At 43.8% G+C, this 576,716-nt stretch overlaps 1 protein-coding gene across 1 annotated transcript; it reads right to left on the reverse strand.

Annotated features, from left to right (window-relative positions):
* Positions 1 to 78,634: 78,634 nt before the first annotated feature.
* WWC1 (WW and C2 domain containing 1) lies at positions 78,635 to 463,684 on the reverse strand. Its single transcript, XM_078653391.1, has 23 exons — positions 462,628 to 463,684; positions 324,338 to 324,447; positions 282,446 to 282,649; positions 271,740 to 271,816; positions 268,967 to 269,046; positions 224,187 to 224,316; positions 216,050 to 216,196; positions 211,819 to 211,892; positions 209,801 to 210,043; positions 180,457 to 180,546; positions 174,786 to 175,318; positions 161,792 to 161,900; positions 160,127 to 160,207; positions 159,923 to 160,009; positions 153,181 to 153,373; positions 147,875 to 148,021; positions 133,467 to 133,567; positions 113,147 to 113,279; positions 109,037 to 109,201; positions 102,852 to 102,944; positions 101,439 to 101,669; positions 96,156 to 96,277; positions 78,635 to 79,744 (listed from the first exon to the last, which is right to left on the reverse strand). Exons 1-23 carry the CDS (start codon positions 462,744 to 462,746, stop codon positions 79,678 to 79,680), a joined length of 3,336 nt encoding a protein of 1,111 aa, XP_078509517.1. The 5' UTR covers positions 462,747 to 463,684; the 3' UTR covers positions 78,635 to 79,677.
* Positions 463,685 to 576,716: the final 113,032 nt, after the last annotated feature.

The raw sequence follows: 576,716 nt of genomic DNA on the forward strand, positions 1-576,716 counted from the left end.
CCCTTCCTCCGCGCCACCTCCGTTTGTATCACAGCTGATCCCTCCGTCTGCCACTCCTTCACCTGTTTCCCCGCTTCCCTCTACCCTTCACACTTCGCTATTTAACATCGAGGCCACGTTGCTGAATATTAGATCTGCGGTCAACCATCAGTACGAGCTATTTGACTTCATCGACACACACGAACCGGATCTCCTGTTCTTAACGGAGACCTGGTTCAAGGCTGACTCCCTGCCCAATATACTAGCTGCACTGCCCCCCTTATACTCTGCCACTCGAGCCGACCGCCCGGAGGGCAGAAGGGGTGGAGGAGTGGCCTTGACAGCTCGCACTGACCGCCACTTTCAGACCCTTCCCTTCCCCCCTATCCCCGAAGTAGATTATCTGGTGGTACGTTCGACCTCCTATCAGACACCCCTGACCTCTGTTCTGATTTACCGCCCCCCTCATTCCACCCCTTCTTTCCTCTCCAGCCTTCAAGACCTCCTGGCTACACTGGCGATAAATAACTCGTCGGTGTTAGTCCTAGGTGATTTTAATTTTTGGCCAAATGACCCCGCGGAAAGCTCTCTTTCTAAGGAGTTTACTGATCTTATGATCAGTCTTAATTTTACACCCCATATTCACAGCTCACTCACATTCAGGGTCATTCGCTGGATCAGATCTGGGCTCTGAACGTCCCCTTAACGCCCCCCATTATTTCTCCTTGCCCCTGGTCAGACCATTCGCTTATTTTTTTTTCCCTTGCCTTAGCCCCTGAGGCTAAATCCCAGCTCCCCAAGAACATCTGGATCAGGAAATGGGGCAAAGTCGATATGCCGTCCCTCTGCTCGTCTCTGGCCAAGACTGCCCCAGACCTCTCAGGCCTTGCAGCCCCGGCTCAGCTGGTTACCATTAACAACTGGCTGACTCGGGCGGGTGACGAGTTCGCCCCTTTGGGACGAATCTCGGTCAAGCGGGCCCACGCAGCTAACCGATGGTTCACCTCAGATCTCAAGGTGAAGAAACTGGCTGCACGGAGAGCCGAGCGAGCATGGAGAAGAGCGTACTGTCCTGTGTTAAAAACCACCTACCTATCTGTCCTTCAGATTTATAAAAAAGGTATCCTCGATGCCAAAACTGAATTCTACTCCAACAGGATACTGGCAGCGCAGTCCCAGACAAAAGAAATCTTTGCTACTGTGCATGAACTGGCCTTATCTGACAGAGCCATGGCTACGATTCCCCCATCCCAATCTCTTTGCAACTCGCTCAATGAGTTTTTCATTGAGACAGTTGCAAAGATTAAAATTAACATCCTTCCTCCGTCATCTACATTTGTCAATCCCTCTCCTCCCCCCTCTGTCTCCAAATTAACCAGCATTCCCCTGCTGACTGAAGACACACTCCTCCCTCTACTCCAACGGGTGAAGTCGGGCTCTCCCTTGGATTTTGGCCCCGCTCACATCCTTAGAGAAATCTTTCTAGCCTGTCCTACTCCGCCCCTTACCTTCCTCAACGACTCACTCAACAATGGTGATGTTCCTAGCTTCCATAAAACAGCGGTCGTCATCCCAATTCTAAAAAAGGCCGGCGCTGATCCCTCATCCCCTTCCAATTACCGCCCTATCTCCCTCCTGCCTTATTTGGGAAATGTTTTAGAAACACATGTTACCAGCACCCTGAGTGCCCATGTGGAAACAAATCGCTGCCTCTCTCCCTGCCAGGCGGGTTTTCGGCCCCTCCACTCCACGGAGAAGGTGGTGGTCTCAGTGATGGACGAGCTACGGGAAGGCATCGATACCAACCTCCCGCAAGCCCTCATCCTTTTGGACCTGTCCGCCGCTTTTGACAAGGTGGACCACTCCATCCTCCTCACCCGTGTCAGGGCGGCGGGCATAGAGGGCTTAGCCTTTTCATGGCTCGAGTCCTTCCTGAGCGAGAGGGCCCAAGCTGTTCATCTTGCTGGTTTTACTGCCGCCTCCTGTGAGGTGGTGTGTGGTGTTCCCCAGGGTTCCTCACTTTCCCCTCTTTTGTTTAATTTATACATCTTCCCCCTCATTTTTATGTTACAGCAGCTCGAGGTCACGGTGTTTAATTACGCCGATGACCTCCAGCTAATCTTTAATCTTTCTCACTCCCCTTCATCCGCCCAGAATGTTCAAACAGTTATGCGGTTTATCCAGGACTGGATGAACTGCAACCACCTCAAATTGAATCCAGATAAGACTGAACTGGTCCTGACTGGAGGTGGTTGCAGTCCCTGGTCCCCTTCCCACTGGCCCCTGTCACTTGGTGTTCCCCCACTCCCGGTCCCCAAAGTCAAAACCTTGGGAATCCTTCTTAACTCACAACTTTCTGTCCATTCCCAAGTAAGTGCAGTGATATCCTCTTGTTTTTTTCCCTTAGGAGAATCAGGAAGATCTCCCGCTTCTTCTCCCTCCCGGCACTGAAAATCATTGTGATGGCAATGGTGCTTTCGCGCATTGATTATGGTAACACAATCTATAATGGCGCGCCGGCCTATGTCATTCATCGTTTGCAACTAGTGCAGAATCAGGCCGCTCGCCTGATCTATGGCCTGCCTAAATTTCATCACACCACTCCTTTGTTGCAGGCATTACACTGGTTGCCCGTGCGAGAGCGAGCTTTATTTAAACTCGGCTGTCTCACCTTTCAGGCCAGGATGGGTACTGCTCCTGAGTTCATATAATCAGCTATCAAGCCCTACCTGCCGGGCAGAGAACTCCGTTCTACCCACATGGCACTTCTAGCTACCCCCCGTTTTAAAAAGAAGAAAGCTGGTGGAGCAAAATTTGCGACTCTTGCCCCAGTTTTTTGGAACTCTCTCCCTGTGCGTCTCCGCACTTCATCCTCCTATCTAGAGTTCCGAAAAAGTCTCAAAACTCTGCTCTTTTCCCGAGTTTTCGCTGTATAGCCTCTTCTTGCTGCCGGTATTGGTTATTATCTGTAAAGCGCCATGAAACCGCTTGGTAAAAGTTGCGCTAAATAAATGTTTTTAAATTCAAATTCAATTCAAATCTCGCTCGGCCACTGGGAAAGGAACTGGTCGGGCAGGTTCGGCCTGGGGCAATGGTTTCAGCTTGCCCAGGTCACAGAGAAGTCAATTAAGGTGTACGTGTGGTAAATAAAATATTACCCTGTCATAATTTCTAGGCATTAACAATTAGCATGTATCAAATGAGAGGCAGAGAGTCCGTGGTGTCCAAGTTAAAAGGGCTTTATTCCAGTAACTCGAGTTAAGGGAGAATCTGTTCCATCACCACTGAGGTTCAGGAAGGGTCTTCTAACATTATTTACAGAGAACAACACATATATACATTTTTCCTTGTACATAGGGAGGAGCGCTCCAGGCAGAGCATGAAAGAAAGAGATAAGAGCATGTGGGCGTGCATGAGGGTGTACACTTAATGAGTCACAGGTGGGTGATAGGTGGGTGGCCACATAGAGGAGGAGTTACATGGCAGGCTGGAACTTTGCCCTACTTGTGCACGCAATTTGATCATGACGTGCAATTGACGTGTAACTGGGAGGAGAGCTGACTTTCAGTCTAGTAGAGGGATCTTTAGTGTCAAGGCGACCAGCACGTCTGGTACTAACTGATATCTTAAGTCAGGGGATGTATTATCTGAAGCAAAGGTTGCTCATCACTAAAAGACAGAAAAGGGCATATATTTCTTCGTTCATTACATGGGGGCTGTGAGCTTTCTACAGATGCAAGTACTGTAATTTCATTTAAACAGAGACAGAAAAGCTGGGCCCTATCTCAGCAGACGGGTTCTGTTTGCCTTTTTCACCGGGCATGCAGATAACTGTTAAGCAAAATATACTGTCTGGGCAACCCTTGCTGGGCCTCTTTCGGCTGAGCTAGAAGTATGCGAGGTCAGAGCTACGTAACTGCAGCTTTCAATGTGTCAGGAGTCATGAAAACCCTAATTCAGAAAGTGGCTCAGACTGAACCACAAAAAGGGTTCATTACGATATTTATTTAAAAGTGCACAAATGCAAATACATGGGCCTTCATGTTAGCTTAACGTTTGGGAAACTTGATGACAGGCACCTTAATGCAGGACGTGATTGCAGAGGCCTTGTGATTCAGGCCACTAAGAGAAATATGAATGGGTGACATGCACATACATGTAACATAGGGTACACGTAGGGGGCATCTTGGTCAGGCAAAATTTCATTTTCCTCATTCCCTCCTTGTCCCCTACTTAACCCTTCAGGATACATCTATATTCATGAGACCGTATAGTTGATCATACAGCATCATTTGTTCGTCCTTAACCCTTTGTATACTTGGATGTGGAACACATGCAGTTGCACACAGGCCGCAAATGGCCGGGCCACACTGCAGACAGAGACAGCAACCAAATATCATAAGTAGGATCATTCCTAGGAAGGACAACACTTTCCATCCCCAAGCAGATATCACACCCCAGAGCCAACTGGACCAAGTCCATGTGCCTGGGTCTTGATGTATGCTATGAGCAATCTTGTGGAGCCTTGTTATCGCTGCATACACAGATGGCGCGTTATTTGGGATGAAAATGCAACAACTAGATCGGATCATGCTACAAGCTCCGCCCCTATCCGCCAAGATGACGTCTAGAACGAGGCGATTTTGAAGAACAACAAGTCTCATAGCAGACTGTTCCTGGGTCAAGTTCGCCAGGGCAGATGCAGTCACATTCACTACTGCCTCAAGAGTCCTTGTTAACTTGCGTATCAGTTTACTGTTTTGGACGGGACCTATGAAGAAAAAGAATCCTTTGTTGAAATCTGTATATTGCTCCCAAGCTGTTTCAGTCTGATCAATCCCTGAGGCATCTGTCTCTCTCCTTACTCTAACATGTTCTAGTCGTGAATCTCTATGATAATGGGATGGGGCCAAGAATACAGGTGGCAATAAGAATGCTATATAACAAGTCCCACCCCAGTCTAAGGGCAGATGTACATAGGCTGTCTGACCGCAAATGAAATAGGTATGGCGTGATGTTTTGAAAGAAGAAAGTCCTTTATCATTAAACTCTACTACAACTTTACACTCGCTGTGTCCCATATGTACTGAGCCTTTCTTATTAACACATAAATCACCTTTTGCTGGTAAAACTGAAATAAACGGTGGACCTGTATTTTGCTTGGGCTGAACGTTTAACATTATAAAATTAACGGATGCATTTCCCTGCTCGTACTCTTCATTCTCTAGATTGGTTCCCTTCCTTTGGGGAAATCCATCTTTGTCTGGAAAACATGCTTCATTCATTACTTTATTCAGGTTTCCATATATCCAGCCACCTGGATAAGCTATGTACTTTCTATCTATTGAGGTCATTAAGGCAAACCATGCTCCACATGAACCATTGTGTGAGAACGGTAGAGGATAGAAGGGCAGAACTCCCTTCGTCTTTTGATAAGGAGGCAGTTGGCCACATACCCAGCAATCAGTCGCATTGCTGGTCTGGTGAGAATGGTGTAACATTTGAATAAAAGTATTGTTACGCAATGCAAGTGATATGACAATTCATGAGGTGGCAGTTCACTAAATGTATGCTCTATGGTGCTGTTACTGGAAGAGTGTATATGTGAGGAAATAGGAAAGAAAACATGTAGTAATAAACTGACACAGATTATAACAATGCACAGAATAAAAAGAATGATCAAAGTAACTATACATCTACTGTGTAATAACTTGCAGTATTTTGCTTTCATCTTGTTTTTCTTACTATTCTCGTCTGTGATCTTATACATGTCAGAAATCTAGTCTAACCGATTCACCACCGAGTGGACTTAAACAATTAAACTACGTCTGACTTACTAGATCTCAACTTAGACCTATACTCCTGCTGTGGAGTCTTTTCTAGTAAAGGCGGCGCAGGCGGCGCAAGCGGCGCAAAGTCTGTATTGTCTTTAATGTTTTTAGTGTCTGTATCTTTTACTAAAGTACCAGATTGTCCAAAGTGTCTTTTACAGTGCTGAGCGTGGATCCATCCTTTGCGTCCCTCCACCTTCAGCGCGGTCCTTGTTGTAAGAAGCACTAATTTCGGGGTCTTCCAGCGAGGCTCGAGGGGGCTTGAACGATCAAAATTCCGGACACATACAAAATCGCCTGGTGATATGGCATGCTCCTTGACCTGGGTGTTGTCAGGGAAGGCGGCAGCAACCTGTGAACGACAAGAAAGTAGTGCAGACATCAAGGAAGCCAGGTAATCTGTCAGCATGTTACTGTCAACATCAGTTATTCTTTTAGGCATAGGCGTACCCCACATATTTGGCGGTCTACCGAAGACTACTTCATACGGGGATAGGCCTGTTCTGGAATGAGCTACCATACGCATGTAAAAGAGGGCAACCGGTAAGGCTACCATCCAATCCACGCCTTTTTCTGCACATATCTTAGCAAGTTTTGTTTTGATTGTCTGATTATGTCTTTCTACAAGGCCTGCTGCCTCAGGGTGTCTTACACAATGGAATTTCCAAGTATATCCTAAGAGAAGAGACACTTGTTTCATTAATTCAGAGGAGAATGGCTGACCGTTATCGGAATATACGACCCGAGGCAATCCATACCTGGGGAAGTACTTGCGCACTAATTGCCTGGCTGTTGTCACAGCAGTATAATCTGGAACTGGATATGCTTCTGTCCATCTAGATAGTGCACACACAACTACCAAGACATACTTGTAACCTCTACATCTGTTCATTTGGATATAATCCATGTGGAGGACCTCAAAAGGGTGGTCAGGAGGATGAAATCCGCCTTGTTCCACCGGAATGCCTTTACCTGGATTGAACTGGCAACAGATCATACATGTTCGTACTTTCTGTTTCGCTGCTGCACGCATGTGCTTGTTAAACCAGATATTCTGCAAGCTGTCTATCATTGCCTTTTCTCCCAAGTGTGCTGGACTATGTGCTGTGTTTATGGTTACTTGTACCATAGAATCTGGAAGAAACCATGTACCTTTTCCCTTAGTCATCCAACCTTGTTCAGTCTGGACCCCTCCTTGTTCAGTCCATTTCTTTATCTCATCTGCAGTGGCATGTGTCTGTATGTCGAGTACATCTTGAGTGGGATCCCTGACTGTCATACATGTTATCAGTAATGGTACCTCTGTCCTTGTCGTGTCTGTTGGTGTCTGGGCTGTCTGGGCTGTAAGTTTAGCTGTTCGGTCTGCCAGGTCATTACCCTGGGAAATGGTGTCTGTAACTTTGGTGTGAGCTTTGCACTTCAGGATAGAAATGGCTGTAGGTAAATGTATTGCTTCCAACAGGGCTTGAATGAGCTGGCCGTGCTGGATCTTGGTCCCATGGGAGGTCAAGAAACCCCTCTCCCTCCATAAGACCCCGAAATCATGAACAACGCCAAAAGCATATTGTGAGTCAGTATACATGTTTACTTTCAAGTGCTTAGCTCTTATGCAGGCTTGTGTCAGAGTGATGAGCTCTGCTGCTTGTGCTGATAGTGTGTCTATTTTCTGTGTCTCTATGACTTTAGTAGCAGTGGTCACAGCATATGCTGCTACTAATTCTCCTGCACTCGTTCTCATGCATGATCCATCTACATAGAGCGTTAAGTCTGGGTCTGGAAGTGCAATATCTGTCAGGTCTTGTCTTGGTTTCGTCACTATATTCATTACTTCCACACAGTCGTGTGGCGGTGCATTTACTGTACTTGAGGGCAAAAGTGTTGCAGGATTCAGAATATTATAACGTCTGATCTCTATGTGTGGTTGAAATAATGTCAGTTCATATCCTGTCAGTCTTGCTACAGTCAAATGTTGTGTCTGTGTCCTGTTTAAGAGAACCTCCACTGCATGTGGAACCTGTACTGCCAGAGGGTGACCCAACACTATCGAGTCACTTTGTCTTATGGCTAGGGCTGTTGCTGCAACTGATGTCAGGCACGCAGGCAGAGCCTGGGCCACTGGATCTAGTGTACTAGAAAAATAAGCGCAAGGCTTGTGTTTTCCTGCTTGATCTTGTGTGAGGACAGATAACGCTGTTCCATCTCGTTCAGTTACGAAAAGCATAAAAGGTTTACTGTAACTTGGAGTCGCTAAAACTGGCTCTTGACATAATGCTCTTTTCAATTCCTCAAATGCCAAGGTGTGTTCTTGTGTCCAAGGGAGGACAGTCGGAGTGGCTGCCTCCTGTGTTGACAATTGTATGAGTGGTTTGGCTAGATATGCATACTGGGGAATCCATTGCCTACAGTATGAAGTGAGGCCAATAAAAGCACGTACCTCCTTCTGTGTCTTGGGCTGATTGCAACTTTGAAGGGGACACCTTGTGCCCCTTGTCAGCCAGAAAATGTAAAACTGTCAGTGATGCATTCTCGCAGTCTGGTTCTGATCGTGCTGTAATCAGGATGTCGTCTGGAGTAGAGCAGTGTTGGGAGGCATGTAAATACTGTCCAGCTGTCTTTTTAATGCCTGACTGTAAATGCTAGGACTCATTGCAAGAGCGAAACTCCTGCCAATTATTCTGTTTACACTACGAGGGAAAAACTATTTATTTGCAAGCATGCCTTATCTGAAGCCAATGAAGCTTTCAGTGCTGGCTGTAAGGAAGAGCAACTTGACCCCCACCTTATATAAACAATTTCTCTGCGGCTCATCAAGTTTATTTTTTTCTACACTGCCTTCCCCTTCATCGTGATGTCACCCACAGGGCTGTTCCCCCACCCTTTCCAAAACTCTTAGAGCTAAGAACAGCTGCCAAGTTACTGAAGAGAGAGCTTGGTCAATTTGCAAGCATTCTTTATCTGCATGCGAAGGAAGCCTGAGTCAGTTGGAGGACTGCCAACAACTTGTCCGCGGAAAAGAATTGGAGTATGGCCAATAATAACAAGACAGGCACTGCTCGGAGCTCCAAGAGGGAAAAGCCCTCCCTTTACAAAATATCTTTCCCTGGTAGACAGGCCACTTCAAGGCCGAAAAACACATTCTCTGTAATTCAAAACACATCTGTACCCAGGCCAGAGAGCTAACCAAATTCTCTAACTTAACTGAAGCAAATTCAAAACGTGACAAAAAGCATCCTAAAATCAATAATTAATAAGGACACATTTTATTTTTGTAACCTAGACACATGCTAGCATCTCAACATACTTATATCAGATAATATCGTTACTAGCTGCAAAGGAAAAAAAGAAACAGAACAACATGACATGGAAACACATCACGTTTTACTTTTTGAAAATAACATGTGCAACACCATAATTTTGTATTGCAGAACCAAGATGTTCATAATTAAGTGTGCAAGCTCTTCTATTCTACCTATTAAAAGGGCTAGATTCATCATTTTTAACAAAAAAACATGTTTTCTAATTGAGGGTAAAAAAAAAACCCATGTTGTCTAATTGAGTGGATTAACTGTCACATGCTATTCTAAAGGGCAGCTTGCACTGGGTAAAATAATAATGTATATTTTGTAGAACACATTCCTATTTAAAAAAAACACACGGTTGCATTACACTAATCAAAAGCACATTCTATGATGGGTCTGTTTTATATTTCCTTCTCAACCGTGAAAACATTAAAGCACCCTCCGTGCAAACCCTTATCTCAATCCGACTGGTTTATTTACAATTTACCGACCTCTGAGTCAAACACATTAAATCAAGTGTTCCAAGGCAAACCCATACAAATACACGGACGCATTTGAAATAGAATGTTAAATGAACACTTCTTTACTCTCCATGCAAGACGTTACCATTCAGTCAGCAAACTGACAAAGCACATAGGCAGACCCAGCAACCAATGAAAAAGTTAAATCAAACCATCAATCAACTAATTACTCACTGCCTTTTAGTGTCAGCTCACATAACCATGCATGTTAAACAGCATGTTAAAACAAATACTGCCTTCTCAATACAAGATATTAACCCTTTGGCAGCTGAAGCACAATCTTTCCCCAATGACTGCAGTACATGGGAAAGTCATGAACCCATCTCTCCACGTTATCACATAACACGTACGCACAACTTCAAAACGTTTTCTCCAAGCACTTGAAAGAGATCCAGCTCTCTCCTGCCTAACGTAATGATTTTGCTCTGCACAAACCATAACTACATGGCGCTATTCACAAGCCATATTCACAAGAAACTCAACAAGTTATAATAATGACATGCTCTTCATAAACCATATTTACAAGGAGCTATTTACAAGGAACTCCACAGCCTCTGATGCTGTCGGCTTCTTTCTACATACTCTATATGGTACAGGTGGTGGCGTTCGCGACCTACTGGGTGTTTCTGAGGTTGGCACTCTAGCTAGTTCTTCTGAGAGAACGGGGTAAATACCAGTAACGACGGCATTTCTTTCTCTATCAACCTGTTCTACTTTTGACCCGTTCCCCCTCCTCCCGTAGTTCCTTTTCTTTCGCTTTTTCCCCTGCTTGTTTAGTTCTCTCTGCTTTGTTCAATTCTTTCTCTGTTCTCCTATGTGACTCTTTGCGCCATAACTCAATGGCATCTTTCTGAGAGGGTCTTGATTTCTTTTTCCATAGCGCTTCCTCTACTCTCATAATGCATTCAGAATCCCATGTTCCCGAGATAGGCCATCTATACTTTTCCTCCAGGTCCTTTGTATAATCTACCCATAAATCTAAAAACAAAATGGCGTCTAGCCCGTGCTTATTATACATAAAATGACCAGGTGTGTCTCTAGGCGGGATGTTGACTGACTCTTCTAGTATACCTTTCCTGGTCCCTATCTGACGCAATTTCGAAAACAGCGGCATGTTGAAACCAACACAATGGAAATACAATACACATAGAATAGACTGAAACAATCAACAATCATTCACACTACAACATTAAAACACTAAAACAGATACAGTCTAACCTGATACATGGAATAAAACACATACTAGAAAACAGTTAACTTTATGCACTGGAATACAGTACAACCATACCGGTCCAAAAATGAGACACGTCTTTACCGTGCCCACGTTTACCGTGGACCCGTCTTTACCGTGCCCACGTTTTACCGTGGACCCGTCTTTACCGTGTCCATGTTTTACCGTGGACCCGTCTTTACCGTGCCCACGTTTTACCGTGGACCCGTCTTTACCGTGCCCACGTTTTACCGTGGACCCGTCTTTACCGTGAACATGTGAATGGACACGTCTTTACCGTGCTCATAGAAATGAGACACGTCTTTACCGTGCTCACGTAAAACGTGAACCCGTCTTTACCGTGTTCATATAAAATGAACCCGTCTTGAACTTTATGCATTCCCCATAGTGGTACTCACCGGGAAACAGAACTTGAAGGCCTCGGAAACTTGATACTACGCTTCTACTTCTGTGCATGCGCCTTGGAACAGGTGGACCTTCGGAACCTCGAACCTTGCTCTCTCACGGGTTGGGCTCTGGTTGGGATGATCCGCGATCCTCACCGCCTCGTGTGGACGCCTGGTCGCAGTCCGTCTCCTCCGTGGGCCTGAGGGAGTAAGCAGGAAGTCCCGCTGCGTGCACTTCGGAGTCCGTCACGGCTGTAGAAGGGGGCAAAGGCTGGACCTACGTCTCCGGCGTGTGGGGAAAGGGATTAGTTCCTGTTCGGGCGCCATATTTATGTGGTAAATAAAATATTACCCTGTCATAATTTCTAGGCATTAACAATTAGCATGTATCAAATGAGAGGCAGAGAGTCCGTGGTGTCCAAGTTAAAAGGGCTTTATTCCAGTAACTCGAGTTAAGGGAGAATCTGTTCCATCACCACTGAGGTTCAGGAAGGGTCTTCTAACATTATTTACAGAGAACAACACATATATACATTTTTCCTTGTACATAGGGAGGAGCGCTCCAGGCAGAGCATGAAAGAAAGAGATAAGAGCATGTGGGCGTGCATGAGGATGTACACTTAATGAGTCACAGGTGGGTGATAGGTGGGTGGCCACATAGAGGAGGAGTTACATGGCAGGCTGGAACTTTGCCCTACTTGTGCACGCAATTTGATCATGACGTGCAATTGACGTGTAACTGGGAGGAGAGCTGACTTTCAGTCTAGTAGAGGGATCTTTAGTGTCAAGGCGACCAGCACGTCTGGTACTAACTGATATCTTAAGTCAGGGGATGTATTATCTGAAGCAAAGGTTACTCATCACTAAAAGACAGAAAAGGGCATATATTTCTTCGTTCATTACATGGGGGCTGTGAGCTTTCTACAGATGCAAGTACTGTAATTTCATTTAAACAGAGACAGAAAGGCTGGGCCCTATCTCAGCAGACGGGTTCTGTTTACCTTTTTCACCGGGCATGCAGATAACTGTTAAGCAAAATATACTGTCTGGGCAACCCTTGCTGGGCCTCTTTCGGCTGAGCTAGAAGTATGCGAGGTCAGAGATACGTAACTGCAGCTTTCAATGTGTCAGGAGTCATGAAAACCCTAATTCAGAAAGTGGCTCAGACTGAACCACAAAAAGGGTTCATTACGATATTTATTTAAAAGTGCACAAATGCAAATACATGGGCCTTCATGTTAGCTTAACGTTTGGGAAACTTGATGACAGGCACCTTAATGCAGGACGTGATTGCAGAGGCCTTGTGATTCAGGCCACTAAGAGAAATATGCATGTGTGACATGCACATACATGTAACATAGGGTACACGTAGGGGGCATCTTGGTCAGGCAAAATTTCATTTTCCTCAAGTTTTTACCAGACAGCGGGTGATCTAAGACTCGCTTCCCTACGTGGGGTGTGCCTCCCTGCCCCGGTCCATCACGGCTGACGTGCCGATTGTTGTGGAGGGCAGGCGCCATCTTGCGTGAGGGCCTGGGTCCCGGCGGTGACGCGCGTTGCGCTCTAGCTGGGGGTGGGGTTTGGCTTTAAATTGCAATGACCGGCCAGAAGCGCAGCGGACGAGCGCAGCGGGAGTTGCGCCTGAGTTAAGCCCGTCTGCGCCCGTCCGCGGCCGGCAGGGGCTAGGGGCGCTCCACTATGCTCCCCTACTCACATATTTCTTTTCCCAGCTCTGCTCTTACTGGAATCCCGGCACAATTGAGCCCCCTAACACCGCTCAACTGATCCATCTTGGTTTGCTTACTTCCCCTTCCTCCGCGCCACCTCCGTTTGTATCACAGCTGATCCCTCCGTCTGCCACTCCTTCACCTGTTTCCCCGCTTCCCTCTACCCTTCACACTTCGCTATTTAACATCAAGGCCACGTTGCTGAATACTAGATCTGCGGTCAACCATCAGTACGAGCTATTTGACTTCATCGACACACACGAACCGGATCTCCTGTTCTTAACGGAGACCTGGTTCAAGGCTGACTCCCTGCCCAATATACTAGCTGCACTGCCCCCCTTATACTCTGCCACTCGAGCCGACCGCCCGGAGGGCAGAAGGGGTGGAGGAGTGGCCTTGATAGCTCGCACTGACCGCCACTTTCAGACCCTTCCCTTCCCCCCTATCCCCGAAGTAGATTATCTGGTAGTACGTTCGATCTCCTATCAGACACCCCTGACCTCTGTTCTGATTTACCGCCCCCCTCATTCCACCCCTTCTTTCCTCTCCAGCCTTCAAGACCTCCTGGCTACACTGGCGATAAATAACTCGTCGGTGTTAGTCCTAGGTGATTTTAATTTTTGGCCAAAGGACCCCGCGGAAAGCTCTCTTTCTAAGGAGTTTACTGATCTTATAATCAGTCTTAATTTTACACCCCATATTCACAGCTCCACTCACATTCAGGGTCATTCGCTGGATCAGATCTGGGCTCTGAACGTCCCCTTAACGCCCCCCATTATTTCTCCTTGCCCCTGGTCAGACCATTCGCTTATTTTTTTTTCCCTTGCCTTAGCCCCTGAGGCTAAATCCCAGCTCCCCAAGAACATCTGGATCAGGAAATGGGGCAAAGTCGATATGCCGTCCCTCTGCTCGTCTCTGGCCAAGACTGCCCCAGACCTCTCAGGCCTTGCAGCCCCGGCTCAGCTGGTTACCATTAACAACTGGCTGACTCGGGCGGGCGACGAGTTCGCCCCTTTGGGACGAATCTCGGTCAAGCGGGCCCACGCAGCTAACCGATGGTTCACCTCAGATCTCAAGGTGAAGAAACTGGCTGCACGGAGAGCCGAGCGAGCATGGAGAAGAGCGTACTGTCCTGTGTTAAAAACCACCTACCTATCTGTCCTTCAGATTTATAAAAAAGGTATCCTCGATGCCAAAACTGAATTCTACTCCAACAGGATACTGGCAGCGCAGTCCCAGACAAAAGAAATCTTTGCTACTGTGCATGAACTGGCCTTATCTGACAGAGCCATGGCTACGATTCCCCCATCCCAATCTCTTTGCAACTCGCTCAATGAGTTTTTCATTGAGAAAGTTGCAAAGATTACAATTAACATCCCTCCTCCGTCATCTACATTTGTCAATCCCTCTCCTCCCCCCTCTGTCTCCAAATTAACCAGCATTCCCCTGCTGACTGAAGACACACTCCTCCCTCTACTCCAACGGGTGAAGTCGGGCTCTCCCTTGGATTTTGGCCCCGCTCACATCCTTAGAGAAATCTTTCTAGCCTGTCCTACTCCGCCCCTTACCTTCCTCAACGACTCACTCAACAATGGTGATGTTCCTAGCTTCCATAAAACAGCGGTCGTCATCCCAATTCTAAAAAAGGCCGGCGCTGATCCCTCATCCCCTTCCAATTACCGCCCTATCTCCCTCCTGCCTTATTTGGGAAATGTTTTAGAAACACATGTTACCAGCACCCTGAGTGCCCATGTGGAAACAAATCGCTGCCTCTCTCCCTGCCAGGCGGGTTTTCGGCCCCTCCACTCCACGGAGAAGGTGGTGGTCTCAGTGATGGACGAGCTACGGGAAGGCATCGATACCAACCTCCCGCAAGCCCTCATCCTTTTGGACCTGTCCGCCGCTTTTGACAAGGTGGACCACTCCATCCTCCTCACCCGTGTCAGGGCGGCGGGCATAGAGGGCTTAGCCTTTTCATGGCTCGAGTCCTTCCTGAGCGAGAGGGCCCAAGCTGTTCATCTTGCTGGTTTTATTGCCGCCTCCTGTGAGGTGGTGTGTGGTGTTCCCCAGGGTTCCTCACTTTCCCCTCTTTTGTTTAATTTATACATCTTCCCCCTCATTTTTATGTTACAGCAGCTCGAGGTCACGGTGTTTAATTACGCCGATGACCTCCAGCTAATCTTTAATCTTTCTCACTCCCCTTCATCCGCCCAGAATGTTCAAACAGTTATGCGGTTTATCCAGGACTGGATGAACTGCAACCACCTCAAATTGAATCCAGATAAGACTGAACTGGTCCTGACTGGAGGTGGTTGCAGTCCCTGGTCCCCTTCCCACTGGCCCCTGTCACTTGGTGTTCCCCCACTCCCGGTCCCCAAAGTCAAAACCTTGGGAATCCTTCTTAACTCACAACTTTCTGTCCATTCCCAAGTTAGTGCAGTGATATCCTCTTGTTTTTTTCCCTTAGGACAATCAGGAAGATCTCCCGCTTCTTCTCCCTCCCGACACTGAAAATCATTGTGATGGCAATGGTGCTTTCGCGCATTGATTATGGTAACACAATCTATAATGGCGCGCCGGCCTATGTCATCCATCGTTTGCAACTAGTGCAGAATCAGGCCGCTCGCCTGATCTATGGCCTGCCTAAATTTCATCACACCACTCCTTTGTTGCAGGCATTACACTGGTTGCCCGTGCGAGAGCGAGCTTTATTTAAACTCGGCTGTCTCACCTTTCAGGCCAGGATGGGTACTGCTCCTGAGTTCATATGCTCAGCTATCAAGCCCTACCTGCCGGGCAGAGAACTCCGTTCTACCCACATGGCACTTCTGGCTACCCCCCGTTTTAAAAAGAAGAAAGCTGGTGGAGCAAAATTTGCGACTCTTGCCCCAGTTTTTTGGAACTCTCTCCCTGTGCGTCTCCGCACTTCATCCTCCTATCTAGAGTTCCGAAAAAGTCTCAAAACTCTGCTCTTTTCCCGAGTTTTCGCTGTATAGCCTCTTCTTGCTGCCGGTATTGGTTATTATCTGTAAAGCGCCATGAAACCGCTTGGTAAAAGTTGCGCTAAATAAATGTTTTTAAATTCAAATTCAATTCAAATCTCGCTCGGCCACTGGGAAAGGAACTGGTCGGGCAGGTTCGGCCTGGGGCAATGGTTTCAGCTTGCCCAGGTCACAGAGAAGTCAATTAAGGTGTACGTGTCCTTTGGAATCGAATTTGGCTGTAGTTATAAGCCTATGTGAGGGCCACTCACAAAATGGCTGCTGTACACAAAATCAAAGCCAAGGGTTCAGGACGAAAATGACGATTTCGAGGTGAAATCGTTACTGGAATATGACGAAAATGCTTGTACATAGTGTATTAGCCATTCTCGGTCTTTTGATACCAAAATCGTCATGCTACGACAAAGTTTATTACACAAGTCCAGAATTTTCAGTACCACATATATAGGTTTACTACATCTAAGGGTCACTGCACTTAAAACCTATAAGTCACCCCTACAGCAGGCCTTAACTATCCTTAAGGCAGGGTGCTTGGTTCTAAGTGAGAGGGTGCCACTGCATGAGAAGGACACCCCTGCAGCCTTCGGAGTCCATTCTCCTGGGTTGTTAGTGCAGCAGCCATTTACGACATATAGAGTGGCATTATGGTCCTGCGTGATGACCAACTCTAAAACGGCTGTAAATAGCCCTATTGTGTTTGGTCTCAAACATTGTGGAATCATACCCAGTAACCGGTGTGGGAGGTGCGATTCCACCCCTATGAAGCAAGCTTTGTTGGGTCCCTGGTGTTCCCAGTACCAACCTTCTAGTCTCAGGCAGCACAAAATGGTTGCTGCCGACCAGAGACATGTTTCTGCTCTCCTGCTGCTGAGCCAAACTCGAGCAGAGGAAGGTGGAGCAATAGGCATCCTGTCACAGGGAGGTGTGACCACCTCTCAGACAGGATTTAGTTATTAGGGCTGGTTGGGTGCGCTTGCCAGCGACCGAAAATCTGCATGAAGGGCACATTTGGTGTCTCTGTGCATAGTCCAGTCCAAACCAGTCCTGGGAGCTGGTGGCTCCTGCTCTGGCACGAAACTGGACAAAGGACATGGGAGTAAACTCCCCACTGTCCAGACCCTCCCCTGGGAGGGTCCGTTGAATCTGTCCAACCCTCTCCCATGGGTACAAAAGGGCTTACCTGGGTATAGAACCCTAGATTCGACGTGGATAAGATTCTGAACAAGAAACCACTGAAGTTCGACCGTCTGGACACTCTGGACTTCATTTGGGCTCGATTTTGTCTCCCTCTCAGTCTGAAGCATCGTCTGTGCCCGTGTACTGTACAGGCTCCGTGCAGGACCTGTAGAGCATCAAAGACAACCGACGATATCTGCCTTGGAGTGAAGGAGTCACTCCCCTGCAACCGCAGGCACCACATCATGACTGACCGGTCTGCTGCTCCTGAGCTCCTACGGACTCTGAAGGCTCCAGCAACACAGGACGTGGGTTTCTACATCCATTGCGGTCTGAGCTGCCCTCTTACCAAGTTTGAGGCCAGAATCTCTCGTGGGATCTGCAATACCCGTTCCCCTGTGCACCATGTTCATTTTCAAGTGCATATGCTTGTTGGCGTTTCCCGAACAAGTGCACTGGGCTCCGAGTAGCCTCACCCTCTGGCACCATTTCCTATAATGAACTCTGGTGTCCTCGCACCGAGTGCTCCGTGGGCTGCTGCTTTGGGAAATCGCCCGAGGTCCTCTTGCGACTCCTGTGCCTCCGACCTGTGAGTCCACTTGAGGGTCAATGTTGCTTTTCTTGGGCTCCCCTGGTTGCTTCAGGCTCGCCCTGACTCCCCTGTGTTTGGTGAGTCTCCTAGACCTTGCTGGTCCAAACCATAACCTTCCTTGACCTTCTGCGTAGGGTGCAGTTGCCAAAGCTTGTTAGTGCTCCCTACAGACACCGACCCCTCAGCACTCAACATCCTTCGTGAGACAGCTCGTATCAGGCTCCTGGTCATTATCGACGTCTCCTGGTCCCCGTGGCTGCAGAGTCAAGAACTCCCTCAACGCACCTGAAGCACCTGACATCGGTGGGCATTCGTCTACCGAGCCCCTCGTCAATCCTAAATGATCCAGACTCTGTACCCTCTGCTTTCAGGTACTCTTCAAGAAGAATCCACCTTTGGATTCCGACAGACACTTTTCTTCCTTCCAGCAGCGGCTCTTCTTCGAAGTCCTCCATTGGGTTTGACTGCGGTTTCCGACGCCACTTCAGACCTATGCACCTGGCTTCCCTGGGATAGGTAACTCTGGTACTACGGTATCCACGGGTCGGGTGGCTCTCCAACCTCCTAACTTCCACAGGGTTTCTTCGAATTCCACTGGGTCCTTAAACTTTAAAACTTCAACCGCAACTTCCCCAAAGAATTGTACGGAGCGCGCTGTCGTGTTCCCACACTGCACCCGTCCTCCGTGGGGTCCCTACTTACTCACCTTAGGTACTTCCTTGGGGTTCCAGCGATTCTACGTCCTCTAGACATTGTCTTGACTCGAGTTGTGGTTCTTATACCACTATTTTAGTATATGGTTTGGTCTCCCCCTGGAGGCCACTGTGTATTAGTGCTATTTACTTTGTTTCTATGCTACAGTATTGTGTGCTTTATGAGTATCTTCGTGTAGAAGATACTGTGTCGTAATAGAGAGTGGTATATCAATAAATACATATTTTTATAACTACTGTGTGGTTCTCCTTTCATTTAACCAAAACTATAAGGTTGCATTCTGGTAAAACAAGCAGCTCAACCTTCCTTCAAGACTAAGCCTGAAGGCTGCTCTCCACAACTACAACTTGGAAAGCTTTGTAAGGTTATCTTTGACCTCTTAAATCACCATAAGGCTTATTTGGCCTGGTGCAAGGTGCCCACTTTAATTAGTGGACAGCATATACCAGGCCAACTTCTCACGCTGTTGATTACTCCCGGTTAGTTTAAGCGAAGAGAACCATGATAAGTCTACATCTGGTTAAAACCATATAGTAAAAATAAGACATGTCAGTGTCATATGTTTCATCCATTTTATTATCAATTGTAATAAGCCAAAGTCTTTGTTTCTATGTAGAAGTGAAAGATCGAATAGATGAGACATGTAAGGGTCTAGCTTCTGCCTATAGTACCATGCAATAGGAACATGGCACGTTTTAAAATATAGAAAACCTGTGATTTAAGTAAAGGAAGTCATCCTGCCTCCGCAATGAATAGACTTGTGTATCCACCAACAATAACATGATTCATAATATAAATTTGTAAATCGGTTAAGGCCCACGGTTCTGCTGAAAACATAACAAATTTTGAAACAGGAATGTTGCCACTCCTAATTGGCAAAGCAGATATCGCGATGTTAAAACACAATAAAGTTATATTCCAATTTGGCCAAGAGTTGAAAACCGGTACCAACGTTAAACACTCACCGTTTTTGGAAAACACTGAACTTTCCACTAGGAGGCACATCTATTCAAAGTAACCCATGGTATGTAGCCCATTTCCCCTCTACCTGTTAAGCGTGTACTGTTTTCTATGTAGTCTTGGCGTCCCAGAAGTGCAGGGCCAGGTTTGTAGAAAATCACTCAATTAATCAATCAATCAGAGTACTTGTAGAGCACACTACTTACCCGTGAGGGTCTCAAGGCACTGAGGGGGGGGGGGGTTGTGCTGCTTCTGCTCGAAGAGCCAAGTCTTGAGGAGTCTTCTGAAGGCAAGTAGGTCTTGGGTCTGCCGTATGTGGGTAGGGAGGGTGTTCCAGTTCTTGGCGGCGAGGTAGGAGAAGGATCTGTCGCTGGAGGTTGTTCGTTGGATGCGCGGGACAGCGGCGAGGGCGAGGCTGGCGGAGCGGAGCTGGCGGGTGGGGGTGTAGAAGCTGAGTCTGCTGTTAAGGTAGGCTGGCCCGGTGTTGTGGAGTACTTTGTGTGCGTAGGTGAGGAGCTTGAAGGTGATCCTCTTGTCGACAGGGAGCCAGTGTAGGTCTCACAGGTGGGGGTAATGTGACTGCGGCAGGGGACATTGACAATCAGTGGGGCGGAGGCGTTTTGAATGTGTTGTAGTCGTCGTAGGTGTTTGGCTGGGATTCCTGCATAGAGTGCGTTGCCGTAGTCCAGTCTGCTGCTGACGAGGGCCTGTGTCACCGTTCTTCGTGTTTCGGTCGGGATCCACTTGTAGATCCTGCGGAGCATGCAGAGGGTGTTGTAGCAGGAGGAGGAGACGGCGTTGACCTGCTTAGCCATGGAGAGGGAGGAGTCGAGAATGAATCCTAGGTTGCGTGCATGGTCAGTGGGTGTTGGTGCTGTTCCCAGTGTGGTCGGCCACCAGGAGTCGTCCCAGGCTGAGGGGGTGGGTCCGAGGATGAGTACCTCCGTCTTGTCCGAGTTCAGCTTCAGACGGTTGCTCCTCATCCAGTCGGCGACAGCCTTCATTCCCTCGTGGAGGTTGGTTTTGGCGGTGTGTGGGTCCTTGGTGAGGGAGAGGATGAGCTGGGTGTCGTCGGCGTAAGAGATGATGTTGAGGTCATGCAGGCGGGCCACTTGTGTGAGGGAGGCCATGTAGATGTTGAATAGTGTCGGGCTGAGGGATGATCCCTGGGGTATGCCGCAGATGATGTCGGTGGCTTCGGATCGGAAGGGCGGGAGGTGGACGCTCTGGGTTCTGCCGGAGAGGAAGGACGTGGTCCAGTCAAGGGCCTTCCCTTGGATTCTGGCTTCTCAGAGGCGTGTCTTTAGAGTGCGATGGCAGACTGTGTCGAAGGCGGCCGACAGGTCCAGGAGGATGAGGGCTGATGTTTCGCCATTGTCTAGTTGGCGCCTGATGTCGTCTGTGGTGGCAATGAGGGCTGTCTCTGTGCTTTCATCTGAATCCGGACTGAGACAGGTCAAGATGTTGTTGTCTTCCAGGTGGCAGGACAATTGCCTGTTGACGATTTTCTCAATGACCTTTGCCGGGAACGGGAGCAGGGAGATAGGCCGGAAGTTCTTGAGGTCCTTTGGGTCCTCCTTGGGCTTCCTGAGGAGGGCGTTGATTTCAGCGTGCTTCCAGCTTTCCGGGAATGTCGCTGTTTCGAAGGAGATGTTGATGACCTTCCGTAGTTGGGGTGCGGTGGCTGCATCTGCTTTGTTAAATGTGTGGTGTGGGCACGGGTCTGACGGAGATCCTGAGTGGAGGGAGTTCATGACCTTACGTGTCTCATCGTCGTTGACGTTGGACCAGGAGGTCAGGCGGATGGCGCTGGTGGTGTTCACAGGGCAGGTGGAGTCTGGCGTAGTCGGGCGGTTGTGGTGTTGAAGCTGTCGTGGATTTCAGCGATCTTGCGGTGGAAGAAGATGGCTAGCAAGTCGCACAGTTCTTGTGAGGGTGGGATGTCGTTGGCGCTGGGATTGGAGAGTTCCTTTACGATGCTGAAGAGTTCTTTGCTGTCGTGTGCGTTGTTGTCCAAGCGGTCTTTGAAGGAGAATCTCTTGGCTAATCTGATGAGGTGGTGGTGTCTGCGGGTGGCGTCCTTGTGGGCTGCGTTGTTGTCCGGTGTCCTCTGTGCCTCATTTATGAGGGTTTGCTGTAGGGAAGCGCAGCAGGCCTTCCTGCTGCACTTCCCTATGGCAAAAGAAAAGGGCAGGAATGCACCGTATCTATAAGATACGGCACATTCCTGTCCTTTTCCCCTGCACCGGCGCACAATGGGCTGCCTGCACCAGCGCAGGCACCTTTGCACAATGGTGCAAGGGTGCCGTCTTTGCGGGGATAATTATTTTTGTACAGGAAGGGAAACCTCTCTGTACAAAAATAATCACAATAGGCTTTTCCTCTTTCTATGTGTGCTGCAGAATGCTGCACACGTAGAAAAAGGAAAAACGAGGAGAAATAAAGATATTTCTCCCCGTTGAGCCTCCCTTACGCCTCCCCTGGGGAGGCGTAAGCTTTTGCAACTGCCTTAGATTCACGATTTTTCGTAAATTTGGGGCAGTGTCAAAAAGCTATGGATGTTGCTCGGAACGCCCTCAGCAACACCCCTCGCACGCCCCTTTAACGCAGAACACTGCGTTAAAGGGACTGATATTTATCAGGCAGCAGTACGCCAAAAAAAGTGGCTTAGTGCTGCTTGATAAATATCACGCAGGCTTCTGCACCACAGAACTTCACAAAAGTGAAGTTCCGATGGCGCAAAAAGGGGCCTCATAAATGAGGCCCTCTGTATTTACGTCCTCAAACCCAGAAACCGAAGAGGGACTAGAAGTATCCTAGGGGCTTGACCGTGCAGCAGCTGCCATATTTGTCTGCCCCACAAAAGACACTTTTACTTCAGATTTTAATAACAACATCATTCATTTCAGAAAGCTGTCGGTTGTAAAACTAGATGTCACTCGTAACTGGACCAACGGAAAGATTTCAGAGGATGTCTATGTCGTGCCATTCAGGATTGTCGAAACCAACAAAATGCACGAAATAGTATAAAATGAGTATGTGGAACGTCCACTATATCTGCCTGTTTTACAGTAGATGAGACTTGATGTAAGCCTCCGTAACCTAAGAAGGAGAGAAGAGAAAGATCATGTTGAACAGTTTTGGATTGCAAGATTAGTCACAATTTGTAACTGGACAGGAGACAGCAAAGTATGTAAAGATGGGACAGATGTTGTAAAAGAGTACCCAAACCATTCCCTTGAAGTGGATAGGAAGGTGACATCACTTTTAGTATATGCATTTCAAATCATATTTTCTCGTCATACAGGTCCTTGTACTTGAAAATAAATGAGTAAAGAAATTGTGTTGTTGTTAATAGTTTGTATACACCATAATTTATATGCAATAATAGGTAAATCATATAGGGTATTTTTGAGAACAGTCGATAGTTACTGTTCCCCATTGAAAAACATTTAATGTGTAAGTTTTCCTATATTCATATGAGTCACTTAATCTCTTAAAAACACATGTATCTCTCTATCGGTATTAAAACCTTGTTCCACAGTCCTCAATTTGTTTATCCATTTTGTTTCCTTTTTCCTTAAGGTCAAGGTTCTATCCCCTCCTTTTGGATTACCCTAATATGGGCTAGTGCATGGAATCTAATGTTTACCATTTCTGATCCTCCGTTCATTGTATTATAATGTGTTGTTTGAGGGTAATTTGTATTATTATACCTGATCGTCCTTATGTGTTCTTTTATGCGCTCTTTCAGAGATCTGATAATGCTGCCCACATATATCTTTTTGCATGAAAAAAATATACAGTATATCACAAATTTGGTGTTACATTTGATACACTGTTGTATGTAATGTTTATGCTTGTTATTGTATTGGAAGCAGGGGATTTTGTCAATGGCATATTTGCACACATTACATCTCATGCATCTAAAGAAACCCTTGGGTTTACCCGGTATCCAAGAGCCCATGTTCTCCTGAGAGTTATGTGCAGTATAACTGGGGCATTGAGATTCCTTAGTGCCACACTCCTGCTATATGTTACCATCGGTCTCCTTGATATGTGTTTTTTCATAGCAGGGTCCAATTAAAGTATATGCCAGTGTTTGTTTAGAATTTTGTAAATATTTTGGCTTTGTGTGCAATATCTTGTGACCAAAGCTAAACGTTGCTTTGTTTTGTTCATTTTAGGATTGTGTTTTATAAGAGGGTCCTGTTTGGTTTTAATAATCTAAGTACGTGCCTTGGCTAAGGTATTCTCCGAAAATTCTAATTGATCCAGTTCCTTCATGAAAATATGGTCATCACTGCAGATTCGCCACTGACGAGGTATTATCTTGATATTGATAACTCTGGCTTTAAACTCTAAGGAGTCTTCAAAAAAACGTAACATATTAATATTGGATTCTATATATGCTTTTGGATTTACATCAGTTTTTTTCCAAGACAATATTTTTCGATTGACTGTAAAAAGTATGATCAGCTAAAATGGTGATATGTGACCCTGAGTCAGCCATAATATTCAGTTTTACCTCACCAGTGTGTACCACCATTCTTACAGGTCCCCTAAATGGACTTGAGACATCTACAGTAAGCACTATATCTGAACACATTTCTTTGCCAGATTCATCAATAGCATTAACTTTGACTTTTCCAAAAGTATTAGCTTTCATATTCTTACATACTGCAACAAAAGATTTGACTTAAAACCGCACTCATAACACATGAACATTTTTTTTCAGAATTGAACTTGTTACTTTTAAAGTTTTTAATTTAAGATCTCATTAACCTTTTTGTCTTCATACAGTAGGCGTTTGTGTATTATCACTAGCCAATGCTGTAGTAGATAACATTGTCCATTCCACACCCTTGACAATGTCAATGACATCATGCAGCGCCGGGTTCCTGCAAGCCAACAACCATTCTTGAAGTTTTTTTGAGTAGCAACGGAAAACAATGTGGTCTCTAATATAAGTGTCAACCATGTTTTTGAATTCTCACGAGGCTGCCAGAACGTTTAAAGCAGCTGTGTATTCCTCCATATTCCCCTGTTCTGATTCTTCACGCATGAAAAACTATGTTTCTAAACCATTACATTAGATGCCTCTATAAAATGTTTCTGCATACATTTAACTGCTTCTTCATATTTGCCCTGGCAGAGGTTGCATTTCAGGCAAATTGTCTAAAATCTCTTGCCCTGCATTACTAAGCAAAACAAACATTAATGCTTTTTTTTACTTTCCAGTTTGTATTTCTTTCCCTCAATAGCTACTAAATAGTTCTTAAACACCCTATGCCAGTGGTTCTATTTCATGACGGGCCTCCCTGGATTATTCAGGAAAAGAGCCGGTTGATTAAGTGTATTAAATTGTGCAATGCTGCTTTAATTCATACAATTATGATAGCAACATATCAGATCCACCGTCAAGCAGGATTCTGTAATCAAAGGGAGACGATTTAGGATGATTAAGGACTGGGTAGGAGTAAGGGCTTCAGTGGAAGCGGTGTTTACCTTTTGCTTGAATGGAGCCAGTGTGTGGAGGGATAATTCCCAATGTACCGCAGCAGCGAATTTGGAAGGGAACTGGATTCCAACTTGTCACCTCTTGATCACTTATTCTACATTAAGTCACGTATCTTTGTTTTCAATGAAAAAATATGTTTATGTGACAGCCTTGCTTATATAAAAAGTAAAAAGAATAAGATGCTAATTTTGTAAATCAAATATTCATTCTCTTGGTGTGTTTCTTGATATATATTCATTATGGAATGTTAAGTATTTGATTTTTCCGACAGAACCAATTGTAGTTTATTTCATACATGCACAGGTTCTGAGGGACACAGGGGTACCCCTTTGCATTTCATGCACCATGTAACTTCAGCTCGTCACCAAATTGTTAAGGAAAAAAGAAGGCAGACATCACTTCTTATAAGTTTCATTTATTGCCAAGTACATCACACATAGGCCCACATACAGCAGCACCGGCAAAACATCCGATGTCCCATGAAATCCATCTCCAACTTCTACTAAACTTTCAGTTCATATAAATTCCTCTACAAGATTCTACATTCTATGTGATTACATCAGAGTTAATGCTCACTGGATAAAAAGTGTTTGCAGATAAATATGTGAATGCATTGCATGAATGTATGTGTGATTGTATGCATGTAATGTGACAGTGTGTTAAAGTTTGATGTAACTATATACAACAATATATTTTAGCCATGTAGTACACCTGTGTGGCTTCTGTTTAGCACAGCCTAAAGTTAGTAGGGTAATGGAGAGTGAAGTGTCATAAAGTGCAGTAGAGTTGAGGGTTATGGAATGACCTAGAGTAGAGATGAGTGTTGTGGAGTGTTATTGAATGGTGTGGGGTGTTGTGGAGTATCGTGGAGGGAGTTGAGTGGAAGGGAGTAGAGTGGAGTAGAGTTGAGTAGAGTAGAGTGTTGTGGAGTGACATAGCGTGTCGTGGAGTGGTGTAGAGCTGAGTGGCATATAGGGTATGGAGTAGAGTGATGTACAGCAAAGTAGGTTGTTGTAGAGTGAAGTGATAGAGTGGAGTAGTGTAAGTGAGTAGAATGGCATAGATTTGAGTTGAGTGTTGTTGAATGGAGTGGTGTAGAGTGGAGTGGCATAGAGTGTCATAGAGTTGAGTGGCGTATAGTGAAGTTGTGTGTCATAGAATAGAGTGGAGTAAAGTGACATAAAAGGAGTTGCATAGAGCGTCATAGAGTGGAGTAGTGTTGATGGGTGGCATAGAGTGGAGTAGAGTGTGGGCGGACTGAGAGCTAAGATGACTGAAGCCTGAAAATTTCATTTCTGTCCAACCAGAGGCATATCTCTGCCACCCAATATCAGACCGTTCTAGCACAAGTTTCCTAGAGTTTTTTGTAAGAAGTGTTGAAGTTGCTTTAATATACGCCTTCTGTGTTTTTTCTCCCTGATGGTGTCTATGCAAAAGCGGTACACCTGTACTCCCCTTGTGTAGGCGTAGCGTCGTTATTTCTTTATTTCTTACCTCTTAAAACTAGCCCCCACCCCTCCCCCTCCAAAAGTTCAGGTCAAATTGTGCCCCTGCATGTGACAGTCTGTTTTGTAAAATACAAATGGTGTTGCCGGAAGAATAGCATTTGAGGGGTCCCTTTATTTTTCATTCTCCATCTAAACTCTTTCTGCTTTTACGGATGTGCTGCTACACAACCTCTCACACTCTTAGTGCCAGAGCCACCGCAAAGCGCCAGGACTAGTAGCGAACAGACGAGTACTGTAGTGTACGAAAAGTTGACCAGACACACATTCAATAATCAGGAAGAGTCCGCCAATTTGATATAACACTACTGACATCTACTGGCGCTACAGAAGAATATTCCCAACATCTAGGATTTTCGAAGGAGTAGACATCTAATTTAGGTTTTGGTTGGCAGTTTTATGTAGCGTAAATTAAACCCAAAGGAGTTAGATCACTTTACATGAGCACCAGAAGGCATTACTCTGGGTCAGACTTTCTTTAATGCAGGGTGAGATTGGGAGATTTTCCCAGACCCACAGGATATTCAGTCGACGCCGGACTGGAACCTGGCCATCTGGGTGGTAGGCAGGCTACCCTTCTATAACGCTGCGACGCGCGACCACAAGCAGCACTCGGGCAGCGCTAGTAGCCGAGTAAATAACACGCACATTTACAATTTAAACAAGCATTGGCATAGCCAATAGGCCTCGCCTTTTGTACCTTATAAGGTTTTAGCTATGCGGCAACTTATCCTGGAACAAATACAAAACTATGTAAATTATGTAATAAAAAATATATAAATACAACCATCTAAGTTCCTTCATGCCCCCTCTATGAAGTACAATCCATCGGATTCCCAGATCCATCCTCGTCATTAAAATCAGCAATCCAAAATGCACGACTAGTACTGGGTACATAAATAAACCAATAAAGTTAAGCTTTGCCTGAAACTCTATTTTACCAAAATAGTAAAATAGTGGTGTGGTTGAGGAAAAAACCCAATATTGAACTGCAACATTTGTGGCTTATTATGAAAGAATGCAAGAACGCATAAAGTATGAGCATGGCGGCTGTCAAATCCCATTTCCAAGATGGAGGGCAGCCAGGTAAGACCTTTTTTCTAATGAAAGAGCCACTTCTGTAATTTTGAGTGTGGCTTGGCTTGTCCACAATGAACATGGGACGATGTGTGCAAGTGAAACAGGCCCACATGGCCCAGCTGGAACGGAAGTTGTGGCAATGCCTGATAGTCCAACTGTCCCTCTATACGTTTGAAGGCTTTCAAAGTACAAGAAACTTAATTTCCTTCTTCTTTTTGTTAATGATTTGTAAAATAAAAGGTTTGTGCCAAATACGTAATGCCTTATCCCTTTTTAAATATCAATGGTCGCTGTAGTTGATGACATTCAGGGACCATGATAAGTTGTTTATGCAAAGAATTAATACACAGGGGCTTTACCGAAGTTTGAAGAAGCTGTAATAATTCTCTTTTTGTTGAGTGAAATGCTAGAGCGTTTCCTGGACTTCAAGGTCTTTCACCCCAATGTATTTAATTTCCATTGTTTTGACTGATATGAAAACAACTGTGTAATGTTAATCATATAACTCAGCAATACAAATACCGGCACTTAGAAGAGCAAAGAACTTAGAAAACGGTTCTTTTCAAAAGGGCATTTAAATGGAAATTCCTTGCTGCTATGACCTTTCAATATTTCTTCACGTATTCCACCAATGTGTTGTATGGTTGAAAGTGCTAGCTTTAATTTTTGGAATTGAGAAAAAAGGACATTATGAAATTAGCAAAAGATCAGTTGGTACCGTTTTCCAGAAAATGCAGGGCTTTCAGAACATCACTCCACTCCGGATGTATGACGTTACAACGCATGCTATTACAATGCATGCCTTTACGACGCAAGTTTTACAACGCAAGTCGTTACAACGTCTTGCGTTGGGGGGCGCTGGAGGGTGAATAGTTTAATTTACTATTCCAACTCCAGTCCCCGTGGATAGTAGGGAAGGTGTTGGAAACTATTCCCTATCCTACAGCGCTTCCCAGCGCAAGTCGTTGTAAAAGTGCGTTGTAATTGTTGCGTCGTAAAGGTACTTCGTTGTAACAGTTGCGTTGTGAAGGATGTTCTCCCTCCACTCCACCAGTATTTTGAGAAATGATTTATATTTTAAGTTCTTTTCAATTTCCTATTACTATCTACACTGGGCCACAGTGTTGTGTTGGGGAGAGGATGTAGCCTTACGGCTAGAGTGGTCGACCTGGGGAACCGGGTTCGAGTCTTGGCAAGCACGCTCAACATCCTGTGATTCTGGGCAAATCACTTAATCTCTCCGTGCATAACAAAAATGAATGTGTTCATCTGTAACGAAACTGGTGCTCATGTAAAGCTCTCTGATACCTGATGCCTCAGGTCTACTTTGCGCTATATAAAACTAAAAAAAAAAAAAAAAAAAACTAGTCACACAGTGTTAGAATACAGGAAAGCATCAAATAATTAAATACGCACTATAACAGAGTATCCAGAGAGCCAAGAGTAACGGATGAACATACTGTAATTTTATATGATGTTATGAAGCAAACTAAGCTGTTTTGGGACATAAGCCTGCCAACAATATCATCTTCATGCAAAACATAAATGTGACCTGCGGGTAGGCCTTGACATTGGCATGAAAGTTAAACTAGAACTAGTACTAATAAGTTGACTCACACTGCATCTGGTATGCATAGGTGGATAATTAAAATGCTAGCTTGTAGTGTACACATTCAAAAGCAATAGTATGAATAAGGCATGACGGCTGACGTGGAAGATGCAATTGCACGATCCCTAGGTTTATTAAAATAGAATGCTGCTGACAATGCACTAATACCCAATCTGGGAGAGAAACATATTGGAATCTCGGAATTGTTTGCGGTTTCAAATCATATCTTCTTCTTCTAAAACCACGCTTCTTTCATGACAGATATTTTAGTGAACTGATTTTTTTTATACGTGTTTGTGGGTGCCGCGGACATGTACCTCTTAGTACTATCAATTCCCGGCATAGACAGTGGAATATTTTGTCTACACTTCAGCTGTGTCAAGTACCAAAAACACATGTGACTGCTTGATCATCGGTGGGCGAGGTCGCGTCTGAACAAATAAACAAACAGCATTCCCTTAATGATGCATTAACAGCGGGTGGCAAGCTCCATGGCCAGATGATTTCCTTTAGTGTTGTCACGCCCGTCCAGACATTTTGGCACGTGAAAGTAAATGTTTTACAAAACAAGTAACAAAACAATTTGCGTTGATTGTATATTGTGACTGCCACGCGTTCTCTTTGAAGAAAGTGAAAGGACAGTAGCACAAACACATAGGGGCTGCAGGCTCTGCGCTCTCTCCTTATCGTGTTTATTCTTTGTGTGTTAACCTGCCATTCAGGTGTGTGTTTTGACTCGACGACCTCCATGGCAGCTATGATTAGATGCGTGAACTTGGTGAAGACCTGCAGCAGAGGCACTGTGGTGATGTGGAAACAGGTTTTCACACGGCATCAGGTTTAGGAAGACTATTTAAAACAAGGAGGCACGTCTGGCGAGTGGTGTGCAATGTGCGCGCGCTGTAAGGGTCTTCACTCACGATGCGCTTAATGAGCCATGACGAGAGAGGAAAGCCAGATGGCGCCTCTGCGCGTAACTGTGCGCATAACTGCAAGCTTTAGGCCACAAGCAAAAGTGTGTGGTGATCTTTTAAAAGCCCACTTACTAAAAGTCTCGCTAGGGCAGCGCATGCGCTGGCTCAGGCGAGACGTAAAAACTGAAAGGCTGACTTGGTATACTGAGGAACTGCAGAGGAAAGGGGGAGATTTTAAAAAACAGAATAGGGAGAATGTATTTTTCCTCTTGACTTCTATTGAAGCAGAGGCAATTTTAGGCGGCAGACAGACAAAACAAAGCCATTTTTGGCTTCAGAAATTTGGAGTCTCTCTCCTGAATAGGGTATATTGGCATGTATGGAACTGAAACCTTTACATAGAATGGATCACAGGAGCAAGTGCTTTTTTCCACTGTACTCCCCTTTAGTGGCGTTGCTAGACCTTTTGCTGCCTGTGGCGGTCCCTGTGTTTGTCGCCCCTGATATCTGCAGGTAAGAGCGCAGAGGGGGAGGGGGGTTGGGGTGCTGGCGATCCCTGCGTTTGTTGCCCTGTGACAGCCACAGGTAAGATCGGGGGGTGCTGGTGATCCCTTCGTTTGCTGCCCTGCAACTTCTGCCGCATGGGCTATGCCACTGCTCCCCTTTCTCTATGTTCTATTTATGTTGAATCACTCATTTCTTGACGCTCATTTTACTCTCAACAAAAAAATGAAAATAGAACTTCTCATCTACTCCTAAATATATCGTTTGTTGTAAACACTTTTCCAAATTACCGATTAAGTTTTAAGCCTCTTGCCCACTGCCACATTTGTTTTTCTCATGACGTTTAAATGTTAGTCATCTGCCTTTTTATGGTGTTTCATTATGTCCTTGCAAGTCTCATTTGTACCCCCTCTTACTCTATAAACTGTTTCCCTATTCTCTTATTTAACCGCATGCGCGCTAGCGGGTTTCCCGCTGTACGTGGCGGTTTTTAAAAAACCGCGTTACATGACGAGCTGAGCTCGTCATGAGCGTACAAGAGGCGTACCTCATGACGAGCTCAGCTCGCCATGAGCTTCGAAGGGGTTAAGAACTACCCAATACCACATTGATTGTATGTCATATTATTGTTCTGACATATTGATTAACTGTATCCCTCTTACCTGCCTACACATTTATTGTCAAACCCATTTTAATGCACTGTTGACCATGCCTTTAAGAATGCGTTGTGGGGGTACTAGTATGCATTTTTGTATCCTACTTTCCCTGTTTCACCTCTGTATTTTGATACTCATTAACTGCTTTCTTAATGCAGGTTAGCAAAAAAAGACATGCCCGATTGTTGGCCATAGCAATATATTTATGTACTTCCATATATGAGAGTTATGGCCCACAAGAACACTAAAACATAATACGCAGAGGTCACTAACACATTGTAACTTATATCTATTAAATTAAGACATATCTGCTATGAGGGTTATCCATCACCATCACTGTATAGCCAAAAAAACAAAAATCACCAAATGAACAGGCATGAAATAACTTGAAATCTGTCACACATTACTGGATAATTTTGGAGGACTTTATTGTAGTCCATTCACTGCAGATCCCACATATCAAAGTAAGATGGGCAGTTCTATTCATCTCACATAAACACTCAGATATGGGATGATAATAAAAAAATGTCCATCCCAACATACATCTTCGCTTCTCTCACTCTCTCTTCAACCATGCCAGCTTCATACCACAACTGTACACACAATCACAGATTGGACAAACCAGTGCAGGAACCAAATGAGCACACTATATCATATGAAATACCATAAAGAGACCTACACATCTGTTCAAAGCTTCCAGCATACGGAAACCATAAAACTGCACGTCTGTCTCTTACACTTCCTCATCTACACACTTTGGTAGTCATCACGCACAACGTGGAACACTTCTCACATTGGATCAAAACAAAAACATTGTTGCAACCGCACAACCTATGTGGTGTAGCATGCTACTCTTGTAGCGAAGCGCTTCAGTGCTATATAAATGCTGCAATACAATATGCATTAAATCACGTCACATCTATTTGATTTGACTATCTTGCAGCAATCTGAAACCTGGCTGAAGACAGAAACAATCTGAAAACTGGCTGGAGTGACAGTTTCTGATCACTTCTTTCCCCCAAGAGCATGGTACGGAGTTCATTGAATGGATCTCTCCACCAGTGCCATGTGTGTCACATATGATGAGCCCCTTTACGTGGTGGAGTTGAAATCCATCCTTCTTGTCCTGAAAGCTGTTCTCCTAATGATGAAATATAGAGTTATAATGAGGAAAGGTGACAGCCTTACCCACAACTCTGACAGATGCCAAAGGACCTCTGCAAATGAGCCACATAAGGCAGTATGTCTTTGCAAGTCTCCCATGTTCTAGAACTCAACGCCAGAGCAGATATTTCTATCAGACTACTGGGCTTATTTACAAGCCCCTTGCGCCAACAGTGCGTCACTTTTGTGATGCACCGGCGGCACATTTTACTGCCCCATAGTTAAAAGGACAGGAAAAGCCACCCTGTGTGGCTTTTCCTGTCTTTGTAAATATGGACCCTTTACATGCAGCCCTTTGCGTGAAAGGGTTGTTTCATGGATGTTGCTGTGGGTGTTCCCACGCAATACCAATGGAACCTGACACATTTCCAGATTTACGGGAAATTGTAAACCTGGAAAAGCATCTGTGTCCCCTGCCTCTCCCAGCATTCCCTGGGGAGGCATAGGGAGGCGCAATGAGAAATGTATTCATTTCTCCTCGTTTTGTTTCCTTGTTCTAAGCGTGCTGCATCTGCAGCACACGTAGGAAGAGGAAATCACCTCTGGTGATTGTTTATGTACAGAAAGTTGTCCCTTCCTGCACATAAACAATCATAAAAAAAGTGATGTTGTGCAAATTCTATGCGTGCTAATGAAGCACACATAGAAGTTGAAACACGCCAATTCCGATTGGTTATGTGCAGGAAGGCCAACCTTCCTGCACATAAACAACCGTTCCCATGACTCAGGCATTTTTTCACCGTGGTTCAAGGGTGCCTGCGTCGGCACATAGCAGCCCATTGTTGGCTAGCGCAGGGGAGAGCACAGGAATGTGACATATTATAGTAAATATGTTGCATCATTGTGCTTTAAAATATCCGAAGCATGGCGCAGCCAAAGTGCTTGCGGTGCTGCGCTGCGACACTTTCTTGTAAATTTGGCCCTACATGTGGGAAATCCACAGAGAAGTTCTCAACCCCATCTTCTAGGACATTACTTGCTGAACTGTAGATGTACTGGTCACTCACTTGAACACCAGTGGGATAATTTGCCTCTTGGATTAGAGGGACCGGATGCATAGGATATGACTTGATGTTGGGCTGGCTGGAGGCTTTCTTATGCCTCTTTCAACCAACTCCTCTGATTCTAAAGGTCTTTGAGAATATTAGAGCTAACCTTGCTGCTCTGTGATCCTGGTGGTACCAGCATGTCCTGCCACGTCTGGCTTATGGACTTGCTCCATATGCTTCAGAAAGACCTTTTCCATATCCTTCAAAGAAAACATCTCCTGGTTATGGATGAGGAAAGACGGTCCCTTCCTCACCATCACTAAACGTTAGTGAATACTTCCAGAAGAAGTAATATTAGCATCTCCTCTCCTCAGAGACACTGGAGCTCCCAGTAGGTGCTAAGAAACCCCCCGCCACCAGAGCTCAGTACAGGAGCATACGGCCAAGATTTTGACGCTGAGAGCTAGAACACATTATCAACTAACACGCTTGCTCAGTGGATGATGTTGAGACAAACAGATGTGGGAACAGCTCCTCATTTTATCGCTCACTTCCTGTTGTCTCCTACTTCTCGTCATCCTAGTCTGTGACTCTTTAGGGGCATTACCTCCCTCCAGTGGTAATGCTCTGCCAGTTTTGGTCAGTGCAGCCTCGGGGACTGACTGCAGCAGGGCAGCCGTCCTTGCTGTGCAGGGCCTTCTTGTTAAACCCTCTCCCCAGGAGGTCACCATCTTACTCCCTTCTAATGTTGGCAGGATGCTCTGGAGTCAGTGCTGTGCAGGGTCACCTTGTTCGGCTCACCCCTCTCGCCCCCATGTAACTGACCTTCCCACCCCTTCTAATGGTGGCAGGATGCTCTGGAGTCGGTGCTGTGAGGGGCTCCTTGTTACCCTCCCTCCCCATACCTGACCCTCTCACCCCCTTCTAATGGTGGCAGGATGCTCTAGGGGTCAGTGCTGGGCAGGGTCTTCTTGTTAGCCTCACTCCCTTCTAATGTGGAAGGATGCAGTGGAGTCAGTGCTGGGCAGGATCTCCTTGTTAGCCTACCCCCCCTCCCCCTGTAACTGACCTTCCCACCCTCTTCTGATAGTGGCATCATGCTGTGGAGTCAGTGCTGGGCAGGGTCTCATTGTTAGCCCCACCCCCTCATAGCTGACCCTCTCCCTTTTAATGGTAGAACGCTCTGGAGTCAGTGCTGTGCCGGGTCTCCTTGTTAACCTACCTCACCCAGAGCTCACTCTGAGCCCCTCTATTGGTGGCAGGATGCTCTTGAGTAATGGCTATCCAGGGTCTCCTTGTTAACTCCCTCCACCCGGAGCTCACTCTCTAACTCTCTTCTGTTTGTAACTGGATGTTCTGGAGTCACTTCAGTGAAGGGTCTCCTAAGTACCCTCAGCCCCGCCAGTCCTCTTGGGAGCTCACTCACTTCTAATGAGAAAAGGATGCTCCGGAGTCATTGCTGTGCAGGGGCTCCTTGTTGCAAAATGTCCCGGTTTTCAAGATCTGGTCACTTTATCCCTTCTCCTTGCGGTGGGTGCAAGCAACACTGTCAGGCAAAGAACGGCAGCGGTTCTTAACAAGATGCATATAATATAACCTTTTACATCGCCTTTCATGCTAGCCATTTCCCAGTTTACGTGGTGGACGGAAGGCTGAGTGGCCATGACAGCCATTCCCATAATGATACTGCCAATTGACGTTTTGTTCCTGGCTCAAGCGTTCAACTCGCTGAGCTATTCCCCCCTCTGCTGGCCACAGTTTAACAGATGGGAGCAGAGTGAAGTATGACAGAACCCATGTTTAAAATGAACTCTATTTTGTTAATACAGGCATGCACTTGAATCGTTGTTTCTCCAGTGTGTTTTAAACATAAGGTTCAAGCATGTGGCTTGAATAACAAGCATTGGCATAGCCAATAGGTCTCGCCTTTGGGACCTTATAAGTGTTTAGCCATGCAACAGTTAATGTTGTTGCACCAAGGATATTGTGCTGGATAAATAAACACTTATAAGGTCCCAAAGGCGAGACCTACTGGCTATGCCAATGCTTGTTATTAAGAGCAGCTGGGATTATAGACAAGGAAATCGAAATGGTGGTCCGTCGGCTCTCTTGTGCCCTGTCTCCAGCCCACTATGTACATCGGTGGGTAGCTTGTCACATCCTGCCCAGGATATCCAGCTGGACCAAGGACCCTCATTTACACCAGCAAGAACCCCGATTTCGGGGGCAGAGAGAGGTCATGACCTAGATGTAGCCATCAGCACCAGGCCCAAGTCTACTGTTCTAACCATACAAAATCATGGTCTAGTGTGTAATTTTAAGCCAGGAGTATTGAGGGCAGGGACTGGACTGGGAGTAAAAAGGAAACGCTCGATGACAGGGGCCAAAGCGAAATCTCCAAGGGCAGAGGGGTCAGGACAATGTGTCCCCTAAACTGCAACCACTCTCCAAGGACGATATGGAGGCTATGATGGGTGAATGGATGGGTTCCTTGCTGACAATTATAGACCCTATTAAGCAACGTTTAGCCACAATGGAGCTGAAGCATTCGAGGATTTGCCAGCACAGTCCAGCTGGGGACACTGATCCTCAAAGAAACTCTAGAGGGGTTTAGCCAGTCCCCGGTCAGCAAGTGATTTAACTGGTGAGCAAGGACCACGTGGGCATTTGTCACCCTTAATACCTCTGCAAGGTAGTGCCAATCATCCTCTACTGCCCCTGGCAGATTCAAACTCCCCGGTGGTGGACTCAATGGGCAGAGTGGTGGCATCGAAACCACAGTGTCCCATAGCCTGCACTGGTCCAGTTAAATCCACAATGGTACAGCCATCGAGAGGAGGGGGGTCATTACAGAGGCCCGTGCAGCAGACCCCAGGGGGGAGAGGCAGCGGCTACCAACTTTACATCTTCCTTCAGAATCTTCAGCACACGGTGTAGTACTTGGGAATGTCCCGGTGCTCCCCATGGATGTCGCTGAAGATTTAGACCAATTTAAGAACAAGGTTTTGCACCGGCTGGAACGCAACACCGCCCTTGGTCTAAGGTTGGAGAGATTTATAAATATGGTGCGCAGAGTTTCCTGGGTTAGGAGGTCTCAAAAAACTTGGCAGGAGACTGTGTAATCGTCAACTTTAACAGATCCTACCTGGTAGAGCGAATTTTACATGCAGTGTCACAGAACAACTCATGTGATGTTGTGGGGATGTCTCTCGGCTATTGTGGCTCTTCACCTGGGGCATTTTTATAGACCTTTAGCAGTGCGATAACGACCAACAGGGGGAACTCATGGAGGCTCCCGTTTTATCCCGTTTGTTCCCAGCCAGATCGGCAGATGGCAATACAAGACATACCCCTTTACAACCATTTTACACCTTTGGAAACGTTGAACGCCTGTGATTGATTCACTTGTATAGAGCCATTGGAGACATCATCCTTCCACCAAATAAAACAGGGGCTCTCCCAAAGATCTAGGGGATGGCCAGGTTTACAGATTAATTTCATGGAATGTAGCTGGATTAGCAAGTAAGTTTACTGACCCCGGATGGATTACTTTTATAGAAGGTTTTAACATGATTTGCCTTCAGGAGACTTGAGCCAATACAAATAGCTTTTTCCTAGAGGGATTTAAGAAATTCTTTGTACCAGCCACTCCTTCATAGGCGGGAAGATCTAAGGGTGGGCTGGTAATTTATGTCTCCTTGGATGTACACTGTCTCTTGAAGGTGTTATCAACTGGCAATCCTTGCTTGCAGGCTTTATCTTTCTCTGAGAGGTCTGTCAATTTGTTGTTGTTGAATTTTTATAATGCTACTCCCACTTCTTCAGATGCCTGCAACATCTCTAGAATGGGCTCTTTCCTACGTAAAGTAACTGTTAAGGCCCCTTATAATGGTCACGTTATGATCACAGGAGATTTTCAATATTCACCTATGTGGGAATCCAACAGAAGGAATTGTATCTGACATAGAATGCCCATGCATGTAGAATACACCTTGCAGGGAGACACTCTTAATTCCCTAGTTGATGAGTTTGATCTAACTTTGACCATGAGTTGGTTGGTCCATGATATAAAACCCATCAATCCCACCTTTACAGGGAGGGGAGTGCAACATTCATAGATTTCATGTTTGTCTCTAGCCCGTTCTACCAATTCCTTCAGGCAGTCCTAGAGGCATTTTCGGCCATTTTATGTACAATTGGTCAACTGCTTAAGGCACTGCCCACAGATCTGATCGATCGAGTCATTAGATGGTTTGATCATAACTGTTCCTGTGCAGCCAGGAATTTGTGGGGGCTATTAGGCGAATGAGTTGGTAATTTTGAGGAAATGTTCAGAAGCCCATTAGGTGCCAGTATAGCCATTGGAGGGAAGTCGGCCGTTGTTATCACAGCCGATGAAGTGAGTAAGGGTATTGCGGGGTTATCTAGAAACAAGGCTCCAAGACCTGACGGTATTCCCCCCGACCTTTATATAGCTAACCCACAGATGTGGGTGCCAATCCTCTCTACCGTTATTAATGTAACAAAAAGAGAGGACCCGCATAGTACCTGGTCCATCTCCACTATTGTCCCTGTTTTTTAAAAAAGAAATAGGGATAGTAACCTCTGCTACAGGCCCATATCCCTATTGGAATCATCTGTTAAAGTGGTGGGACGTATCCTGTTGGATAGGTTGTCTACATGGGCCGACGATAATAACATTTTAGCTCACATCCAATGTGGTTTTCATCCAGGGAGGTCGACAGTCGATCAATGTTTGAATTTGTATATGATTGTCAACAAATATACCATCGCCCAATCTGGTAGCATATAGCTGGCCTTTATGGACTTGTCTTCTGCCTTTGATTGTGTGAACAGAAACAAGCTATGGGAGACGGGAGACTTTATTGTGCATGGGTGTAGACAAAGGCAGGGTTGCATACTGGCCCCTTTTTTATTTAATTTATTTATATTAACAATTTGGAGAAGGTTTTAGTTGACACACAGGTAGATTTTCCTAAGGTGGAATTGGGTGGTTCGACTGTATTATTGTATGCGGACTATGCCATCCTCACGGCCTGGACTGCGAGAGGTTTGAAAATTTTACTTGATTCCTTCGTGAAATTCATGGAGGGCCGGGACCTGTTGGTCAACATCTCCAAGTCATATGTGATCCAGATGGGTCCAAGTTCAAGGAAGATAATTAATTTTAAGGTCAGGTCTACCCCAGTCCCCAAGACTAGTGTCTTCTCTTACCTCGGGGTTGTGCTGGACACCAAGATAAACTGGGGCCCTTTGAAAAGTTAAAAGCAAGGGGAATTTTTACGGGGCAATACTGCAATTTTTTATTTTGCCACACGGTTGGGCAAAAAACCAATAGGTACAATTTTGCAGATTTATAGAGATGAGTGTCTAGCACAGGTGACATATGGTAGTGAGATCTGGGGATACACATCTCATGAGGAGTTACAAAGAATCGAAAATAGGTTCCTGAGATGCCTCCTTTTATTGTACATTAAGAATTGGGAATGTTTTACCTGTCAGATTTGTTGTCGTTTCGCTCTCTAACTTATTGGCTAAAAGTTTGGTTGAACCAGGGGACCGCCTTAAATAAAGATGACCTAAGGGACTGTGTGGCTCTTGATCACACCCATCACATCCCATGGTTTAAATACATCCAGGAAGGTTTTAGGACTCTAGGTAGGGCAGATCTCTTCAGAAACCCAATGTCAATCAAAAGGAAGGACCTACTTTGGGCCAAGGAGTCTTTTCTTAGATAGCGGGTGTCGGACAGGGAAGAGCGTGAGCGAATGAAGCCCAGTGGTGGACAGGGAAGAGCGTGAGCGAATGAAGCCCAGTGCTCGTGGGTATAACATACCTTCATGGACCTAGTGTGCTGAAAATAAGTCGCCCAATTGGCACACTGTTAAACGACCCCTAGTGTCCTTTTCTTACCTGTTAGTTGTGCAGATACACATCAATTTCCATGTGCCTCTCCGGATCCTAGATTGCCTTCGTCTGTCTCCGAAAGCATTCAGAACAAAACAGGATGTGCCGAGAAAAGCACACTCTTATCTCCACAGTCCCTTCTGGAGAACTAGACCGCTGGGGTTTGCTTGCCTATCGAGTGATTAGTTGGATGTATACTGCAATACAGATATCGTTTAGCCGTCTGCAGTAGTGACTAGGAAAGCGTGTGTGTGTGTGAGGGGGGGTGATGAGGGCGGCAATAGCAACACAAACAAAAGCAAAACTTTCCAGCCGCCACCCGCTCTTCTGCTCCACCACAGCACAGGCTTCCAGACTCCCCCATGGTCAATCTAGGCTCTGAGAAGCACTGGGATTGGCCTGAGCAGGCTAGATTTGCACTCCCTTGGGGAGTTGGAGCCTCTGCCTGCAGTCTTCAATACAGCAACCCAGCTCGGTTGGAGACATCTCAGTGCACATGTCGGTTTGGCCATCCTAAGAGGGCCGGCCTGACTCACATGTGCATTTGCAGCAGTGCCCACCACTCCTCCTCCATGCCTGTCATCATGATTCTCGCCCCCAAGACTCGGCCCTGTGAAATAAAATAAAATTATGATAAACCTGCTTTATTATCATTTTATTTTTCCAGTTTTGCATCTGCTCACACGGGGGGGGGGGGGCAACGGTCCTCCGCCATAACGGAGGAGAGGCCATTGCCAGCCTGTGCATACATGTGTCACAAACCATTGTGGCATGTGCTATTGTTTTGCAAACAGGACTCATGCCTTCAGTTCAGTGACAGCTATGACCTAGTCAAGTATACAATAATGTTGGTGTCTGAGCCCATGTCTTTACCTAAGTCTTGCAGGGTCTTGACTAGCAACTATGTTGCTTATTACTGGGGTCAAGCACATTTAAAAACAATACTAAGACCGATACCTTATGGGCACCAAAATTTGGAATGCGCATACATGTATTGTAAACCCTTCCTATAATCCATATCTCATATAATACTGATCTGGTGGATAAATTTCCCATGGACCATATCCAAACCGGTCATTATCTTAATACCAGTGCTCATACCTTGACCTACCACCAGTGGGACATCAATTTTCATGTGATTTATTCAGTTTATCTTGCAACGGGGATTTACTTGTATTGCTAGCCCGATACATCTGACAAATCATCTTAATGTTTGCAGAGTGTTCAAACAATTGTGTCATATGTAAATTATATAGAATGCAAGTCCAAAGACCTATGCAAAGGTTTAATTAGGACAAGGTAGCTGTAATGCCTCTAAATTTGCTTACATCATTTAATCCCTTTTCGTTTTCTGTGGTTTTCAGGTGATCTATCCCTCTGCATTCACGAGTTAGCAATATAAATCTCCCAGATTTCCACTTCTTGTGTCCAATTTCACAGTTTCAAGATATACCAACGTAGTATGTTCTCTGTGTGGTGTGCCTTGTTGTAGTATTTGACCAAAGATGCTCTGTCGGTTCTGCATCTGATGTAGCTCCGATGTTGACAAATTCTTTGTTTCACCATTTGTGTAGTTTGACCAACATACATCAATTCACATGGGCATATAATAAGATATACCACATTTTTACTGTTGCACTTAGAGTGACCCCTTATTTGAATCCTGTTTCCTGCAACTTCGATAAACTTAGGGTTATTTGTGAACTTACATACTACACAATTGGCACTTTGGAAGACCCAGGTTATGGTTTCTACTCTCTCCTGTTCTCTGTAGGCCCTCGCTTCATGTTCCTTTAAGCTCCTACTTCTTCTGCAAGCAAATGAGGGGTGTACCTCTTCAATCAGATGCCAATGTCTTAACCCCTTCGATGCTGATGACGGAGCGGTTCCGTCATCAGCATCGGTTGGGGTGTGCTGATGACGGAACCGCTCCGTCATCAGTACAGCCCTGGGGCATCGATCTTGGCGCTTTTACCTGGGGGTGGCAGCGGAAGACTTTCCGCTGCCACCCCCTGGCCCTCCCACGCTTCCTGGTGATGTCAGCACGCACAGCGCGCACCAATGTCATCAGGAAGCGCTGGACGTGCTGGAATCCATTTCATTCCAGCGCGTCCAGCACAGAGGTGGGTGTTCGGTGCTCCGGTGGGGCGGGGGGGCGTTTTTCGGTGCCTTGAGGCATCGGGGGGGAGGAAACTGTGTTTCCTCTCCCCTGATGTTCCAATGCACGGCATTCCTAGTGCACGATCGCGCACAGCGTCGCGATCGTGCACCAGGAATGCCCCACTAGACACCAGGGATTGTTGTTTGTGCCGCAATATTGTGTAGGAAGCGACCCCTTGGGCAAGGGTCGCTTCCTTTTTGGCCCCAAATATTTTTCAGACTTTTCTGCCCCCCCTGGAGCAGATCGGCCATTTTTTGGGCCGATCTGCACCCAGGGGGGGCAAAAAAGCCCACTAGACACCAGGGATTGTTAGGTTTTGACTAGCGATGCATGCGTACGAAGTACGCATGCGCTAGCAAAATCTAATGATATCCTCTAATCCTCTATGTGGGGTCGGGTATCTGCCCCCTCCTCCCATTGGCTAGCTCCATAAATGGAGGCTAGCCATTGGTAGAGGGCTCTGTCTGTCAATCCCAGACCAGATTCGGGGGCGTTCCTGAGAATTTTTCCCTTTTGGCTACGTCACGCGACGTCAGCCGAAAGCCGGGAACGCCCCCGAATCTGGTCCGGCATTGAGCCGGCACCCGCCTTCCTGCTCCGGTGTCTCCCGCGTCCGTGTCCTCTCCCGCCCCCCTCCCCCCGTCCCTCTCGATGAACAGCTTCTTCCGTTATTGATCAATTGTTTACTTGTGATAGAGTGCCCGGCGCCCGTGATTGGACGACGCTCCGCCGCCCCGGACCACTTCGAAGAATTCTCCCTTTGCGCTATTGACCCGTAGTTTGAGTGATTATTATAGCGCCGGCATGTGCAGGTAGGGGGACTCGCGCCGCTGGCGCACGCAGCTGTTTACATTCGGTGTTTCTGCACCGTTCTGGCTTGTGTATTGTGTTCAGTCCGTAGTTTGAGTGATTATTATAGCGCCGGCATGTGCAGGTAGGGGGACTCGCGTTCGCGCTATATAAAACTGAAAAAAAAAGAATATTTTATGTCTGTCCCAGGCATGGGTGACCCCGCGTTGACCCCTGGGGCCCCGACTCTGATACCCGGCCGTATATTCAGCATATTCACATACGATACGTTTACGAGCAGTCAGTTCTTGAAAAGCTGACAGCCTCTGCCCTTCCTGGCCCAGTGCTTGCGTTTGAAGCGCAATGTACATTAGAGCACTGCACGGCACGTGGGCAGTAAACAGTCCTGAAGTTACCCAGTGGCTGCAGGAAGCTTCTCTGCAGCATCCCTTGCAGCAGTGTGTTGCACCTTTATAGCCACACTTTGGTGTGGGTAAGTGCACATATGTCTTTGCCTACCGACTTCGACCTTTATTGCAGCGTCCCGTGTGCATTTGTTGCAGAAAACATGCCGCCACCCCAGGGCACGGCAGGAGTGTCGCCCCCTGCAGGTAGCACTGCACACAGGAGGGGCTTGCCTGGTGGCGTCCACTGTCAGGAGCTCAGTCACACCACGTGGTACTGTCATCACTACATTTGTGTACTTTCCGGTTCCATTGGCTTGACTGAGAAATCTATGCATCGTGTATTTTATGCTCCTGAAAAATCAATTTACTGGTTGGCAATTGGCACAGCAAGGGCGATCCACGCTGACCACAGGACTTTGGTGGCTGACTTGGAACCCTTTGTTTCAGTTTAAAAGTAAACATTTTATTAAGACATCAATAAAACAATTATACCAAAAATAACATTGTACAATATGATGAAATATCCATAGGTTAAAAACTGTGAATTCTTTACAAAGTTGTATAATAAAATTTGAAACTCATGTCACCAAAAAATGGAAGATATTGAAAGAAAGTAAGAAATTATGTGTAACCCCGTGTGTGCTAACAAACATGGAAGCATCTGCCCCGAGGAGTGTGCAGGCCTCCCTTCAAGGGGACTGACTGACTTCTGATGCCCACGTGCCCACACTGTGTGAGCAGAGCTGTCACGTGACCTCCTTCTCCACCAGTTTCATTATCTGCCAAAACAGGCCTGTGCCCAGAAACAACACGAGCCCCGCACTTTACGGAATAAACAGCTGCTTTCAAATAGGTTCTCGTGAAACATTTTGGGTTCGATTTCGAATTATGTACCAGTTTATTACAGGGCTGTGGGTGGGAGTGTTAAACAAATCACCCCTGTCATTGTAGGGGGTCTGTGCAGTTATTGTAATAGACACAGCAAGTGTGTGCACTTGTACAGCAATATTCTGTGGTTGGACTTTTGATAATATGTTTTATCTTTCCTGTTTTTGTGATAGGTGGGGGTTGTTTTGTGCGGACTATGGACGCTAAACTTGTTCTCAATCCGGTCCTTGACATAAAACAATTTTCTGCCGGCTGCTGAGAGCTGCGCGCGCTCTCCGCAGATACCATCAGCTCATTAGCCGGGACGAGTTTGTCTTTTTACGGGGAGTTTTGTGCAGTTGTTTATGAAAACATGCAGAATACAAAGCAGCCGCTTTTCATCAGAGACGCAAGCGAAAGAGTGTCAAGAGATGCTTCCCCGGAAGCACGTAAAACATTGTAAATATGAAACAAACAGAGCAGCGCTATACATGCCAGGCATGCTGAGCGCTGTATGCGTCTGGTTAGAACTACTCTGTAATAACTACACTTATTACTCACAGAATGAAGCGCACTGCTGGGGCATAACGTGGGGTTTTAAGTTGTTTATTCTTGCAATGCGCACAGCGTATTCAAAATCAAATGTATCTGAACCCAGAGGTTAGATAGTCGTCTATATGTATAAGAAGCTGGAGTTCCAATCACAGCTCCTCTGTTTCCCCAGTTATGTGATCCTGTGCAAATTAATCTATCTCACTGTCATTGTATTCTTTTAATTTTCTTGACTAGTGACATCTTCAAAAGGTCATATATTTATATTGGTGCATATACTCCTCTGCACAGATGTATGTATATAGATTGGTACCTATACGCCTATGCTCAGATGTATGTATATGGATTGGAACCTATACGCCTATGCTCAGATGTATGTATATGGATTGGTACCTATACGCCTATGCTCAGATGTATGTATATGGATAGGTACCTATACGCCTATGCTCAGATGTATGTATATGGATAGGTACCTATACGCCTATGCTCAGATGTATGTATATGGATTGGTACCTATACGCCTATGCTCAGATGTATGTATATGGATTGGTACCTATACGCCTATGCTCAGATGTATGTATATGGATAGGTACCTATACGCCTATGCTCAGATATATGTATATGGATTGGTACCTATACGCCCATGCTCAGATGTATGTAAGTGACTGAGCATTTCCAGTATCAGACCTGGAAACCCACCCCATTGGGAGATATCCAGGCATCCACAGGTGAAACCGTGAGTACATTTCTGGGAATGTGGAATAGCACTCACAGTACAGTCCCGCCTGCGTAATGCTAAAAAACACCAACGTTTTGCGGGTGTTCACAAACTTTCAAGGCAAACCACTCCTCGACCCCTCTACCCTCCCCATGTGCATGTTTTACCACTGCAGAGCTGTGTGCAGTGCCATCTTCTACATTCATTTACACCTGCTAGGTATCCTTTTGTGGAACCGAGAGCGCCTGGAAGGCTCAACGCCAGCAGCATGAGCAATGCACAAACTAGAACTTTTATTTTACATTTTCAATTCTTACCTTCAGATCTCCTGGTCAAGTGAAGTGAAATACAAAGGTACATTACAGAGACAAAGATGCAGGGCGGTATCTCAGCTGATGCAGTATTTAAAACTAAATGCTCTTGTCACCGATTGACAGTTATTGTCAGGGCTCGAGTCAGGGTACCACGCGGGTGGACGGCGTCCCCCCACTTATTTTACTGGGTGGACGCCGTCCCCCCTGACAAACAGCTGGGCTTCACTCTTAAGCCTCTCTGGATCGAGATCGGAGCTCACGAGCACGCTGATCACGCGCTGACTTCTCAAATGCAATCGCATCTAAGGGGTAAGCGAGGGGAGGCAATGAGCCCGATGGGGCCAGCCACCTTTCGTGACGTCATTTCCTGTTGTGACGTCACTTCCGGTGACAGTGTCCCCCACCTCTTTTTTTAGGTTTTGCCTGGCGAAAAGATGCGCTTCTGCGCATCTTTTTCGCGCAGGCGAAAACCTCTTGAGTTGTATACGGGAGACAGGAACGGCCTCCGTCTTTCATTGGCTAGCTCCATAAATGGAGGCTAGCCATTGGAAGACGGGCCTGTCCGTCAATGCCGGACCAGATTCGGGGGCGTTCCCGAGAATTTTTGGCTTTTGGCTACGTCACGCGACGTCAGCCAAAAGCCGGGAACGCCCCCGAATCTGTTCCGGCATTGCCGGCACCCGCCTTCCTGCTCCGGTGTCTCCCGCCGTCCGTGTCCTCTCCCGCCCCCCTCCCCCCGTCCCTCTCGATAAACAGCCGGCATTGCCGGCACCCGCCTTCCTGCTCCGGTGTCTCCCGTCGTCCGTGTCCTCTCCCGCCCACCTCCCCCCGTCCCTCTCGATGAACAGACTGTTTTATACTGCACAAAAATACATGCGCAATAACAATTTTGTGTACGAGGACGGAGAGCGTCTGAATCAGCATTCAGTCAATGTTACATTTTCCACAGGTGCTTCTAAGCGCATTATTTCTACAAGCGTATAAACTCTTAACACCTGCTCGGCTCTGCGGGATAGTGTTACGCGCATTCAGGGTGCAAGTAAAGCTTGGCCACCAGTATTTCTAGGAACCCACACTTCAAAGTGTGGGACAAGGCAGGATGGAGTTTAACTGGTTGCTTTAAAGTGGGAAAACATGCACTTGAACATTACCACATAGCTCTGAATTATGCCCTAAACATTGGGCGGCTCCCAATTTTTCACGCATAACAATCCCTGTGAAGATAATTGGTTGCAGTCAGAATTCAACTTGCGCTGGTAACATTTTACTAGACCTTGGGCTATTGGGAGGAGTTTTATTTCCAGGTCTGCTTTCAAGGAACTCACACGCATCCACAAGCGCTGGCAATGAACAGACTGTTTTATACTGCACAAAAATACATGCGCAATAACAATTTTATATGACAGATGAGGAAATGGTCGCTTTTAAGTATGAAATTATTGGTTTCTAAGAGTATTCGTGCCCTTCTTCAACAGGTAGACTAAGCATGGCATGAAGGTTACAGCTAGTCCATTATACTAGGGTTGTGTCACCAAAGAAGCATTGGCAAAGCCTGTAGTGCAGATTCAGAGTGCAGATTCAGAGTGCAGATTCAGAGTGCAGATTCAGAGTGCAGAGTGTGACTCTATGTGTGTGGCTCTGTGTGGGTGTAAAATGCAAGAGGTCATGCATTTGCGAGCGATTTAAGCTATTGGCATTGTAAATGACAATGCCATTTATTTATGTTTAAAAAAAAACACATAAATAAAAATAATGTCAAGAGCAATGCCAATAGCTCTAACTTTAACAAAGGCAAAACCATTGCATTGTAAATGCTTGTTTTTAATTGTGAAGGAAGTGACCCCTTGGGGAAGGGTCGCTTCCTAGAGCCCCATATTTTTTTTTAGACTTTTCTGCCCCCCCTGGGGGCAGATAGGCCGTTTTTTCGCCCGCATCTGGTCCCGGGGGGGGGGCAGAAAAGCCCACTAGACACCAGGGATTGAATTATATTTATAAAGGAAGCGACCCCTTGGGCAAGGGTCGCTTCCTTAGGGGGATAAATTATTTATCAGACTTTTCTGCCCCCCCTGGGGCAGATCGGCCGTTTTTTGGGCCGATCTGCACCCAGGGGGGGCAGAAAAGCCCACTAGACACCAGGGATTTGTTTATAATTATAAAGGAAGCGACCCTTTTGGGAAGGGTCGCCTCCTAGTGGCCCTTAATTTTTTTTTAGAATTGTCTGCCCCCCTGGGGGCAGATCAGCCATTTTTTGGCCCGCGTCTGGTCCCAGGGAGGGCAGAAAAGCCCACTAGACACCAGGGATTTTATTATATTTATAAAGGAAGCGACCCCTTGGGCAAGGGTGGCTTCCAGGGGGCATTATAAATATTGTAGACTGTTCTTACCGCTTCTGGACCCAGGGGGGATAGAAAAGCCCACTAGACTCCAGTTTTTTTTTATTTTTTGTAATGAGCGACCCCTTGGCCAAGGGTTGCTTCCTTGGGCCCACTTGTTTTCAAAAGTATGTTCTGCCGTGTCTTTATTTGCCCTCTCTGCCCTCCGTAGGGTTGCTTCCAGGGGGCCCACGTTTATAATGATTTATATTCTGCCCCCCTTGGGGACAGACACCCAATTTGTGACATACCCTGTGACAATGCCTGTTGTAATGTGTGTTGTTTTTGTTTCTTCTAATGTGTATTGTTTTTTTTCTCTTTAGATTGTTGCAGTGTGCGGTTCCGTTACTGGTGGTTCTGTTCTGCTGTTTCTGTAGTTGCATGTGTTTGGTAAGAGACCTGTTTTTTGTTCAATTGTAATGCAATTGTTTATGTTTGGTTTCTGTTTTTTGTGATTGTAAAACATGTTTTGCATTTGTTTTTGATGTGTCCTTCTGTAGATGTAAGTTTTTTTCTTCTTTCTAGTGGGATATCGTTGCCTATTTGCTGTGTCTGTGCAGAGTAGGTGCTGGTGAGTGTAGTTGTCTCTTGTAAGTGAATTGTATATTTTTTCTAAATATAGATATTTGTGATAAAGGCTTACATTTTTTATCTTACTTTGCACAGTGTTGGGGTTGTTGAGTTGTTTGTAAAGACTCCTTTATTTGTAAGGATAATGGCTAGCCGGATTACTGCTCAGCAAGTTGTTGGTATGCTTTTTGATTCTTCCTCTGACCATGGTCCAGAGACTGACTCTGATTCTGAGCCAGAGGTGGGAGGTGAAGATTCAGGTAGTGAGTTTTCTCTACACATGCCTTCATCTGATGATGAAGACACTCTGAGTGCTGATGAAGCTACTTTTGGTGTGGATGATGTGCCTGTGGTTGCGGAGGACATTGCTGTGCCAATAGTGCGGCAAGAGACATCTGGGCTGCAGCCTGGGGCTGCTAGACTTCCAGTTGGTGTAGTGAGACAAGAGGCAGCTGGGCGGCAGCCTGCGGCTGCAAGACTTGACGATGAAAGTTCTGAACTCTGGGTTGCACCAGGCATGGTGCAGCCGGCATTGCCTGAATTTGCTGGTGTTCTAGGGTGTAGGGTGAACACTGAAAACTTTTTGCCTATTGATTTTTTCAAGTTGTTTATGGATGATGTGTTTTTGGCAGAGATTGTAGAGCAGACTAATTTGTATGCTGACATTTTTTTGAGGGTGAACAGTGCCAGCCTTAAGCCCCACGCTAGAGCTACCCGGTGGACTCCCACAAATTTAGAGGAGATGAAAGTTTTTGGGTTTAACTTTTTTGATGGGCTTGCTTAGGAAACCATCAATGGCTTCATATTGGTATACTAGTCCCTTGATGGCAACAGCTATATTTCCGGCAGTCACGAATCATGATAGGTATTTGCTTGTGCTTCGGATGATGCATTTTGTTTACAATAGTCTTGCTTTGCCACAAGATCACCCTGATTGTGACCGTCTTTTCAAGATTCGGCCTGTCATTGATCATTTTGTTGATCGATTTTCTAGATCTTTAATCCTGGGAAAGAAATTGCAGTGATGAGTCTTTGCTGTTGTTCAAGGGCCGCTTGGTATTTCGGCAATACATTCCTAGTAAGAGGGCACGCTATGGAATCAAACTGTATATGCTGTGTGACAGTGAGACTGGATATGTCTCTAATTTCAGGGTGTACACCGGTAAGGAATCCAGGATTAACGCCCCTGGTTGTCCGTCGACTTTTGGAGTGACTGAGAAAATTGTGTGGGAACTTGGTTGGGGATTTTTTAACAAAGGCCATCATTTGTATGTCGATAACTTCTACACTGGTGTGCGGTTGTTCAGGGAATTGGCCAAAGTGGACACTGTTGCTTGTGGCACAATCCGCTCAAACCGTAAAGGTTTCCCAAAAGAACTTGTTTGTCGAAAGCTTGCTCGGGGACAGTGCAGTGCATTGCGTTGTGAGGAGCTTCTAGCTGTGAAGTTTTCAGACTGGAGAGATGTCTACATGTTGACTACAATACAAGATGAAAGCACTGAACCGGTGCCTGTTTGGGGTCAGGTTGCAGAAGTGCGCAAACCTGTGTGCATAATGCACTACAATAGGTACATGGGTGGTGTTGACAGAGTAGATCAGAGGTTGGAACCGTATGCTGCTCTTCGTAAGGCTTACATTTGGTACAAGAAGTTGGCTATCCATCTTTTCCACTTGGCAACCTTTAATGCTTTTGTTGTGTTCCAGAAATCTTGTCCCCAGTCAAAGATGACTTTTGTAAAGTTTCAGGAGTCTGTAATAGGCAGCCTTGTTTTAGTGGAACAGGCAAGTGTTCCTAGAGTTGGAGTGGTGGAGGATGTTGCCAGATTGAAAGATCGCCACTTTCCTGATAAAATTCCTCCTACAATCTCAAAAGACTTTCCCAGTCGGAGATGTAGAGTCTGTTGGCGAAGAGGTTTGCGGAAGGAGGTTCGTATGTACTGCCCCGACTGCCCTTCAAACCCCGGGCTGTGTGTACCTGCTTGTTTTAGATTGTACCACACGCAAAATAATGTTTGGGAGTATCAATGAGTGGTAAAGTGAACTGGTTGGTAGTTTCAAAGTTTGCATTTGTGTAGTCTTTTTAGATTTAGTTGTTGAGTTAGTAGATTTGTATCAATTTGCAATTTGTTTTTGTTTTTCTTTTATTTAAAAAAAAAACTAAAGTATGATGTTGGTTTGCGTGTAGTGTCCATTGTCTGACGGTGTGCATGGTTTGGCGCTTGGCTGCCGGTGTCTGTGGACTGGTGCTTGTCTGGCGGTGTCTGTGGACTGGTGCTTGGCTGGCGGTGTGTGTGGTCTGGTGTTTGGTTGGCGGTGTGCGTGCTCTTGCGCTTGCCTGGTGTTGTGTTTGGATTTGTCCTTGGCTGGTGGTGTGTGTGGAGTGGCGCTTGGCTGGTGGTGTGCGTGGAGTGAAACTGGGCTGTCTGTGCACGGAGTGGTGCTTGGCTGGCGGTGTGTGTGGAGTTGCGCTTGGCTGGTGGTGTGTGTTGAGTGGCGCTTGGCTGGTGGGGTGTGTGGAGTGGCGCTTGGCTGGTGGTGTGCGTGGAGTGGTGCTTGCTGTCTGTGCACGGAGTGGCGCTTGGCTTGCGGTGTGCGTGGAGTGGTGCTTGGCTGGTGGTGTGTGTGGAGTGGTACATGGCTGTCAGTGTGCGCTGAGTGGTGTTTGGCTGGCGGTGTGCATGGTCTGGTGCTTGGATGGTGGTGTGTGTGGAGTGGCGCTTGGCTGGATGGTGTGTGTGGAGTGGTACTTGGCTGTCTGTGCACGGAGTGGTGCTTGGCTGGCGGTGTGTGTGGAGTGGCGCTTGGCTTGCTGTGTGCGTGGAGTGGTGCTTGGCTGGTGGTGTGTGTGGAGTGGTACTTGGCTGTCGGTGTGCGCTGAGTGGTGTTTGGCTGGTGGTGTGCATGGTCTGGTGCTTGGATGGTGGTGTGGGTGGACTGGCGCTCGGCTGGCGGTGTGTGAGTAGTTACTTTCTGTTGTTCACTACACACACTGCTAGTTGAGTGACACTCCACGCAGTCCATCATTTTGTGTTGTTGCAATGTCAGAAATGTGGGCGTGTGAAAGTGATGGGCCCTTGAATGGCGCTGTCTGCTGGTGTGAGTGTTGAAATGTGATGGGTCCGCGGCTGGCGGTGTGAATGTTTTGTATGTGTCACACGTACGAAAGGTGTATGAATGGCCTGTAAAGAGGTTGGTGCCGTGACATGGCTTTACAGCTCACGAGCTGTGAGTCAGTGGTTCAGTTTATCATACTTTCAATTATACGCAGTGTATTTCATTTTTGTGAAATTACTTGCGAATACAATTGTATGTACTGAATCATCACTCACCCTCGTGCCAAATCCAACCAGTATGTGTGTGTGCGCTTGCGGAATAGATGGCTGTGCAGTAAAATTTGTCTTTTATCTCTTTCTGAAGCAGGGTGTACCTTGTCCCTTATTGTGATTGTTGTAATGTGTTGCTGTTCCTTCCGGATGGTGTCAATGGTCTGGTTTGTAACAAGTATGAAAGGTGCGTGAATGGCCTGTAAAACGGTTGGTGCCTTGTCGTGGCTTTACAGCTCACGAGTTGCGAGTCACTGGTTCGGTTTTTATGCATTTATTTATTGACAGAGCATTTCCTTTTTTGAAAGATCTTGTTAATAAAATGTTATGTACTGAACCATCACTCGCCCTCGTGCCAAATCCAACTTGTATGTGTGTGTTTTTGAGGAATAGATAGCCGTGCTTGAATGTTTGACTTTTGAGTAACTCTGTTAAGGTGTACATTATAGCTATAAATAACTTACTAAATTTAGATATTATTATTAAAACAAGGAAGTATATGGTCATGTCTTTCTGGTGAATTCTTTTGTTGTTTTTATCCACAATCTCCTGCAAACTTAAAATTGGCTGTCACAATTTCCATGTAATATTGTCCCTTGAATCGCACGCTCTCAAATTGAAAACTTCATTCTCCACCATAGAATTTGGACCTTTTCCTGTTGCAGCCACTATGCCATTGTCACCATTGTCAAGTCCACCAGCTTTTGCAAGAGGGGTTACCTGGGTTTTTGGCCCCGTGCTAGACGGCCATCTAGGGAAACCTACCAAACCCACACATTTCTGAAAAGTAGACACCTGGGGGCTTCCAAGGAGGTATGGCTTGCGTGGATCCTCCAACGTTCCTTTACCCAGAATCCCTCGCATACCTCAATTCTAGCTGAAAAAAATCAGTTTTTTCGCACTTTTTGTGTGTGGAAAAGCGTGGCATCACTGGGCTCACACAAATTACCTCCCACCCAGCGTTCCCCAAGGTCTCCCGATAAAAATGGTACCTCACTTGCGTGGGTAGGCATAGTGGCAGAAATGTAATTGAACAGCAGTGCTCAAAAGGTGCAGTGAAGTGCAGTCTTTACAATGTGGCATATGTACAATGGGATGGCACAGACATTTGGTATCCAAGAAACAGTTTGAAATACATCCACAAGTTCCTGATCAGAAATGGAATTGAACAACAGACAATCCCCTCCGAAACAGTCAACATTTCAACCCTCCAGTCAATTCAAAACATACCTCCAAGCAGTGTGCATTCTTCGCGTGCTAGGTTATTAATTATTAATAAAGAATCCCTGGATCAACACTGAAAAGAGTACATAAAATGTATCAATGATGCATATGGTATCTGTAATCTCTCTCCGTGTTGTACACAAGATCAGGAGGGTTGTGTGTAAAATTACCCTAATCTGCGTCCTACTGGGTAGGAAGAGCACAGAAGGGGGCTTTACTGTTGTGGCCAATGGTCATATGTTTCATTGTAAATACTGCACTCCACTGCATCTTTTGAACACTGCTGTCCGCAATTCAAATGACTTCCGTGACATTCATTTCATAGGTATGTTTGAGAATAAATGGCGCAATACATTTCGTATACTAAATACGAGAGCTATTTTGAATATGTACAGAAAGAGTCCCATAGAACTACTGTTGCTTGTCTATATGTTGTACCCCGGTTCTGTTATTGGACATACAGGGTTGGTCCTGTGATACATGACATCATGCAACCTAAGCTATTTTACACGAACGGCTGCTTTATTGCTGACTTGCATCAACCAGGTGCATTTTTTGAGATTTCATTCTTATTCCAATGCCTCTTTAGCTGAGGAAACATTAAGCAATCTGGCTGTTAGACATGACTTGCACGTTCGTCTTGACGCACCAGGGACCTGTGTTTCACTGAACAACTATAAGGAACGTTTGGTAACGTGATACTCTGTGAGAGGCTGTTATTCTGCTATTGCAAGGTAGACAATGGCTTCACCTATTTCTACACTATATGTTGATATCTTGCTCCATCTCTTTCCTAATCACACTCCAACATGGCCAAGGTGGTATTATGAGCATTCAGCAGTAATGCCTCAATTGACCAGGAACATATGTACACCCAATCTGCCTAGTCATAAACTGTCTGCATCTCCTCACTCTCATCCTTAATTACTGTGGAATATTGCAACAAAAGGTGGATTGAAACGAACTAGGGTGTAAGATGAGGATCAAGTTACTTTTATGGGGACTATATTATTCTTGGCATGTAGGACTAACGTTTCTCTACCAGGCCCTCTGGCATCAACCAAAAACACACTATTTTGGCTTCTTTTTTCAGGAAGAGAACTGCAGAAGGCACACCGAAGAACAGAGTTTGTCACACTAAGGAGGGGGGGGGGGCGTACGAAGCTATGAGCAAAAGAGGACCCTCAGCCTCCAAAATTTAGTACAGTCTAAACAATCTTGGAGGAGTGACCATATCATCTATGCTCTACCTGCTACAGATGGTGGTTAGTGAGAACCTGGAATCTCTGATTTTTTTAAACAAGAACCTCACCCATAGGTACCACCTAGGCATGCTCATTATTGGATCCTCACCCATTACTCCTAGTGTGAGTGGGTGGATTCAACGCACTTTGTAAGTGGAGCATTTCCTAGGAGGGACTGTATTGGATACAATTGCCTGCTGCATCCTCTCCTCTGAGTCTTTACTCTGAGGTCCTTTGGTGAGGTTTAAAAAATAGTGATGTAACTGGGTATAATGGCACAAAACATCAAATTGAGGTTGACATGCTTCAGCCTCACTAAGGGTTAAAGGGCTTTCTTCAGAACCAAGGAAAATCTAACCCCTACTTTACTCTAGTTGGTATTACCAAATTTCTATTCTATTAGTGTTAAGACACTATCACACATTCAAAAGGAAGCATGCACACCGCTAATAAAGGCCATTCTCAAAATTTTCCTCTGTATTGTCTAGAATTAGAGAACAAGAGGTTATTTATCACATATTTTCACACAGGGTACATAATTATGCCCTCTTCATAGTGCAACACCATTCTATGGTAATGATCAAAATGATTTTAAAGTTCGCCGTGACATGCAAAAAGGTCCCTCCTTATATATGCCCCCAAAACTCACTTCTTCAAGGTAAGTCATCATACCATTCACCTACTTGAAGTCCCGGAGCCTTTAATGTGACTGGCTCCATGCAGTACCGGCTTTAAATATCTTGCCCCTTCATCTTACCGAGAAGGTCATGACGCGCCTCTTCGCGTCAGTACACAACGTGTTCAGTGCGTTACATTGTGCTCTCTCAGCATACACTGAGGGGCATGGTTCTCATCTCCTGTTTCGACATGGAGCTGGATGGAAATAAAGTCCCTACCTGGCTTTGCATCTTCTTATTTAATTGTTATGGTATGTTGGTAATGTCAGAAGTGCGCTTTCTTTCATTGAAGGGTTCTCGTTGGTCAGAAAAGCTGAATAGAACAAACTGAATTCTTTTGTGTAAAAACCACACTTTCTGGCCAGGTTGCCAATCCACAGTAATAGAATGTTTGTCATATCACTCCTTCATGACGTCCTGACCGGCTTCTAGGTTGCTGGGAGCTAGTTTCCATAACTTAGGTATTTGGCCCCATGAACACCAGTATGTAGCTCACAACATGCTAGGGGGGTTTACTGGGAGATTGCTCCCAACCTTCCTTAACCAAAACTCAGGGGTCCTCTAACAAAGTGCCCAGACAGAAGTACAAATGGGCTAATTCCACTCCCTTCTATGGCACCTCCCTGTAGGCAAACAACAGGCATGGTAAGAGAATATCCCACTTTTCACTTAGAGCCCCTGGCCGGCCTCTGATCATGCCATTCAGGGTCTTGCTGAAACTATCAACAAGCCCATTGGGTTGTGGATGGTAAGGGATGGAGAACTTTTCAGTTACTTCACACACCTTCCATATTGACTGCAGACATGACGTTTGTGCCCCTGGCAGGAACAACCTCCCTGGGGAAACCCATACAGGTAAAAACCCCATCAGGGCCTTTGCCACTGCGGGTGCAGTTGTGGTCCTCAGAGGGATGGCCTGTGGTACCTAGTGGCAGGATGAACCTGAAGCAGACTGGGGGTCCATAGGTCCTACAGTGTTGATGTCCACCCTCTCAAATGGGAGTGCCAACAACTGCCAGTGGGGCCTAAGCCTTTTCCCTGTCTTCCCAATAGCCTTGCAGATAGTACAACTCCTACAGAACCTGGGCCAATAAAATTGTGGAACAAACTTTGCAACGGTCTTGTCTTTGCCCAGGTGGCCTGCCATGGGTATCCCGTGAGCCACATCCAGTAGGAAGGGACTGTAGCATTTGAGGACCACCAGAGCCCTTATTGTCCCATGCACAGGAAACTGTCCTCCCAGGCAATGTGGTGACTACCAGAGGCATCGCTTGCTGCATGGGCTTCAGCCTATTGCCTCAGTCCCTTTAGGGTTGGACACTCTCGATGTGCCCTACAGACCACCTCCTTGGGAGGGTTCCTCCTTCTAGAAGCCATCTAGCAATTACAGGCAGGACACCAAGGGTAGTAAAGCTCTCTTCTGTGGACTCCAGGGCAGACACTGCCGGTGCCTCATCCATCTCTCTAGAGGTTCATTCAGTGGTGGGTTTCCCATACCCTCTGCCTTTTCCCTTCGTAGCAGCCGGTTGGCCAATTTTTTCATGCTCCAGCCTTTTTGACTCCCATCCTGGGCAGCCATGGCTCTTGTCGTAGCACATATGCAATCAGGTAATCCTAACATCACCACATGAGCCTTGAGCTCCATTTTCTTCCAGGTAGTGTGCTCAAGGTCATTACCTAACAAACAGTCCACAAGCATGGCAGGGCTTACAGCAACTTTCAGAAGACCTTAACCCCCCCCCCCACCCCCCCGAAATGTAACAAGGGCCACAGGATAGTGACCCTCTCTTTTGTCAGCCACCACAACCTGGTGTAATGCATTCAGAATTACCTACTCTGGGGAAACCAGCTGACTCCTTACCATAGTCAAACTGGCTCCTGTATCCCTCCGAGCCTCCACACCTTGCCTATTGATGGTGACCCGTTGCCTATACTTGGTAGTATTTAAGGGCATATGTATCTTAGGAACCATCTCACTGTCACCCAGGGACACTAGGGTAACCCCACTCAAATCCCCATCCCCCATTAACTGGCACAAACATCTCCCCCATCACTATACTAGCCACCCTTGGAACCTTTGCTCAAGTGGAGGGTGATGCTTTTTTGGACACTTGGAATCCCTCCTTATAGTCTAAGCAATCAACCCAGCTCTGTTTGGATAGCCTATGACTTGACATGAACCGTTGTCTGTACTTCTCAGGTGCCAGCCAAAACTTACTGATCAAAATGGTCTTTGCAGTGTAGCATGTCTGGTCCCAAACTTTACTGTAAGAATAGTGCCTCTCCCCACTGTGGGCATGTACCTCCATAAACTACCACAGACATCCTCTGGGACCTTGTGCACTTTTAAATCCACCTCATAGGCTGCAAACCACTTGTCCACATCATCCCCAACTACTTAACTAGGCACCACATTCTTGGGGAGTCTATACTTTGACTAATGTGAAGACAGTGAAGGTATGCTGCCACCATTACTGCCGCTGGATCCCACTTTAGGTCTCTTATGTCAATCTTTCTGAGACTTAGCTCATTGAACATCTTCCTTTCCTAAATGGCTATTCTCTTCTCTTCTGGAGCATGCTTTTTCTCAGCCAAAACAGGTTTTTGGTATTGCTCCAACTTAGCAAGATCTAGTCTTAATGTCCTTTCTTCCCTCCTGTCTGCAGCTCCTCTGGGGACAGGTTTCTGGAGGAGAGACTGTTCCTGGCCAAGGGAACCACTATTGCTTCCAGCAGGTCTTTGGCCCCCTCCCCAAGAAGTGGTAAATCCAAATTGGAATTTACACTCAGGTTATCCTCCTCCTTTATGATTTCTTGCAACCTCCTACCCTTGCTTATCAGAACCTACAACCTGGGTCACCCAGGCTCTCAAAGCTTTCTCGAACTCCACCTTCCTGGTGAGTCGCTTGATAGAAATATGAAATCCCTTACAAAACCCCTTCAGCTAGGTTCCATTGTAAGACTCTAACTTAGCTAGCTCAAACTCAGTTGCTGCAGCTACTACTTCTCCAGTTTAGGGCATGGTATAGCAGGAAAAAGTCACAAAGGCTAAACAGGGAATATGCTGTATGGAATTCCAATCGAAGCTCATGTTAGATGTCCTTCACATCTAACATGAGCTTCGATTGGAAATCCATAGAGCATAATATCAAGCCCATTATCGCCACTTTAGCGGCAGTTTCCTGCCGCTAAAGCGGCGATAATTTTATCGCCCAGGCTTGATAATATGGCCCCAAGTACTTAAACCCAAAAGTGCCATTGGTGTTGGGGGTGACTTAGGAAGAATTCTCTGAAGTGCACACGTCTCCTTTCAGTCCAGTTCTGTCTGCCAGCCTAGCTATGGGGTGTGGGGACAAGACACCACCTATACAAGTGAAGTGCTACCTCTTTTCCTCTCTCCTGTGCAGGATGGCCCATCAGTTTTCAGATGAATGCAGATGGTTGTCCTGTGTTGTGGCTGTGTAAAGGGAATGCACAAATGTAGCTGTCACCCAGCCCAGCCATGTATTGGAGACAGGCTATCAGGCACACATAGCAGTCCAGTGCAGAGAAATGTCCACTTTCTAAAAGGGGCATTTCTGAAATAGTAAAGTTAATTCCAACCTCCCCAGAAGGTAGGGTTTATCAATACCATACTACATATATGAAACATCAAGAAGCTACTCCTCTCTGATCAGGAATTACAGCTTCAAAGTTTATTAAGGAATGTAAATATATTTCCATAGTATGTGGAGTGGTGTGGCTCACTGGTTAGAGGTGGCAGACCCAGAAGCAGAGAACGGCCTGGGACCAGGGTTCAATTCCCGACGCGGCAGGGTCGTGGACCAGGGTCAGCGGACTCGATAATTCTCGCCTTGGTGCCTACTCTAACCAGGGATCACACTCGGCAACTCTGGGCATTAGCTTGCCTCATCTCTACAACGGCCCCCCACATTCGCCGGGGATGCCTGGTTTCACCTTGGAGATACCCAGTAGGGACCATCTCACAGGGATAGCCAGGACGGGTTCCCCAGCGGTCTACAGCGCCACGACGCCTCAGGGCAGCAGTGCGCTTTACAAGACACATACATTACATGAGATTTTTATTATAATGTTCTTGCACTATAAATAACATCATATAGGGAGTTTATCCCCTAAATAAGATAAGGGTACCTCTGGTACAGATAGGAAATCTAGACATGTCTAATATGAATTAATAACACAGATTTAAACAGGAATTGAGGGTTAGGCATGAATATGTCTGCTTGTAATCTATCTGTTTTTGTGTTTCTCATTTCACACATATTTATTTTAACCTCTGTTGAGGTATTGGGATGGATTTCATATATATCTATTTAACTTTTAATTGTGTTTTAACTATGCGATTATTTTTGTGTATTAATAGTAGTTTGTTCTTATCATGCTTTACTGCCCTGAAGAAGTTCTGAATTGTAAAAAAAAGTAACATAAAGTGCTGGTTATGTGTTACTTGATCACGAATAAAGAGACATGTTAGCTGGAAATTTGGGATTTTTTGCCACTTAATTATATTTTGGAGTGTACTCTTGCCCAGCTGGATATAAGTGTTTAATTCCTGTGCTAAATGAACCCTGTCACTTTGGGTGAACGTCTATGAAGATTTAATTTTCCAGACGGTAAGCCGTGAATAGCAGTTTTATGAGGGCAGCAGTTTTATGAGGGCAGCAGTTTTTAATTCCAGATACTTAACACATTGCTTTCTCCCAGGATGCAAAGAGCTCTATCCACAAATTCCTCATCTAATGACCTAGAATCTGAACTGCTTCCAATCACAGATGGAAATTCGTGGAGTATGTAGAGTGCCTGCTCAAGTGATCCTTGTAAATGCTTTATATCCCCTGAGATATAACATGCTGTTAAGGAGATCAGATTTATCCCCGTCCATAATCCCACTGCATGTGCTAGCTCAGCTAGACCCTCAGAATCTGAGCCCCGGGGCAATTCGAGTAAGACCGTACAACTTGGTTGTCCATTCTCATGAATACTCCTTGATTCCCAGAGCACAACAGCAAATGTTAGGCGACTCTGTAACCCTGCCCAGAACTCTTTCCAGGTGGAGGTGACTACTACTTCGCCAGCAAGTAAACTTGAGCAAGGTGACCCTCTAGGGTCGCCCCCCCAGCTAAAAGCACTAGTGTTATGGTTGAAATCTTCAGACGAGTGAGAAACAATGAAACCCCTTTCAGAAGATTTGACTCAGTCAATCACGAATCAAATTGCATCTTGATATGGTTCAAGACCGGAATCACTACCTTTAGATTTCTGATTGATGGATCCCAGTAGCTGAGGAGATGACAAATTAAGAGTTCAGATATAACCAGTACCACAGTTGTCAAGACAGTCCTAAGCACCTGCCCCAGGAGCCATTGCTCCACTGAAGCCCATTCACTTGACAACAGGTTTAAGTGCAAGAGATATAAACACATACAATATCCATGGAATACCTGGGGCACACCATTTCTGACCACAACCCACTGAAGCGGACACTGGAATGGTGGGTTGGAGGACACGCCACGAGTGCGAACTGCGAACGGATGCATTAACAGATGATCCCTTCCGGGAGAAAATTGGCACACACGTACAGCAGTACTTCACAGACAATGAGAGAACAGCCAGAAATAAGACAGATGTGTGGGAAGCATTTAAGGTAGATTAGGGATACTGAATTAAAATCACATGGATGGTACAAAAATCATTGCACAGACAGCTATCCCAAATAGAGGACGAGTTGAAAAGAGCAGAGTAGCACATGATAGGAACGGAAGATGAAGCTGTGGCCCTGCCCGAGCTCCCAATGTGCCACATGGAAATATGGCATAGGTTTGGTTGCATCTCATGCAGGACATAAATAGCACAACAGCACACGAAGTGCTAAAAGGCATGCAGAATGCTGGCTTGGCTACTGAAATCAGGAGAGGACACACAACCTATAGGGGCCATACGAGACCCAAATGCGGTTGTGGTTAACACACAGGAGGCAAAGTGTTTTTCCACTACTATACCTGACAGTATGTAGCACAAGAGGTGAAGGACTGAAGGAATAACTGTGTGGGATAGTTGTGCCCACTGTCAACCCTCTATCCAGACGAGAATTGGACAAGCCCTTTCAAATAGAGGAAATCCGAGCTGCAATGTTGCAGATGGCTGGGAATAAGATGTCTGGAGGTGCTACCAAGCATGCTCTTTGTGATCTACAGGGCGACCTTGGTGGAGACATTTTATCGTGTACCAGGCAGCCGAGCAGAGGGGGAGCTTCTACACTCAGTAAGAGAGGCATTGACAGTGGTACTCTGTGATATTAGTGTTAGACAAAGTAAGTTACACATGTGAATTGTAGAATCAGATCTAAGAATGTACTCACGTAGTATTCCTGTATTGGAAGTTCCTTTTAGAATTGTTATAAGGAATTCTATTTTGTCAGTTGGATACAGGCAGTTTGTGGATGAGGTTTAATAATCCAATATGCTTACTTCATTTCTGTGAATGGTTACCTTATTTAAATGTGGAAGACAAAGAATTTCTTTGGCGACGATCGGGCGGAAGAAAACCGCAACACAAGCCTAATTAAGCCGGAAAGCGTCTCCTCCAGCGGCTGTCCGCTATTAAGAAGGGAAGCGTTGACTTCACAGCCGCAGATTTTGATGAAAGAAAAGTGCTTTGTCTACTGTATATTATCTGGTGAGGAGAACGGAGGGAGGCTTTTATTAAATATTGCGCATGTCTTCGGTAATGTGATTTCAATTGGAAGCATCGCATTGGCTTTTTGGGCGTGAACTTCAGTTACGTCAGAGCTCCTGCGTTCCAGTGGCCTTGTTTTCGCATGCGTGTCAACTGGTCCGTTAAAAGACATGAGCCAACGCAGCTTTGAGTTGATGTGGAGCTGCGCACACACGTAACGCGTTTCAGTGACCTCAAGATGTGAGATAGTGGCCTTCATTTTGTTTGGAGTGGCGCATATAAGTAATGGCCTGCTTGCGTTTCAATGACGTGCGGCGCACACAATTAATTGCCTGCTTGCGTTTCAATGACATAAAGCTGTGTGTGTTTCAGTATCGTGGAGTCAATCGAATGTGCCCTTTGTCTTCGTAAGGAGAGATCTGCATCAAGAGCCAACGCGTTGCTAAAGAATGGGGCAACGCGTACTTCAGCTACGTTATAATGGATGAAGAGCTTTGGTTTTCATATTTATTTCGAAGAGAAGTTTTAGTTAGTACTGATCTTTTACAGTTTTAACCATTATTTAGAAGCACATGGTGGTAATAGAGTACATAAGGAGGTATCTGCAGAGTTACATATAAGGTGCATATATATGTATTTTTAGTTCAATCCTATTTAAGTCATAATGCAAAATGTCACTCAACCTCCTTTCTTTTTGACAAGCCCTGGCGAACCGAATGTTAAATGGCAGAAATGGAAGAACATTTTTGTAAATTATGCAAGAGTTTGTGGCACTAATTTAAGTTCAGAGTGTAAACATTCATTGTTGCTTCACTGTCTTGGTGGTGAGGGGCAAGAGGTTTTGGAACATCTACCAGAGCTTAGTGCAGCTGAACAAAGAAATGTAAATGAATATGAAATATGTATTCTACAACTTGATTGTCATTATCATCCAAGGTTAAGTACTATAATGGAAAGATATCCCTTCGGATTACGCGAACAAAAAAAGGATGAATCAGTTGAGGAATTTGTGTCAGCTTTAAGGAAATTAGCTTCATTGTGCAAATTTGGTCAGGCAGTGGAGGAGAGAATTAGGGATCAGTTTGTATTGAAATGTGCACATTTGTCATATAAGGAAAGAACAATGGTTGAAGGATGAACTGCCATTAGAAGAAGTCTTAGCCATTGCAAAACAAGTGGAACACATGATGAAATGTGTTAATGAACTTAAAGGAGAGAAAGATAAAATGACCACTTCTGAAGCAAAAGTGGAATCTAAGGTTGAAGAAGTTGTATGCCAGGTTAAAAAGGACAGTTCTGGAAATAAAGGTAATTCCAAGTCTAGCACCACAAATGTTCCTGTGCAAGGAAGTAGACCGGTGTGTTTTAGATGTGGAAGTTTTGGTCATATGGCCAATGCTTTCTTTCGTCCGGCTTTAAGAGTAACATGCAGTGCATGTGGTAGAAAGGGACATTTTGCAAAGTGTTGTAAAACCAAAGGTAATAGAGGTGATAGCACAACAAAGAAATTGTCCCAACCACAGGTGAAGTCCGTCACATTTCAAGTTAATGGGAGTGTAGTAGAACATCCAATTCACTTGGTGGGAATTGATGATGTACAAATTTACTTTAAATGTGACTTTTGTTCTCATCTTACAATGTTAGAGGAACACGTTGTTCTTCAACACTTCCACAACAAAGTTAAACTTGTTAAAAGTGATCTCTCACCTTTAGGTTATGGAGGGATTCCAATTAAAATGTTGGGGTATTTTATTTCTACAATTGAGTTGTGTGGTTGCATGATTACAGGGAAGGTATATGTGGCTAAGCGGGGTGATGCCCTTTTAGGGTGGCCACATCAACGTCTACTTGGTGTACGCTTTAATCCTAATGCGTGGCCACAGGTACCAGTACAGAAAGTAGACGATTTATCCTCTATGTTTGCAGATCAGTTTCCTGATGTTTTTAAAGACAGTCTAGGTTGCCTCAAGGGATATAAACATCATATTAAGTTAAGGGACAAGGCTGTTCCTGTGGTAGCTAAGGTGAGGAGAATACCTTTAAATGAACAAGCAGGGGTACAAAGAGAAATAGAAAAACTTATAGAAATGAGAGTCATTGAACCAGTTGAAGCCACAGAGTGGTTGGCTCCAATTGTAGTAGCTAAGAAACCCACTGGCGAGTTACGCCTTTGTATTGACTTGCGTTCCTTGAACAAAGAGGTTGTAGTGGACAAGTTCCCTTTACCTAACATTGATGAAATGATTGGAACATTGGAGGGTGCAAAGTAATTCACTACACCTGATTTGGCTTCTGCCTATCATCAGGTAGAGCTAGACGAATCATCACAGGAGCTAACAGCTTTTGTTACTCCAATGGGCACTTTTAAATTTTGTAGAATGCCCTTTGGACTTATTTCCGCAGTTTCAGTATTTCAACGAATCATGTCAAGAATTCTTAAGGGTCTCTTGGGTGTCAAATGCTACCAAGATGATTTGTTGATATATGGAAGTTCCATGCGTGAACACAATGCACGTGTCTGTACAGTGTTAGAACGACTAAGGGATTCTGGTTTGTCGATTAGGAGGGACAAGTGTAAATTTGGTATGGAAGAGGTGAATTATCTTGGTCATCGCATAACTGGAGTAGGGGTTTTGTCAAAGAAAGAATTGGTAGATTCCATTATTAAAGTTTCTGAAACAGTCAATAAAGATGAACTTCTCTCTTTTTTAGGTATGGTAGAGTTTTATGGTAAATTCATACTAGATTATGCAGATAAAACTCATAATTTGAGAAAATTTACTGTGAAAAATGTGGTTTTTCAATGGTCAAGTGAGTGCATGAGAGAGTTTGTTTCTATCAAAGAAGAATTGAGGAAAGCTCCTTCTCTTCATGCGTTTGTTCCTGGTGATCCTACTTACGTTTTTACTGATGCTAGTGACAAGGGCCTGGATGCCATTTAACTTCAAAAGAAAAATGGAAAAGAATCTTTAATTGCTTGTGCTTCAAGGTGCTTTAGAGGATAGGAGTTGAATTACTCTGTTATAGAGAAGGAATCATTAGCGATATTTTGGGCTTTAAGGAAATTCAAAAACCTCATTTGGGGAACTAAGATTAGTCTATTATCAGATCATAAGCCTTTGAGGGAAGTTTTTTCAAAGAAAGGTCTGGATGCCATCTCGTCTAGAATTGGAAAGTGGATAATTTCACTGCAGGAATTTGATTTTGATGTTCAATACATTCCTGGTGTGATTAATAAATCAGCAGATCGTCTTTCAAGGTTGGAAGATGTTAATAGTAGTGTTGGAGAGGAAGAATCTCAAGAAGAAGATGAGGTTATCAATGTATGTGAAATCACTGATGGTGCGATTAGTGAAAATGATTGGAAGTCTGAATTGGAAAAGGATGATGAGGTTAAGGGTATTATAAAATTGTTGAAGGATAACAAGCATTTAGTTAAGCCATGGTCTCTTGTTAATTAGGAACTTTCTGTTGCAGATGGTATGCTGGCTCGTGGCATGAAATTGGTACCTCCGGCAGGTATTAGAAGTAAACTTTTAGGTCTTGCTCATAATGGTCATCTAGGAATTGTTAAGACTAAAGAGGTGATGAGGTTGCAATTCTGGTGGCCTGGTATGGACTTAGAGATAGAGAGAATGGTTAGAGAGTGTATAGAATGTTGTGCCAGTGATAACATTCTCAAAACCAGACAGATGCCTATGGTTTGCAGGAAATTGCCTAATCATCCGTGGGATGAAATTGCGATTGATATTCTTGGTCCACCTAATGGGGTAAGTGACACTCCGTATCTGATTGTTGTGGTGGACCTATATTCAAGATGGATTGAAGTTCAAGCTGTTAGAGATATTTCTTCTGAGACTGTCATAAAATTCTTGGAAGAAATATTCAAGAGAGATAGTTTTCCCAACAGCATTCTCTCGGATAATGGTCCACAATTTTGTTCAAGTGTATTTGAAGGTTTCTTAGAAAAATATGGTATCCACTTCAAAAAATTTGCTATTTATCACCCAGAAACTAACGGTGTTGTGGAGTGAGTCAACAAAACACTCAAGGAATGTATACAACTTGCTAGGGTTAATGGGTTGAATTGGAAGGATGTTCTGCAGGAGAGAATAACTTCTTATCGTATGTCTCCACATTCTACCACTGGGAGACCTCCTTTTGAGTTGTTCAAAGGAAGGATTCCTAATACAAAATTGTATCCAGGGTGGATGAAGTTAAACAAAGGTTTAGTAGACAACCACAGAGGAGAGTGGAGAAAGAGAGAATTAAATAAACAGAACAATAGAAAAGCGTATTTTGATGATAAGAAATGTGTTCAGTTTCAGGAAGTGAAGATAGGTGATCTTATAGATATCAAAGCTGCCATTGGGTGTCGACCTTGATCCAAATATACTGAGATCAGACCTGTTGTAAAGGTCTTCAAAAATGCTGTCAAAACAAAAGATTGGAGAATATGGAACAAAAGTCGCATTGTGTTTGTAAATTCTAATATGTCGGTATCTGATAATGTTGATTCACATAATAAGCTGTTTAATACTGTAAACACTTCCACAGATTTGTCAAGAGTTCCTAGTGGTGTTCGAGAAAAGAGTCAGAGAATATGCAGACTTCCAGTGTATATGAAAGACTATGTTTGATCACCTTTTCAGGTCTTTTTATTCTGTTTATTATTATTGTCACTATTATTTTGTTCATTCTCTTATCTCGTTTATGCATTTTTTATTCACATATTATATTTGTGTTTTATTTCTCATGTTTTCTTCTCTTTGTTAAGGAGGAAGATGTGTGATATTAGTGTTAGACAAAGTAAGTTACACATGTGAATAGTAGAATTAGAACTAAAAATGTACTCACGTAGTATTCCTGTATTGGAAGTTCCTTTTAGAGTTGTTATGAGCAGTTCTAATTTGTCAGTTGGATACAGGCAGTTTGTGGATGAGGTTTAATAAATCCAACATGCTTAATTCATTTCTGCGAATGGTTACCTTAATTAAATGTGGAAGACACCACATACTCCTCATGAAGAGAACACACCTAGAAGACATCCGTTCCTATCTCCCTCTTTTACTCCTAAATCAGGACTATAAAATACTCAACTGCATTCTGGCTATCAGATTACTGCTCCTACTGCCAGCCTTGGTATACCCAGAACAAAAAGGGTTAATACCAGCACGCATCACCTTTATTAGTCTGTTGAGACTACTCACCTTGATGAGGGCTGTAAGTGCAGAGGTGGGCCTTCGACACCCTGGGGTGGCCATATTTGCAGACGGTATTGGAAAAAATGGGACTGGGCTCCTGATATTGAAATTGGGTGCACCTATTACACACGAAGATAGTGTATGTGGGGAAGGTGATCTCGGAAGAATTCGAGGTAGCGCGTAGTACGAGACAGGGCTGCCCTCTGTCTCCTATCCTCTTTGCTCTTGCGATGGAGCCATTGGCTTGCTTGCTGTGCAGCAGGACATGGGAATGGGGCATCTTTTATGGTAGAGATTGGAATTTAGTTCCGCTGTAAGCAGATGACGCTCTTGTATACCTTCGTGACCCGCACAAATCGCTATTGGGGCTAATGGAAGTATTGGACCGGTTTGGGAAGCATTTGGGCCTTCAGGTTAATTGGGTAAAGTCATGCCTTTATACAATGATTAGGAGACTGGCGAAGTGCAAGAATACACATTGCGTGAGAGAAATCTTCCCATCAACCTCATACTTGATAACAGCTCCGCGCAATCTTGAAATGTTTTGCACTCCATCATATAAGGTTTGAACATCTTTTAATAGGGTCTGTGTGGCATATGCAGTGGTATGTTGACATTCCCCAAAAAAAATCTGCTCCGGAGTAAAGGCATTTTAATGAACTGTCAATCGTTTTACCTGTGGCATTCACGAACTGGCCATAACAGAATTTACTTAAACTACTTACATAAATCGAGACTGAGAATTTACATTATACATTGTTTTGCCAGAAACCACAGGAATCAATATATTTCCACATCCTTCGTTTATCTTTCTAGGATGGATCTTATAGATTTGTGTAAATGGAATGATTATGAAGCTAAAGAAATCCTCTTGTTCTTATTGTTCAAGCATCAGCACATCTCTGATGTTCTGCAACACGTCTGCCATCTTTGGATCTTGCAATTGAATACTTGTTAGCTGTGATCCCTCAAGAAGTAAGGACTGTGATGATGCCCCAGATGGGTAGGTAATGAATGCTCCTTTTTAGGTCGAGCCTAGAGCAGCGCCTGCGCTGCTTGCTCGACTTTTAGTAACTGGCTTTTCAAAGTGCTACTAAAGGCTTTTCCCGGCCTCCAGCGTGCGGTTACACGCAGCGTGAACGTGTACAGGATCCATCTGGCTTTTGTAATGGCTCATTAAGCCTTACAGCGCCTGAACCATGCTCCTCCATCCCCTCTCTCTCTGCTCTCACTACCCCCTCCCTTAAGCTCCAAGCGGTACAAACCGGCACAACTTCCCAATTCCACCTGTGGAGTAAAACATCGAATTCCACCCACCAATGCATCTCAATGGCACTTAAACATTATTGGATTTACACGTTAGTCGTCTGAATATCTATAAACAATATATTTCACTGCCGGACTCCATTTTATTTTACCGTCTCATTCAAAGCTAGTGTGTGCAGTTTCTAACCAGTAGATCTCATTGTGGCAAAGATATTGCCTGGCTATAGCCCGATTGGCAGGAAGTTGTCATTCTTGATCCACTCTTTTTTACCCCTTACGTGTGACCACCTGCACATCCTCACCAGGCACCATTCAATATCGTATTTTGCTTAGGCATGATGTGTTACTCCTAGTCATTTGATGTCTCTGGCTTTCTCTTATACCTTGTGTGTTTTTACCTGAGGATTTAATCAGAGTCGTCTGCTGTTGATATAATGTGCATACTACTCTCAATGTTAGTAATGTCACAGACACTATCAAAAGAAAAAATTAGCCTAAGCCATCTGCCAACCGCCGTTTATAGATCTGTGTGCTCCGCTGAGCACTGTGATCACAACAAACTACTCGTTTTGTACCTTTTTCTGGTCTAAGAGTTCAGAATATCCTTCCCCCCAAGTAACACCTGCCCTCCTCCGAATCAACACATTTCTACCATTGGATATATTTTCAACTATGCACAGAGTTTCCATAGCCTTCTCAAGTGTAGCCTTTGCAGAACTGCAACATGACCTTTAACTGAATTCCAAGAAATTTGCCCTCACTCAAGCAGTCTGTCGTGACCCACATCTTAATTTTTAGTACTATTTACATTCAACTCGAAGAAAAGATGATGCTGAAACACTTCCTGCTCTTCCACCCTAAAAAATGTGTTACTAACCTCTTATTGATGCTATTAGTGTCGTGGCTTACTAGGGTTTGCTAGAACATTGGTGGAGCTGCTCAGCCATGCATTGTCACAATGCACCTAGATGTCCCCACAGGCCTCAATTTTGAGGGTGTGCATCGAGTTGCTCTCACAGTAACTTGTGTGTGCACTCCTGTACCTTTGAGATAGCGGATATTGCTTGGATCACGAAGGCTGCCTTGGCAGGTGAGGGAGATAATGTCTGTGTCTGTCTGTCTGACTCTGTCCGTCTGTCTGACTCTGTCTGACTGTCTGTCTGTCACTTTGTCTGACTGACTCTGTCTGTCACTCTGTCTGACTGCCTGTCACTCTGTGTGACTGACTCTGCCTGTCACTCTGACTGACTCTGTCTGTCACTCTATCTGACTGAGTCTGTCTGACTCTGTCTGTCTGACTGATTCTGTCTATCTGTCTGTATGACTCTGTTTGTCACTGTCTCTGTCTGACTCTGTCTGTCTGACTCTGTATCCGACACTGTCTGTCTGTCTCTGTCTGTCTGACTGTCACTGTCTGTTTGACTGACTGTCACTCTGTCTGTCTGACTCTGCCTGTCACTCTGTCTGACGGACTCTGCCTCTCACTCTGTCTGAATGACTGTCACTCTGTCTGACTGAGTCTGTCTGACGCTGTCTGTTTGATTGACTGTGTCTGACTCTGTATGTTGTCTGACTGACCGTCTGTCTCTTTATCCGTCTGTCTATCTTACACTGTCTGTTTGACTCTGTATATCTGTCTGTATGACTCAGTCTGTCTGTCTGACTCTGTCTATGTCTGTCTCTGTATGTCTGTCTAACTCTGTCTGTCTGACTGTCTATCTCTGTCTGTCTATCTGTCTGACTCTGTCTCTGTCTGTCTGACACTGTCTAACTCTGTCCGTCTGTTTCTGAATGTCTACACAATATTTAACAAAGGCAGCGGTACAATAACCACCTAGATCAATCCCATCAGATCAAAAACAATCCATAGGAGCTATATCTCTATACCAATCACTGCAAGGAGGAAATGCAGTCAAACGTCTATTAATGGCAATAATCGCTGCCTGCAAACTCAGTCAAACACACAGTATAGCCAACAAGCATTGGCATAGCCAATAGGTCTCGCCTTTGGGACCTTATAAGATTTTAGCCAAGGAACAGTTGATGTTGTTGCACCAAGGATATTGTGCTGCATAACTAAATACTTATAAGATCCCAAATCGAGACCTATTGGCTATGCGGATGCTTGTTATTAAAGCATGCCGACTCTGGCACCTTGACAGGCAGCCTGCACGCTATTGCTGGATTTGATAAATGTATAGTTCCTAGAAGTCACATAGTACAGAGACCAGAATCAGCTTTGTACATATATCCCTGAAGGTGTGGCCACTGGAAACTCCTACTGTATTGACCTACCTCCCTGGAAGGCTGTGGTCCTGGGTAGATGGAGAGTGCTGCCAATACATGTGGTCTTTGACTGAGGACCTGTGGGTGCAGCTATGAGACATGCATTGCCTCAGGTCAGGAGACCACAAGTGGTGCCTGTAAAAGGACTGATGTCTGCCTGGGGAGGAGTAGAACAACCTGTCTACAAAGAAGATGGTGCCGGAGTGGGCACTTGCAGAGGAGCGGACTGTCTGGACAAAGTTCTCCACACAGGAGCTGTGTGAGCCTGAAGAGTGCTTCAATTTTGTGTTGGCATTAGTGGAAGAAGCAGCGCTTCCCTGTGATATGGTCTGCCCCAACTTAGTGTGCCCCTAGTAGCCCCTCCTGGTGGTTACCATGAGGAAGATGCTGAAAACCACAGATAGCGATCACCAAGATATTGCAAATTATTGTTGCTGTTCATGCACAACTGTGCTCCTTCTCTAGCCCCCAAGTGTAGGGCTATGGCCAGCCATTGGCAGGAGGGGGTGAAGAATGGCCAGTTTGTGAGCTTACAGGAACAGAAACTGGATTTAGCATGGTTATGCTTGCCCTCTAACCAGAGACTTCTTGCTATAAATTTAGGTCTGACTAGTGATGGCTTGTCATTTCTCCATAGAGGCCTTTTGTTATACTATTGGATCTAGCTAGAACTTGGATGCTCTGTAAAGACAGTAAGGCGGACATTCTGACATTGCTAATGTGTTAGGCAAATCTCCAATCCAGCAGGTCTGATTTTGTTATTGTTAAAGGCCAATAAAAATACTGTGGGTTAACACTGGATATGGTGACAAGTCAATGTCACACCATGTAGGTCTCATATTGTTCTTGCACCCTTGCATATACCACAGACCAAGGTGGCTTTATTGTATTTAATGCCTAGTATTTAGGTTTGTGTTGATTAAAGTACAGTTTATCTTTCCAAAGTAAAAACACTTGCTTGTCATTAATTTATTGAATGGAATAATATTAGTGTGCATTCTATGGTCTATGTTTCAGCCAACAGCACCTCCCTGAGTAAGCCATAAACTGATGTGTCTCACTGGCCTGAGTCAAGTACTATAAAGGGTGTTCTTGTTCTACAGTTTGGGACCCAAAGTAAAGAGAATCCTGTATACTAGAGAAAAACAACCCCAGGTGGTGCAATTGGGCAGTCAACCCAGACTCCCTTTGGCCTTTCTAAATAGGTTCTCACAGTTTTCTTTATGGTGACTATATTACTCTTTGTTCGTAGGGTTTTTACCATTTCCTAACAATAAGCCATTAGCTAAAATACACACGGTCTGATTTTTTTTTCAGATAGAAAATTTGAAGCAGGCGTAAGTGAAAATTTTGGGGTGACACTTATCACTTATGCATTTTAGCTATAGATGCAGTTTACAGACCCTTTGTTAGGGTTCAGGATACCGGTAACGATATTGGGCAAGCGCCTAGGATCTAAGAGTTATGGGGTCAACATGAAGGTAACATTATCATCCTCTGTGATGTTCCAATGTTGTTGTTCTGCCTGATGAATATATGTGATCACTTGAAAAGCCTGGACAGTTAAGCACACGTTTGTAGCGAACACTTGGTTTACAGTTATTGATGAACTCATTTTCATTGATCTCTTGTCCCCATATCAACTCTTGATATGGAAATACTAGACGTTTAAAGCCGCACAATTGTTCTCATAAAGCGGACATGTTGTCGCACTGATTCATTTTACTGCTGCTCACATTGAGAATCTGTGTTTTATTAACAATACTCTTATGTCTTAAGATTTTGACAGTATACTTAATTTCCCTAAACAATTTAGACAAGGAAATCTCGGTAAAAACATCAAGGAGCTTAATCAAATCATCTGGGGCAATTCGATGATGGCCTAATTGCTCAGGCCCATTCTTATGCACCCATGTGCATGGAGCAGAATGTGACAATGTGCCTATGCAGAACCTCTAGCACACACAGTCCCAAGAAGATACAGGAATCACAAGAGAATTTAAGAGCCCTGTGCTTATGGATATTTATGTTTCCAGTTTTTGGTTCATGGCAAGGGTTCCAGTTTCATGGTGATTCATTTCAACAGTTTCATTGGTCGTACGCAACAAATATTCCACATTACAAAACTATGCTTCTCACTCTTTCTGCTTCAAGAAAAAGATATATTTTCCTTGTTTATTTGATGGCTTGTTTGGAGAATCACATGCGAATAATGTCAACTTATATTTCCTGTCTTTGGGGTGTAAAGAATTTATCTGTAGAGTGCTGTGTTTTTTGTTGGCGTTATACTGACACCATAGTCCAAGAACAAATTGAAATAACTTTGCACTTACATACACTTTTGTGTTGGAAATATGCTTCTGTGATCTGTGCTTAACTTCTATGTAACATTTTATTGCAGAGGATGTTTAATTTGTGTTCAATGACAGCGAGAAGAGGGGAAGCAGCAGAGCAGTGGGTTGGGGTGGAGGGGTAGATAAGGTATAAGCAATGTAGAGGGTATTTGTCGGCCATAAACAGCACACAAGAAAGAACAAGAAAACACATACACACTCATGGAAAGCATAGTAAAAAAATAGTTCCCTAAATATGAGCAGTGGGTGGATACAAGCTAGACAAACAAAAGGATGGTAAAGACGATAGTTACAGGTGAGGGACAAACACAGGAGGACGAGGAAGACAAGTCATCAAATTAGAAGCAAACAAGTGAGAGTGACAGTAAGGTGGACCAATGATAAACAATGGACTGGGTTTAAGCCTACTAAGTTTTTGGTATGGTCTACAAGAGGTCTTTTGCAAACAGACAGCTAAAGGTGGTTTGTAGGTGACACCGAATGATGTATACATCCTTGCTATGCGTGGTGGGTGTCTTTCAGAACTTTCCTCAACTGCCACCAACAGCCATTTTCCAAAGCACTTATGAATCATTGTCAAACATATGGTTTTGATCATTTCTCTTAGTTATTTTATGATAATCCTCTGTAGAGGTATTTGTTTTCATTGTAGTTGATAAGCTTTGTTATACACTGGACTTGTATATTAGCTAGGTTTTTTTCCATAGTGGTAACTGCGGAAAGCGTATTATATTAGTTTGTTCAACAGCATTGTTTACCTTTCGGTCTTCAGTTATTATCTGCATTCCTAATATTCTTTGAAGCACCTCAAGAGATAATGCTACACATAAGTTGCTGCTCCCGCGCAAACACCAGCATTCCTGAACTGGAGTGAAGGTTTAAGGAAGTGTTATGCAGACAAAAATGTAAAGTCTGTTGAATGGATGACGAAAAGAGGTCAAGGTCTGATGACAGCACACGTTATGTGGCAGACTTTATTCTGTTTTACATTTCATCCACATTTCGGATCCTTTTTAACAGGAAAACCATTTAGAGGTGTCACAGCAGTAGTCTAAGCTGACTAAATGTTTTTGTATAAGACCGAGAAATAAATAGATCTGCTTATCTAATGTCAGTCTCCCTGTAGCTATTAGATATGGATAATGGGCGCAGAGAAGGTAATACAAAACAATTTGTTACTTCTTCTGAATGGACTTAATTTGTAGTTCCCATGTTTATAAACAAATGCGAGAACTAAGTGATGCAAAAACTTGCAGTACACTCATCTGATATACGTCTGCCTTACTAAGACCTGCCGGGGGGGGCAAGGCAGCATTTATCATATTGACTTTGATTTATTTTATGGGTGCTTTCGGAAAAAGAAACGGACTTTCGTACAAATACAATATATACAAATTCACTCTCTTATGAAATCCCCAAGTAGTTTTGAAAGGAAAACAGATGTAAGATAGTAGGCGCCTCGCTCGCAGGTTGAAAATAATCAATTTGAGATTTGGCGTAATACACTTAGCAAAATTGTAGAAAGATGCATCGACTTTCAATAGCTGGCCTACTGGTCTCCCCAATCAACATGGAGCTGTGATGTAATCTGCAAGCACAGGCCTCCTGTCCCTCTCATCCAGGTACAATGATGCTTGGAGTAGGCCAATGGCTTTGTTAAGAGGGATGATAATTAAGTGGTTGAATATACTTCTCCCTGTACAAACTCACTTTTGGTTCTTCTACCTTTTCAGAGAAAGACAATCGTGTCTCCCAAAATATTTTTCTGTGCCCCACTGAAGCCAGCAAACAGCAGCCGGATGAGAATTTCTAGGGCTACTCATCTTTAGGGCCGTCAGTAAAACACCCCCGTGGTACAACTATTAATTAATCTCCAAGGTATTACGAAATCTCAAACCATTAGCGGCTCATAGATTCACGTGTAGCCATGTTAAAAGAAAGTCATACAGAGGACTGAGCAAATTCTTTGGAAACCATCGTATTCTGGATCTCCTTAACCATGTGTGCACAGATTCCAGAGTCTGTGGGAATTTAACCTAGTTATTCCCTAGAGGAGTAAGGGACACCTGAGGGTTACATAACCAGGTTCTCAGGGTTTCTTTGTACCTAACCAGGAAGATAGGTTTGAAAGCCATTTCTGGTGTATCTCATTCCTACGCCACTGGTCTCAATTCTAGTATCCAAATGGAGACTCACATATTCACTGAAGAGTGGTAGGACTTTGCTTGAAGTACTACCATGAATGCGCATGCTTGTAATGCTGTGTACTGAGAACAATCAAAGTCTGCTTTTACGCTATGCTATTAGAATTCTAAAGGAATGGTGAACACCTGAAAGGATTTCTGTTGATAGATTAGAGTCCAATTTACAGTATGGCAGGGTCCACTGCCCGTTAGGGGATGGATGTAATTACCTTCAGCACCCACCATATATTAAACTCTTTGCCAATACAGTGAAGATATGTGCCCCTTCAGAGGAGCTGCTGCCACGTTCTCTCCTCTGAAGGGACTGAAGGTTTGTGGAGTAGAAGGGACAGCTCCAGAGTGGTTTGACCGGTGCAGCCGCAGCTGGTGCAGACATCGTAGGGTGGAGGGTGCAAAGAGGGTTAGCGTTGGGTGAGGGGGCTGTGTTTAGAAATACATTTCGGTTTTAAAAACACCTGTTGCAGAGTTTCTTGTGTGCCCAGCAGCTTTCCGACAGCAATAGAAATTTCAAGATATCTCTGTGATTAATGTTGCTGCTGGAGATAGATCAGAGTTTTGTCTAGTGGCAGCTTGACTTATCATGAAGTAGCGCAGAGGGTTAATGTGCCTGATGCAAATAAAGTGTACCTTGAAGAAGACAGAACAGTATTTTATGTGGCTATCTCAGTGGGTTACTGCTTATGTCACAGAGATCCTTTTGTTATAGCAGTTCATGAGGAAATCTGTGAAGGAGGTCATCGGTGGGGACACCAGAAACAATTGCCCCGCTGGGCGCCACCAGTGCTAAAGCCGGCCAGCTCAGCAGACACAAGGTTCAGGTGCCCGCTTAACAAACTCTTTTCATTTTTCAAAAACAAACTCCCAGATTGGGAGTCCATTTGTAAATAACAAAAAACAAATCGCCCTTACACCTTGGGAGTTTTCTACCAAGGCATGGGGGTCATTTTTAGGTCGAACCTAGGCAGCGCTCATGCACTGTCTGCAAGACCTGTTGTATAAAACAAAATGACTTTATTTCTGCCCGCTACTCACCATTGGTTCACTCCTGCGTCGCTCTTCTTTGCTGCCTCCTAAGTCATTCACACAGCCGATACCTTACTTCTGGTCAAGGCTAAGAAGCACCGTCCAAGCACAGTCTCCTTACGCTTACTTGCTTTATCAGTTGTTTTGGAGAACTTTTTTTTTTTAAAGATTGCTTTACGCCCGTCGCTGATTCCGCCCTCCCACCACCCTCAGACACAAACACAGTTTTCCATTAATCAGAACGCGCGCGCCCATCACTGGTTCCGCCAACCCTCTGACACAAATGTAGAATTTCCTTTAAACAAATGGTGAATAAGCATGTACGCTGAATATATAAAAATGTAATGCTTTATATTTATTTAGCTCAATACTTTTATCGAAAGTAAGGCATTAATCACAAAACTGTTTTTCAAATGTATATGCTGATGTACGTTTTTTTTCTTTTTGAATATAAATGTGTTTAAACTTCTTTTCACGTTCATTCGTGCTTGTTTTGTGGTCATGGCTGTGAAGTCTATGGGGCATGCTGGTGTTCAGTGATACAGGCTTGGAGATCCTCCTGTATCACATGCGAAACATATTGCATTTTTTTTCCTGTCGCCACATGCGCAGTGCAGGGCAGTCCCAACATAAAGTGAGACTTGACTACCATCAGTGCACTAAGGGTAATCAGTTGAGGGGGTACAGTAAAGTAGATGAATCATTAATGCTCCCACTCAGAAATCCCTCTCTATCATGCATAGTCTGTCTCAGCTGATCCCTTCAGCTTTTCATCCTTCCAGTGTTGAAAAGAGAGGCGTTTTTATTTGATTATGCCTCTGACTGACATTAAATTGGCTATATTGATTGGTGAAGGTTTGGGTTTTTGGGATGATCAGGTGGGTCATACTTTATATGCACAGGGATAATTACTATTGTTTAGGACCAAATAATATCGGTAATGGGAGTTATTTGACAATATGTTATTCTTTATGAAATTGTATATGGTTGTACTCTGGAATAATACACGGAGTCTTTGAGTTATCTTAACGTCGTATGTTAATTCCATATTCATTTTATTTAACACTACGCTAGGCACACAAGCATTCTGTTTCTAAATGGGTCTTGTGCTTTCTCTTGTAGGCAATACGCTTTCCAGATGACTTGTCCTTATAAATAGCTTTATGGTCGGAATGTCAACATTAGGATGCCTTGGCCCGTCTTTACATTGTTGAAAAATGGAACTGTGTTTTTGAACAGAATTTTACTTGTTAGCATAAAGAGGCCGGAGAATATTACTTAAAGCTTGTTTTTTTAAATCTGTTCATCATCAATTTATGCACACCTCTTTCACTAAGTGTTCTGCACTCTTTGACTATATGACAATCGTATGTTTCACTTTCAACGCAAGTCATAGCCAATCCGGGTGCTACTCTGTACTCGTAATATAGAGTCTAGAAGATAGCTATGTCCCATTACGCACACTTCTCTCTAAACCCACTTTCACTCTCTCGGTCTCTCACGCACATATCCTGCTCCAATATCACACTCTGTCCTCTAATACATTATTCCTGGCCCTTTACAGCAACTCCTTCCCAATTTTTGTTATTGCTTTTTCCATTGCCGTCATTTATTTTCCACCTCCTCACAATATAACCTATTTCCCATTTTCTCGGTCTCCAGCGCCGCGAGGTCATAAGAATGGCAAGAGTGCTAAGCAAATAGAATCACTCCACTGCAAACAAAAAAACACAAGGAAAAAACACAAGGAAAAAACATTGTCATTTACAACGCCAAAAGCTCTAACTTTCACAAATGGGAGACCGATTGCATTGCAAATGCTTGCTATTTATTGGTTCCTGTTTAAGGCCAGAAGTCTGATGCTCCTACACCAATGGCCCCAACTCTGTCAGGCTGTCTGTGTAGAGTTTCCACTGCAGAGTCAGTGGGGGCACCGCTGTTGGAAATATGACAGTCCACACGACTCTTTTGGACAGGTCACTGTGCCATGTTTGTGGCAGAGTACCATATTCGCCAAATTCTGGATGATGCCCGTAGTTCCTTAAACATGGTGTTTACTTTGCCTATCTACAACATTCCTGTTCATGATCGAGGGCACATGTTTGTGTTTTACTTTACTGGTGGGCTAATGAAGCCATAACTCAGGGTGTGCCTAAGGAAAATGCTTCAAGAGGAGTCAATTTTAAAGCACTAGAGCTAACAAAGATATTACAGTTTTTCTAAGTTCATTAAATCATAACACGAATGTCAGAAATACACCATTGAAAAGCTTGGTATGTCAGTACTTTGTCCAAAACTGGCTCGGATGTGCCTGTGATTCACTGACTTCAGGTTTACTTTTACTATTTTCATCATAAAAGGAAGGTGGTGTAATAATGACTCGGGACAAAATTGTAATCCAATAAAAGGAGGGAACGCCATAGGAAAAGCTAAAATAACAGTTCACAAGTTATGGCAGGCACAATTAAAGTGCTTAACAATATTATTTACTAGATCAACAGGCTCAAATATATTGACAACAACATATTTAAATTGCACATTCCAATTTGTTTTTAACTATTCACAACTTTTTTTTATTGTTCACAGTTTTACGCATTATACATAACTGTACTGCTTTGGCTTTTGATTGTTGTGTCTAATTGTTTGCATCGTCTTTTTTTTTCGCGAGAACACCTCATGGTTAATGTTACTAAAACAAAATGTCAACCCATCAGAACAATTATTCCTGCTTCCTTTCACATCAATGTGAACAGTTAAAGTGAAAGGGAAAGTGATAGGAGGAACAAAAGCCACCAAAGGAAGGAACAGTGTAAGGTTTTTACAGTCCTAGGCTAAGTGACATTTTGCGGCCCCATTTGCTTGTAATGGAGTCATGTTGGCTTTACTAATCAAGAGCAATATGGCCGCCTACTATTACCTAGCCCTAAAAAAGAGCCTGCCTAAGGGACGAAGAACCATTCAGAAGAAATGTACACCACCACCGCCATCCTTAGAGAGCCCACACTCACTGACACCATTAGCTACTTTTGAAACTGCATGTCATGACCCATACATATACTGCGTCTTACTATGCATTAAAAGGCAGGTTCACAGTGCTAAAGTTCAAATATGTTTATTGCTATTCACCGAACAATCGAAAAAGTAATCGAAAATTGTTCAAATTAATTTCTACTGCTAAGCAGGCCTCCTCAGCTCCTGCTTGCTGGACAGTCGCATCATACTGCCCGCAACCTTGATATGTAAGTCTTGATGAAGTCTACCTACATCTGAGCCGTAGTGATAGCTTCAAGGGGTTACAAGTGCTGGAGCATCAGAAGTCTGACAAAAAACTGTTTTTTTAAGGATGGGTTTCACCATCCCTGTCAAAACAACTGCAAAGTATTTAATCATTTGTTAAGACATTTCTTCTAAAGTAAAAAAAAATAAAAGGTTTAAGGCTGCTTCAGCCAGGGCACAGGAACCATTATTGATTCAGATTCCTTCCTTCAGCTCTCAGTCAATAGGCATTCAGATGAAGCCGAAGCCCCGCCCCTTCCTCTGACAGCAGGCTTCGGAAAGATGGAGTCAGTCTGCAAATCCGGATGCGGTCACCCCTCGCTCAAAACTGTCACAGCTCACAAAGAGGTCATACACAGCACTTTACAGCTCCAAATGGTCCTGCGCTTCTTAAATGTACAAAATACTTAACAGGGATAACACAAGTGGCAAATAATATCTGTATCACACAAGTATACATACATATATATATTTATAATCTCTTTTTTAAGGAGGAGGTTTCCTTAATTTATTTTATTGCAGTAAATCCTCTATTAAGTAAAGCTGTACAAAAATCTAAGAACATATTTGTATTTAAGAATAATACAGCACCAAGTGCTGCCTTTTTTCATTAAAAATTTCTTTCCCAAAAATACATTCCTAAATATACAAACTATACAAACTTGTAAAATTAATGCTGGTTCTCACATCAATGCTAGAATAAAACTAAACCAAATAAAATCCATACACAACCGGTCAGAGATCTACTGTACAAATAGCTTGGTACCTTCATAACACCATAAAACTTATCAGTAACACCAAATGACACTGTTTTTGTATCGGTGCCTGCAACAGAGAAAAACACGGGAAATACTTTATGGTGGTCAAACGTCATCTGCTGAGAGATTGGGAATGTTTATCCTCGGTCGAGTGAAAAACGCCATCTTGTCCCTGAAAGATGAAAACACCATCAGTTAAAACAGCTATAGAAAATGAAGGAAAGCGATTGGCCAGTGCCATATCTCCTTTGTGTACATTGATTAGTGAGCATTAGGAACATGAACATAAATACAATAATCAAAGGAGAGGGTGACAATTAATGTCACCTAATGCCATGAAGCACAAACTATTGTTCGATTAAAGAAACACCTCGAGGAGGCGTAGGATTCATTTGCTCAACAAGGGGCACGACAAACAAGTCTCCCGTGTGTTCATGTGTGATAAGGACAACCTGTGGTTTGTGATGTCTTCGGTGAATTGTGAGGGAAGAGATTTATGTAACCGAGTTGAAAGAGCAGGCTGCTAATCTGCAAATGTCAGAGTACCTGAAACAATGATGTAATCATATGTTTGCTCACATGGAAACGCGAGCTACGGTTTTGTCAAATGTTTTGTGAGCTGCATACGCTCAGAATCTCTGTCTTATATTCCGTTCTGTACGCCATGTTATTAAAGTGCCTAGTTCTCACTTTAGAAAACCACCCAAAAGAAATTTCTCAATAGGTTAATGCATGTTCTTTAAAAATCCAAGTGTGTAATAATAGACTTCTTACAAGTTTATAAGCTTCACTGTATTACACGAGCAGTGTTAGAAATAAAGATACTTTCCTGAGAGACCAACGAGCTCCTTGGAGCTTTCAATGTGGCTCCTACGTCAGCATGTGGGAGGCAAATACTATGGTACTGGAAAACGAGGCTGGCTTGTTTTCTTAATGTACAGAACACGCTGCACCACAATGACATGATCAACTATCAACAGCGTCCTGAAAGTAGTAAGCCCTGCCTTGCACGTCATCAGCCATACCTGTACACCCACCGCCACACCCTACGTCATACCCTACCGTGTCTCAGCACAACCTCAGCCGTCTGCTCTATGGGCATTCCACAGGTCTCAGAGGCAAAGGGTGAGGCTAAGAAACAGAGGAACAGGGTTCAGGGGCCTGTCTGGGGGAAACAATATGCACATGTTCCTGAATAGCAATTTGTGGGAAGCTGGAGATTATATAAACATTTCCCTGCACACAAAAATGATCACGCGAGATTTGAAAATGCCATTGAGAAGTGCACATAGAGAGGAGCTCTGACAGCAGTCTAATCTTTCTGTTACTTAAGGTTCCTTCAATCTTGACCAAGAACCCATTGCATAGACACAACAGGGAGCCCCCACCACAAGTAAAGGGGCTTTGGTATATTAGTGGAGAACCTTGCATTGAAGTGCAACAATCATTTTAGTAATTAGATATGCACCCATAGAACAGGGCCTCCTACCACAGAAATTGATACAAATATACTTTTGGTTATTTTTGTTGACACAGCTGAAACACGCATTTTAGTAAAGAAAAAGCTACCTAGCAAGGGGGCTGCCTCATGTGTGTCAAGCAGCGGTTGTTTCTGCACGAGAGCGCGGGGGGGTCGTCACCCCCATGTCCACATGGCAATGAAACGATTTAATTGCCTTTTTTTAACGTGCGCACTGCAGTAGCCAGCTGATCATGGGCCCAGAGACATACGGGGCATGTCCTATGCTGCCAATTGGCAGCCGAGGACAGGAGCAGTTGCTGGCTAGATGCTTCAAAGTGCACATGTCACTTTGGCCTGCGGTTGTGCGCCAGCCAGAGTGACATGCACACTTTAAAGCTCTCCACTCTGCTGTCTTAGACAGCTGGGTGGAGACCAAGCACAGGCCTACAGGACCTGAAGGAGCATCCAGCCAGCTTGCTTCATCCAATCCAGGCGCTTCTTTCATGGTGGTTAGCAGCATCTGGATTGGTCAGGGGAACTCGACTGAAGATTCAGAAGTGTAACACTGAGGAGGATGGAGGACATACCGCCATGGGTAAGTACTATTTATTTTACTTATTTAAAATGTTATTCTAGAGTTTTTGTTGTTGTTTTTTTAACACTTTTGGAGGGAGGGGTGTTTTATTTTGGGCTTTTGGAGGGAGGAGGTATTTTATTTAGTTTTTTTGCAAACTGGTGGAGCACTTCACACACTCCACCACTTTCAAAAGGTACCAGCCGCCCCGGGTCAAAGCAATTGCGAGTGTGTATTCTCTTTGGTACAGAAAAATAAATGCATCCAAGGATGACTTAGTTCAAAGAACTGGACTTGTTTAAGGGATGAAACTTTATTTAATAAAGACCATTCTTTCATCTGAAGAAACAGGGAAGCGTTCCACTACAGGGAGAGAAAGCAATTCAGTTAATTCCCAGAGAGCTACTATCCTGTGTCTCCTTTGAGTTAAAATGGTAATATTTAACAAGCATTGGCAAAGCCAAACGTTCTCACCATTCAAAAGAATTACCTGACTTTTTGACTTTGCCAGTGTTGTTTCCTAATATGAAACAGCAACAGGGAACATAGGTGGGACAAGTAGTGGAGGAGTTGAAATTAGAGCAGGCAAAAAATAAAATTATAACAAGCCACGCAGGGAAGGATGGGGGCATGCAAGAGACAAGTTTCACGGGAGTAGGGAGCAACAAAGAGAGCAGGGAAGGACAATGATTTGTGGGTTAGGCAGCACCCAAGAGCACAAGAAAATGCATGCACTCTGGAGTGGAAAGATACAAGCCATCCCATCAAAAGGAAGGTAAAGAAGCTATGCTCGGGGGGGGGGGGAGGAGGGAGGGACAACCACAAAAAGAGGATGAAAGACCATTGATTAAGAAGCAAGATTATGAGACTGAAAATTAAAGACAAAAATGATGAGCAATGGGATGGCACAAAGTCCACTTTACATACTGTTATAGAACACAATACATATACAACAGCAGACCGAGTCTGTATGCAGAGGAGCCCTACAAAATATATTTTGCTGTTATAGAGTCAGTTCTCATATTCTCTTACTCTGATGTTGTACCTAAAGTTGTTTTAGTATTTAATCTAACATCAAATGCCAAAGGTATACAGGCGTTTCAATGACGGTTATAAATATAAACTAGTTGTATTTTTCAAGCTGATAGTACTTCAGTAAGTTAACACCTTAGGGTGTGGTACACTGCAATTGCTGTGAAAAGGATCAAGTGACGCTTCACTTATTCAATTATTACTTGCTATTGTGTATTAGGGATACAGGAATGTAGTACTTAAAGATGTAATATTGTATCACTTCTGACAAATACAATATATGTACTGTAATACTTCTGCACTCGGTGGTTTTACCATAAGTCTCTGTGATTATTAAGTAGCAGTTGGCGACATCAGCTAGAGTTATATACAGCCGCGTAGCTAGGGGGGTGCGGGGGGGGGGGGGCGGTCCGCCCCAGGCGGCACCTTTTCTGAGGCGGCCTCACGGGCCGGCACTGACTGTCATAGGCCGAGGCCCGTTGCGGCCGCGGCCTCTCTAGCACTAAGCAATGACTGCACAGAGTTCTTGTGGCATTCTAATAAATAAATACTGACTAAGTGTAAACACAGACTTAGTTGCTGTCAACATCACGGTCAGCCCGGGACCGGGTTCAAAATTAAATACAAATTCAACATTCATCATGACCGTTGTTGGCCTGCCCCTCCTCCTCCCAGCCTCGCTCAGTCACGCTAGTAGTCCTCCAGGGCCGTCAATCCACTGGTAGCGTGCGCGGCGGCGCTAGCGCAACCAATGACGGCCCTGTAAGTACTTTGGCCAGCCCTCCCCGTGCCCAGCAAGCAGTGTGACGCGCTACGCCCCTCGTCGTCGTGTTGAGCCTGGAGTCGGAGGAGTGCGTCACTATCATTTTCTTCTTTCATCTTGCCTGCAGCCCCCTGCATACGGTCGGGCCAGGGCCAGCGGCAGCGCAACTATAAAATAATTCAGGTGAGGAAAGGAAAGAATAAAGATGACCGACCGTTCGTCCAATTACACCTGCAATCATTGTACGACCGGCGCGCACCAACAAGTGTTACACTACTTCCACACTCTTTAAGTGACCAGACTTGTTTTGCACTCTGCCGTTAGTATCTATGGCCCTGTATGCACTTCATTGAATTCTAATACCCATTCTGCATGAGTATGAGTTTGCTCAATTAGAGATAAGAGATGTGAGTTAAGAGGGAGCACTTCGTCTTTATGCGTGAGCACTATTTCTGCCAACCTACCAATGAATGTTGGATTTCTGTGATTTTTTTTTAGCTTTTCCATTGCAAACATATTGTTCTTACAAATTGTACTTTCGAGGGAATTTGCGCGCATTTTAAAATATAAGTTAGTATAAGATGCAATCAGAGTGCTGTACCTCGGTAGATGATGTAGTATAACGGCCAAAGCTTCACCCTGTGAAACTGAGGAGTACCCGGTTCGAGTCTCCGAGTCAGCACAGTCTCTTGCGATTCTGGACAAATCACTTAATCAACCCTTGCCTAGAAATGAATGTGAAATGTAACTGTTCTCGGGTCGAGTTCGCGCTATATAAAAAAACGTATGACTACTTTATTTCTTAGATTTCATTATTATAGACTTGCTCAAGCCACGACTTAAAGGTACGTAGCATAGGACATAGCCGTCGTCTCGTACATATTTTTATAGGTTCGTGGGCTTTAATGTGTAAAGGAATGAGGGCTCAGTGGTAAGTGATGCCCTTTCATGATTCTTTCCCATACTTTTACATTAAGGAGCTGAAATTCCATGTAAACGCTGCGTATTGTGATTGCTGTTCCTTTGGTCCATCTTATCAAACCTTCCATACAATATGTGTCACTTGTAGATTCGCTCGTCCGAATATTCGGGTAAGACCCAGAAAGTGTAGGTAACTTTCTGCCTGCGAACCCTAACACAGAAACGGAGACCACCTTACAATATAATTGTGATATTTAAAATCAAATGAGTGTGCGCTATCAGATCCCTTGTCTTGCATCACACAAGAGAAGAAACGCCCCTGAAAGAGTGTTCACATAGGCTATGCACAAACATGTGTGTGGTCTAAAGTCTGGAAAAAGAATGCAATAAAGGTGTTATTGAAGTAAAAAGTTTTAACAAACCTGTGTTTTCCAACCTGTTGTTTAGGGCACCAAAATTCGAGTACTAGAACACCATGTGTCACTATATAACCTTTAACAAGGGCTGAAAAGTCTAGCCATAAAAAAGGCTTAACACGAGTCTTTTGAAAAAACCCATCTGTATATAGGATTATGCAGCGATCTGTGCAATGCCAAGCTTTGAGGAACGACGAAGACCTATTAGGGACAGCCTAGCCTTTCATATCCTTTGCCCCCTCTGCCCCATTCTTATGACCACTTCCGGTCAGTTGTCCACTCCCAGCCTCCCAGGGAAGCAAAGGAGGCTGGGAAATCCCTCATGCAACGGAGGGGTAGCTCAGCATATGCCAAAATGGCCCTGCACACTGTGAATTGACTCTTCACTCCCCTCCGCTACTGACAAAGGGCTTGATCCAAGATTTGCCCGTGACTTTGAGGATGTTTTTGTAATGCAAACGACATGCTCCCTGGCACGTCAGACACCTTTTGACATCCACCAAAGAGATGGTGCTCTGATTGGTATTCTGTGTTAAGCACCAAGGAAGTAAATAGTATTTCAATATGTACTGGGATTTCTGGAGCTGTGAGATATTCACATGCAAAAAAAGTGCTCACAACTGCAAATGGACAAACAAGTCCTCACTGGCGACGCGCAGATACAGCTCAGCATTGCATGTAACAATTCATTGCCTCTGATTTTTAAAGGAATAAGAAAAATGCTAGCTTTGGCATTAAACCCAGGCTGTTGTCCTAGAGTATAAGTGAAGTGCTTAAGCGAAAAACTTAAAAAACAGTAATTTCTTTCGGACTTTCTTGCAAACTCTCCTAAATCACAGTCAGGTGGCAGTGTAACAGGGATAGTGTGGTTGTCAGAGGAGAAGTGGTTGTAATGTGAGGGGGTGCTACTGCTTGTGATATGACAAGGTAATAGAAATGGATTATGTAGTGGAGTGATGGTGAATCGTATTTTGGTAGTGACAGATGGTAATGTGGGTCTCTCAGGTGGTATTGCTATGGTATTGGTGATAGCGCTGTGGTGGAATAGAGGAAGGTAGTATTGTTAGACCAGCTGTAGATGATGGATCCCTGAACAGTGTCATGTATGTGCATGTTTGCTTTGTGCTGAGGGGTAATTGTTCACACAGCTCTCTGATGGATGTCACATGTGGTTTTTCTGAGTCCCATCCCCAGATAGATCATGCCGTCTGTGTGTTCTCTTTTGTACTGCCAGTCATCGGTGTATTCAACTGTCTAGCCTTTGACCGTGTCATGTATGTGCATTTTTGCACACTTTGAACTATTTTTCCATCATGGCAAGAGTATCCCTAGTTTACAGTATTGTGGCTTTTTATCGTTATTGGTCTTGTGTTAAGTCTATGCATAAAGATACGTATTTTTTATAACTACTTGTGTGGTGTCCCTTTGTAGTGTTCTTCACTGTGTTACTGTGTATGATCATAAATGCTTTACACACTGCCTCTGAGATAAGCCTAGCTGCTCGTGCTACGTTACCACAGGGTTGAGCAGGGGTTATCAAAGGGTGTAGCCCCCTTACTCTGACTTAGGAAGAAGGGTCCCCACTTGGACAGTAGCCAGCCATTGCCAACTAGAGACCCCCATTTCTAACAAACAACCATTCCGATTTTGAGAGGAGTAAACATCTCAATGCCCATTAGATTCCCCATGTTCGACTAATGTTCTGATTTGTTACCTTTGCCTCAAATTGTAAAGCGCTCTGATATCCTTCGGGATCAAGTTTGCGCTATATAAAACTTTATAAATAACTACATGTAACTTTCATGATAGAGGTAACTGTTAGCAGCAATACTACGTGTCTCTCCTCGGAGACTCGGACATCTTTCAAGTGCTCACTGTCCTTTTTCCCCAGCACCCCCCGCCCCCAAGGGGCGGCCATCTGAGGGGTAGCCCCGGCCGCCACAAGCTCTAGCTACGCCCCTGGTTATGTATGGTACAAATATAGCTCAGTTATTTAGTGCCACTACAGACAGGTACGTTACATTCAAATCATTAAAGTGCTATTGGAGTTTCGACCATTCAAAGGTAACACAATGAGTAATATTTCCTAACAATTGCGGGGAGTGCTTTGTAAATTGTTATGTTTGCCTCTGCACAGCACCTTGTCCCATTAGCACGTCTATGAAGTGCTTTCTTAACTTGGGTCCTCTTTTCGTATGATTTGGATAATTCCCTACTTTGGTTGTGCATTTATGTGACTAAATTGGTTATAAGTACTGTTGCATATTTTCATGACAAAGCTAAAGTAGATTAAAAATGTTGTTTTTTCCAAAATATGGCTGCTAAATTCTTGACCAGCTCATAACTTCTAAATCACATGCAACACTGATTTGCCCGGCTGTTTGAACTAGACCGACGCGGCTGTTCCAGCTTAGCACTTTTTTGTGACTCTGGACCTATTGGCAAGCAAGCAGACTCCGCAGCAGCCCTGCTAGTGATTGCTGAGGTGAAGAAAGCCCATGCTACGAAGGCAAGGTGAATGCCCATATCAGTACCATTCTGCAGCAAACAAATCCAAAGGTATTCAGAAGAAAAAGTTTGATTAGCAAGCGATAATCTGTTTTGTGCAGCTTCAGTTGTGTTCCTTCGTGCTAAGCCTCACCAGTAACGGGCAGTACATAATTAGACACAGACACTGGTTGGGTTGTCAGCTATAATGATCATGAGGTACACTTCATGGGCCCTGTCTTTTTCACCCCTCCGTGACATCATCGCAGCGCCCATTGCTGCCAATCAAGGTGGGGGTTCAACTACCAAACACTGGGTGAATATACACAGTAATGTTCCACCCCCAAGATAAAATTACTCCTATACCCAGACGTTAAAACACAAAGAAAAAAAAACTAACAAATGGAAAATTTGCATGCATAATGAAACACCATATATGGTATCATACTGTAGAAACTGGATACTTGAGATGTGAGAGCGAGAGATCGACATGCGGGAATGAACAAACATGCACTGCCATACAGCTTCAAAAACAGCTCAGTTCAATACATTGTTTTTCCAAATGGAAGACTTTATGGGACGTGGCCTGAGGTAGCATCTCTCGGTCGCTTGCCGCCTGGCGGTTCCACCCAGGACTCCTGGCTCTTCTTGCTGCAAACATCCATCAGGAACTGATGACAGGTTCAAACTGTCCTATGTTGTGTTTTCACTGGACACAGAAGAGCTCACAGGCAACTGATGTCCATCTGTCTCCTTAGAGCGTGCATCACTGAAACTGAAGACCGGCTTCTCGGACACCTGGGCAACAAACACTCCCATGTATTTAAAAGTCGCCCCCTGTGTGTATCGATGAGGGATTCACAGGGAAGTTGCCTGTAGAGCTTGAAGTACAATATATTTATCATGACAGTCTTGGTATCTTTCTGGACAGTTATCATGGTTCCCTTTACAGAGGTCAACCTCAAAAGGCACTTGGAATTTACTCCATGGATGTCGATTCCAGACTAGCACCAGATCCCAAACACTGAGAAGCCTCCGCCGGTTACCTCTGGTTCAGGACATTTGGTAGTTTTGTGCCTGCCGCTTGCATAGGGCTTCCGACACCTGGCTTCTTAATTGCGATGATTCTTCAACATGGGGAATGGTGTCTCTCAGGCTTCACCTTGGTTGTAGCATGCGGTGTGAAACGGTATTCTCTTAGAAACGTGTAGAGGGCAAAGTCCATGTTCTGTCCATTGGCTAGGGCAAATACAGAGAATATTGTCTAATGTTTATGTGAACCTTTTGGCCTCACCGTTGAGTTGGGGCCAACAGGGTGTGATCTTCTAATGATGAATGCCACAGGACTGCAGGTACTCAGCAAACTCCTGGCTGGAGAAAGGGGGACCGCTGTCAGTGCGGAGTTCACTTAATAGACCATGGGTGGCAATTACCTTTTCCAGTTGTGATATTGTCTGGCTGCCTGCAGTTGATTTGATTATCTTGAATACTTTGAGAAATCATCTATGATGACCAGCATGTGTCAGGTTTCCAAAATCAGCACTGGCCCTGTACCACGGAACAGGGGGAATGTCCTTGGAAATGATGGGTGCTTGCAACTCAGCTGTACACGCAGCTTGACGCAACAAGCATTGTCTTACTGTTCCACTTGGCTGACCAGACTAGGGAACCACACCTTGCGCCTAAGTTGTAATTTGGTCCTAATAGTCCCTTGATGAGCAGTGTGAGGGAGGTCAATCACCTGTGGGGTTCCCTCATCAGCAAACCTTTGGGAGATGCAGCTAGCTCTAGTCGAACATTATTTAATGAAGCCAGTGTCAAATTGTCTTCCTCCGTGCGATGAGAGACCTCTTGAGTGAGGGTGTTCCAGCTTACGTCTGCAACTGCAGAAATGGCTAATTGGAGACATTCATCCCTGGCGGTGGCCTGAAAAATTTCTGCTAGTGAAATGGGCAGCGGTCAGAACCGCTCTACAACTACCCGGTCGTATTACACCACTTCTTCAGCATCTGACTCTTCCTACACGGTGGTTGGACTGGCATGTCTTGACAAAAAGTCAGCATAGTTTTGTGCACTGGGTCGATATGCTACAGAGAAACAATAGGCCTGCAGTGGAAGAATCAATTTCTCAATCCTTGGAGGCGGCTTAGAGGATGACCAACCGAAAAAGGGTAACCAGTGGTTTGTGGTCCATATGACCTTTGAAAGGTTGACCACAGAGGTATGTGTGGAAATGGCGGTAACCCCAGTGCACTGCAGTGGCTTCACTTTCGATGTGGGAGTAACGTTGTTCGGTCTCAGTCAAGGCACGACTGGCATAAGCTACTGGAGCCCAGTCGGAATTTGTCTGCTTCTGTGACAATACAGCTCCTAAGCCAGTGGGGGTCGCATCAACAGACAGTTCTGACTCATGGCTGGGGTCAAAGTAAGCCAATGTAGTGTCTGCCAACAAGACTCTCTTGGCCACTTGGAGCCAAGTCTATCCAATGGCAGTTCTTTGGTTGTTAACTACAAGTACTCGCACACCTACTATTACAATCTTAAATGTATACTTGAGGAGCCCCTAATTTGTGTATTCATGATCTTGAAAACATCAATATTTGTGTGAGGTAGGGAAATCAAACGCTCTATGCTGGACCTCTTTTACGATCACTTTACCACTTGTGCCCCAACGTAGGATGGCCCCAATATTCAGATGCTTTGAATTCTTTGTCACATAAGATAAGGAATAGGCTACTTACCAGTATGCATCTGTTCTTGGCATGTAGTGCTGCAGAGTTGTACATTTAGCAATAGATCGCCACCTGGTGTTGGGCTCGGATGATTGCAGGTTGTTGTTGTCTTCTTTGTAGTCACGAGATAGGTGACTCCTCCCTTGGACAATACTGCGCATGGTCATCGACTCCATCCTCAGATTGTTTTTCGCCATGAGGGGAAATGATGGAGTTAGTAGAAGAAAATAGAAAAGGATGCCCATGCGTGTGCATCTAAGTAAGATGAGTACTGGAACGGATACAAGTCCCGGGGAGGCGGGAGGGCATGTACAACTCTGCAGCTCTACATGCCAAGAACAGATGCATACTGGTAAGTAGCATATTCCGTTCGAGGCATATGAGCTGCAGATTGTACATTTAGCAACGATTGTGCAGCAGTGTCTCCCTTAGCGGTGGTCGCTTGTATCCGTTGCAGTATACTGAAATAGTGTTTTAAGTACAGCTTGGCCTACTGCAGCTTGCTGCTTGGCTTGCACATCAACACAATAGTGTTTAGTGAAGGTGTGTATTGTAGACCATGTTGCTGCTTTGCATATGTCCTCTAATGGTGAGAGGGGAGAGGGGTTGGCCTAACGGCTAAGGCGCTCGACCTCGGACCTGGGGATCTGGGTTCGAGTCTCGGTAACGATGCCAAATACCCCCTGTGATTCTGGGCAAATCACTTAATCTCCCCGTGCCTAAAATGAAAGTGTGTCCTCATGTAACGTAACTGGTGCTATGTAAAGTGCTCTGATAACTGATTCGGTTCGGTTCTAGTTCGCGCTATATAAAACTCTGCAAAACCAAAAAAAATGGTACGTTTCCTAAGAAAGCCATAGAGGCTCCTAGTTTGCGAGTAGAGTGCGCTCTAGGAGGAACTGTCAGTGTACGTTTTGCTTTTTGATAGCATATTTGAATACACTTTAAAATCCATCTGCCAATTCCTCCTTTAGAGATGGGATTGCCTTTGTGTGGGGGAGAGAAAGATACAAATAGTTGTTTTGTTTTTCTGAAGGATTTTGTCCTGTCTGTGTAGTATAGTAGAGCTCTTCTAACATCTAAGGTGTGTAGAGCTCTTTCTGCAACAGAGTCCGGTTTTTGAAAAAACACTGGCAACTCTACTGATTGGTTGAGGTGAAAAGGAGTAATGACTTTTGGCAGAAATTTTGGATTTGGTCTAAGAACCACTTTGGTAGGGTGTATTTGAAAAAATGGTTCTTCTATTGTGAATGCTTGTATTTCACTCACTCTCCTGAGAGAGGTGATGGCAACAAGGAATGCAGTTTTCCATGTTAGGAATTGCAGTTCACACTTGTGTAAAGGCTCAAAAGGGGGACCCATATGTCTTGTAAGGACCACGTTTAGGTTCCATACTGGTGCAGGTGGTAACCTAGGTGGGATTATTCTTTTTAATCCTTCCATAAATGCTTTAATCGCAGATACTCTAAAGAGAGATAGATGCTGTCTATTTTGTAAATAGGCTGCAATTGCTGCTAAATGCAGGCGTATGGAAGAATAAGCCAATTTGGACCTTTGTAGGTGTAGAAGGTAGCAGATGATATTTTGGATGGAAACATCCAATGGATCAATGTTATTGTTGTTACAGTATATTGCAAATCTTTTCCACTTTGCCGCATAACATGCTCTGGTAGTGGGTCTTCTAGCTTCTTTGATTATATTCATACAGTCTTGTGGTAGGTTTAAGTAACCGAACTCTAAGACCTCAGGAGCCAGATCGCCAAATTCAGTTGGTTTGGGTCTGGGTGTCTTATTTCTCCATGGTTCTGTGTTAACAGGGATGGCGTGAGCCGTAATTTTTGATGTGGAACCAGTGAGAGATCCAGCAGTGTGGTGAACCACGGCTGACGTGCCCATGTGGGGGGCACTAGTATCAGTTTGAGAGACTGTTGTCTGAGCTTGCGTACTACTAGTGGAATGAGTGGGAGAGGCGGAAAAGCGTACGCAAATCTGCCTGACCAGTTCATCCATATCGCATTTCCTTCCGATTGTTGGTGTGGAAATCTGGCGGCGAAGCTTGGGCATTTCGTATTTTCGTGGGTGGCAAACAGATCTATCTGTGGATGCCCCCACCTTTGGAAGAATGGTTGGAGAACTTGTGGGTGCAGCTCCCATTCGTGAATCTGTTGTGACTGACGACTCAACAGATCTTCTATCTGATTGTGGATTCCTGGAAGGTGTTCCACTGTCAGATGTATGTTTTGAGGGATGGCCCATCTCCAAATGTTCCTTGCAAGTTGGGACAGTTGCAGAGTGCGTCCCCCCCTGTTTTTGTACATAATACATGGCTGTCATATTGTCCGTCCGGATTAGAACAGCTTTGTTTTGTACTTGTAACGTTTTGAGTGCTAAGAAAATTGCTAGCAGCTCTAAATGGTTGATGTGTAACTGTTTCTGTTGATTGTTCCATTGGCCCTGTGTGGTATAATGCAAGAGATGGGCTCCCCATCCTGTGAGGGATGCATCTGTGGTGAGCACTATTTGTGGAATAGGGTCTAGGAACGGCCGTCCGATTGTCAAGTTTTTGGTGTTCCACCATTGCAGAGAGCGATATGTACGGCTGTCTACCAACACCAGGTCTGTGAGCTGACCATGAGCCTGATTCCACTGTTGTGCTAGACATTCTTGTAGTGGGCGCATTTGCAGTCTTGCGTGAGGGACTATGAAGATGCAAGACGCCATCATGCCTATTAGTTTCATGAACACTCTGGCTTGAAGAGAGTGCTGGCATTGAAAAAGGGAGACTAAGCTCTGAATGCTTTGAATCCTGGCTTGACTGGGATACGCTAGAGCTGTCGATCTGTCTATGGTAGCTCCTAGATATTGGTGAACGTGCGAAGACTCTAGGCGCGACTTTGTGTAGTTTATTGTAAACCCTAAGTCGTGTAATGTTTTCATCGTTTGTTTTGTGTGTTGTTCACATTGGTTTAACGATCTCGCCTTTATGAGCCAGTCGTCTAGGTAAGGGAAGACGTGTATCTGTTGTCTTCTGAGATGTGCTGCTACTACTGCTAAGCACTTTGCAAACACTCGTGGTGCTGTTGTGACCCCGAATGGAAGGACTTTGAACTGATATTGTTGTCCTTGTATGACAAATCTTAGATACTTCCTATGCGCAGGATGTATAGGCAAATGAAAGTAGGCGTCCTTTAGGTCTAGTGTTGACAGAAAATCTCCCTGTCCTAGCAATGGGAGTACTTGTTGTAACGTGATCATGTGAAAATGATCTGATTGTATATAATGGTTGAGGGGTCTGAGGTCGAGAATTGGTCTCAGTGTCCCGTCCTTTTTGGGGATTAAAAAGTACAGTGAGTAGACTCCTGTTCCTTGTTCTTGTAGAGGAACTACTTGAATAGCATCTTTTTCTAGGAGTGCTAGAACTTCTTGTTGAAGCAGAGTTATCTGTTCTGTGGACATTGGACGCTGCCTGGGTGGTATGTTTGGGGGGGTTGCTGTGAGTTCTAGGCAGTAGCCATGTTGGATAATTTGTCTTACCCACTTGTCTGTTGTGATGGAATTCCAGACAGGTAGGAACTGTGATAGTCTGCCCCCCACAGGAGTGGAATGCTGTAGGGGAGGCAGTGGGAAGTCACTGTTTGGGAGTGAAAGAGGAGAGGTTGTTGTTATTACCTCTACCTCTTCCCTTGTTGTTATTGCCTCTGTACCCTCCTCTAAAGTAGGCCTTTATTAGAGGAGGTTTGTGTGTGTGTTTTAAAAGAGGATGTGGTATCTGCGCCGGTTTGCTTGGAGCCTCCTCTATAAGAGGAGCGGCAAAAAGAACCTCTAGTTTGGGTGGATTGTAATGCACCCATAGACTTAGCAGTGTCTGTGTCCTTTTTCATCTTTTCCAGTGTATTATCTACTTCCGTTCCGAACAGCTGGTTCTGATTGAAGGGCTGGTTTAGGATGGTAGTTTGTACTTCTGGTTTGAAACCTGAAATGCGTAACCATGCATGACGTCTGAGAATAACACTAGTGTTAACTGCTCTGGATGCTGTGTCAGCTACATCTAGTGCGCATTTAATTGAGGCATTAGATATCAATTTGCCTTCTTGTAGGAGCTCTGCTGCCTGATCCTAGTATTGATCTGGTAGGTGTTCCATTAACTTTTCTAGTTGGTCGTAATGAGCCCTGTTGTATCGTGAGAGTAAGGCTTGTGTGTTTGCTATGCGCCATATGTTTGTTGCTTGTGCAGCAACTCTTTTCCCTGACGCATCAATAATCTTGGATTTTTTGTCAGGCGGGGGTGTGTCACCAGAAATTTGAGAATTGGCTCTCTTACGTGCATTTGACACTACCAAAGAGTCTAATGGCAGATGTCCCTTAATATATACTGGATCAGCTGGTGCTGGTCTGTACTTTTTCTCTATTCTGGGATTTAACACTCTACACCTTACTAGATCTTTAAAAATGTCTGGAGCATGTTTAATGACTCCTTTGATCATGGGTAATATTTGAGTGGACCTTTGTTACTGTTCAAAAGTGTCTAATAAGAAGTCCTCCTCAATGGCATCAGAGTGCATAGAAACCCCATGGTAAATTGCAGCTCTGTTTAGTAAGTGATTAAACCCAATACTATCCTCTGGAGGGGAGGGTTTTGTTGGGAAGTACTGAGGATCAGGGATGTCTGGTGCATTGTTTGGTGCAAAATTAGATGCATCGTCTTCCTTGGGATATTCTGGGTTGATATCCTCATCTAAAGGGTATGTATGTGACTCTGGTTCATCATCCCCCCCACCCAAATCATACGCCTCGTCAGTGTGGTGTGATGATGCAGGAGATTGGATAGGAGAAGTTATAGGTTCAGTATATGGATTAATAGGAGAGGAAGAAGGTGAAGGAGAGGAAGGGTGCATTGGAGAAGTTGCACAATCCTTTTTGGCAGGAACCACAGGTGTAAGTGGTGTGTCTGCTGGCCTCTTTTTGTAAGGAATTGCTTCCACATGTCCAGTTTTTGGGTTAATATGGACTTTTTTTCTGTCTAGAATCTGGTCTAAACAGATCATCCTCCTGTATAATCTTCTTTGGCGTCGATTTTTCCGGTGCCGATAAAGGTTGCTTAGTGTTCTTTGCCTTAGGAGGAGTGATTGAGTCCTGTGGCAATTTTGTCAGTGCCGAAGGTGGCTTAGGTTTATCTGGAGTCTTTGGTACAGATATTGGCGGTTTTGGCGTGGAGACAGGTTTTGCTGGGCCTGCGGCGCCGGAATCTGGCTTCCCTTCTTTGTTTTTGGAACTGGAAGGTTTCAGAGTGAAAGCTTTCGGGTCCGGTACTGTCTTTGGCTTCGGCACCGATGTGTCTTTTGGTGCCGAAGGGTCTTTGTCTCTGGGCACCGAAGGACGTTTTGGCTACGGTGTCGACGAGTTCTTCGGTGTCGAAGGATTTTTCGGTGCCAATGGAAGAGGTGGAATTGGCACATGTGGTTTTTTCGGTGCTGAGGCATCCGCAGGCATAGTCTGTTTCCTCGGAGCCGAGAACGAAGGCGGGGCGTCGGAGGATAAATTTCGGTCTCGACTGGGCCCCATGGGCGGAGTGCTGACCATTACCTTTGGTTTGGGTAGTGTGTGTCGTGCAGGGGCAGAGGTACTCACGGGTTGTCGAGATGGAATCGAATCGTCCGAGTCCTCTGCCCCCGATATGATCTGGAGATCAGGCGAGTCTTCCTCGGCGACAAGTGGAGCCTCGTCCTCGGAGATATCTTCGATCGGATCTTCATCCACGGAGACGTCTTCTTCGACGATCTCCTCCTCAAAGATGGCCTCCGGTGCTGGTGCTGATCTCCTCATCAATGCTCTCTTCATTGCCAACAATTTTGTGGATTTTCTTGAAGAAGTAGGTTTATGCACTATTACACATTTCTACTCCCTTGTGGTGTATGAAACCTTCTATGCAGACCATATTCTAATCTCATGCCTTATAAAGGTACTTCTGTCAGGAGAGGCACCCACACAGCTGAATGTTAGGGTAGAAGTATTGCATTACATGCAGTTGAAAAGCTCTCTTAATGTTACGAAAAAATACTAAGGAATATATCCACTTACAATTACTCATATTTTTGCACACAGCAGTCATATAAAACAAAGCTACATTGGCTTATTCGTGCCCAATGAAAGCCCTGGCATAGTCTTCTGTTTTGGTGGGTTTAAACAGTAACCTTACCTGAATGACTGCACCTCAACAGGTTCCTTTCGGTTCTGCCCTCGTAACCTGTGCACATCCTTGGCTGCTGCTTTCATCATTTTATTTGCTCGCAACTCATGCTTCTGCTCTATCTTCTTCACCTGTATTGTTGCAGGAATACAAAACATAAATGCATCATAGACCGGTTCTATAAGATTCTTTATCTCCTAGCAAGTGAACAAGGGGTAGTCATTTAAAAAGACTATTTGTTAAGGCTTCCATATAATGGAACATCTTCTACTCGATAATAGCCATGAATTATATATATGTTGTTATTATAAAACGCACAGCTTGTGAACAAGATATACATGGAGAATTAAAATATTGATATATTCTTTTGAGTTTTTTTATAAGTGTGTTAGCTAATCTCATTACAAAAAATACATCTTCTCTAAATTCATGCAGTACACTAGTTTGTTTCTGCTAGTACCAACGGTAGTGCTTTCTTATTGATCTGCTGATCAGTAATGCAGTTATAAAACACCCTTACAAAAAAATACAAATTAAATCCATACCATAGTGTGAGAGACTCTGAATTAGCATTTTAATATTGGGTTTCAGCTATTTCATAATTTAATTTTTCCAGTTATTTTGGATTGCCAAATAAGCCAATATCTGTAAGGAGAAACTAGATAAGTTCAAATTCGATCTAATTTAGAACACAGTCACTTTTCATGGGATCGGGCACAGTGTAACACTTCCGCTGTTGGGTCTTCCTGAAGCGCATCAATTTAGGTCTCCTCTCACATGTAGGCTCAATGACTTCCACATATTGGGACCTTTGACTATCAAGGTCTTGTCTCAATTTTTAAGATGTTTGAAAGATATAGAAATAATTAGGTGTACCTTAACTGACTGTAGATATCCTCATTCTTTATCTCAAAGGTCCTTTTGAAAAGTACAGAGAACTTGGGGCCATACTGAAATATTGGTCGCAAAAAACGGGTTGCAATTTGCGAGCTGTATTGAATTTTACGAACCAATGTATGTACAATTGGGTTGGTTTATAGGAATTCGATTCAGAGCGGGTTGTAATCTGACCTATCTTATGAATATTAATGAGTTACATAGCAAACCATTCAGATTCGATTCGTGGGAAGGTAGCCTGCTAGGCTGAAGACGACTGTAATGCCAGAAACCGGTCCTAGGAAGCTTGTTTACGGTCCAGGGAAGGCATGGCTTGGCAGTTCGGGCTAGACTGTTCCCATGAGGCACAGGGTCAGACTTATTTGCATATGGCCATGTCTGAACTGGGGTGGCAGAGTGGGCTAAAGAACGGTGATGGATTAAACCCAGATCTGTTGACTGGGTGTGAGTGTTTGATTGGTTCAGATGCTCCGTCCATCACCACCCCCCTTTTGTACCGCTTTGCTCGCCATACGTTGGCAGGTTATGCTCAGACGGGAGTTCCTTGCTCACTTTCCACTGGATTCAAGCAAGCCTGGCTGAAGACGGCTGTAATGCCAGAAACCGGTCCTAGGAAGCTTGTTTCCGGTCCAGGGAAGGCATGGCTTGGCAGTTCGGGCTGGACTGTTCCCATGAGGCACAGGGTCAGACTGATTTGCATATGGCCATGTCTGAACTGGGGTGGCAGAGTGGGCTAAAGAACGGTGATGGATTAAACCCAGATCTGTTGACTGGGTGTGAGTGTTTGATTGGTTCAGATGCTCCGTCCATCATCCCCCCCCCTTTGTACCGCTTTGCTTGCCATAAGTTGGCAGGGTACGCTCAGACGCGAGTCCCTTGCTCACTTTGCCACTGGATTCAAGCAAGCCTGGCTGAAGACGGCTGTAATGCCAGAAACCGGTCCTAGGAAGCTGGTTTCCGGTCCAGGGAAGGCATGGCTTGGCAGTTCGGGCTGGACTGTTCCCCATGAGGCACAGGGTCAGACTGATTTGCATATGGCCATGTCTGAACTGGGGTGGCAGAGTGGGCTAAAAAACGGTGATGGATTAAACCCAGATCTGTTGACTGGGTGTGAGTGTTTTATGATTGGTTCAGATGCTCCGTCCATCACCACCCCCTTTTGTACCGCTTTGCTAGGCAGAGACAGCAGACCACCATGTCTGTTAACATTTTTCAAGAATAGTTAGTTTCCTTACATTCACAAAGGGTACCTGAAGAGCCCCTTCCCTTTTGCAAATGAGTTACAACCCCACTCAGGAGTCTGTACATTTTCAATGTTCTACAGCCTCAATGTGATGTCTGGGGCCCTAGGCCCGCATACAATCAAATCAGTGATACAGACACATAGTTGGGGTACTGGTAACTGATCCAGGACACGTGCGCCCGGCCTCTTTTATTGACCGGGTCACCTGACTGTTGATGCCTGAGACGAATGGGTGTGGGGTGAGTGTGGAAACCAGCCCTCGGGGAGTAGCTGGTTAAACAGTATGTTACTAAACACTAGAACATTTCCAGAAGGATACTCCACTGGTTACAGTCACAAAACAAATTCATCACATACTGATTCAGTATTTGAAGGCAACACTCACAACACGCACCTCCCAAATCCCAAATTGGTGTGGAGTCACAAACGTATTTTAGGAGTGGGTAAACTCCAAAAATGGGTTAAGTAAAGAGTAAAGAAAGTTTTTCGGTCATAAGCAGCGATTTGGACTACTTGCGAATGGAAAAAAGTTCGGAAAATCTGGCCTAGGACCTTTGCATCAGCTAGAATTGCATTTAACTTGAGGTGAAATGCTCTGGCAAACAAATTCTATCTGGATATGCATTGAAGCATGAACCTAAATTTAAAATAAGTGCCACTACTGGTAAATGAGGGCATTTAAACACCCAGCCCTTTGTATGGTATTATTGAACAGAACAGGCACCTTGAAAGGCTGAAATGTAACCAGGAGCTTTAGTCTTCAATTTTGTAAAATACATTAGAAAATCTGGCACATGGTAATAAAAAGAGTGCAAGCAAACACACTGGCAATTTCGATTGGGTCATTGCTACCTTGCATTTTACGTGCCAAAGACAATCCTTAAATGAACACAATGCGTGCTTTATAATACACTAACATTCCTTCTCTCTGTCACTAAAGTTTCACATCCTCTTCTGAAACGGTTTCCGGCGCTATAATACCTTGTCCATCAAGTGAAAGCCGAGATCATGGTGGTTAGCCCAAGCTTGGCCATCTATCCGCTCTCTTTGCTTTGTCTGTTTTTCTTGCTTTATTTCCAACAGGCAGAAATGAAACAGTAGACGCTGTGGCCAGTAGCAAACACATTTGGTGACTCTGAGACTGCCTTTTCTTTGCATTTAAACAAAGGTGGCTGTTTCTCCTGAGTCAGCTAAGGCTAGGTTGTCAGTTTGTCGAGACCACAGATCCCTATCAGTGGATAATGTGATCTCATGGTTGGCTCTGGCTGTCCCCATAGTTGGCTCTGGCTGTCCCCTTGGAAGTAGCTGTTGAAAAAATGTATTTGACTGGACACTTTAAAAACAGGGCGACAGCAAAATTTGCACATGTTCGCCGTATTTACGCAAAGCTGTCGGCCTCACTCCCACAAGACACACACATAGCAACCCAAACTGTGAGCTCTAGGTGGTTGTGGCTGCACAGAATTGGTCACTGAACATTACGTTTTTCTCAATGGTTATGATGTGTTATTTGGCTCAAGCTGTTTTAACATGTAGGTGATGCAAGTCAAAGCAAGAAAATGGCGTACACGGCTATGATGGCGAAAAGAGACAGATGAAGCAGAACTGTCTGCGAGAGGGCCCGGCGGTATCAAAAACATTTTTGATTGTGCCGGTACTGTTAAAGTTTGATCATCTCATGGACAGTGTACGTCATTCTTACCGGGAAACTACAAAGCGGTCAAGGGGGATAGTCTGTCCCTGCAGCGTCCTTTTTTGTTAACAATGCCTTTTTAGTAGCAAGATGTTTATCACTTTTTTGCGTTATTAATTCTGCTATGGCTGCCTCCCCTTTCTTTACAGAGCTTAGCCAGCATTGCTTGCATTTGTTTTAAGATAATGTGATATGCTCATGCATTTTCCTCTTCTCCATTAAATACGCTGAACTGTTCTTGGACACTAGTTTGTGACAGTTACACAATACGACACACGCTAGGGAGGCCCATCATCCACACAGGAAGAGCCACTTCAGTACTTAATACGAATTCTCTGAAAAGAGCGCGACTTTGCTTTTTTGAATCTAGCAAGCCATTTACGGCCATCAAATACTGGGTGATGGATGGAATGCTTGATTTCATCCAATCCACTAGTAGTCACTCTGGTTGGTATCCTAATCCATCGTTTTTTAACCGCCATGTCACTCCAGTATGTTGCCTGCCATCTGCAAATCAGTTTTGACCCTGCTCCAACGGGAACAGTGAATTGGGATGTGGCCCTGAGCGTTTGCCAGCCGCAGAGATTAATTCAGGCATTCCATCCATCACTTTGTTTATAATGCCCTGAGTGTGAGTGGTATGCCCAGAAGTGAGTACTGTGCTCATTGTGACACTGGAACCAAACTATAGACAGCTGATTAGGCTGATAAGGGAGAAAGCATCCTGGTTGCTTGTGTCCGACTCAGCGAGGACGTGGCCTGGCAGTTCGGGTTGGACTGTTCTGACTGGAGCAGGGCCAAGACTGATTTGCATATGGCTGGGTCCACAATGAAGGTGCATGTTGGGCGAAAAACAATGGAATGGGATGCAGCCCGAGTGATTGGCAGTGGCTGAGATTCATTCAAGCATTCCATCAATCATTGTTTTTGAAGCCATTTTAGGTACAGGATGCTGAGCTGAAAACGCACCTTCTCAATAATCTGTAGACGCACTTACAGGAAGAACATGATGCCCCAGTGATCACTATTTTTATTTACGCTGAATGTGAATTAGAGACAATGTGCCTTAGTGAACACTGCGTCCAAAAGGCAGAATTCACGCTTCCCTCAAGACTCAGGAAGATGGAATATTCCTCATCCCAATTGGGTGTCACTCATGGTTGTGATGGACAGCACGTCCCGACCATCTCACTCAGCACCTGCTTATACCACAGACGCATTTGTAATCACGTGTGGATTCAAGGAAACATATTGCATCTTAAAGCGGAGTCTATGAATCATGCACAAACCTGAACATTACAGAAACATGTCACTGTAGGGTTTCTTTGAGAAGTATCAACAATAAACACAACAGTTTTTTTCTAATCTCATCAATGCAACACATGTAGGCCTAGGCTATTTTTACAGAGCCGCGTGATTATTAGATGAATTCGGGGAATCAGAACTGTTGGTTTCCCACCTGTTTCTCCACTTGTGTGAGCAGAAGCTTGAACCGGTCATCGTCTTTCACCAGCTGAGGTAGCTCATTTTCACCTTGACGCTTTGCTTCTTCAAGCTGTTCCTTCAGCGCCTTCAGTTCTGAGATCTCCTGTGTGAGCTGATTATGCCACGTCTTTGTCGCCTGGAGATCCAATTCCAGGTCCAAAGATGTGCGAATTATACGCTCTGTGCTGAGGGTCTTCACAGCTGGCTGGAAGTAGCAAAAGATTATGAATGTCAAATCACTGGGCCAATCACTAACATATTATAAAGAAAATCTACATTTAATGACAGGAGAGGTAAGTGGTTTCTGACTAAAATGTTGCTGCTCACAAAGAAACTTCGCAATCTTAATTGCGCAACATTCATCGTGCAAGATTGTTGTAATATAAATATTAATGAATATAATAATTTATAGACAGCAGACTTCGCTGGAGTCACATAGAACTGAACATCAACATAATACAAGGTTTTTTTACATGCAAGTGTGTACATCACGTCCGATTTCACTGTTTTCTAGAAAATCTCTTTCTAAAACTTAGTAGAAAATTCCGACAGACCACAATATATAGTTACTGAAGATTTAAAGAAAACACAGAACACCTCGCCAGCCACAGTGGCAAATCACCCACAAAGGCACTCCCTTACCTAAAAGAAACTGATCACAGAACGGGAAAGGTATCATTTCAAGTATCGAGTCAACAAACACGCAGTTAATAGAGACTGCCACAAGATTTACTCCTGATTATACAAGTCCTTCATCAATTAGCTGTTTGGCACAGTGACCACAACCATAGAGCACTGGGCAAAAGTACTCATGACTTTGGTGAGAGTTTTTGTTGTTGTTGAGTTTTATTTAGCGTGAACTAGACCCGAATCAGAGCTCTTTACATGAGCACCAGTTTCGTTACACGAGGACACATTCATTTCTTGTTAGACACGGGGAGATTACGTGATTTGCCCAGAATCACAGGATGTTGAGCGTCGTTGCCGAGACTCGAACCCGGTTTCAAGTTGGGTTTTGTATTGGCAAAAAGTTCACCTGCGGGTTAAAGTTCTTGGAGACATTTTTTTCTCCAGTGGTTTCATTTTGTAAAAAAATATTTACAAGAAACCTCTCTGAAATGGAGAGTTTCCTTAAACTTTTCCAGAGAACATTCTTGATGTGCATTTTATTCCCTCTAACTTTACAAAAGTTTGCAAAGTTACAAGATACTTGGAAACAAAATGCTGACGTGTCTGAGGGAAAAACATTGCCAGCTACCACCCTTCTATATATTGTTATACAACCTAGATCAAAGAGTCTCTAACCACATTCAATAAAGCAAACGAACAAGCAGGGTAAAGTAAAAAACTTTAGGGTAAAGTAAAAAACTTTAGGGTTATGTCTTACCTGCTTTACCCGTACACTTTGCCTTTCCATGGAATTTCTCACAAACGATGGCTTTTTGGTTAGTGTTGAGCTGTCACTATCGCTGCGGTTCAGCTAGAGAGAAATAAATTAACATTTTATTGAATTTTATAGTAAAAAAAATCTTCTATGCAGCTTGCCCACATTCCTGTCTGTCATTTAACTGGAACCTGTCAAAGAGAACACCCCCCCCCCTTATTTTAAGAAGCCTTCCCTGGCTTCCAGTTGGAAAGCACATAGTTGTGAAATGCATGGTAATTGTACATAAGGTATTTCAAATCCTCTCCCATCTTTTTTGGCACCTACATTTCAGCTCCTTGGTCTCCAAGAGTCCTTCCACTCATTGGGCCGATGGCTGAAAAGCCCGGTGGATGAAAATAACCCTTTCTGGAGACCGCGCCATCCCAATAACAGATGTTAAAGAAAGGAGAAATATTCCGTTTGCACTCTGATCACCATCTTCCATGGACTCCATATTTTGCCGACTTTGGAGCTCTGTGCACTAACCATGGTTTAATGGGCTTATTCCTAATTGGCACATGTAACTTGCCTGTACACCCCTAATATATAGTGTAAAAAGTGAACCCAGGGTCTAGAAGTGTAAAGCCATTGTGGACTGAAACACCTACTCAACTATAGCAACAGTGCAAAAATGGCTTCAGGTCTACCCTGTGTAACCAGACTGTTCCAGTGTAAAAATGAACTACGACCTGTCAAACTAAACCCCTTGGAGAGTTAAATACCACCCTTTTAAATATTACCAAATTCACCCGTAAGTAAGCCTTGAATCTCACAAGGTAGGGTGCATGGTATTTATAAGTGGGATATGTAGAAAATGAATTATACCATACCTCTAAAGTGAAAATCCAACAAAAGCTATTTTCACGGTGGCACACCCAGCTGTCCTAAGTACAAAACCGGAGTGCAGATTAAAATACTACTACTGCTAATTTGGGAAATGAACCAGCTAGAAAATTAAACAGCTGTTTTTTATGATTATTATTAAAGAACCACATTCAATGGTGAAGTCAGATTTTTAAGAAACTTTAAGGAAAGGTTTTAGAAAATTACATTTTCCTTGCCGGAAGTTTCTGGAGCCTAATTTGCATTGGGTCTCCAGGTTTCCCCAGTCAGTGATTATAATTGAATTTGTGTGAACAACATGCAAAATGCCTCCCACGAGCCAAACATAGGCTGAGATGGATGGGCAAATATGACTCCACTGCACTCAACAGAATATGCAGGGTTGGAGCAATGGACTCTTGTTTTGACAGCACAGTACCAAATCCTTCATGACCGGTCTATTGAGCTACATGGGACACACTTGAACGGGAGAGAACAGGATGCCAAGACAACTCTTGTGTATCCACTGACTGACTGGTTGTTGGAGGACACTATGTTTGCACTGCCAGACTTCTGTCTCTGAGTTTATTTTGGGTACAATGCCCGTCTTCAAATGGATTTACTGTTTGATGTAGAATAACACTCGGATTACCATAATACACTCCCATTACATACTACCTGACCTCAGAGCTCACATTTAGTGTGGACAAAGAGATTTGCCACTTTGAAAATTTCCTAACGTGACATTTTGGGTCTGTTTACAGTAAGGAAAAACAGAACAACTGAAAAAGTGTGTAGGGCTGGCCTTGGGAACTTCTACCCCATTGGTTATGGTTTGCCTAGGATTCACTCCTAGCCATTATCTAGTGCCAGGCACACATATGGCACCACAAGGCACCTACTTCAGAAACAGATCACTTTCAGGACCTGCACAAAATAAAAAAAGAAGACTTGGCCTGAGAGGAGATGAAGAAGTACTGCACCTGCTCCCTCTTGTACCCAGAACAACGAAGTGGACTCCAAGGATCAGCTGGCTGACCGCCGCCGGTGTACTACAGAGACAGCAAGCTGCAAGAAGCCTCTTCCTGGGAGTACCCAGCTAACTTTTGGCATATGGACCTAGTCTGGACCCTGCTCTTGGCCTCTGCAGGACACCCTGTGAGTTTCCAGGTGCCTCATTAGAGGTCCTGTAGTGCTTAGAATAGTCCTCCTGTGTTTGATTGAGACTAAAGAAAAGGAGTCAGAAGGTAAAATCTTTGACTATAATTGGCACGTTACTTTTCTTGGCATATATCTACTAAAAAATGTAAAACTTCATATGTCCATTTCCCCTTATTGGATTTGTGTCATTTTGTTTGTTAAACTTTATTCATTTGTTTTTCAGTTTTTGATTTTTACTTTATTATTGTTTTGGTACTGCATAAATACTTTACACATTGCCATAACTGAAGGCGGTCGGCTCTTGGCTATACCTACTAAGGGTCTATGATTATTCCTTGAGGTGGGTAGACAAACACACCAAATAATATTAAAATTTCTTACATTGATGATCAACTGTTAAGTGTGCCAATGCAAAGAAAGAAGAGGCAAACCAGAAAAATTATTTATCAAGATAGATTGTTCTTTGATCAAAATGTGTTATGCAATGGTAAAGAAGGACTCTCTTAAGAGCCTTAGGGCTCATTCTAACACAAAGAAAGCCGCCACACTACCCTAGCTCGGGGTGTTCCAGATTTGGATATTTATCAGGCAGCCACACAGGCTTTATATGCATTAAAAAGGAAGGTTTATTTTGTCAGGTCGAAAGACAGTCTAAATCTACACTACATGCCGCATTGGCAGACCTGAGACAAGTTTTAAAGTTCTACTGTAGTGGTGGCAAAATGAGTGTTGCAGGCACACAAGTATCATTTAATCTACAGGCTCTGGGTATCATGTAATACCATATACTAGTGACCTATAATTAAATGGGCCAATTTTACCATGTTTTAGGGAGAAAGCACAAGCACATTAGCACTGTTAAAGTGCACAGAGTCCTAATGCCAACAAAAACGAAATTAAAAAAAGCAGGAGGGGTGAAGGCAAAATGATTTTGTCGGTGGCCCTGCAGAGAGGGCCATGTCCAACAGTATGCATATTGACTTCAAGCATTATGCCAAACTGTACAAGGCAGTGTTATAAATATCTTTTGTCATATGATGCATTGTAGGTCTCCATAGCTATGCTGCTTTTTCTCTGGCATGGGTTTAAACAGTGGCATCTTCTTTACCATCTGTAATTGGGAGGTGAAGAGATTTCTTCCAAGTAACATTGATCCAAATCGCTGTGCTGTATACAGGGTACCACAGTATCCTCACTACATGCTCTGTGAGACAAGAGCTGCCTGCTTCACTCGTGGATGTGCTTCAAATCGAAGGGTATGGTTTTTGTGACAACTATAATGGCTTGGGGATCTTATGGCTGCTTTAAAAAAAAAACTGTAACGCAGTCTTTATGGAAAAAAACCAAGATTTCCATTTGCTGTCAAGCAGAATCCAAGTAAGTCATACTAATAAGCATCGGCCATCTCCACTGTCAATCGGTTTAGTCATGATTGGGGTAAAATAGATTCAATGTAATTTCCCAAAGTATATCGTAAACGCATTCCTTGTGGGCAATACCATGACATTTGCATTAAACAATACATTGCTGCAGTTAGCAGCATTTTTATATAGGGCTACAGTTAATATCATACATTTCCCTTGTGATTTAAGCTATTTTTCGAATACATATTACTTTTGAACGTGAAGTGAAGGTCTCTAGTTTTTTGTGTGCAAAACATGTCTGGTAGGGCATACAGATCTGATTTGCAGAGCCACTTGTAGTCAAATGACGATATAAATTTGGTAGAACCTTAAGTACAGGGAATGGTTAACGGTACATTACTTCGGCACATGTAAGTTAAAAAAATTAGGTTTAAATTATCTCTGAATCCTGGTAGTCACAATGCAAAGGTTTACCTCATAATTCTGATTAGTTTAAAACAAAGGTATGCAAGCATGTATTCAGTTGGTGAATTTAGAATGTGTTCAATATGTTTCTTGCAACTGCAAGCAGGCAGTGTTGGAGATTTTCATCCATTGTGACGTCAACCAATTGATGTAATGGACCTTTCAAAAAATCATCGACTCTTGGAATATTAAAATTGTCCTCATTTGTTTATCAAATGTTTGTGAGACTGCTACATGCACTTTTCGTTCCAATCAGATGTCAGCAAATAATGTGAAACCACAAGCATTAGCAGACCATGTTCCTAGAAAGTATCTTAAAACAGTGCTTTGAATAGAAATATAGACGTGCAAGTATTTCCTCTTTAGAGCACCTGTTTGCTCCTCAGAAGTGCTGATACTTTCCCATTAAATGTGTTGCAGTAGTCCTGAGAAGTGCACGTACCCTCCCTTTCAGTATAAAAAGAAGCACAGATATTCGGTACCGTTTCATTTAAAGCACTGTCTTCCAAGGATTCTGATCCATGTAGCACTTGCTAAAACAAGGTAGGTGCAAAGACATTACTCTAAAATAAGATGTGATATGAATTCTGAACACACCAATTTGATTGGCACAGAAATATGTATAAGACAAATCATGTGCCCCCTTTGTAGTGCAATCCTTTGTAGCATTACACAGAACTTCATTCAATGTTGTCGGCACCCAATTTTCGGATGGCCATCATTCTACACCTAAGGCCTGTGCATGGTTCACAAAGTGCTGCATTTTTTGGATCCTATATGGGAATTGTTTTGGTGTTGTGTGTGTGTTCAGAGAGGTCCTCCTATCTTGTACCAGGGGGAGCGGCACATAGCAGTGCTAGGGAGGGGGAGGTGTGAGAGATAGGCACGCAAAATACAATGGCAATTTTTTTTACTCTACAGTTCCCTTGTTACACTTCGTGATTCCTATTATGTCAATGCAGGGTCAAGAGACAAGGATCTACATGGAGGTCACTGTGTTACTACTCCAGTCTCTCACTAAAAGACGACGCAAATGGTCCCATGCGCATATAGTTTTAAAGAGATGTAGGGGGAATGATGTCTCCTCTGCACCTTTAGTACCTTCTGATAATCCACCAGCACAATTGGTAACAAATACTCTTTACAGGCAACTGCTGATATCCTAAAGCACTGCAACGCTGACAGATTAGGCATTATTGCTGAGGTGGAAAGCTTGGTGAACATACAGGTTTCATACAGGTAAATCTCCTCCCATAGGTTTCTGCCCATTTTAATGACCGCTCTTCTATGAGCTAAAGCATGCATGTCTGCTAGACTCCTTGCTTTGACTCGGGAGGTATAGGTGTCTCATCCCACATTTGAATGAGAAGACTTCCCTCTGAGACTTTGGGCCTGGAGACTGAACAGTCCGATCAACTATCATTCAGCTCCATCAGTGCAGATTTCCCCAAGCTTCAACTATATTTCAGTAGCTTTATAATTGTAGCTAAATTAAAATAAAAAAAAACAGCAATGTTTAGAATCCGGTTTCTCAGAATTTGAGAAAAAAACTTTTTAATAGGAATATTGAATGCTTATCCTGAGACCTCAACAGCCAAGACTCTACCATGCTCTGTGTTCTGAAAAATCATCTCAATTGAGATATCATAAGTGTTGCTATGAAAGCTATGATTTCAGATGGTAGAAGTAATGTCATAGGCAATGGTATAACCAGTGCATTGAGAAGGTGTAAGTTATAGTTAATGTAGTAGGACGAGTGAGGTGAGAACACTATGTACAAAACTGTGTGACTTATACTAAGTAATTTCAAGGCGGTTTTAAGGTAAAATAAGTAAGTCTGTGTACGTAGGTAGGTGAGTTATAGCAATGTGAAGTGACATGAGGGACAGTTTTAAATCTCAAAAGTACACTGAATTATTACAAATTAAATTCTCTTTTTTCATAGAGGCACTGCATACATATATATATATATATTTTTTTTTATCACTATTATTGGCTTTTGATATGGTTTAGTCATCACTCAGCACCCAAAAGGAAACCAGGCCTATTTGCCATTTCAATGATTATGTAATGTACTAAATGTGCAATAATGCATCTCGCAAAGCAGAATCGCTCCAGGGAGAAAACGTATTAAAAATGCAGGTAACTAAGCAGGAATTATAAACTGTCATTTAGAGGATACTTCAGTAATATCAGATCAACACTCTGTAGACATTAGTACAAAAAGCATATAAATATATTTGATATCAGCTTGTGAAATCTGACAGTAATTTATAATCTGTGATTGATAAATGTGATTTCAGAATAGTTCATTTTACTTTCGGCTTGTCTTACCCGACAGATGTACTGGCTCTGTGGCCCCGGGGAGAAGGTCTTGGATCTGATGATAGTGCTGCCCCTGATGAAGGGAGTTTGCAAAGTGTTTGCCGGCCTCTTGTCTTTGGGACGCACAGCGTTGGGAGGATGGGAAAAGCCTTCAGTGTTGGTTTCTTTGTCCACCTGGAGAAAAATGGGATACTACAGTCATGAAGAATGTCTTCTAATAAACTTCTTACAAGTCACTTGCTTTCCAGTTTTTGCACACCGAAATGTTACGGCTCACATCAGGGTCGGGCTGGAACAAAAAATGGGCCTGGCACCAACATTAAAGGGGCCGTCATTAGCTAAAAATATCCTAATAAAAAATGGTAATATCAAGGAACTCAGCAGTAAAAAGTGGCCCACTTGGTCATAACACTGGCCGACAACTGCTACAAATTCGGCCCACTCACTGATCTTTTAGACCGGCCCATCTGGCACTGCCTGAATGCTATATGGGCCAGTCCAACCCTGGCTCACATGTACTGGCACCTGTTATTAACACATCAGCAAACATGGGGATTCTACTATTTCTAAATCAGCATTTCTACTTGATGTCCGTGGTAGGTCTACATTTCACATATGCCATTAACAAAGTGACTATTCTGTTAAGTATACGTCATACATTTTCTAAGTAAAAATTAATTTTACTAGTGTTACCAGTACAGTTAGAAGAATTTGATAGTTCCAGATGATGCTTTTAGGAGTAACCATTACATTTCATTGATAGAAACTGTTGTTAATTTGATGTACACGAGTCGACTTGCGCTGAAAAAGTTTGCAAATCTAAGTTCTATTTGAATGATGCGAAAACATGTGAAGGATGCCTCAATGCCTTTCTGATAAAGTTATACCCGACCTCCAGGATGATAGATCTCATTGGTGACAACATTAATGATCGGACATGACCAATTGTGCCCCTGCTAACAGTAAAAGTTTTTTGAGAGCCACCAATGAAAATGTGATATCTACATATGTAGAAGTGTCAGGTGGTAAGTGTAGCAAAACAGCAGAGACACGTTCACTTTGTGCGTGCATAGATAAGTGATTAAATCAATGTGACCGCATTAAAAGAATACAATAATGCCTGATAATATTTCTACAGAGAGGATTAGACATACTGTATAACCAAATTCCTAAATTCGAATATGTATGGCTTAAAAGGGAGAAATGTAAAGTTTATATTCCATGTTTCTGGTGGAAGGAAGGAAAATGACTGTTGCAAACAAACAAATCGGTTAGCAGAACGACAATGTCTGGTTTAGGAGTTTATTAGAGCTTATTAGAAACAAAAACAGGTGCCGACGCCGATGACAACTCATACACTTATCAATGCACACCACTAAGAGTTCACAAAGTCAAACCAACTTCCCTTCATGGACAGTCTCTACATTTTAATTGTAACTTTACACATGTGGTATAAATACTATTACATATGATAAAAAAGTAGCATTTTATTTCTTTCTTTTTATTGACAATCAGGTATCGAAAAATCGATTCCAAACAAAAAAAGAAAAATTAGATTATGTCTTTGTTAATCACTGTCACAGTACAGAAATGTTACAAGGAAATAAAAAATGTTTTATCGTTTGTCAATGGCAACCGTTGTGGGGGAGCAGAAAAATAAGTCTATAAGCTAGAATCTGCTTCGCTACATCTATTACTCCAGATCCACTTACATTTCTTCAGTGCTCCCACCCAGAGAGAATAGAATTTGTCTTATTTTTTTACTCAATCCATTTTCATTACCCATGTTTCATAAATGGGAGAGATTGGGGACATCCACTTTTGGGAAATGAGTGACTTTGCAACCAGGGACTCATAAAAAGTATAGTTACTGTCTCAACCTTAAATGGCAATTAGAGGTTTGAATGCACAATATCGCCCCCTGTAAGTCTGGTTCTATGTGAGCTTGTAGCTTCTCACCAATAAAAGCAAAGACTTTCTTCCAAAAGACAAATAGTTTGGGACAGAGGAACACCATATGCGACCAATCCTCTTGTAGATGCCCACATCGAAAACATTTGGTGGGAGGAGGCCGGAATCATTTGCTGCAAGCGATGTGGGGTATAGAAGAGGGCCCACTTGGACTAGAGGGCCATAAGCTTAAAAGTCACTCCTCGGACGACCTTGTGGGCCATGAGATTATACCAGCTCCTTGAAGCGAAGTCTGTTTTGCTCTCGGTGTAATGTGAAATCAACAAAAATGCTGCGAGAGTGACTGACTCGTGCAGATACAAATACAATACCAGATACCAAATTTGCAGACCCCGTAAGCTTGCTCATGATATGGGCTTTGCTGATATGCTCTTTGAATATGCCAGATACCCGAGAACAGGTGTGTTTAAATCATTGCAAAGCTGGAAATAGGAGAGTATAAAGTCGGACGAAATAGTAGCGTTATCCCCAACCAACTGATTCCAAGATTTTATCTGCCCGGCTAGCAGGAAATGACTGAAACGATAAAAGTGCGACGTTTGAAGGGTAAATCTAACAGTCCACACTCTTTCAGTGGCATCTGGGAGTGCAGCAGAGGGAACTGATCTTCTTGGAGTTACGCTAACTTATTTGCCACTACTTGCAGGACCTTATATTGAGAGTGTTTTGGCAATTTCGGAGTTTTAGAAAAGACTGGTAACTGGACAGCAGACTCAGTAAGCATGTTTTGCAAATAAAAGCAGTTTGATTGGCTAATTTGCGCTGCTACAGAGAATAGTCTATCGAGAAAGGTGGCTTGATAATACTTCCTCATATGGTCATATGGGGAGTTCCAAGCCATCATAGTCAACAGAAAGCTGAATCGCAGTAAGCTTAGTTCGGGGCATTCTCCCTTGCTGCAAAATATTTCGCATCATTTAATCCACCTCGATAACAAAAAAGAGTGCACAACGGTGATCAAAATATTGGAAAAAAAACTAAAATAATCAGGGGAAGGATAGACATCTTGATAAGCGCTACCCGCCCTATAATGCATAACGGTAGATTATGCCAGTTGGTTAACTTTTTTAAACTTTAAAGAAAACCGTCACTGAAAACTCTTAAGAGGAGCACATTTCCATGGTGGCGAAAACATTTTTTTTTTGCTTAAAACCAATCTCACCCTTGAAAGGCAGTGTCAATAAAACCACACCGAATCTTCAAACTTGTAGTACAGCTCAGCAGCTGCATACCCACCTCCAGCCCTCCCCCCCAAAATAAATAAAAACCCCAGAACTATTACTATGTTCCCCTAGAAATACAGAATCTGTGCTCCAACCGGTGTGGGAAACAGCTGCTGTATGTGTCCACTCTAGGAGGGGTGCAGGTAATTTAGTGAGACAGTGCGACTCATGCATACAGACCACCACAAATGCCAGAGGTGAGTGGCATCAGTCAATCGATAGGAGGGGAAAATCTTCATTAAAACGACGCCATTCACTACAGCCAATGCGTTGACTTGCTTCTCCATTATTGGACACCTGTACAAAGGGCCCAGTTAACAGCACCAGCTGCTCAGCCTTGCATGTCGGCAGTAGTTCGCGCGCTTGGGTGGAGCTATGTATTAGAGTCTCAGACGTGGGTGGCCTTCAAACAGCATAGAGAAAATAAAAATGCATGTAAAGAAAAGACACCTTTACGGTTTCATCAGAATCTCGTAAAAGAGGGGGTTGCTTGAGAGGAGGAGAACCCAGGTGTGGTACCTCTCAAGACCGGGGAGGTGTTGGGAGATTGATTAGAAGTTCAACTGCGAAAAGGCCACTTTTAGTTGAGCTACCGGTCTCTAAAAACATCATTAATAGAGAAATGTGAGGCACCAGCACTTCGTCTTTTTCAGATTATAAAAGGGTATGGCACATCAATTATATCATTTTAATGGGTTGCCAAGCCATTCCCATGAAGTGTGGCAAACCCTTAATCACGACCACAGAGTTACAGTTTCATTCTTCAGAGCTACTTGCTGCCACTTTCAGAACTCTTTTGTAGGATCAGGAAGGAGAAGGAAGATTCTTTGATAAACTATGAAATGAGACTTCGCTATGAAAAAGATATGGCAAGGTGTTACAAGAAGCAATATGATGGCACATTCAAACTGCTCCCTGATCTTACCTTTATTGTAGCAGGATCAGCGCTGTGCCCTTCAACGGAGGTCCCTGTGTCACATGGAGCCGTCTCAGGATAGTCCTCATCTTCATTGTCACTGATGCCCTCTTCGCCTTGGAAACTCGACTCCTCATCTTGCCTGGCATAAAAAAAGTGCTATGTTAAATCTGTAGGACCTCACTTAGGCAAAAGCATTTCAGCACACTCCACTCTATTTGATTATTATATTTTTTATGCACATGGTATATCAGAACAATCTAGTTCTAAGGCGCACAAGAAGAAAATGTGAAGGAAGGAGGGGGTAACGAAAAGTCTGGGAGGACACATTATGAGAGAGGGGACATTAGAAACTGATTATAACTTCATTTAGTGTCAGTAAAGGAGTTCATCAGAAGCTTTGCACGTCTCTAGATTTGCGACGTTTCGACAAAAAGGAGACTTATCTCTATAAGTCTCTACCCGCTTTGAGAAGTTATTTCTTTCCTAGTTTTTTTCTTCTCCATTTAGTTATAAAGAGCTTTGTGCCTCTGTGACACCGTAGGTTTCTCCCAGACCTAGTCTAAGTAATAACTCTGTTAGGGATTTGGGAGGTTTACGGTGGGTTGCCTACCACATGATGCAGGTGGTGATTATTGTAACTTGTGTGATAGACAGCCAAGTTAATTTGAAAGAATAAGACGTAGGCTAATGTTTTTTCAACCCCAAAATGATTTCTATAGATTTGTTTTGAACCAGTCGTAGTTTGGTCAGAATCTTAAATGAGGCACAGAGGAAAACAAACTTACTGCTATATTGCTTACTTGTACGTTATGTTACAACATATTTATAAAGCACACATACACCAAAGACGTTTCATGGAGCTAGGTCAGAGAGGCGAGGGATACCCAAAAGTTTAGCGATAAGCCCGTTTAAAAAAACAGGTTTTCAATAAGGTCCTGAAGCTTTCATATGAAGTTGCAGCTCTGATAGGTGGGGGGAAGAGAGTTTCATACATTTGGAGCAATCAGAGCAAACCTAGTGCCACTGAATCTCTTCCTGTTAAATTTGGGGATTTCTAATAGATTTTAGTGGTGTATGGTGCTTTATTCTACGAGAAAGTGTAAGAGTACAGAACATTGAGAGGAATCCAACATGCCACCATTCATGGAGCACTGTTCAACAGATACTATGGCAGGTCAAAAAGAGCCCCAGGGAGTCAATAGATTGCCTCCTCCACACTCTTTACTGCATCTACAGTTAGACCTTCAAGGCGCCCTACGTCAAACATATGCATATACTTGTGCACCCAGAGGTGAAAAGGAAAGTGGACTCTTTGCTTTGCTGTTGAATACAAGGCCTCTCCTAGGACAGAAGCATCAATGTTAGTAGATTATCCCTCAAAAGGGTGGTGGAGCGCAAAGATTACCCATCCTTTACAAATCACAAATGTCACAGACACTTGAAAGTATGAAAGCGCACTACACAAGTGGGCCCAGAAAACACTGGATCTAATCTGATAGCAAAGGGTAGTTTTCCACTGACGTGACGGATTTAGGGTGTCCAAGCTAGAATTTGGCCAAAAGCCCATAGTTCAGTCGAAGGATTAATGGAGTTTGAGTGAGTCGGAAAACTACTTGTAGCAGTGGAGGAGTGTAAGTATCAATAGGGTTCAGCCTTGCAATTGCTTATGCATAGATAGCAGTGTTTTAACAAGTGGAGGCAGGGGCCCCCCCAACAGAAGCTGCGAGACACCCTGGAAGGTTTCATAAACTCTTAAGTCAGAGTGGCACTATCTCCTAAATCCTTTATCAACCTCGGTTAATTAGGATGGTAAGGTATTAAAATCTCCGGCAGAAAATCTCGGAAACACTGCACTTTTGGGAGCAGCTAAGTGGAGGCAAGGGCCCCCCCAACAGAGGCTGCGTGACACCCTGGAAGGAAGGGGGCAGGGTGGGGGCACCAGCAGGAGGGGGCAGGAGTGTCAGCGCCGGCTGGGGGGCACCGAACCCCCTGGAAGCAGACAGCTCCTTGCAACATCTGCGCCGTTTGCATTGGAAGTGGCCGGTGTGCAGTGATTTGGGTGCAAGGAACCAGGACACACCCGTGCACAGAGCCGGGTCCCCCCCTGCACGGAGCCGGGTCAGGGCTGCTGGGAACTAGCGGATCCCGAAGTTGCAGCCGGTGTGTAGATCCGGAGATGCGGGAGCCACGGAGCCCGGCGGGAGAGCCTCGGGGAGATGGGGTAAGTGCGAGTGCTGGGGGTGCAGCACAAGAAGTGCTTCATGGGGGGGCTTAAGTGCTCGGCTTACAAAGTGCCGGTGGGCAGAGCACCGGAGGAGATGGAGCACGTATGCCCTATGTCAGAGGACTGGGGGGTCGCATGGGGTCCAAGAGTGCCCGATCTGTTCAGTTTAAGTGCCAGGGAGCAGAGCACGAGGGTGGGGTGAGTGAGATTGCTGGGGGGGGTCCAAGAGTGTTTGGAAAAATATCTGAAACAGCTGAAACCACAATACACAGAAGAAGCGAGCATTAATTTTCTCTTTTCTCTTTCAGAGCCGGCCGTCCGAGACTGCCTTAGCCTGACTTGCTGCTGGCGTAAAAGGTTTATCACCTTCTTTATGGGGCCATCTGTTTGGCCCCATAAGGAAGATAAGAAACCTTTTACCACAGCAGTAAGTCAAGGAAGCCAGTCTGAAAGGGACGGGGCTAAAAGAGAAAGAAGTCAGTCACAGGGCACTCTTTCCCAATGGCTGGCCACCGTTTAGCATGAACGGTGACGCCAGCCAATGAGAAAGAGGGCGGGCTTAAAGCCTGCAAGTGAAATATCCTAATAACACTAATTCTGTTCAGCGAGACTGTGCATGTGCGCAGTCTTATGCTAGGCTTCGACCTTAAAGGCCTTGTGGTGTTATGCAGCGCTAATTTAAGTTGGTGTGTGAATGTGGTGTTTGATCTATAGAAGTTGAAGTGGTTATTGGGTCCATCGTGGCCTAAGATCCCAGGATATAAAGATAGGAGATGTAACATTGAGTTACAGTGTAGAAGACATTGAGTGTAGTTGTCTGATGTGCTGTGATGCTTGCCATGAGACATCGTCGGCAGCATTATCAAGATAAGGACTTTATCTTTGTGTGACTGAGACGTGGTTGGTATAGTTGATCTTAGGGCACAGGGGATAACTATCAATCAGAGTAAGATCCCGCTGATTGAGGTGTCACTTGAAGTGAATGATAGAATAATGCTGAACTGTCTCTTATGCGTATGAATAACCTTTAATTTCTGTTGCGGAGCAGGAAAAGTTAGTTTTTGCAATAGCTTGCATTGGTTTGTGTGAATTGCTTAGAGAACGTGTTCGAGAGAAATTGTAAATTAGGGTGAGATGCTGCAAAGAATGAGAGTGACATCACAGTGTGATGCGCTGGTATAGGTCGGTTGGTGTAGAGCTACAATGGTATTGGTTAAATGCGCACTGGGATTAGTTGTGATCGCCGAAGTGAGAATTGTGGGTGAAAAATCATTTCCTGGTTTCAAGGGAAAGTCATTTGTGTATATTGCATATTATTGACTGAAAATTGTAATTCTTTAAAGGGTTACGAAGCACGATAAAGGGAGATGTGACTGTGCCTGTTAGAAAGGGAATACATGCACCACCTGAAGGAATGCCAGGCTGTACTATAGTGGTAGAAGAGGGGTTTCACACATGTATTTGGCTTGAAAAGTGGCACAGAATTATTGAGAAAGATGGTGCATTGCAATTACTTCGTTATGGAACATTACATCTGAGAATTATAGAGAATTTAAGGAGGACACTGTATGAAATTAAGCCTCCTCCTAGACTTAGAAAATTCGAGGTATTGAATGTCTGGGAATATGTGGCTCATTTGAGACAGGTAGGTAGATAGATATCAATGTAGAGTCAAGAAAGCCATACACCCTAAATGGGATGCAGACCAGAAAGCCTAGACAATTGACATTATGGAGGGAGCTAAATTATATCCTGTACTAATCACAGAAGAGGGGAAAGGTAAACAAAAGGAGAAGAAAAAGAATAAAGACAGATGACACAGAGAATGCAGCTGAGGACAGTGATGAGAACATAAACAATGACTTTATAACTGAGTTACTGTTAAATTGCCCACCTCCATACAATGACACCCTGACTGGTGGAGGGAGTAACGCGCCCATATCTGAAACTTTTGGTGTGCCACCGGCATCACTAAATATAAATCCTGATCCTATTGTGGAACTGTCATGAATGACAGCCCCTTTGACTTTACAAACTCTAAATACCCCAGATGCATTGCCCATTACGGTCACAATTGGTCTTGTAGTTCCATTGTATAAGCCTGGAGTAGCAGGACATAATGCCCATACTTTGGCTTTTTATACTGGAATAAGTGCAATGGTTACTAACAATTCAGTGGACAGACAATAATACCCTTTCCTCAGATTCCTAGAGTTCCGACTCAAGGGAATACCCCATGTGCTGCAAGAGCAGACTTTACATTAAATCAGACAGGGTTTGATCTAAGCAGAAGATTTCCTCAGAGATTGTCATTCTTTTTCTTACCCAACACAAATGCCCCACCGATGATGAATTAGGGTCCCTAGGACCTTCAATGACTATGCGAACGCAGACTTCTGACATGCCCCTTTTGAATTCACTGCCTGGTCCAAATAGTGGTAATTATAGTGGAAAAAACTATTCATACTCTCGCAGAGCAACCAGGTCTTGTTGCCCAAGAATTTGATGACTGGTTCAAAGGTACTGATACCTGAGCAAGTAGTGGACATCCTGGAAAGAGATGAACAAATGCACAAGTTCCTGAGAGAGAAACATCAATGAATGTGGCGAGATTAAAGGTAGAATTAGAAGCAATGATAATTGGGACTCTTGACATGTCACGACTGAATGCATACCAGGATGATGAACTATGACGTTACAACGCATACTTTTACAACGCCTACCTTTACATCGTACGTTTTACAACGCATACCATTACAACGCATAATGCTTTTGGGCACTGGATAGTGAATAGTTTAATTTACTATTCCAACTCCAGTCCCCGTGGATAGTAGGGAAGGTGTTGGATAGTACATTAAACCTATTCCCTATCCTAGAGCGCCCCCCAGCGCTATGCGTTGTAATGGTTTGCATTGTAAAAGTTGCGTTATAATGGTAGTACGTTGTAAAAGTTTCGTTGTAAAGGCTGTATACCGGTCTTATGCAAAGACAATACCAGACGTGCAGGAAAGGCTCATGAGAGACTGACGCAACTAGCCCATAGATATGGAATTGATGTACAGAGGTCCAAAAATTTCCAGAAAATTTACAGGTTATGCTTTTATGCTTTACTGTCAAAATCTCGTAAACATGCATCTGCCAGAAAGGAGAGCACTGATTAAGGAGTTAACTGCATAGCATTTGAAAGTGGAGTGAATTAGATAAATGGGAAGTTAGATGATGAAAGAAAAAGAAGCTGAAGAAATTTAGGGTGCAACTGCCTCCATCTGTAACAGAGGAAGAAGAGGAGGGTGTACAAATGCTTTCCATTAGAGAGGTGCCTGGTCGAGGGTATGTTCATGCACCACGGAGGAGGGCTGATATCTCTTCATTCACAAATGAGTTCCTGAGATTAAGAGAGAACCCAGTGGAGTGGTTCAGACAGGTCGAGCGATTTGTGAAAACGTCAAAGGCATTGTGGAACGATTTGGATACTTTATTTGAAATTGTAGTCCCAAGTGATTTGTGGTCTGAATGCTAAGTTGTGGTGGATTGGCCCGAGGTAGAGCTGATGAGACATCCTTAACCATATGCAGCATCAGCATTGGGAATGAAAAAGTATAAACAGGTGATTACATTTTTGAAAGCGAAAATCTCTCCTAAAGAGATCGATTGGTTCAAGAATGACAGAAGGACCCAAGAATCTAAAAAGTCAATACATACTTACTATGACAAATTTTTGCAGGCATTCAAACAATTTAGTGGGACAGAGACTATGGAGGCAAAGGATACGAGATATCTTTTTTACATGTTTGTGTATGGGTTGAAGCCCAAAGTTAGTTCCATGATCCAGCAGCATTTGATTTGTTGGCAGAGTAAGCCCATTGATGAAATTCAGCAATACGCAAAGTATTACAGTGCTGAATTGGAGATGAAATAGAGGAAGCTGAAGGAAAAATTGATGATAGCTCCGATGAAAGCTTCTTAGAGAGGGCAGAACACACAGTTTGTTGGGAATACTAGTCCCATTCAGGGAGTGTATGGGAGTGTATCAGCAGGGAGCTTAATGATGCAACCTCTATGGGAGTGTATCAGCAGGGAGCTTAATGATGCAACCTCAAGGTAGAGGATGTGGTGTTCCAACTGACCCAAAAACAGGTGTTGGTGTGCAGACTTTGAAGAAAACTAAACCCTGCCATGTTTGTGCCAGGTTAGGGCAATGGAAGCACAAGTGTTGGGCCAATACTTGTAACATAGTTCATGGGAATCCGGTTCAGATTGGTGGATTTGTGCAAACACAGAGAAATAAAATAGTACAGACACAGCAGGTACAGAAAATTCAGAACCCCAATGTGCCCCAAGCCCAAGTGATGCAGGTCACACCAGCCTCAAGTGCAGAACAAAATGTCAATGTCCAGAGATACAATGCAAATCAAATTCCCAATGGAAACACCAATCCCTTTGTGGATCAGGGTACATCTCAACAGTACTCCCTGATTGAGACAGATGATAAATTCAGCTCAGACCTTTTGCAATGAAGGGGCCTGATTGGGAGGAGGATTGCATACTTTGCGCAACCTTAGAGATAGGCCAGAGAGGTCCATACGTGGATGGTGAGGTAAATGGAAATCCTGTTTCATTCCTCATTGACACACGTGCTACCCGCTCTACTGTGAGTACAGCGGAGGTTCCCAACCTACCCCTCTCAGGAGAAAGAATCCATGTTGTAGGAGGTCACAAATAAACAAATAACTAGTCCAGTTTCAGAAGCAATAACTGTCAAGATAGGATCCTTTAAGGACAATCACTAATTTGTGGTGTGTAATTCACATACTGTAAATCTGCTTGGATGAGATCTCTTGTGCAAGCTGAATTGTTCAATTTACTGTACCCCAAATGGCATCGAAATCCAGATACGAAGAGGACGTTGCCTTTGAAATTGTCAGACAAAGAGCAGAAATTTGAATGTTCTTTAAGTTGAGAAAAGTTATTTCTTCCCAGAATTGAGAGACATGCTGCTACCTGGAATCTGGGACTTTTCAGGTAAAGACATCAGAATTGTCAAACCGATCCATCATTACAGTGAAGCCAAATGCTGAGCCACCAAGAATCCCACAATATAATTTGAACTCTGAAACAGTTGCTGGGATTACTCCTGTGATTGACTCAGTGATTGAGCAAGGCATTCTGCAAGAGATAATGGGGAGTTCATGTAATTCGCTCATCATGGGTTTACAGAAATCCAATGGCAAGTACCGCATCATTCAGGACCTGTGAAAGGTGAATTCCATAGTTGTTCGTTGCTCTCCTGTGCTGTGATTTGGGTCAGAGTCAATGTGAGGCCAAGTGTTTCTCTGTCATTGATTTATGCCAAGCCTTCTTCTCCATACCATGGCACAAGGATAGCCAGTTCCTTTTCGCTTTCCGCATCGGCAGCCATATTTTAGCATGGTGCCGAGTCCCACATGGGTATAAGGAGAGTCCATTTATTTTTAATCAGATACTCAAAAAAAATGTAGAGTCCTTAGTGATGCCCTATCACTCAGTCCTAGTTGGTGGTGTCAAATACACAGGAGGCTTGCAAAAAAACACAATTGCTCTATTGAACCACTTGGCTGAAAATTCAACATAAAGTATTCCCACCAAATTGCAGCTCTGAAAGGAAGAAATCCTGTATCTAGGACATTACGTTGAGAAAGGAGCAAGAAAGGTGTCTCCAGAGAGAATCTCAGCGAATCAGAAAACGAATCCACCAACAACACAGAGAGCTGAGAATGTACTTGGGAACGGCGGGCTACTGTTGACAGCAGATTCCGAACTGTTTCCTGATGGCAACACCTTTACAGAGGCTGACACACAAAGATGTGTCAGATCCAGTACCATGGGATTACAGTTGCATGCGTGCCTTCTCAGAGCTGAGAAAATTTATCTGCCGCGCCCCGGTACTGGGAAGGTCTGATTATAATAAATGTTTTGCTTTGTTTTGAAGTGAGAGAGAGGACTACGTTCTTTCAGTGCTAACCAGATGCAAGGCAATGCATTATGATCAGTGCATTTTTTTCTGCTACACTTGACCCCCTAGCTCGGGCTTTGTCTGGTTATCTTAAAGCTTTTGCTTCAACTAGCTTTAGAATCGAGCAGTGCAAAAGCATTGTTATGGGCCACCCCTTGACTGTTGTTGTCCCTAACTCGGCTGAAGTGCTGTTAACTCATACTCAAACACAATAACTCGCCAATAGTGGGCTTACCAACTATGAGCAAGTCATTCTTGGAGCCGAAAATCTTCCCTTGAGAAGGTGTACTGTCCTGAACACTGCTACATCACAGCCCCTTCCTGGAATCGAGGTTGTTAGGGGAGAAATGGAACAGGATTGTCTTGATGTTACTGAGCTATGCACAAAACCACACCCTGATATGCAAGATGTGCCACTACCTGAATCAGATTATGTGCTGTTTGTTGATGGTTCTTGCCTACAAGATCATGAAGGAAACCTGAGGGCTTCCTATGAAGTCTGTACTGTCTGAGGTGTGGTTGAAGCTTCATGGAGTGTTTTCAGCACAAGTTGTGGTGCAACACGGATTTATGACCTCTTTGGGGTCACCAATCCGTAATGGGGAAAGAGTAAAGAACTTTCTTCAGGCTTTGCAAAAGTCTGCCCAAATTGCAGTGGTGAAATGTGCCGCTCATAGACAAGGCAATGACTGTGACTGTGGGTAACAGATATGCTGATGAGTCAGCTAGATACTGCTCACTGAATTTGTGCACCTTTAATTTGGAATACGTCAATGAAAATTCAGATGCAGCATATTGAAATCAGTTGTCTACAGGTGATACATGGGAGGAAGTCAAGAGATTACAGTAAGAAGTGTCCGAAGCAGAACAGCAAGGTTGAGTCAGAGCAGGTTGTGTCTAAATAGTGGAGGACGATATTAGTGTTTCAGGAGATGGAAAAACTGTACTGCCATATAGCTTGTTGCCTCCAACAGTGTGACATTATCATGTACCTGCATGTGTATGGAGAGATGCCTTGGTATGCCTCTTAAGGCAAACGTGGTTTATTCCTAGATTCAGATTGATGGCTGAAAGTTTTTGTAACAGGTGTGTTGTGTGCCATCAGAAGAATGTAGGCAGAAGAACAGCAGTAACACTGAGTCATATAGGGAGACCAGGAGGCCCCTTCAACAGGATGCAACTGGAACTCATTGAAGGGCCAGTATGCAATGGGCTAAGATATGTCCTAGTGACTGTTTGCATCTTTTCACTGTGGGTTGAAGCTTACCCGACAAGGAGAAATGACAGTCTCACAGTAGCAAAGTTGATACTGTGTTTCTGCTTCACGACTTCTTTGAAGTCAGGCCGAGGATCATTTTAACAACATGGTCCTGAAGATGTTTTGTGCATCACTACAGGTAGAACAGAAACACCACTACTCTTATCGACCAGAGGCTTCTGGAATTGTGGAGCAAGTAAACAGCACTATGAAATCCAGGTTGGCCAAAGTGTGTGCATCGACATCTCTGTAATGGTATGATGCTTTGCCCCTTGCACTGATGAGTCTACGCAGTACTCCAGATAGGAGGACAGGATTGTCGCCCCCATGAGATCATCATGGCGAGGGCCATGAGACTGCCAGCTGTGCCAGCTAATGTGCTTGAAATATTATAGATGACATGGTTCTTGATCACTGCAAAAGACTGGCTGATGTGGTACATTCTGTGTCTCACCAGGTTGGGGAGACTACAACTCAACAGGAGCAGTGCTATTACCTCGGTCCTGGCAACTGGGTAATGGTGAGGAAGCACGTTCACAAGTCGTGCATGGAGCCTTGGTGGCATGGTCTCTACCAGGTGATTCTGGTCACAAAGATAGCTGTTAAGTGCGGAGGTCTCCCTAACAGGGTACATGTTGCCCTCACTCGCAGAGTCCCATGTCCCCTTCATGATATGATAGCACCTGTTCCTGATGTGCCAGTGGTTAGGCAGAGGGAGCAGGTTAATCAAGTTGTAAGGGACCAGCAAGCTGCTGGGACAACACTTGTTTGGCCTGAGGTGGGTCTGAGAGAGTCAACAGTTGAAGTTGGTAGAGAAGGGTCTCATACAGTGATGTTGACTGCGCCAGGTTCAGACCCTGATGAAGAGCATAGTGCAGTTGTAACATGAGTTGTACCCTGAGACAGGTGGCCAAGGAGACGAGAGAGAGGGAGGCGGTGTGTCTGTCTGAAGTACACATACCACCCACTATCCTTGAAAATACTGAGGGAGTTGGGCAGAGTGACAATGATGAAGAAGGACCAAAAGTAAAGAGATCCAAGGGGTACCCTGTCAAAGGCACTCTTCACCTGAATGGGCTTATCTATCAGTCAATGATAGGGAGAGAGCATTTAACATGTGTTGCCATAACCATTCACATCCAGCTGAGCCTCCTTGAAATGAACCTTGTGGCTGAACTGAGTTTTGAAATCGCACTGCCACTAAACAGACAGTCATTTATTCTGGAAGTGATCGTTAGTGAGATTGGACTGCACATTTACTAGAGACAACCTAACAAGATCCGAAGAGACACTTGAACTTTGCTTTGCTGTTCGTGCAAGTGGAAACTAAATGAAGGTGCTGTGCTACAAATCTTCTAGCTAACGGCCTGTCACCAGAGTATTGCATGTAGATGCTTCTAGAAGAGATTACTTACTGAATTTGTATTCTTAATGAATACGTTGACACTATGGATGCTAGGGATTTCTACAAATGTATGCAACTGCCTGCATTGGTTGCTGAAGGGTTCACTCATCATCATATCCCTTTGATGTATGGAGGTACCTGAATTGATGAGCTTATTTAATGGGAAAGGTAATTTTCAATATTGTTACTCAAATTATGACTGGGTTGTTTCAGAAGTTCCTGTGGTGAAGCACTTGAATAGACAGCCTGATGCTAAAAATGCTGAGACAATGGGACATTTTGTTAGACCTACCATGATACTGGACACAGCTTAAATACATAGACACAACTTAACTTGCATACTATCAGATGTAAAAACGAAATGTATAGATTCAATAGAAAATAGAAAAAGAGACATCTTGGCTAAAGCAAATCATTCAAAAGTTCCACCCTAGGCTAAAGAAAAAAGTGAACACAGAATAAGCTTTAGCTTTAGACTGGCAACACAGAGGGGAATTTATGCATTCACATTAGAAAATCCACAACTGATACAAACTTCGTAGGGACTATTGAATGTGACCATACATTTGAAATTTGAGAAAATTGGGTGTTATATTTGGATGGAGGAGATCCTGTTTTTCCTGGAGTTATTACATTTGTGGGAAAAAGTGCATTCTACAGATTACCCAAGAGATGGTATGGAACATGTTACATGGGGATAGTTTTTCCAGAAATGTATCCTGTGGGAAAATTGATGATCTGGCAAGAGATCAGGGGTGATGTGGTTGTATCTTTTTGAGCCAGTGATGAGTCTAGCGGCAGAGTGGAGCGAGGCCCTTAGAGGAGCCAGTTTAGGTCTGGGTAGTCCAGATAGGGTTGCACAACCACAGTCTAACCCGGGAACCCCTAGAGCTTGTACTGCATGCTAGAAGATGTTGTGGGAGGGGGGGAAAGTTTTAATTTTCTTAAAATATTCATTTGGTGATTTGCTGATTTGTTGGTGGCAGCACTGATGTGTTTCTGTATGTTGAGATTCTTGTCAAGAGTTATGCCCAGAGATTTTGCAGATTCGATGATTTTTGTAGAGCAGTTAAGGGCTGTTAGCTCTTTCAACCATTCTTTGATGACCAGAGACTGGTTTGGTGGGGCGATTAGGAGTTCAGTTTTTTGAGTAATTAGTTTGAGGTTGAGGGAATTGGTTGGCAGCCAATTTTGAGTTTTCTTTAGTGATGTGTTGAGGGAACTGATGTTTTCTGGGGCAGAGACTTTTAGGTATAGTTGAGTATGTGTACATGTGATAGTAGATGTTGGATGAGCTCAGAATTTCTTTTAGAGGCTCCATAAATAGGTTGAAGAGAGTGGGTGAAAGAGATGAGCACTGTGGGACCCCTAATGTGATTGGCGTGGTCTGCAATAATGATTAAGCTGGACTCTGAGACTTGTTTTGGAAATGGGATGAGAACTAGTTAAGGACCAATCAGGGGCAGCTGGTGGATTTTGAAAGTGGTGGGGCGAGAAATGGTACCGTAGTATAACAAGCGAGCGAGCGAAGCGAGCGAGCCCGAACTGCAAGAACCGCAAGAATTTTTCAAAAAATGTATTCAAATGGTGGCTTTTATACCACATATTTACTGCAAATTGTTGCAAACACGGAGTACAAATATAGCATTTTAAAGTACAAGTGAGAAGAAAACATTAGAGTGCATTGTGGTTGCTGGGAGTTCAAGGTGAGCGGTGTGCTTGTGTGAGCGCAGGGTAAGAGGAGGAAGAACGGTGTGAGTGTGCCAGCTCCAGACCCTGTAGCCCCTGCACTAGACCACTGCAAAGCTGAAGAGGAGTTCAAGCATCAATTGCAAGATGGTCACCACTGTAGTAAACTACAAAAACATGGATTCAGGTTCACATCTGCCCAGCTGCAGCCTAGGAAAATCTTTGGTCTATAAAGTTTTCCACTTTGAATTTACAAAATGCAAGCCTTGCTTGCAACAGATACCAGCTACATAAACGTGCTGCACATAACTGAACGTAATCAAACTCGTTTCAATGAAAAATGTACCATATGTCTATACCTGCTGCACAAAATATTTGCTGGTTTTGTAGAATCTTTTACAGTGCTCACACATGCTTGTGGTCATGTCTGAAGAATTGCCAACAACAAAGTGTGACTGAAGTTAAAAAATAACTAACCTTAACAGAGTTCAACAATGTGAAAAATTATTCACATTTTAGCTCATATAATTACAGAAGCTGTCAAGTCTCCCCCCTCCTCCCCCCTCCCCCCCCCCCCGGTAGATTTCAAACTTTGAAACCGATGAGTTATACTACAGCATTTCCAATTATTGGGATATTGTCAGAGGTTCATTGGCCAGGGTATGAACTCCATTCCAAGCTGTAAATCCCACAGAGAATGCCCCACCATCCTTAAACTGGATTGTCTAGTAGGCACTGAACATCAACATAAAGTGTGGCAGCAATTTGCATGTGGAAGAACAGGCGCTTCAACAGCTGAGCACTGATTTTGAGGCTACGCAATAATGGTCACAGTATGCAAGTGCAACAAAAGTTTGTACATTTGTAAAACAGTTAAAATTGCATTTAACAATTAAAAATTAATGCCCTCATAGAAAAATAGTTGTTCAGGTTTAAAAGATTAGAACAAAGCAGTATGTCATAGCTCTGGGAAACCAACATTTATATTAACGACTCAATTACAACAAAAATTTAAATTAAATAAAAATATATTCATAACAAAATGTTCTCTTGCAGACTCTGTGAACATAAACAAATGGGAAAATGTGTAGACCCTACTTGTGAGATGCCTTTTCCCTACATGAATTCCCCCACTGCGGAAGTAAAAATAAAAGAACAAGCATTGGCATTGCCAATAGGTCTCGCCTTTGGAACCTTTGTAAGTTTTTGGCCACAGCAATAGGCTTTTACAATGTTTTTAAGCTACGTTGAAGAGCTCCACAGCACCACTCTACAGTTACTCTACAGCACTTCTCCACAGTACCCCTCCCTTTACAGCATCATTCCAAAGCACCACTCTGCAGAACCCCTTTACAGCACCAATCTAAACCACCACTCTGCAGCACCACTGTACAGCACCACTCTACAGCACTTCTCCACAGTACCCCTCCCTTTACAGCATCATTCTAAAGGACCACTCTGCAGCACCACTCTGCAGCACTTCTCTACAGTACCCCTCCCTTTACAGCATCATTCTAAAGCACCGCTCTGCAGAACCACTCTGCAGCATCCCTTTACAGCACCACTCTGCAGCATCCCTTTACAGCACCAATCTAAACCACCACTCTACAGCACCACTCTACAGCACCACTCTACAGCACCACTCTACAGCACCACTCTACAGCACCACTCTACAGCACCACTCTACAGCACCACTCTACAGCACCACTCTACAGCACCACTCTACAGCACTTCTCCACAGTACCCCTCCCTTTACAGCATCATTCTAAAGCACCAATATGCGGCACCACTCTACAGCTCCACTCTACAGCACTTCTCCACAGTACCCCTCCCTTTACAGCATCATTCTAAAGCACCACTCTGCGGCACCCCTTAACAGCACCAATCTAAACCACCACTCTGCAGCACCACTGTACAGCACCACTGTACCGCACCACTCTACGCAGCACCACTCTGCAGCACCAATCCGCAGCACCAATCTAAACCAGCACTGTGCAGCACCACTGCACAGCACCACTCTGCAGCACCACTGTACAGCAGCACTCTGCAGCACCCTTTACAGCACCACTCTGCAGCACCACTCTACAGTACCCCTTTACAGCACCAATCTAAACCACCACTCTGCAGCACCACTCACCAGCGAGTCTACCGACATCCATCCCTCACAAGACCTCTGCGACAAACTCAGCACCTTTTTCCACCACAAAATCAAGAGCATCTACGACAACTTCGACGAAGACAACCAACACACTGAACCCTCACCAACCACCCCGACACCTGGAAACCAGCGATTAATGACTGGACAGCCCTCACCACCGAAGACACACTGAAGATAATGAAGTCAATCCACTCAGGGGCCCCCACGGACCCCTGCCCCCACCACATCTTCAACAGAGCCGCCGACACCATCGCACCCATGCTCCGCCACACCATCAACCGCTCCCTGGCGACCGCCTCGTTCCCCGACGACTGGAAACAGGCCACGGTCAACCCCCTCCTAAAGAAACCCTCAGCGGACCCCACTGACCTCAAAAACTACAGACCCATCTCCCTGCTCCCTTTCCCAGCGAAAGTCATCGAGAAAGCCATCAACAGCCAACTCGCCACATTCATTGAAGAACACAACATCCTCGACTCCTCCCAATCCGGCTTCAGAAAAAACCACAGTACGGAAACCGCCCTCCTCGCCGCAACAGACGACATCCGCACCCTACTGGACAAAGGAGAAACAGTAGCCCTCATCCTCCTAGACCTATCAGCGGGTTCGACACAGTCTCCCACCGCACCCTAATACGCAGACTCTACGACGCAGGAATCCAGGACAAGGCCCTCGACTGGATCTGCTCCTTCCTCTCCGGCAGGACGCAACGGGTCAGACTCCCCCCTTTCCTCTCAGACCCCACACCTACCACCTGCGGAGTCCCCCAGGGCTCCTCCCTCAGCCCGACGCTCTTCAACGTCTACATGGCTCCACTTGCCCCCATCGTCAGAACCTACGGACTCAACATCGTGTCATACGCAGACGACACCCAGCTCATCCTCTCCCTATCCAACGAGCCCAACACCGCCAGACGCAACTTTAGAGAAGGCATGGAAGCCGTCGCCAAATGGATGAAAAACAGCTGCCTACAACTAAACACCGGTACAAAAGGGGGTACCACTTTTGGCCGCCATAAATGTGGCAGGGTATGCTCAGACGTGAGTCCCTTGCTCACTTTGCCACTGGATTCAAGCAAGCCGGGCTGAAGACGGCTGAAATGCCAGAAACCGGTCCTCGGAATCTTGTTTCCGGTCCAGGGAAGACATGGCTTGGCAGTTCAGGCTGGACTGTTCCCATGAGGCACAGGGTCAGACTGATTTGCATATAGCCATGTCTGAACTGGGGTGGCAGAGTGGGCTAAAGAAAGGCGATGGATTAAACCCAGATATTTTGACTGGGTGTGAGTGTTTGATTGATTGATTCAGATGCTCCGTCCATCGCCACCCCCTTTTGTACTACAACTAAACACCAACAAAACAGAAGTACTCATCATGGGCCCAAACCCCGACGCCTGGAGCGACACCTGGTGGCCCACCGCCCTCGGAAACCCACCAACCCCCAAAGAACACGCACGCACCCTGGGAATCATCCTGGACTCCGAGCTCAAAATGGACCGCCAGATCAACTCTGTCTCATCTTCCTGCTTCCACACCCTCCGCCTCCTTCGTAAGACCTTCAAAACCTTCAAATTGAGCCCCCTCGACCACCGAAAGACAGTCACTCACGCCCTGGTCACCAGCAGACTCGACTACGGCAACGCACTCTACGCCGGAATAAACAAAAACCTCATCCGCAAGCTACAGGACATCCAGAACGCCGCCGCAAGACTGGTCCTCAACCTGCCAAAACACTGCCACATCTCCCAGCACCTGCGCACACTCCACTGGCTCCCCGTCGAGGCGAGAATTACCTTTAAGATGCTCACCCACGCACACAAGGCCCTCCACGGCACCGGACCAGCATACCTGAACAGCCGGCTCAAATTCCACGCACCCCAAAGGACCCTACGATCAGCCCAGCTCTCCTACGCCGTGGTCCTCCGCACCAGAAAGACCAGATCGGGAGGCCGCTCCTTCTACTTCCTCGCGGCCAAAGCATGGAACGCCCTTCCGCTCCACCTCCGACAGACAACATCGCTCCCCATCTTCGCAAGAAACCTCAAAACCTGGCTCTTCGACAGACCCCCTCCTTGATGGAATGGAACCTGCACCCCCCCCCCCCCACCCCTAGCGCCTTGAGACCCTTACGGGTGAGTAGTTGCGCTTTAACAAACTCCTGATTGATTGATTGATTGACTCTGCAGTACCCCTTTACAGCACCACTCTACAGTGCCCCTTTCACAGCACCAATCTAAACCACCCCTCTGCAGCACCACTCTGCAGTACAACTCTGCACACAACTGTACAATAGCCCTTTACAGCACCAATATAAAGCACCACTCTGCAGCACCACAGAACAGTACCCCTTTCCAGCACCAATATAAACCACCACTCTGCAGCACCACTCTGCAGCACCACTGCACAGCACCACTCTGTAGTACCACTGCACAGCACCACTGCACAGCACCACTCTGCAGTACCCCTTTCACAGCACCACTCTACAGTGCCCCTTTACAGCACCACTCTACAGTAAGCCTTTACAGCACCAATATAAAGCACCACTCTGCAGCACCACAGTACAGTACCCCTTTCCAGCACCAATATAAACCACCACTCTGCAGCACCACTCTGCAGCACCACTGCACAGCACCACTCTGTAGTACCACTGCACAGGACCACTGCACAGTACCACTGCACAGCACCACTCTGCAGTACCCCTTTCACAGCACCACAGTACAGTACCCCTTTACAGCACCAATATAAACCACCACTCTACAGCACCACTCTGCAGCACCACTGTACAGCACCACTCTGCAGCACCAATCTAAACCACCAACCCGCAGCACCACTCTGCAGCACCACTCTGCAGCACCACCGTACAGCACAACTCTACAGTACCCCTTTACAGCACCACTCTACAGTACGCCTTTACAGCACCACTCTGCCGCACCACAGTACAGTACCCTTTTACAGCATCAATATAAACCACCACTCGGCAGCCCCACTGTACAGCACCACTCTGCAGCACCACTCTGCAGCACCACTCTGCAGCACCCCTTTACAGCATCAATCTGAACCACCACTCTGCAGCACCCCTTTACAGCACAAATATAAACCACCACTCTGCAGCACCACTGTACAGCACCACTCTACAGAAGAAACCAACATTAACGGCTAAATTACAACAAAAATGAAAATGAAGTAACAATGTATTCTTAACAAAATGTTCTCTTGCAGACTCTGTGAACATAAACAAATGGGAAAATGTGTAGTCCCTACTTGTGAGATGCCTTTTCACTACTGCGGCAGTGAAATGAAAATAAAAAGTAAGAAATAGCGAATAGGCAGAGTGGGGACATATGGATTCTGGAATCAGTCAACAAAACAACAAACCCTCCTTAACCAGTTCCAAAGGAATATAATAAATGCACTTTTGAAGACCTGTGAAAAACGTGTGTGTGTGTGTGTGTTGGAGATAAGACGCCTGAACCAGCAGCTCGAGCTGCAGCAGCAGTCCGGGCTCAGACACAGGACGGAGGAGGGGTCGGAGGGGCAGGGGTGTTAAATTCTTTTAGCCCAGTCAAGCTTGCAGCCTGATCACAGGTATCTGGAGGCAAGTCACAGGGCAAGGGCAGGGTCATCATTATGCATAGCGCTTTCGCCGTTAATCACAGAAGGGAGAGGGGAATTTCCTTTCTCCCCTCGCCCCCCCCACTCTCTTCCCTGTCCGTGTCCCCCACACTCCAAACTCTGGGGGGCATATATATGCGTGACGATTTAGAAGGAACACCAACGGGCCTTTCACTAGTGGCATTCTGCCTGAAAGGCCCGGCCTGTGTCCCTTCTAAATTAGTCACGCTCACTTTCATTAAACTTTAAAGCAAGCAGCTGCAGCCTTCGTCATTATGGTCAATTTAAGTTAACTCGGCTGTGTTGCAATACTTACTAGTAGTAGTTAGTCAGTGCTCGCCTCTCCTGCCTCAATTCCTACCAGCTCCATATCTATGTTCTGTTCTCTCTTGCTGGGCTCGGAGTCATGATACAGATGATCCCAAACTGGAACATTCTGGAATGACCCCTCCCCTAGACCCCAGTACACCAATCACTAAGCAACAACTGTAACTGGGTCTCTCTCAAGGAAGAGGCAGAGATGCCACAGCCACACACCCTTACTTTCACTGAAGGTACACTGGCCCACCCCCAGCCATTGTAATGAATGGGGAGCTTCAGACTCCTCCCTGGGCTCTACGAAGTTCACCCAGATTCAAAGCTGTATGCTGGCAGTGATACACAGGTCCTGCCCCCCTGTATGTCATCACCGCTCTGCTTTCTGGCTCCAGGTCGAAGAATTATTTGCCCTGCCAAAAGCATGTGCAGCAGAGTCGGAGGCAGAGGCAGCCAAGAACCATTACCCCCCGTCCCCCTCAAAGAAAACCCAGATTTGCCCATGTTTGTTCAACGAGCAGCCAGCAACATTTATTGCTAGCTGCTCGGTGTTCCAGCTCACTTTTTTTGTATCCCCCAAGGGTGGCAGGGCGGCGCCCATCTTGCCCATGATCACCCGCCGCCACTGGGACCAATCCCGTTAGGCCCATACAGTGCTAGAGAAATTGTAGGAGACATTTTTGGTGCTTTCATTCCATCTGTAGGAGTGATACTGAACTCACAAAAATATTAGAAATGTTCCTACTGTAGTGGATAAACTATCTACTAGTACAGCTGTAGGATTCCTAGTTATAGACACAGAAACTGTTGCCATTAGATCGATGATCTTACAGAATTGACTTTGTTTACATGTCCTTCTCGCAAAAGAGGACATAGTCTGCCAGATGTTAAAAGTTCAACAATGTTGTACTTACATTCCAGACGAGAGTACAGACAAGAAGAACTACATTAGCGGCATTATTTACCTGAAGAAAGATTTGAAAGGGTTGACAGCAACAGGTGCTTGAGAAGCAATATAGTATGGATGTTCTGCTATAAAACAGATTTTAAAAGAGAAAGAGCTACACCGCCTTTGTTAATCATTTAGAGACGACTTATCAGTAAGTCGTGGTCCACCGTATCGAAATGTACTGAGAGGTCCAACAAGATCAGATCAGCATTTCCTCCATTGTCGACCGTGCGTCGAACCTCCTCCATGGCTGTAATCAAGGTGAGCTCTGTGCTGTGCTCACTCCTGAACCCGTACAGGGTAGAATCCAAGATGTTATTATTCTTGATAAAAGTAGTCAACTCTTGATTTATACATTTAACCAGGATTTTTGCCAGCAAGGGCAACCAGGAGATAGGGCGGTAATTACTGGGGTCCGGAGAAACCAGGCTTTTTTTTTTTTAAACAGAGGCAGAATGGAAGCCTTTTTCAAAATTATTATTCAAAGTTATTTTATTGAAAATTTCGACAATAAATTTTACTTGCAATACTAAAAATAAGAAACGGTTATTTCTTATGAAAATCAATCAGTGGTTAAATTCAGCAGCAAATTCAGATTACCATTAATTATGTGACTTACGTTTAGAATATTTATGGCAGTAAAGGGAAGAGGAAGAGATGATATTATAAATCACAAAGCGGTTATCGGTTTCAATTTATTTACATTACCAGGATTCCATACGTACCAGCTCTCTTCTGTGGTTAAGGTGCTTCTGCTGTCCCCCAATCTCTTCTCTACAGCTTCCAGTTCCACAGCAGTCTGTTCCAAAAGTGCGCACACAGAGTCCTTTACAGCAAACAAAATACAGGGCAATTTTACTTTGCACAATTTGGAGAGACAACCTACTTCTTTCAAAATATTTTGGATTAGCTTAATACTTTGTTTTTAAAAACACTGCCCACTTCTCATATACAGCATTCTGATACCTTTGAGTCATATAGGCGCTTTATAGGACTCTTAAATAAAATAAATACAAATATCTTCAAAGCATCCCACCTGTTTTTGGACACAATCTTCTTTAGAACGGCCCTTACACTATTACAACAATTTACTTAGGAGTCTGAGCAAGGAAGTAGACAAACATAGCTGATAAGTTATCTCAGCGTGCAGAATGTCCATTGCAGCCTTCTGTATGTAACTTGCAAGTGACAAGTTTGAATACAAACATTACACATTCTTCAATATTCCGAGGTCTCTCTCCTTTGCTTACAAACTAGTCATCTCCTCTAACCTCCTCTTGAAAGAAAAACTATGCAATAAACATATTCTTGACCTGAAACTTACATAATCTATTCAATTTGATCCTGTAATTTTGACTATTCATAATTATGTCAGATTTCTGGTGAAATATAGCTTTTCTCTTGCTAAGATCAGGCATGACTCCCTTATCAATCGCCATCGTTTGGCCTCTCCACTTTTTTTCTCTGACCAGTCTCCCTCCGAGTATAAAGGAATCTGTAATATATGGCTTCAGTTGAGAAACATGGAATCCCGGATGAAATTTCTAATAGGCAGATCATTGGATGTGATAGGTCATGTGGTTTATTTGGCTGACAATGGGGAATGGTACAAAACATTTTGGCCTATATTTGAAAGGCAGAGATTGGGCAGATATAAATATAGCGGATAGCCAGACATGATCTCCAGGAAAAAAGGTTTAAGTAGACTGTTCTTAATGAATTGGTACTCTTGGACATATTGTTTTTAGCTATGCAAATATTCTCAGCAACCTTGATTTGTAGTTCTTTTAACTGACTGGGATATTCTCAAACCGCCAGCACTATAGGGGCAATAAGAGGCGCAATCGCAAATCCTTTATGACAGAGAATGGAGACAAGCTTGATAGAGCTATGCTTGACATTACTTTATGAAAATTCGGCATTATAGAAACATTTGTTCTAGGAACTAGTTCACGCTTTCAGTCTGCCACTTGATTGGGGATGATAACCAGATGAAATGGTTTGTTTGAGACCAACAGCAGAACAAAGAGTGTTTCAGAACTGAGAAAAGTATTGGGATCTTTGATCAAACATTATGAGAGTTGGAATGCCTTGAAGATGAAACACATCAGTTATGAAACCTTAAGCCATATAAGGAGCTGCCGAAACCTTCTTGAATGGGGCGAAACTTTCTTGAATGGGGTGAAATGCATAATCTTAGAAAGGCCATGAACTGTAAGCATAACCATTCAGTAACTATTGGGAGCAGGATGAACAACAATAAGTTCTGTAAAAAGTGCAGCAGTTTGGTGGTACACAAAGAGGAAACCGATATCCAAACAGCCTTGTGTGCTGAAACTTCTCTTCAGTACGCACCGTACAAGAGGTGACATGTTCTATAACATCGTTTGTTACCCATGGCCGCCAGAACGACATCAAAACTGATCCTAATATCAAGGCCAGAAATAGTGGGACAGTAACACACTTTCATGACCTTCTGTTCCAACACCTTATAAGAATGAATAAGGCTTGTTGTTGAAACTATAGGCCATTAGTTGTATTAAAGGTGTCTAACTCAGAACTCTGCCAAATCTGAAGGACTCTCGCTATCTGTGCTTCCTTAACCCCATAATTCAGGTTAGAGGAAGACAATTTTGAATGCTAGTCATACACAATCTGGATCGCATCAAGATAAAGCCTCTGCTAATATATTCTTAGATCCTAATATGGAAGTCATGAAAAAAAAGTCATTCTTAGAGAAGTATACCCCATGGGCCTGTCTACTCCATTTGCGGTGACATAGAAGATTCTTTTTATTAATCTCAACTAACACGTCTCCACTCCAGACATGCATGTTTTATGGCTAAGAGCTCCATCTAAAGAATGAAATAGTTAGCTTTACAATGAGATAAATTATGTAAAAGATAACAGATTGAATATTCCAAACGGTCATCCTCTAGCATTTGCAACAAACGCAGCACTGCCAGAAAAATCATCGTCCATAGTAACTTTCTTTTTTTGCATTCAGATATCTTAGAATAGTTCTTTGGGTAAAGTTACTTTTAACATCTTTAAATGGTTCCTCCTCTGCCCTACCGAAAAGAAAATCCATTCTTTATGCTTTCTTAAACTCTAATAATGTTATTGGTATACCAAGCAAAGCTTACAATGAACAGACGATAAATATTAGCAAATCCCATGGAACACTGGATTTCCTTGAATATAGTTCGAGTTGCCCAGTCATTATTTGAAGAAATCTTTTTTGACCAATAGAGATTCCATGTGCTGTTGCAGGAAACCGATGGTATTCACTAAGAATTTTCTTTAATTCACATTTTCCGGTTTACAAAAATGTTGGGGCTGTCTAAATCTGGGCAGAACTGAAGTGACATAAAATCTATGGTCTGCGAAACTCCAAGAAAAAAATGAGCTTCATGTGTGTATACTACCGCACATTGATTTAAGGTGTCTGAATACTTGAACCATGAATCATTTGAACACTGGAAGGGCACAGACCAACCCTAAGGGCATGACCAGATATTCAAAATGCTTAAAGGGAGTACTGGAAGCAGTATTCCACACCTCTCCAGACTGTATGTACCCCACAGATCGAGCTTGGTGAAGATGGTTACACTCTCCAGGATGTCTCTAATTAAGGGAAGAGTTTATCAATCTTTGATTATTACCTTTATGAAACATTGAAAATCAATGCAGCGTTGTAATACTTTAAAGACAAAAACACATCTTCATCTCCAGCACGGGCTTCTTTGTTTTTGTCTTTAAAGTATTACAACGCTGCATTGATTTTCAATGTTTCAGAAAGGTAATAATCAAAGATCGATAAACTCTTCCCTTAACTAGAGACATCCTGGAGAGTGTGACCATCTTCACCAAGCTCGATCTGTGAATATATATCACTTGTTTAAGTGTCTTTCTTAACAAGTAATATATATTCACAAATGGCATCTGATCCTTGAATTCAATATGTATGGCACCATCAAATTCTCTATGTCGTGGCAAAGATAGGTCAGTATGTTTTACAAAAAATATTAGCATAGTCTTGATGTTGTGCATAAATTGGCAATAAAGAGACCATAGGAGCGTTCTTTGACTCAGCCTGGGTTTCTTCTAAAGGAGCTCAACAATCCCCATAAAAAGGTAATGCTCATGGCAAATTTGAGAAAACTTGGAAATTGTTCAGTAGCCCAGTTTATTTATGGAATGTGTGAGTATCCGAAACAAAATACTGCAAAATTGAGTGAAGAGCTAATACTTAAAGATAATGTTTCTTTATATCCTGCTAAAGAAATCAGCAATGGTACTGTCTTATCTTTTACTGGTGTTCTATAAATTTTCTACATGTGGTCGGGCACCCTTTTTGAAACACAGAACTTTATTCTATTGTGCCCCTTCATAATGAAAATACATTCCAGAAAAAAACTCAATTAAGTAGCACTGGAACCACAACTTCATCTTCTGAAAGAATAAAGCCTGATGAAGGAACATATGAGAGCTGGTCTCTGTACAAGAAGATCCAACACAAAGGAGCCATTGACTACCTGTTGCCTTCTCCCTTTCAAGGGCTCTTGTCTATCCTGCCTTCCTTCCTGGGAGTATAGTACAAGCTCTTTCCAAATTACCACCCTGCACTCAGTAAAGGCATTAACCGCCTCCTCTCCTTCAGTCTCTTTTGGCCTCAGACAGTGGAACCCTACTGGTTCTGATCTGAATTGTTACTACTTTATTAGCAGAACTGGACTCATTCTTCAGTTCTAAGCAGAGAATATTTGTGAAAAGTGGTGTGGGTCGGGACCTTGAATCATCCATCTCGCATTCTAAAGTTCTAGAAGGCAATGTTCAATGAGGAGCACTATTAACTTCATCAAGGACACTGGTCAAGCTGACAAAGTGAATTCACCCTTTATCTTTTCCTGAAGTCCCCACCTGAAAATTGTCATCTGAGTTCTTTCAATCCAGGTGGTCTCAGCAATCAACTGACAAAAACAGTCACATCAGCTAGCACATCAGTATTCCCTTGCTACAGAGTATTTTCAGAAAGCTTGCATAGTTATCCACCAATGTGTTTGATTCTCCAGCTAATGGATTGGCCCAAGCCGAAGCTAGCCCAGAAAGACTTTCAATAAGGTGTTCCATTTAAGAGATGTCTGAAACAAATTGAGGTGGGTGAAAGGCAAAGTGGATTCAGAAATGTCTTTAGTTTAGTTGCATTTCCAGAATATCACACTGTACTAGCGCTAAACACAGCAATCTCAATAGCAGCAAGAGCCGGATATTTGCCTCGCTACAATTTCTGTTTATGAGCTTGGTTTTTAAGGCTCCTGCAAGGACCTGCATAGTATCCATATCTGATTCAAGTTGTTGGTGTGGCAATCTGACAATAGATGCAACGGCTGCACCTTCTTCACTCATCCAAGTAAGGGCAACTCTTTCCTGTAGCCGACGTATTGCTTAACATTTAGGAACATCACGTGGCGGCAACAGGTTTTTCCTTGAATGCTCGCTGACTGAAGGAAAAAACAAAGTGGTGCGAAAAAACCTTGAGACCTTGAGACAGAGAGGATTTGACCAGACACACAAAGAACCCAAATCAAAATATGTGAGGATCATAACAAATCAAATTGGAATGGAAAATGGAAAAGGAGTAGATGCAGAGTTCTCTAAAGAAAAATACCAAGGACAAACAAACATTTACAATGCAATAGGTCTCGCATTACAGAAAGTTTGAGCTATTTGCGTTGCATTATCATTTACAACGTCAATAGCTCAAACTTTTAGCAATGCAAGACCTATTGCATTACAAATGCTTGTTTAGGAAGACTCTCATTTTCGTTTCAGATATTCACAACAGAAACTGATAATACTGTGACAAATAATGAGAAATATTACTGTTAAAGCCAAACACGTCTCACAATTCCTCAACAATCACAGAGATGGATTGCGGTTTCCTTTAGAGGAATGTAATCACATTATTTTGACACAACAGTTTGTGGAACAACTGCTTAGGGTGGCCTAGTGAATCAAAGTAATGATGCCACACCGTTTACAGTTCTGCTGTTGTACATGCCCAGAAGGGACCAGTTTCAATGTCTATTGCTTATATCATTACAAAACACAGTATGGTTTAAAACTAGTAACAACACGCTGTATGATTATTTAGCAAGGTATGGGAGATTGAAGGAGGCTCCGCGGATCCTCCGGCCAGCTCCGCCATGCTTGCGCCGAGACAGGCTGAAGTTGACTGCCAACTGTGCGATAAACCGGCAGGTCGGTCTGGAGTTGTTTTTGAATCTCCTGGACGCAATGGGCCGAGTAAAAAGCTGGAAACCCCCCCTAATACAAGGGCAAGAATGTGTGTGTGTCTCCCTGGGGAGGGGCCGGGCATGTGCAGGGCAGGTGGTGGGGGGCGCCTTCGTCATCTTAAAGTAACCACAAGTAGTTAGGCCACCTTTGTCTTTGTTTTTTTCGTATTTTAGCTGCAGCGAAACTCTGTGTCTGCGAGTGATAGACAAGGAAAGACGAGGGAGAAAGAAACCAAAGGCGCCCTGGTCACGAGACACTGGTGTAATAAATGAGCCACTCTTGTAATTTTGGCACCCTATGATGACCCTCACCACCACCATTTTAATTGATTTTAGTGTGTTCCTTAATGTAGGATGGTCCTGCATTTGCCTGCTTCTCTTCTGTTCTGTAATCTTGCTGTCTTTCAGTGGGAGCTGTTACGGAGTGGAACAGTCTTGCCAAGAGCAGAGCGTGTGGGATGTGTATTTGAAGGTGTGCAGGAATGTGTGTGCATTGGTGAGAATTAGGAGTTCTTACTATTGGCTTTGACCATTCTGTTCTCTGACTTCACCTTGCTTTATGGCAGTGCTGACTATTGCCTTTGACATGCTCTCATGTCATCTTGCTTTTCAATTCCATCTTGCTTTGGGCCTTTCTGTCCTGCACGAAGCTGCAGAGCTGATGAGGGCATGTTTTGCTTTCCTCCTGTTTTTCGGACTAGAGAAAACCGGTTCTTATCAGAGGAATGTACAGGCTCCTTCTCGAAGTCATAGCAAAGGCCTGATCAACCGATGCTGTGTCCTTGGCACGGAGTGGTACGGAATCTGATGGGAAAAGGAGGCGAGGCTTGCTAGAAACTTCGACCAACGTTTCCACTTGTATTAAAAGGGGGAGCCTCGACTGGTCTGGTAGAAGTGGAAGTTTGGATTCCGAGTGAGGGCAGACGTGTCTACCTCTGATTGAACCCTGATTGCTGAGCTCTGATCCCCGGCTATGTGAAGACTTCCCCCGGCCAGAAGTGGGCAGTGTATACATCAGGTGATGTATTGAGTTTTGTGAGCCAGTGGCAGTGATCGTTTGAGGGGTTTTCTTTGTGGTGTGGTAGGTTACAAATTTAGAGTGATCCTCAACTCTGTATATATATCTTTCTGATCTCTTGCAGGACGTTCAGTGTATCTTATCTTATATCAGTTATTGCTTGTTTATAATCAGTATTATAGTTTGCTCAGTTATTGATTCATGCCTTTAGATTATACGTTTGATACATATATTTGAATCTAATGGATTTGGTATCTGAGACAGCCTTTGTTTAGAGAGTATTATGTAATAAACCCCAAGCCTTATTCTAAAAGTGATAGTCTTTGCATTTTGTTAAATAAAACTCCTTTTTAAAAGCTGCTGTTTGTTTTGTGCTGCAGTCTTGCTGTGCCAGGGGTGGTAAGACATGCTTAAAAGTGTATATTATTCAAAGGTGTAATGATATATTTGACTCCCAGGTGGGAGTGTAGTGATTGTGTGGCTTATTGGTGAGAAGCCACATTCAAAACAACTGGGAACAGAACAACCGCACGTGTACGCGTGATGCGTGAATTTTGCAACACCAAAGGAGAAACGTTTATGAATCACAGAATCGTTTCGTGCAGGAGATGGCCGAATAAATGCAAGGTTTGTTGCCAGTTGCCAAGAAAAAACATGTGTATGTGTGTGAGAAGCCGAACAAAGGCATAATTCTTTCCTGTGCAGGATGTATTACATGCACTAAATGTGTGGTGCATGGACGGGGGCTAGAGGTCTGTAACTGTGGTGGTGAAGTGCTCCCTCCCGACTTTGGAAGTTCTATGGTAAAGCAATCAGTCTTGAAGGGTGCCTCACAAACACATGAAAGACTTACAGGCTCACCCCTTGCAAAGCAGGAACTTCCTTCTGAATTTACAGTGGGTGCCCTGTCGCCATTAATGCCCAGGCCTTTAATAAGTGTGCATTTCTCGTGTTCTGCTTCCGTGCCAAAACCCAAGTGCAAAATCGTGGACAAGAAGTAAAAACGTCTCAAACACATAATTTGATCATCTTCTCACCACCCGTCCCCGCCCAGCACCCTGTGCCATGTTTACAAGATGAACACAATCGGGCCTGCACGCTGCAAATGTTTCTGGAAACACAAATAACACATTTACTCCGCCGAGTGCGGCTCCTGCTGGTGTTGGTTCCGTAGGTGTGGTTTCTTTGGAGTTAGCTGCTCGTTTGGTGTTGCCGTGGGTGATTCCTCGCCTAAGGTTTGATCAGACCCCTTGCACCCACAGCATCAATCATCTATAAATGTATAATATTTTTTAATATGGCTTTATATTTCTGGAAGAGCTGCGCCCTGGGGACTGCTTGTTTGCTCTCACGGTCGATACTGTTGTATGCTGGCTTTTAGCAAGTGACCTTCAAGCTCCTCAGTACAAGCCTGGGGGGAAACGGAGTGTCCAAACGCTTCCCACGCCTTAGCCCCAGTGCGTCTTTCTCCGGACAGCAGCGCCAAGACGCCGGCTCCTCGGTGCTACCTACCCGAGCAAACGAGCCCCGTCTCAGCAGCACACACATTTTTGTGCAAAAAAATGCTGCTTAAACGTAACTGCACCTTTGGGGTAAAAGAAGGAAGGGGGTGGGGGTGGCGGTCGGAAATGGAAAAGGATAGGTGACTGGACAGGGAGAAAGGCAGGAAGAGGTACGAGGCAGAGGTAGAGGGGAAGGACAGGTGAGAAGGGTGTGTGCGCAACGGATTAAGGAGAGAAGTGTTTAGAGCGGCGGGGTGAAGAAAGTAAGGAACGCATGGGCGGTAGGAGATCAGAAGGGGTGGATATGTAACAAGCCTGCGAGTGGTGCGCGCGCCCGCCCCAGCGAGCGATCTGTTTTCAATTATCGTGCCCGTGTCTTGGCACGATAATTGAAAACAGATGTGGCCTGTGTGGGTATCCGACACCAATAGGCTGTGGGCGGAGCAAAGGCGAGACATGCACCCGACTTTGCCCAATTGCGTGCTGTCTTTATTTGAAAGACGCACGCAAAGCCCATTAGCCTGTGAGCTTGGGGCGATTTCTGAAGCCCCTTACGAAAAGTCGAGCAAGCAGTGCATGTGCGCTGCTATAGGCTCGACCTAAAAACAGGAACTAGGGGCTTATAACCCATTGACAAAAAGTTACTGGAGAGTTTGTTGGACATAGTTCTAATGTTTCCAGCTCTTTTTTATAGGGAGAAACAGAAAGTAAATGTGAAGAAGCAGGAACTGATTTACAGGAAACAGGAAGTGCCAGAAAGGAAACTGGCCAATTATGATTGATTGGGAAACTAACAGGCAGTTTCTTTTCACTAAGTGAGCCATGTTAAGATGGGAACAACTATGTCACTACTTCCCTTATGAAAAGAGCAGATGGCAGGAGATATCTGGAGCTTAGAAGCAAGGCCAGAAAATGAATGAGTGTTCCTGGTAGGTGAGAGGGTCACAGAAAAAACAGACAACAGGCTTGCCCCAGGCAAACCCCAGATAGAGTACAAAGAAGGCAAATATTGAAATTCATTCTAGAAAGCACTTGTTCCATAGCGTTATTTATTCATTATTTATTTAGCATATTTTTATGGCACAAAGTCACAAAGTCGCTTTACATGTTAAAAATAACAATGATACATTTTCTTACAAAGAATAGGGAAAGTTGCCATAGTTGAGTAAGATGTTACAACTGTGGTATTGGGTCAGGAGTAAAGAGAAGGGAAGAAATTGGATTTGATATGGATTAGTTATGAAAGGTGAGGGTTGGGGTGTACTATGGGCAGAGGATGGGAGGGGTAGGATGTTTAAACTGAAGGAAGGTGGACGGTGATGGATATAGAGGAAGGACTAAAAGTAGATATCATACCGTTGACCTACAGAGGTACCAGTTAGTCTGGTGAAAGCAGTGATTACTGGGCTACGTAAAGTTTGAACAGGTGAGTTTTTAGTAAACGTCAAAAGCAGAGAAGGGAATTTACAGTTCTACTATCTGTATGTAATGATTTCCTGAAGGTGGGAGAAGCTCCTGAGATGACTGCTGTAGCCCATGGGAGGCTTGGCAAAAAGGTGTTTTCAGAAGCTTTCCTTTTTCTTATTTTTTACTTCTTGGAGACCTTGAGCCACCAGATGTCTTGACTAGTTTGGTTCAAATAAACCTACCCCATCATTTCTGAAAATGGACGTTTTTTAACTGTACTTTTAAGGGCGATAAAGGAACATATCTTCAATGTCTAAACTGTTAAATGTGTTCAGGGCTGGCCCCATTTCAAATGAATAATATTCTGCCATTTCTGGTATTTTAGCCAACAACACAGTGCACTTTAGGGCTTGCAGTTTCATATTGAACTAGTGTAACATTTCCAACACTGACAAGAGGTGTTGTGACACAGGCTAGTTTGCAGCTGGGAATGACAGAAACAAGAAAACTGAACATACATTTTTGTTAAATTCCTTTGACTGCAGTATTTTTAATTTCATATGCAGGGTTTATTAAAAAAATTAAGTAAGACAAAGGATACCGTCTGGAAAATTCTCACTTGAGCGGTTTGATATGCTATGTTTTACCCTTTATATTTCTATAATGCAAATTCGAAATGCATTACTGCAAATCATCTTTTCTATGTTAGTCAGAATGCGCGTGCTTAAAACTCATAACATTCTCTAACTTGCTTGCAGTATTTAATATTTTATAGAATTATTGTAAAAATGTGTTTGACAGTTTGCGGGCGGCCTGCTGAGCTTATTTTATACAAGGAGGTGCACAGCAGTAGGGTTTAAACAGCAGTGCATTATACAGATTTTCAAATATAAAGTATAAAGAATAGATAATAAATGGATTCCTGAAGAAATCAAACATTCACCCCCAGTCACAGATCTGGGTTTAATCCATTGCTTTTTTGCTCACCACACCACCAGTTTGCACCCAGCCATATGCAAATCTTTCTTGACCCTGCTAACCATGGGAGCAGTCCAGCCCGAAATGCCAGGCCAAGTATTCCCTGGGCCAGAAACAAGCATACAGGGACCGGTTTCGGGATATCACCCCACATCAGCCAGGCTAGCTTGCATCCAGTGGCACAATGAGCATGGCAGCCACGCCTGAGCATACCCTTCTCACTTAGGGTGACAAAAGCAAAAAAAACAGATGATGGACGGAATGCTGAATAAATCAAACATTCACCCCCAGTCACAGATTGGGGTTTATATAGAAAGTGTGTTAGCAACATATTTGGTAGAATACCATAGTCACCTGTGACTGATTTTCTTATGAACAACAGGAATAGCAAATAATAAATGGAAAAGTAAATAAAAACGATAAATAACTTGCTGGTTCTGCCATCTAAGCAGAATACTGAAACAAAGGCTTAAAACAGGAAAAGTTCTAATGCCTTCAAAAACAGATACAGATTATGGCATGAGCAAAGCTACTGCTCCAGGCACTACCTTCAAGAAACCCCCTTGGCAGGTGATTTTTCTCTGTCTTTATTTCACCTGTGTAAATTTCTTCATCTTAACTACTCGCGCCCACAACATCTCACTCCGCTCAGTCTACCCAATGCTATCCTAAAGATGTCTGAGACACCACCAGAAAAGAGATATTTCAGCTGTTTTTGCGTGACCACATTTTTGAAAGTTTAAACATAATTCAATATTGTTTGGCATCAACATGTTCACTAAACTTCAACGTTGTTCTGAACAGGAGCCCAAAATATGCATTGCCCTTTGCTCCAAAAACATGATACAGTTCAAACACTGTAATATAATCAAAAAAATCCTAATTTTTGACTAGAAATGCAACAAACCCATATGGACTTCTTTAGCAAAAAAATCATATACTGTGGCAATTTTAGCGGCAAACATTCGGCCAACTTGGAGGCTATACCACAAAACAGACTTGAGAAAATACTTTTAAGCTACTTTATCAGCATTATTTATGTCACACCAAGCAGAGGGGAAACACGTATTAGAGCATCTTCCTGAACTAAAAAAAACCGACACTGGTTAAATTGCAGTGGGAAAAGCCTGGCGTTAATCCTGAAAAGGGGAAAACACTAATCGGCACAGACTTTTAAGGACAGTAAGAATATCGCTTTGGACTGATTCATTAACATTTCCCTCAAGAGGGACCATAGTACTGTACTCTGGTATTTCTGTCATGTTACCAAAAGAAGAACACATGAGCATTTCTGAGTATGTACAGCATTCCCAATAATGCAGACGCTCAGAAACTCCTGGGACTTGAGCCATGGCCCTGGGAAGTTACATTCTAGAACATTTTTAAAAAAGTTTGGCGGAAGGTGGTGGCCAAGCAGATTTTCAGAATAAGACTATTCCGTTAGACTAAGGTGAAGGATTGAGTAAGAACTCTGGTCGGATGGCAGCAAACAACACTGAGTGGCTAAAAAATACTAAAACAACATTTTGAGTGGAAATTTTACCATCCAGTTGCGTGCACAAACATTGAGTAAATGTTCCTTAATGAAAGGTGCATGGCTGCATAAGGAGACCGCGATGTCTGAATAAAAAAAAAAGTCTGTATTTAATAATTTGGTCTAATCATGAATGCATATTGTCAACAAAAAAAAACTACAAATGTCCTAGTCTAAAAAAACAGCATTCATCCTAGGTATTAATCTTTTTGTATGTGCTTTCTAGCTTGAGAAGATAAGGAAATCGATGCATAGTGCATATAGGTAATCTGCAAATAATGTACTCCAGATACACCTCAAATAAAATAATAATGTTGAACAAATCTCCGATTAGTCAGAAACTCGTATCCTCATTCATTCGATCTGTGCAAGCACAGCCGCCCAGTCAGAGAAATAACAGGTTAGTATAAAGAACATAGCTCAGATTGGCCTGATTTCCGTGTCTTTGGCAGTTCAATAAACTCAAACTATTGACAAAGACCACCACAACAACTGCACAGTGGGAGACCGGGTCAAAAAACATCCTAATCAATAAACCCGGCTGACACATGCAGGCATGTTGGAGGTTTTTTTCCACAGTGCCTCGTGACTGCTCAGGCGCTCTTTCCGTTAACGGGTGTGAAAACTAATTGCACTGCAACTGGGAGAAGGTAGAGAGAAGAGGCAGGGCAAAACAATCTGGTTCAGACACATTTTAATCTGTGAATGCATTATAAAAACTCCCAACAGAACTAGTAATAAAAGATGTGTCATGCAAGAAAATTATAGGTCAGTAAATCCCAGCAGGTTCGAGTCAGCATCACAACCAGCCAAGGCAGATAAAATAGCTGCCAAGTATTATTACATAACAGGACTTGTAATTAGACACGCCATTCACAAGCAGCGTTTGCCAGCATCGGAACAACACAGGGAAATAAACCGGCACAAGTACCCACACATCACTACCCCTTTCACACACCTCCGCCAATTTATCTAAGCTGTGCATGGAGTGGGCCAGGCATGTCAAAGAATCAAAGCTGGTAAAGTTAATTCGGAGTGTCAAATTCAGGGCACTATAGATATCAGCTATGCCAGGAATGTGTTTGTAGAGTTCCACAGGTGCCACTTTCCATAAGTGGAATGTACCCTGCCCTATAGATCATGGTAGGCGCAGCACCGCATGGTATGTGAACTATATGTGGGTCTCCTCAGTCACATCATGGACTGTCAAATGGTCAGTCAGATAACCGGGCACTGAATGAGAAAATACATCGGGACACAGGTTTGGCTTAAAATCATGTCTTGAGACAAGTTATGTGCCTAGGCGGGAAACTGAATGAAAAACATCAGAAAACATGTGGATTCTTTTATGGATAGTCTGAGACAATCAATGGAGGGTGGGATGTGATCGCCCTCTCTCAACTTAAGACATCATCAGACTAAAGGAACATGTCATATGTTGGTAAAGAAATGTATCCAGACTGGTTCTGGTACAACATTCTCTAACAACCAGAAGCAGGCTTCTTCAAAAAACGCAGACAATTCTGTATCCTGGAGAGGATCAACAGAACACGGGTAAGCCCTCGCATTTTATTTTGCCTTGACCAACAATTTGAAAAAGGATTAATAGTATACATTCAATATAATCTTAAACTGGAGCCAGGAGCAATATAATAAAAAACGCAATGCATAGGAGCAAGCAGTGCTCTTTCTAAACAGGAAAACATATTCAACATAAATGTCTTTATATCACAGATCAGATCATAAACAGCAAGGAATTGCAGATTTCTGCAAATGTTACTCTATTACAATAAATATGTTTTATTTAATTGACCTAATGCCTCAGGTCTTCCCAAATGACACACCAAGAACTCTAATTTATTACAACTGTCATTCTGTAACAATATTCTCCTTCTGAAATCGGAGCATCTGAAGAGGGAATGAATGCTGCATTAGGTGTAGGAACTGTAACCACCGATATTTCTGGACACCTGACCTCAGGGACTTTCTAAAAGAGGCGGGTACATGGGTGGACGTGGTATTTCCCTAATGGCTATGATATGTCCATACAAGATACGGAGCAGTAAGCCGCTTTCGTTTTGCTGCCAACTTTGTAGGAAAGTATCTCCGCCCAAGGACCTCAAAATCTTGAATCAATGATCCCTAAGAAGCACATGTTAGGAGTATTTGTTCTGAGGGAGAACCATTTAACAAGAATTATGATCCCCTAATATTAGCTCTTTTATGACCCTCAGAAAAAGAAATGCTTCTACCAACCCAACCGTGTTTGAGTATATAGCTTTTCCTTTAAGGCCAGATCTCTGCAGCAGGTACAATGACATACTAAGTTAATATGTTGGCTAATAAGCTGGGGCAAAACAGGGTTTTAATAATACTGCACAGCAACTGTTCCTACCGGTTTTTCAGCAGTGGACATTTCAGCAGCTCGATGGTTTGTTTTTTTGCTTTGCTTCTTCAAATATCTGTAGCTGAGTAGGTTATACCAACGCGATGACTTCTCGCCTGACCTGCAAACATCAGCCAGGCTTATTTGAGCCCCACCCTGTGCGTAAGGAAAACAACAAACAGTTAGGACACAAAGTGGACTCAGTGATGGAAAAGGAAATTGAGTTACCACATTATAAAAAAAGACAGTGATTCATATAGTAATGAGTTGCAAACAGATAGAAACAGAAGAATCCAGTTGAATACTCTTAACTATTTAAATGTATTATTAAAGTGTCAGTGGTGGATTTGTACTTAACCGCTCATTTTCAGAAAATGGCATTTTTGGATGAAGAGCCTATCAATCTATTTTGTAGCCAATAGAGCATTTACATCTTTGAATTGCCAGTCACTTAAATATTGGAAAGGTTTAATAGACTATTACACTCGTATGTCCCATGATGCAATGAGATGAAATTAGCACGCTTCCTGTTAGGCACAGTCTAGCAAATACAAGCCAAACGCAAGCAGAAGCCATGGAAACGTCCAGGAAAAGGCTGCATCTGCTTGAAAAGATGAAAGCAGCAGCAATCTCATGAATACATGATCACCATGTATTAGCCTCTAATTATTAACAAGGATATTTTTTTAATCAGATGGACAAGGTGTTCTGGCCCTTAAAATTTAAGCCGCAATGCAGTTGTTGCATATACTGATGGAAACGCACCAGGAACAACACTGCTATTCAAGCAAAGGTTCTGGTGAGATAAAGGGCCAGCACCATGTCTGTCTTTAGCAAGGTGCTAGCCAATTACACACAAGGTCCTTCACTTGCTGTGTCATATGGCTTCAGAGGTATCTAATATAATAGGAAACATTGTTTGAACGTAGGGGGTGAGCCACTTGTGGATCTATGTATATACAGGTATGTCTACGGTACATGAGGACTGGACAGTGGGTGGGAATATAAAATGGGTTAAGTACTCTAAGGGCTATAGTACTTGGACCCCTTAATTCTGAATTGGGAAAGTAACAGGAGTTACTTGCTCCATCATGCATTAGATACACAATGGATCGACTGCAGATTTTGTCTGTTGAACTCTGCAAATGAAATAAAAGTAAAGAATGACGAATAATTAAGGAATCAGGAATGAAGTCACCGGTTCTCCAGGTAATTCCTCTCTTCCATAGGAACCCCGTGGGTCCAATTTGAACTCCCCCCCCCCCCGCTCCCTCTCCCCCCTCCAGACAGAGTTAGTGGTACCACAGGCATCAGTAACTCTGGTGGCAGACTTAATGGGGAGGTAACTGGGAACCCCAAAGTAGGCCTTTTCCGGCTAAATTTCTGGAACTAAAAGGCTTTAAAACATTCACATTTCTCGCTGTAAGTATTTTCAGTAATCTAAAAGTTTTGTTGTAGAGTGACGCTTGTTACTGGACACTTGGTGCTTCCCCTCACCTTTTACATAAATCCACTTCTAAATCACCACATTCAGCAAAACAATTCAATGGGGCCCACTATTATTTGCTTTAGAAACCCTAGTATAGTTACATTAAGAGGTCAGAATTAATAGGCTTTCAAAAATTAGCTAATACACTCACACTTACATATACATTTATATAGCGTGGATATCAACCACATGGGTGGGCATTGCATCACATAAAACAGCTAAACACAGAAAGAGGTATAGTCTATTAACGTAGTAATGACTCAATCTTAACTACCAGAAGAAATTAGTAATTAAAGAGACAACAGTAGAAAGGAGGGGTCCAGTGAAAATGATTTCAAGTAGTTTGAATAGATGAGGATTTAGAGCCTTCTGGAAGGCTAGGAAGTTTGAATTGTGTCCGAGTTATCATCACAGTAATTTGCAATGTTGTATGTGACACCATGCATGAAATTATGTGAAATGCACAGGCACACTCACAAATGCATAGTTAATGCCATCTGGCAAACTTTATGGCTGTTTAGGCTTTGGACTGTGTCCATAACATCTACTCAATTATAAATTTCTATGTTTATTGTAGTATGTCTGATACTTTTCAGCGCGGCGTCCATCATCTCCTTGTGTTTGCGTTGTTCGCTCTAAGTTGGCAGGGTATGCCCAGATGTGAGTCCCTCGCTCACTTTGCCACTGGATTAAAGCTTGCATGGCTGATGAGGGATGCTAAGCCAAACCCGGTCCCAGGATGCTTGTTTAAGGTTCATGGAAGACCTGGCCTGGCAGTTCGGGCTGGACTGTTTCCATAAGGAACAGGGTCAAGACTGAATTGCATATGGGTGGGTCTAAACTTGGGTGGCGTAGAGAGCTAAGGAACAAATTATGAATTCACCCAGATCTGTGACTGGGGTGAGTGTCTGAAAAGTTTCAGTGCTCTATCCATCATCTCCTTGTGTTTGCTACGTTTATTATAATACACTTTGTGATGGCAGTGAAGAACCATAGCTCTCCTTTAATGTTAAGAAAAGCCCTGTCCCATGTTGTGGGCTCTAGGAGCAGTAAGTGACCTCTGACCTGCTCCTAGTGCCACATGTCTCAGCCCACTGCACACAGTCTTTGCTTATGCTCAGGGTTTAACAGTGGGCCTGGCCCTTACCTCTAGAAATGGAAACAGCCATCACAACGCGGGCATAACAACGCAACACCATTACAACAAAACTTTTACAATGCAAGATCTATTACAACGCATGCTTTTACAACGCATGTCATTGCAACGCATGCCATTACAATGTAAGTATGGGTAAGTATTTAATTTAATTAATATTTATCTAATTTCAATTTAATTTACTTAAATTAATTTTATTATTTTAATTAAATTAAATTTTGATGTAATTTGATATGTTTTAATTTAATTTTAATCAATTTTAATATAATTTATTTTAAATAAAGCCCTACACTATCCAACACTAACCCTACTATTACACCCCCTGGAGTTAGAATAGTAATTTTAACCCCTACACTATCCAACATTTACCCTACTATTACACCCCCTGGAGTTAGAATAGTAATTTTAACCCCTACACTATCCAACACTTAACCTACTATTACACCCCCCGGAGTTAGAATAGTAATTTTAACCCCTACACTATCCAACATTTACCCTACTATTACACCCCCTGGAGTTAGAATAGTAATTTTAACCCCTACACTATCCAAAACGTACCCTACTATGACTCCCCCTGGAGTTAGAATAGTAATGTTAACCCCTACACTATCCAACACTTACTCTACTATTACACCCCCTGGAGTTAGAATAGTAATTTTAACCCCTACACTATCCAAAACTTACCCTACTATTAACCCTACTATTACACCCCCTGGAGTTAGAATAGTAATTTTAACCCCTAAACTATCCAACATTTACACTACTATTACATTCCTATTAGGTAAAATTAAACAATACTTACCCATACTTATGTTGTAATGGCATGCGTTGTAATGGCATCTGCATTGTAATGGCATGTGTTGTAATAGCATGGGTTGTAAAGGATCTTGCATTGTAAAAGTTTTGTTGTAATGGTATGCGTTATGAATGTATGCGTTGTAACGTCATACATCCCTCTAGAAGCAACTATGTATAACTCTCACCATTGTGTACAGGGCAGTGTGCAGCCCTTTGCCTCTTTGCAACTGAATACCATCTTAATCAATTTGTGCACAACTGTCTAAGGAAATGGTGATTTTATTTTGTTGTACGTTTCAAGCAAATTTGTCAAGCAAAGCTAAAGTTACAAGTAATCTAAAATGCTTGATCAATGGCTGCAAGTACCAACACTGTTACTGGGGACAGCACCTGTCCCTAGGAGAAGTATGTACTGATACCAATTCAGAGTTGGAGTTAGTGTCAGGAATATAAGATTTATTTTAATACAATCTCATCCTACCTTTGTATTGAAAGGAAGAATGTACGCATTGTCAGGAAAGAAGGGTGCCACAACAATAAAAGGTACCCCCACTTCTTTTCTCTCTCCTCTCCTAATGTATTGCTGATTGTTTGATGCAATGTGTAATTGTTGATCTTTTTCTATTTTACTGTTAAACCACATTGTTGCACTTCCTTTCGTCCCTCCTGTCGTCTCCTCCCACATCCTCTCTCTATTTATGGCTCTCCTTCTCCCCTCTCTCAATGTACTGAGACTGAACTTTTTTGTATGATGCCCGATGGAGCTACCTGGTTTAGCTATAGGTGAGATGGGCCGTGGATTTCCTACTTGGTCTTCACCTACCCAGTCGGTCTTCAGACAGAATTCCTTTCGCCTCTCTGTACTGTCTCTTCCCTTATCCTCCCTTTCCCACCTACCCTGCCCCCTCCACTACTTTTCTCTCTCCTTTATCTCCTCTCCTAATTGTCTTGCATATTTTTATTTTGGGGGGGGGGATTTATTGTGTAATGTTTGAACTTTTGATGTTACATTATTAATTCTCATGTAAAGCGCTCTGATACCTCCGGGTCTAGCCAGCGCTATATAAAACTCTTTAAATAAAGGTCAGCTGAGCACACCCAAGAGATGGGGTTTGCCCGTCCTGTCTCCCAGTGTCCCAGGGATATGGTTTTTTACTTGACAGTGCCTCCAAACATAATGACAGTTCACAGAGAACATCCAACATCACCAGATGGCTATTGGAGAAAAACGTAAATCTCAAAACTGGCAACGAGGAACCAAGTCAATTTGAGTGTTGAGCCCTATTGAGAACCCTAAGGTGTAACTGCAACAAGAAAGCCACTTCTCCCTTCCACAGTGAACGCAAATTAGATATGTCAAGTATAATAATAGCTAAATATCTACTTCTGCCTAAATTTACAGGCTTATTAGGTCCCACCCAGTACAACCTTTAAATTGCAAGGGTCTGGCTAGAGCTGCAACGTAGCTCCACAACATCGAGGGACACATGTTCTTCTATGAGCTTTAATTCGACACAGTGTGTGGCGGTGTAGTCAAGGGTCGCTTCCATTAAACCAACAAAACTGAAGCACTATGATGACAATGATTTACAACAAATAAACCTAGATGTGGACATGGTGTCCTGCTGACAGGGAGCTAGCTGGCAACTAGAGCCCACCATAACTTATGTAGGCCAGGAATGTACAGTGGCATTATGCATCTATTCTCACAAAACACGACCTAAAACAATTGCTGCTAACCGTAAATATAGGTAATTGCTGGAGAGTTAAACAATACTCCCATGCATACATAGATCAGAAGTAGTGATGAGTTTTTGAATCTTAACCTAAATAGACCCAAAGAGTAAAAATTAAGGTCTACATTTGTATTACCAGGCATTCTTCACAGTCGAGGCTGTTGACTGAGCAGGCATCGACTCTCATTGTCTTCTGACGTAACAAGGCATGTGATATAGGCACACAAAAAATTTCATTGTAAAGAAGACTGTCCGCAGAGTCCACTGGTTTTGTCCGGAACAAACAGCTTGTGTTCTCCTTACTAGGAAGGACTGCCACACGCATATACCTACAAACAAATATGTGTAATGTTAAGGCATCATTTAGGGTAAGACTTACAGCTGAAATCCTTCCTTGAAGCACACATGCTTTACATGGGAAACAGCCACTACAAAGTGGCTGTTACTACGCATAGTCTACCCCTCCGTGTTGATACAACATGCGGAACGTTACCACGCATAGCATTAACCATGCATGGTTTTGCAATGCATATGCCTTTACCACACATGCCTTTACAACAAGTTATGTTGTAAAGGTATGAACAGTAAGGGCATATGCGTGGTACTGGTGGTAAGGGCATATGCATGGCAATGATGGTATGGGCAATGACGTGGTACAGGCTATCGGCATCATTGAAGAAGAGACCCGGATTCCGCTTAAGGAAAAAAAATAAAAACAACATAGGGGTCTGCCTCGAAAAAAAGGCACATCTCCACTGAGTTAAGTGGGATTGCACATGAGGGCGTGGGGAGTTTCAGCAATGGTTCTGCGGCGGGTCTGGGTTTAGGGCTCTGGGCTGGGGTTATTTTTGTATTCTTTTAAGGGGGTAATTTGGTTTTTTACTTTTTTTTCAGGCAGGGTGCTGGAGGGGGTGGGTAGAGGCTGCTTTCAGGGCTCATGCCTTTTTTTTTTTTAACAGGCAGGTGGCCAGAGGGTGTTGCTGTGGGGTCATGTTTTAGGGCTCAGGGCTGGTGCTTTTTCAAGGGCAGGGAGCTCTGGGGGGGGGGGGGAGGGGGGGTTATGCTAGGGGTCCGGGTTTAGGGGGACAGGACTGGGGGCCTGTTTTTTTAAGGACTGGGCGCCAGAGGGAATTGCATCAGGGCCATGTTTTAGGGTTCAAGGCTGGGTATTTTTTTTAAAGGACGGGAGGCCAGGAGGGGTTGCACCAGGGGCTGGTTTTAGGGCTCAGGAAAAACCTTTACCACACATAAGCCTTTAACATTCATGGTTTTACAATAGCATTTGTTGAAAAGGCACGCTTGGCAAAGGCATAATCTTAAAAATATGCGTGGTAAAGGTTAGCGTGGTTAAGGCATTCGCATTGTAATGGCATGTGTTACAACGGAATGTATTGCTCCGTCATACATCCGCTTCACATAAGCCAGCAAGCTAAAGTGTTCACAGGAAATTATATACATTGAGATCGATTACACAAGATATACTCCCAAAGCAAATACAATGATCAATGTAATAAATTGTTTTTTGATTTGATGTGTACGCTCATACCCACGGTTGCTCAGTTCCACCAATTACAGCCCGTTTGCAGTTAACCTATGGAACTGATTATAATTATTTTGTTAGATCTCTGTGCTGGTAATTCTGAATTTCACTATTTATGAAAGATAGATAACTATTACTATAAACTCTTAAATGTGGAATAATTGATTATTGGCTTAGAAAGTATTTTTTATAACTAGTATAAACCTATTATGTCTCTTATAACACTCAAACAGATAATACACAGGCGGGTAAATCCAGTTCCTATGTTAATGAAGTTCTTGAACACTCTCCTGGGACGGGTTGCTACAATGGGGCTCTGTAGCTGTTTTGGATAATAAAGAGCGCCTAACTCCCTCACGAAGCAGAACTGATGTTCTCTCTAGAACCAGTGTCTGCCTGGACAAACAGCCCACAGGCACAATAAGCTTCTCGGCCTGTCACTGGTGCGATGCTGCTGTTTCCATCCTGAAGTGTCAATGCACCACGTGCCGATAGCAGTAGGGCTAATAACGACCGATGATTCAAAGGAACGGTTAGCAATAGCTTGTTAAAGTTGGAAGTTGTGTCCTCATGACCTAGTTTATATCTGGGAAAGGGAGTAAAAGAAATATGCTGTGTGTCACGAATTACAAGGTGGATGCTCATTTGTGGGGGTCAAACTATGAGGAATCTCTCATTACAAGATTAAAATTGTATTATAATCACAAGGCTGAAATTCTGACCGTTAAACATCAGACCAATACAACAGATAGTTAAACTTGACCAGTCACTGATGGGACCCCATTCCATTCTGAGCATTTTGAACTTGGCAGAATCTGTGAAGCACAAACCTTGGCCTGCAACTAAGTCCTGATGAAGAGATCCAAATTAAGTAAAAATGCAACTTGATAAATGACTGTGGGAAGACAGCCAACACACCAGGCAATCTTGAATTCCACCTTAGCTGACAATGGTGCTAAGATTCTACTTGGAGGTTTTTTCTCTTGCACAAGATTCTTCATCGCAAGCTCTGGCTCAGCCTGACCTATATCATTATATCATGAAAGGAGAAAGTCTTCAACTCGGTCTGAGCAACTTTGGTGCCTTGCAATGAAGGGTGTCACGTGAGCTCCAGTCTGACTTCCTAACCGCTGTGATTTCTTACATGTGACTTCTTTGGCTGTCCCTCAATTAAATGTAACAACTATAGACAACCTTCCAGATTATAGATGCACTATGAAGTACAAATCAAATCAAAATAAACTTTATTCGGTTTCACGTATGTAAAACCATGAAAGTTACAGAACATCCAGATTTCATTAAAAAACATAATACAATAAAATTACAAGCCAAGTACAATAACATAAAAAAAAGAAACAATCGGACTGCCCCCTATATTAAACTCTAGCAGTAAAGTGCACAATATAAGGATAGAGTAACCTTTACATTTGCACTAACCTACACGAGTAGCCTAACCATTTTGAACCTGTTCACCGCGTTTGGTCCGCAAACAGGTAACTAATTGTCTATGCAGGCCCTGGTTCTCACCGTTGATTTCAGAAAGCCAACAATAAAAAAAAATACAATCAGGCTTCAACAATTGAAGGTACAAGAGCACTAGACAAGCCTTATTAAAATTCATCTTCTTTAGTAGAGAGACTAAGAAATATATCCAGGGTAACTCATAAAAATTACAGAAAAATATCAAATGTAGCAGATCCTGTGGAGACTCTCCGTCGCAGCCACAGAGTGCTAACACATAACCTCTACTGCACCCTTTTGGAACAGCAAGCAGGAGGTGAAAAAAATCCAGACGAAACCTGGACAATAAATTCCGCTCATAAGTGGATAAAGACCCCAAGAGACAAGGCTCGGCAGAAGGATTTGTTTTTAACATTTGCAGACACTAGATTTCCGCATTTCTCGCTCATCTCTTTCTATTTTCCTTAAACTACTGAAGGCTTACCTAACTAACTCCACAGCCTTTTTTTACAATGGATTCAGGATTGGAAAATAAATCAGGTCGTGCCAACTCTTCAAAGCTACCTTTAATATATTTAAGCCACAGTATACGGGACATGTTATCAAGGCTCATACACTCATTTAAAATCAGATGGCTAAGAGCTAAGTTTTTATTCAGCCAACAATTTAACATGAACACAAGGGGGCACAAAGTCAGGGTATTACTTAAGTAGGGCACCCCCAGTTCCTCATGGGCCACCAGATGATTCAATAGGCCACTCGGGGCACCCAACAGGTGCTTCAAGAAAGTATTCTCAACTACCTGCAGTGCATCAGTGGCAGTATGCCCCCAAATTTCACTACCGTAGCAAGCTGTAGGTATGCTTTTTGCCTGAGAGACTTTCATCATAGCTGCCTATTATGGCAGCAAAATTTAAAAAAAGCAGCATTTACCCGCATCATATCCCCCTTTCTCCTCCGGAACAGTGGCCCCCATTTTAGTTGATCATCCAGTAGGACACCCAAGTATGAAAAAACACTTGTCCTGGGAACTTTCTCGGGACTTACTTTAAATTGAAAACTTTTTTGGGCCGAATCTCCACCTGCATTATATAGGATTTTGTGTTGTTTATTGATAGATCACGATCCACCATAAATTGTAAAATGTATCTAGCACGGATTGGAGACCCCTGGCAGTTCTAGCTATAAGAACAGCATTGTCTGCATATAGAAGGAAGGGGAGCCCCCGTCGCCCTACATAAGCATAATCTACCCCTGTATCTGTTAAAACTGTGTCCAAATCATTAATATAAAGATTGAACAAAAATGGGGCAAGAATACAACTTTGCCATGTACCCCTCCTGATGTCAAAATTCTTAGAGACACGAAGATCCTGAGAGAATCTAACATTGGCCTTCGTGGCCTTATGCAGGTCCTCCAGAAAGTTGACGATATTGCTCTCTACCCCCATAACCCTCATGCACTGCCACAATTTGACAATCAAAAGCGGAAGATAAGTCCATGAAGGCCAGGTAGATAGTTCCAGAGCGAGCAATCGTATGCTTACTAAGTACCAAAGATAGGTTGAGGCATTGGGCCACGGTTGACTGCCCCGTACACTTTCTTTCAAAGTATCTGCTTGTTTGAATTCTGAGCAGGAATACAAGCAAAGTGACCAGAAAATATGATGGACTGGACTTCAGCCCAGAGTACTTTCCCACAGATGAGATTAATCCACGCACTCTATCATATTTTGTTCTTCTGAGTGAGCAACCCTAAATGGGTCTTTCATGCCCAGACTTTGATTCATTAGGTAATTTTGCACCGAATTCACACTGCACCTCATTGATGAGGCCTAGTAGTATCAAAGCAACTATGGGATTTCATGTATTCCAGTGCAAAGGAGACATGATGTAGCAGTTAAGGATGAACTGTTTTTTTAGGAGAGTCCCTATGAACAGAAATTCAACACTGGAATGATGAGAGCTCCAGTGAAGACAATGGGGGCGGTTCCGGGCTTGTAGTGGCTGGTATATGCCTTCTGTTCCAACATTCCAATGTTTGCCTTTATGTTTCTTCCTTTTGAATTTACAAAATTCTACCTTTTGTGGGTGGAATGTTCGAATAGCCTTACAAGCCCTTCTGCCTCAGGCTATACTGGTTGTTAAAGGCCCTCTACCTCATTACAGGCCTTCTCTCAGGTTCGGGCCTTTAACAACAGATATATCCCTTGGCATCAGGATATGACTCTATATTAGAACACTAGAATGTTGAGAGCTCCACTGAAGACAATGGAGTGTCTCAGGGCCAATAATGCTGGTATAAGCTTTCTGTCTCAACATTCTAATGTTTGTCTTTCTTTTTCTCCCTTCTTAAATTAGAACATTTTACTCTTAGAGGGTGGAATGTCCTAATATCATTAAAGCCCTTCTGACTTGGGCTATACTGGATGTTAAAGGCCCTCTCTCATTTTATAGCACCAAGATGCTGGGTTCAGGGCCTTTACCAATAAATCTGTCCTTTGGCAATGGGATAGAAGGCTATATCCTATGGGAACAGAAATCCGTGCCTGGGCCATCCACAGCTTTCCCAGCTTGTCCAGCTGGGATCTTGCCTTTTGTAAAATTAAGAGGAAACCTAAAGTTGTAATGAAGTTACAGTGCAACCCATGGCCTTCTGCAACCGCTGGTCAAATATGAGAGCTAATTAAGGCACTTGCCAACATATGGAATCTCTGCTCATCATCCTCAGGGAGCAGTCAAAAATCGTGGTATACAAGGACTGATAAGCTACTTATTTTGAGCACTAAAACTGAATTGCGATTCAGCTCATGCCATGTAGGTTTAGATGGACTGTGAAAGAAAAGGTGCTTTTGTTTCTAGTTGAGTGATTTGAGGGACAGAGTTCCTAAGGCATTCCTAAGAGTTCTGGGAAAGAGGCTCCTGACGCATATCTTCTAATGTTCTACTGACACTGTGATCTTCACTGCTGCTTCTTGAGCAGTAACTAAACTCTACAGGAGGCCAACAGCATTACAGAAAAACACAATCACAATATGCAACTATAAATGTGAGTATGATCACATAACTACAGTTCACACTTCATGTGCAGTTATGAATTGACACTTCTCTTTACTTCACTCACCTCCCTTCTTCTTTTAGCATACCACGAGCCCCTCTTTCCTCCAATGAATGGAACTGACCAAACAATATATACAACCCTTTACCTATGTAAAAATACCTGCATGCTATTTTCAAAACTTACCGCTTCGACACTTTTTTCTGGGTTTCTCTAAAGGGCTCTGTTGCCCTAGTTGGTCACATCCACACCATATAATTACTCCAAATGATATACATTATTATAATATTAGAATGTTGGGAGTGCCATTGAAAACAATGGAGTGCTCTGGGCTTCTAATGGACAGCAGAAGCCTGGAGCTCCAACATTCCAATGTTTTCTTCATAGCGGTTGCTGTGAAGAAAGGCTTCAGGGAGCCTGAGGAGATTTAAATCTCCTCGGGCTCCATGAGGGCTTTGTTTTATTTGTTATAACATTCTTCCCTATAGTGGTGGAATGTTCTAAAAGCCTTATTGCCCTCTGTAGCCAGCTATAACTGCCATTATAGTCAAGCTCCCTTGTTAAAGGACCTCGCCGAGCTAGAGCGGGCCTTTAATGGCTAGTATAGCCCGCTACGGCGGGCTATAAGGCTATATTATTAACCTTTCTTGGAAACTGATCTCACAGTGTTTAACCTGATTGCCAGACACCGCTAAAATTAAAAGTTTTTTTGTTAAACGTGTAAACTAATGTTCGAAGAACGACGTTAAGGTAAAAGGTAGTTTTTTGGCATAAGAAGCACTTCTGATATTGAAAGCTTAACATTGCGTCACACACTTACACTTTCTGGTCTTGCTCCTGCAAGAGAGCAGAGAAGTTACTCAGCTGTATGACAAATATTGCGAACTGTGAATTTTTGTCATCATACCTGGAAAAACAAACAGAAACAATCAATTCTTTATATATCAAACAGTAATCTATTTATAAATGAGATGAATGCATTTCCAATGAATTGTATAGTCTTGAACTACGTCTAAGTACTTACTTCATTCCAATTTGAACTTTGGCTGTTCCGACCGGCTCAGTATCATCCACATCAGACATTGTAGTTTCAGACAAACTGGGCCTAAAAGACGAATACAAACCAGCGTGAAGAGTACTGCAGAATTTGAAAAAGTGTATACAATTTTATTTTAGAATAAGTGTAAGCGAGCCTTCTCTACTCTGAATTAGAACCTTTGCCATGTTTGCTGCAGCCATAACGAAGGGTTCACACTTCCCACACCATGTTGGAAATCAGGACTCATGATCCCAAATTTGTAAGAAATACTTAGTTAACCATTCATTCTTAGAAAAATCTGACTTCTTCTATGCAGTTGTCACTGAGCCTAAGAGTGCACACTGCCACAGAGGAAGGATGTACATCCCTTGAAATGTTCTACTTACTGTGACCCATCAATCCAGAACCATAGCAACAACCTCGATCAGTTCAGGAAGCATTTGAGGATCCTTCCATTTGGGTCACAGCAGACAGAGCTCTTTCAGCTCATTCATTAATCAGAATGTTATCATGAGAACCAAATTCATTGGCCAGTCCACTGTGGCATAAATTAATTCAAATCATAGGGATAGTAACAGCTCTGGGTGAGCGAGCCAATCAATTCACAGACAGTTTTGCTCCACTCTTGGTTGGTGCAATCACTGCTGAATTAACTTCAATAATAATGCTGTAACTGTGTAGACATGCTGGTCTAATTACGTTTCCCATGCACAGTCATAATTTTCATTCCATTTATAAAGGAGTTTCTGCTGCAGGTATTAAACCTTCATCCAGTAGGCAGAATATGCAAGTGAAAAGTGATAATACCAACCAGCAATTCATTTTTTCAACAATTTCATATTTGAAAGGCTAGAGTGGTGCACTCGTGTCTAAAGATAATTTAACACAACGGGTTCTTAGAGCACGTATTCCATCATGACTTTTCTTCTTATAGGGTCGTGTCACTTCACAAAGGAATTGCGTGACATCACTCAATAATAAGTACAGATATGTGCAGACTTTCTCCTTTAAGTTACGTAAACATCTTTTAATCATGTACTATACCATTTTACCGTCATGAAGGCCAAATAATACGAGAGAAAAGACATGAAATAGCTAACTGAGCCAATAGGATTTAACCAAGATAATCGGAATAAAATCCACTGAAAGACAACAGAACCAACCATATTCTGGACGCGAAAGGTGTGAGGGAATGTCCTATAGAATTGTTGATGGGTATGTATCAACAAAAGCTTCCAGATTCTACGGCATTGTGATAGGGATTTTATACTCAAAATATAGATTCGCAGATGGCACTCAACAATTTAATTGCCTTATATTTAACAAAGTCTTCCAGTGGGGAAAGCGACATCGTACACAAGGAGAGCACGAGTTGTCTACGATGTGAATTGGAACCTCAGGGTGGAACGCTGCCTACCACAGAATCATACAATTTCTACAATTTTATGTAGGAAACCTCCTTGAACCTTGACTGATATGATAAACTCTAAATACACATGTTATGTATGATCAACTTAAATGTTAAAAATCTCCTTTTGCTGGTCTTTGTGCACAGTGCAGCATCTGTGCATTTTGAAACCAGTACTCTTATCTGGCAAGCCATTTTGCATAAACATGTTAAAGTGTTTTTATTCAGGGGAAAACCCATACCTTTGCGTAGATGCCTCGTACACACCACTGTCTCCTGCTACCGATTCGTCTGACACTGCTGCTGAAACACCAGTCCCTTTCAAGGCAGTTCCTCCAAGAGGATTTAAACCTGGCACAAACAAGAAAGAAGCATTAGGTGTGCGAATCTCATCGTGGAACATGAATGGAGAACCCATTAAGGCTGCGTGGAAAAATAGTATTTCATCCATCCCCAAATGTGGTTAACAGCAGACTGCTACAATTATGTTCTTATCGAAAACTGACTCTAGTTAGCACTTCCCGTCAGGACTGTGAACAATAATAACCAATTAGCCACCACTGGAAGGGCATTGCAGCTGTTTAGGGGGGAACTGCTGTATAAATCGTCAAAAACAACATATCTCGATAAAAATACTAGTACACTCACAACAAAATATACTGTTCAGATGAGAAGAATTTTCTGTAGACACTCTTGACAACTTTCATAGATAGAATTTTTTATGGAAAACGGAAACCAGGACATATAGTCTTGGCTTCAGAATGATCTGAGCATGATATGATGACATTCACTGAAATTTTATTTTTAATAACTTTCTATCCAGCTGCCCAATTATCGTATTAAACAGTTAGACATAGTAAAGAGATGAAATTAAAAAAAGAGGGCAATACGAATGCATTGCAGGTAAAACAGTCCACCACAGTAGAGACTACTTTACCCTTCTTCAAATTTCTATAATGCACTTTTTCACCTGCTTTCTCAGTCTCTTTGCAATGTTGAACAAGTCTATTGGGTTTTTCAACATAGACGAATAAGATGGCCAGAGAAAAGTATACAAACATCAGCACTGCAAATACAGAGTAGCCTTAAAATCTGGGACAATAATTATTTCTTTTGTTCCAACATGGTCTTCCTTGAATACATAGTTTGTGTAATTATTTAGTAACAAGAACATAACATCTCAATCGGAAATATTGTACACAGTGTTGAACCTGGTCCTCTGTGCAGGGTCACCCACACACGTTTTACCTTCCATCCTTCTATTTTAATGAAATTCTTTTTGCTTGCTTTTAAAACTCTGTGCTTTTTACTACTGCTAACTAGTGCTTATGTGCTCTCTCCCTAAAACATGGTAAAATTGGTTTACACCTGATTGGCAGACTTAATTTATTTATCAATCCCTAGTAAAGTGGTATACCATATACCTAGGGCTGGTATATTAAATGCTACTAGTGGGCCTTAAGCACGTATTGGCCACCTACTTAATTAGCCCATTTTAAACATGTCTCAGGTCTGCCATTGCAGCCTGTGTGCACAGTTTTAAACTGTCATTTCGACCTGGAAAAATAAACATTTGCCAGGTCCAAACCTTGCTTTTTAATACATAAAAGTAACCCCTAGGGGAGGCCTTTAACAGACCAAAGGGCAGTGAGCGTTGTATTGAAGAAGTTGGACATGTGCTTTTAAGTTATACAAGTCCTGGTAGTGAGAAATGACCAAATTCATTTTTCACTATTGCAAGGCCTACCTCTCCCATAGGATAAAATTGGGTGTACCTTATTACATTTAATAAGTGATAACTTTTGTTTGGGAACAGGTAGGAATGGTGTTAGGTGTCTGAGGAATTGTAATTTAAAGCCCTCCTTAATGGATTTTCAGTCACAATTCTGAAAATTACACTTTTAGAAAGTTGACATATCCTAGTCCTATTTGGTGTCTCAAGCCTGCTCCTGGGACACATGACTAGGTGTAGTTGTCAGTTGGTCTTTGTGTATTCCTCCAAGGCAGCCACACAATGGAGGGTGTGGATGTTGGCAGGATGGGCCATCCAGACTTGATGAGAGGGGGGCGGGAGCGGTCACCGGTCACACTTGCACTTCAAAGAGACTGCCTCAGCTCACACACAAATAACTGCACACTAGCCTATTGTGAATGCAGACTGACTGGCACCAAGATAGGGAGGCAGGAATTTTCAAAGACCTCTTCGGTGGGAAAACTCCAGAAGCATCTCTCATGTCAAAGCTGGTGCCAGGTATACAGATGGAACCCTCAGACCCACTCTTCAGATTACTCCTGGACCCATGAAAGACTCTGAAAAAGGACTGCTTTACTGCCCTGCTTCTGAAAGGATCGCCCTGCTGTCCTGCTGCAAGGAGGACTACCCTGCTGTCCTGCTGCAAGAGGGACTGCCCTGCTGTCCTGCTGCAAAAGGGACTGCCTTTCTACCAGAGAAAAACAGACTGAACCTCCTCCTTGAATCCAGAACCACCGGAGTGACTCCAAGGGCTAGCTGACCGGTCTACCGTTCTGAGCTAAAGAGACATAACAAGCTTCAGAGACCTTCCCTGCATCTGTTTATCTCCCGAGACCCAACTTGACCTGCGTGTACCCTGCTGCTGGCCTTTGCTGGAATAAGTCCTGATCCCCAAGAGGTGCCCCCAGATCCTGATACCTTGACAGACATTCAAGTGCACTCCTCCTGGTGTTTCCTGAGAACCATAGCTGCATGATGCAGCTAAACACAGAGCCAAGCAGGACCTCGCAATGCAGGACCTCGAGCCGCACAATGGGCTGCCTCGTTGGAAAGGAAGCAACACAGGACCTCGTATCGCAGCCCTCGCATCTTCTCATTGGAACCAACACAGTGCAACACAACTCTACGCATGACCTGGCATAGCAGCCCTCGCAGCCCCTGATCAGAACCGATGCAGCGTGACACAACGCCCCATATCAAGGACATATGGTACAATACTCATTGAGACTAGACCTGGTCCCTGTATTTGGCTTGTGCTCCATTGTGGTTAGCCTGAACATATGGCTTTGTGCTGGTCCGTTGAAACCAGAAAATGACAGTTGGCGATTTGGGTTTTTAACTGATATACTTACCTTGCAACATTGAAATTGCATATCTCCAGTTCTACAGATTGGATTTTTCACGTTTTGAGGTCAAATAATTTCTTACAGTTTACTCTTTTTTCAAAATTGTTGTAGGATTTTTTTTTGTGTAGTGATTTCACTTTATTGCCTGTTAAGTGTGCTGCATAAATACTTTACACATTGCCTCTAAGGCCTGACTGCTTTTGTGCCAAGTTACCAGTGTTAAGCACAGGTAAATTTAGTAACGGTTTATGGTTCACCCTGTCGACGGCTGTGGCAGTTGTTTGAGAAGGGCTCGCATCCCTCTCAACTAACAACCCAATTCCTTACACATAGCATCTGCACCAGTACACAGTTCAAGAATGTTTGGATTATTTACATATAGATAGTGAAAGCAAACTTGTCGTGGTAAAACACATCAACATCTATTTTATTGACAAGTACAACCTGCAGTGTGACAACATTAATCATTATGTCTATTTAAGTTTGCAGATTGGCACCAGGTGGTATTCTATATATACATGTGCATCAAACTGTATAAAGACATACAAAAGAGCAGGTAGTACAAATTTATTTCATATTTGTTTTTAAATCCAGGCGCAAATTCAAGTTTCATATAAAAGATGGTAAGGCGTTCCAAAGGAACGGCCTAGCAGCCACCAACGTTGCAAGAGGCATATGGCGGAATGAGGGAAACAGGGGGTTATGATTAGTTGATCACATGATTTGCATGATGGTGACAAGTAAGTATTAGTCACTGCTCCTTTTTTCCTGATTATGAACTGTGAATTAAACTGAGGTTAGCAATATGGACTGTGCAACAGTGATTAAGATAGTTGTTTGTGTGGACATGAAAATTACTGCGGTTATTGATCATCCTTCAGCCAATCATTATTCCACATTCCAATACTGCACTCTGAGCCAGTTTTCCGTTGTTAATATTTTCCTGCTTTTCATACAACACTACACTGACATATATTTCCCAGAAGTTAAAATGTTATGCTAATTTATTAGCATGGTCGTAAATACAGAGAGGTGAGTGAAGTAACCAGTTTGTCTATGAATTCATAAGGTGCAAAGCTAATTTGAGAGGAATAGAGTACTGATGAGCAACTAGGGACTGTTTACAAAGTGGCAAAATATTCATGAGTGCTGGATACTGAAGTGTAGCGATGTAACGTTCTTTAAATCATCAGAGTCTTTCCTAATTGCACTAAAATTTAGCATTTCTGATGCTGATGACGATAAGTGTTCCAGACCTTGAGAGTACAGGCAGAAAAACATGTTTCTGGCTACTTCTTTGCAGTTTTTATTCCCATTAGGGGGAGTGGGATAACAACAGGACCAAGTAAGTTTAAAAAAACAAACCGTCAAAGCAACTTTAGTGTTTGACACTGGAAGAACACAATCACCTCTGAATGTGTAATATGGGTTGTAAGGAGCTGCAACAATATATTATTAAATAAACAGTCTTCATGATCAAGTACTCTGTCAGGAGCCAACTGAGTGTCATGTCCCTGAGAGGAATGGAGCATGCAGCCCATAAGAAAATGAAGAGTCAAGACAGACAAAAGGAGAAAGCAGAAGCAAACAGTCCATATGAGTTCTAAATTGAACAATTACTTATCTTCAGTAATGCTCTTTCTGGTGAATACTCTACCACACCACAGATTCCTCACCTTTTTACATCCCCATGAACCAAGACTGGATCTGGAAGATTTAAAACAGCATTGCTTCCGCACGCTGTTAGGTGTCACCAGGGAGCTCTGCGTCGATAATGTTCCACCCCACAGGTGACAATGAAGACATGTATAAGCGGCCCTAAAGCAAAGAATTATCAGTTTATTTCCTTGTTCAGATGTTAACCCAAACAATAACCAGAGACACTAGTATGCAGATCTCTAGTTTGAACCTTTTCAGATGGAAAAAGAGGACATTTTATAGAACAAAGGAGGCAGGAAGGCACTGAAGAATCTACGGTTAGAGAGACCATGGTTAGAGAGAGCATCCACCAGAAAGAATGTTAAGGAATGTAAGTAACTCGTTCTTCTGATATATACTTCCAACCGCAGATTCCTCACTTTTAGAATAGATACCAAAGCAGTACCTCTGGGAGTGCATTAGATACAGTGGGTCGAAAAGGAATGGCAGGGCATAGTCCTGTTAAAAGATATGAAGGACCCACCCTTTGCGTGCTATATTTTGCGGGGCTTGAAGGCGCGCCTGAAGGAGCAGGAAGAGTGTCAAAGATTTTTAATAGAGCTTCTTTAAAGGCCTCTATCTGTTATGATGTCGCCAAAGCACCTGGAAATGGGGTTTATTTGGATCAGTTGTGGAATCTGCTCCTTGGCGGAGGACCATAGAGAGAACGAGATCTTCGCGACTTCTCTGGCAGCGATTGGTAGGACCAGGCGAAGCCCTGCTTGACCTTCTTGTGCTTCTTCTTCTACTTACGAGAAGACTTGGACCGCAACAAGAAGCAGTCACAGGAATGGGTCTGTGCCCTCAACTTTGAGCAGAAGCTGAACTAACGTGACTTCTTTTGGCTTTAGCAACATACAGCTTTGCTTCACATTCTCGAATCACCTTTGCAAGGAAGTTTATTTCAGTTAATAAAAAACCAAAACACAATGTGCGCAACAGTGAAGTAGATAGTGCTCTAACCAAAAGATACATATAGGACAACGGATCTTTTCATTATTAAAATCATATTCAGCGTCTAAACTATTCTATCTTTCTTAAAATGAAAACAAAGTACATCTTGTTTTAACCCCTTCGCTGCGGCGGCTATTCCGCCACAGCGCTAAGGGGGGGAGGGCGGGGGGGGGGGGGGGCGGTCCCGTGCTCGTGACGGAACCGCTCCGTCACGGCCCGCGGGTGAGCTGTGCTTGTGACAGAACGGTTCCGTCACGGCCCCGCCCGCTCTTCAGAACGCTCAGCGCAGGCGCGGAATTCGCGCCGCGCAGGTGCGGCGAGGGGGCCGTTTCGGAACCGTTCCGTCACCAGCACAGCCCACCCGAGGCTCGTGACGGAACGGTTCCGTCACGAGCATGGGAGGGGTTAATCAACCTAAGAAGAGAAAAGGGTAAAGGATAGAAAGCAGTTCAGAAGCAAATCAGATGCATATCATAGTGTCTTCTCCCTATGCGGACTTTAGAGTCTTACAGCCAGATTCATCAAAAGAAATTGCGCTTGCAAAGGGCCAGATTCTGAGAATCTGGCCCTTTGCGAGCGCAATTTTTGCATTTGGGATTCATCATCCCAAATGCAAAATTCGCTGTTACAGAATTCGCATTTTAGCGAGGAATAGCATTTAAGGAATCTCTATTTGAGATTCCTTAAATGCAATTCATGAAACTTTTAAAATTTGCGAATTCGCAATTTCCGGCCGCTATTTACTACGAAGTCTGACTTCGTGGTAAATAGCGAAAACTTAGAAAAATGCACTTTAGTGCATTTTTTCTAAGTGGTATGTTACACACACACATGTCCTTTGGACATGTTTGTGCGCAACATCAGGCTACATTTCCATTTCAGGGGTGCTACAGGGTGTCCTTTGGACACCCCTGGCACCCTTGAAATCGCATTCTTATTTGCGATTAGTAAATTGCTAATCGCAAATAAGGAATAACTCCCCATTCATTCCTATGGGCCTTATGCCCATAGGAATGAATGGGGAGTCATTCCTTATTTGCGATTAGAATTTGCTAATCGCAAATAAGGAGGCTGTAGGAATCGCAATTTATTTTGCAATTTCTACATGAATCCCGATTTGAGAGTCCTTAATAGCGATTCCTTAATAATCGCTATTAAGGACTCGCAAATCGGGACCATGATGAATCTGGGGGTTAATTACTAGTTACCAGCCGTTTTGCGTTAAAATGTATATCCCCCATTGAAGCTCTTTTTCTGTTAAGAATGTGTCTGCTCTTTTCATAAATTTGATAATTTGTACAGTCACTACTGCAAACTCACCCAACATACAGAAAAGTACTGTATCCCGGCATGTTTTTTAATCCCAAATTGGTTGAAAACATTATTGAGACAATATATGCCTTCCTCTAACAAAAATTGGACAGATGCTTAATAAGTGGGTTAACGATTCTTGTTGGTGTGGACAGAGCCTACATTCGAAACTCCCCCCACCTCACCATATCAAGTTCAGCCTTTTGGACTATTTTGGTTGTAAATCATACGATGAAAATTGACCATAGCGTATCTCTTATAGCTTTATTTTGAAATTGCCCTTAAAAGCTTCACAAAAGTAATCATTAATGAAAGAGGCTTGTCTTGCATAGCAGATTTTTAAAACCAGTATGCAATACATTTCGCTCCCACAAAACTTCAGCCTTTAGACCTCGAAGACCCCAGTAAAAGCTGCATTCATTCTCCCGGGAAATTCAACTCCTTCGAGATGAGAGCTTTTGGCCTTAAACCTACCAAGATAAGTTTGTGCATTTAGGGAGGCATCCTTTCACAGCTAGTTGTTGGTCCACTAGCCTCAACTGCAATCTTATTTGTGCCTGTGGTGTGTCCTAAGGAAGGAGAAATAAGAGCCTGTATTGTCAGCCTTACACTCCAAATATTGAGAAAGTTTTGACATTTCTCTGAGTAGGCTTCCACGCCAAAAGCTAGCGCAGGGTTGAGCTTTGCTTTCATAACTCTTAAAAAAGAGGGATCAAAGATGGGCTAGTAGACGTTCAGAGGTGCTTCTGAAACACTGAATTAGTGATGCATGCTTCGGTTTTAATGCATTAAGGTGCAAATAAATGGGAGCCTTGAACTTGTAGTCATACCCCCTAAATACTGCTCTCCATCACTGGCTTGCCCCCAAAATGTCAGTGACCTTTCTTTTTCAGCTTTTTCCTAACAATCACCGTTTGTCTTCCCAAAGTTCACTGCTGGTTCGTTCTCTTTGCAGTATTTGCCCTTAAGATTTTACAAGTTTTGGGAGCCCTATTCCTGCTAAACTGAGAAGAACCACATCATCTGCGAACTTCGAGAGTTAAATAAGTGCTCAGGTCCGAGATTAACAAATTAAATAGCGTTAAGGTGAGCATGCACACTTGTTTGAAGCCTTCCTGGGCTCTAACTTTGACGAGAGCAACTAGCCCTCGCCTAATTTGATTTGGACCCAGGTGTTGGTGTAGAGCAAATTGATATCATGAATCAAGTTGGCCGGTATTTTCCAAGACAGTTACTTCCAGAGCAAATTGCTAATGATATGTTTGAATGCTTACTAAAGCCAATAAAACAGGTTTTGAGTAGCTGTTTGACTTCTTGATGATCATTGATAGTGCTAACAAGTTGTCAGTTTAACTGTTTGATTAAATGGAATTTAATTTTGCTGGTGGCCGATTCTTCCAGATCTTACAGGAGGAGCCACCCAAAGAACGTTTTTCTGTGCCCAATAAATCAATCAGACAGTGGCTATCGGGGCTTGAGTGTACTCATTTTTAATAAATTAGATGAAGCACCGACTTGGGCCAGGAATCTGGAATGTTGCTGTAGACAGGCATAAATTAAATAGGATAGAAAAGCCATCCGATCAGAACTCTGGATCCTGTTTATACATAGCAGCGGGATTACCTTTGAATTCATAAGAACACACTCCATGCATAGCATAGAAATATTATGATAAGATATAGTTATTTCATTTAATAGTTATGTAGCACACTAACATGGCACCTTTCAGCCTTGTTGCAGACCTATAATAGCGCCTCAAGCTAATCATTAACTCATTTAAAAAAGGTACAGATTGAAGAATCATACCGTTGTCAACTGGTGATGGACTAAGGAGCTTGAGAAACTCTTTTAGAGAGGAAATGGAAATAAATGAACCAGGAAGGACTGATGAGACAAAATGATTTCTGGGATGTTTTATGTATTGATCCCGGTGATTGTGTAATCACAAGCACCTCATCTATTACGAAGAGGCAGGTCATTACTTACTTCTGGAATTCCAAGTGAACATTTCTCATCTCAGAATGGAGGGAATTCCATTTTTGTTATGGAGATTGAGGAGACACTGATACTTTTCTTCTTACAGGTGGTGAAATTGCGAGGGAGGGTATTTTTTGTTTACAATTTTATGACCAACAAGGAGGCTGGTCTAGAAAATAGTGTATGATACCAGTAGCATCTTAGGAGCTTCTACTTGAAACAAGGAAGGACCTGCATCTGGGTGGCCCACTTATCATTGAAGAGGGACTTGAATGTGGAGAGTCTGAATCAGTGAGGGCCACGGGCCACTGATGCTATGAGTTACAATAGGTGAAGATGTAGGAGCTGCCTTGCTGCCACATTGCGATTCTTTGCTGTCTTCTGAGAATGAAAAAGAGGGATTCGAAGTACAGACTATTGATGGACTACTAGAGACATGACAACGGTTGACAGTGGCCTGCATCCTCTGAGGGAAACAGACAAAAAAGACACAATGAAGAGGTGGTGTGGGATTATTATTGGAGCTTACTTGGGAACCCATGGAAGAACTAGAGAAAATGATGACTTACAGATTTAACTCAGTTGATATCAATAGCAATGGGGTGCATTGCTGAGGTTGTTTTGCTGTACATTAGTAGTTCTTCCATTCTCTACAGGTTCAGATCTCAGTTTTGTAAGTGTTAAGGTGGTAACTCAGAATCCACTGGTCTATGGCTCAAAGACAAGGGTAATTTCCTGAGAAGTCTAGATCTTTCAGGTATTTTTCTTTCAGGATGATCTGTGTATCATCAGCATGTAGAAGAATGGAATGGAGGAGTTGTTGAGGTCTGGAGATGCGTGATGTAGAGGTTAAGAGGAGTGGTAAATTGATTAAGCCAATCTAGAATACTTCCTCAGATGTCATGTTCATCGAGGGGTCATGGTTAGGTCTTAAGGTCCATGACATGAAAGGCAGCGGACTGACCCAAAAGTAGTAATATAGCCACACAACTTCAAGTTCATTGTCATTTTCAGGTTCTCCCAGATGAATACGGGATTATTCAGTGTCTATGCTTTGGAAGAATACTATCTGATGGTCATAGAAGTCAGACATCTGAACGACAGAAGCTTTGTCAACCAGTTTTCCAAAAAATGGGCTATTGTAGATTGGATCTGACATGCATATTTGCATTTTAGGTAACTCTCTGTTGTTCCAGCATTTTTACATTTACTTTGATCTGCCAAGTTTTACCTGCTTCACTGTCTTACAAATGGATGGACATGCCAGGGAAATCTTACTCATGGGTAAATCTGGCAAGGCACTCAGCCATCAATTACAAGCCATATGACTGAGGCATCACTACTTCAAGGATAATAATGAGTAAGTGAACAGATAAACACTATTTCAGGGCCATCCATATTGCCATTCTCCCTTCTACTTTTCTCCTCATATATACATCCTCCTCTTCCTGTGTAAAGGTACGGAGCATAACCTCCTACTGTCCTTCACTATTTCACAAGCACGTTCTTGTCCAAGCACCCACCTTTCATGCCGATTGTTCATGGTTCTTTCAGCTTGTTATTTCTAAACATAATAATAATGAATTTGCTAAAGCTTAAGCTCTCCTAAAGTCTTGTAACCTTTCCTCATTCTACTCTGCTCACACCACACACCCATCACCTGTCAGGATAGTATTGGAATTCGACAACCAATGCCTAGGTCAGGTTATGACTAATGCACAGTTGTCCTATAAATCAGCAATTATATGGGTTTCTAACAAATCAGACCGATGAGAACCATTATTAAGAAAGGCACAGGAAATATTGTGGGTTGATTTGAGGATTAGAAATAGACCTTTTAGGTAAAATACTGTGCATTAGGTACCATATATAGGATCTCTCTCTCTCCACCTTGTTGTTACAAGAATGCGCCTTTATTTGTGGCACAACTGTCCACATTTGTCAGCACAACAGTACATTTGGTATCACAAATGAGACACTTACTTGCCTGAGGTTTTAGAGTTTTGTTCCAAAATGTTCATCATCATTTTGCTATCAAATAAGGAACAGGATCTGGCTAACACAACAAGCACACACATATTTGTATTCACTGTGATATTTAAACCAATGCAATGCCTCTGCCATGTTTAAAATATTTTGAAGGGGTGTTGGGTTCAGGCAACAGAGCACTTTAGCATGTCTATGCCCGATACTAACTATACAGTTACATTACTTTTTGACACTTTTATAAGAAATACAATTACACAGCGCATGTTCAACAAAAACATGAAGCAGAGGCAAAGCCAGTCTTATAGCTTAGCACGGATTTGGTTTTCACATGGTTTTGTAAAATGTTATTGTTGGGATAGCTGCAGGGCCCTCTCTAATATAAAACAAAAATTGACTAAAAGCTAAAATATTTTATTCTAAAAAAGCACACATTGCCATAGCAGTCCAAGTACTGAATGCAACTACTATGTGTGCGGTTGTGCTCCTTGTAAAAGAGCTGAGTGTCGTCATTCACAGGTAAGTCATTCAGTGGTGGAAGAGGTTTGATCCACTGCCCCATATTTTATGTTGCAGTGGGAGGCAGAAAAATGTGAATGACTCTGCAGCAAACCAATGTAGAGGGCTGGCCCTTTAAGTATATTATATATGACATTTTAGTAAAATCAAAAGGTTTTGGCTAATATCAAGTCTAAAAATTCAGTCACCCTGCCAATACAATCTGTACCTACAGGCAACCATATTGATTATTATGAAGAATGGTATATTATTTTGCACACAAGCGGCATGTTCTGTTGATAGGGCCTCTTGACATTAACAAGATAGTTTACTATGTTGGTAGGGGGGCAGAAAACTCTGCTGCTAAGTTCTGGTTATTTGCACAAACATTTATATCCTGGTAAGCACTTGATATGGACCACTTTTGGCAAATGTCACCTTGGTAGCAACATCGACAAAACTGGAAGTCCACTGAATTATCACAATCATAGGCCTTCTAATGAATTCCTGATTTGTATTATCATTCTTATAAAAATTGGGCCACCATTTAAAAAAAAAGAAGACAACTTTTATGAACATGTTTAAGTACTGATGGAAATGTTATTGTCCTTGCTTATGAAGCATAACAATTAGGAACCATTATGATTTTGTAATAATGGTACATGAGGAATGCTGGCAATGAAGGAGGCGTATGCAGACTGGTGGAGACGGACTGTTCTTAGGAGAAGTAGTGCAAGTTTTTGTAAAAGGTGCAGGTGGTTGACATAAAATGGCATGGCCTAAAAACTTGATAGAAGCTCAGTAGCATACAATGTAAATTAGATGGAAGGTGAAAGAAGGTGAGAGGCAAGACAAGTTGTGTACTGGAAGTAAGAAGGGGCAGTATAGGAGACAGAGAAGCAGGTGGCCACAGTAACAAAGTTTCAGTGGAACTTTATCTACTCATTCTCATCAAATTGGCAAAAGAGACTGGTTTGAAGAAATAATGTTTGAATGCAATTTTCACTTTTCACAAACAAAGACTTCCCAAAAAGAGCTGCCAAACCAACTTTCCATATTTTACATCTATGCACAACCATTTATATGCATTTTTAATCTATTTCATTTGTGCTGGACCAAAAATAGTACCATCATCTCAACAAACGTATTTGCGGATCAAGAAAATCTTAACTTATAGCTTCAGAGACAACCTAGTTAAAGATGGCATCCATCATAAAGAAAAAAAATATTCTCTTTATCCAGTCCTCCATTGTAAACAAAAACTAACTATGAGCATTTCAGAACATTTATTGTTTGATGTCAGCTTGAGTTCGGAGACATCTTGTTAACATCATTCACCAGATGTGTAAATCGTTCTTTCATGTACATACCTGTGTGTATGTCGATAAAATATTGTATTCCCCTGTTCACCTGAAATGTACAACTTATTTAAACCTGTCTGAAAATATCCATTCAAGACATATTTTCATTTTTTGTTTTGTGGGCCCCACCCACCCCGACTGAAACTCCCTAATATGAATGTTTCTCAAACCACCTTGTTGAAAAAGAATGAAAATGGCATTGGATCATTCTTCGAGATACATACTTGATTTTGTAAGGCTAATATTGCATGGGGACATTTGTTATGGGAAAACACACCCTGTCTTGATTGACGTTGAAAAATGACGTTCGCAACAATCACCACAATTTCCCCCTTTTCATGTATATAGTTACCTTGGCTCAAATGTTTGTCTTCAGCCTCCGGCCTTTCCAGTTTGTAGATCTCATTTCCAGTGTTAAGACCAAGCTCCGAAAGGTTCATATTCAACTCAGGATCATCAAAGTCCATGTGGCTCAGAAAGGCATCTCCAGTGGCCAGTGAGTCAATTACCAGTGGAGAACAGGGGGGAGAAGGGGAGGACAATGATGACCTCGGGGACAGTGATGTCATTGACCGGGGCGTACCAGAAAAGGATCGGAGAAACTGAACACGACTGCCACTATCTGTCCTCCGAGGTTTGGCCACCTCGTTCTCATGAATAGTTGTTATATCGCCAGAAGGCCTATATCCAACAGTCCCTTCTTGGAGTAAAAACTCAGCTTTGTTCTGATACTCAGAGTCCAACTGGTCGAGTTGCTCATAGTAGAGGTCAGTAAAACTAGCTGAGGTTGAGGAGTCTTGGCTGGACGTCGCAAGAGATCCTCTGCTAGATGCCAGAGATCCAGGACTGCTGCCTGATGATAGGGAAAGCATGCTGGTGGATAAACTGTGGAAGAAGGGAAACAATCAGTATTCTCAGTATATGGAATGCTCAAACATTCCAGCTATGAGCATGCACAATAATATATGTTGGAGGGGACGGGCTACCTGGCATTTCATGGTACCCCACATAAACAACTAGTGGCTCAGTTACTCCCCAGACCCTAAAAGTGGATCCGTGATTATCAGAAAGTATTGAGTTTATCACAATATTTAATTGGGAAGTATGACAACATTTGGGGATGTTCTCTGATGCTAAAATTTGAGAAAGGGCCCAATTTTCTTGATCTTGCCCTTCGAATTTTTAATAACCTTTAAATATTTCAAAATGTACTACTACCTCTTGCTAATGCTACAGGCTCCACACTGACCTCATACGGAACACCAAGTAGGAAACACTAATTAACTAATGAATAGATTGCCCCAGCTTTGGTTAGAAGTATGCCTAAAATAGACACAGGTAGGTGAACATGAGAGGATCCACATTTAACCTGGGTGCAAGCCCAGCTGTGCACATGCCAAGTCACAAACACAACTCATAACTGCCAATCCAATGGAGCAGACATCCAAATCCCTTTCCTTGTGAATGTGCCGTAATGTGACCGCGGTGCATTAAAAGTTGCACAACCCTAACAAAGGGCACAGCAGACTTGGACAAACTATGAGCTAGTCAGATGGGAGCTAAGCTCATGTTACTCTTTAAAACCCAAAGACAGCCTGTATTCGTAGACAGCTCGCTGTATTAACAAGCCTAGCCGGCAATTACAAGTGCTTGAGAGAAACTCATCCCAACCCACTATGAGGAAAGCTGTGGAAACCATTTCAGATCTCTGAGATACCTTTAAAATGTTTCCAATAAGTATTTGTAAACAAACAAATGAAAAGTATTAATCTAGTATTTATACACCACTACTACACCTCATAAAGAGGTAAAATGCACATGGCATTTAGAATTGCTGGGAAAATTAATATCCATGAAGGATTCCACGAAGGTCCAGATGTGTGTGCGCGCACAAGGCATTTACACCAAACTTGGATACTTGCAGTGGATACCACAAACATCTGGTACACATCCATCCCTCCAGCACTCACATCCAATACCACGCATTAAGGTATTTAATGGAAAATAACACACCAGTTTTTAACAACTTTTTTTTACCACGTTGTCCTTATGCATAATTACTGCCAATATAAATAACAGACAGTAAAAACAAAACCCCTGAAATATAACAACTAAATTCCTACTGGTGGAACTGCCAGGACCAAAAGTCAATTTACCAGGAGGCTCAACATTTACAGTTGCAGTAAGAAATACTACCAGACAAAAATTATGTGAACAGCTGGACTTTCATAATCGTTGTGCATAGTGGACTTGCCCATCGGCTATTTAAAATATAGCAAAATATAAGACAAAGAGAGGAAACAGAAAAACAGTCAAGCAGTCAAAAAAATGTTCTTGAGTCTTTAGTGAAGAGTCTTCTTTATTGGTTTCAACCAAGTGCACATGCAGCCAACGCGTTTCTCCCTAAACAGGGCTTCATCAGGGCAATGTGAGCACCACCCAACGGTTTGGTAAGGTGCCAGGTATCACTTCTGAGTGTTTATTCCACTCAAGATATTGTAATCTGGGCAGTCTCCTGCAGCGGGCTCCGGCTCCAAAAGGAAATAGTACACACCTATGTAACAACCTTAGAGGTGGGCAATAGTATTACTTGTGGATCTTCTGTTTCTAAGCCAATTAAAGTGACTATCTGAGCTGTGCAGCTTTAATCATCCCTAGCTGCTTGCGTTTGTCATTGGAAAAGTATTTAAAATATAGCCACTTAAGGATGATTTGTACCAGCCAGACCCAATGTTATTTTGGGTAGGAACTCATTTTGATCTATATGTTGCTGTAATAGTGATTTTCAGCAGCTGCGCATATATTGCGGGATATGACACTGCCACTTTCATTTATTTCATTTATTTTTCATTTATTTCACTTGTAAAGCGCGTAATTCACCCGAAGGTCTCAGAGCGCTGGGAGCAGACAAGATCCTTGGATTTCAGCAGATTCAGAGGGGTTTAAGAGTTCGGCATACTAAGGATTGAAGAGACAGGTTTTGAGCCGTTTCCGAAATCTGGCGTGATCTGGCTCTTCTCTCAGAGATGTGGGGAGGGAGTTCCATGCTTCTGGGGCGGTCTTACTGAAGGCTCGGTCCCCGTTTCTGACCGTTCGGACTCTAGGAATGGATAGAAGGGCTTTACTGGAGGAACGTAGAGTCCTAATTGGGATATGGGCTTTAAATTTCCTTTCCAGGTAAGCTGGTCCATGTCCATTTACTGCCTTATGAACCAGACAGCAGAGTTTGAACTTTATGCGTTTTTTAACGGGGAGCCAGTGCAACGTTCTGAGACATGCTGCTGACGGGGTGCGAGGGGGAAGGTCTAATACTAGCCTCGCAGCAGTATTTTGAAGAACCTGAAGTCGGTTTAGTAGTGACTGATTGATGGCTGAAAACAGGGCGTTCCCGTAGTCCATCCTGTTTATAACCAGCCCTTGGACTAGGGGCATGCGTGCTGAGAGCGGGATCCATTTAAAGATCTTCCTCAGGCTACGTATCTGGCCGTAGCTATTTCCAACTGTTTTTTTTATATGTTCAGACATAGTGAGCTTGTTATCTAGGACTACACCCAAGTTCCTGACGTATGGTTTGGGGGCAGGGCAAGTGCCCAGGGCGTCAGGCCACCAGTCCGGTGACCAGATTTGGTCAGCTTTGCCAAAAAGCATGACTTCGGTCTTCCCTGCGTTCATCATTAGGTGGTTTCTGGTCATCCACTCTTGTATATTGGTCATACAATTTTTGAACCTATGTTTAGCGTCTTCATGGTTTTGGCTGATGGTGACGAGGATTTGAGTGTCGTCAGCATAAGATATTGTCCCAAAACCGCTTTCTCTAATGATTTTGGCCAGAGGGGAGACATAAATATTGAAAAGGGTCGGGCTTAAAATAGATCCCTGTGGGACACCTTTATCATTATTATAAGAGATAGAGGTATGATCACCAATTTGGACCCTTGATCGTCTGTTTTCAAGATAGCTTGATATCCATTTAAGAGCGTTTCCTTCGACACCAATCTCAACAAGGCGCTCTAACAGTATGCGATGCGAGATGGTGTTGAAGGCCGCAGATAAATCCAGTAATATCAGGATAGCTGATTTTTTTGAGTCTAAGGATAACCTTATATTATCCACAACCTCCAGCAGGGCTGTTTCGGTGCTGTGGAATGCCCTGAAACCGGATTGGGATGGATCAAGGAGTTTATTTGATTCCAGGTGGGCGACAAGTTGTTTATTGATTAGGGTCTCCATGACTTTCCCAAAGGGTGGCAAAAGGGAGATAGGCCTATAATTTGTAAATTGATCAGGGTCTGCGTTTGGTTTCTTCAGAATGGGCCTGATTATTGCTTCTTTCCAATGGTCAGGAACAACGCAATGTTGTATTGATTGGTTAAAAATATTAGTCAGGGTAGGGATCAGAACTGGAGAGATTTTATGTATGACTTGTGGCGAAGCAGGGTCGCCCGGTGCTCCAGATTTCATTTTCAGCAGTGCATGATTTACATCCTGCTCAATCAGGGGTGAGAACAGTTTCAGCGTGTTATCATGGCTGCTGTGGGAATTTTGCCTTTCAATGGGAGGGGTGCTGGTCTTAACCTCAGTTGTTTGCTGGGGAAATCGTTTATGAATTTCAGTTATTTTTTCATGAAAGTAGGAGGCTACGGATTCAACCCATTTTTTAGAGTCAGGAAGCGCCTGTTGTGTACCTGGAGGTGTGGTAAACTCCTTCACAATATTAAATAGTTCTCGTTGGGAATTTGCTGCTAGGGCAATCCTGTTACCCAGGTAGACTTTTTTAGCCTCAGCAATGTCCTGCATATACTGTCTATGAGCCACTTTGTATAAGTGTCTGTCTTGAACGCTTTTTGTCTGTCTCCATTTTCGCTCTGCCAGCCGAGTAGCGCATTTTCTTTGTTTAAGTTCCGGCGTAAACCATAAAGAATTATTTCTTGGAGGTTTAGAGGTGCGCATAGGTGCTATATCATCAAGTGCAATGGTAATGGCTAATTCAAATTCCACGGCAGTTTGGCTAAGATTGGTGCATTGGGCAATAGAGGGCGGGGGAAAGGATTTGCTAAAGGCTGGTATGGTGATTTTATTCCATGGTCTGGTTTTTTTCATTTTTCTTGGGCGGATCGCCGGGATCTGAGATCCGCTTATAGCAAATTTTATAATGTAATGATCCGTCCAAAAGACTAAGTCACTTTGAGTAATCGTGACTTTAGAGGAATTTGTACAAATGAGATCAAGAGTGTGCCCAGCTATATGAGTTGGGCCCGTGGGGAGTTGACAAAGTTGTAAGGCTTCTAGATTGGTGGTTAGATCTATAGTGCAAGGATCAGTGGTAAGTTCGAGGTGGTAATTTACATCTCCCAGGAGGATGAAATTCTTTGTGGTTAGAGCATAAGGTGCTATGGCTTCTACTAATTTCTCAGAGAAGTTGGTTTTAGAGCCGGGAGGTCTGTAAATAAGGGCTACCTTCCATGCTTCTTTGTTGTTCACTATTATCGTGGCTATAAGCAGCTCTCCCCAACATTCGAGGTGGGAGTCGTTTATATGAATTTTTATAGCTGAGTTATAAATTATTGCTGTTCCTCCCCCTTTTTTGTTTCCATGGCGGTCAAGTCTATGTATTTTGTAGGCCGGAGGTAGGGCTATGGCAATGTCTGGTGTAGACGATTCCTGGAGCCAAGTTTCAGTGACAAACAGTATGTCAGGTTTCACAGAGTCTAAAAGTGCCCAAATTTGTAATGCGTGTTTGGCCATTGACCTAGCGTTGCAGTAGAGACATACTAGGCGATAATACAGCTGGCGATAATACAGCTGTGCTTACTTTACTACTCAAGGGCATTTGCCCTATCTGCATAACATGGTATAGCACAACTACTGCCATCACTTTGCCTTGCGCTTTATTTGCATGGACAATTCCAGAGTACATTTCTATCTCAAAGTATTAATCAAATAAATGTGCTCCTTACTTGGATTTCTGATGTCATTAGGATGCATTTGATTCAAATAGCTCTTTGCACATTGCTGAAACATACCTTTTGAGCTGTGCATGCAACGTGGCAACCATCCGTGTGGTTTCTTCCAGCTCCCGGACCAGCTGGTTTCTCTTACTGTTGATTTTCAATCTAGAAATGAAATACTCGGGTTACCAAGAAGCAAAAAACATGGATGAGAATCAAAAAACGACAGCACTTCTTTCTTTCAACACCAGATTACTTAAAGAAGATAACGTCTGGAACCAGGATAAAAATCTACTACCGACAGAAAAGCCTGAACAATTCACCTTGAATGAAGTTTGGCCAGAAGGGACCCTTCTCTAAAATAGAACATTAACATCAGATGTTTCGGGTTCTAACCTATATACAAACGTTCTTTATTTGTTGAGGGAGAGAATACAAGGCAACAGCATCGTTGTTGCAGCTATTCATCTACTCATCACACCACCAAGTGTTACAAGAAAATCCAGCATACAATACTGCTACAACCAAAAACATTTTCGAGTGCTTTTGTCCAAGGGTTTTTCCTGAAAGTCTGGGGGGAAAAAAATCTGTATTGTATTCTAATTTTTAGGAGATTGCACGCTTTGATCAGTCTAGCACTGAATCCTGTGTAAAAAAAAAAAAATGAAACTCATAAAGTCAAGAGCCTATCAGGAAAATATTTCCAATGTGATTCTGACTTTTAGGTCTAGCCTACTAGACATCGCATGCTCTGTGGGTTATATGGCATATTGTGATTTACCGAGCAAAGGGAGGGAGGGGCAGGGGGAGGGGGGTCAGAATTCACCCAAAGCTTACTATTAGTTGGCTTTCCTCGTCACTTATTCGCCTGGTTATGATTCGTGTCCAGAATGGTCAGTACTGTATTTGATCCCTCACATGTACCACTGCCTTGTTACAATTTCTTTGACTGGCTGGCATTGATGCTTTCATTGCTTGATTCATAAGCACTACTTTTTACATGTTTGAGCTGTCTCCCATGTTTGTCTTTCCATCTGCACTCCGGGTTGCTCTCTGTTGCCCGACTGCTTCTTCCCTGCACTCCTCCCTCTTGCGCTTACCTACTACTGCCCTCCACCCAGGTCTTCTCCAATCCCTATATGCTTTCACTCCCACCCTCCCGTTGCTTTTGCACCCTCTCCAGTCCCAACTCCTGTTGCTTATGCTTCCCATCCTATGTTCCTTTGCCGTCCGTTCTCCCCTGTGTTGCTTTGCCGTTGGTATCACCCACCCTCCTTGTGTTACTTCTACTTCCCTACTTAAAATTTAAAAAACTAAAATGTTTTTGGGCATTTTATTTCAATGTACTTATTGATACAACTTGGATCGGTAACTAAAACCAAAAATAAAGCACCTGTATAATTTTGTAGGCATGTGCATGCATGGCGAGTGGTGCATGCACATACAAAATGATGCAAGAAACGTGTCAGTTATTTTTTTTTTTTTTTTGTTGCTATGGAGCGTGGCTAAAAAACATTAGCAAGGCCAAAAGGTAACAAAGTAAGACCTGTTGGTTTTGCTAATGCTTGTTGAGTTTTCACTGGATACAATGATGATATGCAAGGATGCATAGGATTTATTCACAGGCTAAGGTACATTTTGCCCACAATAGTTCAGTCCTGAAAAATTCAAATTACCACATTCCATCGTCTTAGTTCCTGAAATAGTGAACTAGCTTTTCTAAATAGCTGTTGAGCTCTTGAGCCACAAACTAAGCAGCGTCTGGTAAAGGCATCTTATTTTTAAACCCTCAAATTCTGAAGTCCTACATTTTCCTGCAGGAGACAACTAACTATCAAAGTACAATTACGTACAACAGAATCTATTACAGAGTAACATCATACTTCTTAATCCTGAAAAGATATTTAGATGCTTTTTTTAGCTAAAATGTTAAATCTCAAATGGATGAGCTTCGAATCATCAAAATGATAAGGCTAGCAAAAGTAACATCACACATTCTTTGATTCCAGTGACATCTTGGGAAGTGGTCATATGACCTTTGCCCCTGATGTTAAGAACCCAGGAATAATGTCACCGTTAGTAGACCACAGCTGTTACTAACACACATACCCATCTATTTTATATACAAATTATTCTAATTGGGATGCTGACATGATGCGCCAGGAAAATGTCATTTCTTTTAAACTGGAGTATAGTGTGCTATTGAACAAAAAATGCTATTGACTTACAGTATTCCTAGGATTGTAAACATTGTTATGCATGATCACTTGATGACTGGGAGCACAAAGATGAAGGCATGGTTCTTAAATATTTTTTTCAAGTCTTATCTAAAAAAGAAACTTGATAATGTGTTCATCAATCTGTTTTTTTTATTTTCTACACGTTCTTATCTATTGGAGGTTGTGGTGATGGTAAACAATAATACGATAACTGAAACCTTGGTGTTACGTAAGGAAAGCTGAGATTTCCTGATCCATCCTCGTAGAATCAGATTGTCTTTACTAAGAGTATATTCCTTAATCTAAAGAGTTTATGAAAATATTTGAGGTCATATCTGATCACCAAAAGGGCTAACACTTTTATTTTGTCTCAGGCGTCATTTTACCTTCCTTACATTGCCAGTGTGTAAACAAATGCATATTTTTTTTTAAGGCATAAACCTTTATTCCGAGAGATCTCTTATTACCAATTTGGGCAGAAATAGGAGTTTACGTTCCAACCAAATCAGTATTACATGTAAAGCAATAATACAACACACAGTTTTAACACCTGCAGAATTATCACGTCTTTCCAAACGCAAATTCTCCAGGTAAAACTGCGGAACTTACCCCCACAAAAACACCTACAAATCGGAAAAGATGGGAGGAAAGTGTTTCAACACAAATTTGGATGTTAGTTCCCTTTTTGCACAGGTTGGATGTTAGTCCCATTTCCCAAGGGGAACCATATCATATTATTCATAATACAGCAGTTATTCTGCCTCCCTGGACTACAGATACTGGTGGGATAAGGGATTGTGAGTGATGGATACCACATTTTGTGAATGGACATTGAATTGATGTTACATTATTGTGCCCTACTGTGTCTCAGTTCCAAAACCACGACCAATACCTGCAGAGGTAACATGTAACCAAAAAACACTGAGCACAATTAAAACCATACACCCTGCCCTAATGGGTGTTGTGAAAATTACCCAAGGCAAATTTAACACTAACAGAAGTTTTATTATTACTATTAGGTACCACGGGTTATTGCACACATGGACCACTAGTCTTTCCCAATAGATCAATGCTTACCTGCAAGAACGATTTGCTCTCATGTTGTATCCATTTATCATGGAAGTTAATAGTCAGTCTCCAACAAAAGACAGGAATTAATGTATTGATGATAACACTTTTCAACCTTATAAATGACCACCACGTACTAAGGTCACCTATTAAACACAGCTTAATTGAAAACAAGCCAAAAGAACATCTCTAGCCATAAAAAAGAAAACAAAACTCAATTTGCTGGTTACCCAGCATCTCATTGGCCTTAAAAGGAAACATCGACTAAAAGCTTTCGACCCAAAGCGGTCAGCAATCACCATAATTCTATGCCTGGTTGACTTGGTATGACACAATGTACCATAAAACAGGGGACAATTGCCCAACACTCTGTGCTGGCTGTTTATCGAGGCCGTGGGAGGGATCAGCGACAGACGTCATTCTTTAAGTTTCAGAAAGGTCATCGAACTTCAATCTGCTATATATTTTGAGGCGTGCACCTCTTTATGGATAAACAAGGAAGGAAATACAATTTCTATTTTGTTCTGAAGATTATGATACACAAGTTGCCCAACAATTCACGAGCAGTAGAGAAGCAGATTCGCTATACAAACCACCAATTATCTGGTGAACAAAGATGTGCATGATGGATCTCAACAGAGTTTGAATAAATGCTTAATTAGTTATTTGAATACTAGATTTTATTCCATGTGCTGTCGCAGAAGCTGGAGAAATTCTACCATCACTCAAGGCAGTAAGAAACCTGGCAGGTTTATCTGACAGCAAATTGTACTTCAAGACCCAAAATTCAAAACAGAGACATATTGAAATCCACCACAAACAGATAACCCCCCTCTCCCTCCAGGTGTCTGCTCACACTGCATTAAGCAACATTGTTTGTGTGACCATAATAAAAAGACTTAGACTTTGGTATTTTAACTCGCTGTATCTAGGTCATCTTGACTAAAACGTATGGAAACAACATCTGTTTCTGAAAGTCCACGTACAAATCAATCAACCAACCAACCATCGTAATCATAAAGTGCACAGCTGCCAGTGAGCATGCTGGTGATAGAGCACATGAAAAAACCTGGAGACTTATGGACTGATCCTGGTCAAGGAAAAAGGTATCGAGTTGTGACTTAAACAGGCATTCCTTCTCAGTGCGACGAAGCGCTAAAGGAAGCTCGTTCCCGGCCTTGGCAGCTAACACTGAAAAGGAGCAGTCTCCTCTGGTTTTCAAACTAAATCAATGACATTTTAGAACAAGCATTTGCAATGCAATAGGTCTCGCATTTACGTGAGTTTAAGCTATTGGGATTGTAAATGACAATCCCTTTTATTTATGTTTTGGTTTTAAAACATAAATAAAAGGCATTGTCATTTACAATGCCAATACCTTAAACTTGCGTAAATGCGAGACCTATTGCATTGCAAATGCTTGTTTTTTATTGCATGCCATTTCTGCATATATTTATTTACCATTCTAAAAAATCCATACCATATTGTAAAGGTACATGAAGAATCCAATACGACAAAAAATTACAAGATGTCTGTCGTTATTTAGCAAACATATGCATGCTCCAGCACCAGTCTTGGAATGATTTTTGTTGTGCTTTAGAGAGAGAAAAAAATCCAAGTTGACAACTATGTGTGCGGACGTGTTTTCGGGTAATCTTTTACTTCTGTTCCAGTACCACTCAGGCGCGTAGGTGCAGGATCCCAGGCTCGTCAGCCCCCTGCTCAAGGGAGCTTTAAAGTTACAAATGGGGGTGGGGTCGCACACTACTCACACACCGGCGGTGTCGCCCCTAAGGACTCTGGTCAATGTAGTAAAGTGTTCGCGATGCATCATCTTTCGATCTTCTGCTATCTTCCCTGTCTTCGCCATCCCTGGACATGTGTACAATTAAGGTTTGACCCCCACATCCACCAGCGCGCGTGGCGCCTCCCCTCTGAGACAGCCTCTTAGCGGCAGCCATCTTGCGGTGATTCACCTGAGCTGTCAAACAAACAAAGGTAAACCTGACAGTATTTACTTTGCGAGGACAATTGAACGTTGAAATCTCCAGATACTTACGGCGAGTTGACCAAGACTCATACACGTCAACATTTTAAAACCAGAAAGTGGGAGATTTGGGGGGGCGGGGGGGGGGGGGGAATCTTAAGACTGTATTTTCCCCATTTATTTCTATTGAAAATGAGGCAATTTCAGGCGGGAGACAGCTATAAGTAAGCACACCTTGGCTTGCAAAATCAGGAATCTCCCGCCTGAACCAGGTCTATTGGTATGTATGAAGACTGGCTTTGGATTGGTAGTTGTTTCCATTCCTTGCCTGGCTCCGTGTTTGCGCCTTTAGTGCGGTTTGATCTCGAGGAGGGAGCGAGAGCGGGGTTTTCCTCGCTCGCTTGGTCTGGCCAAGCTGAGGCACGCGCTGTGCACCCCAGTCGGTAATGAGACCCAGATGTGGGCGATTCACGGGGCACTGGGTAGACCCGGCCCCTTTGATGAAATGTCACGCTCGGGCAGCTGCGGGAGAAGTGTTGGTCTTGGGCCGCTGCCGGAGCCCAAAGGATCCTGCTTGGACGGCAACAGCCACGATTCCAAGCACCGTCCCTTTCAGCGGCTCTCGCGCCGCAACTCTAGGTTCCACTCTCTTCCGGCGGCTCGTTCTCCCCTGCTTTCTTCCAAATGTGAGACCGCTGTGGTGTGGGGAGGGAGGTTAGGAGGAGATGCGGTACTGCGCTGGTCAAAATCGGCTAGGGTGAGGACTCCACTCTAAAGCTTGAAGCTGCTGAGCGTAACACCTAATCTCAAAGAGTCGGAGAGCCAGCGCCTCCATGCCTGCGAGTAAGGGATTAGTAGATGCAACAAGTGAAAGCCCAGGGGAGGGAGGTGCACGGTGGCGGGGCTTAGGTGTAGGGCAGGGCGGGCAAGAAACGCGAGAGCAGAAAGTGAAAATAAGCTGCGCTGGGAGCAGGAGCGCGTCACCATGTACGTGACTCATGGCCCGTTATTACAGCGTTAGATGGCAGCGGCGGCAGGGAGCGGAGACACCTTGCTCAATGTGTGGCCAGGGAGCGGGCAGCGGCGTGGGGTGCGATTAAGAAGCATGAAGTGAGGCTGCGGTCGGGAGTCGGATTAAAGCAGAGGTCCGGCAGCAGCAGAGGGCACGCTCGTTGTCTTCTGAAGTGGTGAGGAGAAGGAGGGGGGGTATGTGCGTGCGTGGCTGTGTTTGTGCACGCGAGCGGGGTGGGGGGTGCATGTGTGTGTGTGCGTGCGTGTGTGTGCTGTGTCCTGACTTGCTGGGAATCTGAGGCAGGGGATGTGCACGGCGCCGGCCTGGACGTGCGCGCCACGAGGTGCAATCGGCGCGCGTGTCCGAACCCTGTCTCAGATTCTCAGGAGACTGATAACAATAGTTGTCGAGCTAGACGCATGCTACGCATGCGCACTCTAGCTCGACCTAAAAAGAGCATGTCTGAGCTTGGAGTGCGAGTTGGCAAATAATGTTTAAGTCTGTTGCACAGATATCTGGGGGTCGGCTGGTGAAAGGCTGAAAGGTGATAACTAATGCTTTCACAATAATACATGTATTCACCGGGAACCAGTAAAGTCCTTTCAGATGAGACCAGACCAAACTGAATGCCACTGACCTTGCGTAGAGAGACATCAGAGATTCTTAGCACGCATCGCACTGGCTAAAACGAGTGATTTAAAACGCAGAGAAATTGAACTTGTCCTGGCCGCATAGTGGGATACAACGCTCGGCATTAGCAAAGATTAATATACGTGAGGTCACCAATTTAAGAAGACACTCGATTTGCACTTCTTTTTTTTAAATCAGGGGTCATCAACTATAATACTTGCCAGTCCTGAAGATGGTCTCGTTAATGAAAAAATAGAGACCGAAACGTCAACCTACGCTTTTTCTTCTGTAATCTGTTTAATCTCCATCACGAAGAAAAGTGTTGACTATTGTTACAGTGAAGGCTCTGAATTTTATATTGTTTCCCTCTTGTTACATTGTCTGTATTTTTAAGTACCCTAATCTGAAGATAAAAAGTTAATATTTTCCTATACACACCTGCTTTTGTTCTAGTTTTTTGCACGCTTTTGCACTTATAATTTATATTCTGTATGATATACACTGTTCTTAACTGTGATTTTGATTCACCAAATGAAGTAATTGAGCAGTAGAATCAGCTGCTGAAAGAAATTAACTAGCAAGGTAGTCTTTTGTCCGGCCTTGAAACTTCAAAATAAATTAGTAAAATCTTTAAATAAATCCCTTGAAGGCACACTTACCCTATCAAATGAGATTTAGGCAATCCCAAAATTAATCTTGCAGCTGCATTGTGCACATGTAACCAATTAAGAAGATGTGCAGGGAGAATTTGTATAATCTAGTCTGGCTGTTATGGCAACATGTACGTTTGAAATTCAATAGTTTTTACAATAGTTCCCAGCGAAATGGTGAATACAGATAAACTGTTATGGATAGCTTCACAGATAGGTGACCAGTACATTTTCAAAAGAATGTCAACAACTATCTCAAATCCTTGCTCTGTATACAAAGAACTTCAATTAAAGTATATAAATCCAAGAAGAGAATGGGTGGTCAACAACGAGGAACTCGGTGTCATATGCCAGACTCAAACTTCTCAAGATCACATTACTATGGATGAAAACTCGACATTCTGTTAAAAAAATATACACCCTTTGGAGCTAGACAAGCTCTTTACCAAAAGAGCACGACAAATCGGTTGCAGTCCTATAGAACCATGTATATAATAGAGTGAGCACTGTATAGCAAGCACAGTTTTCTACTTTCAGTATAACAGTCAGCATCACTGTAAAAAGTCACAATTTCTATTCAGTTCAAGTTTCTTAAATTTACTAGGGTCTATGAATTTATCAAATGGATGGTCCACGAGAGGATAACATATCTAAAATCTAAATATTACCTGTGCTTCTTCACCTGAATAACCATGAGAAGTGGCAGAACTTTTCAGCGGTCAAATGCGGTGCTCATTGGAAAGAGTCCAGTCTTAGACTTGCAGTCATGCATTCAACTGGTCTGATTTCTAAATGTTTACGGGTGTGAGGCAGCAGTTTTACAAGCAGTAAACAGACAGTGGGTGATATCATTCAGCCAGTGATCAACAGACCTCAGGCATTTCCTTGACGTATTCAGAGAAGATTAATCGCTTAGACTTTTCTTTGCCTTACATGAAGGCTATATTGCTTTGATGAGTGCACTTGTATTCATTCAACCATGCAAGTACAGAGCCTCCGCACTGGCCCTGCAGACGATTAGACTAGGCCCATGCTAATCGGTTGCTCATTGGTATTCCTGGCGTCATTTTGTTCTCAGGGGTATATTTGCTTCCTATGCAATGATACACTCCCTAAGAGATCCGCTCCTCATCATTCAGACACATCCGCAACAGAGGCAGGGCTGAATAGAACATGACAAAACTTTTGGGTATTTCACTAAGTATTGTGCGCTCTCCATTTGGCCACAACATACAAATACATGCATGTTAGGTGGCCTGGATTAAGCGAGACTTGTCACTTTTTTGGAAGAATGTTTCATCACAAAGGCGAGACCAAAATAACCCTGCGATGGACGAGAATGTCAGAATCAGATGCTGATGAAGAAATTCACATACATTATTTATAAATGATGGTGGGGTTTGTATATCATATACAGAAAACTGGCTTGTGTCAAAAATGGCCGGAGCGGTCTACATCCACCGTCCACTGGCTGCTGTAGGAGAAGAGTAGGGAAATCATGAACATGCATCTAAAGAAAGGACCTAGGAGCGCGCACTATCAAACAATGACAGGATTCTTATATAATGTTCTTGTAGTCTGGTGGGGGGGGGGGAGGAAATGATGAGTGTTAAGTAGTGACTGCATAATTTTTTTTGAGGAAGAAGTTTTTCTTCATGGTTTTTCGGGGTGATGAATGATAGGCAGCAACAAGTAACAAGCAGAAGCCTTAGAACCCTCTATTAACGCGCTCAACGCCTTATGTTTGGCTGGAGACCAGACCGGGCTTGTAGACAAACACAAGGGTCTTGGAGTTTTGTAGCCCTTGATCTCTAATGCAGGTGGGGGCGGGGGGGAGAGGAATAGTCAGCCTTGTTGGTCAAGATCTATAATCTGACCAGCCCTCTGACAGGAAGCCAGTGCATGTCTTTTTTGGAAGAGGATATTGGCTCTCCCTTTTTTCAGGCCCACTATTAATTGGAAACTTCAAGTAGGGAATTTGGGAGTTAACTCGAAGTGCAGGCTAAGGCTTTCATTCCGGCAGATTGTACCAGAACCATGTCTGAGTTGACCCACCTTGGAGAAACGTATCCTGAGGTTACATTTGAGGTACATAGCTGGGTGGATTAGGCAAATCGTTGGATGTACAACAACATCCTGATAACTTCTGAGTTCTTTATGAATCGGAAAACAAAAGGAAGAGAGATGTTTACTTCACTGTACCCTTGTACAGAATTAGAACTCATGCTACATACACAGTAGTTGGACTTTGTGCAAGTACTCCTCCCATTGCCTTGCGAATGAAACATATAATGCCATAAGTTGAGGGAATGCTCAGACGCGTGTCCCCTGCTCACTGTGTCAAAGGGTCCAAGCAATACCTCACTGATGAGGCCTAACAAGACTGGCCGGTGTGGGATTGCTTGTGTTCCCTGGTGTGGGATTGCGTGTGTTCCCTTCTTTGAGGAGGTCTCGCATGGCAGTTTGTGATGGACTTTTCCCATGAGAAGCAGGGTCAGTACTGATCTGCACAGGGCGGGCCTTTGCCTAGAGTGGCACAGCAGGCGGAAAACGATGGGTTGGAATCCTATCTGAGCGACCACTAGGGGCCAGAAAATTTGCAAGCATGTTTGTCTTCCTATCACCTTTTGTGTGACTGTTAGAAAATGACTAAACAGCGGGCAGGGCAAAAAAAGGTATACAACACGTTACCTGGGATAATATCCTAAATGGGTGTAACAGGAATAAACCAAGATTATTCCACTCAGTCGTCCCACTGTACAGAGCAAAGGTGTCATGTTCAGGGATGGTAAAGCGTACAGGAAATTAATGAAACATTTGAATTAAGAAGGATAGACTCCAACAGACATGCTATGAATAGTCAATGAGTCATGTGGAGTTACAAGATTGAAGGAATGTGTGAGTCACAGAGGCTACCTTTGTACCAACGCTCACTCACTGGTCTCTATGTGGGCGGTCGGAGCAGTGACCAATTGCAAGGAAAGACACTCCGTAAAACACCTATACCATCAATGAATGCAATGACCGCTGCAACAGCAAACCACTGAAGTTGGCAGTCACTTTGTAGTAGAATACTTCTGTCAGGTAGAGGAATGTGCTGTTCAATGAATGTCAATGATTATACTAAAGCTTTAATACAACGCACACCCAGATGCAAATTCTAACACACAATAAGTGATGAAGAAAAGAAGCCCACCTGTGTGATCATTTATGAGTTCTACTGTACCTACAGTTTTTAATCAACAGTGCATGTCACGCAACATTCCTAAAATGGGCGTCAAAGGCAAAGCAACAGTAACCCGGATTAACAAAGAGCCGTCCCTCAACAGAGGCAGTGGAATGTGAGCGGCCAGTGTCTCTGGTTACCTTTGAAGGCAGAGAACAATGAGTATCGAGCCCTTTAAAATACCTTGTGGTCAGGGCCGTCGTGGGTGTATTCTTTAGGAAAAAAGCACATCTATTTTTGCTCAGCTCGCTTCCTTATGCATTATTAAGCCCCCTGCTAGTATGGTATTTCAGAGAGCTGCAATGCATTCGGGGGGATGGGGGGGGGGGGGGGGGGGGAGAGTATCTTTTTCCAGCCTGAAGGCCAATGCCTGAAAACCTCGTGCCACATACCTAGGAGTGTCACAAGCCCAGTGCTTGTGTCCAGTAGACTTTCCAAGTTAGCTTCAATGAACTTCCATGGAATTTCCATCTTACAATATACACCCAGCTGTACCCAAACTGTGCCATTTGTTCAAATTAAATAAATAACAAGGTACAGTCGAGCAAGGAAAACACAATGGCAGCATGTCCATAATTTGTTTTACACATCTGATTATTGGCATTTACATAAGACACTCATATCTCAACAGTTCGTCTCTTAGGGCACCTCTACATTAAGAACATGAGGTATCTTGGGATTACAATAGAGGTGGTATCCACAACCACATAGCACACATATGCTGAGGTAGGACGTACTAGAAGATATCTAAAGCAGGATTGTAGAATCAATCACTGTCTCATTCCATGAGCTTTACACTTGTCGCAGGCGAAACCTGAATCCCATCTTGTGCATTATGTCTAGAATAGTTGCCTAAACCTTTCAATTCTGGTGCTAGGATGTAATAGGAAAAGGGGGTTTCAGAGAAGCATTATGCATATGCAGAAAAACAAAACTAGAATAAAACAAACCGAGCCATCTTGTGGGCTACTAACACCGCCATGGAAGCGGGAGAACAAAAGGAGAGTTGGGGAGAGAGGAACGGGTTGCACCAGCATCATTGAAAGACTCTGGACAGACAGAAAATGCACAAGGGGTCTGAACAGAGGGCAGTGCGGTGAACATCTAGTAAATAATGCCATCATCTGGGAAGTGTGTGGGGAAGACAGCCTCAGGGTATTTCTAGTTTGTAAAGCTATTGTCTACTCCCCTCACCATCCACGCCACTTGAGGAGTTACGCTCTTCCCTACCCAACCTTTCCAGGTTGTCTGGGCTCCCCTCCGCTACATTCACTGGGTGTTCCCAAGTCTCCAGCACCTCGGACCACAGTTCCGTTATCAGGCACTGCCACACTCCCCCTTGTGACTTCGCGGATGAGGGATCTTTCTTCAGCCCTAGCCCACGTAGTGACATCATTAATCCAAGTGTCCACCCCTGGTCCCTTCACTGACTTCCAGGCCATCGCTATTCTTTTCTGAGCTAATATTTACGCCAGGTCAAAGGACCGGGAGCCAATTCTGGGTTTATTAGGTCTGGGGAATAAACCTAGCTAACAGCCTCTACATTTCATTTAAGGCAACAGTGCAGGGTGACGTTAAGTGCACCGATCACTACAATCCAGAACAGTTGCAGTTGGGGGCAGTTCCAGTTCATATGCAGAAGTCTGCAGCCAATAATTTACATCTGGGGCAGCCATGTGGGTCGCCTCAATAAATAGCTTGTTGTCTGTGTGGCATCAGATATGACATGTGGGTGTAGTTGAATTGTGTGTATTTTAATTGCATGCTTCTGGAGACTTTCATAGGTTTAGCCAGGACCTTATTTCATTCAGAGTCTGTGAGGTCTCAACCCAACGCTCTCCCACCCCACCCCATTGGTGCCTAGGCATCAACAGGGGTGTTAGAACCATAGTATTCAGTAATCTAGAACCACATTACCAGAAGCAATGCTGTACCCATGAATACTAGCATCTGTAGGACCTCGTGTGTTTGGTGTATCTTGTCCAGCAACCAATAACTTCCCAAAGGTTTGTATCAGCGCCTGGCCGGCTGGTAGGCCTTATTGGTCGACCAGTACCTCTATTGGAAGTAATGGCAGCCCATCCATAATTCCTGACTGAATGTACCCATGTGCTGCTTTTCTAGAATGCCTACTCAAGGTTGATGCCAACAAAAACATTGTTCATTTTTTAAATCACAATCCAATATTTACTAAAAAAGGAAGTTTTATTAAGTAAACCAAAGGGTTCCAAACTTCAGAAATTTGGTCTCTAAAAGCAAAGTGAATTAGTCTTACGCTACGGCACAACGGTCTGCTGAACTGAGGTTACAAGCTATCCAGGGACTCTGTGCAGCACTGAGTGCCATGTCACTTTCCATAGCACATATTGAATGAGAGTGTAATGACACAGACCCTTGAGACTGGTCCAACAGCGGAATCCTACCTGACAGATGAAACTGATGTGAAACCTAAGACTATCTCATTTCCTAGTCTTCCGGCTCTGCCTGGTGGAGTGGGTGTTGGTTTCTGCCTAGCACATCGCTGAGGCATTACTGACAAGCCAGTCCTGCCACTGGTGCTAAATACCAGGTCAGAGGGACGCTCGTAAAACAAATGCCGTGGCTTGTTTATTTATCATATTTATAAACCACGGGCGCCACCTAAAAAGTAGTGTGGCACTGTACAAAGATATATTACAGATATAAATATGCAATTGGGAAATTCATCAGATGCAAAATCATTTAAAAAAAGGAACAGTATAAGATGAAGTCAATAAATGACAGTCCAGGTTTTCAAATTTTGTAGACAGAAGAGTTTCTGATTCCCATCAGAAAAGTGAGAATGACTTAGCAAGCTCTGTGTCCCATGGCAGGTAGACAATATCTTAAATTAATGATATGCGAATGTTTACTTTGGAGTTCAAGCGTGGCCAGGGAATGGTTAAAAGCAGAGTATACATCTCCCATAATCTCAAACTTTAAATAACATTCTTACTTACAACTTTGTTTTAAGCTTACAATCATTCACTTCCATCAACTAAAAGGAACAATCATCAGACATGGAAAAACAGTGCAGCGGGTACCAGGCATCGGCCAATCCGAGGTGGAGGAGCCGCTCAAGCCAAGCTCGGCCCAGATGTCTGGGTCTGACTCAGATCGAAGTCTTCTTGGACCCTCCAACCCACAGCGAGCCGCGCCTTCATGTGGCTTCTGCCTGCTACCAAAACTAACCTCATGCACCAGGAAATAAACTCAAAGCATTAACCTTTTAAGTAAAGTGGGAGAGAGAGAAATATACCCATCTAATGGCTGAAGTGCATAACGAGAAACAGGAATACCTCGGGCCAGGCCCGTCCTCCCTGCTGGACTAAACTGTGTGCTCCGAATTATTTCAGCATCCCTCCTTTGACTTCATTATCACATATGAGAGCGCCTTGAAATGCTTGGTTCAGGCTGCGTACCGCACAGAAGCCTCTCGCGTGTAAGATGCAATAGCCTATAATGTTGCATCCGAACCGCCTAGGCCACAAATAGGGTGCATATGACAACTGACGCCTCTTGGTTCAATGCACTGTCGTCAGGGTGTGCCGAGAGCATGAAGGATTCCGAGTTCAATAATCACTTGCAGTAAGTGAAACGTAATCTGATGAACTAAGGTGAAACACTTCCACTGGTTAAAAAATACATCTTGTTGGCATATTTATGAGTGATACCTTTTCCGGGCATAGCACATGCACAGGCCCTTAAAGAAAAAGTAGATCTACGCCTCGGTATTCGCCTACTTTAAACAAACAGCTACATAAACTAATGAAAACCCAGTGCAGAATAGCTGGTAAGAATAACACAATAAGGACCACCGAACAGACAAACTCATACACACTAACGATGTAGTGGTTTTGGTTAGAGTTTCCTGTTCCACTCTTTAAATTATCAGGGTTTCCCACACCAACAATAAAAACAAATTAAAAGAAATGCGCTCAGCTATTTTATCTTCATGCCAGCAGGGGGTGATGGACAAAGACGTCAATTCACCAAAATGCCAGGGGTAGTGGAAGTGACAACACAGCCCTTTTGTCTTCCACTTTAACTCACACACATACTTAAACATACACACAAATTCACACATATACACTCTCACACAAGCATTTTTTACTTACCTCAGTTGCCATGGAAGGGCATATTCCAGTTTATGGTACTCCACTTTCATTAGCTATTAGAGAATAATATATTTTATGTATTCACTATTAGCGTTAAAAAATAAAATAAAATAAAGAGAGTGGAGCCCCAGCTGCCACTGGGTACCTGGCACTGAATTTGCCACCTATGCAACCAAAAGCCGCAAAGGGCAAGACAGGGGTCACAGCTGCGAACCCTAAATGACGTCCATGGTGGTGGACAGGGTCACCTGGTGTTTGAAAACCTAATCCACAAATCTCTCCACAAGAGTCGACAAATCCACTCATTTACATAGGATTGTCTGAGGTTGTAACAATGAAGGTCGGTCGGCCCAGATAACCCAACTGTAGCACATATACACATGCCTTCCTGATTAGCTCGGACTTCACTTCATCAAACAATACATCATGGACAACAGAATGTGTCCTACAGGACACAAAAAAAGAGTCGAGGCTTAAGTTAGCACCATGTCCACCACTTACGGTCTCATCAGAATAACCTCTAGGTGATTCCCTGAACTAAATGCAGGAGCAAAGGAGGCAGGTTCTTCCAAACCGCCGGACCTCACTTGCTGGCCCCAACCACTATCCGCAGAGGTTCAACCGCGAGTCATTACAAAAAAACACAGATTCTGAACCTTGAACATCTGCCTCAAAATGGTACCTTGTGCTCTCCTCACTTTCACCACTCTGTCTCCCTACTCTGCTATTCATCGGCATTCAATACAAATGTAAATAAATACATATGTGCATACTGCACATTTTTAAGTGCAAACTTCCTGCAGAATCAATAACCAAATGCATTTACCTATGCATAACTCGCATTTAGATGTCCTTTGTATATTTCTTGCACAGTGTGCAAGAAGTGGGCCTGGCCGGTGGTGGGGTAAGCCTGTGTTAGATGCATTCACAGGAGCATAAGTCTGATGCCTATATTCGATTACATCTGTTCATACCAGGCAGGAGAAACATTCCTTGGCTCTCATTACACCCCTGCATGCATTGCCTAGCCATGCACGCCTGCCTATGCTCAAGCACTGTATGACCACAATCATACAGTTCTACTCTTTCATCGCTAAAGCAGAGGTGGGTAAAGGGAAAATGGGATTTGAAAGACTGGGCCAGGTAAGGCTCGTCCTCTCAATCAATCAAAGAATTTGTAAAGCGCACTACATACCCGTGAGGGTCTCAAGGCGCTGGGGGAAGGAGGGGGGGGGGGTAAGGCTGCTGCTAGTGGTCGAAAAGCCAGGTCTTGAGTAGTCTCCTGAAGTTCAGCAGGTCTTCAGTTTGTCGTAGGAAGAGGGGGAGGGAGTTCCAGGTTTTGGCGGTGCGGTGGGAGAGGACCTGCCCCCGGAAGTGGTTCTGTGGATGCGTGGGACGGCGGCCAGCGACAGGTCGACGGAGCGGAGTTTCCTGTTGGGTACGTAGAATGAGAGTCGGTCGTTGAGGTAGGCAGGGCCGGTGTTGTGAAGTGCCTTGTGTGTGTGGGTTAGGAGTTTGAAGCTGATTGTCTTGCCTACGGGGAGCCAGTGCAGGATTCTCAGGTGGAGGGAGATGTGGTCTCAGCGCGGTACATCGAGGATCAGGCGTGCAGAGGCATTTTGGATTCTTTGAAGTCTGTTGATGAGATTGGACGGGGCTCCGGCGTAGAGGGCATTGCCGTAGTTGAGTCTGCTGCTGATGAGGGCGTGGGTGACGGTTTTACGTGTGTCTGTCGGGATCCATCTGTAGATCTTGCGGAGCATGCGGAGGATGTGGAAGCAGGTGGAGGATACTGCATTGACTTGGTTGGTCATGCTGAGCTTCGGGTCGAGGATGACTCCAAGGTTGCGTGCATGGTTGGTAGGTGTGGGGGGGGGGGTGCCCAGTGATGCAGGCCGCCAGGAGTCATCCCATGCTGAGGGGTTGGGCCCGAGGATGAGGATCTCCGTCTTGTCCGTGTTCAGTTTGAGCCGGCATTCTTGCATCCAGTCGGCGACGTCCTTCATACCACCATGGAGGTTGGCTTTGGCGGTGAGGGGATCCTTGGTGAGGGAGAGGATCAGCTGCGTGTCGTCGGCGTAGGAGATTATGTTGAGGTCGTGTAGTCTGGCGATGCGTGCGAGTGGTGTCTTGTAGACGTTAAAAAGCGTCGGGCTGAGGGATGATCCTTGTGGGACACCGCAGATGGTCTTGGTGATTCCGGAGTGGTATGGGGGAGGCGGATCCTTTGGGTTCTGTTGGAGAGGAAGGATGTGATCCAGTCCAGGGCCTTGTCGCGGATCCCTGCAGTGTGGAGGCGTGTGCGTAGTGTGTGATGGCAGACGGTGTCGAAAGCGGCGGAGAGGTCCAGGAGGATGTGGGCTGCTGTCTCACCGTTGTCGAGTAGGAGTCTGATGTTGTCTGTGGCGGCGATGAGGGCGGTCTCGGTGCTGTGGTTCCTGTGGAAGCCTGACTGGGAGGGGCCGAGGATGCTGTTGTCTTCCAGGTATCGGGTAAGTTGGGTGTTGACGATCTTCTCGATGACCTTGGCTGGGAAAGGAAGCAGGGAGATGGGCTGGAAGTTCTTGAGGTCGGTCGGGTCTGCCTTGGGTTTTTTCCGCAGGGCGTTGATCTCGGCTTGCTTCCAGCTCTCAGGGAAGATTGCCGTCTCGAAGGAGAGGTTGATGATGTTACGCAGGCAGGGTGCGATGGAGCTGGCGGCTTTGTTGGTGACGTGGTGGAGGAGAGGGTCGGATGGGGCGCCTGAGTGGATGGTGCTCATGGTCTTGAAAGTGTCCTCGGTGTTCACATTGGTCCACGTAGTGAGGTGGTCGTGTTCAGTGGGGTTCGGTGGGTCCGGTGTGGTGAGGTTAGCAGGGATGGTCCGAGGAATGAGGCTGTCGTGAATGTGTCGATGATCTTGTTGTGGAAGAAGGCAGCGAGGGCGTCGCACAGGGCTTGAGACGGCGGGATGTCGTTGGTCCAGGAGCTGGGGTTAGAGAGCTCCTTCACGATGTTGAAGAGCTCCTTGCTGTTGTGTGCGTTGTTGTCGAGGCGGTCTTTGAAGGCGGCCTTCTTGGTAGTCCTGATGAGGTTGTGGTGGTTGCGGATGGCGTCTTTGTGGGCTGCGCGGCTGTCGGGTGTCTTCTCCTTGTGCCAGATGTTTTCCAGTTTCCGACAGGTGCGCTTGGAGGCTAGGAGTTCCGGGGTGAACCAGCTGGCTCTCTGGCTGGTGTCCCTGTTGGTGCGCTGTCATATCGGGGCCAGGGTGTTGGCGCAGTTTTCCATCCAGAGTCTGAGGGTGCGGGCCCCCTCCTCGGGGTCGGTGGGGTTAGTCGGTTGGTTCAGTTCGAGGTGTGTCTGTAGGAGTTCCTTGGTGACCTTGCCCCAGCGACGTTGGGGGATCTGAAGGGTGCGGTGACGTGTGACAGGTTTCTGGAAGGTGAAATGGACGCAGCGGTGGTCGGTCCAGGTGATTTCGGAGGCGTGGCTCAAGGATGTGGGTGTAGGGGCACGGGCCTACTCACATCATAAAACCCCAGTCCCCACCACTCACTCACGTGGGTGACAGAAATCAATGAACAGGTAGGTGTTAGGCGGGCACTTAGTTGTTCAGCGAGGGAGGGGAGCAGATGTGATGTTCTTGTGCTGCTTGTCGCGTGATGCGCAACTCATCCTTGTGGCGGGAGCGTAGTAAATTGGGCCCTGATTGTCTGCAAGCGTTTCAAGGGTTAGAGTGCTAACTGATGGGAGGTATGCACCAGACTCAAAACATGGCATATGGACTGGAAGCAACAAAGAGTAAAACTAAGTCAAATAAATCCGAAACCAGGGAAGGCAGGAGACTTTCACTAGTGCGGTTAGCACAGACAGCTTACTTTTAAACCAGAAAATTAAAGGGTCTTCAGTTTCTCAGCAGATGTTCAGCAGATCAGTCAGCTGATGGGGTACAACATGGAGGCTGCTCCTTTCCCACACCAAATATCACGAGAAAGCTTGTTGTGTCCTTCAAGCCTTATCCCGGGAAGCCATGAGCATAGCCCAAGTGTTTGAACTGTGTGTTTTCTCACCTAGTTAGTTCTCTGGGTATATTGGGTCTTCATGCTATAATTCTTTGTGTATGATACAGCATGTCAAATCTTTAAGACTAGGCAGGACTTCAGCACTGTAGAAACATATGAACCAAATTCAACATTTTTGAATGCAGTTTGCTCTTTCTTATTTAGTCTGGGGAATGGTGTGGCAAATGTAGTCTATTTTAGTACATTAGCACTGCGTGTCTTTGATAACTTGTATTCTGCTTCTTGTTGTCTTCTCTGTGTTAGTCAGCCTCATGAACCAAGGTTTCTTCCAACTGCGGCAAAACCACCAAGGAAGCAAAGTCTTTAAACCAGCATAACATTTCTCACTCAGCACGATTCCCTTTCTATTCCTTCACAGAGGGAAATCCACAGAGTGCCTCAAACTCATATGGAACCCTGGTCAGCTATGCAGTAGTGTCCATATGCATTATCGCCACGTTTTGTAGCTCTTCCTATAATGAAAGTATTGTCATTTACTTGTTTTACTAAGTAAAGGACCAGTTAGTATGTCTGGCTCTGCTCCGCCTGTACGATGCTCTACGTAACTTCATGTATACCACATCGCCAGGTGGATGTGCTTAATTTGTTTAAAAAATAAATAAGTTCAGCAGCCAAAGGTTTTTCCTAGTAGTCCCTCACCAATGTTGCTAAATACTGCCTTGGATTTGATTCCACCTCATGCCTCCTTTATCTACCATGGTACATTTCATATCTATTTTCCTCACTCTTGCTCTTTTTTCATCCCCGTTTTCTTCCTTTCTTCTTGGGTTCCTAAATTTTCCATCTATAACTCTTTTCCAAAGTCTGATGCTTAAAAAGTAAGACCTGGTACCCAAATAGTAGTGCGCCAGTGCGGTGTCCACCACCTGGAAAAATTAAGCACAGCCTCCATCTCATAGACGGTGCATCTGTAAAACTGGAAAGGCATTGTTTCAACCACATGAGGACATTCATGTCTTGAAGCTAAACCTCATCTAAATGGGACCAAAGTTTGTGATGATAGACAAGTAAGCCTAACCCCTGTATCCATTATCCCGGCAAGAAATGTAAAGAGAAGCAATGGGATGGTGACTGAGAGTGACCAAGTGTGGAAGCAGGTCTTAAATAGAGATCTAATATTCAAACAGCCCACATGATATAGTTAATAGGAGTAATATTTTACGGCTCTTGAAAGATATTCCATTACTGACCCATCTCACCCCGGAAGATATTACGTCTATTCTGAGAATGATGTGTGTGAGTACTTACAAGTACCAAGTGCTTCCCTCGAAATATCAAGGTTAGTCCTTAGCTGACCTGATGTCTCCCAAGACTGGACAATCAGGATCACTTTCTCCAGATGCCTCCTCAGCCGGACATAATGATCGCTGCACTGCATTGATACACATCCTTTGGGGGAAGAAAAACAGGGCAAGTCGTACCCTGGGGGGCGAGCCCGAATATCATGGTTGACATACAAGTCAACAGGAACATTGCGACCAGGAGGAAGAAGATTCGCACACACTATAACACTGCTGGTGGTCGTTTCTGGGACAAGTTGCACGAGAATCCTAGAAAGATGCGCTCTGTGAATAAATCCTGCGTTTATCCCTTACATTTTGCTTATGGTGCGATATTGAGGAGTATCAGCTGGGCTGGAATACTGAATTACACGGTATAATCAGCCTTCTTTTGAAGCTAGATTCATAGGCAAATCACCTTATTTCATTTACATCTCTAGTAGCTGAGAGTGTTATCCTTTCTTGTGGTAATCATTCTATCCAGAGTACGTCCTTCCATTGAACGTCAAAAATCTATTTTATTCAATACATGCTCATATTTAAAATTCTGTTTGACCTTGCGATGAAGTACTATTGACCTTGAGAGTGTTAGCAATGCATCATTACCAACACATACAGCCTGACATGGATCGAACAGTTAACATAAATACAGCACAATATTTGGCAACTAATTCAAAAGCATCATTAAAGTAATCCTTCTCTACAAAATGAATCCCATTTGGGAAAGTTGACAGTTTCAATTACCTAAGTGTCAGTTTGGAGTATGGTTTGAAATGGTCCCAACAAAAAGTCAAAGCAAAGAGCGTCCTGAACCAGAAAGTAGCTGCACTGCAAAGATGCAAAAGTAAGCTTGGTGAAGACTTTGTGAGTTCAGTCATACTAGCTTACAGGGAAAAGCAATAGCAACATTACTGTATGGGGTTGAGCTTCGGGGAGTTCATTAACACTACTTTTATCCAGAAATAGAGAATTGTTTTTGGACACCCCAGGAAGTAAAATGAAAATTATGTGATACAGTATTAAAAGTATAAAGTCAAATGGGAGTACACACACAGCATAGATGAAGTAGAGCCGAAAACTGCGAGTACAGACTTGAACAGTAAGGGCTCAACTAAAAGTCTGGTGATCCATGGTGGCGGCGGTCTCCCGACCGCCCTATTACGATTAGGGTGGTTGGACTGCTATTGCCCCACTGCAGCCGCTTGTCGGTTACAGCGGTTAGGAAGCATCAATATGCTTGGCTGGGACCACCATGGTTTTCATCGCAGTTCCACCGCCATAAAAATTCTGTAAAGAGGAAACAAAGGGGGCCCCCCAAGGCCCACATGTGCCTCTGCGCTTTGGGGTACTTTTTCCATGCAGTGCAGGAACTCTTTTTGGCATTTCCATCGCAGTTCCCATTTTTAGAGGGACGTGGGAAAGCCCAAAAAATACCTGCCAAACAGGAGGAAACTCCTAATCTAGCAGTGGGCCCAACCATGGCTTTGTCGCGTCGGTGGCGGAGCAGACCCGGTGCTGCACCGCTAAAGCTGTAATCAGGTCCTAAATGTGCAGAGCGGATGTTGCAGTTCACCAGTGCAAGGGGCAATTTAGTGCAAAAAAGAACTTCTAGCTACAGACTGCCAACAGCAGATACAAGGGACACAGGTGCTGTATTGCAGAGTTAATAGCATCACTAACTCTACTGAAGCACAGAGAGGGACAGCGTAACACACTTGAGATGCAAAGCGGGACAATCCAGTGGAGAAAATTACTAAAAGTGGGCAGCATCACTATTCCACAAGTGGTGTCCTGTTTTCCAGAGCCACCCTGTAAATAACTAACAGCAGATCAACCCGAAAAAGCTAAAAGGGACTAATATATGCAGTAGGAAGCACCAGTAATCTCTAATCTGCATAATATGTGCATCATAAAATCAAGTTAAGGGCGCACTACATCACCAATAGATAGTCACTAGAATAAATATGTTGAGTATGAGCTGGCACTTAGACACAGGCAAGTAAAGATAAGGAAAAAGTTGCTGAACCACAACAGCCTCAGAGTGTGATAGGGGAATAGTCGATCACAATGGGGTAAGACAATTCAAAGACAATCGAATATATTATTTCAATGCAACTGGACAGAACAAACAGTGGCAAAATAAATCTGTCTCCAGCAAGATAATTCAACAGATACCATTAATGAGACGCTGGCAGATGTCAGAGCAAGATAGAGGGAAATGAACAGCAATCTGTGCAGAGCAGATGGAAAAATTGACACACTAACCTACGAGAGCCAACCACTTGTTTAAGTGTCTGGGAAACCAAGTATCCAGACTAAACCAAGCTGGATGGAGAGATTTAGACACAAAATATAACTAAATGGTCCACAACAAGATCATCACGTGAATAAGGAAAACATTGGAGATCTCAAGAGTCAAGAAGGACAACTTGAAGGTGAGGCCTCATAGAAACAAGTTGAGAGTGCCAGTGCCAGCAAACACAGATACAATGGAGACTTTTGTTGAAAACATGCTCACCAAACTATTTGACAGTGAATTCATTCATTAGGGAAAGAACGCATTGATAGTTGGCCCAGAGGCCTGTACCCATCTCCCATTGAAGGCCAAAAACTGCTCGCATAGTCAACTATAAATTCAGAGATGCAGTGTTTAGACTTGCACGTAAAACAAGAGAGATACAGTACCTGGGGTTTTTGATGTAGTTTTATCCAAACTTTATGATAGTGGTGCAGGAGGCCCACCTACCTTCTGCAAGAATCAAGAAAAAATTGAAAGGATGGGCCTTACATGCAACGTAATATATCCTGCTTGCCTACGAATCTTTTTGCATTTGTCACCCCGAGTGGTACAGGTATGCCCAGACGTGGGTACTGTGCTCTCCATGCCACTGGAGTCTAGCTAGCCTGGCTGATGAGATGTAATACCCCAAAACAGGTCTGAGGATGCTTTTTGCCAGTACAGGGAGGGCCTGGTCTGGCAGTTTGTATTGGACCGTACTCATGGGGAGCAGGGTCAAGACTGATTTGCAAATGGCTGGGTCCAAACTGGAATGGCATGGCGAGCAAATAAAACAATGGATTTAGGCCCAGATTTCTGTACTTGGGTGAGTATGACATTGTTCAGCATTCCGGCCATCAATTGTTTCTTTAGCATGAATCCCTTAGAACCAAAGAACATATCCTCCCTGACCGGCGGAGTGTAAATTTAGGGATGCATCATTATATTGGTAGCTTAGTCGTGATTTGAGTCAGTATTTTTATGACAAATATGCGAACAGGCCTTTGTACTTAACGGGTGAGGTTGTAACGTTCTGAATTGGAGTGGGTCTCAATCCGACCTATTTAATTATGTTGCGAATTGCGACTCACTCCGATTGTAACCAATCCAAGGGATGGTTGCTTGCAAAGTCCAGCAGACCACTATTTGTGGAATTGCATTTAAATGAAGGTACTTAAAAAATAAATATTTTTTTAAAAGCTTCTCTGACAGCAGAAGGGCAGTGGTTCTTTGACTTTTACAAATTATTTACCACCCCAACTTGAGGATTACTGACTTTTGAAACTATTGATACATATTGTACTGATTCTGTGTTTGGAAGAGACACCTAAAACACACCCCTTCCAAATAAAGAATTGTTATCCACTTAATTCCCATTTTAGGAGTTCTTAAAGTTTTATTGAAACATCGGAAAACCCTTTGAATAAAAGGTAATGAAATCTGGCCCTTATTTCTCAAAACGGTTGTAAAAGACCATGATATAGCAAGTCAAGTAGCAGACATTGCTATGACAGATGCAGTGAAAGGTTCAAACTAGCATGGTGTTGGATAATAGGCTACACTCAATAACAAAAAGATCTTAGGTTTTGAAATGAAAGAACTAGACAACAGACGTAAGAAATGAATATATGAAGACAGTCTGAATGGGGACATCATCACAGCACCAAGATAAATGCCTTTAGTTCAGCTGCCATGCAGCAAAAGAAGTGAATAGCACCAGCAAGCCACCAAATTACCGAACTGATTAACTAAATGTCAAGTTATAAAGTCAGAATAGACTGTTAAGGTAAATGAATTAGGAGGCAGGCTCCTGAAAGTAAGTAGAGCTGCAAAAAATGATCATTATGGTAAATAAGTTTAAAACTATCCATTGATACTGGGAACATCAAAAATGTCACATAGGAAAATGGCAGCAAAGGCATGATCAGATAGCGAGCGGGTGGTTATACCAATCACACAATAGGTGGCACTAGCCACCGTCACAGGATGGGGAGAAGTGCTGACTCCCTGACCCCCCTACCGGCAGATGCCACAATATCAGCTATTGCTGATCTTTAGTTGGCATTTAAATGAATGGGCAGTAGGAGGATAATTACTGCAAGCTGAGGTAGGCAGTGTGGGTGGAGGGAGGAAAGGGTTTACAAGACAGCGGTAACAAGGGAGGAAATATCACACACAAAGGGTGAGCATGAGATTCTTAACCTCGCCAATTGTATTTGACCAAGTTAAAATATGGTGCTACCTAGATATGAAAGTAAAAGAAGTCTAAACCTACGACTTCGTATGTGGGACATAAGGGGCCGCTTTGATGCCCGAAAGGTTAGGGGGAATAGCAACTTACCTTAAACAGCACAAAACAGACATTACATTTCTTCAGGAGACACATCTGGCATCTCCACATGAGAAGCCCAGAACACCCTGACTAAGGGGAACATGTCATTATGCCTCATACAATACATATTCATGAAGGGTGGCACACAAACAATTCATCAATAATCTACATCTCTTGTATAATATAGCTATTACACAATCAATGATTTAGGGAGGGAGATAAACTCTATACTAGATATAGAATTAGACAGATCAGAAACCCCCCCTTAGAGTTTTTCTCCTCATCTAAAGCTATTTTACATGCAATGGAAATAGAAAGTTTAATAGCTATCTTGAGACCAATAAATCATACATGAAAAGAATACATATTCTACCCATTCATTCGCGTAGTACACTTACAAATCGACTATTGGTTTGCACACATCACATGATTAATAACTGCGAGCACTTATCACGCACGCTCTTGGATCATTAACCTGTGCTCCTAGTGTTGGAGATCCCCACCCAGACACAACTCGTACTACGTCAAAGCCTTGTTAGATGCAATACTTTGAGCAGAAATCCGTGAAGAAATTACAACTTACTTCAAAACTATGAAGGTTCAATAAACAAACTATAGAGCTTATGCAAGGAGAAAATGTAAAACAGTTAGGAACCCTTAAGTCAATTTGAAGTAGATAGAACACGCTAGAAATACACTTCCATGAAGTAGAAAACACTGGAGTTTCATGAAGGGGCAAGCAGAGAGGTAAAGTTTCTCTGAAAACATGCAGTGGATGGCGACAGAGGATGAAATACCTGGCATACCTCTGACAAATATGCTGAAGAAATCCTAGGCCTTGCAAAGTGTAGCCATGATTGGGATACAAATAAATGACTTCATATTTAAGGCATCTCAAACATTTCAAGAGTGCTATGAGAAATTATACACAACACACGGCGAATATGAAGAGACTGAAATAAGGGGGTATTTGGGAAAAAGAATAATGCTGAGGCTGGAAGACAAGGAAAGGCAAATATTAGGGCAGTTGATAACCTCAATGGATGTTATTCAATCAATTATAGAAATGTTCAGCGGAAAAGCCCCCGGACTATAGGGGCTAACAATAGCAGTTCACAAAGAATATAAAGATATCTGTTAGACCTGTCAGCCTTAGGGTGGTCTTCCCCTAAATATTTTGCCTTTCTCCTCAATTTTTGCTGATCTCGTTTTTGGTGGTCTTAGGATTCTGCACACTTTACCACTTCTAACCTGTGCTAAAGTGCATGTGCTCATTCCTAAAAACATGGTAACATTGGCTTATGCCCCCAACTAGCATATTGAATTTTCTTGTAAGTCCCTAGAAAAGTGGCACTACCTGTGCTCAGGGCCTATAAATTAAATGCTGCTTGTAGGCACGCAGCACTCATTGTGCCATCCACTTAAGTAGCCCTTTTAACATCTCAGGCCACCCACTGCAGCTTGTGTGTGCATTTTTAAACTGCCATTTCGACCTGGCAAAATAAACTGTTTGCCAGACCCAAACCTTCATTTTTAATACATATAAATCACTCCTAGGATAGGCCCTGGCCAGCCCAGATGGCAGGGTGCAGTGTATTTAAAAAGTTGGATGTGTACTTTTAAGTTTTACATGTCCAGGTAGTAAAAAACTCCTAAGTGTGTTCCTCCCAACTGCAAGGCCTAGCTTTCCCATAGACTAAAATTGGAGTTACCTTATTACATTTAATAAGCTGTAATTTCCGAAGAGGAACAGGTAACCATTGCATGTTTGGTGTCTTTGGGATTGAACGAAAAATCCTAAAGTATGGTGAAGTCAATTTTTTTATTACAGTTTTGAAAATGCCACTTTTAGAAAGTTTCCATTTTCCTGCCATAGCAATTTAGTGCCTGTAGCCTGTCTCTAGGTCACATGACTAAGTGTAGTTGACAGTTGGGGTTTGTGTATTCCTTGTAGACAGCCTCACACAATAGGGAGCTTAGGTGTGCCTGGATAGGCCATCATTGGCAGGATGGTAGGGAGGAGCTGGATACAGCCCCACTTAGAGCTGATTAGGCTGTGTCCAGACTCCACAGAAAGGGCTGCATATCTCCTGTAGTTAGTCTGTAGCCAGAGCAGGGAAAACATGATGCCTGGGGACTTCAAAGGGAAACATCTAGAAGCTTCTCCCCCACTTCAAAGGCACAAGTTTGTATCACTATTGGACCACAGACACCAACTCCTCGCACACATCTGGACCTGTACATGCCAGGAAAAAGGATTGCTTTGCTCCTGAAGGACGACACTGGATTTCACATCGCAGCCTTGTAGCTACTCGGAACTGACACATCACACCAACTCCTCGACACATCTTTGACTCCGCAGTTCACATCGCAAGCCTTCATCGAAGGGATCTTCAATGAAGATGGAGCAGTACCTCACACCACATGCTTGCTGCATCTCGGAACCAACGCATAACTTTGGCTATGTAACGCATCTTCAACGCTGATCCGCGCACTGCTCAGCAAACCAGGATTTCAAGTACTCTGTTCAGTGGGCCTAACTGTGTCCCTGTAGCTGGCATGCATTCCATCGCAGTCGGCCTGAACTTGTGGCTTTGACCAGGTCTAGCAAGACCAGATATCCACATTTGGCACTTTATGCCATTTGGTGTTATTTTTACTATAATCTTTAAAATTGAATACTTCTGGTTCTATTGATTGTATTTTTATTTTGGTCTTGTTTTATTTATTAAATAATGGCTATTTTTCTAAACTGGTGTGGGGTCCTTTTGTGGTTTGTTTTCACTGTGTTACTGTTTGAAGTGTTGCACAAATACTTTACACATTGCCTCTGAGTTAAGCCTGATTGCTCTGTGCCAAGCTACCCGAGGGTTGGGCACAGGCTAATTTAGGGTTTGCTTATGTCTTCGCCCTGAGAAGAATTGTGGTTGCTGCCTGAGGAGGGTTTCTGAAACCCAAAATGAAGATCAATCGTCAACTATAGTTCAGCATAACCAGGGGCTCACAAAAAGGGCTTTATACATATTAGCAATGGAACCACTGACATGCATGAATGGAAAACACCACTCATGCAGACGATTAAGGTTCATAGGGCGATGTATAGCTGTTTTCTTACATACTGACGAGATTTGTCTATACATTGTAGACCCGGCAGACAACTTATCCCAATAATGCATGGAATTATGGCAAACAACCTGGCCTTAAAATGAATTGGTTAAACAAACAAGGGGACCCGTAATGATCGCTTCGGAACTTGGGTAGTAACCTATTATAAAAACAGTGGTCCTGGGCTTAAGGAGTGTTTTTCAACAAATTCAATATAGACTACAATGATTCCTGCCACTGCGCCGAACCCGGAAGACTGACCACTGAGTCGGCTTCTCCCTTGAGACTCCTTTGAGCACACGTTGGAATCTGAAGCCAAGTGCCAATCATCACAATCATCAGAAGCTGGACCGATTTCCCACTCTTCATCCCCACGGGGCACCTGCCCGCAACCTAAGGAGGAGGAACCTGAACCCCCAAAAAATCCCCCCTTGTACCACACAGCGCGGACGCCCAAGCGTGGTATCCCACTGCTTGAAGGCACAAAACAACCAGGCAATTACCGTTAGTCCTGATGATGATCCCGCTATTATAGGAGCATGGGATCGAAACGCCGTCGACTGCTTTAAACAGTGCTACAATTGTACCATTGTGTCTATATGTTGTAGTCACTGACGTTTTTGAGCTTGCGATATTATGTATTAAGATGCAAGCCACGTTTTGCTCCACCATTATTGCCTGAAAATTTTGCTTTGTTTTCACCCTTTTTCTCCAACCTTTTCTTTCGCTCACATTTGGTACAGGCTTGTCACCCTTTATTTGTGTTCTTTCATTCTTTCATATTTTGTTTACAATTGCTCAAATAAATGCTCCTTGTCCGGCTGGACATTGGAAAGCAAACCTATAGTACTCATTGTAGTCTATATTGAATTCGTTGAAAAACACTCCTTAAGCCCAGGACCACTGTTTTTATAATAACTTAAAATGAATTGGGGCACATCTTTAATATGTACAATGACAGAAAACACATCAGGTGCCCATTACACTTTCCATTACAGTGGCTGACAAGTCGCCAAGCCATTTGGGTGTTAGGGTAGAAAGAGATTCAGAAATTCAGAAATAATCTTCAAATACAATTATGAACCTTAGAGGCAATAAGAAACAATTGATAAACGGACAGAAAAAATGAACCACTGACTGGCCGAACACCCATCACCAAAGCTATCTAGGATTTGCAATGTCACCTGGTAAATTGCATTTTTGTTTCCCTCCTGTGTCAACCTGCTAGTTTACGGAGTAAAGGTTTTGCAAGAGAAAAAGACCAACGCTGTCCTAACCTAAACGGCGATTCTTTCTTAGTAAAAGAATATCAATAACACTGCATTCTCTGAAAAAAGGCTCATAAAAATTCACTGGACAGAGCGACTAAGGAAACCTTAAAAAAGAAAAGCCAATAACCAATTAAAAGAAAAGTATCACAGCATGTGCCACTTACCTTTCAGTTAGTGCTTTGCTTTGTGTGTCTCTAGCTGTCTGAAGGTCTTCCTCTAGCCGTTTCTTCTCCTCCTGTAGCCTTTCCACTTGAGTCTGTGTCCATTTCTTCGGGCTAATAAAGCGCATTTCCTTCAAGAGCTCCTCCTTTTCATTTATCAATATCAGTCTGTCCCTCTCTGAATCCAGCACCCCAGGCCAGGCTTCACTGTCCAGCTTGGAGAGTTGTATCTTGATAAAAGCAATCCTTTGGAGGCACATATAATTAATATAAACTGGTTAGGTCACACATAGCATTAGCCATAGATGTCAGTAAGAAGTTGCTATGGGTAGCAGTTGCTATTCGTAGTCTCAGGGTTCACAAAGGCAGCAGTAGGAGGAACAGAAAATAACAAGTCTTTAACTTTCTAAAGATTCAAAAAAGATCCCAATCGCTAACCTTTCAACTGGAAAAGAAGGCTGCTGAAGGTTTATGGGTAGAAAATTGGGCCACGCTCTGTGACGTCATCAGATGGGGCAAAGGGTGCATGACATCACACCTGACACAGTATTTCAGTGAACTGACATCAATGTTATCAAATAATTTGCAAACTTAAAGACCCCATCTAGGACTATAATAAGGGAAATTTAAATTAAGTTTTAAAGAAGAAGCAAGAAAATAAAAATATTTTTCAAAGAATAAGCTGCCAAAAAACGAAGCAGTGAATGCGACTAGCATGCCAGACCCAACATGTCCGGAACAATTCTGTCAAGTATTCACCTTCTCAGCTTACAGTGAGCACAGAAAGCCAAGTGAAATCAGAAGAAATTTAATTCACAGAATATCAAAAACAAAATGTGCGAATACCAGTGGTTGTCACTTATAATGCAATATTGCTATGCAAGTAGATATAGCTATTGCCAAGTTTTTTACAGTTACTACTATGTAAAACCTATTAGAAAATATATATGTGGGCTAAAAAAAAACCTTGCCATACATTATAAGGATATAGCAAGTTACAGAGGAGATTCATGACCATACAGAGGAAAAAGGCTGAAGGTTGAGTTTCTTTATAAGGCTGTGGAATTCCAAGGTGAACTGCAATATCCTTATCTAGTATAGTAGGGGGCACTTTATTCTACATGGTCACACCTTCACCTTTCCCACAAACCACTTAAATCCTTGGTGCGTAGCTCTTTGATATGAAAGAGAGCGCATGTTTGTAAACAATAAGAATAAAAATAAGATCTATAGTACAAAATTAAACACATCAAAAAGCTGTTAGATGCTTATTGGAAAAATAGATTATTAGCATTATAATACAGGCTAGCTTTAAAAAAAAAAACGCAGGGGAAACATGCATAAAGATTCCAAATTCTCTAGGAGTGCACACAATAAACATGTTGCCATAAGCATCGCCTTTCTTTTTGTCAATGTACAGCTTGAAAAACCAGCAGAAGAAAAGGCAAGTTTTTTGTCCTTTTAATACTGCTTTTAATTATGCTCTGTGACCCGACCTGCCTTTCCCCTCAGCTGCTGCCACTGGTGAAGGTATTGTGAACTCGACTGTAATAAGTCATTATAGTTTACTTCTGAGGTCGTTATGCAACTGGGTGTGTTACAAGAAGCTGATCATAAAGAAATTAGAGACAGGTTTTTATACAGGGATTGCAGGCTCCCCATGTATTATAACTATACTAATATTAAAATGATATAACAACCATGTGTATGCAGACGTTTCCTGGGACACATTGGTCAGACATATGCTTGCAGCTTAATTCCACCCACTCCGAGCAGGTCTCGGTTTTCCAAAACTGGTCCATGCAGGGGCAGCCACGAGGCAAAACTAACCTTCATTTCTACTTCCACAGCAAGTAGTAAAAGCAACAGCCCAATCAATGCCAAACAGTGGGTGAGACCAACACAAAGAGTTCTTTTGTAAATCCGATGGTGGTGCATTTTTATCTAAACATATCAGATGTTAAAATGCTTGATTAACGATAAACAAGAGAGACGTCAAGTGTTGTAAAAGCACAAATTACCTTCTTTTTGCTTCCTCGTACCGAAGGCGTAATCTGACTTTCTCAGCCAGCTGATTATTACTGCTGGTAACAAACTGGAACAGAAAAGAAAAGTATCAATGGTAACTGCGCTTAAATCCAGTGAAAAAGAAGAGCTTCACGTGATATGACATTACATAACAACAGGGAAGAGGATGAAAAATAGGTCAACAAAATACACAATTTGACAATGTGAACCGAGAGCAGACAATGACAGACTACAGCATAAACAATGTCTTCACCGGGCGCACATCAGGACACCAAAGGCAGGGTCTAAAGGTGTATTAATGAAGGAACAAAAAGCATAAGGAAGAAAGCTCTGTTACATAGCAGTGCACTGCTGTAAGTAACTGGGTTATTAGTTGAGATGGATGGAATTCCCCCTCAAATAATAAACACAACCTTTGTCAGGGTGAACCACAAAAGTCAGTAAAAAACACTGTGTGTAACCATCCGGTAGCTGGGCACAAAAGCAGTCAGGCTTAACTTAAAAGCAATGTGTAAAGTATTTAAGCCGAATTCAAATAGTGAAAACACACCACAAAAAAAATACCAAACCAATTCAGAAAACTACATAATATTAAGCATAAATAAAAATTAAAAAATCCTATTAGTAGACCTAGAGTTATGAATTTTTACATTTCTAGCTGAAAATAGAACCAGAAAGCACAAAGTGCCACTTGCGGGTCTCTGGTCACGCTGGAGCTGGTCAAAGTCACAAGTTTAGGCCAATCGCCATGGCGAGCGGTTCGAATACAGTGACAAGGTTTGTCCCGGTAAAGAGTTCACCTTCTTTGAGTCCCTGTCCTCGCGAGAAGGCTCAACTGGAGCTTTGCATTGGCGGAGATGTGTTTGTTGCTGGTGCGAGAAGCAATCATCGCTGAAGCTTCACGTTGGTGGGAGATGTGGGCTGTCATCGTTCGGCATGAAGGGCAAGTCACTGTCAGAGCTTTGCATTGAAGGGCGACTCAGTGACTGTTGCTGACATAAGAAGCCCGATCACTGTGGCGAAGAGTCCCAAACCATCTGGATTTTCATCTGGAGCTAGTTTTTGAAGGAGGAGTACACTCTGATACCACCCACATGTCCATGACCTGGGGGGCACATCTCGGGGATCAGGACACATTGCAGCAGAGACCAGCCTCAGGTGCCAGGAAGCTCCTGGTGGTGTTGGTCACCTGGACAGTTGCAGGGAGGCCTCTGCAAGCATGTTGAGTCCCTGTTGCTCAAACAGGATGTCAGCCAACTGACAGTTGGAGTCACTTCTGGGGATCCTGGGTCCAAGGTAAGCCGGTCGTCTTCCTTTTTCAGACAGCAGGAAAGTCCTTTCTCTGAATCTTCAACAGGACCAGGAGTGTTCTGAAGAGAGGTTCTTAATGTGCTTTTCTGATACCCAGTGACAGCCTCTGGGTGAGAATGCAACCTATATCTAACCTTACCCCATTCCTGGGTTGGGGTTGAAACTGTTTAGGGCAACAAAGGGCAGGTAGGCCTAAGAGTGAGCTGCATTAGTCAGTGGCAGGACAGATAGCCTCAGAGGTAAGGATGGGTGTGGGCACAGCCCTCAGGCTACCCTTTGAAGTTCAGGAAGGCGGTGTACAACCTCTCAGGACATCCTGCTCAGGAGAGGAACCCCATACTCCACACCCAAGGCCCCTTTGTCCTTATGTCTAGAAGGAATACACAACACACAACAGAAGAGCCATTCACAGTTCTGTGACCCTGGACACAGGCAGAAAGGCAAGTTTGGGCTAGTCCGAAAAATGGAAACTTTCTAGAAGTGGCATCTTCAGACTATTAACTTAAAATCAGACTTTGCAATTACCAGGAAACATTAAACTACCATTCAAATGAGTGGAAGAAGCATATCTCTATTTGTTCCTAAACTGAAGTGACCACTTATTAAGTGCAATAAGGTAACCCCTGTGTCATCAGGATAACCTTCCTACAGTGAAAAACGACTTTAGGGGTTTTCTCTGTCAGGACATGTAAAATGTAAGTACACATGTTCTACTTTTTAAAACCCATGCACCCTCTCTGCCCTTTGAGCTTTTAAGTCCTACTTGGGGGTGACTTTTAAATATTAAAACTGAAGGTTTACGCCTGGCAAAAGGTTAATTTTGTCAGTTCGAAATGGCAGGTTAAACTGCACTGCAGGCTGTAGCGGCAGGCCTGAGGTATGTTTTACAGGGTTACTTTAGTGGGTGGCACAATGAGAGGCATTTAATTTACTGGCCCTGAGCACATGTAGTACCATTTACTAGGGAAGTAAAAGTAAATTAAATGTATCAATCAGTTGTAGGCCACTTTTTGGATGTTTAGGAAGGAGTGCAAACACTTTACCACTGATTACCAGGAGTAAAATGCACAGAGTCCTAAAAGCAAACAAAAACAGGTTCAGCAAAGGAAAGCAAAAATTTGGGGTGACCCCTGCAGAAAGGGCTCAGTCCAACAGCTGCACTATAGAGAGACTACACCCCTCTACGAAGCAGCACTGTACTATGTACATAAAGCTTGCAAGTCTTAAGCAATCCCCTTCATAAATACCCTTCTGGCTGCAGCTTCCTGTAAGGGAGATAATAAACTAACCGGTCGGTACCACCTCCATTGTTAATGAGTTTTAGTAGCAGTCCTTCCATAAAAAATGGTTTAGCTCGGGAAATATTACAACAGTGTCCAGGTACATCCCCAACACAGAACGGAGTATGGGATGGCCATGAAAAAAGCGTTGTTTGCAAAGTAAACTGCAGTAACCGGGAAGAAGTCCTTTGAGACCACTCCCATCCACAAGACTATGAAACATCTTATCAAAATAGGCGGGTTTATAGGTACTAATCTGTGAAGAATTGCACCAGCCTTTCAAAGGCAAGAAGGGGAACAAAGCAGCGTCAGTTCACCAGGTGACATGCATCTACTCAAAGACATGGTCCGAATTTGGAATACTACATCTAAGTGTTCTCCAACAAATAAAAACAAATCTGCAGTTAATGAGAAATCAGAAGTTTTTTTTCTCACAAAACTTGTATAACATTTTACAACAGCTTTCATGTAGTTCTGCTGGCTATCTATCAACCAGAAAATGAGTTCAAAGAACTCTGTATAATTTACACTGTCTACTGAGACTGGGCTCAGGTAACAAATGAACCACTAAGCATCAGGCAGCATCCTTTGGTCTAGTGGACCCTGGCCATTACAAGACCCAGCAGAAACATACTGAACATTTAGAGACCAAGGAGCTGTGATCCTGCACTCGCTGAGCCTGACGTTCTATGAAATGCAAGAGGTTCAGTGAACAGTTAAAAACTCAATTAGTCAATAGTCTTTCGTTCTTGTGAAAAGGCATTACTAATCTATCAAGCTTAGATGTAGCATTGTCACTAATTCCTCTTTCTTTTTACTTTCCAGCATACTTTTGAAATTATCGGATTAGAAATTATAACTAGTTTTCAACACTGGGTTCCTAGTAAAAAACACACTAAAGCTGCAAATGATGACTGCAAGATGCGTTTTGTCAATTATCTACTAATGTCTCGTAGCACAGCAAATTAAACTCATCAAGACTTAAACATTTACATTAAAAACGTATAACGCATGAGTAAAAGTTACACCCGGCGCATTACATATATAATATGAAGAAGTTAACAATGATTGCATATGATGATTAGGACTGGCTGATGTTATGTCAACTGTCACATTGTCAATTTTAGTATATTCATATAGTCCTTATCTTATGGTACTTTACGGATGTTTTCAAACAGAAAAAAACATCTGGGAACATTTTAGTATGAGGATAATTTGAATATATATTTTTCTTAATATGTTTTCTAAATACATATATTCAATGTGACAGTTTACAGCAAAACTGATTGTAATACGTTCTCGTTTTTTTTGGGTGTAAAAAGCAATGACAGACTAATGGGATTAAGAACACTTTAAAAATGTTGTATAGACATTTGCCTTCAACTGGGACATAAAGTGTAAAAGCCGAAATGCGTCAGCCTTTTGTTTCTCTGGTTTTCGGGGAAAACTAAGCACGGAAGTGAAATCTTCTGACTGCTGTGCCGTTCCCAATTCCCTTACCTTGGAGTGGGAGACTGAAATTGGTTATTTTGAAAATAAATTAGGAATTATGTTAATGATTAAGAATTCCTTTAACATTGGCACACTTCAATGCTCTTCCCATATCCGAGAAGAATTATTTATAAATACTCACATTTCCTAAACCGTCAGTTTGGGAGCTCACATCCAGGTACTGTCTTGATAAGGAAAGGTTGGAACTTGCCAAGGAAGTGTTGCTGGCCCAGAGATCCGACTGAGATCCTTTGTCAATATGGAAGTCATTCTTCAACTTGGCAAGACTCTGTTTGGGATTATATAGTATGTTAGCAGTGTTCAAATAAATCTTTTTCTTCTAAACAACATGAATGGAGCAGCATATAATAAGTTATAGACTGCACTAGGTTTTTGCACAGTTCATATATTATTTTCACTATGAAACCCAAAAAATACACATCTCTTCATCTACAAACACGGTTTCTTCTAGCAATGGTGGGCAGTTTCATTCAAAGCTGCAAAAACTAAAGTAGCTGTCAGCTTCATCAGTACGTCATTAATGTCGATACATACTGGTTTTGTTTTTTTCACGAAAGAAACACTGCAGGAGGTATTTATGGAGATATTTTAGGTGCCGCAAAATGCTCACATGGAGATATCTTAGGTGCTTCAATATGCTCACAAAGTTGTCACAGGGGATCGGGCACATAGCAGACATTTTTTCTTACAATAACAAAGATGACACTAAACCACATGATGTGATAAAATGAACTTATACATTAAAAAAAGCGATAGAGTTCTATCGTATAGTATTGTAATTTCATTTATATAGTGCTTACTACCCCAGACGAGGTGTCAAAGCGCTTTTTGGCAAGTAGTACACTACTTCGGAACCCAAAAAGGATTAGTGGTGATTAAGTATAGGGAAATAGGAAATTAATTTGAGCGGTGGAAATGCGAGTCTGCTAGTTGGATTGAAAAGGATAGTGGAGGATACAAAAGAAAAATGCATAGAAAGTGTTTATTTGGAGATCATAGCAGCAGGAGGAGGCTTGGTATGAGTAAAGAGAGATAGAGGGGGGGGTCTCTAGAAAGATGAAGTATTGGATGAGTCTAGAAGGAATACACGAGGGAAGGGTTTAGAAAGGCATATTTGGGAGACCTGAATAGTAAAAGAGGTTTAAGATGACGCAAGGGGCAGTATAGGAGGGAAGAGTCTTGAAAGGGTTATTTTATCATTCATAGCAGTAGAATGGGGGTTGGGACGCAGAGAGGGGAGGTAGAGGATATATTGAGAGAGGTATGGGGTGGGAAATGGGGTAGAGCATTGAAGATGCTGAATTAGGAGTAAAGTCATAAATGTAAAGATAGATAAGTGCATGGAAGGTAAATATGTAGAGGATATATTGAGAGGTATAAAGTGAGATATAGAGTAGCGCATAGGAGGTACTGAATGAGGAGTAGAGCAATAAATATAAGGATAAATAAGTGAATAGAAGGAATGTATGTAGAAGGAAGGTAATATCCAGATTGGAGCTATATTTAATCAACTCAGCATTTCAAGGTTTGCTGTACTTTAAGCTAGTTTATTTGATTTTATATTTTTTTCCTTTTAATATTTAAATAGTGAAGCAACTGGACATAGTTATGACAAAAAATGACATATATGCAATGACCTATTTACATGTTAACCCCTTCCACGCTCATGACGAGCTGGGCTCGTCATGCAGTAGCCTCCTGCTACGCTGATGACGAGCCCAGCTCGTCATGAATAGTGGTATCTGCAAAGTTCCAGCACAGGAGAAAAATCCCCATAGCGTTCAAGGTGTTAAACGCAGAATATTATAAGCACAGGTAGTATGTACATTTGTTAAGCAGACCCAACAAATATCTATATATTTAAAAACAATTATTATACACATTTATACAAAGGAATACACATATCAAGATACATACATATAATCCAAAATAAATGCTTGTATACATGGGGATAAGGTGTACATTTATGTTTGAGAATAGTAGTTATGTGGGGAAGAGCCAACTCTTGAGTAGTCTTCTCAAGATAAGATAGTTAACCATAGATCTTATGTCTGGGGGTAAAGAGTTCCATATTTTGGCTGCTTGAACAGAGACAGATGTGCCACCTATGTTTTTTTTCTTGTATGGTGGGATTTTGAGGCGAAGTGCCAATCTAGAGTGGATGTTCCTTTGTTGAATGTAAATGGTATTGTTTTCCTGATGAAGAGAGGCCCTGTTCCATGTATCGCTTTGTGGTTCATACAAAGTAGCTTGAATGTGGTTCTTTTTCTAACCGGTAACCAATGTAGGGCCTTCAAGGCAGGGGAGATGTAGACTTGTGGCTTTACGTATAGGAGTAGTCTGGCAGCAGAGTTCTGAATCCGTTGAAGTCATTTCTTAGTTGTTAAAGATGATCCATGGTTGAGGCTATTGGCATAATCAAATTTAGACAATGGAAGCGAGATAGTAGCTTGGACTTCCTGTGGCAATCGTCGGTGGGTAAAGATGTGTCACAGAGTTTTCATAGTAATGAAGCTTGATCTGGCTAACTTGTTAACTTGGGCATTTATTGATAATTTGGAGTCCATGGTAATTCAAAGGTTTCTTACTTCCTTAGATACTTTAGGGGGTGGACCCAGATCATCAAGCCAGGCGGTGTAGGAACACATGTTTCGGATATACAATGGGCCTTGACCTTGAAGACTCATGTAACAAAGTCAGAGAGCTTTGAAAAAGCACCTTTTTCTGTATGTTGAACAAATGAAGGTTGATTAAAAGCGGAGATATGTGACACTATTTTTCAGGCCCTTCACTTGTTCTCCTTATGTACACAACCCTGGAATTACTTCTCTGAGTCTGTAGAGGGCTCCATTATTTTTTATTTTAATCTTACATCATTGAGACCCCCCTCTACATTATGTCAAGCTTAAGATAAAATTATTTTACTGTTTCTGCAGGAATTTTACCTTTACCTCTAATGTATGTGGTCTGTATTTTCTCACATTCAGTAGCACGGTTCGGTCACTCTGTCAAATTTAAAAACCTTCCAAAATGCTAGCATTCAGGCAGAGGGGAGGAGAACATAGGTAACAAATTAGAAGAATGGGCGAACCAAAAAAACATAAGCGGCTGGGCTAGTGGAGAAGAAGCACAGTGGAAAAACAAATTAAAAGTCGCACAGATTATACCAGGAAAATAAGAAATTAAACAACTAGCAGGCCAGGGAAAAAGGCATAAAGGAGCATTACTAAGTAAAAAGAAACTGGCAAAGAGGAGGGAACGTACAGGCATGCCACCTTGGCAATGTGAATAAAGAAAGTGTGAGTATGTAAAGAAATTATACAATCAAGAGATAAATGTAATGAGGAGCTAAGAAAAAGTAAAAGGAGGCAAGTAATAAAAGCCAAAAAACAGGATATTAAAACATGGATATGAAGTGCCTTCTCCACCCTATGATCCCAATCCCTAACCTGCCCAATCATGTGCACTATTCACTCTTCTCCCATCATTGACTGTCACCCATCATCTGTCCCATGCCACTGCAATATACTTCCTCTGCAGAACGATTCGGTTGTAGTGTTAAGGTATGCTCTCATGTTTTGGCCGTCCAGATAGACTTCCCAAAAATTTAATTATGGAAATCCTACATCTGAGTAATGGCAGAACGAATGCTAAACAGAAATACGGGACACTGTGTGTGGAATATGCAGAAGAGAGGTATGCCACTAAGGAGGATTAGGGTTGTGCCATCTTAACAGAAAAGGTATGCAAGCTGAGATTACCTTCCTACCAGCATCCCAATTCTCACAAATTTTCCAGCCTCCACTTCAGCACTTCTCTGCAGTGAAGATATTATTCATAAACAGAAAAGCTGTAGTAGTTCCTGATTCTCACAGTTTAATCTTTAATCTGCATGATAGAACTTATGATCTGCATCTAGAGTACTTTTAGATTCAGTAGGTATTGGCAGACAGTCCCCACAGCTACACGTTCTGCAAATTTCTGAGTGCAATCATTCTTCTCCTGCCCAAGTAATGACCGCATTAGAGGTCTCCACGTTCCTAACCAAGATAAGTCATCTCTAACCGCAAGTTACAAGAGTCATACTATTGACTTTTCTCTGCATCATCTTTGACAGATAACTCGGACACATGGAAGGGACCCATACTGCTGAAACTGAAAATAAGCAGTGTATCCAGAGCCCCAGGGAATAGGAAATGAGTCGATACATGCATTTCAAAGACAATTGGTCTCTCCTCTTAAAAGCACTGGGGACCTATTGGCGTTAATGCTTTTTTGCTGATGCACTAATTATTTGTGTGGTATGTACATAGGACTCATATTACCCATTTTATATTGTAGCTCTTTGAATTGAGTTTCTTTCAAGACAAACCTAGTCATTGATAGACCTGAGGTCACCCAGTGGAGATATCTTTTACTGGTGGAGCACATCATTGATTGGTGAGTGCTTCTTCCTTTTTTCTCTCATTATTATAAATGAGCATTCTACAAAGTTGTCTAGTGCCAATATTTAATCTTGGCACTAAGTCCATTGTTCTTGTCTATCTTTAGGTGGCTCTTCCATCTGTAGTGCTGCCTTTTTGACGATTTAGGTAATGTACCCTACCCATTTATTGGGCTTTTTGAACTTTTTTAATTCATATAGAACTTTTGATCTGATGATCTATTCGTTTTACCCCAGGTTCCCTTGTCCGTCCTTGTCCTGATGAAGACCTGTAGCTGAGGTATTAACCCACCCACCAATGCGCCAGGGTCGAAACGTCGACATCCTTCCACCCCCATTGGTAAAACCTGAATCCATTCCCTGCCCTCCCCTGTTCATGGTATTCTGTCTCTGGAATAAGAAATTGTGTTTTTTGATTTAATTGTTTGGGTCAGGTTTCGGCTATAAGGAATTGTACCTTACTTTTTTATGTGAAGTATCTAATTCTTTCATCAATCTTTCCTTTTTCACAAGCACTTTTTCTTGCACCTTGCTATTGCACCTGGCAGTACTTTTTTCTTGATTTATGTATAAAGTATTTTTATGCAACTGTAAATATTCAAATAAATGTTGATGTTCGCAAAGAACATCTTTTGGAACATTTGATGGGTGCTTTGTATATATATATGTATAGACAAGAACATTTTTCTTCCTTTGCTTAGGATTAATTCCTATTTACCAGTATTTTTCAAATAATTGATTTGTTTTGAATACAAAATATAGGTCTAGGACCGTTTTTCATGTTTATCATTTGATACCCAGGTCCTTTGACTGTGTTGGATGATACCCCATTTTCTTAATGATGCAAAAAAGGAAACAATGCTTCTTTGGCAAAACTGTCATGCATAGGTAAAAAAAAGTTAAAAGAAGAGCAATAATGTGTGCATGCACCTGTGTCATGACGTATGCACCCTGCATGATTACATACATGAATGCATGACCATGCTTCCAAGCATATATGGCATGATGTGCTCTATGTGCCATTTTAGTTTTTTGTTCACTTGTTCTAGTTACCTTTAAACGAAGGAGCACTCCCATCTGGGAGCAGTAATTAAAAAAATAAAAAAAGAATGGAATAGGCTGTCATTAAATTTCAGCTGCTGGACCCTCCATAAATAAATGGATAAATATATAAAATATTGACAAAAATAACATAACTGGGGGCACTGCTGTCAAGTGTTGGGAGCAGTAGGGAATGAGCTTCAGAGAAGAGCAACTGATGGGTGGGTGTGATTCAATTATTTTTTTTAAACCCTGCTGGCCAAAAATGATTAGAGAGAGGCAAGCCACTGAATAAGAAGATTGGAAATGAGATAGGCAACTAAGCCATCCAATGAAGTGCATGTGGCTAACCCAATTTTATATATTTATTTGAAAGGTTTTATATAGCACAAACATGACCCATAGGGGTATCAGAGTGCTGTACAGTAGAAAAAGGATACGATTTGTCATTTAAAAAAGCAAACATTTGTAGTTAACCAACCCAGTTACAGTAAGAGCAAACTCAAACATGTGGAACATGTAGGAATAACATAAGTTGCATCCCGAAAATGCCTCAATGATAGCGCTGCTATCTGTATGGCATAAAAGTTAGTTATGTTGTCTTCAGTACGATTGTTGCAGCTGTTTATTCAGGAGAAACCCTTTGACTTGTTTTTTGAATGAGGAGGTCAAAGGGTTAGAATGGATATCAGGAAGAAGAGCATTTCAAGTTCTTGGGGCCAGACTGAGAAGGTACAGATGTGGTTTCTTTACTTTTTCATTTTGTGAGGTTTCAGCAGAAGTGTGCTGGATCTTCTTCGGGTCTGATTCATACCAGAAAGTTTGAGCTTTTTTGCCAGGTAAGTGGGGATATTATAATGAAGAGCTTTGTGCGTCAGGCGGGCAATCTTGAACCTAATCCAATCTTTGAGCGATAGCCAGTTGAGCTGAATTAGGTTGGGTGTGATGCAACCATGTTTTTGTGAGCCAATGATGAGTCTGGCAGCAGAGTTCAGAGTGGCCCTAAGGGGGACCAGTCTAGCTTTGGGCAACCCAGCCAAGGTCGCAAATCCATATTTCACCAAGGAGATAACTAGGGACTGGACTGCAATTTGCAGGTCCACATGAGGCAAGAACAGTTTGATTTTCCTAAGACTGTTGAGATGGTGGTTGGTTCCCTTAGTTGTTGCACTGATGTGGTTTTGCCTTTTCAGGTGTTTGTCAAGTGTGATGCCTAGAGATCTTGTGGAATCAACAACAAGCGGATCGCAGTTGAGAGCTGTAAGCTGTTTGAGCCAGACTTGAATGGGTGTGGAGTGGATGGGTGGGGCAATCAGGAGGAATTTGGTCTTGAGAGTATTAACCATAAGGTTATTGTGAGTTAACCATTGTTGAGTTTTCAAAGAACACAGGTCAGAGATTTGATGTCTTCCAGAGAGGCCATTTTCATATAAAGTTGCATCGTATCAGCGTACATGTGATATTGTATGTTAGAATGTTTCAGGATTTCTGTGAGGGGTTCCATGAACAAGTTGAAGAGTGTAGGTGAGAGTGTGGAACCTTGAGGCACTCCAATTGAAACTGTTGTTCTGTAAGCGAGGGAATGGTTCACTTTGATTCTATGCATTCTGTTCTGTAGGAACGAGGCAAACCAATTTAAGACTGGCACTGCTAACCCCATCTTTTTTCCAGAAGATCAATCAGGTTTTTGTGTTTGACCGTGTCAAACGCCGAGGATAGATCAAGAAGGATAAGTAGACATGGATCATTCTGGTCAAGTAGTCTCACGGCGTCATCAACAATGTGGGTTAGAGCCGTTTCAGTACTATGCCCTGTTCTAAAACCAGATTGGTATTGGTCATGCACCTGAAACTTTTCGATGTGATAGCACAGTTGTATGTGTATGCATTTCTCAAGAAGTTTAGCTAGAGTCCTGATATTAGAGACTGGACGGAAATTGTGGGGATCAGATTTGTCTACATTAATTTTTTTTGGAATGGGTGTGACTTGTCCTAACTGTAGAAAAACCAAAGGGGGTAGACAGTCATGAATCCTACCCTGTAAGAGCAATTAATGGATAATCAAGGATCAGAGTGAGAGAATGACAGCTCTAAAATCATTGAAGAAAATGGAAGGCAAAGGATCATGGAAATGATTAGAGGGTTGCCCACTATATGTATATATTTTACTGTAGTAGTGACAATAGGTGTCATTATTAATAGGCTACAGCGGTCTATAGACAAGACCTAACAAGGAAATGTGAAATGGGCAAAAAGGAACAATCACCTGCAGAGGATATTCTAAACCTACTTTTGTTGGATTCCTTGCCACAGACCTTACCGCCTTCTGTGAACTTCATAAGTCTTGCTAAGTTTAGAGACAACTCCACAACATCAGTGGGAAAAACCCTGCACTGACTAGATATTTCTTTGTATTTTGTTTCTGTTTTATAGCATAACTCAGACACTGGTTTTCATGGGAAAGGCCAAATGACCAGAGTCTTTGGTCCTAAATTTATGTATAAGATATGGAAGGTATTCATATAAAGTAACAGAATTAATTTCAGAACCAAAGGGCTATCCACTACAAACATCTAGTGTTGTAACGTGAAATGACGGGTCACCATGCAGAATGCAATAAGGGGTCCCTGAGAATACCATATGTCCCAGATATTTGTAGTCTGGAACCTGAATGGGGCCGCCCCTGAAGTATGTGGCACCCTGCATCAGGGGCCGGCATTTCTCTCCTGTGAACATCCCCTAAGAGATAAAGCATCAACCTGTGATTAGTTTACCTGCATGAGACCACGTTTCTCCTTCTCACCAGAACTGATTGATTTTTTTATCTCCCTCATTTCGTTCAGAATGCTTTGCGCTTCATCAAGTTTGTATCCACCATGGGCACCAGACATTTTCAAATCAATTCTGCATGGGAAAGGGACAACAGGTGCACTTGAGAATTATGCTTTAAAAAACCCAAAAAACACATTAACACCAGCCTGTTAAATCCTTGAAAATGTACCGTAACCTCTTTCGACGCCACCCCCAAGATACCACACAATATATATAACACAATGGTAATATTTTCACATTTTCAACGTTAAGGCACATTTTAAATAGTTAACAAGGAGATTTCACAATAACGATGCACGCCAATTAAATTTGTTGTATTAGTATATTGTTTAGTCTCATATACTGAGACGTACTTTGCTGGAAAATACAAGACCCATGCTATGATTGTAGCACCAACTATACCTTTGTAAATTTGCTAAAATAAAGCAATTGTTCAAAAGCTGAATTTCAAGTGAAGAAAAGAGAAATGGGTCTTTGTGAAAGATAGTGTATAGGAATAGGGTCATACTAGATTAATGAGGGTATGAGCAGAGCAAACTGTGACCATGCAGAGTTAAAAAAAAAGCAATGTCTTTGGTGTAAGCACAAAGGTTTGCCTGCACTAGGGGGCAGCAGTTTCAAGCCAGGAGATAACTTATCACCGTTGGCTCCAGACCAGCTGAATCTCAAGAGAGGCAAAAACCTCGCTTTACAGGAAGGTGCAAAGAGACAGTGCCCCGCCTGATCCAGGAGAATGCCCCTGCAAAAGAGAGTCTCAGGAGGTGTGCTAACTGTGCATCATTCTTAGGCGGCATACAACAAATGTGTCTTCTGACTGTCTGCCTTTCCCTTCGCCTACTGCAAATACAAGGTGGCCCAGGGACTGACATAAGTGGAAGAGCTTTTCTGAAGGCACATACATTTTACATACAAACCAGGCCTAATTGTATGCAAAACATGAACATACTAACTCTTTCGAGACTTATGTGGTTGAGGCCCTAATAAACTAAAGCTTTGAATAGTGATCATAACTCAGAGTGTGAGAGATCTCCATATATATATATATATATATTTATTTTTACAAACAGGTTGACATTAGTTGCATGAATAAAAAATAAACAGAAAATGCCCATGTCCGTAGAGAATCGTACGAAAAAAAGTATAAATCAACCTAAAAAAATTGGCCAGAGAGGAAGACTGAATGTGTGGGAGAAATGCTCGAGAGCCATTATCTGACTGTAGGGCTGAGAGTTTTATACAGGTTCCTAGGAAAATCCATGGCTTGGCATAAAATAATAGGGAAATATACTCTGCGGCACTACTATTATCATGAGTCTGATGATAATATAGATCTTGGAATTATCCATAGTTCCCTGATGCTTTATGAACATCCAGTGGTGTAACATGAAATGATGGGACCACCCTGCAGAATGTATTAAGTGGCCACTGAGAGTCCTTAGGCAGCTAGGTTATAGAAAGCACAGGCCTCAAGTGCTCTTAGGAGCGCTGAGAGAGTCTGCTTCAACCAATCCTAGTGCCGCTTTCATGCTGTGAGAGCAGTACCAGAATTGGTTAGTGCAGTTTCCTGGACCCACGTTGGAGCCTGCCTGCCTGCCTGCCGAAGAAGACCAGAGCGCAGAGGATGTAGAGTAGGAAGGTAAGTGTTTTTTTTCTTTTTTTGCAACCCCTCTTACCCCACCACCCTCAGTACATGGCAGCTGCCACTGGATTACAATAATAATTTTCATCATTCTGATACACAAGGTTTGTTTGCTGATTGTGCATAATAAATAAACTAATATTATAAAACATCTGGTGCTGCTTGTGTCTACTGCTTCCAGGGGACACAATGAGGGTCCACATATCTACAAATAATTCCTGCAGTTAAGAGCTTCCCTGCAGGGTTGTCCGACTCATAACACTGTGGATTTAGATGAGTCTAACTCGTTATACAGAAGAGTAAAAGGGATCTGTCCATTTTCCTTTTCTCTAAAGGGGGTGCAATAAGCAACATTGTTGTGGGGCAAAAGACGGTAAGATCATCAGAAAAATATTGGCAAATCAAAGACGATTCCCTTAAGGTGAACTTTACTTAAAGTTTTCTTGTGAAAATGACATCGAAAAAACACAAACCAAGCACAATAAAATCATTGCTAACAGGTATCAAATTAAAATGTTATATATGTTGCAGGGACGGCAATAGCAAATCTGTACTTATAATGAAGTTGCAGTCACTAGAGAAATGTCTCTTTTTCAGTTGCTAAGTACTTTAGTGATATTTGGCAAATCCAGACAGAATTTGACACTTGGCACACAGATCTCAGTTTTCATACAAAGCGAGAACATCTAAAAAAGGGGGACTGGTGAGAGAGTCAAAAAAGTAGCTCCTTTTTAGATCCCATATAAGTATTTGCTCTCCGCAACAAAATTAAAATACTGGACGATATCACACCACATTTTTCATGGTTATGGAGCTCCACTGAGAAGAAGCACTTTGTGCCGTTTGATGTAAATCTGTTTAGTAGTTTTCAAGCTTTACTGCCCTCCCACACGGCAAAAGGTTTTGCAGCAATTGCACAGTTAGCGACCATGCACAATTTGGTATGTTGATATGGGGATCATGTACAGGGCACGTTTGAAATCAGGGGCTGTACTCAAACGTGACTCATTATGAACCAAGGTCATGGCCATTATACTGTGGGTCGGGGACCTGCCCTTACATCCCAGGTAAACCTTTCAATAGAGGTCAGTTAGGCAAGCAGTTCTGACCATGCCCAATGCACTTCTTTGTATGTGAGGCCATGAGCAGACTGTTTATTATGGGTGGGAAAGTGATGGTCGCTTTGCTTGCTAGTTTTTGCCTTCGACCAACTGAAGTATTTTACAGGTATTTCTATTTTGTAATTTAACAAACAGATTTGCCTTCTCAGTGCTTGATTATTTCAGTGAAAATACATTTATATGTAGCATGTGTTACCGCATAGTTACTCCTCAGTGCGATGAGGACACCATGGTACGGCATTGCTACCTACCCTGGTGATGGGATCAGAGTTGTGGTAGACCGAGTAACCTAACAGGATAGACTCTCCAGTGCTCAGGTTCTAGCGGACAGAGTGTTTTTTTCCATGAAGTCTTGTCCCCTGTGTCATTTAGTAAAAGCATCATGACATTCCTAATAATAATTGCACCTTTCTGGACTTGTACAGCACAAGAGAATTTCTTTCCCGCAACAAATCACCATTTGAATTTCACTGCGTGCCAAGCCTTACAATATTGACGAAATTCGCAGTTCAGAGAAGGGCCATATTATGGTATGACTTTTTGGAGGGATGAATACCATCTGGGCCACCCCCATATAATCTCTCACAGGGTTATTATTCACTTTAGATCTATCACAATGGTTTCCCCAGATGTACATCTTTGGAGAGGTAGAATTAGTCCTTATGCCTCTTTGACAATTTGTTTTGTATCAGGCATGGCTATCAAGTGCATTTTTCAACTAATCATAAACCCTTGTCTAGTGGGTTAATCCATGCCGTACTGAGTATGCCCTAATGTGGAGCACTGCCATGTGGATGTCAAATGTGAAGATGATTAGATTGACTCAACCCTAACTAGAATTACTAGCACTGGACTAGTCCACCAGGGTTACGGTCTGGGTCTCGCACTGTGTAGACTATGAACTTACCTGTGGCAGAGTCCAAGTGAGAGAGAACTCACATAGGACAAATTCAAGGGACTACCAGGGTGTTCTTACCTACAGAAAGGTCTGGCAGCCTTAGATGGTTAGCTATGCATGGTACACACTCACTATTCCCATTTGGAACCCTTTGAGCTGCACCCATCAGGATACATGCCATTACAGTCCTTTGGAGTGGTAGGGGATGATGCCACCGAAATAGACTGTCCTCCAGTTGCTCATAGTGGGTCTAGTGCTACTTTCTGAGCTGTCAGACTACCCACAGAACCTCATCCAGACCTGGGAGGGCTCGTGCCAAACCACTTCCATTAGGGGCCAACCCCACTGATAGTGCTGTAAAGCACCAGCTCCACAAGGTCTCTCGTTTTCAAACTTATCAGACAACTGAATAATGCACCAAAAATTATTACTAAGCAGTTTCCAGGAACATTCCTTCCATCAAGTGACAACCAGCCCTGGGCATGCATGCAATGAAACTATTCTCCTTTCAATAATTACCAGCTACCTCATCTACTTCACTGCCTCCCAACTTGGTCAAGGGCCACTCTATCTACCTAATAATGCCACCTAATTTATATATATACACTCACTGAAAAAAACGAAGTTTAAAGTAAAAGTAAAGTCATAGTTAGCTGAAGATTTCAGTGACCACATAATACCTTAAACTTAAAAAACGGTGCATTCACCAGATATAGTTTACTCTAGTAACTATAACTTGCACCCTCATCATGCAGTTTTGTCATCAGTGATGCCATTTCAGAATTTCAAATGTTGCAGTCATGTTATCAATGATGTCATAGAACATATTATGATTGATGCAGTATGTGAAGTAAATAGCAGTGCATGGCGATAAATATATTTTCGCCATGGGAGTTTTGGGATCAGTGTCTTGTCATAGGACTCAGATTAGGCCTACTTAGATATTGTAATAAAATCTTACTTTACATACAAATAAAACCTCAGACATTCACTGAAAAAACAAAGATTAAAGTGATGTTCTAGTTAGGTGAAAATGTAAGTTAAAGTGTTACATTTTAAATTCAAAAAGCCATTGATATTCACCAGTTATAATTAAATGAAGTAACCTTAGGACATCTAAATGCAGTGCTTCTGACTCTCAGATATTACATCACCCACTCACGACATGTTGTGTGACATCATTGATAACATCAATGCAACATCTTGAATGACATAATTGATGACAACACTGTGCATGGCAGGAGCATGAGTTATAGTTACTTCAGTAAAACTATGACTGGTGAATATACATTTACGCACACACACACACGCGCACACACACACATCACCTATTCCTGTAACTGTATAATATATGTTGTAGTCTGCCCTTGCAAAGACCAGCACATAGGGAGCGCTACCATAACTCTTAAGAGGAAAGTTTTAGAAGACCATAAAGAAAATGGCAAACCTGCTGCCCTCTGTCCGATAGGGAAAGCAAAAGAAAAAAAAAGGAAGAATGTGGTGGTGGTGGTGGGGGGGTGGGGGGGGGGGTGGAGGGGTATCTGTGAGTAGTCGCCCACTTATGGGGGTGTGACCGCTAGGGGCTGGTGGTAGCCCCCTGCATGGGTCTTGGTGCAGTGCCTATGTACATATGCAATAATGTCCTGTTGTGCTCTTCATCAGTCTTCTGTTTCTTTCTGTACCTATGCCAAATTGGCGTTTTGAGCACGGTGGGTGGAGCAAGGTATGGTATGTGTTGCTAATCATTACATGCACATTTCAGCCACTGCCAAGTATGAGACAGATTCATAACTCACAGTTTTTAACTGTGTTTTTATTCTAGTGAATGTCATTGAGCTTTTTTAACTCAATGTTCAATCTCCATTGCAAATGCCCTGCCACGAACCCATTCTGTGCTATGAACAGCATTCGGCCAGACCCTGTGCTCACCCCCTTTGGCTATGTGCAGCAGGGGTTTCCCTGGCCTTGCACCTGGCATAATTTGCTGGCTGCCAATATGCATGCAGATTAACTAAACAGTGCCAACGTTATGAGTGAATTAAACTTTAATTGACCTCCAATTTGCCTTTGTCCTCTTTAGAGACGCTCAAAACGTTCCCTAACCAACAGTAAACTAAACCTAGGAAACGGGTGCCAAATTTTGCATGAATCCATCAAACAGTGCCAAATTTATTAGTGGATGGAAAGTTGTTTCACTCACCCCAATAGAAATCTCCCTCCGGATGGGTGATTGAAAGTGAGAAGAGTAAGCTAAACATAATGTGTCCAAGAAATTTCAAGCACACCCATCAGATGGTGCAAAAGTTATTCGTCAATCAAAAATGTAATGAGCCCGCCCACCCCCTATAACTCGTACACCCAATGAATTTGCACAAAGTCTTAAATACATTGCACTGGGTGTAACTTGCTACGTGCCTATCACATTTGATGAAGAATCGTCGGATAGTGCTACAGTTATAACCAACTGAAACATATATTGTATGACCTTTAACTTTGCCCCCGTCCCCCGCTGGATTTGCAAAAAAATAAATCCTATGCCAATCAAAAATCAAACCCTACAAGCTCCTGGCAAATTTTGCACAGATTCGTCACACAGTGGCAATGTTGTCAACAATGGGCTGACGAGCCTGGGATCCCGCACCTACGCGCCTGAGTGGTACTATACCTGGCAGATATTGGCAGCCATCGGCAACCCCAGTACACGGCCTATCCCTGCTGACGAAAGGTGATACCCCGAAACACGTGTCCAGGGATGGCGAAGACAGCGAAGATAGCAGAAGATCGAAAGATGATGCATCGCGAACACTTTACTACATTGACCAGAGTCCTTAGGGGCGACACCGCCGGTGTGTGAGTAGTGTGCGACCCCAGCCCCATTTGTAACTTTAAAGCTCCCGTGAGCAGTGGGCTGACGAGCCTGGGATCCCGCACCTACGCGCCTGAGTGGTACTATACCTGGCAGATATTGGCAGCCATCGGCAACCCCAGTACACGGCCTATCCCTGCTGACGAGGGGTGATACCCCGAAACACGTGTCCAGGGTTGGCGAAGACAGCGAAGATAGCAGAAGATCGAAAGATGATGCATCGCGAACACTTTACTACATTGACCAGAGTCCTTAGGGGCGACACCGCCGGTGTGCGAGTAGTGTGCGACCCCACCCCCATTTGTAACTTTAAAGCTCCCGTGAGCAGTGGGCTGACGAGCCTGGGATCCCGTACCTACGCGCCTGAGTGGTACTATACCTGGCAGATATTGGCAGCCATCGGTAACCCCAGTACACGGCCTATCCCTGCTGACGAGGGGTGATACCCCGAAACACGTGTCCAGGGATGGCGAAGACAGCGAAGATAGCAGAAGATCGAAACATGATGCATCGCGAACACGTTACTACATTGACCAGAGTCCTTAGGGGCGTCACCGCCGGTGTGTGAGTAGTGTGCAACCCCACCCCCATTTGTAATGTTGTCAACAAATTACAACTTTTTTGTTCCCCCCATCGCTTTTTAACTCTGCCTTCCCTTAACGGATCTTCACAAACTTAACAATACTAGAAGAAGTTTAAACGTGCTAAGCTCCAGCCACATTTGATGCAGGTACATCAAACTGTGCCAAAGTTATTAGTAAATAAAAAAATATTTTTTTATCTTTTCCCCCTTTAACTTTGCACCCTCCACTACATCTGCATGAACCCTAATACACCTGTACTGGGTATCACGGACTATCTCCTTGCCACACTTGACACAGAATTATCAAAGAACACTAAAGTTATAATCAAATGAAAACTTTTTTCCCCCTTCTTTAACAATGCCCTCATTCAATGGATTGGCACAAACCTTGACATACCAACACAAAACTAATCCTTCCTAGATTGTGGCAAATGTTGTTCAGATTCATCACACAGTGCCAAGCTTATTAGCAAATGAACACTTTTTTGCCCTCCACCCTTATGGATATGCAAACATTTATAAACACCAGTAGTAATTAGAATGTACTTTCTGCCAATTTTCACGCAAATCTGTCAAAGGGTGCCAAAATGAACAAATGGCTTTTCAAATGACAATATACAAACATGTTAACCCTTAATATCATGTCAGCCACCATTCCTCTTTAAACATGAACATATCAAAGACTACTTAACAGATTTATACCAAATCAAAATGAATCATGCTTCCGGAGTAAATGTCAACTTCCAAGGTTATTTTTGTGAAAACCTGTTCATTTGGAAACATTTGAAGGTGAGATAATATGGAAAAACCCATACTTTTTCACCCCTCAACTTTTTTGCCATGGAAGCATCTTTCCAAAACGTGGCATGCAGAAACGTAGCTAACCGAGTTAGTAGACTGTCACGATTTGTGCAAAACTATCCATGGGGTCTAAAGCTATAAGAAAAACGAAATATGCCTTGCCAACGGACACTGCTGCTGAACCATAATTACAGAGTGGCGACTGCCACTGTGTTTTATATGATGGTGCACATGTGTTTAAGTCATGTGTATATGTTTGTGTATATGTATGCACAAACAATATAAACATAGGTTAAGTGATGTTACAGTTGGATATCTTAGGTAAGATCTTAGCTTATCGTAAAATAAAATCAGAAATTCACTAAAAAACGAAACAAAGGCTAACATGAAATTTAAAATACACACAAAAACACTGAAATTAATAGTTATAGCTTACTGAGCTAAATATAACTTGAGCCCCTCCATGCACTGCTTATGATCTCACATATTACAACACTCAAGACATGCTTATCACATCACTGTTGACATCTCAAATGGCATAATTGATGCCATCACTGACAACGCCAACAAAATATACAGCATAGAGTTGCTGTGTGTCCCCGTGTGGGTATAAGCATGGAAATTGGCAAGCCCATGAGGCAAGTGTGATATACAAGATGAAAGTTATGGGGTGCACTGTTTACAAATCGCGAATGTTTTGGTCACAAGTAATACTCTGTCTTAAGCAAGGTAAAGGCTGAGAGCATCTGCAAGTGGGTTTCAGAAGTTGGTTTAAAAGTAGGTTGTGGCTGAAAGCCAAAGTTTTTGCAAAAGTTTCAGAGAAACCCCAAAGCTTTGGTTGACAGCATAATATTCACCATTGCATATCTGGGTATGAGCCTGTGTTAAATAGCTGTAATACTGTGTTGTACATAGATTCTATGCAACAAGGATTCTCATATTGTGTGGATATTTATTTCTCGAACTCCTCTTTGGATTTTGAGGCAAGGCACATATTTAAAGAACATAGGGGTGTCCCATTTAGAGGTGTTTATTTCCCAATAGGGGTTTAAGAATGACTCCCAGGTTGTATGCCATTGTTCCTATCTCAGGAATGTCTTTACAGTGTTTTATCGAATAATGATGTGTTGTCCAATGGGCCGGGAAGGAGTCTTTTCAGTGGCAAAGGCATGCATGTCAACCTCTTGACTTAATCTTGCATGCCATGTGAAATATTTAAGAAGGTAGTCCTGTTAAGGTGAATGGATTACAAACTTGGTTTTGCAGGGCGTTTAAGGTTTAAAAAGCGGGTGAACCATTAAAGTCTACAGAAGCAGTTTGTTAGTTGGCTGAATACCAGTAAGAAAAGGGTAACTTCCACCAAATGTGGGTGACTTCACAGATATTGTATAGGTTCAGCATGTGGTCAAACATTATGTCCGTTACCATGTGATTAGTAATTAGTAGTAGGAAATAGCGTACTGAATCACTCTAAGGCCTTAAAACCTATAGTCACAGTGACTGGATGAGATCATCATTAATGTTATCAATAATGTCATTTAACTTGTCACAGGTCATGTAAAATGTGAGGTCATAAGCAGTGCATGCTAATGGTGCATGTTACTGTTAGTTCAGTAAACTAAAACTTGTGAATTTGAGTGCTTGTTTTGATTTTTACCATTAAAGATAATGGGGTAAACCCTGCGTCCCTCAGAACCTGGGCATAGACAATATAATCTACAAAGAGTTCTCTTGGGTGAAACAATTGCTTAGTAGACACAATTCAGTGAAAACAATATATTAACAGTGTCTTTTCTTCATGACAATCAATGTCAATAGATGTCTGGTAAGTGCTTTGGACAACAATGAAAGTCAAAACACACCGTAAATGAAGATTCAATTTTTCATGTAGGATATTTATAATAATTGATTTAGTATATGAACGTCACATATACGTCACATATACAAATAGAAAAACTAACATAGATAATGTGACTTGTAAATCCACCATACTAATGACATTTGGTCTTTTAAAGGGATTTAAGGTTCATTCTGAAATACCAAATAAATAGGTGAGAAACCTTAATTTTCCATATAGGTATTAATCATAAAAATTAGGAACTCCCTGTTTCTTCCTGGCACATGTGGTTTATTGGTACATATCGAGGTAAAGCACACAAATGTATGATGGTATTCTTCATGCATTTAGGACGCATGCATTCTGAATGCTGTCTTTTGTAAGAACGCGTCTTTAGGACGCATTTGTTCAGCGTCATTTTAACAACTTGTCGTAGGGGGTGCTGGAGGCTGGAGTAGATAATTTACTATTCGAACTCCAGTCTGTGCAACAGTAGGGAAGGTGCTGGGCTTTAAATCCAACTGCATCCCACCAATGCGCCCTCTAAAAGCAATGCATGCTAATGCCGCGTTCGTTCTATTGCCGGCGTTTGTTGCCGCAGCGTGATTCAGACTTCGTCCGAAAGGGAGTTTCCCAAAGCATACCTCCATGGGGAAACATCCACACTGACCAAACCAACTGTGGAGAGGGTTCGGGGACGCATGTGGAGAATCTGCCAAGCCTCATTCCAAAGCACACCACATGTGCCAAGTGAAAATGTCCAATACTGTGCTTACATACACTTCACAGAATTTTGACATGCAACCTCAATAACCGGCAAGTCCCTTTTCTGCTGAGATAAAGAAGTGAACTATTGGAAAATCAGCAGCCATTTTGTGGAGTGGGGGTTGACTGGTGTAAGATCTCTCGGAGAGACAAAGACCTACGTTTTGAAAAGAAGCTTAAGTTCCCTCTCCTACAAGTAGTGGCATAGCATTTATATGAAACATGGGGAACTGGATGAACACAGCCATAAAGACTGATGTAACTTTGCTTTTAGTAAAACCTTCTTCTCATACATAAACTTGATTCGAATTGGGTCTAATTTGATGCCTAGTCCTGGAGGCAGAACACACTGAATTGTGGCAAGCAGACCCTCAACTTAGTTCCAGTGGAAAATGTCCACTTGCCGAAGACCCACGGAAGTGGGCCTCCTCCGCTTCGAAAAAATATAGCAAGAGGTATGTTGGTAAAGCGACTTTAAATTCTGCTACTTAAAATAGTTATATCACACACAAACAACGAAAAAAAAAATCATAGTTTCAAACTATTTGTGTTATTTATTATAGGGCAACAGGTGGCTAAAATTCTTCATCCAGCTTACCCCGGCTTCTTCCTTCCATTACACGCTTTGCATTGCATTGCATTACAGTATTCGACGTGGACAGTGTGGCAAAGGGCTTGCTCCAGCAGAGAGGTCACCGCTCATCTCTCAAAGCGGATAACGCCAGAAAATAAGACTGTAAAACTGCACAAGTTCCTCACAGCTGAAACTGACTAATACATCGGTGACTTTTATTTTTCCTGTAAATGCGTGTTAACCAGTAATACTTCAGAAAAACCAAAGTAACCTACCAAAGAACATTCGTTTATATTGGTAGCTGTACAAGCTAAAACACCCAAAGAGTTCCCAATACTGCTATTAAAATACTATTTCTTGCAGTGTCTTATAGAAATTAGATTCACCAAAAATACAATTTGTCTGCAGTGAGATCCTGCTAATCCAAGAAAACACTTTGTACTCATCACCAAAAGGCTACAAATCTGCTTTAATTGCAAACGTTCATGAAATGCATGACTCTTTGTCTCTCAACTTCCCCAAAATATTATATTTATACTTTGTTGTCCTAACTACAACCGTTGCGTCTGTTCGTGAAGCATTTTAATTGCCCTTTAGGGTGTGGTCCTCTAGCCTCACTTTCCCACTTTACGCTAGAGATAAGGGCGTGACTGTTTCTGTAAAGCTTCAGCAAAGGTGCCGCAAGCCATAGCCCAGTGGCTGTGGCATGTCCTCTGCTTTGCTGAAGATGCCGTCAACTCATTATTGCTGCACAATTACAATAAAAATTACAATTGCTGCACAATTCATACAATTGCAACAGGCATACTCAGCTGCCGTAACTTGGTGGCTGGTGAATGGTGGAATAGCTGCATTAAAAGTTGTAAAAAAAATAAATCCAAGTGATACTGGAAATCTAAAAGTGATGTGAAAGCCTGAAGTAGTGGCTGAGAGTGCAATATATATATTTATTTGGGTGGGGGAGAGGGAGGAAGAAAAGTCATTGAAGAGGAATACCAGTTAATATTTTCGTTCTTTAATGGCAGATGCCCCTCTTGTCCCCGGGAGATCTGCAGTGAACACATAATCAACCCTTCTTCGAATTATATATTGTTTATGAAACTTGGAATAACATTAAATGTTGCCTTGTCACCACTCCAGAAGAGTGGACTAAAAAGCTTACTGGTTGCATACAGAATTCTGAAAGATGGCAGTCAGAATTCATCCAAGTACAAGAAATAAACCCACATTTAACATCTATGGATTAATGCCCTCACATTCACAGTACTTCTGGCAAACACCAATCTAAAACGTTCAGTTTTTATGAGCCTTTTGAAAGGGGATGTTTGACCTATCCCTTTTTGGAGGTTTATCTCCTGACTTTATGCCTTTTTCCGACCCTGCTTTTGTTGGCTTTAGGACTCTAGGCACTTTACCACTGCTAATCAGTGCTAAAGTGCATATGCTCTTTGTGTAAATTGTAATTCTGATTGGTTCTCCGTGATTGACATATTTGATTTACTGATAAGTCGCTCGTAAAGTGCACTGTGTGTGCCCAGGACCTGTAAATCAAATGCTACTAGTGGACCTGCAGCACTGGATGTGCCACCCATGTGAGCAGCCCGGTAAACTTGTAGTATCAGTCCTGCCATTGCAGTGTCTGTGAGTGTGGTTTTAAACTGTCATGTTGACCTGGCAAGTGAACTTGCCAGGCCCTAACCTTCCCTTTTACTACGAGTAAGGCATCCCCTAATGTAGGCCCAATGTACCCCCCATGGTCAGGGTGCAGTGTATATGAAAGGTAGGACATGTACATGTGTGTTTTACATGTCCTGATAGTGAAATACTGCCAATTTTGTTTTTCACAATTGCAAGGACTTGCTCTCACACAGGCTATATCATTGGAGCTGCCTTGTAACATTTTACAAGTGTAACTTTCAATTGGTAACAGCTAGAGATTTGGTGTTTGGGGTCTCTGAGCTCAGAATTTAAAAACACATCTTTTAAAAAAGGTGATTTTTAAATTGTTTGTTTGAAATTGCCACTTTTAGAATGTTGGACTTTTCTTGTTTAGTCGTCCTGTGCGTCTGCCTGCCGGTGAAATTAACGTCTGGTTTAGACTGACAGCGGCCTGTTTGTGCATTTATTCTAGACAGTCACACAAAGGGAGGTGAGGTGTTGCCTGCACATCCAGATGGCCCATCACCAGGCTGATGGGCCTTCCTGAGTTAGAGTGGTGGGATGAGTTGTTCCCTGCACCTGAATAAGGCTGTGCCTGGCGTCTCACAATGCTGTCTTCACACCCTGGAGTGTGCACTACAAAGACAATTCTTTGAAAAATGCCTACTTCAAAGGCAAAAAAGCATATACATTAAAAAATCTTTATTTCGATAATAAAAGATCATAAAAGATATACAGTAATTAATCACTTTTAAGCAATTTAGAAGCATAATACAATATACTGTCCTTTTAAAAATACAGTGTCCAAAGAAGATGGTTACGCCAGTGCTTAATAAAGTGCCATTTTTTCTTTTTAAAAACAAAATCAAACCATTTATACAAGAGAGTAAAAAAAGGTTTTTCACACAGTTATAGTGTCCTTGATTATTCTTGCACGGACTCGCCACATTGCGGTCAGGAATTTTGCCATAGCAAACACTGTTGGTGCAGATAGATCTGTCTTTAAAACTCTGTAGGCCGGAGCGTATGTCCTGAAGCCCAGGTTTTTTAAGTGAGGGACCAACCAGTAACTCCTAATTCTACTATAGGCTCTACAGAACAAGACCACGTGTAGATCGCTTTCCAGTTTGTATGCACAGGCCGGACAGACCCCTGACTCCAAACTGCCAACCCAAGATTTTGTGAAGGACCTTAAAGGGAGAGATCCATACCTCCATTGCATATAGATCTTCCGTGCGAATACTGGTGTCATGCCATCTAATACGTATTCATGGCAATATAAGTCTTTTGTTTTGATGAAGGTGTCGGTTAAAGACCCTTCCCGGGTAGAGTTCAATGTTTTTTGGAGCATAAAGCTTTAGAATAGATTTGAAAGTGCTTTTCTAGAAATCCTCGTGGACGCACTTTCCGGCTCTGTCCATAGCTCTGGCACTCCAAGGGTCGTGCACATATCCCTGATATACTTTAACCAGGGAATTTTGGTGGCATTGGTTAACCTAAGAAATTCCTGCAACTCATTTCTATAATTTACAAGGTCCTGACTGCTCCACAAGCGACGCTAGTAGGTCAGCGGTTTAAGGCCCAATTCCTCAGTAATTGGTCGCAGTGCCAAGTCCAGTCTTAGGGGCAGAAGCGGGGTGGTTGGGGGGAGTGCAGCCAGTTGTCTAATAAAATTATTTTCTGCAACCTGTATGGTGTGTAGCGGAGTATTACCCCAAAGCTCGCCCCCATAGATGATGCCCCCCCGAGCTTGAGCTTTATAAATGTAAATGGCAGGTACCAGCGGGCGAAGAGGGGATTTCTTAGCAATTCTTGTAATACCTCCCGCCCTCTGAGCTAATTTTGTGGTTGCTTTTGCTATGTGTGCCAGCCATGTTAAATTCTGGTTTAGGGTTATTCCGAGATATTCTATTGTGTGGACCCTTTCCAGAAATGTAGAGCCTAGGCGGGGGTTTGGGCAATTTTTGGGCTTGGGGTTAAGGATCATAAATTTGGTTTTTGAAGGGTTTATTTCAAGGCCCCTTTCATTACAGAAACCCAAGAACCCATTCAAGACCCTCTGTAACCCCATTGGCGATTTGGACAGCAGCAGGGTGTCACCCGCAAACATGATCGCGGGCACCCTGCTGCCGTTCAATTGTGGTGCATCAATGTTGGGAATCCTGCTCAGATGCTCTATGACCCCGTTCACAAAGAGGCAAAACAGTGTTGGGGCCAATACGCAGCCCTGCCGTACCCCTCTGCGAACGGGGAACCTTTCCGTCAACCTACCACCTTTACCACATCTAACTCGGGCATAATTGTCTGTGTGCAATCTAATTAAGATGTGGAGGATATCTCCTGGGACATCCAACTCAGACAGTACCTCCCACAGTTTGGCCCGTGGGACCAGATCGAAGGCAGCACGGAGGTCCACAAAGACCACGTATAATGTGCCGCCTTCGATCAGTACTGTCTTCCAATAAATGATGTTCAATCGGAGTATTTGATCAACTGTAGAAACTCCTTTTCTAAATCCCGCCTGCAGAGGACTTAGGATATCGGTCTCCTCCATCCAAGATTGTAACCTGTTAAGTATTAATCTGCCAAATAACTTCTGGGAGACATCAATGAGGCTTATTGGGCGATAATTGACTGGGAGCAGAGGCGAGCCCTTTTTAAAAATCGGGACCACCTCCGCCCCCAGCCAAGTATCAGGTATTTCCATCCCCCCAAGCACTGCATTGAATAACACTAACAGATAGGGTGCCCATATTCCTGGCTCCTGTTTGAATAGGTCGCCCGGCACCCCGTCCAGGCCAGGTGCCTTTCCTGAGGATAACCCTGCTATCGCCATCCTAATCTCTTTCTCAGTGAAAGGATCCGAGGCCTGATTATCTCGGATGGTGGGAGGCGGAGGTTCTATCCCTCCAGGCTCCGAGGAATATAGTGACTGGTAGTGATTTTGCCAGACACTAGGGGCGATGTTTGGTTCGGTTGCCGAGGGAAGGTCTTCAGAACCATGGTTGACTACTCGCCAGAATTTACGGGAGTCTCTTGTTACTAATAACTCAGAGAGATTCTCCAAGTGTTGGAGATCCCACTCAATCTTAGCATTAGCCACGAGTATTTTGTACGCCCTCCTTCTAATGCGGATCTCCTCCCTTGGACCTCCAGCTTTAATAATAAATAGAAGGTCACGTTTGGCATTTCGGCATGAGGTATTATACCAGGTGCCTTTATGTGATCCATGGGTCCTGGGTGGTCTGCTGCTGAAGAGGTCTGCCTCAAGTGTTTTTATTAATTGTTCATGTACGTGGGCAAGGTCCTCTCTATTTTCCTGCGTGCACACTGGGGCCCAAAGGTCAAATGCCTCAGCGAGGATTGGGATAATCCTAGCGTAGAGGGTAGCTAGCTTGTCTTCACCAGTGGATAGCTTTTCCCATCTTATCCTCCTTCTGTTGTTTTCTAGGAGGTATCCTTCTCTGGGCTTTTGTTCGTTTAATACCCGATCCTCCATGCGGGGGATGGCATATTCCAGTTCCAAGGCATTGTGGTCACTGTCCTCTCTAGATGTTACACTGAAGTCAACCACCCTTTTCCAAGCATGTAGCTGTACCAGAAAGTAATCTAATCTAGATTCTCTCCCCGTTTTATTGTACATGCATTTGCTCGGGATATCGGACTTGACACGATCATTGCAAGCCCCAAGGCCATGGGTAAGGGTAAGGGTAAGCATATTTATCTGGACGGCTAATGGTGTCCATGCTCTCGGAGGGGGGGCCTCTGTCGGTGGAACCTGCCAACTTGAATCCTCCTCTAGGGAGGGTCCATCAAGTAGGCCCGGTAATGGTTCAAAATGCGAATTGAAGTCTCCCCCTACTAAGTATGATATACCCTCTGGAATAGCTTCTAGAAGAGAGGACAGTTCCACAATGGTTTTAGAGGTGCTGGATATGGAAACTGGTCTAGAGTAGACATTTATTATGATTAATTTGAATGATCTAGGCCATTCAAGGAGGACAGCCAGTATGTCTTCTGAGTCCACGCTATATCGTGAAGCTATGCAGCCCAGATCTGATGCCACCCAGATTGCTAGACCACCAGATGGTCGGCCTCTCCCTCCCCATATTGCTGGTATCGCAAATGTCTCAAAGCCCCTGTAGGTATACTCCTCTCTTGCCCAGGTCTCTTGGAAGAGGCAAGCACTTTTGGAGTTGATTAATTCAGCCCATAATTGGGAATCTATTTTGTTGGCCATTCCTGCGACATTCCATGAGAGCAGCTTTAATATTTGAGGGACATACTGGCTGTTTCCCTTCGCACCATAGTTTGTCATTAAATTTATATGGGGTTTTGGGGATGTCCCCTGTATCGGCCCTTGTCCCCTGTATGGACCCTCTGGTTCAGATGCCCTATCTACTCTCTGTTGGGGAGTCTCTGAATTACTGGGAGCAGAATGCTCCTCCCGATGGATAGGGTCGGAAGGTTTATGCCCGCCGTCATCAGAGAAGTTAGATGCGGCTTGCTCGAGTGGGTACGGGGGTGCCCTGTCTTCAGAAGCGTGCTGTCAATCCACCATTTCAAGACAATCATATCGATTGAAGATCGGCAGAAATGGGGGCTGGTAATGTCTGAGGGGCCAAGTTGCTCCTCTTTCAGAGACACCCCTTCCCATTCTTCTTCTTTTGGCGGTCTCCCATCCCTGAGCCTCATCATGAATCAAAGGGTAGCTTGGTGCCATTCGCATTTGATTATAAGGGTTTCTCCTCGCTCTCAAGTTTCCCCCCCAGTTTCCCTGTGGCTCATGTCGGTGTCCCCATCTCTGGTCGTTAGCTGTGTGGGTGTTTAATGGGTAAAAGAACGAGAGAGGGAGTGGGTGGATGTTATTTCCTTCGTCCTCTGGGAAGCAACCACAAATATAGGAAACTGTTCCTTGTTCTTTAAAACTGACTAATATACAGTCACCACTGATAGATTTGGGCGTCTTCCCTACCCATGAAACTCTCCTTACCATGCGAATATCGCTTGTCATGCCTCTGGGAAGTGGTCTGTATGTGGATAACCAGTTAATTACTTTATTTTTTAGCGAGGCCCCTGTTTCGCTTGTCGCAGGTTTTAGCTCCGGAGCCCCAGCTAGAATAACGGTGTATGGAGCTACCTCTGGTGGGAGGTTTACTGTTACAGTTTTTTGTGTTTTTTGGGATGTAGTGTTATGATCTTGGGGGTTTTGTGTATTGGTTAGTGGAAGTTTGGATGCACTTGTATGTTGTAACTGTGACTGAGTTGCATCAGTAGCTGCAGCTGTTTGCTGTGAGCAAGGGAGTTGTTTGTGGAATTCACCCACAGGTGTAGCTGGTTGTTGAGCTCCGGAAGGGGGATTATTTTGCTTTAGACTGGGTGCGTGGTGATGAACTGGTTTTGAGTTTACAGTTATAGATGAGGATTTCGCGTTTTCAGCCCCGTTTTTCTTAGTTGAGTTCTGAGACTCGAGGCCCTTCTTGTGTTTTGGGTCTACACTAGGTACTATGGGGCAGGTGTTCACAGGTTTCCAACTATCCATGAACTGGGAGGTAGATTTCTCAAATTTAATAAGCCTTGCTTCTATTTTAATCAGGCGGGCTTCTATAGGACTGAGCAATAACCTAAGCAGGTTTCCTATGTCTGCAAGTGTAATATCCTCTTTGGGTAACTCCGAGTTATTCTCTGTTATGGGAGGTGGAAGTTCGGTGGATATGTTGGGAGCAATAACTGGGGGAGGGAGCTCCGTTCTAACTGGTGTTGGAGTCTCGTGTCTAATATTGTCAGTACTGGATTTATTAAGTGTTGTACTTAACTTCGACTTTTTCGCCTTCCTTTCTCTGTAACTCGGTTTCCCCATTTTCCTTTTCTGTATTGCTCCTTCCCTTGCACCCCTAGCTGTACTTGATGGATCAATTACATCTAAGGTGTTCGTTACCCGTGGCGGTTCTTCCCTAGATGAGTTAGGAATTAGTTCGTTGTGTTCCCCCACAATAATGGAAATTGGAGGTTGTGCAATTTGGGTCAGTGGAAGTGACAGTAGACTCATGTCTTCGAGGTCACTTAAGGTTTCCTCTGAGAGATCTAGACTAGTGGGTGGTTGGTCCCCTCCACGAGCTCCATCCAGCGAACCAACTGTATTCCGCCTTTCCTCAGGGGTTTTAGCCAACGCTATAATACCCATAGATGATCTCCTAACCCACTCGATTTCTTGGGAGATGCGTCTTTCTAAAACAGTGATGTCATCAATCAGCAGGGAACCCGCCTTGAGAAAGTAATTGTCAATTTTACCTTGGGCCGTTGCAGGCGTGATAGGTCCAGCGCCAGCCAGATTGGCTTTACTCCTTGTCTCCATATTACTCATTGCTTGTGGATGCGGGCAAAGTCCTTAAGATGTTATAAGGAGGGGGGGTCACAGGCGTGATCTGGGGGGTGGCCCGGGCCGGTCTCTACCGTCCTCGAACGGCCTCAAACGGCCCGCCCTTTGCCCGGGCTTAGCCCCGGGCTCCGACCCGCGCGCGCGTCCCGCGTGCGCGCAAAACTGCTTCCTTCAAATAGTTAACAGAGTGGTGATGATAGGAGGGAGAACGGCAGGTGGGCGGAGCGAGAAGAGGACCCAGGTGTGGCCACTAAGGTGGAACTTGGCCCCCTGGTCCTCGCAGTCCCGCTGCACGCCTGTGCAAATCTCGCCCGGTAATCCCTTCAGGAATTGAAATCCGCAGCACTCCTCGGCAGCAACAGGGAAGAAACGGCAAAGTCAGTGGCCTTCGAGCGGCACCCGCAGAGCGAGGGCCGCGAGGAGTTGAAGTAGGCGGGGGGGCGGAGCGAGAAGAGGACCCAGGTGTGGCCACTAAGGTGGAACTTGGCCCCCTGGTCCTCGCAGTCCCGCTGCACGCCCGTGCAAATCTCGCCCGGTAATCCCTTCAGGAATTGAAATCCGCAGCACTCCTCGGCAGCAACAGGGAAGAAACGGCAAAGTCAGTGGCCTTCGAGCGGCATATAAGAATTGGACTTAAAACCCCAGACTGTAGAACACTTCTGGATCAAGAGGAACCTCTGCCAAGGAAAAGGGCTGAAGAGCTGCAAGAAGGAGTACTGCCTCTTTGATGTGTGTTGCTTTGCTGTGTTGGCCTGCTGCTTTGGAGACAAAAAGGACTGGACCTTTGCTGTGTAACCTGCTTGTGAGTTTTCTCCAAGGGCTTATGTCTGTTTGCCTCCTGTTAAGAAATATCAAGGCCAGCAAATACTTCACCTGCAGCATCCCTGAACTCTACTATAGGGAGATCTAACCTGCCAAGTGGTGCCAATTCCAGTTCTGGGCCCTTGGGGGTTGTTCTTGCTGTAAAGATCTACTTGAAACCATGAAAAACGTTGCATTGCCCTTACAGCGCCTGTATTCCGACGCAGCACAGCCGTGCGGGAGAAATTCCCATGCAATGCTGCTGTACGGCCAAAGAAATTGACACAGAGCCTTCCCGTGGCCAAAGAAACCACTGCAGCCAGAGTTCCGCACACCGTGCCTCTGAGGTCTGAGACCACCGCACGGACTCTGACGCTGGCCCTGCTGTGCAGCTGACGAGATCGAACCATCATGGGACCTTGGCTGAAGAAACATACCCATCTGTCTGGCGCTGCTGCAATGATCTCCAGCGGATCCAGATTTCTACACATCGCACCTGTGGGACAAGTTTCCCCAAGCATCACCCGTAGACCAGAACAGTCTTGGATTTCAACGCATTGCTTCCCCCTACAGTCCTGATTTGTCGCAACACTTGTGCTTGCAGCAGAACTGACGTATCACCTCACCGTGGACTCAGGAACTGACGCATCTCTGTGTTTTGACTCTTCCCTCCTCTGCGGTTGTTTTGCCTTGTGGATTTTGACGCATATGAAGTACTTGGTATAAAATCACTGCATCCATAGAGTTCTATAAACTAAATTGCTTGAAACCAAAGTCATCTTTTGAGTTATGCATGTTGGATTTTTGTTCTTTTGGTCTTTTTTGGTTTAGAAAAAGATATTTTATTCTTCTAAATTGGTGTGGTTTTCTATTGTAGTGTTTTCACTGTGTTACTGTGTGTGTTATGTACAAATACTTTACACCTTACCTCTGAGTTAGGCTTGACTGCTCGCACCAAGCTACCAAGGGGGTAGCAGGGGTTACCTAGGGTGCGTAATCCCCTTACCCTGACTCGAATGAAGGGTCCCTACTTGGATAGGGTGTATACCACCGCTAACTAGAGACTCCCATTTATAACAGGGGAAAGGTTTAGTTCGGTTCCCAGAACAGGGATTTACAGTTCCTGCACACCCAGAGCTCACCTTGTTGTTGCCGCTTAAAGTCTATTTTGCGTATCAATTTAGAGCTGAACATCTAAATTTTCCTGGCTGTCATGTAAAACAGGAAAGCTTTTGGAGACATATTGGCCATTTTGCCCAAGTTGACCTTATGCAATAAACACAGATGCTAGAAATTGATTCATCAGTCCTTCAGTAAACAGCGGAGTGGTTACAAGGCTAATATCACGTAGTGCTCTTTACCTAGGTCCAGCCACAATCTTGATACCTGGATCTGTACTTGAGACACATTCTTTGGAGCCCTGAGGAGAGTACATGACAGTAGTCCCAGTGGGTCTTCGACAAGGCTCTATTAAGCACTACAATGACCACACAATGGTCGGACTGGAAGAAGAGTTTTCCGAAGGATAGAAAGCTGAGGATTGACCTCCTTCATCAGCAAATTGATTTGTAGTGTAAATAATGAGTAGGTGTTGAGGAGAATTGTGTGACTTTTGCCTTTATGTGCTTTGCCTGTTGGCCTTATAAAGGTGGACGTTCCTCCACATGAAGGTATCTGAGGAGCTGACCCCTTACCCACCAGTCCCAGGATTTCAATTTTCCCATAATTATGCAAAGGATGCACTTTTCTATCCAAAGGCATAAGTAACCCAGGATTGAGACAAGACTGGCATAACAGCGTACTCGAAATATGGATTGTGTGAAAAGTGGCAGGGGTATGATTCTATGCAACTCTCTATCCCCACAATATAACAGACAATCTCTCTTAATAAACATGTTGGGATTTATCTATGTGACAGGGACCTTAAAAGACAAAATAAAAAACCAACATAGGCACTCACAAGAAGAAAATAAGCCAATTTGGACTTAGGCCATGAACCACATTTGTGGTCTGCGAGTCCCTCTTTAAACAAGCTCAAACGACTTTATTTGTATTCGCACCAGCATGATTTCCATACACCACAGACTAAAGAAGGTGAAAAGGCGCAGGCTTTAGTTTCGATCAGGACTATAGAATACAATGGAGTACGTTTTTCGTGTTTTTGTACCTTTGCTTGCATCTAAGCATCTGCTCTTCTGTAACACAAGAACTTTGGTCTAAAAACCGAAGAAGGAGACGTATCCGTTCGCACATATGCATTAGTTGGCAGGGAAACAAAGGGCTTAACTGTTGTCAGGGTGGAACTATGTCGTAAAACAGGTTTCTCCACAGTCTTAGCTCAGATACAAGAACAAAAAAGAACATTCTCATTGAAACCTCATGGGAAATAATTGTGAAAAATTATCCGGCAGGTGAGTCACCCGTAAAACATTTATACAGGAACTACTCAACTGGGACGATGCCAGCACCGTGAGATGCCTGAGATACAGGGATAAAGGGCCCTGTATGCACTATGCTCACCAGCAGAACTGCGGACATTTTAATTTAGAAGTCACTGGCCCGCCTTGAATTGCGTAATAGCAAATTCTTCTCAGCTGACAATTTGCAGACCATTTTGGAAAAAAAATTAAGGATTCGTCAACTTCATGTTAGAGTGTAGAAGTCATTTAATTACATTTTAGGTTACAAATATAGCTGTGAATGCAACAGTCATTTTAATTGCGTTTCCATGGAATGATTTGCCTGACACGTTAAGCTACAATTTGTTACCCAGAAAGAATATTTTGCTTTCTTAATGTCTCCGCTTTTCTTTTTAAATTCCTCCTTTTTTCTAGGTTTTACTTGCTGGTTTAGGGCATGCATGGAAGTCAGGGGAGAGGCACTGAGTCCCACATTGAAGGCACGCCTCTGGCTGCTATCTGGCAGAATTAACGGACCAGGAAGCAGAAAATTACATATATAACATTTTGATGACCATTGCAAAGACAAAGGGACCATCTTTTTCAAATCACAGCTCTTAGTTACTTCTCTAACATCGTTGTACTGTCGCTTTAATCAGGGCTATTCTACATCCTCATTCCACATAAACTGAGACGCCAGGAATCGAGAGATGGTCAAACAAGTAACAATTTAAAATCAGAACATGGCCTCATAGACATTTTCTGCTAAAGGGGCGTGGCGCATAATTAGACTTGTTTCATGGTATTATTGAATATTCCATAGCTTTGGTATGGTATGTCACAGACTGAAATGAAAGGTGCAGTCTCCACCTCACACCACCTCTTGATAAAACCAAACGCAGGTGACATTAAACCACAAACCTTCTGTGCAAATATATATTTTTGAGCAACTTTATTAAAGTAAAAAATCTGGTACATAATCTAATTGGCAAAAATAATCTATTTCAAATACTCAGGCCAGCAATAAAGATATTTGTTCTCCCTTCATCTCTCCCAAAGTGATTACATGGTAAATCATGAGAACAACACACTGGGGTCACCTAGGTTTGCTGGTTTGACATAAGGGGCTGAGTCCAACAGGCACTAAAAGGTTAGATGTAGGTTTGTAATTCGAATCTCAGACTTGACCCATATCTTTCAAGGTGTCCGGTAACTGAATTGTGGCCTTCTCCATTTTGCACCTCATTAAGAGTTTGTAGCTGGTGTCCCTTATCAATACAGTTGCTGCACCGTAGGCATAAGCAAACCTTGGGTTCAACCAGGACAACATAAAAATCAGCGAGGTTCTCAGCTGGAGAGCGATGGAAAACCTGCTGAATATCAAGCCAGAGCAGTATCAGGGGCAGCTCCTCTGCGTTGTCCCACTGACTTTCAGCACTGCAATAAACGAAAAATAATATGATAACCGGAAAAATAAAATGATAACGCATGGGGTCGTTTTGCGGGGCAGGGGTGGGCTGGGCAGCGCAGGGGGAGGAGGGGTGGCAATCTAAGTGTGCATGAATGTTTGCCCGGTCGCTTCAGGCCGGCCACACATTCATGCGCACATTGCATGTTCTCCACCCGGCTGTATTACAGCCTGTGGGTGGAGAACATACCCAGGGTCCCATCACAACGCTGCATTGCAGCATTGTGATTGGCTTAGGGGAGCCTGGGTTCTTCTTGTTTTCACAGAAGCCAGGAAGAGGACGGAGAGGACGGCCGGTAAGTTATTGTTTTGGTTTTTTTAACACCCCCACCTTCCTTACCCCCTCCACACCCCACTACTACTTCCAGGGAGCAACTGCCACTGGTAGTTGTAGGAGGTTATTGCTATTGACAAATAGGAGAATTCTTCCCCAGACATTGTCCTCTGACACATCTTCATTTATGACCACTTTTACATAGCTTAAATAATTCTCACTGAAATAGCAGGGCACTTCTCTATTGAAAGTGCTAGAAGTAGAATCTCAAGTTTCATTGGATATCATAATATAAAACTCAAAAAACAAAAAAGCCCTATCACCTACTTGGAATGTTTTACTATTATGCAGGCTAAAATGGAGAAGATACTCATTATTTTGAGTCTTGATTTTTAGTACATTCAATGAGTGATGTTAGATACATTGGGCCTGATTCACAAACTGCACTTTGTATTAAGTTTTTTACTACAAGATAACGTACTACTGTGATGTATTCCTATAGGTTCTGTATCGATCCCCCTATTCCTGACCCTGATCTGGTTAACAAGTTAACTAGCAGCCATCCCATGATGCAGAAACCGTTATCTGATTAAGCCACACCACGGCACAGGAACGTGTTATCTGATTAGGTCATAACGCTTGCCATCTAATTAGACAAGCAATATTCCTCCAGCCCCTGATAAGGCATACGGAGTTCTCAAAACAAATCAAACCTATGACAACCTGGGAAAAACCCTGCGGCCATTGTTTTGATTTCACCGAGAACTTCAGCAAAAGAATGTGCTAACGACCAGTTCGTATGACATCCTTATTGACGTATCTATGTCCATCCTTACGTCAATCTCGGCACCTTACAGGTATAAATATTACCGGTATTGCCTAAGCAAACACGCGCGGTGGTGACGAGATCGGAGCAGCCAGACTTGCCGAAGCCCAGAGCAGAGCAGACCCCGCTGGCGCAGCCCCGCCTTCCTGACGCGCTGAGAACGAGACGCTGCTTTCTCCTGCCGAGAAATCCAGCTCCGGCGCTTCCGAGCAGCCCTCGCAGGCAGCTTGGAATATCGAGACCAGAGACGAGAGATACCATCCCTCAACCATCCTAGATTCCAGGTACAGAACTGAATAACCCCTTGCAGAGAATTCTTGAGTCAGTCACTTGGCAAAACAAACTTAACTTAAACTGCTACTTTCTATTCCCGCCCACGTATTAGGCTTAGGTCAGGTACACTGGGGTAGGCGTAGTTAGAAACACCAGTTGAGTACGATTAGTCAAATGTATATGTGTATGTATCTATTTTATCCATTTTAAACCACCTTATGGCTTAGAAACCATATAAATGTTTTTACAGTATTATTTTATACTTCTGCTTTTATTGTATGCACTTTACTTAACCATAAGTATTGCGATAATATCGATCCATTTCTCTTGTATGAGAAAAGAGACTGATCAATAAATACCATCTTTTATTGAACACGCCCGTCTCTTCCTTTTCTCTACAATCTGGTGAAACTAAGAATGCACGTACTGACTGAGTAAAATAAGTTGTCTTTTGTTTTCACACGACTCTAGAGATACACTCTTGATTAGGGGAGAGCAAAGTTGTCATGTTCTATGGTTGTCAGAAACTAAATCCCTTCTTGTCTATCCAGGGAGGTTCAACTCCTCCTTGCCTATTCGAGAAAGTTTCTAGTGAACTCTGAGCTAGCTGGCAAACCCAAAACTTTAAGTCTAATATCGACAATAGAAGACCTAGTTAACGTCTGGTCTAGGCCTATACTATTGAAGGTATTATTCCAATGCGCAGAGCCTATTGGGATAATAGGAACTACACTACATGGCACCCAAACGTTTGGAAAGGCGATAAAACTAACGCAAGACATTAGAGTAACTCAGTCGTGCTTTTTCACTCAGACCCCTTTTTTCCCATAATACTCCAAAGACGTCTGGAGTGGGTGAAAGGTCATATCCGCCAAACCTCGCAGGAGGAAACTCCTATGTATGGTTCTTGGTTTAGTCAACGTTGAAGGATACACTGTTCCAAAATATTGTGCATCTAATCTTTGTTTCCATAAGAAACCTGATCTGCAAACAAACGGAATAACCTTCCTGTCGGTAAAATGGTAGACAGTGATGAAGAAAGAGAGACAGCTAGATTAGCAGCTGAACTAGTAGCAGCTGATAATACTATGCAAGACGCAGACCCGGATATAATACTCATCCCGGTCAACGTAAGAAAATCTAGAACTTTAAAACTTATAGAAAATGGACTGACACCTAGAGGTGGCACAGTCATATTCGTAATAGAGGCACACGAATATCGGCAGACAGAGGTATTTTATTCATGGATACACTTTCCAGCAGCAAACGCTGTAACAAAGCACTTCCACTATTACAAAACAGAGGATCCTCCTAATGAATACACTCCTTTCGAGGAGGTGGAAGTACCACTTAAATTTCAAGAGCACCTGCTCTTGTTTAATGGCGCCCTAAAACATAATAATCACATCACCAGGCTCGGTCCATTAGGTAGACCAGGAGCAACGTGGCCGGTCCTAGCCGGATACACACCACATCCAGACATCGAAAGAATGTCTGCAGCAGATCTTTTAATACAACTAAAACAATTAATAAAAGTACATAGACAATTAGTCCAATATGTAATGCGGACTTCAACAATCCAACCAGCAATTAAAATTCCACAGCTGACCCCTCATTAGGGGAACACAAATAAAATTACACCACAGAACATACAGTCCTGCCTAGGTAAAGTACCAGCTAAAAGGGAACAAATACCATTCTGGTTAGCACAAAAAATCACCCAAATAGAGGCGGTGTTTCCAGACACCACCCCGTTGGAAAAACACAGGATTCTGACTATCTGTCTTCCAATGGGAATCGCACCACACGTGGAGGACTGTGACACTTGGGGTACAGTCTTTGCTTCCATTTACACAAAAACGCATGGTGTTCCATCCATCTCGGTAATACCAGATGTGCTAAAACAAATTCAAGATGAATACGGTCCAGAACCCGCTTTAACTCTTGGTATGAAATTACTAAAAGACTTCAAGCAGGTCTCGGCAATACTATTAGCCAACATAAAGGGAGAAGCAGCAAACGTGGCGATCCGCCAAAGGTTAAAAGAAACAGATATAGCAGACCAACCAGCTGAAATTGCCAGAATTATAGAAAAATCCTATGAGGAACTAGGTAGAGATAGTTTAGGTGGAATACCAGTAAAACCCCGACTGATTGAAAGTCCTGAAAAAGTATTTTTTAATAATAATTTAACATCACAAAAAAAGAGCTGGAATGGAAACAAACAATCCAATCCTAAAGAAAAGAAATTCCAGTCCAGAGGAAGGTCTCCTCGGCGGAGAGAAAGATCTCCAAACCAAGGACACAGGTCTCCCCAAAGTGAGCCCTATGGGAAAAGATACAACCTTAGAAATAGGGATAATATTAAGAAGCCTGATAGATATCAAGAAATTGATACACGCCCCTCTCAATCTTTTCAGACTTCCTCGCAGAAATCGGAAAGAAGAGGACGATCAGAACAAAGAGAAGAGCACGCCAAGTCCAAAGACAAGGAACCTGCTCATCTAAAAAAGAAATTACAATTTCCAAAAAAGAAGGTAGCCAGTATTAAAGTAGTTAACAATGCCGAGAATACTGAGGACACAACTGAAAAACGGAGAATGGGCTCAGACAATGCTAGACAGCGCAGCAGAAGTGAGCATAGCTCGCAAAGTCCTTATGAATCATCTGGAGACAGTGGACACGAATGAATATCTTCAAGTGGAAACTGCAGACACCAGAGTTAGCAAACCTCACAAAATATATGAAATAACTTTACGTATAGAAGGGGATAAGACTAGAAAAATAAGGGGACTATTTTGGGATAATCTCTCCAAGGGCTATAACATCCTTCTAGCTGAAAAAGACTGGCCACCAGAGTTTGTCAGGGACTGCCCTCATGGCGAAGAAATAATTATGCCTGCCTTCTCAAATCATATCCCAATTCATAAAAAATACACACTTGCTAGAAAGTGGGCAGTAGCTCAAGCTCCTGCTTTATATAAAAATCACGTAGGATGGGATGAGGACTCTCCTCCTCACAAAATCCAGTTAAAATCACAACCTACTGCACAAAGACAGTACCCAATTAAGCAAGAAGCTAAAAAACAGATAAAAGAAATCCTAGATCAACTAGAATACCAGGGGGTGATTGAAACTTGCACCTCACAAATGAACAACCCTTTGTTTCCGGTTTCCAAACCAGACAATACATATCGTCTAGTTTTGGATTACAGACACCTTAACTCATGTTGCAAAACTTTTGCAGTGCAAAACTCGCATAGTGCTGCACTAATGAATAACATAGTGCGCAAAAAATACAAAACAACATTAGACATCTCTAATGGATTCTTTTGTCAAAAAATAGCACCAGAGAGCAGATATTTGTCCGCGTTCTCAATAAATGGCGCTCAAAAACAATTCTGTCGGTTACCCCAGGGGTTCAAGAACAGCCCAGGATTATTCTCAGCGAGAGTAACAGAGTTACTACAAACATATGATGACGAAGCATTATCTTATGTCGACGACATATACCTAACAGATGATGACTTGGATACTCACTTGAAGAGAGTGAACACCATAATACTTGGGTTCGCAGCAGAGGGTTACAAATTCAACTTTAAAAAATCTAGAATTGCCCATCTAACAGTCCTGTTCTTAGGATATGAATTATCAAGTGAAGGCAAAAGCCTGGCAGACCATTTCCTAGAGAAATGTGCCGTACTCCAAGCACCTAGAACACTAAAAAACCTACAGTCAATTCTAGGCTTCCTAAATTTCGGAAGAACATACATTGCAAATTACGCAGAAAGGGTCAAGCCCCTTTATGATCTAATAAAACCAGATTTTAAAAGAACCAATTGGACTCAAATACACACAGAAATTCTGAGATCATTACAAACAGACATGTTAATAAAAACAAAATTAGAAACACGTGATAACACACGCAATCTTGTGATTCGAGTCATCCCAGGAAGATGCGGATTCACATACCTGACCTCTAATGAGGGAGAAAAGGTACCAATTGCATTCAAATCACACTTGTACACAGAAGCTGAAAAGAAGTTCAGCATTAAAGAAAACATTGTTCATGCAGTTCAAACCGCAATAGCTAGAGAAAAAGATAAAGCTGACGGTAGACGTATTACAGTCAGAACAGCAGAATCAGCCTTTGAGGCATTAACAACACCGTGTAATTTACCAACAACAGCATTGAATCCGGAATGGATACAATGGGTGAATTCAATTACAACGGACAAAGTAAAATACTACTTTGATCCAGAATTAAAAGAATTGAAAAATCTAGAATATGAAAACATTCCCTCTGCCAATCGACATTCTGCCCATACGACAATACGCCTGTGTAATTTATACAGACGGACATGCTCAACCCTCCGTTTGGGGAGAACAAGCATACAACCCCACATGTGAGATTACAAAAGAAGTGTGGCGCGGAGGTAAACTAAGACCTCTATTAACAAAAACACACTCAGTAGAAACTAATTCAGAACAACAGACTGAAATAATAGCATTGAAAATGGCGCTAGATAATGCAGATCGCGAATTCCCGACACTTATAGTGTCCGATTCATATTACTGCGTCAAATCATATAACAACGATTTGCAGACATGGATTCAAAACGGTTACAAAGATGACACAGGTGCAACAATAAAGCAAAAACTGCTTTGGGAAAAAATAGTTCTGTTACAAAAAGAACTACCAAAGACTCACGTGATACATACACTGAGTCATCAACGTGATGGCGTTCACGTTGCAGGGAATTCATTGGCTGAGACAGCCACAGCGGTAGCAACTAAATCGGCTTCCGTAGCTAGAAAAAAGCGTACAGTGAAATACATTGACGGTGAAACAGTGCTGGCGGTGAAAACGTCATCAAAAGGCGACTGCTCAGCGCTACCGATCAACTATCCACTCAATTATACATACATAATCGATGCAAACTCCGTCCCTTTTGCTCGAATCCCTGGAGTGGGGGATAGAGTAATTCCAAACAAGGACAGGAGAACGTTGTTAATAGCTGACGCACATATGGGCGAGGGTCTCAGACACCTCAAACTAAAAGATTCTCTGGAAGAATTACAATCAGTGTACTGGTGGCCAGGCATGAGCCTGCAGCATCACATTTTTGTAAAAAAATGCCCGAACTGCAACAGAGATCGCAGTGGCGAGAGAAACGGTATACTACCGTGGCGTTTCACTCCAGAAAGGATCAACACTAAAAAGCAAAGCGTCCGATTAACATATACAGGCTAGTTTTCCACTTATAATGTAGATCCCCAGCACTCGGCTGACGTCTGGACTGTTATACAAAGATTTGCGCGTCTAAATGGCATATACGCTAGGAGCATGCTACGTTTGACCAATGTTTTCACTTTAGCCCTCAAGCCTGTGGGGAAACATGGCTAAATTAGCATAGCACAGCGGGATTCTTCTCACTTCCTTTCCTGAGGGATACGGGATGGTGTAAAGAAAAAACCAAGGCATAAAGCTATCTATAACGGAAAGGATATTAGGTTCGGGAGCTGGGTGGGTCAAACATCTAATAAGTGTCCAACGTAGTCTAAACAACCTGCCAAGAAATTCTCTGAAGGGATTCAGTCCGTACGAATTATTGTTTGGAACTAGGATGTTAGTCTTAGATCTTGACAGTCAGACTTCAGTGGTGAAGAAAAAATGCTTTGATATCAAAGATCGTTTGGCTATTTTGCAGGACTTAAACAAAACAAGAAAAGACCTGAGCAACATAAAGTTGAAACAGCAGCCAACAACCACTGAAGAACCACCACCTGTCCCAGCAAGACCTGTCTGGATTCCAAAAGTCGGGGATCTTCTAGTCAGAGAAAAGATCGCGGTAAAGAAGGAATTTGGGCCTTCTTACAGAAAAGCAGTTCCTGTCTTGTCTATCAACGGGACAAGATCAGTTGTACTACCGCCGCTTGCTGGTAAAAAGGAGAACCGAGTTGTATCCATCGACCTGGTAAAACCACAATCATGTGGCCGATAACAAACAGTAGGCCAAGTGGACTCCCGATAAGTAGTAGAACACCAAGGTTTGCTACCAATACAGAGGTCCTAACTAAGAGGCTAATCACATTCGAAACGCCTACAGAAGAACAAGGACTGTGCAACAATGCAATGGAACTTAAACCTCTGACAACCCAAATAAAAACATTTAGTAAAGACACACCAACCTACAATGAAGTAACAAACGAATATGCAAGAAACAGTAATCCTGAAGGTATTGGAACAATTGACAGAACTGCATCCGGCTACTTCATAAACTTCGATGATTCCTCTGAAGACCTCAGTGAATCAAAGACACAGCCATCAACAAAAACCTTTAAAGATAAAGCTAAAGAACTTTTGAAACAACTGAAAGAAACCAATCTGATTTCTCCATGGATTGAATTTTGGGTGGGCTTTGGTGCATTTATCCTCATACTTTGGCTCATCATGGTACTAACTTTGGGACGCTTCATTGAGGGAAAATATGCTAAAATGGACACAGCAAGTCAGAAAATCAACTTGATCCTCAAACCACACACATCTTCACAAGTCGAGAAAAGAGAACTTTCTTCAGTCAACTTCACAGCCAATCCTATACCGGGTGGGGTAGCATGGGACAATACTGACTATGAAATTTATGGTCCGGTCGAAATCCTGAAATATCCACACCAAATCAAGATCTCATTGAGTGACTTTGTAAAAGCAAGCTCATTTGCGGATGATTGGGACTTTGAAAGTATAAATAATATGATGTCTGACTTAGTGATGTCTGCTAAATTGACCAAACATGATTATTTGCAGGGTTCGACTAATTATGATAGTATGCACTATTACAACCACTATGGTAACCATTTTTTACATAAATCGGCACAACCTAGAAATGTTTTAAATTATAATCAATGGGAACATTGTGCAACCCCTCCAAAAGGAAGCTCAAGAACCTTTTATGACAAATATTCATACTTTTCAGGGTTCAACACAAGTAATGCTGAAACATTTTATTTCAAATTGTCAAATAAGACAGGGACAAAGACCATGATAACAAACACAAAATTGATATATTCAGACTCATTTTTTGAACAAATGAATACTTTTGGTTTTGATTATTGGGACAAAAATGTTGAAGTAAAAAGTGTTTGGGGTACAAAAGAATGGCAAGTACAAGGTATAGAATCATTGTTTAGAGCCTGCATGATCCCAGAACAAATTATATTTTTAAATGACACTGTTCAACAAACCACCTGTCTTGGCTTAGCCAAAATCAAAGACTTAAATAAACCGTCTATTCCAAAGCCAACAATGAACAGCAATAGCTCTACAGATGAAGAGATAGACGTAAACTATGTACTAAACCAAAACAGAACACATCCTGATTGGAAACAATGGTTGATCTGGCCCACAGACACTAATAACTGTCAAGATAGATTCCTGAACAAAACACAGGGGTTCACATTGACCAGGCCAGACCCTAGATATTCCCAAAGACAACACCCAGGGATAATAACCACCTACAGTGTGGGCAAATTATGCCTTCAATGGCTACAAACTTCCACACTGACAGAAATTAAGCAACACCTAACTTTACTTACTGATGGTGCTGACTTGCGTGATTTCATTATGGGACCGCGCAAACAGCGTCAAAAACGCTTCATAGCAGCCTCTGTATATGCAGCTTACAACGAGGCCTGGAAGGTTACTCAAATTGAGACAGCAGAAAGTATACGGGAAATTGACCGTATTAATTTGGAAAAATCACTTTCTGTAGTGGACAATGGGTTAATGACTCTGTCCTCCAGAATTTTTTCTCTGGACAGCATTGTGTCTTCAGCAATCAACATAATATCGCAAGACTTACTGTTGTTACAACACGGTCAGTCTCAATTGCGTTCTATTGTACAGCTTGGCTGGACGTTACAAAATATGCGTTCAGGCTATGTGCCTTGGCGTTTAATCAACACAACGTCACTATTCAATATCTTTAACCTTACTGATAAACAAATCAGTATGGCACAGAAGGGTGCTGATTATACAATCCTGAGCATTGAGAAACTCGAGAGATTACCAGTGACAATGTCAGAACGACCTGTCAGTGAATGGATAATACATGGGATAATTAATATTCCAATATCAACCTTCAGGTTTCAATACTGCCAAAAATATATACAGGCTGGCATGTACGAAAAATTGGAAAAAGGGTACATTAAGACAACATGGAACTTGCCCTATTCACATGCATGTGTCAGTAATAAAGGACAGAAAGTGTTTCTTAGTGGCAATAATTGTGCGATGTCACTAAGCGGTACACTTCTGTGTAATGGAATTAGTTTGCATGGAGCCTGTGAAGGGAACTCAAATAACCTTTCATGTCACCAGCTAGGCACACCTGCAACAGAGATAGAACCATTTTTTCAAAGACTCTATAATGGGAGTTACATTCTAATTATGGACCGCAGATGTTGTAGTCTACTGCCCGGGACTCCTTATCTCGTAACTACGACTGAGAAGGTCAAGTGCTGTGGACGCTTATTGTTCCCCAGCTCCTTTCCAGGCAGGGAGGCAAGGGCATGGCCTAACTTGAAAATTACTTCTATTCGAATAGATACTTTAAGCAGAATGAAAACAGTGCTTCTTCAGACGCCGACCAGGCTCACGTCATCAAAAGAAACGTATGATCTCCTAGTCGCAAGGACGACTGCAGAGATTCACTCATTGTTATCAAATAATTCCCCCATACATTTCGCAGAAATCCTGAATGAAATCTTAAATATTTCTGATACCAGTGGAGTCTCAAAAGTATTTAAGACAGTATTTTCAATGGCATTAACACCATTCAAAGCCATACTGGGTATTTTTCCAGATTTCGTCCATTCGATTTTTGCTGGACTTCCCCTCATTTTGGGACTAATTGCAGGAATCCTATTCTTAGTCCTTATATTTCGTTATGGCAAATCATGTCACAGACAAAACACCTGCGACAAGGGAAGAAACAATCCGAGCCATTGGATACCGGGACCGGATATCAAAAATCCTGGGACTTTCCCGGCTTAGAGACCTGAACATGACTTGGTTTCTTTCATTTCGACCAATGTGGCATCGATGTGTTTTACCTGTATTAAGGTGCTTGCTGTGCGGAGAAGAATGCGTGTTGGACACCTGTCTGACACTACAATCAGATGCGCCAATGGATGCAGAAACATTGTTGAGTCCAATAACGGCTCATGCTTTGTGCTGCCCTCAACGGCTACCGATCCTGATGACGGCATTCGTGGAAACTTCACCACTACGATTAAGGGGTAGTGAAGTTCAAGATGAAAGCAGCATCGATCAGGTACAACCTTCTGTCAGCAATACTAATCAAAACGTCAATGGAGACAATCATGCGCACGAATGCATGGTTACACCTTTTTCCGAGTTAGTGGAACTCTCCCAGGAAGCTGTTGACAGCTTTTTCGACAGTCTAAATGATATGATGTTCTCACCAGAGCAGAAATAGAGACTTTTGAGCAAGCTAGCACACGGCGTTCCCAACACCCTGAATTTGGCCTTCAACTTTAATGATGAAATTACATGAACAGTTTCCCCTCCAGTTCACGGACGGCAATTTTTTCAGCAGCCCCAAAATATTTTTACGATTTTTCGGGACACTAATCATCTGCTTAAAGTAAGAACTATTCTTAGAGAACTAAAATTTCTATTTTTAGAAGCTTTATAGACATTAGCTGCCCGCTGGTATGTTCATAATTAATTTTATTCTGTGATGAAGTGGTCTCGAACTTTTTTTCTGTATTAAGAGCCATTTCATGTGTAAATTCTCATATACAACTTAGCAATAGTGTATACATGTGCGTGATTACTTTAGCATTATTCTACAGGGTGAGTGCATATAATACATGTGACTGCTTTTTCCGTATATTAGATAATTTCGAAATGCATTATATGTATTTTGGGGTGGTAAGGTATACACGATACTCTACAGTATGTTTTACTATGCCTAGATTCGTAAATATGGCCATAGTTAGCGTGGAGTGGGTGTGATGTATTCCTATAGGTTCTGTATCGATCCCCCTATTCCTGACCCTGATCTGGTTAACAAGTTAACTAGCAGCCATCCCATGATGCAGAAACCGTTATCTGATTAAGCCACACCACGGCACAGGAACGTGTTATCTGATTAGGTCATAACGCTTGCCATCTAATTAGACAAGCAATATTCCTCCAGCCCCTGATAAGGCATACGGAGTTCTCAAAACAAATCAAACCTATGACAACCTGGGAAAAACCCTGCGGCCATTGTTTTGATTTCACCGAGAACTTCAGCAAAAGAATGTGCTAACGACCAGTTCGTATGACATCCTTATTGACGTATCTATGTCCATCCTTACGTCAATCTCGGCACCTTACAGGTATAAATATTACCGGTATTGCCTTAAGCAAACACACGCGGTGGTGACGAGATCGGAGCAGCCAGACTTGCCGAAGCCCAGAGCAGAGCAGACCCCGCTGGCGCAGCCCCGCCTTCCTGACGCGCTGAGAACGAGACGCTGCTTTCTCCTGCCGAGAAATCCAGCTCCGGCGCTTCCGAGCAGCCCTCGCAGGCAGCTTGGAATATCGAGACCAGAGACGAGAGATACCATCCCTCAACCATCCTAGATTCCAGGTACAGAACTGAATAACCCCTTGCAGAGAATTCTTGAGTCAGTCACTTGGCAAAACAAACTTAACTTAAACTGCTACTTTCTATTCCCGCCCACGTATTAGGCTTAGGTCAGGTACACTGGGGTAGGCGTAGTTAGAAACACCAGTTGAGTACGATTAGTCAAATGTATATGTGTATGTATCTATTTTATCCATTTTAAACCACCTTATGGCTTAGAAACCATATAAATGTTTTTACAGTATTATTTTATACTTCTGCTTTTATTGTATGCACTTTACTTAACCATAAGTATTGCGATAATATCGATCCATTTCTCTTGTATGAGAAAAGAGACTGATCAATAAATACCATCTTTTATTGAACACGCCCGTCTCTTCCTTTTCTCTACAATCTGGTGAAACTAAGAATGCACGTACTGACTGAGTAAAATAAGTTGTCTTTTGTTTTCACACCACTCTAGAGATACACTCTTGATTAGGGGAGAGCAAAGTTGTCATGTTCTATGGTTGTCAGAAACTAAATCCCTTCTTGTCTATCCAGGGAGGTTCAACTCCTCCTTGCCTATTCGAGAAAGTTTCTAGTGAACTCTGAGCTAGCTGGCAAACCCAAAACTTTAAGTCTAATATCGACAATAGAAGACCTAGTTAACGTCTGGTCTAGGCCTATACTATTGAAGGTATTATTCCAATGCGCACAGCCTATTGGGATAATAGGAACTACACTACACTACACATTGCAGTTGTAATTACAATTGTGTTTATATAATGCATACTGATGAGGCACTGAAGCGCTTTTTAGCAGGTAGAACACTATCCCGGAACCCAAAGTGGATTAGTGGTGAATTTGTATTGGGAAATAGAAACTGTTACTTCTAGCAGTAGACATGTGAGCCTGTTAGTTGGATTAATTTTGATAAAGGAGGGATAGAGGAGGCAAGACTCGAGAAAGTGTTATTTGAAGGATCATAGTAGTAAAACAAGGTTTAGGATGAGTCAAAGGAGGAATAAAGGAGGGAAGATTTAGAGAGGGTTATTAGTGAGATCACAGTAGTACAATGAGGTTTCGGATAAGTCAGCGAATGTAGGCAGAGGATATATTGACAGTGGTATAGGATGAGAGAGTAATGAACTGGAAAGAGTTGAACGTTTTTTTCTACAGTAGGAGTAATAAATATATAGCTACATAACATAGAAAAGTATAGATATATTGAAAATAATTAAGAGATATAAAGTAGTAATATATCAAGTCTCATATGAACATGTATGGATAAATAGTTAGAAACACAGACTTTCAAGTGCTGTTGTACATAAAGCGTATTTATGGGGAAATGTTATGTTTTTTTAAATGCCTTTATATTTATTTGTTTATGTTATATTTTTCTTAATATTCCATTAGTGTCGCACTCCTAGATACAATAATTATTATCATATTTAGACAGTGATATATAAAATAAAACAGAGACCCATAGCATATAATCAAATAACTTATATGTAAACTGTGCACTGACATACATATATGCTAAACATAATATATATATTTTATGTTTAACATGTATGTATGTCAGTGCATAGTCTACATACAAGTTATTTGATATATATATATATATATATATATATATATATATATATATATATATATATATATATATATATTTTAACCATAACAACTGTTTACATTTGTTAAGCGGACCTATAAGAATGCCTATGCATTTTTAAACATTCCGTCCATCATCTTGTGTGTTTTGCTGTTCACCCTATGTGGGAAGGGTATGCCCAGACGTGGGTCCCATGCTCACTACGCCACTGGAGTCAAGCTATCCTGGCTGAAGACGGCTGATAACCGGAAACCAGTCCTAGGATGCTTGATTCCGGTCCAGGGAATACATGGCTTGGCAGTTCGGGCTGGACTGTTCCCATGAGGCACAGGGTCAAGACTGATTTGCATATGGCCATGTCTGAACTGGGGTGGCTTGGTGAGCAAAATAACGATGGATTAAACCCAGATCTGTGACTGGTGGTGAATGTTTTGCCACTGTGCAACATTCCGTCCATCATCTTGTGTGTTTTGCTGTTCACCCTATGTGGCAAGGGTATGCCCAGACATGGGTCCCGTGCTCACTACGCCACTGGAGTCAAGCTATCCTGGCTGAAGACGGCTGATAGCCAGAAACCGGTCCTAGGATGCTTGATTGCGGTCCAGGGAAGACATGGCTTGGCAGTTCGGGCTGGACTGTTCCCATGAGGCACAGGGTCAAGACTGATTTGCATATGGCCATGTCTGAACTGGGGTGGCTTGGTGAGCAAAACACTGATGGATTAAACCCAGATCTGTGACTGGGGGTGAATGTTTTGCCATTGTGCAACATTCCGTCCATCATCTTGTGTGTTTTACTGCCGGGACCTCGCCATTATAACAAACATTGGCAAAAAACAAAAATATTTTTTGGTTTAAAAAAATACACATTACCACAATAGTCCCTGGCACTGAACAAAACTATTTTTGGGCCGAGTTGTTGTGAAAGAGCAGATTGCTGTCACTCATAGTGAAGGTAGCCGACATACAGATTAAGATGGAATTTTAATAAATCAAAAGGTCTTGGTTAACGCCAGACCTAATTTGAGGTCCAATTCTTAAAGAAAATCACAAAAGTGCATGAAACTTTAATGTTGTGGGAGCTGCCAGGACCTCACCATTATAACAACCATTAGCAAAACACTCACATTTATTTTTGGTCTAAAAAAATACACATTACCACAATAGTCCCTGTCACTCAACAAAACAATTTTGTGTGCCGAGCTGTTGTGAAAGAGCAGATTGCTGTCACTCATAGTGAAGGCAGCTGACATACAGATTGAGATAGAATTTTAATAAAAACAAGGTGGTCTTGGTTAACGCCAGACCTAAATTTGCATGCATGGTATATGTCCTTACGTTTATGGTGTTCATAAATTGACAAGGATGTACAGAAGTAGGCCATTATATGGTACGCCTAGAAATTATTTGTGGACTGCACTTTAGCACAAGCAAATATACATGTGTAGATTTGCTCATGCGAAAATCTGCTAAGCGTTTACAAGTTCACCTTTCCTCCAACCCCATTTTTCCCAACCAAGGACGAAGTTTTACTTCTGTCCTTGTCAGCTGTAAATTTTCTATCTTTCTCCGTATGGGAGAAGACTACAGAAGTGCTTGTTAAAACACTTAAAACATGCAAGTCAGTGGGTTTGCAAAGACCAAAAAGGGCATTCCGGCCCTGAAACAATTGCTTACGTCTACCTCTAGCCTCAGTATGTAGATCTGCGGAAAAAAGGCGAAATAAGTGACTTGCTAGTATTCGAACCCTACTATAGTATGAGCTCAGGCTTAATCGGAGAGGCTTTTAGCTGAGATCTTATATAACGAGATTGCTGCCATAATTTGTCACCGCACTACATGGCACCAAAAGGGACAAATGGATTGCTTTACAGCACAAGAAAGTTTATGAACACCCAAAGAAGGGGTGTCTTCTTCGGCAAACCGAATTCGGATACTTACAGAGAGTCCGGTTTACAGTTTTAATGGTGGCTTTCCGCAAATGGGGTAAAGTCTGTAAAAGAATAGGTCTGGGTAGATTTAAATACTATACTTCAATACATGGCAACCCACTTTTACCGGAAAGTTTTGGGATACATATGTTAGCAAATGGGTGACTCGTGCTATTTAGGCTGGGGGATTTTTTTTATCACAAATTGGATAAAGACATTTGATATTATTTGACAACATTTCAAGCTTGAGCATAAGGATTTTTTTTTTAAATACCTACAGATCAGGGATTTTTTTATGGAAGAAATGAGATGGAGTGATGGGATTTGACAAGATAGAGGCTATAGAGTTGATTATTGCTGATAATACCCAGATTGGGGTCTTATACGGATTTGAATTAAACAATGCAAGACGATCTGGTCAAACATTCAAAGGGTTGGGGAGATGAGACTAATGCTCAAACTAGCGACCTGGCTAAGTCCCTAGAAGGTGCTCAGATGTTTTTAATCCCAGGCTAATTTACAGGATCAACATTTTCAAACTTATTTTAACCTGTATATAAAAATTGCTAAATGGGGTGGGACTACAGGGACAAATTGTCCAAGATGTAAGGAATATGGAGTGGATATAGGTCACATGTTGGCCAGCTGCCCAGCTCTAGATGGGCTTAATGCTGGGATTATTGAGTTTTGGCAAATAAACTAGGGATATATACTATTTTGTCCCCTCGGTTAATGTTACTAGGGGTTCATGATGACATAGTTCTAACTGATGCCCAACCCTTTATGTTTGTCGCTCTGGACATTTTTAGGTTATGTTTGACTATAGCCTGGCTTGATCCCTCCCCTCCGGTAGTCCATCAATGGTTTGCGCATCTATTATCAGTCTATTAACTGAAAAGGGCAATATATACTCGAAAAAGCAAGAAGGCTTGGATTTTTTTTTATATCTGGTTCCCCCTTAGCAATTGGGAACTGATAAGTGCCACTGGGAGTAATAGGGGAATACAGACCTGACCACACTGGGGTAGGATTCAAGGTGCTGATGTGCATCTTGTGGATTTCTATATATTTATGTACTTGTCTAAGAGTTTTTATCCTTCCTTCCTTTCATACATCTGATGTCGTTTATAGAAGTATGTACTTGATGCACTTTATAGAATTATGTACTGTCAACTGCGTTATTGACTGGTTATATTTGTGGAATTTGTCTGCTTGGGGGTGGAGGGACAATTATTATTGTGCAGAAATCAAATAAATAAAATGAAGACAAAGAAACAAGAACATTTATGAAGGAGCCTGTCCCATGGGCAAGTAGATATTTATTAAATTCCACATGCCTGCAGATTGTATAGATATATGGGACCAACAGCGAATGGACTATATTAAAGGCTTCCAAAACTGTAAAGTAATGTGTATCATATCTCATCAGTTATTCCATGCCTGTTGTTTAGGTGGTGCGTGTTTTTTTGCCAGTACAGTGCTGGTGATGGACAACCTTCATAGCAGATATGTATTATGTGAATTTAGCAGGTATATGTTACAATTAGTTGCTGACCACTGCAGATCATGGTTTTAGTATTTTTTGTGAGCCATAAGAGTTGTATTTGGAAGTACAAAATTATGTAATGCCATGGCAAATCATAAGTCAGCACTTCTTGCTTATCTGCATGATGAAAGCAGTTTTCTGGTTGATTTGTTTGCAGTTCTTGGGTTGTAAGCTGTGGATTGCACTTCAGGGTGTAGCTGTTTTCTGGGTTCTATTGCCTGGATGCAGGTGGTATAGTTATCTAGGAAACAAACAAGGTTCAACTGTCTTCGGAAGAATATATGCTCCTGGGTGCTTCTAATGCTGGCTGGTATTGAATTCCAAAGCAGAAAGCCTCCTACAGATTTCTGAAGGTGAGGTGGTATGGTGATACATGGTGAACGCCTGTAGCATTTTGTTCTGTATTTTAACTTGTAGGTATAGCGGTCCATTTCATTGGGAGGCACAGTGGGCAATTCAAAGTGCCTAGAACACTGCATTTCTAGATATAGGTAGCCAGTGGAGCTATTGCGAGACTTGGGCAATGCACCCTCGGAGCTATTACAGGACTGGGGTCATGCACTCTCTTTGGGTGAAGGTACACAAGAAGCCTTGCAGTAGAATTTTGGATGATTCGTATTTTGCGTATAATGAATGTGGGTGCCCCAAAGTATAGACTGTTGTAATAGTCAAGCTTGTAGATTACGAGCGTGAGGATGGCTTGCAGTTTATGTTGGCATGCAAGGTACGGGAGAGTGCGAAGTAGTGCTTTCATTGTGCAGAAGGTACTCTCTGTGAAGTTGTTAGCATGAGGTATCAAGGATAAGACTGAAACCATGGTTACTCCTAGGTTTCTAACTCGCAATTCACTAACTACGTGTACAGTTTTATGACTCTGCACTGGGTATAGTTATATGTGTGGAGATTTCTGCCCACACTGCAGAACCTCTGCATATTTAAGTATGTGTTGTAGTAGTAAAACAGGGAGGGGCTGGAGGGTGGGAGTAAGAAAATGGTCAGACGTACTACTAAAGGGAAAGGGATCAGTGATGAGTAAAAGGAGTTTGGCAAAGCAGGATTCTAGTGAGGGATGTCACCCACACACACAGCTGCATTACTCTGAGGGTGGAAACATGTAACTTAAACTTTTGTAGTAAGTCTACACTTGGAGTTAGTAAATATTGAAAGTAGTAGAGTTAGTACAACGTGTAAACCTATTTAACAGTGTCACTTACCTTTGAGAATCAGGTCTGCTGTACATAGCAACAGATTAGGTAGGAAAATGTAATTAATGCTTTGAGAAATCCTTCTTTTTTATGGTAATCCTAAGTGTGCTGAGCTTTGCATATAATTCCCAGACATTTGTCGTGTTCATTAGTTTTTATTATTTACTGATGCATCACTAGGGTAACTGTATGCTTTATTTCATAACACAAAACAGAGTTTCCACCCATCTAAATAGACAAACCCAAAACAATCATTAGTAGCACGAGACAAGGTAATTAAATAAAAATTCAAAGCGGATTAACTGGTTCAAGGGATGTTTTTTACAGAAGAGGAATGAGTGAGTAAAGAAAGGAGCCCTTGAAATTTCCTAGATTAGATACTGTTTAGTAAGCCAAATAGCAGAGAAAGATTTCCAGATTTGTAACTTAGATTAGATTTAGATTCATTATAAGCTTATGCACTACATCCATGTGCAAATGGATGGAGAGAACAGATGTGCTGCTGAAGGATGGATCCTCCTACTTCAAGAAGCTGTTGGAAGTTGATCAAGAGGAATACTCTGTCACACATTAAATACTGGAAATCCCATTTATCTGGTAAGAATACAAAGGTTCATACTCACAGAAGCCACTGACATTACAAGAGCACATTATGTCACAATTATGGGTGTGGATTTTGAACATATGAATAAAATAAAAGATCTGGTCCCCGGTGATCCTTCTCAAAAGTAAGACACTGCAGGGATTTTTAAGCTCATGGATCACATATTAGCACACATTCAGGAATGGATTATCTGCCAAGATAAATGCAACTAGAAACAATGTTTCCCATAAGAGTGCAATGCATTCCATCTCTACCAGATTGAATGTATGTGAAAGGCATGAATCAATGGCACAGTATTGTACATTCATTGCTGAACTATGGATAAAGGTTATATGACAAAAGATAACATGAATACAAAGTTGTACCAAAACTGAAGACAATAGAATGTGCCTGATCAGACCAAATGTGCTGAAAAGCCTAAAAAAGAAGAAATGTCAGTGACAACTGATTTTGCCCCTGCTCTACAGTGTTTTGGAGACTGTATGTTCAAACACAAATTTGAATAGAATTTGGTTAAACAAAACAAAAAGCACTAGAAACGCACACACACACCCATAGACACACATTCATGTCAAATTTGTAGTGTAACCTGACAGACAACATGTACTTTTGACAATGGTCAATAGAAAAATAAGTAAACAGACATTTTTGCGTTGTCTTGGATCTAATGACAAAAGCTAAGCTTTCTTTCCTACCTACATGATTTTGCTTTACATTTACCACTTTTATTGAAGACCATTTGTTTAAAGTACTGGAGCATGAAAAGCCAAAATGTTTTTTCAGCTCACAAAATATGGGATCCCTTTCCCTTTGTATACTTTTTAGTAGTCTGCTACATAAGGCCACCACTTTACATTTGAGTTCACGAGATAGAGTGTTTGAAAAAGTCTCATAGGTTGCTACTGGACCAGGGTCACCACAAAACAATTTGTCGGCTAGGCAGTCATTGGTTTCCTTCCTAGCCCCATCTTTCTGGCCACTGCATTGTATTTTCTCATGTGCCCACTTTATTCCCACACGGCATGCTTCCAACCCCTCGGTGATGGTCTCATTCAATACATTTCAAGTAACTGCTCAAACGTATGTGGAAGCACCAACCAACTTACAGGCGCCTGAATTCAGTTTTATAAGTCTGACAGTTAAAGAGCTTTAGCCAGTCTCTTATTTTTTATTTTAAATACATAGTGTAAATGCATAGAGGGGTTCTTGGAAGAGGGCTTCTTCTATTGCTCTGTTATATCATTCACATTCTGCTTCCACACACTACAGTTTACAGCGTGGGTCAATGGATCCCACTTCACCCGTTGGCTCCCGTCACCGTGAGTGACACCTCGAAGCTGGTGCACGTTGTTCACAGCAGCCTCAAAAAATGTCCTTTTGCTAAGGTGACGAAACTATCGCAAAAAGTATTTAATTGACTTCATTTTTATATTATTTAAATAGAAGCAATTTTTTTTCTTGCACTTCAGGTGTTCAGTATAAAGGTGATTTCTTTTTGGTCTCCTTTTTTTAAGTTAATGTCCCAAATAGTTTAAGTGACATTGTAAAATTATAGATGGCTGCAATTTCAGTGGTTGGTTAGGCAGTGTTTTATTCTTGTCTCCATCACAAATAATAATAACCATATTTACAACTGAAAGGTATGTTACTTAAAAACCATCAGCAGTAAAACGGTCAAATCAGGTAATTTTTTTTCATTGTTTTCATTTTTATTGTAAGTATATGGCGTCTACGCTTTGGTGGTTGCAAATTTTCAGTTTCCTCTTGGAATATTGGAAATGCATTGGCCACCTTACCAATGTTTCCCATTACAGTACATGCCATTCAGTATCCCAAATTTTTTTTTAAACTGAGTTTAATGTACCTAGAGTCAAAGTGGGCAGCAGTTTCCGCTGTGTAGATTCGTTCATTCAAAGTCTCAATGAAGAATTGCATTTAAGGTTTGCTACTACATTGCATGTTAAATTTAATAGAAATATATTAGAACATAAGGCACTGTAGCTCTTGAATACTTACTCCTTCAGTGTTTGATAGCCGTTCTCTTTGTACAACAGATCCTGCCGCATGTAAACAACTTCTCTCTTGAGTTTATTAACCTGAAAAATGGGAATGGTGGAACAAAGGTTCTAAATACACCTCCTGTAACAATTTAAAATGCAATTAAAAAAAAAGACATAGTAATCCTTGGGTTGAATGTATCACAAACAACATAGAATCCGCAGGTCCCTAAGGCAAAAATAGAGACTAGTAACCTGAGCAAACCAACAGGAAATAATAATTCAAGGAAGTCCTATCTAAGACGTGACAACCAGGATCGGGTCCGAGGTAGCGACGGACAGAGCGTTGCCTCACGCCCTGAGTTGTTACCAGGAGCGGTGGGTAGTCCCCCAATTGAACACAAGTGTTCACCACATATCCCTGTAGTTTCTACCAAAAGTACGACACCAGTCTATTTTTGGATGTATTGTTCCAATTACTTTTTGTGATAGTTCTCACTCACTTATTTTGTGCAGTAGTAATGATAACTAGGTCCTGAAGAAAGACATGATCAATTTGTGATCAAGATTGGCTGAAACATGTAGACCTTCCTAGCAATTTCACCAGTGCGTTTGCACATTTATTCAGGGTGTGCTCTTAGTGCTTTTAACCCTTGACACCACGGGATACCTAATAAACTCGTTTTTCTCCTGGTAGTCAATTTTAAATCACTCACTGTATTACGCAATCTCACCACACTGTTTCATGCTCTATCGATCTTAGGAGATCGAGTCCCCGGATAACATTAAAACATCCGCGAGCTCCTCCTATACACTAGGTAGGAGTTGTAGCTCCTTGGCTGCACTAGGTTGCAGCCGAGAGGAGATGCCAAATGATGAAGCATGCCACCTTGGTGGGTGATGGAATTCCGTCCTCTTAAAAAGGACTTCCTTGATTCATTATTTCCTGTTGGTTTGCTCAGGTTACTAGTTTGTATTTTTTGCTTTAGGGACCCGCAGATTCTATGTTATTTATGTATATGGAATGGGGATGTATCCGCGCAGGTCTGTAAATTTCCCTTAGATCGTTGTTCTTACCTGGTAGTATTTTGAATGTACCACAGACAAATTCCATCTTTATAATGATAAATAGTGCATTACAAATTTTTTCTTCTTTCAAAAAAAGTAAGTTTTTGGAACACGTTTCAATCTTGATATATCAGCGGTGCATATTTCTATCTTCATGCTTATTCACTTTACACTTAAGGAAACAATTTCCATGTATCACTGGTAACTACTTCAAAACAACCATAAGGTATGTGATTCCATTGCCATCTCCATGTTCTTGTTAAAACTTCAAAGGGATACTTAGGCGGAAGAACAAATTGGAAACACACCAACAGCATCTACTATAATTTGTGCCTATTAAAGAACATACTTCTTGATGGTCAAATTATTTCTCTCCAGCACCTGTTAGCAGATCCTCTCGCATCATTCTTTCCAACTTCGTTATCTTTTTAATCTAATCTGAATCCGTGTTCTCTACCCCAGACTGTGCCATCATAATGACCAATAGACCACTGCATGTGTCTTATACGAACTACAAACCAATCAATATTTACCGTCTGATTTTCTTCCCATTTAGGAGCGGGGTAAGTGGAGGTAAAATCATCTAGCATTAGAGCTTGCCTACGGGACAAGCACAAATAAAGGTGGGGTGAGTATGTGGTCTAACAGCTAGGACGGTCGACCTTAAATCTGGGGAACAAAAAAGAAAGTGTCTTTGTGTAACAACTGGTTCTCATGTAAAGCGCTCGGATAACCTGATACTTTTGGGTCAAGCTTGCGCTATGTAAAACTCAGGGAAAAAAAAGTATCCACCCTCTCGTTTTAGCATCTCTCATCTCAAACTTCCATAGTCACTTATTTGATTTCTTCACATCCCTAAAGTAATGCCACTTCAACTTCACGGAATGAGTCGACCTTCCCACTTAACCTCCCTGCATGCTTTTTTAGGCTGCTGCGGGACAACATAACATAACTTAACATAACATAACCCATATAAAAAGCACATTCACCAACATCTTGGATCTCTTGGTGCTGAAATAACAGATAGTTATTGTTACCCAGCTCAATGGTATTCAGTTGAAGTATTTCTGCAGCTACATTTCTGATGGAACCTATTGTAAAGTGTTTTTAATAGAGGATACAAACCAAGTAAGTGCTTCTAAAGAATTCTTCTACAGTTAGGCTAAGCGTTGTAGGCATAGCATCTACTTGAACAGTGTACTAATTATGACACTTTCCAACCTTTGACATCAATTAATGTTGGCTGTAATGTTCTGATTTCCTTAAGAAATACATACAACACAAATACACAACTGTGCAATATGGAGAATATAAGATGCCGTAGACAAACAAAATATCTGGCTTTAACATAGGCAGGGTAATGGTCAATTTAACCACGGAGGGCTATAATGCTGGGTGAAATGGTGTCCAAAAGAGAGACATCGAAACCAGGTACTGTATCTTTCTGCTGTGTTTTGCACTGTCTACCCCAGCGAAAGAAGCTCTTTCGCTAGTTTAGTTTTTCAGAATAAGAATGTCGTTAAACATTCTTAATCAGACAATGCAAAAAGATAGAATAATACTTCTGTTAATTGTCCATGAAAACCTCCGGCTCGAAATCTCAAATTCATATCTTTCAGAATTAATCTATGGACGTACCAATATTTTCTCAACATATCGCTGGCATACTTACCAAAGTTACAAAATAACATAGGCTGTCTCATCCATACAAGTTGATAACTTACCCTGGATTTGGTTGTAGCAATTTCTGCCTTAAGAATTTCAGGATCATATTTGGAGCTAGAGGAAGATCCAGATGCCACTAGAATAAAATGTGAAGACAGAGTGAAACATATTTAATGCCATACAATATGAATGTCTAAGGCAAATTTAGTCAAATTCATTTGTATGTACTTTAAAATGCCAAATGTTAAAACGTTCTTGAAGTTACTCTACCTCTTTTGGTGAGATTTCATTAGATTGTTGTTTTATGGTATAACACCAATTTAGCATAGCAGTAGCTTACAAAAACACATTATATTTACATGCTTACATTAGATGCTTACCTCAGATTCTAAATGCATCGACTCCTTCACAAATATTCAGTTACATACATTCAAATAATGCCCTGTGCATCCGCAATTTCACAGGCAATAAGCATTGTTTAAACAAGCATATGTTGCGTGTACACTTATGAAGGATTTGGCACTATAAATACTGCCAAAGAGCAAATAATAGCACGTTTGGTGTGTAGTGATCGAAGAGCACTTGAATGTATGCCTACACAAAACCTAAATGTAGTTAAAACAGAAATTAATATTTTTAGCCCTTCAGAAATACAAACAAAAAATCTTCCAAATGTTGAGGTGGGAAAATATTTCATTGAAGTGTTTGGATTCTAGTAGGCCAGCTGCTGGCACCTAAAATAAAGCTTTGTAATATTTTTGTTAAAACACTGGTATTTACTATGATATCATTATTATTTGCAGTTCTACTGATGCACAACTCAATGGCAGTGGTGCCAATATTTTTTAGATTCCAATCCTAGGTGTCTGGTTTCAGGGAGAGACAACAGTTTATGCTGTATGTCGGGGAAAATCAAAGCTCTTAATGGAGTCTGAAAGTTGTAAAGACTCAAATGGTAAAGACCAATGGTTGGTTTCATGTGGATTCATACTTTACCTTGGGATACTGCAGATCACTTAATTTTTTGATGGGTGAGGTTCTCTTTAACGGAACAAATAAAAATAACAATGATGATAACTGTGTTGAGCACAATTGACTGACAACCTGCCTAAAGAGTGCTGTTTGCGGAGACAGGACCATAGCACAACTTTAGTCCAGTATACAATAAAATATTGGTTTAAAAATAACAAGGTACTCTTAATATTGAAAAGTAGATGTCAAAATGAATAATGATAAATTCATGTATAAAAACGAAATTACATCTTTATTGACGAATTTGCCTGAATTCTCCATGTCAACCCCACCTCAGAAATACGTAGTCAGGCGTGCTCTGAGACCCAGGCCCGATGTCACTGATTGACAATGTATATATATATACACACAAAATGAATATGGCCAGCTATCATCAGGCAGGAGGTGCTCTGTAGGATTTGAAAAGCTCTGCGTAACCTGCCTCCATTGTATTAGACTATCCCTGATAAAGGATCTACATCCTAGATTTAATCTGAAACTCCTGTAAGACATGTGGAGGAAAGTATATGAAGCCCGATATATGCATGTTTTGTGATTTGGTTATCAATCACAAACTGCTTACTGAACACACAATGTATGTGTTCCAATGTATGAAACAAAAGAGAAATATGTTTTTGGTAGTTTAGCATAGCAAACTGAAATTGTGAATCCCAAATCGGAATTCTGAAATAGCCGATATGTATGGCACATTCACAATTAACGAACATTTGCAGAAACAGCATGTGCTATGCACAATTCATCACTAGGTAGAAGCAGGTGGTAGCCAGATGCAAACTATAAATTACGCCGAGATTGCAGGACACTTTTTCGGAATGGTATCTCATCAATGGTGAGGAGTGTGAGCATGTTGGGTGCCAAAAAAGGAGGAGGAACAGCATGTCACGCTTTTCGCACAAAGTGAGGGGGAAATATATGGGAAGTATAGGTAGAACAGGCAGGACTCCTATTGGAAATAACAGATGATATAAACCCAATTTTGGTTAGAAACACCCCACATAGTTATGCTATACCTACTCATGTGAAGATCCTGTGTACGTTACATGTACTTGCCACTGGCAAATACCAGGGCAACGTTGCAATGGAAGCAGGAATATCCCAAAGCACACTTTCAAATGTTCAGAACCTCCCATGATTCTTTTTTCCAGAATACATGTTAGCATTGTTTTCCTTCATTCACAACAGGGCTTGCAGGATACCATGGTTAATGTTATCATATAGCACAATCCCTACATGTAACAGGTTGTATTGGTGGAATGTGTTCCATTAATGGAGCCCATGTAGTGATATGTCCACCATTAGCCACAGAATGCCTATAGAGAAACCATAAATTACAAGTGGTATGTCGTTCAGACTTAAATATTAGACTTGCTGGCCCAATACCTGGGAGTACACGATTCCTTCATCTTCCAACATTGTGTCCTTAATGAACGTTTGACAAGAAAAGAGCTAAGAGATTCATATTTATTAGGTAAGTTACAAATGAGTACACCTTGAACAACCTGTACACAAACATACCATATATGTTAGGGGTGTGTCAGGGGTGTGATGATTTCTCCTGTAGGAGTGCACATGCTATTGCTTCAAACACTACACCAGCATCCCCATCCCCCATTCCCCATTCACCATGGGAGCGTAGATACAAACATTTTCACTAAAAGACCCAATCTGTATTTGAACGGGTTTGAAAAACTTAAGGGAAGATTTTGTTGTCTTTACGAAAACTAGTGGAGCTCTGTATGATGCTGCAAAATCATTGATTTTTGTGGAATCTACCATACCACTGCAATGAGGTAAGGGTTACCACAGATCAAGACAATGAGGATTCTGCGGGATGAAGACTCCCCTTCCATTAAATCCCCCCCACCCCATGACACCCACAGATCTAAATGCCTAAAGAGCAAACGGGGGAAGGGCAGTCAGGCCAAACATAACAAACATTTCTAGGGAAAGTGAAGAACCATTTATTCAGTCATGTATAACACAAACACAGTTTCAACGTGCAACCCACAATATGTGTTCATTGCCATCGCATACATCATCAACACAAGAAGTCAGATGGACTAATATGGATAAAATTACATTATTTGCATCATCTAAGTCACTCCTTTTTCTTCTTTTACCCTCTCTTTACCCTAGCAATATTTGCTCCTGTTCCTGCACCTATACTTTCCCTATCTGTACCTGGGCTTTCGGTGCACACTGTATTAGCTGTTTCACGCACTGAGACACTGCCAAGGCTTGAAGTCTTCTCACTTTCAGAAGTCTGTGTCTTTAACGCTCTAAGGCGCAGGTTACTAGAACCAGACCCACGACTAAGTCCCCACTGAAGGGACTCATCTCTACCTACAAGCACCTGTAAATTCACAGTGTGCCATGATAAGACTCCTGTGGAACTGGAATGTTGGCCCACTGACCTTCTAACACGTTTAACACTCCACACAGAATGTCTGTTTTTGTGTCTCTGTGTTCCAGAATCATCATGGAGGGATACATAAAGTGCAGTTGCTGCCTCAGTCATTGCTTCCATATGTATGCCCACTGTTCTTTGTTCCTCAGTGTTCGCCCTAAATCGTTGGATGTGTTGGTTTTAGATCCCAACTCACCTTATTAAGACCTGTATAGCTTTTAACTAACAGGGTCGAAACCCTGGAATGTGCAAACTTTTAGCAGTGATGATATGCCCCACATGACTCCTCACCTAATGCGTGGACTTGTCATTATGGCAGTGCTCCATCTTTTCAAATGTTTCCATTGGTGCAGATAAGTTGCCAGTGGTATCTGTAGCATTGCAGGTCTTGTTTGTTGTTGTTCTCGGCTTGTTCTTTGTGATGGAAGGACTTATGGTGGTTGGGAAGCAGCTGTAATCCTGACTGGATTGATCGAAGAAGATGCTGTGCTAGGCTCACTAAAATCACCTTCCACATCTCTAACGTCCACGCCACCTTGCTTTTCTGCCACTTCTACTGTTGTATCTTTAAGAAAAGCCATTGCTAACTATCTTGGGGGGGAACATATTACATTAATAAATGTGTTTTATTTCAAGTTCTAAATAAAGTATTCAGAAAATTTAGTTAATATATGTTTGTATAGTTCATACAAAATTAGTAACTTTTGCACATAAAGCACTGAACTACATGTCCCACAATACAATATCGTAATAAGTAAATTACATGACTGGAATCGTTGTTAACAGTTTACGTTGTATGCTGGGAGTGATTATTTTTGGAACATAATATACATGCTGCTGATGTGAACATGGTGCACTTACGTCCCATAAAAAAAAATTGGGGGTGGGGGGAGTGCACTAACGTGTAGGTGTTTTATGCGAAGCAGATGTCTAAAATCAATGACTCCAGATAGAGCTCAAGACATGAATATGCTTTCCAACATCTCCTCGATCGGTGTTCAGTGGCATGAGTTTCTCCTGTCCTCCTGGTGGTAAATTTCTCCTTGGTGCGTGCCGTGAGACCACACCAGCACTTTGATACCCTTTACACAGTGCTGGGTCACGCCTACAGCACAGATTTTTCCTGAATGTCTATCCAAGTTTTCTCTAATACCACTTCATGTACAGATGGAGATGCTTTACCAAGCAATTGCCATTGTTATCTATACATTATTCTGTCAAAATGTCCAGCTCCATGCCCAAAACCTGTGTTTCTTTCTTCCACCTTTTGCCTTGCCTGCTTATCTCCTGGCTTGCCATGCTTCTCTCCAGTAAGACAGCTTCTACACACCTTTTCACAGAGGTCACCTCCCCAGAAATGTGCTCTTTTCAAGCATTTCCCGACTGCGATGTCATCAGTTCCAGCGCAATGAGACATTTGTAATAACAGAATCACAAATTGCATTCTTTACTGATTCCTAAAATGTGATTCCGAAATTAGTGATTGTGAGTTTTAGAAAATTACTAAATGGTATGAGCTGGAGTCTGCAGGGGTAAATTTGTGATTCTCCACTTGCCAATGCCTAACATTCATAATTAGAGAATCACTAAAGCCAATATGAGTACATTTAGCCTGGAGTGATAACGCTTAATATTATCTGGGTCTCGTATGTGAATTAGTCAATCTTTGTCCAAACTTAAAAAAGGAGTAAAACACTTTATTTATGAGCTTCTCCCCCCCCCCCCAATTTTGGTTAGTTTTGCTAACGTATTACTTTGCCTTGAACTTAATGTCTGTTAATGACGTGAGGTCTGGCTTTATTCTTACTCTGTTGCTAACTACAGTATGGTGTATATTATGTACCTGCCACAGCATCTTAATCGTGCTATTCTTAGTCCTCTGATGGCAAAATATGTTGCTCTCTTCTCATTTTATTTTAATCAAAAGCGTCAAGTTTCACTTTCCAATTCTTAAATAGTTCCAAGAAACAGAATTATGTACGAATACTGTGAAAACATTTAATTTAACTCTTTGTAACCAGTTCAAGACTGTTGCACTGTATTCAAGGTTCCAGGCAAGATAAGTTAAGCAATACAACATCATTCAAACAATCTGGCGCAAGTCCACTGTGCAACATTCCTTTGACTAAATATTTCACTCAAACTAGATTAATAGTTTTTATACATTTTAAACGTGATGGCCAAATTAAAACATTCGCTTTTACTAAAAAAAAACAGCAACTATACAACCAAGGTAAATGACTTAGCTTAGCTGATAGTTTAGCTCTCTGGCAAAATGTAATATAATGTGTATTCATAACCAGAGGCAAAAGCCTGCATTATATATTTCGGTCTTGATTACTGAAATCTTGAAGAGAACGCCTGGGAAATCTATGGAAGTCCTAGATGCACTCCTACTAGACACAAACTTCTGCAGGCTGTCTTCACAGTGGAAAATGTACATGAGAAATTACTGTTCTTTTTATTCCACAGAGAAGATATTTGTCTATGTTATGTTATGAAACATATTCCCATACGTCTACTGGAAAAGGTGTTTAGGGCAAGTTACACCACACTTACCCCAATATTTCTAGCATTAAATTTAAAATTGTGAAAGGTCATTTGAAATGGTTGTGAGTACTTACTCAGTTACGACTAGGTGGATGTTCACTAGCCACACCAGCACTCACTGAGGGAGTATGTATGTATGTACGTATGTACGTAAATATATATAGAGAGAGAAGATATATATATATATATATATATATATATATATTTATAGATATAGATCTATATATCTATATTTCAACAATGTGACCACGCTGATTGGCATGCTCTTGTCGGTGCCTGCTGTAAAGTTCGGGCCTCATACCCAATATTACACAATAAGATGCATCAGCAGCACCCCCAGTAATAGCAGTGAACTAGAACGGCAACGGTCGAAACATACTGGCAGTTTTTCACTTCTTTTTGAAGTTTTCCCTTAATAAATTCATATATTTAGATATCCTCGAGGGCTGCTGATTTTTCTTGTTGTGATATATTACATATTTATTTATATATTATGTAGTTATAGGTTGGACCTAGTTTCCAAAGGAAAAGGATTTTTTGTTGTGCTAATAACATTTAAGAATCGTGACAAATCTTTCCCCCAAAAAAGTTCATCCACCTCAGTTCCTTCCTGGAATGTTTTGCGGCGAGTCATCAAGCGGGTGCTGAGAAAAGGGGGGGGGGGTTACAAAATGCAATTTCCCTGTGCATTTTCTATAGGGATTTTTGAACATCGCTACAACCAAAGCCCTTCTATAGAACGACATCAAATTTAGCAGAAAACTAGATCTTTCCTCAGAAAGCGCGCTTTTCATTATTTGCTTTAAATCTATTCAGTAGTTTATGAGTAAATAAGTTTCAAAATGTATAGATAATTGGACTGGGTTGGCATCTTCTTGGATTGCCTGTGTACGGAGGTGTGATGGCCGCCCTGGGTGCATTGTTAAATGTCCTGCACTACTTATAGCCTCACATATTACATCACTCACGGCATGTTCTAAGACATCATTGATAACATCACCGATGACATCTGAAATGACATACTTGATGGCACACCATGCATGGTGGGTGAACAAATTATAGTTACTGGAGTTAACTATAACTGGTGAATTTCTGTGTTTTTATTAAAATTTAAAATGTTCAGTTGAAACTGAAATTTTCACCTAACTATAACATAACTTAACCTTTTTTTTTTTTTGCAGTGGGAGGAAAGCTGGCTCCTGCTGTACTAGGATGTATGCTGGTAGGGACCTTGCGGGGCCACAAGTGCCCTGGGCCTCATTATGCAGCTCCCAAGGTTTTAAAAAGTTGAGGTCCACCCGCATGGGAACAGGGCATCCACATATAAAATGGGGATGGCAGTGCAGGGGTGGGCTCCCTGCGCTGACAGTAATATTAATTATATAAAGACAAAACTGGCAGTGTGTGAGAAAAAAAAACCTTAGCTGTGGGTGTGCTGGGTGAACTAGGGAACCAAGAAAAACAAAAATAAAAATCAGTTGCGGCCTAGCTGCTTTAATAGGAAAGCAGCAAGGCCACTCATAAAATATTCACTGCTCCCTCCTGGAAGCACTCCATAATGCCCTGCAGGAGTTTTGTTTTTCAATATTTTAGTTGTTGTGGTGCCCTCATGAGGGGCAGGGCCACCACCAATGATTTTTAAAAGTGTTGTGGGAGGTCTGAAGGGAACACAGCAGTGGCCCTAGAAAAGTTCAAAAACAAAAATGTCTCCTGGGTTATTGAATTCATGATGCTTTGAAAAGTATGGTAAGCCAGGCCCTCCCTGGGCCAGCGCCCCAGTCCCAGGATGCTTGTTGCTGATCCAGGGAGGACCTGGCTTGGCAGTTCGGGCTGGACTGTTTCCATGAGGAGCTGGGTCAAGACTGATTTGCATATAGCTAGGTCTAAACTGGAGGGGCATGATGAGCAAAGGAACGATGGAGTGGATGTAGCCATACGGCTAGAGCAGCCGACCTCAGGGATGGGGAGCTGGATTTCAGTCTTGGCAACGACGCTCAACATCCTGTGAATCAGGGCAAATCACTTAATCTCCCCATGCCTAACAAAAGTTAATGTGTCCATCCGTAACAAAACTGGTGCCCATGTAAAGAGTTCTGATACCTGATATCTTCGGGTCTAGTTAGGGCTATATAAAAATCCCCAAAAAAACAGATCTCATGATTGTGGGTAAATCCATCATTTGTGTGCCTTTTGCTTGAGGTATATAGAGCTGTGGCCACAGTCGGTGGTTTATATGGGGTAGAAATCTGGGGCTTGACTGATAATTCACAATAAATTATCACAGAAAATAAATGTGTTAGATCTACCCTGAACGTCCCAGCGAGCACACCACTTGTACCCTTAAGATGGGACCTGAACCTCAACAGGATTGACCAAACTATCCACCCCAAAATCCTTACTTATTTGGTCAGAATTTGGACAACCTGGGAGTTTCTCCCTATAGAGCTGCCCTACATGAGTTATAATGCTAGACAAGCACTGTAGCACACCCTGGCTGAAAGCTGTTAAAACCTTGTGCAGTGAGCTAAAACTCGAAGGGCTTTGGCAAGAACCTAGTAAGATCTAAAGTAACTCCGCAATGCAGGTCAAAGGAATTTACTGGGAACATGCTCTTCAGAAGGTATATCGGGAGGTGAGGCGAGATGGCCTGACAGATAAATATCTACACTACAAATGACCCCGCAATTTGAGCAGTTCATGGATAGAATTACCCTCCCTTTTGGCAAAGTCCTTGTATATCCGTTTTCGAGTAAATGCTTTACAAAGAGGGGGAAGTGACAGTGGACACCCCTTTCTGACCTAATACAGCAGAAACTGAGGCACACTTCCTGTTGCTGTGTCACAAATACAAACTACAGAGGTCCAGATGGATTCTTCCATTATGTCTTAATATAGGAGTAAGGCACTGTTTGTTGGTCCTGCGCATATTAAGATATGGCACACCAGAGTCTACTGTGTTTGCTCTTTCGAGATTCTTACAGTGGGAATGGTCTGTTAGAGCAACGCCTGTGCAGGCCTGTGCCAGAGGCGTTACAATAGTGCAATTAATCCCCTCTAGGCTTGGCAAGAGTTTGTGTTCTCATCAATTTTACCAACTTATGAGATGGGCAATACATTTCTTCTACTGGAAAATGCCATTTTGTGAAGAAGATTAAGGGGCCGGAGATACTAGTAACTGTGCCCCCGGTTGGTCAGATGCTGCATAGCCAGAGGTGTGTCTCTATTGTATACTTACTGTTGTTTGGTTTGGGCCTGGTACAACTAGGAATGATGTTTATCATTCTACGTTTTTATATTTGACCAAAGGGAGTGTGTATAGTATTTGTGCATGAGGCAACTTGCTTACTACTTGGCAGAGCCCGTTGTCAGCTTAATTTGTTTTGCTCTTTGTGAATGCTGCTATTAGTGCGCCTCGTGAATTCAAAGAGCATTGCCCATTGAGATTTGGCATTTCCTTCTATGAGTGGTCTAAAACCTATTATTGCAACACCTTCTTGCCTTCTATTTGTACCCTTTCAAGACCATTACCTAGCAACATTGGATTGTGTACGTGTATCTATTGGTAATCCCTAGGCCGTTATCCAAATAGCCATTGCTATGTAACTTCGGAACTAATGTGCGCAGCTCTTTGTTCTAGAAGGTAAAAATGATTGCTCTGTCACTTGATTTTATATTGTGCACCTTCTTTTTCTCTTCATACAACACTTTTAGTAGAATGTTTTAGATCCATTATGGGGTTCCTTCTCTCTGCTATTGCGATGACTTCTAGGAGATGCCGTGAAGCTATGGATGCTGCTATCATTAATTTACTGCACTTTCTAAAGAGTATCGTTATGAATTTTTGAATCATTTTCATATCAGTTCTTAATTGTTTTACATGAGTTTTATGAGATTGCTTATCAAATGAGATGTATTATACTTTTTAAGGTATTGTAACAGAAATAAAGGATTTTGATCACTTCGAAAAACTATTTTTTCCAACAAAAGTACTGACTATATTATGCCCTTTTCTAGCCCATCTATGTCCTTAAGAATTTCACTGTCAACATTTACAAAAAGTAGGAAAACATCTCTCATGAGAAAAAATGAAGGAATTCTTCATAATAACTGCTCCCACCGACAGTGCCAATTAGACAATGAAAGCTGATATTTAACACTAACTTTGTACTATTTACACTGCCCCAATTAGACATTCGACAGTTGTGTTTAGGGATGGATGCATCAGTGAGTTTCAAACTGTGACCTTTTACTCATGTTGACAAATTATGCAACAGGTGCTTGAACTGGTCTTCTCCAGCACAGGTCTTCTCTAGAACAGTTTGACTGCACTGGCAAATTTTGCTTTACCTTTTTCTCACTGATTGGTCAGATCGTTGTCTCTCTATGACATCAGTTTAGAGTCATGGAATAGCATGAATAAATGACACAAAGGGCAGTTAATTTTTCTGTCCCATCTAGAATGGTGAATAAATGTATAATCCTCTAAGCCTGTAGGGTAAATGTATACTTTAAAAAGAAGACTAATCTTATTCAAAAGAAAAAGTGAAATCAAAAATACAAAATGCCCTGTATCAATCAGAATAAGAAAATCAAATGTATGTGTAAGAGATTCTTAAAACCTTGCTAATCAAAGAAGGAAAATGACTCATGAATATACATGTTTTGTGTAATCGATTCTAGACAAATTTTCTAAAGAAGAATTTCTCAAATTTCCATTCACAACCATAAATTGTAAGACTGTAATGTGCACTTTGACTGCTTCCCTTTGATACTTACAGCTGGTTTGCGACCCCAGTTTGTGATTCCAAGCATCATTAAGCTGCCGATATTCCTGTTGGGCCAACTCAAGCCTCTGTTGTTTCACCTGATAGATCTCTTTCTGAGCAACCAGGGCATCCTGTGCCAGAACCAAGTAGTCTTTGAGCATTCGCTCCTGTTCTCGCCGCCATAGCTCCCTAGGATCTTCCAGTTGTGTGGTTCCTGTAACAGAGGGGATAAAGGGGGTCACATGAGGTATGTGCATATGAGTTTTCATCCAATATGAATCAACACTATACTAGTTTTACTACATAATGAAACATGTTTTCATAATTTATTTGGTATGATATTAAGTTATGCACAATGTTCATTTGTGAAAATCCTGATCAATAAAAAAACATGAGCTTTGAATTCTTGAATGTTAATTAAAACAGGACAATCTTGACCTTGCATCGCAACTACAAGTGGCTGTACCAGTTTGTGAAAAAAAGAGCAGAATTCCATATATGAATCAGACACCTCCCATTGAAGAACGTAATCCATAGTGTTGGTGTTGTGAGTCACAGCAACAGTGCAATCAGTTCTGAAAAGGTCTTATGAAATGCCTCAATAAAAGCTATTCGTCCAATATTTGACGGATTATGGGAAAACGAAAGTACTGTACTGACAGGTGAAGGTAACCATTCCCTTAAATAACATGTTTAAAAAAACAATCTTTATCTATATTAAATGATGAAATCATCTTGTGTCAGAGTGTGAATATTTGGATTTTATTGCAGAAAAGGACGGACAAGTTTATGTAAGCAAATTTAAGAGCCAAATGCTATTCAAGAAATTAGGAGTAAGGACTGCAGTGCTTCAAGTTTCCCCAGGTAGTTTTTTGTTTACACAGATACCGCTAATAAATGGTCAGGCTTCACAATTTTCCACATTTCAAATCAGAAGCGAAGCCAAACATGTGGATGACATCTAGTATTGGAAGGGCAGGCGACCTCATGCATTTTAAAATGGCATTCATTTTTTAAACTACAAACTAAATTGAGTATACCTAGAATACAGATTTTAAAACGTCCATTCAGGAAATGTGACTAAAATACAATTGTGCCAGGTTTACCTTATTATCTAAAGCAACAGTGATAATGTTCTCTAATGGGGTATTTAAGGCCTGTGCCAAATTCTTTTTAAATGGCTGTCAATTAATCTTCTGTGACTAGCCAGGAGCAGATTACTACAACCTGGCATGTGGATTCCTTTTATTTTATTTTAAATCACTGGAAAGATCTACTAATTGTTAATGTCTGTGTTGTATCCTGAGATTTACATTGCCATGTAAGTCAGCCTAGGTCTTCCTAGCTGCTCAGCCAGTGCATGAGATGGTGACGGAATGTTGGTGTGCCTGTGATGAATGGAATGCCTGGGTGCCTGTGTGTGTGAGTGGGTGACAGTTGGAGATGGTCCTGCCTAGGACCTAGCTAGGCAGGCTGCTCCTGGTGGGGCTGACAGGGACTGGCATAGGACTACAAGAACTGGATATAAAGTTGTACCAGGTTGATCTCTGTTTATCCTACTTGAGGTGGAACAATAAAGAAGACTTCATGAAACTAACAAGCTGACTACAAGTGTCTTCTTATACAAAGTTACAACAGTCTGCCAGACATAAACAGACATATCCCAAGATTATATCTTGTCTTTATTATATGCTTTGAACACTTCACAAATAGAATTTGTATGGGACCTGCAGGCACTGCACAGAAATGGCTGCATATTCAACTATTATAAAGGCTACACACCTTCTTTGAATTAATTTTAGCACATGATAATTTGTTCACTTCATCGTATGAATTATCAAATAGAGAGGGGGAAGTAGGAGCACATGTTTGCTTATAGAGAATCAGAACGGTAAGAGATTAGCTACTGTTGTAAACAAATGGACCAGTGAAATGATCTAACCTACCTTGACCGGGGAATTAATCTATGAAATTATAGCTCACTATAAAACCCACTGTCAAACTATTTTCAAATGTATTGTACTGGAACATTTTATATGGTTAGAGACTCAAGTCTAACCTTGCGCTTTTTTACTTTCACATGTGTATGTATTGTAAAGCAAGTAACCTCGCTTAGTACTGATTAACAAACTAGTTAAATGATATAGGACATGAAAGAACATCCCTCAATAAATGACTATCTGAAAAGCATTTTATCATGCCTTATATAGGATATGGTTATATACTGATGCATTCTTTTCCTGAGTAGATGTGGTGATTAAGACGCAATATTAGAGTCTTTCCAGAGCTTCCGCCATCATGTTTTCTGTAAGGCATTTTGTAGATTACCTTGATACTTTATTTCAGCATTTTGCCATTAAAGCATAAATAAGACAACACATTTAAAACCTTCAGATAAAATATAAGTAAAATATAAAAGAGTTGAACATTCAAAATATCAATAGTGTTAACACAGACACTCGTACTGCATCCAAGAGAACTAATACCATCCCCTATTTACATAACCCAGATATTTGCACAGGTAAAGGGTATAATCAATCTGGCCCATCGCCTTTTGCCCAATTCTCCACATGTATAAAAGGCAATGAGACAAAGCAAAGACTAGATACTGATCAATTATAAAGAATCTGTTGTGCCTTGGAAGGCTCATGTATTAGAAGGCCAACAAAATGAGAAGAAGCAAACAGAAAAGCTAACACAATCAATAGCTTGATGCTTAAAATAACTGAGAATTGTTTTATTTGCTGCAGGTACTCCTGGTATCTGTTACATCCTTTAGTCAATGAGCTTAGGCTGTGCACCATCTGCAGATTCTTTAAGTGCAACATAGGCATCTTTCAAAATAGATGACTGAAATGAAAGTCATATTATTTGAACAAATGCTTAGGATTTCTTTTTATTTACCTTATATTGATAACCTCATTACTGAGACGTTTAAAACCTCCAAGTGACACGGACACATTTAAAGTTGGTTCACGTCTCCTGGGGTGCTCTGTAACTAGTGGTGTGGTCACGTATCTGCTTCAGAGTATTGTTTTTTTTAAGATTACTGTCCTAACCAATATGCGTATCATTAATTAGTGGTTACACATGATCTTGCTTCAACTACCTTGATGAGGTCGATCAGGTTTTTTTCATATAAACCACTCCTTCCGTGTGCATTGGTCTGAGCTTCTCTTCCGATAACAACACAAAGTAATATCTGGTCCGGTAAGAGGTGGACTACTAAGTGCTCTTTGAACAAATGTTTAATTCTACAGAACCATAACAGGTGGGTCTCAGACCACACAATTATCGCCCACAACATCCATAACAAAATTTCAACTTCCAAGAAGCATGTGTAAGAGCTTCAGCCATCAGAAATAGAGTGCAAACTTTATATGGTTTCAGAAGAAGCCTAGCGTCGTTAGTAGTAGATCAAATTCTAGGGTGATACTGACTCACACAAAAGTCATCCGCCTCTATGAGCATTAAGCCTCGGTTGCGTATGGGCCTAACAATTAATATCAAATCACAAACATCCCTTTTGTTCCTTTGATGGCAACAGTTGCTCAAAATACCAACCATTGCTAAATGCTATTCTAAGTACATCAGTCTTTTGGGAAGGGCTGGGAATAGGACTGCAAAATAAATGGTTGACAAGCAGCATTATTATTTACTAGTTAGCAAAACATCTCGGGTCATCCGAGAACCATATGGTGATTTTGACACACAAAGCATAGGAGTGCGTTTCTATTCTTAGTCCTCTAGCAAAAATGAAGAAAATACCATTTCTGCGCAGAAGTAAATGGTTAACTGCCTCGCATCTAGGGCAGACGATATCGTTCTCAGTACTGCTTTGGAAAATGCACACAGATACACAAGGGAACCTTCCCAAAGGTGATCTTCACTATGCCACCTTCGACTGCAGTATGGTTGCTGCAGGCTATGGTTTCTAATGGGATATGCGATGGCAACGAGGAATTTCCGGATTTGCACCACCTAATCAAACACCGTTTTCATAATGAGTTCACGATATGTTTTTGTGGTTGTAAATGTTTTTTTTTACCATGCATTTCGTGTGACTTCCATATCTTTTTTTACTCCATCAATTAGTGTTTTATTTTGCATAATGTTTGTTTTAAGAAATATCTACACACAGTTTTGTTTTCATTGTGCACACGTGCGCGCACACACTATGCCTGTGTTCTTAGATGTCTGTCGCCAACAATGCCAACTGCGATCTCTGGTTACCAGTCTATACAAAATTAATGACAAGGTAGCCTGCTGAATGTAATTTGCATATTTTCTCTGTTTATTCAATTATTTACTAAAAAGGCTCGAAGTTAGAAGCTAGAGAAAGGTTTTCAATAACCTTTGATAAGGGTTTATATATCCATGTCCGGAAAGCATACCATGACAGGGAATACATGCATATGTATACAAGTGAGGCAGTATAGTTTATAAATTACTTTAAAAATATTGTCACTCCTAATATTAATTCCTTAATGCGCATTTATATTTACAAATGAAGCATATTTTCATATTGTATGCTCAATATTGGTTGATGACATAAGATAGTGGTACATGATTACTTGCTAATTAGTACTCCGTGAGCTACACGTGGCCGCTGAGCAGAATTTCAGTGTGGAATCCCAATCTGTACAATAGTAAGGGGGCTTCAGGGGCGTAGCTTGGGTGAGGGGGTTTGATGCTCTCCCCCTCCCAAAATAAATGCATTCTTGCTTGGAAGTTGGGGCTAAGACCCCGAGTTGGGGATATTATCTGTGTGACTATATTTAAAAATGTGGAATCAGATAACATGGAATCAATATGGCTGCCTTACTTGTCTAAACTGTGTGATCCTCTGCAAATATTTTATTTTAATGAGCCTCCCTTGACTTTATTATACCACTTGTGTTCAAGAAGTGCCCTGTCAAGTACCTCTTATGTTTCTTTTAATAGACTATAATGTTGTCCCATGTATAATAAGAATCTAGGCCACGTTGAAGGTTTACATGACTTGACTTGCCTCGTAGTCCCCTAATGGTATTGTGGCTGGGGGGCCAGCCAAGGATGTTTCTAAAAACTCTATCTTAATCACTGTTAATAAAAGTCTATCTATTTAGTGATGTAATTTGATGCAATAAGGTGAAAGGCTTCCATGTTACAGAAAGACTCCGTTTTTTAATTGTGAAGAGATTGCATGATATTTTTACATTATGTTTGTTGCACGATATACATGCCAAACAGGTTCATGGCTCGGTGAGCGCACAGAATCTTAGATCTGTGCCAGACCCACTGATCGGCTCTGGCTGCCCGCCTTATTTATATGCCTGCATCCCCTCCTCTATTTGCAACTCAGGCTTAGTATATGGGGTCATCAGTCACTTAATAGGATGATTTGTAAAAGGCAAGGCCTAGTAAGATGGAGCTCTGCCCACATGCACCAATTTGACAACTCTACCAAGGAGGCTTCTTGTTGCAGAGATGAAGGGTGCTTGCAGTGAAAATGCATTTAAAATAAGTGACCCAAGGAGGGACTCCAGGTTGTTGACTTCTTTGTGGCTGTAGTCTAGAGTTCTTAAGTGTATGAGCCATGTTTTTTTTTTTTCGGAGTTTTATATAGCGCGAACTAGAACCGAACCGAATCAGTTATCAGAGCGCTTTACATAGCACCAGTTACGTTACATGAGGACACACTTTCATTTTTTTTTTTTTTTTTAGGCACGGGGAGATTAAGTGATTTGCCCAGAATCACAGGGGGTTTTTTGGCGTCGTTACCGAGACTCGAACCCAGATCCCCAGGTCCGAGGTCGAGCGCCTTAGCCGTTAGGCCAACCCCTCTACACCAATGTTTCTGCTGTTAAACATGGTTTAAAGTGAGTGTTGTAAAGTGGAGTGGTGGAGTAGACGGTCATTGAGTAGAGCAGGGGGAGTAGAGTAGAGTATAGGAGAGTGGGATTGGTGTCGTAGAGCGCAGTGCCGTGGAGTGGCGTACAGTGGAGTGGAGATGGGTGGAATAGGGTGGAGCGGTTGGATTGGATTGAGGTAGTGTGGCGGTAGATTGGCATGGATTGGAGTGGGTTAGATAAGATTGGAGTTGGGTAGATTATATTAGAGTGAGATGGATTGAATTGGAGTGGCTTGGATTGGAGTAGGGTGAATTGAAATGGGTGGAGTGGATTGGGCTGGGGTGGATTTGGACTGGAGTGCGATGGGTTGCTTTTTGGACTGGAGTGTGGTGGATTGGAGTGGGGTGGACGGAGTTGGAGTGGGGTGGATTCAACTGAAGTAGGGTGGATTGGGGTGGGTGGATTAGAGAGGGTTGGATGGGACTGGAGTGGGGTTGGGTGGAGTGGCTTGGATTGGAATGGAAGTGAATTGGATTGGAATGAGGTTATTGGATTATATTAGAATGGGGTGGAATGGATTGGGTGGGGTGGGGTGGAATGGATTGGATTGGATTGGATTGCACTGGAGTAGGTGGATTGGGGTGGGGCGGTGTGTGGTGAGGTAAGGTGGGGTGGACTGGACTGGTGTGGACTGGACTGGTGTGGATTGGAGTGGGTCGTAATGGATTGTGGTGGATTGGTGTAGGGCAGATTAGAGTGTACTGTACCACTGTGTGTTAAGGCATCATTTTGGAAACTACACATAAGAAAGAAACAATGTTTCATTGCAATGTTTCGAAGAAAATAACCGTAGAAAATACAACTTTTTAATTTTGTTTGTCCTGCTGGACGTTTTTGCCAGTCAAACGAATCTTCAAAAATACATTTTGGGCCAACTTTGAAAATGTCAATTCAGTTCCCTGGTTGCTAATAATGCTGATATGCAGCTTAAAGGGAGTTCACTTTTCATGAACCCTGGTACAGTTCTTGACCCATTATCTGCAATATGTTATGTTAAATGTTAAAAGAATTTGTACAGCGCACGGTCACCAGGCGGTTTCATGGCGCTCAGGACGGAAGGGCAAGGGAAAGGTGCATGAGTTACTCATAGACTTGTTGAAAGAAATGGGTTTTTAGCAACTTACGAAAACAAACATAACTGGGACAGAGTCTAAGGGTGGTCGGAAGGGAGTTCCAGAACTTAGGGGCCAAAAAGCAAAAACACAGGCCGCCGTGCTTTTTCCGTTTGTACTTCGGGATGACCAGCAAATTGTGGAAGACCGTAGATCTCGTTGGGGTGCATAACGCTGGATCCTCGACGCAATAAATACTGGGGCTTGATCGGACAGGGCCTTAAAAATGGTGCAACCAAGTTTAAACAGGTAACGTTTAACCACTGGGAGCCAATGAAGGTTCCTTAGTACAGGCGAGACATGTTGGTGTTTAGGTTGATGAAATACTAGTCTCGCTGCCTGATTCTGCACCAGCTGCAGCCGATGAAGCTGATAGGCAGGGATCCAGACATAGAGGGTATTGGCGTAGTCAATCCGGGAGATAATTATGCCATAATGACGAGGATGAGCGCCTCAGTGGTAAGAAACCTACAGATTTTGCGAATCCTGCGGAGGTGAAAAAAGCAGGAGGAAGTAACTGCCTTAATTTGAGGCTTCATTGACAAGTCACTACAGATAATTATACCAAGGCTTTTTACCGAATTGACAGGGCTGGGAGGGGGCCCAAGGGAGGGGGGCCAGAAATAGATGTTCCAGGGGTTGGCCGGCCCACCCGTCAACACCAACTCCGTTTTGTCGGGATTGAGCTTCAACTGGCTGTGATACATCCACTCAGAGATGGCAAGCATTGTGGATTGAAAGTTGGCACAAGAGGAAGGGGTAGAATCAATAGGGAAGATCAACTGAAGGTCATCAGCATAATTGAAGATGGTGACCGGGTTATTACGGAGGGAGGCTATGAGGGGTTGCATGTATAAATTAAACAGAAGCAGCGACAGGGCCGAGCCCTGCGGAACTCCACAGGAAAGGGAAGAGTGAGAAGCTGAATAAGTGGACAGATGGACTGCCTGGGTGCGCTGGTGCAGGAAGGATCTAATCCATGTCAAAGCCATGGCTTGAACGCCGGCGTTGCTGACACGGTCGATCAATATATCATGATCGACCGTGTCAAAGGCTGGAGACAAATCCAATAGCACAAGGGCCTGGGCGATGTTCTTGTCGGCACCTTTCCTCAGCACGTCCATTACGGCCACGATGACAGCTTCAGTAGAATGGGCCAGCCGGAAACCAGCTTGTTGGTTGTCCAAAAAAGAGGATTCCTCAATGAACATGCTGAGGCAGCGAGTGACATAGGCCTCCAGGATCTTCCCAAGATAGGGGAGAAGAGAGATGGGCCAAAAGTTACTCAATTCCGCAGGGTCGGCGTTATACATCGCTTGTGACTCTCATGTGTGCTGCCTCCTGTTTGCAGGGACTAGAAGTTAAAAGGAACAAATTAGTACCTCTTATCACATCGGGAACAGCAGATGGGCACTGATTAAGTTGAATCAATTAGTGCTTGGTCGTTGCTCCACAGAAAGAGAAGAAAATGATGCTTGGCCTGCAGTGACCAATTATGAAGCTGAAAAGAAGAATACCATGCAAGCCAATAAATGGTAAGCAACAGGCGGACTCCAAGCCATTTCTGTAAACAATAGTTTCTCTCAAGATAGACGCATTCGTTTTAGCGCATACTATCTCAGGCTCGACCCTAAAAAAGTAATACATCTGTACGGATCAAAGTACTCCTAAAATGGGTGCAAATTTACACATTTTTGGAATAGACTAAAAATGGCAGCTGTTGGCTTGGCAGGTTGCACCACTTGCAGGTTTCTAAGCAGGGTGAATGTTTACAAATAGGCTCATCTGTGGCAATCGCTCAGCGTAGCATTCCAAACCATAGTTTTCCACCCACTGTGCCACACTTAATAGAGGCCAACTTAATGCAAATCAGTACTGACCCTGTTCCTTATTGAAACAGTCCTTCCTGAACCTTGTCAATCTCAGCTACACCCTGCAGCCCACTGCTTTTTTATTTGTGAAATCTGAGATTTACACCCCCCTAAATCCCACTGACTTACCTGCACCTCTGGTGGACTGGTGTTCTTGTCATCATTACTGATGACAGCAGCCACTACTTATCTGGCAAACACCACAGTGAAGTACTTTCTCTAAAACAGAGCAGAGCTCCAGGCTCGATCCCGGGTGCCGGTGGCAGCTCAGCACCATGTGACTCTTGGCAATAGTTCACTTGATCACCCAGATGGCCCCCAGCGCCTTGAGACCCTTAGGTGTGAGTAGTTTGCGCTTTACAAATACCGGATTTAGCTATAATGTTGTGTATATTTATTAATTATCTGACTGTATACTTGATGGTTGTCTTGTAGGATAGCTTATGCTCAATACAAAAGGCCTGAAGTAGTTATGGTGCAAGCCAATGATGACTAATACAATGAAGGCTTGAGCTCCAAGGTATTCAGCAATTCAAATGGTGCTAGAGAGGGAGAGAAGTGTACATTTTATTTTGATACGGTCTGAGCCTCTCAGAAAGGGGAGACATCCGTGCAAATGAGTGTCAGTTTCGTAGCTTTGAGTGCTATATATTTACCAAAACTAAACATTCTTTACACTTTATTCAATCCCTTGGACTATTTTCTTAACCGCATCCGCGCTAAGCGTTTTACCGCTGTGCGCTAAAGGATCGGAATTACCGCGTTACAGGACGAGCTCAGCTCGTCATGAGCGTACAACAGGCGTACCTCATGACGAGCTGAGCTCGTCATGAGCGTGGAAGGGGTTAAAAGAATCTAAGAACAGAGCACTGTCTGGTGAAATTCGAATTCATCACAGAGTAATTAACTTCATACGTCAATGACTGGCAAACTCACCCTCCAACAGCCACACCACTTACTGATATACTACCCCTATGGTATGAGTTGGGGAAAGCTGGGCAGCCAGGGGTGAGGACAGTCACAAACCGATTTTTTATTGCCTAATATCAATGATGGCCTCTGTGATAGAGTGAGCCCTCTGTAACTTTTCCCCTAAGGAAGCTAAAGCTGCTAGGTTGTGGTGGTGGGTGTGTCCTAGAATCGTTGTTAAAAGCATGTACTACTGTATCAAGGGATGCAGAGAAGCATGCAGAGATCCCAATATATTTAATTTTTTTTAATGGAGGACAGGAATATGGGGAGTAAGAATAGGCCTTAGATGAATAGGCCTTAGATTCATGGATCAGATTGCATGCAAATAATACATTAACCCCTTCCGCTCTCATGACGAGCTGAGCTCGTCATGAGTGACGACGCTCGTACGCTCATGACGAGCTGAGCTCGTCATGTAACGCGTTTTTTAAAAAAACGCAGCGCGCAGCGGGAAAACCGCTAGCGCGCATTCGGTTAAAGATGGGGAGGATCAGCCCACCTATAATTCATGTGTATGGAGAGAGCTAGATCATCTCACCAGTACCCCCATTTATCTTACAGATAAGCTCGCCATCTCTGGAAGTCCTCAACACACCCCTAAAAATTGAAGATACAGCCCTTTAAAGAACACTCTCTCGCAATGCAATAGCTGTCCACAACCCAGCGTGTCCCCCCATTACTCCATGAGCGTATTCTTTCCTTTGACCTTGTACAGCACTTTGCTGCCTTTTGGCTAAGTTCACTCTATAGAAATATCATATACAAACATACATAAAAGAATCTGATACTTTTTCGGGGGAAATGCATGCTTTGCAGAATGATCAATCAGGAATTTAAATAAAAGGAGCAGCTCGGAAAGGGTCATACCTACCATCTCTAGTGGCCATGGGGAAGAGGAAAAGGAAACAGGGCTGCAGACACACTGCCCTGTTTGATGAAGAGCCACATGGCGACGACATGTACACAGAGCCCATATGATATTGTCAGATACCTCTATTCTGTTACTGTCCTCTGGTGCCTAAGATGGAAGCACAGGAGACTGCTCCTGAAACCCACACAAAAAAAATTAAATTCGAAATAACGAGAAAAAACGATAAATGCCCAGATATGAACAAGATATTTAAATGTACACACTGGCAGTAGCTCAAAGCAAATCTGATCTAGCCTTAAAAAGTTTGTATTTGAATAATAACATTATCATAATTTTCTTTTAATGCATATGAGTGGAAAAAATCATTGAAAAGTCTGCTATGGCCTGGGGTACAGTGAACAAAGATAGCTCTAAGTTCGGGGGTTACATGGCAACCAACTCCAAGGTTGTGACTGAATTCAATTTTGAACAATCACAATCTATTGTATTGCAACTGCATTTATATAGCCCTCTGTCCCCTGATGAGAAACCACTGTACATTATGGCTAGCATTAGAGTGCTTGCTTGGAAAAGACTGGAAATGCATGTTTGGCCACAGTGGGAAGCCATTTGGTGTTGTGCAAGGGTGGCCAGAGTGGTGCACTCACCTTGTGTTAAGTCACTGTACCCCACCATTTATGGCTTTGTTAGTAGAATCCAAAATAAAATAGTTCACAGTGTTTCTCCATTGGCCAGTGGGAGGGCACCAACTAACTATATAGCAAACTCCTAATCAACGCGGTCAAGCTTACAGTTAAATGTTCCTAAAATAAGAGAACTGCCTAAATGACTTGGCATAATGTAATGATGTTTGCTACTCTTTACCCCACTGCTTCAAGAAACAAATACAACTGGGGCCATCACAGTTCTATTTGTCTTAGACTGCAGAGGAAGCAGATTCGCCTGTGGAGGAAATGTCATCATAGGTTGTGGTTTTCCCCACTTTCGCTCTTATAATGATGGGTCTTATTTGGAAACTCATTAATGAAAGTAGAAAATGTGAACAATATTTAGAAGTAAAAGGGACACCGTGTATTTCTGATTAGAATGTGGTAACAAAGGCTCAAAAACAGTACCTCGGTACCATAATATCTATGACTGGGGTATTACTGAAGTTCATGCCAGGCCTTTAGCTGAAAGCTAATAGAATGATCACATGCACTTCCATATGTATTTGCATAATGTGTTAAATCAGTATTTCCCAAACTGAGGGTCTCAAACGTCCTGGTCTATATGTAAGCAATATTTACGATGATTAGCCCCATTTCTGAACAAGGGCAAAGGTGCTGAATAACATCTAAGTCCAGTTTTAAAACAAACCCTTTCAAGTATTGCCAAGGAAAACTCCAGGTGAACTTTTCAGTATTTGTGGCAGCTTATTTTTTTTACTTCACAAAGCCTTTCCAATATAGAATGTGCTCACTATAAGTCATCATACAAACTATATGGAAACATGGATGTGGTCTAACAGCCACAGCTTCCAATGTTGGATCACTGAAACCAGAGAAGTCCAAGCACTGGGCCAACAACCTTTAATGTGCGGCAAATCACTAAATCTCCAAAACGTCAATTAAAATAAATCTAACCTTGTGTGATGTAATCTGGTACTCCCGTAAAGCGCACCGATTCTATTGGGTTTTGTCACACTATATAAACCTGCAAAAAATATAAATATGTGTAGTCAAAAAAGCACTGCTGGGCTTCGTTTAAACACAAACATGGATATGAGACTTCACCCCATACTCTTATACAGAAGGGGTTTCTCAAATTTGCTGAGATCACTGGTATTAACAACATGATTTTTCAGAAGCCTGGTAATTTTAGTGAATGGAGGCCACAGGCCAGCACCCCATTCTGAAAAGTGTTCCAGCTCCAGACTCCAGTGTAGTTTACCAGGCCCGGACTGGCCGTAGCGGGCACCGGGCAATCCCCCAGTGCGCCGCACGGGTAGGGGCTGGTTTTGAGCCCCTGGGGGCAGATTTTGTTACAGGCCGGACGAAAACCGGCCCTGGCAAAGAGCTCGGTGGCTGGCCGAGCACTTTGCCTGGGCCAGTTTTGGTTCCCAGTCCGGCCCTGCAGTTTACCCTCTGAATTTATGGGCAGATCAATAGCTGGGCAGTCCGTTTTGAAAGGCGTAGTAAAGGTCATGAATGTTTACAAACAATTGCTATTACGTTGTAAAAAATTACCCATGCCATATGCAGTGCTTTAAATGGGCCGGTACTCTCCGGTACTGAGTACCGGCACTTTTTTATTTTGAGGGGTAGAGTACTGGCACTTCTCAACAGAAATGTAATACTTTTATTTGGAGAGTACCAGCACTTCTCAGAAACAAGTAGGTACTCTTGTACAGAGTACCTGCACTTCCATTTTTCCATTTCAAGCACTGGCCATATGCCCATTAAAGCTAGGTGGCTCGCAAAAGTTTATCGTTCTAATATCTAAGAAGTTTGAGGAGCACTATGTTAAATGATTAAAGGTAAAGGTGTACTTTTTGTTTTTATCATATAACTCGGACGTGATTTTCAATTGAAGGTTATCAAATTTAAATAAAAGGGAAAAACTGAATTCCGACAAACGCAAAGGGTTATTTATACTGGTTGCGTCTTCAATAAACCGCTTAAGCAAAGGCATTTTCCAGGAAACTACGTTAGGGGCACTGGCGTCATCGGACAACTGGCTGAATCCTGCAAGCGTGTCGTGCACGTCACGCAGGAATGCCGTTTCCAAGTATAACGTGCCACCAGGCATCTGCGTAAATATCTTGGAGTGCTTTTAGCTGCGCAATTATTGCCCCGGCAACGAGCAAATACTTACAGCCTGATTCATCAAGAAAGGAAACAGCGACTCTCAACTAGCGAATCACAGCGAATCGCAAATGGAAAGGCGCAGATCGGAATTCATCATAGATAGCGAGTAATCTAAGCGATTCGCACACGGGCGCTAAAATCGATAGCGAGAAAATGAAATCGCCGAAAAAGTCGCAAAAACCCAGATATTCCGTCTCTATTTAGCGCCACGCAAATCCACATTTGCGACATCTCGCCAGTAGCGAGAACTCACCAACGGGAAGTCGCTTTACGAGCGCCGTGATGACGTCGCAACCAGGAAGCAGCCAGTTGCCACACCCATTCTGAACTGCGAGGCTGACCGCGAGTCTGCAGCGAAACTGAGAGCTCCTACCGGGACACCTCCAAAGTAGCGCTAGTCACCCTTTAGCGACAGTAGCAATGTCCGAGGAGTCTGCACCCGGGCCCAGTGACAGCGGGCGCAAGAGAAAGCTCAAGTTTACCGAGCCGGAGTTGGAGCACCTCATCGAGGGAGTGGTTGAAAACCACGCTAAACTCTTCGGAAAGGACTCCCGGAGGGTGCCAGAGATGGAGAGACGTCGCATCTGGCTAGGAATTTCTGCCAAAGTGAACGCTGTGGGCGTGACACACAGGTCACTGGACGAATTAAAGAAGAGGTGGTACGACCTCCGAGGTCGTGCCAAGGAAAGGGTGGCAGAGAGGCTGGGCGAGACATCTGGTACTGGGGGCGGAGACCCTACTGTCCCTCCCAATACCCCCATGGAGGACCGCGTGGAGGACACCCTCGAGACAGAGGCATGCATAGGTGTCACCAACCTGGACTCATCCCGACCCAGCCAAGACAGCCAAGGTAAGTGGCATGCGACTGCGACCCTGTCCCCTACCAATGGCCATGGCCCTATAGCCTCCCATATGCATTCCAAGTCATACAAACAATGCACATGAGATCATGGCCACAAGCAATGTCGGACATGTACACTGCCCATAATGTAAAAAAAACAATGTAAAATAACCCCAAAGCAGCCAGACGTAACCCAAAATGAGCTATCGCTAAGCTGTACGTGTGACAGATACATGGCATTAATGTAAGTCCAATTCCCCTCACAGGTGGCGGCGACTACAGCAGCGACAGCGACATGCTGCAGATCGCTGAGTCAGAAGAGGATGCGGAGGAGGTGCCAACACCAACACCTCATGCACCATCAGGCGTAGCCCCACACACCGCAGCCAGGCCAACACCAACAGGTCCAGCACCATCATTGGCAGCACCAATCCCTGCAGCCAGGGCAAGACATACAGCGCCAGCAACATCCGGCGCTGCACCTAACCCTGCAGCCAGGGCCAGACCAACAGCTTCAGCACCATCAGGTGCTGCACCTAACCCTGCAGCCAGGGCCAGACCTACAGCGCCAGCAACATCCGGCGCTGCACCTAACCCTGCAGCCAGGGCCAGACCAACAGCTTCAGCACCATCAGGTGCTGCACCTAACCCTGCAGGCAGGGCCAGACCAACAGCTTCAGCACCATCCGGTGCTGCACCTTTGCCAAGCACAACTCCACCACCCGTGGCACCAACTACTTCTGGTGCATCAACTGCGGTGACTGTGCACACACCCACTGTGGACAGCCAGCAGAGCAGCCATGTCAGGGCTTCCCACCATGACACATCACACAGCAGCAGGAGGGGGATGGCTGTGCGCAAGCCAGGCATGAGCACTGAGCGCCGGATGCTACGCATTCACCAACAGCAGGCACGACGGCAAGCGGCCATCCAGCTGCAACTACATAAAATTGGCCGCAATGTGGCCAATGTGGGTGATAGTGTTGAGCGCATGGCGGCGGCCATGGAGGCCAACACTGCTGCAGTTATATCGCAGCGCACCTCCGCCCGCCGACGCCACCGGCAGCTCCTAACGCGCCTGACAGCCTACACCCGCTCAAATTACATAATGGGGAATGCCACCTCCCAGCTATCACGACGGTGCCTGGCGCAGCAGCAGCAGCTGATACAATGTGTCGAGGATGTTGGACGGGTGCTGGAGCAGGTCACCACTGCCGTACTGGCACTCCATCCTACTGGTGAAGGCAATGTGGGGAGGGACGACACCAGTGAGTGCGCCTCCAGTGCCAGCAGCTTGTCTGCCTCAATGGTTGGCGTGTTACGCCGCAGCACCAGGCCCACTGCAGGGACACGTGCCGTCCCAGAGGAAGAGCCAGAGCGTCGTTTGGGGGCTGCGCGGCGGAGGCGCAATTGAGTTCCTTGCAAGTTGCCTAGATAATGCTGATGATACAAGCATGTCCAGTGGCTAGTTAGGAGCAGTATGGCGCAATACTGCTGCAATATTATGAATGTATACTTAACGTTATTATTGTGGATTTAACAATAATATTTATTCATGCTACATACATGGGCCTCCTGTCATTTTTTACATTGCCATGCAGGAGTGAATGTTGGGTGAGTGGATTGTGGCCTTCAGAAACTGTTCATAGTGATGTGGTTGCGCCGTCTGTGTCCTTCAGCAGGGTTCTCCCCGCGTGCATGCCGCACATGTGCTGGTGGACGGTCGTCCCCTTCAGACTCACTGCCAGAGATCTCGACTGGTATCCGGCGCTTGGTTGCAATGTTGTGTAACATTGCGCAGACAGCCACAATGCGGCAGCACACATCAGGACTGTAGTACATGGCCCCACCTGTCTTGTGCAGTATGCGGAACCGGCTCTTGAGTAGGCCGAATGTCCGTTCTATACAATTCCTTGTCCGTATGTGAGAAACATTGTACCGCCGTTGCTGTGGTGTAGCCGGGTTGAGGTATGGGGTGAGGAGGTATTCCCGGAGGGCGTAGCCGCTGTCACCTGCATGTGAGGAGCAGAGGGTGAGTGCCTGAGCTGCGCAGCTACATCATTGCAATGTGTAATTGTTGACAATGTGTACTTACCAAGTAGGTGTCCTTCCCCAAATTCTCCCCTGGCCAGTCGTGTGTGGAGGCCGCTGTGCCGGAATATAAAAGAGTCATGGGTACTCCCTGGGTACTGGGCCACGATGTCAGTTATGATAGTCTTGGCATTGCAGACCATCTGTATGTTGAGGGAGTGGTATGACTTCCGATTCCGGTACATGTACTCCGTCGCAGCTGGGGGGCAGATGGCAATGTGGGTGCAGTCTATGCATCCTATCACAGATGGGAAATGGGCCACATTGTAGAAGTGTAACTTTGTCAAGTCCAGTTCCTGTTGGCTGGTGGGGAATCTGATGTGTCGGTGTAGCTGTGTGAGCATTGCGTCAACAAAACTCCGGAGGCAGCGTGACATGGTGGGCTGGGATATCCCCCCTGCTGCGGCTACTATCCCCTGGAAGCTACCAGAGGCCAAGAGGTGCAGGCTACACAATACCTGTACATGTGTAGGCACAGCATTGGTCCGCCTTGTTGGGTGCTGCATCAGGGGGTCAAGGTCGTGTATGAGTTGAATTATCATGGCCCCATTCAACCGGTACTTCGCATAGATCTGCTCCCTGGTTTGTCCCAGCAGGGTGATCCGCTGGCGGAATATCCTCTCCTGTATTCTGCGTCTCCTCCGTGCTGCTCGCTGTAGCCTTCGCCGCCTGACCACCATGTACATTCCTGGCATTGTGAGACACCAACTGCTGCTGCTGTGTCTCCTTATGTGTGTTTGGTCAGCCCTGTCCCTGTTCCTGATTGGCCAACAGTTTTTCAAAATTTTCGCAAATCACTTTTATGGTTACCACCTGCTTTGGGTTGTCCTTAATTTGCGCGGCGCTAATGGAGATTTTGAGGTTTTTCGCTATTAGAGAATTTTCATGAATTCCGATTGCGCTAGTATTGCGAATTCGCTAACTTTATTCTCTAATTCCGTGATTTGGCGCAAATTAATAGCGAATTCGCAATCTGTGTTTAGCGCTTTGGTTATTTTCGTCATGAATGCCGATTTGGGTAATTGCGGGCGCAATGCCATTTTCGCAGCTATTGCGCCCGCAATTTAGCTTCATGAATCAGGCTGTTAGAGATCCCGGCCCCAAGACACTTACTCTGCCGCCTTAAGAAAACCTCTGCGTTTGTAACTCCACTGGAACATTATTCTCTTACGGATACAAATAATAACAGTTCCGAATTAACATACTCGCTAAATTTACATAGTGCCAAAACAACAGTTCGTACCATCCTTCAATTTATTAGAATTTGTGCCTAGCTGCAAAGTAATACCTGCCCTTCAGTCACGAGATGCTTAGTAACTGCATAATACTGGCGATGTCCTAGGATTATACGCTGCACTGTGTCTACAAAAAGGTTAATATAGGTTCCTGGGGAACTTCGTTGTTAAATGACTTGGTTAGTTTTTCTGATAATGCATATATATGTAGGTATTTTTTGTGTGCGTCAAGGAATATCCTGTGGAAACGTTTTGGATTTATTTAGTAATAACAATGCAAACATTCGCAAGTTTTGGGTCAGTCATTAACTTAAATAAGGTAAACTAACAAAATCTGAATCACGCATCATCACTCTTTTGTAAAAGGTTGTGACGAACGTGGTGTATCCAAATGCAAAGGCTGGAATTAATAAAATCAGGAGTAGAAAAAACCCAATGTAAAGCACGGATGAGGCATAGAAAAACAGGAGTTTGCAGACTCCGTGATAAGTATTTAGAAATGAGCAACATAAAAGGAATAGAGTAAGCCGTGTATGTAGAAATGTGTAAGGGCAGAGTGCAAAATGAGTGGTAGTGAGTAATCTACTCGAAATACCTAAAATTCCTGAATAAAAGATCAACCACGCTTTGAATTTTTATTAGAAATTAGAAATTATATGAACCAACATGTCTCCCAGTTCGTGAAGATAATGTTAAGTGTTATAAACTGAAATTCTATTAAAGTTTATTCCATACGCTTTTAACACAATATGCATGTGTAGGTCTTCTGGTGAGTGAAATAAGGTCTCTGTGAAAATAGACAATTTTTCCTTGCAAACTTTTGTAGCCGTTTGTGAAATTCCAGGAGGATTTTGCAAAATTACAATTTTGTAGCAAAATGTTTTTTGCCTGTATGTAGTGTCATCACTTTTTTTTTTAATTTACCTGAGTGCATCTCACATAAAAACGTTTTGCAAGATATCTGAAGGAATCTAGTTTGAGCAGAAAATCTCTCTCGGTGAGACTTTTTTTGTGCATACCAGTTTCCCAGTGTGGCAGAGCCCAGTTCAGAGGGCCCAGGACAAGCAGACGTGCTTGTCCTGGGCCCAACCGTGGGGGTTGAGATCTTTTAATCGCGCTCCTCTGATCCTCCTTCCACCTGAAAGCAATCTGTTACAGCAGGAGTGATTCCAAATCTAATAGCCCCACAACACAGGCCATGGGAATGACTAGAGGTTCACACCTGGATGTGAGCCACTGGGATATGTGCAGTTATATAGAGAATCCACCAGAAAGAGTGTTTTCAAAAGTAACTTGTTCTTCTGATGGATACTTTTAACCGCAAATACCTCACCTATAAGACAGATATCTGGGTCCCGAACTACTATGGATCCTGAAAAACTGGGCTAACTACCCTTTCAGAAATTGACTTTCAGTGGTAACGCGGGTCAAGCAGTCCAAGGCTTCTTGGGGGTGGGAGAGGGTAGATAAGGGGGGGGAGGGAACACAGGCTCACAACTCATAATACACGCAGCAGCAATAAATGAATGTCCAGTTCAATTCTTGCGTTTGTGATAAAATATCTATCTCCGACTACAAAATAAAATACGAAATTCAGAAACAATACACACAGTCCCCTGAGGTCAAGGCTTCAGTTTTCCATAAGTGGATACCTGACGCTCACCCCCCTTAAGCTAGTGGTAATGGTTATACCCCATTCACTCTAGGCGACATTCAGGTTAAGCTCTATTTGTAGCCCGAGTCCCAGAGTCCCATTCAAACTCTGTATTAAAATCAAAGTAATCCAACACCAAAGCTCTATCTGGCAAGCAATTTCTCCAGGACCGACTGGCCCAAAAAAATGACTGGAGACTGAGTGTGCCCCCATTGTGGGTGCTGGAGCTGCAGTGGCTGTCTCCTGTAAGTCTTTCATACACTCGGCCAGTTGGGCTATGGGTGGCGGGCCTAGTGTTCCTCAGACATAGTTATGCAGCAGCAGCAGCCGGGCGAGAGGGTTCTCAATGCTCCTCCAGGCTGGTGGCCCCATCAGGCATATGGGAGCACTGTCTCTCCACTGCACACAGACCCGACCCAATTGGCACAACGGTTCTCTTCCCGGTGACCCCACCTGGCATACTGGATCACTGACAGACCACCGCACACAGGCTATGGCCCCTCAGCAAGACAAATTCTCAGCCCTTCTCTGGCATACTGAAATGAAATGAAAGTACGGTTTTTGTAGAGCACGTATTTGCCGTGGCGTCTTAGCGATAGCTGTCGTAAATCTGTGCAAAGACCGTAGTAATCAGCTAAGGTTTATGAACGAATAACCATGTTTTCAAGGCCTTTCTGAACAAAATCAAATTGCTTTGCTTTCTGAGACTAATGGGCATCATGTTCCATAGTTTCGGTGCCAGGTGTAGAAAACTTCTGCCGCCCCACTGATCCTTGGGACCACCAACAGAGAGGCTGATACTGAGCTAAGCTTTCGCTGCGGTGTACAACGCCTGATATGTTGGTTAAGGTAGGCTGACCCAGTCCCGTGCAGAGTCTTATGCAAAATGCACATGGATTTTAAAAGAATCCTTCCCCTGACTGGTAGCCAGTGCAGGTCTCGGATAGCTTGGCTTATGGGTCTGAATACTGGAATTTTGAGGAGTAGACGGGCCACCGCATTCTTTAAAGTCTGCAGTTTGTGTATTACACTCCTCTTTGCTCCCAAGTAGAGGGCATTACAGTAATCAATTTTGAAAAGTACCAAAGCAGTGATGAATGTCTTTCTTAGGGCCAAGAGGATAAAAGGTAAAATCTTTCGAAGAAACTTCAAAGTAAAAAATGCATGTGGAGGTGATATGGTTTACTTGGTCAGATAGAGAGAGCTGGTCGTTCATTTTGACCCCAAGATTTTTGACTTGCTTGATAGGCTGAGGGCAGGACCCTGCTACTTCCGGCCACCAGGTGGAAATCCAAATGGAAGTATCTCTTCCAAACATGACCACTTCGGTTTTTCCGGTATTCAATTTTAAACAATGGTCCGACATTCAGATAATAATGTGACTCATGCAATTATTAAAATTAAATGCCATTTCCTCAGGTTTGGATGTTAAGGAGACGGCTATTTGCCTGGGCTGCTAATTTCCTCCTCTGCACACGGGCAAGGACCAAATTGTTGAAGCAGCTGTTACCTCACACCTCGCTACATGGAATCCACATGCCAGGATTCCCCACAGGAGCTTGCTCCTGCCAATGCTTTCCTCTTCCTCACAGGTCACACTTGCCTTGGTAAGCAGGCAGGCACTGGTGCTCCAGGCTAGGTGGACCTGGGTGCATCTCTCAGTGAGACTGTTTTTTGTGCAAACCAGTATCCCACTGTGGCAGAGCCCAGTTCAGAGGGCCCAGGGCAAGCAGAGGTTACTGGGCCCAACCGGGGGAGTTGAGCTCTTTTACTAGCTCTCCTCTGATCCCCCTTCCTCCTGAAATCAGTCTGTTGCAGCAGAATTCATTCCAAATCTAATAGCCCCATAACACAGGCCATGGGAATGACTAGAGGTTCACACCTGGATGTAAGCCACAGAGATATGTGCAGTTATATAGAGTACACACCAGAAAGAGAGGTTCCAAAAGTAAGTAACTTGTTCTTCAGATGGATACTAGCCATCTTCTTCCACAGCAAGATCGCTGACAGCCTTGACAGCTTCAACACCATGACCGCTACGACTACGCAAGACCCCAACTCCCCTGTGAACACCACCAGCGCCAACCGCCTGACCTCCTGGTCCAACATCAACAACGACGAGACACGCAAGGTCATGAACTCCATCCACTCAGGATCTCCGTCAGACCGTGCCCACACCACGTATTCAACAAAGCAGACGTGCCATCACACCCCAACTACGGAAGGTCATCAACATCTCCTTCGAAAAAGCGACATTCCCGGAAAGCTGGAAACACGCCGAAATCAACGCTCTCCTCAAGTAGCCCAAGGCGGACCCCAAGGACCTCAAGAACTTCTGGCCCGACTCCCTGCGCCCGTTCCAGGCGCAGGTCATCAAGAAAATCATCAACATGCAACTGGCCCGCCTCCTCGAAGACAACAACATCTTGGACCCGTCCCAGTCCGGGTTTAGACGAAACCACAGCACCAAGACAGCCCTCATCGCCGACACAGACGACATCAGGCGCCAACTAGATAACGGCGAAACATCAGCCCTCATCCTCCTGGACCTGTCAGCCGCCTTCGACACGGTCTGCCATCGCACTCTAAAGACACGCCTCCTAGAAGTCGGAATCCAAGAGAAGGCCCTTGACTGGACCACGTCCTTCCTCTCTGGCAGAACCCAGAGCGTCCACCTCCCGCCCTTCCGATCCGAGGCCACCGACATCATCTGCGGCGTCCCCCAGGACTCATCCCTCAGCCCGACGCTGTTCAACGTCTACATGGTCTCCCTTGCACAAGTGGCCTGCCAACACGACCTCAACATCATCTCCTACGCCGACGACACCCAGCTCATCCTCTCCCTCACCAAGGACCCGCACACAGCCAAAACCAACCTCCATGAGGGAATGAAGGCCGTCGCCGACTGGATGAGGAACAGCCGTCTGAAGCTGAACTCAGACAAGACGGAGGTACTCATCCTCAGACCCACCCACTCAGCCTGGGAGGACTCCTGGTGGCCGGCCACACTGGGAACAGCACCGACACCCACCCACCATGCACGCAACCTAGGATTCATCCTCGACTCCTCCCTCTCCATGTCTAAACAGATCAACGCCGTCTCCTCCTCCTGCTACAACACCCTCCGCGTGCTCCGCAGGATCTATAAGTGGATCCCGACCGAAACAAGAAGAACGGTGACACAGGCCCTCGTCAGCATCAGACTGGACTACGGCAACGCACTCTACGCAGGAATCCCAGCCAAACACCTACGACGACTACAGCGCATCCAAAACGCCTCCGCCCGACTGATCGTCAACGTCCCCCGCCGCAGCCACATCACCCCCCACCTGAGAGGCCTACACTGGCTCCCCGTCGACAAGAGGATCACCTTCAAGCTCCTCACCCACGCACACAAAGCACTCCACAACGCCAGACCAGCCTACCTGAACAGCAGACTCCGTTTCTACACCCCGACTCACCAGCTCTGCTCTGCCAGCCTCGCCCTCGCCACCGTCCCCCCCCATCCAACGAACAACCTCCGGCGGCAGATCCTTCTCCTACCTCGCCGCCAAGACCTGGAACACCCTCCTACCCACCTACGGCAGACCCAAGACCTACTCGCCTTCAGAAGACTCCTCAAGACCTGGCTCTTCGAGCAGCAGCGGCACCCCCTCCCCTCGGCGCCTTGAGACCCTCACGGGTAAGTAGCGCGCTTTACAAGTACTCTGATTGATTGTTTGATACTTCTAACCACAGATACCCCACCTCTAGAACAGATATCAAAGCACTACCACCCAAGACAGTGAGTCTGTGGAATGGGGTTGGACCAAAATGTCACGCAGGACCGAATGGCAGAAATGTTGTTCTTGTCTGACCCGGCTAATAAGGTAGTAGTGGTTTGCGAATGTGTGCACTGAGGTCCACATCACAGTCTGATGTCAAGGACAGGCACTCTCTGTGCCAACGCAGTGGTGGCAGCTTTGGTCCTTATGGAATTGGCCTCATTCCTTCCTGAGACTGCATTGTGGCCAGTACATGACAGATCTTAATGCAAAGGGCTATCCACCTTGACAATGTTCTTATCTGCACTGGCTTACCTTTCTTTGCCACCATAGAACACCACAAAAGCTGATCAGCCACTCAATGGTCTTTAGTACAGTTAATGTAAAAGTTTAAAGCTCTTTTGCAGTCCAACCAATGGAGTCTCTCCTTCTGTTTCCAGGGGTGAGACAGGCAGTGCTTAATTTGTAATAGAATCAGTGCTGGTGGCTGCTAGGAGGGCAGGGTGGCGTCTGAGTGAAATTCACAGTCAATCACCTCTGCTCCGCTCCTTGCCGTGCTTACCACCGAGCTGGATTACCGACAACGGATGAACCACTAGCATGCTGCAGGCAGAATTATGGAGAGATGAAGCAGACCGGGGCTAATCACAAAAAACGCAAAGAAATCGAGGCGACAAAGAGGGGGAGAGAAATGCGAAGTTTGATAAATCCTTGCTGGACACAGTGGTTCCATAGACCCAATGGAGCCCAGAGGTATTGATGCGTGACAGCCTGCTCCACGCGCTGGGAATCTCTCGCTCTGCTTCTGCTGTCAGCCTCTGGATTAAGAATCTGCGCTGGCTGGGTTTGCTAGCAACGGGGAAACCGAGAGAGACCGTAGAGAGACCATCATACAGAGTCCATGGCAGCGTGAGGAGGTCGTGGTAGGATGCGCTCAAACAAGCTGTGTATTTCCCGCAAAGAGAGCGACCCCAAGACTGAGATGGAGCTAAGAAGGCACACACTTGTGCCGGCAAGGGGGGCAAGCAGGAGAAAGTTAAAGACAAAACAGACAAAACGGAGGCTCCCAAAAATACTAAAACTACCTAATTGAAAGGTATGCTGTTGGGGGGCCGTGGAGAGAAAAAACAAGTCGCAATAACTAGCATGTTTCCCCTTATTGATGGCGATAAAGAGCTGGGGGCACTGGGGGCGCTACAAAAGGTAAAAAATATGGCTAGTCAGGAAGCAACAATCACAGAAAATCCCCAGAGCTCCCCACTAGCATTATGATCAGAACACATGGAGGATGTGAGGCCATCCTGGGGGGTCGTGCTATGAGAACACAGTGCTAGGCTCACTGGAGGAGATTTGTAGAGACCCACAGAGAGAGGATAATACTGAAGGGGATATCCGGGAAAAGGGTAGTTCCCCTACAGCAATCGGAAAGGCAGAGGAAGGGGAAATTGTGCCTGAGCAGTCACAACAAAAAGCTAACGATGAAGGATCTATCCCGAAAAAGAACTACGAGGCGGTATATCTTTCCCCAGACTCTATGGAAAAATATATTGCCTGAATGAACCGTCAGCAGAGTCAGATACTGGACTCTCCAGCAGTAGTGAAGGGGTGGAATGCGAGGATATATCCACCAGTAACTACAGCCAGCAAGAGGAAAAAAGAATCCAGAAAAGAACAAAACGGGAGTCGGAAGGGAAGAGGAACAGGTATAGGAAAAACCTAGACGAAGAAGGAGAACTAGGATGGGATTCTTCAGCAACTCAACTGCTATTCTCCAATAGCCCGAAAGGAGCAGGAAAGCTAGCAAAAGAACATCACTCTAGCCAGGGGGCACAGAAAACCCATGATGAAACTGCAGAACCTTCTCTTTCAATGATCTTTCAGACCTTGAGGTGTTTTCAGGATGAGATTAAGATCAAAAATCGCCAAGCACGGCCTTCCTCAAAGAAACTGCAAGGCACTATGTGCAAAGTTGGGAAAACATGCAGAGATTGCAGACAGCCTGGGCATGGTGGAAAAACGCACAGAGGATTTAGAAAATACGGTGGATACATTGAAGGAACAGGCAACCTCACAAGACAATATGCTAAAAGATGCAATGTGGAAGCTGGAGCAAGCAGAGAACCGCCAACGTCGAAATAACCTGAGACTGCTGGGAATTCCAGAGAATAGCGAAGGCAAGGATATCAGGGAAATCACAATAAACTTACTGAAAAACTCTCTACCAGAACTGGCACACTGGGACTGGGATAAGGAAATTCAGAGGGTGCAAAGATTTCCCCTGCCATTTCCAAGCGCCCTGCGAATACACAAGGGTATACACTTGTGATTTTAATATACTTTGGGAACTTTTTGCTGCCACAGGCCGTCTATGATCTGGCTAGACCCAACATGAAGAGAAAGTGGGAAAACTTTTCTTATTTAGCCAAACCAGACTTTGCACACACCACCGTGGAAAGGAGATGGAGGCTCAGGCAGCTCATAACCCCTTTCCAAAAAGCTGGCGCATCAGCTTTTTAACAAAATCAGGCTCCCTTCACTTGGGTCCCCCCCTCTCCCTTCTTGTTCAGTTAAAACACTTGGGATTATGCTTAATAATCAATTAACACTTCATTCACATATTAATTCGGTGGTTTCTTCCTGTTTCTTTACACTTCGAGTGATCCGGAAGGTTGCCAGGTTTTTCTCTGCCTCTGCATTAAAACTTATCTTAATGGCCATGGTCATGTCAAAGATTGACTATGGCAACATTATTTATAATGGAGCCCCTGCTTACGCCCTACACCGGCTGCAGTTGATACAAAATCAGGCTGCTCGACTGGTCTTTGGCTTATCTAGGTCCCATCATTCGACCCCACTGCTCAGGAGCCTTCATTGGCTCCCTATAAAACAACGAGCCAGGTTCAAATTAGGGTGTCTAACTTATCAAGCAAGAGCGGGTACTGCCCCTGCCTTCATCAATTCGGCAATCTCTCCTTACGTTCCCCTTAGAGACCTTCGCTCTTCGAGCTTGGCCTTACTAACCACGCCCCGTTTTAAAAAGAAGCGGGCAGGGGGGCAGAAGTTTGCTGTACTTGCACCCACTTTTTGGAACGACCTCCCCTTACCATTAAGACTCTCCTCCTCCTATATGGAGTTTCGGAAGTCACTAAAAACATTATTATTTCAGCAGGCTTTTGGCACTTAGTTCTCTTCTTTGTTTCCTCCTAGGGACCTCACTAGCGCCATGAAACTGATTCAGTGTACGTGCGCTCTACAAGTATTTTTAAATTCAAATTAAACTAAAAATCATTCATCAAGGACAGAATCATTATTTCACATCCGAAATACAAGCCCAGAAACTGTTAGACAAGATCATAACAGGGGGAAAGAAATCTATCGAGACTAAATGAGCCATTCAGCCCACGTTAAAAAGTACCAGGAGACCGAGTGGGATAGTAAATATATGTTCCTCTGGCTTTTCAGGGGGTTTGACGAAGATATTGTGAAGGGGAAAAACATTTCTTGGGTTCTTTTTTCTTTTTTTTGAGTGGTACTGGAAATGAAATGTAGATGTGTAGCAAAATGCGATTTCTTTTTCCATGCACACTAGGATGGGCTTTTCTTCTCTATCTTCCGCTTTGTTCTCTTCTCTTTTTTTATATATATATAAGATTGAGCACAGGGTAAGGCAGCGGGGAAGGGGAGGGAGTGCGGGCGTGGACAACCCAGACACTATCACACAGGCTCAGGATTGAGCCTGATTGCCCTAAGAGGGGTGGGGGAGAGAGGGGGAGGGGAAGCCGCAAGCAGGGTGGGGAAATGGGACCATAGGCACTCAACAAGTATAAGACATGCAATCAGGATAGATAAATCATGGTGCATCAAACAGATCAAAGGTCAAGGACGGTATGAATGGTATGAAGGGATGGTACGATCGAGGGAGGGGGGAGATATAACTCTAAATGGCTAAACTGAAAATTCTCTCTATCAATATTGGTGGCCTTAATGACCCAAAAAAAAGGCAAAGAGGGGCAATGGGATTAAGAGCAACAGAGGCTAATATCATATGTCTCCAAGAGAAACATATGGAGAGATCGCAACAAAATCTTCTGAAAACCCTAGGGTATAGACTGATTATAGCCATAACGCAGGTGACTAAGACAAGGGGGATAGCCATCCTGGCAATGGGAGGGGGGATACAATTTGTTAGATCAGCAGCCGATAAATATGGCCGATGGGCAATCACGGAATGCCAGTATAATAATGGAAAAAAACTAACTGTATGTTCTATATACGGTAAAGTCACAGATGATCCGGATGTATTGGAATTTATCACTAATTAACTGGTTCACTGGCCACTCCCATTGATTGTATGTGGCGACTTTAATTTGAACTTGTCGTGTGATTGGTCATTAGAGTCTGGATTTGTATATAAAGGGAGAAAACCCAAGGTATATCGTGCCCTTAAAGAATTGTGCATTGCACATGGTCTGAGGGACTGCTGGCAGGCAAAACACCCTAAAGATCCAGGTTATACGTTCTTCTCCAACCCACATGCCAAACTCGCTAGATTAGACTATGTATTTATAACTAGTACTATGATCTCAAGCTGCATAATAGATAGATTACCAGGGGTCCTATCGGACTACAATCCTCTAATTATGAGTATTGACAGTGGAAGAATGAATGACGACCAGAATATTTGGATCTTTGAGAGGGCCCTGCTACTAAACAAAGAGTACTGTCAACATATAAACAAATGAATACCTGAATTCTTAGAGGATAACCTGGGTAGTACCTCACTAGAGATAGTTTGGGACACTCTTAAGGCAGGAATAAGAGGAGAAACATTACGGTTTTCGTTAAAATCTAACAAAGAGGCTAAACTAAAAATGGGGATATTGCAAAAAAAGCTGGCTGTAGCGGAGGAGGGATTGACAAGGGCGGCACAAGAAGGCCAGGATATCGAAAGAGAACTAAGAGGGGTGGCATTTGCCAAAAATAATCGATATCTTCACAGAAAAGGCGATGTGCAAAGTACAATAAATAGGGAGAATACGTACGAGTTGAGTGAACAAGTGGGGCATGAATTGGCAGTACGCACTAGGCAAAAAAATATGGCTAATATAATTAAGGAGATTAAAGATCCAAAATACGGCCTTAGAAATGCGTGTCCTCATGTAACTTAACTGGTGCTATGAAAAGCGCTCGGATACCTGATTCAGTTCGGGTCTAATTCGCGCTATATAAAACTCTGCAAAAAAAAATAAAAATGAAATGACCCTAAAGAGAATAGAGCCGCATTTCAAAGATACTAATAAGAACTATATGAAGAAACCAGTGTACAACTAGATGAGATTGAGGAATATCTAGATCAGACTCTAACCTTAAAGTTGCCACAGGAGGATCAAGACAGCTTGGATGAAACACCACAGTGGGAAGAAATGTTACTGTCAATAAATAGTTTAGCCAAAGGGAAGGCTGCTGGGTTGGATGGAATACCAGCAGAGTTTTATGCTAAATTCTATAAACTACTAAAGGGGATTTTAAGTGACCTATTTGTACATATCTTTCAGGGAGGGCACCCCCGGGATAGTGGGCTCAAGCTAAAATTGTAGTTTTCTTTAAAGAAAAATAAGGATTCTGCAGAACTTGGATAATATCGTCCTATCACCCTAATAAATTACGCGTCCAAAATATATGCGAAATTGCTAGCCAGCCGACTAGCGGCAATTAATCACAAAATTGTATCGGACCGCCAGCATAGGTTCATCCCGGGGAGATCTACCACGTACAGGGAGTGATTACACTTTTCGACATTACCGAGATGGCAGGAGACCCAAGGCACTCATATTATTAGATGCGGAGAAAGCCTTTGACAGGGTCTCCTGGAAATACCTATGGACAGCAATGTCAAGAAGCGGTATGGGGAACGTTTTATCAGAGCTATTCGAATGTTATACACAGGTCATGAAGCAGTAGTAATGGTGAATGGGGCAGTATCAGGAAAAATAGACGTAACCAGAGGGACAAGACAGGGATGCCCATGCTCCCCTCTACTATTTGCAATATTTATCGACCCTTTTAACCGTAGACTCGAAAATAATCAAGCAATCTCACAAATAAAGTCCCAAAACGGCGACACAAATACCTTAGCTTATGCGGATGATATCGCGCTGGTCACAAGTGACCCAGGCGCAGCAATAAAAGCGGTGGAAGAGGAGGCCAAAAACTTTGGGAAGGTATCTGGGTATAAGACGAACCAGGATAAAACCCATATAGTCCTCAATAACAAACTTTCGATTAGGGATGATCGTGTAGTAGAGAGTGCCACCTATCTGGGTGTTAACATAACTGCCAATTTGGATAACCTGGTGAAGGTTAATCTGGACCCGCTAATACAACAAACTGAAAAAGATCTTAACAGATTAAACAACCTACACCTAACTATTGGAGGTAGATGCAATGTGATAAAAATTATTTTTTCCCTAAATGTTTGTATTTTTTTAGACAATTTGTTTAGAGTTTACACCACAACTGTTTAAAGTCATGGATAACATGTTCTCTCAATTTATTTGGGGATATAAAAGACCTCGTAGGGCGCTTAGATATATCTCTCTCCCGAAAGATAGAGCCGGCCTGGCCCTGCCTAATCTTAAAGTGTATTGGTGGGCTACGATCTTGAAATACAGCAATGTGTTATTAACCCCAAATGGGAATAATAGGTCAAATAGGGATATACCAACACCACAAGAACTTATCCTGGCCAATGAAGCTAGTGGGTATCTATGGCGACATACATATAACTGCTAATTTAAAAGAGTACGCTTCAAAACCCTGGCAGGCATACATATAGCTTGGAATAATGTGCACAAACTCCTAGGAATTAGGAGGTTTTCTTACTACACCACTCTATCCAAAAATAACAATCTCCCGGAGATATTCTATGATGCGTGTATGAACAAATGGCTAAATGAAGGGATCACTCAATTTGGCTGTTTCTATTCATACGACGGGGCTTAAATCATTCGAAGAACTAAGAAATTAGTATATGCTAGATCATAGAGACTTCTTAAAATTCCTCCAAGTCAGAGACTTTTTAACAAAGAAAGGGGGCGGGCAATCTAAATTTCAGAGAATTCAGACCATTGAAATAATAAATAAAAATAAAGCAGTAAAGTTCGGCGAAATCTACGATAGTTTGATCACCATACTCCCTGATGATATGAAAACAATTGACGTATAATGGCAGGACAAACTGGGAACAACGGTAGAGTCATGTCTGAGATCTTATGAATTATCTCAAGCTACATTAATGTCTGCTATTTTACAAGCCCAATATTATAAAACATTCTTTCAACTATATTACACACCAAATAGTATAGCGAAATGGGGATCTGGTAAAGGCACAGAATGCCGGCAGTGTGCTCTATACGAGGCTGACATTGTACATATATTTGCAACATGTGATGCATTACAAGAACTGATCAGGAACATCTCTGGCTTATGAAATAATGTAGGTATAGATGGAGATATTCGACCAAATAATATGCAAGGGTTGATATTTATATCTATGGCAGTACTTAGAATATGTCTGGCCTCGGCTTAGCTGGATCCAAACCCACCTGTATTCAAACAATGGTGGGCACAACTACTGGCTTCATACAGCCTAGAGGTAGCTGTCTATAGAAGGAAGGGGCAGAGCAAAAAAAAAGGGGCTGAAAATCTGGGACCCCCTGTGGCAGTGGATGCAAACCTAGAGTCTTGAGACTAGAGCCCAAGTGAACCCAATTGTACAATAATAAAATGTAATAGGAAAGGCTTTGACTATACTATTGCGAAATGTCTTGTGCAATGTGAACCTCATATGTGCTATAACATACATATTTGATTTTCAAAATATAATGTAATGTTTGAGATATTATAAATACACCTGATCTTAGGTAAATATTGAGAAAGACAATATAGGAATAAAGGGGAAATGGGGGGAGGGTAGGGAAAGTATGGATATGAAAAATGCAACAATGAAGATTATTTAAAAAAAAAAAAAGAATCAGTGCTGGTTATCAAAGCTCTGCTCTGAAACCCACAGCCAGTGCTTTTAAATGTCAACGGACTAAATAGCAAGGCTGTGTGATCTTACATTAACCTAATGGCTCTTCCCTAAACTGTCAGACACTCCCTGCTCATTTACCACACTCCTACAGGTTCCTGCGTTTTCCATTCACAACCATTTTTTCCGCTATTCCCTCCTTCTCTTGCTTGCAGTCAATATCTTCTGAGGAAAAACACCTGTCCCCAGAAATGAGTGATGATGGACCCCACCGGCATCCACCAGCTCAGATTAAGCACTGGCGGCCGGCCAAAGAACATTGGGAGTGCGAAGGATTGTCCAACATGAAAAGGAGTCACAACTTTTGCCAAGAAGGCCACCCTGGTCTTCAGCACCTGTTTGTCTGGGAAAAAAGGTAGCGTATGTCGGTTGCACTAATACAATGAGCTGAAGTGATCGCAATAAGGAAAACAGTCTTGAGTCAAAAGATGCTAAAAACAGGTTGTGCGTTTGCTCGTAGGGAGTACACATGAGAAAAGTCAAGACCAAACTTAAGTCCCATAGTGGAATCACAAATGGTTTAGGAGGAAACATATAGGTCAACCCTTTTAGAAAACCTTCTTACTACTGATGATTTTAACAAGAGCAGCTAGTCTGCTAAATGCAAAAAGGAAGAAAGGGTCAAAATATAACTCTTAACCCATTCCGTGCGGCGCACGTTCCGCGGACCTCGCGTGCACTACCTCGGTAGTGCTGCGCACGTCCGCTGAACGTTCCGGCCCCGCCCGCGCAATAGAAGCACCAGCGCGGAACGTTCGGCGCAGCGGAGGGTTTAATGGTCCCCACTGCAAGTCCTAATTGGGCCAAAGACAAAAACAAACAATAAAACATCAACAGTTTGGCTTGTAATGGGTCTGTGTTGCAGACACCACATCAGGCCAGAAATTCTTCCAAGCACCTTGCGTAAATGGACTTTGTAGACAGTGGTGGCTGCCATGGAATGGGGGTGGTGGGGTGGATTAAAATACATAAATAAATTTACCTTCTCAGCAGTGCTGCTGCATTCCTCTACTCCATCCTCTGTCTGCTGGAAGCACCAGAAGCACCCAGGCTTCTGGATTCTCCCAGCCAATCACCACGCTGCAGGAGAAGTCGTGATTGGTCTGAGCGCCCCCTTTGGACACTCAGGCAGTGCCTTACCATGTTCTCCATGGGACTGTGCAGCACAATGGAGAAAACGCCATGTGTGCATGACGGTTTTGGGCGGCTCCAGAGGGCGGGCCACACCGTCATGTGTACTTAAAGGAGGGCAAACTACTCCTCCTCTGCTCTGACGTCACAGAGCCTAGCCTGCCCTGGCTCCAACATAGAAGAATAAAATGATAACGTCTTGCTATTATCATTTTCTTTTTTGCACTGCTGAAATAGCAGTGGGGCGACGCTCCTCTTCCTTAGCGGAGGAGCCACCACTGCTTGTAGAGAGATGCTATGCAGCAAGGATAACAACAACCTCAAGAGGTAGACTGAATGGAGTAAACTGCAGCTGCTCAATCTTCACAGATGGGGATATAAATTGCACAGGTCTGGGTGCAGAATCATACCTTACTGGTGTGACAGAAGATCCTCATAAAGTGGGGAGATGCTTATGCCTAGAGCATTAAGGTACAACACTCTTCTGGCCCAGTCTGTAGCCACTAGGATGACCAGTCATTCCTGATCTTCTTCAGAACTCAGGGCAAGGGAGGTAGTAGTGCAAAGGCGTCCAGGAATCCCTTGCTCCACTCTAGTTGGAATTAATTCTTGGAAACTCCAGCACACATATGATTTGACACTGCACATTCTAGACCATGGCATATAGATCTAGCCACGGTTCTCCCCACTGCTGGAAGATGCCCTGTGCCACCTCGGGGAGTAATCGCCATTCGTGCTCGGACAAAGTAGGACCTACATTTGGTTGAGCTCGTCCTCCCTGGCACTCAAAGATGCCTCTAGGTGGTTTTCAATCGGGGGAAGCCATGGTGCACCAGAAAACTCTTTAGCACAGAACCCAGGCCCCCATTCCGTCAGTCAGTGACAACCTGTAACAGCCTCCTCTTGATGGATGGTAGGGAGACCTTCAACATTATGCAAATGGCTCACCTCTTCAACAGACTGACGTGGAGTCATGATTCCAACGGAGACCTGAGTCCTCAGATCTCCATTTCTCCCAGGTGCCTCCCCAACACAGCGTTGAGACATAAATCATCACTATCAGCTGTGTGTGAGGAAGGAAGAAGGGTCAGCCATTGGTCCAACTGTGGTCAAGCAGCCACCACAGCAAATCTATTATGGTCTCCTCCGAAACCTGCTGTGATGCATCACCACTATCAGCTGCATTTTGGGAAGGGAGAGGGGTTTGCCATTTGTCAAATTGCCCTATGAGTAGCCACCACTGCAAATCTTTTGTGTGTCAGTAACAACATTAGTCTTGACCTCCACAGATAGAAGTTGTATAGCCAGGACCTCTCAGCACATCTAGTTACTATAACAAAGGAAACACTTTCTTTAGTTGAGGCTCTGGCTGGGCAAAATCAACCCATTATCAGTGGAAGTAATAAGCCCCACTGGTCTCCTCTACGTCCATGTACAAATTGTCTTGATCATATTGTGGCAGAAAATGATCCCCTTCCATCCCTGTAGTCAGCTCTCACTGGTGGAAAACTCTAATAAGCGTTGGAACTGAAAAGCTTGTGGGGCAAATTAGGGAGGCTCAGTTGTAGAGGCAGTATTTTGTCGGAATCTCAGTTCAGGCGAAGATTAGTGTTAGACCTGGCACCATTGGCATGGGTCTCCCTTCCAGTTTTTTTGCTTTTACCTCCTGTGTTTTTGCTGGTCTAGATGCTTTGGGCACTGCTATTCAGTGCCGAAGTGCAAGTGCTCCCTATTGTAAATTGTTGTAATGGATTAGTGACTCCATGATTGGCTTATTTGATTTACTTGTCAGACCCTAGTACAGTGCACCATGAGTGCCCAGGGCTTGTAAATCGAATGCTGCTGGTAGGCTTGCAGCACTGGTTGTGACACCCACAGAAGCAGCTTTTAAGATATGTCTCAGGCCTGCCATTGCAGAGCCTGTGTGCAGTCTGGGACAGCCATATCGACTTGGCAAGTGCACCCACATGCCAGTCCCTAAACCTTCCCTTTTCTACATGTTAGTCACCCCTAAGGTAGGCCCAAGGTACTCCTGTGGGCATGGTGCATTATATGTGAAAGGTAGGGCATGCCCTGGTGTGTGTGGCATGTCCTGATAGTGAATCACAGCCAATTTCGTTTTTCAATATTGCAAGGCTACCTGTTCCCATAGGCCAGAATGGGCAGTGTGATTATAACATCTTATAATCCTAACTGACCCAGGGAACAAGGTTGAAAAACGAGTTTAGTATGCCTGAACTCAGAATATTAAACTACATCGTTTAGTGTGGGTGTTTTTTACATTCTGTGTTTGAAAATACCACTTTTAGAAAGTAGATATTTGCTTGCCTAACCATCCAGTTTGCCTCTACTAGGCTTGTGTATTCCATGTCTGGGTTGTGAGTGACAGGGGGCTGTAGAAGGCCTTGGCTCCAGCAGTCTGAGGAGTCAGGGTTGGGCCGAATAGGACCTGGGTTGAATAGAGAGTAGGGGGAGGCTATTTCCTTGCACTTGCCTGAGCCTACATACAATAGAGAGTAGGGGGAGGAGATTTCTTTTCAGCTACCTGGGCCAGGTCTGCTTTCAACAATGCGGTTCCACCTCCTGCCAGGAAGCTGCACCAGGGAGGACAGAACTGTTTTTGACTAGGTACAGACACTCTCTGCCTTCAGGGAACAAAGGATTTAGTAGTATAAATATTGGGCCCAGACCCCAGAACTTTAGATCACTTCTGGGAATCAAGACAAACCTTTGCCAAGGAGAGAAACCAAGAAAGCTGAAGGAAGAGACTGCCCCAGTGCTGTTTGCTGTTTGGGGGTGGTCTGCAGTGATTACTTATTGCCAAGGAAAGAAGAAGAGTAACTTTGTGTGCACTTTATCATCTTGAGGAAGATCTTCACGGGCATGAAGCTGAGCTTGCCTCCTGTTCTGAAGTCTCAGGACACCAAGACTTCACCACCAGCTCCCCTGAATGTCCTTGCTGGGAATTCTGCCTCCAGAGAGGTGTCTGCTGCTGTTTTTGGGACCCCTAGAGACTGTGTGTCGCTGGGATCTGGAAGCGCGATGCAACGAGGAAAAAGTGTGGCGCCGCCACAGCTGTTTCCGTTGCATCACCGAAGAAGCGCACCACCGCCGCAGCTGTTTGCCGACACACCGCCGAAGAAGCACGGACCATCGCCGGAGAAGCAAGTCTCCGCCGCAGAGTTTGCAGTCGCATCACAGGAGAAGCGTGTTGCAGGGCCTGTCGTGGCTCAAGAGTCCACCGAGTTCACCGCACGGCCGTTGGGCGTGCACGCATCGCATCCAAGTTGTTGCATCGCATCCAAGACGCCATTTTGTGGCATCGCACTGTATTGTCGCATCGCGGTGCCATCTCGTCGCATCGTAACTTGAACGCAGTAAGAAACCGACGCATCCCCTCCTCTCCGGTAAGGAACTGATGCATCACCTCCCCTGCACTGCATTAAGGAACCGATGCATCACCTCCCCCGAAGCAAGGAACCGACGCATCACCTTCCCTGTGACCCTCTTGTTTGTTTTGCGTTACGCATCTAAGGTACTTTGAGAGTAAAGTGTCACATTTACCATCTACATTGAAGTGAGCTATTTTCTACCCTTTTAAAGTCGTATTCTTGATATTGTATGGTGGATTTTTGTCGTTTGGTCTTATGTTAAGTCTAGATAAAGATTACTTATTTTTCTAAACTGCAGTGGTGTCCATTTGTAGTGTTTTCACTGTATTACTGTATGTTTTCACAAATGCTTTAAACACTGCCTCTGAGATAAGCCTGCCTGCTCTTGCCAAGCTACCAAGGTGGTGCGCAGGGGTTATTTTTAGGAGTGTAGCTCCCTTAGCCCGACTATACGCAAGCGCCCCTACTTGGTCAAAGGTACCTACCTCTGCTAACTAGAGACTCCCATTGATAACAAGGAGTTTGTCTTAGTCGGACATTGGCATTGGCAAAGAGTTCCTCTCCGTTACCGGCTGAGTTGAGAACAGAGTCAACATTGAAGGGACCAGCATAGGTTGAGAAACCAGAGTGGAAGTCGACACCAGAGTCAGCATGGAAAGAGGCTGGTGCTTAAGACCCAAAGGTGTACCAGACAGAACTGGAAGAGTGCTTAAAATGTGCAAAATGGCCTCCCCAAAGGCCTTGTTCTGCTGTGGTGTCACCGATGACCCAGGAAACTCTGGCTGCATCAGGATTCATAATGAAATCAGCTTCTCAAAAGGCGCTCATGAGAGAGACCTGGATGACATCTTTAATCCCTCGTGTCTTCTATAAAGATAGCGAGTGTCAGGACCGGGAAAAGTCCCTCTTGGCCTTGTGTTTCTTCTTCAATTTTGACTTCGACTTACCAGGTGAACTCAAAGAGCACCCATTGCTAGAACAGCCTCAAGAGCAGAAATGAGTTGCACCCTCGACTTTTAGTTGGACTACCATGGTTTTTTCAGATGCTCGGCAAAATACAGCTTCACATCATGGAGCCAGTGGGCCTCTGGGTTAATGAGGGCGGCTTATCCATACAAATTGGAGTTGAGCCCTGAGCTCAGATATCAAACGTTTTACTTGTGCGGGCCCATCACCAATATCTGTTTCCGACAGTTTGGGAATGGTTTGAACCCTGTAGTTGTAGGTTAGGGACATTGTTCACTTGCACATTGGAAACAACTCTTTTCGCACAAAACAGGAGCAAATAGGAGTGGCAACATGTTCTTAAAAAATGCCAACACAAGACTGCAATAACAACAACATACACTGGCAGACACATACACACCTAGCAAAAACAAGTATTGTTGAAGCCAATCTGTCTGACACTGGTTGCCTGCTTTTTGATATGTCAGTACTTGCTCTGTACTGCCATGTTCTAAAACGTTGTGGGAGATGCCAGGACATCGTCATTATTAAAATCGAAAAATTACAGTTTTGGTCTCAGAAAGCACACATTGACAAGGTAGTCTCTAAAACTTAAAAGAACTACTCAGTGTGTAGAAGAAAAAAACATTTTTAAAAAGCACCAATATTTTTTTTATCTTAAAAAGCACGTATTGCTATCGTAGTCCCTGTCATTGAAGGGAGCAAATTTGTGTGTGGATATAATCCTTGTGAAAGAGCAGTAGGCAGTCACTCACAGTAAAGTCCAATGGCAGAAATGGGATGACTCTAAGCCCACTACTCTATACTGTCGTGGGAAGAAGAAAAATGGGAATGACATAACAGCACCCCAGTGGATAGAGCTGGCTGTAAGTAAGGATATGAGGGATATAATATAATGTTTGGGAAGATCAAGGGTGAATTAGCTCCCACTTAATCTGGGTATGCAATTTATTTCAGGAGCCTTTAAGCATGGTGCAATTTTTTAAAACCTAAAACCAGACTGCACTTTGAGCAAGAAGTGCTTGTCCAAGGACACCTTTGATGTGGCTGATGCTTTTCTGTACATTTTTGCACATCGCAGCTGACTCTTACAGACCACCTTTTAGATCAGTTTAGAGAAAATTGAGGATTATACCAGAGCACGGGCAGTTGTAAATGAATGCCCAACACCACTGAGTTATTTTGAGGTGCAAACAACGTCCCATTGTTTCGTACAATCCCGCAGTATCCTGTTTTCCAGGTAGTGACTCACTGTGCTGTCTGCCTTGTGGGCTTCTGTACTGAAAGCTTACAGGCCTCCCTTCCAGGAAGCAGGGCCCTGTGGCTTTGCTCCATTCAGGCAAATGAGGCTAGCTCTCATACAGTTGTATGTGTGGTCTAGACAGCGGGAGATGCTTGCATGGCTCACCATTTTGTTATCCAGTCGGATGCGACTTGGGAGCCTTACTGGTATACCTTTAAAGATGCATCTTATACAGCTCCTCAGCTTCATGGTCAGAGTTCGTGTCATCGCTGTAATCCAGTGCCACAATACAGATGTTTCAGCTTGATGAATGCAGCTGGTCCAGGGCAATCTCTTGCACCGCAAAATGGGAGCTATTCAGCACTTCTCTATAGTCAATCTTCATTATAATGTATGCATTATGATCACTGGGGGCAAATCTTTTTTTTCCCAGAGAGCAACTTTATCTTTCTGTTTGAAATTCATGAGTGGGTCACAACCAGGGCTGCAAGTGGTATGGGTCCTGACGGGGCTAAGCAGGTGCTGAGAATGGTCCCCATCAGGCTTTACATTTTTGCCCTCACCTGCAGGGTGAAAACAAATCTTAACTTTGCAGCAGTACAACCCTCACTGCCTTTAATGTAACTTCAACGAGAATCGTTATAGTTCTTTTAACAGTTTCATTATGTCAGAACTGAAGCATTTTCAATATTATATACAACAAAGCCGTAGTTGTTGCTTATTTAACTTATGCAAATAACAACTATTGACAAAGGCAACACTCATGACTTCTTGTAAGTGTAATGTTACTTGTTGTATTATATACCTGGATGCAATGACAGAAGCAGTAAAATACTAGCCACTGACCTGGTCAGTGTGACTGCTCTCCCTCACGCAGTTTCACCACTAAGTGCTGCCCCCCGATCTCTCGGTTTGCAGGGTGTTCGAGGCCCTCCTCCACCTGAAGGCTCCTGTTTGCGCCTCATCCCCAGTGGGAGAGCACTCTGCTGTTCTGCCTCTAACTCTCTTTGCCTCTTTTCTTTTGTGCCCTCTTTTCCTCTTTCATTCGTTTTGTCCTTATGTCACTTTTTCACTTTTCACTCTCCTTACTCTTCTCACTCTTTCTTTAGCTTTCTACCAGCCACTGCTGTCCCTGCGGACCCCTGCGGATCCCTGCGGATCCCCCCCTCCAGGATGTCCTTCCTGTCCCGCCTCTCAGCTGCTCCACCCTCCCCCGGTCCCTACTTAATGGCAGCTGCACTACTGGTGCACCAAAGGAGCGACAAAGGCAAGCCCGTCTGTGACCCGACCGCAATCAGCACCAGGGACCCGACCGCAATCAGCACCAGGGACCCTGGTCCACTGACCCGCCAACGCTACACCTCCAGCACCCTTTACGATCTCAACCCTGGACGCAACAACTACTGCCAGCTCTGAACGCCAAACAACATCCACAGCCCTCTATCCTGCCTACAGTTCTGCCACACCTTTACCCACCTCCATACCTCAGCAGTATCTCCCAAACTACCGGACATCACAGCTCACAAACCACTCAACTGCATCCTCCTCAACCTACTTTCCTTACACAAGCACGCCATAGAAATCTGGGACCTCCTCAACACCTACTCGCCTGACGTAGCCTTCCTCACGGAAACCTGGACCAACTCCAACTACGGCATCACCACCGACATTCCCGAAGGATACAAGATCTTGCACTAGGATGCCCGATCCGTTCAGGAGGAGGCATTGCAGTCTTTCACAAAAGCACCCTCCCAGACGACACAACGACACCCATGAAGCACCTCCACTTCCAGATCCAGACCAGATGACTCAAAAAGACAGAGGAACAGCAAAACCTTGGAAACATGAACCGCCTACAAAGAAGCCACCACCGCACACCACCAACTCATCAAATCCACAAGGAAGAAATTCTACCAAGACAGAATCCTCACCAACGCACACACCAAAGAACTCTTCTCCATCATCAAGGAATTCGCCAAACCCTGCAGCAAATCAACAGACATCCTACCCACCCAAGACCTCTGCAACAGACTCAGCACTTTCTTCCACCACACGATCAAGATGATCTACGATAACTTCGACAGCCAAAACCACCTCCCCGCTCCAGCTCCCCCCTCATGCGATGCCACCCAACAGACCCTGCTCAAAAGGATCCCACTCATGACAGAAAACACCTTGAAGACCATGAAAAGCTTCCACTCGGGAGCACCCTCTGACCCCTGACCACACCACATCTTACACAGAACCACCTCTGCACCCGAACTACTTCAGACGATCAACTGCTCTTTTGAGACCGCCAGCTTCCCTGATGACTGGAAACACGCTAAAGTCAACCCTCTCCTGTAGAAATGCTCCACGGACCGGACGGACCTCAAGACCTTCAGGCCCATCTCCCTGCTTTCCTTCACATCCAAGGTCATTGAAAAGGCAGTCAATACCCTGCTAGCAAACTTCATTGAAGCTAAACAAGTCCTGGACAGCTCCCAATCTGGATTCAAAAGCAAGCACAGCAGCGAGATCGCCCTACTCGCCATCACAGACGACTTCCACTCCCTCCTCGACCAGGGCTCAACGGTAGCCCTCATCCTCCTGGACCTCTCAGCTTAATTCAACACAGTCTCCCACCTCAACCTATCCACCAAACTCCACGGCGCCAGCAACCACGGCAAGGCACTTGACTGGATCTTCTCCTTCCTCACCGGCAGAACTCAGTGGGTCAGACTCCCTCCCTACCTCTCGGAACAGACGGAGACCAATTGTGGAGTGCCCCAAGGATCCACTTTCAGCCCCACCCTCTTCAACATCTACATGACTACTCTCACAACCATTGTCAGGAACCACGTGCTCAACATCGTCGATAACACCCAGCTGATCCTCTCCCTCACCAACGAACCCAACATCACCAGACAAAATTACCAAGAAGGGATGAAAGCCGTCGCCACCTGGATGAAGAACAACTGCCTGAAACTCAACTCAGAAAAGATAGAAGTCCTCATCCTTGGCTCCACCCACTCCACATGGAACGACTCCTGGTGGCCCTCTGCCCTCGGATATCCCCCACCCTGATAGACCACGCACGAAACCTCAGCATCATACTAGACTCGTCGCTTCAACACCCTCCGCATGCTTCTTAGGACTTTCAGATGGATCCCAACAAAATCCAGAAAAACTGTCACGCAGGCACTCAGCAGCAGATTGGACTATGGCAACGCTCACTGCACCAGAATCAACAAGAAACTCCTTCGCAAACTCAAGACCGTCCAGAACGCCGCAGCCAGACTATTCCTCGACATCTCCAGTCAAATCAACCAACACCTCCGCAATCTCCACTGGCTTCCACTCAAAAGAAGAATAACCATCAAACTCCTCACACACGCATTGAAGGTCCTTCACAACACCAGACCCGCATTGCATTCCTGAACAGCCACCTCTCCTTCCATGCACCCAAAAGACAGCCCAGCTCTCACTGACCTCTGTCCCACGTATCCGCAAGACTAGAATGGGAGGAAAGTCCTTCTCCTACCTCGCAGCCAAAGCCTGGAACTCCCTCCACCTCCGGCAATCTCCCCCATTGCCCCAGTTCAGGAAGGACTTTAAGACCTGGCTTTTCGGGTTACGCCAGCACTCAACGGAGCCCCCCCCACCCCTACCAGCACATTGAGACCCTCACGGGTAGGTAGTTGCGCTTTACAAATAGTTATTGATTGAGCCGGACGGCGCACTATGCGAAACACAGATGTGTACCTAGCGTGTGTTTAAGCCACGCACTTAATTACTTCGGCCACGCCCCTTTGTGAGACCATCCAGTTCTTTCATCCTACTCAAAGCCCTGCTCATAACTAAGACGGAAGTAAGATACCACTAACAGCTTGAGAGCATGTTGGATTAATGTACACAGTTAACAATCACCTGAAAGCCACTCACCATTGTTGTGATCAATGTAATAAACACCAACTTGAGGGTCGTAGGCCTCCTCCCATCCCAAAGGCAACTCATCACCTATGCAGTCAGCAAAGGTGAGCGGCTTGGTGTATCTAAACAAAAACAACAACAAAATCAGAAAAACTGTATTAAAAGCAGTACATGCCACAAAGCCCACAAGGTAATCATCCTAATATCAGTGACCTTTATGGAAGGCATACTGTGCTGGAAGATTTTCCAGCGTACTGGCCAAGAAAATTGCTCAACTTGTTTGTTTAAAAACAGAAAAGTAAACCTATGAACCATTTATTTACTGTATGTGGCCGAAAGGCATTCCCAACCTTGGCTCCGCCATCATCCCGTCAGTAGGACAACATGTACGGCATTGTTTGCTCGTAAACAACTCTTGCTGCTAAAACACAGTTCGGCTTTGGGTGTGGGCTATTTCCATACAATGCTAAGCAGTAGAAGCAGCACGCTAGCCTTGCCTCCCAAGTACAAACCTTTTTAAAGATGAAAAAAACAAGGCAATGCAGGACACCACCCGTTCATTGCTTTGTACTTAACAAAGGACAGTTTTCCCCTTAAGCAATAAAGGTTGCATTAGGAACCGATGACGAGACTTTAGCCTACTGCAACCAGTAAAGCGCCGTACGCACTAACCACAACATTCCTGCCCTTTGTTCCTGTTACTGAAATTAACCTTTGACAAACTTTTGAGCATGGGTCGGCACATTCCACAGATGCAAGAAAGCATGCCGTCTTGCAAAACAAAATGACACAGAAAAGAAAGGGCGATCTGATAAGAAAATGAACGCTATCAAGGCACATGTTGTCAGGTTATGTGCTTCCTGTATATTCCAGGTCAGCCTAGTCCATCTGGAGTTCGCCAGAACTTGATCAAACTGGGAAATTGGGACCTTCGCAATCGACAACCATGGTAAGTAAGGGGGTTGGGGCACAATGCAATTCTGGGGCCCTTGTGAGTTAGGAGAGGCAGGGACAAGTGAGGTTTGTTAATGCTTGTGCTGTGTTAATCTCTGACTCCACTTAAAGTTCTATTATACAATACTTTACATGCACTCCACTCATAAAACCAAAATGCCTGGCAGATTAAAGTTAGATTACTGGCTATCATGTAAGCACCATTGAGGAGAACATCAGAGGTGATCTTTCTTAAATTGAGACCCCCTTCAAAGATTAACTAGTATACATAACAAACAGAATGGTTGCGAAACAACAGCATGGGCTGATCTCAACTATCATTTGCCACAAGCCAAACATCACGAGATTTTTAAATTGAGAACGTGTTTCTTTTGAGCCTAAATTTGAAGCCTATTTTTGAATCATTTCCCATTTAAATTGCCCAAAAGGCTTCCACTCAACAGCAAATACTCTGTGCGTAACCTTGGCTCACGCCCTCATTTATTGCCACGCGTGGAGAACCGGAGTGTCACTGTTGCATACCTGCATCTCAACTCTTAGCTACCGTCCAAGAAAACTACAGATTGCATCAATTCATTCATTCCACAACCAACTAAGTTTGTGGACACACCAAGAAGCTTGGAACTTAGTCCAACACATACCTGTACGCCCACTTTCTCTAAAAGAATGACGCAGTTGAAAGTAGTTCAGCAAACTTTATACTAAACTTATTTAAAATAATTAAATGAAATAATAATTCTTATATTTGAAATTATTCTTTTATCTAGTATTTTTTACTTCATAGTCCCTGTGCTACCTAGGGACCATCAACCCTATGAGACTGCATATTTCTAGCATGGCCCCCTGCACATTACGGAATTAACAGCTATGATGATAATTAAACACATCAGCAAATACCTGGGAACTAACAGAACATTTAATATTCATATAAAGCATAAGACTATGACATGGGATTCGGTCTTACTCACTTGAGCCTGGACGCCACGTCTCCATACTGTTGTTAAATGGGGTAATGCAACAAACTGCTTGCATGCATGCATGCCCATCAAAATGATAAACTAGAAGTAAAGTAAATGATTTATATAAATGCCTTCATCTGTCATAGATTACATGTTTGATTTCTTTGCCTCATCAGGTGCACATATCTGCCCCATGTCGATTATTCAGATTCCTTTGCAAACTAATAAATCACGGAGCAGTGCTTAATTTGAGCTGGTGGTTTCTGGTGCTCAGCAACAGCACTTAATTGCTAAAAACGGCACTTATAACAGTCTGCCACATGGTGGCACTGTCGGTTTAAGTTGGAGATCAGCACAACAGCTGCTGTTTATTAATTAAACATACAAGAAAAATGAATTCCTGCCTCCCAAGTCATTTTTATAGCTTTGGTCGCCTGGAATTGTCAGACTGTCACGCTTGTAGCAGTGTGATGGTATGTAGTTGTGTTAGTATTGTAATTTTCATGCATGCACTGTGCTCTACAGAGCGTTTGCTCTTATACCATTGTTGTAAAACACTCTGCCACCCCTCAAGGTCAGCAGTGCTATATCAAAAACTATTAATACATAAATGTTGGACAGACCCAGGTAGAATAGGAAACACCCACCTTCCTTATCTGAAATGTTTACTCTGGAAAAAGATCCTGACCATTGGAAGTTCCGCCTTACTTTCCTCTTATAGAATGAGCGGACTCATGTGATAAAACTTTGCAGCCACACAAAGTGGGCTGTGGGCACACTCATCACTACATTAGTTAAAGGATTTAGCTAAAATGTCGTTATGGGCTCAGGAAAACGTTTTCTTTTTTCATAATTACGACTACTACTACTTTTTGGAAGCCTTCTGTCAAGATGGACTTGTGTTATGATTCTGAAAGGAATGCTCCTGAACTTTAGGGCACGGACAATCTTGACAAAGGTCATACTAGGTACTATTAACATGCCTCATGATCTGGTTCACAAGTTCATCTGAATGTTAAGAATCCTGGTCAAGAGAGGAGATTCATTGTAAAGTTGATTTTCTAACAACATTTGACTTTGCATCACAGTTTAAAAGTAAACTGGTTCCCTACGTAATTCTTTTGTTGCTGCAATGCAGTTGCATAGGCTCTGGCCTAGAACTTGCAGTGAGGGCATTTACTGATGGGGCTCTGGCCTAGAACTTGCAGAGAGGGCATTTACTGATGGGTATTTCCTGAACACAAGGGATGAAAGGCTCCAGTATTCTATGCAGGGGTATATGCTTTACCAGACACTGGATACAAGTTATGCTTTCAGTATTAGAAACTCAACAATGCTCATTATGCTTTCTTTTCACATCAGATCTCACTTGTGACCTAGTCCAACGTTCTCGGCCTCTGTGGAGCGCGTAACGTGCAATTCACATTAAGAACACAAAAGAAAATGTCGGCCAGTCCTACTGTGTAGTGTCTTTGCATCAGGATTGGACATCCATCAATCAATCGATCAATCAGGGGTTTGTAAAGCGTTAGCAACTCACCTAGAATGGGTCTCAAGGCGCAGAGGGAGGGGAGTGGTCCGCAGATCATGGAGGTTCACTGAGTTCCATTGAAGAGCCAGGTCTTGAGGTCCTTTAGGAACTTGGGGAGCGGTGCACTCTGTCAGAGGTGGAGGGGGAGGGGGAGGGGTTTGGGGAGGGAGTTCTAAGCCTTGGCCGCGAGGAGGGAGAAGGAGCCTAATGTGGGTTCTTTCAAGTAATTGGAACACACTGAAGGAAAAGACTAGGATACATGCCACACCCTCCTTGTTGAGATATGTGCATATGTTCAGCACCTCTTAGTGCTGCAGCAGCAGAACATGGTAAAAGCGGAGTCAGATAAAGTAGCAAAGTAAATTTGGGTGATGCTGTTTTAGACAGTAAAAACAGGAAGCGGCAAAGCCAGTAATTCTACGCCGTAAAAGGTCATTCAAATGGGTTGTCAATGCTTTGTTGGTTGGCAGCTGTATGAAAATGCATGTGTCATGATGTATGTACAAGCACGGTTGGCAATCTTGCAATTAGTTTTCTATTAAAGAAATCCCATTCCAAGATAGATGCTCATGCAAATACGGGCAACTTCGACCACGGCGCTGCGCGTTTTAACACGTGGCTGACGGCAGTGTAGTGATGTAACGGTCTAGTTTACTTACGCACACGCATCCACACATCCGCAGGCCAGGCGTGGCCTGCGGGGTCCAATAAAAGAAGGACGCGCGCTCGTGCACGTCACTTCCGACCCTGACACTGTGTGTGCCTGAGTGTTGTCGCGGCACCGCGCCCTGCCCCTGCGCAAGCACTAATCACTAAAGGGGGGCCCAGCACACACCCCCACAACACTGGCGACGAGCGGAGGGGGCCCAACCCTCGCCCGTCCACCGACAGCCTGCCCGGAGCGGTCTGCTCCTCTCCGCGGTGCCTACCGCGTGTCTCCCAGCCGAGCCGCCTGCTTTCGCTGGGCCGGCCCTCCTGTCCCTGCTTCCCTGCCTGGGTCTTCGGTGGCGCTGGGTGCATCATTGTCAAAAAAAGAACAAAGGAAAAGGAAAGGAAACGACAAGGAAAGCAAGAGCGGAACAGACGTGGACACGGCGACTGCTCCGGCCGCCTGGAAAACGCGACCGGCTGCTGAACGCCACGCATCCCGCGTGAGTCAAGTGCCGGCGCGACACCCTGCCAATGCTCACGCATTGCGCGTGAGCCGCGGAAAACGCCCTGTTGTCCCTCACACATTGCGCGTGTGCTGGGTGTGGACAAAAGGAGGTCCTGTCACGCCCTGGAGGGACACTACTGACGACCTGGTGCCCACAGGAAGACCCCAGAAGGCGTCACGACGCCCTCAAGCCACAGGAGGCCTACCACGCCTGCGACGAGACCGTGGTGGGCCGCACAGCTACCACGTGGCATCACGGAGCGGCGCTAGTAAGACAGCGACGCTTTCTGCAGCAGTACACCTGCCTACAGGGACACTTTCGCCATGGGGGACGGAGACGCACCTGCTCCCACCATCAACATCCCATTTCAGCATGCCGCTGCGGGGGTGTTACCACCGTTCAGCGAAGCAGCGGACCCGTCTACGGCCTCGCCGCGATGGAAGATCTGGCTCGAGAGACTGGAAAACTACTTCGTGGTCACGAGAGAAACAGACAATGCGGTAAAAAGATCACTATTACTTCACTATGCGGGGGATGAAATTTTCAGACTTTTCAAACATTTACCCAATACGGGTGCTGCGGATAGCTATGACGCGGCTGTTGCGGCCCTCAATGGCCATTTCGATCCCCAATTGAATGTAGACTTCGAAGTATTTAAATTGGGCCAGGCCGGTCAGCGGGAGGGGGAGTCGATGGACCAGTTCCATACCCGTGTCAGAGAACTAGCCAGCGCCACGGATGAGGACCAACCGAGAGCCATAAGACGACAGATCATTCAAGGGTGTAGAGACAAGACACTGAGAGGATTGATTCTGCGCAAACCCGGAATCTCACTGGAAGACATCTTAATCCTGGCCAGGTCCCACGAACTTTCAAGCGTCAGAGCCACTGCCATGGAACAGGCCCTACACAAAACCGCAGTCAAGCCCGAACCTATCAAGTTGGAACGTGCAGATGCTGTGCGGCCGCGACTACGTGGACCGCCACCGAGAGGATATCGGAGAGATTCACCCCAAGCCCGGTGTGGATATTGCGGCCATGAACCTCACGCGGCCAAAGACTGCCCAGCCCAGGGGCAAACATGTGCGAATTGCGGGATTCCAAACCATTTTGCATCGGTCTGCCGCAGGAAGAACCAATCCAAGAACTTCAAGGGACCACGGACGCCTACCAAGGCCGTTCGTCAACTATCACTAACCTAATCACCCCCGGTGAAAGCAGAAAGGCACCTACCCACAGTGTATGATGACTCTGAGTCGGAGGACGAAGAGGCCTACATCGTCTCGTTCGCAAGGGAGCTCAAACAACGACGACGACCACAACCAACATGCATTGTGCAGATGGGAAACAACGAGGTCAAGGAAATCATTGACACTGGCGCCACGGTCAATGTGATGGGCCTGCAACAGTTTAACAAGCTACGCCCACGGCCTGAAGTGCTACCATCCAAGACAAGAATCTTCGCCTACGGAGCAGACACGCCACTGCCCCTCAAAGGCAAAATCATAATACCCATCCAAGCCGACGAGTCAGAGGTAATGGCGACTGTTCACATCATCAACCGAGAGGCTGACACCTTGCTAAGTAGCCACACGGCGGAGGACCTGAAACTAATAGCATTCGCCAACCGTATCAGAGCACACCAAGTGGATGAGCTATTGGGACGATTCCCGGAACTTTTCAGAGGGCTGGGATGCATAAAATGTGAACCTGTTAAACTCCACATTGACAAATATGTCACTCCCACTGCACTACGCCACCGACGGATACCTTTTCACCTTCGCCCATTGGTGGAAAAAGAACTCGAGAAACTTGAGTGCCTGGGCGTCATCGAAAAGGTCACGGGACCCACTCTGTGGGTCTCGCCCATGGTCATTGTAGAGAAACCAAAGCAACCGGGCGAAATCCATTTGTGCATCGACATGCGGTTACCAAACACCGCCATCCGAAGGGAAAGACATTTGACTCCTACTATGGACGACATAGTGGCCGACGTCAATGGGTCGAAGTGGTTTTCCAAAATTGACCTCAACGCGGGATACCACCAATTGCCACTAGCGGAGGAGTCTCGTTTCATCACCACCTTTAGTACCCATCTAGGTCTCCGGCGCTACAAGCGGCTGAATTTTGGCATCTCATCAGCAGCAGAGGTGTTCCAAAACACAATCAGAGAACTCCTGTCTGGACTACCCGGGGTGACAAATGTCAGCGACGACATTCTGATACACTCTGCCACCGCGTCTGAACATCACAAGAACCTTCGGGATGTCCTCAAGAGACTGAGTACCCATGGAGCGACACTCCACAGAGAAAAATGTCAATTCTTTCAACCCTCAATTGAATTCTTTGGCTATGTGTTCAACCAAGAGGGAATCCAGATTGACCCGAGGAAATCCAAAGCCATAAAGGACGCCCCAGCGCCGAAATCCCCGACGGAGGTGAAGAGTTTTCTGGGGATGGCCACGTACTGTGGCCGATTCATTCCGTGCATGGCTACTCGAAGCGAGCCTCTGCGAGCACTGACCAAGGCGGACGCCGCGTGGCAGTGGGGCGGGAAGGAAGATGAAGCCTTTCAAGGTATCAAGGATGCCCTCTTGGAGAAAGCCACCCTCTCGTACTTCGACCCCGCCAAACGCACGGAGGTGATCGTCGATGCCAGTCCGGTGGGCCTTGGCGCTGTCCTGACCCAAGAACATGAACCCGGGCAGTGGACAGCATTAGCCTTCGCCAGTAAGGCTCTGACCCCTACCGAAACCAGGTACGCACAAATCGAGAGAGAGGCTCTCGCCATCAAGTGGGCCTGTAGCCATTTTCACTTGTACCTACAAGGACACTCCTTCGTCATGGTCACTGACCACCAACCTTTAGTGCCCATCTTCAAGGGATATGCACCCCACCCACCACCTCGCATTGAGCGCTGGGTGATTCAACTTCAATCGTATGAAATGGAGGTGGTGTATCGCCCAGGGGCCAAGAATCCTGCAGACTATCTATCGCGTCACCCCACACAACCAGAGCCGGCACCGGTGGATGATGACTGTGAGGAATACGCACGGTGGGTGGCACTCACCTCATGCCCACAATGCATGTCAATAGAAGATATCAAGGAAGCAGCCACCGCCGACAATATTTACATGAGGTCGCTGCAGGCAGTTCAGGAAGGCTCGTGGACTGACTACCTACGCCCACCCAACTCCTGGACTGCAGAAGACAAAGAGGCACTCCCGAAGATCTGGCATGTCAGGCACGAGCTAAGTGCCACAGAAGATGGAGTACTACTCAGAGGGTCACGACTAGTGATCCCACAAAGTTTAAGGCACCGAGCAACCCAACTCGCCCATGGAGGACACCAGGGCGCGACGAAGATGAAAGCACGTATGCGGGAAAAGGTGTGGTTCCCGGAGCTTGAAACCACAGTGGACGAGTATGTAAAAAACTGCCTGTCATGTCAGTTGACCAGCGACCCCGACAGACCTGCACCAGTAATTACGGAAGAAGCTTGCATGTCACCCTGGACCAAGGTCAGCATAGATTTTGGTAGCTTCCCGGGGGAAGGACACACGCTGGTGGCCATTGACGCTTACTCAAAATACCCTTTAGTGGAAAGGGTTGTCTCCACTGCGTTCACACATGTCGGCCCGGCGCTAGAAAAAATGTTCTCCATGTTTGGATACCCTACCGAAATACGGAGCGACAATGGACCGCCATTCCAGGGAACTGAGTTTGCCACATTCCTGAAGTCCAGAGGCATCCTGCATCGTCGCATCACACCTCAGTGGCCCCAAGCCAATGGGGACGTTGAGAGGTTTATGCGAACACTCAATAAGATATTCCGGATAGCGGTAGTGGAGCAAGCTGACCCCGAACAGAGGCTGCACGAATTCCTACGGGAGTATCGGGGAACCCCTCACTGCACCACGCAAAGGAGCCCATGGACCCTCATGTTCCAAGGCCAACGACGAGACCTTCTGCCCAGCATCCCGGGGTGGATACCAGACTTGGCCCACACGGAAGACACTCAAGAACGAAGACGACTAGGGAACCAACGAGCAAGTCGACGCCGGAGGGCGACTCCAAGAATCCTAAGGCAGGGGACCCGAGTGATCATACGAAACAGGCGTCCGGGAGGCAAGTTCCAAACGCGATACGAGCCAGGCACTTGGACCATAACATCCACCAAAGGTACCATGATCACTGCAAGAAAAGGCGAAGAGGAAGTCTCGAGGAACATTTCCTGGTTCAAAGCGATCCCGACAGCATCGAGACAATGTTCGAAAGGCACGGGAGAAGACTGTGGATCGCAGGTGACAGCTGTGCCGGAGGAAGAGAGCAGCTCACCATCAGGGAGTCAGACGGAGAGATTTGAGCCGGAACCGATATCCACGACTCCGTCGGATGCGGGCACGGACAATCACCAAAGCATGGAAAATGGCCGGGGCCACGCGCAGAGGTACAACCTGCAGCCCAATCCACCACCGAGCCAAAGATTAAAAGACTATGCCGGTCTGCTGAGGCCCTGAAGTTTACATCAAGGGACACGCAAGTACAGGAACATATTGTGGGGAATTTCCACCTAGTTGAAAACACTGATTGGACATTGTGGAAAAAAAGTTTTATAGAGTTGGATAGGGATGTAGTGATGTAACGGTCTAGTTTACTTACGCACAGGCATCCACACATCCGCAGGCCAGGCGTGGCCTGCGGGGTCCAATAAAAGAAGGACGCGCGCTCGTGCACGTCACTTCCGACCGTGACACTGTGTGTGCCTGAGTGTTGTCGCGGCACCGCGCCCCGCCCCTGCGCAAGCACTAATCACTAAAGGGGGCCCAGCACACACCCCCACAACAGGCAGCGCTTGATAAAACTGCCACTCTGAAATCTGTTAGCCTATCCAGATCTCGCCCCATACGCTCTGTGGTTCTCAGAAGAAGTCAGACAGGAAGAAAGCAGTTGTAAAAGACTGGAACGTAAGTGAAGAAAGTCATACTCACCGGATTCTAAAAACACATATAAAAATGCCTTGGAAGACTATCATAAATGACTTGACTCGAAGAGAAGGGCATTCCTGGCTGACTGTATTGCCAGCGCTAAAAACTCTCAAGGGAAATTATTAGGATAGTGAAACTAGAAGGACACGAACAGGACATCTTATAAAGGCTGGTTAAACTGGATCACCCTTCTCAGAGGGGCAGATAACATTGCATTACAGAACTCTCTGTGGAAACCGTCATCCAGGCTGATGTGGAACTCTTTGGACACTTATCTCGACTCCTACAAACCCCCATAAACACCACTGTATGTCTATGAGTCACACCACGTGCCCTTAAGGGTGCAGGCCATGGCTCGTGCCCTTACAGCTGTATCTCTTGGATCACTATGTAGCTAATTGACATTACCAGTACTAGACTGTGGTATATTATGCCTATCAATATCGGATTGCTCTGGTGCCCGCATTTGCATAGAACTTTGTAAGCATATAACACCACTCGTCTAGCTTTTGTTTCCCTTTTCTTCTTCCCCTTTCTCTTTTCTTTTCTCTCCCTTTCAACTGGTCTTTCTTCTTTTATTATTGATCATTTGGGTTAGCCTCTTGATACTCTCATAGGCGTATTAACCTCATGTTATGCTTTTATATGTGACATTATTGGCCTTGTATATATGATATACTAACCCTCCTACAAAATCATTTTTGTATTTTTCTTCTGGAAAATCAATAAAGTATTTTGAAGGAAAAAAAGAAATCCTTCACTAAACCTGCAGCATTAGAGCAAGGCTTCTGACCTTCTCAGGACATTTGCACTATTCTTTCGGACGTCTTCGAAGAAAAGATTATGCAGCTCTTTCCACTCCAGTGTTTCATTACCTCCAGGGCACAAGTCGGGGTACCACGCGGGTGGACGGCATCCCCCCACTTATTTTCCAGGGTTTTCCAGGGTGGACGCCGTCCACCCTGCTCAATCAAAACGCCGTCTACCCTTCCCAAATAGGAGCGCGCACAAAGTCCACAAAGAATGCATTTCCGGGTGTCTGGCTGAATCTTCTCGGACTGCCGCCGGTCACCATGCCCCACATGGCCCATCATCCCCTAATGAGAAAAGATTAGCGGGTACCTGGAAGTCAAACGGGGGGGCGGGGGGGAGGGGGATGTGCTCTCAGTGAGAAAGCAGTTTCAGAAAAATTAGCGATCACTGTTGACAAGTCTCGCAGGTGACCTTCCGAAACTAAAACGTGATCACATCCATGTTCCTTATTCTTTTGCCACAGCCATCTGCTAACTGATTTAATGTGTGCCTCGCCAGACAATAAAAGGAGCAGTACTGCATCTATTTCGACATCGCCACCAAAGGTCGAGTGTTTCCAAGAAATACATTTTTAATTTTACATCTTTAACACCCAGGAAATAAACTCCGCTTTCAGAAAAAGAAAAATATTGTGAAAAGTATCAGACGTGTTTTAGAGTAACAATGCAGCAGGATTGTTATTTCTGCCGTCGCATATGCGGCCCTCTATTCAGCTAGAAGTAGTGTTGGGGGGGGGGGGGGGGGGGGGGAGTCCTCTATCCCATTTAATTTTATAGGTGATGGGGTGGCGAGGTTTAGAATGCAGGGGGCCAGAGCCATAATTCCAGCTATTCCGTTTGACCAAAGTATGTGATCGTGGGCAGAACCAGGCCGTAACACCAGCTTCTCCCCATAGTGTGTACATTTGGGCATAAGAGGGTCCATTCCCTTGTTTGTAAAAATGTGAGCATTTAAATGCAGCTTAGTCTGTAAACAAAGAAAATCTCAAAACGCATGTTAATTTTAAAATAATTCACTCATCACCTTGATGCTCACAGAGGCGATATTTCTAAAGGGGTCGACAGCTATCTGTGTGGGCCCCTTGAAGATACAGGGCTCTTGCCTCAGATATAGCGCCCCTTGTTGGTATGTTTGCTCCAGTGCTATGCAGTGTCCAGCGGGAGCAGTGCTGTTACGGGGGCGGGGGGGGGGGGGGTTGGGGTTTTTACAGTAGTATCGAAGTAAACTTCAACAGAAGCAATGTGAGAGAGCAACTGAAATTATGCGATGGTGACCAAATTATGCGGCAGGGCTAAGTTATGCGACAAGGAAACACAGGAATGTTGGTGATGGTGCCTTGGAAAGTGAACCATTGAGAAGTGCAAGAGCCTCCCCACTGGGCAGATTATTGTTTAGTTGTTAACCGTGACAAGGCTGTAGAGGGGTTACTTTGGGCCAGGGGGTTGGCTTTGTCCTTGTTGGTAATCAGGAGATTCTCACTAGCAATATTGTGGCACCAGTGTGGTCGTCCTGGAAGAGATAATTCTGGTTTTGGAGTTGGTGCACACTGCTTTCTCAATGATTTTTCAGATCAACGATGGCTGTATTTTCTTGTGCCCATTTTATCTGTATTTATCCATTTTTATTTTGTGCTTTGCATATAAATGAGGTTGTCAAACTGTACATTTCCATATTTATTTATCTGATAGGCGAGCACTCATACTTTGCTGTTTGGCGAGTTTTAGCTATTAAGCTGGCAAATATTACATAACAATACATCCACTGTAAATACTAGCATTATACCATAAATGTATGTTGATATATGCCTTTATTTAAAGAAATGTCCTCCTGTTTTTTTATTTACATGCTGTCCAACTGTTGGCCTATAATTTATGAAAGACAGCACAGTGAGTCACTTAAAAGTACGACAATTTTCTGTATTTATCCACTTTTACAAATAAATGTAGACCGTAAACACATTGTTTTCTGTCTGTATTTATCTGTAAAAACTGGGAGCCTTACACATAAGCATCCTTTACAAGCGCGTAACAAAGCTTGAGGAACTGTATCTTTTTCTTTTCTCTCGACCAATGCTCCTCTGCACATCATACATGGCCTTTCCAATTGACTTTCCTCTTAGTTCCCTTGTGGAATTGTTGTTAGGGCAAGGAAGCATTGATGTTTCTAAGTTTAGGGTTAAAAATGATCACTTTTGAAAGGTCTCCATGCATTCATTAAAGGCAAACTGCTGTGTCGCCAACATCCAAAAGTGCTTTAACCTCTTCAAATATAAACATTTGGGTGCTCAAGATTGATGGACATCTATGGAATGCCTCAGAATCGTTTCTAAGGAATGAATGACGGTGACAGCAGGATGCCACCATTCCTTCAACTATGAAAATGCTGACAGTTGCCTAATGTGGAATCTTTTATTTACACTACAGCTACAGTATCTTGGGAGCCATCCTATTCAACAGATCTCCCTGCCTTGCATTTGTCCTGCTCACACCTGTCGTGATGTCACTTCCTGTCGTGATGTCACTTCCTGTCGTGATGTCACTCCCTGTCGTGATGTCACTCCCTGTCGTGATGTCACTCCCTGTCGTGATGTCACTTCCTGTGACCACGCCTAACTTGGAGAGTCCCCCCACTTCTTTTTTTAAGACTTGTGCCCTGATTACCTCTAACCCCTGGCCACGACGAATTTGTCAATAAACGTGCCTTTATCCTTCATAGGCCTCTATTGTTCGCAGCTGAGAAGTTATATATACTTAGTCAGAGAAACAACGTGACCTCCTGTAATTTTGTTTAATGGAGACTTCTAGCTGTTTAAGCATTCTCTCTCGGTTTAATTTTCTGATCCTTATTGTAGCCTCAATACCTCACCACGGATTACGCTTTATCCATTTTCTGAGTGTCCCTTCAAACTTTAGAAAATCACTTAGCTGAAAGATAGTCTGAATTAAAGAAACAAGTGATAAAGAAGTTGAATGAGGAAACACAATGTAAAGGTTTTTACAAATGCAGCAACAATCTCCAGTGAGCGACGTGAAGAATTTTATCCTCGTGTCATGCAAAACATATGATTTTATAAATTAGTGAACAAAAATACATAATCATCGTTCGTCAGAAGGTAGTGAAACTACAGGGCAGAAATTGCATGCCACTGATAGTCAACATGGATTCTAATAAACAATTAATCTAAATCAGAACCTAACACCGTATATTTTATTACCAAAGAGATGAGGTTATGGTCGGGACAAGCAAGATTGTAATCTGTGAGCAGTTATTACGTTACCATCAGCAAACAGCAAAGCAGCACAAATGTCCATATTTTTCACTAAATCACAAAAAGAGAGTAACACTGAAAGGAGAGGCCCTGAGAATGCACCTTTATCCAATATATTGCACCTTAAGAAACAAGCATTTGCAATGCAATAGGTCTCGCATTTGTTAAAGTTAGAGCTGTTGACTTTGAAAATTACAATGCTTTTTACTTTTGTTTTTTTATTTGCAGTGTCAAATATATTTGCATAGCGCAATTGCTATTGGTATAAAAAAGCAAAAGTAAAAAACAAAGTCATTGTTAACGTCAACAGCTGTAGCTTTAAGAAATGCGAGAACTATTGCATTGCAAATGCTTGTAGAAAGCTACTGATAGGAAGAAGAGAAACAGGAGCGAGCTTAATGTGTAAGGCAAAAACCGGGAGGGGAGAGGGTTATAAGAAAATGAGAGAAAGGAAGCTAGGGAAAAGAACGACGGGTAAAGAATATAGTGAGGAATAGAGACAAGGGAAAAGAGAAGATAGGAGGACTTTACAATGCTACTCGTGTCAAACTCAATAACGGGTGCGTCCAGGAAATTTCTGATGATATTCTAAATGATCCTGCAGAAAGCAACCAATTACCACCAAAGAAAAAATTTTGTAACTCGCCCAAACCAGCGGTAGCTAATAACACCTTTGGAGATGCAGTAGTAATCCATCCGGTGCCAACCCATACCCCTAGATTTCCTAAGACACAGTCAAAAAGGCCGTATGGGAAAACACAGGGGGGCAGGGACAAAACACAAAGGGAGCTGGCCACTTTGAGGGGGAAAAAACGGCAACTGTAATCCCTAGCGAACTAGTAGAGGTATTCGTAGCCATAAAAGGCTTAAAAGAATTTGTGTCGCAATAAATTAACTCCCTTAGTTTAAGGTTGGATAAAATAGAAACTGGTATAGAAAAATTCTTAGGGGTCCACCAGAAGAGCTCATTATGTAATGATGCAGTAAATCAGAAATCTCTGGGAAGTATGGTGCAATTAGATAAGTCTAGCACTATTACGACTACATTGGGAAATAAGAAAATTCTTGAACCTAGCAAACGGGGTGACTGCCATGACCAGCGACCTAACATATCCATACTTTCTGACAAAAGTAATGCACAAAAAGAAGAAAGAACTAGACCTAAAGTTTCAGGCGGGGAAAGTAGTAAACTTGAACAAGTGGCTGGAGTAAATACCAATGCTTCTGGGGAGATGAATAATTGACAAACACTTAACCTCCCCACAGCGGCAACGCCATACACTATCACCTTAGTTGACGTTCCCCAACTTTCACCAGCAACCGCAGAAAACTGGACTGCCTTAAGAAATAAGACTATTAATTGGTTGGGTAAAAGGACAGGTCTAACAAATGCTCTTTTTAAAGAATTTAAGATGGTGAGGAGGGTGGCCTGGGTGGGCAAATGTAATAAAGCCTATGAAGTCGATTGCATAGTGCTCTTGTTAGGCTCACCGGCCCTAGTTAGGGAAGTCCTATTAAGAATGCACAGATTAAACACATTTAACACCACCATCCAAGTGCGTCCCTTGGGGTTTTTCTACCCACCATATACCACTAATACCCCAGTTAACCATGGTAAGCAAGGCTGGAGACAGGAGGGACCGGGTCACACTGGCTGTGTCAAACAGATTTGGTCCCCTTACTTCTTTAGATGAGAATAATTGACACTCAATCATAAGGGGTCGCCATGTATTTGAGCATACTTTAAAAACTGATAACCTGGCTATTACGACTTTGCAGAACAGGGCCATGAAATACGAGAGGTTAAAATGGAAAGTACCTTAGGTAATGCCAGTGGTCCAACGAACCAAATTGATAATCAATCGGGGATATGCAGAATCCTGTTCTGGAATGTGGCAGGCCTAAGGAACAAGGCGAACAATCCTGCATGGCTAACTTTTATTGACAAATTTGACGTCCTGTGTCTACAGGAGACCTGGGCCATCGATAGTATTCATATAAATTGGTACAAGACATACCACACTCCAGCGATTCAATCTCCTAGTGGTAGGCCAAAAAGAGGATTATGTGTCTATATCTCGAATCGGCTGGCCACACATAAGAGTGTGATGGTTAGTTTTGAAATGTATTACCAAACGGTTTTTATACAGACGGATTATAATAATGCATTGCTTCTCGTAAATTTCTATAATAACATTGAAATAGCCCACTTGGGATCCATACTAGAGAAGCTCAGTAGAGATATCGCTAATTCAGAATTAAATGCCAATGCTGAAACTTTACCTATTTGAGGTGGGGATTTTAATACTAGTCTGTGTCCATTGGTGGGTGGGGGGAAGTGTGGTTTAACCTTGGATAATGATGACCCATCATTTCACTTCCAACACACTACAAAAGGCGACCAGTTTAATGAAATTATGTTTAAACATGATTTGGGATTTTCTAACCGCCTGTGCATGCCTACGGTGGAGTTTGATTACACATTTATAGGGAGAGGTGCTAAATCACTTATTGATTTTATCATCATCCCAAATCGCTATGCTAGCTATAAGAATGCCTTTGATATCCATCATAACGTCATGAGTGACTACTTGGCCATTAGTGTGAACATAAAAGTTCCAAGCCGGGTGTCTAAGAAAACTCGTTATAAAATAGCATGGGTGCAGGATATAGAACTAGGGAAAAAAAATGGATATGCTATCCGTTGGGGAAGGAGGGACACTATAAAATTAAGTACTGAGATAGTAGTAAAGGCATTAGATCCAATCTTAAAATGCCTAAGTGACAGCCCGGCACATGACGATATTTTAACTGCTTTTCATAATATTACTGAGGTTGTTAGAACCATCTTATTTAAAGATCCTAAGGGTACTCAAAACACAAAGAAAGGCTGGTTCGATAAAAATTGCACTAGAAGTTATTGTAACTTGAAGAAGGCCTTACATAGTGAGGCGAGAGACATGACTGAGATAAGGGTATGTAGAAACTAAACTATCATGAAGCACGGAAAAATAGGATATCGGAGTTGAAAGATAACGCCTGGAAGGACCTTATTGAGGCTGCTGAGTCTAAATATAGCACGAAATTTTGGGCTGCTGTAAATGCACCTTTCCTTGCCAAAAAATAGATGAACCAACCATCGAGCTGGCAATAGCAGAACAGACCTGAACTTACTTCTTTTCCAAAGTATATGCAAGACAGAAGTTTAACGAGGAAGACTTTGAGAGGCCCGAAATAGGTAATGTAGACCAGCCCTTCCTACCTATTAAACTTGATATCGCGCTTCAGGACGTAACTGCTGCAGTCAAAGCAAGTAAGAGTGGTAAAGCCGCTGGCCCTGACGGGATATCAATTGACCTGTTTAAGGCAAATCTGGAGGTTTGGGGCATCATTTGAACTAGAGTTTTACAAGCGTGTTGCGAAAGAAGTTTTATTACTACATGGTCCGAATCCATCATAGTACTCATTTTTAGGTCTCGCCTGAGCCAATGCGCTTGCGCATTGCTCGGCAAGATTATAGTAAACGGAAAAGAACAGTCTACCAAAACGGCTGCGGATCGCATACAGTTCATGTGATCTATGCGCGTGCACACATAATGCCAGCCACATAACACACCACCATTTGTCTGTGCCTCGGCATCAGACTTTAAAGGCTGCCGCTCCCCCAACCCCCCACGTGCACATCGCGCACCACCATTTGTCTGTGCCTCAGCATCAGACTTCAAAGGCTGCCGCTCCCCCAGCCACCCCCCCGCAACAGCAATGCCGAGAGCTTGTTTCTGGACGAAAGTGAAAGCCTACCGTGCTTGTTTACAGTAGCCTTGCTCCTCAAATGCTGTTGCTGTGTTGCCATCTCTCTAGGGACACTCAGCTTGAAAACACTTGACTTGCTAGCTGCAATGCTACATCCGCTATGCTTTGCCTTTAGACACGTTGATCCCTCACAAACTGTGCTGACTCTGCCCCTCCTGATTCTGAAACTGACCGACGCAGTCTCTTCTCTCTGTCTTATGATGTCTGCCCTGCCACCATTTACTTCGGACCCTCACACCTCCTCACCCTCACACCCCCACACCCCCTCACCCTCACACACCCTCATCAACATCACCCTCACCCTCCCCCTCCCCCCCACACACCCTCACACCCCCTCACACCCTCTCACCCCCCCCACACACCCTCAAACACCACATCACTCAGGAACACCGTCACATCACTCAGGGGCTCCGCCACATCACTCAGGGGCTCCGCCACATCACTCAGGGGCTCCGCCACATCACTCAGGGGCTCCGCCACATCACTCAGGGGCTCCGCCACATCACTCAGGGACACCGCCACATCACTCAGGGACACCGCCACATCACTCAGGGACACCGCCACATCACTCAGGGGCTCCGCCACATCACTCAGGGGCTCCGCCACATCACTCAGGGACACCGCCACATCACTCAGGGACACCGCCACATCACTCAGGGACACCGCCACAGCACTCAGGGACACCGCCACAGCACTCAGGGACACCGCCACAGCACTCAGGGACACCGCCACAGCACTCAGGGACACCGCCACAGCACTCAGGGACACCGCCACAGCACTCAGGGACACCGCCACAGCACTCAGGGACACCGCCACAGCACTCAGGGACACCACCACATCACTCAGAGGCACCACCACATCACTCAGGGGCACCACTCAGGGACACCGCCACATCACTCAGGGACACCGCCACATCACTCAGGGACACCACCACATTAATCAGGGGCACCACCACATCACTCGGGGGCACCACCACATCACTCGGGGGCACCACCACATCACTCGGGGGCACCACCACATCACTCGGGGACACCACCACATCACTCGGGGACACCACCACATCACTCAGGGGCACCACCACATCACTCAGGGGCACCACCACATCACTCAGGGGCACCACCACATCACTCAGGGGCACCCCCACATCACTCAGGGGCACCACTCAGGGGCACCATCACATCACTAGGGGGCACCACCACATCACTCTGGGACACCACCACATCACTCTGGGACACCACCACATCACTCTAATACACCACCACATCACTCTAATACACCACCACATCACTCTAATACACCACCACATCACTCTAATTCACCACCACATCACTCTAATACACCACCACATCACTCAGCTCAACCACATCATCACTCAGCACCACAACAGCACTGTCCTTGCTTGCTACCAACAAGCATTGCCATAGCCAATAGGACTCACATTAGGAAAGTGTAAGCTATCGGCTTTGTGAATAACAATGCTATTAATTTATATATTTTCAAAGCCAACACAACTCAGGGACACCACCACATCACTCAGGAACACCACCACATCACTCTGGGACACCACCACATCACTCGGGGACACCACCACATCACTCGGGTACACCACCACATCACTCTAATACATCACCACATCACTCTAATACACCACCACATCACTCTAATACACCACCACATCATCACTCAGGCCCACAACAGCACTATCCTTGCTTGTTAAAAAGGGCGATCGAGAGAACCCTGCTTCCTATCGCCCGATATCTTTGTTGGATTCTTTGATGAAGGTGGCGGGCAGGATTCTCTTAGAAAGACTACAGGGATGGACCGAAGAAAAGGGCATTTTAAGCGACATACAATATGGCTTTAGAGCTGGTTTAGGAACTAACAAGCAGATTTTGAATTTAAGCATTTTAAATGGTAAATATACTAAGGCCAAAGCAAGGAATTTTTATTTGGTCTTTGTAGATCTTTCAGCAGCTTTTGATTGTGTAGTTCATGAGAAATTGTGGGGTATCTTAAATGAATTGAAAGTTGACCCTGTTTTAATCCAGTTTTTAAGACAGCTGTATAATGGAGCTACTGCAAAGGTCCACTACGGTACTGAGGGCGAGTGTACCGCCTCATTTGAAATCGAACGAGGTGTAAGGCAGGGATGCGTATTGGCACCACTCCTGTTCTCCTTATACACCAATGCCTTAGAACAGGAGTTGGTGTCACACACTAGGGATCCTCCATCTGTAAATTCCCACCCATTCGCATCTCTCCTTTATGCTGATGATGCCGTCCTCATGTCCCGTACTCAAATAGGATTGCAAAGGGCCCTTTCTTTTTATACTAGTTTTATGGATAGGCTTGGCCTAAAAATAAACGCCAAGAAAAGCTTTGTGATGTCATGTGGGACAATTAAAAATAAGAATAGAAGTTTTCAGGCGGGGGGGGGGAATAAGGTGGAGACCATCCCTGCATTCAGTTATCTGGCGCGCTTTTTGATAGATCTGGCTCTTGTGCACCAGCAGTTAAGGCTAGGTCCTTACTTTTTATGAAGTCCATTGCAGCCCTCTTTAATTTCTCTAAAGAATTGGGGAAAAGGCCACTAGAAATTTTATTAAAGATATATCGAGCAAAGAGCGTGAGTATAGCAATTTATGGGGCAGGAATCTGGGGATTCCAAGACTGTACTATAATTCAGCGCACGGTAAACATCTTTCTGAGGTCCCTTCTAAGTGTTCCAAATAGTGCACCAGTTTTTAATTGCCATTCCGAGCTGGGTGTTACAAATATTTCCGATTTGATTAAGGCACTGCCAGTTTTGTTATGGCATAGAATTTAGACCACAGAGAGTGCTGGACTTAACAGGGAAATATTAAGGGACTCAATGAGACTAGATAATGTTCGTAACATTTTATGGCTAAAATATGTTGAAAATTTTATGCAGGACATTGGCCACCCATAGTATTTTACCATGCCCGATAGTATGAATTTTATGAAACGAAAAGATTTTTTAAAAAGTTGTTATGACTCACCTAGAAGAAAACAGGTTAACACTTGAGTTGAATAAAACCATGGTGATCTATCATCAAATGATCATCACGACCTCCAATATTCAGCCATATTTGCAGTGTGTTTTGGGCGGATACGACAGATATCTCTTGACCAGATTTAGGTTTGGGACCTTTCACCATCTAACTTCGTACCCAATCACTGATGACTGGTCAAGAGAATTATGCTGATGTCCCTGTGATAAAGTATCTCGACAAAGCACAGTGTGTGTAGTCTCATTTTGTAAGTTGTATATTAATGAGAGGTTAAGATGGTTAAAACCACTTTTAAAACAGGGAGGATGGAGGCAATGTCGCCCTGCTTTCATACATTTACAGATGCTCGAAAGTTACTATTGTATTGGTTCGATGGTTGGCTTCCTAAAGAATGTATTGAGGACAAGGAAAGCTGTTAACATTTGAACTTTAGGTAACGTGCTTTGAAATGTCTACCCAGGGGAACCATAACATGTTTCTAAATATATTATGAACATTTTAAAACTCTCTACATGATAGCTATCCATAAATGAGTATGTTTAATGTAATAAATGATAACGTACTGTCTTTCTTTATATGCTTGCTTTTATGATTTTAATTTTCAAAATCGAATAAAGCTCATTTTGATTGATGATTGTGTCACGGTTATAAAAAGTTTGAAAGCACTGCACCGGCGTAAGTGTGGCAATAAATATGGCTAGTAAGTACACAAAAGTACCACGGCTAGTAATTACACAGAAGTACCAATACCACCGAAGATTGCTAATGCAGAGCCCAGAAAAGATAATCTGAGACCATTCTGCTCAGGGAAGTAAAACGATCAGCAACAGCTGCGGTACAGGCACAAAAAACAGTGAACACGTTTGTTAACAAAGTTACCTTTTGTGCACATGTAGTATTCCTCATTTAGCTGGCATAATTTGAATATGTTAAGTAAGTAGCAATCAACTCATTTCAACACAGAATCCAAGTAAAATACATATTTTGTTCTTGTAGATGTCAAAAATACATTGAGACCCGATAGTTGATAAAAAAATATATATTTTTAACATAAGCATTCTGTTTAAAGACAATATGTCTTCTTGGTGTCTACACAAAACACGAGCATTAACTGGAACATTACTGTTGCAGAATCTCTGACACTTAACCCAATGGATACCCTTATGCACGTTAGAAAAGTATCTGCAGGTCCCAGTCTGTGTTCGAGACTAGGCAGAGAAATATGCTACAGAAAAAGACCAGGATAAGCAATAGAACTAAGATTTAAAAGTACATTTCTAGAGTAAATGGTTAGTTCTGAAAAAAACCCAGACAAAATAAAGACAATATGTTATTTCATACAAAGAAAACTCCACCACCTTTCTTGAAAATCAAATATATCTTCTGTTCTGAACGGCTGGACAGAGAACCTTTTTACTTCGGTTTGACTTGATGCAGCGAGGAGGCCAAATATTGGTAGGAAGATCACAACAGGAGCATTAAGAGAAAGAATAACTATTTACCTAGAACAGACCTGTACCAGCATATCACATCTTTCTCAGATCTCAAACCATTTCTAGAATACTAGCTCAAAATAGAATAATAAGGATGTCCTTCCTCTAGATAACACTCTCCAAATAGTAATTAATATATATATAGATATACATCAAAATCCCAAAAGAATTCTGAAATTAAATCTAGGCACAGATTCCAAATTCATTAGTGCATTTTAATATTTCACAGCATGTCCACCATATGACGCGTTTCGGAAAAGCCTGGCCTTGCTTGCATACGTACTGCAAGCTAAAGCATCTCTTTTTGTATTCACCACATGATTGAGTGTAAGCGATGGTAACACACAACAGACTATTTTTTATTTTATAAAGTTTTATATAGTGCGAACAAGATCCCGAGGGATATCAGAGCGCTTTACACAAGTATGAAAGGTGAGATAAGACTCCAGTAACGATATCAGTTGACAGTCCTAGACAATTGTAGGCACAATAATCACAAATGGTACAAAACGAATAATAAAATTAACAGATAAATAACAGGATGCTACCGGGGGCAAAACATACAACCGAAATGAGCAGAGACAAACGTTGGAAAAAAAAAAGGTGGTAGGATCATGTTGGTGCACTAGTTGAAGGATCAGTGGTTACCAGCAAATGCACCTAGCCCAACTTAAGGTAAGAATTTGTTCATTAGGAATCTATTGGCTTCAAGTTTGAAAGCAGTTATTGATGAGATTCTGCGCAAATCAGGTGGAAGAGAGTTCCAGATCTTTGTGGCAGCTCCTAAGTAAGGCTCGACGACAAGTTCTCTTTTTGTTCATGATACGAGGTTTCAGGAGGAAATTGTTAGCGCTACTTGAGGCTCTCTTGCCACAGGATAATTCAAGCTTTTGCGCTAGGTACCTGGGGGTATTGGCGCGCAGGCCTTTGTGCACTAGGACAACAAACTTTAACTGAATTTGAGCTTCGTAGGGCAACCATTTAAGAGATTGTAGGACTGGAAAACGTTGCTCATTACGTTTGGTACCAGTAACTAGTCTGGCCGCAATGTTCAGTGCTGACCTTATTGGAGCCAGGGTGTATTTGGGAAGGCCACAGAGCATAGCTCTGCCATAAGCTAGCCTTGGCAAGATCAGTGCTTGGATCGCCTATTTGAAGTCATTTTGAGGAAGGAAGGGCTTGATATTCCCAAGAGTCTTCAGCAAGTGATTAACTCCCTTACATATGTTGATGACATGACTTTTCATATTCAGGTGCTTGTCCAAGGTGAGTCTGAGAGATTTGGCCGAGTCTATGATGTGAGGGGTGTAATTGAAAGCCGTGAGGTGAGTCAACCAAAGGTCACGCTTGAGGGGGTGGTTCGAGGAGAGAGGAGGAGGAATTCAGTTTTGGAGGTGTTGAGCAGGAGGTAGTTCTCAGTTAACCAATTTTGAGTAGCCGTTAGAGCAGAGTTGAGTGAGATGATGTTATCCAGGGATGAGATTTTCAGGTAAAGTTGTGTGGCGTCCGCATACATCTGGAAGGGAATGTTCATGTCAATTAGAGAATTAGCAAGAGGTTCCAAAAGCAGACCCTTGGGAGACACCCATGAGTACTGGAGAGGACTGGGAGAGGGAGTGGTTTGCCTTAACTCTTTGTGTTATGTGGGGGGAGGAAGGAGGCGAACCATTGTAACACCAGTGACGAGAATCCCATCCTGTTTTTCAGAGTGAAAAGGAGGTTGTCATGATTAACCGTGTTGAATGCGGAGGAAAGATCAAAGAGGACCAGGAGGCAGGAGCCATTTTGTTCAAGCATTTTTAAGATGTCGTCCAAAACGTGCGTGAGTGCCGATTCTGTGCTGTGCCCTTCCGAAAGCCTGATTGATGCTGGTTAAGGAGTTGGAAATTCTCCATGTGAGCACAAAGTTGGGATTGTACGCATTTTTCTAGTAGTTTGGCTAGAGTGGGGATGTTAGATATGGGGCGGAAATTATTGGAGGACAGATTTATCTGCGGTTGTATTTTTTTAGTATGGGTGATACCTGCGCTACTTTTAGACAGTCAGGGATCGTGCCTTGTGATAGAGAAGCGTTTACAATCCTTGTCCAGGTGGGGATGAGAACGTTCTTGATCTCTTTGAAGCTCGTTGGGGCAGTGGGTCACCGAAGTGGTTGGAAGGATTGATGTTCAGAAGAATCCTGTTGATGTCTTTCACTGAAAGGGGTAAAGGTGCTCCATGAGGCATTGTTCTTAATGATCAGGCTTGTGAATTTGGGGTTTTCTAAGAGGACAAGAGGTGGTGCGGACCCTGAAACTGTCAGTAGAGCCTTCTTAGAGGCAAGTTCACTGGAGACGAGTCTTGATTTCTCAATGAAAAAAGCTGAAAATTAATTGCCAGACGGTGGGCTGACATCGGAGGCAGAGTTATTTGATCAAACAATTGATTGTTGTTTGACCAATTCGAAGAGTTTCTTGGGGCGATTTGCGGCTTAATCAAGTTGATGTCTGAAGTAATGTGCCTTAGCGCTCTTGATTTGCTTGTTGTAAATACTCCTGGCCTCTCTAAGGAATTGTAGTTGTTCCAGGGAGGGATTTGACCTCCATGCTCGTTCAGCTGCCCATAGATTGCGCCGGTCCGTGTTTAAATTGTCGTTGTACCATGGCTTGAATTTTTTTGTTGAGGTCATTTTTAGTTGAAGTGGTGCAATGTCATCTAGGATGTTAGAGATGGCCGAGTTGTAGGCGTCGATGAGTAGCTGAACCTCGCTCGATTCAGCTTGGGAGGCGAGGGCAGTTTTACAATGGGCAGCTAATTCACCTGGGTTTATTGATCTGAAATCCCTTTTCCAGATTTTAGCTTTTGTTGGATGAGCCTTCCTCATCGAAACCTCCATGTTATTATAGAAGCGAATGCAGTGGTGGTCTGACCAATCACAAGGGGTAATGGATTCCAGTGTGATAGACTGCCCTTTCGAGATAATGAGGGCTAAAGTTTCCTCTTTGTTGTGAGTAGGTTGGTCACAATGCTGCGTTAGTTCATGATCATGACTATACATTGTTTAATCATGCTACTGACAGAGGACAGACCTACAATTTGCATGATGGCAAAATATCAACACCATTATATCCATACACTTTAAACATAACAGTGTAACAAAAATACATAGTGATAAAATCTACAAATACATCATCCATATTTACAAAAGGTCTTGCAAATAGGTAATAAGTATACGAAAATAGAAGCAGCAGATAATTAAATGTATATCAGCGATTAATACATTAATATTATTGTTCATAAATGCCGTCCAATGAAGTCAAAATTGTACCCTAAGTGGGCGTTATCATTTACTCTGAAACAACTTAGTATAATTATAGCTGCCCCAATTATGAATCCATGTTTGTCGAAGATAAGATCGACCTCAGTGTTTATATAATGACAAATAACCTTGGTCTTACAATTGTATTGAGCGCAGAACAAGTGCAGGTTCTTTACTTCTTGTAGGTCTATTTGGTCTGTTTCTACCATCCTTGTTTCCTGATAAAGTGCAATAAGTGCTAAAGTGCAATAATATTAAATAGCAGCATACAACTGAGACCGTACAGTTCATTTCACAGTTACACAATTAGTATGATCAAGTTTTTTACAGTACCATGGTCAATCTTGTCCTTATTTATAAACAATTATGTAAATCTTCACCAAGATTGGACCAGTTGGGTGACTTGGTATCCAGATTCAATATGCATCGAGTTTCCAATTGCCTAAGTAATACTTCTCGATTGCCACCCGCCTCAACTTGGGTATTGAATCAATAACAAAGTATTTTAGATAGTTAAGATTGTTATTGCGGTACTGTTTAAAATGACGAGCAACAGAGTAGGTGGAATAAGAATTTAATATGGCTCTCAAGTGCTGGAGAATTCGGACATGGTCTTGCAGTTATGTACTTCCAATATATACGAGTTTGCAAGTGCATTCCAACATGTAGACCATAAAATCAGTTTTTCACATTAAAAGAAACATATAGTTTTACTGATTTTTCACTGAAAGCGGTATATACATATTTTACTTTTACCCAATATTTTATTGATACATTGGTGATGGTCCAGTAGTTTCCCCAACAAAACCTTTTTACGAAAACAATGACAAAATAATGACTGCTAAAGGCAGGCAGCCAACACCAGACCTTTTGGCTTTGCCAATTGTTGTGAGAAGCGTGGCTCAGTGGTTAGAGGCGGCAGACCCGGAATTTCCACGGACTCGATAATTCTCGTTCCGGTGCCTACTCGACTCACGGGGTCACACTCTGCGACTCTGGGCAATAGCTTGCTTAATCTCCACTACGGCCCCTCGCGGCGGGATGCCTGGCTTTCACCTTGTGGACACCCTGCCGGGGTATCTCACAGGGGAATACCAGGACGTGTTCCCTAAGCAAGCGCTTAGATACTGTGTCGGTGATTTGCGCTATATAAATACATGTACATTTACATTTACATTTACTAGGTGTTCTCTTTTATTCATTCCTAGATGCCCTCTTTCAATGTAATGGTGTGGTGTTACTATGTTTCTCATGGCTTTCATTTGATTTATGTTTCTTTCTCTTGGCAAACACTCTTGCTTTCTGCCTCAGGCATGGGTCTGACTTACCACAAAAAAACACACGTTTGGATATGGGCGTGACTGATTAAAAATCACAGCTACAATTAACCAGAACATTTTCTAATTGATCATGGGTAAAACACCTGTGCATTAATACATGTAGAAAAAACATGTATATTATATTTTTTATATTCTGCCAGCTACCTCTTCAACGTCTTTATGCAATGAATAACTTCCACTTTTGCCTAAATATATCAATATCACTGTATCGAACAAAAATATGAATGGGACACTGTACAAGAGCAGTGGTTTACATAGAAAATGGCATGTTAAAGAGGAGTACGGAATGGGCGGAGCTACAAATCCGAGTATTGCAGGGATCAAGCAATGAGGAAGGTGGGCAGTGCAGTTGAATGGGGAGAGTAGTAGTGTAGGGATTTTATGAACTGAGAGCAGTGTGAGGGGGGATGCTCGTCAAGGGAATATCAGTGATGACACAGAACCCTGCTTTAAGAGATGGCTCGTCAGCTGCTTTCTGAATACCTAATTGAGACTTGTAACATGTACTGCTCGAATAAGCTCTCAGCTTCTGTCGACTGAAACTTCGAACAAAAGAGTGAATCAACATCATGACTATGCTATGCCGTAAGATCTGCGTTCCGATGAAACTACAAAGCAGGCTTATTTGCTTTGCTCACTAAAAATGCCTAATGTATCCTCACTGTACAAAAAGCGCTGAATTTCTGTAGGTCTATATTGGAACCATACATTTTATCTACACTAAAACTCTGGGGCTTAGCTGAAACGGTGCCAAAGAGTAGGGGTGGAAGAGAGAGGGCAAACCCGTAGATCCAACTTTACTATAAGAAGAACAAAATAAGTATACTACGAAAAGTGCAATAATAAATAATTAAAAACAGAGCAAAACATTTTTACATTTTAAATCTTCTTGGATGGACATTTAGAAAGGGAAATTTAGAAAGTGACATTTGCTTGCTATTTGGTGCTGCTTTTAGGTACCACTTAAATAAAGTACAGAGTCCAAGGATAAGTTATGGCTTTGGGGTGGCACTGTGCCCGTACACTGGCAATGCTGTGTAATTCCTGATGCGAGTATGGGAGCCACAGAAAAGACAGGGGGTTTGATGGTGGTGTTTTGTTGTACCAGACACATGATCATGGCTACTGGAGGATTCAAGGAAGAATGTTTGTCTCAAAAGTAGCGTTTGTATCGATATGTTGGAGACCTAGATTTAAATATCTTTTACGGAACGGTGTGCAAAGGTGCCATGGAAACGGTGGATATAAACTGTGGCATTGGAAGCGAACACCTTAAAGCTGACAGGGTCAAGGGCTCAGTCCTCTCTAGTATAAGGAAAGCAAAATTCTAGGTGTCGTCCATGAGGAATTGTGTTTAGCACAGAAACACCTGTGGATACGGACTGTTCACGAGGGGACTCTGCACAACCAATGTAGAAAGGTGCATGAGGTGGGAGAGAGGTTTATATGATAATGGGTATAGGTGAGGTGGCATGTAGATGGGTGGCTTAGATGGCACACAACACACTGAATAATCTCAAGGTGATTGGTAATGGGCATATATCTTCAATGATTGTTAATTTCAGTATTATATGAAATGTTAACAGTCCCTTGAGAGTACCCCAAGGCTCAATAATAGTTTCCATCACCAAAAGAAATTCTCAAAAACAACAATGCAGGCACTAGTATACATTACACTTCTCTAAAATGCCACCAAAGAAAGCCAGACCAGTTGTTCATGCTACTTCTTGGGAAAGGGAAATAATGAGGCAATTTCTATAAACATACAATAGCCAGTTTTAGGTTGAGCCTACAGACAGCACAGATGTCTGGTTGTGAAATACATATTGTTGGCTCAACAAGCACAAAGAGGGGCTTACAGCTAGCTCGTTGTTAACCATTGGTTGGTTTTAATCTCACGCTCACTAGCTTGCTTCGTATTCGATGGCTTGCCTTTTCCAGCTTATGTCTCTCCCTCCCTTTGAGCAGTGACAAGTTACTTGTGTCCTTCCATGGTTCAGTTTTAAGGAACTACTTCTTTCTTTTGTCTTGACCACTTCACAAGAGTGCACTTGTTTTCCTGCTGTTTCAGTTGTGTACTTCTCTTCCATACTCCATGTTGCTCCCTCGTGATAGTGTGCTTCTCTCCGCCCTCTCTTGGGATGTGAATGCCCATGTGTGCTTCCTTCCCGCCACAGCTTTCTTGCCTGTATTTTTCTCCCACCCCCCAGCTCCACGTTGTACCCTCTTTCACTGCTCCCTCACTTATTTGCTTTCACCATGCTCAACATTGCTCTCTCGCCCATTTGCGTTTCCCCTTGTACAGCATTGCTAAAAACCAGTCAAATACTTATTGTCTTTACCAGTGCTTATTGAAATAGGCATGTTGAAGGTATACAGAGTTCCCTTTGTATCTGTATTTTTTCACAAAACAGCCATTAACAATGTTCCACTGACTAACTGCTGCGCTTCCATGCTGTATCACAGTTTTACAGCAGCTGTCTGGGAGATAATTTTCTATTAAGATTCTTTGGTAGATGATGAAAAAATTACAGTCCTTCCCGTCTCCTCTATATGCATTGGAGCATTAAAAATAATTTTTAGACATTTGGTCGTGGTGCAATATAAAATCATGTTTATCTTTAATACGTTTAGTTGATATTAATGAGAAGATGAAAGGGGTCAATCTAATTAAATCAAATAAGAAAATAGTAGCAAAAAATTAAAAGACTACATGGAAATCACACACCTTGCAAGAAACACCAGGCAGTGAGGTATACCTCCTTATGCCATTCACACCTCGAAGGTGACCAATGAGAAATGACCACAGTGGGAGAGTTGTGAGGCACCCTATGCACGTCGGCGAGAGAGGGCAAATCAATCGTAATTGAAGACTTGTTTTCAGAATGAAAACTTGATGGACAGGTCCAAAGAAGACACGCTGAGCGTTCTGAGTTGATTGACGGCTACAGTTGGTGGTGGGGGCTTTAGCGATGTACATGAAAGGTGATTGGAGAGAGAGGGGAACATACCTTTCCTCAACACTGGATCCAACACTAAAGTAAACAGGAAGTTTGCAATGAAGTGGTGTGGCAGAGATATTAATAAGAGTGGCCATTTTACGCCCATAGATGCTTACGGTAATGGTGTGGCAAGATAGGGCATGAGAAACATTCAATGCTCTGCTAATGGCAAGAGAGACTGGACTGGAAAGTGGACAAGAGAAAGCAAATGGGTCAGCAATATGAAAGTACAAGCCAAGTGGACAGCAGGCTTAGCACGAGGAGAAGACGATGCAGGGCCTAGCGGTTGTAGAGAGCCACTCGGGCTCTCCTATACTTTGTATCGATACTCATGCACGCATTCACGCATACCCCGGGGCGGGCTCGCGCCGGGGAATAAATAAAGAAAGCGGAAGACCACTCGGGGTCTTTCCGGCTATCCCTCAACAGTAGTCTGTGTCCATTTATTAGGTGCCCCTATACCACGTGTCAGGCCCTGACCTGACCCACCGGCTGGGAGCGCCTTCAGCTGGCGGGACTCGACGACGGACTGAGGCTGCGCCTATCTGCCACCGGAGGTGCGGGTGAGTCTGTCCCCCCTCCCGCCTGCGCGGCAACTCTGCGTGCTCCGGCCGTCTTCCCAGCGCGGACCCATCAGCGGCATCTGGGTCCCTGTATCGCCGGAGGAAAAGGCAGCGCGCCTCTTGCGCTTCAACACCACGTGGCCCCGGGAAGGCCCAACAACACGCCCCCGCAGCGCCACTGAAGCCGCGCTCGCGACCGGTGCTCCACTGCTGCATGCCTGCCCCTCTGCCCCGACCTCGGCAGGCCACACGCGGGAGGAGACCCGAGTGCACTGGATTCCAGACACCCCAGTGCCAGAGGCCCGATGACACGGTGCAATTAAACAAGCAGAGGCAAAGGCAATCCGCCTCAGGGACAACTCCAGTCTCTCTCTCCTGTGACCCACTGCGGTCCTTCTGTCCACGTGGCCTCCCTCTCTCTTCACACTACATTCACCTAGAGGGACACAAGGAGTTTGGAGAGAGCAGCCTCACAGTGCCAAGAAGCATTGGCCAGTGTGCAGACCCGGACCAACACCTCAGCTGTGCAAGCACCGGACAAGCAGACCCGAGGAGGCCACCAACGTCGAGCCATGTCAGTAGTGGCGCCCGGAGCTGGTCAAGATGGGGCGGGTCAAAACCCACCCGCAGCGGCCGCACAACCTCCTGCGATAGTCGCTCTGCCTCCACCAGGCCCCAACCAAGCCGGTGCCACTGCACCAATGCCGTCCACCTATCTACATTCGGGCGCAGCGCCAATTCCCCCATTCAGCGAGGCGGCAGACCCTGCGACGGCGGTGCCGAGATGGAAGGCGTGGGTCGGAAGATTAAACCTCTACTTCAAGGGCACCAAGGAGACGGACGGAACAGTGAAAAGGTCACTCCTCATCCTGTATGGCGGACCGGAAATATACGATCTATTCAAGACGCTCCCCAATACCGGACCAGACAACGACTATGACGCCGCGGTTGCTGCTCTCAACACACACTTTGATCCACAACTCAATAACGACTTTGAGAAGTTTAAATTCAAAAGAGCGTGGCAGACGGAGTCTGAGTCGGTCGACATGTATTACCCCGACTGCGCCGGCTCGCCAGCACCTGTCCGTTCACCAACCCACGGGAGGAGATACGAAACCAGATCATAGTGGGCTGCAGGTCGAAGCTACTGAGGAAGCTCATACTCCGCCAACCCGGGATATCGCTGGATGAGATACTAGTCCTGGCCAGGTCGCACGAGCTGTCCGACGCGAGGGCGGAAGAAATGGAGGCTGCGCTACGCACACCGATTATTACTCCGACAGCCGCCAGGACAACACCAATCAAAGAGGAGAGGGTCGACGCGATCCAGAGACGGTCCACGACCGTCCGCCCAAGAACCACCACACCCCGAGGGAATACATGTGGATACTGCGGTGAAGATCATCCTGTGACCGCAACGTGTAGTGCGAAAGGAAAGACATGTCTAAAGTGCGGGCGGCTAAATCACTTCGCTGCTGTATGCCGAGGAGGAAAATACAGTTCAAAAAGGGGGGTGGTGATGGACAGAGTATCTGAATTAAGCAGAACACTCCTACCCAGTCAAAAGATCAGGGCTTGATCCATCACCGTTTCTTAGCTCACTGCACCATCCCAGTTCAGAACCTGGTTACATGCAAATTAGTCTGACCCTGGCCCAGTGCATCATGGGAACAGGGCAGACCAAACTACCAAGCCAATTCTTTACTGGAAAGGAAACAAGCTTCCGGGGACCGGTTTCTGGCATTACAGCCGTCTTCGGCCCGGCTTGCTTGAATCCTGATGGTGCAGTGAGCAAGGGACTCACATCTGAGCATACCCTTCCACACTTGTGGTGGCTAAAACGATTCAAAAAGGGGGGTGGTGATGGACAGAGTATCCGAATTAAGCAGAACACTCCTACCCAGTCAAAAGATCAGGGCTTGATCCATCACCGTTTTTTAGCTCACTGCACCATCCCAGTTCAGAACCTGGCTACATGCAAATTAGTCTGACCCTGGCACAGTGCATCATGGGAACAGGGCAGACCAAACTACCAAGCCAATTCTTTACTGGAAAGGAAACAAGCTTCCGGGGAGCGGTTTCTGGCATTACAGCCGTCTTCGGCCCGGCTTGCTTGAATCCTGATGGTGCAGTGAGCAAGGGACGGACGGAACAGTGAAAAGGTCACTCTTCATCCTGTATGGCGGACCGGAAATATACGATCTATTCGAGACGCTCCCCAATACCGGACCAGACAACGACTATGACGCCGCGGTTGCTGCACTCAACACACACTTTGATCCACAACTCAATAACGACTTTGAGAAGTTTAAATTCAAAAGAGCGTGCCAGACGGAGTCTAAGTCGGTCGACATGTATTACCCCGACTGCGCCGGCTCGCCAGCACCTGTCCGTTCACCAACCCACGGGAGGAGATACGAAACCAGATCATAGTGGGCTGCAGGTCGAAGCTACTGAGGAAGCTCATACACCGCCAACCCGGGATATCGCTGGATGAGATACTAGTCCTGGCCAGGTCGCACGAGCTGTCCGACGCGAGGGCGGAAGAAATGGAGGCTGCGCTACGCACACCGATTATTACTCCGACAGCCGCCAGGACAACACCAATCAAAGAGGAGAGGGTCGACGCGATCCAGAGACGGTCCACGACCGTCCGCCCAAGAACCACCACACCCCGAGGGAATACATGTGGATACTGCGGTGAAGATCATCCTGTGACCGCAACGTGTAGTGCGAAAGGAAAGACATGTCTAAAGTGCGGGCGGCTAAATCACTTCGCTGCTGTATGCCGAGGAGGAAAATACAGGCCAGCCGGCCCGAGACCCAGAACAATGACGCAACGAGTCCGGCAGTTGTCGCTAGACCAAGAAATACCCCCGCCGGATCACCAAGCTCAAGAAAGAAGACCGCGGTATGAGGACGATGAAGACGATAAGATATATGTCATCTCCTACGTCAGTAGGGCCTCCACCAAACGAAGACCTCCACCCATGTGCTCGATAGCCGTAGAGGGCACTGAGATGACGGCACTCATAGACACGGGGGCCTCAGTGAACGTCATGGATTCAGAACAATATGAGAAGATGTCTCCCAAGCCTCCGCTTGCACCTTCCACCGCGAGGATTTACACTGACGGTGGCACTGAGCCGCTACCGCTAAGAGGAGTAATTCAAACGACCGTCGTGAATGGCGACTACTCCACTGAAACGCGCTTCCACATCACAGAAGGGAAGAAAGGCACCCTCCTAAGCTGCCACACCGCGGAAGACCTCGGTCTCGTGTTCTTTGCCAACCAGGTGCACCAGGCACATGCGGACTTCCTGTTGAAAGACTTCCCTGCATTGTTCCAAGGCCTTGGGAAACTGAAAGGACGCAAGTTTAAGCTGCATATCGACACATCTGTGCGACCGGTAGCCCTCCGACACCGGCGGGTGCCGTTCAACTTGAGACCGCAGGTCGAAGAAGAACTCCGGAAGCTGGAAGACCTCGGTATAATAGAGAAGGTGTCGGGCCCGACACAGTCCCTGGACCCTGGGACCCTGGACTCTGGGACCCTGGGTGTCCTCACAGTCTCCCCGGAATTAACTTCCGGGGAGACTGTGAGGAACGAGTGAAAGGATACTATTTGGCGTGATTCAGAGACGCTTTTCGGTGTAGACGCTTTTTGGATTAAGTCTCCGTGCGGACCCGTCAATTTGGAGAAGTCACGCATTTTGGATGCAAGGTTGTTTCGCCAATATGGAAAATTGCCATATTATACGCTTGGTATGATATATAATTGTGAAAACGATTTTGAAACAAGGCTGGGATTTTCACCGGTTTTGAATGCGGTAAAGTACTGCGTGTTTTGTTTGCCCATTGTCCTGATGAGGCCTGAAACTGCTTGACAGGCCGAAACGCGTCGACAGTTTACCATTGATTTCGACACCCTTTGTTTGATTTGGAAGCAATATAGGATATATTCCCTAGGAGTTGGATTGACTTGACAAGCCATAAAAACATTGAGTTGTGCTTCACTTACTCCTATATATATTTTTGGTGTTCGAAAAAGGAATTAAGGTTATAAGAGACATTACCAATTTTCCTATTTGCAAGCTATTGGGCTTCAGACATAACCCATGGATTAAGGGTCAACGATTGTTCAACTTTATTTGTTTTTTTGCTTGTATGTCTTGTTGAAAATTGCTCGACACAAGAATATATATTGTGTGATTCTTTGATGTGTATGACCAAAATACTGAAGATCTTAAAGAGATTCTTAAAAGATTACTACATGAGTACTATATATTATTTATGTGTTTTGTGTTTTCTTTAGAAAATTAGCCATAAGATGAACATAAAAATAGGACAGTTGATTTAGTCAGTATAAATGTGTATGTTGGAGATAGATAATTGATGGTATCTGTTTCCTCAAATAATTACGTTTAAATTTGAATACCATTGGCATCACTTGTATTTTGCTAGTTTGTCTTTGTGTGTGCCATATATATGTCGCCGCCCTGACTAAGAGGCAATAAATGCAATCCATCATTAGTACAGTACGCACTGACACAACCTGCAGCAAAGGAGATGAGGAAGCATGAACCCACTAGCGCTGTGCCCACTGGCACCATCCAGGTAAAGTTAGAGGTTTGAAAGTGAGCAATAGAGGGAGAGGAGTGAGAGAGAGTCTGTGGGCCTTAGAATCCCTAGAGTGCACTGGCAGTTTCGGATAATGGACACTGCAATTATTTTTTAAATTCCACTCAGAATATGGAGGCTAGTTCCACCCTTATATGGAGGGGGAAATTCAAGATATCAAAAGCTTTATTTGTGCTGCCTTCAATGGATGACCCAGAGACAGGGGAATAAGGCTTGGTTGCAGGAATGGAGTGAGTCCATTGAAACATATGTAGAATAGGGCAGAACATACTCTTTCTGTACCCTCCCTTATGCTCCTGCACCCTAAATGGCAACTTTACATGTAACTCTGGCCACATACTTTTTTCTCTCCCCTAAAATGTATAAGTCATTTCAAATGTATTAACTTTTATGATTGATTTCATCCACCTTCCATGTCAGTTTTTCACCCCTTATTAGAACATTGGAATGTTGGGAACTGACGACAATGGAGCAGCAGTGGCCTATATGAACTGGTATAGGCCCAAAGCTCTGAACATTTAAATTTCCTAATAAACAGCATCTGCCTTCCTCTTTCCCCTCCCTCTCGAAAATCTATTATTTAGGCAGAGGCTGTGCAGGTGGACACTTGCAGCCGTCTTTCACCCTTCCCTCCTCCTGTAGCTCCTGTAGGAGGGGTGCTGCACCTTTTCGAATAGGCTCAATGGCCAGGAACTAAGGGCCCAATAAAGTGATACGCAGAGGAGGCAACAGCCATCACAGCTACCAACAGGACTGAATCCCACCACCCACACCAGCACAGGGAACAAAATGGCACATGTTACAAGTGTTGAGCGAGAAGGAAAAGAAAAAACACACCCTACCCATAACAAAATAATAGACAAGGGCTGCACGGGTAGATGGGTAATGCCGTCTTCACCTTATCTGTGGGCCATGGGATGCCAAACAGCAGGGCAACCAGAGGGAGACCAGAATGACATTCAAAGGGCCATGGCGCTGGCATGGCATTTGCAGCCTTGCAGCCCAATTACAGTGGAGGCCTGGAATACGATGGTATGGTCGACAGGCAGCACAACAAAGTATTGTCTTGATCGTATGATCAGTTAAATAGAAATATTAAATATTAAAATTATCTAGATCACCTGTTAGTGGACAAGGCTGCTGAATTTGGACTAAGCCTACCTGCAAGTATGCAAGAAATACTCCATAAACTATAGCCATTTAACCATAATAATGTCTAGGAGTGCTTTAGTAAAGAAAAGATAGGCGTGAACCGAGTGTGGGAGTTAACACTCTCTTCACACTGATCCTTTATCCCTCTCAACTTTACAGCACCCTCTGTCTCTTCCTGTCACTGCCTTAAGAGTTTATTAACAGTTCGGTCCAGCTCTTCCAATGGATTTATACTGTTTACCCCCGTAGGATTTAAAATTGGGTATATCCAATAGGTACTGTGTTGTAAATACTTTTGCTTAGTTGTTCCTATCTGGTTATAGCCCTTCCTTTGTGTCCTTTCCCACTACTCTTCTAGAACCTATGAATGTTCTGAGTGTGTTCTTTGAACCAGCTTGATTCCAGATCTGTCAGTTATCAATCTGGTCAGCTGGGGAGTTGTATGCTGTTTCCCTGTGCTACAGAATAAACCCACACTTACTTTATGTAGACATCGGCGTCCATCTCTTGTTTATTGTACTTCAATTTGGCGACGATCTCACTAGCTGACCAGACTGCGATTCCAGCGTCTTCATTGGTGTGGTCTCTGAGCATTTCCTGGGTGGCGAGACTTCCCCCAACATCGGATCCTGCGTGCGACGGCATCGGCCTCGTCCTGCTGCATCCTCTGAGGTTCTCCCACCAGAGTTCCAGCGAATTTGGGTGTCCTGTTTCCTTTCTTCAAGTGCTGGGCAACTACGTCATCCCCAACTGTAAGTCTACGTTGCTGCATGCGCGAGAGTTCACGTGTGACAGGCGGTGCTTAGCTACGTTCTGTCATTGCGTGCCTAACTCTGAGCGCTATCGTCCTTCACAGCGTAATGCTGCAACGTCACTGCGTCATGTTGATGAGCCATTTTGTATGTACGTCAGCTAGAACGCTGACTTCATTAGCAGACTTCCGTAATTATCGCTTAGTGCGTGATATAAAGTGCGCGCCTCTCAACAATGGGTACCATTCCTCTGTTTGCTTCCTCACACACCACTGTTTCTTCTCAACGAATGTAATGGTGATGCGCTCACCCTTTGATTAACTTTAACGTTCTCCTGTACGGTTACCACACAGTACATACCGGGTGACTATTCATTTCATTAGGATATCTTGTTTTTATTATTTATCTGTATGCCTCTTCACCACGGGTACTCATAGTACGGCCCGCGGGCCGCCAGCGGCACAGCAAGCCTTCCTGTGCGCCCCGCGGACCTTGCAGACATCATACCTGTGTTTTTTTTGTTTTTTAAAGTGTCTGCAAACACTGTCGGTTGCTGATTTATGGGGACCGGGTGATTCCAGGCATAGTCAGAGTGGAGATGCAGGGGCGCTAAGAAGAGGTCAAATACAACAAGGCCTCATTAACAATTAAATGGTCTTTTAAGGACCTGTAAAGTGCTCAGGTGACTGGCGCCATCTGATGTTGTGCTTAACAATGGTGAGAAATGGAATCTTAGGAGAGTAGCTTTGTATCAAAAATCTCCTTCTTTTAATGCCTCCACTAATGTGAATCAGGAATCTATGTCCAACACTGGTTATATGTTATCTACTTCTGTTGATGTCACTCCATCTTCATCCTCAATTTCTCGGAGGGGAGAAGGTGGTGGTGATGCCTTTCAAAGTTTTTCTAGTGAGGTTCCTCAAAAAGGTTCCACAGGTGTCGAAACAAGAAGTGTAAGGTCTCGCAGACCTCCTGTGTATTTGAATGATTATTTATACTAGTATTTATTTCTCATTATTTTATCCTGTGTTTTGCTTTCATTTGAAAGAGAGAAGATGTGTTGTAAATGCTTTTGCTTAGTTGTTCCTATCGGGTTCTAGCCCTTCCTTTGGGTCCTTTCCCACTACTCTTCTAGAACCTATGAATGTTCTTAGTGTGTTCTTTCAACCAGCTTGATTCCAGATCTGTCAGTTATCAGTCTGGTCAGCTGGGGAGTTGTATGCTGTTTCCCTGTACTCCAGAATAAACCCACACTTACCATCTCTTGTTTATTGTACTTCAGACTGATTCCATTTTTTTCATTTCCTCATATTCTTCCACATCCCCATCTCGGTTTCATCTCTGGATACAGCACTTGTAGGTTTCCATTTTCTGAAAAATTTTGTTTGCAGGAATATCATTGTTCTAAATGCTGGTGACTGCACAAACATGTGTGTTAGCGAAACCAATAGGTCTAAACTACTACTAGCGTTGTTTCCTTCTAGGAGAATGAGCAGAGATATGTAATGAAAAAAGGTCTACATCAGTAGTAGAGAATATTTACCTTAGTCAAGCTCCAAAACGTTCCCCAGTTTCCACATTTTAGTCTTTTTACTATCAGGCAGTCTTCATTACTGGTGCAATGCTGTAGTTTGTTACACAATTCCAATCAATCAATAAAGGTTTTGTAGAGTGCGAGTACTCGCTCGTAAGGGGCTCAAGATGCTGTGCGGAGGGGTCTGCTGTTCAGTTCCAAGTCCTTGCAGTGAGGTAGGAGAAGGATCTTCCTCCAGCAGTGGTCCTGCCGATCCATGGGATGATGGCCAGGGCCTGATGGGTGGAGCGGAGATGTCGAATGGGCATGTGGAAGGAGAGGCGGTGGTTGTGGTATGTGGGTTCAGCATTGTGGAGGGCTTTGTGAGAGTTCTTGAGAAGCTTGTAGAGGATCCTGTTTTTGACTGGAGGCAGTGGAGGTGTCTCAGGTGGTCCAGTGATGTGGCTGCGGTGAGGAATGCTCAGGATGGGTCTGGCAGGGGCGTTTTGCAGCCTCTATTGGAGTTTTTTCATGGTGCCGGCGTAGAGTGCAGTGCCATACTCTAGTCTTCTGCTGACGAGTAAGTGGGTGACTGTTTTCCTTATCTTGTGAGGTTTCACTTGAAGATCTTTCGAAGCAGGCAGAGTGTATGGAAGCAGGAGGACGAGATTGCATTGATCTGGTGGTTCATTGAGAGTGAGGAGTCCAGGATGATGCAAAAGTTTCATGCGTAGTCTGAGGGTGTGTGTGGAGGGGTGTCTTAGCGTGGCGGGCCACCAGGAGTCGTTACAGTCAGAGAGGTTGGGGCCCAGGATGAGGACTTCAGTCTTGTTGAATTCCCAATTCTTTGGTGAAGGCACATTGATTGAAACCTTTCAAATAGAAAGTCAGGTGATATTAATGAATACCAGAGTTGTGCTAGAATATTGAAGCAGAAGACCTGTGTTGCTGAGTATGTTTCCTCAAAAGCTTCTTCGTTTGAGCATGCTCAAATGTAAGTAATCCTGGCGATCCATTTCCGATATTGGTGTATTGATCATTGCCGTAAACATACTTGTGAAGATATCATATTTTCTTTCTTCTTAATGCACTCACTCACCATGACTCCCTCCTTTCTTCTGCCCCACTTTTCCTTCAATAACGTATCTGTTAGCATACTTCCTTCCACACTTATTTTCCCTGACAGGGCGTCCATATTTATTGAGCGTTGTCCCATTACTGACCTCCACTATCCCTTCTCACTAATGATCATATCACCAGATGTGCTCTCACCTGAACTCCCCTGTCGCCTTCCGCCATTTGCAATACTGGGTGCACGATTTAAAAAGTTTTCCACCCCACCTCGTTCTAGGCCAGATTGGCACCAGCATTTATGCCCGACTGTCGGATTTCATCATTAGCTAAAGAAATGTTACGGTATGAGTATAAAACCCATTCAAAGTTTCAATCAATTGTCCTTGCCTCCGTTGCATTAGGCCCTAATTGGTTTCTACATATACAATGTGGAAAAAGCGCACGTTACAGAACCCCGCCAATGCAGACGGCACGGCAGCATGACCGCAATACACAGCCTTCACAAATGCGTGAATGCCACCGCTCTGCTTCAACAATTAGGTACAATGACACCGACCATGCTCCAAATTACTCTGGCACAACGAGTATTAAAAATTAATGAAATAAAAAGGTCGATTAGGAACCACTTATTCAAAGCTATTCATTTCCACCGCATCCTGCTACAAACACTTTCTCCTCACAAGGTCTCCTGATTCAGAACATGCAAATGAAAAACATAATAAAGAGACCCGCAGAAACAAGAGCCACTAGCACATCATACACCTATTAAATGTGGGTCTCTCTTTCATATTCCTTAATCCATCACTCCACCAAGAAACCTTTTCCTTAAAAGGATAACCGTACCTCAAGGGACATTACGTACGACATGAAAAGATTTCCACATAAATTCAGAAATAAACAATTCCAACAACCCCCAGACCCCCCCCCCAACATTGTGCACCTTGCTATTCATGTGAGTAAGCGCTTTAGGAGCCCACATAGGGGATGTAAGTGCTATACAAATGATAGAATATAATACATGTTTTACAACGCAGCAAATCCAAACAAGTGATCTTAGTAAAATTGAGACGGTCAGAAGGGACAATGCTCAGGAAAGCTGTGCCTTCATGCAAAACATTTATATGTAATCTCCTATCTCATTATAGCACAGGGAAAAGATACGTACAACAGGGCTGGTGAGTACATTGCTTATAGATAGGCTTCAAATATTACACACAATAAGTCTTCAAAAACCACAAACTGTGCATTGCAATTGACTGTAATAGAAAATAATGTATCTAGAATAAAGCCACCTTTTTCAGAGGGGTAATTTCCACTGAATTGGGCCATCCAGGAGTCATTGAGTGTAACCGTGTGAAGGAGCATGCAAACTGGCAAACATTGGAATATTTTTACGAGGAGTGGTAAGTTCTGGTGCAGAGGGTGGTGCAATGGGGTGGGAGCCGGGCTGCGGATCCTTTGCACTTACTAAGCAGCAAAACCTACCCTGCCCTAAAGGATAAACAGCACACTAGAGCCACCAAGTATGTCCTCAGGAGGTGTCAATAACATGAATGGATTCTTGCCGTGCCGAGCCTTCACATGCAAGCTGTGCTAGGGTGTCTAGCTGACCTGACTGTACACCATATGCAAGTGATTTTTAACTGGGTAAGTGTGAGATCTGAATAGTTCTGAAGCCGTGCATCACTGTTGGAATTGTGAGATCTCATCATGGTCTGCAGGGCATATAAAATGATGGGGGAAAGAAGGTAATAAGAGAGGTTAGGCAAACAATGGCAGTCTTTGAGAATGAAGATGCGGATAGTCAGTCTGGCTTCAAGAACAAAACGTACAACTAGTTATGTCCAACATGACCCAAAGGTTCCACAAATCCAGCATAATGGAGCAATCTGAGGGGGGCGTGGCTAGCTAGCCAACATGGCGGACGGAGTCTGCTAGAGCTACGGTGCCGCCGGGAGAACACAGATTCTGAACACCGTCTCCGGGGGCCACCCCGCGACACCGAAGGTTGGATCCTGATCCCCCGACGCCCGGCTCGCCTCGACTACGTTTCTGAGGCTCTGGGCGTTACGAGCGCCCGACAAACCGTCGGAGACAGTCGAGGCCTGGGCCCGCGCTGTGAGCCGGGGACTCGAGTGGGGACTGAGCCCGGGCCGCGGAGGCGCCACCTGCTGACTCACCGGGGGACTACCTGGACACCGCTGCCTGGGGGGTGGCCTTGCGGCTAGCGAGGCTGAGGAGGCGACCACACAACTTCGGCGAATCCCCCCCCGCCTTCGGAGACCCTTTGTGGCGCGCTTTTGGGGGTATGGCGGAGCGGAGCGGACGCGCGGAGAGGAGCCCTTCCTGTGAGGCCCCGAGCCTGCCCTGCACTGCCGGCCCGGGCGGCCACACGCAGAGGACCGCTACCGAGGTGGGCCGACGTGGAGACACGGATAACGGCGCCACGCTGCACCGTCGGACCCCTCTCTGGTTTTCCTTCACCCCTCTTCCCCTGCGACGGCGGCGATTGCCGGGGACCCGGGCTGGAGACGCCCTGCTGACTCCGATGCACCGGACCAGGACAGCGGACCGGGTGTAGGACCACTGCTGTTGCCCTGGGTAAGGAGCAGGGACTGAGCGAAGGGGCTTTACCGGCCCGAACCCACGCCGGGCTGGTGGGCCAGGACGAGGACCGACTGGCGCCGAGAATAGTGAGGGCGTAGGAACGGGCCCCGGGGATCGCCTACCAGTGGGCGGGGGATCACCGTCGACCCTCCGGGCGGAGGCTGGGGCGAGGTCCTCCCCGGTGGCTGAGAAGCGTCGGCCCACCTACCCCTGCCGCCCCCCTGAATCTTCGCGCCTGCAAGTACTGCGCCAGGGACTACAGTGACGCTGCCTGACTGCTGCGAGCTGACAGTGCCCACGGAAAGTGACGGACAACCGAATACCTGAGACCTGAGTGGGCTTGGGGGTTTGCCCTGCAACGGTCGCCATGGGGCGACGGGGAGTGAAAGCGACCGATAGTAAGGATGGAACACCTACGGAAACTATGCCTGATGAGGTTCTGGGCGGTCCCACGTCTGGGACAGGGACCTCTACCCCCTCAGAGGGCCACCAGGGTGACAAGCTGGACCTGATCCTTAAGGAAATTAGAGACTCTAGGGTTGCGATGGAGGCGCAAATGGGCACCCTTACTTCGAATCTCTCCCTGCTTAAAGCCGACCATGCCAAGCTGTCGGACAAAGTCAAAGATCAGGGACTGGCGCTGACAGACCTTACCCCGACGGTGGCTGAACACACAGACTCCATCCAGCAAATTCAGCACCAGGTACAGACTCTTTTAGACAGGGTGGAGGATGCGGAAGGACGCAATAGACGCAATAACATCCGCGTCATTGGTCTGCCGGAACGCTGTGAGGGGCCCCACGCAGCGGATTTTATGGAAAACTGGTTCCGGGATAATGTTGCTGTGGAAGGACTGTCCCCGTACTTCTGTGTGGAGAGGGCACACAGGATCCCTACGGGGCAACCGAGCCCGGGCCGACCGCCTCGGCCTCTGATTGTGAGGATCCTCAATTACCGGGACAGAGACACACTGCTTAGACAGGCCCGGCTGAAATCTGTAATAGAATACGAAAACAAACGCATCTCACTCTATCCAGATTACACCAACCTAGTGCAGAAGCAGAGGTCTTCATACTACGAGATTAAAAAGAAACTCCAAAAAGCCAAGCTCCGTTACGCCCTGCTGTTCCCGGCACGCCTCAAAGTGATCCATGACAACAAGACCCACTTCTTCGACAGCCCCACAGACGCAGAAGAGTGGCTGGAAGTGATGGACATTGAGCGAGACGTGGACCCAACTCAGGGCTCAACGACAAGTGGAGCCAAGGATGGAACGGCCCCAACAAACGGCGGATCGGGTACACGAAGCGCGGAATCGAAAGGACGGGGGCCTCCGGCCCACGAGCAGAAACAGGGACAAGTGGACGCCATTGCGATGGTGGGTTCCTTCAGAGAAGACCGGGAGCAAGTAAATACGGACACCGAAGACAGCACCGTACATTCAGACTCTGAGAACAGCCTGGTGCTATTCCCGAATGTGACACCCAGAGCAGCGGATGAAATCTTGGACACTGCCTTGGAATAATGTCTGCTGCAGATGTACTTTGACTTGATGAGTCCAACTGGTATCCTTTTCATTCTTGTAACCTTTAGGAGGGTCCGTGGTGGGGGAGGGTGGGGGGAACGAGGGCCTTATAGGCAGGGGGCACAATTGTTGTTTTGAAGTACCTGAGAGCTCCTGAAGTGATATAGTCTTGTCCGCTGCCTCCTGCCGTGTGAGCTAGGCGAGGTCCGCACTCTGAACTATCACAGACACATTACACTGATTTTGCGGGGATGAGGGGGCTCCCCCCCAAGAGACGGACGGTAACAGTGACTGATTTAAAAATGTCCCTCCCGGCGGCGCCGTTGAGCAGGCGGCACAGAGTGGCATGGTCCATTGGATATGGCTCAAGCCTAGCAGACCCCCCAAGAGCGTATGCACGGTTCATTGTATGATCTTGTTGTACAGTTTCATGTTCGGCACAGCTGGGTTCCGAGGCTGCGCCTCCAGAGTTGGGGTTTGGGGTTGGGTGGGAACCGTCTTCTGGCTACCATGGCCAATACACACACTGTACTGTATAATGTTGTCTACTCGAACATCGGTATCTGGTTATGGCTGAAGAGAGAGGGAAGTATAGGCTGGTTACGTGGAATGTGAGAGGGTTAGGGGCGATACAAAAACGACATAGGGTACACGCCTTTCTGATTCGTCAAAGAGCACATATTGTATTCCTCCAGGAATCCCACCTGACACAGCCCGAAGTACACACTCTACGAAAAAAATGGAGGGGAACTGTTTTTTCCACAACATATTCTGCCTTCTCCAGAGGAGCCACGATTTGGGTGCGTTATGGTGTCCCCTTCGTAGAGATGGAAAGGAAAACAGACGACCAAGGGCGGTACCTTAATGGTCAAGGGCACACTAGACGGGGTACTGGTAGTCCTGGGCTCTATTTATGCCCCGAATTACGACCAGGACAGGTTCCTCCCAACTGTGAGTAGAGCCCTGGCAGAATGGGCGGACATCCCATGGATCCTGGGAGGGGACTGGAACATGATACTAGATACAGGGCTGGACAGATCGCACCCTCCACTTCAGGGGACAGGGGTTCATAAATTGTCTGACTCTTTTCATACATGGCTTCAGGGGTGGGGGCTAGTAGATGTGTGGCGCACATTATATCCGACACAAAGAATACTCATACTACTCCCCACTACATAACCTGCATACCCGCCTGGACAGATTTGTTTGCACCAAGTCCTTGACGACGCACTGTACGTCCTGGGCCTACCTTGCCAAAACGTTCTCGGACCATAGGCCGCTAACGCTAGATTTACATTGGGGTAGGATTCCCTCTCCGGTGCCCACCTGGAGGCTCAACCCCTCATTACTTGAAGACGGCCCGTTCCGTGCTCACCTTGCGGACACGCTAACTGGCTACTTCAGGGAAAACTGGGACTCTGCGTCCTCGAACCTGATAGTATGGGACGCCATGAAGGCTGTGGTGCGGGGCGCTGCGATTGGCCGGCTAGTGGGTGCCAGACAGGAGGTACATGATAGACTTCGTACGGTGGAGGATCGGCTGAAAGAGCTTGAGACCGCAGTGGGAACGGACCCAGAGCGCAGGGGGGATCTCCAACTGTGTAATATTGAGCATGCAGAGCTCCTAGAAACCCTAAGGGTTATGGATTACAGAGAATACTTGCGACAGCAGCAGGCGGTAGCGGATAGGTCAGGAGCACTGCTGGCTCGCTTGATCAGAGATACTCCTGAGACCCCGATAATCACGAGTGTCCGAGATGACACGGGCAGGCAGGTAAACACGCAGATGGACATTAATAATGTGCTCAAGATCCACCTGGAGAGATTGTACGCTCCCCCCCCACTGATACTAGGGATGCCATGATGGACTTCCTGGACGAGCTGACGATCCCAGCCCTGCCCCGTGAGATCCAGCTGGCCCTAGCCAGGCCCATTACGCAGCAAGAAATTAAAATTGCCATCCACACCCTAAACCGGGGCAAGACCCCAGGTATGGATGGCCTACCGGGTGAGTTTTACCAAACTTACTGCGATACGTTGGCACCTATCCTAGAAAAAATCTACAAAACTGCGTATGAGGTTGGCCATCTACCGGCCTCGACTATGCAGGCCTTGGTCATCTCCATCCCGAAGCCCGGCAGAGACGCACTGGATGTGGGTAACTATGGGCCTCTGTCTATGCTCCCCTCGGAGTATAAAATCCTTAGCAAGGCTATCGCCTTGAGATTACAAGCCCACCTCCCTGGCCTGATCCACACGGATCAATGTGGCTTCCTCCCGGAGAGAAGCACTTCTCAGAATACAAGACGTCTGCACGCCCTCATGTCAACTACCCCCCCGGAATTACCACATGCCGGCTGCATAACCCTTGATCTACGACAAGCATTTGACTCCCTGACTTGGGACTTCATGTTTGAAGTGTTACGTTGCTTTGGAATCCCAGATGCCCTGATAAAATGGATTTGTCTACTATACACGCGAATCCAACGGCTAGGGCACGCACCGGCAGGCACACTTTGGGCAGCTATGACGTCCATAGGGGCACCCGGCAGGGCTGCCCGTTGTCACCGCTGCTATTCGTGCTCACGCTAGAACCCCTCGCGATTGCACTCCGGACTAGGGCGGCAGAGGCGGGCATTCTGGTTGGAGAAACCCATAACCTGATCTCCATCTAATCCGACGACATAATGCTGTTCCTACGTAACCTGCAGGATGATCACACCCACCTGGCGACTATCTTTGCGCGGTTTGAGGGAATATCGGGCCTGGCAGTAAACCCCCGGGAAATCACTGGGTTTCTTTTTCCGCGACGGACGACAGCCCACCCACATACAGTTTGGAGGGCACGTGATCCAGGTGGCCCCGACTACATTTAAGTACCTCGGTATTAATGTATATCGGAACCCTGAAGACCAGATTGAGGGTAATGTGCGGAGAGCAATCACTGGACTCCGCAGTAGTGTGACCTTCTGGACGTCCCTGCCCCTGTCTCTCATGGGCCGGGTGGCAATTTCAAAGATGGTCCTGCTTCCCCGAATATTGTACTATTTTGTGAACTTGACGGTCCTCCTCCCACAACACATATTTACCTTGCTAAACTCGTTACTGATCACCTTGATTTGGGGACCGGGGAGGAGACGGATAAGCCTCAAGAAACTACAGCTATCCACCAGACTGGGGGGCCTGGGGGTACCTGACCTACGAAGCTACTATTATGCTAGCCAGCTCCAGTGGTTGACAAGATGGGTGGCGGGTAGAAACCTCCACCAGATTGCTTTTACGACAAACAGGCTGGCGCGCGGAGATCTCCATTCCCTTCTGTTGCCCGCGGCCAGGACTCCTAGGGATTGCCACCCCTTATTACTCGTAGCTTTGAAATGCTGGCGGAATGCGCTCAAATACACGGCGGGGACCCCTCCCTATGCAGACAACATCCCCCTACTGGGCCTCCCAACTCCACAAGGACACCTGTCGAGACGCAGACTACAACCCTGGATAGATGCTGGGGTAGACCGGGTTGGAGACTTATTTGGAGACAATATTCTGTTAGACCATGCTACCTTCAAACAATCCACGGGAGCCCCGCAACGGCTGTAACTTCTACACGCCTCGATGTCCCACTATGTAAGACGCATTTGAGCTCCACAACGCACCAAACCGGCACAACACGAACTGGTCCATCTCCTCCACTATATGGGGTCGGGTGGACATTTAGTGAAATGGCTATATGTGGGCATTTGAGAACACGCAGCTTGGTCCCTCACCGCACTTAGGGAGGCTTGGAGTACAGACACAGGGGAGGCGATTACAGACGGGGACTGGACAACCATCCTTGGACACCCTAGGAGAGTGTCCAGGAATGTTAAATTCAAATTTATACAGGCCATGGTGCTACACAGGGCTTATCTCACTCCACAAAGATTGCATAGGATATTCCCCAACACCCCCCACTGCTGCCCTAGGTGTCGTGGTGATGACGCTGATATTGTCCACATGCTGTGGGCGTGCCAGAGACTGCGTACTTACTGGGAGACGATCCGAAACACACTACGCACTATAACTGGTCTACAGGTCCCGGAGGGCGCCTTACCCTGCCTGATAGGTTCCAGGATCTGGAAGAGATCCAAAGCCTGTAAGGCACAATTGAAATTTATAGACCTGGCTCTCTTGTTAGCACTCCGAACCATCACGATGAGGTGGAAGTCACTCAGACCCCCTGATGTAGGGGTGTGGAGGTCCGACATGTTGAAATGGGGAAAGGCGGAGGCAGCGGAACTGCGTAGGGAGGAGGAGAAGGGCCACCGTAAATACCCTGTTGCACAAGACTGGGACCGCATGCTATTGGAACTGGAGGATGATGACCCAGAATTACCCCGGGACGAGGGTACTTGAATACACACCTGCTATGGAGAGGGACTACATGCACGACCGCCTAGCCTAGACACACTGGTGACCACGCCTATAAATTGCAGCATCCATTCATGCAGCCACAAAACTGTTATATACACATTCTGGACGATGTACATGGGAATGACCAGAAGACGGGAATAGGGTGGGGGGAGTTGGGGAGGAACGGGGGAGGATTGGGCGATACAGTTTCCTACTGACATGTAATAAGTATTAACCTGATTCGATATCTGGAACTATACGAAATGCAACAGACGAACTGATGTATGGATTACTATGCCAAAGTTACGTTTTAGAAAACGGAAAAGACTGATATTATGTTAAATGATAATATGCACAATGTAATGCTTGTTACAGTCATGAATAAAGAGTTTTTAAAAAAAAATGGATCAATCTGAAGTGAACATGCTCTAGGGAAGCGCCATCCTTAATCGTCAAGCAAAATCCCACCTCCCTCTACGTTTAGCAAAGAAATAGAGGGTGGAGGTTCTAAAAGTGTGCCCCCTTATAGGGAACACCATACCTCATGGCTTGACAGCTATTGAGAGTCACTGTGGGGTGAGGAAAAACCGATCCTCTTTCTGCAAGTCAATTCTCCCAAATCTGCCGCATTGGATCTTAACATAGCAATAAAAAAATAGTACTTCAAATGCCCCTACCAAAATAAATATATATATATATATATATGAATACAAAAGAATAAATGAGGGAACTGGTGAAGAGGGACAGCAAGTGCCACTCCATTAAAAATGACCAGGATAAGCGAAACTACAGGAGCAACAAAATAGATGATGCTCGTTGGGGCTTACACAAGAAAATCAGCTGCAGAGTGGAGTGCACAAGTGTGATGAAGCAGAATTTATAAGAACCTATGCAGGATGAGAGCTCAGAGTAGACACTTTCAGTTTAAGGTTGCTTGTGTGAGGTGTGATAGAAAAGAGGCACTTTGTCGACACAATGAAAGGCAAAGAGCTAAACATAGAAGTATCGGTTTTGCTTTATGTTTTTATTTTAAATAAGTGGTGAACTGCTCTGATTGACAAGAAGTAGGTGGAAAACCGGGAGTTACATGCATGCATTCTTTGTAGTGAGAGATACTCTAAGAGATGGCTAAAGAAACAAGATCTGACCATGGGTTTCATTGTGATGCTGTAAGGAAAAATTAACATTACCCTACATGTATATGATGCGAGGGGAAAAGAAAGCAGCAGTCGGTAGCGAAACAGGGGATCTTGGATTGGGAAGCAAGGAGTACAATGATGTGTGTAAAGAAAAATATTTTATTTTTGCTGGGACTACGAACAGTTACAATTTTTATATTTCAAAATCCGGCACAAGCGCGTCATCTAGGATTTTGCCAAGTTGCACGATATGATTGGAAGGGTGTTGAAGGGTGGGGGGTCATCTATGTTGTACTAGTTAGTCAGAAAAGGAGAAGAAAGAGACCAAAACAAAAGACTACAAAAGAGCAAAGTGAAACTAGAAAAGAAAACGGCGGTGAAAGGTAGTGAATACATTGGAAGGACAGTCTAAGTCTTTGTTGTAGTCTATCAATTCTGTTATCCCATAAAACACACAATCAACAAGCTCAACACCACAGCTACTCACTTTATGTTTATGAATGTGGCCCAGTGCTACTGATTTGAAGAAGCAGAATTACATGTTAATCATGTTGAATTAAATGAATAATGAGCTAAACAAATGGCGTATTACTGCTTGGTCGCCATTGTATTACTTTGGTAGGTGACATTAGTTTGGCCTTCCTCAGGCTGGAAAAGTAAGAGGGAATCAGTGGTATGCCTGCAGAATAAACATTTTGAAACGTAAATGCTCTCCATTGTAATGGAACTGTTGAATCTAGGTTTTGCTCTGGGACACAAGCCGTCACGGAAGTCAAAATAAGAGTATTATGCCAGGAACACAACTGATGTTTCATATACAAGCTCAAACATCAAAATGTCTGCCTAGACATTAGCTGAAAAACTCCACGGTTTAGCCATTTCGAATTTGGAACTATAAAAATACATAGTATTTTACAAACATACACAAACAGTTATTTTTGAATTCCCATCCAAGATGTACTGTAATGTTATAAGTATGTTAAAATGCACTTGTTTGGAATTTACTTTTTTGAAGATTCAATCTCTGAAAAAACACTAACTTCTAGCTTCTAACTGAGCAAGGACCTCAAAAGATAAGGGACTGGCGCAGCAAGACAGCATAACCTTCTGGTCAGAAGAGAAAACATATCCAGACGATGAGGCAAAAGGACCTGAGAGAGGTAGCCAAAAGAAACTTGGATCATGATATTTTTGCAAGCCTGGCTGTATTTCAATGCTTAGAAAATATATTAATTGACAGGAAATTCAGAATGATACAAGTTTATAGACTTTACTGCCAACTGTTCACACACTCTTCATAGTGTAAAGGCATTTGGCTGGTTGCCCAGGAACGACCAAAACCGCATACATTACCGCTGGAATTTACTTCCAGAGTGGAGATGAAGAGAAGCTAGGAGAGTGCATAAGATAGCCAAACGTTCAAGTCAACTTTAGCCAGATCACAAGTGTGGGAGTACTCTTAGGCCTTTTACAGAAGTTTTAGACATTCCTTCATTTAAATAAACACAATTTTCCAGAGCATGTCTATGTGTAAAAAACAAAGGCTTATAGCAACCACATAACGGTACCCGATGAACAGTAAGGTGCTCCTCACAATTCTAATCATGGATGAACCCGACCAAGCTTTACCTCAAAATCACCAATGTAAAAGTCCAGAAATCTGGGTGAAGACATTAACACACACCTGACCTTACTTCCAATAAAGCAGTCTCCAGAGACACTTCAATCACCTGTGGCAAATACATATAGTCTTACCACAACTGCTCATGCCACACAAACATAATTTGGTGATGGTAGTGACTATGTCCAGTCTACCGAATAATAATGACTTATACATGGCACTCCCAGTAACATTACTGATTAAACTTCAAAGCGTTTGTGATGGGCTAAAGTACACATGACACAACTTCACAGCCTTTCAACACCTACAGTGGATACTGGTTAAGCAAAGAAGGTAATTTACCCTCTTTGCCTCATCCACAAGGTGATGCATGGCCCTGGCCCGGGCTAGATCCGGCAAAATATTCACTCGGTACCAACTGACCTAAAGCGAAGGTCAGTGACCCGCAAACTAATAACTTACTGCAACGATTTAGGGTAGGAAGCTTTTTACACCAGAGGCGTTCATTTGCAAAAGCCTTGCTCTACAAATGAGACAGAAAAAAACTATGTTCCAACTCAACATGCCCTGAAAACATATATATCAGGGGCCTATAGAACTGCTGAACCATAAACCCGAGAATCCTTGACTTCTAATTGACAAATCCCACCCCCCTCCTTTGATGAACGTCTACATGTTGGAAGGACGACTGCACGGAAAAACGAAAAGCCATGGCTTGCAACCAAACCCTCTGCCCACCACTGGGACATGTTAAAAGGTTTGTAAAAATTAGATCAAAATAAATAGTGACAGAAAAAAAGTCGAGACAGAAATGAAGTTACCTCTAGATATCCTATTGAAACATTAGTTGTCCTAGCAGAACTTAGGTGAAAACAAAACTTTGCAGCTTAGTCAATTGAGCAACATAAAAAAATGCCATATTTGAAAGAAGTCTGCTGATCGGAGAATACTGCAGTTTAGTGCAAGTTTGTAACTTAAGCTGTGCCCTGTTCATTTGGCCGTCTATAATCTGTTGGTACACCAAGGAGCACACATCTGATCTTAGGAGCTTTCCGAGTTTGCAGCATTGAAAAGGTAAAGTGAGAGTGGCGCTGTCAATATATGGTGAGAAGAGTGCCCAGTCAAGTGACAACTGGGTATAGTGGGCAAAGGATGGGAGGGGATCCAAGAAGCACAAGGGGAGATCGGTGGCTATGCCTTATTAAGGAAAGAATTAAGCGCAAAGTGGTGAATGTGGTTGGAGACACAGAGATTGAGAATGGGTCAGATAGGGGGCACTCAGCCCTGCCAAGTATCACACATCAGGCGTGAGACTATCGCATTTCAATGCGGTGGTCCGCATCACCGCACTGAAATGGAAAGTCACGCATTATAGCGCCTTTCAAAGCTGTCAAGTGGAGTCTCTATGATGTATACAAACCATGCTGAAAGCTGTGAGAGTGGTATGCAATACTCCCAGCATACTTAGGAGCTGGCTGGGCTCATCTGCGCTAGCACTGCTACAATGTAACACAAATCCACACTTCAGCCGCATGATAACTTTGATGTCAGAAGAGCCGCTGTCAGTGCGCCCAATGGCTACTGTGGAGACAGTGTGTGAGTCTTTTAAAGTTGTCAGACTCATTTTAATAGGCGCTTAGTCCATGGCGTGAGCGGGAGGCATTTGCAAGTTAATAATCCTGCAGCACTTTGCGTTAGTTCCTTGGACCGGAACATTTATCATTTGAAATATCCTCGAAAAGCTTATTACTTGCCGGCCACTACAAAATCCTCTATTGCCCAAGCGATAATACTCTCATTGGGTCTCCTCCATATCACGAGGGGGCCCTCAAGGTAAAGAGGAAAGAGAATCTGCGTAGGCTGAGGCCTTGATAGGCCCTGCCTGGTGAATGCGCCGGGCGGGTGCATCCAAATGTGCCTGGGCCAGATCTGCCAGCCCTTGCTGGTGCCCGGAGACAAGCTACAGCCCGCAACTTGAAAAGAGAGGTGGGGGACCAGTGATCAGCTCCGGTCCTGAAGTAGCAGCATGTGCGACAAGAACACCGCGCGGAGGCATTTTCTCAGCTCAGTATGGGTAATGGCACGGCAGCTGGGCGCGTTTAACTCACCCCCACGGCGGCACCTGTATTATATAGAGCATTATGTATCCTGGACTAAGTCGACCCCGGCCCCACCAGCGTCAACTGCGGCTGACTCACAGTCATGAGCCAGACCCACCTGGACCATGTAGATTGCGTTGGTTACCCTGCCGAAGTCCAAATCGCTGCGGTCTTGCCACGCAGGTGCCCACCGACCTGTTGCAATGGCCCACACACGCCTGAGAACATCAACCAACGAAGTAAGATCCTAAGAGACTGAGACGGTATATTAATCTTAATTAAAGACGTGTTGTGCTGTCACCCATCAAACATAATAAAAAACCAAAGTAGCAGTTTGTATTTTAATTTCACAGAATGCTTTTTTCCTGGCTGCATATTTTTCTTGTGCTTTGCAGCAGTTAAATTCATAGAGTTTCTCATTAGTCAAATGGATGATGTTTCTGGTATTTTTACATTTCCCTCGTCTTCTTTGCTTGAATTAGCTAGCAAGAAAGTATCACTCCTAGTCATTGAAATGTCACTCATAATTAGTCTGAAAATATGACAATGTCACACATAGCAATCTGAAACCTTGGCAGCTATGGAGCACTGATGGTCAATCACAAGGGTGTTTGGGGGAGGGAAGAAGAGGAGAGGACAGGAGAGGGAAAGGGTGGACTTACCCCAACTCGTACCCAATATCGAAGCTAAATAGAAAACAAAAACAGATTTTAACAAGGAGGAAATGTAAGAGCAGAAGCGAGTACAAATGTTAATCAGATATACCACCTTAGAAGGACGATCTTACTGGCATATCCATTAAAATACAAGTTAGTTACATTATTTCCGATCAAGTGTTTCTAGCTCTGAATTTTAATATTCTTCATTATTGATGGGGGTATTTTTAACCACCTTTGCAAAGAAGCAGCACTTTAGAGACATAATGGCTACACAGAAATATCAAACAAAATAAAACTAAAAAACAATTGTGCTAGTAAGATTTCCAGCACTGTGAACTGTGCTTCAAGAGGTTTTCCCTGATTGAGAGTATTGGAGTCAGTGTTAAATCTGACTAGCCTATGATTAAACTGGAAGGGAGGTCTTGGATTGCTCAATTAACAAGAAAATTATGGATTCGCTGATGGAAAATCAACCTGAGTCAGTAGTGATGACCACACATTAACGTCTGGTGCAGGGATATCAGATGACTCCAAATCACTGGGAAACATTATTTCTTGTATTTTGCTCTCATTTAATTATTCTGTACACTATGGGCATTAAACTCTGAGTTCTATTCAACAGAACCAGTTGGTCTTTAAAAGGAAAATCAGGCAGGAAATTCTACGTCCCCATGACGTGCCAGCATCAGGTAATCATGGGTGGGTGGTGTGTGCAGCACTGAACTTTTCCACCTACTTTGATGCCTCACGAGAGACAGGGTAAGTGTGCATGACTGCAGTCATGTGCACTTAGAATTGGGAAACCACTCCTCCCCTGCTCCGAGAGCAGAGCAGCCCTGACCAACCGCCCGCCAAGCAACACAAGCATAAAATGATAATAACTGAAAGTTATTATCATTTTATATTTCTACTTTGCACTGCTTAAAAGTAGTGCAGTCTCATAAGACACTGTTGTATTTTACAAGGGACAAATAGTCAAACGTTCATGCAGAATGACTTTTCTAGATTCTGCTTGTGGTGGGCATTCTACTAAATAAATGTCCAATACCTGAATGTTCCAAAAGTATTGTAAAATACAGAACCTACTACGTGCAAATGAGCCGATGTGCCCTATTATTCTCAGTAAACATGAGCGTTGTACTATCAACTCTAAAGACGATGTAGTAATTTTTAATATCTGGAGGGCGTATCTCCTCCTGCTGCGAAGGAACTCATTGCATGTCAGATAAGAATTTTCAATGGAATAGGTCTCGCATTTGCGATCGTTTAAGCTATTGGCATTGTAAATGACAATGCCTTTTATTTATGTGTTTTTTAAAGCAACACATATATAAATGGTATTGTCATTTTTAATGCCAATAGCTCAAACTGTCGTAAATGCAAGACCACTATAATGGTGGCTGCGCACCATCCTTTAGACAATGCTCACTGAATACAGGTTACAGCGAGCAGCGTCTAAAGAAAGGGGCGTGGTCAACATTAAAGTGAAAGCACTTATAGAGCGCTAGCGCCAAAAGCGGAAAACAAATAATTTAAAAGGTTCTGTAGCGCAGTCGCTAAAGTGAAAGCGGCATGCGCTGTTAAATTAAATAATTAAATAAGTGCAGGCACTATATTTAAAGTGGATGCGCTATAATTTAAAAACGCACAGTATAAAGGCAGGCGGCTTGCTACGATGTCGTGGGTGGAATAGGGAAAGATCATTAAAGAAAACAGTGCTCACCAACTTATAAAGCAAACCGTGGTAACACAAGGAAAAAGTCCAGTAGTTAAGGAAGGTTACAAATGCAGATCAAAAATTACAAGGCGGTACCAAGGAAGTACTACTAAGTCTGTTCACAAATGAAAAGCAACGATTTCGCTAGGACAGTAAAAGGAGCCGGTTGAAAAGATAAGCGGGGAAATGGGTGGAGCTTCTATGCCGTACCTCAATACAGCATGCCTCACACAGCAGTGCATACGCTGCCTAGGCTCGACCTAAAAGGAGGGTCGACACGTTATAAATAGTTGAAGATACAGCTTCTGAAGTTTTGACGAATGTACCGCAGACCTCGTCAGCCGCTGCGAGGGGGGGGCAATCATTCAGCGGCCACCAACCTTCATGAGGGCCCCATTCAGACCATGGCCAATGAATATCTGTGAGAAATGGTAGACCCCGGGCCCTGTCGTCACATTCTGCAGGGGTCCCACTACGGTGGCAGTCCTGATAAACTTCTGAATTCTGTGGATAAAGTGCAAACCGTTGCAAATTATTCAAAGACATGGATAACTAACACGTGTGCATTAAAAACGCCATTTGCTGGATGATCTGTCTGCATCGAACCGCATGGCAACAGCTTCTGTTGTATTAAGACGAGATGTTTCCTTTTGGTGCTCCCTAGCTTAATTTCAGTACATTTTTCCCCAGGGCACCTTTCATTTTTTACCGAGTCTAATGAGCACAGAAAGAAACAAAATATTGCTTTGCCCTCGGGCACAGCGCGTTCAGGTAATGCCAGTTCCGCTAAACAGGGGAGCAGCATGTATCCAGGTATGCCAGGATGCAGCGTTCCTTCGTTCGCCATTGATACAAAGGTAACTGCAGGCTGTGCCCTTCGCTGCTGGATACAATCAACAAACAACGTCAGTCAATGGAAACTGCAATTTAATGCTAAAAAAGGTCCACCCACATCAATCACCCAACAAGCAGTATGTAAGTGAGGAACACATTCATTGTCGAGACAACTTCCCATGTCTTAATGTAAATATGCATAACTTCATGTTTGTGATTTTACACTTTACTCTCAAAAACAGAAACGTCACAGAATACATTTGTTACGAAAAGAGCACAGCAAAGAATTCAATCCGGCAGGAACCCATAAAGCAGCCCTCGCATCTTTCAGGACAAACCACCAGAAGAAATGTACACCCAAGAGCGGATTACAAGCGTAGTCCATACACTCCAAAATTCAGGTTGTTTTTTATGATCATATATAAAAGAAGACACTTTGGTACGCAAAGATTACGAGAGAATGACTAATGAACGTCAAGAATGTGCGCTGTGCGTGCTGACGTTTGTGAATTCCTGCTTGCTCACCGGCACACACCTAATTACTATTTCACCGGGGCACCCTTTTGTGCAAATACTTATTGAATACACGTTGGACTGGTTCTATTTCATTCCAGTCACGGTTTCGCAAAGCCCAGCACGAAGGGGCGGCTCCAAGTGAGACCTGGCCCTGCCAGAAAAGTGGAGAACTTCGAACAACACGCACCCCCCCCCCCCCCCCCCCCCCCCGCAAACTGAACAATAAACCAGAAGCCAGCAGCAGGCAGATAACGCCTTCCCTTTATTTAATGAACATGTATTCAACCCTTATATTTAATCCACCTGAGGAGCACAGAGGCTAGTTTAATCAAGCGTGGGTCAGCTGAGTTCAGTGTGAAAGGTGGTGGATAGAGTACAACAATACACTACTAAGGTGGTCTTATTCATGGTCACTTCAAATGATTTAAGGTTCTTAAAAATAACGTTGCTCAACTTTAACAATGATTCCTTAGCATCAACATGTGCATACACATTCACATTTAATCCAGCCTTGTTGCAGGGCTCTATCTCTGCCACTGTTCTATTAAGGTACTTTTCTAAAGCACTCTATCACCAGGGGGGTCTTATGGTGCTAAAACGCGTTAGGTAATAACAAGAGATACATTTCATTCAGTGAAACTCAAGCTCATGAGGATGGGAAGCCAATGTAAATTTGATGGAATAGGTTCTAGGCAAGGAGCAACTGTAGGGAGCCTAGCCGCATAATTTTGAATTGGTTGGAGACGCTGAAGAGATACTCTATTGATTCCTAAGTAAAGTGCTATACAAACATTTAACATGGAGCCAATGATGGCAGACTTGACTGCACTTCTAACATCTGAATTTAGGAAATTAATAATAATGGGTTTAACCTTCGAGTGTGACATTAAAGGGCAGAGGCTGCTATTGAAACTTAATCCTCAATTTCTCAATTTTGAGAGCAAAGTCAGGTTCTACTCCCAGGCTTTTAATACTGTTGATAGGGATAGGAGCATATACATTGCGAAGACCATACTGAAGCATTTCCACCTACAATGAATACTTCCATTCTGTCAAGATAAGTTTTAGTCAATTATTGTCCACCTACTTGTTAACTTTGTACAGGTTTTCTTAGTTAAAAATCAGTTTGGTGTTGTCTGCATAGGTGAAAAAACTGATTTCAAAGGTCCTTCAGACTAGTGTTGTCGGGGGTTGAGCATAGTTGTTACACAAGTAACACAAAATAATTGAGCCGTGGGAAACACTTGTAATCTTTTAAGTGAAAGACGTATAGCAGTCCATAGGTTTTCTTTGGCCCAAGAAAGAGGCAAACCACTTACCAGAAAGTTCACAGTTTTTTCCCAACCAGATTTTATTGGTTTTCAAGACCATCAGTATATGAATACATTGCTCGATGGTCATATCATACCTCATACATGTTGCACACATTGCACTGAATCATTACACCCTGGTGTGCTTAACTTAACATACCCATTTAACAGGAACGTCCCCCTCACCCCCCCCATTGAGTTGCGCTAAGTGGAAATTTACAATCCTGCGTGTTATTGGGTTCACATGAGTCAGGCTTCCGGTCTCAATATGTGTTGGATTATTGGCCGGGACCATAGTTGGTTTTCTCCTCATCAACTCCTGTGTTCTAGTGCCGCTGGTTGCGGAGTGCTTGCCCCACTACTATTGTCCTCCCTGCCGGCCATCAGCTCGCTCGCCAGTCTTTCCCACGCTCTGGCCCTATTCTATTGTGCCTATCCCCCCTGCTGGCTTCTCTGAACAATATTTACAACAAGGGGTGGTGAGGGACAGAGTCTCTGAATTAAGCAGAATACTCTCACCCAGTCAAGAGATCAGGGCTAGATCCAACACCATTTTGTAAAATACCACCCCTTGTTGTAAATAATTTTGTAAAACCACCCCTTGTTGTAAATAATTTTGTAAACCACCCCTTGTTGTAAATAATTTTGTAAACCACCCCTTGTTGTAAATAATTTTGTAAGCACCACCCCTTGTTGTAAATAATTCTCTGAACAATAACCTGCCTTCTGCTCCTGCCCATTTCTACCAGAAAGTTCACAGTTGGAGAGCCGACTGAAAAGTATCCTCTGGTCAACCCTATAAACAGCCATCACCAAATCGAACAGCAGCAGGACACTAGTGTACTTGTGCTCAGTGGCTATATGTAACATGTCAACTGCAGCAGCCATGGCCATTTCTGTATATCAATTTAATCCAAGTCGTTGCTTTCTAGTTGAGTTGATGGTTGGGATGGCAAATGCTTGTCTAAGGTTTTGGAAACTGCAGTAAAAAAAAAGTATGGTTGGTCTGTTGTTACATGGAATGATTGGATCAAAGTGGAGTGGTGTGGCTCACTGGTTAGAGGCGGCAGACCCGGGAGCAGAGGACGGCCCGGGACCAGGGTTCAATTCCCGACGCGGCAGGGTCTTGGACCAGGGTCAGCGGACTCGATAATTCTCGCCTCGGTGCCTACTCTAACTAGGGATCCCACCCGGCAACTCTGGGCATTAGCTTGCCTCATCTCCACAACGGCCCACACATACGCCGGGGATGCCTGGTTTCACCTTGGAGATACCCAGTAGGGACCATCTCACAAGGAAAACCAGGACTGGTTCCCCAGCGGTCTATAGCGCAGAGATACTCCTTCAGGAGTCGATTCTAGCGCGTTAGAAACCCACAATTAATTAAAGCTGGGTTTCTTTAACAGACGCTTCACAATGCCAAAGACAGAGAGCAACATAGGCGGAGACAACGACATGAGGGAAACTGCTGGAAAACACATGTACTCTCATGGAGTGCTCAACACAAAATAAAAAGTAGTGCTTGGAAAGCAAGCAATGTAAGCACAGATGCTAGCCACTCAAAGTGATGGTATAGAAGCAATGGTCCATGGAAGGGACCAACACAAGATTGACAAGCTTGAGCATGTAAAAGAAGTAGGAAAATAAGGGTGATAAGGAAAGTTAACCAATGGTAGGTGATTGTTTGGCTCCATACCACCCTATATTATTGGTAAGCCCGAATATGCCTTGCAACAGGCACCACATGCATTGCCTACTATGTTTAACCTAAAAAGGTTCACGATCTAGTAGAGCTTACAAAAGATAAGCTTCCATGTAGGCAGTATACAATCATTTGATTTTCAGCAGAAGAGTATTACACATTCATAAACATAAAACAAAGCTTTAAGTAAGACAGTATGACAGTATTCACACTATTCTGTCTAGAACCTAATTTTATTTCCTCATTTTCTAGTTTTAAATACTAGGCAGAACAGGGTGGCAGAACAGGGTGGATAAATAGGGTGCCAGATGACCCACGGCTCCTCAAAAATGTATTATAAAGCAATGTCCCAATTACATATTTATTTATTTATTTGTATAGCGCCAAAATCGACCCCCGAAGGGGTATCTCTGCGCTTGGACGGGCGGCGTGTAGAGGACTATCTGCTGAGAATCAGAAGCAAAAGAGAGTAGTCTTAAGCTGCTTCCTGAATTGAAGCTGATCCGAACATTGTCTCAGATATAGTGGAAGCTCATTCCAATAGCGAAGGCCCAGATAGAACAGGGACTTCCCGCCCAATCTGGCCTTCCTGATTCTGGGAACCTCAAGTAAAGACTTGGATCCTGGGTGAAGTGACCTCGGAGGCATATAAGGTATGAATTTGTGGGAAAGGTAAGTGGGACCGAGGTTGAACAGAGCCTTATGTAGGTTGCAGCAGACTTTAAACTTCACCCGTTCTCGTATAGGGAGCCAGTGGAGCTGATAGAGCAGGGGACAGGAGGCTGACCTGGAAGGGGCATTAAGGATCAAACGAGCTGCCGTATTCTGGACTACCTGCAGTCTGCTAAGAGCGGACTCATTAGCAGAGACCAACAGGCCATCGCAGTAGTCCAGACGGCGAAAAATAAGTGCCTGGGTCAGTGTCTTCCGAGTAGAGTCGGGGAGCAATGGGAAGACTCAGCACAACAGACCCAGCGTATGGAAGCAGGAAGCAGCTGTCGGAGCAGCATGCTCCTTCAAAGTAAGGGCCTGTTCCAGGCGAACGCCTAGATTCTTAACACAGGTTTTCGGAGCAGGGGGGGGTACCCAGATCCGCTGGCCAACATTTAGGAGTCCATAGTATTGGGGCCTCTCCGAAGAGCATAATCTCAGTCTTCCCCACATTGCATTGGAGGAAGTTGCTCCTCATCCAGTGTGAGATAGTTCTTATGCCTGAAGAAAAGGCGACTGTACTGATGGAGTAAATTTATCGAACGGAAAGAGCAGCTGTGTATCGTCGGCGTAGGAGATGGGAATAAACCCACACATCCTTAGAAGGTTGGCCAAGGGAGCCACGTAGATAATGAACAGGGTCGGGCTCAAGCAAGAGCCCTGGGGCACTCCCTTGGTCAGTTCTATGGGCGTTGAACGATACGGGCCAAGATTGATGGTCTGCGAGCGGGAAAATAGAAAGCTCATCAACCACTGAAGAGCCGAGTCTCTAAGTCTGATCTCCTTCGGTCTTCTGAGCAGTATCTGATGTGAAACAGTGATGAATGCGGCGGATAGGTCCAACAGCACCAGAATCATTTATTGGCCCGTGTCTAGGGTCATCCTAATGTTATCTGTGACCGCTAGTAGGGCTGATTCTGTGCTGTATTTGGGCGTGAAGCCTGACTGGGAAGGGTCTAAGCTACCAGTCAGCTCGACATGGTTGGAGAGATGTTTATTTATATGCTTCTCCAGTAACTTGCTCAGGAAAGGAAGGAGCGAGATGGATAGGAGATTAGAGAGCTCGGTCAGCGGGGCCTTGATGTTCTTGCGGATAGGCATGACCAGTGCTGCTTTCCATTCTAATGGAACGTGACCCTCTCTGAGAGAGAGATTGAGAAGACACTCGATAGGGGAGGACAGCTGACAGGCAAGAGTGGTGGTGATCCTTCCCGGGATGGTATCAAGGGGGGAACCTGATATAACAGTGCAAATCAGTGTTTCTACCTCTGCCAGTGTCACCGGAGGGAAACTTTCAAGTAACTGGGATGTTGTCTGTGCTGGCTGAACAGACGGTATAATATTTGGAGATTGGCTCCCTGGCAGGACTATTTTATCATGAATGGGCTCTATTTTCTTTACTAAGTCGTTGCAAAGTGTTTGTGTAGGAGCCACTGGATTCTCACAGGCCTTGGGGTTGGTAGAGGACTGGAGAATGTGATATAAAACTTTAGGATAATTTTGAGCCTGATCCAATTGAAGTGCAATGTGGGCTTTAAGTGCCGCCTTAATTTTTCCATGGTAATCAGACAAAGTAGCCAAAAACCGGTCTCTGTCTTTCTCTTCATGGGTGTCGCGCCATCTTTTTTCGTGTTTCCTACAGAGTTGCTTCTGAGCTCGAAGTTGAGGAAAGTAGCAGGCAGTCTGAGGATGTTTGGAGTTATTGGAGAGTGATTTCAGTGGTGACAGCTGGTCGATGGCAATAGAGACAGCCAGATTGTATTTGGCATGGGCATCCTCTAGGTTATCCGATGCTGTGGTCCAAGGCCCTACAAAGGAAGCTTGAAAGCCCTCTGGGGTAACTCTCTTCCATTGACTGCCGTAGTGATAGATGACAGGGTTAGGTCTATTTGTCTTCCTTGGTTCATGACCGTAATAGTTGTTGCGGGGACTCACAGAAAACATTGGCGGAGTTGGAAAAATAATATCCAATGTGTGGCCTGCTGTATGCGTGGGGTCTTTGCTGAGCTTGGATAATTCTAAGAGGGCTAAGTCTGCCAAGTGTGTCAGTGCATCAGCATTAGAGGTGCACTCGCTGTGGATGTAAAAATCACCCAGCAATAGAAAGTTAGTGCTCGAGATCACATGGGGGGCAATTAATTCAGTGAGTTGTAATGAAAATTGGGTTAGAGAGCCAGGAGGTCTATAGACTAAGGCCCCCTTCCAACTTAATTGGGACGAAAAATCTATTCGGAAGACCAGAACTTCCATGGTAGCGTTATATTGTTGTTCTAATGCGGTAACTTTGATACTATCTCTATATGCTATTGCAATTCCACCCCCTACCATTAATTGTCTGTCCATCCAAATGAGCCTATAACACTCAGGCAAGGCTAGGGCGATGGAAGGGACGAGTGGGGCTTTAGCCATGTTTCGGTCAGGAACCCAAGCTCAGGCTGCACAGAGGAGAAAAGATCCCAAACCTCGGCAGAATGCTTGGGCAAGCATCTAATATTACATAGCAGACTTCTCCTCCCCATCTAGAAGTTGTTAGGGGCTTTGCCTGTGTTGATTGGGGGGTTGCCTATGTTGTTACAGCTGGATGTGACAAAATGAGGGGTAGAGGAGTGGGTATTGACAGAGGCACAACAAGGAGCCCGTATAAAACGGCACCATATCGGCAGGAGTACTCTGGAACCGGCAAGTTAGACATGAGAAAGGGCCCTCAAGGGTCGGCCAAGTATCAGTCCAACTGGTAGAGAAGGGATTAGGTCTCAACTCCAACAACTCTTTGCAAGAATATGCCAAACCCAATATGGGACCATGATTTGAGGCGAATTGAACAGGGTCCCTGGCGAGCTCAGGGCGCAGACGGGCTCAGACGGGCTTGCCTTTGGTGCGCCCGCTGCACAGCGAGTGGAGCATCCGGTTATGTAGAGGGGGTTGTGCCACTAGAGCGCCAACCTCCCTCTTAGCTGGAAGTAGGACCAAACTCCTGCCATGCAAATGAGCTAGTCTCGCTGTGGACCGGAGAGGAATGACCGAGAGCAAGAGTGCAGGGTAAGTGTCGAATTAGCAGCAACATTAGTAAAAACACAAATGAACTAAAATTGTGCAAGCGCAAAGTTAAAATTATCAGGCAGTATCAGCAAAACACACCAGCCATACTGTCAGCGTGCGTCTGCTGCGCAGCGAATGGAGCATCCGGTTATGTTGAGGGGGTTGTGCCACTAGAGCGTCAACTTCCCTCGTGGCCAGAAGTAGAACCAAACTCCCTCCACGCAAACGAGCTAGTCTTGCGGTGGACTGGGGCGAATGGCTGAGAGCAAGAGTGCAGAGTAAGTGTAGAATTAGCAGCAATATTAGTAAAAACATAAATGAACTAAAATTGTGCAAGCGCAAAGTTAAAATTATCAGGCCGTATCAGCAAAACACACCAGCCACACTGCCAGCGCGCGTCCCCACATGTATCACTAGAATACTTCTTAATGTTCCTCCAGACAATTTTACATTACAGGTAGAATGCACAGTAGGACAGTCAGACTTGTTTACTGAAACTTGATCCCTCACCTAAGATTTAAAAATATCAAACTATAATTTTTGTCTGCTCTATGGACCCTAGCCCAATGAACATTAAGCAAAAATTGGACATTAACAGCTTCTCCATCTTCCTTTTCACATGCCTTATATTAATGAAAAAACCCCACTAAAGGTATGCCTTGTCTCCAACTAAACAAAGTAAAGATTGGTTAGACAAAAAGGGTCCCAGCTCCATCTCCTTAATAAAGAATTTGAGCAGTCGGTCAAGAAAGGATTATTTGCCCACAACAAATCAAATTACGTAGTTTAGGAATAAGTTGGGACGTTGATGCATCATTTGCAGGGCATACTCATCTAGTCAAGACGTACTCATGTTTGGTGACAGCAAGGATGCCAGGTTCACTCCAGTCGGACTGGCGGAGTTAGCTGATCCACCTTTCACTAATGCACTGTCCCAAGGCAGGTGTGAGTTGTCAGTGCACTCATTGTGATAGAGAGCACTGTCCCAGAATAGACCCATTACAGTATAATAACAAGCTTTGGAAATGCAATAGGCCCTGCCTTTTTTTTTTTAAGTTAAAGCCATTTGCTTTGCTAATGGGATTGTATTTTAGCTATATCTTATTGAGTGTCTGTATGTGATATGTTGTGCCTTTATGTTGTTCGAATGGTTATATGTGTAGTAGTTTAAAGAATAGCGTTAGGAGGATAGATAGGAGTCTCAATGGAAGAACAAGCATTTACAATGCAACGGTTTCGCCTTTGACACCTCGTCAGGGTAAGAGCTATATAAATGCAATTACAAAACAATACAATACAATGAAAATCCAGGTCCGGCTAGTAAACTACTAGGTAGGTGGGCACCCTAAACATTCCATGTAAGTACGAAAACAACATGACAGCTCCCCCAATGTATGTATCTTCCTTTATACATTTGTATCCTGCATATTTTCCCAACATTAAATGGATTTTTAAACAACCGTGAAAATGCAGTTCCGATAATCGTTAACACAAACGTAAACACTGAAAATGCATGGGAAAGTACGCAGCTTGGTCGATAAGCCTAATACGTAGATCGTCTGCTTCTGTCTGTTTCGCCAGGGAACTTTACTTCATTTACAATGCACTGGATGCGAAACGCTGCAAGGGACGGGGAGGGGCGAGACCCCCAACAGACGCTATCATAGAGGAAAATTACATAGATGAGGAGCACAGCCTCTGATCGAGCCGAGAAGCAAAAAGTGAAGCCGAGGGAGAAAGAGCGAAGTGCAGCAGAAAAGTACATAAATTACTACTCACGATGACAGTAAAAGATCGAATGGTTCTCGGGCAACTGGTGCTGCTTGGATGAATCAAAGTACAGTTAGCCTGAGCCTACCTTTGTATCGTATACACACCAGAATACAGTTCCTTCACGTGCTTTTCTACCACCCCAAGGCTCTCACGCTGTCTCTTTCTGACTGAAGGGCTTGACTCGGGTCTAATCGCAGGTTTCTCGCTAGACTGTCAGCCAGTATGTAGCGTTAATATCCCATTCCCAAGCACATGTTTTGTTGATGGCCGCCTACTGGCGGAAGGAAGGCGTGGAGTGCACACAGCCAATGAACATCTGACAACAACTGAAGCAGCCAATACCACACACCCTTACTTGCCGCCTTCTCGCAATGTTTGCACCCACTACAGCACACCTATAATCACCCAAGTACGAGATCTCACTTCCCGGGCAGACGGTGTTCTCAATGTGTTTGATCGGAACATGAAGAGGAAACAGAACCAGAAAGAACAAGCACCTACGAGGACACAGGGGGCGGGAGAGGACACGGACGGCGGGAGGGGGCGGGAGGGGGCGGGAGTGGACACGGACGGCGGGAGGGGGCGGGAGTGGACACGGACGGCGGGAGGGGGCGGGAGTGGACACGGACGGCGGGAGGGGGCGGGAGAGGACACGGACGGCGGGAGGGGGCGGGAGAGGACACGGACGGCGGGAGGGGGCGGGAGAGGACACGGACGGCGGGAGGGGGCGGGAGAGGACACGGACGGCGGGAAACGTGCACAGGACAGCGAGGGGGGGGCGGAAAGGCACACGGAGGGGGCGGAATGGACAGACTTTCAGTGAAAGGGGAGGGAACGGGCAAAAACGTAACTCCGCCCTGGGAAAAAATCTCAGGAACGCCCCCGAATCTGGTCCGGCCTTGACGGACAGATCTCTGTTCCAATGGCTAGCCTCCATTTATGGAGCTAGCCAATGGGACAGGGGGGCGTATTCCATTCTCCTTACTGGAAATCAAGAGATTTCTCTGGAGGCGGAGCTAAGAGTTCCGCCCTCCAGCGAAACCTAAAAAGGAGTGATCAATAAAACTCACAAACAGCAGCTGCTCTACACACAGTTGAGCTGGTGCTTTTATTGGCAGCGCTGGCAGGGGCAATAGGTGGTGCAATTTGCAGTGGCCTTCTCACGAGGGCCCTGACACTTATTGCTTTTACAAATTAAGCACTGTGCACGCTGCATGCACCGCGCCTACTCTATACAGAGTGAGTGCTCGACCTACCTACATCTTTACATAGTGTGTGCACCCACTGCATGCCTCATGTTTACAACTATACACTTAATGTTTAGCATACATACATCTCTCTGTGCATAACAGGTGCACGACACCTGCCTCGGTCTGTACACAATGTGCAACCTGCCTCTGTACACGTCATTACATCATTTTGGAGCCTGTACACGCCGCGTGCACCCTGTTTACATATGTAGGAGCCTAGTGCATCACGCATACCAGCCACACCCACCTCTGTATATATAGTGTGCGTTCCCATACCCTCGGATGTACGCATCCCCTTCCACACTTGCACACAAAACACGCACCCGCTGTTTAGCAGGCTACTGCCGAATGAGTGCAGTATTCCGTTCAGGGATTTTGCACTCAAACGGGGCTGCTGAACCTATGGCTGAGCTGCTGCGCCTGTAATCCGGCCCCTTGCTCTCAGAGGGTGAATGCCTCGGGCCTTCCATGCTCCCTGTGGTGTGCACAGTTTTCAGGAGCGGGGCTGTTCGTCCCTGAGAGGGTCGTGCTGAAGAGGCGGCCATTGTATGTCAGTGGGCGGGACGGAAAGGGATACATGTACTGAAGGGCTTCACACTAAACAGGGCTTACCTTAAACAGGAGTGCCGCATAACTTCCCGCATGCCTCACCACCCCTACAGTTGTAGGGGAGTGCACTTCCCTCTGAAATGGCTGTTTGCATATAGAGGGTTCACAAAGTTCAAACTTCGAGATTTGAGGAGAAATAGAGGGAAAGCGGACACCTGGGATTTACACTCCTGGGGGCTGATCTGCAGAATAAACAACTTGCGTTCAAGACCCCAGCACGTCATTAAGTTACGGCGCCTACTTCCTCCCTCCCCCTGCGCTGCTGCGGCTGTGATGCCGCTACTACACCTGGAGGCTGAGCAGTGAAGGGACTCTATAAAGATAGGTCGAAATGCCACCCGCTGAGAGCCTGTCCCTCGCTGCCCGAGTTCGGGGGCAGATCACACATGGCAAATGCGAGCACCCAGCTTCCTCGCGAGTTTTAAATTGCCCTGACGTGCACCTCTCGTGCAGCACATGGACACCTCCTTGATCTCAAGTTACTGCACATACTCTCTGATTTCAAACTGTATATATATATATATATATATATATATATATATATATATATATATATATCCCGCATTTAACGCCACTCTCTCCTCTGCAAATCATGCTTAATGTATCCATCCCAAAATTCAAATAAAACAGCTTCTTACACCACAACACGAGTCATCTAGTCACAGGAGTAAAGCTGGCATTTTAAAGGGGTTTATACTATACACATGCAGTCACTGGGTGAATAGTGATATTTAAAAGGGGTTTTATATGCACACTTTCACTGTAGTAAAAACTAGTATTTTAAAGGGTTGTATACACACAGCCACTGGAGCAAATACTGATATTTAAATGGATTTTAAGCATGCACCTTCACTGGAGTAAAAACAGATATTTACTTTAAATAAACAAGCATGGATACAGGCTTCAAAATGCCTTTCTCTGTACATGCAGCGAGCACTGCAGCTGGCTAGAAAAAAAGCGGTCGTCATTGGCAATGCCGAAAAAAACAAGCGCGGTGAAAGCAAATCGCACGACTAAATAATTAAATAAACAAGCGCAGATATGGACTTCAAAACACCTTTCTCTGTATCTGTACATGCAGCGGGCACTGCAGCTGGCTCGAAAAACAGCAAATCGCACTGCTAAATAATTAAATAAACAAGCGCGGTCCTCTTTCAACTACACAAAAAAAGAGGTTCGCGATTTAAACAAGCTGCGTGTGTGTCCTTGACTTCTCTGCGTACAGATCGGCACAAGTCCCAAGTTTATAGGAATAATTTGTACAAGGTAAACGCAACACAATAGTTACGCCAAACCCACATAAAAGTTATAGTTAGAAAGAAAACATTATTTGTGAAACGTAACCCAATAGTAGATGCACAGCCCACACGCAAGTAATGTTAAAAAAAAGTGACGACAGTAATTATAAATCCCACCGTGTCACGCAGCAAGTAAAAGATCCAGTCCAGGTGGGCGGGGCCAAATGTGGACAGGGTGGTAACCAGGAGGGACTAAAAAGCCTCCGTTACAATCAGAACACACCGTTTAGCATAATCAGTGACGGACACCAATAGAAATTACGGGCGGAGCCGAAACTCAGCTTCTAAAAGTATATTGATTCCAAAAAGCCCTCTGAGAGCGACCAGCGCATGCGCGCTGCACCGCCAGGCAAGACCTGAAAAGGCTACACATCACACTTGTAACTAAAGTCAAATGAAATGAGCATGCGACCCCAGAAGTCCTAAATTTAGCTTTGAAGGGGCACATTTTAGTCTCTGATCGCGGGAGGTGTACTACTGCACATGAAAATTGGTCTAAATACGTCTTTGGAATAGCTGGTGTTTTCACTTAGTAGCCATCCCTCAGTCGCATCCAGAAATATGTTTTGGACCTAGCAGACTCACTCCCATAGATTTAATCCATAATGTCATTGGATTGATCCAGTGCCTGGTTCATCATCAATGCTGTTGCTGCCTATCTTTGAGTAGTTTGTCAGCACGACTGTGTGCATGATGCATTGTCTCCATTTTTTAAGGTATACATAGTGGGCTTTGGCTACATCCATTGATTTAATTCTCTCTCACCTCAGACGACTGGCTACTTGGTGTATCATGCCGCCTTACAGGAAGTGCTTCCCTTGGAAAGTGTGTAGGACTATTTGTATTTGGAAAAGTGTACGCAATCCTCATCCTGTTTGTCACATTCAATTATTCAACTCCTAAGTACAATCTATACAAAATTATTTTGGGCTACATTTTACCCAGCACTGGAAAATAGGGCCAATGCTAATGTGATAAACAGCATTTCTACATGCAACACATGGAAACAACATTTATGAAGGCTTGTGTTTTACATGCCTTGGCATATAAAGCCTGGCCTTTTGGCTTTGCCCATGCTTGCTTTAATAATTGATTGTATTATTTCTTACTTCGGGTGCTACGAGGTAGCACCACATGGCTTAAGGGCGTGGCTACTGAAGCTTTATAATTTAAATGACTAATTGATTTTCGAATGTGAGTCACTGATAAGTTGTACATTTCACTACAGCTACATCCATGACATTTTGACTACCAATAGGGTCAATTTTACTTGAATTGTTTCAGCTTTCAATGGGACAGAATAAGTCATGTTAAACTATTTCAACATAACACTGAACGGACAAAAAAAACCAAGAAAACACTCGAAGTTGTGGCAGAAGAAACATTATCGAGGACTTGTGTTCAGAGTAAACCAGGCATTAGGCCTCCAAATGAATGGAGGAACTTTTAACCCATTGTTCTTAGCAGGAACCAGGAAATGAATATTTCTAAACGGCATGGTCTACATAAATCAGCCAAACTCAGACATCTCTCAGAGGCATCCATCAACCACAGGCATTTTGTTGCCCAGCTTGGGCTCATCGGTGTGGCAGAGACACAGGTTAGAGTCAGAGAAAAAGGCTGCACCGGAAAATGTTTTAATATCAGTCTTGTTTTGTGATGTAAAAGGAAAGAAGTTTGGACCTCCGTAGAGGTGTAAGTGACGAGCCCGGGCTTTTTTTTTTTTAATATAAAAGCGGGTCCCTATCGCTCTCTCCATTTTTGCCCTCACTCTAGGTGATTTCAAAAAAACATCTCCAGCAGTGCCACCCTTCACTGTCTGATGTAACTTCAAAGAGCCTGGTTATTATAGTACTTTCACAGTCTCTTCATTTTAGAACGGAAGTATGTTCAAGATTAAACACAACGAATCCACAGTTTATCTTATGCAACTAACAACCATTGACAAAGCCAACAGTCCTAGCTTGTTGTAAGTGTGTTGTTACTTGTTGTATTATACATATATATCTGGAATAACGGAGCAGCAAAATACGGCACATTATGCTAAACACAATTTTTTAGCTTGTGTTTTTAAGCCACGCACTTAATTACACCAGCCACGCCCCTTTGAGAGACCCCCAGTTTTTTCATCCCTCTTAAAGCCCTGCGTGCAAGTGGTCAGCCGAATTATGTCTACGCATACGCAACAATGACGGAGGATGACTGGTGGGTCTGCTGACACTTTGTAGTTCTGAAGTTTGCCAAAAACTTTAATTTTGCTAAAGTAATATATAATATACTTAAAGTGACATTCAGGCAACCCTCTTCATCCTATAGTCTGCTTTTGTGTCATTCACATTTTCCTTCCACCCACTACAGCACACCAAGCACCGGCTCAAATTAAACACTGGCATCGGACAATAACAATAAGTTACTCACTGCGCTTTATTTTTTACAATGGGCACGCCTGCACACAGCTCCCTTCTGTACCAGGGAGTGCTATAGAAGGAGTGCCTTTTTAGACCAGTGCAACATTTTTTACTTTTTGGCCAATTCATTTTTTTACATATTGTCACGTGGCTGGCGATTCCCAAATCAATACACTTTTAACCATGACAAAAGCATTGACAAAGACAAATGGAGGGACCCAACACCAGACCAATTGACTTTGCCATTGTTTCGTAAACTGTGGAAGCCCCAAAGCAGCAAAGCAAGCAAGGCAATAAGAGTCCCATGACGTGCTATGCAGAATACACTACACAGTGGTCCCTTTCCATCTTGATAAGGTTGAGAGTGGGGCCAAGGTCGGGCCTGCGGACTCCGGCTCTTCCACTGCAGAGGTGAAATTCCAAGTATGCGGCACTGGACTCCTGTTTACATTCCTCCCCCGGCGTATCCTGGAAACCGGAGCAACCTGCCGCATTCCACAGCGCGTGGACCTCTGCTCTCCTGACTAACCACACAGCAGCGGCTACCTGGCCCGGGATCGCTCCCCTCCTCAGAGCTGATAAGCGAACTAATGATTACCTGCGGCAGACAGGCGGGCGCGAGAGGAGGCTGCTGCTCAGAGAGACCGCTGCGCAGAGGAGAGAGACAGCTGCTGCTCGGAGGAGCACCGCTGCCCCACTGCTGGGGTTCCAAGCAGTGCTCGAAGTGCATTCAAAATATATTCTGAAACTTGATTCGCTTTTGTTTCACCTTAAGTTAACTACATATAAAATAACGCACAGATTAAATGAGAATTAAATACAAGTTATGTTAATCAGGGGAAATGCACTTATCATCCCTTAAAACACCTCTAGTGGTTAATGCACTGCACCTGAGAGCCACAGAACTGACTCCTGGTTGGTGTAGTGGGGAATAGGGACTTGTACATCTTTAGTGTTACGAGGTCCCAGTATGTGACAGAAAGCACTGTGAACATGTACAGCCATTATTTTATACTTGCATTACACACAGAAGATAAGCTGCTACAAAACGCGCAAACAGGTTTAAGATAAAGTGTTTGCAAAAGATAGATTTTAGACTGTACACTGCACATTTTTAATAATTGTCTTTTAAAAGCACATGCTTCACAGCTTAGCTGGTAGCTCCCTTACAATACCCCTCAAAAAGAATAAATGTGTGTCATCAGGTAGCTGTATTTTAAAAGCACACACTTAACAGCTTAACCAGTACCTCTCTTACAGTACGTCTTAAAAAGAATGCATGTGTGTCATCAGGAAGCTTCAAGTGATTACATCAATTAAAGCCAATACCAGCTACCAAGCACCCTCTACATTTGCAGATTGACCAGTTGCACAGTACATATTTACATTTCTTTCAGGGAAGCAGGCACCTTGGCAAGAAGGCTTGTTTAGCGGTCTGCGCCTTTCTCAGTTTCAAAGGACAGGAGACTCCCTGTCTCACACTTCTGATGAAGCATTTCTGCTCTCGGAATCAACCATGCTGGAACTGTTTTCATGTCACAAAAAGTAGGTGAACTATTTTTCTAAAATTAATAAAGTATGGTCACTGCGTGCCCCTCCGATCCCTCCCACTTCGTGGACTGGTTAAAAGCGACTGAGCTTTCCGGTATGTCCATGAGTCCTGGGTAGTTTCTCAGTTTGACTCCCAACACCTCCGCTGTGACAAAGAAGTGGATGGTCTGCTACGGAATGGAAAGCTAATCGTGGTGTATGCTAGTCTACAAATTCAAACTCCTTATGGTGTGATACATTTTTACTGGAATAACAAAGGTTTCGGAATGGTGTACTTCCTTCCCATGGCACCTGGCCCACATGTTTCTTTTCTTGTCAATCAGTTCAGTAGAGTTCTCACACAATACAGAGGTAGGGCATTTCATAACAGTTTTCATCAGTAATCTCTGTAGTGTTTTTTAATCAGAGTTATTACAGACAATATACTAGAGTGGGCTTTTTGGATCCTCAACTTTCAACCGTTGATATTCTCCTTCAAGTATTCAGACTTTGTCAATCACTCCTAGGTTCAGCACAGTGGAGTATTCATCTCTCACCTAATGATATTGGCTGTCTGGGTGTGTCTTTCCACCTTCACTTGAGGGCTTGCCTTGAACTACATGTGGGACTAATTACTGACTAACACTAGTCACACACTCTCGCGATCGCATCAGAAGTAATATGATCAAGGCATAGCTTCGGGGGTGGGGGTGTTTGGGGTGTTACACCCCCCTAATAAATGTATTATTTAGTAAACAGTTGGGTACAGGAGCTTTCATTTTGGTGCACTAATGAAACAGTCGGATTTCACCTGGGATTTTTAAATACTCACTTAGACAAAAACACACACACGCTCTTCTGCTTTAAAGGTCTTAAAACGTGGGTGTTTTAAATACCCCTCACAATCTGCACACCGTTCCCTTTCCATTGGCTCTTAAACCCCCCCCCCCATGTGCTACTTCTCATATAATAATTAACATGATATGCCAGAATAATTGTCGCAAAATCTGAAGCTCCCACCCCCAGTCTTACTGACCAAGGTACGCCCCTGATTATGCTGAAAAAGCTGAGCATGAAAGGGTTAAATCTGTGCAGCGACATACGTGCTCAATGCACAAGCCATTCAACCATGCTGAAGTAGGCCCTTCCTAACAAGAAACTGGTATGGTAGGAAGGGCTATTTGGGAGAACGATGACGGATTCAAACCAGATCTATGACGGGGGTGAGTGTCTGAAACATTTCAGCGCTCCGTCCATCATCTCCTTGTGTTTGCTTTTTTCACCCTAAGTTGAAAGGTTATGCCCAGACATGGGTCCCTTGTTCACTTTGCCACTGGATTCAAGCTAGTCTGGCTCATGAGGGGTGTTACCAAGAAACCGGTCCCTGGATGCTTGTTTCCGGTCCAAGAAAGATCAGGCTTAGCAGTTCGGGCTGGACTGTTCCCATGAGGCACAGGGTCAAGACTGATTTGCATATAGCTGGTTCTGAAATGGGGTGGTGAAGTGAGCTAAAGAACGATGATGGACTTAACCCAGATCTGTGACTGGGGGTGATTGAAAAGTTTCAGCGCTCTGTCCATCATCTCCTTTGTTTGCTCTGATCTGGTAGAACACAACATTTCACTGTCTTTTTCAGCTCCCATCCATTACGACCCTGGCATTCTTTAGCACTGCTCTCATCACAACGATGTACAGCCCTGTCTCCGAAGCGGGATGCGCGAAACATGGATATACTACACCAAAATGGGTTAGCAACAAGCTCAGTATGATTGGATGTTATAAATGGGCGCCCTGCACTGCACCTGTTCATTTCTGGAGGAGACGCTGAAGCTGATATTTTACTATGGACACCATCATTATAATGAGTTCCAGGGATGGAGACAATTGTATGTGGTGGGCAGTACAGGCGCTGAAATTCTTTCCATCATTACAATGGTGGCAAATTACCAATGTGCCATGCCCTTTCTAGCATGACTGCATTTGGATGTTAGATACTTTCCATTTCCATACGTTGAGTAACTGATGTTCAGCGAGAAAGGAAAAGCACAAGATTGAGAGGCCAATCGAAATGTCCTTATGTATCGGATGATCTACTATGTACTCCATCATTCCCTGAATGCCCCACTGTATGTCCGGAAAGATTGGAGGAATCTGCTTCTGGGTGCTGCTAAGGCACAGAGCAAAGGGGTTGCTAGAACAGGTTTGACTGCCTCTGCATCCATGCCCCAGACCAGCCTGAAAACATTGTTAACCCTTTCTTATAACGTCTAGACTGGTCCTATTTATAAAAACAATCCGTAGTCTAACTGCAGCTTGCCTTTTATCCTGAAGGAAGAGATGTGGTGGTGGAGGAGAGATCCCACTCAGAAGATTGGTCAGTCTCTCCTGCGATATATATTGCTGCAATCATTTAGTTTCTGCATATTCCATTTTCATTGTGGAAAAAAAGCACAAAAATGTGCTCCACACTAAAAAACCTCTCAGTTATGGGTTTTGAACATAGAAAAACTTGCTATTGTCTTCTCTTCCCATCGATGGTCCTCTTGAGATGCATGTGGCTGTTTCTTTTATTTGACTGGGCTTTGAAAGAAGCTCTAGCTAGGAGTTTGGCAGTAATTGTGCCCATTTGGACTGGAATTATGTCTGGGATCTGGCGAAATCCTGCAGAAGGATCTAAGCTGTGGTCTACCAAAGAGGAGAGGAGCTACTTGATTTGTAGACAAACAGCAGTCCTCACCTGCCTAAAGCCTGCTTGGATGAAAACTACTGAGTCTGCCCTGGAGCCGTGAGGATTTGTTAAACAGTGCGCTTGATCTGAGCCTAAGAAGCCTACCTTGCGATCAACATTGGGGAAGGGCCGAAGATGAGCTAGATCCATTGCGGAGTGAATCTGCACTTGGAGCCTGTATCCCTTTGGTTCTTGCACAAGGAAAATACAGTGTTTTTCTCTTTGACTGAAGTTTCTTGGGGTGTATCTTACTGGCAGGGGTTGTTGGTTCGGGTTTGAGAACTGTATGAACCATCGGTCTATGTTTTGCAGCTCTAAAGAGATCATGTTTTATAGTTAAATTACGATGCAAGCCCACAATAAGTGTTTTTAAAGTTACACCTGGGAACTTGTGAGTTAAGGGTGCATCAGAGACTACGTGGGTGCCCTCACCCAATGAAAAAAATCCAAACACTATCAGTTATACACAAGATATGTTGCCCAAGTTTGGCACCTTAGTGAGGCCTATTCTTGGTGTGAGATCCATTCTCAGCACCTGATGCTCCCAGACTTAAATTTATGCTGCTAGGTTGTCCCCGCTTTGAAGAGGTTTTAATTCACAAAGCCCCTTTTTTCAGGCTATGATATGTGTCTGGACGTTTGCTTAGAACACACAAGATAAAAAGTGGGTGACCATGTGCGAATATTTGCACGACCCCATTTACTGAATTAAAATCTTTACCAGGTTGGTGCACATAACCACAGAGTTTGTTTTTCGAGCGCACTTTTTAATAGCCCTTTAACAACTTTTTCCCTTGCCGGTGGTCTTGCTCGGTGGTCAAAAACGCTTGGAAAGGAGTCACACTAAAGCCAGTGATCTGATCTGCGACATTACAGATTAATGGGCATTTTGAGGGGGGCCAGAGAGAGGTGGGGGAATAAGAGTAAGGGTTTATGGGAAGAGAGGGGTGGGATTCTGCTCCATACTTGCCTGCGCACACCTCCTCCCTCACAAATCGTGCATTGGGCTTTTTCAGGGACTTTCATCCGTCGGAATGTAAGTGATATGTTTTTCTGGAGACTTTAACCCCAGCCTCACATTCCATCGCAGGTTAAAGTCCCTAGATACAGGCTACACTGCCGCTGCCGGGTGATTGGAGGGATACAGATAAGATAGGGATAGGTATGCGTGTGTGTCTTTGAGAGAGAGAGAGAGAGAGAGAGAGAAAAAGAGTGATCACTAGGAATGACACATTATGCATAATTTAAGTTCTGTGTTCTATTGTAGTAAAGGTCCCAACAGCACATTCACATGGGTAAGCAATGTACGCCTTCAGTTATGGCTAAACGGAAGCAATAATTAACATAGTTCATACCTTTGGTTAGTTGGCATTCAACATCAAACATTTACTAAGGAATTGAGAGAAAGGTAATATCTGATTAACCTGGAAAAATATCCCCGGCATTCTGTAAATGATATGTGTACGGTAATTTACACCTCTTACCAAAGAGAAGGCATTTGATTTAATGAGCCAGCTCTGGGTATTTCCTTAACCCTTTGAAAACAAGAAACTATCAGCAAGAACAACATTAAAATGAATTTGCAGCACCCATGCATAACCATTTGGTTGTGAACATGTGTTAATAAGTTACAACCAAAAGGCTGAAAATAAGATGGCTTTATACAGATTTCAAACTGAACAACAATGCGTGTGTGTTTATGTTTACTAATTGGGTTACCTGATGTAGAGCTGAGGTTATCATTTTTCTATCACTTCTTAAATATGCAATAATTTGCATTGATCATCCTGAATTGATTACATCAGTCTATTTGGGTAGACGCTTGAAGCACACACATTGCTCAACACAGCTTTGTTCTTTTAATGGGCCATAACAAATACGTTTAAGTCTTATTTCTAAGTGTAGTGGTACAAAGCGACAATGGCAGCCGAACTGCTACCTCTGGGTCCTTCACTTGGAAAGTGTTTAGTCTCTTGCAGGGGAAATATTTCTTTACAGCTGGTGGTGATCTGCAGATTAATACACCTGTATACTGATTCTCCTTTTCTCTTCCTTCATCCTTTGAGATGCAGAATAGCGTGGCAGGACCAAGCTGCATGCAGCCATGTCACAGGAATGTGGTCCAGAACAGGAATGTTTGAGTGTACAACCATCTACCCATGTCCTACTCGTTTCTTTACATTTGTTTGGGGACGTGGCAGAGCAACGTCCTTCTACCACCCTAAGAGTGACGGGAGACTCAACAACGCACTATGGCAACGATCTGGAGCAGACTGTGGTCAAGTTTGGAGCTGTGTATCTCCTCTCTGCAAATAAAACTTCAAAAAGGTCTTGAAAGTTAGGTGTGCTGAAGATAATCCATAAAACATGTAAACAAGACTGTCCTTTAAAACCTTCACTTTTTTTGTCAACTCACAACGTTCCCTTACGATATCTAACTACGGCAACAATGTACATGAATACACCAGTACCAATAGCCCGGCCAATTACCCAGAAAACAATACCAGAAGCCACTCAAAAGGAACCTATTTTTTTCACGTTTCCGACATGCGTCCATATATATTTGTGGGGTCTTGCTTTTGGACGCCTTCTGAATCACATCTACCAAACTCCTGTTAAGCTTCACCCCATCGAGAAGGAACAGAAAGTGGGCAGGGAGAGTGGGCGTGGCTGCCTGTACACAGTGAGCGTAAATTTATGGAATCACCCAAAACCCATGTTATCCTCTGCTTCAGGTATTCACTGATGTTAATTGCCATATTTCTTCTTATTGACCATCACCATTCATTATCTTGGGACCATATATGCAAGGTGAACAATTACCAATTCTTAACATTCTGAGTAAAAGGGCAATGGAGTATGTACATCTATAGGTACCATTTACAGCGATGGCAAACATACTGCTACTCAAACTACAGTATACAAATCATTCTGATTGACCACCCCTTACCGTACACGGTGGATGGTGGGGGGGAAGAGGGAAAGTAACGCTATAAAAAAAAAAGAAAAATACCTCTCATTTGCTCTCAAGTAAGTTATTTCTCTAGCAAATATTATACTAGAAAGCCAATCAATCTCCAGGCTTTCCTGTATTCCCATCAAGATAATCTTTTACCTAGATATTCTCCCAACTATGGCAATAGATTTAATACTTATGGAGCCACATATTCCTGGAAATCTGAAAAATCAAAACTGGTAAGAATTAACAATACATGAGCACAAAGGAAAGGAAGCCCCCACGGCACAGCAACTGTAACTGGAAACCATTTCTGCCTTGACCTAAACAAGTTGTACCAGATCTATAAAATGTTCAGACAAAGTACTTCTTTGGGGATATGGTCTGAATGTCACAGCTTGAAAGCCGTGTCCAGTCTTATTCTGTTAACAATTCCAGACACTGAAATTCTACTTGCCACCCCTGAAACCCAATCTAGTGTGGTCAAAAATGTTCTGCCACCATAAACCTGATAACCTATAGTTGATCAGAGACAAATGAATCGGACATCAGATTTCCACCCAACCAGCCAGCCCCCGAGCCGTATGCTGCATTAAAAGAAAGGCAAAGAAAATAGGACAAGGTCTGAACGCAACCAGCAGAGCACACATTAGCCAAATGCAAAGTCACAAAATGCAAAGAGCTAAATTAGAACACCAACTGAACAAGAAGCACAGAATCCCTCAACATCCATCACATGCACTGCAATATTATCCCCATCCTAAAACTTCAGAGGATGCAGAACGAAGTAGCATTGTCTAATCCTGAAGGAGTAATAAAACACTTTCTCTGAAAGCTCCACCGGGCACCAAAAACAAGAGAACATTAACAATAATATACCTTTGAAATATGGAGAACCTCCAGTGCAACAGTGAAAAACCGGTCAGTCAAAACCAAGATAGAAGGGAATAACAGAGAGAAATTGTAGAGTTTAGTGAACATACTTTAGAGAACCTTGGACCCCAACGGAGAGCTTTGCCAGTGTAGCATGTTTCCAAGGAGTTTTGAGAACCAGCCTATTACATTAGGCCTTCATTTCTCATGTAGGTCTCTCTTCTCGCCTCTTCTCTCCATCCTAAATCACCACTCAGTACAGCCCATTCATATTCGATTCTCAAAAGAATTTTGCCGAAAGCACACATTCACACAATCTCGCCTCTTTGAGACCGATCTAGTGACAGTCATGCAAAGTGGCCTTTTGAAGCTATATCGGTGCAAATAAGTGTGTCAATGGGACAACATTTGTATATGCCCATTTATGTTGCATTAGTATTTTTTACTCACTTTATTATTTCAGGATAGCTTGGTTTCTTGCATTAAAAACGAACAACTGTATATCCTTGCACTCAGAGTGGATGAAGGGAAATAACTATGCTATCATGTCCATTACAGTTGGAGAATTTTAGCAGATATAACATGCATGTACATCAGGAAGAAAATAAGCTAGCTCGACTATTTAGTGTAGCATAGATAACATATACTGCATTTGCATTAAATACATGTTCAGCTGACAGCTAATCTGTTTTGTTGTTTTAGGCCTACAAAACCACTTGTGCATTATATAGCTATGAGAGAAATTCCATGCTGTCCTAGGATTCGAGTTCACCTCTTTGAAGACCCACTGCTCAGCGAGGTTCCTAAATGTCCTGGTTTCTAACACCCTCTGATGCCAAATTCATAACTGCATGCTTGCGAACCACGGCTGAAAGTCCAATTACTCTATTAGCAACTGCATTTTACCCATTCCACTCCCTGGAAGTTATAGAGCTGTTAATAATTTGAATTGAAATCCGGACAATAGGTCTGGTGCCATTTTCCCTGAAATGAGCCAACTGCTAACCCATTAAACCCACTGATTTAACGTGGATTGCTATTGCAAACTCCCGAGTTGTCTCCAACTAATAAAATTTCATCCTATTTGCTACTTTAGGTAGATCTGTATGTGAATCGCTGGCGTCAACAACTGTATTTCGCTTCCATTATATTCCACCAATTTTAAATGTATGTAATGCACATCAATTACAAATTACTGTTTTGGTTCTGCATAAGTGTGTGTGTGCACACAAACAAGTGCAGGTCGACATTTGCAATGCAAGAGGCGGTGTAATTGTAAATGATGTGCCTTGGCGACATACCCTGTTTCTCAGACCTATTTCCAAATCATGTCTCAGGGGTAAGAGGTACAAGGGGCAAAACAAGAAATTTAAATTGAACCTTCTTTGAGCTGAACTATTTCTGTACTCCACACTATAAGATGAGAGCCATGCTGTGAGAGGATCATGCTAACCACTACTCCTAAACCTACACCCACAATTCATTTTTGCCTCTAGATCACGTCAGTTCGTTAATATCTAACAATAGCAACAATGTTAACCCCTTCGACGCTCATGACGAGCTGGGCTCGTCATGAGGTAGCCTCCTCGCACGCTCATGACGAGCCCAGCTCGTCATGTAAAGTGCGCTTTCGCAAAATCCAGCGTACGGGGGGGAATCATGCCGCACGCATGCGGTTAAATAAAGAAATTGCTAGGTGCAGAGAAATCAGAATTTAAACAAAAACCATAGGTGGAAGAAACCGCCAAAGTGACCATACAGGGTCTGCAATTTGAAAAAACAAAAAGGTTTGTCACCTTTGCCAAAGTTCCATTTATAGGGAAACTGTTTTTGCTAAAGAATTACACTGCTTTAGATTTTGTGGATTTTTTTTCCCCTGTAAACCCGATCTTGAATGTTTATCTTTACCTCAGTAGATCTGCTCAGTATACACAGGTGAGCCTGCAAAAATAACAGCTCTCAATCTCTCTCGCACTCCTCAGGGTTGTCATGTGAGGGCACCATTTTTGAGACTGTGACAATGTTTGTTCTTCTAAGTCCGACTTTATCCTCAATCCTCAAGAGATCGAGTGGTTTGAGGCAACCAAAGCATTGTCAAAGATGTACCTTTTCTCCGACACAATGCAATCAACGCATTCTATATAGTTTCCATTATTTCCATATTTAAGATAGGATGACTGAATGGTGTTGGCTTCAATTCGTTCTTTAAGTCCCATTTCGCTAGCACTAGTTTCAAGACGATGCTAATGTAACCATGGATATCAATGGCTCTTTCAGTCAGGCTTCTTCACATTTGTTTTCTGTTGTTAATAAATCGAGAATGCGCGTTCATTTATAAAAATACTAGCAGCCCGCCCCAGCGTTGCCTGGGGCAGAAAGGGGCTGGGGGCAGCATTTGAGGCTTGCGTGCACTCCCGCCCCTGGCCCCCTCCTGCCCCCTCCCGCCCCGGCACCCTCCCGCCCAGGCCCCCTCCCGCCCGTGTCACGGAGAGCCTGATCCTTACCTCAGCCGCCGGTCCCGCTCCAGGCGCCCCGCCCGCACAGGCCGCCACTCTCCAGGCGCCCCGCCCGCACAGGCCACCACTTCGCCCAGCAGCAAGCAGGGCCACGGCAGTCCTCCCAGCAGGTCGCGATCTTCGGCGCCATTTCCGGAAGTGTTGCCAGGGAGCGCAAACGCAAATGATGTCATCACGCAGACGTCGCGGCCGGCGCTACTTGCAAGGGACTACTTTATTTATATTTCGACATTTTTTAAACAACGTATATTTTTTATTTTTAATAGCCTATGTCCTTCTACTTGCCCTGAGGTTTTCAAAGATGTCTTGGGTGTTTTGATTGGTGGTGTACTTTTCGAGTTTACCTGGCTCAAAGGTTTGTGTTCTCTCTTTATAATAGTAGTATAGATAAAAAAACTTTTAAAGTTTAAACTTCTGCTGGATATGAAATACACATCTCAATCTCTTTCCATTTCTCATATTTTTCATTCTTTTGTGTACGTGCGTTTCGTACACAGTGTATTATCAATTTTGGGAATAATCTTCGATCTTTTGAAACAGAAAATTAGACAGGAAATGAAATAAAAGTGGAGCAGGAAGTTCTGTCTTATTATCCACTATATCAGCAAATATGAAATCTAGAGGACGCGTGCCTAGGAAACACTACAAACTTATAACAACTTTTATGCTGAAAACTACTACCAAACCTAAACATACCACTCCTTTTTACCTCCAGATCACCTTGGTTCGCTATTATCTACCGATAGCAACAATGTTAGCTAAGGCGCAGAAAAATCAGAATTTCAACAAAACCCATTGGTGGAAAGGAACTTATAAATGCCGCGAGAGTGACCGTGAACAGGTTTTCAATTTGAAAAAGCTACAAAGTTTTTCACCTTTGCCAAAGGTTGCATGCACAGGTGAGCCTGCAAAAACAACAGCACATTGGCAAAGACTGCGGCATGGCCTCTGCTATCACCTGAACAAAACGGATGCACTGACAGCTTGTCACCACTCCACGAGGTCCACTCTGGGAGAGCGGCGGACAGCACCGGTCCCTGAATGGTTGGAGGAATATCTCGGAGCAAATACCAGAGATTATGAATTCCTTGGTGGCAATAGCGGTCAAATGCCAACACCATCGATTCAGAGACACTGAGAACAATACTACATATGTGTTATCTAGGAACTGAACCCAAAGGAGGATGAACTTGAATTCACTTGATCCTCCCACACTTTCAAGCACTTGAACAATTTTGTTGGGCTGACCCAAACTACCACAGTTGGTCAGCTGCGGAAGGTGAGCGGTGGGGCCTCGGGATTTCGAGAGACGACCACAAGGGGAAAATCAAATAATTTCCCCTCGTTATCGTCTCTCGAAATCCCGCCCACCGGCCTCACTGCCCCATTGTCTTACCTACACCGGCCACGGCTGCTGTTGCTAAATGTTAAATGGTACTGCAAACCAAGTATTATTGTCCACTTGTGAATTCAAGTACATCCTTTATGCACCATACTAGAGGAAAGACTGTTCCAAGGCTTGACTTTGGTCCTGAATCTGCCGGAGGGCAGCCAAGACTCCTATGACTGAAGATTAAAGCTGGCTACTGCTATGATACAAAGGCTAACATAGCAGACTGCCACATGTGCTCACCACATGCTGTAAATTAGATCATGAACTGCAGTCCCAGCATATTTAAATGCACCTTTGAGGGCCACTGTCTGACCGAGGAGTTCCCGAAAAAAAGAGACCTAATGTTGTTGACAAGGAGAACCACAAAAAGGTTTTCAGCACCAAGAAATGCGCTCATTCTGTGGGTCTCTTAAAACTGTAGAAAGAGGGGGAGAGGTGCTTTGCTTGGCCATACTCAGCGCTAGAGAACTTGCTAAGCAGTGAAGGTCGACTGGGGGGATTTCTGAATCACAGGCAGGAAAGGATTAGCAGGAAACACATGGGGCGGTCGCCAGTGAGCGGCAGAGGGATGACTTGGAAGCAGGCCTTTAGGCAGGCGAGTACAGGGATCACCACTCTTGCAAGCAGAGAGGAGGTCTCATTATTTTGGCTCCCTAATGACAGAGGACACCAGAGAAAGGCATGCGGATGGTGATCCAGGGTTTTGCTGCTGGTACCCCCAAGGTGAGTGGGAGCTATCCTTCGAAGGGAATGGCCTGCACTGAAAATCAGTCACTGTGACTGCTCACTGGGGCACTGTCATCCCCGACGGAAATGGCTGTCTCATGCTGGTCAGAACAAACAAGTAAACCTATTAGACAAACACAAGACCACTCAATACGGGCTGCATATATTGTAGCCTCACACTAAACCAGAATAGGATACAAAGAAACAGCTTCTCCATCTCCTTGGGTTCAGGACTGAAAGAACTCTCATTCCAAGAAGGCGACTGCATAACATAATTGAATATATGATCCGTTAAACCCAATGAGTGCATGGGTGCGTCACTGGGCATGCACTGCAATGGTCACAACCTCTGAACTAGCAAGAACATGTGATACATCCAGCTGGGATGCAAAAGTCGCAGCATCATTAGAATAGTTTACAGTCTAAAGCAGCGAACAGTCACATCCTGTATTCAAAATGTACTGCAGCCACTTTTAAACACATATTTACTGTATTCTGGTCAGCTTTTCTTGTGTGGTTTTCAGAATATTAACCACAGCGCAGACCTGCCTTCCAATAAGCATTAGTACAAGCACATGACATTCTGAAAAAAGGCAATATTTAGAATATTCAGAAGGTAATTTTGCAAGCAGCAAAGGTTACTGTCATTTGGAATAAGAATACAAAATACATGGAATAACTCCAACCAACTGATCAACAAACAAGGTGTTCCTACTCTTGCAACCATCTCCTAATGAGAGATGCCCCAGGGAGATCTGCCAGAAAGGCCAACTGTTCTGCTCGATCAACAGAGAGACTAACAAGAGTTCACTCCCTAAGGGACCTTTACCAGGATGTCGCTACAAGAGTTCAATACAGTGCTGTTTTATTCAGCTTGCAACAATGCAATCCTACCTGAAAACTGGTGAATAGACGGAATATCACCACCAGCTGACAACTTCACTTAGCGCTCAAATATTAACAAACGATGTACCTTCAATCTGTGTTCCAGCACACCTACAGCTAGAACGCTACATATTTTCTTCCCGATTACTCCTTTAGGCATCCCTCACACATATCACACACACACATCACAGACATATCTCACACACACATATATCAGACACGTATCTCACACACACACACACACACACACACACACACACACACACACACCACCCCTCTCCTCCCCTCCCCCACTCCAACACAGTTCATTAGATACCTGAAAGGACATGACCAATCCATGTTTAACACTCCTATACATCTTCCATCCACCCTCATACTTCTGAAGCCTTGGCAGAGATACCTGCCCACTTCTGAATCATAACAATAATCAAGATTTGAAAAAAGGGTCACGTAAAGCAGAACGCGGATAATGAGAAGGAACATGGATCTAGAACACTAAAGCAGCAAGACTGATGATCTATCAAGAGCAGCCTGTACCCACCAAACACTGCGACATGTAATGCCTTGCTGTCCACAGCATGTGCCAGAACTGACAGAGTAGGGTACTCTGGAACAGAGTTACTATCTTAGAACGAAACTAGAAGACACCAATACACAGCAGAGGTTCAAGAAACAATGGGTTTACTGCCAAATCAAAGAATGCAAGGATGCTGCAGGCCTTAAGGAAGAATCAGGAAACTAACCCGAGAAATCCAGTATAGAAGGATATAGGCTGCAGGCAGGCAGGGTACAAGAGGAGCAAGAAAAGCAGGTCTGTCTTGAGGAATAAAATGAGGGTTGCGAGACAACTGAGCCCATGGACATAGTTGAAGCCATTGCGTCAGGATGTGTTGCAACTAAGGATGCCTATATACAAGGAGGCTGCAGGACAGTAGACATCTTGGATCAAAAACCCAGAATACTACGAATATAGCAGTAGATAGAACAGTGACTGCTGGAAAAATGTAACTATCAGAAAGCAACCACAGCGTTTGGTGGTGCTGGTTTTACCCCCAAAGAATGTAAATAAATAAAGACCAATGATAACATTCTCCAGCTCTCAGTCTCAAGGAGTGAATGTAGCTGCCAGAAGTGAACTGCACAGAAGAACAAGATCCTAGAATGAAACACCGAACGGAACTGGCTTCAAATCATAGCATGCACACGATCACATGGGAGGATACAGGTTCCAACCAAGCACACACAACTACACCTTCTTGGGCTCTCCTATGCTCAACCTTAAGGAGTGCACTGAGATACTAAAATGTAAAAGGCAAATGGAACGAAGCCTCAATCAAATCCTAGAATGGGTCCGTTTCAAATCCTGCAGTGGAATAGGGGTAAAGGAACACATCTTAAGTGTTCACAGCACAAGCAGGGTTCTCAAATGGTACCAACGTAACAGTCTTGTGACAGGACGGTGGCATCAGGGCACCTACTAGCTCGCTGGTACATTTATCTAAGGCCTTACCCTCTACTTGTACCATCGCTATAATGTGGCGCTTCCTTCAGACACAATCGTAAAAGTTTGTTTTAACTGCGCCTTGTGTAATGAGGCTACCTTACAACAAGGAACTTGGGCAAGTATGCGAAGATTAAAAAAAATAGAGGGTTCAGTTGCCATTGTTTTCAATACACACTACTATTTTGATTAAGTGCCTTAATATAGGTGCACACATTATTTACGGTAGGATATTTGTACTGGAAAGTATGCAATGATTTAAATCGCACATACCATGGCGCTTCAGAAAGAGAACATTATTTATAAATCACCAATTCTCCTAGTTTGGTCAGTTTTACATAATACATATTTTTGTAGCTATATCTTTGACAACTAAATCGTAATCAGTCAAGGTGTTAGTAACAGCAGTGAGGGGACTGCGTAACATTCAGATAGCAACCTATAAGTGGACAGAAGAGAAAGCATGTGAATATTTTACACTGATTCTGCTAATGTTGTTAATGGCCATGCACAGTCTAAACCTTTATATATCAAAGAACCTTCTGGGATTCTCAGAGGTCTTTGCCGAGACAAGGATTCTGAAATGTTCGATGTAGTATCTCTCCCATTAGAACTTAAGAGGTCGTCAGCTTGTCGTGCATAGCATGTCAGGCGCTATCGCGAGGAAAACCTCTGATGAGTACCAACTTTGCAGTAGTGTGGTGAAGATCCCGGTCCTGCAGTAAAGGCCCCACCCCTACAACTTTCAATGTGACAAGGATGGTGCCTTGCGGCCTCAACTAATTTCCAAAGTTCGTTTCTGACCAAGCTGCTGTATACCTGGCATTTAACTCGAACACACAAGGTCTAGTACATTAGCGGAAGTATTGAAAATATTTTGAAATACTGCATCCTTTTATCTGAATTTACTAAGCAATTATTAATTCAGCCTTAAGTCCTTCATTATGAACACTGTGAATGGTACATCAGCTCACAGAGAAAGAAATCAGAACTAAATTATCAGAATTCAATGACAGTCTCACTAAGCTAAAGAATACAATTTGTATATAGTAAGTTATTTTCTAATACAGTTCGTGCTTGGGCTTTGTAATATAAACGTCAAGGGCTGTATGAGGTGACTAAGGAGGAATGCTTGCTATTCCATTTCCTAAAATCGAAAAATAAACCCAACCATGGATCCTGACTTAGTAGCAGAACTTTGTGCCAACTTTGAATTTGGGTGCAGACCATATAGCTTTACACTTACCAAATATCCCTTTAAGTTTTAATCAACCGTAAGGAAACTGAAGACACTATAATCAGGCTTAAGGAAGGCAGAAACCACACCCTCATTCATTTTTTTGGCTCTTCAATTACGTTAATTGGCATATGCCACCAGAGCCCAACATATGTTGGAGGGTGTCTTACAGAGGTCATTTTCATTGCCTGGCCCAAACCACATAAGGAACCAGAAGTTCGCTGCAAAATACAGGCTTATTTCGTTACTCAATGGAGATTAGACAGAATGCTCCACAATACCTGGCAATGGACTTGCAAAAGTAACTCCTAGAATGGTGGCCCCAAGTTAGGCGGGCTTTGTTGAAGATAAATCATTAGGTGATAAGACATTCATTCTTTCTCCTCTTCCTGAAGTGTTAACCCCTTCGACGCTCATGACTCTTGTACGCTCATGACGAGCTGAGCTCGTCATGAACCGCGGGTTTTAGAAAAACTCAGCGCACGGCGGTAAAACGCTTAGCGCGCATGAGGTTAAGGTTGTTCCACTACGGACTGCAGTTCACCTAGATGCTACCAAACGTAATTTGCAAAGTCGCCTAGACTTTTCAGTGCAGGATTCAGACGACTTTAGGTTGTTCATGAATTCACTGATATTCCCATCAGGTGTCAGTTGTTGTGAATGGTCTCACCTCCTCATATTTCCAACTTTCATAAAGGGGTATCCCACTGTCTCCACTACAGCTCTTTCATCCCGTCATTAGCAGGCCCGGACTGGCAGTTGCGGGCACTGGGCAATCCCCCGGTGCGCCGCAAGGGTGGGGGCCGTTCTTGGACCCTGGGGGCCGTTTTGTTACAGGGCCGTTTTTGCAGCATAGCTGCAAATTCGGCCCTGTAACAAAATCGGCCGAAAACCGGCCCCGGCAAAGAGCTTGGTCGCAACCCCAGGGGGCCGGCTGAGCACTTTGCCAGGGCCGGTTTTGGTTCTCAGTCCGGCCCTGGTCATTAGGACACTAACCAGTGACATTTCCCAAGCCCACAAAGTCAGAGGCATTAAAATCAGGAATAATGACTAAGGAGGTGCAGCTTAAGTCATCTCATAGTGCTCCTTTCCAACTCTGAACCCTCTATCCCTGAGGTCTTGAGAGATTATTTTCTATTCTGTTCGCCTAGTTATGCACTGAATACATCAGCAGGCAAAGTAAGACCGCGAAAGGCCTTTACCCTTGGTTATGATTAAGTGAGATACTTTTAAAGGCCAATTTGCCGGTTGGCATACTTAGGAATACTATTCTGCAATTACTGGATTGCCCCTTGGGAGCAGATTTGCAGTCTACAGTTAACACGTTCGAAATGTACAACAAGAACTGTTCAAAGATTAGTGTATGGAGGGCGAGCTTATAAATGAGGGCGAGCTTGTAAATAAGGGGCGATTTTTAATGAGGGCGAGCTTTTAAATGAGTGCCACTTACACAACAAACTTGTACCTCTTAATAGGTCTGGAACATATCAATGGATATGTTGGTCTGTAAATACCCATGAATGCCACCAAAAAAAGCTTTGTGCATCACATGACTGCATGTGTTTTATTTTGTCTTTTCTGGTAAATGGTTGCCATGGTGAATCGGTTGGGTGGCCCCAAAAACAACCTGGTAATGCTAAAACTTAAAACGTGCCAACAATATAACCATACCTTCATTCTGCCTATCAATGAGCTATGAAGAAACATGATAATCAACTCCCTGCTCGTAAGCTAAATAACAGAGTAAATCAAAACTCGATAGAGGAGGTAAGGGCATTTGGCAACCCACCTAGAAAATCAAGTAAAGGTCCAAAATCCAGCTGCCAAGTTAACACTCCGGTACTGTTCTACTTCATAATTCTTGCTGCAAAGAAGCAGATATTTCCAATTACTCAAAACGAGTTAGTAGAGGGGAAAACACTGAAACTACAAAGTAATGACCATAAAACCTTTAAAAGGAGCACCACAATGTGTCTTCTGCTCCGCATTTCATCATTAAAATTAGCAGAAACTGCGAAAGGCGCTACTAAAGATAAATGAAAAAGATTTCACCATCGGCTAGCACAATTTTTTCATTCACTTTTTAAATCAGATCTGAAATAAATGCCTTTCATAGTGTATTACCACCCTGGCCAAACTTCATAACTCAGAGCTAAATGATTCAGCTCTCTGTTGGACTACATAGTAGCCAAAAATATCAGAACACAAACTTTAAGTACAAGCTGCTTCAGATTTGAAGTGTATGGTGCTTGCTCCATTCATAGCAAACGGTGTATCCTAGAGAATATTAAATGGTCTACGGGTGAGACTCCTTCACCGTCGGCACCAGAAGCTTCAGCTATTGGCCTGAAACATTGTCAGTCACATCCTTGTTCAGGCCACAGGAGTATTTTAGTTTCACAGTTTTTCCTTTACGTGTTTGTATGTTGGATGTTACTTTTTTTTATAAGATACCTTTTCCCTTTTTTTGTGCTTGCTCACTCCCCAGTGCTACTGAGCACAACCATTGGCAAATAAAATAGGTTTGACGGAGCCAGTCTGCACAAAAAACATAACTATTGGATTTGCTAATACTTAATTACAAGGTGTCGTCTGACCCTAGCACCAGTACAGGACGTTTGTTGGCTAAAGATGTTGCTTAGGTCCTGTGCTTCTTGTTCTTAGTAGTGAAACATAAATACAAAGATAAAAAAAAAATATATGTCTGATGCATTGTGCAGAACTTTTTTCAGAAAGATTGTCTGCAGGTGGAAATATGCCAAAAAAGGCGTTTGAAAAGATAGGCAGTAACATGCGTTGCCGGGTATTGGGACAAACTGTGCTCTAACGCCAAGGCAGTCAATAGCACAACAGCAGACCCAGGTAAACATGTTCTGCACAGAATAATAAAATAAAAGGTGCCCAATCCCAAGGTGTGACAGATAGCTTCACTTCACTATGATACACAAGAAATATATCGTAAAGTGCAGTACTTATCCGACACTGGACTACCAAGACAGAAACAGAACAAAAAATGCCAACTAGGCCGTCTCCAGAAATGCTATGAAATTGTGAAGCTCTTAGTCAAAGAACTGAAGTTTACCCTGTCTCTCATGGTATTTAGTAAGAACTTGAAGATCCACATTTTCAAGACAGATCTTTTAAGTCAATAACTTGAATTCAACCCTTCCTTTTCCTTTTAATGTGTAGGATCTTCTATATTTGTTGTTCTCTACAAACAGCTTTTATGCTCTCTGAATACAAACACAAAAAACATACAATCATGAGTTCAGGGCGTACATTCTTCAGGGCTGTGGTGACTTGTGGAATTTGAAAGCGGTGAGGCGTAATTTATGCATGGGTGAGCCGAGCGAGCCTAACATTTCTGAGGCGATTCGAAGGGGGCTCACCCCCAGAAATGTTCTTAAAAAATGGTGCCTATAGGTGCAATTTTCAGCACAGTTTCTGTGATAAATAGACAAAATACTGTTCTTATAAGCATTTATAAAGGAAACTCTAAAACTGCTTTTTTGTACTTGTTTGTGCAGCATATTATTCTTGTATAGCGCATACTTTGAACTGAGTCGCCTCCAGATGTTTATAACTGTCCACGATTGACAGCTGTCAAGTTGAGTCTGAAAGCAGCGAAAGTTTCTCACAGTGCCTGTCAATGGGTCAGAAAGGTGTTTCAGAATACATGCTCATCCAAACCATGGCATTGTTGCAGAGAACACAGAGCAATGGTCAAGCATTCCAGCTGCAATTATGTTTCTGTGAAAATGTATGAGAAGGAAGTATACAGTTGCCAAAATATTAACATGGCAAAGATATAAGCTAATGTAGCGCTTACAGGACGGAGGAAGGGAGGGTTCGAGGGAGGGAGGGGGGAGAGGGAGAGAGAGAGTTAGTTACAAGGATAGTTATTCACACGAGTGTGAAAAGAGGATGCTGAATAGGAAAGAGTGTGAAAAGAGGGTGCTGAATAGGAAATAGATGAAGTTAGACCTGTAGATGAACGAGATGCGGATCGAAAAGGGTGTCATACAGAGTGAATGAGGCACTTTGAAGACCACTATCCACCCCAAAGGCCTTAATAAAATGTAAAACACAATTTGATCATTTTAGAAGACATTTTATTTTTTACAACACATTTGTTGTCACTCATTTTTTTTTCCCAGGTAACAATCACTGACAAAGCCAAAAGTCCTGTTTGACTTAAGGTGTATATCAGTTCCTGCCTTATTTATCTGGATACAATAACACAAAGCTCAGAGAGGCACCAAAATATTGGTAGGCTGGCACACTATGGAAATCACATAAATGTACTTTACGTCGTGTGTTTAAAAAAAATCCACACATAATCACACTTTGGTGTGCGCACCACATTTATATCGTAGCCTTTAGGCTGTCATAGAATTATATTCTCATCATTAAAATAGAGAACCCTTACTAGGCGAGTAGCAAGATGAGTATTCCCCCTCCAGAGTACACCAAGGTACAAGGAAGCATTGAGAAAAGGAACAATCAACCTGACCCAGAAATTATTAATCCATTCTTAAAAAAACGACAACCTTGCAATGAATGTTGAGGCGTTAAGCTGTAAGCAAACCATTATTAAGGACATCTGTGCATCTCCACTGAACTCTGGTGTTTTCACTGGGTGGCCTCACCTGCAAGTTCATTGTGAAGGTGCGTGTAAAACGCTTATTTTAAAACATTTCCTCAACTTTCATTTTACAGTGCTTAAAGGAGCAGCAATGACGGGGACCTTTCACCATCACAAGATCACTCACAGGCACCCTTTCCCCTTCACCGTGTGAGAACTTGGAAAATGGTGTTACTGCTCTGTGTAGTGATTGACAAGCAGCCCCGGTAAATAGAGTACTGGTGCCTTACAAAACTGTTTTTGCTTGGAAAATGCGACACTGTTTGAAGGGTCTCAAAATACCACAAGTGAGTGGTCTTTTGAGACCCCTGATAACTGCAGGCCAGAGCTGGTGCTAGGTCAGCCCTTAGCCTGAGGTTCTTACATTAAAAAAATGAAATATGATTTTCCACATGTGCAATAGTGCATGTGCCTATGTGGAATGTGCCTGGCTGCGAGTCGAGAGGCAGCCAGTAGTCTTGGCCCCTTAATATACCTCCGTAAAACAACTGTCCAGAAATTTTCATTCTGAATTGTGTTTTATGAATTGTGTTTTTTGGATCATTAGACAAGTAATTTAGCTTGGGTAGACTTTGCTAATCTGGGCCAAATTTTTTGGGATGACAGCTTTTAAAATGGAGGATGTGTTGCAGTAATTATGCAATATTTCAGGAACCATGAGACCTACATACTTCATTTTGGTGTCAAAACATCAGTTTTGGGGGTGAAGTAGTCTTGTAGAGACAGAAAATAACTTCTCAGAGCAACCCTTCACAATGTTAACAAGCATTTACAATGCAATGGTCTCTGCATTATTAAAGGGAGAGCTATTGGCATTGCACTCCCTCCTGCCTTCCCTATTCTCTCCTCCCTTCCTCCCTCACCTTAGTCCTCACTTGTCCCTCTCTCTCAGTCTGTTTCAGTGCTCCGAATGAAGTCTCCCACGTTTGCTCCATCTGTCGCTGTCATTAGAGTGCCGGCCTTATGATCGTATTTATGTGGCGCTGCCGCCAGACACATACAGACACAAACACACACACACACTTCTTACACCCAGAAAAACACAAACAGGGCAACAGAGTGCGAAACACAAAACGAGAAACGTGAGGGAAATAGCAACAAAGACAGGCAAACAGTGGCTTTTTTCTCTGTAATTGAGAAAGAAAAACTAGTAATGCATAAAAGTCATACACACAAAGCAGGGCTCGCATGGCATCAACATAGGAATTACACATTAAAAGGTAAAGGAACACTGCTTAATCTTACCCTGGCAAGCACCGCACGCTAGCATGAGGGAACAGGGTGACAGAAACGATGTATATTCAGGGCTTAGCGTTGGAGAGACAGGGCACTGCATGGATAGAAAGTAGGTGTCTGAGTTTATTCTTAAAAGCATGATGACAAGAAGAGCAGAAACAATGTATTCAGTTTCTCTCGATTGGCCACGTCAGAATTTTGCGAGCTGCTGCTGCAGGGTGTGAGCACCTTGAAGAGCATGGTCGAGCAGCTCAGTTCAGCACCCAGGCTGGGGCCCCATAGATGCAGGGGCACCAGAGATTAAATGCAGACGGTTCGACACCCTGCCGTAGTACACCCTGAGAAAGCCTGCCAAGGACAGCTTCCATTCGGGTCACAGTGTTGAAGGCTCATCTGTTGCTTACTGTGGCATAGGGCAGGCAAGCAAGCTGCGCCCTGGAGAATGAATGGACTCTGGCGGAGCCAGAGGATGCAGCCACCCTCCTTCCTATATATCAACTGCCCTCTCCTAGACTCCGGAAACGTCTAAGAACTAAGACACACACTAGTCTTGCCTGCAGCGTAAGTGTTTGCATCAGCCAAGCATGTGCCTCTTCCAAACGAATCATGTCACTACTTGTGTGATTACACGCTGTAGTTCAGCAGTTACCAGAATGGACTCCAGGACTTTGCCATTCAGAGGCCGGATACTTGAAGCAGCAGCGTTGGAACTCTTCAGTGTCTACACTTTTGCTTCCTGGGTCTCGCGCTGCATGTGGATGTACACCGGTGTCTCCATGGACGCATTAACGTCACAGCACGGAGTGGCAGAACATTAAGATGGCTGCTAGTTTAGACCCATCAATTTGGAGGTGGCGTAACGGCTACGTGGCCGACTTTTAAACTGGAGCACCGGGTTCGAATCTCTGCAGGATGCTCAACACTTTGTGTGAATGCAAGGAAGAACAAATAAATAAAGATCAATTATGGTGTGCCACGCTTTATAACAAAACTGAGAAAATAAGTACAAAACACGGGCATTTATTGTGTACTAACCGGGTTCAAGTCAAGCACAGTGTGCCGCACTTTATAACAAAACTCAGAAAATAAGTGCAAAACAACTGCATTTATTATGTATTAACCAGGTTCAAGTCTCTGCGGGATGATCAACATCGCGTGTGATTGCTATGCCGTGCTTGGAGCACAAATAAACGTACAATTAACACCATAATAAAAAAGCTGGTATCAACAGCAAAGAACAAAAAGAAAACCTGTTTTTATACGCCGTCTCCGGCTAGCCTGTCAAACCCTGAACAAAAGGGCCCACATCGCTGCCATCACTGCACGCCAGCCCCGGGGGTGGGGGAGGCGGAAGGGGTCCGGAGAAGCATTCCCTGGGTACAATGAAGGGGACGGGGAGGATCCGGGGGCCAGCGGCCGCTCGCTCCTCGGAGGAAAGGACGGCTGCTTCTGTCGGCAAGGGGTGACGGCCTCTGCTTCGGTCTCCCGGTGTCCAAATAAATAAACAAACAGCCAGTCAAGTACGGCGAGGGGGGGGGACGACCTGGTAGTGAAAGGGTGGGAGGAAAAAACAAGCATGCTGCCTTCCGTGAAGCCGGACAGTTAGAGAGCAGTCATCGGCGCACGGGGAGACGCTGGCGCCGTGTGCGCGACTGAATACGCGCGTGGCCAGCTCTTGTCACTCCTCTCCCATTGAAAATGCTGGGCGCGTGCCCAGCTCTTGTCTCCTTTGCCGGCTGAAACGATTACAATAGTTCTCTGCCGAGAACGCGCTTCACGCGTCTCTGGGCCGAGACCTAAAAAGGTGGCTCTGTAATGATGTGTTTTAGCCATCATTTTGGTAATTTATTTTAATATTGATTTTGTTTCAGGCTTTCTGTTGATTCAAATTCCTAAACATGAGCAAAGCAGGTGGTAGCAGCAGGGGCAGCTCCTCTGCTAAGGCAGACGAGCATCACCCCACTGCCTTTTAGCACGGCAAAAAAGGAAAACTAAAATGATAATAACGCAATGTTATCATTATTTTATTTTTCTGTATTGGAGCAGTTATGTGGGGTCGAGCTAGGCTGCGCAGGGTGGAGGAGTGGTGGCACCCTCCTAAGTACGCATGAATGTTTGGCCGGCCCTCTGGAGGCAACCAAAAATTCATGCACACTCTGCATGTTCTGGGGCGGCCAGCCGACAGGTAAGTGATTTTTTTAATTCATTTTTCTCCTCCCCCATCACTCCCCCCCCTCCACCCCTCCCCCCCACCCCCCGCACCTCTACTCCTTCGCGGGAGCAGCCAAGACTGGGAAGCAAAGGATCTTTACCACCTGACAGAGTATTGCTAACTACAAAATCTGAGGACTCCTTCAACAAGGAAAAATGTGTCATATGCCAAACTAATCCGAAAGAAAAGCTAGCATCAACTGCGGCTGAAAAAAGAGAGTTTGAGATACTGCAGAAATATGGTAAGACGAAGTTCATAAAAGATTGGAACTGAAGGGTGAAGAGGATCAAATATTTTGTCTTTGTAACAAGTGCTACAAGTCATATATAACGGAAAAAAGTCTGGAAAAAATGTGTAAAAAATTGCAGAAACCAGGGAACCACAAGAATCAGTCTCTTCTGAGAAAGCAATGACAACCAAACCCAACGCCCATCCACTTAGAAGATCGATGGCTACCCCTGGTCCGACTAACAACTGATCAGAAAGTAGAGGATTTTCAATGTACTGCCTGTGGTTTAACCAGAACAAGGGTTAAAGGGATTGACGAAAGAATAATGTACAGAGTATGTGAGTCTCAAAGGGCAAACATGTTTTTATCTGCAGCTAGTTTCTTCCAAGATGACGTTTTCAGCTGAGTAGCTGATCTAAACAGCGTGGTGAATGTATTTGCAGTGGATGTGTATGCCCACCCGAACTGCCTGCTGGCATACATTTGAATATATGAATGTACAATGGGCTCCCAGCAGCACTGTAACCACTAGCCTTCAGTTAAGTTTGCACTCTTTGAAAAAGCAAATTCAGTTTTAAAGCCACTCTTGAGTGCTGGCTGCCGGTTCACACTCGGTGAGATCAGAAAAATAATGGGACACTTATGGTGTTCTCAGCTGATTTAACATCTGAAGTTCTTGCTGGCAAAATACGATCACAGGTTGCAGTAAAATCAGCAGGAATCATTTTAAGAAATGTCCTGAAAGACTGAGATTTTGGACTTAATGACAAATTGTGCGATACCCCAGAGCTCCGCAAATCAACAAGAATGTCTGATGTTGTCTTAACATTTTTTACATCATTGTTTATTATCAGCAAAGCACAATTGTTACAAACTAAAGTTCGGAACAAAAAGACAACAACATTGATGAGGGCTTTGAAGACATAAGCGAAGAAGTGGAAGACAATCCCATGAACTGATAGGCTTATCCCGTGCAAATGTACCGTCCTTTCCAAATCATGTTATATGAATTACATAACGGCAAAAAGAAAATTCCACTACACTTGTTGACAAGTGCAAAAGTAGAGAGCTAATCACTTCAATGAATGGGACTGGTGCATCAACAAGTTATAATGACATAGTATGGAGCAGGAACTTGTTAGCAGCTCAGGCTGTAAAATCTTGTGAATCCAACAGCACACCACTTCCTAGTCACTTTTCCAGGAAATGATTTACAATTGCTGCTCTTGATATTTTTGATTTTGAAGACAGCTGTTCTTTGTCTGGAACATCCGGCGCATATAATACTGCCATGATGCTTTTTCAAGACTGTACCAATGAAGTAGCTGCTGGAAAAAAGTGGTGTCTGTTGTAGGGATAAACAAAGCTGCAAACTTATAACCCAACTGCCTTATCAATGTGTGCAGAATCACTACAAACGTAAAGAGGAGGAAGATACCCCTATGATTTACACAGGGACGGGGTATATATGTAGACCAAAAAGACTTAAAACCCTGTAGTAGGGTGTCTAAAAAAAGGGGGGAATCCCTTATTAAACACAACTACTATTCTAGTATTCTCTCTTGAGACATTGTCAACTATCCTGACATTATCTACCATTAACCACATTTGTTATTGCCACTATATTTAGTATCACAGCACAGCATACAATTTCTCCAAAATGTTCCTTTTACGGTTGCAAGTGTGTAAAAAAGAAACCTTTATTCAATAAAACCACGGTATATATTTATACACATATCCTTATTCATAATCCTCCCTATTGGGTTACAATCTAATCATGTGGATATACCATCCATACAAGTCAAGTTAAAAACAACAGGCGATGAGGCGTTTCGGTGTTAGACCAATATTTTCACCTTCATCAGGACGGATTTTTTTTTCCTTAAAATCTTAAACTTTGTTGGATTATGTATAACCAATTACATAATCTTCGGAGGCTTGAGTGTTTCACCACCGTATCAGCCTCATTAATTGGGCCCTTTTACGACGATAATCCTGTTGTTATGCCCGTTGGAGCCACCGTCTAATTTTATTAGGTCCGGGGAGGATTAAAAGCTCCCTTGTTAAGAGCAGTTTCCTTACATGTAGGTAAACAGCCATGCGTTTTATCTTTTTTTATTAAAAAAAACACAGTTTATACTATTCCTTTTATGGTCCGTGCATGGAAATATGCACTTAATATAGGTCTGTGTGGGTAACAGCGGCCTCCCAGCTCCAACGGGTTACCAGGAAACATTCAGAAAGGAATGTTTCCTGGTGGCTCCAACGGGAATAACAAAAGGATTATCGTAAAAGGACCCAATTAAAGAGGCAGATACGGTGGTGAAACACTTGAACTATTAACTACTAGCAGCCCGTCCCGACGTTGTCCGGGAGCAATCAGGCTTCTGGGCCCCCGCCCGCCCCGACGTGGTCCGTGGGTCCCCCGGAGCGCACCCGCCACTTTCAGGGCCCCCAATGAGCCGCACACGGGCCGCTTCACCTACCTCAGCCCCTGCTCCTCACCGCCTGTCCGCCGCTCCTCACCGCCTGTCCGCCGCTCCTCACCGCTCCTCCCCGCCTGTCCGCCGCTCCTTCCCGCGCTCCTGATGTCAGCACGCATGTCGCGGCAGGCGCTACTTCCAAGTGACTACTTTTTTTAATCGTAAATATTTTAAAGAACGTATATTTTATTTTTTTATATAGCCTATGTCCATCTGCAGACCCTCACAATTACAACGATGTATCGGCGTTTGGATTGGCGCGGTGGTTCCCGAGTTTACCCGCCTCAAAGGTTCAAAGTTCTCTCTTTATAATAGTAGTATAGATTATTATTTGTTTCATTTCTATATAGGTCTCTTCTTCCTCTATTACAGACGCCATTTTGGAAAATGGCAGAAGAGTTGCCTTGAGGAGTTATTTTCTTTCTCTAGAAGACTACTTGACCCCCAAAACCTATGTTTTGACACCAAAATAAAGTATAGAGGTCTCATGGTTCCTGAGTTATTACATCATCACTGCAATACAACTGACATTTTAAAAATGTCATCCACAAAAATTCAGCCTGGATCAGCAATGTCTACCCAAGCCAAATTACTTCTCTAATAATCCAAAAACACAAATCAAAAATGAAAATCTCCAGACAACAATTTTTTTTACGGAGGGCCAGGATTACTAGCAATGGTGGTGGCACAGGTTCAAATATTTTATTACGTGTCATGTGGATTATAATTGCTCTTAGCAATTACCAGCCACATGACCTAAAAAAGTGGGTGGGTGGAGCCCTGATGCCCTCTGCCAGGAACCGCCTCAGGAGTCCCAAACCACATTCTGTGGGGCAGGAGTGACACACAATTGTGTGTTACGTCCTTGCAAGAGCTCCTCTGCACTTTATGGTGTGCATTTCTACCAAATCGAGAAATGTTTCTTATCGTAGTTAACTTTATGCATAAATTATCAGTAATAAGGTCATAAAACAGTTGCCTACCGTGGCGTATGTTTTAATTTTAACTTCTGGCTTTCATCTGGTACTTAGCACTTTAGTTCAGAAATGATTATTTGCCTTCCTGCAGAATTCCTGTATGCATTGTTAAAATATAATGCTCTAAAGATATTTGAACAGGAAAGAGCATTGTACTTGGTACATATTGCAGGTGATGCCAAAGCTCTCAAACATTTGTGCGTGTTCTTTTCTCATCAAGTGAAAACACAGGACTCCGATAGCAAAGACCTGCATTATAAGCCAGCTCAACTTAGGAAGCCAAGTCTAGAATGTTAGAGGCACTTCACTTTACAGTGCCTTCACATATTCTCTGTTCTGAATGATACGCTTGCACGGCTACCTACTTCTTGGGACAGACCTAGAATTTCTATGCACTCCTCCAATCAGAGTAGCGAGTGTGACATGCAAGAAACCTGCAACATATTGCCCACACCATACATTTCGCATGTGATGATATATAAAGGCAATATTCCAGCTGAGAATGTATAAGAAAGCAGCAGTTTTTTACCTCTCAAAAGTATATTACTTTTCATCAGAATGGAACAAGCATTGGCAAAGGAAACAGGTCCTGCTTATGAGACCTTCTGGCTTTGCCAATGCTTTGTAGCCATGCAGCACAGCAGCACATCTGCTGTGCATTATATCTAAATGTAATTTATAGTTTTTAGTAACTTTATAGTGCCTTTTCAGGAAAGTTTTATAAAGCAACATTGAGGGAGGGCAGAAGGTAACACAGAAGGAGAGGAGGAGACAATTTTGTATTCCTCTGGCTAATGAGGACCACTACATTAGTCTAAAAAGACTGTGAGCCACCCAGGAGCACTGTGATAGGAACCGGTGCAAGGTAAAGGCACCAGCAATCACTACAATTTCTTGCAGCATTAGGGCCAGTGCAGGGATATTTCTCATACCAATTAACCACCCAACCCATCAACACAAAGTTTACACCTTTAACACTTGCTAAGGCTCACTGGTGCTAACTTCTAGTGGCAAGCGAGTGAGTCTACTTGTATTGCCAGGCCATACAAATAACTCTGAGATACTCATGTATCAGACAGTTCCAAGGTGTAGCATGGTACCCAGAAGCACCATGTATTAGCAGCAGCCAATTATCTATGGGACTGATTTATGAAAAGACTCCCGATTTAAGAATGGTAAATAAAATTACAACTACCTCTGACAGCATACTCTTAAAACATTTTTCAAATTATAAATCAGGGCCATCCCCACCAAAAACCACATTGTTTTGTTTTAAGGCGCAAATGTGCAACTCATTGAGCTATTCTTGCATCACGCAGATCATAGTCTCGCAGCTGGGGGAAAAGTCATGCACGCTAAATCAATCAGCTTTTGTGAAGTGCAGCACTGTTTGAACCCTAGGGTTGCATGGGCTCTCGGTCAAAAAGCCACGTCTTGCGTTGCTTTCTGAGGTCCACCAGAGAGGTGTGGCTCGAAGATGGTGGGGCAGGTCATTCCAGGTATTGGCTGTGATGAAGGAGAAGCAGTGGCCCCGCTGCGGCTGAGACACCTGCGGGTGGTGTGCACAAGTGCTAATGAGGCAGAGCGCAGGTGTCATGTCGGTAGATGTAAGTTCAGTCGATGGTTGATATAGGGCAGTACTTGATCATGTATAGCTTTGTAGGCATGAGTGAGGATCATGAACTGGCATCTCTTCTGGAAGGGGAGCCAACTGAGTTTTCTGAGGTGGTGGGGGGTGATGTGGGTCTGTGTGGGAAGGTCCAGGATGAGTCTAGCTGTAGCATTCTGTATGGTCTGTAGTCTTCAGAGGAGCTGGGAGGAGATGCCGGTGTATTGTATTGTATTGTAATGGAGAACAGAGCCCATGTATCAAATAACACTACTTTGTAAAAATATGGTATGCTTTGAATTGGTGTATATCTGGTTAGTTTTAAACATACGGAGTCAATCATATTGATGACAAGTTAAATAAGGACATACTTTTGAAAAAAATCAAGAGGCTGCCACTAAAATCTGTAGTCACACCCACTGAGCTGCTTCAAAAGGTAAGAGATTTGGGCACTAACTGTCAAGCACTCCAAGGACATTTCTGCTCATAGATCTTTTCGGCTGCTTGGCTATGGAGTCAGATGCGGGCTACTAGCCAAGTTACAGTGGGCTGGCCACTGGGACATCACAGTTCAAACCGAAGTAGCACACCCCTCCCCCACCTGCCCACCACCTCCTGTGATCCTGGGTAAACCGCTTCATCTTCTAGTTTTTCGGCTACAACTGCAAAAACATTTAAAGTGACTTAATCGGGTTTGGGAACCGTGAGTTTACATGCAGGGCAATCAGCTCACTGCATTTCGAACTTCCCTCTGCACTGCAAACAGATACGTAACTAGGCATGTGCTTTTTTTGTTATGTGTAATACAATTACATTTTTCTAATGCCTGTTTAAAGATAAAGTGCCCGATTGTGCGACTGATAAAAAGAAAGCAGCGTCCAGCGTCCCCACACAGACAGAGGCCGCGCGGCTCGAGCTCCTTCAAAAGGAGTCGAAAGGGGTTGTCCAGGCAACTGCTCTCAATAATTTCGGTTTCTATGGCCGTCCTCCCTGTGCGCGGGTAGGGAAAGCTGACATGACTTATTGTACTGGCCTACCTTCACCCGCAGCTCTGAACGCAGGGAAACAGCCCTTCATTCCCTGCCCCCAGAAGCCACGCTGGCTGGACAGTGCACGCATCCTAGAATTCTAGCTTGAGAATGCAGAAGGCCTTTAAAAAAGCAGAATGTCACACCGGTTTTATGCCTCGGTTTTAATTCGAACATGTTAAGGATAGCATTGTACAGGAGCGTTCAAGACCTTCGTGCGCATCACTCGTGCGAAACATTCAACTAGAAACCCTGTTACGTCATGAGACAAGAGCTTTGTATTTTACTTGCACTCATCCTTTCATGTACTTTTTAAAGGCACTGTGCTAATTCGGGAAATTTTAAAAAGGAGAGGATTAACAACTCCTTGCATTAAGAAACGAACCTCATGAATTTACGAAACTAAAAAACAAACAAAACAAAAACGTTTAGTGCTCAGCAACTCCCTCAATATCTTACGTTTTACTTACGTTTTAGGGTACACATTCAAGTATGGCACCTATGCACAGCACAACACGAGTTAGTAATGGCATTTTAAAGATCTGGTCTATTGGTCTGGTAGCTAAATTACCTAATAACAACTTCCACACTTTCCAAACTGTGTTATCTCAGCTAAATCAATTGTAATGCATACACCTCATTTCCTATAGTTGTCAAATATTGGGGGTTCTTATGAAAATTCTAGTTCCCTGCGTGGACAGCTTCGGAAAATTGGAGAATGCTAATTAGCTCGACAAGACAGACAAATTGCATTTCTGAAAGCCGCATTTTCGAGAGGTACCATATATTTTCAGGGCACGAGTCGGGGTACCACGCGGGTGGACGGCATCCCCCCACTTATTTCCGAGGGTTTTTCAGGGTGGACGCCGTCCACCCTGCTAAATCAAAACCGCGTCCACCATTAAAAAAACGGGAGCGCGGCGCGCACAAAGTAAATAAAGCATTTCCGTAATTTGAACCGGGCACAGCTTGCCCCCACCTCCCTTCTTGACTCCGAGGCTGTATGAAAGCTCCGACCCCCAGCAGCAGCAGCACTGTAGAGGCACAGCGGGATGGCAGCCGTCACACCTCCAGCCCTTGATGAGCTGTTAAGAGGTGCGTGAAGGTGACAGAGGGAGGTGCTGCAGGTTCAGGAGCAGGGCATCCATTCGCATGCCCTGCCTCGCATGGTGCAGAATGCGGCCGCAAAGTTTGTATTAGATCTGCCCAGGCGGGCCTCTGCTACGGCTGCTAGAAAAACACTGCATTGGCTCCCAATAGAAGCCAGGATTTCGTTCAAGTCCCTCTGCTTGATCTATGGGGCCCTGGCCTCAAATAGGTCAGGAGGCATAAGGGATCTGCTAAAAATGTATACCCCCTCCAGATCCCTGCGCTCGGCCAATAAAGCCCTGCTATCTGTCCCCCGTGTCCGTAGGGCTAGGTGGGGTGGCAGAGCCTTCTCAACACTGGCCCCAAGGCTGTGGAACTCTCTGCCTTCTGACATTAAAACCCTCCCTTCAAAGCAGGCCTTCAGAAAGGCACTCAAAACATGGCTTTTTGCCAGTGCATATCCTTAGCTTGGTTTCTGCCTTTTTGATCTTATTTTGTTAGGCGCCTTGATGCCTACGGGCTTAGTTGCGCGATATAAATTTCATTTCATTTCATTTCATTTCATGCAAACAGCCCTGAATGCGTCTTGTATCTGCTATTTAGAGGGGGGCTCACACATCCATTTCTACCCAGGGCCCCAAACATCCTAGACTCGGCCAGATTACACCCCTGATTACACCGAGGCAGCACCTGCTTCTCTTCACCGAGCTTAATTACTGTCCCTAATTTGTAAGCAAACCTCGGTTCTTCAAACATGCATAATGTAATACAATAAAGAAATGGCACAATCGCACCCACACTGATGAACAAAGTATGGAGGACAATCAGTTCAATCAGTTCTCTTAGAGTATCTTCTGTAAGTACTGTATATCACAGTGGGGGGTGGCATTTTGGACATAGAGCCTGTCTTCTCGTTGTCTTGTGCAGGAGGGAGCGAGAAGCCCAAGATGATACTAGAATACTGCATGCCCACCCTGGTGGATCACCTTCCCTCTCCTGTGATGACTCCTGCTCCTGTCCCCCCATGTTGTGGCTCCAGTCCACCCCCGCCTGTGATGGCTCCTGTCCCCCATGTGGTGGCTCCAGTCCACCCCCGCCTGTGATGGCTCTTGTCCCCCCCTGTGGTGGCTCCAGTACACCCCCGCCTGTGATGGCTCTTGTCCCCCCCTGTGGTGGATCCTGTCTCCGCCCTGGGTGGCTTCTGTCCCAGTCCTGGAACGGCCCCTGCAGTGAGGGTGAAGTTCTTGATGGGCCTCTTCTCAAAAGGGCTCAGCTCAAAATTAATATGGAAAGGTGGGCGAGTGAGTAAGTGAAGGGATGTGTGAATGGCTGGATGAATTAGTGAAAGGGTGAATGGATGAATGAAAGATTGAATAAATGGATAATGAGAGAGGATAGATGGATTGATGAGTGAGGGGAAGGATGGAGAGAAAATGTAAATAGCTGGATGTATGGGTGGAAGGGTAGCTGGATGATTGATGAGGGGAAAGATGGATGAGGGGAAGGATGAGGGATGGAGGGGAAGGATGGATGAGAGGAAGGATAAATGGATGAGGGGAAGGATGGATGGATGGAGGGGAAGGATGGATGGATGAAGGGCAGGATAGATGGATGGGATGGGTGGATGGGTGAGGGGAAGGATGGATGAAAGGAAGGATGGATGAAGGGAAGGATGAAGGATGGATGGATGAGGGGCAGGATAAATGGATGGGATGGATGGATGGGTGAGGGGAAGGATGATGGAGGAGGAGATGGATGGATGGATGGATGGAGGGGAAGGATGGATGGATGAGGGGCAGGATAAATGGATGGGATGGAAGGATGGGTGAGGGGAAAGGATGGATGGATGACAGGAAGGATGGATGAGGGGATGGATGGATGATGAGGGGAAGGATGGATGGATGGGTGAGGGGAAGGATGGATGAAAGGAAGGATGGATGAGGGGAAGGATGGATGGATGACGGGAAAGGATGGATGATGAGGGGAAGGGTGGATGGATGGATGGATGGATGATGAGGGGAAGGATGGATATATGGATGGATGATGAGGGGAAGGATGGATGGATGGATGATGGGGTGGGTGAAAGGATGGATGATGAGGGGAAGGGTGGATGGATGGATGATGAGGGGATGGATGGATTGATGATGAGGGAATGGATGGATGATGAGGGGGTGGGTGAAAGGATGGATGGATGATGAGGGGAAGGATGGATGGATGATGAGGGGAAGGATGGATGGATGATGAGGGGAAGGATGGATGGATGGATGGATGATGAGGGGAAAGGATGGATGGGTGATGAGGGAAAAGGATGGATGGATGATGAGGGGAAGGATGGATGGATGATGAGGGGGAAGGACAGATGGATGGATGGATAGATGATGAGGGAAAAGGATGGATGGATGATGAGGGGAAGGATGGATGATGAGGGAAAAGGATGGATGGATGATGAGGGAAAAGGATGGACGGATGATGAGGGGAAGGATGGATGGATGATGAGGGGATGGATGGATGGATGATGAGGGGAAGGACGGATGGATGGATGGATGGATGATGGGTGTGTGAAAGGATGGATGGATGGAGAGTGGGTGAAGGGATGGATGGATGGGTGGGTGAAAGGATGGATGGATGGAGAGTGGGTGAAGGGATGGATGGATGGATACGTGGGTGGGTGAAAGGATGGATGGATGGATGATGAGTGGGTGGGTGAAAGGATGGATGGATGGATGATGAGTGGGTGGGTGAAAGGATGGATGGATGAGTGGGTGGGTGGATGGTGGATGGGTGAAAGGATGGATCAGTGGATTGGATGGTGGGTGGGTGAAAGGATGGATGAGTGGGTGTGTGGATGGTGGGTGGATGATGGGGGGTAGGTGGATGTGTGAAATGATGGATGGATGGATTGATAAGTGCAAGGGTGAATGAATGGACATATGAGTGAAAGGGTGGGTGTAAGTATGGATGAGTGAGTGAAAGGGAGAGTAGATGGACAAAAGGATGAATAGATGTGTGAAGGAGTGAAATGATAGATGGATGAGTGATAGGGGCAATGGATGGATTCATGAGTGGATGAGTAGATGGATGGATGGGTGGGTGGATGGATGGATGGAAGGAAGGAAGGAAGGCTAAGTGAAAGGGTCGATGGAGAGAGAAAGGGAGGATGGATGGATGACTAAAAGAGTGGATGGGTGGAAGGATTAGTAAGTGAAAGGATGGCTGGATTGGTGAAAGGGTAAATGGCTGAATGGATGAGTGAATGGATGGATGGGATGAAGAGTGGATGGATAAGTGTACAGATGGATAGGGTGAAAGGGTGGATGGATAATGGAGGATGAGTGAAAGGATGGATGAGGGGATGGATGAAGGGATGGATGAGTGAAATGATAGATGGAAGGATACATGATGGATAGGTTTGCAAATGGTTGAATACTTTTGGAAATGGCTGGGCTTACTTATATACTATTGCACAACCTCTGATGTGTCTGTAAAACGTACCTATTGTCCTAAAGTTTTGTCCTGAATTTTGACCTCCTGTCCTGAATTTGTGTCCTGAATTTTGACCCTTTGTCCTGAATTTTTACACTCACCGTCCTGAATTTGCACCAATGCCAGTTGGTCACCCTAATTCTTTGTGCGGTAGAACCAAGGCTCTTTAACACAGCAGCATGAGAGTGACGAGAGAGAAACCTGGCAGAGTGCTGCCAAAGAGCTCTCCCACTCAGAATATTTCATTATTCAAGTGATCGTGAACAATTAAGGGTAAACTGAGATGTGAAAAACTAAACACAATGCGATGCGGCTGCACGAGACTTGAGGAGTTAATTAAGTATTAGTACTAGCAAGTGTGCTGTAAGTTAAATGAAAACATTTTACATGCACTGTGCGCCTCGTGCGTGTAGAATCAGAGTCCCACTAGACCCGGCCCTGCCAATTAAGTGCCGGCGCTAAGCACTGGCACAAATTACGCCCTGCATTGAACAATTGACACCAGGCTACAAAATGTAAGTAGTATGATGGTGTACCCTTGTGTGTTCTTCCGTGTGTCGCTGTTTCCACATGGAATGTTTAATGATGACAGCAACGCCCCCTTCTAGTTTGTGTTGTTGGTCTGAATTGTATAATTTTGTGGAATGGGGAGGTGTAGGATGGTGCTGGATTGTTCATTTAAACATGACTCCATGATGACGTCTGACTTGGCATTACGTATGTCAGTATATTTTTAATTTAGGCTCAATCCTGTCAGTGTTTGGATAATTGCACTACTGGATAGGGGGGCACAAAGTTTTGCAAAGGTTCTGCCCGCTTTCTTCAAGGGGTCCCCACAAAATGACATCATGAGCTAGGCCCACCCCGATTTTATAGTAAGTAGTCTCTGTAAAGGGGGAAACAACCATTACAATGCATGAGTCATAATCGGCCCTTTTTTTAGGAACTATCACAAAAATAAACAGTATTAATACAAAGTAAAGCAATGTTTATATTTTGTTGCACTGAAGTAAATTAAGGCAAATAAGTCAAACTAAAATATACCAAAACTAAATACATTTCCTAAAATAAATAGAAATAAATAAATCTGCTAAAATAAATACAATGGCCAGTTAATATATCTAAAATTTAGGCATTGACCCAAGCTAATGCCCCGGCAGCTCCATTGTCTTCAGCCAAGATTCCCAATGTTAGACTAATGTTCTGATTTGTTACCTTTGCTGCAAATTGTAAAGCGTTCTGATATCCTTCGGGATCAAGTTCGCGCTATATAAAACTTTATAAATAAAATAAATAAATCTAGCCACAGCTAGAGAGAGGCAGCTGGGACAAAACTATTTAATACAGAGTCGCTAGTTTACAATAGGTGGGGAGATAACATATAACACTCATCAATAGAATAACGTGAATATGGAGCCCTACTGTGTGTAATAGTCATTATCGAGTGTGGGAAGCAGCCTCTCTGGGAACCTGTAATGTATACTAAATCTTGCAGTCAAACTTTCCTGTAGCGTTTTGAAAATGTGTTCATGTCACCTTCACCAAACTTCATCCACATTTGGGCTGCTAATTCCTCCATGCAGGGACCTTAAGTCACAGGCTTAAGTACCAAGCAGCTTTAATTGTTAAATCTTGCATTATATGCAAATGATAGATCTGCCTTACATGTGATGTCACTTCCTGCTGTGATGCCACTTCCTGTTGTGATGTCACTTCCTGTCGTGATGTCACTTCCTGTCGTGATGTCACTTCCTGTGACCACGCCTACCTTGGAGAGTCCCCCCACTTCTTTTTTTAGGACTTGTGCCCTGTATATTTTCAGACACACTTTGTTGGCAGCAAGACAAATACAGATTGGTGCAACTTTAACGGACACTTTTAAATGGCATTCCTAGGTCATTACCGGATAGAAAGCCAGTTGGCTCCCTGTTCTGTATTTACTTTTCAAGAATATACCAGTGTGGTGGACAGGTATGACTTTTCTTGGCCTTGGCAGTGTTGTTGCATCGACTTTCTCATGTAGGATTCTAACCCGGATTTTGGTCCCTAGACACAACAACGAATGCTGTTGTTTTTTGGAGGGATAGGGTGAACGAAGATGGTGAACGAAGATGGAGAGAGGCAGTAGTTTGTTTTAACAAAATCACAATGGTGGCTAACATGGATCAGAAGTGGTGTGGAAAATTTAAATAAACTTACCTCATCACCACGTCTCCTCCATCCTCTCTCCGCGTCTCTTCCCGATGAATCTGTCGGGAATAGAAGCAGCAAGCACACAGGCTCTCCAAGACAATCACAACAACTGTGGTCAGCAGCGTTGTGATTGGTCTGAATGCCATGGTTCGGCACGCAGATGGGACCATGAGCCTGTGCATGTTCTCCACCCAGGTTATAATAGAGCCTGGTGGAGAACAGGCTAAGTGCGCCTCACTGTTTGTCCGGCCCAAGACTGCCGGCCAAACCGTCATGCACACTTAGAGTGCATCTCCTCCTCCCTGCTCTGCAAGCACAGCAGCCCAGCCCCACCCTGCCAAATTGCCGCATCAGGGAAAAATAAAAGGATTGTGTTATTTTATTTTTCGTTTTTCACACTGCTGAAAAGCAGTGGGGCGACGCTCCTCCACCTTAGCGGAGTCGCCGCCACTGCAAAATCATATAAAGCTCACCAAGGTTGATAAATACAGTTGTGATACTAAGATTCACAGTGCACACTATCTGTCAACAGCAGCTTGGCATTACCAATAACAATCACATTGCGTGCATTTTAAAAAAACAATCACATAGTCTAGCTGAGACCATCATCACAAGATCAGAACTGCCATGCCAAAAGCATAGCCCGATAAGCGAGCGCATGGGTACTTGCAAACAATTTTCCCAAGGGCCTAACTGTTTGGTCTGTGGTGTGACCGAGCACTGCATTGCAGTCAGCAGGGTGGCAGTTGTGGGAGGGTGGGCGGGGGGTGGGTGTAAGGGAAGTGAAGCATGTATATCTAGTGGCTGAACTGCACAATGCGAAATCATAAACACCTAGGATCAATCCCGATTTCCCCACTTGACCAAATTGTGTGATTAAACGCAATTGCTAGATTTCACTTTCCCTCCATTTCCTTCATTATCACATATAAGAGGACCTCAAAATACATGACTTCAAGATGTGCGTTGTACAAAATCTTCTCCTATGTTTGATTTAATAAACTATATTGTTCATGAATAATATCAACCCAGGCCAAAGGGTGCACATAAAAAAACGGCTTGCTTCTTAGTTCACTATTGGCATTGTTGCCATAAATGTGTGTAAATTCATGTTTGAAAACTATCACTTTTATACTTCTAAATGCACTGATTTAATCTGTTGTAATAAGGTGAAATGTCTCTGCATGACAATGATATATACTTTCTACAATTTTAAGGGACTTCATCATGTTTTTATTGGTTTGCTGCAAGATGGCTTTTCAAAACTAGGGTATCCCTAAAGCTAAGGGGCGATGGGCAGCCGGTTATGTTATGTTACAAGATTTTATTAAGCGCACACATCACCCAGGGGGTCTCAAAGCGCTAGCTAAAACCATGGATGGAAGGCGGAAATGACAGCGGAAGAGGGGAAGGTGATCATAATAGCCAGGTTTTTAGCCTTTTTCGGAATAGGTGATGATCGGTGACCATGCGTAACTGCATGGGGAGCGCGTTCCACAAGGTGGGAGCAAGATAGGAGAACGCTCTCCCACCGTTCCTGGCAGTGCGTATCCTGAGTAGTAAGGAGGAACTTGGTTCCTGATTTAAGGGTTCTGTTGGGCTGGTACCATAGATCCCTCCCTTCAATTAACTTTTAAATAAATTCTTGCAGGTTTATTTAACATCTTTTTAAATATTAGTGTTCAATCGACCTGCGGACTGCATGTAAAGGTCAGGAGGGCCACATGTGCCCCCTGGGCAGCACTTTCAGTATCACTGAGCTAGCAGAATTATCACATAGGAGGGCGCCAGGAGATATCCTTCGTGTACAGAGCCTGGGTGCAGACTGATGACATTACAGAAGAAAGTTGTTCTTCGGGAGCCAAGAGAACACAGGAGGCTCCCGGCGAACACACTTTACCATTTTGCCCCGGTGATCATTGTGTTTCGTGAGAATGGAGGGTGAGAAGAGACATTCCCAAAACTTGACAGGATCATTAGTTTAAGCTCTTAAGATCTCAGTCATGTTCACACATCACAATAAAGGAAGAGGGTGGGGGTCATGTTATCCAGGCTAGGGCAGAGAGATGCGATGTTGATCCTAAATGCTTTACGCAATTTGGGAAAATGGTTACATAAGCCCTTGGCAAAGGTCTAAGAGTGCTACTCTAAGACAGCAAAGTACTGAAACACCGAGTGCCCTCAGAACTAGCAGGGGGAAGACCAAAGGACGTAGGAGCCAGGTACTAAAGAAGTTGTGCCCAAGTAGAGTCCATATGGCATACTGACACTTGTCAGAGATTATATGTATTTTCCTGTAGGGGAGTGTAGTATCCTGTGTTCCCCATTCCCTGTAGGTTTGTACTGGTGTCTGTAATGCTGAGAGTGCGCGATGTAACAGAATGATGGTGGAACGGAAGCTAAGAGACAGGAACACTTAGAGGGAGGATGGAGCCCAGGACAGAACCAGTGGCTTTCTCAATCACTGTGCCAGTATGCCTGTGCAGATCCCCGGGGAGGAGAAAGCTGTAGTTTAAGAGTCCCTTTCCCAGAGCAGAAAATGTACCAAGTCTAAAGCCACAGCCTGTATTGTAAGCTTGGGTTAGGAGGTTAGAGCCTGTCCCAGTCACTAGGAGCAGGGTGACATGAATTAATGCCTACTGGCTTGATGTGTGCACAGGATTTCTGCAACAACCCACACTTGCAGTCTTGGTTTACGTGTTTTTATGAATGTTGACACACATATAAAATCATCATGTCACGAATAGTATAAAATATGAGCGGGATTACTTGGTACCCCTCGCCTTAACATAAGTGTCCTGAATATGCGTCTATAAAGAATATGGGTATGTTGAGGGCGTTGGGGTCGCAACACTTGCGGATACCCCGTGGTGACAACACTGCTAGGACCTTTTTTCCCCTCTTTTTTGGTCACGGTTAAACTCCTACCTGCCTGAACTTTCTACCAAGGCTTTTGCCACGTTTCTACTGTATACCTATCACGTAACCACTTCAATCACCACCCTTCCCAGTTTTATATAATCAATGTTGCTTTCTAGTTGTTTTGCGAGGTCTCTTCATTGTTTCAACCTAGCAAAAGATTCTACGCTTCCAGAATGGTAATTTAATTGCAAATAACAACTGTCAGTTCAAACATTTGTTTATGCTAGTGGTATGCTTAATTATCTTAAATTATCTGTGCAAACTGCTCAACTATGCAGGAATAAACAATGTGTGCTCTAGTTTTATGTGATTATTCACCTGGAAGACTGCTCCTTGAGTTAGAGTTGCCAAATGAGTCATCTCCGTAGCAATAACCATCTTTGAAAATGTGGTTTTTAAGAGAAATGGTGTAATATTGCCACATAATTATGATCTTAAGAGTTAGTGCCATATATTGGGGTGGTATAATGTTTTCAGGTGCCTCTCCAGGCTGCTCTATAGACACAGCTTGGTGCAGAGTGACGCTCCTCACAGGGTAGTCTTCACCATGGAGTACCCAAAACAGAGGCACAAAGAGGTGTGACGTTTCATCACCTATCAACAGCACACAGACAGTGATCAGGTAAAGAAACAAAAATCTGGCCGAACTTAAAGTATCCTTCTCACTGTGACGGAAGAAGAAGCCAGTCCCGTCCTTTACCACCATCATCTACCAAGTGGCACTTTTACAGGAAAACTTATCAGCAGCCCCTCTCATCAAAAGGACCTATTTGAATTATTATAGGAGCCCTGCCTCCTCTGCCCTCACATCAGTGTCTAGGTCTCCTCCCTCCTGTTTTGGAAATGTCAGCAATACACTTCCACTGTGTGGGAAACAACCTCACCCCATACAGCGCACAGGACAGGCCAGAGTACTTCCAAAATTGAATCCACCGGCCTTCATTACTCTGCATCAATAGTACATACAATGCATGTGCCACACAGGTCAAATATACATACACGCACAACATACACTTGGGATGTTAGTCCTAGGTATCGTCTATCTTCTGTATCTGCGATAAACAACCTTTAATACAAAATAGTGCAGGTCGATCATTAAATGAGACTAAAGAAGTCATCGTGCCTACTCCCCCCCCCCTTATGCAGTGGACTGACTCTGTACCAAACTTGGGATACTCTAGAACAGAGGATCATTTCTAAAAAAAAAAAATAATAATTTAAAGTGCTGGGGCTCTCACAGCTTGCACCAGCCCATTTCTCCGGTTAGCGCCGCCTAAAGCATAAAGAACTACTAACCATTAAAACGGGGGCCGGATGTGGCGTAGTGTCCAGAGCCGCCAACTTCGGCACTGAGGAATCAGATTCGAGTCTCAGCGTCGGCTCAACATCCTGCGATTATAATCCAACCATTTAGTCTCCCCGTAAATGAATGTGTCCTTAACTGGTGCTGAAGAAAACTGCCAGTGTTGATCACTAAATGCCAGTGCTGAGCACTGGAAACCACAGGCTAAAATTTACTATTGCTCTAGTCTAGAATATGTTTGAAAGGGCTGCCCCAGGCATGTCACACTGCAAACTAGGGTGCTTAATAGTTAAATGATCTGTACACTTGGACTTACATGTTTAAGCTGTCTGCCCTGGTCATGGAGGACTATATATAATGTTGTTTTTTGTTACAGCTTATAGTGTCAAGTTTGCAGGTTACGTCAACAAATCTTCTCCCACTAGTCTCCTAAAACCCTGCCCGACCTTGACTTACTTTCAATTGATTCTAGTCCTTTATTTTTTTCAGAGTGACCCTCTCCATACATTCCATCCTCTAAATGATTTGCTATTTCCGCCTTCTCTCAGTTTCTTGCATGACTGCCTGAATGTCTTTTATTGCAATTCTGCAAATGGCTCGCACCTCATCTTATAGATCACAAGCTCTCCTTCTTTAGAACAGCAGCCCTGCAACCTAACAATCCCTAACCTCCCCCAGGCTTATTATCTGTCTCACCAACCATTTGCCTGAAACCACAAAAGCCTCAATTAATGATCACACTTACGTGGTTTTATTTTTTTTACTGCAAAGAATCTGGAGTATATGCATGGCAAGTGTTTTTTTTTTTGAGAGCACATGACCAATCCCAATAGCCAACAATACCAACGGGTTAATCACTATCATTGGGTTCTGCAGTAGCATGCTACTCGCTGTAAAGCGCTTCAATGCCTTGTCAGGGGTAGATAGCACAACACAAATGCAATTACAGTACAAAAGCATGCAACCATGCATTCCAAAATGTCATCTTCCTTGCCATCTGTCATATAGGACAGACCACTATATGTAGTGTATCTGAACCTGATCGTTTATTTCCGTTTCAAAGTTGATTTGTTGTTTTAAAAAGCAGGATGTCTAAGTATACTTTGGCTGAGTTTCACAGAGTTAGGGTGTGTTTCTGGGTCAGCCTTTGCTCAATAGGTATATTAGCTTTGTATTTTATAGTTTTAAATTTAGATATGCTATTTGTGATCATCCCTCCACTTCAGAGTGCAGCAAGCAAAGTAATGAGAAAATAGACAGAGGGCCGCACCCAAGAGTGGAAGAGGTGCTTGATGTTAAACCAGATAAGAAAGAGCACACTACCCTGTCACTACCATGGGTGTGAGTCAGATGGTGTTCAAGAAGAGTAAATATAAATGAAGCATCTGACGACGTCATGCTAGTGTCCTTTCAGCCAAAGCCAGAGGTGAGAGCAAAGTGGTGGAAGTGGTCCTCTATTAAGTGAATAAAAAAAGATTTAAATACAATTATGTTCAAATTTTTGGACGTAACTAGCTTTCAGGAAATCATTGTCTTTTCTCCCCAGATGTAACGTTGTAAACAAATGTCTTTACAGCACAAAGGATTGGTTCCATTGTCTATCCACTGTGTTTACATAAAAAACAAGACATTTGCCTGATACGTCACATGAAATGATATTCAGCATGTCTAGCTCCCCAGTCCATGACGTTCAACTTATATCCCATATATGTTACTTGTTTGCGTGAGGAAGTGTCACCTGTAGTGCAACTAATTAGTGTGTGGGTTTGGTCCGCAGGGTAGGAGTGCACACGCAGCACAGACCGGTGGAAAGACACATTGTCATTTGTAGTCACAATCCAGAGGAGGTTATGCTCCCAAGACAGGAAAGTGGCCAAGAGGGCATGTTGCTAATAAGTATTATAGCTTTCACATGGTCCCCCACAGCTACAGGTTCGTCACTCTACACCCACTCATGGTGGGCAGTCATTGCTTTTCACTTCCGATTTGGCAAGATATTCATTCCATAGGGAGTAAAACAGAAGCAGCATTTGGGGGAGCGGCTCGGGTGAACTTGGCGGCCGGATAGGAACTCCAGCCGCGAGCTCCCGATCTCTATATGCAGTTTTCTGCTCAAGGTATAGGGTTGATGTGCTGACTTATGTGTATTCTTTTTCATTTTGGTCTCTCGATGCCTGTGATGCCCGTAGCAAGTCCATTGGTTCTGATGAGATAATAGAGGAGCCGTTTCTCCCGGCGACTCGAAGCGGACCCGTGTTCAGGTATTTATGTCCTGCGTACCTGTTGCCCCGCGTACTCTGGTGGCATCGGAACCTCATCGTTCAAGGCTTGCTCTGTGTGGACACAGGCAGGCTTAGTTCTTAGAGTAAGCAGGAATGGCGGTAGCTAGGGTTCTCTTCCAGGGGACAGTAACACTCAGACCAGTAATAGGAGCACTGGCCTCAGAGAGAGCAACACAGCAGTGCCAGCAGATCTCGCCACGGCACCTATGGTAACACTGTGCCTAGGAGGAGGCGAACCCCAGGAACAGGTCAAAGAGCTCCAACACAAGCAAACAGGGTAAGGGAGGCGTCTAAGGGGGGTGGACCAGGAAAGTCCCAAACTCCAGCGCGTATAGGTACGGGTCAGAAGAAGCGTAACATTACTGATACCCCCATTGAACAGTTACAGCAGTCTCCTGTGAGTAGAGGAATAACATACTGCCTGAGAAGTAGAAATCTGCCAGATAATCTCACAACAGTCGCAGAATACCCCCAGAACGTAATCATCGTAACATCAGCTCGGGGGAGGGCAGTAGCTACAAAAGTTTATATCGATCTCCTCACTTCGATCATATTTTAAAGTCAAACAATCCATCCCAAAGGAGGTTACACTGCATAGGGCAGAGCACACTGAAATTAATCAAAAAGGTATAATGGCGGAAGGTGACCCCACAACAGGTATCCCGCTTAGCGCTAACAGATTTGAGGGGCTTGAACTCGATAAAGCCACAGGGGAAGACACACATACTAGCCATGAGAGTCAGGTGGAGACTGGGGTGGGGGAAGGGCTTCACGTAATAAGATCCAAAGAGGTAGGTGGGGCTGAAAACAAAGACAGCTTAATTAAGATGCTGATCTCAGAGATGAGAGCAAATTTTGCCACTTCTGAGAAAAATCAATTCAGGGGGTTTGCAAGGTACTAGAAACCAAGATTAATAGGATTATGGAGAAAATCAGCACAGTGGATGCTTTGGTGGAAGAGATGGGGAAGAGTGTGGAGGCTCACAAAGAGGAGATAAGGGTCTTGCAGGCAAATGAGAAAGAGTTAAGAGGAAAAATGGAGACTTTGAAAAATCATTCCAGACGTAACAACTTGAGACTCCTAAATATCCCGGTTGGGTCTAGAGGGGGAAGACATAGAAAAATTTGTGGTTAACCTGTTGAAAGAATTCTTCCCCTGGAGCGAAACAAAGGCTCTTTACGAGGACATCCAAAAGGGTACACAGAGATCCGTTTGGGAAAAGCAGGAATAGAAAGAACCAGAGGAAGATCCTAATTAATTTTAGAACTTACACATTTAAGGAAAGAATACTGGGTGAGGCAATAAGAGCAGGATCCTATAAAAAGAATGATTGGTCTTTTCAAATAAGATCAGATATGTCAAAGGCGACCCACGACCGACAATGGGAGCTTGGCCAATATATGCAGGAGCTGAAATCCTTTGGAGCCTCAGTACAAATGCAATTCCCTGCATCACTGAGAATTATGTGGAATAATCAGATGCTTAACTCGAGGGAGACCAAAGAGGTAGAGTCTTTAATAAGCAAGATCAAAGCACAAAAAGTATAAAATGCCTATAGAGTAGGGATCTCAAATCAGCGGGACTGACTCGATAAAATGGAAAAATAGAGGGTTTTCCTTGGGTGGGAAAGGAAGGGCAGAGGGGGGTAAACAAATCACATAAAATAAAGTGCACTAAGGGTGTGGTAGCATTTGGGAAAAAAAACAAAAAAAGGTTGGTCCGACTTGTGCAAGACATGGATAAAAAGAAAACCCATTTTAAAACATGCGAGTTAATACTCTCACTTGGAATGTGAACAGTCTGCGGGTCAGAGCCAGAAGGCAAAGAATTTTAGAATATTTGGGATGCATAAAGTGCGAAATAGTAATATAGTAATTCTAAAAGAGACCCATCTCTTAAAGGTAGAATGGGGTGATATTCTGAAAAGTCATGGCTGGGTGGAGTCTTACATATGTACTGACCAGGCATGTTGTGTTAAGGGGGTGATTATTCTTTTTAAAAGGTCAGCAAGAGTGGCTATAGAGTCATCTAAGATGGACATAAAAAGGAGATGAGCCGTAGCAAACATAAGAATGAATGAGAGGTCATTGCCAATAGCAGGATACTACGGTCCTAACGTAGACGACCCTACCGCAATGCAGGCCCTATATTCATATCTTTTGGATGTCCCTGGTAAAGTTATTTTGGGGGGTGATTTTAATTTATTAATTGATCTTAAGAAAGATAGGTACCCACCAAGCAAGACCTCTACGCTACCCAAAATGAGGAGTTGGCTGAAGCTATATCAAGAGGATCTAGGTCTAGCTGACATATGGGGAGAAAATTCTAGAAATCCCAAATGTTCATCTTTAAGAATAAAAAACTAGGTCATTCTTCGAGGATCGACTATTTCCTAATTGATAAATCACTAGGTGCAAATATAAAAAAGGTTGAACATCTCCCAGTCCATTTTTCAGACCTTTCAGCGGTGATGGTAAGGATGGAGATACAGTGTTTGCATACTCAGTCAAGGTGGACATTAGATAGGTCCTTGCTTATAGACCCTCAGATAATAGCGGACCCGAGAGGAGAAACTAAATATTTCTTCTGGTTAAATTCTGATGAGACCTCTCGTCAGGTTAGGTGGGATGCATATAAGGTGGTACTCAGGGTGAAATTGATTAGTTTAGCTGCCCATCGAAATAAGCTAATTAAAAAAGAGATCGGGAGTTTAGAGGAAGGGATACAGTGGTTAGAAAGGAGAATAAGGGTAGAACACTCGACAGACAAAGAGGAAGCACTTGTAGGGGAACTAAATGATAAGAAAAGGGAGCTCCCCAATATTCTAGACATTAGAATAAAAAAAAAGCGAGGCATTAAGCTTGCTCATTACCAATATGGGGAGGGGTCTGGCAAGCTTTTAGCCTGGAAAGCGAAGATGGTACAAAGCCGCAATAAGATCATATGTATCCAGGAGGAGGATAAGGTACACCCTACCATAGAAGAGACAGCTTTTAGGAATGCCTTTCACAGTTTTTTTAAGGATTTATATTTGGAGAATACCCAAGACAGCGAAGATCCTATAGAGGATTCCCTTAAATTATGGTCTAAGCAGGCCCTGCCAGAAGTGTATAGAAAAGAGCTATATGCAGAGATAACGGAAGTAGAAGTTATCGAGGCAATAAAAGGTCTAAAAAAAGCAAAGGCAGCAGGTCCTGATGCCCTGCAAAAATGTGTTATATAAAGTCTTGAAGGAGACCTTTTCACTTTAAAAACGTTAGTGTTTTTTAAGGACTATTGTTTTTACCCACGGTATATGCAAGCTATGACATGCCCAGAAGGAAGTCACTTTCTGTATAAATTTGTCCACACAAAACTTTTTAAGAAAGTAAAATTAAAAATTCTTGACACAGCAGTCAGACTGTGGGTTCAGTTAAGGCGTCTGTGGAAGATCCCCTATTACTGTCAGCAAGCTCCAATCTGGGACTCCCCAGGAACTCCGGAATGTCTAAAGGACGCGTTATCTGCCCCGTTAAGAGACGGAGGAATAGTGGAATGGGGACAGATATTAACAGGGTCCACAATTGTCGACTGGGACTTGTTAACCGTATTGACCAGAGAGGCTTTGTCTAAGTTTAAATTCTACCAATTGACAAACTGGGCAAAATCCCTGGGAAAGGAGGGTGAAGGAAATCTGGAGTTGGAGTTTATGTTCCAGGGGGAAACTTTTAAGAGAGAGGTAGCACAATGGTATTGGACGGTTATTCTGAAGGACGGGAGGACTTCACCCTACCCACCGAGATCTGTGGGAAGGCGCTGCCGTCGCTGGATGTATCATTACTATGGCACGTATCTGCAGCTACTTGTGGATATGTCATTAAATCTGCACCACTCAGAAAGAATGATCTATTCACCCTGCATAGAGCATACTGAATGCCAAGGAAGATATCTAAATTGAGAAGCGAAATGCGAAGCAGTGTCCTAAATGTGACGAGGAAGGAGCGGATGACATCCATATGTTTTGTCAGTGCCCCCGACTACAGAGCTTCTGGGAAGCTGTGGGTAAGTTTCTCTCAGACGTATCCGTCAAGAAATCCAGGTAAGTGTCCAGTTAGTTATGTTTCAAGCGGATGTTGTTACGGACGACAGGGTAGGATTTAGTTTAAAGAAATCTGCTTTTTTTATTAGTACTTCTGGCCAGGCACGAGATTTGTATTAAATGGGTCAGTCCAACAGTGCCTACACAGGAAGTATGGTTGAACTCAGTGCTCATGATAAATGCCCTAGATAGGGCTGGCACACATAGCAAGAGATTACATTTTTGGGCTATGTGGGAACAGTACTGGACAGACATTGGGCTATAATTAAGATCCATGGAAGTCCAATGATTAAGCACTACAGCAATAAAGAGATGGGAGAGGTTGGCACAGTTTTCGACTCCCTGCAAGAAAGGAGTGGGAAGCTGCGTGGTGGATGCCTGGTGGCTAATAGGACACCCTCATACGTGAAGCTAAGTTAAGCTGTGTGTGACAGGGAAACTTCAAAGTCGGAACAGTGTGGTGCAAGGGCTCCCCTAACATGGTAAACTTGTTGTTGAACATACTCCATTCAGTTATTGCGCAATGAGGACTAAAAAACAAACCAAAAAAAGATATTTATTCCATAATGCGTCTTCTGGATCTCTTCTCCCCTCTGCCAGTCTCAGAAGTCATTGCGTCCTGTCTCCAAACCCTGCCCATTTATTAAGGTCCCGCAGCAAGTCCTACACTGCCGACGGCTGGAAACAACAGCATGGGTAGGTAAATAGTTCTATGTACGTTTCTACCTTCAGACAGTTGTGGCATCAGTTCAAGCAGACATAGATTGGTTGATTGATTGATTGATTGATTTTGAAACTTATATAGCGCGGTCTGTCACCCCACGGGTATCCTGGCACTTCAGACTAATAAACCAGAGTGGAAAGCAGGTCACAACAGAAAAAAGAAAAAGAGACTAAGGACTAAACCTTGGGAAAAAGCCAAGTCTTAAGGTTCCTACGAAACTCTAGCAAGGAGCTGGACTGCCTTAGACTCTGGGGTAGTTTGTTCCACAAATGAGCACCAGCCACCCTAAATGCCCTTCCTCCTAACCTGGACCGTTTAAATCTAGGGACCGTCAGTAGACCGGCACTAGAGGAACGTAGCTGCCTTGTGGGGTAAATACCATGAAAACCTTTCCTGCATAGGAACCGGACCTAACTCATGCACTGCTTTGAAAACCAGACAGAGGAATTTAAAATGAACCCTTTCCACTATGGGCAGCCAATGTAGCTGTATTAGAGCCAGTGTTGTGGAGGATCCACGTTGCCTGCAAAGGGCCAGTTTAGCTGCTGCAGACTGGATTGATCAGGATGATCGATAGTATCCGTCCAACTATGTCTAATATTATCCCCGTCACCCGTTCACATGTCGAGGGAAGCAGGGCATGCCCACTCCATATGATAAAATCCTGTCTTTGACTGTTGGCATCTTGGGCAGGCCGATGAGGTACCCTGGTACATGCAGTGCAAGAGTTTTAGGATAAGATACGCTTAGTGGAGGTAATTAAATTGCGTGTATTGAAATTTCGGATTTCTTGACAGTCATTTGACTTGCACCCTAATCTGTTGCCATTGATCATCTGCGACGTCCCAAACTAGGTCCTCCTCTTATGACGTCTTGGAAATTGGGTGGCCCATGGATGCTTGTGCAACGAAGGGGGTTACACAAGGCTGTGTAGGCCCTATGGACTGTACTATAGGTAAGGGCACCCTGCAGTGAGGGCGAGACCTGCGGCTCCTCTCCCCCCCGACCCCTCCAGATCTCATTTGCATGTACCAAGGTATTGTATGTTAGAAAATGGCCTGCATTCAATCTGTATGTTTCTTTCTACTCTTGATAAGTTAGCAAAATTGCTTACTCGTACAACTCTCCAAACATTGTGATTACCACTTCCTCCAAGGGCTTACATCGTGTACCTATTGAGTCTCACGCAGCTCAGGGATAGCCCATAACACCAAATACTGTGCATATGGGGGTGGAGATCCACGCTTATATAGATATTTAGTCCAACATTTCTTTGCAGCGGACATAAATGCAGTGTTTGATTCTGTTCGAATGGTCGGGTTCAGTAGCTAGGCCAGTACTGATCTACATAGAATGACCACCTGTACATCAATTCTCTAAGCACAGGGACCTGCTCCCAGCCACCGCACTGGCCACTGAAGCTGTGCCGCCATGTAGTACATCTAATAAATTAGGAGCACCCATTTCCTGCTCCCTCAGTGGGCCCTACGTCTTGTAGAGGGTAAGCTATCTTCTGCCACCACCCCATATCAAGTCTGAGAGTGTCTCGTTCAGAGCCCTAAAGAAGGGAGGAGCACCACCAATGCAAAAAAAAAAAAACACAGTAGCCGGGACAAAATGAGCATCTTGCCTATCACCACTCTCCTCACTTGAGAAAATGGCAAGGACCTTCAAAAACGAATGGGTTGTCCAAATCGATGCAAGTGCTCTACCCAAGTTTCCCTCTAATAAGACAGCCTCTGTACGATATATGCGGACTCCCGGTTACTTAAATGTATTGTATTGCTATTAAAGCCCAGCATGCAGCCCCCCTCGCTCTGCAAGGCCCTCACAGGCCTTATAGAGAACAGGCTAGAATTCAACTTTAGGCCCAATGCGTCCCCAAAAGATTCCAGTGCTGCCATTAGGGCCAACAGGGACTCCCTGGAGCGTCGTGGGTAGATCATCCTCTCTTCTGTGTACAGGGATATCACGTGCCATGTTCCAAATGCACGCACCCCAAGTCTTCCACCCGCATTCGAAGTCTACATGCCAGGAGTTCCATAGCCAATGCAAAAATCAGCAGCGATAGTGGGCAATCCTACCTCATGCCCCTTTGTATACTGAACAGAGTGGAGCTTGTCTGGGCTGTTTTAACTGAAGCCGAAAACTGATGAGATCATATTTTGATCTATGCAACAAATGTCGGTCAAAATCCCATGACCAACAAGACCTCAAGGAGATGTGACCAGCACAACATATTGAAAGCCATTACTCATCAAGTTCCAAACTCGGCATAAGCCCATTTTGGTCCTTGTGAACCAATGTTCCCATGAGAGGCAACAACCTGTTTGAAAATAATTTGCCCTTAGAGTCTATACTGAGGATCGAGAGTGGACTGTAAGATTGTACATCCTTGGGATTCCACCCTAGTTTAGGAATTACCGCTATTAGCACTTTGATTATGGAGTCTGGCAAGACACCCTTGGTCCTTTCCGCCAAGTAAACCTGTAATAGTTTCGGCACAAACAGCTTACTATAGGTGTAATAAAATTCCACCAGTAGTCCATCTGACCTAGGTCTATAATTATTGTGCGACCGCTGTCAGAGAGCTGCGTGGAACTCATCTGCCTGTAGTGTCCCTGTTTAAGTTACTGCCGGTGAAGTGGATTAAGTTTGGGCAGCCTGACCCCGTGGACCTAAGTTCTTGCGCATGTGTTATCGCCACGGTTGGGCTCAGTAACTACTGCTTGCGTTGTGACCCTCTGAAAGGGGTTCTGATACATATTGTATTACTTTAAAACACGTGCATACAAAGGCAGACAAAATAGTGAATAGGAAGCAGTCACTCTTCCGTCTCAAATGCATACTGGAGAAAAATTTGTTTTTTTCACCTCCCTAATATTTTTACTGAAATTTTAGATCACAAACTCAGAATTTGTGTTTCTGAAACTACAGTAGACCAACCTTTGTTATGAGGCTAATGAGTGTTGCAGTGAACCATGACCTTGCCAACACAGTTTGAATTTTGTTTTGCACATATATTGTTCATTTTTTCCAGGGAAATGTACAATTTACACATTATGAAAATCAGTGTCTTCTTCATATCGGCTAAACAGATTCTTAAATTGATCAGCAGTGAACTTGTGTGCCATGTTACCCCGGTAAATTGGCATTCAACTGCGACATTTTACTTATAAGAATGGTAGAAACAAATGCTTGGGAGATAGGGGTAAATTAAGTTGAATATTTATGTTGTGTGTGATGACAACTGACCCACACAGTTTAGAAATTGGGCGTTCCACACCCATAACAACCCTTGCTATGCTAAATGTGACATACGATAATATCATATAAATATAAGAGTATAGGCGTGTTTGGGTTCTGTTAATGAACTGGTGCTAATGAGGTGTTCTCTAGTACCGAGATCATTTCGTTTTTCTGAATACGGCGCTAGACACACTTAAAGATGTCTGGAAGATCAGGATTATGAGATACTGGAGTGAAATAATGAATGTTCTGAATATTCAAAAAGTTAAGAATGTCAGTTTCAAACGACCGGTAATTACTATAATCCACCTTGAATAGGAAGGCATTTTACTTTAAGCTAGTGTACCCTACCTAGTAAATCATTTTAGACACTTATAAAGCTAGAACAAGGCGTAGGATAAGGATATTTCTCGTTTGCTCTCAGACTGTGACTTAAATCAGTAAGATTCGACCTGAACACCATCTAGCTTCTGTTTTCGATTTTTTAGTCATGGCATTATTTTTTACTTTTTAAAACTTTTTTATTTTGTTTTATAACTTATTGAGTATATAGTACAGTACTGCATGTATATCAATACGCTTGTAGCATTATTGCAAAGTTAATACTAAGAAGGATTTCAATCAGTGCAATTGTAGCTAAAAGGAATACTATTCAAGCACGGAAGGATGCATTAAAGTATTAAGTTATATAGAACATAAATATTAACAATAACAATGAACTAGGAAGTGTGTGAATATGAAATTAATTAGTGTTCAAAAATTGGAATAACTCACAAAATTTGAGAGTGTAGGTTTAGAACTTCCTCTCCACAAGAAAGAAAAAAGTAAAAAAAAAAACAAGAAGAAGCTCCACCACCTACTTTAGCCAATAGTGTTATTTGAGTGTGACAGTGTCAAACGGGGGCTCAATCAGCCAATTCGTAATCAGTTTCTTCTCATTGTAGCCAACGGATTCATAAAGTCAAGAACATGCCAATTTCACCCCAAATAACCAGGGTAATCTATAGCTCCATAAAGATTTGCACATTGCCCTCATAAGATTGAAATGAAGGTCTTAAAGGCATCCATCCATCAGCAATGACTGAACAAATAGAAATAACTGGCAAGAACAATTGTTTTCACCATATTTTTCTAGGGTTCTTGGAGTATGTAGAGAAATTGCATCCCATCTTGTTTTGAGAATGTTACCATCAGAAACAAACATGTTCTAAACACCCTCTTTCTCTTTGTATGTATGTATGTAGTGTATTTTGTAAAGCGCACAGCTGCCCCAACGGGGCGTCCCGGCGCTGTATAACGCTGTGGAACCCTTCCTGGCTCTCCATGTGAGATGCCCCTCCTGGGCACCCCCAAGGTGAAGCCAGGCATCCCAGTGTTGTAGGGGCCGTTGTGAAGATTAAGCAAGCTATTGCCCAGAGTTGCAGCGTGGGACCCATGATTAGAGTAGGCGCCGAGGCGAGAATTATCGAGTCAGTGGACATTGAGCCCAAGACCCTGCCGCGTCGGGACTTGAACCCTGGTCCCGGGCCTGATCTCTGCTTCAGAGTCTGCCGCTCTAACCAGTGAGCCACACTTCTCCACTTGTGGCTTTTGATAAACTCAAGCACTGAGCCGACATATAATCCACTGAACTGAACTCCATGCAATACACAGCTACAATATCATTGGGAATGTTGCATTCATCTGGTGTTATCCATCCCAAGAGCATTTAGCGTAGCGGTGGATTCTGGTACTTTCTAATTATTTATTCCATGTTGTATGGATTTGTATAGTGGAGTAATTTACAGAAATAGGCTTACGATATGCATTTTCGCACAATCTGTTTTGAGACACATACAAACATGAGTAAATCATGGGATTTTCAGTCCTAAGAGACTTGTAAAGCTAGGTTTCTCCTTCAAAATGGGCCCCATTTTGTTTAAAACTTACAATACAGCACATAATATGCTACTTTCGTATAAATATATTATTTTTAAGAAATATTGACTTTCTCCATTAGGAAGCAATAGCTCTGAAATGAATTTGTGCACATGTGCACCGCTTTCATGTGCTATTGCGTGAAAGGTTGCAAGCATGAGTAAGACCGGAAAGAAGATCTCGGTCACCAAACGAGGTCACATTGCTAATGCAGAAGAGCTGCTCTATTTAAAGCAATTGGTACTTCAAAAACAGACAGCCAGTCGTTTTGGCCCAGATAGATAAGGAGTTCCAGAATTGTTCCAGATTAAGCACCATCTAATGAAAAGGTACCCAACTGGTCTTTGCACTGTTTGTATCTGCACAACTTGCCATTGGCACAACAAGGCTCATGAACAGACATGTCAACCTAGATCTTCAAAATGTAGCATTGACACACACACCAGACTACAAGGCAAGGACACCAGCAGGCATTTTGTAAAATCAGTGTTTGTTTTTATCCTGAAAAACACATGGAAATCAAGGATCAAAAATACAAATTGAACTTTCTTGTCTTAATGGCCATTTTGTCTGTCCAAATGCAAAGCCAGTTATAATTTTAAGTGTGCCCCTTAAAGTAGCTAAATGGAAACAACAGTTACAGCAGTCACAGCAGGGGAAAATCGGGAATTCCAAGGGTGGTAGCTCCCGAATTAGACCCCTTTTTTTTTTTAAGAAGAATTTACACGAACAGGACAAGATGGTAAGGCCTTGCTGGAATCCGGTGATAAATAAAACAGAAGCACTACTCAACAGGTTGATAGGAATGGTCTGTCTGGCCTTAGATAACTGACTTTGGTGTGAAAAATGGTTATTCTAGGCCCCAACTTTCCTTCCTAAACAGGACTAACATTCTAACAACTATTTTAAATCCCGTGGAAGGCTTTTAGATTTTAGAACAGGGTGACTTCAACCTTCTCTGTAATAAGAGCTATTTCAGTTCAATGAAAATCATCCAGACCTACTAATATTATTAGTGTTGAATAGTGACCACATCAGACAAGAATACATTAGCGGCCACCATATACAAGAATACCAGCAGTGATCGATGCAGTACTTCAGGCAAGGTTGCCAACAATAATGCAAAAAAAAAAAAAAAAAAAAAATGACAAAGAAAATAAAAGACTGTCAATTGGTCCGTTTGAATGCCTCTACATGGGTAATGCATAACAGCCCTAGCTGCAATGCCATGGTATCAACGTACTGTAAAGTCTTCCCCATGCCAGAGGAATTATCATGAAATAGGAGCTTTAAATATATATTGGAAATTCTGCCTTTTTTTTGTAAACATCAGCTTATTAATTTAAGAAAATACACACAATTTTGTCTCGAATACAATCTATCAACTTTGGTATACAAATATTAATTTAACCAAGAAGAAGCTTCTGAATTAGTAGGTCGGGCTGCACCGATGAGAGTTACTTAGACTTAGCTGGAGAGCTACCAGTAGCTCACGAGCTACTTGTCAGTGAAGCCTGTTTTAGAACAAAGAGAAACCCTCCTTCATACACACTATGTTGGGCGTTACAGAAGCAATCATTTTAACATAGAGGAAATGCAGCATACAAACTGAACTTCTTGGTCTCATCTGGCATACCAGGATAGGGCAATTTGTCCTGGCTGTAACATAAGATCGAATATGGGGGCAGGCTGAGTCAGTCCTGCCAAGCGTCACGCAACAGGTGTGACGCTCACGCATTTCAGTGCGGTGATCCGCATCACCGCACTGAAATGCAATATCACGCATACCAGCGGCGCCTGTCACTGTGCCCGGCCGGGCTCTCTCTGCTGCTCCCTCCGAGAGAGGTGCGCCGCCGCCGCCGGCCTGCCCGTCATGTTCCTAAACACTCACACACTGTCCTGCAGCTCTCAGCTCTGAGAGCGCTGCAATGTATAGACTCTGCACTCTGCCACCAGGAGCTGCCTGTTGCCCTGGAAACAGAATGCGTCTACGACACACATTAATTTTAATGGTGCGGCTGCCTGCGGCGCCAGCGCGGCTCATGACACAGGGGCCGGCCTGCCAGTGCCCTGCCCTGCTCTAGGCCCGACCGGTGATACTGCAGCCAATCACCGACGACGGTGTCACAGGGGGGGCCGGATGTGCGGCGGTACAGTCTGCCTTCACATCCGACGGCCCGGAAGTAAAGCGGCGGCGGGGGATTTAAATCTGAGAGTGCAGCCTGCCACAGCCTCTCTCATGCTAGGGGGCCGCAAACCGATTGCGGCGCGGGCGGGGCGGCCGAGGAAAGGAGTGCGGCCAGTGACCGGCGACGAGTGGAGGCAGCAGCAAGCAGCCCTGCCTGGAGATGAAGACAGGCAGTGCCCTGGCAGTAGTGGCAGTCACTGCTGCACATCGTGGCTGGACAGCAGCAGGTGGTCAACAAGTAGTAAGTAAAGTTTCAGCCCCCACGCAGCGCTGGCTGCACACGCAACGCCGGTGATGAGATGTCAGTCAGTCTCTGCCGTTTCTGAACTTCACCTGCACTTGTTAGTTAGTACGCAAATTTATGATCCCAGATGTATTGACGTGCGAGTGATGGAATGCCGAGACTGGAACTCGCCACGTTTAGATGACTACATTTTGTCAGCAGTGAGCATTCAGCTCACTGAGCCATGATGCGGTAGTTTGTTTATGAATGCATCACAATTGGCAAATAGCGAAATTGAGAAAATATGAGAGATGAGCCACTTTGTCAAGATCAGACAGTTGGTTTCCTCGGGTCCGATCTTCTTACATCTGGCGGCTCACATTATGGTATGGCTTTCCTTTAATGTCTTGTTGTACGTCGCCATTGCCTTCCAATGCGTATTATTTTTATGTGATAACATTAGCACCTATTATACAGGGCGCTAGGAAACGATCGAGTGTGTTTTGAAGAGCTATAGGATAAACCGGTATTATTCACAGTCTATTTCTATTAATGTTCAGCAGTGCGCACGTGCTCTGGTGCATCAAGGCATTTAAGCCAGCTTGCAATATTGTACAACAGCCAGTTAAGTCAGCCCTCACGCAGCACTGCGCACGCGACGCGGCCGGTGCCACAGTTTATAATGTTCAGCAGTGCACGTCGTGTTCTGGTGCACTGCATCAATGCCATTATGCTTGCAATGTTGTACAACAGGTTAGGTAGAGTAATTGCATGAATTTTGCTCGCGAGAAAGTGTCACTCATAGTCGATGAAATGTCACTCATAATTTCACTCAAATTTTTAAAATGTCACACATGGCAATCTGAAACCTTGGCAGCTATGCTGAGTGTCTGCAAAGCTCTATTGCCATGTTATGTTTTGTTTTAAACTTCAAGGTCATCTGCAGTAAACCACAGATTGGACCCACCGTTATGGTATTGTATTGTATTGTAATTGCATTTATATAGCGCTTACTACTTCGTCGAGGCGCTTTTCGGCGAGTAGCACGCTACTCCATTACCCATAGAGGATTAGTGTAGTGCAAGTATACTTCACCTTTCAGATGACTTAAAAACAGAAAGCCTATGAAAGAGGAAGTGGTAAGATATGAGGTTTTGGGGTTGGAGAGGGGCATTCTAGCTATCAAAAAATATATATGTAAAGAAAGTACAAGCGAAAGACACGGAAACCTTTTCAATAGAATCCACATTTCAATCAATCAATCAAAGAAACTTTATTCGGCCACGTATGGCCATAAAAGACAGAGATTACACAATACAATATTAGCACATAATTATTTAAAAGCAAAATCGTGCACAATACCAAACCTCAGGTATTCAATAGAGAAAGCTAAAACCACTTTAGAAATCCAGCATTTCAACAGGAGAATGAATGCTATACACACAGAAACCGAAGAAACATGTATTTGTCCCCGCTTCTTGTTCTGGGGAAATAATACCGCAAATCTGGATTCAGGAATTCCTTGTGCTCTGAAGGTATTGCTCGCCTACTGGCTTTGCATCAAGACAAAAAAACATTCTCGGTCATCAGAAATACCAATTCTAGTGTAGCTAGAGGCCCAATTTACAAAGGTTTCCAGAGAAAGTCTCAACATTCTCAATGAGTAAGATACACCTACATGTAAGCGAGTTAAAACGTTTAGCCCATCAAGAAATAGCTCTGCTTGCAAATTAAATATACACCTCGAATATCACGGTGGAAATGTACACACAAAAATGCCAGGAATTCACAGGGAAGCTGACAGACTCCCATTTCAGAAGCTCTGTTCATGTGGAGTTTCCACTTTTAATAAAGTAAGCAAGCATGGAGGTAGAAAAATCATGAAAGGTTACTTTTGTTTCTATGTTTTTTTTCCTTTTATCGCCCACCGAACCTATATTTTTGGACCTACAAAAAGCATTCGATTTTGCATTGATGAATTAATTTTGCACCACTTTCAACCCTTCTTTTACTAGGTCAATTTCTTAACTAAGGTGGTTCCGCAAGTGAAGCACACCTATGTCAAAGCTTATACTACTTTGCCTTGCTCATAAAGTTTGAACTCCATGCTCTTGATCAGATCGATGACAGTCATTTTTTCCATGAGTGCCATCTTTTCATGGCGTTTTAATGGTATAGTTATTAAATACTAGCTAATTGAAAACAGATAATGTAGACATTACTGGCTTTGTGATTCTTGTATAAGATACGCACTCGTAAATGTAACATTTTGCTAGAAAAAGTCAGGTTATGTCTGAAAAAAATACTTCAGAAATGGTATTCTTCTTCTCAATTTCAAGATGGGAGATTTGTCGCTCCGCAATCTTAGCAAAACCAAGATTCTGTTGATCCTTTTTTGCATCGGCAATCCGGTGAGAAGCGCAGATGTTAATAATAATTGAATGTTTTCGTTTTTAATTTTTAAATAGTAAAAGAAAAAGAAAACTGTCTGACGCCTAAAATGTGGCGGCTATATGCATGCAATAAAAACATCAATTAAAGCAAATTACTAATCTCATCTAAAATCATAGATTAAACCAAAAAGGAGGAGTCTAAAAAAAATGTTTCAGGATAAAGAATGGAAGGAAAATAACCTTGGCAAGGCATAGGCCCACCAGTCTTGGCATTGAAATGCACTTTTTTTCAGGTGGATATGCAAGTGATCAAAGGGCCCTCACTCCCGATATAAAAGAGGCAATGCGTGAAAAGGGCTGGCCCATGATGTGTGCAGTGGTGGGTGGAAGCACAAAGTGAGTGAGGGGTGAACAAACCTATGGCTGAAGAGGGAAGACCCAAGGTTCTTCTACGTATATTTTTTATTATATACAACAGGGGAAAAAACATAAAAGTACCCTCTATACCAGACCTAAAAAAAATGGGTAACAGAGAAAACATGATCAGGGAGAGATGTTATGAAGTCAACACTGATCACCCAAAGTTTCCAGACAAAAATTAATTAACCCCCGTCAACATCATGTTGATTTTGCCATAGCTTCAATCAACTGTAAAGAAATGGGACATTTATAAGTCCACCACTGTGGATATTAATGGTTGATCTGCCACTATGGGCAGAATTGTTTTGCTAAGTAGTATCTTGAAGTTCAAGTATTGGTGCTCTTACAAAAGGAAACACAATGATGCCCTCCAGTCATAATGTAACTGTACACTTCATAATAGTATGTTGGTATGCCCAGTTCTATTGAGGTGAGCTTTGTCCCTTTCCTGATTTAGCCTCAGGTTCCTCCTAAGGAACATGTGAAGGCCACACAGTCAATCTTTTCTGCAACACTTACATTTGATGTCCAGGTTTTAACTGGATGAACTATTGTCAAAGTGTTCAACATATTCAAAACATAAATAATCAGACAACACTCCATCACCTCCCCCCTCCCACCACCACCAACAACCGAGTAGGCATGGTGACAGCTAGCTCAGAAGAAGAGGAGCTAAATTTATGGAACACTTCAGAAAGGCTGCAGCAGCACAAAAAAAAAAAAAAAAGGAGAGAGAGAGGCCACAGAAAACATACAGAGGGGTCAATCACCAAAGAAAAAGCAGGAAAAACAACGTCTATTGTGCAACAGCAAGAAACAGAGGCAGATTTGCTTGATATGGCACCTCTCATTTGCTATCAACACCTATGCTCTGTTCACATCGGTGATTAAAGAAAACACTCTGAGCGGGTGGGGTTGGAATCTTCACAAGAGGCTCTCAGAGAATATTCAGAGGTTGACAGTTCTAGTTAAAAAAAATCCCTCTCTCATAAAATCATATCATGTGAATCATTAACTGACATCTCTTTTTAAGTAACTTCTCAATATCAAAGTGTCTAGAAGATGTGACTGGAATTAAAATCAAAGAGGAAGACTTGTCTCCACAGATATACAACATTAAAACATAGGGGACAAGTCATCAAGAAAACAGACTACTGCATCTCCCTGGGGGAATTATGAACCAACTAAAAGATGTCCAACCTGAGCAAGGCAGGATGACAGAAGCCTGGGTTACTTCGGTTCACAAAGTTGACCAGCACATCCATTTCCAGTAAGGGTGGCTTTGAAATTGCTCTACAATGCTTACAAATGTTCCTGACAAAACAGCGACACCTGTTAGAGAAAGCAAAATGCGGATGCCATACATTTCTGCACATATATTATTACATTCAGAATATATATATATATATATATATATATATATATATATATATATATATATATATATATATATATACACACAGTTTATATGAGATAAAGTACCTGCTGTCATACAGTATAAGGCTAATGCAAGTTACTGAGTAGTTTTGTGTTCATATAGAGGACGAAGGTGGAGTTCCTCTATACAGACTGGAGCACGAAGGTGACTTGCATTATTCTTTTAACATATAGAAGAGGACATTTTATGGTTAGACTTTCTCTCTTCCCATAACCGCTTAAACATAATGTATTTTCTGAAACATCTGAAGTAATCAGACATTACATACAGTCACGTGAGACTACTAAAGCCAGCGGTAGGAGTGCAGTAGTTCTTCAGCAATCATTCCCATCGTGTCGCATACTGACAGAAAATAATATTTCAGTAAACTTTCTAACCTTCGGATTCACACAATTATATGTTTTTGTTCCTCTGCTTAGATATAAACTAGTTACAGCTACATCGTAAGCAAAGAGACAGGGAACTGCTTTTCGTTCTTCTGCAGTGTTTTTATAAAGTGATTGTCAGAAAGGAGATGTTTATGGCAACACGTTTATTTTTTCCACCCTATAGGTAATTGCAGTAAACATAGAACCTCTGCATGTTTCTACACGTTCTGATGGATTGCATTTTTGCAGCACAACTGCTTACTGGTGTGTTTAGTTTACACTACAGATTCTACACGTTTGCAAACAAACCAGGGCTTTTATATGAAAGAACCGAGTCAACAGCTTATACACTGTGCCTTGCTTCTGTAATCTTCCCTGTATAACTCATACGTCTACAAACCCCAGCATGGAAAGCCCCATTGGCTTAAAGTCCAAGGTGACATGAGACCACCGGACAAGCGTTCCTTAAGAATGCATCTAGACAAAATGCAGTGCCCACCGCTGCTACCAGGGCATGGCTGCTTGTTTACCCAGAACATTATCTACTGGATCCGATAATTGCAGCCTTCTGCGTGCTGCAACGCCCACAACGTGCACAGGTGGAGAAGACAGGTTTCTCTGGCCTTGCTCCAGCACTGGGGTGAGCGCCAAGCAGAACATGGCGAGTTCCACTTATTCCTTTGACACATCACCCAAGACAAACCTGCCTGTGACGACTAGAGGGGCAAACAAAACACACACACACAAAAAGCAATAGTGAACGCTGCAGCACTCGACTCGAGCTAAGTGGAGGATACATCTTAATACCTGTGTGTGTGTCTGCTCTGTCAATTTTGCTTATAAGCATGCATGCCTGATATATGAAGTAATTTTGTTTTTCGAATATTGATCCATCGCTTGCCGGTTTTTATTACAATTATTTGGATCTGCAAAGTTCAACTGCTGCCTCAGAGGCATGCTGGCATGAGGGTTTCACCACTTAGATTTTCATAAGCGATTATGTTTTACTTGCACTTCATTCACCCTTAGTTTTAACTAAACACGGACAAATAGGTTTTACGTCATTGATAATGGAACACCGGAGCAAATCATTTTAGGAGCACTCAACCATAAAGTCCAGGTTCACTGCGTAATATGTGAGGGGGTGCATTTTGATTCTGGGAAGGCAATTCGTATTCACCAACTCCTGAAAACGACAGAGTGGTATTGCACATCAGAAAAGCATGTTTCAGAAGTCTGATCCATCAGAATATTAAGACTGTCTGTCTGTATGCAAGCACGTCGCTGTGCGAACTTTAGCCAGTCCTGCCTTTGTTCTTTGCATTCTGCTGTGTGGTCTGGTTTTACTCGTCCCCACCTAAAATTGTGGGACTGCAAGTGCCAAAATCTAAAAAGCTGAGACTGACATTCCGGACTTGGGGACCCCTCTTGCTTCCAGACACCCTTACTCTCACCAACACCGGTCCAATAATATAGAAACCTCTGCATCCGATCTATAAACCGGATACAGCTGGCCGCTGTCCAATATAATCCGCAGCACTTTCGCCTAGTCGAACCCCAGCAGCCATTATCCAATAAAATCGACTTCAACTCAAAGCGAGAGGAAACAAATACAATAGCACACGGCCACCTTGGGTGTGTCAACAAGAATCCCAACCCAGAAAGGCACAAAAAGCCTAGATTCCGAAAGGGTCACCATATCACGGATAAAATGTGCAACATATAACACAAGCATATAACATAATAAGACCACAGCCATTAAAATAGTATGGCCCTGCCCTGAGCTACTCTTTTCTAACCCCTGATCGCTACATTTAATCGTAGAACAATTCAAAGAAAGAGACTTGCCGTGCAAGTCCGGTGCCTATTTTTATTAGCTTCATTTTTGTGTAGTTAAAAAAAACGTAATGTCCTGAGATTTAATGTTTCCTTCTGAATTGTACTTGGGTTACAACACTCATGCTCTCAACAGATAAGGCGGTAAGATTACATTTTCCGACTCGTGTACTTAAAACACACTACCTCAGTTTTCCTGTATATTTATTGCAATATGATTAAAGCTTTGACAAAGCGATGCAGCTCCCATATCATACAGATATCAAACATTTTAAAACTTGACTCTCGAAATGCATTAGAAAAAAAGACCATCGAGACGTCTTGTTGTAAGGCTGCTTCGTACAAATGTGGTCATTCACCCATTCATTCAGAGAAACTCGAGAGCTTACTTTCAGCAACAAGCAAGTGTCGTCATCGCGGCAGAATGCATTTCACTGCAGTTCCCACTGGAAATAAAATGCATACTCCTATTGTAAACTGAAAGTTCCAAATCTGTGGAACTGAGCAGCAACTCGATGTGTCAAAGGACAATGGTCCCGATAGTGGGTTAAATAATACTTGGCTGGAATATGGAGTTTTGGACCTGTCTCGCAATTAAAAGTAGTGTGCAAATTTCACAATGACCCACTGTATTTTTCATTTGAAAACCGCTCCAGGTCTCTGGCGAAACGTGTTTAGAAAAATCAGAAAGATTCCATGTTTTGCAGATTTACTGCATAGTCCAGCTCCGACGTGTGTAACTCCTAATTAGGAGGTAATTAAGTACCAACAGAAAAAAGTCGCCCAGCAGTTTCACCATCTCCACCCTGGCATTACCTTGCAACTGAGAAGCGCCCTAAAACGTGATACACAAGTACGGAAATACATTACAAGCACTAGTCCCCTTAAAACTTTGACACTTTCAGTTTCAAAAAGCAATGTTGTCTCAAAGTTCTGCATCAATGAATCAAAATCTGGCAGTATCTGTTTACTCACGCTTCAGAATTTATCATTGCCTATCCTTGATACCACGTCGACAATGTCACAAATATTGCCTTATACACAAAGAAAACACTGTGTTGAATCTTACCATGCCTTGGATACCAACAAAAGCTACAAGCTATCCTCACACTCTTAATCTCCAGGCTTGACTAAACCAATAGTCTATACTTGAGCGTGCCCAGATTCATCATATACAAAATACAACTAATGCGAAAAGCTGCCTCAATACTCCTGCACTACCTCACCCAAGAGGGAGCTTGAATCAAGTCCTTCAATCACTCCCCTGGCTACCTTTGGCTAGACGAACAATTTCAAGACCCTCTGCATTGTCCAGAGAGCTACCCAACACGCAGCCGCGGGCCGTGGAGGGAGTTACGGTGGGGCAGGGAGGCGGGGAGGGGGAGGGGCAGGGTGGAGGGACCTAAAAACCGGCATATGGATAATTGCAGGTAAGTACACAATGTAATTAATAAAACAAAATTTGTAGCGCGCACAGCATCGCATTTTGCAATGCAGTGCGCGCTACGAAATTCGTTTTAATAATTAAATTGTGTACTTACCTGCAATTATCCATATGCCGGTTTTTAGCACCCACCACCCCGCCCCTCCCCCTCCCGCCTCCCTGCCCCACCGTAACTCCCTCCACGGCCCGCGGCTGCCAACACGTAGGACGGCTATACCTACTAGGTAAATTCAAGCAACTCAAACAAAACAGGACACTGTGCTCCAGGCTTGCACCACAGATCATCATACTGTCTGAGCATAAGAAATCCATGGGAGGCACTGCTTGCACAGTAGAAGCAACTCAGCTCTGACACTCATTACCAGCCAAGATATGAAGCATTCAAGAGGATATACACGTCAGAAGGGATGTATGATAGTACAACGCGATCATTTTGATCACGGATTTTACAACACAAGTCGTTACAACGACTTGCGTTGGAGGGTGCGGATTGAGGATTATTATGATTTTCTATTCCAACTCCAGCCCACGTAACAGTAGGGAAGGTGTTGGAATAGAAAATCACAATATTCCTTAACCAAGAACGCCATCCAGCACAAGTCGTAGTAATGACATGCGTTGTAATGGCAGCGTGGTAAAGGTCATCGCGGTGTAAACACCGCGTTGTAAACGACATTTACCGTCAAGAGACAGTTGAAATCATGGCTGTCTGAAAGATAACTATTTCAGCCCACAAATCTGGGGCAGATCCTGGAAAGATAACTGCACTCTCAAGTACATTCCATAGTTTACAGCCGATAGATATGCAACAGCCCAACCAGCACACAACTTTTTATATCCAGGTTAATAAATAAGGGCGGACCCATGGCTAGCCTGGGTAGTACACAGAAATGTCAATTCATATATATCTCTCTGGCCGACACAAATACCATAACACCCAGCAGTCGGGAACCATCTGTAGTTCATACCCACTGCACAATAACTGCCTTGCAATGTTTAACCGTCTTACACTTGCATATCCGGTATTGGTCTTGCCCATCGGCCAGTACTAGATCGGACAATAAACCAACCATCACTAACTGAACAGACAAGGAATAACTGAAGAGGTCTGCCACGTTCAGCTGGTCAATCAGCCGCTCTAATCGAGTCCAACACTGTAGGTCCCAACCAGCTACATACCCCTTCTAGACATCTCACTTTGACATTCAGATATGGGATAATAGCAACAAAGCCAATCAAGCAGATTTCCTTCATCATTTCTTTCTTCAATCGTGCCTGCTCAGAAACAAAACCTTTAAATAGAAAATCAGGTTGGACAACCCAGAGTAGTCACCAGCTAAGGTAGATTAAGATCACAAAAAATTCCTAAAAGGGACCTGCACAACAGTTCAAAGCTGACAGTTAATTGAAAACCATAAAGGCTGTGTCTACCTCTCACATCTCTTCATCTACCACAAGGCAATCTGTAGCATAAGCACACCTCTGTGGCCATCACACACAACATCGAAATACTTCCTACACAGGATCAAAAACAAAAACAACACCCTTCCGACTATATACCATAGATGGCGTCGCTTGCTGCCCATGCAGGCAAGCACTTCAGACCCCACATCAGGGGAGTAAGTACTATATAGACACCCAAAACAGTACAATTATAAAGTCTTTTATCTTGAATGTAGGATATTCATGTGACAGATTTTTTTTTTTTAGGTATCAGCATTTTATTTTTACCTCTGACCTACCAGGTACAAAACCCGCAATATGTATAAGCAAAGAAAACCTAAAAGACCTCTACTTGGTCCCACATTCAAAGTAAATGCTGTTTTCAGTCAATGATGTACTATGCAGGCAATTGCTTTTCATATCTATGAACATATGATGGGTATATTATATGACAGCGAGCATGAGCAAAAATATGGGTATGACAGCTGAGGAGGTTCATGCACATGCAGCATGGTCCATACTACAGCGAGGGCAGCTGCACTACGCACTTCTTATGTGTCAGTGAAGGCCACGAGTGGCTCCACACCCATTGATTTATCTACTCTGGCCGCGCCCGGCCCTGGGAGTGACAAGTGTGGAACCTATGTATAGTAGAACTCGGGTGGCTTTCTACATAGTATGCATAAATAAGATGACAGGTGATACACAAGGATATGCTTTATAATTAATATTTGGCATCTAAAATCTTTCTGTAAAATTCTGGATCCAAAACGGCCAGCCTTGGAATAGATAGAAACTAGCACCCTAGAAAAACCATGCAATTTGCATCACCAACCTTTTTCCATCTTAGTTTGATTTCTGCTCGACACTGGAAATACACGTGAAGGGCTTGAGCTAGGCAATTAACTAGTTTGCTTATATTTGCGGCAGGTGACCCCTTGGGGTATTTTTTCGAACTGTTGGCTGTTATTGGCAAACACTCCAGGCTAGTCCAACTGCTGTGCTATGCCAACTTAAGTAACCTAGTAAAGCCGCCTCAACCACCTCCGTTCACACACACACACACGATCGAACTCGTTTTATTGTTCAAATTCCGTTCTCACAATGTGTTTTATCTACAAAATTCTGTCTACCGCCCTGTTTACAACTTTATGTATTGTGCAATTTTTCTTGTCAAACTGTTTATATCTTGCACAATCAGGGACGCCTCCTCCACCCTAAATACACATCGGCAGCAACAGGTACAGTAGCACAACTATCAACAGTGCAGCAGACAGTGGGGTCTGAGAGGCCCACTACACCCCAATCATAGCGGTTCTGGGCGCCAATTTTTCTTTTTGCAGTATGGCCCATGGCACAAGTGCTACGCCACTCGCTCCATAACACAGCAAACCAGGGTACCTTCAGGCATGGGTAGAACTGAATACCATGTAATGTCCGTGGGTAAACATAAGGTAGGACATGGGAAGTGTGGACGGAGGGGGCAGTCCTCGTCTGTTGTCACATTATGTGCATCTACCCAATAAAGAGAGGCCAACCCCTCTCCGTGGGCCACTGGTCCTCATGGCAACTGACCACAAACAAAGCTAGTCGCCCACAGTCCAAGCCAGTGCAGATTAACGCAGGTCATGGAGCCTAAAAGCTCCGACACCCATGCTCCTGACCCCCAGAGCACGGCCTACACACCCCTCTCCCCCTCACAAGTCAACACGCAAACTGAGCCCGTTCACAAAACAGGGGTGTGTTGTCGCGGCAGGGGGTTAGTAATGTATAAAAGCACATAACACAAAGAAAGACCTGTCCACCCGCAGGCTCCTCTGTGTTGTTGGTTAAAAACTAAAAATGACAAAAACATTACGGGCCATAAAGGGCGTTCGTGGCTCAGCAGATCCTGGGGCTGTTTAAATGCGACCTTGGTTGCCAAGCGAAAGCGCAGCGGAAAACACCCCGCCTCCCACAGCCCGATAATGGCAGTAAACCGGTATTTCCTCATACCTGTCTCTCGGGTCGATCCAGCTGGTAGTTTTGCTGGTGTGGTCGATGTAGTACACCTTCCCGTCAAAGTCCACGGCTTCCTCCCAGCCCTCTGGCAAAGGCAGCTCCTTCCGCGGCATCTCCACCACTGGGCGATGTTCCCCATAAAGCTCCCAAAATGTTACTCTTGGTCAAAAAATTGGAAGTTGTACCAGGAAAGCGGACGGGGCTTGCCCCTTCCGCGCCACCTCAGAGAAAGGGTGCAGAGTTTAATGTCACTACAAAACCCTCCATCAAAGAGTAAAATTGGTACCTCTGTACGCGGCTTACTAGTATAGCGCCTACAAACGCAACTACACACAGTCCACAAGTGATGAATTGTTGTCAAACCCTGCTTCCCAGAGCGCTTCCAAGTGCGCAATGCACGAATCGTCACTTTTAGGGAGAAGCTGGACCACTCGAGCAAAAGTTTGTAAGTGCCATAGCTCCTGGTACCGCGAGGAACCTGTTCAGTGGTGAGCCTCTTCCACCGACCCCTGTGCTCCCCGAGGCGGCTTCAGAGCGCGGATGGGCCTGCCTGCATGGCTCCTCGCCACAGGTGAGCAGTGTAGTGTGCTCTCGCCAGAGGCACCCACAGAGAGGAGGTGGTGCTCCGGCCGGTGCTTTCTGGGGGCCGCCGCTCTTCCAGGCACGGCGACTCCGGCGTCCAAGCTCAGACCACGACTTTCTTCCTCTTCTTCTCTTTAATTTCCCCCTTGTTCTTCATCGCCTTTCTCTGCTCGTGAGTGTTGTTGGCTCTTCCATGATTATCTCTTTTTAATCCTCCTCCTTCCCTGGCCACCATAAGCTTCAGCCAAACTCTGCTCCTTTGTGCTCCCGGGTCTTTTCTTCTGCCTTGTGGCTCGCTATGGAGGCCGAGCAGGGTCAGGCAGGAGCCGCGGGCAGGATGGCTGCTCAGCGCGGGTCCCTGGCCGGGGCTTGCTGCCTGTGCTGGCGCTGCGTGTCAGTGGCCGCGCGCTGTTCCGGGAGCTGCGGGCTCACTCTCCACCGGTTTGTTTGGCTTCTGTTCGCTGATGCTGCTGGATCAGTTACGTCATGCAGGTGATTACCGTAAGTAAGGTAACAGACATGCACTACCAAAATCTCTTCCTGCAAAGTTGTACTTATTTTACCCGAAACATCTCCGGAAGCCAAATACCTTGAAGATAGTTTTACTGAATTCTCCTATATTTTTATTGCCACAAGTTTGTGCCGATTGCTGCAGCAGTAAGTAACGTCTGTTACTCAGAATGCCGATCTTAAAAACAGTAGTGAGCGAACCAGCACATAACAGGGAGAGAACAGAGACGAATGTGTCCCTAGAATCTCGTTTGAATTTAATAGAGCACAAGACATTAGACAAGCGAACCGTCAAAATCTTAGGCATGTAAATCATGCAACAAACCTCTTATAGAAATATAATAAAAACTTCAACATTTAAAAAAAAAAATTTTTAGTATGGAAAGAAGTCCCCTAAGTTTATTAGCTTCTACTGTGGCTTTTATTGAAAGTAATAATTGTAAACAATAACTTTATTGTCTTCACAGCGATGTCATTAGTTAGGTGAAGAAATCACAACCAAGAAGGTAAGAAGAGCTTTGTTGTGTATGGCTCTCATAGAAAGCCTCCATAGTTTATTTCAGTTTCTGAGTCTCAAAACCCAATGCTATGACATTAGCAGCAGATGATAACAAAACTGGTTACCCACTGTAGTGTTGTAATAAAAGGCCTTCCAGGCCAGTCTGACAGGGCTCTTTGAGACCCTGTCAGTGCAGCGCTGCTTGTCGGCTTTGACTGAAAGCAGAAAGCAGCTGCTGTAGGGGCAAGGAAGACAGGGAAGGTGTTGGTGGTTAACCTTTGGGACAGGGATACATAAAAGAGGCCATGTTACGTATGGCTCCCCATTACGCCTCTGCTATTACGTAGCGGTTGAAAGCATGGGCAGATGTTTTTAGGGGCCATACATAACATAAAATTATAAAATGATAAATAGTAAATTACAGGGAAGTTATTCACCTTGGGGTTCTGATTGACATCATACACAATTCGAGCTTCACTCTCATTGTCTATTTGATGTCCCTCAGAACCCCTAGGTGAAAAACATCCATATAATTCACAATTACTCATCTATATTTTTTTTCAGTAAGGGTCTAGAAGTGTCTCCAGTTTCACCTCACTGGGCAATCTCCTCACAGAGCCTTCCTCAGCATTCTAAATAAACTTCAACTGAAACCTTCCAACTGGAGAGGAGGGGGGGTGAAAGGGTCTAGGGCAGATGAAGGATGGTAATAAAAAGGGGAGCATTACAACACATTTATCTTCCCTGGAAAAAATGGAGGCACACGCCAAGAATTATCTAAAGAAGAATAAAGGAATAAAGAAGACTGCAAAAACAAATATTAACATGGCATGTGGTTATCCCATTGTATATTCTGAGTGACAGTTGGGCGAGTGAGTACTGTAGTGATTCCATTATTATACCCATTTATAAGAAGGGAGATAGAGGTTAGGCCAAGAACTATCGCCCTATCTCCCTTCTCGATTCCTCCCTGAAGATCATGAGTAGGGTTCTCCTGATGAGGCTAGAGGAATGGGTAGAGGATAACAATATACTGGCAGAATCCCAATATGGTTTTCGCAAAGGATTGGGGACAACTGAGCAGTGCATCAACTTTGACCTCCTTATTGGGAAATACACGAGAGCGAAGAAGGGTTCCTTATTTCTGTGCTTTGCCGACCTTTCGAGCGCCTTTGACCTTGTGGACCATAATCTCCTATGGTCCACATTACTGGGTATGGGCGCCCCACCAGCAATCATTCACTTTCTGGCATGCCTTTACAACAAGCTATCGGCCCAGATACGCTTTGGCCGGCTAGGTGGATGTACCGAGAAAATAAAGGTTAAGTCAGGCATAAGGCAGGGCTGTGTACTGGCCCCCCTGCTATTTTCTCTTTTTATCAACTCTATCGAATCGGAACTAAAGATAGTTCAGGCTGACTCCCCACAGGTTGGTGGCTACCCCGTACCAGTTCTGCTTTATGCCGATGACACGGTGCTGCTCTCGCGCACTCCTAACGGACTCCAGAAACGTATGAACACTTTTTACGATTTTATTAATACAAGGAAATTGAAAATCAATAACACCAAGACTTTTATCATGGTTTGTGGTAAACTGATAAAATCTGTTACACCGTTCCATTTTAATAATCACAATATTGAGGTTGTTGACAGATTCTGCTACCTTGGAGTTACTTTTAATGATAAAGGGACTTGGTCGCAGGAGATTTTAAATGTCAATAGTAGAATGGCTAAAAGCTCTTCTGGAATTTTTCGTTTTGCGGCAAAGTTAGGGAGTCGCTGCATACCAGATATGGTGGATATCTACAGGCATAGGTGTGCATCTATTGCACTGTACGGTTCTGGTATTTGGGGCCACTGCCAGCATAGGGGACTGCAAATTACTGAGAATGGGTTTCTAAGAAGACTTCTCTGTTTACCTCCCTCGGCACCTACCATACTGTGTCATAGTGAGGTTTGCCTGAGCTATTTGTCAGATCTGACGAGACTACGACCGCTCATGGTATGGAGGTCAATATGGGCTAAAGACGAGACTACCTTTACCAGGCGGATTATCGCTGATTGTTTGAAGCTGGATAAAGCCCTCAAGATCCCCTGGCTAAGTTATGTCTCTTCCTCTTATGGCGACGTGTTTAACCTCGACATCATCAAGGACCCCTACTGTGCCGTTACTTTATCGAAAAAGGACCTCAAAGACGCTTTTATCCAAACTAAGTCCGATCTGCGCAGGGCGAAATGTATTATTATGTCTACCTATGTATTTTATAATACTACCAAGTTGGAAGTAAAGGGCATGCCCATATATTTAAAATTCATAACCAAGCAATCTCACCAGTTTGTTTTGACACGATTTAGACTTGGTATTGTACACAACCTAGTTGCCTTTCCAGAGATGAAACTCCATAGTCATTCTCCCTGTCCTTGTGATGGTCAGACTAGACAAAGCACCTTGCATTTTATGCTTATTTGTCCACTCTATATGTATCTTCGCCGTCTCTACCTCAGACCCATGTTTTTAAAATATTCAGTGTACACTACTGCCCAAGCCATGAAATTGTTATTTGCACTTGATTCAGCAGATATTTGTTTTTATACTGCTACCTTTTTACTAAAAGCCATTCTGCATAGGAAAAGTCTGATGTTTTAATACCTTGAAATGCTTTATTGCCGTGTTACTGTTTCTCATTGTAATGTCTGTATTGTGTTTTTTACTGTACGCTTTTGTGATTGTTTTTAATAATCGAATAAAGCATTGGAACTGAACTGAACTGAGTACTGTAGTGTCCTCCCCAGCCCTGGTACATGTAAAGGATCATGCCACACACAGAGCTTGGTATTACACAACATTATTTTTCAGTGTGTAATCATTAACTGAACATTCTACATCATGAATTCTATCACCCCCACCCACAGACTTACATTATTGTTCTATGATATGGAGTTCATCAGGAACCAAAAGGGTCAACCCTTTGTCATCAATTCCTCATAAGACACTACATCTCCCCCTTTGTTAAATATAGAGACGAGTACAAACAATACATATATATCATAACACTTCAATAAGTCGTTTTGGTGCTAGAATCAATCTTGTCATGTGAGGTTGCAGCAATATAGGAGAAGTGTTCATACCTGGCACTGGTGACAGAGACACTGGTACAGTCATCAGACTCTCTGGATCCTCAGGTGGGCAGATCTCACTTCTGACATTCAGGACTTGGCGAAGGTCAAGGCAGGTGCTTGTACTGCAAAGTACCTCGCCTAATGGACTTTCCAGGATTGTGAGCAGTCACCATGTATCCTTTACTAGTCACAACCCTCAGTGGGACTGTGTTAGAAATGGGAGTCTCTAGTTGGCAACGGTTTGCACCTTTGTCCAAGGAGGGAGAAGGTTAGGGTAAGGGAGTTATGCCCTTAGACAAACCCTGCTTATCCCCTTGGCATGAGCAGACAGGCTTATCTCAGAGGCAGTGTGTAAAGCATTTGTGCGCACATACTATAATCCAGTACCAACACTACAAAGGGACACCACACCAGTTTAGAAAAATAAGTAATTTTTATCTAAACCAAACAAGACCAAAACGACAAACATCCAACATACAGCTATCAAGATATGAATTTTAAAAGGTAAAAACAGTTCTGTCCATAGCAAACTATAGATACAACACTCTACACAAAGTACCTTGGATGTGTCAAAATCATAAACAAAAACAGCCACAGGAAAGGTGATGAATTGGTTCCTTACGCACAGGGAAGGTGATGCTTCAGTTCCTTGCTCCAGGGAAGGTGATGCGTCAGTTCCTTACTGCCACGCAGGGGAGGTGATGCATTGGTCTCTTACCGAAGAGGAGGTGATGCATCGGTTTCTTACTGTGTGGGGAGGTGATGCATCAGTTTCTTCCTGCGGCCCGATGTACTTGTAGACTTGGCACCTCGGTGCCATGTCTGGGGATGTGTCGGTTCTCGATGCAGTGGCGGCAATAATGCTGCCTTGATCTCTCCAGCCGCAGTTCCACGATGCGTTGGTTCTTGCAGTCGCACAGCAGGGCCTGTGTCGGAGTCAGCGCGAACTAGGGACATAGTATTAAGTCAAACAAGCCAATCATGGAAACACCAATCCCTATGCACAATTTACATAGGGATCTATTTACCCCAGCCCTGACTCATCCAGGAAAGGCAGGACACACCTCAAACACCCCCGTGGCTGTGTGAAGAGAATGCATATCCCCAGCCCATGTCACTCCAAAGCCAGACAGTCAATCCACAACCAGCAGAGGCACACAGGATGGCTATGCAAGAAAATACCCACTTTCAGAAGTGGTATTTTCAAACACACAATATGAAAATCATCTTTACTTAAATATTCATTTTTATATTCTGAGTTCAGGCCTACTAAACTCTACCTTTTTGTCATGTCCCAATGAAAAGGTATATTTATGAAATGTTATAAATAAACTCTCTTTCTATCCTATGGGACATATAGCCTTTCAATAGTGAAAAACAAAATACCCGTATTTCACTATCAAGACATGTCACACACACCAGAACATGTTCTACATTTCACATGCACTGCACCTTGCCCACGGAGGTACCTTTGGCCTACCTTACAAGTGACTCACATGTAATAAAAGGGAAGGTTAGGGCCTGACAAGTGGGTGCACTTGCCAGGTCGACATGGCAGTAGAGACTCTGTGCAGACACTGCAGTGGCAGGTTTGAGACCCTTTTGAAACGCTGCTTGTGTGGGTGGCACAACCAGTGCTGCAGGTCCACTAGCAGCATTTGTCTTAGAGGCCCTCGGCGCACACAGTCACTGGATTAGAGACTTAGTAGTAAGTCAAACAAGTCAATCATGGAAACACCAATCCATATGCACAATTTACAAAGGGGGGTTAGGTAAAACAAGGGTACCCCGTTAAGCAAACCTGGGGTTGTAATGTATATAAATAGAACAATGGTTCAGGGGTGGCCTACTGAGATCCAAGGACACGAAAAAAAGTTATTTTGTATCGATAATGAATCAAATAGGGAACAGAGCTTGTAGGACAACATGTTTAGTTTTAATCATTATAATTTGCAAGGTGGTATTACACAACTACGTTTAGGTGCTCAAATGAGTGATAAGGTGCATAACGTGACTGAGTGAGAGTGAAAATATACGATATATCACACGGACAACAAAAAGAAATCCACAACAATATATACAATGGGGGGATTTTCATTAGGGGGGGTCGATGAAGTTTCGATCTTTACTGAGTCAAGATCATCAGCAGGACAGAGTGAGCAGTCTGAAACTAGGGTAAAAATCAATCAATCAATCAATCAGAGCATTTGTATAGCGCACTACTCACCCGGAGGGTCTCAAGGCGCTGGGGGGGAGGGGGTCCGCTACTGCTCGAACAGCCAGGTCTTGAGCTGCTTCCTGAAGGCGAGGTGGTCCTGGGTCAGGCGGAGGTGGATCGGAAGGGAGTTCCAAGTCTTGGCGGCCAGGTAGGAGAAGGACCTTCCTCCAGTGGTGGCTCTTCGGATGCGGGGGACGGCGGCGAGGGCGTGGCTGGTCGATCGAAGCTGGCGTTTGGGAGCGTAGAAGTTGAGGTGGCTGTTGAGGTATCCTGGTCCTTGGTTGTGTAGGGCTTTGTGTGCGTGGGTGAGGAGCCGGAAGGTGATTCTCTTGTTGACCGGGAGCCAGTGCAGGTCTCTCAGGTGTCCGGAGATGTGGCTGCGGCGGGGGATGTCCAGGATGAGTCGTGCTGAGGTGTTCTGGATCCGCTGGAGTCTTTTCTGGAGTTTGGCGGTGGTTCCGGCGTAGAAGGAGTTGCCGTAGTCCAGACGGCTGGTGACGAGGGCCTGGGTGACCCTCTTCCTGGTCTCGGTGGGGATCCATCGGAAGATCTTGCGTAGCATGCGCAGGATGTTGAAGCACGACGAGGAGACGGCGTTGACTTGTCTGGTCATGGAGAGGGAGGAGTCCAGGATGAAGCCCAGGTTGCGTGCGTGGTCAGTTGGTTTGGGTGCGCTGCCCAGGGCGGGGGGCCACCAGGAGTCTTCCCAGGCGGAGGGTGAGGATCCCAGGATGAGGACTTCCGTCTTGTCTGAGTTCAGTTTCAGGCGGCTGTTCGACATCCATTTGGCTACGTCTGTCATCCCTTCGTGCAGGTTGGCTCTGGCGGTGGCGGGGTCGTTAGTGAGGGAGAGGATCAGCTGGGTGTCGTCGGCGTAGGAGATGATGTTCAGGTTGTGCTGGCGTGCGATGGCTGCAAGGGGGCTCATGTAGACGTTGAAGAGTGTTGGACTGAGCGAGGAGCCTTGAGGGACGCCGCAGATGACTTCGGTGGCTTCCGATCTGAACGGAGGGAGGCGGACTCTCTGTGTCCTTCCGGCGAGGAAGGAGGTGATCCACTCCAGTGCCTTCTCCTGGATTCCGACGTTGCTGAGGCGCTGTACTAGGGTACGGTGGCAGACAGTGTCGAAGGCCGCGGAGAGGTCCAGGAGAATGAGGGCCGCTGTTTCTCCATTGTCAAGCAGGGCTCGGATGTCATCTGTAGCTGCGATCAAGGCGGTCTCGGTGCTGTGGTTGGCCCGGAAGCCAGACTGCGAGAGGTCGAGGGAGCCGTTCGTCTCGAGGAAGGCGGCCAGTTGCTTGTTGACGGTCTTCTCGATGACTTTAGCCGGGAACGGGAGCAGCGAGATGGAGCGGTAGTTCTTGAGGTCGGTGGGGTCGGCTGATGGTTTCTTGAGTAGAGCGCTGAGTTCGGCATGCTTCCAGCTCTCCGGGAAGGTAGCGGTGTCGAAGGAGGTGTTGATGATGTCCCGCAGGTGGGGTGCGATGACAGCGTCGGCCTTGTTGAAGACGTGGTGAGGGCAGGGGTCGGTCGGAGATCCGGAGTGGATGGAGTTCATTGTGCGGACGGTGTCTTCGGTGCCGATCGGGGTCCAGGCGCGGAGGGTGGTGGTGGGGGGCGGTGGTTCGGTCGTGGCAAGGGCTTAGCGATAGAATAAAGAAAAAAAGGAGCTTATATTAGCACTGTGCCCTACTGGACATTTGAATTAATACAGTGCCTGTGTGCTCCCAGTGTCAGATTAATAACAGTTGGCATGCATTTGGTTTTGTATGGAAATGTAATTACATAAATGATCATGGGTGGCGGGAAGGGATTGCAGCTAAGGCATGCAGGAGAGCTTGGGGTAATGATATTACACTATGCGCCGCGTTGCTCACCTGCACTTACTATTTTAAGGAAGCAGGTAATTGAAGAGGAGGAGTGTCTGGTGCACTCTTAGTTGGTTTCAAGGGGATCAGTCTCTTGGTGGCCTGGTTATTGCATCGTTCTAGTTGGGAGAGGATCTGAGGTGAGTAAAGGCAAGAAATCAAAGCCACTTGGCCATAACAAAAAATTCTAGTCTGGGTATTAACTGTGTAAAATATCTTCTTACCTGCGCGTTAATTGGAGTTGGGGGTCCTCCACTTCTAGTCTTACGTTCCGGGTGCTTGTTAAAACTTCATCTAGGAGAGATTAATGAATCAATGTGCAAACTTGGTACCAGTTATTTACAATTAAGAAATATGCATCATGCTTACTTGGGTATATTTTGAAGAGAGTATACGTGATTATTGAAGGTGGGAGAGGACGTTCGAGTCGGGTCCTAGGAACAAAGGTACAGAGATTATTAACTGTTCAGCTAAGGTACACCCTCACTGGGGGCCGCTATCGGCTCAGGGTACAAATCACTATGCAACGTGGACGCCTGACCGTAAATTGAAGCGTGGACTCAAGTAGGGCACATAAATAATTACTTACTTAATTAATTAATTAATTACCAATTACTTCCTGGACTCGTGCCTTGGGTCGGAATCTGTAATTAAAACGGCGTAAATTACAAAGTGAACCGGGAGACCTCAGCCTACATGAAGTGCAAGAAGCAGATTCTAGGGGTCGGGCGGGTACACTTATTGAATCATCGCACTCCTGGCCAGTAATGGCCTTCCTGGTCCTCGCGACCGTCGCACTGAATGCTGTCGCTGAGTCTGGAAGCGGAGGCGAAGGGCCACGGTGATATCTGTTTCCAGGTGTATGTGATCTTTCGTGCATGCGCTATGGGTCCTGCGCACGTCACTGGAGTCAGTAGTCCTACGCGTGTGCGCGGGTGGGCTTGGGTAGCTTGAGGGACACTAGCTCTGTGGCGCATAACTAATAATGCCCTCGGTGCTGGTTGTCAGGTCCTACCATTAGAGCTAATGAGTGTGGTGTACATATTGTGAAAATGCGGGCTTGGGAGTAGCCCTTATTACGCGCAGTTGCTCTTTATCGGTTATTTCACATTAGTGCTAATATTTACATTGTGCTTGAATTCATTTGCGGGCTTAGAATTAGCCCTTGTTCCATGGGGTTAGCAAATTTGGAAACACGGCGTTGGCAACTCATCTGGAGGGATACATGGGTTATAGCGCGCATCTAGTATGTGGTTGTGCGAACACATAGTGGATGTACCCCTTGCAGGCTACATGATGTTTGAGCAGGGTTAGCACAAAATGTAACAATAGTCAGGTCCAACCATTCGTGCTCATAATTTAAGTGTACATATTTACAATTTTTTGGGCGTGCGAGTAGCCCTTATTACTCGCAATTGTTCTTTGTTGGGTATCACATGTTAGTGCTAATATTTGCAGTGTGAAAAAATACAATTACGGGCTTAGAAGTAGCACCTGTTCCATGGGGTAAGCAAATTTAGTTACACAAAGTTAACAACTTATCTATAGGGATACATTGGTTATAGCGCGCATGCTGTGCGGGGTCGTTCAAACACATAGTGGATGCATAGCTTAAGTAAGCACCCCTTGCAGGCTATGTGAGGTCTTGGCACAGTTAACACAACTTGTAACAATAGTCATTTCTGTACAGGGTTAACACAAAATGAAACAGTTGTCATGGCGAGGCTCATTAGATTGATCATATATGTGGGACAGTTGACATAGTGCTGAATTCAAGAGACCTTAATAATATGGTATTAAACGCAAGTGTTCCACTCATCAAGAGTGTTCAGTCCTTTTTCAATGGTCTTGCAGTTATAGATCCATTTGCATTCTAGGCAGTTGAGTATGGATTGTTGGTAACCGCCCCTGTGTTGGATACCAGGCTGTCTATCACCTGCCAGGTGAAGTCCGTTTCCGAATGTCCCAGTGCCAAAAAATGTTCCACCAGCGGTGCCGTGAGTACTTTGCAACGGATTCAGCTTCTGTGTTGTGAGATCCGGGTCTTGATCTGCTGTGTTGTTTGACCGATATAGTGTAGTTGGCAAGGACACTTGATGCAATAGATTACATTTTTGGAGTTGCAGTTGGTAAATGACTTAGAACATGCTTACAGTTATCATATTCAAAAACCTTTGTGTTGTTTGTGGAGTCGCATGCCATGCAGTGATTACATTTGCAGTGTCCAACGATTGGTGGCAGATTGAAACACGCCTCAATAGCGTTATTTTTTCTGGCTGGAGTGGACGCCCTAACCCAGTGATCTTTCAGGTTGTGCCCTCTTTTAAAAGAGAAAAGGGGTGTTCCTGTAGTTAGTTTAAGTGGGTCCAGTACTGACCAATGTTTCCTCACTAGTTTCGTCAGTTTGTTGCTCACTGTGCTGAATGTTGTGACAAAGGTGATCCTAGTTAGTGATTTCTTATCACATGGTTGGAGTATGTGTTCTCGGAGGGCACTCCACGCTCTTTTCATGGCACGTTTGAGCAGTTTCCTGGGGTAGGCCCTAGATGTAAGTTTTTTAAAGAGGATCTCCGCCTCATGAAAAAAGTCTTCCTTGAATTTACAGTTGTACCTGATCCTTAGAAATTGTCCATATGGGAGGCCATCCCTGAGTGCCCTGGGTGCGCACTGTGGTATTCAAGCAGGGTGTTCCGTTCATTTGGCTTTCTGAATAGAGTCCTGTATAAGTGACCATCGAAGCACTTAATTGTCACATCCAGGTAATCTACCTGGTGTGTATCAAAGCTAAATGTGAATTTTAAGTCCGGCTGGCTTATGTTGAGCCAAGCACAGAACCCTCTTTATGCATTCTGGTTACTGCCCCAAATCATGAGGACATCGTCTATGTACCTGCGCCAAAGACGGATTTTATCATTATGTGGATTCATGTAATTGAGAATGATGTTTGATTCCAAGTCGTCCACGAACAGAATAGCAAAATTCGGGGCAAAAATTGCCCCCATTGAAGTGCCTTTGCACTGTCGGTAGTATGTGTCTTGAAACAGGAAGTAGTTACAAGTGAGTGCAATCTCAAGCAGTCTAATTATAAATTCAGTGGGTACTTGATGGGATGCTGGATGGTTATTTAGATGTTAATTACGTCTATACCCTTTTGTTGTGGATTGTTTGTATATAGAGACTCTGGCCTAGATGTATCAAGTCTTTTGCGAATCGCAAAGGCCGAAATTCGCAGAATTTCGGCCTTTGCGAATCGCAAACGTTCTATTTGCATGTTTTGGCATGCATCAAAAATTCGCAAGTTAAGGAATAGCAAAAATTTGTGATTCCTTATTTTGCCATAGCATTTAAGGAATCGCAATTTTGCGATTCCTTAAATGCTATGTATGTAGCATGTTTGAATTGCGAATTTTGGTTAAGAAATCGCAAATGACCACCAACTTGTAGTTGATGGTAATTTGTGAAGTCTTTAAAAAATGCACAATTTGGCATTTTTTGAAGGTGGCATGTGTCGCACACACATGCCCATTGGGGATGTATGTGCGCCATATGCACACACATGTACATTTCAGGGGTGCAGCAGGGTGTCATTGAGACACCCCTGCACCCTTGAAATTATTCTCAATTTGAGATTAGCAAATTGCGAATCGCAAATTGAGATTAATTTCACAATCATTCCTATGGGCCTCCTGGCCCATAGGAATGAATGGGAAATTATTCTTTAATTGCGAATTCGCAAATTGTGAATTCGCAAATAAGGAAGATTAAGAAATCGCTAAAAAATAGCGATTTTTTTACATACATCCCATTTTGCGATTTCTAAATAGCGATTCCTTAAAAATCGCTATTTAGAAATCGCAAAGGGGTATGTTGATACATCTGCCCCAATAAGTCAAGAGTGTCAAGAAGTTCTGTATTCGGATTGAAAGACTGTGATTCAATCGGATTGATAAGGTGGGTGGTATCCTTGATGTAAGTCACAGTGTCTCGAACAAGGCCCTTTATGAAAAAATCTACATACTTCCCTAGGGATTCCAGGATGAAGCCACAACCTGACAGGATGGGCCTGCCCGGGGGTTCCTCTGCATTTTTATGCACTTTGGGTAATGTATTTAGTACCGGAGTGCGTGGCTCCTTGTTATTGAGGAACAGGAATTCATTTTTACTAATGAAACCATTTTCCAGGCCCTCTTGGGTGGTCCAGAGAATGTCTTCACTGATCCTTTTCACAGGGTTGCTGTTCAGTCGTTCGTAATGCAAGTAAGCCAAGTAAGCATGGTGCATATTTTTAATTGTAAATCTCTTCCTAAACTGGTACCAAGTTTGCACATTGATGAATTAATCTCTCCTAGACTAAGTTTTAACAAGCACCCGGAACGTAAGACTAGAAGTGGAGGACCCCCAACTCCAATTAACTTGCAAGTAAGAAGCTACTTTACACCGTTAATACCCAGACTAGAATTCTTAGTTATAGACAAGTGGGTTTGAATTCTTGCCTTTACTCACCCCAGATCCTCTCCCAACTCGAACAATGCAATAACCAGGTCACCAAGAGACTGATCCCCTTGAAAACAACAGAGAGTGCACCAGACACTCCTCCTCTTCAATTACCTGCTTCCCTAAAATAATAAGTGCAGGTATGCAATGCGGCGCATAGTGTAATATCATTACACCAAGCGCTCCTGCATGCCTTAGCTGCAATCCCTTCCCGCCACTCGGGACCATTCATGTAATTACATTTCCATACAAAACCAAATGCATGCCAACTGTTATTACTCTGGCACTGGGAGCACACTGGCACTTTCTTAATTAAAATGTCCAGTAGGGCACAGTGCTAATATAAGCTCATTTTTACTCTAGATTCAGACTGCTCACCCTGTCCTGATGATGATCTTGACTCAGTAAAGATCGAAATGTCGTCGACCCCCCCAATGAAAATCCCCCCATTGTATATATTGTTGTGGATTTCTTTTTGTTGTCCGTGTGATATTTTATGTATTTTCACTCTCACTCGGACACGTTACGCACCTTATCACTCATGTGAGCACCTGAACGTAGTTGTGAAATACCATCTTGCAAATTATAACGATTCAAGCTACACATGTTGCCCTACAAGCTCTGTTCCCTAATTGATTCAGTATCTAGACAAAATAACTTTTTTTTTCGTGTTCTTGGATCTAAGTAGGCCACCCCTGAACCATTGCTCTTTTTATATACAATTTACAAAGGGAGCACTTCACTTTGTCACTGATCAGCAGTGGGAAGGTGCCCAAAGCATCTAGTCTAGCAATAACGAAATCCAGCTCACAGCAAACAGGAGGTAGAGGCAAAAAGACAGGAGAAAACAATACCAAGGATGCCAGGTCTAACAGGCAGCATCAGAAGGAGCATCAGTCTTGCATTTCCATTTCTGCCTGACAATCACAAATTTCAAAGTCGATGGAACACCCTGTGTTGCAAAAATACTTTCTAATCTCTCAATGACTCTGTTATGAGTAGTTGACAACAGATTTTCCACAAGGAAAAGCAGGAATATTCATCACTAGTAGATAATGCCCATTGTCAAGGGGTCCAAAGAAATCAATTGCAATCTTCTCCCATGCATGCTTTAGAAGATCAAACATGTTTAACAAATGCAGGATTGTTTTGGATGACAAGCAGTTGCATAAATGACATGCCCTTAACTCTTTTTCAACTCTTTCATCAAGATGTTGGACCGTACTCAGTCCAGTAGAGATTGTTTAGTAGCAACAACATCACAATGTGCCTTATCGGTCAGGTCAACCACTTGTTGTCTGAGACTCTCAGGTATGACAATTCATGACCCTCATAAGATGATGCCATCTGGTGTAACCAAAAGCTCCTCCTGCATATTTTTGGATTTCCGGTATTCAAGGTCATCATGAAGCGGGCGAGGGGGAGCGACAGACTTGTTAGAGACCTTTGGAAGAGTTGCGGGGCTTTGTGTGAACTGGGCGAAGTTGTGTTTATTCCCCACCAGCTCAGGTAGGGTAGACCTGCAGAGTGTAGGAAGGGTCCCGTGGGAAATCCGCTGTTTGCCCTACCTAGGGACCCAGATTTATAATAATTATTGAGACCTTTGGAAGGTAATGTGGGGCGAGCAATGCGCAGTGCCAAGACTTGTTTCGATTTTTGGGGGACTCTTCCTTTATCTGTAGAGGGCATGTTGCCCTAGTGAAGATGGTCACACTGCCGAGGTTTCTCTGTTACTTTGGGGCTCTCCCTGTTTGGATCCCGAACAAGTTTTTTGCCCAGCTCAGCACTTTGATTACTGGGTTCTTGTGGGGGAATGGGAGAAGGAGTGTTGCTCTGGTTACTATACAATGGCCCAGAGCGGAGGGGGGCTTTGCGTTGCCCGACCTTGAGGGCTATTACCATGCTGCGCAGCTCTAATGGTTTACGAAATGGGTGGCAGGACCCATCAGGCAACCGGAGGACTTGGGGGGGCCGGATCCGAGTTGGCGTCTTTTGTCCTCTGTTCTGCTGTGGTTACCATTAAGAGATGGGTCAGTGCTGCCAGATTTGCGTGCAGTGCGACAATGTTGGACGTGGCTGGACAGAAGGGCGGGCGTCCGGATCCCGTATGTGCTCGAGATTCCATTAAGGATGTGTGAGGTGCTACCCTATGAGGGTGACTGGAGCAAGCTGCGGTCCTGGGAGGATACCGGGGTCATCACACTAGGTGACCTTTACGAGGATGGCAGCCTCATTCCTTTCAATGATCTCATGGAGCGCCATGATTTCCCACGAGGGGACTTTCATGCAGCCCTGGCGGCGGCTGTCAGCACGGGTGGGGAGGAATGGAGGAACCTAGCACGTCTCTCGCCTGTCAATACATAGTGATGGCAGCGGGAACTTTCAAAGTGGTGACTTTTCTTTACCAGCGGATTACTCGGGACTTAAACCAACCCCTGACAGCGTTACGACACAAATGGGAAGCAGGCTTGGGGGAGCCATTGAGGAGAAGCCCTGGGGGGAGGTTGTCGAGAGAGCATGGAAGAGCTCTCGGAATGCTCGCTTTCAGCTGATTCAATTCTTTGTTTTATATAGGACGTACCTAACTCCCGGCAAAATCAACAACTATTTGGGTTATCGTCCGCTTGTCCCTATTGTACTTTGGAAGGGGTGGGGTTTCTTCACATGTTCTGGGACTGCCCAGAATTGGAGGACTACTGGCGAAGGGTGATGACTACCATGACGACTGTGACGGAGAGGGAGATAGCCATGGCACCAGGGGTTTGTTTGTTGCACTGGTTGCCGCACACTACTAAGACCATAATCACCAGCAAGTTCATTGATTTGGGGTTGGTCCTGGCAAAAAGGGTACTTACCACCCATTGAAAGGTGCAAAAGGGGCCTACTCATGTGCGCTGGCACAGGGAGTTCAATGGCTTGAGCGTGGGTGGCGCTCATGGAACTGGTTAAGCACCCGATTGAAGATGGGGAGGGAGTGCCTTGTGAGATGGAGGACACACAGGCTGATTGAAGCAGCTAGCACTTGATGGAGGTAGAGCAGGATGGGTCCTGAGAGGGCCTAGCAAGGAATCTCCCCCCGTGTTTCCGGGACTTTCTAGGTTGGGATCTGTGAGGCGGGGATTCTGGTGCGTGATGCATGTGTTTTTGGCGACTGCCTGAGTATTTTACTGGGCCAACAGCATGCCTGGGGGGTTGGATGGGGTGGGGGGATTCTGTTTGGGTGTTTGAAGATTAGGGGGGGGTGGGATGAATGTTGGGAGTTTCCTACTTAAGTTTTTCTATTGGACTGTAGCATGTGCAGAGAAGAGCCGACCTGCATGCTGAATTGCCTACAGAGGAGGGAGTGGGGGACCAACAGACTGCTAGTAGGAATCCTTGATTGCAGCTGTCTCTGAGAGGTCCTCAGGAATGCTAATGTCTATAATTGTAATGCAATTTACCTTCTAACTGCTTCTCTGTACTGCCCCTGGGGCTGTTCATATGGCTTCTTTCGAAAATCAATAAAAATTTGTTAAAAAAAGAAAATCATGAAGAGGGCGAGTATGTTTTCACCATTTGTATTTTAATAATGTCTGTGAGTATTAGCAAATTTCTGTCAGTGCCCATGGCAGCAGTGATTTGTTCCACCGATATGGCAGCAGGGGTACTGGATTTCATGATGCATGATGACGTTAATATAAGGACCAGTCTCTTTAGAAGTAGTGCCATGGCACTGTATTGATACATGTGAGAAGTAGTCAGCAGGGTTTTGATCTTTTCCTGGACAAAGCACAATAGTATAATCATACTTCTGCAATTGTAACTCCCACCTCTCAATGCAAGCTGTCATATTGGCTTTAGGATTGCCGAAAATGGTGGGTAATGCTTGGTGGTCCGAGACAACTGTGAAAAGAAAATGCTCACACGCCCACACCAACACAAGGCTTTCTTTTTCATTAGTGAATTGTAACGTTTCATTGATGATAAACTTCGGCTAGCATAAACCACAATGTGTCTTGGGGCATTGGTATGTCCAGTGTGCCGAGCAAGGATGGCACCCAACCCCACGAGGCTTGCATCAACAACAACCTCCATCTGCAATTTTGGTTCAAAATATGCCATTTTAGTGGCGTCTTAAACTGCACGCTTGATTTTCTTGAAGCTTTGTTCACATTCACTTGAGTAGCAGTTTTGTTTCTTGCATGTGTTCATCACCCTTCTCACCTATTTGCATTGTACCTGGTTTCTACTGCTTTTAGCATTTCTTTGCATCAGAAATGTATCCCCTTTTAACAATTTCTTGAATTTGACTATCACTGCATTTACCGCTTCTCCTTACCTGGTGTCGCAGCCTTTAGCGTTGTCATACTGAATGAATGAGGGCTCTGTGTTAGGCAGTGGAGCAGTATTCTTGTCTCGACTTTACCATCAAATTTCTAGCTGAAGACAGACAAACTTTCAGAAAGACCTTCACTCTCTTCACAGGTTTTGCATTGGCTAGAGTGGCATTTTGACTCCACATACTCCAACCATCGAGTTTCACTTTGACTGAGGCACACTCAGCATGCACAAGCAGTTTGCTGGACCACAGCAAACTCGTTAGGCGAGCACTCTCGGTTCTTCGGGTTGCGGGGTTTATGTAATCCCCTGTTGGAGAACCGCAGCCTTAAGGCCCGGCGGCGCAGGGTACGCCTAAGATGCCTGGAATTCACCAGCCTTGTCAAATACAGAAACACGGACTCTTCGTCTGGCGTAGAAGATGATATTTATTAGCTGCAGCTAGTACAGTGGTCTTAGAAGTCGTCAGTATAACGAGGTTCAAAAGAGACTGCCACTTAACTCCATGGCATACAGGTTTATATACGGTACAATACAATGCAAAATGCAATCACACAAGAACATGAGACATAGGCAAACGTTATAGACAATGCTTTAAGTCTAAAGCAACTCAAGTTTCTCGGTTATGTTTGTTATTCGACCCCTCGAGTAAATTACAAGTGAATCCACACAATTCGATTTACAAGTAGAGAAAACACAGCTGCATGTTGTAGAAGGACAATTGTGAAACAGGAGAATACATGAGACATGTAGCGAAGGACAGCAGATAAGATAACCTGGAGGAAAGAATGGTGTGAGCCAACAAATAGTTTGGACGGGGATTAATCAGCTCAGACAGGAATGAGTGTACTCGGCCAGGCCCTGACACTCGTTAGTAAACATAAGCGAAGAAGCCACCTGACACGTGAATGCAGAAACGACAAAAACATTGCGTTCGCCGCGCTGCCTGAGTGAGGGCAACACAAAATGGCGGCGATTTACAAAATGGAGGGTGAGCACGAACCAATTCGTAATTTACAGAACCTCAGACCCTCCTTTTGCCATTACTCAGGCAAAGACAAACCAACTCTTGCTAATCTGAGTCGGAATCACAAAGTCCTCAAGCTGTTGCTGCACCATCATCCTAATATTCTCTGTCCTCTGAGTTTCAGGACGTGGAACGCATAAAGTAGCCAGTAGGCCACACACTGTGGGACCACATTGAACGCACAGACAACAAGAGAATATGATGGCCAAAATTGCTCCCAGGAACGTTAGGATCTTCCATCCCCAGGTTGACAATATTCTCCAAAACCATCCCATAAAAGACCAATCCCCTTCATCCTGATGAATCGACTCGGAGATGGTATGCAATTTGGAAATGGCTTGATATACTGCCGGAGCATCGTCTGGAATATAAATACAACAGCTAGATCCGATCAATTTACAGACACCTCCTCTGTCTGCTAGGATCACATCTAACGCAATTCGATTTTGCAACGTCAGAAGACGATCAGCCTGAAGCTCTGCTGTTTTAATGTTACCTGTTGCGCCTGCAGTAACATTAATAGTGGTCTCGACCACACGAACCAATTGCCTGATGTGTCTGCTGTTAACCATCGGGCCCCAAAAGGGGAGGAATCCTTTAAGGAAATACCCTCCTTCTTGGGCTGCCGTGTCCTTGGCATCAAATATACCTCGGCTACATCTGCTTCTGTGGTGGTCTGACGGAGCCGAATATGTAGGGGGAAGAAGGAAGGCTACATAACAGGTTCCAGAAAAGTTGGAAGGGAGCCAGGTGTAAGCTCTATCTTTCCAAACAAAATATGTTCCTTGAGATGGAACCAATGGAGGGAAATCAGGGGAGGAGAAAATGTAGGTGTGTAAACAACTCTGCTTATTGTCAGTTTTCTTACTGTTGACTTGGAGACAAAGATTAACTTGATGGGGTACAGTCCATACAGGAGAAGACTCACCCTTTTTAGTTTTGTCACCAAGACTAGAAACATAGTGGGTAACATTCCATCCTTCATAAGCTCTCTTCTCATCTAACGGAATTTTGCCCTTCTCTACAATCTTAGCCATCACCACTATACCTTTAATCAAAGAGCTGTGGCTGAAATCCAATCCAGTCCCTGAGTCTTTTCAGGATTTCTAAGTTTGTTATGGTATGCGGCCGAAAACATAGTCAGATAGGCCCAAGCTGAACCTTCATATGAGAAAGGGAGGACCAAATAAGGCATTCCCTTCTGTGTATTATGTGGCATAAGACCGCACACCCAACAATCAGTCATATTAATGGCCAACTGGTGTTGGTGCAACAACTGGATGAATGTATTATTCATATATTCAGCTCTCCTTATCTGTTCATGAGGAGGTAGAGCATGCATTTTATGTGAAACGACAGAAAGACGAGAGGGCAAAGAAGTTGTAGAATTAGCAACATTTCTCGGGTGTAGAACATGGACAACCCAACCTATGCAGGCTAAAAAAATACACAAAAACATAAAAATACACAAAGTTACGCCAAATCGACTACGCAATGATTTGCAATATTTCAATCTCATTTCTTGTTTCCTATTTTTCCTACCTATGGTTGTTGTACCATCCATCTTTATCTAAAAAAAATGTCGCTCACGGCAATCTTCTTCAATCACTCAGCTATGTACTTCTGTATATCCTGAGGCGCTAGCCACTTACTAAAAGAACGAAAACCAGGTTACAGTCTGAGTCTCCTACCGTGACCCTGCGACGGAGACGGATGGCACATCTAATACTAAATATCACACAAAACCAAGGAGATAAGAGATCAGTACATATATATTAAAAAAGTGTTTGAGTAATAAAGAGAAAAGTGTTCAAAATATTCAGTTCTTCTGGTCAACTCTCGACCTTAGGTTGTAGCGAGTTTTGCTCGGCACTGTCTGGTCCTTAAATAGCGTTTTTGGATCCGTGGTGTCTATTCGAAGGTGCGCAGGCACAGCGACTTGAAGAAGGTCGTCATCTGCTTTCTCAGACTGAGTTCCGTAGATTTGAGCATCACTGAAGGGCACAAAACAAGGGACTGCTGCAGTATCTGATTCTCTTATACCACTGCGAATCCACTGGTCAAAGGGTAATGGCAATGACACTTTTTTACAGTGCACGCCATGCACCGAATTTTGCTTGCCGACCACTTTCACAGCCGTGCGGGTGACGAGCAAAACTTGCGTAGGTGTAGACCAACGAGGCTCCAGATTCTTAGTCCGTTGAAAGTTCTTGATGCAGACCCAGTCACCGGGCAAAATGGTGTGACCTGGGTCCGTGGAGGCCTCTGGCAAAGCACTTTGTACCTGTTGATGAATGACACTTAATTTAGTAGTCAAATCATGCAAATAATCAATTAACAGAGGATATGGTATGTCAGAATATCTCTTGGGGTGAGGGACACCCCAAACATTAGCTCGGCGTCCAAATACCACTTCATATGGGCTAAGTCCCATACGAGAGTGTACAGTAGTTCTGGTTGACAAAAGAGCTAGGGGCAAGGCATCTGGCCAAGCAAGACCCGTACTGGCTTGAATCTTAGCTAGTTTAAGTTTGAGTGTACCATTATAGCACTCAACCAAACCTGCTGACTGTGGATGGTTTGCCGCATGGAATTTTTGTCTGATCCCAAGACCAGAACATACTTTTTGCATAATTTGCCCCACAAATTCACTTCCATTGTCACTCCAGACAATTCGCGGCAAACCAAATCTGGGGAAGAACTCTTTAAGTAACACTTTAGCAGTTGACAGAGCCGTGTTATCTTTCAAGGGGTAGGCCTCTATCCAACGGGAAAAGGCACATACCACCACCAGAACATACTTAAGGTTTTTGCATCGATCCATATGAATGTAATCGATTTGCAACACTTCAAAAGGATATGACGGGGGAGAAAAATGACCTGCCGGAGTTGGGGTACCCTTTCCTGGGTTATGCATTAGACAAACAATACAATGCTTAACCACGTTCTCTGCACATTTTGGAATTCCTTCATTCTGCTATACAGGAGCCAAGAGCTTACAAATGCCTTTCGCACTAATGTGGGCTGGACCATGAGCCATAGTTACAACCGGCAATACATAAGCGTCCGGTAATAACCATCGCTGATGTTCCGACAATTCCGTCCAACAACCCGCCGAGTCCAACATTCCCGTACTTTCTTTCCACGTTCTTAATTCTTTCTCAGTTGCTTCTCCCTGAATCGTTTTCACACTCTCAATCGTGTCTTCACACATTCCAACCTCCCTAACCCAGTTTGCAGGACCTGCCACGTACATTCGACTAGCTGTATCTCTAGCTGTAGTTCTTGCTACTTCATCTGCAAACGCATTTCCACGACCCACATCATCTGTAACTTTCTTATGTGCGCAGCACTTTATGATTGCTATCTGTGCAGGTAAGGTAAGTGACTCAAGAAGATCAGTCACTAATTGACCATGCTGCATCTTTGTCCCTTGAGAGGTAAAGAATCCTCTCTCCCTCCATAACCTACCAAAACTATGTGCAACGCCAAAAGCATACTGGCTATCTGTGTACACATTCACTCTCTTTCCATTTGCCAACACACATGCTCTAGTCAAGGCTATCAATTCAGCTGCTTGGGCTGAATTATGTCCAATACGTGCCGTCTCAATAATTGTGCATAAGGTGGTAACAGCATAGGCAGAAGCAGTCTCACCATTTAGAAGTTTGAAACAAGAACCATCCACCCATAGGGTCCCATCCGGGTCCTTGAGCGGAGTTTCCTTGAAATCAATTTTACCCTTTGTTTCTTCTTCCGTTCGAAGAAAACAATCATGTTTTTCCTGAACGTCTTTCTCATCTGGCAGTGGCAACAGTGTAGCTGGATTTAATGTGTTACATCTTTTGATGTACACATGACTCGCTAGAAGTGTCAGCTCGTATCCAGGCAAATGAGCACTGGTAAGGTGCTGTGTTAGTTCTATTCAACAAGGTATCCACTGCATGTGGAACCATAACAAGAAGTGTGTTATCCAACACTAATCCGACAGATTGTCTGATAGAAATCGCTGCAGCTGCTGTTGCTCTGAGACAACTGGGCAAAGCTTTAGCTACCGGGTCTAATGTAGCGGAGAACAAGGCACATGGTCTCTGCTTATCTCCAAATAACTGTGTCAAAACTGACAATGCGCAACCCTCTCTCTCGTGAACGTACAGTGTAAAAGACTTGCTATAATCTGGGGTACCCAACACTGGAGCAGAACATAGAGCAGCACGTAGGTCAACAAAGGTTTTCTGACATTCATCCGTCCAAGGGAGCGGATGTGGCGTATCTTTCAATGTGAATGCCAACAATGGTTTAGCCAAAAGTGAAAAATTAGGAATCCATTGTCTACAATAGGAAGTGATACCCAAAAAGGCACGTACTTCTTTCTGCGTGGTGGGTACAGACATCTGTGAAATAGCGTGAATATGTTCTGGGGTCAATCACCTTCCCTCCTTCGACAAGAGATGACCTAAATAGGTAACCTCTTGGCGGGCATACTGCAATTTAGAGGGAGACACCTTATGATGTAGAGCAGACAAATGATGCAACAACGCAACAGTCACTTCCTTACACATATCTTCCGTATCCGCAGCCACCAACAAATCATCCACATACTGAATAAGTGTAGCGCCAGGAGGCAAGGAAAAAGCATCCAGTTGTGACTTAAGAGCCTTACTATAGGTAGAGGGACTTTCACAATAGCCTTGAGGAGCTCTCTTAAATCTAAAACTTCGGCCACCGAGAGAGAAACCAAAGATATCCCTACTTTCTTCAGCAATAGGAATACTAAAGAACGCATTCTTGAGGTCTATAACTGAAAACCAAGCTGCCGAAGCAGGAATCATCGTCAACAAAGCTGTAATGTCCGGAACAACAGGAAACTGTGGCACAACAATTTTATTGACCTCCCTAAGGTCAATAACAAATCGATAGACAGGAGGCTGTGAAGGGTCAGTTCTTTTAAGGATCGGAAGAACAGGACTGTTACAAACATTGCCTCTTGTCTCTTCAACCACACCTTTCTGAATGAAATCATCGACAATAGCCAAAAGTGCTCTCTCTCTGTAAATGTAAATTGGAGATACGATATTGGGGAATGCGTGGAATCCTCACATTCTCTTTAATTGTAACAACATATGGTGGAATCGCAAGACAACCCACGTCATTTGGGCCTGTAGCCCAAAGACTTTCAGGAAGAGAAAGCAACTCAGGTGGAAACTTGTCCCGAGACAGATACACAGAAGATGTCATTTTCTTTCCCAATGTAAGATGCACACCCGAAGGGGAACAGTACAATGTTGCATGTAATCTTTTCAACAAATCCAGACCCAGCAAGTTCTCGCCACAACCAGTTGTCAGAATAAGCGGAGCATTCAAATCATAGGGACCAATCGAAACAGGCAAGGGACAAGAAACCGGATTACGAACTGGGGCGCCAGAAAATCCTACAGAAGTATTTATTGAGCCAGACAAAGGTGCCCTAGGGAGTTTAGTATGCATAATAGAACTTCTCATCGCACCAGTATCCAGAAGAAACGGTTCTGAAACACCCATAGTATTGATCGTGACATATGGCCCATTTTGATCTACTGGAATCGACACAACTCCCTCACTTCGTCCATGGCTGTCCTATTCGATCTGAAAATCATCAGCCCTGTCTTCACAATAATCGTCACTATAATACTGCGTGGACTGAACTCTCTGTTGATCAAAATAATTCGTAGTAGATGGAGGAATAGAACGCTGCTCCTGAGAGGACACACCTCGTCCTCTACCTCTAGATCCTGATGGGGAATTACCACAACCTCGTGGAGCAGACATCCCATTATTACGCTGTAATAAAACCGGACAATTATTCTTAAAATGTCCCTCTTCTCTACAATACGCGCATTGATTAGGACCCAACGGAAGGCGTGGCGTGAAGTACTCAGGTTTCTGAAACACTTTCTGAAACTGTGGGGGTTGAGAAAACTGAGGCTGTGCAGAACGCGGAGGATAAGCTTGCTGTAAAAGAACCTTCGTTTTCAAATCTTTATTTTTCTTCTCTTGTTTCTCTTTCTCCTCCTTATCTCTATTCTCATAATACTGTGCAGTAGCCAGTATTTTAGCAGTGGAAGAGACAGCCCATGCACTTTCAGAACTCTTTAGCTTATTCGACAATTCAGGAAGCAAGTTGTATACAAACTTTTCCACAAACAACCGCTGGCCGCCCTCTGTACTCAAATCCTGACCACTATGATCAATAAACGTCTCTTCAAAACGGGTGAAGAAACCCGAAACGCTTTCGTATTTCTTTTGCTTGCATGCGGCCAGCTTATCCCAATTAACTCGCACCGCGGGCATCATAGTTTTCATCAATTCAAATATTCTGCCCGGTAGGGCCGTAATCAGATCATCGGGTTTCGCACCACACACTTGGCCTGCATCAGTGGCTCTAATAGCAGCCCAATCACCACCTAATTCAGCATTATGATTTTCCCTACGAATCCGTGCCCACAATGCTTGTGGAACAACATTCCCAAACAACATATCGATATCGGCCAAATTCATAATACAAGCGTCAACTGTTTGAGACAATTCCTTATAATATCCAGCCGGGTTTTTACGCGGGTCCGGAAGAGTTTGTTTAAGCGCCAATACTTCAGACCTTTTCCAGGGTTCGTGGACCCATATACGCTGGAAATGAGCAGGGACAGGAGGTGGACCAACTACTGCGTCCCTCCATACGGGAGGAACTTCACGCATCGGATAATTCTTAATGCCTTTGGTTTTGGTAGGATCAGTTTCGGAAAGGGACAAAGACAGAACCATTGTTCGAAACGCAATGAGTTTATTCACCGCGTCTTCGACTCGTGGCCCTACAATAAAACCTTTATCGAAGTCGGCTTGTAACTTCAATAGCTCAGAAGGAACTATATCTAACTCCATATCTTCCCAACCTTTAATAAGAGTCCGACACATGACATTAAAAACATATCTCTGCGTGGGCTCTACCCATTGGTGAAAAGAACTCATAATATCTTCTGTACTATAGTCTAGTCCTCTCTCAATCCATTTACAAGCGAGGGAACCCAAAACTACCTTCTCGTCCGTAAGAGGAAGCTGACAATGGGATTGTCGTCTAGAGAAAGCTGGAGACAGATTCAAAGACCCGAGAAGAGGAGAAAAGTAATTCGAGACAGCCTCAGCTAGTCTCCTGTGTGATGTAGGGGAATCCCTCGAGAGAATGGGAGGCAATACAGATGCAGTAGGTAACGGAGACTGAAATGCAGCCGGCTGAGGAACGAGAGTGGGAATTTGTAGAAGAGGTGGGGGCTGAATTACAGGCTGTAAAGACGGTCAGAAGCAGGCAAGGAAGCATTAATGGGCTGTGCCGGTTGCTGAACAATCGGCAATTGAGCAACCACTGGTTGAGCGATAGGAGGGGGTAACAAAGGTGCGTTAGGATTTTGGGCATAGGGCGGAGGTGAATTCAATAAACAAGACATTAGGGAATCTTCTTATAATTCCTTACTTTTATCTGAAGAGGAAGTAGGCAACACCGGATAGCATCTATCTATCGGCATGCGATGTTGTCTTTCTGATATTTCATTCGCACCATCAGTTTCATTACTTTTAAACTGCTGAGCGGCCTCTATAATTGACATGTTTTGTGCCTTCTTATCCTTTTTCGCTTGCTTAATTTCCTTTTGTTTGGCTTCCTTACGCCAAAGGCGAAAAGAGTCAAACATTGTCGGCCGGGCTTTTCTTCTAAACAGAATAATTTCCAAAGTAACTAGTATGGCGGAGTCAAAACTACCATTTTGGGGCCAACTCAAAACTCCACTATTTTTCGTGTATCGGACCCATGTCTCGTTAAAGGTAATGGGACCAATACCATGTTTAGAATAGAGCTCATAAGTGGGAGTTCCAACTGGAGGAATCGGACATGAATCTTCCAACTGGGAATCCCTCGTACAACCTAAACAACAAATTCTTTTGAATTTACTCAGTCCAGGCATCGTTACTTCTCTAGACTGTTTACAAACAACAAGGGGTATAAATCAATAAAATAGTACAAACGTACTTACCCCTTGGCTTCGGTTATTGCAATAACTGAATCAAAACCCAAAAACAAAACAAAACAAAGGATTGTGGGAGCGACCCACCAAATACTTAACTAAGGATCGTCCTACACCAGCGAAGGTCCGTCTATCGTCTCGCTTTACCAAACATCATCAGAAGGGTCCAAGGCAGGGCGACAGTCATCAGGGCAGCAGTCTTCAGTAGCCGTCGGAAAGGAGTAGCCGCGCTGTCAAAGACCTTCGCTCCACTTACGACATACAGGGGTCGATCACGTGGTGCGCGTCCTCCAGAATTTTCTTGCGGGGCTCCTCACGACCCTCTGGCTTATCCGCTACCACTGAAGTCGCCCAACGTTGGGCGCCAGTTGGAGAACCACAGCCTTAAGGCCCGGCGGCGCAGGGTACGCCTAAGATCCCCGGGATTCACCTGCCTTGTCAAATACAGAGACACAGACTCTTCGTCTGGCGTAGAAGATGATATTTATTAGCTGCAGCTAGTACAGTGGTCTTAGAAGTCGTCAGTATAACGAGGTTCAAAAGAGACTGCCACTTAACTCCGTGGCGTACAGGTTTATATACGGTACAATACAATGCAAAATGCAATCACACAAGAGCATGAGACATAGGCAAACGTTATAGACAATGCTTTAAGTCTAAAGCAACTCAAGTTTCCCGGTTATGTTTGTTATTCGACCCCTCGAGTAAATTACATGTGAATTCACACAATTCGATTTACAAGTAGAGAAAACACAGCTGCATGTTGTAGAAGGACAATCATGAAACAGGAGAATACATGAGACCTGTAGCGAAGGACAGCAGATAAGATAACCTGGAGGAAAGAATGGTGTGAGCCAACAAATAGTCCGGACGGGGATTAATCAGCTCAGACAGGAATTAGTGTACTCGGCCAGGTCCTGACACTCGTTAGTAAACATAAGCGAAGAAGCCACCTGACACGTGAATGCAGAAACTACAAAAACATTGCGTTCGCCGCGCTGCCTGAGTGAGGGCAACACAAAATGGCGGCGATTTACAAAATGGAGGCTGAGCACGAACCAATTCGTAATTTACAGAACCTCACTATCTGGTTGTCAGTTGTAGCTTCTCCCCAGCTCGGGTACATATAAAGGATCATACCACACACAGAGCTTTGTTGTGGAACGGACGGACTGAAAAAGAATTGAGGAGGCTTAATATGTTTCTCAATCTTGGTGAACTTTATTTGGGGGAGGTGGACAGATAAAAGAATGTCAAGTACGATTCTTGGTCTTCTTCCGCTAGGTTTTATCTTCTCTTCTTCTTTTCCTTTTAAGGTGGTCTTCTTACAGGAGGATGTCCCCGGGAGTCTCAGAAAAAGGAGAAGGTGGGGGGTAGTATCTTGATTATACGATAATTGGGTTTAGGATAGTATCCTTCACCACACATGGAGAGATGGAAATAAAAGAAACAAAATAAAAACTACCTTGGCTTTGTGGGTTACAGAAGACAAGTCCCAGTTAGTTGGGTTGTTACTTTTGCTGCCTTCGGTTTGTTATGCTTCTCCTTCCCCTCCCCTTCTCCAATAGAAGTGAGTCAAAAATAGAAGGAAAGAAAAAACAAAAAGTGTGAGGATGAGGAGCAAAACATAAACTTGACCAGGCTTTCCTTGTCTCTTGTCTTCTTAGGCATACATGACCCTTTTTCATCTGTCTCCATTGTTGTATGAATCCCTTCTCTGTGCTTTAGTGAATAGGCATGCACTTAGCACTTAAGGATGGCACACATACAACAAAAGAAAAAAATTCTTTAAAGTTGTTTTGCAGCATTCTTTCCACATTCCTCATATGGTCTGCACTACCTCTCAGACCCACTTTTGCTCGGAGCCCCCCCCCCTAATACTCTCTCCCCTGTCCGGAGCACGTACCGCAAATGCTGCAACTCTCCTGAGTTGCAGTGGCTTGTAGGCATCTCCCGAGGGTATCCCCCACTCTTCACTCCAGTCCTCTGGAGCTTCAGCATCATCCTGCGTTTCTCCCAACCAGGCTTCTCCAGTTGGTGATTCCTTTCTGCTCTTCAGCATCTTCTTCGCTCTGTGGTCCTTGGCGTCTTCCGGGAATCCCCAGCTCCACCCTCCTTCTTCGAGTGCCTCTCGTGGGTTGCTGACGTCCTTTTCTCCTCCACTTGGATTCCCTGGTTGATCAGAGGTTTGGGTGAGCCCACCATCTTCCCGCGTAGGAGAGTCAGTTTCAATGGGTTTAACCCCTTGTTTTCTTTCCGAGTTGGTGCAGGAGTGCTGGAGTTGGTGCAGGAGTGCTGGGATAAAAAGGTAAGTCAGGTGGCTCTGTTTGTAGCGCACCCTGCTCTTTCTTACAATGGTATTGCATGCCTTTATTTCTCAGCATGTAACCGTTAACTGAACATTCTACATCATCAATTCCTTCACCCATATCTATGCACTTAAGTCACTGTTCTACAGAGTGCGTCATGAACCAAAAGGGTCCCGCCATCTCTAACTCACAAGACACTACAAGTACATCTCGTTTTTTTTTCTCCCAAGGGCACATTTATCATCAACAGAATTGAATACAAATCCAGGTTAATGGACTTCTTTTGGCAAGTGTATCCACGTTCCATGTTTTACCATCTCCAAGAATCACTACATTACATTTAATTTGATCAATTCTTAAAGGTGGAGAGAATTTTTTGAATTTGTTGAGACCCACAGTAGGTTTCCTTCCCACCTCCCAATCACCAACCTTCCACTCGGGATCCTTTATACCCATTTCTTATCATAACACTCAGTTCTGCGAAGGGTTTGTCAGTATTCAGAAATGAATGGCGCACAACATGTAGTGGTTGAGTAGTCACGATAGTGTAGATTTGTTTGGTGCAGCTTGTTCAAAGAAAACCCCAAACTTTGAAACCAAAGGGTAAGAAGGCTAACCCTTATGAGGAATAAACTAAACAGTCAAGCGCACACAACAATATTAATGATATGAGTAATCAAATCGGAGTCATTCACAGGATAAGATCACAAATGAATGTTCTTTTTGTTCCTGTTTTAATAAGTCTGGGAAAATTTCTCCTATCAGGGAGATCCATACAAAAGGAAACCAGCCGACACGTGTTTCGTCAATTGGGGAAATAACCCCTGACTCTTCAGGGCTGAAAATGTGTGGATTGTCGTATTATCGGCGGGACGGTGATAATTCCAACCCGCTCCTATTCGGGTTTGTTTTGTAATCACAAGGTGCAACGGGTCTGCACGTACAAAGGTGATGCCTTAACGGCGTGTAGAAATGACCATGGCGGGTTCTGCCAAAGTCTACTTATGAGCGGCGGTCAGCTGAAAGTGTAGCGTGAAGGGTCTTTCCCGCATGCCGTTAAGGCATCACCTTTGTACGTGCAGACCCGTTGCACCTTGTGATTACAAAACAAACCCGAATAGGAGCGGGTTGGAATTATCACCGTTCCGCCGATAATACGACAATCCACACATTTTCAGCCCTGAAGAGTCAGGGGTTATTTCCCCAATTGACGAAACACGTGTCGGCTGGTTTCCTTTTGTATGGATCTCCCTGATAGGAGAAATTTTCACAGACTTATTAAAACAGGAACAAAAAGAACATTCATTTGTGATCTTATCCTGTGAATGACTCCGATTTGATTACTCATATCATTAATATTGTTGTGTGCGCTTGACTGTTTAGTTTATCATAACACTGTTTTGTATTTGACTGAGAGCAACCATTGTGGTGAGGTTACCTCTTTTGACCCACATTGATTGCTGTCCATTTTACTAATTGGTTGTGAGTTTGGAATCAGTTTTCTACCATTCAAGTATGTAAGAAGTGGAATTCTATAGACTAAACTGATTCATTAATCATTCTATTTACCCTTTCCACCAGACCATTGGCTATTGGGCAATAAAGTGGAGTTCTAATGTGGTTAACGGATCGGTCCTTTAGAAATTCTTTCATCTATTCTGACATACAGTGTACACCACTGACAGTGACAATGGTGCTGGGGATTCCTTCTGAAGAAAATGTATCCTCAAGAAATTCATTTAGGATCCCATTATTGATATTATTTGCAAACTTAATGGAGACCCATTGAGGGTGGTAGTTAAGAAGTACAAATATGTAGTTGTGGTGAATATTATTTAGGTTTATAGGACCCAAGGTGTCTAATCCGAAGTTATCCCATAGTTTTGAAGGAATTTTAACTGGGGACATTGAGGCCTTGTGAACAACTTTGGTTTTGCCACTCAAGCCATGTGCGTAACACTCCTTGACTTTATTTTCCAATGCTTTCTTTATAGTAGTCACCCATGATTTTACTTTTGGTTAAACTCCTTCCTAAGTGGTGTTCATGGGCAATGTCAATAAAATGTTCTCTCAGTTGTTCGGGAGGTATGATTTTGGTTACTTTCTTAGTAAATTGTTTCTTCATGTTCCCAGGGCATGTAAATTAAATGCTACTAGTGGGCCTGCAGCACTGGTTGTGCGACCCACTTAAGTAGCCCTTTAAACATGGCTCAGTCCTGCCATTGCAGCCTATGTGTGCAGTTTTAAACTGCCATGCTGACCTGGCAAAATAAACCTTTCCCAGGACCAAACCTTCCTTTTAATACACCTAAGTCACCTCAAGGGTAGGCCCTAAACTGCCCAAATGGCAACTTGCAGTGCAGAACCAGGCGGCTCGCCTTGCCTTTGGTCTCCCTAAATTCCACCACACCTCTCCCCTATTGAAGACCCTCCACTGGCTTCCTGTCCGGGAACGCGCCTTGTTCAAACTAGGCTGTATGGCTTTTCAGGCCAGATCTGGTCTGGCCCCTATCTTCATATCTTCAGCCATCAAAACTTACGTTCCCGGTAGAGACCTTCGCTCCTCGGCCTAACATCTTTTAGTAGCCCCTCGTTACAGGAAAAAAAACAGGGCGGCTCTAAATTTTCCACCTTCGCCCCTGTGTTTTGGAATTCCCTTCCCCTTCACCTCAGATCCCTCACCCAGTATTCCATCTTCCGCAAATCCCTGAAAACCTTTTTGTTTGCCCAAGCCTTTCTGTCTTAAAATCCCCTTTTCCCCTGCTTCAGTTTATGCCCGAGCGGTTGATTCCGACACTCAGGCTGTTCCGCTATTTTAGCGCCAAGAAACCGTCTAGGTGTATGTTGCGCTTTACAAATACTTTAAACTTAAACTTAAACTTATTAAAAAAGAAAGATGTGTACTTTTGAGTTTTACATGTCCTAGTAGTGAAAATCTCCTAAATTTGTTTTTCAGTGCTGCAAAGCCTTCCTATCCCATAGGATAACATTGTAGTTACCTTATTTCATTTAATAAGCTGTAAGTTCCAATTGGGAGTAAGTAAACGGTCGAGTTTGGTGTGTAGCTGCATGCAGGGGGTTGGCCGCATAGAATATATAAAAACATAGAAATTCCCTGAAATAACCAAAGATTACACGGATGTTATAATTATGAATTAGAATTTTAAAAACCTTAGCCATTAACTAAAAAAAAACAAAGGATACAGGAACGTGATAGTTTGGTTCAGAATTTGCATACACAAAACCATAGAAATTCAGCTGTTATAGTTAGAGGTATCTCAAGTAACTATAACTCGTGCCCTAAGGTAACTATAACTTGCGCTCTTGTCAAGCATTGCTAATTTCCCCGCATGAAATGAAATGAAAATGTGATTTGTAGAGCGCTGCAGCTGCCCTGAGGCGTACAGGCGCTGAAACAGAAAAAGCCCTCATGAGGTTACTTATTAGGTGTTAAACAGTAGGGTCTTTAGCTGTTTGCGAAAGCTAATCAGGTTGGGGTTGTTTCTCAGCTGCAGAGGGAGGGTGTTCCAGAGTTTGGAGACATTATACGAGAAGGAGCGTCCTCCTGCTCTGGCTCTGCGGATTCTGGGAATCTTGGCCAGGAATGCTGTTGAGGAGCGGAGGGATTTATTGGGCCTGTAGGGAGAAATCAGGGAGCGGTTGATGTCTGGGCCCGTTTCCCAGAATGTCTGGTGGGCAATGCAGAGCGATTTGAATTTTACTCTGTCCCTGACAGGTAGCCAATGTAGGGTCTTTAGGCCGGTTTTTATTGAAGTCCTCCGAGGAATTCCCAGCAGCGCTCTAGCAGCACAGTTCTGGGTGCGTTGGAGCTTCTGTAAGGTGTAGTCTGGTGCTCCCAAATAGAGGGCGTTGTTAAAATCCAGACGACATTGGATGAGGCCCTGTATGATTATCTGTTTGGCCTCGAAACAGAGGAGGGGAAGGACTTTTTTGATCACCCTGAGGAGGCCAAACAGGTGGCTGAGATCTTAGTGGCCTGTATGTTAAGGCTCAGGGACTTATCGAGCCAGACGCCTAAGCTTTTGATGTTGTCTCTGGGGGGTGGGGCCACTCCCATGCTTGATGGCCAGATCAGCTCTATGGAGGCAGGAGAGGCTGGGCCCAGGAGCATTAGCTCAGTTTTATCGTCATTTAGCTTTAGGCATGAGCTCATCATCCACCTCTTTACGTCCTCCAGGCAGGCCGCTAGGTCTGGTGGCGACTGGAGGCCGCTCTTCTGTGCAAGGGAGACCACCAGCTGGGTGTCGTCCGCATAGGAGATGATCTTGACACCATGCGGACGAACCACCTCAGCCAGTGGCCTCATGTATGCGTTGAAGAGCGTAGGGCTTAAAGAAGAGCCCTGGGGGACTCCGCATCCCAGAGGACGAGTGGATGAGCGGGATGTGCCGTCGAAGATCTGAAAGGTTCTGTCAGATAGAAAAGAATCGAACCATGTCAGGGCATCTCCGGTCACTCCTAAGTTGGCAAGGCGGGTTAGCAAGATTTTGTGGTGTACCGTATCAAATGCGGCACTTAGATCGAGGAGGATCACTGCCACTGATCCTCCTCGATCCAAAATGCGTCTTGCCTCCTCAGTTACAGCCAATAAAGCGGTCTCTGTCCCGTGTTTGGTACGAAAACCTGTTTGGGAGAAGTCGAGGAGGTGGTTTTCCTCGAAAAACGTTGTCAGAATGATATTGACGTGTTTCTCCAAAATTTTGGACGCCCAAGGGAGTAACGAGATCGGGCGATAATTACTGGGATTGGCCGGGTCAAGGGAAGGTTTTTTCAGTAGAGCCTGTACCATAGCATGCTTCCATGTTGTGGGAACTGTCCTGCTTACTATAGAGGAGTTCATAAGATCCAGGAGCGTGGGGAAAATAGCAGTGCTGGCAAGGTTCAAAGAGCCTGGGGGAGCAGGGTCGCAAGGGGAGCCGGATTTTATTTGTTGTGCCAATTTCTTTACGGTTTCCAGTGTTATCAGGGGAAAAGATTCCAACCGCTTGGTCGGGTTTAAGGTCGAGTGCGGGTTTTGGACAGGGGAGTCGGTGGATGGATTGGGGAAGGAAAGATACATTTTATTGATTTTTTGAAAAAAGAATTCCACCAGATCATTGCACTTGGCTGGTGAGTTGTTGTTATCTGTGATTGGTGGTGAAGGTTTGATCAGGGAATTAACTATACGGTAGATTTCTTTGGGTTTGGATTTCGCGGTGGTTATTTTAAGGTTGTAGTAGGCAGCTTGCGAAGATTTTATGGCCAGCTTGTAGTTCCTGATCATTTCCCTATAGGTGACTTTTTCTTCGGGGTTATATGAAGTGCGCCACTTTCTCTCCTGTTTTTTGCAGAGACGTTTATGATTCCTGAGCTCTTCTGTGTACCAGGGAGCTGTTTTGCTATGTCTCTTAGATTTTGATGAGTGTTCTGGGAGGACCGAGTCAAGAGAGGTGTTTATCCATTCCTCGTATTTTGTATTATTGGAGGTTGGGTCTTGGGAGAGAGAGGGTCTCGTGGTGGTTAGAGCTTTCACCCAGTTGTCGATGGGGAGTTTAGACCAGTTACGAGTTTTTCTTGTAGCAAATGAGGAAGGGGGTGGTTTGCTCATGGTCCAGTTAAAAGCTATTAAGAAATGATCTGTCCAGGGAAGTCTGGTTATGTTGCCTACTTTGAGCTGGTCGGAGTTGCTGAAGATTGGATCTAGCAGGTGACCCTTTTCGTGTGTAGCGGACGGAACACGTTGCTTAAGTTGAAAAGCAGCCAAGCTTGACTGTGTCTCTTGTGCCGAGGGGTCTGATGGATTGTCAAAGTGAATGTTGAAATCTCCGAGTAAGGTAATGGAGGGAGAGACAACCGACTGGGAGGTCACCGAAAGTAGGGAGGTATTGAATTGTCCTATGGGACCGGGAGTGCGGTAAATAAGAATACCGGTGAAACAGGCATTGGGAGAGAAATCGATGGAAAAAGAGAGGTTTTCACAGTCCTCGATATCTTCCGTCAAATGACGACAGGTATAGCCTTCTTTGTAGATAATCGCGAGGCCGCCACCTCTACCCAGTGGTCGGTCGGCCCGCGCTATCTGATATCCCGGGATGATAGCTTGTGCTAAGTCTGGCTGAGAGTCTTGGTTCAGCCATGTCTCGGTCAGAAAGATTGCATCTGGGGAGTGTTCCTCTAGTAATAGGGACATTTCTAGGCAATGTTTTACAAGGGACCTGCAGTTGAGAAGAAACATGGAGTAGTTCTTTACCTCGACTCTGGGTTTGGTGGTTGTAGTGCATAGATCTGAGTTGCAGTACTTACAGTGTCGAGGGATCTCCAAGGGATGTAAGGGAGTACCGCACTTAGGGGAAAGAGTTGGCCGTAGCTGGTACAGGAGGCCTGGGCTGTATACCAGTCTGTCGCCTTTGGGGAGGCCAGGGGACATGGCCCTTGGCCCCGGCCGGGCGCGGACGAGCGCAGACGAGCTTGCCTTAATCGGCGCGCCCGCTGCGCTCGTCCGCTGCGCGTCCTACGATTGAGCATGGCTATCAGGGCGAGGAGGGAGGAGTAGAAGGGGGCGTGGCCTATCGGATGGGCGTGTCTCCTCTCCGCGGCAGCTTCCAATCAGCTGTGCGGGGTGCTGGCTGAACGCGAAGCGAGTGGTGGTGAGTGAAGTTTTAAAATCGACAACAAACACACACAAGTGAGCACAAATTACAATTATATTTTTAAAAACAGGCAGGGCGTCTCCCGGCTTTTCGCCTCAGGAGGGGTTGGTCTGAATAAGCGCCGCTTTCAGTCAGCGCGCGCTTATGTAGTAGTAGAAGGGGGCGTGGCCTATCGGATGGGGTTGGTCTGAATAAGCGCCGCTTTCAGTCAGCGTGCGCTTATGTAGTAGTAGAAGGGGGCGTGGCCTATCGAATGGGCGTGTCTCCTCTCCGCGACAGCTTCCAATCAGCTGTGCGGGGTGCTGGCTGAACGTGAAGCGAGTGGTGGTGAGTGAAGTTTTAAAATCGACAACAAACACACACAAGTGAGCACAAATTACAATTATATTTTTAAAAACAGGCAGGGCGTCTCCCGGCTTTTCGCCTCAGGAGGGGTTGGTCTGAATAAGCGCCGCTTTCAGTCAGCGCGCGCTTACGTAGTAGTAGAAGGGGGCGTGGCCTATCGGATGGGCGTGTCTCCTCTCCGCGACAGCTTCCAATCAGCTGTGTGGGGTGCTGGCTGAACGCAAAGCGAGTGGTGGTGAGTGAAGTTTTAAAATCGACAACAAACACACACAAGTGAGCACAAATTACAATTATATTTTTAAAAACAGGCAGGGCTTCTCCCGGCTTTTCGCCTCAGGAGGGGTTGGTCTGAATAAGCGCCGCTTTCAGTCAGCGCGCGCTTATGTAGTAGTAGAAGGGGGCGTGGCCTATCGGATGGGCGTGTCTCCTCTCCGCGACAGCTTCCAATCAGCTGTGTGGGGTGCTGGCTGAACGCGAAGCGAGTGGTGGTGAGTGAAGTTTTAAAATCGACAACAAACACACACAAGTGAGCACAAATTACAATTATATTTTTAAAAACAGGCAGGGCTTCTCCCGGCTTTTCGCCTCAGGAGGGGTTGGTCTGAATAAGCGCCGCTTTCAGTCAGCGCGCGCTTATGTAGTAGTAGAAGGGGGCGTGGCCTATCGGATGGGCGTGTCTCCTCTCCGCGACAGCTTCCAATCAGCTGTGTGGGGTGCTGGCTGAACGCGAAGCGAGTGGTGGTGAGTGAAGTTTTAAAATCGACAACAAACACACACAAGTGAGCACAAATTACAATTATATTTTTAAAAACAGGCAGGGCGTCTCCCGGCTTTTCGCCTCAGGAGGGGTTGGTCTGAATAAGCGCCGCTTTCAGTCAGCGCGCGCTTATGTAGTAGTAGAAGGGGGCGTGGCCTATCGGATGGGCGTGTCTCCTCTCCGCGACAGCTTCCAATCAGCTGTGCGGGGTGCTGGCTGAACGCGAAGCGAGTGGTGGTGAGTGAAGTTTTAAAATCGACAACAAACACACACAAGTGAGCACAAATTACAATTATATTTTTAAAAACAAGCTGGGCGTCTCCCGGCTTTTCGCCTCAGGAGGGGTTGGTCTGAGTAAGCGCCGCTTTCAGTCAGCGCGCGCTTATGTAGTAGTAGAAGGGGGTGTGGCCTATCGGATGGGCGTGTCTCCTCTCCGCGACAGCTTCCAATCAGCTGTACGGGGTGCTGGCTGAACGCGAAGCGAGTGGTGGTGAGTGAAGTTTTAAAATCGACAACAAACACACACAAGTGAGCACAAATTACAATTATATTTTTAAAAACAGGCAGGGCGTCTCCCGGCTTTTCGCCTCAGGAGGGGTTGGTCTGAATAAGCGCCGCTTTCAGTCAGCGCGCGCTTATGTAGTAGTAGAAGGGGGCGTGGCCTATCGGATGGGCGTGTCTCCTCTCCGCGACAGCTTCCAATCAGCTGTGCGGGTTGCTGGCTGAACGCGAAGCGAGTGGTGGTGAGTGAAGTTTTAAAATCGACAACAAACACACACAAGTGAGCACAAATTACAATTATATTTTTAAAAACAGGCAGGGCGTCTCCCGGCTTTTCGCCTCAGGAGGGGTTGGTCTGAATAAGCATATTACATCCCTCATAACATCTTCTATGACATCATTGTTATTTTGAACTGGCTTTGTATTATTTCATAGTAGGTGTAGTGCTTGTCTTGTTTGTTTATTTGCAGAAGCTCAGCTAATTGCTAAGCGACTGCAATTTAAGAAATACTTTCACCAAAAGGCAGCCATCCTAAACAGACTATTAACTAAAAAACTAATAGCAAGGTATTTCTTCCACCTTGAACTAGAATTGGCATCACATTTATGAAGTACAGTCACACACTAACCCCCTTCTAGAATAAAATTATAAACAGCTCTCTGATGACTGGAGTGATGCCTGAGTGCCTCAAACTTGGTCAAGTCACGGCAGTACTAAAAAAGACAGAAGCAGACCCTAACGATCTAAATAAGTTCAGAACTGTTTCCAATCTGCTTACTACCCAAAAACACTAGAGAAATGTGTTCTCACAACTTAGTGAACACATCGAAAACAGCAATCTCCAGGACCCTCATCAATGGGACTTCAGAAAAAGGATGTAGCACAGAAAAAGTCATTTTGACTATATTAGAAGACCTACACAAATTCCTGGACTCGGATCAATGCTGTGTGCTCATACTCCTAGACATATAGGCGGCGTTCAACATGGTTGACCAAAAGCTCCTCCTGGATTTCCTCCAAAAAAGGATCGCTGTGGATGGAGTGGTCCTTAGCTGGTTCACATCCTTCCTCCAACACAGCTCACAACTAATAAAAATAGGCAATCAGACATCTGATACAACGGCAATAACCCAGGGTGTCCCTTAAGGCTCTGTCCACTCGCCCACTCTATTCAGTATCTACATGGAACCCCTCCTCATCATCCTCATCTAAGCAAACATCTCCTTCTATCTATGCGCAGAAGACATCCAGCTCTTCATGGAAATCTCCTCACTAGATAAAATGCGCTGTCTAAATGATGCCCTGAAAAGGGGTCCAGCACCGGCTATTGCACAACTACCTAAAACTCAACCAAAATAAGACAGGAATTCTCCTCATCTCAAAGACAGATCAGTCCCCCTAGATACTGTTCATGAATGGCCACATAAAGAATAGTGCAGACCTGAAGCTTCCATAACCTAAACTTCTGCACAAAATGAAACCCTACCTATCGCAGAATTATCTCAAATCTGCCACCCAAGCGATGGTGCTGTCTAGATTGGACTACGGGAACTCCACCCTCAAAGGCTTGGCCACATCCCACCTTTTACTCCTTAGAACCACTCTAAATGCAGCAGCCAGCATGGTCACAGGAATCAAAAAATACGACTGCTTCTCCCCTGCCCTGAAAGAACTGAATTGGCTCCCGGTTGAAGCTCACAGCAGCTTCAGAACTGCCTGCATTACTCACAAAGCTATTCACACTGGGAAACCTGCTTACCTTGCAGCAAAACTCAAAAAGCTAGTCAGACAAGAAACCTAATAAGCTCAAATAACCGGCTCCTCATTCTACCCAAATCCCACAAACAAAAAATACTGGCACAGTCTTTCTTGAGCAATGCCCCTAAAATCTGAAACTCCATACCAGTTCATATCAGGATGAACTCCTCATTCCTGTGCTTCAAGAAACAGCTAAAGGATCTCCTCCTCATCCTGCATCTAAACTAGTGGATCATCAGTCATCCAACGTTACAGATTCTCCTCACTGCCCTCCCTACACCTTCTTCTTGTCATTTGTAATCCCTCGTACTCACCATCTTGATCGAACCCTACTCAGCTGTCCTGGTTACACTTGATATTGTGTTATGAACATTTGCTGATGTAAAACTACTCTCATAACCCAGGGTCTTGCCAGTGCTATATACAACTCTTAAGTAAATAGAATAAATAAATACAAAATTATAATAGTGCAACATATATTGGCTGTAAAATTATTGATGAGAAATCTGTGCATGGTAGGAGCATGAGTTATAGTTACCTTAGGACACGAGTTATAGTTATTTGAGATAACTGTCTGCATAAAGATATGAATGTGTTAGTACCAAAGTCCCAAACAGATTCATGAGACAGCCGGATTAGTCCACGATTGACAAAAAGCTGGCATGCGATGGATGAAGATGTCCTAAGAAACGGGAGAAAATGTGTGGGTTGTAGAAATGGTCTGGTCTGTCCTTGTCTGTTGTGTTGCGCAGGTCCTCTGGTGACAGATGTTCATCAAATTCTGGTAACTTCATGTCAGGCGTTGGGGTGCAGCCCTGCATCTTGTCCCCTTAATCCATTTGTGGTGTTAGTTCACCGTCTGCGGTCCAGTCCACCTAGAACTAAAAGAAACAGCTTTTATTTTTCTCTTCATGACCATGTCTCCATAGATGCTTTAGATGGCTTTGCCCCTATTGCGTGCAGTACTAAAGGCAGAGCATTCAGCCATTTCAGGCCTGTTCCATCAGTTGCCTTTACTAATCCATTTTTAGGTCGAGCCCTGTGAGAGCACGCATGCACTGCCCGATCTGTGAGCCTGTTGTAGTTGATTACGGAAGAGAAGGCAGCGCCCACTCTCCGCCTATATTTTTCATTGGTTTGCGTCATTGTCTTTCGTAAATGATGCCTTCGTATTCGTTAATAGGCTTGTTAGTCCCTCGTAAGTACGGCCTTATGTTCATTTGTAACCTCCCATGGATTCTGGCCCCTTTACTTCGGTTGTTACACAGAACCTGTTATTTAGTCTGTAAGCACTATTTACTTTATTGAGTTTTTCTTACTGCAGGCCGGGCATGCTCTGCTTCAGCTGAAACCACTTGTATTTTTTTAAGCAGCTCAGCCGTAACACAGGCACCTTCTTTCAATCCCTTTAACCCAGCATTATCTTGTATCTGTTTTAAACCTCAAGTAAAATGAATTTAGAAATGATTAGCGAATTAAGTCATGTGAATTCCAGGTAGCACATAATCCTGTGCTAATGGGCTGAAGCTGACAACAGCACATCTATGTTAAATGTCATTCTCTTTGGTTTTGATTTGCACTAAAGCCACTTGGCAGGGTTGTTTTCAAAAGACCATTTTATTAACAACAACAACAACAACACCACCACCACTAATAATACCACCACCAATACCAATAACACCACCACCACCAATACCAGCACCACCACCAATTCCAGCACCACCACCAATTCCACCACCACCAATACCACCACCACCAATACCATCACCAATACCACCAACACCAATAACATACCACCACCACCAATACCACCACCACCAATACCATCACCACCTATACCACCACCATCAATACCACCACCATCAATACCACCATCACCAATACCATCACCACCACCAGTACCAGCACCACCAATACCCCCACCACCACCAATACCACGACCACCACCAATACCACATCCACCACCAATAAAATACCACCACCACCACCAATCCAGTACCACACGTATACCACCGCCAATACCAATATCACCACCACCACCACCAATACCAATACCACCAATACCACCACCACTAATACCAATACAACCACTACCACCAATACCACCACCACCAATACCACCACCACCACCACCAAACCTCTGCCAATACCAATAGCACCATCACCAATACCACCACCAAAACCACCGCCACAAATACCACCACCAAAACCACCACCAGCACCACCAATACCACCACCAATACACCACCACCAATTCAATACCACCACCACCAATACCACCGCCAATACCAATACCACCATCGCCAATACCACCAATGCCAATACCACCATCATCCCCAATACCACTACCACCAATACCAATACCACCAATACCACCACTAATACCACCACAACCAATACCACCACCACCAATAGCATCACTACCAATACCACCACCAACGCAACCACCGCCAATACCACCACTACCCTCACCACCAATACCACCACCACCACCACCAATACCACCACCAATACCACCACCAACAATACCAATACCACCAATACAATGCAATACCACTACCACCAATACCACCACCACCAATACCACCAATACCATCACCAATACCACCAATACCACCACTGATACCAATACCACCACCACTGATACCAATACCACCACCACCACCAATACCAATGGTTTGACAGTTTGGGCTGGACTGTTCCCATGAGGCACAGGGTCAAGACTGATTTGCATATAGCGGTGTCTGAACTGGGGTGGCGAAGTGATCTAAAGCAAGATGATGGATTCAACTCAGATCTGTGACTGGGGGTGAGTGTCTGAAAATGTCAGCGCTCCGTCCATAATCCCCTTGTGTTAGCTTTGTTCGCCCTAAATTGGCTGGGTATGCCCAGACGTGGGTCCCTTGCTCACTTTGCCACTGGATTCAAGGTAGCCTGGCTGGTGAAAGATGTTACCCAGAAACCGGTCTCAGGATGCTTGTTTCCTTTCCAGTCCTGGGAAGATATGGTTTGACAGTTTGGACTGGACTTTTCCCATGAGGCACAGGGTCAAGACAGATTTGCTTATAGCTGTGTCTGAACTGGGGGGCGAACTGAGCCAAAGAACGATGATGGATTCAACCTAGATCGGTTACTGGGGGTGTGTGTCTGAAAAGTTTCAGCGCTCTGTCCATCATCTCCTTGTGTTTACCACCAATACCACCACCACCACCAATACCACCACCAATACCACCACCACCACCAATACAACCACTAATACCACCAATACCACCACCACCACCACCACTACCAATACCGCCAACAACATCATTTCCACCAAACCACCAATACCACCACCACCACCAATACCAATACCACCACCAATACCACCACCAACAATACGAATACCACCATCAATACTGTAGTGTAGTTCCTATTATCCCATTAGGCTCTGCGCATTGGAATAATATCTTCAATAGTATAGACCTAGGGCAGAGGTTAACTAGGTCTTCTACCGATGATATTAGACTTAAAGTTTTGTGTTTGCCAGCTAGCTCAGAGTTCACTAGAAACTTTCTCGAATACGCAAGGAGGGTCTGAACCTCCCTGGATAGACAAGAAGGGATTTAGTTTCTGACAACCATAGAACATGACAACTTTGCTCTCCCCTAATCAAGAGTGTATCTCTAGAGTCGTGTGAAAACAAAAGACAACTTATTTTACTCAGTCAGTTCAGTGCATTCTTGGTTTCACCAGATTGTAGAGAAAAGGAAGAGACGGGCGTGTTCAATAAAAGATGTTATTTATTGATCAGTCTCTTTTCTCGTACAAGAGAAATGGATCGCTATTATTGCAATACTTATAGTTAAGTAAAGTGCATACAGTAAAAACAGAATTATGAAATAATACTGTAAAAGCATTGATATGGTTTCTGAGCCATATGATACTTAAAATGGATAAAATAGATAAATACATATATACATTGGCTAATCGTACTCAACTGGTGTTTCTAACCACGCCTACCCCAGTGTACCTGACCTAAGCCTAATACGTGGGCGGGAGTAGATAAGTAGCAGTTTAAGTTAAGTTTGTTTTGCCAAGGGATTGACTCAAGAATTCTCTGCAAGGGGTTATTCAGTTCTGTACCTGGGATCTAGAAGGCTGGAGGGCTGGTATCTCTTATCCCAGGTCTTGATATTCCAGCTGCCTGCGAGGGCGGCTTGGAAGCGCCGGAGCTGGATTTCTCGGCAGGAGAAAGGCAGCGTTTCCTTCTCAGCGCGTCAGAAAGGCGGGGCAGCGTCTGTGGGCTTCGCTCTCAGCTGGGCTCCTCGGCAAGTCTCGCTGCTCCAATCTTGTCACCACCGCGTGTGTTTGCTTAAGGCAATGTCGGTAATATTTATACCTGAAAGGTGCCGAGATTGACGTAAGGATGGACATAAATACGTCAATAAGGATGTCATACGAACGGGTTCGTTCGCACATTCTTTACTGAAGATCTCGATGAAATCAAAACAATGGCTGCGGGGATTTTCCCAGGTCGCTGTAGGTTTGATTTGTTTTGAGAACTCCGTATGCCTATCAGGGGGCTGGAGGAATATCGCTTGCATAATTAGATGGCATGCGTTATGACTTAATCAGATAACGCGCTTCTGTGCCGTGGTGTGGCTTAATCAGATAACGGGTTTTTGCGCCGTTAGATGGCTGCTAGTTAATTATTAACCAAACCAGGGTCAGGAATAGGGGGATCGATACAGTACCCATAGAAATACATCACACCCACTCCACGTAGACTATGTCCATATTTACAAATCTAGGCATAGTAAAAAACTAGTAGTGCATGTGTATACCGTACCACCCCAAAATACATTCATATGCATTCTGAAAACTGGAAATATGAAATATACGAAAGATAATTATATGTACTATATGCACTCAAGCAGTATAATAATGCTAAATCTATAACGCATATTTTAAACTCAGCATGAATAAAATGCGAAAACTACACATGAAATGGCTCTTAATACAGAAGAAAAGTGCGAGACCATTTCATCACAACATAAAATTTGTATGAACATGCTAGAGGGTAGCTAATGTCTCTAGAGTACCTAAAATAGAAATTCAGTTCTCTAAGAATAGTTTCTACTTTAAGCAGAAGATAAGTGTCCCAAAAAAGTGTAAATATTTTTGGATTGGGGAAAAAAGGTTCCCGCTGTCTGAAAAAACTGATGAGAAAAAATTCCCATATCGCTTTTTAAAAGTTGAAGGCCAAATTCAGGATGTAGGGAACTCCGTGTGCTAGCTTGCTCAAAGTCATTCCTTCTGCTCTGGTGAAAACATCATATCATTCAGACTGTTGAAAAAACTGTCAACAGCTTCTTGTGAAAGTTCCACTAACTCGGAAAAAGTTGTTACCATGCATTCATGAGCATGATTGCCTCCATTGATGTTTTGATCAGCATAGCTGACTGAAGGTCGTACCTGATCGATGCTGCTTTCATCTCGTACTTCACTACCCCTCAATCGCAGTGGTGAAGTCTCCACGAATGCCGTCATCAGGATAGGTAGCCGCTGGGGACAGCACAATGCATGAGCCGTTACCGGACCCAACAAGGTTTCTGCGTCCATTGGCACATCCGATTGTAGTGTCAGACAGGTGTCCAACACGCATTCTTCGCCACATAGCAAGCACCTTAATACAGGCATAACACAACGTTGCCACATCGGTCTAAATGAAAGAAACCAAGTCATGTTCAAGTCCCGAAGCCGTGCTAGTCCAAGGACTTTAGTTATGCGGTCCCGGTAGCCAATGGCTAGGATCGTTTCTTCCCTTGTCGCAGGTGTTTTGTCTGTGACATGGTTTGCCATAGCGAAATAACAGGATCAAAAATAGGATGCCTGCCACAAGTCCCAAAAGGAGAGGAAGTCCGCCAAAAATGGAATGGACAAAGTCTGGAAAAATACCCAGGATGGCTTTGAATGGTGTTAAAGCTCCTGAAAACACTGTCTTAAATACACTTGAGACACCACTGGTATCAGAAATATTTAAGATTTCGTTCAGTATTTCTGCGAAATGTATGGGGGAATTAGTTGATAACAATGAATGAATCTCTGCCGTTGTCCTTGCAACTTGGAGATCATACGTTTCTTTAGATGACGTTAGCCTGGTCGGCGTCTGTAGGAGCACTGTCTTCATTCTGCTTAAAGTATCAATTCGAGTAGAAGCAATTTTCAAGTTGGGCCATAACCTTGCCTCCCTGTCTGGAGAATCGTTCGGGAACAATACTCGTTCACAGCACATGACCTTCGTAGTCACAGTTATGAGATAAGGTTTTCCGGGCAGCAAACTACAACATCTGCGATCTACTATTAGAATGTAACTCCCGTTCGAGAGCCTCCTAAAGAATGGTTCTATTTGTGTTGCAGGTGTGCCTAGCTGGTAACATGAAAGGTTATTTGAAGTCCCTTCACAGGCTCCATGTAAACTAATACCCTGACACAGAAGTGTACCGCTTAGTGACCTCGCACAATTATTGCCACTAAGAAACACACTATGGCCTTTATTACTGACACATGCGTGTGTATAGGGCAAGTTCCATGTTGACTTAATGTACCCTTTACCCAACCTTTCATACTGGCCTGCCTGTATATATTTTTGGCAGTATTGAAACCTGAAAGTTGATATCGGAATATTAACTATCCCATGTATTATCCATTCAATGACAGGTCGTTCTGACATTGTCAATGGTAATCTCTCGAGTTTCTCAATGCTCAGAATTGTATAATCAGCACCCTTCTGTGCCATACTGATTTGTTTATCAGTAAGGTTAAAGATATTAAATAATGACGTTGTGTTGATTAAACGCCAAGGCACATAGCCTGAACGCAGATTTTGTAACGTCCAGCCAAGCTGTACAATAGAACGCAATTGGGACTGACCGTGTTGTAACAACAGTAAGTCTTGCGATATTATATCGATTGCTGAAGACACAATGCTGTCCAGAGAATATATTCTGGAGGACAGAGTCATTAACCCATTGTCCACCACAGAAAGTGATTTTTCCAAATTAATACGGTCAATTTCCCGTATTTTCTCTGCTGTCTCAATTTGAGCTTCTTTCCAGGCTTCGTTATAAGCTGCATATATAGAGGCCGCTATGAAACGTTTTTGACGCTGTTTGCGTGGTCCCATAATGAAAACACACAAGTCAGCACCTTCTGTAAGTAAAGTTAGGTGTTGCTTAATTTCTGCCAGTGTGGATGTTTGTAGCCATTGAAGGCAGAGCTTGCCCACACTGTAGGTGGTTACTATCCCTGGATGTTGTCTTTGGGAATATCTAGGGTCTGGCCTGGTCAATGTGAACCCCTGTATTTTGTTCAGGAATCTGTCTTGACAGTTATTTGTATCTGTGGGCCAGATCAACCATTTTTTCCATTCAGGATGTGTTCTGTTTTGGTTTAATATATGGTTTACGTCTATCTCAACATCTATAGAGCTATTACTGTTCACTGTTGGCTTTGGAATAGACGGTTTGTTTAAATCTTTGATTTTGGCTAAGCCAAGACAGGTAGTTTGTTGAATAGTGTCATTCAAAAATATAATTTGTTCTGGGATCATGCAGGCTCTAAACAATGATTCTATACCTTGTACTTGCCAATCTCTTGTACCCCAAACAGTTTTTGCTTCAATATTATTGTTCCAGAAATCAAAACCAAATGTATTCATTTGCTCAAAAAATGAATCTGAATATATCAATTTTGTGTTTGTAAGCATGGTCTTCATACCTGTCTTATTTGACAATTTGAAATAAAATGTTTCTGCTTTACTTGTGTTAAACCCTGAAAAGTATGAATATTTATCATAAAATGTTTTCGAGCTACCTTTTGGAGGAGTAGCACAATGTTCCCATTGGTTATAATTTAAAACATTTCTAGGTTGTGCAGATTTATGTAGATAATGGTTACCATAGTGGTTGTAGCAGAACATCTGATCATAATTAGACGAACCCTGCAAATAATCATGTTCTGTAAATTTAGCAGACATCACTAGGTCAGACATCATATCATTAATACTTTCAAAGTCCCAATCATCAGCAAATGTGCTTGGTTTAACAAAGTCACTCAATGAGATCTTGAATTGGTGTAGATACTTCAGGATTTCAACCGGACCATAGATTTCATAATCAGTATTGTCCCATGCTACCCCGCCGGGTATAGGGTTGGCTGTGAAGTTGACTGAAGAACGTTCTCTTTTCTCGATGTGTGAAGATGTGTGTGGTTTAAGGACCAAGTTGATTTTCTGGCTTGCTGTGTCCATTGTTGCATATTTTCCCTCAATGAAATGTCCCAAGCATAGTACCATGATGAGCCAAAGTATGAGGATAAATGCACCTAAGGCCACCCAAAATTCAATCCATGGAGAAATCAGATAGGTTTCTTTCAGTTGTTGAAAAAGTTCCTTAGCTTTATCTTTAAAGGTTTTTGTTGATGGCTGTTTCTTAGATTCACTCAGATCTTCAGATGAATCATCGAAGTTGATGAAGTAGCCGGATGCTGTTCTGTCAATTGTTCCAATTGCTTCTGGATTACTTTTTGTTCTAGAAGTTTCCTTTGTTTCATCAGCATACTCATATGTTACTTCATTGTAGGTTGGTGTGTCTCGACTAAATGTTTTTATTTGGGTTTTTAGAGGTTTAGGTTCCATTGCTTTATTGCATAGTCCTTTTTGATGTTCTGTAGGCATTTCGAATGTGATTAGCCTCTTAGTTTGAACCTCTGGATTTGTAGCAAACATTGGTGTTCTACTACTTCTTGGGAGTCCACTTGGCCTACTGTTTGTTATCGGCCACATGATTGTGGTTTTACCAGGTCGATGGATACAACTCTGTTCTCCTTTTTACCAGCAAGGGGCGGTAGTACTACTGATCTTGTCCCGTTGACAGACAAGACAGGAACTGCTTTTCTGTAAGAAGGCCCAAATTCCTTCTTTACCGCGATCTTCTCTCTGACTAGATCCCCGACTTTTGGAATCCAGACAGGCCTTGCTGGGACAGGTGGTTTCTCTTCAGTGGTTGTTGGCTGCTGTTTCAACTTTATGTTGCTCAGGTCTTTCCTTGTTTCATTTAAGTCCTGTAAAATAGCCAAATGATCTTTGATATCAAAGCATTTATCTTTAACCACTGAAGTCTGACTATCAAGATCTTGGATCATCATTCTAGTCCCGAACAATAGTTCGTACGGACTGAATCCTTTCAGAGAATTTCTTGGCAGGTTATTTAGACTACGTTGGACACTTATTAAATGTTTGACCCACCCAGCTCCCGAACCTAATACCTTTTCTGTTATAGATAGCTTTATGCCTTGGTTTTTTCTTTACACCATCCCGTATCCCTCAGGAAGGAAGTGAGAAGAGTCCCGCTATGCAATGCTCATTTGGCCATGCTTCCCCATAAGCTTGAGGGCTAAAGGGAAAATATTAGTCAAAACGTAGCATGCTCCTAGCGTATATGCCATTATAGACTCGCAAGTCTTTTTATAACAGTCCAGACGTCAGCCGAGCGCTGGGGTCTACATTATAAGTGAAAATTTGTCTTTTTATGTTAATATGACGCTTTTTTTTCATGATGGGTACTTTCTTATTGTTGTTGTTTATCTGGAGCGAAATGCCATGGCAATATTCCTCCTCGCTCGCCACTGCGATCTCTGTTACAGCCCGGGCAGTTTTTTGCAAAAATGTGATGATGCAGACTCATGCCTGGCCACCAGTACACTGACTGTAATTCTTCTAGGGAATCTTTTAGCTTGAGGTGTCTAAGACCCTCACCCATATGTGCGTCTGCTATTAACAAGCCTCTCCTGTCCATGTTTGGAATTACTCTGTCCCCCACTCCAGGGATTCGAGCAAAAGGAACGGAGTTTGCATCGATTATGTATGTATAGTTGAGTGGGTAATTGATCGGTAGCGCTGAGCAGTCGCCTTTTGATGACGTTCTTACCGCCAGTACCGTTTCACCGTCAATGTATTTTACTGTACGCTTTCTTGTAGCTACGGAAGCCGATTTAGTTGCAACCGCTGTGGCTGTCTCAGCCAATGAATTCCCTGCAACGTGAACGCCATCACGCCGATGACTCACTGAATGTATCACGTGAGTTTTTGGTAGTTCTTTCTTTAAAAGAACTACTTGTCCCCAAAGCGCTTTCTGCTTTATTGTGGCACCTATGTCATCTTTGTAACCATTCTGAATCCATTTCTGCAAATCGTTATTGTATGATTTGACGCAGTAATGCGAATCGCACACTATAAGTGTCGGGAATTCGCGATCGGCATTATCTAGCGCCATTTTTAACGCTATAATTTCAGTTTGTTGTTCTGAATTATTCTCCACTGAGTGTGTTTTTGTCAATAGAAGTCTTAATTTACCTCCGCGCCACACTTCTTTTGTAACTTCACATGTGGGGTTGTATGCTTGTTCTCCCCAAACTGAGGGTTGAGCATATCCGTCTGTATATATTACACAGGCGTACTGTCGTAAGGGCAGAATGTCGATTGGCAGAGGGTATGTTTTTTCATAATCTAGATATTTTAATTCATTCAATTCTGGATCAAAATAGTAGTATACTTTCTCTGTAGTGATTGAATTTACCCATTGTATCCACTCTGGATTCAATGCTGTGGTTGGTAAATTACATGGGGTTGTTAATGCCTCAAAGGCTGATTCTGCTGTTCTGACCGTGATACGCCTACCGTCCGCTTTTTCTTTTTCTCTTGCTATAGCCGTTTGAACTGCATGAACAATGTTTTCTTTAATACTGAACTTCTTTTCAGCTTCTGTGTACAAGTGTGATTTGTATGCAATTGGTACCTTTTCTCCCTCATTGGAGGTCAGGTATGTGAATCCGCATCTTCCTGGGATGACTCGAATCACAAGGTTGCGTGTGTTATCACGTGTTTGTAATTTTGTTTTAACTAACATGTCTGTTTGTAAAGATCTTAAAATTTCTGTGTGTTTTTGAGTCCAGTTGATTCTTTTAAAATCTGGTTTTATTAGATCATAGAGAGGTTTAACTCTCTCTGCATAATTTGTAATGTAAGTTCTTCCAAAATTCAGGAAGCCTAGAATTGATTGTAAGTTTTTTATTGTTCTAGGTGCTTGGATTACAGCACATTTCTCTAGAAAATTGTCAGCCAGGCTTTTGCCTTCACTTGATAGTTCATATCCTAAAAACAGGACTGTTAGATGGGCAATTCTTGACTTTTTAAAGTTGAATTTGTAACCCTCTGCTGCGAACCCAAGTATTATGGTGTTCACTCGCTTCAAGTGAGTATCCAAGTCATTATCTGTTAGATAGATGTCGTCTACATAAGATAATGCCTCGTCATCATATGTTTGTAGTAACTCTGTTACTCTCGCTGAGAATAACCCTGGGCTGTTCTTGTGCCCCTGGGGAAAACGACAGAATTATTTTGGCGAGCCATTTACTGAGAACGCCGTCAAATATCTGCTCTCTCGTGCTATATTTTGACAAAAGAATCCATTAGAGATGTCTAACGTTGTTTTGTACTTTTTGCGCACTATGTTATTCATTAGTGCAGCACTATGCGAGTTTTGTACTGCAAAGGTTTTGCAACATGAGTTAAGGTGTCTGTAGTCCAAAACAAGACGATATGAATTGTCTGGCTTGGAGACAGGAAACAAAGGGTTGTTCATTTGTGAGGTGCAAGTTTCAATCACCCCCTGGTATTCAAGTTGATCTAGGATCTCTTTTACCTGTTTTTTGGCTTCTTGCTTAATCGGGTACTGCCTCTGTGCAGTAGGTTGTGATTTTAACTGGATTTTGTGAGGAGGAGAGTCCTCATCCCATCCCACATGATTTTTATATAAGGCAGGGGCTTGAGCTACTGCCCATTTTCTTGCAAGTGTATATTTTTTATGAATTGGAATATGATTTTGAGAAGGCAGGCATAATTATTTCTTCGCCATGTGGGCACTCCCTGACAAACTCGGGTGGCCAGTCCTTTTCAACTAGAAGGATGTCATAGCCCTTGGAGAGATTATCCCAAAATAGACCCCTTATTTTCCTAGTCTTATCCCCCTCTATACGTAATGTTATTTCATATATTTTATGAGGTTTGCTAACTCTGGTATCTGCAGTTTCCACTTGAATGTATTCATTTGTGTCCACTGTCTCCAGATGATTCATAAGGACTTTGCGAGCTATGCTCACTTCTGCTGCGCTGTCTAGCATTGTCTGAGCGTTTTTCAGCTGTGTCCTCAGTATTCTCGGCATGATTGATTACTTTAATACTGGCTACCTTCTTCTTTGGAAATTGTAATTTTTTATTTTGATGAGCAGGTTCCTTGTCTTTGGACTTGACGTGCTCTTCCCTGTGTTCTGATAGTCCTCTTCTTTCCGATTTCTGCGAGGAAGTCTGAAAAGATTGAGAGGGACGTGTATCAATATCTTGATATTTATCAGGTTTTTTTATATTATCCCTATTTCTAAGGTTGTATTTTTTCACAGAGGCCTCCCTTTGGGGAGACTTGCGTCCTTGGTCAGGAGATCTTTCTCTCCGCCGAGGAGACCTTCCTCTGGACTGGAATCTTTTTTCTTTAGGAGTGGATTGTTTATTTCCATCCCAGCTCTTTTTTGAGTGTTTAAGATGGTTGGTCTGCTATATTTGTCTCTTTTAACCTCTGGCGGATCACCACATTTGCTGCTTCTCCCTTTATATTGGCTAGTAATATTGCCGAGACCTGCTTGAAGTCTTTCAGTAATTTCATACCGAGAGTTAAAGCGGGTTCTGGACCGTATTCATCTTGAATTTGTTTTAGCACATCTGGTATTACTGACATGGATGGTACACCATGTGTTTTTGTGTAAATGGAAGCAAAGACTGTTCCCCAAGTGTCACAGTCCTCCACATGTGGTGCGATTCCCATTGGAAGACAGATAGTCAGAATCCTGTGTTTCTCAACAGGGGTGGTATCTGGAAACACCGCCTCTATTTGAGTGATTTTTTGTGCTAGCCAGAAAGGAATTTGTTCCCGTTTTGCGGGTACTTTACCTAGACAGGACTGTATGTTCTGTTGTGTAATTTTATTTGTGTTCCCCTGATGAGGGGTCAGCTGTGGAATTTTAATTGCTGGTTGGACTGTTGAAGTCCGCATTACATATTGGACTAATTGTCTATGTATTTTTATTAATTGTTTTAGCTGTGCTAAAAGGTCTGCTGCAGGCATTTCTTCAATGTCTGGATGTGGTGTGTATCCGGCTAGGACCGGCCACGTCGCTCCTGGTCTACCTAGTGGACCGAGCCTGGTGATGTGATTATTATGTTTTAGGGCGCCATTAAACAAGAGCAGGTGCTCTTGGAATTTGAGTGGTATTTCCACCTCCTCGAAAGGAGTGTACTCATTAGGAGGTTCCTCTATTTTGTAATAGTGGAAGTCCTTTGTTACAGCGTTTGCTGCTGGAAAGTTTATCCATGAATAAAATACCTCTGTCTGCCGATATTCGTGTGCCTCAATTACGAATATGACTGTACCACCTCTTAGTGTCAGCCCATTTTCTATAAGTTTTAAAGTTATAGATTTTCCTATGTTGACCGGGATGAGTATTATATCCGGGTCATTTTGCAGCAGAGTATTATCAGCTGCTATGAGCTCAGCTGCTATTCTAGCTGTCTCCCTTTCTACTTCACTGTCTGACATTTTACTGTTAGAAAGGTTATTTTGTTTGTTTGCAGATCAGGTTTCCACGGAAACAAAGATAAGATGCACAATATTTTGGAACAGTATATCCTTCAACGTTGAATAAACCAAGAACCATACATAGGAGTCTCCTCCTGCGAGGTTTGGCGGATATGACCTTTCACCCACTCCAGACGTCTTTGGAGTATTATGGGAAAAAAGGGGCTCTGTGTGAAAAAGCACGACTGAGTTACTCTAATGTCTTGCGTTAGTTTTATCGCCTATCCAAACCGTTGGGCGCCATGTAGTGTAGTTCCTATTATCCCAATAGGCTCTGCGGATTGAAATAATATCTTCAATAGTATAGACCTAGGGCAGAGGTTAACTAGGTCTTCTACCGATGATATTAGACTTAAAGTTTTGTGTTTGCCAGCTAGCTCAGAGTTCACTAGAAACTTTCTCGAATAGGCAAGGAGGGTCTGAAGCTCCCTGGATAGACAAGAAGGGATTTAGTTTCTGACAACCATAGAACATGACAACTTTGCTCTCCCCTAATCAAGAGTGTATCTCTAGAGTAGTGTGAAAACAAAAGACAACTTATTTTACTCAGTCAGTTCAGTGCATTCTTGGTTTCACCAGATTGTAGAGAAAAGGAAGAGACGGGCGTGTTCAATAAAAGATGTTATTTATTGATCAGTCTCTTTTCTCGTACAAGAGAAATGGATCGCTATTATTGCAATACTTATAGTTAAGTAAAGTGCATACAGTAAAAACAGAATTATGAAATAATACTGTAAAAGCATTGATATGGTTTCTGAGCCATATGATACTTAAAATGGATAAAATAGATACATACATATATACATTGGCTAATCGTACTCAACTGGTGTTTCTAACCACGCCTACCCCAGTGTACCTGACCTAAGCCTAATACGTGGGCGGGAGTAGATAAGTAGCAGTTTAAGTTAAGTTTGTTTTGCCAAGGGATTGACTCAAGAATTCTCTGCAAGGGGTTATTCAGTTCTGTACCTGGGATCTAGAAGGCTGGAGGGCTGGTATCTCTTATCCCAGGTCTTGATATTCCAGCTGCCTGCGAGGGCGCCTTGGAAGCGCCGGAGCTGGATTTCTCGGCAGGAGAAAGGCAGCGTTTCCTTCTCAGCGCGTCAGAAAGGCGGGGCAGCGTCTGTGCCGTGGTGTGGCTTAATCAGATAACGGGTTTTTGCGCCGTTAGATGGCTGCTAGTTAATTATTAACCAAACCAGGGTCAGGAATAGGGGAATCGATACAGTACCCATAGAAATACATCACAATACCAATACCACCACCACCAATACCACCACCACCAATACTATCACTACCAATACCATCAATACCATCACCAATACCACCACCAAAACCACCACAAACAATACCACCAAAACCACCACCATCAATCCCACCACCATCAATACCAGCACCACCACCACTACCACCACCACCAATACCCCCACCACCAATACCACCACTACCAACACCATGAATACCACCACTAATACCACCAATACCACCACCAATACCACCCCGACTAATACCGCCACCCCCACCAATGCCACCAGAACCACCAATACCACCACCACCACCAATACCACCACCAATACCACCACCAATACCACCACTAATACCATCACCAATACCACCACCAATACCACCATCACCAATGCTGCTGCCTCTAAAATCGCCACCACCAATACCATTACCACTAATACCACCACCACCAATACCACCATCAATACCATTACCACCATCAACAATACCTTCAGCAATACCATCACCACCACCAATTCCACCACCCTTGCCACCAATACTACCACCAACCTTGCCACCAATACCACCACCACCAATAACAATACCACCGTCAATACTACCACCACCAATACCACCAATACCACTACCACCACTACCACCACCAATACCTCCATCACCAATACCCCCACCACCACCAATACCCCCACCAATAATACCACCTTCTGCTTTTGTTATGAATCCACAATACTTCCACAGCTGGCCAAAATTAGGAACAACTGCAAAGCATAACATTAACCCGTTCCATGCTGCCGTCGGCCATTGGCCAACGTGGCCCGCATATTTTTCAAAAGTGCCGCACTTCTGCAACATCGCGGCCGCCGTTAAGGCGTTAATCAGTGTAAATGTTAACAGTTTTCTCCTCGATTAGGATACATGGTCTTTTTACAGCATACAGCTCATCGTATTGAGTAGGTGTGCCAGGTGGCAGAGCTGCACTTTCAACTATGGTGTCTGTTATTGTTATAGCATACTCTGCTGTGTAACTAGTGTCTATCAGACTGCTGGAGGAACCATCAGTGCACCACTCATATAGTGTGCCTTTTCTAATGGTGTCTAATCTTGATGTGGTGCCGGATTTTACAGTCTCAACACAAACATGGTTAAGGGGGTCTCATAAGAAAAACCTATTGCAGGTAATACTCTTGCCAAATTAACAGGTTGCCATCTTAATATGATATTACAGTTAGATAACAAGGTGATGTCATAACCTATGTGCCTGCCAGCAAAAAAATGTTGTGCTGCTCCAGATGACAACAAATGTACTGAATTTGGCACCTAAACAATACAAGTAAAGTCTAACACAATAAAAGCCGTCCTCTCCACCATCACAGCTGCCATCCTCCACTCAATGCAGAAAGCAAAGTCACATAGTAGTATCCACAGGCTTTTTTTTCAACTGTGTCAGCACACCATTGGCAACACCACATCATTTGCAATGTAATTTTGCTCTGAAACAGATGGAAAGACAGTTTGTAGTCAGGCAGACCCCATGCTGGTGCAGTACACAATGTCTCTTTCAATTTCTTGAAACAATTTGCAAGTTTATTAGTCATAGCATCTCCATTCAAGGATCCATTGGTGGCAGTAGTTCATTATCCACAGAAAGAACATCATTCCTTTGTTGGTGGACAAGGGCTGCATGCCCTGAATCGATTCTTGTAGCGATCCTGAGCGCAATGCAGAAGGGGCGTCGAAGACGCCATAAAACTACAGGTCCCAGAAAGCCTTGGGCCCTAGCAGTGCGGAAATGGCGACAGGGAGAAGGGTATAAAAGCACCTCCCAGGAAGTAGGAGGTGCTTGTCAATCATCCCGGATTCCAAGCCCGTACCCGACCTCTAACAGCTGAACCCGCGGACGCTTTCTTTCCCGCTTTCAGGATTCCCTCAGCTGAACCCGCGGACGCTTTCTTTCCCGCTTTCAGGATTCCACAGCTGAACCCGCGGACGCTTTCTTTCCCGCTTTCACGATTCCCTCAGCTGAACCCGCGGACGCTTTCTTTCCCGCTTTCAGGATTCCCTCAGCTGAACCTGCGGACGCTTTCTTTCCCGCTTTCAGGATTCCCTCAGCTGAACCCGCGGACGCTTTCTTTCCCGCTTTCAGGATTCCAACATCTCAACCCGCGGACGCTTTCTTTCCCGCTTTCTTCGTGGAGGTAAGACTTGCACGGCTGTGCAACCTTGAATAGCTATTTTTGCTTCAAAGTCTGAACCTTTGCGCTTCGCGCAATACCGGAGTGCCACACCCGGTCAGACTTCCCTGACTTGCTAACAACTGAGTGTGACATATTGTTAGCCTGCTCAGTAACGCCTAGTGGGTTCCTCCCTAACTACCGTATTCTTCTCAGAGTCCTGTGAAGTAACAGCCTGAGGAGCCTCATCAGAGTCCCCGACCCCTTTTTACGCCAAGACTAGGCTTCGAACGCTGGGGGCAGACAGTGAGTGGCTATCAATGTACCCTACTAAATTGTTGTCTAGCCTGTTTTACATTGAACGTAGTAACGGTGTCCTTTATTTTTCTGGTAGCAAAGAACCACGCAAGACCAGACCTAGAGGGTGCCCCCCCAGGATATAACCCTTCCCTCTTCCCCCGGAGTGCTATCTGTCTCCAGTGTATCCATCGCATTGGGAGGGTTGGCATTTAAGGGAATTGGGAGGCATCTCTTCTGACCGTGGTCCCCGCAGGCAAGATCAAGAGACAGGTTAGTGGTGCTCCGAACATCGAGGGGTGCCAAACCTTCCGGACCCTGACAATTCTATTCTGTCAGGTGACATGCGGCGTGTGCCTTGGGATATCACATAAATTCTTTTTGGCAGCATTGGCATTTTGACAATGAGTCTGTGTATCTTCTCTCCTGGAGGTACTTCAGCGGAGATACAGTGTCCTTTTCACTGGCTTTCTCATGCCTCAAGTGATGGAGGTGCCAAAAGTAGGTAATCAGTGTGCTACAAGACGATGCTACCTCTGTCCAGGCAAAGGTGGTCCAAGTTTCTCTTTAGTGCCTGTGCATTGACCCTGGGACTGTCAGTGAAAGAAGTGTACTGGGTATCTTTGTACTGGGTATCTTTTAGGGCGACAGCAAAGAGGCTTTCAATCAGTGGATGGACTTTAATGCTTAAAACTGCTGAGGAGAGAAAAATACTCTGTCTCCACAGGTATGAATGATAATATAGTATTGGTGTCAGGCACAACAGGTTCTAAGGGAACCACAAGTTTATAAGGTAATCACTTTATGGGGATAGAATATTTTTTTAATTTTATTTTATCAATCCTCTCTTTTTTTTAAATATCACTTTATGGGGGGTGGGTACATGTTTTGTGTTTTTTCCCAAACCTCTCAGTTCCCTATTTAAAGAACCTTGTTGTTAGTTATCTGTAAAACGAATTCCCCTTCATATGTATGTAGCTATTGAAAGGTCCCTATCTGTATTGGGCGACTTTAATTTCCATTTAGAGAAACTGGAAGACAGTGATACCGTCTCCCTTCTATCAGGCATGAACACCCTAGGGCTTCCTCAATTGGTCAACTCCCCCACGCATGAAGGTCGGTCATATTTTGGACGGCATCTTTTCTAACCTGGAGGGTCTTCACATAACTGACAGCCTTCTACTCACATGGTCGGACCATCATGCAATTCTGGGCACAATTACCACCACTGAAGACCCCATTGTCAATGCACCCTCTTCCAGCCGTGAACCTTTTAAGGCCTGGAAAGATATAGATAGCGCTATTTTAAAAACCCGTCTCACCAACTCTCAGCCCAAATTATTATTCACTGATCTTAATACTGCCACCAAGCAATTTCAGGACTGGCTGGGCCTTGCCACTAATTCACTTGTCGCCCGTAAACATGTTACAAGAAACAGATCGACCCCCTCTGCACCATGGTTTACCGAAGATCTTAGGGACCAGAAACAACTTTGTAGGAACAGGGAGAAGCATTGGCGGAAGTCGTACAGCGACGAAAGCAAAACCCGTTATAAGGAGATGCTTGCCAAATATAAAGTTATGATCGCTGAAGCCAAGAGGAAGTACTTTAGCGAACGGATAGAGCAAGCCAAGAACTCTACAAAACAGCTTTACGATACAACCAAGCACTTAGCCGGATACTCCCCCGACTTAAATCCTCCTCCCTCTCAATCCCTTTGTGATGCATTGGGAACCTTTTTCTTTACAAAGGTCAATGATATTTACACTGTTTTCTCCGCTAATATTAATAACCCCCCAACAACCACTAACTCCACACCGCCTGTTTCTTTATTTACACAGTTTAAAGACATTAAGGAGGCTCAAACATTGGATATTATCTCCTCGATTAAAACCGGTTTAGCCTTGGATCCATGCCCTTTTAAAATCCTTCCTCCAGTTATGGACATCTTGATACCTGTCATCACTCAAATTTGCAATGGCATGTTCAGATCTGCGATTTATCCGGAAATTAAAAAAAAAACCCTCCTTAAACCACACGACCTGAAAAATTATCGACCGATAACCAGCCTTCCATTCTTGGCAAAAGCTGCAGAAAAAGCAATGAATTCACAGCTATCCGAATTCATTGAGGAACATCACTAACTGGATAACACCCAATTTGGGTTCCGTAAATTCCATGGCACCGAAACTGCCTTGATCAAAGCCGCGGATGACATAAGAGTCATCCGAGATCAAGGAGGAACAGCAGTCTTGGTGCTACTAGATTTATCTGCAGCTTTCGACACGGTCGACCATTCGATCCTGGTCGACCGTGTCGATAAAATAGGCAGCCAACAAGTTGCCAAAGATCTACTGGCCTTCTTTCTATCAGGCAGAACTCAGGCTGTCACCCTGGGACCATACCAATCGACTAATCTGTCTCTGCCATGTGGGGTCCCTCAAGGCTCATCCCTGAGTCCGACACTTTTTAATATCTACGTGTCGGACCTAGCCAATATCATTCGAGCACATGGGATGAGCCTTACCTCATATGCAGATGACACTCAGTTAGTCCTGGCCATTAAAAACCTTGGCCATAAGATGGCCGAGAGTTTCAAAGAAGGTATGCTGGCAATTGGAGACTGGATGGCCTCCAATTGTCTAAAACTCAACTCCGATAAGACGGAGGTTGTCATTTTTGGGCAACTCGCACCAAGCTGGTCTCCCATCTGGTGGCCTGCGTCTTTCGGAACTCTGCCTAAACCCGCTTCTAAGGTAAGGACTTTGGGAGTTGTTTTTGGCGATCAACTTAACTTCGTTGCCCATGCCAACCAAGTAGCATCCTCGGCCTTTCATAGACCGCGTTTAATACGGAAAATCATTCCCTTCCTCCCTGAAAGTGCCGGGAAAACTTTGGTAAGCGCTCTAGTACTGTCCACCTTGGATTACTGCAATGGTATTTTTGCTAACGCTCAGATCAGGGTGTTAAACAAAATGCAGACAATACAAAATGCGGCAGCAAGACTACTCGCCAGAATTCCCAAACATAAGTCCGCATCTGACACCATCAGAAAACTTCACTGGTTTCCAATCAGAAGCCGGGTCAAGTTCAAAACCCTTTGCATTGTCTACAAGGCACTACATAAGCAAGGACCTCAGTTCCTCAAAGACCACCTTATTCTCTACCATCCCCCTAGGGAACTGCGATCATCTATTCTCAAAGACCTAGTGGTGCCCCGTACCAAGACCGTCTACTGGGGAGACCGTCGGTTCCTGGTTTCAGCTCCAAAACTGTGGAATACCCTACCTCTGTCAATTCAGACCAGTTCCTGTCTCTGGTCCTTCCGTAAACAGCTAAAAACCTGACTGTTCAATCAGCATTAATCTCAGTTCATACATAAGCAGTGGAGAATCTGTTGTAGATGTCCCAGCGCCAAGACGCCCATGGGCATTTGTTCGCGCTTTATCAAATTTCATAAATAAATAAATAAAGGTATCAAACTGCAGTCTAACAGCATCATTTATCATCTCTCAACACATGCACAACTGCACTACAGGGGGTGCATGTAAGAGATAATCCTTACTGAAGCTGCAAGCTATAAGTGCCCTGTTCTAATTTATTCTCAGGTATTTGTGAGTAAATTCCATTTATTGAAAAATGTATTGTTGCAAAAAAAAATTCAGAGGGGCCATATTCCCAGCAAATTGGTGGTGCGTATCCATATTAAAGTTGTGAAATGTATCCCTATATGCCTACCTTAGTGGAAACATGATATTCTCCTCAGGCGTGTCTGATACCTTCATTCTGAATTACTGGACTGCAATAACAATGGTACCCTACAGTTATCTATTCTCTGGTGTCTACGCTGTGCCCCTTGGCAATGTTATTCAGTAGGATAAGCCCCACCCTGCATATCTCCTACAAAGGTATTATTTCTCAATAAAACAAACAGTGATATGCCCATATGCTCCAAACAGAATTTGTAATACGTCCTTTAGCCAATCGTACCTCCAAACTAGTTCCAGGAGGGCTTAATCAAGGCCATCATTTCATTGTAAGCACTGTGTAAATTCTTCCAATTTTTAAATTTAGTTGATTTACTATTGAGGATATCCTGAATATTTGTAACATGTATTGAGCATTAATTTGACCTAATTTTCCTAGACACATGGAAACCTCAGACTTCATAACATTATTATAAATGAGCACTTTTACCCATTATGTTCTTTTCTGTACATTACCCATAATGAGTTATCCTACAATGCAATATTTAGGAAATCTAATACAGAGGAATTTAGTTATTGTTAAAATACTCTGCAAGATTCTAAGCATTTATTATATATATATATATTCTATTTAGAACAAGTTGCACTCTAGTGTGCATTTGCTTAACACATGTGTGGCTACAAGTTTTCTACATGAAACATTTGCTGTAGATGAAAATAGAAGCAGAACTGCTGAAAAGAAATACCTTTCCCCTTCAACCGAATAAAGCCCTGTTTATGTACTTTATTATTACTACAAGGGCTATAGGACCCGATAACAATGCGATTAGGAAGGCCTCCTAATGACAATTTCTCCTTCTAAATTGGATCGAAAACATGTCTTCCCAACCGAGGGCCCGATTACAATGCGGTTTGGATTATAGGCTCCCATTGAAGTCAATGGGACTCCAACCAATTCGTATCTGGAAGCATCCTGGTGCATCGTACTCGGTCGGTCGAACTCTCCCGATCCAAGTGAGTTGGAAACCATTTCCAAACCGATTCGGTTGGGAAGATTTCATAACTGCATCATAATCAGTCCCTAAATGTACAACTTGCATTTACGCAATTATAAATGTACATATATACATTACAGCCTGCTGTTATTCTTTCATAGTCTAATGTAGGCCCTTAAAGTTGAAATCAAACACATTTTCTTTTTAGAAGATGCTCTGAAAAGTTCGGACTTATTTTTTGCTACAAATACTACTTTTAGCTTGCACTAGAGAGCTTGTGCGTCTGACTCTCTTAAATCACTTAAATGAAATACAATTTATCTACTAACAACTAGTATAAAATAAGGACTGTCATAGTGGCAAACTTCAGATTAAAGAAATGCAGTGATAGTACTTAATACAGAACTCGGCATCTGACACTTAAACCTGTTGTCATAAATTAATGTCCCCTGTCTAAGCATGGTTATTCCATGTGGCCATCACAATTCAAAGTAATTTTCCAGAAGTAGGACTGAGGGTGCCTCTGTGTTGATATTGTAAATGTAGGATCTAACTTTTGCTCCTTTATTGTTTATTCCTGTGCAGTGTGCTCTCTAGCACCTAAAGAACAGGTTCAAAAAATGTATAGTGCCAGAAAGCGCCTAGAAATCTTGTACATAAAGGCATGCAATGAGTTCACATGTCTCTAGAGCTACTCTCTTGGTCATAACTTACTTTTAATAGCCATTGTATTTGAGACATATTGCAGCCTTTAGACCACACTAAAATCACATTTTAAGTTGTCACTAAGATACAGTAATATTGGTATTGTTAGAGAAACATATACTCACCCTTTTAATTTAATACACAACATATTTACCCATTTAGACATAGAAAGTTGAACATGCACTTTGCACATGTTGAGTAGTTCCTTTGCTAATATTCATAGTAGGGTTATTAAACATTATACAGATCATAAAAATGCAAAAATTATTTTAGTGAAAATAATTTTAATAGTATTTTACATGTAATCATTATTGAATAATAATCACTGACCTTTTTTATTGTTTCTTTATATGAAATGTTTCATTCCTTTCATTAAGTTTAATTCTAATGTGGAGTTTTATTTTATGCAAAAGCTAATTGCCTTTAAATGCATTTATTTAATCACTTACTAAACTTCTTTTGAAACTAAGCACAAAATGATCGTCACCCCTAAGTAAGATTTACTGAAAAATAGACCTAGAAATGTTTGTTTTTTTCATTTAAAAATACCATCAAACTCACAAATGTGCTTACAAGGGAAGACATAGGAAAGAAAGTCCTGCCTCCCATTTATCTAGCTGTGTTTTATGAACCGCAGATGTCAGCTTTCACAGCTTTGCAGGAAGAAAGGTATCCCATTCAAGGGCTCATAAATCCTGCCTGACAATTAATGACACAGGGCCCCTATGATGCTATCTGTTCCTTAAAGGTATATATATATATATATATATATATATATATATATATATATATATATATATATATATATATATATATAAACGCTCCATTTGCACCTGCCTGTCGCACTCTTTGGCTGGTGCCTGCTCGCCGGGGGTGCACCCGACCACAATATCGGCTCCAAAAAGTCCCACCCCGTCAATAACGGGAATCAGGAAGCAGCACTCAAGGGTAAATCCACGGTTCAGTTTTATTAATTCAAAACGCGCTTTCGGCACTCGGCCTTCGTCAGTGTTGAAACAAACACAGTGCCACAAAGCCTCATTGCATTTAAAGTCATCACGTGTCAATTTTACATGACATAAAGATAGGACCAATAGATGAAAACGCGGTCGCCATCTTTGAATGGGTAAAGAATGTTGTGTATGGCAATCCGCTCTACAATCCGAGCAATGTATAAATATACATAAATAAATAAATGGCAATACTCAACATAAATCGAAATCGATCATGCAATTTGCCCATTATTATAATCCCCACAGATGGGCTATGTATATTTTATACTCATGAATTTCCCCACTCATATAACACAATTATACCGCCCTGGATGGGCCCAAACAGATTCCTGATTCCCGTTATTGACGGGGTGGGACTTTTTGGAGCCGATATATATATATATATATGTCCAAACACAATCCTGGAAAATGAAACCACCAAGGAAAGCAGCACTCGCAGGGGGTTGTTCCGTTCCGGCGTAATAAACTGGTTGGAACAACCCCCTGCGAGTGCTGCTTTCCTTGGTGGTTTCATTTTCCAGGATTGTGTTTGGACATTTTGAAACGGGTACACCCCCGTTGTGGCGTGCACCCGCCCACGAGTGCAACCGGCTGGTGTTTGGGAGTCGATGATATATATATATATATATAAATATATATATATATATATATATATATATATATATATATATATATATATATTGGACTGCCATTTAAATACAAGTCTCTCAGCTGTCCAGATGACAGCAATGTGCTGTAATCATATGTCCTCACACAGACCCAAAAAGGGCAATAAACCATTCATTATCTCCCTCTACTCAGAAGTGTCCCTTTGGACAGACAGGTTAGCAGTTGCTAAAGCTCTCTTGCTGGTGCTGGGAATGAACTCAGTTAATTCTATTAGTAAGCATTTGCAATGCAATAGGTCTCACATTTGCGAAACTTTAAGCAATTAGCATTGTAAATGAGAATGCCTTTTATCTGTTTTGATAATTTACAATGCCAATAGCTCAAACTCTTGTAAATGCGAGACCTATTTCATTTCAGTAGTGTCCGTCATTGTCCAGGGCTGCTTGGAAAGTGAAAGCACGCATGGCGGGCTGAATGTTGCAGAAAAGTATGTTGTGTCTGCAGTAGGAGAAACTCATTAAAGAAAAGAAAATAGTGCTTACAGACTAAGTAAGACATACTGTGTAACAACAGAAGTAAAAGGGCCAGTCCTCATGGGAGGTTACAAAAGAAGTCAAGGCGGTACTGAGGAGGGACTAACAAGCCTATTAACAATTCAGAAACCAGCATTTAGAAGGGCCTGTGACACAAGCCAATGACAAATATGGGCAGAGAGTGGACAGGGCTTCAAGTCTATACTCGAATACAGCATGCCACGCAGAGCAGGGCAGCGCATGCGATGCCCAGGCTCGACCTAGGAACCAGGCATTCCAAGCCAGTCAAAATCTATTGTTTGCTGTGTGATAAAAGGAAGACTCTTTTTTTCAGAAGTTCACCCCCACAACAGCCACCAATTACTCTTATTATGCAAATCCCTTTAATATTTAATATAATCTACTAAGGGGAAGCAAATCTACACCATCTCAAGGATAAATTCAACTTAGCTTTCCGATTTTTATTAACAATTTTACATGGTGTATACACTATTGACATATTAAGTTTATTTGAAATTTCATTATAAAGTTCTATACCATATGCCCAGGGCCTAAATTAACTATAAATTCAATTTTACCAGCTGGCTGCAGGGCTTTGTTGTTTGCACAAGTAGCTTTCAAACCTGCCATTGTGTGCACATTTTACTGCTACTTCGACTTGGCATGTGAAACTATTTGCCAGTCTTTGTACTCCCCTTTTTCTACATATAAGTTACCACTAAAGTAGATGCTAGGTAGCTAATAAGCAATGCTAACAAAAATTGGGACATCTAGTTTTAAGTTTTTCATGTCCTGGTTGTGTGAAACACACAAATTAATTTTTCTCTGTAAGGCCTACTCCTTTCCTATTGAGTGCCTTTTTCCAGGTAGAGTTAGTTTTAACAGTACTATGTTAAACTTTTTATTATCATTATTTTTTGTTTTTTAAAGCTCTAGCTATACCCCAAAGTATCAGAGCGCTTTACATGTTATGTGGTAACACTTACAAGACATACATAAAACATGAACTACCCTGCATACGTTAAACAAACACAAAACATCTTCTCAAAGTCATAGACCAATGTTTACAAAGTCCATTCTATTTTTATATGGAATGATTAGCATTTCTGCCTCGAGTTTTAATTCTAATTTTTACCATTCTGGGACATACAATAATTGAAGTACATATATACATTGTTACAGCTACACTTTCCATACTTGTGCGCAACTATTTAACATATTTTATACAATTTATGTACTTAACTTTAACTGCCGAGCTATCTGGTGATGATTTTTTAAGCTTTTCTTTCCTGCTAGGTTTTTAAACAACTTTTAAGTGGGTTTACCATGTTTTTTTTCTGAAATTCACTCCCATGCAATGTGCTTTTTACTCACAGTGTGAAAGATAAATACAAAAGGTCTACTACAAGGGACAAGTTGTTAGGTAGTGGATAGAGAGAGTGAATAAGAGACGGCTCAAGAGTTGTGGACCACTCAGAGACAATTTTGCTTCTCTAATGCAGTAATGCACTATTTTTCATATAATTCAAAGAAACATTTCAAGAAAACATAGTAGTACATTACTGTTAAAGATCAATAAACTGTTTAAATGGAGTCATTTATCAATGACAGAATTGTGCATATTTCAAAACTCATTTCCCTGTGTTCCGTTGCAACTTGCCAATCAGAAGCTCCACTCACTATACCCTGGGAGGATGTCTACTTCTGAGCAAAAACAATATCCCATCCTTGCACAGGCTCTTCTCTGCGAAATGTATACCTCTGTAAGGATTAGCCACTGTCACTGTAATATTACTGACATAAAATAACTTTGTTACTTCTCAGTCCCCTGTTTCAATGCATCTCATATGTGTAGGTACACGTCAATTCCCAAGTCTACTACTAACTATATTCTAAGCATTGAAAGTCAAGGTATTCAGCTCCCCTACCTCCAATGTGTCATACTTTCTGACACCATTCTGTTAGGAAAATTATTTGTATTTGCAGCCTCCCAGGAGCAAATTAAAGAAACTCACCAGACACAGCAGTTTGCTCAGAAACAGAATTAAATGTATTGATTTGTACCAATGCATACTTGCTGATCAGCAAGGAAGAAGTCGAGTCACCAACTGGTGCTCTCAGCCTGCTTCTTCCCTGAGTGATTGGTTTCTGGGTCCTATATATATTTAGTAATGCAATGTCAGCAGAACCTGAATAAGACACTGTGTCAAATATGGCTAACAAGGATATGAAAGCTCTGACCATGCCAATAATGAACATCTAAATATGGGCAGCATAAAAATGCAAGCTTGGCACAGTGCTAGTTATACTACAGTCATACTGTGTAAGTAAAATTAACCACCAGATAAGCAAACCAACATGGAGTTGGGACAAGCAAAAGGACCTCTGAGTTGGGTCTGAACAACTGTTGAAGCTTGTGCAGGCAAGGTCATATTTGAAAGACTTTTGCAGCTCCAGGCAGCTTGTTACAGTGTGATATATCTAAGAATGATATCTTTGTAGTGCATACATATGAATATATATGGATATAGATATATATATATATATCACACCCGAAACACGACTTGAGCTGTAGCAAAGGAATGAAGCAAGCAATCTGATGGATGGGTCCTTACAATACATATTTAAGGCTGGAGCTGTATGCTCTTCAGCTGGAGTGCAGGGACCCCTTGTGGATGATTCCATAGCTGCACTTTGTGGCCTGAAAAACATTTAATAAAAGACTTAAAGACATGTTAATGTATTTTTTTGAAATACTTTGTTGAAAATATTTTTGCTATTCAATATTATTAATCATTGCAAGTAGTGAATGTATAAAAGATACAATTGATTATAGTTATTGCTGACTTTTTGGCAAAGCCAAATAGGTTTGCTTTATATATGTTAATGCAGGGGACACTTACTAAAGCCAATTGGCATGCTGCTTTTTATATTTTGGTGATGTGACCCTTTAACAAAGACAGTAGGTCTGCCTTACTTAAAACAACACCTTTTGTATTGTTACATGACATAGTCAGCCATGCGTGGCATTGGGTGGCTGCGGCGGGGGATGTTGACGATCAGTCGGGCGGAGGCGTTTTGGATGCGTTGTAGTCGTCGTAGGTGTTTCGCTGGGATTCCTGCATAGAGAGCATTGCCATAGTCCAGTCTGCTGCTGACGAGGGCCTATGTCACCGTTCTTCTTGTTTCGGTCGGGATCCACTTGTATATCCTGCGGAGCATGCGGAGGGTGTTGTAGCAGGAGGAGAAGACGGCGTAAACCTGTTTAGACATGGAGAGGGAGGAGTTGAGGATGAATCCTAGGTTGCATGCATGGTCGGTGGATGTCGGTGCTGTTCCCAGTGTGGTCGGCCACCAGGAGTCGTCCCAGGCTGAGGGTCTGGGTCCAAGAATGAGTACCTCTGTCTTGTCCGAGTGCAGCTTCAGACGGCTGTTCCTCATCCAGTCGCCGACGGCCTTCATTCCCTTGTGGAGGTTGATTTTGGCGGTGGCGGGTCCTTGGTGAGGGAGAGGATGAGCTGGGTGTCGTCAGTGTAGGAGATGATGTTGAGGTTGTGTTGGCGGGCCACTTGTGTGAGGGGGGCCATGTAGACGTTGAACAGTGTTGGGCTGAGGGATGAGCCCTGGGGGATGCCGCAGATGATGTTGGTGGCCTTGGATCGGAAGGGTGGGAGGCGGACGCTCTGGGTTCTGCCGGAGAGGAAGGACGTGGTCCAGTCAAGGGCCTTCTCTTGTATTCCGGCTTCTAGGAGGCATGTCTTTAGAGTGCGATGGCAGACCGTGTCAAAGGCGGCTGACAGGTCCAGGAGGATGAGGGCTGATGTTTTGCCGTTGTTTAGTTGGCGCCTGATGTCGTCTGTGGTGGCGAAGAGGGCTGTCTCGGTGCTGTGGTTTCGTCTGAACCCGGACTGGGACGGGTCCAAGATGTTGTTGTCTTCCAGGTGGCGGGCCAGTTGCATGTTAACGATTTTCTCGATGACCTTCACAGGGAACGGGAGCAGGGAGATGGGCCGGAAGTTCTTAAGGTCCTTGGGGTCCGCCTTGGGCTTCTTGAGGAGGGCGTTGTTTTCGGCATGTTTCCAGCTTTCCGGGAATGTTGCTGTTTCAAAGGAGATGTTGATGACCTTCCGTAGTTGGGGTGCAATGGCAGCGTCTGCTTTGTTGAATACGTGGTGTGGGCACGGATCTGACAGAGATCCTGAGTGGGTGGAGTTCATGATCTTGCGTGTCTCTTCATCGTTGACGTTGGACTAGGAGGTCAGGCAGTTGGCGCAGCACAGGGGAGGTGGGGTCTGGGGTAGTTGGTAAATTATTTATTAGATAACTGTGCATGGCGGGCTGTGGGTTTGTTTTTGAAAATTAAGGAGCTTTGAAAAATATGATTGCTCAATGTCATGTCATGACTAGAGTTCCTATCCACACGAGAAGACAGTATTGGTTGGCAGACGCCTATCAATTTAGCTGGCAGAGTAAAGGTAGGGTGGCAGACGTAGACTCATCTGCCACTCTGTCTGCCTTTACTCCATCTGTCAAACATTAAATATGGGTCATAGTACCCCCCCACGCATATTGTTGCCGTGTGGATAGGTGCACAGGAAGCTGTTGCCATTTGTTGTGCTTGAAAAGGAAGCTGAGGCTCCCCCACAGGCTTGAAGTAAATATTGATCTTGCAGCTCAGCTGGTTAATATGTTTGAACATGAAACTAAACAAAGTGAAATTGCATGACAGAATTAGTGAGATCTGAAGCTTGAAAAACTTACAGGCCCCCAGGCCCTGCTGACCCTCGAGCACATAGTTTTCAAAAGGCACCCCTATAAGCGCTGCATTTTGCCGACTGCAACGTCACGTTGTGCATTCCTGCTGGCCTGTGGAGATATGCAGATAAACAGCAAGTCTGTTTGTGGGTGCTCTTTCTGGGAGCCGTTAACCCAAGCTTTGTCATTTAGAGACCCTCGTGAATTGTTAAATGCGTAATGCTAACGCGCCTCTAGCAATATGTGCACTCCGTCAGGGGAAGGCTCTACTGCCAGCTTGTTCCATGTGGTAGTGGCCCGTGGTGACTAGTGTGCAGTGCACACGGTAGTAACTTTTACTGTGCGCTAAAACATCGTTTGCATACGTATTTTTCAAAATATCTGTGTGTTGGTGTAAATCAAATGCAGGTGCGACACGCATCCTGGAACATGTTATGTGCTCTGGAGTGTCTCAGCGCCATCTCTTTTACCTCATGTCTCAAAAGCCCCCTAAAAAATCCACACAGATATGCACTAACACCCTCTTGTTCTCTTTCTTTTTCTTTCTCTTTCCTTCTCAGTCTTTCTGTCTCACACCATCTGCGAGTCAAGCACATGCATAAGATTTCGCATAAAATCTCAAATGCTTATTTTTATAAGAATAATCACTTTCAAGCCCAGGAAAATAGCGTGAAAAAACACCTAATCAAAGGTAGGGATGATTTCACTGTATCTGCATCACACATTGTTATGTAGCACACAACAAACCCAAAAGAGCATCTAGCACTTCTAAAGGTATAAATGGTTTCCAGAATTATCAGAATAAAATTGTTTGAATTTTTTTCTTGAAAAGTATAGCACTTTATTCCTCATTTTTGCCCTCTGTAAAGGCTGTAAATAAAAGGCATTAGTTACTGTTTGCCTATTTAATAGTACTCAATTTACTAATCTCAGAACAGGGAATCCAAAGTAAACCTTGCTAAGTTTTAAATTTGAAACATGCGGCCCATAGTAGTGAGCTTTTAACTCACTTAGGCAACTTGCAGTCTTTTGAACTGTGTTATATTCCAAAGCTTTTCTCCTTCCTCCAATCAAGGTAGATGCTTCTGGATCACCACTCATGCCCTGGTTACTTACCTGTAATCTTCATTACTCCGAGTTCTGGTCTTCCTGAAACCATTCCTTATACATGAGATACTTCTCCTTTCTGGCAGAACCAGTTCCCTAGCTGAAACCCAAAAGGTTCCACCACAAAAGGGAGGAACTAATAAAGCAGTTCCTGTAACATACCACACCAAAATACAACAGCAAAACAGGAAATAGTCAACCGCCATGTCCAGGCGGGAGGGTGGGACTGCATCCAGGAAGAGGAGGAGTAAGAGTAATGAAGATTACCAGTAAGTAACCAGGGCATTACCTCCTCGTCTGTCTTCCAGGATGCAGTCCTTACACATGAGATAATACCCAAGCAAACCGTTGACTATTACCAGATATGAATGCTTAAAAAAAACACACCAGTTGAGCACCAAGGATGCTGAAGCAAAAACAGATTTTTATTACAAAATACAAAAGCCAATGCCATTCAAGACACAAGTGGGGATAGTTTTATTTTGATAGCGCGTGGTACAGCGGAAAAAGGGGTTTGGGCTAACTAAAAAAGAGTGTGTCAATTTACACCATGCGCTAAATCAGTCTAATATTCTCATTTAACCAAACCTGAATTTTGTCCCACATCAACATTAGGTCCTCCGACAGATCGGAGAGTTGGTAGGGATTGGCAAAAGATCTAGATGAATATTCCCCTCATGAGGACCTAGAATCAAGGGAACATTATTCAAACCACGCTATATACAACTATATATAGTTCTCTTTATTTACAATAATCAATAACGGCAGGATTCGTTTTTCTATTTACTTTGCTTTATCTCATTTTCTTTTTGTAAAGTATATGGAAATGATCAAACAAAATCACAATATCGAATCTGAATCAGAACACAAAAATCAGTAATTCATAATAACATCTCATTTAAGTAGTATGAATTGAGTCGATAAAGTGCATTAAAATAAGATAAATGCAACTATAGAATCTCATACAAACCTAAAAAAACTACAGCACAGCTTGCTAATAGTTGAAAGGCTAACCCTCCGGCCGGAAGGGAAAGATGGGGCAATCCTCACAAGGAATGAAGAGCAAAGTTAATGGTATCCGCTTACAGACCGCATCAGCTAAAGGATCTCAGAAAGCTCACACGAACGCCTCGTCTCTCTCCTCTCCTAACCAAGCCAAGCCAAGCCAAGCCTAAAAACCTTCAAAAGTTCATTGTTTTGTTTCATGCCGTCATCATCGTCCTTCAGCAGAGGAAATCAAACTCTTCTACTTCCTCGACAGGCGCACAACCGAAGAAATATTGTAACATTTCCAGTACAGTTATCCACAAAACAAATACTTTGCTTCAGGCATTAGGAAGTTTCCGCAGACATTTGAAACACTTAGTAGCCATTTAACAAGAAAGAAGAAGACAATGGTCGTCTACAATGAATAGAACACAATTTTCTGCATTTCTACATTTTTAAGCAAAAGGATCCCTAAAGTCAGCTTGAACACTTTCTTTGCAAAGCGTGCAGTTTTCTCTAGGAGAAATTAACAAGATTAGTTATAGTTATAGTTTCAAAATATAAACTCCATTTTATAATTCATTTCAATCTTCATTAATTCATTAATGAACGCAATTCATTTTCAAAAGACTATTATATGTAATTAACATTTGATTGGTTAAACGTTAAATCAAAAATGTGTTTTTCACATTTGCTCGTGGAAAATCTCATTGTGCACTTTTAATTAACTATCCATACAATATTCATTTATGGCCTACTTAAACCCGTTATTTTCTCACACCTAAATTACCTATTAACACTGTATCGGTTAATTTCAAAACTTGTTAATGTTTTTCACACAATGAGAAGTTTAATCTTAACAGGTTTTACTTACGGAAAACCCTGCTCCATCAATTTAATTCATCTCAACTTCCTCCCGCTCTCTCTGTTTTTCTATCATTCTCTTCCTCCCTCTAGCTCCTTTTTTTGTTTTCTCTCTCTTTCTATGGATCAAAGTATTTTGAGGAAAATAAGTCACGGTCCCAGAAAGTCAGTGACCGTGCACCTCACCTGTAACCATCTGCTCAAATTTTAGGACATGTCTTAGAGCTGTAATCCATACAACTAAGGTGGTGGCCTTAAAGATGACAAGTCTTTTTTTTCCAAAATCCTTACTGTATATAGCCTTATAAAAAGATCAAATCACATATGATAAATAACAGACTAACAGAGGTATTCCACCACTTACCAATTTCACTACTAGTTACACACAAAGTACATCAGGACAGGTGGCTCTTTAAAAGTACACATTTCTCAGGAGACAAGAAATCTGCAACCCCCATGTCTCTGCGCCCTACCGGCATCATTCTATGGTGCTGACTGCATTCATAGCGTTGTCCTTAGACCCTCACTTATCATCAGGTGTTAAGGCAGGAGGGCCAGAGCAGCACCCACCTTGGCACTTTCAATTATTAATTGTCACCTGGATCTCGTTGTGTGGCTAGGTTCTCTCTCACTAGTTAGGGTATCTTTCACTCCTCAACCACTTTGTCACCACTATTCTCTACTGGAGTGTGTTATGGGCTTCTAGTTGTGAATGGTGCTGGAGGTCTTAGTACTCACACAAGGAGTACATGGGGTGTTACCTAGACTCCTGACTGAGCAGGGGGGAACGCAAATCCCTATTATTCTGTTCAGACCTCCACTTCTGGCACTTGAAAGTGCGCAATCATAAAGTGGATGGGTGAATTCACAAAGCTATGTTCATGACCTAACAGCTGGAAAATGTTACCTTTACCGAGGACTGTTTTTGGATACATTTTTGTTGAATAGCAAAAGTGACTAACCAAAAATGAAAAGTTAAACGTTGTCCTTATCCAGTAGCCCTTTATCTGGATAAGGCTACAGGTCCAAAACACCAATTTCCTGGGTTTTGTTGCTAACTAGCAGGGTCTAATGCCAACCACAAACATGGCTCCTTGTAGTAACCTGTGAATATTGTCGCGTAGCATACATTCTCTGCTTTGATTAAGACAAACGCTCAAGTCACACAGAACTTTGTCTCGCAGCTTTGCTTTCTGGCAGTAACAGATGGCCCTTTAATACTCATGCATTCTGTGTACATCTGTGTTTTTATTGCGCACCACCTTCTTAGAAATCTAACAGAATGATGGACTGTGCTTCCTGTAATTAGTGCTTTTGAACAATGTGTTTAGGATCCCACTTCCGGCTTTCTTAAGTTCTCCTTCGCTGCTGAATCACTTAGATCCAGACTCTACTTCAATAAAACCATGCATAATGGCACATTTTCTGCCTGATAGAACATGACCTTTAGCTAGACTGACCAGAATTTGAGGAGCACAAACCGAGACAGGTCAGACATAAAAGAAGGACTAAAGCTTTTATTCTTGTTTGTGTATCTGGCCCCTCCCGTTTTTGCGTAGCCTTGTAAAAACATAAATGTTAAATATATATATATATATATATATATATATATATATATATATATATGTTTGTGTGTGTGTGTGTGTATTTATGTATGTATGTATATATATCTATATATTTTTTCTCACCATAATCTATGGCAGGACCTTCACCCTGTGTCCCCCTGCTCTACTCCCCAGTCTGTCTCTCCTCCGCTGGGAGCATGCAATGGACCTCCTCGTGTGCTGCCTGACAAAATCATATACATTACTGTGATTACTGCAGACTGCAGAGGCCCCTTTGAAAGAAAAGCATAGTTTTCTATTCTGCTTTGCAGAATGACCTTACCTTTACGTAAAAACCGGGACATGTATTTAAAACTAAGAAAAGTGTTGGAAAACCGGGACTGTCCGGGGAAATCTAGGATATATGGTCACCCTACTTTCAGCATCTTTATGTTTCCCATTTGTCTTTTTTTCAGATTATTAATGGATGTTCTAGTTGCTTTCCTTGAAACTTGAAGGCCTTTCTTATTAATCCCGACTTCACTATGGGACCCCAAATGATGTGTTTTCAGGAAATCATTTTATTTCCCTGTACCTGAATGTGGAAATAAGTAAAAACCCATGCAAAAAAAATTCCGAGCTTGTAGCTACGCCAAATTAAGCAGGGAACCGACATTTTTAAAAGGCAGGTTTTCGCTGTGTACACAAGAATACAATGTACCCCTGTGTTTCCCCTGGCATTGGTGCAAAAAAAGCTGCCTAGCGCCAACGCAGGCAGCCTGCCGCCATGCTGCAGGGGTGCTACTTGGCAGGGGCGATTGTTTCTATGCAGAAAGGGACACCTTCCTCCCCATAAACAATCAATAATGGTGATTTACTCTTGAGCAAACAATTAGGAGAAATTATTAATTTCTCTTCATTTTTGCCATTCTAATGTCTAGTAATCCGTGATGTTTATGGTGCTGCCTCTGCCTTGTAAATCTGGGACAGTGTCAAAATGCAGTGAAGGTTGCGGTGGAACACCCAGAGCAACACCCATTGCACACCCCTTTGCCGCAGAGGACTGGAGCGGAAGGGGACATATTTACAAGGTGCCGAGAAGCCATTTAGTTTGCTTAGCAAGTTTACAACATTCTGTACAAAGGTGTCTGAGTTCTCTAAAGTTTTGTTCTGGGTGGAAATTATAACTTTAAGTTATAACTATACATATTTAGTTTCTAAGCTTTGTGTAGTTTAAGTAGGCTTTGTATAGAAATAATAAATTAAGTCTTCCTAACTATAACCTATCTTCATCCTTTGTTTTAATTGAATATATATATATTCAATGAAAGAAAACTAAAAAACTAAAAGTTAAAGCTTCGTTATGGTTAGGAAAATGTATATTCCCTATACAAACCAAGTTTAAACTGCAGAAAGTTTAGAAAGTCTAAAGTTATAGTTATAACTTTCATTTACAATTTATCGACCACCTACAAATTATTATAAGTAGCAGACTTTGTTACACAAGCTTTTCAGATTGTTAATCAGACAACACTATCTATAGCTCGCCACTCTACCATACACTGTGTTGTGACAAATAGCGTCATTTGAGAAGCCGTAAGAGTTGTGATTGCTGTGTGCAGAGAGGGTGTAGAGACGAGTGCTGTACAGTATAATGCATTGCGGTAGAGTGTGGTGCAGTGGATTGGCATACAGTACAATGGCATAGAGTGGCGTACAGTCAAGTAGTGGATTAGAGTGGAGTACTGTGTCAGAGTTGAGTTGAGTAAAGTGGGGTGCATTGGCATACAAAGAGTTCTGTGCAGTGTCGTATAATGGACTAGAGTCTCATTGAGTAGAATAGACTAGAGTATTGTACAGTAGCATGCAATATGGTACAGTGTTGCTGTGTACTCCTGTCCACACCCCTTCACTCCAATGAGTGAAGGAGTATAGACAGGAGTAAAGTGTCAGAGAGTGGAATACAGTGTGGTTGAGTGTTGTAGCATGGATTTACATAGAGTACAGTGATGCAGCGCTACTCCAGAGATAATTTCTAAAACCATATCACCTTTCCCTGAAGTAAAAAATCATACATATACTCGACAGTGGGGCCCAAAACACCTCGAGTCACTCACAAAACACTTACACCCTACTCCATGGATCGGTGAAATTCAAAGGAGAGCTGCTGTATCATAGTGGAGTGTCTAAAACTATAAACCAGATATTTATACTATTTACACCTGCAGTTTAAATGAATTTACCATGGTTTTCATTGACATAACATTTATTTAGACACGCCACCACTGTGGTTGACGAATCTGCTGGTAAAGATTAGGCGTAGGAAAACTCAAGACCAGCTTAATTCTCCATTTATCTAATTTTTATTAAAAGCAAATTTAACATGTCTAAAAGTGTATTCACTTTATTTATTTTTCTTTATTCAAAACAACATTTTAAAAGAATAAGAGTTTTATCTCAAACAGTTATTTTCATTTATTTTAGAAAATTCACAAATAGACATTTTATTTAGATTTCAGAAATGCAAGTATTAGCAAAGGACAGATAGTTCCCAAAATTCATCTTTCTCCTAAAGTCTTACATCTCAGGAAAATCAGCATACCAGCAGCATCTCGGGAAGAAATCGAAAAGAAGTTTTTTCCTCACTAAAACCAGCACTTTTTATACCTTTTTCACTAGCTCTATCTATCTAAAAGAGTAACTTTCAGCATAAATTTGAGTTCTGATTGGACAATTTGGGGTGGATGAGCATCACCTCATCATTACAATATTTGCTTTCCTTCCGTCAGCTAGATTTTAAAATGGGTCTTTGTTTTGGGCACTGTCCGGCCTAGTCCTGTTCTCAACTAGCAACTTCACGAGATCTTCTCACGTTCAGAACCATTGTGCTCATCCGTTTTGGCAGCCATCTAGACTTCCAGGCCACAACGTCCTTGAACTGCATTCACTCCAGGCACAAGCAGCTCGCATTCGAACTCGGACTTTGGCTTGCACATGCTCAGTTCATCTTCTCTTCGCAGTTTAATAGGAAAGCCATATTTTCACTAGGCCTCACAGGCCAGAATGGGAACTATCATAGAAACAAACACAAACGAACGTTAATTTTGGAAATCTAGCCCGTCTGTTTACCTCCCCCCTTACTAAGGTTTTCCCTATTAGTAGTTATCTAGCGAAATAAGCAACATTTAGGCATAATATACTCACCTATCCTTCGGTTTCTGCCACAAATACATAAGAAAAAGCACATTTATGCCCCATTTCATTATTTCAAAGCTGCTTATTTGTTTAGGACACATCAGATTCACGTAATTAGTTAATTATGACTGCTACATAAGCAAAATTAGTTCCCACGTATGTCTGTGTAGGTGCAACTTTTTATTCTAAGTTGATTAATTTCACACATCACTCAATTAGTTCAAGTTATGATTATGGAAGTGTGATTTTGCAAGGGGTACACAAAATTGTCTTTCTCCACCTTGCTCCATCAACAGTAGTGTGAGAAACAGTGGAACTGTGTAGAGTGGATTGCTGTATAGTAGCGTAGTGTGACGTGAAGTCTCGTACAGTGGAGTAGAGTTGAGTGGAGTGGTAGATAGTGTGGACTAAAGTACAATAGAGTGTAGTGGTGATCGTAGAGTGGCATGGTGTGGAGTGCACTGACATAGCTGTGACAGGGCGAGGGCAACCGGGGCGGTACCCAGGTATCCCGGGGGCACCACCAAGGGCGCATTGCTGCCGACCGGAAGTACAAGCCACACACAGGAAGGAGAGGCGACACACAGAGAGGCGGAGCATTAGGACTGTGTGTGCAGCGAAGATGCGGCGACAGCGGAAGACAGCGAGGCGACAACTGAGGAGCAGGGGAGAGCAGTCGCAGACCCCGGGGAGATGAAGGAACCATGCACTGAAGGGATTGCAGCAGAGACGAGACAACGCAGAGGAGTGAGCGAGACCGACCCGGAGGAGCCGAAGATAGCAGAAGGACAGCATGTAGTGGAATATACTAGAGTGGAGTGGTGAACAGTAGAATGGCGCAAAGTGGTATTGCGTATAGTGGAGTAGTGTCCAGTGGAGTGGTGTACAATGGAGTGACGTAGATTGGAGTGGCGTAGAGTGGAGGTGCATACAGTGTAATGGCGTAGAGTGTAGTGGTATACAGTGGCATTGTTTAAGTCTAATAGCACATAGTGGAGTGGCATAGAGTAAAATCTCATACAGTGGAGAGGCGTAGAGTGGAATAGCATATAGTGTAGTGGCTACAGTGGTGTAGCATTACGGATGTATGTACAATTTAGCAGCAATATAGATTAAGGTGTGCAGAGTAATGCAAAATAGCGAATTGTGATGCCTTGCATTTCTTCAGATTTACCACTTAATGCAGGGCCATGTTTGGTGGCCGTGCGTTGCTTTGTAAATCTAGCTTAAGTTATGCGTTGCTCATGCGACACCATGCATGATGTAAAGGTACGGCAATCCAGTAATACATCAACGCGAAAGTTATATTTTGGGCCAAGGTATATCATGATAACTTTGCAGTATGGTGTGGTACATGGCAATGACAAGCCAGTATATATTTGGGTTTGACTCTTTTTAGAGAATGAAAAGGCAGCCATATTGTTTTGTACTACACTTTGGCTGTGCTCTGTGTTAGGGCTTTAGATATGGGTATGTAGTAGATCCCTATCTATTACCACTTTAGTAAATTGGTAATAGGTAGAAAACATATAGTGTAGTATAGATGTATTCTATTAGTTATATATTTGTTTATGAGTTCCTATGAGCATGTGACCATAGATGGGTCTTTCAGTTCTTCATGTAGTAAATCTGAAACTTTAAATATGCATTCTAGTTGAATCTTTGGTCTTCTCTGCTACTTTTAGTAGGATTGTGCTACATATCAAGACTGAAGTGAATGAAAGACAGTCTCTGTTATTGTTATAAAAATTGAGATTAGTATTTTTTCTAGGTGCCAATTATCTTGTCCTCCAAATAGTAGTTTGTGTGGTTCGCTGCTAGGGCAATCTTTCATTTTGTTCCATAGGAGTACATAAGGGAGATGATTTTTGTTTGGCCTGTTGAGCACAGTTTTATTTTATGAGCCAGAGAGAATGCAAAAAAACATATGTAGATTAAGATGTATTTTATTCGTTATTGTATTTGCATACAGGTTTCCATTATAATGTGACCATAAAAGTGTCTTTTGGTTGTTCATATAATAAAACCTGAAACTTTACATATGCAGTCTAGTTTATTTTTTGGACTTCTTTGCTACTTTTAGAAGTATTGTGCTACAAATTATCTCTAGGTTTTTGGCCCTTATAACTTCATAACCACTTCATAACATCACTTGCAATAGCAAAAAGAATCATCTACTTAGTCTAATGTACACCGCTGTGAAATGTAATTATAATTCGCCCAGCCATTGTGCCGCAACATGAAATACAAATGTCCATGTAAAATGCATTGGATTTCAAGCGTGTTTTGGTACCACCCTTTTTAGGTCTCGCCCTGCGATTGCAGGCCAAAGGCCTGCTGTCGCAGAGCGAGACTATTGTCTCCAGGCGGGAGGGTGGGACTGCATCCAGGAAGAGGAGGAGTAAGAGTAATGAAGATTACCAGTAAGTAACCAGGGCATTACCTCCTCGTCTGTCTTCCAGGATGCAGTCCTTACACATGAGATAATACCCAAGCAAACCGTTGACTATTACCAGATATGAATGCTTAAAAAAAACACACCAGTTGAGCACCAAGGATGCTGAAGCAAAAACAGATTTTTATTACAAAATACAAAAGCCAATGCCATTCAAGACACAAGTGGGGATAGTTTTATTTTGATAGCGCGTGGTACAGCGGAAAAAGGGGTTTGGGCTAACTAAAAAAGAGTGTGTCAATTTACACCATGCGCTAAATCAGTCTAATATTCTCATTTAACCAAACCTGAATTTTGTCCCACATCAACATTAGGTCCTCCGACAGATCGGAGAGTTGGTAGGGATTGGCAAAAGATCTAGATGAATATTCCCCTCATGAGGACCTAGAATCAAGGGAACATTATTCAAACCACGCTATATACAACTATATATAGTTCTCTTTATTTACAATAATCAATAACGGCAGGATTCGTTTTTCTATTTACTTTGCTTTATCTCATTTTCTTTTTGTAAAGTATATGGAAATGATCAAACAAAATCACAATATCGAATCTGAATCAGAACACAAAAATCAGTAATTCATAATAACATCTCATTTAAGTAGTATGAATTGAGTCGATAAAGTGCATTAAAATAAGATAAATGCAACTATAGAATCTCATACAAACCTAAAAAAACTACAGCACAGCTTGCTAATAGTTGAAAGGCTAACCCTCCGGCCGGAAGGGAAAGATGGGGCAATCCTCACAAGGAATGAAGAGCAAAGTTAATGGTATCCGCTTACAGACCGCATCAGCTAAAGGATCTCAGAAAGCTCACACGAACGCCTCGTCTCTCTCCTCTCCTAACCAAGCCAAGCCAAGCCAAGCCTAAAAACCTTCAAAAGTTCATTGTTTTGTTTCATGCCGTCATCATCGTCCTTCAGCAGAGGAAATCAAACTCTTCTACTTCCTCGACAGGCGCACAACCGAAGAAATATTGTAACATTTCCAGTACAGTTATCCACAAAACAAATACTTTGCTTCAGGCATTAGGAAGTTTCCGCAGACATTTGAAACACTTAGTAGCCATTTAACAAGAAAGAAGAAGACAATGGTCGTCTACAATGAATAGAACACAATTTTCTGCATTTCTACATTTTTAAGCAAAAGGATCCCTAAAGTCAGCTTGAACACTTTCTTTGCAAAGCGTGCAGTTTTCTCTAGGAGAAATTAACAAGATTAGTTATAGTTATAGTTTCAAAATATAAACTCCATTTTATAATTCATTTCAATCTTCATTAATTCATTAATGAACGCAATTCATTTTCAAAAGACTATTATATGTAATTAACATTTGATTGGTTAAACGTTAAATCAAAAATGTGTTTTTCACATTTGCTCGTGGAAAATCTCATTGTGCACTTTTAATTAACTATCCATACAATATTCATTTATGGCCTACTTAAACCCGTTATTTTCTCACACCTAAATTACCTATTAACACTGTATCGGTTAATTTCAAAACTTGTTAATGTTTTTCACACAATGAGAAGTTTAATCTTAACAGGTTTTACTTACGGAAAACCCTGCTCCATCAATTTAATTCATCTCAACTTCCTCCCGCTCTCTCTGTTTTTCTATCATTCTCTTCCTCCCTCTAGCTCCTTTTTTTGTTTTCTCTCTCTTTCTATGGATCAAAGTATTTTGAGGAAAATAAGTCACGGTCCCAGAAAGTCAGTGACCGTGCACCTCACCTGTAACCATCTGCTCAAATTTTAGGACATGTCTTAGAGCTGTAATCCATACAACTAAGGTGGTGGCCTTAAAGATGACAAGTCTTTTTTTTCCAAAATCCTTACTGTATATAGCCTTATAAAAAGATCAAATCACATATGATAAATAACAGACTAACAGAGGTATTCCACCACTTACCAATTTCACTACTAGTTACACACAAAGTACATCAGGACAGGTGGCTCTTTAAAAGTACACATTTCTCAGGAGACAAGAAATCTGCAACCCCCATGTCTCTGCGCCCTACCGGCATCATTCTATGGTGCTGACTGCATTCATAGCGTTGTCCTTAGACCCTCACTTATCATCAGGTGTTAAGGCAGGAGGGCCAGAGCAGCACCCACCTTGGCACTTTCAATTATTAATTGTCACCTGGATCTCGTTGTGTGGCTAGGTTCTCTCTCACTAGTTAGGGTATCTTTCACTCCTCAACCACTTTGTCACCACTATTCTCTACTGGAGTGTGTTATGGGCTTCTAGTTGTGAATGGTGCTGGAGGTCTTAGTACTCACACAAGGAGTACATGGGGTGTTACCTAGACTCCTGACTGAGCAGGGGGGAACGCAAATCCCTATTATTCTGTTCAGACCTCCACTTCTGGCACTTGAAAGTGCGCAATCATAAAGTGGATGGGTGAATTCACAAAGCTATGTTCATGACCTAACAGCTGGAAAATGTTACCTTTACCGAGGACTGTTTTTGGATACATTTTTGTTGAATAGCAAAAGTGACTAACCAAAAATGAAAAGTTAAACGTTGTCCTTATCCAGTAGCCCTTTATCTGGATAAGGCTACAGGTCCAAAACACCAATTTCCTGGGTTTTGTTGCTAACTAGCAGGGTCTAATGCCAACCACAAACATGGCTCCTTGTAGTAACCTGTGAATATTGTCGCGTAGCATACATTCTCTGCTTTGATTAAGACAAACGCTCAAGTCACACAGAACTTTGTCTCGCAGCTTTGCTTTCTGGCAGTAACAGATGGCCCTTTAATACTCATGCATTCTGTGTACATCTGTGTTTTTATTGCGCACCACCTTCTTAGAAATCTAACAGAATGATGGACTGTGCTTCCTGTAATTAGTGCTTTTGAACAATGTGTTTAGGATCCCACTTCCGGCTTTCTTAAGTTCTCCTTCGCTGCTGAATCACTTAGATCCAGACTCTACTTCAATAAAACCATGCATAATGGCACATTTTCTGCCTGATAGAACATGACCTTTAGCTAGACTGACCAGAATTTGAGGAGCACAAACCGAGACAGGTCAGACATAAAAGAAGGACTAAAGCTTTTATTCTTGTTTGTGTATCTGGCCCCTCCCGTTTTTGCGTAGCCTTGTAAAAACATAAATGTTAAATATATATATATATACATATATATATATATATATATATATATATGTTTGTGTGTGTGTGTGTGTATTTATGTATGTATGTATATATATCTATATATTTTTTCTCACCATAATCTATGGCAGGACCTTCACCCTGTGTCCCCCTGCTCTACTCCCCAGTCTGTCTCTCCTCCGCTGGGAGCATGCAATGGACCTCCTCGTGTGCTGCCTGACAAAATCATATACATTACTGTGATTACTGCAGACTGCAGAGGCCCCTTTGAAAGAAAAGCATAGTTTTCTATTCTGCTTTGCAGAATGACCTTACCTTTACGTAAAAACCGGGACATGTATTTAAAACTAAGAAAAGTGTTGGAAAACCGGGACTGTCCGGGGAAATCTAGGATATATGGTCACCCTACTTTCAGCATCTTTATGTTTCCCATTTGTCTTTTTTTCAGATTATTAATGGATGTTCTAGTTGCTTTCCTTGAAACTTGAAGGCCTTTCTTATTAATCCCGACTTCACTATGGGACCCCAAATGATGTGTTTTCAGGAAATCATTTTATTTCCCTGTACCTGAATGTGGAAATAAGTAAAAACCCATGCAAAAAAAATTCCGAGCTTGTAGCTACGCCAAATTAAGCAGGGAACCGACATTTTTAAAAGGCAGGTTTTCGCTGTGTACACAAGAATACAATGTACCCCTGTGTTTCCCCTGGCATTGGTGCAAAAAAAGCTGCCTAGCGCCAACGCAGGCAGCCTGCCGCCATGCTGCAGGGGTGCTACTTGGCAGGGGCGATTGTTTCTATGCAGAAAGGGACACCTTCCTCCCCATAAACAATCAATAATGGTGATTTACTCTTGAGCAAACAATTAGGAGAAATTATTAATTTCTCTTCATTTTTGCCATTCTAATGTCTAGTAATCCGTGATGTTTATGGTGCTGCCTCTGCCTTGTAAATCTGGGACAGTGTCAAAATGCAGTGAAGGTTGCGGTGGAACACCCAGAGCAACACCCATTGCACACCCCTTTGCCGCAGAGGACTGGAGCGGAAGGGGACATATTTACAAGGTGCCGAGAAGCCATTTAGTTTGCTTAGCAAGTTTACAACATTCTGTACAAAGGTGTCTGAGTTCTCTAAAGTTTTGTTCTGGGTGGAAATTATAACTTTAAGTTATAACTATACATATTTAGTTTCTAAGCTTTGTGTAGTTTAAGTAGGCTTTGTATAGAAATAATAAATTAAGTCTTCCTAACTATAACCTATCTTCATCCTTTGTTTTAATTGAATATATATATATTCAATGAAAGAAAACTAAAAAACTAAAAGTTAAAGCTTCGTTATGGTTAGGAAAATGTATATTCCCTATACAAACCAAGTTTAAACTGCAGAAAGTTTAGAAAGTCTAAAGTTATAGTTATAACTTTCATTTACAATTTATCGACCACCTACAAATTATTATAAGTAGCAGACTTTGTTACACAAGCTTTTCAGATTGTTAATCAGACAACACTATCTATAGCTCGCCACTCTACCATACACTGTGTTGTGACAAATAGCGTCATTTGAGAAGCCGTAAGAGTTGTGATTGCTGTGTGCAGAGAGGGTGTAGAGACGAGTGCTGTACAGTATAATGCATTGCGGTAGAGTGTGGTGCAGTGGATTGGCATACAGTACAATGGCATAGAGTGGCGTACAGTCAAGTAGTGGATTAGAGTGGAGTACTGTGTCAGAGTTGAGTTGAGTAAAGTGGGGTGCATTGGCATACAAAGAGTTCTGTGCAGTGTCGTATAATGGACTAGAGTCTCATTGAGTAGAATAGACTAGAGTATTGTACAGTAGCATGCAATATGGTACAGTGTTGCTGTGTACTCCTGTCCACACCCCTTCACTCCAATGAGTGAAGGAGTATAGACAGGAGTAAAGTGTCAGAGAGTGGAATACAGTGTGGTTGAGTGTTGTAGCATGGATTTACATAGAGTACAGTGATGCAGCGCTACTCCAGAGATAATTTCTAAAACCATATCACCTTTCCCTGAAGTAAAAAATCATACATATACTCGACAGTGGGGCCCAAAACACCTCGAGTCACTCACAAAACACTTACACCCTACTCCATGGATCGGTGAAATTCAAAGGAGAGCTGCTGTATCATAGTGGAGTGTCTAAAACTATAAACCAGATATTTATACTATTTACACCTGCAGTTTAAATGAATTTACCATGGTTTTCATTGACATAACATTTATTTAGACACGCCACCACTGTGGTTGACGAATCTGCTGGTAAAGATTAGGCGTAGGAAAACTCAAGACCAGCTTAATTCTCCATTTATCTAATTTTTATTAAAAGCAAATTTAACATGTCTAAAAGTGTATTCACTTTATTTATTTTTCTTTATTCAAAACAACATTTTAAAAGAATAAGAGTTTTATCTCAAACAGTTATTTTCATTTATTTTAGAAAATTCACAAATAGACATTTTATTTAGATTTCAGAAATGCAAGTATTAGCAAAGGACAGATAGTTCCCAAAATTCATCTTTCTCCTAAAGTCTTACATCTCAGGAAAATCAGCATACCAGCAGCATCTCGGGAAGAAATCGAAAAGAAGTTTTTTCCTCACTAAAACCAGCACTTTTTATACCTTTTTCACTAGCTCTATCTATCTAAAAGAGTAACTTTCAGCATAAATTTGAGTTCTGATTGGACAATTTGGGGTGGATGAGCATCACCTCATCATTACAATATTTGCTTTCCTTCCGTCAGCTAGATTTTAAAATGGGTCTTTGTTTTGGGCACTGTCCGGCCTAGTCCTGTTCTCAACTAGCAACTTCACGAGATCTTCTCACGTTCAGAACCATTGTGCTCATCCGTTTTGGCAGCCATCTAGACTTCCAGGCCACAACGTCCTTGAACTGCATTCACTCCAGGCACAAGCAGCTCGCATTCGAACTCGGACTTTGGCTTGCACATGCTCAGTTCATCTTCTCTTCGCAGTTTAATAGGAAAGCCATATTTTCACTAGGCCTCACAGGCCAGAATGGGAACTATCATAGAAACAAACACAAACGAACGTTAATTTTGGAAATCTAGCCCGTCTGTTTACCTCCCCCCTTACTAAGGTTTTCCCTATTAGTAGTTATCTAGCGAAATAAGCAACATTTAGGCATAATATACTCACCTATCCTTCGGTTTCTGCCACAAATACATAAGAAAAAGCACATTTATGCCCCATTTCATTATTTCAAAGCTGCTTATTTGTTTAGGACACATCAGATTCACGTAATTAGTTAATTATGACTGCTACATAAGCAAAATTAGTTCCCACGTATGTCTGTGTAGGTGCAACTTTTTATTCTAAGTTGATTAATTTCACACATCACTCAATTAGTTCAAGTTATGATTATGGAAGTGTGATTTTGCAAGGGGTACACAAAATTGTCTTTCTCCACCTTGCTCCATCAACAGTAGTGTGAGAAACAGTGGAACTGTGTAGAGTGGATTGCTGTATAGTAGCGTAGTGTGACGTGAAGTCTCGTACAGTGGAGTAGAGTTGAGTGGAGTGGTAGATAGTGTGGACTAAAGTACAATAGAGTGTAGTGGTGATCGTAGAGTGGCATGGTGTGGAGTGCACTGACATAGCTGTGACAGGGCGAGGGCAACCGGGGCGGTACCCAGGTATCCCGGGGGCACCACCAAGGGCGCATTGCTGCCGACCGGAAGTACAAGCCACACACAGGAAGGAGAGGCGACACACAGAGAGGCGGAGCATTAGGACTGTGTGTGCAGCGAAGATGCGGCGACAGCGGAAGACAGCGAGGCGACAACTGAGGAGCAGGGGAGAGCAGTCGCAGACCCCGGGGAGATGAAGGAACCATGCACTGAAGGGATTGCAGCAGAGACGAGACAACGCAGAGGAGTGAGCGAGACCGACCCGGAGGAGCCGAAGATAGCAGAAGGACAGCATGTAGTGGAATATACTAGAGTGGAGTGGTGAACAGTAGAATGGCGCAAAGTGGTATTGCGTATAGTGGAGTAGTGTCCAGTGGAGTGGTGTACAATGGAGTGACGTAGATTGGAGTGGCGTAGAGTGGAGGTGCATACAGTGTAATGGCGTAGAGTGTAGTGGTATACAGTGGCATTGTTTAAGTCTAATAGCACATAGTGGAGTGGCATAGAGTAAAATCTCATACAGTGGAGAGGCGTAGAGTGGAATAGCATATAGTGTAGTGGCTACAGTGGTGTAGCATTACGGATGTATGTACAATTTAGCAGCAATATAGATTAAGGTGTGCAGAGTAATGCAAAATAGCGAATTGTGATGCCTTGCATTTCTTCAGATTTACCACTTAATGCAGGGCCATGTTTGGTGGCCGTGCGTTGCTTTGTAAATCTAGCTTAAGTTATGCGTTGCTCATGCGACACCATGCATGATGTAAAGGTACGGCAATCCAGTAATACATCAACGCGAAAGTTATATTTTGGGCCAAGGTATATCATGATAACTTTGCAGTATGGTGTGGTACATGGCAATGACAAGCCAGTATATATTTGGGTTTGACTCTTTTTAGAGAATGAAAAGGCAGCCATATTGTTTTGTACTACACTTTGGCTGTGCTCTGTGTTAGGGCTTTAGATATGGGTATGTAGTAGATCCCTATCTATTACCACTTTAGTAAATTGGTAATAGGTAGAAAACATATAGTGTAGTATAGATGTATTCTATTAGTTATATATTTGTTTATGAGTTCCTATGAGCATGTGACCATAGATGGGTCTTTCAGTTCTTCATGTAGTAAATCTGAAACTTTAAATATGCATTCTAGTTGAATCTTTGGTCTTCTCTGCTACTTTTAGTAGGATTGTGCTACATATCAAGACTGAAGTGAATGAAAGACAGTCTCTGTTATTGTTATAAAAATTGAGATTAGTATTTTTTCTAGGTGCCAATTATCTTGTCCTCCAAATAGTAGTTTGTGTGGTTCGCTGCTAGGGCAATCTTTCATTTTGTTCCATAGGAGTACATAAGGGAGATGATTTTTGTTTGGCCTGTTGAGCACAGTTTTATTTTATGAGCCAGAGAGAATGCAAAAAAACATATGTAGATTAAGATGTATTTTATTCGTTATTGTATTTGCATACAGGTTTCCATTATAATGTGACCATAAAAGTGTCTTTTGGTTGTTCATATAATAAAACCTGAAACTTTACATATGCAGTCTAGTTTATTTTTTGGACTTCTTTGCTACTTTTAGAAGTATTGTGCTACAAATTATCTCTAGGTTTTTGGCCCTTATAACTTCATAACCACTTCATAACATCACTTGCAATAGCAAAAAGAATCATCTACTTAGTCTAATGTACACCGCTGTGAAATGTAATTATAATTCGCCCAGCCATTGTGCCGCAACATGAAATACAAATGTCCATGTAAAATGCATTGGATTTCAAGCGTGTTTTGGTACCACCCTTTTTAGGTCTCGCCCTGCGATTGCAGGCCAAAGGCCTGCTGTCGCAGAGCGAGACTATTGTTATCATTCCGGCTTTCAAGGACTGAAAGGGAGCCGGAGAGGACAACAGACTGTCACGCGCACGCAGCAGCAGCAGCAGCAGCCTGCCGGGATCAGGTCGCGCGCATCAACAGGCTCTTCACAACACATGCACAACACACATACAGCCCCCCCCCCGCATACACACACACATACATACATACATACAGAACCCCCCCATACACACACACACACACGCACACACACACACACACACATACACAGAGAACCCCAGGCGCTTACACGCACATCCCCTACCTCGTCTCGGCGTCTTCGCGCTCCCTTGCCCCCGCTCCTCTGGTGCGCGCGCACCACAGGTTTCGATTCCCGCGTCGGCTCCTCTACAGCCAATCAGGATTCCCGCGTCGGCTCCTCTACAGCCAATCAGGAGGCAGAACTCCTTTTAGAGATGCTCCCTCTCTGGTCCGCTACCATTTTTTTCTTTAGGTCGAGCTCTCTCGACCTATTGCTGTTGAGTTGGCTCTGAACGGAGACAGACCTGTGCACTCGCGTCGATTTGACATCGTGGACGCGCATGCCCAGCCTCCCGGAGCCGTGCACTCCTGCTCCACATTCTATTGTAGATCCTGTATATTGTATATATATATATATTGTAGATATTGTATAATCCCTCTAGTTTACTTCACTGCCTGGAGGGTGCCGCTGGATCAGGACGCACCTGCAAGACGAACATTGCTCGCCGCCGGGGGCCTCAGCATCTCGCCCTGCACCCTCCGCTGCTGTGTTTCTAGGCTGTGTGTGGTGGGGCGGCCCATTGGATTGGAGCCGCGCCCCTCTCGTGACTCCGCACTTTGTCAGGTTTTGTAGAACTTCGTTTGTTTTGTAGGGCCTGCCCCTGATTGTGATATAAACCTTGAATGGCCCCGTCCATCCTCCACGCCCCGCCCTTGATTGGCCCATGGTTTGATTCATCTCGCGTTGTTCCACCCCTTGGTGTGCAGGGAAAGTTGTCCCGGCCCCTCCCTCTCTGCACGGTGGATCCGCAGGGGAACTTGCAGGTTGTTGCTCCCTCCGCAGGGCGGGGTGTACAGGGACAGCGCTCAGGCTGTTGCTCCCGTGCCGCTCGGCCCCTGTGGCGCTGCAGCTCCCCCCACCATGTGAGAGCGCCCTCCTGCCATGGGCAAGGCCCAGCGCAAGAGGAGCCCTGGGGCCCGAACCTCTGGTTCTTCGGGAGGAGAAAGCCAGGTAAGGAGGGGGTGGGGTTGTGAAAGGCTGGTCTCTCCTCTTCGTGCACGTCCTTAAATCCTCGAACAGCACGGCCCATCGCCCCCCACCCCACGGAGAAACTAGCTGCCCCAGACTGCATTCCCACACCTTCAGCATTGAGCCCTACCCTTGTTCCCCAATACACCTGCACCCCTTGGAGATGCGAAGACCCCGGAGCGTAAATAATAGTTAACTTGGAGCAGATCGGTCGGAACTCTCTCCTGCTCTGTGAAGGGTGGGGTTGAGTTTACCCGGCCGACATACAGCACAGGTGGGTGCTCTCTTGCCCTTCTCCATCCTCCCCTCCCCTCCCCCATCCTCCCTTCCCCCCTTGCAGCCGGGGTTGTGGGGTAGTCATTCACCGCTCAAATGCGCAGTAAAGAGTTAATAAGTGATCTTGGAGCTGTGTGACCTTCAGGGAGTCCTGAAACTCCTACAGAAACAGAGCGCTAGGCCCTGTGGAGAGGACGGAGTCTAATAGAGGGGCAGCCAGCGGTCTAAAGCTGACACCTGTACAGGGCAGGGGGCGCCTCGCGCTCTCGGAGATATTGTCCTTGCTGGTGACTGGCTGGCAAAATGTTCATTCTCTCCCAAGGATGTGCTTGGCCCAACATTGGAGCCCCCTCTCATGCGATCTCTGCTATTATCCATGCTATCAAGGCTGCGGGGGCTGACTGGCAGGATTGTGGGTGGCATAAGTAGCGGGCATTTACTCCTCTCATGGAGGCAGGTGCGCAGGCTAACGTTGTCCTTTCTTACACAGAGGAGGGTTGAAGGTGCATTTTTCGTGCACTTTCTAACGGGGCACACATTACAGAAGAATGTGAGGAGAAGAGGAGGGTATCTTTTAATGCAGTACAGATTGCAAAGGTGGCTGCAGAAAGTAGCTTTAGACGTGTAGTGCTAACAGGCTATCTTGCGGTAATGGCACTCACATAGTGTTGACAAACGCATATATGGGGAGGCACTAGTAGTCGCTACGAGGTATAGACAGGGATACATGACTTCAGTATTTAAGTTGTGTAGTGCCTTTTAGTACGATGCAAGAGGCAGCGTCTGTCGGCTCTGCTCGTTCAGGCAGCTGTCTTTGAGTGTCCTGAACTCCACATAGTTTTTTTGGGTCCTTAGGCTGTGGTGCGGCAGTTGTTTAGCCAAGGGCGTCTTACCTGTTATGATCTGTCGGGTACCGTCCTATTTTGATTGGCTGGCTCCTACCGACTTGCCTGACCTGTGAGTGGGGTTCTATGGCTGTGCAGAGCCAGGGAGGGAGGGGCCTTTTACCAGGAGTGACCCAGCTATGTCTTGTTTGTACTGGTCCCTCTTGTGTTCATACTTCTGGTCTTGGTCCTTCTGGGCCTGGTCTCATACTCCTTGTTTGTTTTGGTCCTGGTACTTTTTGGTTGTCCTAGTTTTGACCCTCCTGCTTCTGGTCTTGCTTGTCCTACTGTTACCCAGGTTTTAATTCTTGTTTTTGCTGAGTAGAGATGTTTTAATGTTTGGCAGCATGAAAAAAGAGACCAATAGGGTCTCAGGCCTGTACTACGTTAAACCACCTGCTGCATAGATATTTGAGTATCCAGTAGCTTTTAAGACCTGTAAGTGGTAGGTTATCTCTGCTGATTACTGCATTTGCTGGAGAGCTGTGCACGTCCCCTCTGATCACTGGTTTGAAGCGTCATATAATAGCATAGAGGGTTAATATACCTGCTTAAAAGCAGTAACGTGTAGGTCATGGGATTGTATTTACATAACCTGGGTTAGTAGGTTAATGATCCTGTTGAAACGTCCTTGTGTTACCTGCAGATCACATTTTACAGTCCTGATAAACTAAAGGAAATAGAAACGTGAGCACTTTAACCAGCTTCATGTTACTTGTTAGAAACTTTCAAGATTTTTACTCTATCGTTTGTTATTCTCAGGTTAATGAACAAATGGTTTCTGCAGTGTAGTACTAAAACCACTGTCTAAATTACAAAAAAATGTGCTTGTATTGAGAGTTGCGTTTATTTGAGTGTACACAGATACATAAATAGTTTGTGAAAGTCTTAACCATTCATATTTCAGTTTTATCTGTTGGCAATCTCCGAAGTGACATGAGTGTATCTTACCTCCTCTGGCATAGCCAATAGGTCTCGCTTTTGGGACCTTATAAGTGTTTAGCCATGCAACAGTTGATGTTGTTGCACCAAGGATATTGTGCTGCATAACTAAATACTTATAAGGTCCCAAAAGCGAGACCTATTGGCTATGCCAATGCTTGTTTGCATTGCAACCCCTTGACCAAATTCAGCAAAACATTCAATCTTTTTACAATGTTACAGGTGCAGCGGGTCTGCAAAGATTGTGGAGATTCGTCAAATGGGTGCAAAGTTATTAAGGGACAAAAATCAATAAATCCCGATCTCAGGTAACCCTTAAATTAACTACAGATCGAATACCACTACTCGGTAATAAATGGACATAAACACACATGCCAAATACAGAGGATGCATGCCGCCTCGCTCTACATCACACTATTGGATCTAGGGTCTGACTCATCGACATCATCTCATCGAGCAGCCCACACGGCACGTAAAACAAAAGGGGATAAAAAGGAAATACAATATAAATTCCCCCAGTAACCAAGGGGTACAAAACTTCAACGATTAAAGAAGTAAGAACCCTTGAGTGCGAATATATACATCAGCACGGATTTATCGAATGAGCTGCCCGATATGTGAATTGGCCCTACGGTGTAGCCTGCTGGAATTAAATTTTTTAAAGAAAATCACAGACGATCCCAATAAGATTAAGATATTGGATATCGCTTTTAAGGTGTTGGACTGAAAATAATTTTATTTCAACTAGAGAGAGATATGATCTGGTCTTGATAAAGATGGAATAATTTCAATGAACCATCGAAACGCGTCGACGCTAATTGAATATTCACAATCTACTACCTTAGCACTGTTGGAATATTGAAAAATTCGGAAATTATCTTTCAGTGCAAGTAATATTGCATAATAGTAGATGTGTTACTTGTTAAAGACTGATTATACTAGTCTGTTTGTGGAACTCTCTCTAAATGTGTTTTTAAATTTTGTCATTTTAATTTGCTGTGTGTTGTATTACTGTTTTTTTATTTTCAGACAACTAAGAAGACTGTTAAGCCTATGTATGTGTATGACATTTGTATTATGTGTCAAAAATAAAAAAATGTGTGCAATTTTTACTTTTTATGAGAACCTTTTTTAATATATATGGCACAATCTACTGGTGTATAGGGTGAGTTAGTTGATTGAATGGAATGAAAGTGGAAATACTTGTATGGATAGCTTCTAGCATTGTTTAAGAAGTTTACCCTCTGGGACTCTCTTTACTTCAATGTTTCAGTGCCCTAATCCCACGGGTTAAGAAGGGGCCCCTCTTATCTTCTTGCGCATAAACACACACACTCTTTAAATTGAACACTGTAGGTGGCTTCACCAGTTTCATCTGAAGCCCAAAGTGTACCTCTCCCTGAAATACACTTTAGAGATGCATAGTAATCCAAGCTAGAGGTGCACCACAATCAATTTTAATAGGAAGAAAGTCCCAATTTCAAATCCAAAGTGTTGTCAATTCTTGATTTTTGTTTTTTTTCTTAAGCATATCAACTGTTACAGCAAAGACATCCAACAAGTTTTCTCCATAATAATGGACTTCTTCAGGGCTGTAATACAATAGATGTGAACAACACATAAATGCAAACATTGTACCAAAGTACATGCTATCACACACATTAAGTTTATACATGACAAATACAAATGAAACAAATGAGAAACAAAGAGTTATCTTCAAACAGACAACTAAAAAAAGATGAAATAATTTTCCAAGGACAGAACCACCACTTTCAACAATAAATAGTGACAAATATTACATACAGTATATGTTAAAAACGTAATAGAATCTAAAAATGCAGCTAAGCTTTATGGTATCCTAATACATGGCCAATTGCCTCAGTGCAGGGGCGCCAGTGGCGCCAGTGGCACCGAGTTAATGACTGCTCATCAAAAAGCTGATTTTTAAATTGTGTACTTTGTAATTTTACGGTGTTAGGGAGAATTTTAAAGGGTTGCCCGGGGGAACTTACTGTTTATTGGAGTTGCGCTGCAGACCCGCCGCGTCCATTGTGGGCGTTTGTTGCGGAGGGTTGAGGAGCCCACCACTTCCGGGTAGACTGGAAGGAGGGTTAGCGCTCTAGTTTTCATCATCCTGCACCTATTTAGTGCGGGGAGGACAGCGGCCGCGTTGTGAGGACTGGTCTGTCAGTGGCAGTGACAGACGATATTCACTTTGCCTGAAAACCACCACTATCGCTAACAGTGTCAGTGCAGGGGCGCCAGTGGCACTGAGTTAATGACTGCTCATCCAAAAGCTGATTTTTAAATTGTGTACTTTGTAATTTTACGGTGTTAGGGAGAATTTTAAAGGGTTGCCCGGGGGAACTTACTGCTTATTGGAGTTGCGCTGCAGTCCCGCCCTGTTCCGCCGCGTCCATTGTGGGCGTTTGTTGCGGAGGGTTGAGGAGCCCACCACTTCCGGGTAGACTGGAAGGAGGGTTAGCGCTCTAGTTTTCACCGTCCTGCAACTACTTAATGCAGAGTGGACAGGGGCCGCGCAGCAGACGCGCGCAGCGGGCGCGCCAAAGGCAAGCCCATCTGTGCCCGTCCGCGGCCGGACGGGGCCAGGGGCCAAAACCCTGCTCAAATATCCCCTCATCACCTACTAAGGAAAAAATACTCTAAAGAACAGCTGGAACAATTATGTCCCCCGATGGATGAGGCCTGCAAGCATGCGCTGCGGGTGGAACAGACAACCCAAAGGTGCAAGGTCTGCCTATATAACCTCAGGGAATGGAGGGGACAGGAGGGTATGGGAGAGACAATGGCTCTGATTCAGATCAACTGTCGCTCCCTAAGAAAACATAAACTAGAAATGTACGATCTATTACAGGACAAACTAGAAAAATGATGCAGGGGTTATGCCCAAATAACCCTCCCAAACCTGGGCTAGGGACATCACAAGGATGAGGAAGTAGAAAAGGGGGTTATAGAGGGATCAATTCAACAAAAAAAACTTTTATACACAAGATATATTTAATTACCTTGTAATGTACAATTATTTTCAATGCATATGATTTCACAAATTTACAAACACAGATATACGCATCACAGGACAAGGTGGCACACAACAGCAAAAATAATATATAAATTATACATATTTACAATATATATGCACATCATACAAATACCTTATATACATTACATATAAACAAACACTATGTACCCTACAAAAGGAAAAAGGAAAATAATTAGGATAAACAATATTCACTATAACCTTAGAGTGATATAAAGCTATACAGGAGATCCTCTAAGCGCCTAAGTTATAAATTCTTTTTACACAACAATATATATAGGGAAGAAGGCGCCAGAAATAGAACACAGGAATCAATATATGGGGACTCCTTAGAATGGTGTCGACGCAGTCGCGGTCGCGTTTCCGCCAAATATTTCTTTAGGCTTCATCAGGACACGGGTACTTGAAAGTCAAGCCCACAGATATGGAGATCCTAGGTGAACGAGGCCACTTCCTCGTATAGTGTACACATCCTCAAAAGTGAGGGCGTCCACTAAAATGTCCCAAATTTCGTATGCCAGTTCACATGGGGTAAATGTGTACTTCAATCAGCTCCTTCTGGAAACAATCTCAGTGAGCAAAGTCACGGCAAATTCAAGGAACAAACACTCGAACCTGCACCCATTCCGCGAAGGACAAACAGCCTGATGTACTCTTTCTAACTGAGACCTGGCTAGATATGGAGTCCGCACCTGAAATCCTAGAAGCACTCCCACATGACTATGGCATGCTAAGGCTTGATCGGGAGAAGCAATGGGGGGGGGATCGCCGTGGTGTATAAGCATAAGCTAGTACTAATGTGTACCCTTGAAGCGGCCAGTATTAAGAACAGCAAAGCAGGCTTGTTCTCAATCAAAGGTGGGTCAAATCTGACTATCAACGGCTATCTGATATACCACCCACCAGGGGTGTCAGCGCAATTCGTTGAAAGCCTGATGGAGGTGGTGGCGCAGCCAGCTCTGCGCTATAATAGGCTTCTAATATTGGGTGACCTCAACCTTCACCTAGAGGAGGAAGGTAACAAAGAAACCCATGGTATGATAACTTCACTGAAACTATTCAAGCTCAAACTCCAATCCCGGATGCCCACTCATCAAGCGGGTCACCTCCTGGATCTGATATATGCTAATTGGGATGGAGTGGAGACTCAACCCCCAATCCAAGTAGTATGGTCAGATCATTATCTGGTCCAATTTTCTATACCATACCAGGCTAAAAATCCCCCGCGATTGAGGCCAATGGCTCTTAAGCGGAGACAATGGGGGAAGTTTAATCAGGCTGAGCTAGAGCTTGCCTTGAGGTCAAGTTGCCCCCCTATCAGGGACAATCTTGACGTGGCATGGAAGGAGTATTAGTACTGGCTGAATGAGGCCCTAGATAAGACGGCACCGTGGACGCTTAGCCCTGGTAAGGTGCTCGAAGTCAGCACAGTGGTTCAACGCTGAGTTAAGAGCAGCCAAATCTGTGTGCAAAGGCTTAGAGCGTAATTGGCGCAAAAAATATGAGGAGACAGCCAAGACAGAATACAAGAATAGTATGAAAGAGTACCATCGCATGGTAAGGAGGACTAAAAGAGAATTCTTAAATAAAAGAATTGAGGCAGCTGAGAGTTCAACTAAGGAGCTTTTTTCTATATAAGGAACTTACTTTGTTGGACAGGACCCGAGCTCTGGATGGTTACTCCAAGGAGATCTGTGAGTCGATTGCGGACTTCTTTGTCCAAAAAGTCGAAACCATATATAAATCTTTCCCGAAGGGAGTGGAGGTGCTGCTTATGGAACAGACCTGTGTGGGGAGACAGAGAGGCAATAACTGCCTTAATCAATTTGTAGTCCCCGATCAGCAGGAGCTGAGGAAGATAGCTCTCAGCATTCGGTCTGGCTCTCCTAAAGATGCGGCTCAACACAAGATTTCTAAGAATCTGCTAGAACTCCTCCTAAATCACATAGGGAATATGGCAGAGCTGTCCTTCCAGGCCAGTTATGTACCTCAGGACTGGAAGACAGCGCAGGTCATTCCGATAAAAAAAAAAACTAATCTTAGTCTGGCACATCTGGACAATTTTCGTCCCATCTCACTTTTACCTTTCTGCGCTAAAGTGGTGGAGAAAATTGTGAATGCCCAGATGGTGAAACATATGGAAGAGGGCCAACTTCTTCACCCCTCACAGTCAGGTTTTAGGGCTAACCACTCTGCTGAATCAGCGCTCCTCTTCTCCACAGAAATGTTGCGCGGGAGAGTAGATGAAGGGAGACCGGCCGCGCTGCTGCTACTTGATCTCAGCATTCGACACCGTTTCTCATCCCCTACTACTCGCCCAACTCAGGGAGGCGGGGATTGGTGGACCGGCTCATGAGTGGCTATGCTCGTTTCTCTCAGACAGAAGATTTCAAGTTCACTGTCCCCCCTTTAAATCGGAGGAACGATCTTTAAGGCAAGGGGTCCCGCAGGGCTCTATTTTGAGCCCTACACTATTCAATCTGTATATGGAACCCCTTGCTAGGACAGTGGAAGCCTATGGGGTGGAGATAGTGTCCTATGCCGATGATACTCAATTGGTGGTGACACTGTCCCAGCCCCCAGAAGACACTGCTGCGAATTTCTCAGCTTGTCTTGGGGAATTGGCAGTCTGGATGAGTAACAACTGCCTGCGCCTTAATGCGAGTAAGACCGAGCTCCTAGTTATAGGGAAAGCTCCCTCCATTTGGTCCTCGGCGTGGTGGCCGCCGGAATTGTAGCAGGTGAAAAATGTGGGGGTGAGATTGGATGTCAATCTGTCCTTCGAACACCACACTAGAGGGGTAGCCGGAAAATGCTACGGCATCCTAAAGAGCCTGCGAAAAATTCTGGACTTACTCCCTGCAACCAGCAGGAAGACGCTGATTCACACCCTTGTTACACCCCACCTAGACTACGGGAACTCATTATATATTGGCCTGAGCATGAAAGGATTACATCGACTGTAATGCGTACAGAACGCGGCGGCCAGACTCGCACTGGATCTCTCAAGGAAATCTTCAGGGAGACGCGCTCTAACCAGGCTGCACTGGCTACCCATCCGTGAGCGTATTTTGTTTAAAACTATGTGTACGGTTCAGCGCATTGCGCAGGGAAAGGGCCCTATTTACCTACAAAAATTACTGACCATCCACCAGCCTAAGCGACTCTGGAGATCCTTAGGAAGTATGCTCTTCCAGGTACCTCAAATCTATCGAGCACGGATGGGCGGCAGATCGTTCAGATACTTGGCCAGCAAACAATGGAATGCTTTGCCGATTGAGCTCAGGATGGAACCATCAGAGATGAGGTTCCGTCAGAAACTGAAAACGTACCTCTTCCCGAAATAATGTTTGGTTCTCGGTCTGCCTCTACCCTACCGGTTGGAGGTGGTGGATATCTGCTCTGTCTTCACAGCGCGGGGACACACTGTTTTTAGTGTAACCATGGCGCTTTATAAATTGTTTTATTATTATTATTATTATTAACATGGAGAAACTTATGAAGCACATTACATAAACATTATAAATCACTCAATAATGTATGTCTCATTTTACATTGTGCATTATTTCTTCCCATTATTGTTAAAACGTGATAGATATACACAGTACACGGAGAAAATTAATGCAATCACATCCACTTCCTTTCTGATTAATTATGGTTTGTGTCAATGGAAGATAGCACCTGAAATTACATTAATATTCCAAAGCAATGCTATAAAGAAATAATGGAGAGATAAATAGCTCAATAGGAAAATCAGAACAATAGAGCACTTGGAAAAAATAGCACGAATAGAAGGAAATAGAAAAATGACAAAAAATGACATTCTGCCCCTCTAATCTTTTCAACATTAGAATCCATATCAGAAGTATGTTGGTAGCATAGAGAGGGACATCTAAAACTTCAATGCCACTATGTCATATCCAAAAAGCTACCAATGCCCCCAATCCAACCTAAAAACAGACCTGGAAGCTAGTGGTCCAAGTCAAAATTGAATAGAATATGACATACAGGTGATTTGAGCCAATCCACCCCGTATTTGGTACCTAACGACAAAAAATGAAAACTTTGTTTGTAAGACAAACCCATGAATAATTCTGACAGCAGCAGCCTCTCTCTACCTTAGCGCCAAGAGACCTTTTTGGTGTATGTGCGCTTAATAGGTGATCTATAACGTAACATAACATAGCATAGTATTTGCCATGAAGATCAACTGATCGATTTAAAACCTGGGTCTGAGGTAACACTGTTCCAGATCCAGAGGGACACTTAGCAAGAGCTGGATAGGAGTAATGCACAGCAGGATGAAAAAGAGACACAAACATACCCAATTCTAATGCATTGTTTTGTCCAATCCTCCAAAGAGGGTCTACCACTCAGCATCAATTATAATGTTGGTGGGTCCGACACCGATGCCATGTCGGTGCCGGACCCACCGACATCTCACACAGTGGTCCGCCCGCCGCATTATTATGTGGGGGGAGGAAACATCAGGAAGGAAAGAATTTCTGTGACGCTCCCGATGAAGCCATCCATAATTCACAATGACGGCAGAGCCAGTCTTGACTCCGCTATATGGATCATAATGGCACTTCTGACAGCAGTTCCATGTCAATCTTTCCGACATGGAACTGCTGTCAGAAAGTGTCTTTGGGGGGTCCTTGCAGGGCCCCATCCCTCCGAGGCGTCCACTCTTGGGAGCTTCTACGGTGCCCACTCAACAACCATGCACAGTGAGGCAGGCACCTCATGGTGCCTGCCACACAGTGCAGGGATGTCTCAAAGCCTCCATTTCTCAATGGAAGCTTGTACTGTGGGCCTTTTCTGCCTGCCGCACAAGCTTCCATTGACACATGGAGGCTTGTGACTGCTCTATGGGCATTTGCATCGTAATAGTCCAGTCGAATTTGTCAACCTAAGGTCGGGCAGTTCCTTTTCCGCAATGGTGTCCGGTAGACATAAGTCAGCCTGACATCGTAAGAAGTCCCTTAATGAGTGTAATAGCGTGCGCTTTGGTACTATGATTGTATTTAAGTGTGGTTTGCATCTATTACTTTACAGGCCTGTAGAAGTCCATTGTTATGGGCAAAACTTGTTGGCTATCTTTACTGTAATATTTGATACGCGAAAGAAAAATGAAGAATTGACAAAACTTTGGGTTTTAATTTGGAACTTTCTTTTCTTCTTATAAAAGACTATTGTGGCGCACCTCTAGCTTCGATTACTATATGTCTTTGACCAAAATGTTACATGTTGGCCGCAGATGCCTGTAGTGAGTGCACACAGATAGAAATTGAATTGTTGAAACCTACTCACACTGGAACAAGGGAAATGTGCAGTTCCCTATGATCCGCTGCCTTGTTCCTTAGGTGTCCTACATTTTAGAGATGCCACTGATTTGTCCAATCTTTACCAAATTGGTCATGTTTGAGGTGTGAATTATGAATCCTGTTTCCTCCAACTTTTCTGCAAATCTGTCAAAAGCGGGCTGAGTGTTAAGCCGGGGGACAGGCAGGTCCACAGGTAACATACACCAACTGCAGGGCAGTAACCTCCCCACCCGAAGCCTGCTCGCTCAGAATTGCTGCTGACCTTTGCACAGGAGATGACCCTTCGCATCTTGCAGTGGGGCGGCAAGGGGCTTCCAATTGGTGTTACGTCCAGATGCTGGGACCAATGATCAGGTCGACTAGATGACACCATAAGAAGAACCACCCATAGCCCTAGCAGACACTAAATGTGACAAAATCCTTGCTTCCATTACTGAAACCAGGCAGGACGTACGAAGTAGGGTCAATGCTGTGGCCGTGGAAGTGGGCCTACTGTGTGATGATCAAAGGAAACTTACTGCCCGTGTCATGCAAGCAGCAATCATGCTAGATGGGCTTCAGCCCACAGAGTCCAAACTTGAGGGGCAGCTTAGGTCCCTCACCGCCAAGTTTCATGAGCTCGATAACAGGGCAGAGGACTCCGATAGACGGTCCCATCACACCAATGTTTAAATTGGGGGGCCTCTCCAAGGGTGCGGAGGGCCCAGACCTCATGTTGTTTTTTCAGACATCACTGGATTGAGCTGTGGCACCTGTAGAACTATTGACTCCCTATCTGGCAGAACATGCGCATCGAGTGCAAGTGAGGTAGCTGCCGCCGGGGCACCCCCCAGACTGGTAGTGGCTAGACTAATGAATTACAGAGATAAGGAGGCCATCCTACGATTGGATCACACTGTGGAGTCACTTATGTATGAAAACACATGCATATTTCTGTTCCCGGACTACACCCTGGCAGGGCAATGCTACAAAGCTACCTTTCTGGTAGTGAAGAAGTGACAACGATAGGCAGGCCTGACCTACTCATTGCTATTTCCAACTAAGTTGAAAGTTATGGTGAATCGGTATAGCTCCTTCTTTACCAAACTGGCAGATGCCTGGGATTGGGTGGGGCAGTGATGGCACGAGCCCTCAGTTCCCTCGATTTCAACATCACAATGCCAGACAGATGTAACCTGGTGGAACCGTAAGCGCCGGATCCATGGAAACAGGGACACAAGATTCAATAGCACCCCCACCATGGCCAATCTACTTTATAACTGCGCTGCTCCTGGCCATGGCACACAGGACACTCCCCAGACACTCTCTTTGGAAGATGTTCTGCATACTAATACATAACCTGGAGAACCCCATCTATGGGACTGTTGTTTGGGGATTGGAGGAGACTTCAATTGTGTCTTAAACACCCAACTAGATTGCACACATCCTCCGTTGCTGACCTCCCCTGTCATGGCTGCTGAATGGGGAGTGCCATGACCACTCGTCCCTACGTGGCGGCCATAGCCTACCATCTTGGAAGACCCCATTTTTAGTGATGCAACTCATGTGAATCTATCCAACTACCTGACAGAAAACTGGGGCACGGTTACCTCTAGATTGGCAGAATGTGAAGTGATGTAGGTGGAGCTCCAGGGCCAATGTATTCATGCAGTTGTGAAAGCAAGGGCTGACCTTCACCGGGACCTGGTCTGGATAGAGACATACATAGGGGCCTTGGAAGTGGCGGCGCATACAGTTCCCACTGCAAGACCGGCTCTAGTGACATTGAAGGAGCAGCTGCATAGTCTAGACTTCAGGGTATATCAGGCCAAAATGCATGCGGAGGGTGATAAGTTTGACGGCTTTGTGGTATAGCTACTGAGAAGAGCGGTACCGGTCACCCCCATCACCGTGATTAGAGAGCTCCCGACCTGCCTGGTCACCAGCCAGACGGATGTACAAGATGTGTTCACAGCCCACTATCAAACACTCTACTACCCCCCATAGAATGCCAATCTCACATCTTAATGGGGTTACGCTGCCTGTCATTGAGCAAACTGACAGGGAGGCGCTCAACGCCCCTTACACTGTGCAGAAAAAATGGACAGTCATCATGGGCACTGCCAGGTATAAGACCACGAGTCGGATGGTCTGCCAGTGATGTTCTATAAGGCATATGAAGACCGTTGGTTCCTAAGCTGTTAGAATTATCAGACTGCGCTAATGGAGGGTTGGCTCCTGTTGACGCGCTGTGAGACACTACTTGTATCCTTTCTTAGCCCGGTAGGGACTCAGTAGAGGTGAAGTCATATCATCCATTGTCTATGCTCAGGACAGATTACAAAATACTCAGTAAGATCATTGCAGAGCGACTGCTGGAACGCCTTCCACGCCTTGTACATCCGGGCCAAAATAGCTTCATCCAGGGCAGATCCACCTCTCTTAACGTCCGCAGACACCACAGAGTGGTGGAGTTGGCTGCTACTCATAGGCCTTACACAGAATGCTTAGTATTGGACTTGGAGAAGGCATTGACCCTGTTGATTGAGGATTTCTGTTCTTGACTCTAACGTCCATTGGCACAGCTTTTGGGCTACAGAGACCTATCAAACTATTCTACACGGAGCTCACTGCTTGAGTAAAGATCAGGCAGTGCATTTCTGCCCCATTCCTGGTGAGCAGGTGAATGCACCAGGGGTGCCCTTTATCCCCGCTCCTTTTTGCCTTGTCAATGGAGCTGCTGGCACAGAGGCTCAGACAACAAGGCCAGATGTGGGACATATCTCTGGAAGGAGTGACGCACACTGTCTCCCTATATGCCGATGGCGTACTAATAAACGTCTGTGATATTCAAGATGGCATATCTGAGAACACGGACATCCTGATGGAGTTCCATGCTGCATTGGTCCTGAAAGGGAACTGGTCCAAGTCCTGCCGCTTCTCGATTCACCCTGAATGCCCGTCACAGCACTTATTGGTGGATGCACACCTCTTATGCTGGGAGCCACACATTTTCTGGTATTTAGGCATCAATTTTTACCATCCCTCACAAGATCTCATAGTTAGCAATCTTACTAGAGCCATTGCCTCCCTTCACCCATAAATGGCGTTCTGGAGCACACTCCCACTCACTGTACAGGCTAGAGTATCACTGTCGATAATGGCCATGTTGCCAAACCTATTTCTTCCATGATCTTCCAGTGGATGTACCCTGGGCGACATTGCAAATCCTGCACTCAATGCTGGGGGGCTTCCTATGTAAAATAGGCAGACACAGAGTTGCTCTCCACAAGCAGTAGCTACCAGTCAAGAAAGAGGGCCTTGGTGCCCCTAACTTTTAACATAATTATTTTGCAGCGTAAGTGCAATGGCCTGCCCGCTGGCAGGTGAGATGGTTAACAGATGAATTGGGGCTGCCCTCAGCAGACCCCACACAGCAGGTGGTGCAAGAGACCTTTCTGCCACATGAAGGGATACCCCAGGAGGCCAACGATCTGATGCATTTAGCAAGTAACAACTTTCGCAGAAGCCTGCTCCTAAGGCTGACTATGTTCTTATACTCCCCTGAGAGCCACATCAGTTCCGCCAGGCCCGAGTTGAATCTGGTGGGGGGGAAGTGCTGACAGCATGGGAAACAACCAGAGTAGAAAGCCTATGCTCACTGTTTCAAAATGGCATGCTCATCCCTTTTAACATCTCCAGATTGACTCCGGATTGCCGGTGGGCCTTTTCCTGGATCATGGCTGATTGCTAGCTGAGATGGGCCGAATGTGGCAGATTGTCGACACGGAACTGGAGCAAGATCCGTTGGCGTAGACCTTGCACACTACAGGCGGGGCTGCCTGCTTATCACCTGGCTCACACGATCCCTGGCAGACACCTCACAAGACCCTGTGTTACCAACCCATAGGTGCTGGAACCGGGATATAGGTTGTGAACCCGAAACTGGTCCCAGAGTGCTTGTTTCCGGTCCAGGGAAGACATGGCTTGGCAGCTCGGGCTGGACTGTTGCCATGAGGCACAGGGTCAGACTGATTTGCATACGGCCATGTCTGAACTGGGGTGGTGGAGTGAGCTAAAGAATGGTGATGGATTAAACCCATGTCAGTTGACTTGGGGTGAGTGTTTGATTTGCTCAAATGCTCCGTCCATCATCCCCTTTGGCATCGCTTTGTTCGCCCTAAGTTGGCAGGGTATGCCCAGACGTGGGTCCCTTGCTCACTTTGCCACTGGATTCAAGATAGCCTGGCTGATGAGGGTTATAAACCAGAAACCGGTCCCAGGATGCTTGTTTCCGGTCCAGGGAAGACATGGTTTGGCAGTTCGGCTGGACTGTTCCCATGAGGCACAGGGTCAGACTGACTTGCATATGGCCATGTCTGAACTAGGGTGGTGGAGTGAGCTAAAGAATGGTGATGGACTAAACCCAGATCAGTTGACTGGGGGTGAGTGTTTGATTTGCTCAAACGCTCCATCCATCATCCCCTTTGGAACCGGGATATAGGCCGGGACTTGGCGAAAAAAAAATTAGATAGTGTATTGCTATATCTGTGCAAACTTTCTCACAACGTCAAATTTCAGAACATCCAACATAAAATTCTACACAGGACCTATCTCACCCTAGCGAGGTTGCACAAAATATTTGGGTCTGCCTCGAATTGCCAATGGTGCCAAGTACCAGATGCCCATATGGCGCATCTGTTCTGTGTGAGAAAGTGCCATCTTTCTTGCCCTGGTATGCCCCCACTTTTTTCTGAACTGCTGATGTACTTTGACTGAGTGTGCCCTGGGTCCCTGCCAATCAGGAACCCATGGCCTGTGTTCCTTCCTTAAAAAGAAAAAGCTATGCTGAAACAAAATACCCAATTGGCACCTCTGGCCACCTGTAAGCCCCTAGCAAATGGTACCGTAGGTACCCAGGGCATGGTGACCAGAGAAGACCCCTGAGGGCTGCAGCACTTACTGTGCCACCCTCAGGGGCCCTGTACCCTGGCACCCACACACTGCCTTTGCAGGCTGAGTGCTTAAGTACAGAACTAAAACAAGAGTCGACATGGCACACATCCCTGTGTGCCATGCCTACAGAACCCACCTCCCTGACATACTTCAGTCACCCCTCTAGCTGGGTGCCCTATGCCAGAGGTGAGGGCACAGGTGCATGAGCCCTGTGCCCCTACAGTACCCAGGGCCATTCCTGGGCACAGTAAGTGCAGTGATGCCATTTAAGAGTATATGGTGCTGGGAGGTTGTCATTACAAACTCCACAGCCCCATAATGGCTACACTGGAGACTGACAAGTTTGGTACCAAACTTCTCAGCACATTAAACCCGCACTGATGCCAATGTGGGATTTAATGTAAAATGCACAAGAGGGCATCTTAGAGATGCCCTCCAAAACCCAAACCTACAATCCACGTCTGGGCTGAGTGGATGCAGAGGCTGCCACGCAGCAGACATGTTGCTGGACCCCTGGGTGGAGAGCCCCCCGCTCTCCTGGGCCTGCAATAATGCACATCCTGGGCGAGGTGATATGTTTCCTCCCCCAGGATGGACAGGGGAAAGCTTAAAAGGCATACCGCCTCTGAGAGCTTCTCCAGACCATTTGCTATACCCAGCAACTGGCCCCCCACCCGTTCTACCCCCACTCTGGTGGGAAGACTGGCGGGAAAAACTACGTCAGGAAGGAGGGTGTGCCAACCTTTGCCAACTCCACCCCTCAGGTGGAGGAGGCGAGGTGCAGCACAACCCCGGTCTCCGGCCATCTTGTAGATGGGGAGCCCTGCCCAATCCCAGCTAGGCTTCTGCCCCCCTCCCACAGGAGAGGAGCAGGCTAGGGGGTGTCCTCACCCCAGGACAGGGACCCATTGGTCCCTGCCCTTGCCCTACCTGTAACGCCCCTAATTTTAGTATTTAGGGGCTCCCTGAACCTTCCTTCCTGAGATCCCGATATCAAAAGAAGAAAGAAGATCAAGAAGAAGAAGACCCGCCGTGCAGCTGCTAACAACAGGGCAACAACAACTGACTTGGCCCCAGGCCTGCCGGCCTCTTGATCCTGGAACCTGCTCCTGCCTAATCCCTGCGACCTCCGCAGACAGCAACCTTGGGACACCCAGAGGACCTGCTTGCCTTGACCCTCTCGAAGATTAGGACTCCCATCAGTAGAGGCTCTGCTGCAACACCCCACCTGGTGCTCACCAGGAAGCTCCGGACCAGCCCACTCTGCACCAGCTGAGCCCGGGCCGGGCTAACCCTAACCAAGACCACGAGCACGTCCCCCCGGCGACTGGGACCAGTAGTCCAGTGCCAAAAGACCCTCCTCGACGAACCAGCCGACGCCTGCAGACTCAGAACCAGGGGCCACCCCAACCGCGACCAGCCGAGGGTAAGCTTTTCTGACCCTCAAAGACACCCCTGCACCTGGTGCCCCGCGGCTCCCTGTGCCTCCCTTTGGGGTACCTACCTGTGCTCCATCATCCCAACTTACCTCTCGAATTGCTGGTCACCCCTGGAGAGTCACCGTACCCGAGCCTGCAGCCTTTGTTCCTTTTTCAAGATCCTTATTGGATAACATTGAGTGCCCGGCGGCTCAAAAGCACCCTGCACCCAGCCGCCCGAGTGCCGCTGGCTGTGACCTCTTTGCCCTATCCTACTTCCCCCCTTGCCCAGAGCAAGTGACCAGGACCCAGCTCCCAGACCCGCGTGGCCTGCTAGCCAGCAGCCACCAACCGAAGGCCCCCTTTCCCTCATTGGATAACATTGGGCCTACCTACCTCTGCACCCGGCCACCCCTGTGCCGCTGGGACTGAACTAACTGTACTCACCTGACCCTGGGGGACTCCTGAGTCTATGCCCAGAACTCTAACTTCACCAACCAAATACTCATCTGGAAACCGGTGATTCACTTACCTGCCATTGGATAACATTGACCCATTTTGACTCGAAAATTTTCTGTGTGAAGTTTTGAAAACTGAAAATATTCCTATAAAATCAGCCAAAGTCCGAATTCGAAAATACTCAACTGTGATCAGGAGAGAAGCCAGTACTGTACCTTTCAGCCCAGTACTGAACCGCAAAAGTAATCCCTAGTGGGTTTACTAGTAACCTGTATTTTCTCCATAGGAACCCATTTTCTGCTTTTCTATGAAATTTCTTTTAAGTGTCTACTTTTGAAAACTGCAAATATTCCTTAAAAATTGTACGAAATACTGAAATGCAATTACCTACCTGTTTTGAGTTAAGCCCCCAGTGCTGGCCCTAGGAGACTAGTGCTGGGTTACAAAAGTATCGCAGTCATACTTTACCTGTAACCTGAATTTCCTCCCATTGGATAACATTGTCAGAATCACCTTGAAAAGTTTCTAAGTGTGAACTTTTAAAACAGCTTTATATTCAGGAAAATTCATATCAGTAACTAAAACGTTTTTGCTAATCTGGTTTCAGCTTAGACCCCAGGACTGAATCTAAGATCTAGTCCTGGAACTACCAAAGTAATCCATAAAGTAATCAACTGTACTTTCCTATGAAAAACCCATTGAGCTCAATGCTAGAGTGTGTTTCAGAACTGTATTGCTTATTAGCTATCCTGTAATCATTGTGTGTACAAATGTATTGCTCCTCTGCAAAGTATTTACATGAGAGTACTCGTAACTCGAAAAGTATATTTTTATAACTGTTGGTTCTAAAAATAAAACAACTATATCTGAGGATATAATAACAATTGGCCTGGAGTTCAGTTCTTGAGTGTGTGAAACCTTTTGCTGACTGAGTGTGTACAACAAATGCTTTACACTGTCTTCTGGTACTGACTTACTGCTCGACCAAGCTACCACTTTGGAGAGTAAGGTCAGTTCTGACTTTAACCTCTGTTATACCTTTGGGGTTTGTGGAGTCTATACACACTGTACTGCCTTATTGTCCAGTATATATAGAGCCACTTTCTCACATTCTGGAATTGCCCAGTGGCTGCAGATTTATGGCAAGAGGTCATGGATGCACTGACTGGCATAACAAGGTGCGAAGACCTCTACACCATAGAGAGCGGAGTCTTGGGACTGTTTAGGCATAGAAAGGCAGGGAGAGTCACAAAACGTTTCACAGACCTAGCGTTGCTTATAGTCCGTAGATCCATCACCATGCACTGGAAAGCCACGAGATTACCCGGTTTGAGACACGGGTGCGCAGCAACACTTAAATGAGGCAGCGCTGAATCCAGGGTGATTTTGTTACAGGACCCATTTTGCAGCTATGCTGCAAAAACGGCCCTGTAACAAAAATGGCCCCCAGGGGCCACAAACTGCCCCCCCCCCCACCCGTGCGGGGGATAGCCCAGTGCCCCTCTAGGGCCAGTCCGGCCCTGGCTGAATCTGCCGCACTTAGGAAAGGGAAGATCTGTGGACTGCGCAGGATCCCCAAAGCCGCAGACTGGGACAATTTGCTGCATGAGCTGCAGATACTACAAGAGGATCTCCCTTCATGAGAAGGGATATTGACCCAGTTGCCAGACAACACCATGCTCTGAGAGACTAGTGCCTCACCCACCCCCCCAACTGCCCCGAGCTTGAATACAAAATGGGTGGGAGATGTAATACGTAGTGATAGTGAGCGGTGGTGCCATATTGCATGTGCCTAAAAAACGTTTCTTAGAATAGAGGCGTGAACGCACGGGGAGCGGACACGTGAGAGGGCAAAGGCTGCAATGGCGGCTCACAGAGGGAGTGCTGCGGGGTGGTGAGGCGAGCGGGGGAGGTGGAGTCAGACATACGGCTGCATCAGTTGGCGATGCAGGAGTGCAAGGTAAATAGTATTATTTATTTATGTACTTACTTTACTCCTGGCTGTCGCTTGTTGGCTCCACTACCCCCCACCCTGTAAATCCCCCGCCTCACCGCCCGCAGCACTCCCTCTGCGAGCCGCCACTGAAAGGCTGTCATGTCTTTAATCTAATCTATCTGAAACTGCAACTGTCATGACTTACTGTTAACTAAGTTTTAACTGTTAATTCATTGAACCAATTACTTCTGTTAGACTTGATATATTGCAGTGTATGTACAGGGGCCATGGTGGGGTCAGTAAACATTGATGTGTAACACTGATCCGCATGTTTGTCATATGCCTATGTGATGCTAATATAAACCTCAATAAAAATGTGTTCTTAAGAATAAAGCGGACAGAGTGCTTTATGGTAAGATAATAATATTCTCTATGGAGTTAGGCGTCACCTTGACTACAGTAGCGTGACGGTACATCTGTAACTACCATGCAGAAGAAAAAATCTTCTTCCTCTTGAATCGCTGTAGATTTCACGCGTGCTATAGAAGAATCTTGTACCTCACAGTAATGCACGATTTCTCTAACATACACTACACATACTTTAATAATGTCTGCACTAAACCAATATCTAAATAAATAACATAGACTGACTCCATTTTTGCTCTCTCACCTTTTTGCCACTTTTCATACCTTGGAATCAAGCTCTAAAGAGTTGCAGACCTTTATTCCATCTATCTGCTTCTTTTGTGCGTGTTAATGCATTCACACAAACATCAATGCTTTGGTAGGGTCTATTCATATCTGACACTGGGGAACAGACAGTGCGCCATTGTGTGCCCAGATGTCCTTTTATTTGCCCCTTTTTGTGTTTCCCGAGATAATGCTGTGAAATGTTTTATCTGCATTCTGCAAGTTTAGATACATTTCATTCGTCAATCGAAACAAAACAAGGTATAGAGATAACAAATAATACTCTTTTGGGACAGCACGATTGGGGCCATTTTATCTGAGCTTCCATAACACCGTGATTTAGCTATTCCCAAACTGACACATATCAAATGTCTTGCCTTCTTGAAGCGACGGTGGTCACCTATACAAGTATATTAGACTCAAAGTTTAAAAACCATCAAACATGCAGGAAAATGCAGCGAAATTCGTAATCACAATGCAAAACAGTCAAGAGAGGAAAAGGTTAAGGTACAAGCTAGGTTAAATTAGAGTTTAAATTTGTATTATACAGCATTAAAAGGACAGAGGTGAACAGCTGAGAAACTTAATAAGCAAGCATTGCAAAAGGTAATAGGCCTTGTTGTGTAAAGTGTGCCACATTTCATACTATTTCACTGCAAACATAAACTACAGAAGTTAAGGCCCAGATTTACTAAGCCTTTGTGTTGGTCTTGCATCACACTAGGTAAAGCAAGGACAATGCAAAGTCTTCAATAAGATTTGTCCTGCCTAGCGTGGCTTTGTAAAGAAATTTAAGGCAGCGCAGCATGGTGCATCCAACCATGGATTTGACGCAATTTCAGATTTACAAAAATCCATAAACTTGGGATTGCATATTATGAGTATGCTTCCAACAGGATGGATTAACAAGAATATGATACTTTTATTTGATTTGTTAAAATCATAAAAGGGTGGAACATACCACCATGAAAGAAACCACATCATTCGTGGGGAAACGTGCCACCACGAGGAAAGCAATAATGTACAAATATACATAATGAAAGAATAAAAACAGTAAGACAGTATTAAAAAAGGAGGAATGGTCCTCACGTAGTACCTATGAGCAGCTAATACTTTGACTATACTGCTTAATAGATGTAATGTAAACATTGATATGCTCTCTTTTCGCTAAAAGTGCTTGTGCTTTTGAACTTTTTAAGTTTTTCACAGGATATAAACATCTCTGGGCCTTCTTTCGATTTGTAATATTCAGAGAGATGGAAAAGAGGAATAAGAATGCAGCACATGTAAATGTAAATGTAAATGTAGTATACTTGTAAAGCGCACAGCTGCCCCAGCAACGGGGCGTCCCGGCGCTGTATAACTCTGGGGAACCCGTCCTGGCTTTCCCTGTGGGATGGTCCCTTGCTGGGAGTCCCCAAGGTGGAGCCAGGCATCCCCGGAATTGGTGGGGCCGTTGTGGAGATTAGGCAAGCTAATGCCCAGAGTTGCCGAGTGGGATCCCTGATTAGAGTAAGCACCGAAGCGAGAATTATCGAGTCCACTGACCAAGGTCCACGACCCTGCCGCGTCGGGAATCGAACCCTGGTCCCGAGCCGACTTCTGCTCTCGGGTCTGCTGCCTCTAACCAGTGAGCCACACTACTCCACGAGGTAGGTCTTACCCTGACAACAAGAAGATTTTTTTTTTATCCTCTTTATTTCTTCTTTCTATGAATGATGCATTTAGCATTACACATAGAAAAAGGAAAATGCCTCTTTGGATTGTTTTTGTACAGGAAAGTATTCCTTTCTGCGCAAAAGCCGTTCTGACCTTAATGGGTTTCTGACTCTAGACAGCATACAGGGTGCAAGAGCAAGGAGAGAACAGAAATGTTACATATCTTTGTAAATAAGAAGCATCTCTGCTCTTTCTCTTTCATGCAATACAGTGTAGCAAATTCCCTTACTGCACCACGTTGCGTGAAATAATAGTAAATATGACCCTAAAAGATAATATATATATATATATATATATATATATATTATCTTTTAGGGTCATATATATATATATATGTATATATATTCAAAAGAAAATGAAAGGAGAGACTGGCCCAAAAATCATGGAATGGAAGTGCACTACTTCTTAGGTGGATGTGCACATGTGATCATGAAAGAATGTAAGAGAGACAATGGCTGAAATGGACTGACCCATTGCCCCATGTCGTATAAAGTGGTGGGCAGAAGCAGAATGTGAATGACAAATTAATGGATCAATGGACAAAGATAGCTGATTCATAACCCCTCTGTGTATGTATATATGCATGTATGTATTGATACATTATATATTTATGAGTGATTATTAATACATGAAGCTGACAAAACAGCTAAAGCGGTCTATGGGACTGACCTAAAAATAGACTTACATATTTTATGAAAAAATTGAGTTGGGCCCTCATTATCATAGTTTTGAACGGGCGGTAAGGGGCAAACGATATCTAGAGGGGGGTAGACCCCAGGATATCTCAATGTCTTAACAGACCTTTTAAGCGGGACTAGGCTGAGCTGGCAGGCTGGGCCGCAACCTTCCCAGGCCATCCTCTGGGTGAAAAATGTTCTCTTTCTTTTATTTTCTTGGAGGATTGTTCGTGTGACTAGGCCCTGTTTTAAGTGACATTCGAAGTGAGTGCCGGGGCCTCCTATTCGTTCATTTGAGGTAGTCGCTGAAGGACTCTGTGTCAGTAAATAGATAACAATGTTATTGTCTCACAAAAATAGCAATTCCATAATATCATTTACCACAATCGAGCAGGCATGGCTGGCACAGGTAAGAGCTGTGAGGCAAGATGGGTGGGGGAGTATAAATCAACAGAGGACAAGATAGGTAAAATTAAATAGAAAATAAATAAAACCACTTACCTTGCACTCACCAGTTGTTTTTGTTCAATTATACCTATCCCGTTCTCTGTCAACGTTTTTCCCACCCCACCCTGCCCCCACATCACTGCTCTTACCTGTGCCAGCCGCACCTGCAATCGAGTGCTGACATGGAGTTAAGAACAGAAAATCTATACCTACCAATATAAGGAGTTAAGTAGTAGTAGCATGCAGCTGACAGGCCATCAAATTATAATACAATGAACCTACTGTGCCCCTCCACAGTGACTTGAGTACAGATGAAAACCCAATAACTTATTTGCAGGAATGAGATATTGAAAACACACTGAAAATACACAAAACAGAAGAAAAAGATTATCGTATTTTACACCCGTTACACACGCTGTGTAATCCATCCGCCATCAAATATGCTTGCTCACAAACTAAATTATTTTGTGATGTTTATGCTTCCTCACCAACTAAATTATGTTGGGATGTTAAGGAAAACATTATCATGTAAGTAAATGCAGTATTCCTTTTCAAATATGCGTATTAAGGAGTAGGAGAAAAGGTTTTGCTTGCCTGAGTAATGTTGAATACCCATTAGAAAATCCGGCTTTTTAAAAGTTGATCAAAGAAATTGTCCTGTGCTGTACTGACGTCTCACTAATAAGCTGAATAGAAACATGGTACTGCTAAAATAAGACGCTTGCTGTCTGTAGATTATACCAAATTTAGCTTGGCAAACTAGATTTACAAGGAGATGACAGCAGGAGTTAAGCCTATCCAGTAGGATGTTTTTGAGAAAAAATGAGTCAGAAAACGTATTTGGCATACTTGTCTGTTTGCTGAGCTTAATACCAATATTAAAAGTTGATTAAAGGAAGCAAAAGTAGCAACGGAGCATGATGCCAAAGGACTGTGACACCACGTTTCAAAAAACCACGCAAATGGCTATATTTAGACGATTTAGCTATTCAGCTATTTGACATTAATGTGACTGCAGGTGTGGTCATATGTGTGTGTGTAAACCTGTGCACATGGACACGTGGGTATTTTATGTGGGTCATTTTGGCTATGGGCGGTGTGTACAAGCAGCTTAATGTCTGTTGGTCTGTGTGCATAGGTAGCCGCATTTCTATTCGTTTAAAAGCATGGTACATGTATGTTCTTTGACCTGTGTGCCTTAGTGCCCATTCTTCGGTGTGTGTGTGTGCGCATGAGTGCCTATGTGTTGTTTTATGTACACAAATACCATCCTGTATCACTTTTGTCCAATGCAATCCAAAAATGTAGGCAAATAGCTTGCAGTAACCATTTTCTTGGAGTTGGTGAGAAAACAGTGGTACTACCAATGTGATTGGTAGACCTGTTTTTGGTCTTGGTTTAATAGCACATTTGTCAAGCACACCTGGTATTAACAATGTACAAGTGACGGAGAAGGGTGTGTGTGTGCTAGTGAGTGGGGGGAATCCCCTGGTTGGAACTAGATCCCTCACACACCCAGCAAGCTAGGTGTCATGCTTCATCATATGGGCTCTGCTCCTCGTCAGACTGGCGCTGCAATGTCTGACGGGCTCCTGAAACCGGGGCTCTTTATCGGAGATCTTTTGTTCCCGCCATATGGTGAATGTGTGTGAGAGGGCCTAGGGAGTGTGGTCGTGACGTGAGTGCTAGATTAAAAAAGGTGAGTCAGTCCACAAACTCATTTTATTACTGTGGTAGACTCCCTTGGTTAAAAACAAGGGGTGGTGGTGTATGAGGGGAGAAAATTTACCCTAAAACTATCGGAGTAAACTAAACTACTACCCTCAGTTATTGGTCAACATGTTTCATGCCTGGTGGCAATTCTTCAGGACCTAGTTGGGTTGTACCACACGGTGAAAAAATAATAATAAATAAAAGTGAAGGGTCAAAACTTGCAGAGAGGTATACGACCTTGTTTAGTCAATAGTACCAGGTGCAGGACAATCGGTCCTGCTGCAATATAGTAACCTGTAAAAATGAAATTGAGGCCATTATACAGGATAACTGCACTAATGAAGTTTCACCTCAAGAGAATAGTACAAGCACACACATACACGCACTAACCGTGCTTATCATAAAAAACCGGACATATACATTGTAAATAATTGGCAAATCATTGATGTGACCAACTAGTTCATGCCATTTCATGCATCGGTGAAAGGTGACATAAAGAAACAAATCAAAAACGGTGCTGGGTAAAGAGAGGAGGGCTCTTTAAGTAACCTTACCCTAAAAGGTTCCCTGACGGACCTCGCAGTCTGCTCCCGTGGGACCGGCTGGGGAGGTATGGTACCTATTTTCAGGGAATGGTAGTTACTTAGTAATTGGTAATTCTATTGTTATACTTAGCTGGAGTATAGCAGTCCAGGAGTTGCCTAACCATATAGAATGGGAGACAGGGTAAGGTGATGTACCTTCCTTCGTATCCCGGGCACTAGAGTCATTCCGGTCTGACCCCAACTGCCTCACTCGGCC

This window comes from Lissotriton helveticus, chromosome 7 (assembly GCF_964261635.1).
Source record: "Lissotriton helveticus chromosome 7, aLisHel1.1, whole genome shotgun sequence".
NCBI classification, from domain to species: domain Eukaryota; kingdom Metazoa; phylum Chordata; class Amphibia; order Caudata; family Salamandridae; genus Lissotriton; species Lissotriton helveticus.

Bases quoted from the DNA above. Each gene is read 5' to 3' on its own strand.
- WWC1 (XM_078653391.1), bottom strand. From the start codon at position 462,746: ATGCCGCGGAAGGAGCTGCCTTTGCCAGAGGGCTGGGAGGAAGCCGTG. The intron at 113,280-133,466 runs GTACGTATGGAA...TTTTTATGCCAG, and splicing joins TTAACCACAGAAGAGAGCTG to GCAAGATGAGGAGTCGAGTT. The intron at 101,670-102,851 runs GTAAGACATAAC...TGCTACTTCCAG, and splicing joins AAAGTGTACGGGTAAAGCAG to CCAGCTGTGAAGACCCTCAG.